Source organism: Bufo gargarizans, chromosome 4 (assembly GCF_014858855.1).
Source record: "Bufo gargarizans isolate SCDJY-AF-19 chromosome 4, ASM1485885v1, whole genome shotgun sequence".
In the NCBI taxonomy this organism is placed as follows: domain Eukaryota; kingdom Metazoa; phylum Chordata; class Amphibia; order Anura; family Bufonidae; genus Bufo; species Bufo gargarizans.
Window position 1 is genome coordinate 199,444,820 of NC_058083.1, and position 565,410 is coordinate 200,010,229.

The window sequence follows — 565,410 nt, forward strand, 5'->3', positions numbered from 1 at the left end:
GCACCCCTAGAGTAGAAACTCCAAAAAAGTGACCCCATTTTGGAAACTACGGGATAAGGTGGCAGTTTTGTTGGTACTATTTTAGGGTACATATGATTTTTGGTTGCTCTATATTACATTTTTTGTGAGGCAAGGTAACAAAAAATAGCTGTGTAACTGGGAGTCAGCGGTGCGCTCTCTCCCTGGAGCGTCGGCGGCATCCCATGCATCAGGAGGAGCGAGGACGTGGCCGGCGTCCTCGTCTCCTTGGTAACAAGGGGGCGGAGAGTATTCGGCCGTGCACGCTTCCTCAGCGTGGCCGGCGCCCTTCATCACCTAGACAACGAGCAGGGAGGGGGGGTAACTGAGTGCCAATGGCAATGAGTCGGCACTCAGGTGTATGGATGTGCCGGACATGGGTCACGTGATGCTAGCCACGTCACGTGACCCATCAATTAGACCTATTTAAACAGGTAACCTGAAGGTCACAGGTTGCCTGTGATTGGTCTTGCTACTTCACTAGTGTTCCTTGCATGTGTGACTTCTTTTGTTTGACCTCGGCTTGTATTTGACTTTTGACCTTGTGATAGCCCTGGTACTGACGCGATCTCTTGGCTCCTGACCTCGACTTGTATTTGACTTCTGACCTTGTGATACCCCTGGTACTGACGCGATCTCTTGGCTCCTGACCTCGGCTTGTATTTGACTCCGGTTGCGGATCTTACCCGTCCTGGGAAGCCTTTGCTTCTGTGTTTTCTGTCTGTGTCTTTTGTTCCCTCCCTTTATTGTTCCTTCCTTTAGGCCCCTGCACGTACGCAAGCTAGGGAACTGCTGCCCAGTTGTACCCTGTCGGTTAGGACGGACCGTGCAAGTAGGTAGGGACAGAGGTGTGGGTGGAGAGTAGGGCTGCACTTATCCCTACATTTTCGTGACAAGCTGTTTTGGCACCGTTTTCATTTTTTGTTATTTACAATGTTCATCTGACAGGTTAGACCATGTGGTATTTTTATAGAGCAGTTTGTTACGGACGCGACAATACCATTTTTTTGTTTGTTTGTTTCAATTTTACATAATAAAGCTTTTGAAAGTCACATTTTTTGGGCGACTGTCTTATATAGGGGCTAATTTTTTTCGGTATGAGATGACGGTTTGATACTATTTTAGGGTGCATATGACTTTTTGATCACTTGGTATTATACTTTTTGTGATGTAAAGTAACAAAAAAATTGCTTTTTTGACACCATTTTTATTTTATCTTTTTGACTGTGTTCCCCTGAGGGGTTAGGTCATGTGATATTATTATAGAGCAGGTCGTTACGGACGTGGCAATACCTAATATGTCAACTTTTTTTATTTATTTAAGTTTTACACAATAATATTTTTGAAACAAAAAAAAAATCATGTTTTAGTGTCTCCATTGTCTGAGAGCCATATTTTTTTTTAGTTTTTGGGCGATTGTCTTAGGTAGGTTACCATTTTTGCGGGATGAGATGACGATTTGATTGGCACTATTTTGGGGTGCATATGACTTTTTGATATTTTTTACGGTGTTCCCCTGAGGGGTTAGGTCATGTGGTATTTTTATAGAGCAGGTTGTTACGGATGCGGCGATACCTAATATGTCAACTTTTTTTATTTTTTTTACATTTACACAATAAAAGCATTTTTGAAACAAAAAAAAAATCATGTTTTAGTGTCTCCATAGTCTGAGAGCCAACTTTTTGGGGTCTGATCCTCTTTACAATGCATGACAATACTTCTGTATTGTAATGCATTGGCTGTAAGTGTATTACCAGTATAATACAGGGGCTTGATCTCACAGGCTGTCACGGAAAGCAGCTACGATGCCTAAGGAAGGCATTGGGCTGCCTTCCCTGCCGTCGGGTCCCCGTCAGAGCAGCGCGGGGACCTGATGACCGCTCCCACCCTCTCCACACATCGCACGTGCCGCGGTCAGCGCTGACTGCAGCACATCTAGGGTTAATGCGCCAGCAACGGTGTTTTCATCGATGCTGGGGCATACAGCAGGGGTCCGACTATCAGTTACTGCCGGACCCCTGCCGCTGATTGGGTGGGCGCAGCTCCTGCACCCGCCTGATCAGTGCGCCATACATGTACGGCGCTGGTTCTTAAGTCACGGGCACCAGCGCCGTACATGTACAGCGCGGGTCCTTATGGGGTTAATAGTGGTGGCAGGAGGCGATTAGTAGCCAGGAGTAGCAGCTGCCAGTGACAGGAAGAGATTTAAAGGACAGATCTATTCTTCAGCCAGAGCCGGAGGTGTGTAAAAATCCTCCCAAATCCAGGCTTGGTTCCTTTTGACAAAAGTGATGTTTTGGACACTGGCGGAGGAAAAATTGGTCTGTTTGGGTGTCACCGCACCCCCTGCAGAGCTGAAAACCCTCATTGAGATGACAAAAAAGAAAAGACAATGAACACACTGGGCCAATTCGGGCCACTGTTCGTCTGCCTGCCCAGAAGTCCATGAGATGAGAACAGAGTATGTGCCAAAGACAAGACAAAGTCTAGGTAGGCCTAAACCTGGGTGTTGAGGCGAGAGGTCTCCACTTGGCATATGAAAAATTTGTTCCATCATGTTGATGAGACTGAACTGGCTGCTGCTGCGGTTTCTGGCAGTGGGAGGGGTGTGACTTGGCAGAGAGGGGTCTCCCTGTCAGACACACTGGTGGCAGGCGTCTACTCGCTGAAAGCTGCATACCCAGTGTTTCCTGGCAATAACTTAATTTGGCCTCCATTTCTGTGGGAGGAAAACATTCCCCCATTTTGCTTTGATAGCGAGGGTCTAAAAGCATGGCTGTCCGGTAATCATCAAACTGCTTGAGATCAATAATCTGCCTGTCATGGTAGTAAGCAAGCGAGTCTACAGGTAGCCATTCTGAATCCACTTCTGACTTTGGCAAAAAATCCAGCAGATCTAGCTCAAAACCTACTCCAAAAAACTCTGTTTGGCTGTACCCTAAGGGTCAGTATGGCGATCAGAAAGGGGTCAGGTACATGGGTAGTCAACAGAACACATTTGCAGGGAACATACCAAGCTAAAGAACCTTATTGCTCAGGCAACTTCCCACTGGTGAAGCTGCCTTAAATATCTACAGGTCGACAGCCATTGGCTAATGAAGATTAGGACCCACACGCACTTGCTCTTTAAGAGTCTGAGGGAGTGAGTGAACAGGATGGCAGCACGAGGGGTACCTGGTCCGACGGGTAAAGAGAGTGAAACAGCGGTGGCTAGCTGCTGCCACTGTAACAGTTCTTGACAGAACAAAACCTGATGACTGGCTCCCTTTAATCAGACATAATGGGCCAGATTTATCACGACTCTGACAGCTCACTCCACTTTCACATATGGCTAAAGTCAGTTTTAGCCAAGTCAGATTTATGATCGCCCCTTTAAGACTGTAATAAATGTGGTTTGACGGTCGCAGTTTATCAGTCAGTAAGCAGCTTTACAAAAGTCGCACGTTTTTATGAAAAAGTCGCATGTTCTATTAAAAAGTCTCATAAGATAAGCATGGTCCTCACTGGAGTGAACTTGCGACTTTTTTGCGACTTTTAAAAAAAGTCCCAATAGTAAATCTGTCTAGAGATTCATTTACATACGAAAACACGCCCACTTTCAGAAAACTGGCGAGCATAGTGCAGAGCAGAAAAAAGTCGCAAATTTGTGCGCAGTTTTAGCCTTTGGGACTTTTTTGCGACTTTTCCACTCCACAAAAGTGACTTTGCCTAATGATATATCTGGCCCAAGGTGTATTGGTCAATTATAATGATTATTACTCAAATGATTGCTGGGGCTGCCTCTCGTATAATACAGCACTGGTGGCTCTCTGATCCTTGTCCTGCATACTGCATGGGGGGTCACTTATATACAGGGGTCCCGGCCTGTGCGGCACACTGTGTGCAGAGCATGTCTCAGTGAGAGGATGATAGAGTGAAACGCACACGTGGAGATACGCTCACTGTATGTACTTATAATGAACTCCACTGTAAATTTCATGAAACGTGCAGTTTTTATTTAACTTTTATTTTTAACCTTTATGAATAACCAATAACATGAACACAAACACGGAAGCTCTGTTACCATATGTGAAGCAATATGGCCGCATGGATGGATCACTTGTTGTCGCACAGAATGGCTACTCCCCTTAGTACCCAGTGGTCACTGGGCTGACTGGTCATCAGGGACACTGTGGTCACATAGTTGTGGTCGGTGCGTTCAGGCTTTTTATACACTGGACATGAGTATAAACTGGGATCTGTCACACTGGGGGATTTCACTGCAAATATGTGCAGCACCGGAAGCATGGTGAACAGGACCTTGGGGGTGCACTCAACCAGTTTGCTGCTCCTTCTGTCCCAACCGGCTCCCTCCAGGAAAAGTCCATGTATGTAAACCCCGTCCTGCAGGAGACACAATAAGATCCCCAAAAACACTCATGAAAGGAACAGCTACCAAAAACATAAAGAATATTTGTAGAAGGGGCGGCTTTATACTGCTTACCTTTATCCATGAATCTGTGCACCCACCTGTGACTCCCATATAGTCACTGCACAGTTGCATTTTCTGTGTGACTATAGTAGAAGTCTAAAGATTGGATTCCATTATGTGTGACTATGGATAAGTTATAGAAAAGTTATTCAGAGGTATGTGAGTACAGGGAAGTGATTCTTGAAGACAGGACATGTTCCATAATGGAGAAGTGATTCAGTAAGATCACATAGTAAAGTGAGCATGGAGAAGCTAGATAGGACATAGCCAAGTAAGGAGAAGTAATTTGGTGAGATACGAGCGTTATGCAAGTCCAGAGAGGTGATTCTTAGAGACAGGGCATGTTCCAGGATGGGGTGGTGATTCAGGGAAATTGTGGAATTAAGTTAGTACTGTGACCTAATTCTTGAAGATTGTTAAGAAGTGGTTCAGTAAGATAGCTATGTGAGCATAGGGAAGTTATTCTTGAAGATAGGACATATTCGAGTATGGAGAAGTGGTTCAGTAAGATCATAGTTATGTGAGCATGGAGGAGTTATTCTTGAAGATAGGACATATTTGTTATAGCGAAGTGATTCTGTGAGTACAGAGAAGACAAGTGTCACGCCCTGCCCTGTGGGTGTTCTGAGGAGATCTGTCAGAGTTGCTGCATGTGACTCAATCAGACAGTTTGTTTTGTTGTGGGTTTGAACAGAATTCCACCTCCTCCCAGGTGTTGGTCTTTAGGTAATTGGTGAGGCTATTTATTCCTCCCTCTCCCTATAGCCTAGGCGGGTTTTTAGTTCTGCCTTGTGTGAGCTCTGGAAGTTTAGTAGCTCTTCTGCTCCAACAGATCTCTAGATAAGTCCTTTTCCCTTCTGTGTCTTTTTTACTAGGCCTCTAGGGCGACGCTAGCTCTTTCGGTTGTTGAAGGAGCTGGGTGTCTCTTTCCCTCTTCCCTACAGCTGAGGCTACTTTCACACTGGCGTTTCTGGGTCCGCCTGTGAGATCCGTTTCAAGGCTCTCACAAGCGGCCCAAAACGGATCAGTTCAGCCCCAATGCATTCTGAATGGATAAGGATCCGTTCAGAATTCATCAGTTTGCCTCCGTTCAGTCTCCATTCCGCTCTGGAGGCTGCCTGCAGCGTTTTGATGTCCGTCTGACGAAACTGAGCCAAACGGATCTGTTCTGACTTACAATGTAAGTCAATGGGGACGGATCCGTTTTTACTGACACAATATGGTGCAATTGCAAATGGATCCGCCTCCCATTGACTTTCTTTGAATCAAGTAGTTTTTATTAAAACATTTTACCCTTTTGTATAGATAAGCGTACATCAAATACACAGTGACATAAACAAATGAAAGCCCAACTTGGGCACAATAACACACAAAGTATAAACCCTGAAGGGTACCCCCCCCCACCCCCCCTTTAACCCACACCATACCACAATGTCTGCTCAGTTTTCTCCTCCAAAAATCCTGAGAAACATCCATCTCAGTTTCTACCATAACCCGTTCATCCATACCGTCCCATTATCATGTTTCACTTCATCTTATTCTAGGCAACCATCCTAATTGCAAGGACAGAAGACGTCCAGTGGGAAGTCCTGGCGTACTCAACCACGGTCCCCATATAGATTCAAACTTCTTACTCACACCTCTTTTATAATACACCCCCCTTTCATGCCCAATTATCACATTCATACGAGCAATAAATTCCTCCTTAGTTGGTACTGCAGTGCTTATCCAGTATTTGGCTATTAATTTCCTGGCTTGATACAATAAGTCAAAATGGATCCGTTTGCATTATCATGAACAAAAAAAAAATGCAAACGGATCCGTTCTAAACAGATACAGGCATTTGCATTATAGGTGCGTATCCGTCTGTGCAGATACCAGACGGATCCGCACCTAAATGCAGGTGTAAAAGTAGCCTGAGAGTTTGGTTCAGTGTTATAGTCTTAGGTACGTGAGCATGTGCATATCTACCATCGAGATATGCAAATGGGTATAGCAGATTAGGGAAAGCGTTTTAGGGATTGCTAGGAGGTGACCCCTTTGTTTCCTAGCATTTGGGGCCTAGTCAGTTGTTTTGTTTGCTTTGCCGTGTTCTGTTTCCTTCCCTTATCAACAAGCTATGTATCAGTATGGAGAACTGATTCCATGAGTTGACAGTGTTATAAAAGCTCAGGGAAATGAATCTTGGAAACAGGACATGTTCCAGTATAGAGAAGCAATACTGCCAGATTGGTGTTATGCCAGTATACAGACATAATTTTTTTAAATCTGTGACACGGGCAAGTGATTTCTATAAATAAGCGATTCACTGAGATATGTGTAACTGTAAAAAAAAGTGGTTCAGTGAGACTGGTAATGTATTTGATTTGTAAGACCAGCAATGTGTCAGCATGGGGAAATGATTCAGTGAAATATGTGTAGCTATGGGGAAGTGACTTGTGTGACTGGCAATGTATGAGCAAGGAGAAGTGATTCACTGAAATACATGGTATGTACACATCTGGGATAAGGATGTGTAACTATGGAGAAATGGTTCAGTCAGACAAGCAATACAGTATGTGAGTCTTGAGGAGTGATACAGTATCTTGTGTGGAGAAGACAAATGGTTCAGGAAATGTTAGCAGAGTTAAGAAAGGTTAAAGGGACAAAAAGGGGTATACTTTTAGCCAAATATTGAGGATGAGGCAGATTTGCTTTTCCAGACTCAAGTGTTACTAATGCCCACCATACGTATTTCATGTGGCATTCCAATGTAGATACGCTTTGTACTTTGCTCTGGGAAAGCTGGGTGACGACACTTATGGCTGATATCAGGACTCACAGGAACACTAAGGCCTCTTTCACAAAGGCAAGATTTCCGTGCGGGTGCAATGCGTGATGTGCACGCAATCCACCTGCGCTGAATCCGGACCCATTCACTTCTATGGGGCTGTGCACATGAGCAGTGATTTTCACGCATCACTTGTGCATTACGTGAAAATCACAGCACTCTCTATATTGTGCTTTTTTCACGCAACACAGGCCCCATAGAAGCGAATGGGGCTGCGTGAAAATCGCAAGCATCCGCAAGCAAGTGCAGATGCAGTGCGATTTTCACGTATGGTTGATAGGAGGTGATCGGGATGGAGACCCGATAATTATTATTTTCCCTTATAACATGGTTATAAGGGAAAATAATAGCATTCTTAATACAGAATGCTTAGTAAAATAGGGATGGAGGGGTTAAAAAAAAGAAAAAATAATTTAACTCACCTCATCCACTTGTTCGCGCAGCCCGGCTTCTCTTCTGTCTTCTTCTTTGATGACAGGAGGAAAAGGAGATGTGGTGACGTCACCATGGTGATGGATCATGTGATGAGCGCAGTGACATCACCACAGGTCCTTTTCCTCCTGTCATGAAAGAAGAAGACAGAAGAGAAGCCGGGCTGCGCGAAGCCGGGCTGAGCATTCTGTATTAAGAATGCTAAAATTTACAGAATACTGAACCCAAACCCCAACTTCTGTGAAGAAGTCCAAGTTCGAGTTTGGGTACCAAACATGCCGATTTTTCTCACGCGCGCGCAAAACGCATTAAAACGCTTTGCACTCGCATGGAAAAATCGTGCATTTTCCCGCAACGCCCGTGTGAACCCAGCCTAACAGAGACGCACCACATCCTCTGTCCTTACATGACTTGGCAGAATATGGTGTAAGGGAGAGCTGGGTGTCAACTCATATTGCTCATCACCCAGCTTTTCCTGAACGATGCATAGTAACGGCTGAACCGATGTGGAAAGAAGAGGTGGACTGCTGCATGCTGCGTTCTGAAACTACACCTGAGGGGCAAAAAACATTGCCTAATAACACTCGTAGTAAAAGACACTTGTGTGATCTGAAATTCATATTTCCCATAGACCTTCACCTAAGAAAGTGAATACTCACAGAAGGTGGAGCAGGGATTTCTTCCTTCATGTGCTTCAGTACCACATTCTGCACAGTCACAGAGTCCAGAGCCCATCCCCTGTGTTCCCGGGCAGCTTCTTGCCTGACAGCGGTCAGAAATCCTAGAAAACATGAACAGGTCAGCTCAACACATCCACACGTCATACCCCAGACCCTGCAGTGGTTTCGTGTTTTATGTGTGTCCTGGAAAGTCAAGCAAACATCAAATGTACTTCACGTTTCTCCTCATCATTTTAAAGACCTCTGCTTGTTGTCAGTGACTGGCTCTAGGTGTTGGGAATGGTTCCATCTACTGAAAGGTGTGAAGCTGATTTTGGAAGAAATCATAGACAAACAATAACATCTAAAATAAGTGCAGTGTGCTCCTGCAAGGTGATAGTGTTGAATTGTGAAGGTATCTTATGTACTACATTTCTTCTTGAGATGTGTGAATATGGGGCTAATTATTGTCTCAGGGCAGCTGCTCCACCGATCCCCTCTAGAGGGGGCTTCTGCCTCAGAGTCAGTCTGAGTAGGAGAGAGCGAAGGAAAGCAGCAGGGGAGTCTGGCAGGGAGCAGCCAATCAGCTGGGTGCAGGAGGAGGCAGCATCTGAATACCGCCCGCCTCCGAGGGAGCAAATGGAAACAGAACTCAGTCTGTCATACAGGGGCCCACCCAGTGCTTGAACTCAGAGAGTGACTCAGGGAGGATTCGGCCTGTCTACTCCATATTGCATCCTCAGGGTGAGATATTCGATGCTACTGTGTGACAGACAATGTGCCACCTCTACAAGTGCCCGTGTGAACTATATGCCAGGCTACTGCAGTAAAGCCTGATCATTGCCTGCCCCAACAAAACCTGCATTGCTACAGTACTACATTATCTCGCACTGCTGAGCTACCTACAGCAACGGCACCCCAACTAACACCAGGCAGGAGGACCCCAAAACCGGGGTGTGCAGCCCAGTGGAGCGACATAGTAAGAGGACTGCTACAATGAGTAACTACTACCTCTATTATTCCTACAACCACTCTAATCCTCTACTTCCCCCTTCGATTCGCTGCATAAGCAGCACTCCAAGGACACTCAAATGAAATGTTGAACATATTAGAGTAATTTATTTCAGCATCTCATTTGAGGAATATATTTATCAGATTTGGGGGCTGTGGGTTGGAATTTTTGCCCCTTCATCCAGGACACCATTATTGAGGTCAGACCCTGATGTTGTAGGAGAGGGCCGGGCTCGCAGTCTCCGTTCTGGTGTTGGATGGGGTTTAGATCGGGGCTCGGTGTAGTAGGTCAATGCCTTCCAGACTGCCCCAGTCATGTCTTTATGGAGCTTGTGCACTGGGGGAATAGAATAGGGCCTTCCCCAAACTGTTCCAACAAATCTGGAAGCATAAAATTGTCCACAATGTCTTGTCTGCCAAAGAAGTAAGATTTCCCTTCACTGGAACTAAAGGAACGAGGCTGAGCCCTGAAAACTCTGCATAGGTTTACCCCTCCTCCACCAGAGTTTACAGGTGGCACAGCAATGTGGGCATCATTAGTAAAGAGACAGACCCTGCTGTCCTCACTGAACACTATTGTTTGCCATTGATGGCCACATCAGAGTTCTCAGGGGCTGAAGAGCATCTACTGTCACATAGGACCAACACCAGGTGTCATGGTGCTGGGAGCAGTAGCTACCATGGCCATTCATGGAGGCACATTGCCCAGCCTTCAGTATGTCCAGGACATCATGGAATCAGTCCTGATGCTTTATTAGATTCAGTTAGGAGACCCCAAAAAGGTAACTCTGCCAACGTGCTTTTCAGGGTCTCCAACAACTCTCCGGGCTAGCTTAATCACCAGATCTCTTCCCCATCGAGAATATCTGGGACTGGACAGGGCAAAGGTTTTCCAATGTACAGCAGCCAACAATCACCTTGTCTGAACTACGGGACCAAGATGAAAGAGCTTGGAATGACCACAGGAGGATATCCAGCATCTGTGTGACCACCACCACAGGAGGATATCCAGCATCTGTATGACCGCCACCACAGGACGAAATCCAGCATCTGCATGACCGCCACCACAGAAGGATATCCAGCATATGTATGACCGCTACCATTGTAGAATATCCAGCATCTGTATGACCGCCACCACAGAAGGATATCCAGCATATGTATGACCGCTACCATTGTAGAATATCCAGCATCTGTATGACCGCCACCACATGAGGATATCCAGCATCTGTATGACCACTAATACGGGAGGATATCCAGCATCTGTATGACCGCCACCACGGGAGCATATCCAGCATCTGTATGACTACTAACACAGGAGGATATCCAGCATCTGTATGATCACCACCACAGGAGGATATCCAGCATCTGTATGACTGCCACCAAAGGAAGATATCCAGTATCTGCATGACCGCCACCACAGAAGGATATCCAGCATATGTATAACCGCTACCATGGGAGGATATCCAGCATCTGTATGACCACTAATACGGGAGGATATCAAGCATCTGTATGACCACCACCACGGGAGGATATCCAGCATCTGTATGACCACTAACACAGGATGATATCCAGCATCTGTATGACTGCCACCACAGGAGGATATCCAGCATCTGCATGACCGCTAGCACAGGAGGATATCCAGTATCTGTATTACGGCTACCATGGAAGGATATCCAGTATCTGTATGACCACCACCACAGGAGGATATTCAGCATCTGGATGACCGCCACCACAGGAGGATATTCAGCATCTGCATGACCGCCACCACAGGAGGATATCCAGCATCTGTATGATGGCTACCCTGGAAGGATATCCAGCATCTGTATGACCACCACCACAGGAGGATATCCAGCATCTGTATGACCGCTACCACAGGAGGATATCCAGCATCTGTATGAGTGGCAGACTGTATGGCAGCAAGAGGAGATGCCATCCAGTATTAGTGTGACTGCCTGCAAATGTACCCTCCTGTAGAACTATATATATAATGGGCCAGATTTATCATTACTCTGACCGCTCACTCCACTTTCACATATGGCTAAAGTCAGTTTTAGCCAAGTCAGATTTATGATCGGCCCTTTAAGACTGTAATAAATGTGGTTTGACGGTAGCAGTTTATCCGTCAGTAAGCAGCTTTACAAAAGTCGCACATCTTTACGAAAAGTCGCTTGTTTTTATGAAAAAGTCGCATGTTCTATTAAAAAGTCTCATAAGATAAGCATGGTCCTCACTGGAGTGAAATTGCGACTTTTTAAATAGTCCCAATAGTAAATCTGTCTAGAGTTTCATCTACATAAGAAAACACGCCCACTTTCAGAAAACTGGCGAGCATAGTGCAGAGCAGAAAAAAGTCGCCAATTTGTGCGCAGTTTTAGCGTTTGGGACTTTTTGGGGGACTTTTTCACTCCATTATTCTGACCTGAGCTAATGATAAATCTGGCCCAGTGTGTGTTATATATATATATTAAGCAGAGCTGCCACCTACCACAACTCACCATGATATAAAGTTGCTTTATAATTGTTTTTGCATATGATGAATTCAGCTACATCTACATGTGTTGCCGAATATCTGATAATCCAGCACTCGTGTTGGATGAAACCAATTTCACTCTGCTGTATGAATGTTTTTTCCCCTTTTAGCATTGAAAGCTTCACCGGTCACTGTGGAGAGAGGCCACACAAAGTCCCCATCCGGACGGTAATTTATGAGCAGCGCCGTGTGGAGATGTCGCTGCTGAGAACATCATTGATGTGCTAATGAATGTTTGTGGCCATAAAACAGCAATGTGTGAATGAATGTTCGGAGGCTGCCGTGATAATTGCTGCTGGAGAGATTGTGTTCTGTAAGTTAAGGTAAAGGAGACGGGCGCAGTGAATGGCTGACAGCGCTGCTGGGGCGAGATAGCGCCTTAAATGAGGATGTAGAGTAACTCCTGACTGGTTTAATTGCTGACTGAGTGTGGACCCTCTGCATGTTGTACGAGTACAAACCCTTTGGATTGAAAAACCCAGTCATCCAAAAGACGTTTGGTCTTCCTTCATAAATCCACGAAGTGAACTGACGGCTCCTCTCCAGCAGCTCAGTGAACCAGAATCCAAGCGTAGCAGAAGCCCACGACGCCTTCCTCCAGACATTGGGAACACGAGTACTGTACACGTCGTCCAAGACATCTCTAAGGCTCTGGAGGAACAATAAAAACATATGGCCAAGTTAAAAAGTTTAATATTCTGGTCACTATTTCATAATTTTTTTCATAAGTTCCTCGGAAAGCTGGGTGACCATCAATATGGCAGCTGTTACAGCATTCATTAGGGGCGTCATCCAGACTGCAGAAATAGAACGAAAGCCGGTGTTCTAACAAAAATCCTTACTTCGTGAAAATATCTTACCCCTCGTGACTTTGGGGGTGTGCGCCTCAGCGCAGGCGCACTACCACGGCACGAGTAAGGTAAAATTACGGGGAGCGCTGACTCAAACACCGCCCATGCGCCGTCAGGGTTAAAGGGGTATTCCCATCTTAGACAATGGGGGCATATCGCTAGGATATGCCCCCATTGTCCGATAGGTGCAGGTCCCACCACTGGGACCCGCAACTATATTGAGAACGGAGTGGGGAGAGCTGTGGCTGGAGGACCCCAGATTTCCCCTGGTCCGTCCACCACCAAGCGCTAATCCCCGCCTCTCCCATAGAAATTAAAGGGTTTCTACCACTTAGGTGTCACATATTTGGCTGTCAGACACTAGCGATCCGCTAGTGTCTGCTCTGGCCAACCATCCTAATATAATTGCTTTTGGGGCGGTGGTTTGGCTAAAAAAACTACTTTTATTAATATGCTAATGAGCCTCTAGGTGCTATGGGGGCGTCATTAGCACCTAGAGGCTCCGTCTACCTTCAGAAACGGCCGCCGCCGAGCGCGTCCCTCCAGCCCGCCCATCTCCTCCTGAATGCGATCCTCGTATGTATTCTGCGCATGCGCAGTGAATGTCTGACCGCTTCCTTGCTCAGACATCTCCACTGCGCCTGCGCGATGACGCCATAGTGCTCCGAGGACAGGCGCAGTGGAGATGTCTGAGCAGGGAAGCTGTCAGACATTTACTGCGCATGCGCAGAATACATACGAGGATCGCATTCAGGAGGAGATGGGCGGGCTGGAGGGACGCGCTGGGGGCGGCAGTTTCTAAAGGTAGACGGAGCCTCTAGGTGCTAATGACGCCCCCATAGCACCTAGAGGCTCATTAGCATATTAATAAAAGTAGTTTTTTTAGCCAAACCACCGCCCCAAAAGCAATTATATTAGGATGGTTGGCCAGAGCAGACACTAGCGGATCGCTAGTGTCTGACAGCCAAATATGTGACGCCTAAGTGGTAGAAACCCTTTAATGGGAGCACACTGCGCAAGCGAGGCCCATACTCTCATTCATTTCTATGGGGCAGACGGCTATAGCCGAGCCAGCGCTCGGCTATTTTCGGCGGCCCCATAGAAATGAATGGAGGGCGGCTGCGCATGCGCAGTGCGCTCTCCTTCACTTTCGGGGCTCAGTTGTAAATATAGGTGCAATGGGACCTCCACCTATAAGACAATGGTGGCATATCCTAGCGATTTGTCCCCATTTTCTGAGATGAGAAAACCCTTTTAAGGAGATCTGACTGTCTTTTCTCCTTACCCTCACACTGCGCACGCGTGGATTGTGAAATCTCCTTTTGCTCCCAGCTCCCATCCGGGGGTGGGTGGTGGGTGTAGTATATTGGGGGGCATAACCCTAACCCTAGTGAGGGTAAGGAGATTTCACAATCTGCGCGTGCGCAGTGTGAGGGTATGGAGAAAAGTCCGTCAGATCTCCTTACCCCTGAGGGCGCACGTGCGGTGTCCGTGAGTCAGCGCTCCCTGTAATTTTACCTTACATGTGCCATGGTAGTGCGCTTGCGCTGAGGCGCACACCCCCAAAGTCACGAGGGGTAAGGTATTTTCACGAAGTAAGGATTTTTGTTAGAACACCGGCATTCCTAACGGACAGAAGAATATATTTTTCTTCAACATCAGAAGAGGACGACTAAAGGCCTCATATTTACAGCTTTTTGTGGAAATGCTCTTTAATTTAACCTCTTAAGGACAGTTTTGGCCATAATGTCTTTCAAATCTGACACAAGTTGAACGCTTTTACTTATCCAAGTACTTCCCAGACCGCTTTCTCAGGACACATTGTACATCATGTTAGTGGTACATTTTAGTCATGTTTTGGGTTTACTTACGCAAATTAGTGTATAACCACCGTTTCCCATGTTTCAAAATTTTAGACATTTTCTGAATTTGGGACTTTGGATTGAAATGACTATATATAAGAAACCAAACATAATTCAGCACATTTTCACCAAGTACTCAAAATGATATTCGGGGAGTTTATTAACCCTTTAGGATGTAGTGATGGTTTTGACACCACAGCTGTTTCAAAGACTTTATTAATGTTTGAACTAGAGATGTTGCGATACCAAATTTTTTATTCGGTTTCGATACCATAAAAAAGTATTGCGAAACTCAATACCATTCGATACCACGCAAAAAAAATAAACCAAAAAAGCCACGTGCATTCCGAATTTTGAAAAATGGCGAATCGCACAGTTTTTATTTATTTTTTCTGTTCACCGCATAGATTTTTTAAAAATATTGTAATAGTTTGGACTTTTCTGACGTGGCGATATGTAATATGTTTATTTATTGTTTATACATTTTATATGTGAAATTGGGAAAGGGGGTGATTCATACTTAATATTTTTATTTTATTTATTTTTTTACACTTTTTATTTAATAACTATTTTACCCCTTAGGGGCCAGAACCTGGGATTTTTTTCATCCCTTGTCCTATTCACTCTGATAAAGCTCTATCAGGGTGACTAGGACCTCACACTGTCCCTGCTGCTCTGTGCTCTGTGCACATAGCATCAGGGAGCTTACCATGGCAGCCAGGGCTTCAGGAGCGTCCTGGCTGCCATGGTAACCGATCGGAGCCCCAGGATTACACTGCTGGGGCTCTGATCAGAAGCTGCCACTGCACCACCAATGAGGAGGAGGAGAGGGGACCCTGTGGCCACTGCCACCATTGATTTTAATACTGGGGGGAGGGGGCACTGTGCCAATGATTTTAATGGGGTGGGGCGCACTGCACCACCAATGATAATTAGCCCTTAATACAGGAGGCGGGTACTGGCAGATCAGCGGCAGTTAACCCCTCAGGTGCCGCACCTGAGAGGTTAAATGCCGCTGATTGCAGCTCCCTGTCAGGGGCAGGGTGCCGGCAATGCGATTATGCTGCCGGCACCTGCCTCCTGTATTATGTGTTAAATACTTATTTATATGAGTCCAGACTAAGTATTAGGCTACACAGAGCGGTGCCCAGCGATGTCCCAGCACTTACTAGTATTCCTGGGCGCCGCTCCGTTCGCCCGCCGTGCCCCATTACTGTCTCCTCTCCTGCTCCATATGCCAATTACTATCGAAGCAATGGGGAGGAGACATCAGCTTCTCTAGTGGGCGTTCCTTCTCCCTGGCCAATCGCAGCGAAGCTGATGTCTCCTCCCATCGCTCAGATAGTAATTAGCATATGGAGCAGGAGAGGAGACAGTAATGGGGCACTGCGGGCGAACGGAGCAGCGCCCAGTTATAATGGTTAGTGCTGGGACATTGCTGGGCGCCGCTCTGTGTAGTAAAAGTCCTATCATTGGTGGCGCAGTGCGCCCGCCCCTACTCCGCCCCTCTCTCAGTTCATTGGTGGCAGCAGCAGCACTGGGGGGAAGGAGAGACTGCTTCCTTCTCCCCTGTGCTGCTGAGGGAACATGAGCGCGCTGACAGCAGCCCGCTCATGTTCTGAGATACTAGAAAGCTGAATTATAGAAAGCTGAATTATACTAGATATGTATGTGCACATGTAGAAATAAATCATTTACTAGCCACCTCCCTAAACCAGCCCCTAACTGCCGACCACCTCCCTAAACCAGCCCCTAACTGCCGACCACCTCCCTAAAACAGCCCCTATCTACTGACCACCTCCCTAAAAGTTACTATCTACTGACCACCTACCTAGAACAGTTTCTATCTACTGACTACCTACCTAGAACAGTTTCTATCTACTGACCACCTACCTAGAACAGTTCCTATCTACTGACAACATCCCTAAAACATTCTCAAATTGCCTCCCCTTATGCAGCCCCTCTCTACAGTCAGGTCCATAAATATTGGGACACCGACACAATTCTAACATGTTTGGCTCTATACACCACCACAATGGATTTGAAATGAAACGAACAAGATGAGCTTTACCTGCAGACTGTCAGCTTTACCTGCAGACTGTCAGCTTTACCTGCAGACTGTCAGCTTTACCCGCAGACTGTCAGCTTTACCCGCAGACTGTCAGCTTTACCTGCAGACTGTCAGCTTTACCCGCAGACTGTCAGCTTTACCCGCAGACTGTCAGCTTTACCCGCAGACTGTCAGCTTTACCCGCAGACTGTCAGCTTTACCCGCAGACTGTCAGCTTTACCCGCAGACTGTCAGCTTTACCCGCAGACTGTCAGCTTTACCCGCAGACTGTCAGCTTTACCCGCAGACTGTCAGCTTTACCCGCAGACTGTCAGCTTTACCTGCAGACTGTCGGCTTTACCTGCAGACTGTCAGCTTTACCTGCAGACTGTCAGCTGTAATGTGAGGGTATTTACATCCAAATCAGGTGAACGGTGCAGGAATTACAGCAGTTTGCATCTGTGCCTCCCACTTGTTAAGGGACCAGAAGTAATGGGACAATTGTCTTCTCAGCTGTTCCATGGCCGGTGTGTGTTATTCCCTCATTATCCCAATTACAATGAGCAGATAAAAGGTCCAGAGGTCATTTCACGTCTGCTATTTGCATTTGGAATCTGTTGCTGTCAACTCTCAAGATAAGATCCAAAGAGCTGTCACTATCAGTGAAGCCATCAGTCTGCAGGTAAAGCACATCTTGTTAGTTTCATTTCAAATCCATTGTGGTGGTATATAGAGCCAAACATGTTAGAATTGTGTCCATGTCCCAATATTTATGGACCTGACTAAACAGCCTCAATCTGCTAACCACCACCCTAAAACATTCAATCTACTAACTACCTACATAAAAGAGACTATCTACTGACTACCTATCTAAAACAGCCCCTATCTACTGACCACCTCCCTAAAATTGCCAGCAGAGATCAGAGACCTCACCCTGACCATATCCCGGGGTAAATCCCTGACTAGCACTTTCCATTTGGATCATTATCATACCGCTTTATCCTCCATCACATTCCTCGGCAAGACTTACAATGTGTCTCACCTCACTCATAATAATGGTTCCGTCTATGGCTAGCTTCAGGTCACTCAGGCTGCTCCTTACTATCGAGATGACCTTTTGCATGCGATGTATTTCTTGATGAAGAAATATGTTCATTGGGCTGAGCGCTTCAGTCTTCTCCAGCTGTGCTTTCACCATAATGGAGCAATAATATAGAAAATTTCATTTTTTTGGTATTGTATATACAAACCTGACTTTACATCTGCAAATATGGTTTCTGCATATGACCTTTCTCTAAAGATCATATTTTCCTAGCAACCAATAGAATATTTGTAGACTGTTCATGCTGCAAAGGTTATAAAGCTGAACCTGTATGACTGTGTATGTGTATTCTGATCACATTACATTATATGTCTCGTTATTGCAGGTGGCAAAAGACAGATAATGGAAGTAAACGGCTACACGTTCCTTTCTCACTTTATAAATGTTTCCGCCAACACAAAGCAGAAACATTATATTGTGCCTAAAGGAAAATACAGCCCTCACCTCTCTCTTCCCACATTGGGGTCCCTGGTGTAAATTCAGTGAAGGGGCAGCATCTGTCCGGAGACTGCATGTGTTACCCAGTACTCTGGTTTACCCCTACGCCCCAAAACAGCACGAAAAGTGTTAGGAGGCTGCTCACGAGTTCACAGACACCATGAATGATGACTGGACCAGCTCCAATCTCCTAAATGTATAATTTACCACTTCTGTGCTGATGACACTACAACATGGTGAAAACTGGGGTCTGCCCTGTCTTTCAAACTGCACATCCAAGCCCTTACGCCCTCCTGCTTGCCTCTAACCTTTTACATATCTGCTCTTTCCTTAAAGGGCTGTACAAGATAATTAAAACATTTGAGCAATGTCCTGAGATGCTGTAAAATAAAAAAAATCACACGCTCAACTTTTCCTCTGATCCCATTTTCTGTGCCAACAGTCTGATCCTTCTCTCGCAGTATGTGCAGGTATACAGCATGAGACCACCAAGAAGAGTGCTCTGTGGGTCTACGGTAGGTCTCAGGTCGCCCTCCAATCCGTCCTCAACACCTCTCCCCCTCACTGACTTCCTGCCCTGCAAATTCACTTCAGAATACTAACCGTAAACTACAAGACCATCCAACATCTGTCTGCTCCTCACATGTCTGACCTGATCTCCCAATACATCCCCACACATCATCTCTGATCCTCCCAGGATCTCCTTTGCTCTCTTCTTGTCTGCTCCTCACACAATAGTCTACATTTCTCACATGCAACCCCCACACTCTAGAACTTGCTACCCCAACACGTCAGACTCTGCCCTAACGTCCAAACCTTCAAAAGCAACCTCAAAACCCACCTTGTAAGGAAAGCTACAACCTACAATAGGCATGCTGCCACTACTCTGCCATATGAGCAGCCTCTACCCTCACCAACTGACTCCCTTTTACACGGTGAGCCCTCAGGGGCAGGCTCACTGTCCTTTTTGTATTACATTATGTATGTGAACCCTTTTCATATGTACAGCGTAATGTACAGTTGTGTTCAAAATAATAGCAGTGTGTTTAAAAAAGTGAAGAAAGCTCAAAATCCTTCTAATAGCTTTTATTTCCATCCACACAAATGCATTGGGAACACTACACATTCTATTCCAAATCAAAACATGAAGAAAAATATATACAATTTGTGTTGTTCCTCTAAAACAATTGAAGAAAAATGAATATTAGACTGTTCAAAAAAATAGCAGTGTTTGTATTATTCTTTACATTCACTATATAAACTGAGAAATGTCTGAAGCTTTTCTTTCCTCTGAATTCCGTCACTGATATTTCGTTGTATAACCGCTGTCTCTGAGACCTGCTGGACGTCTGTGCTGCTCGGAGTCACCACCTTCTGCCCCTGTGACCAGGTTCTCCAGCCCAGGAGGATCGGACCACATTCCACAGGTCTTCTCTATTTCTTGGTTTTGCCTCAGAAACTGCATTTTTGATGTCACACCACAAGTTTTCTATTGGATTAAGATCCGGGGATCGGGCCGGCCGCTCCATAACGTCAATCTTGTTGGTCTGGAGCCAAGATGTTGCCCATTTACTGGTGTGTTTGGGGTCGTTGTCTTGTTGGAACACGCATTTCAAAGGCATTTCCTCTTCAGCATAAGGCAGCAGGACCTCTTCCAGTATTCTGATGGATTCAGACTGATCCGTGATCCCTGGTCTGCGATAAATAGGCCCCACACCGTAGTCTGAGAGACATCCCCATATCATGATGCTTGTCCACCATGCTTCACTGTCTTCACAGTGCACTGTGGCTGGAATACAGTGTTTGGGGGTCGTCTGACAAACTGTCTCCGGCCACTAGACCCCAAAAGACCAATCAGTCCACAGAATGTCTCTTTAGGCCGTCACTGTGCTCTTTGGCAGATTGTAACCTCTTCAGCACATGTCTATATTCCAGCAGTAGGACTTTGCGGGGGCTTCTTGCAGATCGCTCGGCCTCACATAGGCGTCTTCTCATTGTAACAGGACTCACAGAGAACTTTACACCTTCTTTCATCTTCCTGGAGCTGATTGTTGGCCGAGTCCTTGCCATTTTGGCTATTCTTCTATCCATTTGAATGGCAGTTTTTTGCTTTCTTCCACGTCTTTCAGGTTTTGGTTGCCATTTTAAAGCATTTGCGATCATTTTAGCTGAGCACCCTATCATTTTCTGCACTTCTTTATATGTTTTCCCCTCTCCAATCAATTTTTTTATCAAGGTACGCTGTTCTTCTGAACAATGTCTGGAACGACCCACTTTCCTCAGAATTTCAGAGAGAAATGCATTGTAACCAGCAGGTACAAGATTTGCTGCCTTCTTTCCTTAAATAAGGGCAATAATCACTACCTGTTTCTCAAAGAATGAATGACCTCACTCATTGAACTCCACACTGCTATTATTTTGAACATGCCCCTTTCAATAAGTGATTGAATTACAGAGAATCAGCAGCATTCATGTCATGACTGTTGGATTTCTATTACTCTACTACACCTGCTAGTCAATTATTTGCCATGTGGAAATATAACTTCTACCAAAAGCAGTGATTGATCAGGTTAGTGATGTCTGACTGCTATTATTTTGAACACAACTGTACATGTAATGGTATGAATTATAATAATAGTTTGATCCCTACAATAAGTAGAAATAAAATGTTTGCACTTTTGTGAAGAATGAGGGTTAGCAGTAACTCGCCTCATGAGGACCATAATCCGGTGGCAGCTTCTCCAACATTTCTTCAGCTATCCGATAGACAATGGCTTCTCGACTCTCCCCCACTCCCCTGCGGCTTTCCTGTGGCTGGATCTTGGCTATGGCTTCCAGGATGCTGGCAGCTGCATTACTCTGATATCTGTGATACATGAGCAGTAGAGGGATGTGGAACAACGGCACATATCTGATTATATCCACTCTCCTGACGTGTGTTTTAGTAATTACTTGCACTCTATGGAGCCTAATACAACTATAGCTTCTTACGTAATATCAGCATTGGGGTGCAAACCAAACACTTGTGGGGAGTCAACCGCTGGCAGAGACTGGATGTAATTCAGATACTGGTCCACGGTCTTATACTGAGGGATCTTATATCCGTTATAGAAACCGAAGGTTGGATCAAATATCTTCTCACTGAGCCAGACCTAGAACACAGTAATATATGACATACAGTAAATGTCTCTATGAATGTCCAGATATAACAGTAAATGTCTCTATCAATGTCCCGATATAGCAATAAATGTCTCTATCAATGTCCGGATATAGCAATAAATGTCTCTATCAATGTCCGGATATAACAGTAAATGTCTCTATCAATGTCCGGATATAACAATAAATGTCTCTATCAATGTCCGGATATAACAGTAAATGTCTCTATCAATGTCCGGATAGAACAGTAAATGTCTCTATCAATGTCCGGATAGAACAGTAAATGTCTCTATCAATGTCCGGATAGAACAGTAAATGTCTCTATCAATGTCCGGATAGAACAGTAAATGTCTCTATCACTGTCCGGATATAACAGTAAATGTCTCTATCAATGTCCGGATAGAACAGTAAATGTCTCTATCACTGTCCGGATAGAACAGTAAATGTCTCTAGCAATGTCCGGATAGAACAGTAAATGTCTCTATCACTGTCCGGATATAACAGTAAATGTCTCTATCAATGTCCGGATAGAACAGTAAATGTCTCTATCAATGTCCGGATAGAACAGTAAATGTCTCTATCAATGTCCGGATAGAACAGTAAATGTCTCTATCACTGTCCGGATAGAACAGTAAATGTCTCTATCAATGTCCGGATAGAACAGTAAATGTCTCTATCACTGTCCGGATAGAACAGTAAATGTCTCTAGCAATGTCCGGATAGAACAGTAAATGTCTCTATCACTGTCCGGATATAACAGTAAATGTCTCTATCAATGTCCGGATAGAACAGTAAATGTCTCTATCAATGTCCGGATAGAACAGTAAATGTCTCTATCAATGTCCGGATAGAACAGTAAATGTCTCTATCAATGTCCGGATAGAACAGTAAATGTCTCTATCACTGTCCGGATAGAACAGTAAATGTCTCTATCAATGTCCGGATAGAACAGTAAATGTCTCTATCACTGTCCGGATAGAACAGTAAATGTCTCTATCACTGTCCGGATATAACAGTAAATGTCTCTATCAATGTCCGGATAGAACAGTAAATGTCTATCACTGTCCGGATAGAACAGTAAATGTCTCTATCACTGTCCGGATATAACGGTAAATGTCTCTATCAATGTCCGGATAGAACAGTAAATGTCTATCACTGTCCGGATAGAACAGTAAATGTCTCTATCACTGTCCGGATATAACAGTAAATGTCTCTATCAATGTCCGGATATAACAGTAAATGAGACACATTTATTAAGACCTGTGTTTTAGACATCAGTCTTAATCAGCCCTATACCGGGCAGTGGATCGGCCAGAGTTATGAAGAGGCGCTGGCAGATCCACCACCGCATCTAAATGTAAGATATCTTCTGAGCTGTGTTACATTTAGACCATTTTTTATGCCTAAAACAACCGTAGAAAATGGTAAATGAGACGAGTCTTCGGCCCCTTTACTCGGGACATAAGTCTTCAGCCCCTTTACTCAGGACATAAGTCTTTAGCCCCTTTACTCAGGTCTTAGGGTTGTATTAAGACAGACTTACACTGCATGATATTGCAGCCGATTGTTAGGGAGAAAGCGTTCCTCCTCGACAGTCTGCTGCTCATTAAGTAAAGAAGAAGTTCTACATTTACATGCAGCGATCTCCTCCATAGTATAAGGCCCAGGGGTCCATAGTGCTATCGCTCGTCCTCATACAGCTGCAGTGTTTCTGGGTGGCAGCTCACGGTTTGCACCGCACAATCTGCTGCCCGGAAATGATCATTTAAGAGCCTTTGTGAACAACAGGATCACCCGATGAACGAGCATTTTGCTTGGTCATTGGGTGATGCGCAGAGCATTTAGACGGGCAGATTGTCAGGAACGAGTATAATCTGCCCAATATTTGTGCAGTGTAAATCCACCTACGGACCTGGAGTCATTAGCGATGAGCTGCCTGTGTAACAGATGCAGCCGAACGTGCTCTTTCATCGGGCAATAGCAATTTTTAAGCAAGTTAAAAAAAAACTGTTTGCCGGCGGCAGACCATGCTGTCTAATCACAGTCTGCTGCTGGCAAATCACGATTCGGTATGGGGGCGAATGACTGTGGAGGAGATCGCTGTATGTAATAGCAGCGGTCTCCTCCACTAACGAGTGCTTCCTTCCCGACAATTGTCAGCCGCTTTTGCTGCTCTGATACCAGCCTTAGTTGAAGCCCCTTTGGCAGTAATTGCAGCCTCCAGTTTTCTTGATGATGCCACAAGGTTTCCAGATTCTCTCGAGCTCAGTTGGATGGGGGATGTTGGTGGACGGCCATTTTCAGGTCTCTCCAGAGATGTTCCATTGGGTTCAGGGCTCTGGCTGGGCCCCTCAAGGACATTTATAGAGTTGTCCCTAAGCCGCTTCTGTGTTGTCTTGGCTGTGTGCTTAGGGTCACTGTCTTGTTGGAAGGTGAACCTTCGGACCAGTCTCAGGTCCAGAGCTCTGGATCAGGTTTTCATTATGAATATCTCTGTACTTTGCTCCATTCAGCTTCCCCTCCACCTTGACCAGTCTCACTGTCTCCCAGCATAATGCTGCCACCACCATGCTTCACTGTAGGGATGGTATTGGGCAGGTGATGAGCGGCACCTGGTCTCCCCCAGACAGGATGCTGCCACCAAGATTCACTGTAGGGATGGTATTGGGCAGGTGATGAGCGGCACCTGGTCTCCCCCAGACAGGATGCTGCCACCAAGATTCACTGTAGGGATGGTATTGGGCAGGTGATGAGCGGCGCCTGGTCTCCTCCAGACAGGATGCTGCCACCACCCTGCTTCACTGTAGAGATGGTATTGGGCAGGAGATGAGCAGCGCCTGGTCTCCTCCAGACAGGATGCTGCCACCACCCTGCTTCACTGTAGGGATGGTATTGGGCAGGTGATGAGCGGCGCCTGGTCTCCTCCAGACATGATGCTGCCACCACCATGCTTCACTGTAGGGATGGTCTTGGGCAGGAGATGAGCGGCGCCTGGTCTCCTCCAGACATGATGCTGCCACCACCATGCTTCACTGTAGGGATGGTATTGGGCAGGAGATGAGCAGCGCCTGGTCTCCTCCAGACAGGATGCTGCCACCACCATACTTCACTGTAGGGATGGTATTGGGCAGGAGATGAGCGGCGCCTGATTTCCTCCAGACATGATGCTGCTACCACCAGGCTTCACTGTAGGGATGGTATTGGGCAGGAGATGAGCGGCACCTGGTTTCCTCCAGACATGATGCTGCCACCACCATGCTTCACTGTAGGGATGGTATTGGGCAGGAGATGAGCAGCGCCTGGTCTCCTCCAGACAGGATGCTGCCACCACCATACTTCACTGTAGGGATGGTATTGGGCAGGAGATGAGCGGCACCTGGTCTCCTCCAGACATGATGCTGCCACCACCATGCTTCACTGTAGGGATGGTATTGGGCAGGAGATGAGCAGCGCCTGGTTTTCTCCAGACATGATGCTGCCACCACCATGCTTCACTGTAGGGATGGTATTGGGCAGGAGATGAGCAGCGCCTGGTTTCCTCCAGACATGATGCTGCCACCACCATGCTTCACTGTAGGGATAGTATTGGGCAGGAGATGAGCAGCGCCTGGTCTCCTCCAGACAGGATGCTGCCACCATCATACTTCACTGTAGGGATGGTATTGGGCAGGAGATGAGCGGCGCCTGATTTCTTCCAGACGTGATGCTGCCACCAAGCTTCACTGTAGGGATGGTATTGGGCAGGTGATGAGCGGCGCCTGGTTTCTTCCAGATACAACACTTTTAATTGAGGCCGGAAAGTTCCATCTTGGTTTCATCAGAGCAGAGAATCTTGTTTCTCACAGTCTGAGGTTCTTTATGTGATTTTCTACAAACTCCAGGCGGCTTTCATGTGTCTGTTACTGAGGAGAGACTTGTTTCTGGCCGCTCGGCCCATAACCCAGATTAGTGGAGGCTGCAGTGATGATTGACCTTACGGAAGTTTCTCCCATCTTCAGACAGGATATCTAGAGCTCGGCCAGAGTGACCATTGGGTTCTTGGTCACCTCTCTTACCAAGGCCCTTCTCCACCGATTACTTAGTTTGGAGGGCGGCAGCTCTAAGAAGAGTCCTGGTTCTTCTTCCATGTAGGAATTATGGAGGCCGCTGTGCTCTTGGGAACTTTCAGTGCAGCAGAAATGTTTTTGTCCTCTTCTCCAGAGCTGAGCCTCCACACAATCCTGTCTCTGAGCTCTACAGGCAGTTCTTTCCTCCTCATGTCTTGGTGTTTGCTCTGATGCATTGTCAGCTGTGAGATCTTATATGAACAAGGCTGTGTCTTTCCAAATCATCTCCAATCCACTGAATTTACCACAGGTGACTCCAATCAAAGTGTAGGAACATCTCAGAGATGATCCAAAGAGATGGGAGGAGCCAGAGCTAAATGTCAAGTGTCACAGCAAAGGGTCTGAATACTTCTGTCCAGGTGAAAAGTGCCGAATACTTATGTGAGGGCAAAATTTTCATTTTTAATAAACTTACAAAGATTTAAAAAAAAAATCTGTTTTCAATTTCTCATCATGGTGTATTGAGTGCAAAATGATAGGGGAAACTGGAATTTCTTTTTATTTTAGCAACATAACAAATATCTATCTAATTATGTTTCTATCCCATATCTTTCTATCTCCTATCTATCTATCTATCTATCTATCTATCTCATATTTATCTGTCTATCGATCCCTCCATCACAGGCTAATATAATATCTACATACCTTTGCAAAGCAGTTGAGGAGACGTTTATCATATTCATCGGTGATGTGGCCTCCATATAGCACTTCTCCAATCATGTATCTGACACTGCCCCATGATACACCCTACAAATGTGAAGTGTGAAATGCATCAGACAGTTGACTAGAGGTGGATGCAGAGAGACTGATTTGGCTGCTGATGGGACATACAGGCTAATGTAACGCCCTGCATTGCCTGTACTGGAAGAGCAGAGTAGTGGAAACAAATATTGGGGATTTTGAGGCACATCCGGTGCAGCGTAGAGAGCAGTAACATTCACAGCCACCGCACACTGGCGCTTCAATAAACTCAACACAAGCAAGTGACATCATCAAGATAATCCACGCCCCCTTCCTGATAATCCACACCCCTTTTCCAGTAAGCCACACCCCCTGTGAGCTTGTCACAGTGGATTTTTCTACAACCTGATGCACTTGTTTTTGCAAAAAAACAACAACACAAGAATGCTTCTGTTTTTGCATTTCCGTCAGCTGTAACTTTTCATTTTTCTGACCTTACCTTGCTTTTTCACAGGATGAGCAGCAGGTTTCTTAGGCCTGATTCTGGCAGTACCTTAGAGTTTAATATATAACTGTGACAGAATTTTGTGCAATAAGGCTCATCTTAAACCATGTTTTTTCCCAGAGAAGCCACTCCCCTTTCATGTTAAGCCACGCCCCCTCAGAGGATGCGCTGCAGTGGATTATCCTTACTGGTTTACTTGATTCATAAAAAGGTCTAAAATAAGACGCACCAAAATTCAGGTACTGCCACAAATAGTAAATGTGGGCCAATGTGTCCACAGTGTGGCTGGGATGTCGCTGATTTGGTGCACATGCTATAGGACTGTCCAAACATGTTTTTTCCCCAGCCCGTGCCCCGACCACCACAACATTTTTTCACATGTCGGACAACCTCTACTTCCTTTCGTAATGCGTCTCCAGCTTCTGTGTGCCTCTGCAGTAACAGACCCAGTGCAGTCATATCTCGTCTATCTGTCCCCTACATTTTATAATATATCATGTATTCGGCGGAGGTGGGGACACAATGAAGGGGTTTGCTTGTTGTCCGTTACTATGGAGACACATAGGTTTGCAGAGTAGCTCTAGACACATAACATTAGGAAAATTTTAATAAACACAATTTTCAAAGTTGCTTCTTTTTTTTCTTTGCACTAAATCAATAAAAAAAATATGTTGCAAAACTGGACATTCCATCCTCACATAATGGGAGGGTCGTGGGCTTGTATGTTTTTTTTTATCCTGGGATTTTATTTTTGCTCATTTTGGAACATGGTACACGGACAAACTTACTTTCCTGACGCCACTTTCATCCAGATGATTCTGCACGAACTCAATGCTTGCTGTGAAGTCTGCAGAGCTGAACTCATATGGAATATTCCAGCCTAGAGGACCGTATTTGCGCCTTTCCTGACAAACACAAGTTCAGATTTAGTCACTGAAAACCACAAAACGCCTCAAGACTGCCAAACGGTGTCAGTGACGACAGGTCACACCTGGGGCACACATCTCCCAGTGGCATTATCAGACACGGCGTTTCTTCCTTTCTTGTGTATGCTGCGTGCATTGTATTCGGCCTCACTAGTCTGTGTCAGGCACAATTTCACACCCCTTCTAACTGCTAGAACATTAAAGTCTGATGTTACTGCTGTGTGTCCGAGAACTCAATGTGCAGCACCTACACCAAATGCCATACACATGGGGCCATTTTTTTACATAATGGCAGACACAAGATAAAGTCTGTGCTGCTTTTGTTGACAGCAGAACCGAATTACTGTGCACTGTTTAAAAAGGCTCTGTCAACGGGATCAACCCTTTTAAACCAGGCATATAGCCTTGAAGGGTTGATCCAGCTGAGTAAAATGATACTTGTATTATTTGTCACTTTTGTCACTTGCCAAGCTGCGTTGATGAATAGTGCGAACACAGTGGTGACATCACTGAACCGTAAGTGCCATCGGTTTCATCTGCAGTCAACTCCTGGTTTAATAGGGTTGATCCTGGTGACACAGCCTTTTTAATCCATGGCAATAAGGGTCCATTCACACGTCCGTAGTGCATTGCGGATCCGCAAATTGCTGGCACCCCCATAGAAATGCCTATTCTTGTCTACAATTGTGGACAAGAATAGGACATGCTCTATTTTTTTCCGGAGCTGCGGACCGGAAGATCGGAGCCGCGCTCCGGAAATGCGGATGCGGAGAGCACATAGTGTGCTCTCTGCATCTATTCAGTCCCCATAGAGAATGAATAGGTTCGCACCCGTTCCGCACAATTGCAGACAACACTTGCGGACGTGTGAATTGAGCCTTAGGGTCCATTCACACGTCCGTATGTGTTTTGTGGATCCGCAAAACACGGACACTGGCAATGTGCGTTGCACATGTTGCGGACCGCACATCGCCGGCACTCTCATAGAAAATGCCTTTTCTTGTCCGCAATTGTGGACAGCACATTCCGGCCCCATTGAAAATGAATAGGTCCACACCTGTTCCGCAAAATTGCGGAACGGATGGGGACCCATTTTGCGGACGTGTGAATGGATCCAAATTCACAGTTTCCTTTCCTGAAGAGTATTCCCTGTCATGCAGTTACACATGGTGCAGAGCGGACCATGCTTGTATGGATGTCCTATAACCTGCACAGCAGAGTGTAGAAATGCTACGGTGTACAGCAGTGGTTTCCACATGAGGTTGCTGCTGGCGTCCAGTAAATCCTGACTGATGCTGGTAAATGTCCTCTTCAGTCCGGCCCGCATACCCTGGGGAGGTTCATTGGTAAATCTGACAGATGTCTGTAGGGAAACATGAGATTGTCATCTGTCGAGGCATGTAGACCTTAGCATTTTATTTTTTTTACTGCTCAGTTAAATCTAAAATAAAAAAGTGGTCACACATTTTGCATATAGCCTTGATTAGAAAGCTCCTGTCATTCTGCGCACACAGCTGTTATGCTGACCTATGTATCTCCACGGTCACCGACTACAAACACTGTATGTATTCTGATCCTGCAAGTCTGATGCGTTACCATCTTCTTCTCTACTGGCTGCCATTTATTTCCCTGTGCACACAGCACCCACCTGGCTGCTCCTCCCCCACACACATCAGGCCCAAGGGCTGATGCACATGACCGTATGTATTTTGAGGTCCGCAGAAAATACGGATGGCGTCCGTGTGCATTCTGTATTCTGCATAACAGAACAGCTGGCCCCTGATAGAACAGTCCTATCCTTGTCCGTAATGCGTTGGTCTCCTGATGAACCGAATGTTTCAGAGAAACGCGTCTGGACTAAGTTCGGCATTCCTGGGACATATGACATGTGCTCCTCTTGCATGTTGGTGATCAGAATTGACGCCATCTGATATAATAGGAGCATATGTGTAATATGTGCGATAATATAATTAAATTTTTCATTTATAATCTGACCACTGACAATCAACACCGGACAGCAGTTATAATAGGTCTTTTCTTGGGTGGCGGTATCTATCCCTTGTCAGGGACATATAGGGTTAATTAGGAGGTTCCTGACACAGGATCGCCCTCGACCACTCCGTTTTGGTAGGCAGGGCCATTTCCTTCCCTTCATAGCCTACCCGGCACATCATTGAATTACTTAGAATCATTATTAGTAAAGGTTACGTTTTACGTTACGTTCTGTGATAATATGCTTAATTAGATTACACTAGTGACTGACTTGGACTTCTGTGATTTGTCCGTTATGCAGACAATAATAGGACATGTTCTATTTTTTTGCGGAAAGGACATACGGGCCTACGGAAATGGAATGCACATGGAGTAGATCCGTTTTTTGGGAACAGACACAGAAATAAAATATGTTCTTGTGCATGAGACCTAAATCACGTCTGTGCCAGTGTTTCACCATGAAGATGTTTGTGAAGGGTCTGTGTTTGGTCTGTTTGTCATCCGTATTAGGGCTCATGCACACGATCGTAGTCGGCTGGTGCCCATACTGCAGCACGCAAACAGCGGGTCCGCAATATACAGGCACCAGCCGTTTGTGCACCACATCACGGATGCAGACCAAATCACTTCAATGGATCCACAATCCGGAAGGTGTGGTGCGGAACGGAGGCAGGGAACCCCACGGAGTGCTTTTCTGTCTGTGGTTTTCTTGCTTCCGCACAGCAAAAAAAATAAATAGAACATGTTCTATTTTCTTGCAGTGCAGACGGATCAGGGACCCATTCAAGTTGAATGATCTGCAGCCGTCTGTGGCAGCCACACGGATTGTACCCGTGCATTGGGGACCGCAATTTGTGGTCTCAAATGCACGGAAGGGGCGGCACACGCCCATGGGCCCTTACACGTACACTGATAGGCTGAAAATCAGCTTCCAGAGCATAGTGAAAATCACAGACAGAACAGGAATGCCACACATGTTCTGTTGGTGGTTTTCACAGACCCGTAGACTTCAATGGTCATGTTTCGTTCGATTATGAACCAAAGTAGTGCACGTCTCACTGATGAGAGAATAGACATATTAAAGTCATTGGATCTGTGTTGTTCGTGGAGAACATGGACATAATGTGTCGGTGATTCCTTGACATGTGAATAAGCCCTAAATGCTATAGGACTTCCTAGTGGGAAAACTCCAACATCTCACTATTGATGAGATTGTGCGATTATTTCACATTTGGCTTTGTTTCTGTAATAAACCCACAATGTGCACACAGGACGGAGGCAGTCGGCAGGATGCATACCTGCAGTAAAGTTACGGGGAACTGTCTGTGCGGCTCCGTCGTCATCCACACCCTGAACGTCTCATGGACGGCTGACGAGCTTTCTATGGTGTCTAGCAATTTCTCCATAAATTCCAGACCCAGGTGACAGTTTTGGAGCAGGACCCATCCTCCCTGTGTTACAGGGGACAAAGCATCTGTCAGAAGAAAATCACTGCAAGACTTTCCTTGAGAATGTGAGATAAGTTTTCTGGCTTTCGCCTGCAGTGTAAAGAATGGACGTTTTCATCCAGGTTTATAAGTACTGTACAACCTTTTCCATTCATCTATATTAGATATACAAATATTCTCTGCTGTATGTGCGATCTCCACTCTCAGTGTAGGGATTCTGCAGACGGAGCTGGGATGCGGTCATGGCTTACCTACACAGATTGCAGAGACTACAGTCTTCTCAATGTCAAGCATGTTTAATTCTGCAGTGATTTCACGATAAACAAGGCTTTGTGTTAATACAGCCTCACTGAAATCACTTCCGAATTACCAGTAATTAGAAAATACCTTCATGTGCAAAAGGCCTAAGGGAGTGTCCCTACAAAGTGACATCTGTAAGACCAGGAAAGTGCTTCATCGCTGATACCTTGCTTCCGCCCTATCACAGGAGAACTGCTGCAGATACAAATAAAACCGTGGCCGTACACTATAGGAAAAAGCACCAGCAGTGTATAATGTGATGGAAAAATAAATCCCGCCAGCAAATGAAGCAATTGTCACGATGGGGAGTGGGGGAAAAAGGGTAAAAGGGAATCAATATAATAAATAAGGGAGACTGACAGAGACACCACATTCAGCCAGGGAGCAAAGCTCCTACACAGACTGACAACCAACAAACTATGACCTCGGGCTCCAACACACCAATATATAATCACCACACCACTAGTGATTAACCCCGTGCCAACCAAAACAGGGAAAACACCATATAAAAGGAAAGTGCACGTGCAAACACAACCACAAGCAACGAGTCTGCACGGCAATCGCGTCACGGTCAAACACTAAAATGACCGTGACAGCAATATGGAGAATAACAACACATTAGTAAGCGTGTTAACTTTCTCTACATGAGAAACACCATTTGCTGAAGTCAGAGGCCCCTTTTACTCATCGTGATATCCTGTCACAAAAAACACTGAAAAGTAATGGAAGGTGTAGGCATAACACAACTAGTTTAGTTAAGGCATCTAGTTAAGCATGTGTGTTAAAGGGATTCTGTCACCAGTTTCTGACCCCCACATTCAAAAATATGGTTATGTGCATGGAGCTCTTGTGATTCCTAATGTGGTCTTATAAGCTAAATCTGCAGGCTCATTTAGTGTAAAAAACGTTTTATCTAACCTGTCATTCATCTCACTAAGGTGCCCAGGGGGATGCTCATGTCTTCCAGATGCCGCCCGCACCCGCCGTCGTTCGCGCCCAGCTCCTCCTTTGCTGTCATCAGCGCCGCCGAGTCAGAATCCTTTGCTACTCCTCCGGCTCTCCCTCACTCCCCCCTCCTTCTTCTCTAACATCCCGCGCGTGCGCACAGGCTTGTGCCTGATGCGCCCGTGCGGACTTCTCCTTTCGGCTTCATTGAGCGAAGTGCCCATGCGCCGGCACTTCGCTCAACCTCCCGATGACCAGAACACTGGCGCCAGTTATCATTTCTACATTTATATCTTTGCTTTTTTCACCTCTAGTGAATATTGGTACAGGAGGGGGAGGGGTAATCATTTACTGACAGCTGTATGCACACTTATACATACAATGCCATCAGTCACTGATAACCCCGCCCTCCTGTACCAATACGTATTCACGGAAGGTGAAAAAAGTAGATAAATGTATAAATTACTGATTTTATTGAATCTTTTCCCGGAAAAAAAAAATCTAATATATATATAGTGATGAAGTGCACAGTAGAGGTATGGTGGGGATGTGTATTTCACCTGGAGGTTCAGTTAAGCTTGGTGAGATACTGAACTCCAGTAATGGTGCTGCTTCAGCGAGGCATAGTTGCTGGAGATTGTTTTGTTTAAAGTCGTATGGGCCGGATTTCTTTGGACTGGGAGACAGGTTGGTGGTGGGAGTCCCTCAGTCCACTACAGATATTCCCTTCAGCTGAGGAGAGCCCTGCTGGGCTGTAATCAAGGAGGGATAAGACATGTGTATGACTGCGGAGAGGAAGTGACCCTACAGAGAGGGTTGGAGACCCTGTGTGTGAATTGCGCTTATTTCAGGTAAGTCAGGGAGAAGAGCTCTGTATTAGCTAGAGCCCAGACGGGCAGGTGTTTATTTTGGTGTATGTTTGGTGTGTGCTGGTGCTGAAGTGCCAGAATAAAGCACCGTTTGGACTTGAACCCCGTTGTCAGAGAAGAAATCTGTGATTGCGACCCCCTGTGAGAAAGAGATCCCTTACAATATATACACACACACATCTATATCTATACATCAATCCGCTCAGTTTCTCCTGTTCTACAGCATGGTGCTTTCACATTGCATTGCATTTTGTGATGACAGGTCCTCTTTAGCCAAAAATGACTGATACCAGGGAGCAATAGATTGCAGCTAAGATGCACTTTGCTATTTGGGACATGGAAGAGTTAAGAGCATTAGCTACAGGCTGGTATGTGATTTATACTGCTGAGAAGCCCCGGTGTATATAATGTAATAATTGCGGCCACGCTCATATACGTTATATGTGCAGAAAATTCCCAATGATATTAAATATTTCCCCGCTGAGAAGTCGTGTCACTTAGAAGCAATGCAATAACATGTAATGCGTGGGTGAGGTATGTTCTCATCTGTATGACGTCCGCAGCCTCAGCTGTTTGCTCTGCTTCCATATCGCAGATAACACTTTCCATCTGGCTGTTCGTAGTATCCATTCCTCTCCACTATGCCGCTTGTTGACAACCAGACTTAGCAGAGCTCAATTTGCCATTGATCTGTTTTTGTTGTTCACACTCATAACCTCAATGTAGATAAATAGCTCTGCTACATCTGCACAGAGTGCTGGTGCTGGTGTGACCTTGTCTTATGTGGCACACGCTCACCTGCTGCATAGACATCTGGAGAAGCCTGCATGCGTGGAAGCCTTGTCCAGGTCCCATTGATACGGCCCTACATTCTTTATTAGAGAAGTGGTTAATATATATGAGAATACTGCACAAAGGATGAAAAAACTGAAATGTGAGGAGGAGAACGTCCCTGACACTGGGGCAGCTGCCGTACATTATATCCCCCCTCGCTCCTAGCCTTGCCTGCAGTGTACCTTATGTATCACCCCTTTGAATTACAACTCATAGATCATGTGCATAGATTGTTCCCTGATTGGTGTTATGAAACCATTTCCGCTAGCACTGTACACGTGTACATCTCTCTGTGTGCACTTAGTATGGGATCTGCTTATTGTACAGGCTTTTATGTGAACATTTTCTTCACTGAAGATAAAACAAATCTGAATCTGTATATGTGTTGGAGACCCCAGACATGTTGGACCATGTGGCGTCCAGCGCATGCTCTGCTCTGTGCAGAAGGGCCTGTGTTACTGTATAGATGAGGCTACAGAAGCTGCGTCCCTGTGTATCACACCCATGTCTGCCCCTTCTACTGTGCATTATAGGAAGCTTCACCCGCCCATGATGCAGGCTTTTATGAAGGTTTACATCTTTACATCTGATATGAGCAGTTCCACCCCGCAATACTCACTAAGCTTTAGCTTCTTGGCAAGTGCATAAATTTGATTTGTGGGGTCCGATCCGACAGAAAGGAGGCCGATGAGTGGAGTACGAGTGTCGCTTTCTTCCCAAGTGCTTGCAAGGTTGAGAACATCGGATTCTGTGTACTTCACATGTAGGGAATCGCTAATGTATTTCCGAGCTTGAAATAGAGTGCGATCCGGACACCAAGACCTGTTCGACGAAAAGATACCCGATTACATCCAGTGACGTCTAGGATTTCTTGCATGTGGTTAAATTAGGTCCCATTCTGTAAATGATATATGACTGGAGCCTGCCGATGTCACATCACCCTGTACTCATGATCGGGGGGCTCATCCACTCTTGTGTAAATAGGATGTAATGCTCCGTAACTTTCTAACATTCTTTGTGTCTCAGTTCATCACCATTTTCATGATCTCTGCTTGCTGTCATTAACAGCGAACATTTGTGTTTCTATAAGAGGGTAAAACTGTTCCTATCATAGTCCTGCTTTCTAGTCCCACGTCTCTCCTCCTCCTTGTATCCGCTGACGGTGGGGGAATGAGATGTATGACATGGTGCCCTTCAGATGAATGAGTGACCAGGGAATACAAGACTCCGCATTCTAGGTGTAAGAGGGGTCCCAAGCACGGGCTGACCTCAATGGTGTCCACATGCCTTACCTGTGTTTGTATGTAATTCGAGGAAGAAACACACTATACAGGGGAGACAACAGGAATGACCACTGCCTCACCTCGCTGCAAAATACCTATTTTACCATGCACCATCACTACTTTCACAAGTACCTGCCATGTACCAGCACCACCACAAGTTACAGCCACACCGCACCCACGGGGGACACAGCTACGCTGCCCTTTAAGAGCTGTTAGGTGTACTTGTCTTTTGTATGATTTGGTGCTGGCCAAATGACAAGTAGTGTGACGTATGGTTAACATATGCATTCGAAAAATCGGAACAGGTACTTTATAAATATGATGCGCTTTCTGGCCACCATATTTTGTAATGTATTTAAACCAGACAGGTGGAATACATACTTTGCTAAATCCCCCCCCCTTTCCCAATAAAGCTGTCAATCTCCCTTCACACAATATATCCTAAAAGTGGTGTAGATGAAAGGGAATTGTCTGACTGCCATATGAATGATCAGACCCACAGGCATCAGGAGAAGATGGAAAGTCCAGAAGACATGAAATCTAATCCCAGCTAAGCAGCTTTATTCCGATATACATTAAAAACATGGTGGTCTGAATCCATAAGCAGGTAATTAGCCTATCCTCGTGTTATGGGCTTTTAGAATTAGATTTTATCGCTGCATATTTTAAAACTATCTGCCTGCAGCCACCACTAGGGGGCAGCTCAGTGCATAGTAATTTATACTGCTACCATTGTACTCAATAGAAGCTGTAAAATAGCTTTGCACTGAGCTAGCCCTAGTGGTGGTTGCAGGAAAATAGATCTATGTCAGGAAGCAGGAAAAGGAGTTCAGTTCAGGTCCAGCGCAGTGACTTAGTCCCAACAGTTGGGACTAAGACAGTGTACAGAGCCAGAAGACAGCTCCGTCCACTGTATACAGTGTGACCTCCCATTCACGTTATATGAGAAATGCACCAAGTGGAACCCGGGGCGCACGTCTCAGGCAAACAGGATCTGTCAATCCCAAGTCAATGTATCCAAACAATCAGCACAAGACACAAACTTCAATATAAATAGATCCATACAATGAAATCATACCTATCGCACCAAGTCCTTAGATAGAGTAGCACAACAGTCCTGAAATCTTCAGAAGCAGTTTGCCACAGAGGTAGATGAGGTGTGCAACACCCACCTTCCACATTTCAAGAGACGGCCTCCTTTCTCAAGCATAGGGATGGAGTCTCTTGAAACGTTGCAGGTGGCGTGTTGCACACCTCATCCACCTCTGTGGCAAACTGCTGACGACGATTTCGGGACTGTTGTGCTACTCTATCTAAGGACTTAGTGTGAAGGATATGACCACCCATTCACGGCCACTAGACAGTGCATGAGCAGTCTGCTTCAGGCTCCATATACTGTCTTAGTTCCAGCAAGGATTCTGAAATCAGCTGATCGGTGCCGAGTCCTCTCTATTATGTGCACATGTACGCCAATCCCATATTTGTATTTGAGCACAGCTTTGACTGTTAACAGCGGGGGGAATGGGGGGGGCAGTCGGAGAATAAAAAAAATAGTAATTTGGACTCCTTATTGGCAGTACCACTCCTGGAGAGCACCCGACAGTTTAGGGAGGGTGATGAGGGACTGATGGTGCCCCTTCATCCCTTCCCAGGTTATAAGCAGGCCCCTGCCTCTTCTTATGGCCCGGTGGGCAATAATTGGTTAATAGGAGTGGGAGTGGGGCGGAAGGATTAAATGAACAGTGGTGTGGCTAAGGAGCAGGAAGGGGAGGGGGCAATGGCAGGCGATATATACGCCCCCCCCCCCCCCTGCTCCTGCCTCTTCCTCTGTTCGGCGAAGGCAAGCTGGCCCACCCTCCCTCCCCTGTTATGGTTTTTGTTTGTCTTGTGTTTGGATGGTCATGTTGTCTTTCCTTTTTCGAGGTTCCTGAGTTGGTGCGGAATTCGGAAGTCACAGCTGGCGGCAATGTAGAGAACAGGAGCATGATGGGAGCAGATTTGGCGCACGTGCCCTCTGGTGTCCAGGGGTTGGCACACCGCACCGAAGGAGTGGTGCGAGGAGGAGTTTAAATTTGCCTTTATAATGTGAGCTGTGGCCGACAATCACCCAGTAAAAGAGAGTTGAAACAGTTGAGCGGTGTCCGTGTCCTTTGTTTTAGGATAAGTATATAATGGGGGCCTGAAGGTATGTTTTATCCTTCCTAACCCCTTTTTTCCTGAATACCAACAGTCTGATAATACCATGGTGGCAGATTCTCTGCCTGGTCTTGAACACAGGAGCTGCTGTCTGGGAGGCAGAAATCTTACCGGTTCAGCCACAGGCTTACTTGTAGTAGATGGAAGGATTTTCTCTGACTCTTCCTTTGCACAATGTACTGATATGTACAGATAAATCTCTATATATACCAGGACATTTTTTTAAAGGGATTCTGTCACCTCCCCTAACCCAAAAAACGATTTTAAAGCAGCCATGCAGCACAGCTTACCTGGATTAGGCTGTGCTCTTTTATCTTGTAATCCGTCCAGCAGTTTCTGCAAAAAACTACTTTTATTGATATGCAAATGTGTCCTGAAGGTGCCCAGAGGGGCGTTTTGTTCCCCTTAGTGAGCCCAGTACCGCCCCTCTTTCAGTGCCCAGCCCGCCTTCCTTGCACTGTCTAACCGCCCCCAGCCTGCCACAGCCTCTCCTCCCCCTCCCTCACGCCGAACGAACTTTCGAACAGGCGCAGTACCCACTGAGGGCTGCGCCTGTGCGATCAGCAGGAGACTGAGGGCAGGAGCTTCATCCTCGTCACTGGGCATGCGCCGAGCCCAGTGACGTCCGATGCTCGCTCTTCCCTCAATCAGGACACATTTGCATATCAATAAAAGTTGTTTTTTGCAGAATCTGCTGGACGGATTACAAGATAAAAGAGCACAGCCTAATCCAGGTAAGCTGTGCTTCATGGCTGCTTTAAAATAGTTTTTTGGGTTAGGGGAGGTGTCAGAATCCCTTTAAGATAATAGCAAAAGTATATTTTATTTAGTAATTACCAAAAAATGTAATGGCGCAAAATAAATTACAATATGCATTTGTATGTATTTATATATTTAGCCATATACTGTAGGTGCTCAATTCTGACCTTTGCTCTGGGGCCCTATGATTTTCATGATTTCTCTGCACGCCTATGCCAGGAGTAATAACGGTAGAACTATTCGTACCTTATAAGTAAGAGTCTATGGAAACTATCCAGGGAATTATTGTAGCCTTCAGGAATGATTTCCTCTTCAGGGGTGTCACGGTCAAACCAAATCTTCCAACCCTTTTCATTGCGGGTCACCTGCCAATTACACAGCGTGTTAAGGGTTCGCAATGCAGCCCTTAGGATACCTGCACACATTGTGGATTACATGGGAAGTTACTTGGGATTTCTGTGCAGAAAAAAAACTGTGTAAGGCCTCATGCACACAAACGTATTTTCTTTCCGTGTCCGTTCCGTTCCGGACCATATAAGGAACCATTCATTTCACTGGGTCCGCAAAAAACCCGGAAGTTACTCCGTCTGAATTCCGTTTCTGTATTTCCGTTCCGCAAAACAATAGAACATGTCCTATTATTTTCTGCATTACGGACAAGGATAGGACTGTTCTATGAAGGGCCAGCTGTTCGGTTCCGCAAAATACGGAATGCACAAGGATGTTATCCGTATTTTTTGCGGACCGCAACATACATATGGTCGTATGCATGAGCCCTAATACAGTACCAGCAAAGTTAGTACAATTTACCCAATCTCAGGTACACATTGCACGTGTAGAAACCGACCTTGTGTAGAGAAGTTTTCCCCATAGACTTCAATGGGGTTGTTAAAAAAGGATTTTTTTTTGTGAAACTCACCTGTAAAATCTTTTTCTCGTCTTTTCCATTGGGGGACACAGACCATAGGTATAGCCTAGGTCATTACTAGGAGGAGACACTATGCAAACAAAAAAACCGAAACCTTGGAAGCCGCCAGACCTTTACGAGGCCCTTCTGGAATCACGAAAAGGGAATCCGTACGGCAGAAAGAGGCAGTAACCGACAGGTACACACGCAGAGCCCGGACAACGTCCAGGGAATGGAGAGCGCGCTCCTTGCGGTTCGCCGGAGATGGACAAAAAGAGGGAAGGGCTATATCTGCATTAAGGTGGAAGGCGGAGACCATCTTGGGCAAAAATGGAGGGACCGGGCGCAGCACCGCCTTATCCTGATGGAAGACCAAAAAGGGCTCCCTACAGGAAAGCGCGGCCAGCTCCGATACCCTCCTGATCGAGGTGATCGCCACCAAAAAGACCACCTTCCAGGTGAGACGATTCAAAGAAACCTCCCTCAAAGGTTCAAAGGGAGCCGCCTGGAGGGAAGACAGAACCAAGTTCAAGTCCCAGGGGGGCTGGGGAGGAACATACGGAGGGACCGAATGTGCCACCCCTTGTAGGAAAGTCCTCACTGGACCGAGCAGAGCCAGGGATCGCTGAAAGAAAATGGCCAGAGCAGAGACCTGACCCTTCAGAGAGCTCAACGACATCCCCATCTCAAGACCCGACTGGAGAAAGGAGAGGACCACCGGAACCGAGAAACAAAGGGGAAAAACGCCCAGTTTCTCACAAAAGGCAAGAAAGGCCTTCCAGGTACGATAGTATATACGGGATGAAACTGGTTTTCTGGCCTTGATCATGGTCTTCACCACAGAGTCCGAGAAGCCCCTCTTCTTCAGGATGGCGGTCTCAACAGCCACGCCGTCAAACGCAGCGACCGTAAATTCTGATGGAAGAGCGGTCCTTGAAACATTAGATCCTCCCTGAGAGGAAGAGTCCACGGCACGTCTGCCAGCATCCGAGTGACGTCCGAGAACCAGGCGTGGCGCGGCCAATCGGGGGCGATGAGAATGGTCGGAATCCCTTCCAACGTGATCTTGCGAAAGGACCTTCGGTAGCAGAGGCAGAGGCGGAAAGACATAAAGGAGAGGGAAGCCTCGCCACGGAGACACCAGCGCGTCCGCCTCCAGGTCGCGAGCACAGGCCAGAAACGTGGGAACCTTGTTGTTGAGCCTGGACGCCATCAGGTCGACATCCGGGCGGCCCCACCTGTGACAGATGTCCTCGAAAACTTCCGGATTTAAGGATCACTCTCCTGGATCCACCGTGTTGCGGCTGAGAAAGTCCACCTTCCAATTGTAGTACTGGAACATGAGTCTCCGCCCACTGGAGGATCCTCTCCTCCTCCTGCATCACCGTCCGGCTGCGGGTCCCGCCCTGGTGGTTGACGTAAGCCACGGCGGTGGCATTGTCCGACTGGACCCTTACCGGGAGACCTTCCAGGAGATGAGTCCAGTGAGAAAGGGAGAGGAAAATTGCTCTGAGCTCCAGCACATTGATCGGAAGGCGGGCCTCCTCCGTCGACCAAAGCCCGTGCACCGTCCGGGTCTGTAGAACACCACCCCAACCTAGGAGGCTGGCGTCGGTGGTGACGACTGTCCAGGAGATCGGAAGAAAGAACCTCCCTGAGATCAAGCTTTGGGGGGACAGCCACCACAAGAGGTCCGCCCGAACCCAAGGAGGCAGACGGACTTGAGATGCCAAACCGCGCAACGTCCTGTCCCAAAAGGACAGAATCGCCCGCTGTAGAGGCCGAGTGTGAAACTGGGCAAAGGGGACGGCCTCGAAGGAGGCCACCATCTGCCCCAGAACCCTCATGCACTCCCGGATGGAGAGTCGTCGGGAGCGCAGTAGGAGAGATACCGATTCCTGAATTCGAGAGGACTTGGAGCTCGGAAGGAATAACCGAGCTGCCGTGGTGTCCAGAACCATCCCTAGGAAGGTCAACCTCTGTGAGGGGAGAAGAGATGACTTCTGGACATTGATCAGCCAGCCGAACTGCTCCAGAGTCTGAACCGTGATCCGGACGCTGTCCCTGGCCTGGGGAAGGGAGGAAGCCTTTATCAGTATGTCGTCCAGGTAGGGCAACAGAGATATGCCCTGGGGTTGCCGGGGTTGGCGCCATCCTGGAGGAGACACAGTATGGGTAATTGTCCTGTATCCTGTTTCAATTGAATTCTATATATGCACTTTAGTAACAATCATGACGGATTAATTAGGACTTGTGTCCACTGTCCTGCCTTTCATTGAATTCTATACAGGGAGTGCAGAATTATTAGGCAAGTTGTATTTTTGAGGATTAATTTTATTATTGAACAACAACCATGTTCTCAATGAACCCAAAAAACTCATTAATATCAAAGCTGAATATTTTTGGAAGTAGCTTTTAGTTTGTTTTTAGTTTTAGCTATTTTAGGGGGATATCTGTGTGTGCAGGTGACTATTACTGTACATAATTATTAGGCAACTTAACAAAAAACAAATATATACCCATTTCAATTATTTATTTTTACCAGTGAAACCAATATAACATCTCAACATTCACAAATATACATTTCTGACATTCAAAAACAAAACAAAAACAAATCAGTGACCAATATAGCCACCTTTCTTTGCAAGGACACTCAAAAGCCTGCCATCCATGGATTCTGTCAGTGTTTTGATCTGTTCACCATCAACATTGCGTGCAGCAGCAACCACAGCCTCCCAGACACTGTTCAGAGAGGTGGACTGTTTTCCCTCCTTGTAAATCTCACATTTGATGATGGACCACAGGTTCTCAATGGGGTTCAGATCAGGTGAACAAGGAGGCCATGTCATTAGATTTTCTTCTTTTATACCCTTTCTTGCCAGCCACGTTGTGGAGTACTTGGACGCGTGTGATGGAGCATTGTCCTGCATGAAAATCATGTTTTTCTTACCTTGCAGACTTCTTCCTGTACCACTGCTTGAAGAAGGTGTCTTCCAGAAACTGGCAGTAGGACTGGGAGTTGAGCTTGACTCCATCCTCAACCCAAAAAGGCCCCACAAGCTCATCTTTGATGATACCAGCCCAAACCAGTACTCCACCTCCACCTTGCTGGCGTCTGAGTCGGACTGGAGCTCTCTGCCCTTTACCAATCCAGCCATCTGGCCCATCAAGACTCACTCTCATTTCATCAGTCCATAAAACCTTAGAAAAATCAGTCTTGAGATATTTCTTGGCCCAGTCTTGACGTTTCAGCTTGTGTGTCTTGTTCAGTGGTGGTCGTCTTTCAGCCTTTCTTACCTTGGCCATGTCTCTGAGTATTGCACACCTTGTGCTTTTGGGCACTCCAGTGATGTTGCAGCTCTGAAATATGGCCAAACTGGTGGCAAGTGGCATCTTGGCAGCTGCACGCTTGACTTTTCTCAGTTCATGGGCAGTTATTTTGCGCCTTGGTTTTTCCACACGCTTCTTGCGACCCTGTTGACTATTTTGAATGAAACGCTTGATTGTTCGATGATCACGCTTCAGAAGCTTTGCAATTTTAAGAGTGCTGCATCCCTCTGCAAGATATCTCACTATTTTTGACTTTTCTGAGCCTGTCAAGTCCTTCTTTTGACCCATTTTTCCAAAGGAAAGGAAGTTGCCTAATAATTATGCACACCTGATATAGGGTGTTGATGTCATTAGACCACACCCCTTCTCATTACAGAGATGCACATCACCTAATATGCTTAATTGGTAGTAGGCTTTCGAGCCTATACAGCTTGGAGTAAGACAACATGCATAAAGAGGATGATGTGGTCAAAATACTCATTTGCCTAATAATTCTGCACGTAGTGTATATGCACTTTAGTAACAATCCTGATGGATTAATTGGGACTCACGTCCACTGTATGTCTCCAGTGATGCCGTTTTTTATCTCCTGTACCAATTCTTTTAACCATGCATGTAATTAATTGTGATTTATCTAATTGTGATTTTTTGTAATAAAGAATTAATCAGTATTAGCGGTCTGGCATTTTCTATGTAGGTTATGTAGAGATATGTCCTGGTACGGAGAAGCGCCAAGATTTTCGTAAATACCCGAGGGGCCGTAGCCAGCCCAAAGGGCAGGGCGACAAACTGGTAATGCTGCCCGCCGACAGCGAAGCGCAGAAACCTGTGGTGAGATTCTGCTATAGGGACGTGCAAATAGGCGTCTTGTATGTCCACCGACGCAAGGAATTCCCCTGGAAGAAGAGAAGCAATATCGGATCGGAGGGACTCCATCCGGAACCTCCGGACCCGCAGAGACCTGTTCAACAGCTTCAGATCTAGAACAGGACGCACCGATCCCTCCTTCTTTGGCACCACGAATAGGTTGGAGTAGAAACCTGCGCCTTGCTCCTCCAAGGGGACAGGAACAATCACTTCCCTGTCCAAAAGGGAAGAAACCGCCTGCAAAAGAGCTGAGGCCCGGACCGGATCCCCTGGAACCCGAGAAGAGAAGAAACGCTCCGGAGGCCTGGAAGCGAATTCTATTTTGTAACCAGACGTTACAATTTCCATATGATCTCTCCAGACCTTTTGAAAGGAGAGCAATCGGCCCCCCACCGTAAGAGCTGGAGGTGCCCCTTCAGGCGGAAGACTGATTGGGAGCAGCAGGACGGGCTGATTGTAGCCGTGGGCGCCAGGAAGGCTGGGGCTTAAAGGCAGGTTTCTTACGGGAGTCCTGAGAGCCACCCTGGAAGGGGGCTGCCGCAGATCTGGAAGAGGAGAAGCGACGAAAGGACTGGTTCCTAGAACCGGAGGACCGACCTCCAAAGGTGCGCTTGGATCTAGATTGGGGCAGGTTGGTACTCTTGCCCCCCGTCGCGTCCGAGATGACCTCGTCCAGCTTAGCACCAAAAAGCCTGGAACCCGAAAAGGGGAGGTTAGTGAAGGAACGTTTAGAGGAAGCGTCTGCATCCCAAACCTTCAACCAGACTTCTCTACGCTCTCTCTGTGACACCGAAAGGGCCGAGATACGCGCAAAAAGAATGCTAATATCAAAGGAAGCTTCGCAGAGAAACTTCGTCACCTGAGACATCTGGAGGACAAAATTTAAGGTGTCCGCAGAGGCATCCTGCTCCGCCAGGTCCTGATGGTGGTGCTGCAACCATACGGAAAGCACTCTGGATACCCAGGCCGAGGCGAAAGCGGGCTGCAGGCCAGAGCCTGCCAGAGTGAAGATGGATTTAGACAGAGAATCCAAACGCCTGTCAACTGCATCCCGTAGGGACGAACCGTCCAAGACAGGAATGGCCGTATTCTTAGCCAATCTGGCCACCGGTGGGTCAACCTTAGGAGGAGAAGACCACTGCTGCACATTTTCTGCAGGAAATGACTAAAGAGTATCCATACGTTTTTCGTGGCAGAAAACCGGTGATTCGGGCGGTCCCAGGCCTTAGAGAGGACCTTGTCGAACTCGCCATGTATGGGGAATACAACCGTTTGAGGTTTCCTCGAGTGGAAAAGAGGGAATTCCTGGCTACCAGCGGAAGGAGATTCCCCCTGGGAATCAAACGTATCCCAGACCGCCGCCACCAAGTCTGCCAACATAGTGGACAGTTTGGGCGAGGGCTTCAGCTCTGTGTCCTCGTCAGAACTGGATCTTTCCCCTTCCGATCTATGTTCTCTGCGAGGAGGGGAAGTGTCTGAACAGGCCTCTAGGCGAGGAGGGGAAGCAGAATCATCCGAGGAAGGATGCTGCTGTGTACGCTGCCTCTTAGTGGTTGAGCGTCCTCTGTGAGAACCACTGGCAAGTGGTATAGTGTTAGCCGCAGGATCCGTAGACGCCAATGCGCTCCACGAAGGCTATGGCGGCCCGAGAAACTTGGGCTAAGTCAGCGACCGCCCTAGAAATGGCAGAGGCCCGAGCGGGTTCCGTGGGCTCCGACAGGGCGGAGGGAGGACTGGGCTAAGTGAGAGGGGGAGGAGGGAGGAGAGGATGATCCTGTTCAGAGGCAAGGCAAGAGTCACAGGATCCAGAGACTAAAAGTGGTAACCAGCAAACCTTACATAGACCCAGAGGGGCCAGAGGGGCCGACTTGGATTTTTGTGAGGCCCCGGGTTTTGGCATGATGGCGGTAACCCTGCAATGGAAGGGGCCAGAGTCTCCTACCGTTCCTGCAGCACGCAACCGGGACAGAGTGGAGCCGGAGCAGCCGAGAACGCTGAGCCGGAAGTAGCAGAAGACAGAGCACTGCCCACAAATCGCGTCAGGAGGCGCGAAACCCGCGCGCGTGCGGGAAATATGAAAATAAGAAGGAGCGGCTTCCGGAAGGGTAGGAGGGCCTGCCCCCTAGACACCGTCAAGGGAGTCGGGAAGTAGCCGCTCATGTAGCAATACCCCAGACAGGCATCCTCTCCCCCCTCAAACCCACCCACCAAGCGGCCCTAGCGTCACATCGGGAGACAGGGGAGGCTGTGTACTTATCTGCGTCCTGTAGTCTTCACCCTCAAATCCACACCAGCGGAGGTCACCTCTCAGTCAGCTGGCACAAGGAGTGGCAGTGATCTGGAGGAGGGCAGGAAGGTGACCCTGAATCTGGTAGGCCGCCGAAGCTGCAGATCGAGCCCGGTTCCACTTAACTTCTGGGGGAGGGTGGGAGGTAGCCGGGGACGTCAATTCGACCCCGGCGCTTGCTCCACCAAGAGACCAGGGAAGCAGAATTGCGACCCTGCGTCCACAGCAAAAAAATAAATAAACAGGAGTAGAAATAATGTCATTCTTATCCGACACTAAGCAAGAACTGGGGTCCTCCCGGTGGAACATGGGGGTATAGCCCAGGGAGGAGGAGCTTTCTTTTTTTATTTGCATAGTGTCTCCTCCTAGTAATGACCTAGGCTATACCCATGGTCTGTGTCCCCCAATGGAATGTGCGAGAATAAACAAATAAAAATGCAACAAAAAGACACATAAAAATTCACAAAAGCTGTGATAAATAGTGTGGAATTATGTTTTTATTGTGTTTTTGATGCTGCTTTAATGCAGATTTTCTGCACATAAATCTGCAGCATGTGCAGGTAGCCTTAGGGTCTATTCACATGTCCATATTTTGTAATCCGCATCCGTTCTGTACATTTGCAGTACGGAATGCGTACCCATTCAATGTGCTGTCCACATCTGTTGTTCCGTTCTGTTACGCGGATCCACACAAAAAAATAGAGCTTGTCCTACTATTGTCCTCAAAATGCGGTCCGTGGTCCTATTGTAGTCAACGGGTCCGCAAAAATGCGGATGACATGCGGAATGCATCAATACGTCATCCGCAATTGAGGAGCTGTTTCCAGAAAATACAAAGAAATTTTATTTTAGCACCCTAGCAACATATATTCCTCCTTCCAATTTTTTTTTTTTTTATGGAAAAACGTAACGGACCTGAATGTACAATTGGTAAAAACTGAAGGTTTTTGCAAAAAACACGGATCCGCAAAAAACGGAACAAAAATATGGGAAACAAAAATACGTGTGAATTGACCCTTAAGGGTGAGATTACATGTGCGGCACAGCTGCAGGTACCGTACCGTGGTAACCACTAACTGCTGGGCTCTCCCGGTATTACAGGTACAAGTACAGGAGCAGTCTGGCAATTGGCAGTAACCACAGCACGATACCCATGACTCAGCCACCAGTGATGGTCAGTTCACAGTGTTCGGCAGCGAACACATGCGGGCTGCCATCTTTAGTAAGGTAGACTCACCTGTCCGGCGATGCACAGGTAAGCCCTTACCTGTGCCTGTGCCGGTCTGAAATCAAATGCAGTCACCGGGAGCAGGCAGTTCCAAGAACACCCCGATGAAGGCTCCAGCGGCTGTTCTCGGAACTGCCTGCTCCCGGTGACTGCATTTGATTTCAGACCGGCTCCCAGCAGATCTTTCCCTTATACCTTCTCTATGTGGAGGCTCCAATCCTGGTTTTTGCTCACAATCACTGATGGAAATCACTGACCAAACACTGAAGTGTGAATGAGGCCTAAGGCACACACAGTATCCAACAAGCTGTGCTGCGTCATTACAGAACACGTGTCCTGCTGTATAATCTAGCACAATGCTCTCATTTAATACTAGTTTGGTTACTGTAGTAATGCAATATTAAGACTGACCATAGGCTACTTTATGTCAATTAATTGGACCTGTCAATAAGATCAACCCTATTAAGCCAGCCATGATGTATGGTAGGGTAGATCTTGCTGATTAAAATCATGCCTGTCTTTCTAAAATCGGTTGCTGCTTTCCCAAGAATTTTTATTTATTTATGCAAATAAAGGGGTGTGGCCATCAGTTGAAAGCTGAGGTGTACTGATGGCTAGGCCCCGCCCCCGAGGGCACTGAATTCCTCATCTGCATACAGAATAAACATCTTTTTTTTCTCGGAAACACCACAAACTATTTTCCCAAGCCAGGTATCATTTTAATCAGCAGGATCAGCTCTACCAGACAGTATGCATGGCTTAATAGGGCTGATCGTGCTGTCTAATGGCTGCTATTACTAATGGCATTGACCTCGTCCACACTGACGGTCAGTAATCATTATTATGTATTGTCATGGATTTATAATGTGAGCTGGGTCTAGATCAATGACGGAGTACAGAATGAAAATCCTTTATTGTGTTCATACCTCTTCATTAGTTTTCCCTGTAAATAAGCAGATTGCAAAACTTCCACTATTGAGAGCCCTGGAAAACAGCATTTTCTCTAGGTGAATCCCACTAACCACGAGCCTAACCTACAGCAATGATGCAGGGAAAATGAAGCAGCTACTAACACCAACTGGGCCATGCGCGGGCCGCAGAAGGGTCTGATCATCTCAATAAAGAATGATCACTGCCTGGGACTCCCATCCCCCTCTATTATCTCCAAAAGGAATGAAGTCGCCAATGTAAAAAACGAAAATATAGCAATAGAAAAACTAGGACAAGGTATGAAATCCCATAAGACACATGTATTTTAGCTTCCCAATTCCAGATGTAACTTTTATTATGTTTTATTGGAGAGGTGCTCCCATCTGGGAGATTTTATGGCATATTGATAAGATATGCCATATTAGTCGGATAGGTGCGGGTCCCACATCTGGGACACTGCTATCTTGAGAATGAGGCCCCAAAGTGAACAGAGAGCAAGCCACACATGCACGGCCACCCCACATTCACCACTTTTGGACTTTTAAAAAGCCAGCTATTTTGGGAAGTCCTAAAGCAGTGAATGGAGAGGTGGTCACACATGCGCTCTATTCACTGCTATGGCAGTCACTCAGCTATTTTCAGAAGTCCCACAGTCACATTACACATAGAAAAGCTTCAGCAGGTTCCTTATGAGTGAATGCGACTCTATGTTTTATTCACTGCTTGTGAGAACTAATGCAGACGCCATGACACAGGGTCCTCAGGGGTCCTATGAAGATCTGTATATAAGACTACATTGCACTTTACTAACTGAAAAAATTGAGAAATTAGAGAAATTAAAATTTTTGCTATTCGATGCTCGTCCATATCATCTCCGTCACCATCAGTAGCCGACAGATGCAATTTGTTTTATGCTTCCCTCATGGCCCTGATTAGGGAGCAAATACTGGGTATGGGATGGATATCGGATAAGAAACTGCATTTGGAGATCCTTTTAATAAGGATTTCACATAATACACCCATTTTATACACTGTATATTTTACCTGAGTAATAATCTCTGAAAAATGAGGCAATCTGCTCAGTTCTACAAGATTCGTCCAGGTCATGTCAAGAATCCATTTGAAAGGCTTTGGAGGACAAGATTTCAGGTCAATAGCCGCTCCACCTACAGTAAACGCAAATAACATCAAGATATTTCAGAAATGATGTCAACCAAAATGAGCAAATACCGAGCTGAAGAGAGGATAAGAGGAAGCACTCTGGGCTCTGCACGTGCTGCAACTTTGTACTGTCAGCTCAAACCACCGGCCAAGGGACTGCAATGCCAGGGCTCATGGCGGATGCTTTATTTTCATGTCTTTTAAAGAGGTTGCCCACTTTTTTTTATATTGATGTCCTATCCTCAGGACAGGACATAAATTTAAGATTAGCGGTGGGCCAACTCCCAACACCCTTGTCGATCAGCTGTTTGAAGAGAATGTGGCGCTCCTACAAGTGCTGCTTCCTCTTCATTGTTTAATTACATGTCAACTGTCCCATTCACTTCTTTGGGACGGCTCTTACCTAGTGAATAATACAGAACCATCCCATTAAAGTCAATTGGATGTCTGAGACGTACAGTACAGACCAAAAGTTTGGACGCACCTTCTCATTCAAAGAGTTTTCTTTATTTTCAGGACTATAAATATTGTAGATTCACACTGAAGGCATCAAAACTATGAATTAACACATGTGGAATTATATACATAACAAACAAGTGTGAAACAACTGAAAATATGTCATATTCTAGGTTCTTCAAAGTAGCCACCTTTTGCTTTGATTACTGCTTTGCACACTCTTGGCATTCTCTTGATGAGCTTCAAGAGGTAGTCACCTGAAATGGTCTTCCAACAGTCTTGAAGGAGTTCCCAGAGATGCTTAGCACTTGTTGGCCCTTTTGCCTTCACTCTGCGGTCCAGCTCACCCCAAACCATCTCGATTGGGTTCAGGTCCAGTGACTGTGGAGGCCAGGTCATCTGACACAGCACCCCATCACTCTCCTTCATGGTCAAATAGCCCTTACACAGCCTGGAGGTGTGTTTGGGGTCATTGCCCTGTTAAAAAATAAATGATGGTCCAACTAAACGCAAACCGGATGGAATAGCATGCCGCTGCAAGATGCTGTGTTAGCCATGCTGGTTCAGTATGCCTTCAATTTTGAATAAATCCCCAACAGTGTCACCAGCAAAGCACCCCCACACCATCACACCTCCTCCTCCATGCTTCACGGTGGGAACCAGGCATGTAGAGTCCATCCGTTCACCTTTTCTGCGTCGCACAAAGACACGGTGGTTGGAACCAAAGATCTCAAATTTGGACTCATCAGACCAAAGCACAGATTTCCACTGGTCTAATGTCCATTCCTTGTGTTATTTAGCCCAAACAAGTCTCTTCTGCTTGTTGCCTGTCCTTAGCAGTGGTTTCCTAGCAGATCTTCTACCATGAAGGCCTGATTCACACAGTCTCCTCTTACCAGTTGTTCTAGAGATGTGTCTGCTGCTAGAACTCTGGGTGGCATTGACCTGGTCTCTAATCTGAGCTGCTGTTAACCTGCGATTTCTGAGGCTGGTGACTCAGATGAACTTATCCTCCGCAGCAGAGGTGACTCTTGGTCTTCCTTTCCTGGGGCGGTCCGCATGTGAGCCAGTTTCTTTGTAGCGCTTGATGGTTTTTGTGACTGCACTTGGGGACACTTTCAAAGTTTTCCCAATTTTTCGGACTGACTGACCTTCTTTTCTTAAAGTAATGATGGCCACTTGTTTTTCTTTACTTAGCTGCTTTTTTCTTGCCATAATACAAATTCTAACAGTCTATTCAGTAGGACTATCAGCTGTGTATCCACCTGACTTCTCCACAACGCAACTGATGGTCCCAACTAGAGTTGAGCGAACACCTGGATGTTCGGGTTCGAGAAGTTCGGCCGAACATCCCGGAAATGTTCGGGTTCGGGATCCGAACCCGATCCGAACTTCGTCCCGAACCCGAACCCCATTGAAGTCAATGGGGACCCGAACTTTTCGGCACTAAAAAGGCTGTAAAACAGCCCAGGAAAGGGCTAGAGGGCTGCAAAAGGCAGCAACATGTAGGTAAATCCCCTGCAAACAAATGTGGATAGGGAAATGAATTAAAATAAAAATTAAATAAATAAAAATTAACCAAAATCAATTGGAGAGAGGTTCCATAGCAGAGAATCTGGCTTCCCGTCACCCACCACTGGAACAGTCCATTCTCAGATATTTAGGCCCCGGCACCCAGGCAGAGGAGAGAGGTCCCGTAACAGAGAATCTGTCTTCATGTCAGCAGAGAATTAGTCTGCATGTCATAGCAGAGAATGAGGCTTCACGTCAGCCACCACTGCAACAGTCCATTGGCATATATTTAGGCCCAGCACACACACAGGCAGAGGAGAGAGGTCCCGTAACAGAGGATCTGGCTTCATGTCAGCAGAGAATCAGTCTGCATGTCATAGCAGAGAATGAGGCTTCACGTCAGCCACCACTGCAACAGTCCATTGTCATAAATTTAGGCCCAGCACTAGTGTTGAGCGGCATGTCCCATATTCGAATTCGCGAAATTTTGTGAATATTCAAAAGAATATTCGTAAAATATTCGCGATTATTCAAATTCGTTATTATTTCGCATATGCGATAATTCGAATTATCGCATAATACATATGCTATGCAAAATTCACATGTGCGCTAATGAAATCGCCTTACGAAGATTCGCAACTCAATTCAATCACTAATGTATGAATGCAATGCCCTTTGCCTCTGTTCTGGGACAAGTGTAGATATTCGCATGTGCGCTAATAAAATCGCCTTACGAAGATTCGCACCTCAATCACTTTCTAGGGAATGTGAGACTTTTGGGAATCAATCGAGATACAGTGGGGGGTGATGACAGTAGTTGACAGAGTACAGATCAATGTAATCTGTAAGGTGGAAAGTAAAATAAAAAATACGAATATTCGTAAATCGAATTTTACGAAGTTCTACGTATTCGCGAATATGGTGCTATACTATATGAATGCACAGGCCTTTGCCTCTCTGTTCTGGGGACAAGTGTAGATATTTGCATTTGCGTTAATAAAATCGCCTTACGAAGATTCGCAGCTCAATTCAATCACTAATGTATGAATGCAAAGCCCTTTGCCTCTGTTCTGGGACAAGTGTAGATATTCGCATGTGCGCTAATAAAATCGCCTTACGAAGATTCGCAACTCAATTCACTAATGTATGAATGCAAAGCCCTTTGCCTCTGTTCTGGGACGTGCCGATATTCGCATGTGCGCTAATAAACTCGCCTTACGAAGATTCGCAACTCAATTCACTAATGTATGAATGCAAAGCCCTTTGCCTCTGTTCTGGGACGTGCCGATATTCGCATGTGCGCTAATAAAATCGCCTTACGAAGATTCGCAACTCAATTCACTAATGTATGAATGCAAAGCCCTTTGCCTCTGTTCTGGGACGTGCCGATATTCGCATGTGCGCTAATAACATCGCCTTACGAAGATTCGCGCCTCAATCACTTTCTAGGCAATGTGAGTAAGATCTGAGCTGTTGGACCTTTGGGAAACAATCAATTATATGTGTACTGTAATTTTGTGGGGGGGGGAAAAAACAAAAAACAAATATTAGTTTTTACGAATATATAGCACTATATTCAAAATATTCGCGAAATCGCGAAGTTGCGATATTCGCGAAAAAAATTTGCTTTTCGAATATTCGCGCTCAACACTACCCAGCACCCAGGCAGAGGAGAGAGGTCCCGTAACAGACAATCTGGCTTCATGTCAGCAGAGAATCAGTCTGCATGTCATAGCAGAGAATGAGGCTTCACGTCAGCCACCACTGCAACAGTCCATTGGCATATATTTAGGCCCAGCACCCAGGCAGAGGAGAGAGGTCCCGTAACAGACAATCTGGCTTCATGTCAGCAGAGAATCAGTCTTCATATCATAGCAGAGAATCAGGCTTCACGTCACCCACCACTGTAAGAGTCCATTTTCATAAATTTAGGCCCAGCACACAGGCAGAGGAGAGAGGTCCCGTAACAGAGGATCTGGCTTCATGTCAGCAGAGAATCAGTCTGCATGTTATAGCAGAGAATCAGGCTTCACGTCACCCAACATTGGAACAGTCCATTGGCATATATTTAGGCCCCGGCACCCAGACAGAGGAGAGGTTCATTCAACTTTGGGTAGCCTCGCAATATAATGGTAAAATGAAAATAAAAATAGGATTGAATGAGGAAGTGCCCTGGAGTCCAATAATATATGGTTAAGGGGAGGTAGTTAATGTCTAATCTGGACAAGGGACGGACAGATCCTGTGGGATCCATGCCTGGTTCATTTTTATGAACGTCAGCTTGTCCACATTGGCTGTAGACAGGCGGCTGCGTTTGAGGCCTAGTATTTAGGCGCTGGGTGACCGGTATGGATTTAGTGACAGAATTAGACTTGGAAATGCACAGTAGCGGGTGTGTGAAGTTATTCTGAATGACCCTATGTGCACCTTCAATATTATATACCCTTTTAGGGATAGATTTCAAATAGCTCTGATATAGCAGAAACCACTAAATTATGAAATTGCTAAATTGGGAATTGTATTTCAACCCAGAACAAGAAATGTGCTTGAACGGACACTAAATAACTCGCCCAGCTACAGCACTAACGACAGATTTAGCTGGATATGAATTTGAGGCCTAGTATTTAGGCGCTGGGTGACAGGTATGGGTTTAGTGACAGAATTAGACTTGGAAATGCACAGTAGCGGGTGTGTGAAGTTATTCTGAATGACCCTATGTGCACCTTGAATATTATATACCCTTTTAGGGATAGATTTCAAATAGCTCTGATACAGCAGAAACCACTAAATTTTTAAATTGCTAAATTGGGAATTGTATTTCAACCCAGAACAAAAAATGTGCTTTGACGGGCACTAAATAACTTTCCCAGCCACAACAGGACAGCGTTAACGAGAGATTTAGCAGGATATAAATTTGAGGCCTAGTATTTAGGCGCTGGGTGACAGGTATGGGTTTAGTGACAGAATTAGACTTGGAAATACACAGTAGCGGGTGTGTGTGAAGTTATTCTGAATGACCCTATGTGCACCTTGAATATTATATACCCTTTTAGGGATAGATTTCAAATAGCTCTGATATAGCAGAAACCACTAAATTATGAAATTGCTAAATTGGGAATTGTACTTCAACCCAGAACAAAAAATGTGCTTTGACGGACACTAAATATCTTGCCCAGCAACAACAGTACAGCGGTGGGTAACGAGAGATTTAGAGGGAATTAAATTTGAGGCCTAGTATTTAGGCGCTGGGTCACCGGTATGGATTTAGTGACAGAATTAGACTTGGAAATACACAGTAGCGGGTGTGTGTGAAGTTATTCTGAATGACCCTATGTGCACCTTCAATATTATATACCCTTTTTGGGATAGATTTCAAATAGCTCTGATATAGCAGGAACCACTAAATTATGAAATTGCTAAATTGGGAATTGTACTTCAACCCAGAACAAAAAATGTGCTTTGACGGGCACTAAATAACTTTCCCAGCTACAACAGGACAACGGTAACGAGAGATTTAGAGGGATTTAAATTTGAGGCCTAGTATTTAGGCGCTGGGTGACAGGTATGGGTTTAGTGACAGAATTAGACTTGGAAATACACAGTAGCGGGTGTGTGTGAAGTTATTCTGAATGACCCTATGTGCACCTTCAATATTATATACCCTTTTTGGGATAGATTTCAAATAGCTCTGATATAGCAGGAACCACTAAATTATGAAATTGCTAAATTGGGAATTGTACTTCAACCCAGAACAAAAAATGTGCTTTGACGGGCACTAAATAACTTTCCCAGCTACAACAGGACAACGGTAACGAGAGATTTAGAGGGATTTAAATTTGAGGCCTAGTATTTAGGCGCTGGGTGACAGGTATGGGTTTAGTGACAGAATTAGACTTGGAAATACACAGTAGCGGGTGTGTGTGAAGTTATTCTGAATGACCCTATGTGCACCTTCAATATTATATACCCTTTTTGGGATAGATTTCAAATAGCTCTGATATAGCAGGAACCACTAAATTATGAAATTGCTAAATTGGGAATTGTATTTCAACCCAGAACAAGAAATGTGCTTGAACGGACACTAAATAACTCGCCCAGCTACAGCACTAGGGACAGATTTAGCTGGATATAAATTTGAGGCCTAGTATTTAGGCGCTGGGTGACCGGTATGGATTTAGTGACAGAATTAGACTGGGATATGGCCAAAAAATGAACAGACTATTGCTGGTTAAATGCACTTGGTGTGACAGCTTCACCCTGATGTAGGCTTTAGCCAAAAAACAACCACACCATTGAGGGTTAAATGCACTTGGTCGCAGCTTGTGCTGGCGCACCACAAGACACAAAATGGCCGCCGATCACCCCAGAAAAATGAGACTGACAAACGGTCTGTGCAGCCTAAAAACAGTGAGCAATTGAGTATCAGCAGCTCAATGGTCCACAGCTGCAGATCGATCAGTTAATCAAGTCCTTTGGAGGAGTTAATCTGCCTAATCTCGCCCTACTGTCGCAGCCGCAACCTCTCCCTACGCTAATCAGAGCAGAGTGACGGGCGGCGCTATGTGACTCCAGCTTAAATAGAGGCTGGGTCACATGGTGCTCTGGCCAATCACAGCCATGCCAATAGTAGGCATGGCTGTGATGGCCTCTTGGGGCAAGTAGTATGACGCTTGTTGATTGGCTGCTTTGCAGCCTTTCAAAAAGCGCCAAGAAAGCGTCACAAAAGCGCGAAGAAAGCGACGAACACCGAACCCGAACCCGGACTTTTACGAAAATGTCCGGGTTCGGGTCCGTGTCACGGACACCCCAAAATTCGGTACGAACCCGAACTATACAGTTCGAGTTCGCTCATCCCTAGTCCCAACCCCATTTATAAGGCAAGAAATCCCACTTATTAAACCTGACAGGGCACACCTGTGAAGTGAAGACCATTTCAGGTGACTACCTCCTGAAGCTCATCAAGAGAATGCCAAGAGTGTGCAAAGCAGTAATCAAAGCAAAAGGCGGCTACTTTGAAGAACCTAGAATATGACATATTTTCAGTTGTTTCACACTTTTTTGTTATGTATATAATTCCACATGTGTTAATTCATAGTTTTGATGTCTTCAGTGTGAATCTACAATTGTCATAGTCATGAAAATAAAGAAAACTCTTTGAATGAGAAGGTGTGTCCAAACTTTTGGTCTGTACTGTAATTACACCAGCTCAATGCAGCAGTTGCAACAACGAGCAGGTAAACAATGAAGAGAAGGCAGCACTTGTACTAGCACTGCTTTCTCTTTAAACAGCTGTTTGGTAGTGGTGTCAGGCCCCTGATGATCTGATATTGATGATCTATTGTGAGCATAGCAAATGAAGAGAGGTAGCGGCAGCATCTCCAGTGAACCCTTTATTGGATGGACTTTACAGAAAGTGTGCCATAAAATTAAGCAGCAATGTTTCAGCTGTATCCCAGCCTTTGTCAAGCCACGACAAAAACTTGACAAAGGCTGTGATACAGCCGAAACATTGCTGCTTAATTTTATGGCACACTTTCTGTAAAGTCCGTCCAATAAAGGATTCACTGGAGATGCTGCTGCTACCCCTCTTCATTTGCTATACAGTTGACTGCTGAGGATCTGCGGCCGTGGCTCGGCTGTTGCATTACCGGGGTGGCCATTTACGTCCGTGAGTGCTGCTCTACACTTTTGTTTACTATTGTGAGCATAGGTCATCAATAGGGATGAGCGAATTGACTTTGGATGAAACACTTCCTCACTTGCCAAATCTGAAAAAGTACTAGAAAGTAGGCAAGACAGAGAAGTAATGAGAAGAGAGAAGAAAGTCCCCAAAACGATGGAGCCATTTCATATCCGCTCATAGGAGGCGTGAATTCATTTATAGAGCACTTTACAACCCCTTTAACTCAGCAGATAATATGTATTACCTATTCACTGGGTAGGTGGGAGCCCGACTGCTGGAGCCCTAGTCTACTGCTAGATCCGAGGGGCCACAACTCCCTGGATCCCCCCACCTGAAACTCCATGGAGGAGACACAATGGAGAGGAGAGGGAGAATGTGGCTGCTGCTATGTTATAAGACCTCCTAACGATGGTCTAGGATTTATCATCTTATTCAGAGGATACATGAGAAATCTGACCGGCTGGAATACCCCTTTAACCCCTATGTGAAAGGTCCAATTCTTCAGGACAGAGGAGGTAAAACTAATGCCCCCCATAGGGAGAAAATAAAATTTAAACACAACTCAAGGAAAATTAAGACAACTTTTTATCTACATGAGATAAAAGGACGTCCTATAATTTTGGACGAACAAAAAAATTGACAAGGGCAATAATATAGCCCAAAAACAAATGGGCGTGTGGCATCCACTAGAAACACCCAATAATGGAATGTGTTGATATCAGGATAAAGATGCAATGGGTTAGGGTAGTGACAGGGGCAAGAATCAGAGGTCCAGAAAAATGACCGGAAAACAGGGGAGAAAAAAAGAAACTCTCCCTATGCCCGCCCTAACTAGGCCTCTGCCCAGGAACAAACCCTGATGGTGGGATTTCCCTGTCCTCGTGCCTGCCCTTTCTGACCCTAAATTAGCCCTAGGTAGAGACAAATCCCCATAGGGGGATGGATGAATTAGTAAAGATAGAAAAAGAAGTAACAATGTACCTATCCCTTAGTCATAGTTAAAGGGAATATGTCACCTAATCTGAGCCTTTTAGACCGCTCAGATCACGTTATAGACTCCTTTGCGCACATTACAATGGTACCTTTATTTGTGCTGTCCCTCGCCGAAACCGTCCAAAAAAGACTTTTAAAACTTATGCTAATGAGGTTCGGCAAGTGCCCAGGGGCGGCGTTACTGCAGTAAGTGCCCTCTGGCCCGCCCTCCTTTCCTAATATTACCTCCTCCTCTCCCTCACAAATCTCGCTCCTGCGCCGCTCCACACTTGTCCTGCACCTGCGCACTGCTGTGCCCAATATGGGCAGAGGAACAGGGAGTTGGACTGCGCATGCGCCGCATGGGCTGAAGTAACCAGACGTTGCAGAGGACTGCAGAGAAGCCAAAGAAGGGGCGGGTTGGCGCAGCAGCGTCTTTCCTCTCTAGGGAGAGGAGGAGGTAATAATAAGAAAGGAGGGCAGGCCAGAGGGGTGAAATAGGTGTGGTTTTCTGGGCACATTGCCGAGGGGCCTGGGCACTTGCTGCAGTAACGCCGCCCCTGGGCACTTGCCGAACCTCATTAGCATAAGTTTTCTTTTTTGCAAGATCTCGGCGAGGGACAGCACAAATAAAGGTACCATTGTAATAAGGGCACATGAGTCTATAACCTTATCTGGGCGGTCTAAAAGGCTCCGATTGGGTGACAGACTCCCTTTAATTGATATAATCACCCCAATTGATATAATAAACCCTGACGCGTTTCCCCCTTTAAGGGTTCCTCAGGGGGTTGGTAATAGCTAAGTATATACAAGATGGTAGCTGAATACATAAATAGCTGGGTACATATAGAAAAGCTGAATACATCAAAGTCATAACAATAGAACACTTAATCCAGGGATAATGGATAGTAGCTGAATACACATAACTCATAATCACATACTTAAAGGGGTTCTGTAGTTTGAACTGATGATCTATTCTCTGGATAGATGATCAGCACCTGATCGGCGGGGTTCCGACACCCAGGACCCCCGCCAATCAGCTGTTTGTGAAGGCAGCGGTGCTCGAGCCGCGCCGCGGCCTTCTCACTGTTTACCGCTGGCCCAGTGATGTCACGACTAGTATCAACTAGCCATTCAAATGAACAAAGCTTAGGGTACTTTCACACTTGCGTTGTTTGATTCCGGCAGGCAGTTCCGTTGCCTGAACTGACTGCCTGATCAGGCAAACTGTATGCAAACGGATGTCATTTTTTCTGACTGATCAGGCATTTTTCTGACTGATCAGGATCCTGATCAGTCAGAAAAATGCCTGATCAGTCAGAAAAATGCATTGCAATACCGGATCCGTTTTTCCGGTGTCATCAGGAAAAACGGATCCGTTTTTTTTTTTTCATTTTTAAAGGTCTGCGCATGCACAGACCGGAAGGACGGATCCGGCATTCCGGTATTTTGAATGCCGGATCCGGCACTAATACATTCCTATGGAAAAAAATCCGGCATTCAGGCAAATCTTCAGTTTTTTTTGCCGGAGATAAAACCGTAGCATGCTACGGTTTTCTCTTTTGCCTGATCAGTCAAAATGACTGAACTGAAGACATCCTGATGCAAACTGAACGGATTACTCTCCATTCAGAATGCATGGGGATATGCCTGATCAGTTCTTTTCCGGTATAGAGCCCCTGTGATGGAACTCTATGCCGGAAAAGAAAAACGCAAGTGTGAAAGTACCCTTAGCCGCGCGCAGGCCAGTTGATACTAGTCAAGACGTCACTGGGCAAGCGGTAAACAGTGAGAAGGCCGCCGCGCTCCTGGAGTGCCGCTGCCTTCTCAAACAGCTGATCGGCAGGGGTCCCGGGTGTCAGACCCCCGCCGATCAGATGCTGATGATCTATCCAGAGGATAGATCATCAGTTTAAACAAAGTGCAGAACCCTTTAATCCGGGATAATAGCTGAAAACAATCAGAACTGATACCATTCCAAAAGGATTATAAAATATTATATCTTTACTAATTCATCCATGGGGATTTGTCTCTACCTAGGGCTAATTTAGGGTCAGAAAGGGCAGGCACGAGGACAGGGAAATCCCACCATCAGGGTTTGTCCCTGGGCAGAGGCCTAGTTAGGGCGGGCATAGGGAGAGTTTCTTTTTTTCTCCCCTGTTTTCCGGTCATTTTTCTTGACCTCTTATTCTTGCCCCTGTCACTACCCTCACCAATTGCATCTTTATTCTGATATCAACTCATTCCATTATTGGGTGTTTTTAGTGGATGCCTGCGCCCATTTGTTTTTGGGCTATATTATTCCCCTTGTGAATTCCAAAATTCTAGGGCGTCCTTTTATCTGATGTAGATTAAAAGTTAAGTCTTAAAGGTCCTTAATTTTCCTTGAGTTGTGTTTATACTTGTTGTTTTGATAAGAAAATAAAATGTAATTTACCTTGAAGAAGAACTTGGAATTCCTTGTGTTTGATCTTTCCCTGCTGCAGGTCAACTCTCAGCGTCAGGAGCAAAGCAAACAGGAATTTATGCCTCTCATACAAACCTCTTGAGTAATATCTAAAAACTTCATACGTCAAATATTCAGTGATGTTGCTTTGTCTTTTCTGGATGAGAGGACTTTTCTCTGATCTGTGAGACGAAACATGGCAGGATTATGGCGCTGGATTATCACACACACAGGCGAGGACGTGACAGACTCCTACCTGGACAAGGATCTATCAAACAGCTTGAGGAACTGGTGGAGTGACATCTGGTACATGATATTGACTGAGCTCATCTCTATGGTCAGGAAATAGAGGACACTGCCCCGTGTGGCCACTGGGCGATATTGCTCCTGGGCTTTGCTGATTTTTGCTTCTGCGTCAATGACGACATGCAGCTTCTCGCGCACTTCGCAGACTATCTGCTTAGTAATTCTGAGAACTTCCAATAGAGATTTATCTTCCACCAGAGATCCTGACAATATGTAAAGCACAATGCAATGTGAGCAGACAGTATTTGCCCCTGATTACTGCACGGTATTCTGTTTTTGCCCCATCTTGCATCTGAAATTGTCTCTTCACTGTGTATAGCAGATTTGCTACAGAAATTTCTGCAGCTGAAAATAGGTTCTATTCATCTGAATGGCAGCAAGCCCAATTTTTGCAAACTCCATTCATATGAATGAGACAGCTGCAGAGGTTTTTGCTAGATATCTTTCCTATGTGAATGTACTGTATGCTTATAGGCCTACTGTATACAGAAGGGGAGTTGGTCCCTCTGCCTCTCAATACATGCAGGCAGTCAATCATGGAGGCGAGGAGACGCATGGGTGCACACTGCACTCCCTTCATCGTTGTGAGTTGGGTCTATGCTTTGATTACTCCAATAAGCCAAATGGCATAACGTATTTTTGTAAAATTTGGGCTGATAGGAGAGCGTATTTGTGGTCATTCTATGCTGCCTTTATATAGGAAAGTATAGAATACCGCCTACTGAGCCGGAATTGTGGCGCACATGCTATAAACAATTACTAAAGGTCTGCCAAGGAGGCATGGCATGGGAGGGGATCGCTACATGTAAATGTGTCCCCATCACCCCATCACTGATGAGCAGGCGATTTTAGAAAGGAATGCTTCAGTATGAGGACGAGCGATGGCATTAGTGATCACTGCTCCCTATACTGTGAAGGGGATCGCTGCATGTAATTGCAGCTTTCTCCTCTGCTGATGAGCAGACACTTATCAGGAAGGAAAACTTCCTTCCCGACAATTGCCTGCTACCGTATATCTAGCAGTGTAAATAGGCCTTTAGTCACTGACAGTAGCACTATTACCAAGCTGGACAAAATTTTCATCATAGAATAGTGAACAGTGGTGAACTATGCATTGGGAGGACCAGAGCTCAGCTCCAGTGGTTTACATATAAAGTAGTAAAGTACTGTATATGCTCTTGATCAGGTCTTTCTATAACCTTGTATACAATACCTGTGGTTGCACTTAGCCTATACAGTAAATTATCCTCCAGCTCCTTCATTTTATGTCTATTCACATTAACCTCTTGCATCAGCTTAATTCTGTCTGCTTCCAGTTCCTGGGAAATAGTCAAAGAGCAGGCGGAGAAGCTTATCACTGGACACATACTTACTCAAACCTAGTATATGACAAAATACTAAAACACAGTACATAATATTGAAATACAAAGCTATACAAATAAGGCCAAACACATCTCTGATTGGTAATTACTGACCCTATCTATTACTGGAGTATAGCTATAAATCATAGCTATGTGAGCTATAATATATTGCATGCATGAGCATATGAGGAGGAACTATCTCTTCATACAGATTATTATTGGGAAATACTATTTCAACCCTTTTTGAAGTGTTTTATTTTTATGTTATTTTGTTTATGGCATCCAGGATGATATCAGTGTGACAATAAGTACCTGGACGAGATCTGTTAAAGCTGGAAATTACATAAAAAACTGTCTGATATGAATGTAAAACAAGGTGCCTTGGAAAGCTTGTACTTTGCTGTGACATCACTGTGTTTATAATCCCTGTACTGTGACATCACTGTGTATATTATGTCTGTACTGTGACATCACTGTGTATATTATCCCTGTACTGTGACATCACTGTGTTTATTATCCCTGTACTGTGACATCACTGTGTTTATTATCCCTGTACTGTGACATTACTGTGTTTATTATTCCTGTACTGTGACATCACTGTGTTTATTATCCCTGTACTGTGACATCACTGTGTTTATTATCGTTGTACTGTGACATCACTGTGTTTATTATCCCTGTACTGTGACATCACTGTGTTTATTATCTCTGTACTGTGACATCACTGTGTATATTATCCCTGTACTGTGACATCACTGTGTTTATTATCTCTGTACTGTGACATCACTGTGTATATTATCCCTGTACTGTGACATCACTGTGTTTATTATCTCTGTACTGTGACATCACTGTGTTTATTATCTCTGTACTGTGACATCACTGTGTTTATTATCTCTGTACTGTGACATCACTGTGTATATTATCCCTGTACTGTGACATTACTGTGTTTATTATCTCTGTACTGTGACATCACTGTGTTTATTATTCCTGTACTGTGACATCACTGTGTGTATTATCCCTGTACTGTGACATCACTGTGTTTATTATCTCTGTACTGTGACATCACTGTGTGTATTATCCCTGTACTGTGACATCACTGTGTTTATTATCCCTGTACTGTGACATCACTGTGTTTATTACCTCTGTACTGTGACATCACTGTGTGTAATATCTCTGTACTGTGACATCACTGTGTGTATTATCCCTGTACTGTGACATCACTGTGTTTATTATCTCTGTACTGTGACATCACTGTGTTTATTATCTCTGTACTGTGACATCATTGTGTTTATTATTCTTGTACAGTGACGTCATTATCTTTTGTGGATTAGTGAATAAGGTCACATATCAATACATCCTTAGTGGGAGATGCTGGACAGACCCGTTACCTGCTTCTCAGCCAGGATGACTCTGCCCAGCAGCTCCTTCTCCAGTCCTTTCATTGTAACAGTGAAGTCAATTAGTGCAGCCTTTGCATTGATTTCAGGCGTGAAGACAGGATTTGGCAGCTTGGTGGTTATGTAGAGCCTGAACTTGTCCATTACATCAACTTCTTTCTCTCCTACTTTCACCTGCATAGCAAGGAAATACTGATGTAAGTAATAATTAAGCTGAACAATGATATCACACACTAATAATTCACTGTACAATAGAGACACTCGGTGAAGCCGATGCTGACTGATGATCTTCCCTTTCCTTGTGGATAGAATTATCGCCCCCATCCAATAAGTCAGCAGCAACAACAACACATGAATAATGGCATCAATGTTCCAGTCTGTTCTCTATTGATCTCAAAGTTTAAAAGAAGGGATGTGATTATTGATCCTTTTTTTAATGATACCATATATTTTTTACACTAAGCTTTGCCAATTATGAATGAGAACCTTAATGGATCTATGAGCAAAAACATAAAAAAGAGCTGGAGAATTAAGCTTTAAGAAGGCCCTAACACAGGCACATCATTGATTGTCCAGCGATCTGAACCTACACACTGCTTGTGGATAGTATGAAAATGACCAAAAAGTATGGAGACCATGCAAATTACACCTCCAAGAGGTTCTATGACATCCATTATAAATCCATAGGCATGGAGGTGACCCCTGTGTTCTTTAGAGGAGGCTTTCTACAAGATTTTGGAGTGTGTCTGTGGGAATTTTTGCCCCTTCATCCAGAAAAGCATTTGTGAGGTCAGACCCTGATGATGAATAGGGCCTGGTTCTGTTTTAGTTCATCCCAAATGTGTTGGATGGGGTAGAGGTCAGGGCTCTGTGGGGCTGGCCATGTTCTCCCACACCAGACTCCCCCAACCATGCCTTTTTGGAGATGGCTTCTTTGTGCACTGTATAGCTGGCACAATGCAGCCAGATAGACATAAAAGCTGACGGCAGAACCCCCCCCCCGGTCCATCTAGTCTGCCCGTCTATTTATTCTTATCTCTCTTAGGACAGACGAGTTTATCCCAGGCATCTTCACATCATTCCCTTAATGTCGATTTCCCAACCATATTTGATGGACCTATGTGGTCCAGCATTGCCAGAGGTTTGTAGGGCTCCTTCCGGCCCCATTCACTATAATAGGGACCAGTGGAGATGCAGCCGCAGAACATTGGTTCTAATCTTCCCCCCAACAAATTTTTTATTGTGCCCCCTTGTTCTGTTATTTAAAGGTTTCGATCATGTCCCCCCTTTCTTTTCTTTCCGCAAGGCTAATAAGATTAAATTCTTTACATTTCTCCTGATATGTTTAATGCTTCAGACCCTCCATAATTTTTTTAGTTGTCTCTGCATCTGTTCCATTTTATCTGTCTTTTTGTTGGTGAGGTCTCCAGAACTGGACCCAGTATTCCAGATATGGTCTCCCTCGCGCTCTATACAGCAGGGTCATTATCTGTCTCTTCCTACTGGTTATACAACCACCCGCCTACCCTGTGCCCTCATTTTAAGGCCTCTTGCACACAAATGTGTGCGCCCCGTTGTTGTGCTGCGGCCCGCAAAATGCGAGCTGCAATGCACGAGCACAGTCCGTGGGGCAGCTGCAGCGGATCGCGGACCCATTCACTTTAATGGGTCTGTGATCCGGACTTTCCGCAAAAAGATAGCACATGTTCTATCTTTTTGCGAAACGGAAGTACGCGACAAAACCCCACGGAAGCATTCCGTAGGGTTCCGTTCCGTGCTTCCGTTCCACACCATTCCGCATCTCTGGATTTGTGGACCCATTGAAGTGAATGGGTTCGCATCCGTGAATGCGGTCCGCAATACGGCAACGGGGCGCACATGTTCGTGTGCAAGAGGCCTAAAGCTGTCTGATATCAGGACCTCTAGATTCTTCTCTTCTGAAGTCCTCGCTAAAGAGCCCTTTGCACTGGTTGAGAATCCCAAAGATAATCGCTAACGAGTGTTCGTAGTAATGCTCGTTAGCGATGATCTGGAGGTGTAAATGTACCGCCAATTACCAGATGAACAAGCAAAACATTTGTTTATCGGGTAATTCGATCACTTGTGCGCACACAAAAATGATTGTTTACTGGCAAGAGATTGTGCTGTGTAAACAGTATCTGCTGCCAGCAAAAAACGAGTCAGTATGGGGACGAGCAATGACATTAGCGATCGCTCCTCCCTATACTGTGAATGCAGTGGTCTCCTTCACCAGCGAGCAGACTCGTCCTTCCAGAGATTCTGCTGCTCTGTCATCACATGTAAAGGGACCTTAACACAGAGCTGCTGATATAATAGTCAGATAAAGGGTTCTTTCTCCCCAAGTGCATTACTTTACATTTGGAAACACTGAATTGCAGTTTCCATTGTTTGGACCATTTATCCAGAGAAGGTAAATCTTGCCATGCTACTAATCCCTCCAGGAATACCCTGTTACAAACCTACCTGTCTACCAAACCTCCTCACATATCATCTACAATAATATTAAAAATAATAGGGCACAGGACAGAGCCTTGAGGTCACCACTTGTAACCTGTCTCTCTTTGGAATGTACCCCATTAACAACTCTCAGGTGTCTATACATCAGCGGACGGTGGACCCACTGAACTATCCAGGGATCCACTGAACTATCCAAGAATCTACTGAACTATCCAGGGATCCACTAAACTATCCAGGGATCCGCTGAACTATCCAAGAATCTACTGAACTATCCAGGGATCCGCTGAACTATCCAGGGGTCCACTGAACTATCCAAGGGTCCACTGAACTATCCAGGGGTCCACTGAACTATCCAGGGGTCCACTGAACTATCCAGGGGTCCACTGAACTATCCAGGGATCCACTGAACTATCCAAGAATCTACTGAACTATCCAGGGATCCACTAAACTATCCAGGGATCTGCTGAACTATCCAGGGGTCCACTGAACTATCCAGGGGTCCACTGAACTATCCAGGGATCCACTGAACTATCCAAGAATCTACTGAACTATCCAGGGATCCACTAAACTATCCAGGGATCTGCTGAACTATCCAGGGGTCCACTGAACTATCCAGGGATCCACTGAACTATCCAAGAATCTACTGAACTATCCAGGGATCCACTAAACTATCCAGGGATCTGCTGAACTATCCAGGGGTCCACTGAACTATCCAGGGGTCCACTGAACTATCCAGGGACCCACTGAACTATCCAGGGGTCCACTGAACTATCCAGGGACCCACTGAACTATCCAGGGGTCCACTGAACTATCCAGGGATCCACTGAACTATCCAAGAATCTACTGAACTATCCAGGGATCCACTAAACTATCCAGGGATCTGCTGAACTATCCAGGGGTCCACTGAACTATCCAGGGGTCCACTGAACTATCCAGGGATCCACTGAACTATCCAAGAATCTACTGAACTATCCAGGGATCCACTAAACTATCCAGGGATCCACTGAACTATCCAGGGGTCCGCTGAACTATCCAGGGATCTGCTGAACTATCCAGGGGTCCACTGAACTATCCAGGGGTCCACTGAACTATCCAGGGACCTACTGAACTATCCAGGGGTCCACTGAACTATCCAGGGGTCCACTGAACTATCCAGGGGTCCACTAAACTATCCAGGGGTCCACTAAACTATCCAGGGATCCACTGAACTATCCAGGGATCCAATGAACTATCCAGGCGTCCACTGAACTATCCAGGAATCTACTGAACTATCCAGGGACCCACTGAACTATCCAGGGACCCACTGAACTATCCAGGGGTCCACTGAACTATCCAGGGATCCACTGAACTATCCAGGGGTCCACTGAACTATCCAGGGGTCCACTGAACTATCCAGGGACCCACTGAACTATCCAGGGGTCCACTGAACTATCCGGGGTTCCACTGAACTATCCAGGGGTCCACTGAACTATCCAGGGATCCACTGAACTATCCAGGGGTCCACTGAACTATCCAGGGGTCCACTGAACTATCCAGGGACCCACTGAACTATCCAGGGGTCCACTAAACTATCCAGGGGTCCACTAAACTATCCAGGGATCCACTGAACTATCCAGGGATCCAATGAACTATCCAGGCGTCCACTGAACTATCCAGGAATCTACTGAACTATCCAGGGGTCCACTGAACTATCCAGGGGTCCACTGAACTATCCAGGGATCCACTGAACTATCCAGGGATCCACTGAACTATCCAGGGGTCTACTGAACTATCCAGGGGTCCACTGAACTATCCAGGGGTCCACTGAACTATCCAGGGATCCACTGAACTATCCAGGGATCTACTGAACTATCCAGGGGTCCACTGAACTATCCAGGGATCCACTGAACTATCCAGGGATCTACTGAACTATCCAGGGATCCACTGAACTATCCAGGGGTCTACTGAACTATCCAGGAATCTACTGAACTATCCAGGGATCCACTTAACTATCCAGGGGTCCACTGAACTATCCAGGGGTCCACTGAACTATCCATAACTATGTGGCATATTATGAAAAGCTTTGCTGAAATCCAGGTACTGTAGGCAACATGCAGGGTGCCACCTTTGCCCAACACTCTTGTGCCATAGTAACAATGATTGGTTTGCGATACCTTACTCTATATGCTAACCAGCCCTGCTGATATCGCTGCTGCTTCAGTGCTCCACATTACTTCTATAGATATAGATGTTTATCATATTGGATGGTGTTTTATTCCATTGCCCCCCCCCCCCCTTTCATGTACATTCATGCAATATGGATGTGATTTGACAGGTGGAATGCATATGCGTTCCACCTGCCGATCATGTGACTTCCACACTTCCGGTTCCCGGACATGTACTGTTTGATATGCCTCCACACCGCCCACATCATCCCTGCTGCACAGGTGAAATTAATTGTACCTTATTCTTTACCCTATATTATGTGATACCCCTACATGCAGCTCTTTACCCCTGAGGAAGCCGGATTGCTCCGGCGATACGCGTTGGGCACTTCTCATGCTTCCAGGTCGATGTAGGTTTGGCTCTTGATATCTGACCTTATCATGGTCCGCTCCCATTTTTAGCGGTCTTACCTTACTTCACATTTGCTTCATGTTATGTATTGGATTTGTATATGCTGGTTTATAGTGCATGCGCCTACTTTGTGGCAACTCAGTGGACCTGTGTGTGTCGGTTACATATATTATATTGCATACCACACTTTAATCTAATTGTATACAATCTTTAATGTGTCTGTTGGTGTGTCTAATAAACTTTATATATATATTTTAATATTGAATCATTGTCGGGTGTGCATTTATGGGGTGGTCCTTGTGACTCTCTCTTGGGTCAGGTGATTTGTTAAATGATTGGTTGCCCCACAGCACATGTTTCCACTGCTCCAGAGTCCAGTGACGGGATGCTTTACACCACTACATCCCACGGACTGGCATTGTGCTTGGTGATGTAAGGCTGGCATGCAGTGGCCATGAAGCTCCAGGAACAGGTTTTGTGCTGATGTTAATGACAGAGGAGGTCTGGACTTTGCCGTTATGGAGTCAGCAGATCATTGGTTGCTCCACAGCCCATGGTCTCCACTCTGTAACTGTACATGGTCTCCACTCTGTAACTGTACATGGCCTCCACTCTGTAACTGTACATAGTCTACACTCTGTAACTGTACATGGCCTCCACTCTGTAACTGTACATGGCCTCCACTCTGTAACTGTACATGGCCTCCACTCTGTAACTGTACATGGTCTCCACTCTGTAACTGTACATGGCCTCCACTCTGTAACTGTACATGGCCTCCACTCTAACTGTACATGGCCTCCACTCTAACTGTACATGGCCTCCACTCTAACTGTACATGGCCTCCACTCTGTCACTGTACATGGCCTCCACTCTGTCACTGTACATGGTCTCCACTCTGTAACTGTACATGGTCTCCACTCTGTAACTGTACATGGCCTCCACTCTGTAACTGTACATGGTCCACACTCTGTAACTGTACATGGCCTCCACTCTGTCACTGTACATGGCCTCCACTCTGTCACTGTACATGGCCTCCACTCTGTCACTGTACATGGTCTCCACTCTGTAACTGTACATGGTCTCCACTCTGTAACTGTACATGGCCTCCACTCTGTAACTGTACATGGTCTCCTCTCTGTAACTGTACATGGCCTCCACTCTGTAACTGTACATGGCCTCCACTCTGTAGCTGTACATGGCCTCCACTCTGTAACTGTACATGGCCTCCACTCTGTAACTGTACATGGTCTCCACTCTGTAACTGTACATGGTCTCCACTCTGTAACTGTACATGGTCTCCACTCTGTAACTGTACATGGTCTCCACTCTGTAACTGTACATGGCCTCCACTCTGTAACTGTACATGGCCTCCACTCTGTAACTGTACATGGTCTCCTCTCTGTAACTGTACATGGTCTCCACTCTGTAACTGTACATGGTCTCCACTCTGTAACTGTACATGGCTCCCACTCTGTAACTGTACATGGCCTCCACTCTGTAACTGTACATGGCCTCCACTCTGTAACTGTACATGGCCTCCACTCTGTAACTGTACATGGTCTCCACTCTGTAACTGTACATGGCCCCCACTCTGTAACTGTACATGGCCTCCACTCTGTAACTGTACATGGCCTCCACTCTGTAACTGTACATGGCCTCCACTCTGTAACTGTACATGGTCTCCACTCTGTAACTGTACATGGTCTCCACTCTGTAACTGTACATGGTCTCCACTCTGTAACTGTACATGGTCTCCACTCTGTAACTGTACATGGTCTCCACTCTGTAACTGTACATGGTCTCCACTCTGTAACTGTACATGGCCTCCACTCTGTAACTGTACATGGCCTCCTCTCTGTAACTGTACATGGCCTCCACTCTGTAACTGTACATGGCCTCCACTCTGTAACTGTACATGGCCTCCACTCTGTAACTGTACATGGCCTCCACTCTGTAACTGTACATGGTCTCCACTCTGTAACTGTACATGGCCCCCACTCTGTAACTGTACATGGCCTCCACTCTGTAACTGTACATTGTCTCCTCTCTGTAACTGTACATGGTCTCCTCTCTGTAACTGTACATGGCCTCCACTCTGTAACTGTACTTGGTCCCCACTCTGTAACTGTACATGGCCTCCACTCTGTAACTGTACATGGTCTCCTCTCTGTAACTGTACATGGTCTCCACTCTGTAACTGTACATGGTCTCCACTCTGTAACTGTACATGGTCTCCTCTCTGTAACTGTACATGGCCTCCACTCTGTAACTGTACTTGGTCCCCACTCTGTAACTGTACATGGCCTCCACTCTGTAACTGTACATGGTCTCCACTCTGTAACTGTACATGGCCCCCACTCTGTAACTGTACATGGCCTCCACTCTGTAACTGTACATGGTCTCCACTCTGTAACTGTACATGGTCTCCACTCTGTAACTGTACATGGTCTCCACTCTGTAACTGTACATGGTCTCCACTCTGTAACTGTACATGGTCTCCACTCTGTAACTGTACATGGTCTCCACTCTGTAACTGTACATGGCCTCCACTCTGTAACTGTACATGGCCTCCACTCTGTAACTGTACATGGTCTCCACTCTAACTGTACATGGCCTCCTCTCTGTAACTGTACATGGTCCCCACTCTGTAACTGTACATGGTCTCCACTCTGTAACTGTACATGGTCTCCACTCTGTAACTGTACATGGCCTCCTCTCTGTAACTGTACATGGCCTCCTCTCTGTAACTGTACATGGCCTCCTCTCTGTAACTGTACATGGTCCCCACTCTGTAACTGTACATGGTCTCCACTCTGTAACTGTACATGGTCTCCACTCTGTAACTGTACATGGTCTCCTCTCTGTAACTGTACATGGCCTCCACTCTGTAACTGTACATGGTCTCCACTCTGTAACTGTACATGGTCTCCTCTCTGTAACTGTACATGGCCTCCACTCTGTAACTGTACATGGCCTCCACTCTGTAACTGTACATGGTCTCCACTCTGTAACTGTACATGGCCTCCACTCTGTAACTGTACATGGTCTCCACTCTGTAACTGTACATGGTCCCCACTCTGTAACTGTACATGGTCTCCACTCTGTAACTGTACATGGTCTCCTCTCTGTAACTGTACATGGCCTCCACTCTGTAACTGTACATGGTCTCCACTCTGTAACTGTACATGGTCTCCTCTCTGTAACTGTACATGGTCTCCACTCTGTAACTGTACATGGTCTCCACTCTGTAACTGTACATGGTCTCCTCTCTGTAACTGTACATGGCCTCCACTCTGTAACTGTACATGGCCTCCACTCTGTAACTGTACATGGTCTCCACTCTGTAACTGTACATGGTCTCCACTCTGTAACTGTACATGGCCTCCACTCTGTAACTGTACATGGTCTCCACTCTGTAACTGTACATGGCCTCCACTCTGTAACTGTACATGGTCTCCACTCTGTAACTGTACATGGCCCCCACTCTGTAACTGTACATGGTCTCCACTCTGTAACTGTACATGGTCCCCACTCTGTAACTGTACATGGCCTCCACTCTGTAACTGTACATGGCCTCCACTCTGTCACTGTACATGGTCCCCACTCTGTAACTGTACATGGTCTCCACTCTGTAACTGTACATGGTCCCCACTCTGTAACTGTACATGGCCTCCACTCTGTAACTGTACATGGCCTCCACTCTGTCACTGTACATGGTCCCCACTCTGTAACTGTACATGGCCTCTACTCTGTAACTGTACATGGTCCCCACTCTGTAACTGTACATGGCCTCCACTCTGTAACTGTACATGGTCTCCACTCTGTAACTTAGTTGTTGTGGTTCCTAAATGCTTCTACTACTGTATCAGGAAAGCTAAATTCACACACACAGAGATTACTGCGTTGTTTTTGTGGCGTTTTCATTGACAGTTTTAGTTAAAAGAACTCTATGGCCAGATGTTACTTTAAAGCCTACAGTAAAAAGATAGAAAACACCACATATAAAAAAAATAATTGTTTTGGGAATTTTTGAGGCTTTTTGGGGATCAGTTGGGTCTAGGTATGGTTTTTTTGCCATTTTTTTAAAGGCTTCTCTATAGCAATTTAGAAATGGCAAAATTATGTCATTGTTAACATGCTACAAAATAAAGAAATATACGGTATAATACACATGTAAATAACGTTCTGAAAAACTTGAAACCTTAAAGGAGTTTCCGGATTTAATAAAGTTTTTTTCTAAAACATTATCCAAGGATGGATCCAGGTCTTCTCCAATATCTTCAATGAGAAGAGGCCTTCCTAATGACAGACAGTCCTCTAAGTGAGTGCGGAAATACTTGTGATTAAGGCAGGTCACCTGCAATACAGTGATGCATGGATTATGGTCAGGTGTTATGACAGTAGTGAGGGCTACAGTTACAGTGTTCTTGCTGCTGGGTTACAATGACTTGCCTGTTAAGGGTCCATTCACGCGTCCGAAAGTGTTTTGCGGATCCGCAAAACACTGACATCGGCCATGCGCACATGGCCGGCACTATAACAGAAAATGCATATTCTTGTTCTTGTCTATTGCGGACAAGAATAGGACATGTTCTCTTTTTTTGCGGAGCCGCGGACCGGAAGTTCGGGGCCGTGGAACGGAAGTGCGGATGCGGACAGCACACTATGTGCTGTCTGCATCTTTTCCGGCCCTATTGAAAATGAATGGGTCCGCACCCGTTCCGCATAATTGGGGAACGGATCCGGACCATTCATACAGACGTCTGAATGGAGCCTAATACTGTTTATGTTCATTGTTTTTCCTTGAGCAGATAGAATTCATACAGCGCCGAAAAACAGAAGAAAGCCAAATTACTATAAGAGAATCAAGGGTGCTAGTACACGTTTTTGACCGAGCCATGGAAACTACGCGTATACTGAGGCTAAGTGGCAGGCTGCAATCATGGTTCAAGCTGCAAGTACAGGTGCAGCATGACAATTAGCGGCTATCGCGGCTCTGCAGCACGTGCACTAGCACCCTCATGTGTCGCAGAACAAACTGATGTGAAAGAGGACTTGTCATGTCCTCCAACAATAATAGACACCTTTACCTGGCGTTACCTGCCACTCCATAGATTCCTGCACGTTTTTTTTGTTTTGTTTTTTTACGAGCAATCTGTAGCGTCAGCTCCTGATATGCCATTGGGTCCACGCACTGTCAGAGCTCTGTCCAGTCAGTGCAGACAGCACAGGAGCTCTATTTCACTTCCCAGCTCATGGCCTGAACAACACATCGGAAGCTGAAATACTGGCACAGATTCCACGACTGCAGGGCCTATAAAAAAAAAAAACAGAGCTGGAATCTGTAGATCCACAACTGAAACTAGATGGCGGCTGGCATTGTTGGAGGAACTGACAACCTGCACTACACATGTACGGTGCAAGTAGGGACTTTATAGAAGGCACCTGCTGAGCGGGCGTCACAGTTGCCAGGTGCCTGACTTTTTACATGGCAGACACCCGGATGCATTGTCCCTGATCAGTGAAAACACAGATCGTGCCATGGTCAATTGCAACCATGCCCAAACGGCTCCCCTGGGCCAGGATCGAGGGAGCTGTTCAGTTGCTATGGCAGCCTCAGGCCTTCTGAAGGCTCCGAGTCCTGCCACTGAGAAGTTCCTATCATGGAGCTCTATTTGTGGCAGGGCTCCATAGGCACACAATGAATTTTCCGTAAGCTGCAATAGTAATCAATTGCAGTCTATGGCGGAAGCAATCAGACAATAGCATGTTCAAGTCCCCTAAGGAGACTTAAAGGCTATGGATACTCATTTTGAGCTAAAAATCTTAACAAATGGTGCATCTGACAGAAATAAAGAGAGTTCAATTATGGTTTTTTCATGATTATTTTATTATATGCATCCTGGATGCTGAATTCTAGAAAAACTAAAGGGAAATGCAATAGGAACAATGCCTAGCATTTTAGCTGTGTTCCCTCATTGCAGTTTCCATGCATTTTTTTCCATTGCATTTTTGTTTTACTGTGGATTCTGGGATACAGGAATAAATAGGCTGTCCTGTGGACGTGATCTCAGCAATGATGCTGTGTCTTAGGCCTCATGCACACAAATGTTTTATTTATTTTTCAGTTTGCGTTCCGTATACGGAACCCATCATTTCAATGGATCTGCAAAAAAAAATATACGGAAGGTACTCCGTATGCCTTTTGTTTCCGTATTACCATTTTTACGTTCTGTTCAAAGATAGAACATGTCCTATTATTGTCCACATAACAGACAAGCATCGGACTGTTCTATCAGGAGCCAGCTGTTCCGTTCTGCAAAATACTAAAAAAGCCATAGGGTCGTGTGCATGAGCCCTTAGGGTTTTTCCAGAAGGGCTTCGAGCACGCTAGTAAAAAAAAATCTGGACGATTTGCTGTTTTTTGGTTGCTTCACCTCCCAAACAATTCAATAAAACCGATCGAAAAACATCATACACACCCCAAATGGTGCTCCAAATGTATCAATACAAACTACTGATCACGTGCAAAAAAATGAGCCTTCACACAGCTCCATAGACATAAAAAACAAATACGTTTTTCAAAGTTTTTATTTTTTAAGTATTAAAAATAAAATAAAAACGATATAAATGTGGTATCGCGTTAATCAGACTGACAAGGAGAATTAATTTAACAGGTCAGTTTTACCTCATAGGGAACGCCATAAAAACAAAACCCATAAAACTATGGCAGAATTGTGTTTTTTTCCAATTCCACCCCATATAGAATTTTTTTTTCCTGCTTCCCACTACATTGAATGCAATATTAAAAATCAGAAAACAAATCCTCATATGGCTATATGGAAAAATTAAAAAAGTTATTGCTCCAGGAAGTAAAAAATGAAAATCAAAAACTGGAAAATGGCTCAACCATTCTCTTGGTTTAACGTGTTCCAAGACAATCTGTTACTGAGATCCAAGCTACAGTGATCTTGCAGGTCGTACCCCTGAGAAGTTCCTGTGACAATATTCAAGAACATGATTTGTGCACGGCTCAATCTTATTCAGAGTTTACATTTACACATAAAATTTTTGCATTTTGGTCACATTTTGGAACATTTTCCTAGAACTGCTTCATTAATTAAAAACCCAACCGGGAGAGCAACAAACACACAGTGAAGACCATGAGCATAACTCCCATTAGTTTCCAGAGGTTTGCGGTCAGTATTGCTGCGGCAGATGCTGCCATTGTTTTAATTCATAAGATGCATAGAAAAGAGTTTACTTCTTTATAGTGACCACCTGGAGTTCATTGATTTTCTCCTTGTTCTTCATCCATGTCTTCCCTAGACTCTGCGGATCAATAAGGAGAGGATATCTGGTCGATTTAGTAATGATTAAACCATTCTGGATGGAAAAATCATCTCCTGGTAAACCCTGAAGAATCCATTCGCTCACCTAGAAATACAAGATACACAAAACGAAAATTACCGTCACTACTTATATAAGAAAGTAAAGCTATTGTCTCCCCATGATATGCAAAACAGCAAAGCAGAAAGCTGCGTCTCTAGTGCCTTGAGACATAACTCAGGATTATAGCCAAGCCAGTACTCGGACAGACAGCTGTCTCGGGGTGATTGCCTCTCATCAGACCATGACACAAACTGAAGGAATCCTAAAGAGAAACTCAACATTTCCAATCCATCACCTTTACTTAGCCTTTCCAAATTGTAAGCAGCATGCTGGAGACACATGAAAAGGCACGGGAGAGGCTGCAGACTGTGCGCTGTGCAGCGTGCTGCAGGCCCTGCGCAGGCAAACTCCATCCGCCTAAAGGAGGATGACTGGGTGGCAATAGCTTTACATCACGAGGAGGAGATTTAGTGACAACTGCAGAATACCCAGAGCTGCGAAGACCTGGGGTTGTCACACAATGCATTCCTGGTTTATTGATATGCAATAGCAAATTCTACATGACACGGCAATGGTATTAGATATCGTGATTACAGGTCAGAACTCACCTGATGTACCATGCTTTTTCCCAGAGTTTCCCTTTATTAGTGATCACCTATATTTATATTACATTCAGCATACCGCGGCAGATTTTCAGCAGTTTTGTTCCTTTTGTCTGATGCAATGTCTGTGAGCAGCTATACTAATTGTGGGCCTGGATCACAGCTCCTTCCTATTCACATAGATTGGATTCTACGGTCTCACATTAAGGCCTCATGCACACGGCCGTTGTTTTGGCGGCTCGGATGCGCATCCATTTACTTCAATGGGGCTGCAAAAGATGCGGACAGCACTCCGTGTGCTGTCCGCATCCGTTGCTCCGTTCCGTGGTCCGCAAAAAAAATATAACCTGTCCCGTTCTTGTCCGTTTTGTGGACAAGAATAGGCAGTTATATTAAAGGCTGTCCGTGCCGTTAAGCAAATTGCGGAATGGACACCACCCATGTTTTGCAGACCGCAAAACACACAACGGCCTAAATAGGACATGGACAGGACTGACAATGTGGTTGCAATGCCCGATACTGTACACATCCCACACCGGGCACAACAGTGTAAGTGCACTATCTTATTATCTAATGTGTGACAACCTTATATACAGTACTGTGCAAAACTTTGTCAGTGAATAAATACTGCAAAGTAAAAATGCAAAGTTAAAAAAAACTATTAACCCTTTTATTTTTTTATCAATTAACAAAATGCAAAGTGAATGAAAAGAGAAATCTCAATTCAATCAATATTTGGAACGGTCACCCCAAATACTGATTGGATTTAGATTTCTCTTTTCTGCATTGATAAAAATTTGTAAAAGCATTCTTACCTTGCAGCATTTGTTCCACACCTGCCTACAAATTGTGCACAATACTGTCTGTCTATCTATTTCTAGTAAAAAGGAGAACCTTAGATTGTGAGCTCCACTGGGGACAGCTTAAAGCTAATGTCTGTAAAGCGCTGCAGAATATGTCAGCGCTATATAAGTGAGTATAATAATAATAATAACTGGCATCACATGATGCGGAGACTTTCATCAGAGTAACATACAAAATGGAAATGCCTTGCTCTGATTTCAGCAGAGAAGTCTGGTGTCACACTGCCCCCTGCCTGCCATCTCTGGTATACGCACTTCATCCTCATGAAACCATAAGGCTGGTGTCACACTGCCCCCTGCCTGCCATCTCTGGTATACGCACTTCATCCTCATGAAACCATAAGGCTGGTGTCACACTGCCCCCTGCCTGCCATCTCTGGTATATGCACTTCATCCTCATGAAACCATAAGGCTGGTGTCACACTGCCCCCTGCCTGCCATCTCTGGTATACACACTTCATCCTCAGGAAACCATAAGGCTGGTGTCACACTGCCCCCTGCCTGCCATCTCTGGTATACACACTTCATCCTCAGGAAACCATAAGGCTGGTGTCACACTGCCCCCTGCCGCCATATGTGGTATACGCACTTCATCCTCAGGAAACCATAAGGCTGGTGTCACACTGCCCCCTGCTGCCATATGTGGTATACACACTTCATCCTCAGGAAACCATAAGGCTGGTGTCACACTGCCCCCTGCCGCCATATGTGGTATACACACTTCATCCTCAGGAAACCATAAGGCTGGTGTCACACTGCCCCCTGCCGCCATATGTGGTATACACACTTCATCCTCAGGAAACCATAAGGCTGGTGTCACACTACTCCCTGCCGCCATATGTGGATAAAACATTTCAGCTTCTTAAGAAAATGAAAACCGCATGAAACTATAATGAAATCCTCTTCTTACCATTGGCTCATCTGCTAACATGGACACTATACCCAGGTTCTCTGAAAATGGGATCTTCCTTCTTTGCAGTTCCTTTTCCCATATGTCTTTTAGCAGGAGGTTCCTGAATATTTGGTTGAAAGGTCCACAATATGAGAGGAATGCGGACACTATGAGGACATCACCAGCGAGCCTAGAAGCATAAACCCACATGGACATCAGATAAATTCCTATGATCTGTCACTCAATGGTCAAGTAACTCTGCTAATCCGACGGTGGATGAAAACACTCTGAATGCTGGATTAGCCGTTACCCTGTAGTCTGTGTCGCTGGTCATTAATAGTGGCCGAGCAAGGACACCAGAAGGACCTCAGTAGTGTTAGGATCAGTAGCAATGTGTGGGTCACATTAGGGTTATATCCGCCAATATTGTGGAAAGGTTAAAAAAAAAAAGATAAAACGTGCAAAATTCAATGGGGCCGGAGTCCTGTTGCCTTTGTCGGGGTGAAGTCCCCAGTGTTGGAGGCGCTAGCACAGTCTCTTCTGTGGTGGGATAGCGAGGCCAGAAGACGATCGGCCGGTGCTATGGCAAGCAGCTTGTGACAGACAGTCACAAGTTTTGATAATCTGTCACCGCAGTATTAATGATCACACCAAATTATTGGACTTTTACTGTCTATATTAAAAATCGCATAATACCAGTACACAAATTACCTCTCTCTAGGGGACAGGTGACACTACAGAGAGTTTTCACTGATCTGGAGGAGAGCATTGCCTGTAAGACTCCTTACACCAGCTGCATCTCCAATAGGACCTGCAGATGGACTGGTTTCTGGAAATTAATGCAGGCGTAGAGTACAGCAGGAGCCGATAATAAGCTGTCAGGTCTTCACGTTCAGTCTGAAGGCAAAAATCCCACTAAAAGATCTTCCATTAGATAGAAGATGTATTAAAATTGGTGTAAAAAATGGTTTAGTTACCCATAGCAACTAATCAGATTTCACCTTTCATTTTCCAAAAGAGCTCTGGAAAATGAATGGTGGAATCTGGTTGCTGTGGGCAACTCAACCATTTATTTTTTTTTTAAATACCCTTTTTTGATGAATCTCCCCATTAATGTACCAATGTATTTGTAGTACAGAGCAGCGATGCAGACCGGGGCACTGCAAAACGTCCAACTCTGCATACAAATTACTGACCGCAATGGCTTATATACCAATAATAACCAATATGCTTAGAGACGAGCCTCTGTCCCCACGGCCACCTCTAACCTCAAATGAATGCGCTGGCTAGATGCCCAGACAAAGGCGAATGGACCCAAGTGTGACTACAATTCCACGTTACACAAGTGCCTCATCAAGGCATACATTTCGGAGACTGTCCCATCTAAATGCGGCTTAAAGAAATCCATGCACTTCCTGCCATAGCCACCCGATACGAATGGAGCTGATCACAGAAACTCCTGAGTGTGAATTAATCCAAACAGGGACTGTGATCCCTTGGTTGCAGTGCAGTGATCTTATAGAACAGAACATCACAGAAACGTAAAACAAATATTATGAAAATAAAAAAAATTGACTGAAAAAAAAGTGCAAAAAAGGATGTTATCTTTATGGCCAGCAGGTTTTATACCGCTATACAGTAGGTAGTCCAGCAGTTACCCGCTATATACTCCTACATATTTTTCATCTGTTAATCCTGTTTCTAGTCACTTTGCTGATCGTGGGGGTCCTGGGCGTCAGACAACAGTCAATCTGAAATTACTAACCCACCCTGAGGATAGATCATCAATATCATGACACAACACAACCATTTAAAGCCGTGCCATACATTTACAATGGCGCAACTTTAAAGCTCCTGTTCTTGCAATCTAGCAAGAACAGGTTGGGTCCAGCAGCCTCTGAATCAGAGGAGAAGACACAAGCAGATTATTACCACTTCTGCCTTCTGTTTTCCAGCATGCGGAGCATTCAGTGAGCACTATATAGTGAACAGAGGAAGCAGCAATGTCACTGCCTCTACTGGACCCGGAGATCACCAGATTAATAGGCGTTCTCCAAGCATAGCCGGGCTGCTGGGCCTTAGCAGACCCAGATCAGCTATGCCAGTGACTCCTATAGATGCCCCAGTGGCAGGGGAAATAAATAAAAAGTGTAAATGTACTCCTAAGGTCTTTTATGTGCCGAAAAATGTGATAAAAAAAAAATATATATATATATATATATATATACATATATAGAAAACAACACCAGCCAAAACTGTCACTATAGCTGCCTTATTCACACATACACATTATATATAATTTTTTATACTGCCCCAAACAGTGGATATATATATATATATATATATATATATATACACAGTACAGTCCAAAAGTTTTGACACACTTTCTCATTTTAAAAGTTTTCTTTATTTTCATGACTATGAAAATTGCAGATTCACACTGAAGGCATCAAAACTATGAATTAACACATGTGGAATTATATACATAACAAAAAAGTGTGATACAACTGAAAATATGTCATATTCTAGGTTCTTCATAGTAGCCACCTTTTGCTTTGATTACTGCTTTGCACACTCTTGGCATTCTCTTGATGAGCTTCAAGAGGTAGTCACCTGAAATGGTCTTCACTTCACAGGTGTGCCCTGTCAGGTGTAATAAGTGGGATTTCTTGCCTTATAAATGGGGTTGGGACCATCAGTTGCGTTGTGGAGAAGTCAGGTGGATACACAGCTGATAGTTCTACTGAATAGACTGTTAGAATTTGTATTATGGCAAAAAAAAGCAGCTAAGTAAAGAAAAACGAGTGGCCATCATTACTTTAAGAAATTAAGGTCTGTCAGTCCGAAAAATTGGGAAAACTTTGAAAGTGTCCCCAAGTGCAGTCACAAAAACCATCAAGCGCTACAAAGAAACTGGCTCACATGCGGACCGCCCCAGGAAAGGAAGACCAAGAGTCACCTCTGCTGCGGAGGATAAGTTCATCCGAGTCACCAGCCTCAGAAATCGCAGGTTAACAGCAGCTCAGATTAGAGACCAGGTCAATGCCACCCAGAGTTCTAGCAGCAGACACATCTCTAGAACAACTGTTAGGAGGAGACTGTGTGAATCAGGCCTTCGTGGTAGAAGATCTGCTAGGAAACCACTGCTAAGGACAGGCTACAAGCAGAAGAGACTTGTTTGGGCTAAAGAACACAAGGAATGGACATTAGACCAGTGGAAATTCGTCCTTTGGTCTGATGAGTCCAAATTTGAGATCTTTGGTTCCAACCACCGTGTCTTTGTGCGACACAGAAAAGGTGAACGGATGGACTCTACATGCCTGGTTCCCACCGTGAAGCATGGAGGAGGAGGTGTGATGGTGTGGGGGTGCTTTGCTGGTGACACTGTTGGGGATTTATTCAAAATTGAAGGCATACTGAACCAGCATGGCTACCACAGCATCTTGCAGCGGCATGCTATTCCATTCGGTTTGCGTTTAGTTGGACCATCATTTATTTTTCAACAGGACAATGACCCCAAACACACCTCCAGGCTGTGTAAGGGCTATTTGACCATGAAGGAGAGTGATGGGGTGCTGCGCCAGATGACCTGGCCTCCACAGTCACCGGACCTGAACCCAATCGAGATAGTTTGGGGTGAGCTGGACAGCAGAGTGAAGGCAAAAGGGCCAACAAGTGCTAAGCATCTCTGGGAACTCCTTCAAGATTGTTGGAAGACCATTTCAGGTGACTACCTCTTGAAGCTCATCAAGAGAATGCCAAGAGTGTGCAAAGCAGTAATCAAAGCAAACGGTGGCTACTTTGAAGAACCTATAATATGACATATTTTTAGTTGTTTCACACTTTTTTGTTATGTATATAATTCCACATGTGTTAATTCATAGTTTTGATGCCTTCAGTGTGAATCTACAATTTTCATAGTCATGAAAATAAAGAAAAGGTGTGAGAAGGTGTGTCCAAACTTTTGGTCTGTACTGTATATATATACACACAAAAATACACGCTTCTTAATATTGAATAATGTAAGTTACGTTATACATCATATTTGTTTTATAATTTTAAAATATAATTTACACCTATAATTTATGTGCATGTGTACAACAACAACAAAAATCAAGGGACTTCAATCCCAACAAGGCCTGTAAACAATCAAATGCTATGATTTGTTGGTTGAATTGAAAAATTAAATAAAAAGAATATATAAAAAGTATCTAAGTCCTTATGTGTCACAAAAAAAGGTTGTAAAAAAAACAAAAAAATATAATTTCTTTAAAAAAAATGGATATATCCACTTGAGAAATGTCTGAAAATGTCAAAAGATGAAAATTACTCTTACCGGTAATTGAATTTTACTTTAGCTTAGCCTCCACAACGTCACTACCTGGAGGGTACCCCGCCTCTTCAGGGACAGGAAATCAACCGAGATCAGCGTAGAAAAGCCCCCTCCCTTTACCTTCACCAGTTAATAGCCTAGGACTCAAAAATAGATGCATCATATAATAACGTTAATCAACATAACAATATAAATGGAAAAGGGTAGGAATTCCATGTGCAGTTGTGGAGGCTAAAGGAAAATCCAATTACTGGTAAGAGTAATTTTAATCTTTTCCCCACGCCTCCACAACGTCACTACCTGGAGGAATAACAAAGAATCCACTCCGGGGGACCACTGCGGACAATACCTTTCTGCCAAAGGATAGGTCCTTATTAGACAGTACGTCAAGTTTATAGTGTCTATAAAAAGTAGAAGGGCTTGACCAAGTAGCTGTTTAGCAAATATCTTCAAGGGAGGCAGAGGCTCACTCTGACCACAAGACAACCAAGCTTAGAGTACAATGGGCCCTCAGTCATGACGGGGGAGCCATCTCTTTTTCATTGCAACACAGAGACTTACAGGACTTAATCCAACGTGTTATGGATGTCTTACTAGCTGCGCCACCCCGGTTCACGCCCAGGTACTAGACCAGCAACTGAGTTGTCTTCCTGAAGGCCTTAATTACTTCTAGATACTGAAGGACACATCTTCTCATGTCTAAGTTACTGAACTTCTCATTCTCTGAGATACGGTCGTGTGCATGTAGCCTATGTGTTTTGCGGTCCGCAAAAAAATAACTAAAAATGGATGCCATCCGTATGCCATCCGGTTTTTCTTACGGATCCATTGTAACAATGCCTAAAACGGACAAGAATAGGACATGGTCTATTTTTTTTGTGGGGCTACGGAACGGACATAATGATGCGGACAGCACACGGTGTACTGTCCGCATTTTTTCTGCGGACCCATTAAAATGAATGGGTCTGCATCCTATCCGCAAATAAAATGGAACAGACATGGAAACAATGTTCGTGTGCATGTAGCCTTAGACTGAGGACAGAATGAAGGTAGAGAAATTTCTTGATGGCAATGAAATCTGGAAACAACTTTAGGCAGAAACTCAGGAGTGTTATAAAATAATCCCATCTTCCAGAACCGTAAGGCAGGGTGGTTGAATTGAAAAAGCTTGAATCTCCCCAACCTTTCTAGCTGTTGTAATAGCTAGTAAAAAAAACTGTTTTAAAAGTCAAAAGTCTCATAGATCCTGAATGGGCTCAAAAGGAGAATCCATGAGGATGGACAAGACAAGATTTAAATCCCACGGAGGGACAGAGTGTCTGAAGTTTGGGTGTAATCTATTAGTACCCTTAAACTTCCAATCAGATCCATATCAGCCAATCTTACCCCCGTGAAGGCACTTAACGCTGCCACCTGAACCTTCAGTGTACTTACTCTAAGACCTCTGTCCAGACCTGATTGGAGAAAATCTAGGACCAGACCCAGATATCGAGGTATGGATGAATCCCAGGAGGTATTTACAAACAAAACAAAAGCCTTCCAGGATCTTAGATATATCTTGGAAATCACTGGTTTCCTACTTTGCATTAAAGTATTTACAGTGGATATAAAAAGTCTACACACCCCTGTTAAAATGTCAGGTTTCTGTAATGTAAAAAAATGAGACAAAGATAAATCATTTCAGAAATTTTTCCACCTTTATATCCACTGTATTACCTTGTCCGAGAGTCCTTCCCGTTTTAAGATGGCACGCTCAAACTCCAGGCCGTCAGATGAAGATGAGGGATGCTGGCATGAGGGACTGGACCTTGGTGCAGCAGATCTGGAAGTAGAGGAAGAGTCCAGTAATTCTCTTCTGCCAGATTCTTGAGAATAGTAAACCAGGCCCTCTTGGGCCAGTAGGGAGCGATCAGTATCACGTGAGCCTTCTCTTTGTCAAGACCTTGGGGATCAGAAAAAATGGAGGGAAGGCATACAGGAGACCCTTCGGCCATCTGCATGCGTGTAGAGGATGGTCTCTGTAGGAGAGGGAAAAGATAATAATTGCTCACTTTTCAGTTTTTTCTTAAGGAAAATAAAGCTATCAGTGGGATCCCCCATTTTACACAAATCTGATCGAACACACTGATTCAGGCTCCATTCTCCCTGCTTCAGCCTCTCTCTGCTCAGGAAATCCGCCAGATGATTTTCTTTTCCTTTTATATGAACCACCATCAGAGATATTAGGTTTGTCTCGGCTATAAGCGTGTGGCGGATAAGAGACGTGTTGGTGATCTGGTGTGGTTGTCTACTAAGAATATCAAATGGAAGGTTCCCTCCTGGAAGTTGGGTCCTAAGTTTATTGGGCCTTACAAAATCTTGTCCGTCATCAATCCTGTTGCCTACCGTCTTGATCTTCCTCAGACTTGGAAGATCCATAATGTTTTTCATAAGTCCTTATTAAAACCTTATGTCCAACCCATTGTACCCTCGTCTTTGCCTCCTCCTCCGATTGTGGTTGATGGTAATCTTGAATTTCAGGTCTCCAGGATTGTGGATTCTCGTGTTGTCCGCGGTTCTCTCCAGTACCTCGTTCATTGGGATGGTTATGGTCCTGAGGAGAGGATGTGGATCCCAGTGACAGACATTAAGGCCACTCATCTCATCAGGGCTTTCCATAGGTCCCATCCTGAGAAGGTGGGCTCTGAGTGTCTGGAGTCCACTCGTAGAAGGAGGGGTACTGTCACCACCAGACATCTGAGAAGCTCTGACAGACGTTCTTTAGAACCTCCTGCTTGAGGTTCCTTTTGTTTTGCTTTCGTTTTCTCATCTTGTTAGACTCTCTCAGCTGTCATGTAGTTGCACTGATTGCATCCCTTTAAATCCCTTCCCATACTGCATCACTTTGCAGTTTATACTACTTCCTGGAGTGTGTGCATGCTGGATGCTACTACTGAGTCTTCTACAGATAAGTTTGTTCATTCATTTGGGTTTTCCTGTTTGCTGGATCCTAGGTGACCCTGACTCCCTCCGTATTAAGTGTAGGGAGCCGGTGGTCGTGTTCTCTCACTATTATAGGGTGTTCAGGTTTCATACAGTCGAGAAACGAGGATATGCAATCATCTACCATAGAGATTTTTGCATAGGCTGAGCAGTAAGGGAGAGAGCCAGGTCTGTTACAGGGCTTACCCTCTGGTTCCTTAGTTTTGGATCCAGTCAGTCGGATCTTCATTTTGTGTCTTCTAGTTTCTGTACACCTTCTGTGACAGACAGAGAGCGCTTTACATGAGAAGGGATCTTCAATCTTTTGTTCAACAATGTCTTTCTTCGGTCCCAGGACTGTAAAAGGAATGACTGTAGAGTTCTTGAGTGGGCCTGAGCCCATTTTACTGAAGATATTGTGGACGTCATGAGACATAGAATTGTCATGATTTCTCTTACAGAGGTTTTATGCAATTGTCGAAATTTTGAAATCTTCTGAATCAGATCTTCCTGCTTTTTACAGGAAGGAAGGAGGACATTAGGTGAGAATCCAGAAGTACTCCTAGAAACACTTTCCAATGATCTGGAAGCAGATTTGACTTCTGCATATTAATGATCCAACCTACAGTAGGTCTGACAAAGTCTGGATTACTATCTGCATCTGAAACAGGAGAGATTCTGTCGCTGGGGCTACAATCAATAAGTCATATACGTATGGAATCAAAAGAATTTTTGACAGATGAAAAAAACCCTGAAATCTCCACCATGACCTTTGTAAACACTCTTGGGGCAGAGCATAGGCTGAAAGGAAGGACCTGGAACTGGTAATGACTGATCCTCCCCTGAACCCAAACCGCCATCCTTAAATATTACTGGTAATCTAGATGGATTGGAATATGATAGTAGGCATCGGAGAGGTCTATTGTTGCCATAACCCAGTCTCAGGATAATAGATTGATAGTGGACCTTACTGGCTCCATCTTGAATCTCTTCAGATTTATGATTGCCCAGAATGATCAGTTTGGTTTCTTTATTAGAAAAATTGAACAATAGAAGCCTTTCTTCTCTTCTTCTTGAGGAACTTGGATTATTGCTTCCTTTTGAAGGAGAAGAGCAATCTGAGATTCTAACGCCTCCTGTCTTTCTCCCTTTAATCCTAAATTTTCCAGGTACCTGTCGGGGGGAGTACCTGATAGTTCCAGCCTGTGTCCTGATCTTATTATAGACAGCACCCATGGAGAGGTGTGAATATGTTTCCAGGCCTGAAAGAATTGTTTTATCCTTCCCACAACCTGACTTTATTTTAGCGTTATTGGGTGGCACTTGGACGGGAGGATTTTTCTGAGAAGAGGAATCCTTTACTTTTCCCCTTTGAAGACTGCCATGAACCCCCCTGAATTCTTCCTTTTTTGATCAAACCCAGGACGTCTCCGGGAGAGAAAATTACGTCTCTGATAGAAAAACTTTGACTCCGTAGAAAAGCCTTTTTTTTTCCAGGATATCATCTAAGGCTTTCCCAAATAAATGATCGTCTTCACATGAGATGGCACAGAGCTTATTTTTTTAGGCTGAATCTCCATTCCAGGACATTGACCACACCGCTCTATGAGAGGCATTCGATAAGGCTGCAGTCTTTGCTGACAATTTCACCACATCTGCCAGGAAATTTGATGCCTGCTTTAAAACCAGCATGGAGGCCAGAATATCTTCTCTAGGAATGCTTGACTGAATATGTTCCTCTAGCTGAGTCAGCCATAAAGACAGGGTTCTTGCAGTATACTGTTAGTGGCCGAGATGCCAGAACGCAGCATAGCCATAGAAGATTCGGTTTAGCGTAGGACCCGCCTGGCCTGAGACCACCTTGGCGCTTGGTAGGCGGGCACAGATGTGTTTTGATCAAAATATATTGGCTAACTGTGTCAGATTTTATCATATCAGAGTGAGGACTTTGTCCCTATATAATGCTTGCATCTACTTTATTAAGTGCATTATTACCTTATTTCTGTGATTTTCTTCAATAATATGGCCAGGGACATTCGCACATTTATATATCATACCGTGCAGGATGTTTTTATCTTAAGTTTTTCTGTGATTTTTTGGTTTATGTAGTATATGCTTGAGGGAGTGGCACCTTCAAGTGTGAATGCGCTCCTACTTTATCTTGGGAGTAGCATTCCTTTGCACTTTTGCCCTTCCTATCTCATAGACCGCATTGATTAGGTGGTACATATGGGTGTGCTTGCTCCTCCTCCCATTGGTTGCTTGATGCACATGGAGGTGACTAGGAGCAGCACACCATATGTGTGGGGTCTTCGCTCCTGAACATAGAAGCCCAATTGCTTAGGTAGGTTTACCGTAGGACCCGCCTGACTTGAGACCACCTTGGCGCTTGGTAGGCGGGCACAGATGTGTTTTGATCAAAATATATTGGCTAATTGTCTCAGATTTTATCATATTAGAGTGAGGACATTGTTCATATATAATGCCTTCATCTACTTTATTAAGTGCATTATTAGCTTATTTCTGTGATTTTTTTTTTGCCATAGAAGATTCCCAGGATTTTCTGAGCAGGGATTCACATTTCTTATCCATAGGATCCTTAGGATATCTTGGAGATCCGACCGACTGGAGCATCAACCCTTGGGGCTTTATCCCAGGAAATCATCCTCCGCAAAATGATATTTTCTTTTAAACATCCTAGATGCCGCCTGTCTTTTATCAGGATCCTTATTCTGGATTACATTTTTAATATTCGTGTATCCTGGGAAAACTCTTTTCTTTTTCTCCGCCAATCCTAAAAACATCTGATCCTGGACAGATAACGTTTTTTTTGGTCTATTCTAAATTTATTGTCGCCCTAATGGTTTTAAGTAAGGATTCAGTTTCCTCTATGGAACACAATAGCGACCTGAGGACAAGGAGCCTTCAGAGATACTAGAATTTGTATCTGAAGAAGCTTCCTCCTCATCCAGATCGGATAAATGGTCATCAATCACAAAGGGAACCGCTCTGGAGGTGGAAGGTTTAGGAGAGACTGCTGCCAATCTCGCATCAATGGCTGCTCCAATTTCCTCCTTAATTAAGGATCTTAAACTATCCACAATAGATAGGGATTCCTCCAAGACCACACTATTTATGCATCTGAGACAAAGAGATTTTTTGGTAGTAGCAGATAGCATTGTTTTACACATCTGGCATCTTCTTTTTTGTGAAGGTTCTCAAGAAGGTTTCAAGCTCTCCCTCCCTAAAAACAGCGGGGGGAGGTTAGTACAGAAACTGAGGATATCAACATTTTTATTTTTTTTTTAAGGAGAGCCGTCACCAAGAAGATCATCCCACACCCTGTACACCAATATAGAGTGAATCAGTAAAAATTACATGTCCTCCTCGAGGAGGCTTACCAGGCCGGAGGTGTCGGTGGTCTTTCTAGCAGGGTCCAGATAACCTGGGGCAGACATGCTGGTGGTCCGGAGGAGGCAAACGTCGACAATGCTCCCAAGCCGCCGATGCTGTACTGCAGAGTGCAGCCAGCTTAGCGTGCCTCCTTTTTCAAAGGTGCTGCTGGCCCGAGCACTTCAGGGAAGGCCGTGATGACGCCACACGCAGCGCGCTGTACCCGGAAGTAGTCAAGGGAACGTTCCCTGGCTCTGGGAACACCCCCATTCACCGCACCAACGATTCCCAGCCCAAAAACACAGGAACAGAAGCCCGGGGCAGCCAGCACATGCCAAAGGGGAAGGAGGAGCACTCTAAAACTGCTCCGGGAACCTTCTCCCTGCAGGAGCCCTCCGGAAGACCGGGAGAACTAAAAGCCCTGTGCAACCACGCTGATCCATACCCTGCCACCCGAGGGACAGGAAAACAACTGGTGAAGGTAAGGGGAGGGGGCTTTTATACGCTGATCTCGGTTGTTTTCCTGTCCCTGAAGAGGTGGGTATCCTCCAGGTAGTGCTGTTGTGGAGGCGTGGGGAAAGTTAGGGGTTCCGAAATGTAATGTGATTAATCAGACCAGTCCATGTTCTACCTACAGTGTACCCTAGTTACCAGGCTATACAGCCCCACACACGCAGGATGTGTTGTCCTGTGTGTCCTGACATCTATCATTGCCAGCGGTAACCCTCTCAGCAGTATGTGCTACAGTAGCTCTGAGGACTGGGATTTTTCTCTACCACAAAGTGCACTTTATGCTGTTATAAGAGTAGGGGGCTGCATACACTACAATGACAGATTCAGCATTAGAGTCTACCTGTTACTCTGAGAGTTCAATGCTCTGCTTTGTTCGGTCCATCTGATCCTCTCTCCGCTGAGTCCATCGAGAAGATCTGATGCAGTTTTCACTTTCTTTCTGCAAAGTTCTGCCTCACTGAGAAGATTCTAGGGAAATCAAATGTGAACGTTTCATCTTAATCACTTATGTTTTTCCTACACCATTTTCAGAAAGTCTGCCACTGGAACAGCAGCTAAAGTGGAGAACCACAGGGGAACCCCAAAAAAGACATTCAACTCCCACTCTCTTCTCAGAAAACTGGGATAAATAGCGCATCCAGTAATTGATATTCTGGCCAAGATTTGCTGACTGCCTTGCATTGTCCCTACTGTAAATGCGATAACTCTTCCTGCTGTAATGGGAATGGAGTGGGATGTGGAAAATCAATCACACTGTTGAAAATATCCTTTATATGGACTGCAGCACACGTACATCTGATTGAATGTCAATATCATTAACCCTTTCAAGACCGGGTGATTTAACGTTTATTTATTTATTTCCCTCCCAAAGCCATAACTTTTTTAATTTTTCATTGTGGGACAAGAGGCACTTTCTAATGGTGTAGTTTGAAGAGTGAAAAAAAATTACAAATGGGATGAAATGGGAAAAAAACGCAATCCTGCAACCGTTTTTTGTGTTTTGTGTTTACGGTGTTCCCTATATAATAAAACTGACCAGTTAGATTCATTCTCCAGGTCAGTATGAATCTGGCAATACCACATATGTATATATTTTTTTTATACTGAATTAAAAAAAACTTGACATTTAGTTTTTCTTTTAGGCTCCATTCACACGTCCGCAAAATGGGTCTGCATCCTTTCCGCAATTTTGCGGAAAGGGTGCGGACCCATTCATTCTCTATGAGGACGGAATGTGCTGTCCGCATCCACATTTGCGGATCCGCACTTCCGCATCCGTGCTTCCGTTTCCGCAAAAAAATAGAACATGTCCTATTCTTGTCCGCAATTGCGGACAAGAACAGGCATATTCTATTATGTCGGCAATGTGCGGTCCGCAAAATGCGGAACGCACATTGCCGCTTTCCGTGTTTTGTGGATCCGTGTCTCCGTGTATCCGCAAAACACATTGCGGACGTGTGAATGGAGCCTAAGTCGCCATATTCTGACCCCTACTGTATAACTTTTTTATAGTTATGTGTACAGAGCTGTGTGAGGGTGATCTGTACTTTTCAATGATACCATTTTGGGGTGCGTTCGATCTTTGATAATTTTTTAACAACATTTTTTGTGGGAAATGAAGCAACCAAAAATGGCTAATCGGCTAATTAGACTTTTTTTTTTAATTTCACCATTTTCCGTATGAGATAAATTTTTATAATTTTAATAGTATGAGCGTTTTTGCACACGTTGATACCCATAATGTGTATTTTTTTTTATCTTGGAGGAAAGGGGGGTGATTAAATTTTTATATATATATATATATATATATATATATATATTTTTTTTTTTTATAGTTCCCATAGCATTGGAGTCTATGAGGATTTTACTGTGCTTCTATGGAGCCGCAGGCAAGGGCGCCATAAAAATTACTATGCAGCAGCCTCCTATTACACAGGAGGACAGGGGCTGCTGCTAACAAGCTCTGGCTCTCTGATCTCCGCCGGGGGCAGCCAGAGTATAACTGCATTTGAAGAGTTAAATGTCCGTGACTTGCGGTCGTGGACATTAGCTGCGGGTGCCTGCTGTATGAAGCATTTTAAAATGCCTGACCCCCGACGCATTTTTACGTGGGAATCCAGGAAGGGGTTAAAGGTAGATTACAATGCAATCAGTAATTCTAAGCTCTTGCGAGCAGGGTCCACAAAGCTTTTGATCTTCTTGTTGATTAGTTTGTGGCTCTCTATGTAATGTCTAATTTTGGTTGTACATGGTCCCTCTGATAATAGAGCGCTACCGAATACAGTACAGACCAAAAGTTTGGACACACCTTCTCATTCAAAGAGTTTTCTTTATTTTCATGACTATGACAATTGTAGATTCACACTGAAGGCATCAAAACTATGAATTAACACATGTGGAATTATATACATAACAAAAAAGTGTGAAACAACTGAAAATATGTCATATTCTAGGTTCTTCAAAGTAGCCACCTTTTGCTTTGATAACTGCTTTGCACACTCTTGGCATTCTCTTGATGAGCTTCAAGAGGTAGTCACCTGAAATGGTCTTCCAACAGTCTTGAAGGAGTTCCCAGAGATGCTTAGCACTTGTTGGCCCTTTTGCCTTCACTCTGCGGTCCAGCTCACCCCAAACCATCTCGGTTGGGTTCAGGTCCGGTGACTGTGGAGGCCAGGTCATCTGGCGCAGCACCCCATCACTCTCCTTCATGGTCAAATAGCCCTTACACAGCCTGGAGGTGTGTTTGGGGTCATTGTCCTGTTGAAAAATAAATGATGGTCCAACTAAACGCAAACCGGATGGAATAGCATGCCGCTGCAAGATGCTGTGGTAGCCATGCTGGTTCAGTATGCCTTCAATTTTGAATAAATTCCTAACAGTGTCACCAGCAAAGCACCCCCACACCATCACACCTCCTCCTCCATGCTTCACGGTGGGAACCAGGCATGTAGAGTCCATCCGGTCACCTTTTCTGCGTCGCACAAAGACACGGTGGTTGGAACCAAAGATCTCAAATTTGGACTCATCAGACCAAAGCACAGATTTCCACTGGTCTAATGTCCATTCCTTGTGTTCTTTAGCCCAAACAAGTCTCTTCTGCTTGTTGCCTGTCCTTAGCAGTGGTTTCCTAGCAGATATTCTACCATGAAGGCCTGATTCACACAGTCTCCTCTTAACAGTTGTTCTAGAGATGTGTCTGCTGCTAGAACTCTGGGTGGCATTGACCTGGTCTCTAATCTGAGCTGCTGTTAACTTGCGATTTCTGAGGCTGGTGACTCGGTTGAACTGACTGACCTTCATTTTTTAAAGTAATGATGGCCACTCGTTTTTCTTTACTTAGCTGCTCTTTTCTTGCCATAATACAAATTCTAACAGTCTATTCAGTAGGACTATCAGCTGTGTATCCACCTGACTTCTCCACAACGCAGCTGATGGTCCCAACCCCATTTATAAGGCAAGAAATCCCACTTATTAAACCTGACAGGGCACACCTGTGAAGTGAAGACCATTTCAGGTGACTACCTCTTGAAGCTCATCAAGAGAATGCCAAGAGTGTGCAAAGCAGTAATCAAAGCAAAAGGTGGCTACTTTGAAGAACCTAGAATATGACATATTTTCTGTTGTTTCACACTTTTTTGTTATGTATATAATTCCACATGTGTTAATTCATAGTTTTGATGCCTTCAGTGTGAATCTACAATTTTCATAGTCATGAAAATAAAGAAAACTCTTTGAATGAGAAGGTGTGTCCAAACTTTTGGTCTGTACTGTATGTTGGTGCTAGATAAAGATCAGGGGTGGACCGGATAGACTCTACAGGGAAATTTCCAATTGGGCTGATGCCTAGGGGGCCACCCGAGCCCTCCTCACTGCCGCCAGCCAGGTATGTAATTGTAATGCCCCAGAGTGGCATTACCACCTTTGCACCCCGCCACTATGTCCTATGGTTAACTTAAAGTCATTCTATGTATTTATTTCCAGATCTCATATAATGTGCATTTCCTATTTTGCAACTGTTGTGTTAACATGTAATGTGCCTGGTTCACCAGCAGGTGGCAGCATCAATGGCATAGCTACAGGTACAGAGAATGGAGCTTTCCCTTCCATTCTAACCCCCCTTTGTGGTAATGTGGGCGTGTACAACTTCCTGCAGGAGGGGAGGGGGAGACTAATGAGAGTCGGTTCAGCTTACCCCTTTCTAGGGAAAAGTCTAGCTTACCCCGTGCTAGGGAAAGTTGCAGTTTACCCCCTGTCAAGGGAGGGTGTGCAGCAGGTGCATGTCCCTTCTGGACGTGCCTTGCCCAGGCCAGCTAGAGCACCCTAAGCTCTGCTGGATGTGGAGTCCACAGCTGGAAGCCTCTGAAGCCTGGAGTAAAGTTCCCTGGACAAACTAGAGTCAGACTACAGAGAGAAGTTGCAGCACCCAGAGAAAGCTAAGTTAGACAGCTACCCTGTCAGCACAGCAGAGTCAGAGAGCAACAGATGTAGCAGAGAGGAGTTTGCCTGCCTCAGTTAATGCCAAAGCCTGCTGGGAACCAAGACAAAGCCTGAAACTGTTTGGAGAAACATTTATGCAAAAGTAAAGCTGTTATCACATTCATCACAAGGTCTGGACTCCATTTATTTCCTCATCCCCTTCATCAACAAACCCCCTTTTTCATTGCTGTGGAGCCAATACCTGGGGTCCAGCGTATCCAGGTGGGAGCACTGTGACACGTGCACCAACATTAAGGGACATTTAGGCCACCCTATACCACTCTGTCATTCCTACCCCTGGGTACCATCCACAGTATCACTAAAAGGGGCCCTGTGCCCTTGTTGCTTTACTGCAACTGGTGTCACAAAAACAAGTACTTTTTCCTCTTAAAGGGCCCTGGGGAAGTGCCTGCAGTATAATGATCAGATGCTCTCAACAGTAATTAAAGCTGAGAGCATCAGGTACTTATGCACCTGGCCAATGGCCACAGATGTCCTTCTGAATTTAACTATATCACCATCCTCACAGTTGAATACTGCCGCTAGGGCGGCAGTATTTTGTGCAGCACTGTGGTATTTGTTTCTGCTGTGGTGGTATTTTGTGTTGCACTACTGTATTGCTGGCCCAGTCTACATGTCTTGTCCCTTCCTACATGTGTTGGTCCAACTTACTTGTGTTGCCCATCTTCTTTCACATTGGATCCACCTATGACATAGGGCCACTTTTAGGAGTTTTTTTCCCATGGCCACTTTTTTCTTTTTTAACTCGTTTTATTGAAGTTTAACAATTCAGGTATGGTACATAAACATTCATCCGGAAGCATATAATAATCACGTGACTTGTTACATATCAAAAGCGAGAGTACAATTGTTATTCATATTGATTTACATATTTGAGTGTCATTTATTTTCATGTAGTGTTAGCAATAAAGACATGGTTTTAGATTGTGACAGTTTCTCTATGTGTGTAATATGTTACATTATGGAGACATCCTAGTGGAATGCCTATGATTATTTGACAACGTCAATGAAGATGAGCACCATTCTCCCCACACCTTCTGAAATTTTTGTGGACACCCCCTATTTTTAAAAACTATCTTTTCCATAGGAACAATTTAGTTCACTAGGGACTTCCATTGTCCCAAAGTAGGTGTTCTGTCTGCCATCTAAGTGCTATTGCTTTCCTAGCGAGAAACAGAGTTTCTCCCCAAAATATTCTATTGTGGTGTGACCATATCTCCTCATCCATTATCCCCAGTATACACATCTTAGAGCACATTGGTACTGGAGCTGGGACCATAGTTGTGAGAACAGTGGTAACCTCTTTCCAAAAGTATTGCAGATAGCTACATTCCCACATCATGTGCCAGAAATCTGCAGTTGCTTGTGAACATCTGTTATGTGGAATTCTACCCATTTTATACAATCTGATCCCATGATCGATAGAGGAAGGGTATTCCACGTCTTAAATTTATCAGCAAGAGGGACTCCAGGGGTGCAATTATTTTTAGTGAATGACATAAGTGGGTCTCTGGTAATAACTATACCCAGGTATTTGAAGTTATCCACTACAGGAAGGTTATGGTATGTCAATGGCCAATCATTTGTCCAAAGAGGCATACGTGCAGATTTAGACCAGTTTATATGTAGTCCTGAGAAATAACCGAATTGTTCTATAAGCTCTATTGCTCTTGGAAGAGTAAATTCTGCATTATCTATGAATAGAATCAAGTCATCAGCATATACAGTAGACCTATTCTGTCCTCTTTTCCTCCCATTGCTATTCCCATAAACACAGAGTCCTGGTGTATTCTGAGGGCAAGATGTTCTAAGGCCACTGCGAATAATAGAGGTGAGAGGGGACATCCCTGCCTCGTGCCTCTGCTCAGTTGAAATGGTTCTGACTGGGTTCCATTGACTAATACACTGCCTGTCCCCAAAAAAAAAGTCGCCACCTGGATTTAACTAAGCAAATAGTTATGCGCCTTCTATTGGATAATTACTGCATGGGCGATTATCTTTCAGCTGGCAATAAGTTATTTAACCCCAACTGGTGCAATGAGCTGCTTCTCATTTCTTAAACAACCATGTCGAAAGACACATCTCGTGGTCGTGGAAAATATGTTAGTCTGTTTGAGAAGGGTCAAATCATTGGCATGCATCAAGCAGAGAAAACATCTAAGGAGATTGCAGAGACTACTAAAATTGGGTTAAGAACTGTCCAACGCATTATTAAAAACTGGAAGGATAGTGGGGACCTATCGTATTCGAGGAAGAAATGTGGCGGGAAAAAAATCCTGAATGATTGTGATCGGTGATCACTTAAACGTTTGGTGAAATCAAATCGAAGAAAAACAGTAGAACTCAGGGCTATGTGTAATAGTGAAAGTAAGAGCATTTCCACACGCACAATGCGAAGGGAACTCAAGGGATTGGGACCGAACAGCTGTGTAGCCGTAAGAAAACTACTAATCAATGAGGCAAACCAGAAAAAAAGTCTTCAATTTTCTAGGGAGCATAAAGATTGGACTCTGGAGCAATGGAAGAAGCTGATGTGGTCTGATGAGTCCAGATTTACCCAGTTCCAGAGTGATGGGTGCATCGGGTAAGAAGAGAGGCAGATGAAGTGATGCCCCCATCATGCCTAGTGCCTACTGTACAAGACTGTGGGGGCAGTGCTATGATCTGGGGTTGCTGCAGTTGGTCAGGTCTAGGTTCAGCAACAGTATGTGCTCCAAGAATGAGGTCAGCAACTACCTGAACATACTGAATGGCCAGGTTATTCCATCAATAGATTTGTTCTTCCTTGATGGCACAGGCATATTCCAAGATGACAATGCCAGGATTCATCAGGCTCAAATTGTGAAAGAGTGGTTCAAGGAGCATGAGACATCATTGTCACACATGGATTGGCCACCACAGAGTCCAGACCTTAACCCCATTGAGAACCTTTGGGATGTGCTGGAGAAGGCTTTGCGCAGCAGTCAGACTCTACCATCATCAATGCAAGATCTTGGTGAAAAATTAATGCAACACTGGATGGAAATAAATCTTGAGACATTGCAGAAGCTTATCGGAACAATGCCACAGCTAAAGGCGGTCCAATGAAATATTAGAGTGTGTGAGCTTTTTTTTTTGAACAGGCAGTGTATATTTGCTTTAGGATTCTTATATATTATGTGAATTCATTTAATAAACATCGGGCCAAATCCAAAGTTTTTAATGCTCCTATTAGGTATGGCCATTCCACTGAATCGAAAGGCTTTGGCTGTGTCCAGCTGTGAGATTGTGAAACAGCTATTTCTGCATAATGTCTGTACATAAACTGTCATTTGGCATTCCGGGCACTAGAGGACACTGTTTTGCAGCTACAGCCAGCTCACTCTGAGATTTGAATATGTAAAACAGATGATGACTCATGCTGCTGCCTTTGAGTGAACCAGGAAGTGTTGATCTGGCATGGTGGAAGGATGTGCTGTGAGGGACTGAATCCGATTCCATCCTGGCTTGCAGATGTCCGGCAGTTAATGGACACTCAGAAGGAGGAGAGTAGCTGTTATATCCTTTCTGTATCCAGCTCTTTTGAAAGAGAGGTTGTCCCGGGAAGACCAGTTCAGTGTGTAGCCGCACGGTTGCTGAGAAGTTGGTGGCCATCTCTGGTAGGCTGCATCCTCAGGCCCAGAACAGACACAGGTCAGTACATCTGATTACTGATTGCAATATATTGTGTGACGCCTGAAGTTACAGAGACTAGCCTAGGCCTCGCATTAGTTAGTCAGTTAGGATTTATATAGTTTTTGCTAGGCTGTACTGTACTGGACTGCAGCGCAGTTATTGACTTGCAGGCTCTGCTGCATTTGCCACCGGCTAGGGGTATCCTCTGTAGCAGTACAGCACGACTTGCAGGCTCTGCTGTGTCCTCCATCGGCTAGGCCTGTCCAGTGGGCAGGGACATTGACTGTGGGTCCGGGATATAGCATTTCTATGTATGTTTGTATTGCTTTGGTGATGCTTATGTTATTACTTGTTGTTTAAGTTTTCTGTTCTTGCATATTAAACTGGTGTCAGTGTCGCTTTCCTTGTCTGTGACTTTGCTGTATTCTGGGGAGCCCATCCCGATACACGTCTTACAACTTGGTGTAGTCGGCAGGATACAGCGACCGTTATGGACGGGAACGCGGTGGGAGATCGTCCCCCGGCACCAGTGGTGCCGGATCAGGACCCAGCCCAGGATGCACAGGCGCAAGTTCAGCTTGCCCCAAACAATATGGCTACCCCAGTAGGATACATCCCTGTAGGGGCACTGCTGCATCATCTGCCAAAGTATGACAGTAACAACATGACATTGCAGGACTGGACTGAAAGGGTGCGAAGTGCAGTTAAAATGTGTAACCTGACCCCTGAACTGTGGGCTGAGGTTGCATTGGGAGCCCTAGAGGGTGACGTCAGGCGGACAGTGATGGTAAGGCCTGACTCTGAGAGATACCCTAGAGAAGATATTCTCCCTGCTAGAGAGAGCCCAAGGGGGGCGGGCCAAAGTGGTACAGTTACGGAGTCACTTCTTTAACCGACCCCAGCGAGAGGGCGAGACCCTGATGCAATATTCCAATGCTCTACAGGAGACACTGAATGAGATACAACGACGAGACCCTGAGGCTATAGGCGCCTTCCGGGAAGTGGAACAGCTCCTACGAGATCAGTTCATAGTGGGGCTCGCCAATAAATTCCTACAAGATAAATTACAAGAGATGACCCGAACAATGGCCGATATGACATTCTACAGAGTTTATTTAGCCGCTGTAGAGAGGGAGGAAGAGCCTATACCTACGGCAGCGAGAGTGGTGAATAGCGCGCATGTTACAAGGGACCGGCCGGGATCTCAAGAATCGGAGTCCTTAAAGGGAACCTGTCATGTGGATATTTGATTATAATCTAACTAATTATATACAATCATTAACTACTAAAAAGTACCTTAGATGTATTCACTTACTGGTGTGACAGATGGTTACCTCATAATATACACACAAAGATGCCGCATGCTAATGAGCTGATTTGAGTCCAGCGTGATGTCATTGAGTCCAGTGTATATTTAATTCAGAGCTATAGCCACTCCCCTGCCCACCTGCTGCGGATTCATATGGAAAAAAAACTGTCATTCAGCAGCAGGTGGGCGGGGAGAGTCAGGAGCTCATAAATATTCATGACTCATCATTATCAGCTGGAGCTTTTCAATACAAGATGTTGGCAGATTGACTGGGTCAATTAAAGAAAGTGACCCAACATTTTGCTAAGAGAATCAGTCACTTATTTATGTTGCCCTTAGTTAGGACACCATAAAACTGGTGACTGGTTCCCTTTAAAGGATGTGGTCCAGGCCCTGCGGGCGGAATTGAAAGAGCTTCGTCTGGAAGTGTCCCAGATGAAGGTAGAACCGTCCTGGCCTCCGGAAACTGTCCCCGCACCTTGTGTCACTCCACCCAGAACAACCCCGGTGAGGGGGCTGGGCAGAAGAGGGCCCCTCTGTTGGGTTTGCCGAAAGTACGGCCATATGGCCAGAGAGTGCCCAGAACAGGTAGCATCAGAGCTGACGTTAAACTTCCGACCGCTGCAGTAGCTGGGCGTCCTGTGGCAGTGCACCAGAAGTTAAGCCCTCTGCGTGAAGAACGTGATCTGTATGCCAGAAGCCCCGTATTAGAAGCCGAGCTGGAAGGCCGAAAGGTTTGCTGTCTAGTTAATACAGGGTCAGAGTGCACTCTAATGCCTTTGGAGTTCTTTGAGAGGCACTTTGGGCATATGATGGAGCCCGAAGATGGGAGCGTCATCAGGCTGACAGCTGCCGATAATAGAGAGATGGATGTTCGAGGGATAGTCTGGATGCGGATCCGACTGTTTGGGCAAGACATCGGCAAGAAAGGGGTCGTGCTGGTGGACCATTCGTCCCGGAAAGGAATGGACGTGACCCTGGACATGAATATACTGAGAGACCTAGACCATCAACTCTATGCCAAGGAAGGGCCGAAGTACTGGCAACGGGCCACTGCACACCGGCCTACCCAGAAGGTCTTACAACAAATGGTCAGGAGCTGTGGCCTACAAAAGAGTAACCTGTCCAGACGGGCCATTGGAGACGTGAGGGTGCTACGGAGGACTCTGTTGAAGATCCCACCTCGACAGGAGCGAATATTGATGCTGCCAGTGGGGGCTGGACGACGACTGAATGGACTGGAGGTCCTGATCGAGCCCGCTTATCAAGAAGAAACGCAGATTCGCCCACTGGTAGCCTGGGCCCTTGCCATTGTGAAAGACGGATGTGTGTCTACACGCTGCTGTAATGTTCAGGACTGCAAGTTAACCGTCCCCGCAAACACCCTGCTGGCCAAAGTTTATGTGTCCGAAGGGGGTATCGCTCGACGAAGGGGCTTTACGCTGCAGCCGAATAGGAGATCAGCCTGGACCTATGCTGTGGAGGTCCATTCAAAGGAAACCCCGACAGCAGAATGGAACGGTTGAGTGATCATGGCCCGTATGGGGGTGGACTGCAGAACCCTGACCCCGGGGGAACAAAAGCTGCTGGAAGACACCCTCTTGGAATTTCAGGAGGCCTTCTCAAGACATGATGAGGACTTTGGATGTGCTACTGCCATCGAACATTAAATCCCAACCGGCGATGCTGCGCTGATCAGTGAACGCTACCGGCAGATCCCACCTAAGATGTATCAGGAGGTGAAAGATATGGTGGCCAGCATGTTGGAGAACCGGGTGATCCAGGAGAGTCAAAGTCCGTGGGCTGCTTCTGTAGTCTTGATGAAGAAGAAAGACGGGAGTCTCCGGTTCTGCGTGGATTATCGGAAGCTGAATGCTCAGACCGTCCGGGATGCCTACCCCCTTCCGCGGATTGAAGAGTCATTATCAGCCCTAAGCCAAGCTAAGTTCTTCTCAACTCTTGACTTGGCTAGTGGGTACTGGCAGGTGACGGTGGCCAAGAAGGACAAAGCCAAGACGGCCTTCATTATACCTATGGGACTCTACGAGTTCAACCGGATGCCCTTCGGCCTCTCCAATGCTCTGGGGACATTCCAGCGATTGATGGAACACTGTCTGGGGGACCTCAACTTCGAATCAGTGTTGATATACCTGGATGACATAGTAGTGTTCGGGGCTTCCTTTGAAGATCACCGTTGAAGCTGCGGCAAGTCTTGGGACGGCTACGAGACCATGGGCTCAAGATCAAGCCAAAGAAATGCCAGCTGTTCCGACAGCAGATAGAGTACTTAGGACATGTGGTCACCCAGGAGTGGGTAAAACAGGCCCTCAGCAAGGTGGAGGCCGTTCAGAAGTGGCCCCAGCCAAGTACGCTACGGGAGGTACGGGCGTTCGTGGGACTGGCCGGCTACTACAGGAGGTTTATACCCAAATTCGCTCATCTGGTGGGCCCGTTGAATGAATTGCTAAGAGGCACGGCTGGGGGCCCGAAGAAACGTCCCATCAACTGGGGGCCCAGGCAACAAGAGGCCTTTGAAGCGGTGAAAAAGGCGCTGAAAAATGCCCCGATCCTGGCTTACGAGCGGTTTGATACCCCATTCCTGCTGTATACTGATGGAAGCCTACATGGTCTGGGGGCCATCTTGTCACAAGTCCAGGATGGACGAGAAAGAGTCATCGCCTATAGGAGCCGGTCCCTAAGAGTCAGAACGCAACCCTGATAACTATAGCTCCTTTAAACTGGAACTACTGGCACTGGTGTGGGCCATGACCGAAAGGTTTGCAGAATGCCTGACTGGTGCGGAAGTGACCGTGATAGACGACAACCCGTTGGCACACCTGGAGAATGCCAAGCTCGGCGCACTCGGGCAAAGATGGTTGGCCCGCCTCTCTAAGTACCAATACCTCATCAAGTTTCGGTCCGGTAGGGAGAACGGCAACACTGATGCACTCTCTCGAGTTCCAGTAGGACAGTCGACTCAGAGAGCTGATGAGGAGTTAGAGGATACTAAAACTCCTGACCTTGGTCGCTTACCTCTGTTCCCGGATGTAGCACATTCAAATGGGGTGGCGTCTGGAATAACGCTGGTGCTGGGGAAAACTGATTGGGAGAGAGTCCAGGATAGCTGCCGGGATTTGTGGAAGGTGAAAGAATGGGTTCGGAGCAAGATCTGGCCTCGGCCAGAAGAACGAGCCCTCCTGACCCCAGAGCTGCAGTACCGGCAACAGATTGTCATTCCCATGTCATTGGGACCGTACAGTAATATGTTGAGACGTTGCAATTTTGATGAGCGGGTGTGCGTAGAGGGGGTGCCTCCTCACGCTCAGGGTATGGAGGAAAGTCCATCAGATGAGGAAGAGGAGGAATGGTGGTCCGTCCCTGCTAAAGTGTCCACAGAGGTTCCGGCCGTGGCAGGTTTGCCACCCAGATGCAATGCTCAGCAATCAACAGCTCCTCTCTTGTCAAATATGCCTGATGTCCCCAGTATTTCTGAAACCCGCATTCTGAGAAGGTCAGCGATGCCCAATGCTGATGTGCCTCCACAGCGCTATGCTTAGGATGAGCTTGTATGGGGAAAGTTGCCGAGAGCGACAACTTCTAGTGGGGTGACATGTGAGATTGTGAAACAGCTATTTCTGCATAATGTCTGTACTTAAACTGTCATTTGGCATTCTGGGCACTAGAGGCCACTGTTTTGCTGCTACAGCCAGCACACTCTGAGATTTGAATATGTAAAACAGATGATGACTCATGCTGCTGCCTGTGAGTGAACCAGGAGGTGTTGATCTGGCATGGTGGAAGGATTGTGCTGTGAGGGACTGAATCTGATTCCATCCTGGCTTGCAGATGTCCGGCAGTTAATGGACACTCAGAAGGAGGAGAGTAGCTGTTATATCCTTTCTGTATCCAGCTCGTTTGAAAGAGAGGTTGTCCCGGGAAGACCAGTTCAGTGTGTGGACAGAAGGCCTCACTATCAAGCAAGGCCGCACGGTTGCTGAGAAGTTGGTGGCCATCTCTGGTAGGCTGCATCCTCGGGCCCAGAACGGACACAGGTCAGTACACCTGATTACTGATTGCAATATATTGTGTGGCGCCTGAAGTTACAGAGACTAGCCTAGGCCTCGCATTAGTTAGTCAGTTAGGATTTATATCGTTTTTGCTAGGCTGTACTGTACTGGACTGCAGCGCAGTTATTGACTTGCAGGCTCTGCTGAGTTTGCCACCGGCTAGGGATGTCCTCTGTAGCAGCACAGCACGACTTGCAGGCTCTGCTGTGTCCTCCATCGGCTAGGCCTGTCCAGTGGGCAGTGAGATTGACTGTGGGTCCGGGATATAGCATTTCTATGCATGTTTGTATTGCTTTAGTGATGCTTATGTTATTACTTGTTGTTTAAGTAAAGTTTTCTGTTCTTGCATATTAAACTGGTGTCAGTGTCGCTTTCCTTGTCTGTGACTTCGCTGTATTCTGGGGAGCCCACCCCGGTACACGGCTTACACAGCGATGCCAAAGCCCATTGTTTATTCTCAGCTACTCCTATCTGAGCTACAACTTGTGCTCGTCTAATGTTATTAGATGTCGACCTTCCCAGAATGAAACCATTCTGGTCTCCATGCACTATAGTTGTGAAGACTTTATTCAATCTATTAGCTAATATCTTGGTAAGTACTTTATAATCTATATTTAATAAGGATATCGGTCTATAAGAGCCATACTCCAGTGGGTTTTTGTCAGGTTTCAGTAATACCACTATGGAGGTATCATACAGTGACTCTGGCAGATGTTCTTGTCGCTGAGCAGCCTTGTACATTTTATGTAGTTGCGGACCTAGCATATCTATGTATTTAGAATAAACCTTTATCGGAATGCCATCCGGACCAGGTGCTTTTCCCGGAGTCAGCTCCTTTATAGCTTCCTCCAAAAGCTCTCTATTTTGTTTGCATAACTTTGGACAGATCACTTCTTGAAGGTATTTTTCTAGGTCATGATTGGTATAGTGTACCTCAGATTTATATAGGTCTTGGTAGAATGTCCCCTCTATGTATTTTATATGTGACACCGGTGGAGCTGTGGTATTACCACGAACCACATGGACCAGTATCTTGCCTGCCTGAAAAATCATGTTTTAGTGTTTCCATAGTCTGAGAGCCATAATTTTTTCAGTTTTGGGGCGATTACCTTGGGTAGGGTATGATTTTTGTGGGATGAGATGACGGTTTTATTGGCACTATTTTGGGGTGCATGTGACTTTTTGATCGCTTGCTATTACACTTTTTGTGATATAAGGTGACAAAAAATTGTTTATTTAGCACAGTTTTTATTTTAAATTTTTTACGGTGTTCATCTGAGGGGTTAGGTCATGTGATATTTTTATAGAGCCGGTCGATGCGGACGCGGCGATACCTAATATGTATACTTTTTTTTATTTATGTAAGTTTTACACAATAACAGCTTTTTAAACAAAATGATGTTTTAGTGTCTCCATATTCTGAGCCATAGTTTATTTTATTTTTGGGCGATAGTCTCAGGTAGGGGCTGATTTTTTGCGGGATGAGACGACGGTTAGATTGGTATTATTTTGGTGGGCAAACGCCTTTTTGATCGCTTGCTGTTGTACTTTTTGTGATGTACGGTGTTCATCTGAGGGGTTAGGTCATGTGATATGTTTATAGAGCCAGTCGATACGGACGCGGCGATACCTAATATGTATACTTTTTTTCCCCCCTATGTTTTACCAATTTTTTTTAACTTTATTTGGGGAAAATGACGTTTTTGTTTATTTTTACTTGAAATTTTGGGGGGGGGGGGGAACTTTTTTTTTCCACTTTTTTTTTGTCCCACTTTGGGACTAGAACTTTTGGGGGTCTAATCCCTTTACAATGCATTCCAATACTTCTGAATTGGAATGCATTGGCTGTATGAGTAATACTGTGTGTATTACTCATACAGCTTCCGGCCTCATACAGCTCACAGGGTCATCACCGGAAGGCAGCGCAATGCCCCCTACAGTCCCATGGAGACCCGATGGCACCGCGGCCCACCGCAATAGGTAAAAGCCGCAAACCGCAGGTCTGAATTGATCTGCGGTTTGCGGCTATCGCCGACATGGGGGGGTCACAGGACCCCCCTGCGCATTTAGCCGAGGTGCCTGCTCAATGATTTGAGCAGGCACCGGCTTCCGATCCCCGCCCGCCGGTGATCAGAAATATACAGGCGTACAGGTACGCGCTGTGTCCTTAAGTACCAGGACATCGGGGAGTACCTGTACGCCCTGTGTCCTGAAGAGGTTAAAGATGGCGCCCGCTCCTGCCCGCTGCGGGCTCCATAGCCGCGGGTGGCCAGCTGCTTCTTTTAGCAGACACCCACGGCTCATGTCCGCAACCGGCAGTAATGCCGATCGCAGACATTTAACCCCTCAGATGCTGGGGTCAGTCCTGACCACGGAATTTGAGCGCGCTGAAACCGAAAGTGCGCACTTTCGGTTGTGCTCCGGCTCCCCCATGTGGCGATCGGAGGAGCCGGAGCGTGTATGCAGAAGCCTGTGTCTTTATGAATGACACAAGGCTGCTGCATAGTATTTCCTATGGAGCCCTTGCCTGTAATAGGGCTCCATAGGAAAGTAGTGAAATCATCATAGACTTTAATGCAAGTGCATTGGAGTCTATGATAATAGCAATCAGATGATTACATGTTATAGTTCCCTATGGGAACTATAAAAAAGTGTAAAAAAAAAAAAAAAAGTTAACTTTAAAAAAAATATATATATTTTTAATCACCCCCTTTTCCCAAAGTAAAAATAAAGGAACAAAAAATAAATTAAAAAAATACACATCATGGGTGTCGCAATGTGCGAAAACACCCATAGTATAAAAATATATTTCCCATACGGCAAACAGCGAATCGGAAAAAAGGCGTCCAAATGGCCGATTCGCAGTTTTTGGTCGATTCATTTTCTACAATTTTTTTTATAAAAAGTGATCAGTAAAAAGTTCAGATTGCCCCCTCAAAAAATGAGCCCCCATACAGCTCCGTACACATAATTACAAATATGGTGACAAAAATAAAACTGATTTTTTTCCCACTTTTATAATCAAAACGCAAGAAAAACTATACATATAAAGGTATCGCCGAATTCGTACTGACCTGTAGAATAGAAGTTACTGGTCAGTTTTATCGTACATCAAACGTCGTAATTAAAAAAAACGTAAAACTGTGATGGAATCGCTTTTTTTTTGCAATTTTACCCCATTTGGAATTTTTTTCCCGCTTCCCACTACATCATATGCAATATTAAATGGTGGCGTTTAAAGTGCAACTTGTCCCGCAAAAAAAAAGCCCTCATATACCTATGTGAACAGACAAATAAAAAAGTTATGGCTCTGGGAAGGAAGGTAGTGCAAAACAAAAAATGCAAAAAAAAAAAGACAAAAAAAAAACCTCTGGTTATGAAAGGGTTAAGACAACCTCACAAATATGCTTTCAATGTTTCCCATATTAACAGCTCATCCGCCATCCCGTCATGTACTTAAAAAAACCTTTTTAGTTGGTCTGGTATTCTATTATTGTTTGACGTTAGGGATAGCCAGAATGGTTGTATACGCATCTTATTTCCATGTTTTATAGTATCAGGTAATAGAAATCTCACTGTCACTGTTGCAGGATCTGAAACTCCATGCGGCCCGTACCATATGTCTACTAGATCATTACCTAGGATGTAATCTATTCTACATAATGCTCCCCTTGATGGGGTAAAGCATGAGTACGTTGCCTGCAATGGATGTCTTTCCCGCCACATATCCACCCATCCCATCTCAGCAGTCAACCTGGAAAGTACTGTATTAGAAGGTTGTAAGTTTGCTCTAGGTGCTTCAGTTTGAAACCTGTCTAGGCTGTTGTTCATCACCATATTAAAATCTCCCATACATATCATTCTATAATTGCGCCAACAATCCCGTCGCCGCGTGTAGCACAGAAATAGAAGCGGGAGGAGGATTATATATATTTATCACTATATGAGGAATACAGTTGATGTAGGCATAAACAAAAATAAATTTTCCCTCCGGATCTATCACTGTCTTTTGTACTTCCCATCTAATGAAGTGATGCACCATCAGGGCTACCCCTCTGGGTTAAGACTCTGCAAAATGGGTAATGTATGTTTTTGTTATTTGTAGTATTCATATAAATTAGTTGGTTTAATTCTTAGCCAATCCCGCTTATTGCGGACGGATAAGATTAGTTGCTACATTATTATTATCACTATTTAGCAACGATGCATATTGCTGAATAAAAGTTTATATTAATTTTCAGAGAAAACTCTCTGTTGGGAATCTTTATATTCCCTAGTCTGATATCAAGCCGATAATTTATAAGTTATTGCAATACTACCAAAAACCATAGAGAAAATGACGGATATGAACCCTTGCTTTGCCAAACTATGATAGTTTGGCAAAGCAAGGGTTCATATCCGTCATTTTCTTTATTGAATTTCTGTATATAATCAGTTCAGATATAAGCTGTTATATTTTAGCAGAATTGGTATATTTTGCATTGGTTTATTAGAGTGTGTTGGTAAATTTGTGGTGTGTCAGCACAATCTAGTGGCGTATTTTGGGTACAAAATTTCATTGTATTGTCTTTGCATTATTAGTGGTCGTATATTCATTGTATATAAATTACTGTATAATAAATCATTTATATTTTTGCATAGACGCTGGTACCGTATTTTTACTAATTGCACAAAATAATTAGGTTTTCGATCGAATTATTTTTTTCTAAAAGGGGTTTATATGTCCCCCTTGGATCAAAAGTCTCAAGGATACGTTTTTTTCCTTTGATCCATTCTTTGATAAAAGTAATCCATGACTTAAATCCAATAAACCCTAGTGTATAGGTGCTGGCATTGTTTACCATTACTTAGTATTTACAATTGTCGTTGGACTAACGGATGTGCCTTTTTTGCACCTATATTCTTAATATATACGAAACTTACATTTTATTAGTACCTGTCATAAAACAAGTTACTGAAATAAACAATAAGAACGAAAACCTTAATTTAAAAATATCAGAGTGAGCGCTGTCTTTTGCTTTTTTCAGTGCTATCTTGTAGCATGACACTGTCACTGTCTAATGTTCATCAATTACTCTGCGTCGGTGGCTGCGCACTTTCAGTTTCTGGCTAGTCAGTCACTTATTATTTTTTAGCTATTATAGATTGCGCTCACTAACTGTCCTAAAATCTTTAAGCTCAAAGGCTCCCCCCCCCAGTCTACGACTGCCCGAACCCTGAGGACGCCGAACACTCAGCGAAACATGTCGGGGGACAGTGCTCACTCTGATATTTTTAAAATAAGATTTTTATTCTTTTTGTTTATTTCAGTAATTTGTTTTATGGCAGGTACTAATAAAATTGAAGTTTTAGTTATATTAAGTATATACAGTCAGGTCCATAAATATTGGGACATTGACACAATTCTAAAATTTTTGGCTCTATACACCACCACAATGGATGTGAGATGAAACGGACAAGATGTGCTTTACCTGCAGACTGTCAGCTCTACCTGCAGACTGTCAGCTTTACCTGCAGACTGTCACCTTTACCTGCAGACTGTCGGCTTTACCTGCAGACTGTCACCTTTACCTGCAGACTGTCACCTTTACCTGCAGACTGTCACCTTTACCTGCAGACTGTCACCTTTACCTGCAGACTGTCACCTTTACCTGCAGACTGTCTGCTTTACCTGCAGACTGTCAGCTTTACCCGCAGACTGTCACCTTTACCTGCAGACTGTCTGCTTTACCTGCAGACTGTCAGCTTTACCTGCAGACTGTCAGCTTTACCTGCAGACTGTCGGCTTTACCTGCAGACTGTCACCTTTACCTGCAGACTGTCGGCTTTACCTGCAAACTGTCAGCTTTACCTGCAGACTGTCAGCTTTACCTGCAGACTGTCGGCTTTACCTGCAGACTGTCAGCTTCACCTGCAGACTGTCACCTTTACCTGCAGACTGTCACCTTTACCTGCAGACTGTCACCTTTACCTGCAGACTGTCACCTTTACCTGCAGACTGTCACCTTTACCTGCAGACTGTCTGCTTTACCTGCAGACTGTTAGCTTTACCCGCAGACTGTCACCTTTACCTGCAGACTGTCTGCTTTACCTGCAGACTGTCAGCTTTACCTGCAGACTGTCAGCTTTACCTGCAGACTGTCGGCTCTACCCGCAGACTGTCACCTTTACCTGCAGACTGTCACCTTTACCTGCAGACTGTCAGCTTTACCTGCAGACTGTCAGCTTTACCCGCAGACTGTCACCTTTACCTGCAGACTGTCTGCTTTACCTGCAGACTGTCGGCTTTACCTGCAGACTGTCAGCTGTAATCTGAGGTATTTACATCCAGATCAGGTGAACGGTGCAGGAATTACAGCAGTTGCATATGTGCCTCCCACTTGTTAAGGGACCAAAAGTAATGGGACAGAATAATAATCATAAATCAAACTTTCACTTTTTAATACTTGGTTGCAAATCCTTTGCAGTCAATTACAGCCTGAAGTCTGGAACGCATAGACATCTCCAGACGCTGGTCTCATCCCTGGTGATGCTCTGCCGGCCTCTACTGCAACTGTCTTCAGCTCCTGCTTGTTCTTGGGGCATTTTCCCTTCAGTTTTGTCTTCAGCAAGTGAAATGCAGCTCAATCGGATTCAGGTCCGGGGATTGACTCGGCCATTGCAGAACATTCCACTTCTTTCCCTTAAACTCTTTGGTTGCTTTTGCAGTTTGCTTTGGGTCATTGTCCATCTGCACTGTGAAGCGCCGTCCAATGAGTTCTGAAGCATTTGGACGAATATGAGCAGATAATATTGCCCGAAACCCTTCAGAATCCATCCTGCTGCTTTTGTCAGCAGTCACATCATCAATAAACACAAGAGAACCAGTTCCATTGGCAGCCATACATGCCCACACCATGACACTGCCACCACCATGCTTCACTGATGAGGTGGCATGCTTAGGGTCATGAGCAGTTCCTTTCCTTCTCCATACTCTTCTCTTCCCATCGCTCTGGTACAAGTTGATCTTGGTCTCATCTCTCCATAGGATGTTGTTCCAGAACTGTGAAGGCTTTTTTAGATGTCGTTTGGCAAACTCTAATCTGGCCTTCCTGTTTTTGAGGCTCACCAATGGTTTCCATCTTGTGGTGAACCCTCTGTATTCACTCTGGTGAAGTCTTCTCTTGATTGTTGACTTTGACACACATACACCTACCTCCTGGAGAGTGTTCTTGATCTGGCCAACGGTTGTGAAGGGTGTTTTCTTCACCAGGAAAATAATTCTTCGGTCATCCACCACAGTTGTTTTCCGTGGTCTTCTGGTGTTGCTGAGCTCACCGGTGCGTTCCTTCTTTTTAAGAATGTTCCAAACAGTTGTTTTGGCCGCGCCTAATGTTTTTGCTATCTCTCTGATGGGTTTGTGGTGTTTTTTCAGCCTAATGATGGCTTCACTGATAGTGACAGCTCTTTGGATCTCATCTTGAGAGTTGACGGCAACAGATTCCAAATGCAGATAGCAGACTGGAAATAAACTCTGGACCTTTTATCTGCTCATTGTAATTGGGATAATGAGGGAATAACACACACCGGCCATGGAACAGCTGAGAAGACAATTGTCCCATTACTTTTGGTCCCTTAACAAGTGGGAGGCACCTAACTGTAGGTGCAAACAAGGCGCATCCGTTAGTCCAACGACAATTGTAAATACAAAAGTTCTTCATGCTCACCATTTTTTGTAACATTGCTCCATCAAATTTGGACTGAGCCACATCCAGTTCGGCTAGTTTTTCATCCAGCTGCTGCTGCACATTTGTCATTTCACAATTAGCAACTTCTAAATGGTGATGTCGCTTCATGAGACTTTCCTGGAAAATGTAAGAAGAAAACATGAATCAAATCTTTGCAAATATTATCCCAGGAAAATCCTCATTTCTCCACAGGGTAGGTGATAAATATCAGATTGCGGGGGGATCTGTTCGCTGGCGCCTGAAACGAGAGATCACTATGTCCTCTCTCTGAATGCAGAGTAAGCGCCAATGTTGATCCACCGCTCCATTTATTTCTATGGGAATAATAGAGCCCTTTCTACCTCAGCCCCATACAATTAAATTGAGCAATGAACCAACATGTGAACTCCCGCACTTCCTGGCTACATAACTCCTCAGAGCTACTGCAGCCAATCGGTGACTATTCTGGGGACTGCAACCTGGGAATCTGACCCGGAAAATCTATGCCTCTGTGGAGAATTAGGATGAAGATTGGGCAGATTCCTTAGACTCCACACCCCAGTCTACCCAGTGCAAACCAGCTGTGGCTTATTGACATCTCCATTGAGAAACATAACATACAGCCAATACTATGTGCCTAAGCTGCATACAGACAATTCTATTGGCTATTGTTGTCACAAGCCTGACATCTTACTCTTTAATGCATGGGGCAATTAGGTTTTCTTACATGACAATATTGTACAGAGCTTGTAATGAGCCAGCTCGGTAATACGGACAAGGACAAATACAAGTTGAAATACAGTATATTTCAGTTATGATGTCTGCAGCATTGTGAATTCAGCTCTGGAGTATAATACAGATAAGCACGTAATAACTCAGTTTTGTATGTTCACTGATTCAAATTGTAAACGGACAAGCCTCAAGTGTATGGCAAAAAAATGGTGTGAACCCAGACACACAATTTTAAAGGGCTCCTCTGGTGTAACAGAAGGACGTCCTACCTTTAATGGCAGTACCTCCTTGTTGACTTCATAAAATGTCACCATTGCTTGTGTCCATGACATAAGACCGGAAACATTACCACCGAGCTTCCTTGCATTTTCCATTGTGTAATCTTCCATCTGAAAATAGGGCTGCAATAACTCCACCATCTCCTCAGTAATACAGTCTTTTGGGAACTGATGAAGGGACTGAAGGAATCCAGAAGTGCTCATGAGCTGTTAACAAATACATCTATGATTATTACATTTACTGCAAAAACATCTTCTACCATAGCGTCAGGTTTACCACTCACACAGTGAATTAAAATGCACATTCAGGGAAAGTTGATACTTTGCATATTGGACTGAAATCCCAAGTGAATGGATTATTCTAAACATCATTCAAACTTTTGATGAGTGACAGCTGCAGCATCCAACCAGGAGGCCACTACAGCTGTCACTAGAGCAGAGATAGGAAATGTCACGGTGTGACTGCTGCCAGTCTGCTTATTAGGTGTGTGCAGCCACACAACTGTAATCTAATGTAATATAGTTGGTTGGATTCACCTTTACTGACTCTCCCCAGGAAGGCCTACAGCAGGGTTTGTCAGGATCCATGACTACTGGATCAAGCCTCTTTTGCAACAACAGAAGGCAGGCATCCATGATCCTCATGACCAGATGTGGCGGCTTTGCAAGCTTCCGAACTGTAGAAATATCCACAGGTTTGATCGTCTAAAAAAACAAAACACTGATAAGACGTCATAGTTAAAAATGCCAAGAGCAAGAATAGCAGTAGGAATCTGAGATTGTGGATTCTGTGATACGTGGCAGCACAAGACACAACCACAGACTGATCAGCGATCTGCACCCCCCTCTCTACTGACAGGCTGGAGCGTCTCTTCTGGATGCCACAACAGCAGTTTATGATGATTTATGTCTAGTAAACCTTACTTAACAGAACCCCGGACAACCCCATGGATTTAACTGTAGTTAGCCACTAGATGGCAGAGTCCCATCTACACATTCACATGGAGGGTCTAGCTAGGACAGCATGCATCATCTTTCTATCAGCGTTTTCTCACATTTAATGCAGCTTCTGCCTCCAGTAGAGCGGGTCTTGCAGCCTCCAGTTTACTTTCCGCCATACGCTTCTCACTTTCTATTTGCTGCGCAATGCTCTGAGCTTTGTCTTTTACCAGCTGCATTTCGTTCTGCACTTTAGCTGCTGCCTGTGCAGTTAATGTCACTTCTGCCAGCACCTGTAGATTTCAAGCAGAATGGAACAGAACAATTGAAATATAGAAAGTGGTAAGGGCACTGGATCTGTTGTAACACCAAGCGAATTCATCGAAAACATTGACTGTGATATCTTTGCCCGGAAATTGTTAAATGCCTCTGTGGTGGGACTTACCTTGTCGGCTATCAGAGATGCCAGAGCCAATTCGTTCTCCTTCTCTGCAAGCTCCTTGGATACATTTCCCATAGATTCGCTGGCTTCCATGAGCTTGGAGAGTCCTTAGAAAGGGAAAAAGGAAAATGTTGTTTACAGCGGCCAAGAGGTTCTGTGCTCCAGAAGCCGAAATGATCAGACTGATATCATATACCGGTATGTTATTCTGGACACAAGAGAAAAAGGCACTTCACTGGGAAAGACATTAAACAAGGCAGGCATGGCGGGGAGGATGAATGAAGACGATCACAGTGATCACAAACAAGTCACATGGTCACAAGTCAAACTAACCGGATGGCGTTCTGTATTGTTAATTCTTTTTCTTATTGCTATTGGTCAAGACTGAAGATACTGTACAAAGGCTGAAACCTAGAATACCTGATGTCACCTACTCTAGAAAGAAGCTCGGCCTTCAGTTTTAGTCCTGTTACATACAAATGCTGGTCAGAGCTGAGAATTAGAATAATGAATACATTCCTGCATTAAACCAGCGCAGTGCCACAGACAGTCCCTAAATGTGAATATCGCCAGAGACCGAGCTGAGCCCCACTGACTAACCAGGGTATAGACTCAATTCAGTTGAATCTGAATCGACTAAGTTACAAGGGCTTATTCAGCACAGCCCCAGAGACTAGACACTGGATGCCACTAGAGGTATGTTAGTGTTGGAATTTGCCATCACTTTATGACTGGTGGGGGTGCGTCCTCTGAGAATCTTAAAGGGGGTCTTAGAGAATTAAGAAAATGAAAATACTTAAATATTAATTTATTATAAATATATTCCCATATACCTTTCATTAGGTGCAATCTTTAGGAGAAATAAAATGGCCACTGTCAAGTTACTTGAGGGCACTGAGGTAAAGAGCTGCCTCAGCCTCCTCCCCTACTTGTCAGGGATTATGGTCCTGAATACAGCTGATAAGATCTTCAGCTGAATCTCTGTAGGAATGGAGATCATGGGGAGACGTGAAGTACAGAGGACGGACAGGACAGACTGTGGTAATGGACACTGCATACAAGCGCTGCTGCTCTTTATCACATCCTCCTCTGTGTTGTCAGGTAACGTCCTCCTGTGTGATTAGGACGGGTTTTGTGTGCACTAATTGCTCCCAAGACAAATTGAACCCTTATAACTAATGAAAGGTATTAGGGAATATATTTCTAATAAGTATTTTTAGTAATTTTATTTTCTTAATTCCCGGAGAACCCCTTTAATGCTGGTGCACTGCTGCATCCCCTTCAATGCTTCTCAAGTGAAAGGCGATCAGTTCCAAAATCAGAAGGGCCCCCAGAGGTCAGACCCCCACGACCACAATTTGATGCTATATTCTAGCGATATCCCATCACTAAGCGTCAGGAAACTTATTTCATCCACTCTGTCACCATGGGATGAATGAGCACAGTAACCAGGAACTAATCACAATGACCAGACCCCCAAATAACTTGCAAGTAAGTCCCCCTGGACTGCTCTATATACCACTTGGGCATTGGGCATGGCAACCTGTTATCCAGAGCGGATAACGCAGCAGTGGCCATTCAGAAGGAAAAACATTAGCGCCCCCTTATGGTAATATGCTGCTATCTGCTCTGTCTGCCAATGTTTCGCTTTGGCCACATTTAAAGGGATATTCAGTTTTAGTGGAAAACATTCACAATGTCATTCATTTTGTAACATACAGTATTTTATGCATCAAGTCTTCCCAGATCTCTGCTTGTAGACATTGAATGGGAACCTTCATTGTTATGACCCTGAGCCATGTGATGGACACACATAGGTAGAGGGTTCGTTACAGTACAGTTATCAGAGCTGTGCACCTGTGTGTCCATCCCATTAACAATGAAGAGTCCTAGTCAGTGACTACAAGCAGAGATCTTACCGTTAATACAGACTATTCTTGATAAAACTGTGCGCTGGACTCAGAGGTAATAAATGTCAGAATATAAATCTTTTGGGATAATTCACCGCCTCACCTTTGTTCATGAGCTCGGCCTGTTCATTCATGGATTTACATTTTTCAGCGTAGATCTTTTTGTAGCTATGTATAAATGATAGATATGATTTGGATGTTACATGAGCCCTCCGCCGAAATCTGAAGTAAAATAACAAAAAGATATAAATATGAAACATTGCAGGTGGCAAGAACTTACTAAACCTGGCACTAACCCATGAATATTTGGGGATCCTTATTTATTCCATGGAGTCAGCCATGTCTGGGAGCCATTTCTGCTTATTTGTGGGGTGACAGATTTACACTGTGGTCTTCTAAGATCCCTAACCTTTATACAGGGTTATTATCTGTTTTATATCACATAGATCCATTTCAATTTTTAATTTTATGGACAAGAGGACTTTTCCATATCTCCCCCATTACCACTGGTGTTAATATCAGGACCAGGTATGGTGTATATTACAAGTATATACTCATAATGTTTATTTGACAGAGGGCTGCATTTTAGTAATAGTCCAGAACCTCATCAATTGTATCAATGTCTGATGGGCAGCACGGTGGCTCAGTGGTTAGTGGTGGCTCAGTGGTTAGCACTGGTGCCTTGCATCGCTGGGGTCCTAGATTTGAATCCGACCAAGGACAACATCTGCATGGAGTTTGTTCTCCCCGTGTTTGCGTGGGTTTCCTCCGGGTTCTCCGGTTTCCTCCCACACTCCAAAGACAGACTGATAGGAGCCTTAGATTGTGAGCCCCATTGGGGACAGTTGGATGCTAACGTCTGTAAAGCTCTGCGGAGTATAGTAGCGCTATATAAGTGCATAAAATGAATAAATAAATAATAAATCACCCGGCCCCCAAATGATGCACAGGTTAGAAAGACATCAGAAGAAGCTGTGAGCAGCTGCAGTTACCTGTGAAAATAACTCTCACAATTCTCTGACATCTGGTCATGAAATACTGCCATGGCCTCCATCACATTGGATTTGCCTTCAGAGCTGCATGCAATGTCAAGCCCAGACAGGAAGTAAGAGGAGACGGCTACTAAAGCTTGCCTCGGCCAGTGACTAAACCAGTCCATAGTGCAGCCAGTGATAAGAGCCGGGAACTTCAAAGATCGTGTCCGTAACTTGTTACCGACCTGGACGTGATAAATGATTACACATGTCAAGAACATTCTCCCAAACTTGTATTGATCCCTCATAGACTGAACCATCTGTTATCATTTCACTTGGATATACAGTACAGACCAAAAGTTTGGACACACCTTCTCATTCAAAGAGTTTTCTTTATTTTCATGACTATGAAAATTGTAGATTCACACTGAAGGCACCAAAACTATGAATTAACACATGTGGAATTATATACATAACAAACAAGTGTGAAACAACTGAAAATATGTCATATTCTAGGTTCTTCAAAGTAGCCACCTTTTGCTTTGATTACTGCTTTGCACACTCTTGAAATTCTCTTGATGAGCTTCAAGAGGTACAGGAACAGGTCACACCTTTGAAGACAGTCAAGTACGTGTTTTGGATAAGGAGGCCGATTGGTACAAACGAGACGTGAAGGAGGCCATCTACGTAAAAATGGAGAAGCCAAGCTTGAATAGAGGTGGGGGGGTTAGACATCTATTGTCTGCCACATACAATGCTGTCTTGACACCTTTTTCTGGGAAGTCTTTATCACCTACTGACTCCAATTAGGATAATGGAATCAACACCTTTGACCCAATGCTGGGTATAATTACCAGATGTGGATTCAGTTACATATTTATTCCCAGAATTTTTGTACAATAACTCAGAATTGAGAAAGCTCGTTGGAAGAACGAGTGAAACGTTTTCAAGAAATCTACAGTACGTCCAGTTGCCTTGAATTATTCTTTACAGATATATTCAAGAGGTAGTCACCTGAAATGGTCTTCCAACAGTCTTGAAGGAGTTCCCAGAGATGCTTAGCACTTGTTGGCCATTTTGCCTTTACTCTGCGGTCCAGCTCACCCCAAACCATCTCGATTGGGTTCAGGTCCGGTGACTGTGGAGGCCAGGTCATCTGGCGCAGCACCCCATCACTCTCCTTCATGGTCAAATAGCCCTTACACAGCCTGGAGGTGTGTTTGGGGTCATTGTCCTGTTGAAAAATAAATGATGGTCCAACTAAACGCAAACCAGATGGAATAGCATGCCGCTGCAAGATGCTGTGGTAGCCATGCTGGTTCAGTATGCCTTCAATTTTGAATAAATCCCCAACAGTGTCACCAGCAAAGCACCCCCACACCATCACACCTCCTCCTCCATGCTTCACGGTGGGAACCAGGCATGTAGAGTCCATCCGTTCACCTTTTCTGCGTCGCACAAAGACACGGTGGTTGGAACCAAAGATCTCAAATCTGGACTCAACAGACCAAAGCACAGATTTCCACTGGTCTAATGTCCATTCCTTGTGTTCTTTAGCCCAAATAAGTCTCCTCTGCTTGTTGCCTGTCCTTAGCAGTGGTTTCCTAGCAGATATTCTACCATGAAGGCCTGATTCACACAGTCTCCTCCTAACAGTTGTTCTAGAGATGTGTCTGCTGCTAGAACTCTGTGTGGCATTGACCTGGTCTCTAATCTGAGCTGCTGTTAACCTGCGATTTCTGAGGCTGGTGACTCGGATGGACTTATCCTCCGCAGCTGAGGTGACTCTTGGTCTTCCTTTCCTGGGGTGGTCCGCATGTGAGCCAGTTTCTTTGTAGCGATTAATGGTTTTTGTGACTGCACTTGGGGACACTTTCAAAGTTTTCCCAATTTTTCGGACTGACTGACCTTCATTTCTTAAAGTAATGATGGCCACTCGTTTTTCTTTACTTAGCTGCTTTTTTCTTGCCATAATACAAATTCTAACAGTCTATTCAGTAGGACTATCAGCTGTGTATCCACCTGACTTCTCCACAACGCAACTGATGGTCCCAACCCCATTTATGAGGCAAGAAATCCCACTTATTAAACCTGACAGGGCACACCTGTGAAGTGAAGACCATTTCAGGTGACTACCTCTGGAAGCTCATCAAGAGAATGCCAAGAGTGTGCAAAGCAGTAATCAAAGCAAAAGGCGGCTACTTTGAAGAACCTAGAATATGACATATTTTCAGTTGTTTCACACTTTTTTGTTATGTATATAATTCCAAATGTGTTAATTCATAGTTTTGATGCCTTCAGTGCGAATCTACAATTTTCATAGTCATGAAAATAAAGAAAACTCTTTGAATGAGAAGGTGTGACTTTTGGTCTGTACTGTATGTGGATAATACTGACATCTATGTACACCTCTGTCTGTAATTAGGGGGCATCAACTACTACAAAAAAGTAAAGAAAGACCTGAAACTGCTAATTTATGTGCAGTGTTTGATGCATCGGTGTGTGGTGACACAAAGCAATACATTTTTTTTAAGTAGTAAAATATAACAAAAAACACATAAATATGAAATCTCAATAATCATATTGAACCAATGATTTAATTTAACGTCATTTTTTCCAAGCAGTAACCCCCCCCCCCCCCCCCCCCCGATCATGAGCAGGGACCCTATATCCCATTGAGCCCCCCTGAAATGGAAGGAAAAGTGTGACGACGCTCCTTTCATACTTACAGGTGAAAGGCAGAGTACGACATGCAGGTTCCTCCTACACCGAGAGAGAAAATACTCATACAAATTCTCAAATGTTGGGGGGTGACCTGGAAAATCCCTCTTCATAACTGGTAGCAAAGGCTGAGCGATCTCTTCCAGCTCTTCCCGAGAAAACAGATTAGAAACCTTCAAGAGTATTGCGAGTAAAAGATAATAAGGAGGTCAGCTTCACAGAGGTGTAAGGGCACCTTTACACACAACAGATCTTGTTGCAGAAAATTCAGTTTGATTCATTTGAATGGGATTGTTTTGGCAGCAAGCACAGGGGTATCTGCAAGCCCCACTCAGATAAGTGGGACTGATTTTCAGGGCAGAGATCAGATCTATTGCAGCAAAACTGAACCTACTTAAGGCTAGGTCTACACGACGACATTTGTCGCGCGACTTTTGACAGCTAGGGCGCAACAGTTGTCGCGCGACATTTTGTTTCACCAATGTCGCGCGACTATTTTTATACTGGCAGTCTATGGTGTCGCACTGCAACATGCGACATGTTGCGACTGCGACGCGACAGTCGCAGAAAAATCCATCTTGAATGGATTTTCTGCGACTGTCGCGTCGCAGTCGCAGCATGTCGCATGTTGCAGTGCGACACCATAGACTGCCATTATAAAAATTGTCGAGCGACATTGGTGCAACAAAATGTCGCGCGACAAATGTCGTCGTGTAGACCTAGCCTAAGGCTAGAGCTACACTGCAACATATGTCGCGCAACATTCATGTTGCACCAATGTCACGGTACATTTTTTGTAATGATAGTCAATGGTGTTGGACTGTGGCATGCGACATGCTGCAACTGCGACACGACAGTCGAACAAAAATTCAACATGTCTCAAATGTAGCGCAACACATGTCGTGTAGCGCTAGACTAAGGGGGCTTTCCCACCTTAGACAATTATGGACACGAGCAGCCACCTCTCCTTTCATTTATTCACCACCTAAATGCAATGGTCAATAGTTCCCATACCAGGCAAGACAGGTATTGGGTGTACCCGATTCTGAGAATAAGGACTCATGCACATGACCGTTGGATATTTTGCGGTCCGCCACGTGCATTCTGCATTTTGCTAAACGGAACGGCCCCTAGTAGAACAGTACTATCCTTGTCTGTAATGCAGATAATAATAGAACATGCTCTATATTTTTGCAGAACTATCATGTGGACATACGGACATGGAGTGATTACCGTTTTTGGCGTCCCCATTGAAGTGAATAATGCCACATACGGGCCGCAAAAAAACGGAACGGACACGGAAAAAATTCATGTGAATGAGCCCAGTGCTGCAGCTCTCATTCAGCACTGTGGCCCTTCCCAGTCCTTTCTGCACATTGGTAACTGATCACTGCCTGCTCCAGTGACCTGCAGTATGATCCCAATGAAGTGTAAGGAGCTGACTGCAGTACAGGGCGCCTCTGTGCAGCAAAAGACTGGTTGAGAGCACTGCTGTTCCTTCATTTTCAGGACTGGTGGGGGTCCCAGAGGTCAGACCCCTGTTTATTATAAAGTAATGGCATATCCTTGCGATATACAGTATCAGCACTTGGAAATAACAGTTTAAACCCCTCTTCAGAAAGATACTGAGCGTCCAAAACTAGAATTCCCCAGTGTAAATGTATAAACGAATGTGTTCATTTCCTACAGTCCACTGGTTGCAGCAGGTAACTCATTGTCATCAGACCGATCCCCAAGGTTCTGGTTCTTATACTTTCCTATCCACAAGGCCTTCATGTAAAATGCATTTGCCAGCTCCTCGCGAGTTGTTTTGCAGTCTATACATGACTAAAATGCATCAATAAAATGCAGAACTAAGTTTTAAAGTTGGGGATTAGGGCAGAAACAATTACTCAAATCAATTGAGTAAGGCTACTTTCACACTAGCGTTCGGGTGTCCGCTTGTGAGTTCCGTTTGAAGGCTCTCACAAGCGGCCCCGAACGCATCCGTCCAGCCCTAATGCATTCTGAGTGGACGCGGATCCGCTCAGAATGCATCAGTCTGGCAGCGTTCAACCTCAGCTCCGCTCAGCAGGCGGACACCTGAACGCTGCTTGCAGCCTGGCCGTGCGGAGGCAAGCGGATCCGTCCAGACTTACAATGTAAGTCAATGGGGACGGATCCGTTTGAATATGACACACTATGGCTCAATTTTCTAACGGATGCGTCCCCCATTGACGGGGAACTGATGGCACTGAGGAGAGCTGATGGCACTGGGGAGGGGGAACTGATGGCACTGGGGGGAGCTGATGGCACTGGGGAGAGCTTATGGCACTGGGGAGGGGGAATTCATGGCACTGGGGGGAGCTGATGGCACTGGGGAGCAGGAACTGATGGCACTGGGGAGCAGGAACTGATGGCACTGGGGAGCAGGAACTGATGGCACTGGGGGGAACTGATGGCACTGGGGAGGAACTGATGGCACTGGGGGGAGGAATTGAAGGCAAGGTGGGGGGGCTGATGGCATGGGAGGGGGAATGATGGCAGGGGGGATGGGACTAATGGCAGGGGGTCTGATGATGGCATGGGGGGACTGATGAGTTTTTTTAGAAAACGTTCTTTTAATTAGTTTATTCTTATTAGAGTACTGGATGAATCATTGGATTAATCAGTAGAACTGTTTACTAAAATAATCGATAACTGCAGCTCTAGTGGAGATAACTCAATTTGTAGATATCACCCCCCCCCCCCCACCCCCCAGGGAAAATTATAACTGAAATTCATGTTGCCTCCTAATCTACAAGCAACTAAACTAGTAGTGACATAAGAAGATAATTAGGAAATTGCTGTATTCAAGCTAAGGGGGCCACTTTCATACATGTGATGCAGGGGTAAGTGACAAGCAGTCTATGAATTTACCTCTCCTGAAGAAAGAATATTGTTCATATATTCCAGGAAGAATTCTTCTCGGATATCATTATCAGTTAAAATAAATGTTACGCCCCTTCCTTCAACTCCAGCCATTTTGTAGAGAACCTTTAGGTCCTCCAGCAGGTCCGATACTCCGTAAGATCTGGGGAGTTTAGAATAATCAGTTATTGCTGCACATGACAGATTGGTGTTAGCTGCTCACTAATTATTTCATGTAATAACAGAACAGAAAGATGATGGGAGGCACATTTTGTAAAGATCTAAATGCAGAGGACAATGAATGCCTGGATATGGAACTATGACAAGAATGATGGAAGGAAGAAATCAGATGACAGCCATAGGCCGAGGAGCAGTCTGTATTCCTGTGCTATGTGCACATCATGAGAGAAGGACATAACCATCTAATATCTGCACATAAATGACAGACCGCTCACTACACTATGCTGACAGGTTCCCTTTGTATAAAGTATAAGCCTAATTCACACGTCTGTGATAAGATGGTTTATCTGTGAAGAATCCGTGTTTGGTCTGCCTGTCCCTTTTTTTGCTCTCAGTGTGTCATCCATGTTCCATACACTGCACAGCTGAAAATTAATCTCCTCTTAATGGTTAATGAAACACGGATGGCATCTGTGTTGCGTCTGTGTTTTCACAGTGCAACAGACTATGATGGGCATGAAAGACCCATAAACACAGACAAAATGGGTCCCGCTTCTGTTGTAACACTACGGACTCACGGACTGTGCTAAAACACTGATGTGTTAAAATGAATGGGTACATGAGTTATCCATGTAGAACACGTACAGCACAAGTCCATGATTCCCTGACGTGTGAACAAGGCCGGCGTCAGCACCCGGCGCCCACAGATCCTGCGGAGGCCCACAGCACAGCTGCCAGAGGTCAGAAGCAATGAGGACTTCTATCAATACAGATGGAAGCGCTCATGGCTGAAGCGCAGGGAGCTAAGTCCTGTCACTCACCGCTCAGCTCCCCGCGCTCTTCCCCTCCTTCAGGCCGGCGGCGCTCTGAATGGTGAAGCAGGAAGACTTCTCCCTGCTCCAACATTCAGCCTGCAGGCACGGATCGGGCTGCTGGCCTGTGTGGGCGGAGCCTGCAGCCTGGTAATCTGCATTAGCTCCGCCCACATAGTGCAATTCGCAAAGTCATGCATTTGGTAAATCCTGTTTGTTGATACGCTTCTAAAGGTAGTTGATTTAAAAATCAGTGGGCAGCAGATACAGCCATTGCCACATTTGAAAGTCCCAAATGGTTTTCGATCTAACCAGCACTTGTGAATGCCCCCTTAATTATGTTGGTAGGACTAAGGCTAGTTTCACACTTGCGGCAGGACGGATCCGACAGGCTGTTCACCATGTCGGATCCGTCCTGCGGCTTTTTCGCCGTGCCCGCGGACCGCCGCTCCGTCCCCATTGACTATAATGGGGACAGAGGCGGAGCTCCAGCGCAGCACGGCGGTGCACGGAGAAAGCCGCCGAACTAAAAAGCCTATAGTCAATGGGGACGGAGCGGCGGTCCGCGGGCACGGCGAAATAGCCGCAGGACGGATCCGACATGGTGAACAGCCTGTCGGATCCGTCCTGCCGCAAGTGTGAAAGTACCCTAAGCGTGAGCTTAGGCGGAGGGTAGGAGATCACATTGGGGATATCAACCATCAGCGTGATAAACCCATTTCACGCCATGTCTCGGAATATCACAATGGAGACTATAAGACTCTAAAATTTCAAGTAATAGAAGTAATCCGCAGGTCTCTTAGAGGTGGTGATTGGGACAGGAGGATTCTCTGTAAGGAGGCGCAGTGGATACACCGCCTCAAAACGGTGTATCTGCTGGGCCTCAATGAACAGATCTCTTTTGCCTGCTTTCTGTAATCCCTCCTTTCACTTTAGTTTTCACTTTGGATTCACTTATTTTGTCAATCTACAAACCGGATTCCAAATAAGTTGGGACACTATACAAATCGTGAATAAAAACTGAATGCAATGATGTGGAGGCGCCAACTTCTAATATTTTATTCAGAATAGAACATAAATCACGGAACAAAAATTTAAACTGAGAAAATGGACCATTTTAAGGAAAAAATATGTTGAATCAGAATTTCATGGTGCCAACAAATCCCCAAAAAGTTGGGACAAGGCCATTTTCACCACTGTGTGGCATCTCCCCTTCTTCTTACAACACTCAACAGACGTCTGGGGACCGAGGAGACCAGTTTCTCAGGGTTAGAAATAGGAATGCTCTCCCATTCTTGTCTAATACAGGCCTCTAACTGCTCCATCGTCTTGGGCCTTCTTTGTTGCACCTTCCTCTTTATGATGCGCCAAATGTTCTCTATAGGTGACAGATCTGGACTGCAGACCGGCCATTTCAGTCCCCGGATCCTTCTCCTACGCAGCCAGGATGTTGTGATTGATGCAGAATGTGGTCTGGCATTATCTTGTTGAAGAATGCAGGGTCTTCCCTGAAAGAGATGACGTCTGGATGGGAGCAGATGTTGTTCTAGAACCTGAATATATTTTTCTGCATTGATGGTGCCTTTCCAGACATGCAAGCTGCCCATGCCACACGCACTCGTGCCACCCCATACCATCAGAGATGTAGGCTTCTGAACTGAGCGTTGATAACAACTTGGGTTGTCCTTGTCCTCTTTGGTCCGGATGACATGGCGTCCCAGATTTCCAAAAAGAACTTCGAATCGTGACTCGTCTGACCACAGAACAGTCTTCCATTTTGCCACACTCCATTGTAAATGATCCCTGGCCCAGTGAAAACGCCTGAGCTTGTGGATCTTGCTTAGAAATGGCTTCTTCTTTGCACTGTAGAGTTTCAGCTGGCAGCGGCGGATGGCACGGTGGATTGTGTTCACTGACAATGGTTTCTGGAAGTATTCCTGAGCCCATTCTGGGATTTCCTTTACAGTAGCATTCCTGTTTGTGGTGTCGTTTAAGGGCCCGGAGATCACTGGCATCCAGTATGGTTTTACGGCCTTGACCCTTACGCACAGAGATTGTTCCAGACTCTCTGAATCTTCGGATGATGTTCTGCACAGTTGATGATGATAGATGCAAAGTCTTTGCAATGTTTCGCTGGGTAACACCTTTCTGATATTGCTCCACTATCTTTCTGCGCAACATTGTGGGAATTGGTGATCCTCTACCCATCTTGGCTTCTGAGAGACACGGCCGCTCTGAGAAGCTCTTTTTATACCCAATCATGTTGCCAATTGACCTAATTAGTGTTAATTGGTCTTCCAGCTCTTCGTTATGCTCAAATTTACTTTTTCCAGCCTCCTATTGCTACTTGTCCCAACTTTTTGGGGATTTGTTGACACCGTGAAAATTTGAATCAACGTATTTTTCCTTTAAAATGATACATTTACTCGGATAAACGTTTGATCTGTCATCTACGTTCTATTACAAATAAAATATTGACATTTGCCATCTCCACATCATTGCATTCAGTTTTTATCCACAATTTGTTTAGTGTCCCAACTTTTTGGGAATCCGGTTTGTATTAATCGTATGTCCCTTTACTTTATGTACATGTGTCAACCTGTCTCTTCATTGGACCATAAATGGTCATGTATGTACAACTAAACCAACAGGGGACCCCCGATTAATGAAATTTTTTCCATTACCTTGTGTTTACTTATCTTCCCCTGCCCTTATGTACCCCAGCTAGAATCATTGTGGCAACCCCCTTCCTATATCTGTTGGGCACTCCAGTATCTCCACCACCCAGTCCCCATTTTTTTTTATTATGATTTTGTATTTACATGAGGAACGCAAGTGATACAATACCGGAACTTGGCTTGCGTTCCACCAACCAGATATGTGTTTCACATGCCGGAAGTAGTGTCAATCCCGGCAACAGCGCTTTATTCAAAGCGCGGTAAGAGATAGCCCATATGCCCTATCACCACATATCTTGAGTAGTGACTGCGGCGCGTCACCTGGGCATCTATCACTTTATAATATAACTTATTTTCGCTGCACACCAGTACATTATATATAACTATGGAATGCATTTGCGCTCCACACACCCAGAAGTTAGGCGGATCTACAGGCTCCGCCTGCTATAATACCCCCCCCCCCCCCATGAGCGGGAACATCAATCTCAAACAATTCAGGTATAAATGAGGCTAGCGCTGGACCTGCTGTTGCGCCTTATTCATCTTGGTTGCCACTATCTACACCTTATCTGCTGTATTTTGTCCCCTGAGGAACCGATGACTTTTTTCAACGGGAAAACGTGTCGGGACCAGTAACTTCAAATTCTATAGGGCATTTCCAGGGTGACTTAGGGTTTAACTACCGATAAGTGTGGTCGCCCCTTTCGGGACGGGTGTTCCGCTTTTAGGCAGGGATAGCCTAAGAGGGACACCCAGGGATAATTCATATCCCGACACCAACATCTTGAACCAGTGGGTGTATTATCAGAAAAAAACACAGGGATCGTGAGATCCTCGTGGTCCACACTACCATCGTATGGTACCACCTATGCATATGTGCCCAGGAAATGCCTCAGTATCTGTTTTCATATCTGGCCACACTTTAATTGTGGGCACAGTTTAGATTATATATTTGTTATATTTTGTGGGGATATCTATAATTTGTGATTTTTATCATGTCATATTAAAGGTTATGTTTTAGAGTTTTTTTTCTCTGTAAGTGTAATTGATTATCCCTCTCCCAAATACGCTTTCTGTGAGTATATCTATGGAGGGGGCACAGAGGTCTTTATTACTATGAAGGGGGCACAGTGGACTTCATTACTATGGAGAGGGCACAGAGGGCTTCATTACTATGGACGGGGCACAGTGGACTTTATTACTATGGAGGGGGCACAGAGGGCTTTATTACTATGGAGGGGGCACAGTGGACTTCATTACTATGGAGAGGGCACAGTGGACTTTATTACTATGGAGGGGCACAGAGGGCTTTATTACTATGGAGGGGCACAGTGGACTTCATTACTATGGAGGGGGCACAGTGGACTTCATTACTATGGAGGGGGCACAGAGGGCTTTATTATTATGGAGGGGGCACAGAGGGCTTTATTACTATGGAGAGGGCACAGAGGTCTTTATTACTATGGAGAGGGCACAGAGGTCTTTATTACTATGGAGGGGGCACAGAAGACCTTATTACTATGGAGGGGGCACAGAGGGCTTTATTACTATGGAGGGGGCACAAAGGCCATTTCTACTATGTAGGGGGCACAGAGGGCATTTCTACTCTGGAGGGGGCACAGAGGGCATTTCTACTCTGGAGGGGACACAGAGGGCATTACTAATGTGAAGGGGACACAATGGGCATTACTACAATGAAGGGGGCACAGTGGGCATTATTACTGTGAAGGGGGCACAGTAGGTATGATTACTATGAAGGGGCACAATGGGTATTATTACTGTGAAGGGGGCACAATGGGGATCATTACTGTGAAGGGGGCACAATGGGGATTATTACTGTGAAGGGGGCACAATGGGGATCCTTACTGTGAAGGGGGCACAATGGGGATCATTACTGTGAAGGGGGCACAATGGGGATCATTACTGTGAATGGGGCACAATCGGGATTGTTACTGTGAAGGGGGCACAGATAGGGCATTACTACTGTGAAAGGGGCACACTGTGGGCATAACTACTGCGAGGGGCACACATCTGTACAAAACTACTGTGAAGGTCGTACAATGAGGGCAATACTACTGTGAGGGAGTACAATTTTTTTTAAAGTATTGGGGGGATGGGTGCTAGAGAAAGGAACTGCCACAGGTGCCAAACACCGTAGGCACGCCACTGAAGCAGGGAACTATATCTGTGTAGGAGGAGGAGCGGGGCAGGCTGGGAATCCGCCTCTGCTCCTCCTGCACAGCAGCGCCATGTGTCACAGTATCCTGCTGATGGGGAGCGCAGATCATGGGAGGAGCCAGGGGACTGAGGCCAGGAGGATTTATTGTTTGTTTTTCTCACTTCCTGTGAAGGCGGGCACATCTAGGCATAACCACTGTGAAGGCGGCACTGGGCACATATCTTGGCATATCCACCGTAAGAGAGCACATATCTTGGCATATCTACTGTGAAGGGGGCACATATCTTGGCATATCCACCGTAAGAGGGCACATATCTTGGCATATCTACTGTGAAGGAGGCACATATCTGGCATATCTACGGTGAGGGAGCACATATTTGGGGATATCTACTGTGAAGGGGGCACATATCTTGGCATATCTACTATGAAGGGGGCACATATCTGTGAGTAGACCTGAGGGACTGAAACACTGGGTAGAACATAAAAGTAGGCACATAAGGACTGATTCACATATATCCGCTCTGTAGCATGCTCTGTGTAAGGTATTTATTCTAAAATACATGCAGTTTCATTGCTATAAGCGCCGTGCAAAATGCCACAAGGGGGCCCACTGAGACTTTATCGCCCAAGGGCCCACATGAACCTGGAGCCGGCCCTGAGTGTGAATGAGGCCTAAAGTGGGTAGTACTGGTCTTTAGAATCCACATCAATGTGTATATATATATACATATATATATATATATATATATATATATATACAGTGCAGGATAAAGCCGCCCGCTGACGGTTTCACCACTTCTGTCTCCTGTGTTCACACATGCTGTGCCCAGAGCTCAATGGACATTACTGCCGCACTATGGCTGCCAGTGGTGTCTGCCAGAACGTCGCTAGTAGGAGGCTGCTGCGTCAACAGAACTGTAAGGGGGTATTCCCATATGTGGACTTGCTGCCACAGATTTGCATATATTGTACAGTAACAGCTGAGTTGATGATTTTTTAAAATTTCATCCACATTCTACAGGGAAAAAAATGCACTCACACTGCAAGTTTTTAATCTGCCACATGTCAATTTACACTGTGGGTATTACCCATGGCTTATAACCTTTGCAAAACAAAGGGTTAAACCAGAAAAAGTCCTGCTGTGATTCCAATAATGATGTGGCCCCAAAAAAACAACCCATTTCAGCTGTTTCAGAGAAACCTGCTGCTTAGTTTCCATGATAGATATTCTGCAGCAGCCTCTCTACCTGAACACAAACCGAGAGCACATACAGCCCCATAGTGGAAACGTGTAGTGTAAACATATATAATTATAACATAATCAAGCCTCTTTAACCTTTGAGGGATAGACCATAAAAATTTAAAAGTAAAAAATTAACATAGAGCCCACAGTACCAGCAACAATGTCCTGAGTACCAGCCCCAGAGTGCCCCTAATATCAGTCACAATGTCCCCAGTACCAAACTGAGAGCTTCTAATATCACCCATGAAATCCTCAGTCCAAGGCACTATGACACCAGTCAACCATATCTCTGTGCCCATATATTCTGCATCATTTAAACCTTGTAGTGAGCAGAATAGTGAGTGCAGCTCTGGAGTATAATACAGGATTTAATTTAGGATCAGTACAGGATAAGTAATGTATGTACACAGTGACTGCACCAGCAGAATAGTGAGTGCAGCTCTGGAGTATAATACAGGATGTAACTCAGGATCAGTACAGGATAAGTAATGTATGTACACAGTGACTGCACCAGCAGAATAGTGAGTGCAGCTCTGGAGTATAATACAGGATGTAACTGAGGATCAGTACAGGATAAGTAATGTATGTACACAGTGACTGCCCCAGCAGAAAAGTGAGTGCAGCCCTGGAGTATAATACAGGATGTAACTCAGGATCAGTACAGGATAAGTAATGTATGTACACAGTGACTGCACCAGCAGAATAGTGAGTGCAGCCCTGGAGTATAATACAGGATGTATCTCAGGATCAGTACAGGAGAAGTAATGTATGTACACAGTGACTGCATCAGCAGAATAGTGAGTGCAGCTTTGGAGTATAATACAGGATAAAACTCAGGATCAGTACAGGATAAGTAACTGTCACGGCCACGGTTATGGTCGTGACTCCTTAACCGCATGCGGTTGCCTGCGGCTTGGTTTTGGTGTTCAATCACAGGTGAGGGCCGCTGGTGTGTGGCCTCACTTGTGGTTGCCGCGGGCAACTAGTTGTATGGTGTTGGTTTCAGCAGTGCAGCCTGAGCGGTGCTGGGCAGCTTGCTGCATGGCATGCGGTTGCACCTAACAACCTTCATGTTGGGCGTTGTGTTTGTTTGTCTGGTGTGCACTGCGTTTTATGTTGTGTGTGCACTAGGACTCTTCCCTTCACTGTGGCTGCCCGTGGCAACGTTTGGTTGGATGTGTACATGTGGTGGCAGTGTCCCGGCCTTCGGGCTGACTCCCAGGACATGGTTGCCACCCATGTCGTTGCCTGCGGCAACAGCCACAGTGTGATCTTGGTTTGGACACTTCCCCTTTAAGTGGTGTTTTCCCTTCCCTGGTGTTGGAAGGGTTAACTCCCTTTCTGTGTGTGTGAGACACACTGGGTGTGTCTGTGTGGGTGTGGCCTCTTAGGCCTATAAAGCCTCAGTGTTTGGCATGTGTCAGTGGGTTGCTTCAGCCATGCTTAGCTGGAGCAGCCTCCTGTGTATATCATCTGCCAGTGGGGGGCCACCCTTGTGGTCATAGGTTTATCTGTGTAGTTTATGTCTTGATGTTCAGTTGTTTTCCTTTGTCTCTGCAACTACGGATGTCCTGGTTATGTTTGCTGTGTCCTCTAGTTGTTCTTTGGACATTAGTAGTGCATGCATGGGTTCCAGTCAGCGTGGCTGTGACAGGTACATGTGGAACTAGTAGTTCGCCTGTCATATCTGTATGTTGTATGTGTTTCCCCATTCCTTGTAGCTTGGCCAGTGAGACCCTTGTTCCTCCGTGTCCAGAAGGAACAGGCCGTCTTACCTTGACTCCTAGTTAGGGATCCGAGGTTCCTGAGCATGGGCCATCCTACCTTCAAGGTCGGCCCATGCAGCTAGGAGTTAGGGTCAGGTTAGGGATGCTTTAGGAGGTGACCTGCTCCCTAATCCTGTCGTCCTGGCCGAGCGGCCTAACATCTTCTGGCATCGCACGGCTGAGGGTTTTCCCCATCCTCAGCCGTGACAGTAACGAGTGCAGCTCTGGAGTATAATACAGGATGTAACTCAGGTTCAGTACAGGATAGGTAATATATGTACACAGTGACTGCACCAGCAGAATAGTGAGTGCAGCTCTGGAGTATAATACAGGATGTAACATAGGTTCAGTACAGGATAAGTAATGTATGTATACAGTGACTGCACCAGCAGAATAGTGAGTGCAGCTCTGGAGAATAATGCAGGATGTAACTCAGGATCAGTACAGGATAAGTAATGTATGTACACAGTGACTGCACCAGCAGAATGGTGAGTGCAGCTCTGGAGTATAATGCAGGATGTAACTCGGGATCAGTACAGGATAAGTAATGTATGTATACAGTGGCTGCACCAGCAGAATAGTGAGTGCTGCTCTGAAGTATAATACAGGATGTAACTCAGGATCAGTACAGGATAAGTAATGTATGTACACAGTGACTGCACCAGCAGAATAGTGAGTGCAGCTCTGGAGCATAATACAGGATATAATGTTGTTATAAAGTTAATCATCTCTACAGGCCATACAGAACAGCATGTAAATATACAGAAGCTGACTAACCTTGTACGAACAATTTGGAATATTTTATATCCTGCAATAAACGAGGCGAGCCGTGACAGACTCTGCTTTCCTGACCCAGTGTCTCCTATTAACAGAGCATTTCCACGGGCAGTGCGGATGATGCGTGAAACCTGTGGGAAAAACAATAACCGCTGGGAAAGAACTATTTACCAAACTAACAGTAACACAAAATTAAGGGTGAAATAAAAGCTTTAAAAGTAGATTTTTAACCAAACAGCATTTATGCCTTAAAGGGGTATTCCAGTTGTGGATAGGGGATAACTATTAGATCGGTGGGGGATCTACTGCGGGGACCCCCACCTATAACGAGAACGGGGACCCTGTACAGAGCTGGGCTATCTCTTGGATTCCCATAGAAATGAAGGGAGTGGCCACTCACATGTGCGACCAGCCACTCCGTTCATGTCAGGGGGCTGCAGAGGATACAGGGGCCCCCGTTCTCATGATCGATGGGGGTCCCATTGGTAGGACCACCACCGATCTAATAGTTATCCCCTATCCTGTGGATAGGGAATAACCTCAAACAAGCAGAATACCCCATTAAAGACGCACTTATTTCCAGAACAGGACCCCCGAAGTGAGCGGAGAGCAGCCACGCAAGAGCGGCCACCCTCCATTTTTCTGTGGACTGGCAAAAATAACCAGGCTATTTCTGGAACTCCCACAGATGGGACACAAGTGGTAGCATAGAACTCCCATAGAAATGCATGGAGAGTGCCCCACGCATGTGGGGTAAGCTCTTCTTCATTTTCGAGGGCCCATTCTGGAGACAGGTGTGGGTCTCAAAGGTGGGACCAAAACCTATCTGACATTGGTGGCATATCCTAGCAATATGCCACCAATGTCTCAGATGAGACAACCCCACTAGATATACAAAACAGCGAGTCCAATTTTTTGCTGTGGTTGGAGGTAAGATGGCTGACAATGAATATGGCCTCAGCTTTTACAAGGGCTGTATCAGTCACAGTCCTCCATGATTCCTCTGCTTATTTTCACCTTGTCTACAAATCTCTGCACATCTAGGCATACTGTATGTGTCGTTCACAGTTTAGGACGTCTGGTGGCAACTCATGTGAGAGCTGTAACTGCACTCATCATACCAGGCTCAAATCACACCACGCTAGGTTTCAAACAGTCCCACCAAACGTACACACAGACATATGCAGCTACTACCATAAATGCAGTACCCCAAAAGAGGGTACTTGCAAACTGTTCTTGTTATATAATATTATGCAATGCTATTTGATGCTATTTTATATGTTCATACCATGTAATTTACACAGCATAGCTTTTTTATGGATGTGAGGTGGTTAATTACATTGACTCAGCCCCTGCAGGAAGTTATGGTGTGGATCCTGGATCTGCCGCTAGTTCTGTCCAGAGGAGGAAGGAGGAACTTTGATATGTGCTAAAGTTCCTGAGAATCACCTTCTCTGAGGATTATCTACCCATGTGACAGAAATCACTATTTTTATAGAACTTCAGAAAAAGAGAGAGAAAGAGGGAAGCCAGAAGGTCCAGAATCTGCATGGCTGAGCATTGGACACAGTAAGGTATTTTGCTGTTTACGACTGCTACAGACTTTACTGCAGTGAGAGGGACATTGCTAAAACACCCTTCACACTTGGACACGTTCTGGCCAGTCGTAATCCTGTACCCCTCAGAAGGGAATTACAGTCAGCATTGCAAGAGTAATATTGCCAGCCCTAGATTCAGCAAAAAGAGATTTTGGACAGGTAAAGAGGGAAAGAGTACTACAATTCCCATCCTTGCTCAAATCCATACATTGCTATCTGGGAAGACATGCACTGTCAATTCTTTGACAGAGCTACTACTACTCCCATCCTCCACTCCTCCTGGGCTTGCGGCATAGACACATGTGTTCTTTTTTGCACACAGCTGAATTGGAAAGCGCGGAGGACTATGTTCTTCTATACAGATGAGGCCGTGGGATCTGACATGTAGATCACTGATTAGAATACCAATTAGACTACATTTCTTTCAGATGCCACCTTACAGACGCTCTTGAAAAAGATTCAGGCTTGGATCAAAACACAGAGAGTGTGAGATAACTTGTTTGCTACATTAATGTTGCAATTAAACACTATTTCATTATATTTCTATTACATTATGTTTAGAGGGAGTCTGTCATTTTGCAGATCTGCTTAGCCTTGCCTACTGAACTCAATGGACGCGTGTGTGTATACGTAAATTCATGGTGTGAATTAAGTCATTAACAATTAAACTTGGAGTCCCTTGTACAATTTGTCTCCTTGCTGTAATTGATGCTTACCTTAATGAGATGTATCACGGCATCTCTGAACAATACCAGCTCAATGGGAGATCCTATCCCTGTGTCATTTAGCTGTTTTTGGAAGTGCCTCAATTTTTCACACAGAAATTCAAAACTTGCAACCTGAAATAAATGCATAAAATATTAACTGACGGGAAGGTGAGCGGCGATATTCCGAAGTTCACATCCCTCTAGAGATCATGTTACCATCTCATATAATTTTGGAGCTTCAGGAACAACGTCTTCTGGCTCTTCTCCAGAACGTTCTGGCACATCCCTCAGAAAATCCACAAAATAGAAATCATTTTGTACTTCTGACACCAACTGTGGATCCACATTTTCTGCAATAACTTGCGCAAGAGATTTATCAAACCAGCTGTGGTCTTCATGACATACAAACCTAAAACACACGGTAAAATGTTACTGCAGACATCTAGTACCATTACTGTCCGGCTACTTTTACACTGAGACACAATGCAGTGCAGCATAATGAAAACCTCGGGAAATGAAGTCTGGTCCGTGTTAAGGCCCCTTCACGTCGGCTGACACAGCAGGCAGTTATCGGGAACTAACCATTCGTTACTGATAATGGCCTGCTCTTTACAGGAGGTGAAAGCTGCATTTACATGAAGCAATCACCACTGTTGTATGGGGACGAGTGACCGCTTGTTCCCATGCCCACACTGCTGTTAGGAGCATGACCTGCTGTCCAGAAAGGCTGTTCTAGGTGTCTGCATCAGTGATGCCTTCGCCCGATGAACGAGCACTTGCTCATTCATTGGGTGATCAGAGGCACATTTACATAGGACAATTATAGGGAGCAGGCGTTCCTAGGAATGTTCCTACCATATCATTGCTCTGCACAAAGGGGACTTAACCTGCTATGATTCTAAAGCCACCTGAGGGACAACTCCATTTAGACAAGCAGTCCCCCAGCAGCTAGAAGATGTCAGTGTCCCTAGGTGAATGCTCACTCCTCCTGCAGCAGTATATAGTGTGGTGGCCATTGTAGTCTATTGGAATCCATGGAATGCACAGACCATCTTCCATCACCCTGTACTGAGGCTCTCCTTACCATTACTCCTTATCCATTCTATTGACTCCATATGTCCTAACAGGATCACGTGGGAAGAGCTTTCTCAGAGCTGAAAAGCATATCCTAGAACTGTTATTTTCATGCACTCACAGCACTCAACGTCTTGCTCTAGATTTACTATTGACTGTGCAACTAGATTTTGTCTTAAAGTGCTTGACCCATCTCACACATTGGTAGCATATTGCTATTCCTCTAGAATGGGGCCCCTAAAGCGAATGATAGTGCTCCGCACATGCACGGTGTGCTCTCGAATCATTTCTATGGAAGTCCCAAAAAGAGCCAAACAAATGAGGTGCGTAACGCCCATAGAAGTGAATGAAGTGCGCACCGCGCACGCATGGCCACCGTTTCATTTACCTCTATGGGAAGTCCCGAAACAGCTGAGCCATAGATGTTAATGGAGGATGGCCATGTTTGCGCGGTGCGCCCTCGTTCACTTGTGGGTCTCACAGGTGGGAACTGTATCTATCTGACATTGATGGCATATCCTAGTGATATGCCACCAATGTGTAAGATGGGCCAACCCTTGTCAAATTTGAAACAAATGGCGCATCTCTGCTGAAGAAAAACGTATGTACACAATGCAACAGAAATTGCAACATTTCAACACGTTTTGTTTCAATACTTTTTTCCTCTCACACTTAGGCTCCATTCACATATCCGCAAATCCAATTTTGCGGACCCATACATTTCTATGCGGATGTGCTAGCGGCCATCTAGCAACCCATGTCCTCAGCTCTATACCCCAAATCCCGGTGACAGGTTCCCTTCAAGATCTTTCTGACTATGTTTTTAGACATATTTAAAAATCTTTCTACACATTTTCAGTGCAAATTTCTTCCACAATTTAGGCCAACTTGGAATTGTTGGTTTCATACCTGTCTGCAATAACTCGCTGACATTCATGCCTGAAAAGAGCCAGAAGCGTGGACACACTAGTGCACTCTTCAGCTTTGATAGTTAACATTCCTTGCCAAATTCGGGAAAGGTCTCGTAAACTGAAGGTGTAGTGAAATTTGGAGGGGGTAGGAAGCATTTTCATCTGTGGTGTAATAAACACATAGCATTACATAAGGCGGGCACAGAACAGTTAATAATGCAGAGTGTATGCAATCTGTCCACTCCCCATAGTCACTTTTACAAATATCTTTGTGTTCTTATGGCATAAACCCAGGAGGCCCACAAACAGGACAGACTGTTTTCCTGTTCATACTGCGCTCGGCCTCCATGATGCAGCAGGAAGAGGGATGAAGAGATGAATGAGTTTGGGACCTGACATCCTAACATCTCCTGTAGTTACAACGATAGACACAAATTAACCTGCATAATGAAGTGTTGCTTAGCTCTAGGTTAAAATGTATGGATCTGATACTTTATACACATGAGGCACCTACTATATATGTATCCCACCCATGAGGCACCTACTGTATGTGTATCCCACCCATGAGGCACCTACTATATGTGTATCCCACCCATGAGGCACCTACTATATGTGTATCCCACCCATGAGGCACCTACTGTATGTGTATCCCACCCATGAGGCACCTACTGTATGTGTATCCCACCCATGAGGCACCTACTATATGTGTATCCCACCCATGAGGCACCTACTGTATGTGTATCCCACCCATGAGGCACCTACTATATGTGTATCCCACCCATGAGGCACCTACTATATGTGTATCCCACCCATGAGGCACCTACTGTATGTGTATCCCACCCATGAGGCACCTACTATATGTGTATCCCACCCATGAGGCACCTACTATATGTGTATCCCACCCATGAGGCACCTACTATATGTGTATCCCACCCATGAGGCACCTACTATATGTGTATCCCACCCATGAGGCACCTACTATATGTGCATCCCACCCATAAGGCACCTACTATATGTGTATCCCACCCATGAGGCACCTACTATATGTGTATCCCACTCATGAGGCACCTACTATATGTATCCCACCCATGAGGCACCTACTATATGTGTATCCCACCCATGAGGCACCTACTATATGTGTATCCCACCCATCAGGCACCTACTATATGTGTATCCCACCCATGAGGCACCTACTATATGTGTATCCCACCCATCAGGCACCTATGTATCCCACCCATAAGGCACCTACTATATATGTATCCCACCCATGAGGCACCTACTATATGTGTATCCCACCCATAAGGCACCTACTATATGTGTATCCCACCCATGAGGCACCTACTATATGTGTATCCCACCCACGAGGCACCTACTATATGTGTATCCCACCCATAAGGCACCTACTATATGTGTATCCCACCCATAAGGCACCTACTATATATGTATCCCACCCATGAGGCACCTACTATATGTGTATCCAACCCATCAGGCACCTACTATATGTGTATCCCACCCATGAGGCATCTACTATAAATGTATCCCACCCATAAGGCACCTACTATATATGTATCCCACCTATCAGGCACCTACTATATGTGTATCCCACCCATAAGGCACCTACTATATATGTATCCCACCCATGAGGCACCTACTATATATGTATCCCACCCATGAGGCACCTACTATATGTATCCCACCCATGAGGCACCTACTATATGTGTATCCCACCCATGAAGCACCTACTATATGTGTATCCCACCCATCAGGCACCTACTATATGTGTATCCCACCCATGAGGCACCTACTATATGTGTATCCCACCCATAAGGCACCTATGTATCCCACCCATAAGGCACCTACTATACATGTATCCCACCCATGAGGCACCTACTATATGTGTATCCCACCCATGAGGCACCTACTATATATGTATCCCACCCACGAGGCACCTACTATATGTGTATCCCACCCATAAGGCACCTACTATATATGTATCCCACCCATGAGGCACCTACTATATGTGTATCCCACCCATCAGGCACCTACTATATGTGTATCCCACCCATGAGGCATCTACTATAAATGTATCCCACCCATAAGGCACCTACTATATATGTATCCCACCTATCAGGCACCTACTATAAATGTATCCCACCCATAAGGCACCTACTATATATGTATCCCACCCATAAGGCACCTACTATATGTGTATCCCACCCACGTGGCACCTACTATATGTGTATCCCACCCATAAGGCACCTACTATATCTGTATCCCACCCATGGGGCACCTACTATATGTGTATCCCACCCATGAGGCACCTACTATATGTGTATCCCACCCATGAGGCACCTACTATATGTGTATCCCACCCATGAGGCACCTACTGTATGTGTATCCACCCCATGAGGCACCTACTGTATGTGTATCCCACCCATGAGGCACCTACTATATGTGTATCCCACCCATGAGGCACCTACTGTATGTGTATCCCACCCATGAGGCACCTACTATATGTGTATCCCACCCATGAGGCACCTACTATATGTGTATCCCACCCATGAGGCACCTACTGTATGTGTATCCCACCCATGAGGCACCTACTATATGTGTATCCCACCCATGAGGCACCTACTATATGTGTATCCACCCATGAGGCACCTACTATATGTGTATCCCACCCATGAGGCACCTACTATATGTATCCCACCCATGAGGCACCTACTATATGTGCATCCCACCCATAAGGCACCTACTATATGTGTATCCCACCCATGAGGCACCTACTATATGTGTATCCCACTCATGAGGCACCTACTATATGTATCCCACCCATGAGGCACCTACTATATGTGTATCCCACCCATGAGGCACCTACTATATGTGTATCCCACCCATCAGGCACCTACTATATGTGTATCCCACCCATGAGGCACCTACTATATGTGTATCCCACCCATCAGGCACCTATGTATCCCACCCATAAGGCACCTACTATATATGTATCCCACCCATGAGGCACCTACTATATGTGTATCCCACCCATAAGGCACCTACTATATGTGTATCCCACCCATGAGGCACCTACTATATGTGTATCCCACCCACGAGGCACCTACTATATGTGTATCCCACCCATAAGGCACCTACTATATGTGTATCCCACCCATAAGGCACCTACTATATATGTATCCCACCCATGAGGCACCTACTATATGTGTATCCAACCCATCAGGCACCTACTATATGTGTATCCCACCCATGAGGCATCTACTATAAATGTATCCCACCCATAAGGCACCTACTATATATGTATCCCACCTATCAGGCACCTACTATATGTGTATCCCACCCATAAGGCACCTACTATATATGTATCCCACCCATGAGGCACCTACTATATATGTATCCCACCCATGAGGCACCTACTATATGTATCCCACCCATGAGGCACCTACTATATGTGTATCCCACCCATGAAGCACCTACTATATGTGTATCCCACCCATCAGGCACCTACTATATGTGTATCCCACCCATGAGGCACCTACTATATGTGTATCCCACCCATAAGGCACCTATGTATCCCACCCATAAGGCACCTACTATACATGTATCCCACCCATGAGGCACCTACTATATGTGTATCCCACCCATGAGGCACCTACTATATATGTATCCCACCCACGAGGCACCTACTATATGTGTATCCCACCCATAAGGCACCTACTATATATGTATCCCACCCATGAGGCACCTACTATATGTGTATCCCACCCATCAGGCACCTACTATATGTGTATCCCACCCATGAGGCATCTACTATAAATGTATCCCACCCATAAGGCACCTACTATATATGTATCCCACCTATCAGGCACCTACTATAAATGTATCCCACCCATAAGGCACCTACTATATATGTATCCCACCCATAAGGCACCTACTATATGTGTATCCCACCCACGTGGCACCTACTATATGTGTATCCCACCCATAAGGCACCTACTATATATGTATCCCACCCATGAGGCACCTACTATATGTGTATCCCACCCATCAGGCACCTACTATATGTGTATCCCACTCATGAGGCACCTACTATATGTATCCCACCCATGAGGCACCTACTATATGTGTATCCCACCCATGAGGCACCTACTATATGTGTATCCCACCCATCAGGCACCTACTATATGTGTATCCCACCCATGAGGCACCTACTATATGTGTATCCCACCCATCAGGCACCTACTATATGTGTATCCCACCATGAGGCATCTACTATAAATGTATCCCACCCATAAGGCACCTACTATATATGTATCCCACCTATCAGGCACCTACTATAAATGTATCCCACCCATAAGGCACCTACTATATGTGTATCCCACCCATGAGGCACCTACTATGTGTATTCCCACCCACGAGGCACCTACTATATGTGTATCCCACCCATAAGGCACCTACTATATGTGTATCCCACCATAAGGCACCTACTATATGTGTATCCCACCCATGAGGCACCTACTATATGTGTATCCAACCCATCAGGCACCTACTATATGTGTATCCCACCCATGAGGCATCTACTATAAATGTATCCCACCCATAAGGCACCTACTATATATGTATCCCACCTATCAGGCACCTACTATATGTGTATCCCACCCATAAGGCACCTACTATATATGTATCCCACCCATGAGGCACCTACTATATATGTATCCCACCCATGAGGCACCTACTATATGTATCCCACCGATGTGGCACCTACTATATGTGTATCCCACCCATGAAGCACCTACTATATGTGTATCCCACCCATGAGGCACCTACTATATGTGTATCCCACCCATAAGGCACCTATGTATCCCACCCATAAGGCACCTACTATACATGTATCCCACCCATGAGGCACCTACTATATGTGTATCCCACCCATGAGGCACCTACTATATATGTATCCCACCCAGGAGGCACCTACTATATGTGTATCCCACCCATAAGGCACCTACTATATATGTATCCCACCCATGAGGCACCTACTATATGTGTATCCCACCCATCAGGCACCTACTATATGTGTATCCCACCCATGAGGCATCTACTATAAATGTATCCCACCCATAAGGCACCTACTATATATGTATCCCACCTATCAGGCACCTACTATAAATGTATCCCACCCATAAGGCACCTACTATATATGTATCCCACCCATAAGGCACCTACTATATGTGTATCCCACCCACGTGGCACCTACTATATGTGTATCCCACCCATAAGGCACCTACTATATATGTATCCCACCCATGGGGCACCTACTATATGTGTATCCCACCCATCAGGCACCTACTATATGTGTATCCCACTCATGAGGCACCTACTATATGTATCCCACCCATGAGGCACCTACTATATGTGTATCCCACCCATGAGGCACCTACTATATGTGTATCCCACCCATCAGGCACCTACTATATGTGTATCCCACCCATGAGGCACCTACTATATGTGTATCCCACCCATAAGGCACCTATGTATCCCACCCATAAGGCACCTACTATATATGTATCCCACCCATGAGGCACCTACTATATGTGTATCCCACCCATAAGGCACCTACTATATGTGTATCCCACCCATGAGGCACCTACTATATGTGTATCCCACCCACGAGGCACCTACTATATGTGTATCCCACCCATAAGGCACCTACTATATGTGTATCCCACCCATAAGGCACCTACTATATATGTATCCCACCCATGAGGCACCTACTATATGTGTATCCAACCCATCAGGCACCTACTATATGTGTATCCCACCCATGAGGCATCTACTATAAATGTATCCCACCCATAAGGCACCTACTATATATGTATCCCACCTATCAGGCACCTACTATATGTGTATCCCACCCATAAGGCACCTACTATATATGTATCCCACCCATGAGGCACCTACTATATATGTATCCCACCCATGAGGCACCTACTATATGTATCCCACCCATGAGGCACCTACTATATGTGTATCCCACCCATGAAGCACCTACTATATGTGTATCCCACCCATCAGGCACCTACTATATGTGTATCCCACCCATGAGGCACCTACTATATGTGTATCCCACCCATAAGGCACCTATGTATCCCACCCATAAGGCACCTACTATATATGTATCCCACCCATGAGGCACCTACTATATGTGTATCCCACCCATGAGGCACCTACTATATATGTATCCCACCCACGAGGCACCTACTATATGTGTATCCCACCCATAAGGCACCTACTATATATGTATCCCACCCATGAGGCACCTACTATATGTGTATCCCACCCATCAGGCACCTACTATATGTGTATCCCACCCATGAGGCATCTACTATAAATGTATCCCACCCATAAGGCACCTACTATATATGTATCCCACCTATCAGGCACCTACTATAAATGTATCCCACCCATAAGGCACCTACTATATATGTATCCCACCCATAAGGCACCTACTATATGTGTATCCCACCCACGTGGCACCTACTATATGTGTATCCCACCCATAAGGCACCTACTATATATGTATCCCACCCATGGGGCACCTACTATATGTGTATCCCACCCATCAGGCACCTACTATATGTGTATCCCACCCATGAGGCATCTACTATAAATGTATCCCACCCATAAGGCACCTACTATATATATATCCCACCTATCAGGCACCTACTATATGTGTATCCCACCCATAAGGCACCTACTATATATGTATCCCACCCATGAGGCACCTACTATATATATGTATCCCACCCATAAGGCACCTACTATACATGTATCCCACCCATGAGGCACCTACTATATATGTATCCCACCCATGAGGCACCTACTATATATGTATCCCACCCATGAGGCACCTACTATATATGTATCCCACCCATGAGGCACCTACTATATATGTATCCCACCCATGAGGCACCTACTATATATGTATCCCACCTATCAGGCACCTATTATATGTGTATCCCACCCATAAGGCACCTACTATATATGTATCCCACCCATGAGGCACCTACTATATATATGTATCCCACCCATAAGGCACCTACTATATATGTATCCCACCCATGAGGCACCTACTATATATGTATCCCACCCATGAGGCACCTACTATATGTGTATCCCACCCATGAGGCACCTACTATATGTGTATCCCACCCATGAGGCACCTACTATATGTGTATCCCACCCATGAGGCACCTACTATATGTGTATCCCACCCATGAGGCACCTACTATATATGTATCCCACCCATGAGCCTGCTGTATTGATGATTTAGCAGATTGAGGGTGACCACAGATGGTGCTCTCTGCAGTTAGGGCCAAATTCTGAATTAAAAGGGTTGTATGAGATTAGAGATACTTAGCCATTTTCTTCAGTAAACAGCTGCACTCTTACCTCTGGGCCGTGTGTGGTTTTGTAATTCAGCCCCGTCCACCACTATGCCAGACGCAGCCCGTAGGTAACAGCAGAAGAAGGCACCTCCACGCCAACAGTCGATATAACACGTTTATCATACACATTACGGCTATCACTCCTGATGACTACATGGTCAGATTTATCTGCAGACTCTTGGGTGCGCTCAGTAATAAAGTAATGCCTAATGCTTCATACTGTATCTGGAGATGCATCCATAGGGTACAGTAGATAAAGGAAAATGTAGACATGTCCTAAGTGTAGGCAGTGGAAGGTGATTCCTTTCACTAATCTGGCTCAGTAGTCAGTTTAGGCAATGGCGTACTTTACTACCATGCAAATGCTTGGGGCCCCACAGATCAGGGAGCCCCTTGCTGGAGACAAGTGATTGGCTGGAGAAAAAAAAGCCTTGCACCAGCATTTCCTATGTAAATAGCTGAATATTTTATATGACTTGATTTCTCCTGTTGGTTACAGAATCAGGTAATGACTGTGTAACCCTCTAAATAGCCTCATTTAGGGGTACAGGCAATAGAATACTCGAAAAATTTGAATATCGTGCAAAAGTCCATTTATTTCAGTAATGCAAATGAAAAGGAATTGCATTAAGGCGCTTAATGCCGCCGCTGCACTACAGTAATACACTTGTATGATCTATACAAGTGTAATACTGTAGTGCAGCGGCAGCATGAAGCGCACGGCGCCATAGCGACCAATGACGCCGTGCGCTCCTGCTCTCAGCAGGATGCCAGGCCGGGATACCACGGACCGCTCACGGCCACGGAACACGGCCGTGTGCATTCAGCCTAATGCAGCTTAAAATTTGAATTTTGTGAAAAGGTTCAATATTCTCGGCTCAAAGTGTCACACTGTAGTCCGCTAATTAATCCATATCCCCTGAGCAAAGGGGACCTGAGATTGTGACTTTGGGGTTTCATAAGCTGTAGCCATAATCATCCAGATGATAACAAATAAAGGCTTGAAATATCTCACTTTGCCTGTAATGAGTCTCATGTGTTAGCTTCACCTTTTAAGTTGCATTACTGAAATAAATGAACTTTGCACAATATTCAAATTTTTCGAGTTTCACCTGTAAGTCTATGTTTTTGAGAATGTCAGTGTGAAGCCATAAACTGCATTGCCTTTGTCATCTTCCACAGAGCTCTGCTGGCTGGCACCAGCTTCTTCACCAGGCTGCATACGTCTGCTCTGAAGTTCCTACAGGAATGAAAATATCCACATCCTATGACTCCTGCAGAAAAGGAGATGAGATGAATGTCAGCTGAGCGGTTCCACTGTGATTCTGATTACACTCTTACAAGTTATTACAAATTGTGGTGTCGGCATTTTGTGGGGTGCACTTAGAGGCTGCCAGATCGAACTGTATGGGTATGAACAATGGCGCACAACATGTAACCGTGTGACGGGCACCTTGTAGAAACTGCATCTGTGTGCACATAGAATACTAAACAGCCCCCCATGGATGTGAAGTGTGTGACTGGATATTCAATAGCATTTTCTACCTGGGACACCTCTCGCATGCAGCATCCTGGCCTGTCTCCATCCTGCTGGGAACTGGTGGTTATCATCTGCCCTTCAGTATCAGTAAGGCTGCAGTCTAATTGGTCGTGTGGCTGCATCCCAAATGGCTCACAACCGCTCCATGTGGTCGTATCCTTATAAATCTGCCCCGGCGACTTCTGTGTCTGTTTACCACATGTACTATGCAAGCTCCTAGTGCATCGGTTAAACATATAACTGTGGAATCTGACCCTATAGGTGCAGTACACGTATTACATGACGCCTATGCGTGCAATAACGCTGCCTGCTGAGCTATTCCCTGTGACTAAAAAAGGAAACCCCCATTGCTGCTGAAGGGAGGCCCAAAGGACACTCTTGGAATTTGGCAGCAATGGGACCTATAGGTGCATTTAATGGAGGTGCCAGAAGCTTTCCCAACCCATTCAGTAATCTGAGGAGAACCTTTGTTCAGCCATTTTCATTGATATGAAGTTTATACAGGAATAGAAATATCCACATCCTCTGAATCCGATGCAAAAATGTAGACAAGATCTTTGTTTGCCATCAGTGATGCCGAAGTGTTTAGCTCTCATCAAAGTGTCTAGACTGGATACAACTATAACAAACCCTCAGATGTGAGAGGTACAAGGTCTCCGCAGCTCTTCTGCCTCTTCTAATAAGGCCTCCTTCACACAAACGTATTTCCTTTCTGTGTCTGTTCGTTTTGTTTTTGTGGACCGTATGCGAAACCATTCATTTCAATGGGTCCGCAAAAAAAACGGAAGTTACTCCATGTGCATTCCATTTCTGTATGTCCATTCTACAAAAAAAACAGAACATGTCCTATTATTGTCCACATTACGGACAAGGAAAGGACTGTTCTATTAGGGGCCAGCTGTTCAATTCCGCAAAATACGGAATGCGCACGGACGTCATCCGTATTTTTTGTGGATCTGTTTTTTGCGGACCGCAAAATACATACAGTTGTGTGCAAGAGGCCTAAACAAGATATTTTAGTTTTAATCACTGACAGTAAGCAGAGATCCTGGAAATGGTGAGGCATTGAAACACAAAGTATAAACTGACTAGTAAAACATTGCAAACAAAATCAAGACAAAACAGGCATATAGAAATATGATGGCTTACCAAATATCTTGTCAATAGACGCACTGGAGGGCAATGTACAGTTAAAAATGGTAAACTGTCTCTTTAAACGCTGCGGGATATCGTTACGTCCTCCTCCTGGATGTATCATGGCCCCTATGAACTGCACATCCACGATAGCTGTAAAATCTCCAGGCTTGTCTAAGCTGTACATCCCTTTCATTTCCATCATCTGGCGAACTATTTCATTCGTTACCTGCAGGAAACGTAATGCATCATTACAGGGGCTGTCCTATCTCGCTGTGGAAACGGCAAGATGAGAATAAGCCCCACCACCGGATGGCCAGGCCTACGGAGCTGCCGCTCCACTGTTTCTGTTACTCCCATTACAGTGACTAGCATAGCAGAACAAGCTTTGATGGTTCCGTAACTCCTGAGTATTAGAACCTGCCAGGCTTGCTGTGCTATGTTATTTGCGTAGCTTCCATTCACTGCAATGGGAGCTACAGAAACAGCAATTTCCGTAAGTCCAGCCACCTGGGGCCAGTGCTCAGTCCCATCTCACCAGGGTAATGGTGAAACAGGACAACCCCTTTAACCAGGATCTTCAAGATATCAATATAGCCAGTCACACATGGGTCAGCTTTTCTCTGATTTCTGCAGCATTGTGATTTATTTCCACTAGTGAGATGCTGATCGTTACATACAATGAAAGATATCTGTAACAATCTGATCAGGATTGCCGCGGCCTTCTCACTGTTCACCGCAGGACCAGTGACGTCACGACTAGTATCACTGGCCCGGGCACGGCTAAGCTCTGTTCACTTGAATGGAGCTTAGCCGCGCCCAGGCTAGTTGATACTAGTCGTGACATCAGTGGGCCTGCGGTAAACAGTGAGAAGGCCGCGGCGCTGCTGGAGCGCCGCTGCCTTCTCAAACAGCAGATCCGACACCCGGGACCCCCCGCCGATCAGGTGCTGATGATCTATCCAGAGTATAGATCATCAGTTTAAACAAACTGCAGAACCCCTTTAAGCAGTGACAATTGGGAAAAATTCTGCAGAACACTTAAAAGGGCTGTACCATTAAATGTTATTTTAATACAATTCTATAAGAAAAACAAGAAACTTTAGCAATTTACTTTCTGTTACAAAATGCTCCAGTTGTGAGAGACTCTCTTTACTTCATTATAATGGCGATCCCTGTTGTTTAATCTGTATACATTCACCTTTTGAGGTGGTCGCTCGTGCTCAGTTCCATCATTCAACACCACCTGCCATATCTACAGGGAGAGAGCTGCAGCGGAAAGGACACAGCCCCTGAGAAAGGACATGTCCTCTGATTTACCAGTCAGAAGAGAATCTAGCAGAGCAATTGGAGCGATGAATGGGGAGATCTCATGTAGGGCCCCCTCTATGATGAGTACAAGACTGAATGGAACGGATTGTTTAGTCTCACAGTGAATCATTATTTTTTATCATTACATCTCTGTTCAGTTTTTCACATAAATTATTTCTGTGCTATCTGTGGTATTTCTGTGCGTAAATCAGCGAGTGATCAGATACCTGGTTTCCCCAGTCATTGAAGGCTGGCATGTTAATGTCGTCAATGAACACGGTCATTTTTCTACCACCGGACGGGCCATGTGTGCTGCCGATACGCTTGTCCACAAAGCTTTCCATCGCTCTCTATAAGACAATTGAGACTCAGGACTTAGTACAGAAGAAGGCGAGAAAACAGCAGAGGAACAGTAAATACAGAGCGACTCCCAGCAGAAGAGGCTGCGGCCCTCCGCTCAGCGCTGCGGCCTCCTCACAGCATACCAAGCACAGCTCCGTACATTGTATAGCGGCTGTGCTTGGCACGGCAGCCCAGGCCTAATCACTTCAATGTGACAGAGCTGGACATAGGTCATGTGACTGATGAATGTGACGTCACTGGCCTAGGAAGAGATAGATGATCGGCTGGGTGCCAGGAATCAGCCCCCCACCAATCAGATATTGATGTCCTACCCTGAGAATAGGCCATATTATACACCTGGAAAACTCCCTTTAAAAAAATAAAAACACTGACAACTGCAACAAAATTGATGACACATTTTTTGCTTCAATTATTAGAACAGTATGTGGGGGACGTTTCTCAAAACATTGGGGCCAATATTCAATTCAACTGCCTATCTACCTAAGCAGGTGTCAAAAGGTAAGTATGACAAGAACATCTAACCATCCTCAACAGACATGGACCTCCTAGTCCTAGTAGACTGGACATTGAAAAAGATCCTAAACATCTACCTGGAACATGAGGGGTTCAGTTGCTGCAGAGAAGTTTAATGATTTCCACACGTGTTCTTCTATGTTATATCTCTTCAGGTAAGCGTTAATCATCACTGTCTTTCCAGTGCCCTGTTCTCCAGTCAGTAGAACAGCCTAATATCACAAATCACATCAAATATGGTTAACCTTCATTCATTCACAGACCCCCCATATAGAGTTTACAACCTGCTCCTACTTTCAGACATTTCTCCTGTAATCATAGAAAACATAGAAACATAGAATGTGTCGGCAGAAAGGAACCATTTGGCCCATCTAGTCTGCCCAATATACTAAGTACTGTGGATAGCCCCTGGCCCTATCTTATATGAAGGATAGCCTTATGCCTATCCCATGCATGCTTAAACTCCTTCACTGTATTTGCAGCTGCCACTTCTGCAGGAAGGCTATTCCCTGCATCCACTACTCTCTCAGTAAAGTAATACTTCCTGATATTACTTTTAAACCTTTGCCCCTCTAATGTAACACTATGTCCTCTTGTAGCAGTTTTTCTTCTTGTAAATCTTCTCTCCTCTTTTCCCTTGTTGCTTCCCTTTATGTATTTAGCAGTTTCTCTCATCTCCCCTCTGTCTCGTCTTTCTTCCAAGCTCTACATGTTAAGGTCCTTTCATCTTTCCTGGTAAGTTTTATCCTGCAATCCATGTACCAGTTTAGTAGCTCTTCTCTGAACTCTCTCTAGAGTATCTATATCCTTCTGGAGATATGGCCTCCAGTACTGAGCACAATACTCCAGATGAGGTCTCACTAGTGCTCTGTAGAGCAGCATGAGCGCCCCCCTCTGTCTACTGGTAATGCCTCCCCCTATACACCCCAGAATTCGGCTAGCATTTCCTGCTGCTCTATGACATGGTCTGCCTACCTTTAAGTCTTCTGAAATAATGACCCCTAAATCCCTTTCCTCAGATACTGAGGTTAGGACTGTATCACTGATTTTATATTCTGCCCTTGGGTTTTTACGCCCCAGGTGCATTATCTCGCACTTATCAACATTACATTTTAGTTGCCAGATTTGTGACCATTCCTCTAGTTTTCCTAAGTCCTTTTCCATTTGGTGTATCCCTCCAGGAACATCAACCCTGTTACAAATCTTTGTGTCATCAGCAAAAAGACACACCTTACCATTGAGGCCTTCTGCAATTTCGCTGATAAAGATATTAAACAATATGGGTCCCAGAACAGATCCCTGAGGTACCCCACTGGTAACAAGACCTTGGTCTGAATATACTCCATGGACTACAACCCTCTGTTGTCTGTCCCTCAGCCACTGTCTAATCCATTCAACAATATGGGAGTCCAGGCCCAAAGACTGCACTTTATTGAGAAGCCTTCTATGTGGGACAGTATCAAAAGCCTTACTGAAGTCTAGATAAGCGATGTCTACTGCACCTCCACCGTCTATTATTTTAGTCACCCAATCAAAAAAATCTATAAGATTAGTTTGACATGATCTCCCTGAAGTAAACCCGTGCTGTTTTTCATCTTTCAATCCATGGGATTTTAGATGTTCCACAATCCTCTCCTTAAGTATGGTTTCCATTAATTTCCCCACTATTGATGTCAGGCTTACTGGCCTATAGTTGCCCGATTCCTCCCTACTACCTTTCTTGTAAATGGGCACAACATTTGCTAATTTCCAATCTTCTGGGACGACTCCTGTTGCCAGTGATTGGTTAAATAAATCATGCTCCCAGTAATATAAGGTAGATGTGAGGTCTGTGTGTCCAGGGTGCTGCTGCATTCATTAGCTATCGTGATTGTGCACAGCTTCATTCCTGGATTGATTTCTCCTTCTGCAGTTCATGAGAGATCTCCTCTCCCTTGTGCTGACGGATGACGTGGTGGATGCTGCGGGAGAAGTCTGCCAGTGCAGTCTGCTGTGGGTGCTCTCGTTTCTCTACACTTATACACTGCCTGTGATCTCTCCCTCAACCCTGAAGAGTACATTGTGTATGCATTCTTCCATATCCATGCTCTGATATAGAACATCCCGTTTGATCTGACTTAATTGAAGACTAGGATGCACAGTGACCCATTTCTATGGGGCTGTTCACATGAGCAGTGATTTTCACGCATCACTTATGCGTTGCGTGAAAATCGCAGCATGCTTTATTTTGTGCGTTTTTCACGTAACGCAGGCCCCATAGAAAGTGCGGATGCGGTGCGATTTTCACGCACGGTTGCTAGGAGACAATTGGGATGGAGACCCGATCATTATTATTTTCCCTTATAACATGGTTATAAGGGAAAATAATAGCATTCTGAATACAGAATGCATAGTACAATAGCGCTGGAGGGGTTAAAAAAATAATAATTATTATTTAACTCACCTTAGTCCACTTGATCGCGCTGCCCGGCATCTCATATGTCTCCTTTGCTGAACAGGACCTGTGGTAACGTCACTCCGGTCATCATATGTTCCATCACATGATCTTTTACCATGGTGATGGATCATGTGATGACCGGAGTGATGTCACCACAGGTCCTGTTCCTGAAATGAATGCTCACCACAGGTCCTGTTCAGCAAAGGAGACAGGAGAGATGCCGGCTACGCGATCAAGTGGACTAAGGCGAGTTAAATACTTTTTTTATTTTTTTAACCCCTCCAGTGCTATTATACTATGCATTCTGCATTCAGAATGCTATTATTTTCCCTTATAACCATGTTATAAGAGAAAATAATACAATCTACAGAACACCGATCCCAGACCCGAACTTCTGTGAAGAAGTTTGGGTTTGGGTACCAAACATGCGCGATTTTTCTCACGCGAGTGCAAAACGCATTACAATGTTTTGCATTCGTGCAGAAAAATCACGGGTGCTCCCGCAACACACCCGCACATTTTCCCGCAACGCCCGTGTGAAAGAGGCCTTACGGTATTGCATGTTTATGGCAATAAGACTTTACTGCTGTGGAAAGGAAATACTGCTTCAGCACCCACCACACTTTGCGATGGACTGGCCATCTGGATCTAAGATCTTCACCCTGCAAATGGCAACTGCACAAAGAGTTAATGAAAACTGAGTTGCATGCCTCTGGTTATTTTTGGTAAGACTGAAAGGTGTATGTACAGTGAGATTTGGGGAGGGTTACTACCATCATTGCTAATTCCTTTACACAACTACTGGGAAGATTGCACTCTGTAATATATCTCAGAAGTGTGCCTTTTGCTGCTATATGTACTGCCACTCCCTTTATCTATTCAGAAAAGAGGGACATATTTATTCTAACTAAACGAGCCTGGTCAATCACTTAACCATCGATCTGCCAGGCCCTAGCTTTCATCCTGTCCTCCTGGGTTGCACCCAGTTACCCACACAACCAACATCAAGGGCACCCCATCCACCATCAGGCAGGAGCCCCAAGTTCGGATGGGGAGAGCAAATAGAGCCATCACAACCTGAGCAGTGTGCTGTCTGATAGACAGATTATATAGCAGCAAAATGGTAGGAAAGATTTGGTGAAAATGAAAAATACTGTATAAAACAGTGTCCATAGCCTTTAAAGGGAACCTCTCCTATGCTACCCTGACTGAGCGTTTCTAAATGTTCATTGTGTTACCCTAAACATATAAATTACACTTTTAATTTCATTTGCAGACAAATTCAATAAGTATTATGCATTTTTGTACTTCCTGCCTTTTATGCAAATTAACATAAGAGTCATATCTTACTTGTGTGACCAGAGAAGAGTCATATTTTCAAGCTCTGACTCGTCTCAGGTTAATTTGCATATGAATCAAATAGTTTTTTTAACACAATAAAAGCACACAGAGCTATGGGGACTGGGTATTGCGGATGTGCTAGAGGCCATCTGGCAACCCATGTGCTCAACTCTATACACAAAATCCAGGTGACAGGTTCCCTTTAACAGTGAGAATAAATACACAACCACCATCCATCAGGGATATGGGATCAGCAGCACTCACTCCAAAAGTCAGGTGAAAATAAAGCTAATTTATCCACCAATATGTGTAAAAAAGACATTTCGTTCCACCATCTCTTGCCATTTCTAAAGCTGGTTGCAGGCTGAAACCTCATATGGGAAGATATGGGTGAATAAATACGTTCTATTTTTACCTGATTTGGGGTGCTGCTGTAATACCCCAGAGTGGAATTACCATTCCTACACCCTGCTACTGTCTCTAATGGGCTAACCATAATATCATCTGTGTATTTATTCTAGGTTCTCTTACATTGTGCATTGATAATATTGCTCTGAAACGATTATGTTCATGCACTGTGCCTGGTTCGCCAGCAGGTGGCAGCGCATATGGCAGAGAGAGATAGATCCTTAAATAGAATGGAACTTACCATTCTATTCTACTCATTTTGGGAAAAGTGGGCCAGTCCTGTTTCCTACTGTCAGGGTCTATCTGAGAGGCTGCAGGACGCGTTGGCCTTTCATGAAAAACCTGAGTCATTGGAAGCAGCTATGTCCCTTGCTGTACGTCTGGACAGATGCCTGAGGGGGAGATCTAAGGGTCTTCACCCTCAGGACGTACTGTCTAATAAGGTGGCGGCTTCCTTTGACACTTATGGTAAAGAGACACCTGTTGTTACACCTTGTGAGGAGCCTATGCAGTTAGGGGGAGCTACTGCTGGTAAGAGCTCTGGTCATATGAAGGGAATCTGTTTTTGTTGTGGAAAAAGGGGACATTTCGTGAATATTTGTCCGCACATTCACGTCAAGGTGTAAACAAAACAAAAAAAACGCTTAATCTCCAAATTACTATTGGTGGTGTGGGTGGAGAGCAAGAAAAATTACTTTTGTCATTTACTGGTAGTACCCGATTTCTCCTGTCTGCCAAGGTGGTGCTAGAGTAAAAAGCTGTAGAAATCGAGGTATTATCGACAGTGGGGCAGGGGTTAACCTGATTGATGGAGAGTTCGTTCGTATTGATGGGTTGACTACTAGTGCATTAGTCTTTGCAATTGATTCTGCACCTCTTACCAAAAAATGCTTGTCGCAGGTAGTGAATGATATCCATTAAAAAGTGGGCGATTTCCATCAGGAATCTATCTCATGTTATGTGTTGGAGGGTCTGCCTGCTCCGTTGGTTTTGGGATTACCATGGTTAACAATTCACAGTATAAAGTAGATATGGCGGTGCACGTTCAATGGAAATATTAAGTCTCAGCCTGATAGAAAGTTGAATGTGAAAATAATAAAGTTTTTATTAGAATCAGTAAATAGGGTAATAGATAAAATCAGGCATACAGGGAATCAGAAGTGCGGAGAGGGATCAGGTAATAGACCGTCCGACACTCTGAAGGCCTGACTAGTAACCTGTGTATCAGGCTAACACTCAGTGTTGAAAGTGTAGCCTGTAACAACAGGATTATGATAACACTGCACTAAGTACAGGGACTAACACTGCTGATCTGATCCACTTGGCAATTCCTGATGCTCTGTGTGTTGAGCTATACAGTGGAGGGTCAGCATGGTTAAAGCAGCTATAATGGGTCCTAGTACACCCTGTTAGCGCTACCCTGATAAGTGAGCGGTATGAAACGCTTCAATACACTCAAAGCCAGACAGACAGTGTGAGTAGAATATCACTTGTTAAAGCTGCCCGATCTATTGAGCGATTAATGACACAACAAATCGCTCAACGCGTTTCTACATGACTTTTATGTGTCATGTGTCATCAGGAGCGAACGTAATTCGTACAGTGTCAGGTATGAATGAAGCTGCCGCACTGTAGCGTGCATACATCGGCGCTGTGATGGCCGTGTGCGGCCAAACACACGCCGGATATTAATAATCTCACACCCGCCCCCAGAAGGTATGTGCCGGCGTCAGTCACCAATCAGGGAAGGAGACACGTCCTCTGACACGCTCCCTGACGTGGCCGTCGCACAATAGAGCGTAATACACTCTCGGGGAGGAGCGCAAGTGTGCTCAAATATATGAGGGAACAATCATATGCGGTATATAATATTGAGTGACATCACTGTAATGAGTTAATCAGAATATATAGAGGAAGCCTATGTACAAGAAGTGACACAATGTAATGATCAGATAAAGCCACAAACAGCAATATATAATGGAGAAGACACCTAACGTGGAGTATAACACACCCCATACATGTTACGGGATGATGTCAGATTTAAAGACACATACTGCATATATCACGACCAGAATCTATAGTAATGACAAAGTGATGGAGTGATACACCTCAGGACCATATCTGCCATCCCATAATCCCCTAAATAAAGCAGGAAAATGAGACAGCCTTATTTAATCCCTTGGGGTGTACCGTATCTAACTTAAAGATCCATTCAGTTTCTTTACGGAGGAACGGCACATCAATGCTCCCTCCGCGAATGGATGTCACAATGTGTTCAATCCCCTGGACCTTAAGCACATCTGGATTACCGCCATGATGGTCACAAACATGGCGTGCCACAGATGTGTCACGCTTATTTTTGATGTCGAGTAGGTGTTCACCAATGCGTCTCCTCAGTTCACGTCTGGTCTTACCCACATACTGCACACCGCATTGGCAAGTCAATAAATACACAACTCCCACTGATGTGCATCTGATGAAAGATCTAATGGAGAATCTTTACTTGGTCACATGACTAGTGAAGAATGTCCCTTTAATAATATTGCCACAGATAACACATGCTCCACATGGAAAGGTCCCAGTTAGTGTATTTTTTAGCCATGTATGTAGGTAAGTGCTATGAACCAGACGGTCGCGTATTTTTGCACTGCGCCGATATGTGATAGGGGGACGGTCTGACACTAACTCACCAATATCAGGATCTGACTGTAAGATAGGCCAATGTCTCTGAAGGATCTCACGTACCTGTTTCTCCACTTTATCGTACGTGGCTATAATACTTTGAGTGTTCTGACCATGCAACCTTTGCTTAGGGACCAGTAATTGATCACAGCTGATGCTCATAGAGTGATGGTATGCTCTTTTGAGAGTATGCTGAGGATAACCCCTGCGCGTAAACCGTGTCCTCAGATCGTTTGCGGCCACCTTGAAGTCCCCCATTTCTGAGCAATTCCTCCTAGCCCTCAGCTATTGGCCTTTGGGGATGCCGCTCCTGAGGGCTAGGGGATGGCCACTATCCCAAGTCAGCAGGCTGTTGGTAGCAGTCTGCTTGCGGAACAGATTCGTGGTGATCTTCGTCAAACTAGTTGTCATCCTCGGAGGGTGATACAGATATCGAACAGGGACCGAATTCTTCCAGAGAGAGAGGGGCATCTAACAGAGGCTCCTTCAGAGCAATGGGGGGGCGCAGGCAGCGAGGTAGATCAGGCAGAGGATCCAGAGTTGTTTTTTTAGACAACACCCCCCCAGTATCAGAATACCTCTTGTGCCACAAAAAGACATTGGAGGTTCCCAAATAGAGGATCTCCAAGTGGTCAATTTGTCGCATCGCACCCTATCTCCATCTGAAATGGAAATCCTCAGAAAGGGCCTTTCCTTTGTCCCTCCCTCTGCAGAAATTCTGAGGACACGGTTTACGCGCAGGGGTTATCCTCAGCATACTCTCAAAAGAGCATCACCATCACTCTATGAGCATCAGCCGTGATTAACTCATTACAGTGATGTCACTCGATATTATATACCGCATATGATTGTTCCCCCATATATTTGAGCACACTTGCGCTCCTCCCCGAGAGTGTATTACGCTCTATTGTGTGACGGCCACGTCAGGGAGCGTGTCAGAGGACGCGCCTCCTTCCCCGATTGGTGACTGACGCCGACACATACCTACTGGGGGCGGGTGTGAGATTATTAATATCCGGCGTGTGTTTGGCCGCACACGGCCATCACAGCGCCGATGTATGCACGCTACAGTGCGGCAGCTTCATTCATACCTGACACTGTACGAATTACGTTCGCTCCTGATGACACATGACACATAAAAGTCATGTAGAAACGCGTTGAGCGATTTGTTGTGTCATTAATCGCTCAATAGATCGGGCAGCTTTAACAAGTGATATTCTACTCACACTGTCTGTCTGGCTTTGAGTGTATTGAAGCGTTTCATACCGCTCACTTATCAGGGTAGCGCTAACAGGGTGTACTAGGACCCATTATAGCTGCTTTAACCGTGCTGACCATCCACTGTATAGCTCAACACACAGAGCATCAGGAATTGCCAAGTGGATCAGATCAGCAGTGTTAGTCCCTGTACTTAGTGCAGTGTTATCATAATCCTGTTGTTACAGGCTACACTTTCAACACTGAGTGTTAGCCTGATACACAGGTTACTAGTCAGGCCTTCAGAGTGTCGGACGGTCTATTACCTGATCCCTCTCCGCACTTCTGATTCACTGTATGCCTGATTTTATCTATTACCCTATTTACTGATTCAAATAAAAACTTTATTATTTTCACACTTACCATGGTTAAGCAAACATAACCCGAACATCGATTGGCAAACGAGACAGATTCTCGATTGGAGTGAACTTTGCATAGACAACTGTCTTAATACAGCGTTCTCTGTGGTTATTACTAAAACTGTACCTACGTTTATTTCCGAATTTTCTGATGTATTTTCTGAGTTACCGCCTGTGGCGAAACCAACCTCGCCACTGGGTTTTGGAGAGGGCTGTTTAAAAGCCTCTTGCCTCAGGATTATGGCCCATAGTAACTGTAAAGGAGAAGACAGACCGGCCGCACAGCTTAAATCTGTCTGTAGAATTGTATTTTATGTTATTATGCGTTCGGTTACATTGTATGTTATGTGAGGGCACCCAGATGGCTAATATCATTGTATTTGTGTATTCTGAGTGCCATTCACCTAATGATATGCACTCAGACTTGAGCTATCTGGGGATATGTTAAATGTCTGTGTTTGCTGTGGGGGTGTGCCATTGTGTGTTTGGGTGGTGATTCCTGTCCTGTTGTCTCCACATGTGTATTGGTGATCTCCCCTTTGTCCTGAGAGATAATTGGATTGTGTTCGGTCGTCTCCGGGACAGAGGGGAGGAAACCATGATGCATTGTGGGGATATGTTGTATCTGTCCTGTATCTGCAAAAACTGTAATAAAAACCAGGCTGGGTGTGCCAGCACTTCAGATCACTGCTTGACCCTCAACACGGAGCCTTGTCTCGTTATTGGGGGATTCCCTGTATGCTGTTGGAGACTGATTGCCAGGAGTGTAAGCTGACGGATACGCTTTTCCTGTTCGTCTGACTGACAGCTACTTGTGAGGTTCCAGTTTTGGAGTGCTATTTTGTATCCAGTTCGGGAGGTTGGTGTTCTGCAGTAGCTGTGCCTGTCTCTCGGAAAGGGGCATATCGCCTAAACGGATTTCAACCCCTTGTCTGCGGAAACGGTGCCGTTACATTGGTGGCAGCAGTGGGATCGTTCCTACAGCCAGAAGGACAGCTACAGGAGACACCATTTCTGTGGATTCTACAATTTAAGGGCAACGCATGTCTCAGTACAGTGACCCTAAAAGCACCAGGATGGAACCAGCAGTGGAGTACAGATACTCTGTGGAGGAATTTGACCGTATGATGTGGTTGCGGCTGAACTTCTTCGGACCCAATCCAGGTGAGAAATACGTGAAGTTCGTGAGGAATCTAGTGTCTACGACCCTACTATACCGGGCAGAAGGTGACGGTCAGCTGCCACGTTGGGTGGACCTCCATCGGAAGTTACGGTTGCGGGACAGTGGGAGCCCAGTCTCCATTCCCCAGCGGCAGTGTGAAGTGCAGGGAGGGGAGAGCAGCGGCCTCCCTCCCCAGCGGCAGGCTGAGTTACAGGGGGCAGAGGTAGTTGTTCCTGCCCCCCAGCAGCAGAGTGATATGCCGGGAAGGCAGTGTGAAATGCAGGGAGAGGAGAGCAGCGGCCTCCCTCCCCAGCGGCAGGCTGAGTTACAGGGGGCAGAGGTAGTTGTTCCTGCCCCCCAGCAGCAGAGTGATGTGCCGGGAAGGCAGTGTGAAGTGCAGGGAGGGGAGAGCAGCGGCCTCCCTCCCCAGCGGCAGGCTGAGTTACAGGGGGCAGAGGTAGTTGTTCCTGCCCCCCAGCAGCAGAGTGATGTGCCGGGAAGGCAGTGTGAAATGCAGGGAGAGGAGAGCAACGGCCTCCCTCCCCAGCGGCAGGCTGAGTTACAGGGGGCAGAGGTAGTTGTTCCTGCCCCCCAGCAGCAGCATGATTTTTTGGGAATTGGGAGCCGAGTCTCCATTCCCCAGCGGCAGGCGGAGTTACAGGGGGCAGAGACAGTCGGTCCTGTCCCCCAGCGGCAGAGTGTCCTACAGGGAATAGAGAGCCCAGTCTCCTTTCCCCAGCAGCAGGACACTGTATTGGGAGCGGAGGCGGTCGGTCACTCTCCCCAGCGGCTGGAAGTATGTATGGGAGAGGAGCTCGCTACCCCCTCTCCCCAGCGGCAGCTTAACGCACCAGGGGGAGACAGTAAGCCCCACAACTGTGCAGATGGGACCGTGGTCTCTGCACTTACAGCACAGGGGGTAGAGACAGTCGGTCTCCCCCTCCAACAACCAGGCTCCAACCAGGCTTCTTCCGTGGTAGCGCTGGCACCAGGGCTGAGTACCGCTGATCCCTGCCCACAAAGCAACCTCCACTCCAAACCAGGGAGCAACACAGAGACCGGGAGTACCAGCTTCCAACATAACTTTGGTGGATTCACTGGACAGAGACATGCTACGAAATTCAGCAGGTCCAGTATTTTGTTGTGGGTGGCCTGCCAGACTAACTCAGGTACCGACCGGCGTGAGGTCAGGTATCTGGTTAGTCTTCCCTGGGGGGGGGAGATGTGTGGCGAAACCAACCTCGCCACTGGGTTTTGGAGAGGGCTGTTTAAAAGCCTCTTGCCTCAGGATTATGGCCCATAGTAACTGTAAAGGAGAAGACAGACCGGCCGCACAGCTTAAATCTGTCTGTAGAATTGTATTTTATGTTTATTATGCGTTCGGGTAAATTGTATGTTATGTGAGGGCACCCAGATAGCTAATATCATTGTATTTGTGTATTCTGAGTGCCATTCACCTAATGATATGCACTCAGACTTGAGCTATCTGGGCATATGTTAAATGTCTGTGTTTGCTGTGGGGGTGTGCCATTGTGTGTTTGGGTGGTGATTCCTGTCCTGTTGTCTCCACATGTGTATTGGTGATCTCCCCTTTGTCCTGAGAGATAATTGGATTGTGTTCGGTCGTCTCCGGGACAGAGGGGAGGAAACCATGATGCATTGTGGGGATATGTTGTATCTGTCCTGTATCTGCAAAAACTGTAATAAAAACCAGGCTGGGGGTGCCAGCACTTCAGATCACTGCTTGACCCTCAACACGGAGCCTTGTCTCGTTATTGGGGGATTCCCTGTATGCTGTTGGAGACTGATTGCCAGGAGTGTAAGCTGACGGATACGCTTTTCCTGTTCGTCTGACTGACAGCTACTTGTGAGGTTCCAGTTTTGGAGTGCTATTTTGTATCCAGTTCGGGAGGTTGGTGTTCTGCAGTAGCTGTGCCTGTCTCTCGGAAAGGGGCATATCGCCTAAACGGATTTCAACCCCTTGTCTGCGGAAACGGTGCCGTTACACCGCCGCATCGGGAGTATGATTATCCCGTCAATCTTATTAGACGTTCATTTGGAACACAGAGGTGATGCTGTCACTGTATGGATTTGTACTATACTGAATAAAGGAACCCACAATATTTTCTAACTTCGATGCTGGATCCATTGTTTCATTTCTACTATTTCACGGTCTTATCAAGGTTTCCGTGCATTCAGGAAGTTGATACAAGGGATAGAGACAGCAGGTGAGCTGGACACTGTTTACAACAAAATACTCTTAGGAAATGTCTGGACTTCCGTAAGCTCAACCGTATTACGGTCCGTGATCCTTACCCCCTTCTTTTAATTCCGGATTTGTTTAATCAGATTGTCAGTGCCAAGGTGTTCTCTAAATTGGATCTACGGGGGGCATATAATTTGGTAAGGGTCAAGGAGGGGGACGAATGGAAGACGGCTTTTAATACCCCTGAGGGTCATTTTGAGAAATATGGTCATGCCCTTTGGGTTAAGTAATGCTCCTGCGGTTTTTCAACACTTTGTCAATGACATCTTTCATCCTCTGGTGGGAAGGTTTGTTGTAGTATATCTGGATGACATACTAATTTATTCTCCAGACATGGAGACTCATCAGGATCATGTGAGACAGGTGTTACAGATCCTAAGGGAGAATAAGTTGTATGCTAAGATGGAAAAGTGTGTATTTGCAGTTCAGGAAGTGCAATTCCTGGGTTACCTGCTCTCATCCTCAGGTTTTCGAATGGATCCCGAGAAAGTCTGTGCCGTGTTGGACTGGGATCGACTCTAAAATCTGAAAGCGCTTATGCGTTTTTTGGGGTTCACCAACTACTACCGTCTACTACATCTTGAACTATTCGACTGTGGTTAAACCTTTAACAGACATGACTAGAAAAGGTGCCGATGTCGCTGTTTGGTCTGATGCGGTATTACAAGCCTTTCCTGCTGTGAAGGAATGTTTTGCTTCAGCCCCTATTCTGGTGCAACCGGACGTATCTCAGCCATTCATTGTAGAGGTTGACGTGTCCGAGGTAGGGGTAGGAGCAGTTTTGTTGCAGGGCCCTTCACCTAGTAAATGGCGCCCATGTGCTTTTTTCTCCAAAAACTCTTGACTGCTGAAAGAAATTATGATGTGGGTAATAGAGAATTGCTGGCCATTAAATTGGCTTTTGAGGAATAGCGTCATTGGTTAGAAGGAGAAATTCATCTTATTACGGTGATTACTAATTATAAGAATCTGGCTTACCTCGAGTCAGCTAAACGACTGAACCCAAGGCAGGCCAGATGGTCGTTGTTTTTCACCAGATTTAACTTCATTGTCACTTATCGTCCTGGGGTTAAGAAGGCGGATGCTTTGTCATGCAGATTTCCTGGGGGGGGGGGGGGCAGTGCTTTCTGGGCACCCTGGGAGCAGATCCACTGTCAATCTCATCTCTCGTAGATTTTGGTGGCTGGGGCTGCGTAAGTGAGTTGAGGACTATGTGTCAGCCTGTTGTACCTGTGCTCGTGCTAAGGTGACACATGCTCGACCTTCCCGATTCCTTGTTCTGTTACCCATCCCGTCCAGACCTTGGACTAATTTGTCAGTGGATTTTATCACGGATTTACAGAATTCTGTGGTAAAAAAAAAACGTGATTCTGGTGGTAGTTGATCGTTTTAGTAAGATGGCGTACTTTATAGCATTATCTCCTTTACCTAATGCCAAAAATCTTGCACAGGTGTTCATTGATAACATTTTGAAACAACATGGTATTCCCTCTGATGTGGTGTCTGATCAGGGGACTCCGTTTCTGTCCAGATTCTGGAAGGCGTTCTGCACTCGACTGGGGGTACAATTGTCCTTTTCTTCTGCTTTTCATCCTCAGTCGGAGCGCACTAATCAGAATCGGGAGACTTACTTGAGATGTTTTGTTTCAGAGAATCAGGAGAAGTGGTCTTCATTCTTGCCGTTAGCTGAGTTCGCCATTAATAACCAAAGACAGGAGTCCACTGATAAGTCAAAGTTTTTTGGGGCATATGGGTTCCATCCGCAGTTTGGTACATTTTCTGGTTCCCAAACTTCCAGTATTCCTAAGGAGGAAAGATGTTCCTCTTCTTTGTCTTCTATTTGGAGGAAAATTCAAAATAACCTGAAAAAGATGGGCAACAGGTATAAGCGTGCGGCTGACATGAGACGTATGAGTGGTCCAGACCTGAGAGTGGGTGATTCTGTGTGGCTGTCCACAAGAAACATTAAGCTTAAGGTACCTTCTTGGAAGTTGGGCCCAAGACTTTTTGGTCTATATAAGATCATTGCCATTGTTAACCCTGTAGCCTTCCATCTTGAACTTCTTCAGGCTTTGAAAATTCATAACGTATTTCATAAGTCGTAGTTGCCTCCCGCTCCTGTCATGGTGGACGGTAATTTAGAATTTCAGATCAACAGGATTGTGGACTCCCGATTGTGGATCCCTTCAGTATCTCGTTCACTGGAAAGGGTACGGACCAGAGGAGAGGATGTGGGTTCCAGCAGCCGATGTTAATGCTAATAGTCTTGTGAAGGCCTTTCACAGAGCTCATTCTGATAAGGTCGGTCCTGGGTGCCCGGAAGTCACCCGTAGAAGGGGGGGTACTCTTACGGTCCCTTATGTGACAGATGTCAGGAGATCAAGGAGAGTGGCGGAACATGGAGGAATCTAACAGCCTCTTTGATTACTCTTTATTCAGTGTTTGTTTTTGACCTCATCCCCTGTTTGAGGAGTAGCTTAGTACGCTTTACTCTACCCTATTTAGTGTTGCCCCACCCTTGTGACTGTGCAGTAGATAGCTTAATTTGGGTTTGGCTGAGTTGGTGTGAAGTTATCTCTGGTGTTCCTGCTCGTCCATCATTACAGAAGTTAAGTGTCGAGTTGTTTGTGTTTTGTTTTCCCTTTCTTGCTTGTTGTTACTATGCCTCAGGGAGACGCCTGTTCCTTCATCGGGGAAGGAACGGGTTGCCTCAGCCCTGACCATATTCTTAGGGCTCTCTAGGGTCCCAGGGTATGGGTATGGGTGCCCATACAGTTAGGAGTCAGGGCCAGGAGTAGGGTTTTTAGGAGGCGACCTTTTCCTGTCCCTAGCGTTGAGGCCTAGTGGCTTTCCCTTTCCCTTCTGGTTGTCAGTTTGGTGTTTCCTTCTATACCTAATCTGTGACACAATGGAGGCATATCGCTAGGAGTTGCCCCCATTGTTTTATAGGTGCGGGTCCCAATGCTGGGACCCGCACCTATATTGAGAACAGAGCTCCGAAAGTGAAGGAGGGCGCACTGCACTACATTTATTTTCTGTGGGCCCGGCAAAAATAGCCGAGCACTGACTCGGCTATCTCCATCGAGCCCATAGAAGTAAATGGGAGCGGTGGCCGGTCATGCGCGGTGCGGTCATTCACTTCTATGGGGAGCCAGCTTGGTGGTGGCCGGGCCAGAGTCCTCCAGCCACCATCTTGCTGGGCTCCATTCTCGATGAGACAACCCCTTTATTCTTCACCTCATACCTCAACTATCCCCCTTTATTGCTTCGGAGCCTAACCCTGGGGATCGGCTAAACATGGGACACGAATGGCCCTGGGGGGAAGTGCATTGCACTGCCAGTTGCTATTCATTGTTTAACTTTGAGAGTTATACCGCAAGAATGGGCACCCAATTTTTTTAGATTCTGTGGTACTTCTTATCCCCTTATTTCCTTGGGAGGAGAATGTCAAAATGGTCAGGACAAACCAAATGGTTAATGATATATAGGATCTTCCACGTGGGATTTTTGCAGCCATTACTCAATTGTGTCCTGCAGTTTAAGATATGATGTGGCACATCCGATGATATAACAGCGGTTGCTTGTGCCACATGTTGTCCTGTTTCCACGCATGATATTTTTTTTATGTTTTAAATAACAATAAACCTTTAGCATCTGTGTGTATATTGTATTGTGTGCAGCTACAGATGTAGATCACACATCTAATCTCTGTATGTGAAACAGACCAGCAGTTCACATAGGCGCTATTCTGAAGTATTTTCATGCATTAGGTATAGCAGAAGATTTTCAGATCAGATCATGTTAAGTGAATCCTAAGCATAAATCCACTTCAATGAAGGAAGTACAATTTGAAATACGCACACTTCAATACAAGACCATAAGCTGTGTGATTTATAGGTTATGTATGTTTGCTTACTTTTTGCTGTTTTGCAATCGTATCTATTAGAAACTGAGTCCGGACGTTGTCAATATCAGGAACCATTATGGAAGCATATTCTGGAATGAAATGTCTTGGATAGGAATATTGTGACACTCTCTTATTCCAGTGCTCCCAGTCGCCTAAAAGGTAAATGACACAGTGAAGTAGTGATTCAAAGTCCCAAGAAATGAAAACTTGCACTATACCCACCAACTGCACCATAATAGATAAGCTGCACATAATGTTGGCTGCCTGCAGATACCACCAAAGGAAGCTCACTGCATTCAGATTTTACAGCTATCAGTATATTCAACATACAATCTTCCTTCATTGAGCTCCCCCTAGTGGTGGCTGCATGCAGGCAGAATTTGGTAATTTTAGCCTTTGCCTATGTGAAGGGACACATATATTTTAGAGTACAGTCACACAGTACAGATTTTCCACAGTAGAACTTCTGCTGCAGTTTTTGCTGTGGATTTGTCATAGATTTTGCCTCTGATTCATCTTATGCACTACAAAGGGTGAAATATTCTGTGGAAATCTGCAGCATACTGGTAAACTAACAAAGGTCATTTTACACCGTGGATTTTTTTGCAGCAGTTGAATGATTTTCATCCAAAATCTCATCCCCTCTTCGGGTACTGTAAAGCACTAGGGGCCTGCTGCACATAAATCCACAGTGTATCGTCCCATGTGGATGTGACCTATAAGCTCTCTAACCAAGAAACAGAGCTGCATCAATAACTTATAAAAATCAGCAGTATAGAATTCTCAGTATAAAGGTTGGGACAGAAAGTTCTATTCCCAGCTATTCTATATCCCCTGGTAAAACGATGAACTAACGTGCAATATATCCTCTGGGTGATGTAGATTATTGTTTTAGATACTCCCAGTTTCACTATATAAGGTAAATCCTATTCTGCTCGGTGATTAGTCTTCTAAATTATACAGGGGATAAATAAGCAGAGCTTTACCATTTTCATTTACTAGGAACTCAAACATTGTCTGGCAAGTCCCTGGATCAGCTTCTGGTAAGTCCAACTTGTATTCATGGCTTCTAAGAAAGGCCTCAAGGCGCTCACGACTGTCCAGCTCAAGGAGGGCCCCTAAACTCCACATCAGAGCGAAGACAAATAATCTGTGGAGATGGCCTGGGTCTGGAACACTGCACCCTGCTATTGTAGGAATACAGCCTTCCAAGAGGAGAATGGACTGGAAATGGAAAACAAGACATAATAATAATCTTAAAGTTTTATATACAATGACTCAATGTTAACGGAGACCTATAAAACCTTTACATCCCTGAATCACCACCACTGGTTTGTACCGTAGTTTGTAGCTTCCTAAACATGTCCCTATCCGCATTGTTATTAACTGCATTGTGTAAAATAACGAGATTTTTGTATAACTTACCAGTAAAATCTCTTTCTCGCTCTTTCCTTGGGGGACACAGAAGACCTTGGGTATAGCTCATCTCCATAGGAGGCGTGACACTAAGTGAGAACTGTTAAGCCCCTCCTCCACAGCTATACCCTCAGCCTGGAGAGAGAGACTGCCAGTTGCGTGTCCAAGTAGTGAGAAAAGGCAAAGTCCAAAAGTGGAACCAACAAGCCAACTACCCAACGGGTAAAACAAACTCGGAAACAAAGAATGGGTGGGTGCTGTGTCCCCCAAGGAAAGAGCGAGAAAGAGATTTTACTGGTAAGTTATACAAAAATCTCGTTTTCTCGCCCAATTTCCTTGGGGGACACAGAAGACCTTGGGACGTTCAATAGCAGTCCAAGAGGGGAGGGACCACAGCACCAGGGCAAAGCACCCGAAGGCATCAAGAAACCGCCGCCTGCAGACCAGGCGGCCCAAGGCAGCAGACGCCGAAGCCCCAGCGCGCACCCTGTAGAACCCAGTAAGGTGTGTAAGGAAGACCAGCGACCGCCTTGCACAAAAGCATGGCCGAAGCCTAATGCCTCCGGCCCAGGAGGCACCAACCGCTCTGGTGAAATGAACGGTGACACCAAGCAGAACCCTGCCCTTGGTGCGGTAACCACAGCAATAGACACAGAGAGCGAAGGAAGCCACCCTGGAGGCCGTCAACCCTTTGCGCGGACATCCTGGAAACACAAGAGACCGAACGCCGACAAGAGCCGGAGATCTCCAAGGAATAACTGCAAACCCAAACAATCTCCAAGCGGTGAAGCGCCCGTTCCCGGAGACGGGAAGGGGATGACCAAAGCCTCGTAGATAAGAAGGCAGATACCACCCTCAGAAGGAAGGGACGGGATGGAGAAACAGCCCCGTCCTGGAAAAGGACAGAGGGCACAGAACACGAAGGGCCACCCATCAGGCACCCGTCAGACATGATGGCAACAGAAAACACAACTGTACAGGACAGCAGGAGTAGGGAGAACTTCTACAACGGCACCAAGGGAAAGAGTGGAGCGCCAAGAGCTCAGTGTGTAGTTCCCAGGGCGGTACCAGGGAACGGTACAGAGGAACCAAAGAGCCACTCTGTGGAAGAAGGTCATGACAGGCCCAGGAGGGCCAGAAAACGCTGCAAGGGGAAGGACAGCGCCGACACTTGAGTAATAGAGTCCCAGTCCCAGGGTCAGGCCGGACTAGAGAAAGACAAAACCAAGGGAGAGAAAAGCAGAGTGGGGGAATGCCCCACTTACCACAAAACCTAGTCAAGAACCCTAAGTCCGACAACCGAACCCGGACGAAGCACAGTCGGGAGCGAACACTAGCGCGCTCGCAGGAATCGCCTGGCAAGCGGGAAAAAAAAAAAAAAAAAAAACCCAATGTGACCAGGCGCAGACCAGTAATACGGCCCAAGGGTCGGAAGAAAACTCCCGTCGGCCCCCGAACAACATAGTCCCGTATCCAACCGGAGTGGGTGAGCAGAAGGACAGACGGAAGAAACCGGAAGGGTCCGCCCAGCAGCCGACAGATGCCAGGACAAGACAGGCCAAAGTCCAAGTCGACGTAGCCACCACAGGAAGGAGTTCTACAGTCCTGGTGAGGGAAAGTCAAGGACAACCGTGACCGAAGGGTAGTCCTCCCAAGTTACCGAAAAGGTAAGTCCAGCAGGACCATATGCCCAGAATGGAAAGGCAATCTGCACCCAGCGGGAGGACAGAACGCAATAGGCCTGGCAAACAGGCACACAGCTAGTACTGCCAGCGAAAACGAGGGAGACGGTACGAGACCACAAGTAACACCGGAACCATCCAAATGAACAACCATGCTCACCCCCGAAGGGGAGGGGGCAATGACGAAACAGCCTCTGAGGCCTGGCCGGTGCAGAAGCCACCTCGGAGAGACAAACTCAGAAAGGAAGCCAAAACAACCGAGCCGGCGAGGAAAAGCAGTCGAGACAGAGGTCGGCATAACACCCTCCGAACAGAAAGGAGGAATGGCAAACAGGGAAGCCACAGGACAGTTCAAAAGCCGAAAACCTGCTACTCTGTGAGACGACCTGCACATCGCCTCGCAGAAGGCGAAAACCCGGAAGAACCCAAAAGTGGAGGTCCCTCAGACCTGGATAGACTAGCACCCAAGAGAAGTTGGGTGACCTACCCGAGAGGAGCGGTCTGTTCCTGGTAGCAGATCAGACTGAAGTGCAGAAGGCGCCAAAGACAACGCTCTCGACCCGACGGCTTGTGCGGGGAAGCAATGTCACGGGAGGACGAACGGGTACGCATCAAGGTACCCCGAACACCCCCAGGTGGAAGGGCCAATGAACATGGCTGGTGCAGTCACAACGGGACCACACCAGAGAATGAGTGCCACCCAGCTCGGTGCAGTAGCGAGCCAGCAGAGCCCGTCTACATATATACAAGGTATACAGCGGTGAATACATTGGGCATTCATTTGTTGTGTGTTGGACAACACCTTAGGCTCATACAGGTGGACAGAATGACCTCTTCAGAAAAGAGTGCAAAGCTAGCGACAAGCAGCCTCACCCCAAGAGAAAAAAGTATGTCGCAGGAGGAAGGGAGGCATACGTACTAGCAAACCGCAGGCAGCGAGAAGGCCAACCCACCCACGGGAGGAGAAGGGAAACACGGCCCAAACAACGCACAGAGCGCACAGCCAAGCATCCCACAGTATCCATGGAAGTGCAAAGTGCAACCCGAACGGGAGTAATGCACAAGGCTAGTACAGGGGGCATGCTATGGAACGCAAGCAGTCCGCCCAGAAAAGGGGGAAGAAAGGCACCTGGCAAACTCTGCAGACGGCAAGAGTGCAAAGGCCCGCACCAAAGGACCTAGTGAAGGGGGAAGGGCACGCACAGGATTATCCTGGCATTAAATTATTGTGCAATAATCCAACCAACACCGAATTTTGTGAGAGTGCAACGAGTAGTTCGCCAATGAAGGGGAACGTCCAGTACAGCATATAGAAGGACAGCCGTGAATCTCATGAGCGCGCAAATTACCGCCCACGGAATAAGAAGTGGTCATGCACAAGGCCAGCACCGTTTCCAAAGGGAGTGCAAGCAGCGCACCCATGTTTAGAGGGCCATGCTCCCGGCCAGCAACGTATTCGGTGAGGGTGCAATGAATCGCACACGGCAGCATCGCATCCCAGGAGAGCGCGAGCACCCCGCCACGGACGGGGCCATGCACATGGCCAGCAACGTACTGGCGCAAGAACAAACACCGTCAGTGAAGGTGCATGTATGTCGCCTGAGGAGAGGAGGCATGCCCATGCCGGCAGCAAAGCCAGCGAGAGTGCGGTACACCGCCCAAGGAAGGGGGGGGGGGGGCCATGCCTATGGCTGGCAGCGGATCCGGTGAGAGTGCAAGCACCCCGCCATGGAAGGGGGTCAAGCACGTGGCCAGCAACCTACCGCGAGAGAACAACCCCAGCCAGGAAGAGTATGTATGCCGCCCGAGAGAAGGAGGCATGCTCAAGGCCGGCAGCGAAACCAATGAGAGTGCAGCCTACCGCTTATGGAAGGGAGTCATGCACAAGGCCGGCAGCGAATCCATTGAGAGTGCAGCGTTCCGCTTATGGAAGGGGGACGTGCACATGGCCGGCAGTGAACCCAATGAGTGCAGTGTTCCGCATATGGAAGGCGTACCGCCATAGAAGAGGGTTACACACATGGCCGGCAGGAATCCAGTGAGAGTGCCGTGCTCCTCAAGGAGGGGGGTCGTGCACATGGCCAGCACCGTATCCGGTGAGAGTGCAATTCTTCTGCCCCAGAAGGGGGTCATGCACCTGTCCGGCATTAAATCCAGTGAGAGTGATGCACATGGCCAACCTGTAACTGGAGAGGCGACGTTCTGCCTATAGACGGGGCGCTTGCCTTTGGTCAGCGCCGTATCCCGGGAGATGGCAAGGGTCCGCCTAGAAGGGGAACATGTAGCTGGCCAGAACCGCAGCCGAGGAGCGCAACATGCCGCCTACGGAAGGGGGGCATAGCGTGCGGCCAGCACTACTGCATCAGGCTGCAGCGTCCTGCGCAACCATTCCGTTATTTATTAACTTTACGACAGCGAACCCAGTGAGAGTGCTTCCTTATTTTTTTTTTTTTTTTTTTTTTTTAAAACACAGCCACTCTGAGGCAAAAAAAGGGGCCACCATACAGGGGCACAATCTCACACAGGCCCACCAGGAAGCCCAGGACATAGAGGGTGTCCTCTAGATGGGAGCCGGCCCCTGGTGGCCGGTACCCAACAGGTTAACAAACCTCCGGCCTAGGGGGCGGCGCTGCGATCCCCTGGGGGCGGGGGACCTCCAGGCGGGAAGAATTCGCGCCGCGAGAAGTTCCCGCCCCCTCCAACCGAGGCTGGAAGTTTGTGGCCTAGTAGGCCGTGAAGCCGGGGCCTAGATTTTCGCGGCGCCCGGCCGACCGGGAGTACCGGCGGTCGGCCGGGACCGGGAGGGAGCCGGCTGACGCATGCACTAACGGCCGCGGGTGCCCACCCCGCGGGCCGGCAGAGACAAAGGGCCGGATTGCGGCCGTGCAGGCCGAAGCCTGGGTCAAAAGTTTGCGGCACCCGGCCGGGAGCCGGCTGACGCATGTACTAACGGCCGCGGGTGCCCACCCCGCGGGCCGGCAGAGACAAAGGGCCGGATTGCGGCCGAGCAGGCCGAAGCCTGGGTCAAAAGTTTGCGGCTCCCGGCCGACCGGAAGCCTCAACAGTCAGCCGGGGCCTGCCGGAGCATCGCGCCCAGTACATGCAGGCCGTGAGGGCCTTGCGTCCGGCAGCTTCTGGAGCCGGCAGCTTCTGGAGCGGGCCCCTGGCCCTAGACACCGGTAAGGAGAGCGGGGGGGGGGGGGAGACAACGAAGTCCAGCACTGCACCCCCTGCCCTAACGGACCAGGGCAGTCAGCGCGGGCCCCCTGTACTGAATCTGCGACCGGTAAGGGGGAGGGCCGGCATAACCCCTGTGTCAGGGGCAGCTAGGAGCCGGACTCCGGTCCTAAAGCAGATTCCTCCACAGCAATCCATTGCTCACCCCTGTGCAATGCCCTATGAAGGGGCAGTGTATAGTCGCCCCGCGGTCACCAGTATGGTGGTGGTGTGGGGCTTGGGCAACAGCTGGACATGAGAGACAGCCCTGGAGCCAGAAACATGGCTGTTCCCAACGACACCTCAGGGGCCAGCCTAGGTCCAGCAGGGACCAGTATGGGGGTCCAGCACGCAGGAGACCGGGGAGGGAATGAGGGGAACGTAGGGCTGGAGAAGCCTCTCTCTTACCACAGCCGTCTTCACCCTCGGTCCGTTCCAGCAGGGTCGCCCCTTCAGCTACTGGCACCGTAGTGGCAGGACGCTGGAAGAGGGGCTTGGCGTGCGGGCGACCCTTGCGCTGGCGGGATGCAGGGGAGCTGGGCTGCCCTGGTCCACCTTGCCTTCTGTGGGGGAGGCAGCAGTGCGGATGACCGGCACTGGCGCAGCTCGACCCCGGGAGAAACAGAGAGGTCTAGTGCGTCTCTGTTGTCCCTGATGATCTGAAGAAAAAACAAAAGCAAAAATCAAAACTAAAAACCAAACAGGAGAAAAACAGCCCTGCAGTAGCAGGGAGTGTCTTGCCTCCTTGGACACTAAGCAAAAACTGGCAGTCTCTCTCTCCAGGCTGAGGGTATAGCTGTGGAGGAGGGGCTTAACAGTTCTCACTTAGTGTCACGCCTCCTATGGAGATGAGCTATACCCAAGGTCTTCTGTGTCCCCCAAGGAAATTGGGCGAGAAAAAATGTTTTATACCCCGCACTTGCCGTATGGAGTCATGGAGGTGGAGCTGCTCACCAAAAAAGACAAAGCGTCATATGGTGCCTACTGACGTCCTTTAGGCCCAAATAAGTCATCTCAAGCCAGGCCTAGTGGAATCTGGGGCATGTAGATCAAGCTGAAGCCATTGCAAATACTACAGATACTGACAAAATTGACCCTATCCTCAAGAGCATTAGTCAATCCAGTCAAAGTTTGTGTTTAGAGTATGGGCACCATGTCAATTCAGCCAAGCGGCTCCACCTCAATGATGTAGGCAGGAGCTTTCACATCAGCAGCTATCCAATTTTTGTTATTAAACTCATAGAAAAAAAATCTGGAAAAAACAGACTTTGAAGCAGATTTCCTATTGTCTCTATAGACCTCCAGGCTGATGGGAGGCTTATAAGAGAAAAAACCCCTTTTCTAGTGATTGGTGGGGTGTTCGGCATAGAGACCCCATCTGCTATATTTGTTACATAAAGTGTACGTGGCGGCCATGCTCCAGCTGTGGTGGTCGTGCTTGCACACTACTGGAAAATACGCTGGCCTATGTGCACTCCCACGATCCCAGCCACTAGAGAGACTTTTCCTATAGTGTGCAAGCACGGCCACCAATGCTGGAATGCAGGGTGGTCGTAACCCCTGGAAATGAGCCTTGAATAATGTGATGGAAAAATGAATCAAGCCAGCATAGGAGGCAATATGGGTGATAGCAATACATCAGTAAGTCCTTGCATTAATGATAATTGCCATTGGCTGATGTGAGACAACCCATTTTCAAGTTTGGTTTTACGATGGAATAATTCTTTGCTTCTGAAGATCGTAACATCATGTGTGAGAAAGGGTGTCTTAGGGTCTGGTTGGGTTAAAATATGTTAATCTCACACGCAAGGATCTGCCTATGGTGACATCTACTGCTACATGGCTCGCACAGACAGTACCTGCATGATGTAACTACACTCCTGGAGCCGCATTTTTGGATGAAGATTCAGATGCATGTATGTATAAGCATCCTCAAATACTTCATCATAGAAGGCTTGAAAAATATCTCTTTCTTCAGCGGAACGCTTATTTAACCAAGCCTGTAGGGTGAGAAGGCAGAAAGCAGATATTGCTATTTCCTATAGGTTCTGTCAATCATAGGTTGGATTAAGGCTCTGTGTCTATACCTTTAATATTGGCCTCCAATCGAGAACTGATGAGCTGAGGAAGACCATGCCCATCCGAGATACTGCTGCAGGTGATGCATTCTCTATACTATCCACTTCAAACAGCAGCTTGCAGCCTGGAGCCAATGGAACGCGGTCACCATTGGCCAACGTGAGGGTTTTATTATCATCCAGCACTGAACTGAGGTTCTCTATCCATGTGGCATCTACAGGACCATCCAAGACAAGCCAGACATGTTCACCTATAAAGAAAGCAGTATGAATTTCAAGATGACCAGGTTATAAAGCACATAACATTGAAGCTTTTAATTAATAAAAGGTTCCAAAAACATATTAGCACCAAAACAAAGGAGCAGAAAGCCAGAGCTGCCTCTCCATACATGTTACTGTATGTTAGGCTACTGTCACACTAGCGTTTTTGCTGGATCCGGCAGAGTTCAGCAAAAATGCTTCCGTTACTGATAATACAACAATCTGCATTAGTTATGAACGGATCCGGTTGTATTATGTATGAGAACGGAACGGAATGCGTTTTGGAGCGCTCCGTTCTGTTCAGTTACGTTTTGTCCCCATTGACAATGAATGGAGACAAAACTGAAGCGTTTTTTTTTGACGGATCTCAATACCGGAAAATATTAACGCTAGTGTGAAAGTAGCCTAAGATGTACACTTACTTCAGTTAAGTGCAAACGTGTGACATCCTGCTGAAATCTGCAGACTGTTCATACTCTGACCTTCCACCAAAAGTCACAATTAGGCAGATCCTGAGGATACGGCTGTACACCCAGATTCTACCTCTCGTATTCTCTATCCCTGTGCACAATGGACTGCACATAGACAGTGCACAGACCCACACCTCTATTTTTCAGCATAATCCAAGGGTCCGTGCAGAGAAAATCAGGGCATGCACTACTTTAGACAATAAGTCTCTGGCTGTTCATGTGTTCATGTCCTACGCAGACACACGGAACTCACAAATTGTCCGTATGTCACCGCCACAGTACAGAATAATATGTCTGAATCCCACCTAAGAGCTTAGAAGATTGGACATCCCTCCCCTTGTGCATGCTGATATTTTTTGTACAGTCTGTTGTACACCAATAGGTAGAGTTACACTTTAACACTCTAGGTCTGAATACACGAGGATCCAGGAGTCACCTGCTTTGGTTTTCAGTGTCTTCCTCCACAGTGCGGAGAATATTCCATCTGTCCAGTCATTGGTTGCTGTATCCAGGCGTCCAAACATCTGAGACGCTGTAATGGCCTTTGGGTTCATGCGCACCTCCCGATGTGGAAACCCACATTCTGTCATGGCTCTCATGAGCACATTAATAAGTGAGGATTTTCCAGAACCACTAGAACCAAGTGTCATCAGGCCGTCACGTACTTGAGCGGTTTCGTACAGCTGTAACATACAATAATTACAGTATATCTCACATACGACTGATGTTTCTTACAACATATCACACATTGCTTCCTTTCCCGGCTTAAAATGACCTCTTAATTCTTGTCATTATTATTCTACTTAAACAGCATCAAATTCCACAGCACTGTAGACAGATTGTCATCACTCACACTTCTCCCTACCCAATCACACCTGTCCCTGCTCCCAGCATACTTCTCCTTACTCCCATCACACCTGTCCCTGCTCCCAGCATACTGCTCCCTACTCCCATCACACCTGTCCCTGCTCCCAGCATACTGCATCCTACTCCCATCACACCTGTCCCTGCTCCAAGCATACTGCATCCTACTCCCATCACACCTGTCCCTGCTCCCAGCATACTGCTCCCTACTCCCATCACACCTGTCCCTGCTCCCAGCATACTGCGTCCTACTCCCATCACACCTGTCCCTGCTCCCAGCATACTGCATCCTACTCCCATCACACCTGTCCCTGCTCCCAGCATACTGCTCCCTACTCCCATTACACCGGTCCCTGCTCCCAGCATACTGCTCCCTACTCCCATCACACCTGTCCCTGCTCCCAGCATACTTCTCCCTACTCCCATCACACCTGTCCCTGCTCCCAGTATACTGCTCCAGACTCCCATCACACCTTTCCCTGCTCCGAGTATACTGCTCTCTACTCCCATCACACCTGTCCCTGCTCCCAGCATACTGCTCCCTACACACCTGTCCCTGCTCCCAGCATACTGCTCCCTACTCCCATCACACCTGTCCCTGCTCCCAGCATACTGCTCCCTACTCCCATCACACCTGTCCCTGCTCCCTACTCCCATCATACCTGTCCCTGTTCCCAGTATACTGCTCCCTAATCCCATCACACCTGTCCCTGCTCCCAGCATACTGCTCCCTACTCCCATCACACCTGCCCCTGCTCCCAGCATACAGCTCCCTACTTCCATCACACCTGTCCCTGCTCCCAGCATACTGCTCCCTACTCCCATCACACCTGTCCCTGCATACTGCTCCCTACTCCCATCATACCTGTCCCTGCTCCTAGCATACTGCATCCTACTCCCATCACACCTGTCCCTGCTCCCAGCATACTGCTCCCTACTCCCATCACACCTGTCCATGCTCCCAGCATACTGCATCCTACTCCCATCACACCTGTCCCTGCTCCCAGCATATTGCATCCTACTCCCATCACACCTGTCCCTGCTCCCAGCATACTGCTCCCTACTCCTATCACACATGTCCTTGCTCCCAGCATACTGCTCCCTACTCCCATTACACCGGTCCCTGCTCCCAGCATACTGCTCCCTACTCCCATCACACCTGTCCCTGCTCCCAGCATACTGCTCCCTAACTCCCATCACACCTGTCCCTGCTCCCAGCATACTTCTCCCTTCTCCCATCACACCTGTCCCTACTCCCAGTATACTGCTCCCGACTCCCATCACACCTGTCCCTGCTCCCAGCATACTTCTCCCTACTCCCATCACACCTGTCCCTGCTCCCAGCATACTTCTCCCTACTCCCATCACACCTGTCCCTGCTCCCAGTATACTGCTCCAGACTCCCATCACACCTTTCCCTGCTCCGAGTATACTGCTCTCTACTCCCATCACACCTGTCCCTGCTCCCAGCATACTGCTCCCTACACACCTGTCCCTGCTCCCAGCATACTGTTCCCTACTCCCATCACACCTGTCCCTGCTCCCAGTATACTGCTCCCTACTCCCATCACACCTGTCCCTGCTCCCATCATACCTGTCCCTGTTCCCAGTATACTGCTCCCTAATCCCATCACACCTGTCCCTGCTCCCAGCATACTGCTCCCTACTCCCATCACACCTGCCCCTGCTCCCAGCATACTGCTCCCTACTTCCATCACACCTGTCCCTGCTCCCAGCATACTGCTCCCTACTCCCATCACACCTGTCCCTGCATACTGCTCCCTACTCCCATCATACCTGTCCCTGCTCCTAGCATACTGCATCCTACTCCCATCACACCTGTCCCTGCTCCCAGCATACTGCTCCCTACTCCCATCACACCTGTCCGTGCTCCCAGCATACTGCATCCTACTTCCATCACACCTGTCCTTGCTCCCAGTATACTGCTCCCGACTCCCATCACACCTGTCCCTGCTCCCTACTCCCATCACACCTGTCCCTGCTCCCAGCATACTGCATCCTACTTCCATCACACCTGTCCTTGCTCCCAGTATACTGCTCCCGACTCCCATCACACCTGTCCCTGCTCCCTACTCCCATTATACCTGTCCCTGCTCCCAGTATACTGCTCCCTACTCCCATCACACCTGTCCCTGCTCCCTACTCCCATTACACCTGCCCCTGCTCCCAGCATACTGCTCCCTACTCCCATCACACCTGTCCCTGCTCCCAGCATACTGCTCCCTACTCCCATCACACCTGTCCCTGCTCCCTGCATACTTCTCCCTACTCCCATCATACCTGTCCCTGATCCCAGCATACTGCTCCCTACTCCCATCACACCTGTCCCTGCTCCTAGCATACTGCATCCTACTCCCATCACACCTGTCCCTGCTCCCAGCATACTGCATCCTACTTCCATCACACCTGTCCTTGCCCCCAGTATACTGCTCCCGGCTCCCATCACACCTGTCCCTGCTCCCTACTCCCATCATACCTGTCCCTGCTCCCAGTATACTGCTCCCTACTCCCATCACACCTGTCTCTGCTCCCAGCATACTGCTCCCTACTCCCATTACACCTGCCCCTGCTCCCAGCATACTGCTCCCTACTCCCATCATACCTGTCCCTGATCCCAGCATACTGCATCCTACTCCCATCACACCTGTCCCTGCTCTCATCATACCTGTCCCTGCTCCCAGCATACTGCATCCTACTCCCATCACACCTGTCCCTGCTCCCAGCATACTGCATCCTACTCCCATCACACCTGTCCCTGCTCCCAGCATACTGCATCCTACTCCTATCACACCTGTCCCTGCTCCCTACTCCCATCACACCTGTCCCTGCTCCCAGCATACTGCTCCCGACTCCCATCACACCTGTCCCTGCTTCCAGCATACTGCTCCCTACTCCCATCACACCTGTCCCTGCTCCCAACATAATGCTCCCTACTCCCATCACACCTGTCCCTGCTCCCAACATACTGCTCCCTACTCCCATCACACCTGTCCCTACCCCCATTACACCAGTTCTACAAGTATGTTTAATGCAGTGTGGGAGTAAACCATAACATCATACAACACTTTGCAGATCTTGCCCATGGTTAGATTCAAACCCAGGACACCCATTCTCCCCGCCAAAAATGCTAACCACTGAGACACCATACAGCAGATATTCATTGGTGGACTTTCCAGAGGTCAGACAAGAAGCATAAATTGCAGATCTTAGTGAAATGCCATACATCCTAAATGTATGGAAGCCCTTACATGTCACGATCCCAGGGAAACTCGTTAGTTCAGTACCTGGATTAATTTGAGGTTCCAAGGAGGGTGATTTACCAGCCCAGATATCCTCACTTGGTTTGCAACAGCATTTTGAAGATTTGTGTATGAACTGCTCTGAACCTGAGTGCCTGGGAAAAGGTCATTGATCAGACTGTGGAAGAGGGGCTTATCTTCATCAACCTGAGAGAAAATATTAAGATATCAGGGATACAGAACAGCATTCAGAAGCAAACCACCCAGCAACGTCTACAAGTCCTACATGTCATATTCTAGGTTCTTCAAAGTAGCCACCTTTTGCTTTGATTACTGCTTTGCACACTCTTGGCATTCTCTTCATGAGCTTCAAGAGGTAGTCACCTGAAATGGTTTTCACTTCACAGGTGTGCCCTGTCAGGTTTAATAAGTGGGATTTCTTGCCTTATAAATGGGGTTGGGACCATCAGTTGCGTTGTGGAGAAGGCAGGTGGATACACAGCTGATAGTCCTACTAAATAGACTGTTAGAATTTGTATTATGGCAAGAAAAAAGCAGCTAAGTAAATAAAAACGAGTGGCCATCATTACTTTAAGAAATGAAGGTCAGTCAGTCCGAAAAATTGGGAAAACTTTGAAAGTGTCCCCAAGTGCAGTCACAAAAACCATCAAGCGCTACAAAGAAACTGGCTCACATGCGGACCGCCCCAGGAAAGGAAGACCAAGAGCCACCTCTGCTGCGGAGAATAAGTTCATCCGAGTCACCAGCCTCAGAAATCGCAGGTTAACAGCAGCTCAGATTAGAGACCAGGTCAATGCCACACAGAGGTCTAGCAGCAGACACATCTCTAGAACAACTGTTAAGAGGAGACTGTGTGAATCAGGCCTTCATGGTAGAATATCTGCTAGGAAACCACTGCTAAGGACAGGCAACAAGCAGAAGAGACTTGTTTGGGCTAAAGAACACAAGGAATGGACATTAGACCAGTGGAAATCTGTGCTTTGGTCTGATGAGTCCAAATTTGAGATCTTTGGTTCCAACCACCGTGTCTTTGTGCGACGCAGAAAAGGTGAACGGATGGAGTCTACATGCCTGGTTCCCACCGTGAAGCATGGAGGAGGAGGTGTGATGGTGTGGGGGTGCTTTGCTGGTGACACTGTTGGGGATTTATTCAAAGTTGAAGGCATACTGAACCAGCATGGCGACCACAGCATCTTGCAGCGGCATGCTATTCCATCCGGTTTGCGTTTGGTTGGACCATCATTTATTTTTCAACAGGACAATGACCCCAAACACACCTCCAGGCTGTGTAAGGGCTATTTGACCATGAAGGAGAGTGATGGGGTGCTGCACCAGATGACCTGGCCTCCACAGTCACCGGACCTGAACCCAATCGAGATGGTTTGGGGTGAGCTGGACCGCAGAGTGAAGGCAAAAGGGCCAACAAGTGCTAAGCATCTCTGGGAACTCCTTCAAGACTGTTGGAAGACCATTTCAGGTGACTACCTCTTGAAGCTCATCAAGAGAATGCCAAAAGTGTGCAAAGCAGTAATCAAAGCAAAAGGTGGCTACTTTGAAGAACCTAGAATATGACATATTTTCAGTTGTTTCACACTTTTTTGTTATGTATATAATTCCACATGTGTTAATTCATAGTTTTGATGCCTTCAGTGTGAATCTGCAATTTTCATAGTCATGAAAATAAAGAAAACTCTTTGAATGAGAAGGTGTGTCCAAACTTTTGGTCTGTACTGTATATATATATAGTTACTGAGTATTAATCTAAAATGGTAAGAGCATAAGTATATAGATTTGTGACATTAGATGAAGGTTATTTTTTTAAATCAATGGTGTTTCAGGGCATTTGCATTTTTTTTGCAATGGCGCTTCTTGCTGCTAGGATAATAGGCGAAAATATAGTTATGGTTTGTTTAGGGACTGGGTGTTTAGGAAGGAAACAAAGGGAAAACTCCGGTGCGACTGGAACATTAATATTGAGTACATTGTTTATTATCTTGAATACTGTAGTCCAAAATTTAAGGATTTTAAGAGATGACCACCATAGATGGAAGCAAGATTTGTGGGCTCTGCAGTTATTCCAGCATAAGTCTGGGTAGTTGGGGTTGATATGATTTATGATTTTACATGAAATTTCCCAATGACGTACTCCTCTAGATACTTTGCTAGTCCAATTATAGGCGATGAGCCAATCTTACATGAGGTTCCTAAATCAGATTCCCATCGCAATAAGTTTATGGTTTTCGAATCGTCTCTGGAAAGATCTGAATAGAATTCGCTAATACCTTTGACATTTGGTTTTTGAGCCAAGAGATAAAGAAAGGCAAATCTAGGAAAAATGGGTTTGTTAATTGGTGTTTGAGAAAGCAAATGATTTCGGGTGGTTAGATAAGTGAATAAATGTCATATATTAGAATTATTGGTATCAAAAAGGTCTTTGATCCGTTTAATACCATTAAGTTCCCAGTTAGAGAGGTCAATATCAGGGAAGAGTGATTTGATCTATTTAAATGGTAATTGGCATAGGTTTGTTTTCTCCAAATTTGGAATTTGATTGGCAGTGAGTCTGTCATCACAGTTTTTACCTTTCTAACCCTTCACCTTAGCTTTCTAGCAGCATTACAGTTGATAAAAACGTTACCTTTATAAGCAATTGTGGACAAGTGCCCAGGGGCGGCTTCAACCTCTTAGGTGCCCAGGCAGCTCTGCTTCATCGTCGCTTCCCCCCGCCCAATCTTTCCCTCTGCCCGCCCATTATTTCCATCTGCCCGCATGCACATTAATTACTGTGATGCCGTACCAGGAATGGACATCGCAGTGCGCATGCCCTGGCTGACGGACTCAGTGCGCAGGCGCGGGATCTCGGCGAGAGAAGTAAGAAGATAGCCGGGCAGAGGGAAACTCCACAATTGCTTATAAAGGTAACGTTTTTATCAACTGTAATGCTGCTAGAAAGCTATGGGAAGGGTTAAAAAGGTGAAACTGTGATGACAGACTCCCTTTAATAAAGTTTTATTAGACCTTTTGTTATGTGAGGAGGGTGGTTTTAATATAATAATTGTATCTGAACCTATTATATTTTCTTTAGTGTGAACCTAGTTTTTTTTAATGGGATTTGAGTGATGTGAGTTTGATCTAGTAGAGCTGCTCTGTAATATTTTTTAAGATCAAGAATGCCTATTCCGCCTTATTTTGTATGTTTAGTCATAATTCTAGCTTTAATTCTGGGTTTACAGCCTATCCAGATAAATTTTGAAAAATCCTTCTGTAATTTTCTAAGGAGAGTATTTTGAATTGGGATTTGATTAGTTCTAAATAAATATTATATAGTAGGAAGTATGAACATTTTTATTAATGCTATCCTCCCTGCCCAGGATAATTGGATTTTCTCATAAGAAAGTAATTTTTGTGGTATTGAGTTTAGACGGGGTTTGTAGTTCTCTTTATATAGTGCTGGATATTTCATTTTGTTATTGTTCCATTGGTATGGGAATTCACTGGCTATATTTAGTTGGGTTTTAGGCGGGAAACCTATATTAAGTATATTGGATTTATTGGTTTATTTTGTAGTAGGAAATATTGCCAAAGTTGGAAAGCAACCTGTTTAGTGTTTAGCGAAGTTTTAGGTTTCGTCAGTATTAGTATAATGTTACCTGCATGAAGCATTACTTTGTGTTCTTTTTTTCTACTGTATGAGACACATTCATTCCTGATCTGAGTGTGTCAAATGTTGTCATTACTTGGAGGGGAACTATCTCTCCTTAATCGGCATAAGGAGACTTATAGGCCATACATGCTCCTCTGGAATTTTGGGAAGAAGGAGTTCAAATCAGCTCTTAGCAAGCTCTACCTCTAATGTTACCAGATGTAAGGCAGCTATCCTAAGTCATCTTATAAACTTGCTAAGAATTTGAATTCCTTGTTCTTCAAAGGTTGTCAAGAACTTGTATTCCCAGAATCTCTTGTCCTTCTGAGGTTTGAAATTCCCTTTTAATATCAACACTTTCATATCTGAGACCTCCATGATACAACTGACCTACTAAATAAGTTTCAAATAGGTCCTGTGGCGAAAAAACCCTTGCCACAGGGTTTTGGAGGGGCCTGTTTGCCAGCCTCTTGCCTCAGGACTATGGCCCATCCATATACTAACTTTGAAGGAGAAGACAGACCGTCCGCACAGCCTAAATCTGTTTTGGTCAGGAAAGGCATGCTTACGGTCGGCCAAATGTGACTTCCATGGAATTCAGGAACCCCTGCTCGGAGCTGGGTTATTTTTGGATATGTTGTTTACCCAGATCAGAGCTATCCATGGATGTATAAATTATGGGGATATGTGGGGTTTTGAGGTGGTTTCTGTGTTTTGGGGAAAAATGTGTGTTTTCTGCCTGTGAGTGATTAAGTTAGCCCATTATGTTTGGTAATTGTATCACAGGCAGAGCCCATTGTGTTTTGGTAATTGTATTTTGTTGATTGCATCAAAGACAATACCTATTCCGTTATTGAGTGCGTCACAGGCAATGCCATTGTGTTTGTTGAATGTATAGTTTTTGTGTTTAAACTGTAAAACTATAAAGGATTGGCTGCTATGTTATGTCCTCAGTTCCCAACTAGGTCCACAGGGGTGGTACCCTTGTTGGAAAATGTGTATATAAGTCAATGCTTGTGTGTTCAATAAAGAGTTCCTGTTTTACTCTTCATCATGTTGAGGCTGGTGTTTGGGTAACTGATCGACATGGGGATTGCTATACGCTGAAGATTTGCTATACTCCCCTGGCTATAACTACTAGCTCTTGTAAGAGCTGTTCCTGTTTACTGTGGTGGTTACGGTGTAGAGCGGAGTGCTTGGAGTCCTCGGGAAGCACTAGGAGCATCCATCAATGGATGTACCCGGTCGGGGTGCCAGGAGATCCGTTACAGGTCCCCTACCAGAGGGAACTATTCTGGCTACAATGGATGTAGAATTTTTATATTCCAATATTTCACACCAGGATGGATTAAAAGCCTGCAATTTATTTTTATAAAGGATAAAGGAATTGGCACTGAATCTGTGGTGGAACTTACAAAATTCATCCTCACCCATAATCACTTTTCATTTGGAGAAAGCATATACCTACAGAAGACTGGTACAGCAATGGGTAGCAAAATGGCACCATAATATGCAAATTTGTTCATGGCCAAGCTTGAAAGTGACTTCCTGTCCTCCTGCCCCATCAAGCCTTTGGCCTATTACCATTACATTGATGATCATCTGGACAGGATCTGAACAACTAAAAACATTCCATGAACGCTTCAGTCAGATTCATCCCACCTTCAATTTAACTCTCAACTACTCCTTTACTGAAATAAACTTTTTGGACACCATCATCAAAGTACAGAACAATAAAATAGAGACAATTCTTTACTAAAAACCAACTGGCTGCACAACATACTTCAGATGGGACAGTTTCCACCCCAAACACATAAAAAAATCCATCATCTACAGTCAAGCTATCAGATACAACCACATATGTTCAAACTCTACAGAGGGGGATGAAAACCTTGGAAACCCCTCAAAAAGACATTTCTAAGTCAGGGATTCCCTCCAACCACAGAGGAAAACCACATTGCCAGAGCCACCAGATAACCAAAGAGTAATATCCTACAATACAAAACAAGAAAATAATCAGGTATCTCTAGTAGTCACCTAAAACCCAAATCTGTAAATTCTAAGGAAGGTTGCTCGGAGACTACATCCAATACTACAAAAAGATGACTATTTTAATTCCATATTTCCAGACCCCCCCCCCCCCCTGTGCCGTAGACAGCCCCCTAATCTGAAAAACATCATTGTCAGAAGCTCACTGTCCTCTCCAACAACAAGAGGAACATTCCCCAGCAAACAGACCAAATGTAAGACCTGTCCATATATAATGACCACTGGCAAGGTACAGGTCCCCAATACACATCAGAACTACAAGATCCCAGGTACGTTCACCTGCACCACGCTAGATGTGGTCTATTTGATCGTATATACCAAATGTCCTACTGGGGGCAGGTGAAAATAGTCGGTCAAACTGGTCAAAAACTGAGAACAACAATGAACTCTCATCGCCACACAATAAAAGAAGAAAGGAAAGATTTGTCTGTACGGAAACACTTTTGCAGCCATGACCACAACATCACAGACATGAAAGTATTTATATTAAAGGCTATGGACACCTTTGGGGCATTTTTTTATTATTGCATTGTACTCATTTTGAGCAAATTATTTTTTTAAAAAATAGGTCGTAATTAAAAATATGGCGTTCTTTTTTGTACAGAGCCGACATGCTCTAGTAGCACCCTTTGGATTTTCTGTCTTTTCTGTCAGAGCAGGAGCTGAAGGGCTCCTTATCTCTGCTCTACGACATTATAAACACTCATTATAGCTCAATTATTATCTTACTAATAAAAATGTGGCTTTAATAAGTGTTTATGACCTCTTAGTCGTTTACAGATAAGGTTTATTAGATGACTTCACAAAGTGAATGTACCAGTCATACAGCTAGAAAACCAGTTACCCCCCCCCCCCCTTTGTGACAGAACAGCTCAATATTTTTAATAAAGGCCAATTGAAAAAATAAATTTTAGCCAAAAATGAGTAACATTCAATCATAAAAAACATTGCCGTCGAAGGTGTACATTGCCAAAGGGAATTTCAAACCTCAGAAGGACAAGAGAGTCTAAAAATAAAAGCTCATGATAACCTTTGACACACTCAGATCAGGAATGAATGTGTCTCATGGATTTATGTCCTTCTACATCTTTTGAGGAATGTGGCCCTCAGACCATTTGGATTCATTGCATTCATGCACTGAATATCTATTAGAGGAGAATAGAACTTTCACACTTCTTATCTATAATCCTTATGTATATTTGCTCCAACAATTTACTGCTACAACTGTTTGTTTCCTCCTCCACTCCTATTGATCTTACATCACTTTTCTCATCTACCTCATTATTGCTATGTATAAATATGGGAACCTTCAGATACTGTCTTAAAATATGCCTGAGGAAGAGGCCCAAGTAGCATCAAAAGTATTATTATTATTTCACTATGATTTATTCACTTTTCTTCTATAAGCAGGAGGACACCTACCAACATGGAAAGGTTCATATCTTGCAATCCTCTCATCACGATATTGGATTCACTCTCATTTGGTTTTGCTCTTTTCTCTTCCCCCAGCGTTCTTAAAACCGATAGGATGTTTCTCAAGCCAAAGTCATAATGACCCTAAGGATTATATATTTTAAAGTGAATCAATCTGCAGGAGGTTAACACATCCCACTGATTCCAACACACTATAAGGATATATCCACATTTCACGTGTCAGACTGCACAGAAAACAAGCAGCAAAAACATTTATTATTTAACATTTTTCAATGAAAACACAAACAATGGAGCCACAACAGCTCCATTACGCATATAAAAAACAAGATAATAAAAAATGTTACCACAAATTACTGTTGTTCTTTGGTGCATTTTCCCCAACAGTAATTGTGGCGTTTCAAAAGTCAGCTATATACAATCACGCACCTGTGTAGAGCAACCTCTATACGCACGGGAGTGACTTGTTGAATTTGACTTTCTCCACTTACAGCTTACGCATCAGACACCCAGGCGTTAATCAAGTAGCCTTTTAATCCGGAGATTGTATTACAAGATGTTGCAGGGTAATCCAGATGGTAAAAGAATTATGCCAACAATAACTCCTAACTCAGAAGATGAATGCTGCTACTCAAAAGCTAAGCACACTATGAGCAAGGCATCACTGGGAAAACAGGGAGTGGCTAGGCTAAACTAACTAGAAGCCTGAAAACGGGGGGGGGGGGGGGGGGGGGGGAGCATACCAATACACGATGCAAGATACTGGAACAGAACAGTAATTAAGCAGTAACTAGACTGTGTCAGTGCATAGTTACAACTTAATATACTTCATTCACCGGATCCATTATTTTTTCTGCATAAATTATGTCCAAAGATCACCTATTGTAGCCCCTAAACTTGTCATCCACTGCATGTTGCCACCTGAATTTTGTCTCCATCTCCAAGGACTCTGTAGACTATTTTTTAACTAGTGTGGGCGGCTCCAGCCTTGAGCGGTCGTGCCCCGCTGCGGTCACATGGTATCGCACAGGGCAAGGGCTTTTTTTAATGTTTTTACACTGCCAGACGGATGCTTTCGCCCAGCACTGTATTCGGTGATGTAACCGGCTCTGATGGGCAGGCTTTAGCGTTTTACAGTCTAGGGCAGCATTAAAGCCTGCCCATTAGTGCCGGTGATGTCACTGGGCTCACTGCTAGGTGGAAGCATCCGCCTAGCAGTGCCTATGGAGAGCCCGGTACATCACCAGATCTCCTTAAAAAGCCTTTGCCCTGAGCGATTCAGCGCAGGTCAAAGGAGAGCATTGGAGCATGAAATGCTCTGATGCTCATATTAGGGGAGCTGCCTGGGTGAAAATAGGGATATGTCCGGGTTCAGCTCTGAACCCAGGCAACCTATTTAGGCAAGCACGTCTCTTCATATATAAATGCAGCATTCATGCAATCAATCAGCAACAGAAAGAATTGCTGAATGTCATGTCAGGTTACGACATCCTGCAGCCGACCATGAATTTGCACATATAGACAAGGAGATTTAAGCGCAAATCATGCAAGAATGTACTTCATGTAAGTTAGGCTTCATGCAAACAACTGTATCTGTATTTCACACTGGACCAAAAAAAAATTTTTTTCCGCACACTCTCCTCCTTAACATTTGTGGAATGGTCACACAGATCTGAAAAAATATGGCCCCATAGAAATGTATGTGTCTTTGTGCGATCCGCAAGAAATGCAAGCACACAATTAAAATATATGGTTGTGTGCATAAGCCCTTAAGGAGGTAGGCAGATCCCACCATGACTTTTGCCATATTGCTGGACACTGCATGTATTAATGATGCAGAAGAGACCAAGGCTTAACTAATAGGGAACAGACTGTATGCCAGAGCAGCCATCACACACTATGTGCATGCAATTACTATTCCAAATAAATGGCAGTCATGAGGAAGCATGGGTGGATACAGGGGCATCTGCCAATGTTATTAGTCAAGCTGTTTATAATCAACTTCAGAACAAGCTTACTTTGCAAAATTCCAACCTGAAGCTTTTTTCTAATGGTTCAGCTACCGCCTTACTCTTGTGTGTCAAATATCGATTAGAACAAGCAACTTCAGAGACGTCCATCGCTGACACAGTGCATGCAGTGGAGTGCTCCGCAGACACCTCTCTGCTACTTCAGTGCAGTACCTTTGAGTCTTGTGACACTGGTAAGAAGTGTAAGCAATTCATCTGTCTAAAACATCGTGCAGAATTATCCTCACCTTACCTTGGAAAGCCAATAGACTTTCCAGTAAAGTTGCACATTGATCAGTTAATACGTCTCTCAATTCAGCCACAGAGGTGCATCCCTTTCGATGTCCTAAAGCTTGGGGAGCAACTCCCTGGGTCTCACCACAGCAGCCTGGTAAAATCTGATTCTGTGTGGATATGTGTGGATATGAGACATGCCAATCTGGCTATTCAGAGGGTAAAGCACACCCAACTGACTACTGGTGAAATTCTCACAAAACTAGTGCTAAAATATTTTCTAAAATTGATGTAAAATCTGGTTTTCATGAGCTTGATTTACATCCTGACTCCAGGCATATTACAGCTTTTATCACTCAGGTGGGACAGTGAAGATTCAACAGGCTGAACTATGGCGCTTCAACTGCTGCAGAAATATTTCAGAATGTAATCAGACAGGTTCTGTCAGTAATGCCGGGCGCCTTGAATGTCGGCCATAACACCCTTATATTTGACACCACCCAAGAGGAACAAGACCTACAACCCAACTGTAAATCCATAAAAATGTGATTTTATCCAAAAGTAATTAATCTTTTTTAGCAATTTTTTTTCTGAAAACAGCATCTCAGCAGAAAATAGATGCTACAATCTCCTATGCAAGCAAGGCAGAGGCGTTATTCACAAACTAAGAGGGAAGCTCTTGCTGTTGTGTGGGGCACAGTAACACTGAACTGAATGTACAATGTACGGCACCGCACTTGGAGAGCCGCGAGATGCTGGCTGTGCTCACCAGATCTCCTATGAGCGCACATCTCCCTGAAACTGCTGATCAGTGGGGATGCCGGGACTCAGACCCCCACCGATCTGATAGTAATGACCTATCCTAAGGATAAATCATCATTATTCATTCACTGTGTCTGATTCAGATCTACTCCTGTGTGACAACTGCCTTGTAATATCTCAGCAACTTCAGAACAGAGTGCTTGATCTGGCTCATGAGCAAGGCCGTACACAGGCCTCACAAGCAAAACATACAGGTAAATCCAACAAGTTATCTCCTATACACAGGATAGGGGATAACTATCCAATCGGTGGGGTCCCATACCCTGTGGAGCCCCCTGAAATGGATGGAGCGGCTGGTCGGAAAAGCACGCCACTGCTCCATTCATTTCTATAGAATCACTGGAGACAGCCAAGCAGTGTACTCGTAAAGGGGCATTATTTTGTGCTGGGGGCACATAAGAAGCACCATATTGTGTTTGGGGGGGCACACGTAAATGGTCATATTAGCATTGTGATTGGGTAGTGCTTAGTAGTGTTGAGCGCGAATATTCGAATTACGAATATTTATCTCAAATATCGCAACTTTGAGAATTTGCAAATATTTTGAATATAGTGCTATATATTCGCTATATCAAATATTCGTCATTTTTTAACATCTGAAAACATGATTCCTCCCTGCTTCTTGCTTGTGGGCCAATAAGTCATTGGCCCACAAGCATCTTAAAGGGAACCTGTCACCAGTTTTATGGTGTCCTAACTAAGGGCAACATAAATAAGTGACTGATTCTCTAAGCAAAATGCTGGGTCACTTTCTTTAATTGACCCAGTCAATCTACCAACATCTTGTATTGAAAAGCTCCAGCTGATAATGAGGAGTCCTGAATATTCATGAGCTCCTGACTCTCCCCGCCCACCGGCTGTTGAATGACAGTTTTTTTCCATAGGAATCAGCAGCAGGTGGGCAGGGGAGTGGCTAAAGCTCTGAATTAAATATACGCTGGACTCAATGACATCACGCTGGACTCAAATCAGCTCATTAGCATGCGGCATGCAGCATCTTTGTATGTATATTATGAGGTAACCATCTGTCACACCAGTAAGTGAATACATCTAAGGTACTTTTTAGCAGTTAATGATTGTAGATAATTAGTTAGATTATAATCAAATATCCACATGACAGGTTCCCTTTAAGCAGGGAGGAATCATGACTTTAAACGGGAAAAATGACATATATATTTGTTTTTTAGAATATTCCCTGACAAGCGTCCCCGTCACCATCGGAATGCTTGGGGGTTAGAATATACCATCGGATCTGAGTTTTCACGATCTCAGTGAGATCGTGAAAACTCAGATCCGATGGTACATTCTAACCCCCAGGCGTTCCCATGGTGACGGGGACGCTTGTCGGGGAGGAGTATGCCGAAGTGGAACAACTGTACTGATTGAAAAAAAAAAAGACGAATATTCTAAAAAACAAATATATTTGTTTTTTAGAATATTCGTAATATTCTAAAACAAGAATATATAGCATCATAGCGAATATTGGAAAAAACGAATGTAGAGCAATTTAGCTAATATAGTGCTATAATCTTCTTTGTCTCATCTGAAGTCCAGATTGGAAAAAAATGACAACTATAAAAATAAAGATAATAGCACTATATTGGCTAAATTGTTCTACATTAGTTTTTTTTCTCAAATTTTCGCTATATATTCTTGTTTTAGAATATTACGAATATTCTAAAAAACTAATATACCGTATAGCACTATATCAAATATATTAGTTTTTTAGAATATTCGTCTTTTTTTTCCATCTGAAGTCATGATTCCTCCCTGCTTAAGTTACTTCAGCAGGGAGGAATCATGACTTCAGATGGAAAAAAAAGACAAATATTCTAAAAAAACAAATATATAGCACTAAATTCTATAGTGCTATATATTCGTTTTTGACCCACACCTGTATTGATTGCGTAATGTTTGCATATTACACGATTATTACCTTGCTGATTTTTGGAGTAAAAAAAAAACGTGATAGTCAGATTTGAGCCAACCAGAGGGGAGGGTGAATCCTTTGTCTGTGGAGGAAAGGGTTAAAGGTGCCTCTTTACTCCTCTGTTTTGTGTGTGTCAGTCTGAAATACTGCTAATTGAAATGGGTCAGTCCCAGTATTATGAAGAAGGAGAAAATACAGCCCCTAGCTAGTAGCGAGGGAAGAGGGAGATTATAGGATGTGATATTAAGAATTGAAAGTTAAATTGTGAAAAAGAATGTTAGAGAAGTGTGGCCCCGGACAGAGGTCGCCCGGCTGGCAACAGGGATGAAGATCTGTAAGAATCTGTGAAGTTAGAGCTTACAGACTGTGGGCATCAGAACTCCTGTGATGTTGAGGGGGGGTTCTAATGAGTGAGAAAACAGAGCAGTGTCAGGATGTTAATTGATGGCATTAGCAAGAAAGAAAGTGCCCCAGTCTCTGCAATCAGAAAGGCGCTTGTGTTAAATGTTCCGAAATGAACTGGTTAAGTTTTGTTGCCCTAATGATATAAAATGGTCAGTTAATGGATAAGTGTATTGAAGGAAAAGAGAAGTTGGTTGAAGGATAATAATAGGCTGGGGCATACTGAGTTATGGTTTAAAGTGTTCATGAAAGTAACTGAGAGAAATTGAAAGTTGGAGAAATGTGTAGCATTTCTTATTACAAGATGGAGGATTTTGAATCCTATAGAGAACAAAGAAGTTGCCATGTGGCATCCCTTCCCCCACCACATCTGCTGTAAATTCCAAAATGTGACTTGTAGTTCCACAAGAACTTTTCCTATTTTCTCTTTGGGATGTGCTCTTACTGAAACCCCCCTGAGGAATTCAACTCCCCTCCATATGGGGATTGGGGGCTTGCACCCATTCTAAGTCCTTATTCAGATATGAGTAAAAGTTTGAGGAATATTTAGGACGGTTGAGCGTCCTGTGATGGATTGCTTTACTTCCCCTGCCTGAACATTCCTGAGATAAGAGACGCAAGGCAAGGGAATCATGCAGAGTAAGTGATGTTATATGTGTAATATTATTATAGAAGTAAAATAAAAATTGTTTAATAATCTTCTTTCTTCTTTCCCAAGCAGGGTACTGTGGGAATCCAGCTTTTAACAAAATGACTGTATGATTATAACATGTATATTGTCTTGCAGCGACAGACCATCAGCAATTCTGGGTGTGGTGTGGCTATCTGTTTCCAGGAAAGCTGTGTTTGTCCGTGCTGCAAGTTTTGGGATGAAAACAGTGTGGCTGGATTGGAAGACATTAATGATTCAGTGGAATGTGAATGGGTGTGGCTTTGAGTTGTAGTTGAGGCGAATATGTGTGAAGACTGATTATGAGCTGTTTGTGAAAATGAGTACATGAAAACATGAAAATATGAATGCGTATAGAGTACGGTATTTGTTTTTTTAAATAATATGCGCATTGACGATTTTATTTTATTTTTCTTGGAAGTTTTTGGTTTTTATTGGTGCCAACAGCATTGATCAAGCTGTACATTTTTTTTGAAGTCAATGAAAAGTTCCATATGGGCCCTTTGGGTGTTCATGTCTATATTGTCAGATCTGTTTGTTTCAATGTTTGAAGTTACGTGTTACATGTTAAGTGTTGTGCTAAACATCAGAGCTCTGTTCTAATGGACAGCTGGCAGATTACTGACGGACAAAAGGAGGACCACAGCGTCCGACTGAAGGGGGTGGACTTAGATGACTCAGAGCAGAGGGAGGAGGATAGGGGTGGACGTTACAGACAACGACAGCCCTTGTGCCCATCTCCTAGTTACAAGACACTCCCATGGAAGATAAGAAGTCCTGTTTTGTTTTCCAGTCTATTAATTCTGCGATAGGAAAAGTTGGATACTTCTGTAAGCCAAAATTCAGAGTAACATCAAGCGGCATTGGGTGGTTCAGTGGTGCCAACCATAGGTAGTGTTCCTTTGGCATTGCTTCAGCCCTGATGTCAAACGCCTCATTGAAGTGAGGAAAAAGTAAGTCTGCCACCCTATGATGGGCCTGCAGAGTCTGTGGGACCCAGATCCCAGAAGAGAGAGTGTTGTGCTGTGTTTGGTACTCCTCGTCCACACCACACGAGAGGATTGTATTCTGTGTTGACCATGCCCGGATCACTGTCCGTCCCCACAGACACCCATGTTTTTTTGTCATAAGGAGAATACAAAGACAGGTAAGGGGGGGGGGGGGGGGAGTTAGATCAAGATTAGGAAACAGGAAATCCAGTATCGGCTCTACTTTTAAACATTTTTAGCAGATTCAGTCTGGCCCACCAATGATATCCCTCACTCTGGGTGATAAAGAAGTAGTCCCGTTTTTGATTGATACTGGAGCAGCCAAGACAGTTGTGCACAGCAAACATGGCCTCCCCGATTTACTCTCCAAGGACACCAGCCTTTGGGTAGAAGTGGATGGAAAAGTAGTACTCTCCCTTTTTTTTTCAACAGAAACCATCCATATTAGATTTGCCCCTAACCAAGATGCGCTTGCCCGTTTGCTGGTCAGTGGTAACGCCCCTTGTTGCCTCCTAGGTGCAGATTTGTTTGCAAAAGTACATGCTGGTATCTCACATCAGGAGGACGGCACTGTGAAGCTTACAGGTGCTCCCAACGACCAGGAACTTTGTTTGTTGGCCATTAGTGATAAAATTCCCTGGTCCATGTTTGTATCAGTACTCCCAGAAGCTGAGAAAAGCAAAACCACTCACCATTGGATGGTACATGACCTACATGACGTTAATGAAGCCACAGTTTCTAACACCCACATTGTGCCCAATACACACACACCTTGTCGGCTCAGGTTCCCATTACCCCTACTCACTCCACTGTGATTGATTTGTCCTTTAGTCCCTACCGCCTCACAGATGAGGTGGTAGATGCTTTTTATGCCTAGAACTGGCAATTTTGTGTTCCCCCACACTGAGCCTATCAGATTATTACATTTAGATTGTATTGTTATGAAGTGAGTGGCCATGACTCAGCAGTCCTCACCCAACTGCATGGCCAGCAATAACGCCCCATAGCATATTATTCAGTCAGACTTGATCCCATGGCCAGAGGTGCCCCTTTCTGCATCAGAGCTGTAGTAGTTGTACTAGCTATGCTTGATGAAAGCTCTGAGATAGTTCTGAACCACAAAGTGATGGTGATATTACATCTATCCTCATGAACGTACAATCCAAATGATTGTTTTGTTGCCCATTATTTGAGAATGCAGTGTTCCATTTTGTTGCCTGACAATGTTGCTCTCCAAAGGTGTAATACTTTGGACCCAGCCACCCTGTTGCCTCTGGATCAAGGGAGGAGGGAAGAGTTAGGGCACCGCACTTTAAACTTTTCTTCCAGATTCAAAGGTAGTGCAGATTGTTTGCAGATGATGTCACAAGAGGTAGTGGGATTAGGTAAATCAGCCATTAGGTAATCTAGATCATGTGCTCTTTGTGGATGGATCGAGGTATGGCCAGGATGGCAGGTACTACACAGGTTGGGCAGTGGTGATTAAACGTGAACTACCACACATGTCTGCTCAAGAAGTGGAGCTAAAAGACTCTGAAGATGGCTTGCAGATATGCAGATGGAAAAACAGCCAACATTTACACTGATTCCAGGTGTGCTTTGGGATAGCCCATGACTATGGGCCCATATGGAAAGCCAGAGACTCCTTGATCGCTTCAGGTAAACCCTAAACCCATTGAAAATGGGGAAGCAGTGAGGTCTCTGATGGAAGCCCTCTTGTCACTAACATGAGGGGTGATGATAGCAACGAAAGGCCACTGTAAACCGATGCAGAGGAGGCAAAGGGGAAAGCCACGGCAGATCAGGCGGCAAAAATGGCTGCCAAAGTACCTAAGCAGACCCCTGTCCTAGGTGGCCACAGTTCAGGTCCCTGAAATAACTCCTCCTGTCTCCCGAAAGTTCTTAAGACCTTACAGAACCAGATGGGGAAGGAGAAAAGGGACTGGTGGATGGAAAAGGGGGGACTACAAATAAGAAGGGAAACTTTACCTTCCCAGGTCCCTCTACTCCACGATGGCACAGGCAACCCATGGAGTGATGCACCAGACAAAAACTGCTATGTGTGATTTAGTACGTAGCATATGGTACGCCCCAGGGTTCAGCACTGTAACAGTCAGACATACCCAGAACAACGTGGGCAAGGTGGTTAAGGTACCCAAGAAACACGTCTTGCTTTTTGTATCCGTTTCAACGTTTGCAGACTACCTTCAACTACCCAAGGTGGGCATGTATGAGTATGTATTGATATGTGATGACTTGTTTTCAGGATGGCCAAAACCGTACCCAAAGAAGTAAAGAAGATTATGGCCGAAGTTGTGTGCAAGTATGGGGTACCTTAGATCATTGAAAGTGACACAGGTGTTCACTTCACAGGTGAAGTGATGCAGGAGATGATGAAGGTTTTGGGTGTAGGACAGGCCTTACATGCTTCGTACCATCCACAAAGCAGCAGTAGAGTAGGGAAAAGGAACTGAACGGGGCACTAAGTAAAAGATTCAAAGCCTTCTTAATAGAGTGCCTGCTGGTAGCCCTCTTTTAGTAAGGTATACGCCTAACCGTGAGACAGGCCTTTGTTCCTATAAGGTCCTTTTTGGGTCAGCCCCTAGGATAGGATTTTATTTCCCACAGCAGCTTCAGATGCAACATGGTTGTCTGACAGATTATGTGATCAGTTTTGTACAAGCATTTGACTAAAGTACATTTTCGAGTTTTTGCTTCACTTCCAGGTTTTGATAAAGTACCAGGAACCCACGCACTTGTGTCTGGAGATTGGGTGGTAATAAAAGACACGTTAGAAAAGTCCTAAAACCATGGTTTGATGGTCCATTCCGGATGTTGTTGACCAAATGCACAGTGAAGCTCAAAGACAAGGATAATTGGATTGATTTCAAGGAAGTGTGGAGACTCGTTTTCCCTTGTGTGACTGTTGATCATGACTCAAAAGAATATGGAAAATTGTGTGAAAACTTCGGTCCAGTCAAATCAGAAGCACTGATGACCTCCTGTTCCCCCCATATAATGTCAACGCCAGTTAGGGAAAGATCATCTGACTTCCCCGTGCTCAAATCCAGTGTCACGGGAGGCTGTTCACTAGGAATGGCTTGTCGTGGAAGCTGGTGAAGAGGAGGCGGAGCATTGGGACAGATGTTTAGGTTTAGGGAGAGAATGAAATTCAAGGGGGGACTGTTAAAGATGTGTGAATTTTATTCTATATTTTGTATCTCTAGGACTGTAATGAGTTAACTTTTTCTACTTCCAAGTGCCCACCCACCCCCTCTTTGTTTCAAGACTGGAGGAGAGAGGGGGGGGGGGCAAAGGGCTGTGCTGTGAAAGGTGTCTGTTTTCTCATCCTTGTACAGGCGTCCCAACAAGGGAGCTATATAGAGAGTCATATAGACTGTGAAGGAGTGCATAAGCCAATTATATGGCTCGATGATATGTATATATTATTCACTGCCTATAGAGAAGCACCTCTTTGAAGTGTCACATATGACGTAGGCAGTATTCTTGTTAGAATAAACTCCATTACAAAATGGTGATGGTAACCAGATGTTTACATTAGTTCACATTCCAAAGTAGGACCCAGTGCGCAGAAGCCAGGGTGCTATCTCCTCTCTCTTATCTCTTTTTCCTTTTTGACCAATGAAACAATGCTTCAGCCTCAGAGAGGACTGCCCTCTTCTGAAGATGTATATACCGCTTACCCCATGTAATAAAGTTAGAGATTGCTTTGACCAACTTCTGTGTCAGCGTCTAGTCTCTCAGCCACGCGTGGATATTAACCCCTGGGGGGGGGTACATTGATTTGGAACACCAGAGTGCATCTTAAATGCCCTAATTTAGGGCGGTTTCATCAGTACCCCAATGTCATTCCTCTAAAACACCAATAAACTGGATGACAGAGATCATGAGCTCATATACCTGCTCTGATAGCTGCTCTTCACAGAGTTTATACAGGACATAAAACTTCCGAGACAAGGACACGTTGTACAGGAAGCCAGCGCTGGCCAGCTTTACTCTCATAATCATCTGAAAGAGCAGAAATATAGTACATCAATAAAAAGCTACTGTATCTTCTAGAAATGTAGAACCAGTACCAGGTGAATCATAGTTCATAGTGAAGACTCTTCATAGCTATGGACACAGGGTCATTAGTTATTAACACACAGTTCAATAATTTTCATCAGGTTGTGCTTTTAATCTATAGCTTTCCCTTTTCCTGTAGAAAAGTTTGGAAAAATATGAAAATATATTAACAAAAAACAGATGGAAAAGAAAACACACTGTCAGTTGTATACATAAAAGAATGGGTGGGTTTGACAACCAGAAGAGAAGGACCTGTGCTTGTTTAACCTTCTTTACTCTTTCCACGATTGTTGGGCAAATTCTCCACCCGTCTTCTCAAACGCAGTTCCTCTGTAGATGGGAGTCCTGGATTGGTTCTTGTAACCTAGGACTAGGCCCTTCTCTCCAAGGTCGTCCCTTATAATAGCCGTATGGTCTGCACTGATGATTGTGCACCATTGCCTATCACTCAGGAAAATCATGACTTTCCTGTGCATGTTGAGGTTCAGCTCCCATTACAATTAGTATGGACCAGTTGGTAATGCATCTTATTTGCTTAGCAGGGTATGGACCAGGATGGGTATGGGATGTGTATAAAGAGCTAACATTTGTCCCTAGCTTCCCATGGTAGGAGCATATACTTATATTTTCATCGCCCCCAATGACACAAACAAAAACCAAGCCCTACATTAGGATTTTATCTTGGAGATGCTCAAAGATATCACCTGTTTGTCAGGTACCATCATAGAAACCATTCTAAACTGTATCTTCAAGTTCTCCGGGAGATCCTGGAAGTCGGCGTGTTTGGGACTCTGGTGGAAACAAACAAACATGAAGTTCACAATCATCCCAATAATTCCACAAAATAACAATGTGGATATGTGCAAGGCAACAACAACTTTACCATTGTAAGAAATATTCCAAATTCTGGATTTAGGTCAACTATTTCCCCATCACTGAACGTAAACTGTTTTCTCCTTATTTTTTGGGCAGATAGCACAATATAAATTTGCTGTGAAGCCACTGAAAGCACCGGGAGCTCTATACGGCTGAATTCATCAAAGCAGCCCCAGGACCCTGACCGAGCAAGACCTACATACAGAGCAGAGAAATACAAAGAACATATCTGCAGTTAATGAACGGTAATTGTAAAACATTCAGAAAAATATAAAATCCTCTCCAACTGTAGTGTATCAGTATTTTGTAATGAGGAATATCAGGAGGACTCATTCATCTGGATTTGTAAAAAAAGATAAGAATGAAATCAGTCTTAATAAAAGTTGAATGTTTACAGGAATAATACAGTAAAGTTCATATATTGTCCATGTCAATGTCCTGAAGGTATCATGTTGTCAGAGACCCCTGTCAGGCCTCTATATGTGACAGTCTTGTGTTCTTACAGCAGCAACAACAGAGAAACCCCTCATATAAGTCCCTGTCAGTCATAAATAACAAAGATGCAAGCGTGTCCCACACATGTATGTGCTTCTGCTTTTTCATATATGGAAACCTTAAAATATAGGCCATGATGTACCCATACAGAACTTCCACCCTTTTGTATTAATATAGATAATGTTAGTGTGACGTGAACCTTTTACATGCCAATAATTTTAATGCACTAATTCATATGACAGTCTGAAAAGCACAATAATATAAATATATTTTGAGAGGATACTTGGCGATATTTAAATTTAAAGTGTAAAAGTTTAATAGAAAGAAGGCATTATATAAGATGTGGTTACATGTGTCGGGCATATTTATATCTGCACATTAAGGTCTAACAATATTAGAACCAAAATGGAGATTCACATTACCTTTAAGAGGCCAAACTCTCTGTTGGAATAAGCCAGAGGAATTCGTGATGGTCACTGGCCTACAATGTATGTTGTTTTTAAAGTTATTGCCAACAGATGTGATATCTTAGAGAATGTGATGGGTCTCACATAAACTGTCTCAACTACTGGGGTCAAGAGAGGTTATTGTTTAAAACACTGGTTTCTCTAAACATGTCTGTCTGAGGAACAATGGGTGTTTCATGGCTAAACCATGATCTAATAAGAGACGTCCATAAAACACATCTGGTGTGGAATAGATATATATATAAATATATTGTAGGAGAGTCCCCGGAATAATAATGGACGGACGATACGTGCCACCAGAGGTCCTGGCCTCGGTGGAGTAAGAACCGGATCATTGCGGTTACAGCGGCGAATGCTGCTGGCGCAGCGCGTCCGGGCCGGTTCTTACTGTTCCCCACGGCCAGCCCAGGTTTTTGGTGGAGCTGGGCCTTTAAGAACCCAGCCTGCTGATGATGGGGGTGGGGTGTGTCTTGCTGTGCTGGAGATTTCCACAGAGAGAGTGAGTGCTGGTGAAGGAGAGTCTGGGCGCAGCACACATTGAAGGATAGCCCTGGGACCTGTGGTGCTACGAGCCGAAGGGGCTCTGGCCTGAGGGAGACAAAGGCAGATAGCCTAGAAGCCTGCAGAACTGCTGTGGTCTGTCCAAAACAAGGTGACTCAAACCTGCTGTTTATTTTCTATGGAAGGACTTTTGTTCTATGCACTATGTGGATATGCACCTGTGTGGTCTGCACATTGCCTGTTATGCCTTTGGTGTGAATAAAGTCACGGTGTATCACAAAGACTGTCTGTGATTGCCTCAATACTGCCGCCGCTACCGTAGCCTACCACGAGCACATCCCCACAATATATATATATATATATATATATATATATTCCTGTGTGCATTTATTTAGCGTTTGAACTTGTTAATGATTCATATGTACTATGCAATATTGATGTATTATAACCAAGTATTATTAATGTATATGTATCAATGAGGATATATTCTATAGAAGCATATAAGCTGATTTTCTACTAAGAGGATTTTGTTTTAGAGAAGAACTTCGTTATCTTAGATGGCAATTAATCAGTCATTTGGATGGCTAAGATACACAAGCCAGAAGAAAACTTTCTAAAAACCATTCTGCTCTTATCTGCCCCATAAATTCAAGGATTAGGGAAACTTCTAATACCGCCAGTCAGTCTGAGCAAAGTGTCAGAAATAGTCCCTCCTAATTGATTTAGGGTGGACAAGGTCAAAGTTTAAGAGGTATAATAAAGCCATATATATATGTTAATTCTTAAAATTGCTATATGATACAACAGTGCCATCAAGTGGTAGATGGGCGGAAGTTTTTCAGGAATGCCAATAAAATGACATCATCCCCATGATTACCATACGTCACACCCACCTTATCTAATTGGAAATCCCTAATCCAAGAGGGGATGGGCATAGATAAGGATAAGGATATCTGATCCAGTTTTGGGGAAAAGAGGGATCACTTGAGACAAAGAGGACTTGAGAAAACATCACTTGGGAGTTCTTTAGATTCATCAGCATCACTTCACACACCAGGAACATACCACAGGACGGGATAGATCTGAATCTTGGAAAGCTGGGTCCCTTCTAAAAGCTCTTCATCCCAAAGCAAGGGGTAATGTATAATCTATTTTATCGCTCCAATTGGCATATAGTTGAGACCCCATTATTAGTGGGTCGATAGTGTTAAAACAATAATTTTATGGGAAATTTTAATGAACGTGCACATCATTAGAATTCCTGTAATATTGCTATCAGAGTGGAATCTCTGATCGGATTTTATCATCCATAGTTAGATCAACGGGCGTATTTATAAGGTGTCTCTTACTGCCATATTCTCTGATTGAGCATAAGGGATTTTCCACAGATTCATTTCTATTGTTTTTCTTTTTTTTTTGTTGTTGCATTATAATATTTTGATTACTAGTATATTAATCGGTAATAATTTGATAAAAGGAAAAAGTAGTATTGTATTGTACTTAAGTCAGCCTGTAAACGGTGGAGCACCATCTTATGGTCAATTTTGATATTATCTTTGTATTCATTTGTATGCCATTTTTACTGCTTGTATTGATAATAAATTATATTTTGTATAATTAATTGCACCCTGTTTCATTAGCTGCACAAATTAACTTTAGATCTCATCAATAAAATAACTGGCGTTTATATGTCCGCCAATTAAATTTTTCATTTTTCATATTTCATAAAAATATGAAATCATAATTTTTATGATTTCATATCTTATATGAAATAAATACCCGACACATGAAACTGGAAAACTTCTTTAACCCCTTCTTATAAATAGGCATACCACTGCGTACTAACTGTGGGGCTCTTAGGATATGGAGGTAGGTGCATTTGATGGCACAGGAGCTGTGTATGTACCTTCAGCAGTATGTGCCCAGGGTATACTATAAAGCCCACATCCTGATACAACAACCAGGGCTGAAGTTACAAATTGTCGTCATACAGACAGAATTCTGGTGTAAACCAGGAGCAGGATTTATTATATGTCAATCTGTGCTCCTGAATTGTAAATCTAATATTAAGTCTGGGATTCGTATTCTTGTACAGTGCAGAGGTTCCATAGTTTTAGTAAATCTGACTCTACCGTATATGTTTTAAAACCATCCGTACACAGTGGGTAAAGTCTGACAGACTTCTGTTACCTTTAACTATTCGTCCAAGCGCCCTGCAGTCCATCTGGGGAGAACAGTTAAAGATTACCACGTATTTCCCCAAAGCTTTTCCCATATCCTTTACGGTTTCCGTCTTTCCAGCAGCAGCAGGACCAGCGGCAGCTCCTCCCATGTTCAGTCCTATAGCCTGAGCCAGAGCAATGTAACACCTGCAGGCAGCAGAATTATAGGAAAGTTGGGGTAAATTCACACTAACGTGCGTCCTATCTACTTTACAGGCTTCCTGTCACATTTCTGTTCTTTGTGCAAACGATGAAAGTATCTCATCAACTCTATAACTTACAGAATGTATACTTCTGCTTATTACAGTGGATCTCTCAAGGTACAGATGTAGCAACCATTCATTTGACACAATGCAGTAAATGCCTAGTAGCAGTAAACTTGACTTGTTCAAAGGTTTGTGTTGTGTTAGGGTGCTGTTGTGCATAGCGGGTGCAACATGGCCATCCCATAGCCACAACGCGGCCTGGAGGCGCTGGTCCGTGGTGCTTCCCGATGAAAGAAGTGCCCTGTCATTGCTGTTTGCTAATGGCCATGTGGCTCACCTAAAAACACGCATCCATTAACAAACATCAAGGGGTTAACTCTTCTTTTAAAGAGAGTTTTTTAAAATCTCTAGAGAAAGGTAGACACTGGAGGATGCCGTGCTATATTATACCTCGACGCAGCCAAAGCTTTTGATAGTGTAGAATGGGCATATTTGTGGGAAGTGATGAGAGTTATGGCATTTGGCTATGGTTTTATGTCATGGGTTAAATTACTATATAACGTACCTCGCCAATAGCTAGGATCAGAGAAAATGGGGGGCTATCAACACAATTTACATTGCACAGAGGAACGAGACAGGGTTGCCCGTTGTCCCTCCCTGCTGTTCGCTATTGCCATTGAGCCCTTGGCCTGTCTTTTGCGCTCCTCACCTGCTTCGAAAGGATTTCCAATGGGGTCTTGGGAAGTGTAAGAAGGTACCTGGAATCATTGTGGATGGAAGGTGCGTGTCACCGAGGTTCCTGGCCTCGATGAAGTAAGAGCCGGTATTTTATGTGTCAGCAGCAGCTATTGCTAATTGACACCGTGAGATTTAGCATGGCTGTCATAGCTGATCTGGGACGGCTCTTAGTGTGAGTAGTCAAAGTGCTGGGTGGGTGACTACTCCCCATGTTCGAGGCCGGGTTTTGCCAGGCATATAAAACAGCCAGCACTGCCAGGTGTGGTGGATTTACCTCCCTCTGACAGTGGAGCTCAGGAGTCTGTGTGCTGTGAACTGAGGGCTGTGCTGGGATTTGAGGTCTGAGCTGGGCCGCCTATGGACTTGATGAGGCAGAACGGCTAACAGGGTGTGAATTAACACCCAGGAGAAAAGGTGACTTTTATTGTTTATGGACTTTCGTTGTAGTGTGAACAAACACCAAGACACCTGCGTTGCTGCGTTTTGTGATACACCAATGTGTGACTAAACACTGCTGTTTGATTCAAGAACTCTGTACAGGGTGGGCCATTTATATGGATACACCTTAATAAAATGGGAATGGTTGGTAATATTAACTTCCTGTTTGTGGCACATTAGTATATGTGAGGGGGGAAACTTTTCAAGATGGGTGGTGACCATGGCGGCCATTTTAAAGTCGGCCATTTTGAATCCAACTTTTGTTTTTTCAATAGGAAGAGGGTCATGTGACACATCAAACTTATTGGGAATTTCACAAGAAATGGTGTGCTTGGTTTTAACGTAACTTTATTCTTTCATGAGTTATTTACAAGTTTCTGACCCCTTATAAAATGTGTTCAATGTGCTGCCCATTGTGTTGGATTCTCAATGCAACCCTCTTCTCCCACTCTTCACATACTGATAGCAACACCGCAGGAGAAATGCTAGCACAGGCTTTCAGTATCCGTAGTTTCAGGTGCTGCACAATCTCGTATCTTCACAGCATAGACAATTGCCTTCAGATGACCCCAAAGATAAAAGTCTAAGGGGGTCAGATCGGGAGACCTTGGGGGCCATTCAACTGGCCCACGACGTCACCAGACATCAACACAATTTCTATCCGCTCCGCACGTGTTAACCTCGGTGACATGTCAATGGCTGTAAACAAAGAGAAACTTGTAAATAACTCATGAAAGAATAAAGTTACATTAAAACCAAGCACACCATTGTTTTTCTTGTGAAATTCCCAATAAGTTTGATGTGTCACATGACCCTCTTCCTATTGAAAAAACAAAAGTTGGATTCCAAATAGCCAACTTCAAAATGGCCGCTGTTGAGGAAGGGTTGAGACGTATGCATATATATCCATGCATGCCTGCAAACACGTGCGGGCATGTATGGTATATATATGCATACATTAACCACCGCATCATGGGGTGATGTGCGCAGATGTGCCCAGCATCTGCGCACGTCTGCCCATGGTGATCCCCAGGGGCTCATGGTGGCCCCTGTGGGAAATATGTGGTCCCTGGAAGCTGTGCCCCCTTATAATCCCCCTTATATTAGTATATATGTGCCCCCTTATATGTGTCCCCTTACCGTGTATATATTGGCCCTGTATGGCAAGTGGGGACATATGCATGTCCCCTGTATGTGATGCCCCAGATATATGCGAGGGTGTGTGTATATATAGATATGTGTGTATGTATTTGCACACGTGTCTATGTATATACACTTATGTCAGCATGACAGTATGTATGTGGGCTTATTGCTGCCCATTCATACCCCCGGTTCAATTCCAACTGTTATCAACAGAGTTGTTTAGAGAAAAACTTGTGCTGATAGCCTGTAGGATAACAGCTGATTAGCATCTAGTCCCCTTTTGTTCAGGCCCAAAGCACAGACTCTTTGGCACCATTTGTGAGGGGACCTTCTAACTAGAGACATCAAAAACCACACTATGATGTCACATGCCTGAGGAAGGAGGAGGGGGCTGTTTTGGGGCTATAATAACCCAAACCGAACAGAGGTGTGGGGCCCTCTTTGCAACCAGACTAGATCCAGAGACACATGAGGACTGCTGCCAGAAGGAAGAGAGGCCCATTTGGCCCTGGAGATGGCTGAGTATACGCTGGCATGGCATTGTACCTCCCTTGCAGTGCCAACCATATTCACCCCCCTTATTTCCCTACCACTATCCTAACCCTTTGTATCCCAGACCCCATGCTGCCCCTTGTAACCCCTGATATCTCTTATCCATTAACCCCTGCTGCGCCAGTCCCCTGTTAACCGCCTTCTCCTACTCTGCACACCTTCTCCTACTCTGCCCTGCTGTGTCCCTGGACCCTTGCTGTATACAAACTGTATAACCCTCTTGTAACCCCGTAGGGACAGTATAGAGCTAGGCGGGTGGGTTGTTATACTTGTATGTGTGTATTGTATAGTTAGTTTGTGGGTGGAATTTGGGAACGTGTAGTGTAGTTGTAGTTATTGTATATGTGTAGTGCTGTGTATTGTTAGTGTATTGCGTGCGTAGTGTATTGTAATAAATACTGTGTTACTTGTACCCTTTGTGTAGTGTGTACTTGTTAGCGGTAGTAAGTAAGGCGCATGCAGCTAGTATAGTGATTTAGTATAAGGCATAGCGAAGATATTGTGAAATTGTTATATAAAGGCATAAATAGGCGGAGTCTTCACTAGACGGTTCCTCCTATTTAGGAATATTAATTATCGATATTCGCATAATATTGGTCATTAATATTCCCCCTTTACAGCCGCCATGGTCACCACCCATCTTGAAAAGTTTCCCCCCTCACATATACTAATGTGCCACAAACAGGAAGTTAATATCACCAACCATTCCTATTTCATTAAGGTGTATCCATATAAATGGCCCACCCTGTACTTTGCCTCTATACTGCTACTGCTAGTCCTAACTACCAGAGCGAATCCCCACAGAAGAGAAAGTCCCCCTATATGCTGGCAACATGCTTCTCTATGTAGGCGATTTGGAGCGTTTTATAAGCCCCATTATCGATTTTGGGAAACAGGGTTAACAATTAATGCTCATGGATTATGTAAAGATTAATATTGACCCCTTAATTACTAAATTTATTGATAAAGTTAATACTTGGTGTAAAATTCCCCTATCGGTTGTTGGCAGATGCAATTTGATCGAAATGATATTAATGCCCCAATTACTCTATGTGTTACATAACTCCCCCATTTGCATCCCACAGCGAATATTTTATAAAATTCAGGGCATTTTCCACTCCTTATTATGGAAAAAGCAACAACCTAGAATCCGTATGGAGACTCTCCAGAGAGGCAAGGAGGAGGGAGTTCTTGCACTACCAAATCCATGGCTATATTTCATAGCCTCACAGCTGCTACATGTTAAGGGCTGGGGGCAACACACAGATTCGGAACCATTTATTACGAAACAGAAGGTACCCATTACAGGGAAATTACAAACTGGCTGTGGAGGCTATCCTACAATCTCCCTGATATCCAAAGTCTGGTCTTAAGTTTAAAGAGCTGATTGGCTTAGAGGGATATTATAATGCTACTCCCCTGTGGCATAATCCACAACTACCAGAATTTTTCAGGCTAGAAGGCTTTTCTCCTTGGGAGGATAAGGGCATCTTCTTTCTCCACCAGATTCAAACAGAGGGGGATATTAAACCTTTTGCACAACTTCAGTCAGAATTTGGTCTCCCGAATACTATATACTATCAATTCCTGCAACTGAGACATGCGTTTCAAACGCAATCCAGGGATAGTCCAGAAATCTCAGTTTCTTCTCCTATCTTGCAACATACATTGTGTGGTGGCAGCACTAAAGAGCTCATATCAATGATCTACAGCTACATTTTAGATAAATCTGTTTAATAATGTTTTCTACTTGCGCATTATATTCTCTGAACAGTGAACAGGTTGAGTCGCATCTCTGCAGGATTGTTGTTGTTGTTGTTGGGGGAAGGATTTTACTGCTTATGAAACATTGTGGTAATTTACCGTTTTTACATATACCACTGTGAAAATGGACATACTATGTGCTATGTTTATATCCTATTCATTGCACCAGAATGTGTTTTATTGTATGAAAGAGTTTTATTTTAATAAAAATTATACCTGACTAATAAAAAATTAGACGGGCCAGCTCGCCACCTTCCCTAGATCTGTAATGAGCGGTGAAAAGTTGTAGATTCGGCTGCAAATCTGCGATTATTTCACAGTTTTTCCCAATTGTATGAAAATCATGGCAAATGTAAAACAATCTAAGAACATTCTAGTTGCGCCCCTGACATCAGCATCCATGTAGTAAACATACCGATTGGTTAGTTGTGTGGGTACAAGCCGCTCAGCACAGCCCAGAAATTCATTCTGATACACAAAATTCACATCCATGATGGACACAAGCACTTTGTCCAGACTGTCCTTGAAATAGACCCGGCTCTGCTTCAGCCACTCAAAGTCCTTTGCTGATCGGATGCGCATTTTTACCTAATATAATGAGACAGCAGTGCACAGTGTAACCTCATACATCTGTATGGCTTAGGAATAAGTCAGTGATGTAAGAACAAGTCCCTACACCAGACCTTACATTTAATGCACTCACCATCATTTTTATAGCGTAACTGCTTAGAAAGAATAGCGCACGTGCAGAACAAGCATATCAGGCATCCTGACACTTTTTGCAAAACCTCAGACAATTCTGATTTTGTCAGCTTGGTGTTGGTGCCATTCAGTAGACATACCATTACTTCTTACAGCGGTTAGAACATCACAGTATGACCTCCTACACACGAATGTATCTGTTTTTGTTGTCTGCAAATTGCGGATCTGTGGAATATGAATACCAGCCATGTGTGTTCCAAATTTTTGGGATCGGTATATTTGCCCTCTGTTAGAAATGCCTATTCTTGTCTGCAATACGGACAAGAATAGGACATGTTCTGTTTTTTTTTTTTATTGCTGTCCACATCTTTTGCGGCCCCATTGAAATTAATGGGTTCACATCCCATCTGCAAAAACTGCGGATTGGAAGCAGACCAAAACTACAGTAGTGTGCATGAGACTTCATGATGTAATGGTATGACCATATGCCAGATAGAGACAGAGGGTATCTAATATTTGAAAAACATGTCAGAAGTTATTATCCATGGGGTCTGAGTCCTGAGACCCCCAGCCATCTCTATAATGAAGAGACAGAAGGGCTCAGAAGTGCTGAGGGCTGTATCATAGGCTTTCCACAGGAATGTATGGATCGATATAAAGAGTACGAGCCCGTACGCCACTCTACTCTTTGCTGCTCTCTACATCAGCCAACCGAAGCCAATCATAGCTGAAGCGGCAAAGCGCTCCGCCTCTGTACCTTCATTTCAGAAATCGCTAGGGATTCCAGTAGCCAAATCCCCACCACTAAAAATGTCAAAGATATTGCTAAGAACACTTTTAAACATTAGTTATCTTTTATAACACATTTCCCTTTGTGATATTCTTAAATTAATCAGAATTTGACGATAGCTCCCTTTATAAGTCCCCTAATAGATTAATGGTGCACAGTGAAATAAGGGACATGTTCCCATCCTCGTCACAGCACTTAAGAGCAATAGTCATCTTCATTTCTCGCTGTCACAGGGTCAGAAGTGCTGGACTAATTTATTAATAGGCACCACTACCACTTGTAGTAAATATGAGTGTTGCCCTACATCTCCACAAGAGAACCCTGGATGCGTCACCCACCAGTCATTGCATGCATCGCTATATACAGGTCACTCATTAGTGAAAAAAATACAAAGTCCAGAGCTCTCCTGTATGAGTAATAAGGGGAAGTATCCCTTTAAGGGTGGATTAAAATGCAGTGTAATTTTATGCTATGGACAAATTGGTCACAAAATATGCATGTCATGGATTTGCAGCAGATTTCACTATTTGCATTACCTCTTTAATGTAAAGGGCAACATGCACTACAAGTCCACTGCAAATTTTGCATGTAAGACTGGATTTTGCACTGGATTTCCGCTGTGATTCTACATTAGAAACCTTTCTCAGCAGATATCAGGCTTCCTTAATACAACACATGCCACTATATGGTCCACTTGATACGTTACCAGGCCATCAAACACATCTCTCTGGTGCATATGAATCGTGATTAGAGATTCAAACTTGATCCTTTCGTATTTTTTAAGGATTCGCACTGTCTGGCTCATTAATGTATTTAAGATTTCCAGGAACTTCTGGTTGGTTCTTTGCATGACTTTTCGATCTTCCTTTATGGTGCACAAAGCTTCTTCAGAGTCATGTGTCCATAATATCTGAAGGCCCAACAGAGTGACCTGTAAAAATGTGCAGAATACTAAAAATGGAGAAATACAAAAACTAAAAATTTGTGAAAGAGAGAGAGCTGCACATTATAACTGCCCACTCTCCCTACTGCACATACAGGTGAAACTCGAAAAATTAGAATATCGTGCAAAGTTCATTTATTTCAGTAATGCAACTTAAAAGGTGAAACTAACACATGAGACTCATTACAGGCAAAGCGAGATATTCCAAGCCTTTGTTATAATTTGGATGATTATGGCTACAGCTTATGAAACCCCAAAGTCACAATCTCAGGTCCCCTTTGCTCAGGGGGTATGGATTGATTAGCGGACTAGAGTCTGACACTTTGAGCCGAGAATATTGAACCTTTTCACAATATTCTAATTTTAAGCTGCATCAATGCAATTCCTTTTAATTTGCATTACTGAAATAAATGGACTTTTGCACGATATTCAAATTTTTCGAGTTTCACCTGTATAACTGCGACGCTATTCTCTGATATATCCCCCTCTTTATTCAATTCCTTCATATTCGTCTGATAAATTAGTAGTTTAAGGGCTGTTTCACACAAGCGGATGCCGTGCGTGGCATCCGCTCCGTGAAAGAGTGCCAAGACCCGATGCAGACTGCAGAGGCAACTGTGATTTCGTAGTAAAGAGATCACAGAGAGGCACGGAGCATTAACAATCATGTTACTGCTCCGTGCCTCTGCAGTCTGCATCGGGTCTTGGCACTCTTTCACGGAGCGGATGCCACGCACGGCATCCGCTCGTGTGAAACAACCCTAATAGGTCACATAAGGATGGACTATTATAAAGCTTTAAATTAACTCAGCGCCTCTTCTACTAGGTTTAAGCCATAGAATTAAGATGTATGATGACAAATTAGATGATTTGGGCAAGATTGACCATTTAAAATGTACGGGGCAATCCCAACTAAGGTTCGGACAATGGGAATATAAGCAAGCGTGCGTGCAGAGATGGGGAGTGAATCTATCTCATGTGTATGGTTGGCCATAGTCTCCTGAGAATACCATTTAAATAAGGCGAGACGAGCACAAACACATTGCACTGCTTATCTCCCAAGCAAACTTTCTGCCCGATGATTGCCAACAAGTATTCGTATGAACATTCGTTAGGGATCATCTTGCAGGGCGATACTGCCACCGATTGCTCAATGAACAATCAAATGCTCGCTCATCGGGCAATGCAGATCTGTTAGTATGCTGAAAGATCAGGATTTTCCAGAGGCAGATTGTGCTGACTAATTAAGATCTGCTGCCAGCAAACCACTGTACAGCATGGGGCATAACGACTGCTCCTCCCCATGCTGCAGAGGAGATCGCCGCATGTAATAGCAGCGGCTTCCTCTGCTAGTGAGCAGGCGATTGCCGGGAAGGAACTCTTCCATTCCAACAATAGGGGTGTCTAATATAACCTTAAAAAGTAACTAAACTTTTATACTAAATTTTAATGTGTTGTCCGTAACCCCCTAAATTTTTTTTCTAATATACTTTATTTATTAGTTTTCTATTTTACCATACTATTTCACCCCTGAAGTGCACCATTCACTGGTGCGCTAAAACTCAGTTCTCCCTACACCGCTGAGCTGTCAGTGATGTACGGAGTACTCATTTTATAAATGGGGCTGCAGCAGCGCAGGGAGTATGGGCAGGAGCGCTCATTGCTGCTCCTGCCCATGCTCCCTGGACTATTACTACTACCCATGTACTATGCCAGGATTAGTTGAGCCGAGCAGGCTCCAGCCTGTGCCTGCTCCGCTCAGCACCTCCAGATCAGACCCTGCATATTCAAGACACAGATCCCTTGATAAAGGTCGACACCGACTGAAACGTTGAGGTTGTACTGCTTAACTAAAAAATATTGCTTACAAATTGCTCTGGATGGAACAATAAATTGATGTACAAACTACTATGAATTAAAAATGATTAATTGATGAAACGTATTTGGTGTGCCGTGGATTTCTCAAGTGGAGCAGCTAAGAGAACTGACATGCATGAGAGCACTCCGCTCAGCTAATCCTGGCATAGTACATGGGTACATACCCATGTGCTATTCCAGTAGTTAGCAGCTCATTGCTGCTCCTGCCCGTATTCCCTGCGCTTTTGCGGCCCCATTCATAAAATGAGTACTCCGTACACCGCTGACAGCTCAGCGGTGTAGGGAGAACTGAGTTTTAGCGTGCTAGTAAATGGTGCGCTTTAGGGGTGAAAAAGTATGGTAAAAATTGTAAAAAAAATAATAATAAATAAAGTATATTAGAAAAAGATTTTTTAGAGGGTTACGGACAACATATTAAAAGTGAGTATAAAAGTTTAGTTACTCTTTAAGGACTGACCTATATAGAACCTAGCTAACAGGAAATATTGTAAGAATTGAGAAAATATAATGTCTGTGGGCACGGTCTACTGATGAAATGAACATATAAGGTAAATGGAGACCTACAGCGCCGGATTAGGATTGTATTTTGTGACCATAACAAAAGAAATCATAGTCAAAATAGACAGGCGACCCAAGACTTCAGTTTCCAATGCCCGATCTTTGGTAGCGGTACATATACTGTATTCATATCTGATGCTTATCTTACATACCTGTGCTGGAAAGTTGCTAAGAAAGCTGAGAAGCTGAAATCCATCATCAGTGATCTCCTGGTACACTGATCTTATCACTTCATGTAATGAACTCTGCTGCATGCAAAGCAGCTCTCCCAACCACTCCTCTACTGGACCCAGGGCCTTAACTGGACGGTCCAACTGGAAAATAATTTCCCTATTATCTTATACTCCTTAGATAAAAACATATCTACAACTACTACAATAATAATAATCTTTATTTATATATAGAGCCAACATACTCCGCAGCGCTTTACAATTCAGGGGTTCACATGCAAACAGAGTCATAAATAACATAGCAACAGACAAGTCAATAATTAGAACCAGAGGAATGAGGGCCCTGATCACAAGAGCTTACAATAATATTACACACTGTTATCACTCTGTACATACATTACTTATCCTGTACTGATCCTGAGTTACATCCTGTATTATACTCCAGAGCTGCACTCACTATTCTGCTGGTGCAGTCACTGTGTACATACATTACTTATCCTGTACTGATCCCGAGTTACATCCTGTATTATACTCCAGAGCTGCACTCACTATTCTGCTGGTGCAGTCACTGTGTACATACATTACTTATCCTGTACTGATCCTGAGTTACATCCTGTATTATACTCCAGAGCTGCACTCACTATTCTGCTGGTGCAGTCACTGTGTACATACATTACTTATCCTGTACTGATCCTGAGTTACATCCTGTATTATACTCCAGAGCTGCACTCACTATTCTGCTGGTGCAGTCACTGTGTACATACATTACTTATCCTGTACTGATCCTCGGTTACATCCTGTATTATACTCCAGGGCTGCACTCACTATTCTGCTGGTGCAGTCACTGTGTACATACATTACATTACTTATCCTGTACTGATCCTGAGTTACATCCTGTATTATGATCCAGAGCTGCACTCACTATTCTGCTGGTGCAGTCACTGTGTACATACATTACATTACTTATCCTGTACTGATCCTGAGTTACATCCTGTATTATACTCCAGAGCTGCACTCACTATTCTGCTGGTGGAGTCACTGTGTACATACATTACTTATCCTGTACTGATCCTGAGTTACATCCTGTATTATACTCCAGAGCTGCACTCACTATTCTGCTGGTGGAGTCACTGTGTACATACATTACTTATCCTGTACTGATCCTGATTTACATCCTGTATTATACTCCAGAGCTGCACTCACTATTCTGCTGGTGCAGTCACTGTATACATACATTACTTATCCTGTACTGATCCGGAGTTACATCCTGTATTATACCCCAGAGCTGCACTCACTATTCTGCTGGTGCAGTCACTGTGTACATACATTACTTATCCTGTACTGATCCTGAGTTACATCCTGTATTATACTCCAGAGCTGCACTCACTATTCTGCTGGAGCAGTCACTGTGCACATACATTACTTATCCTGTACTGATCCTGAGTTACATCCTGTATTATACTCCAGAGCTGCACTCACTATTCTGCTGGTGGAGTCACTGTGTACATACATTACTTATCCTGTACTGATCCTGAGTTACATCTTGTATTATACTCCAGAGCTGCACTCACTATTCTGCTGGTGGAGTTAGTGTGTACATGCATTACTTATCCTGTACTGATCCTGAGTTACATCCTGTATTATACTCCAGAGCTGAACTCACTATTCTGCTGGTGGAGTCAGTGTGTACATACATTACTTATCCTGTACTGATCCTGAGTTACATCCTGTATTATACTCCAGAGCTGCACTCACTATTCTGCTGGTGGAGTCAGTGTGTACATGCATTACTTATCCTGTACTGATCCTGAGTTACATCCTGTATTATACTCCAGAGCTGCACTCACTATTCTGCTGGTGGAGTCAGTGTGTACATATTTTACTTATCCTGTACTGATCCTGAGTTACATCCTGTATTATACTCCAGAGCTGCACTCACTATTCTGCTGGTGCAGTCACTGTGTACATACATTACTTATCCTGTACTGATCCTGAGTTACATCCTGTATTATACTCCAGAGCTGCACTCACTATTCTGCTGGTGGAGTCAGTGTGTACATGCATTACTTATCCTGTACTGATCCTGAGTTACATCCTGTATTATACTCCAGAGCTGCACTCACTATTCTGCTGGTGCAGTCACTGTGTACATACATTACTTATCCTGTACTGATCCTGAGTTACATCCTGTATTATACTCCAGAGCTGCACTCACTATTCTGCTGGTGCAGTCACTGTGTACATACATTACTTATCCTGTACTGATCCTGAGTTACATCCTGTATTATACTCCAGAGCTGCACTCACTATTTTGCTGGTGGAGTCACTGTGTACATACATTACTTATCCTGTACTGATCCTGAGTTACATCCTGTATTATACTCCAGAGCTGCACTCACTATTTTGCTGGTGGAGTCACGGTAAATGTACATTATTTATTCTACGCTGAACCAGAACTGTTAGATGCTTTCTTTCTACAAGCTTGCTGACTGTTTCCAACAACTGGAAGAATTGTGAGTGTAGCTCTGACTTTAAGGTAAATTATTTGTATATAAAGTGTGGCCCACAAAAAAGTAGCCGCCTCCAGCGATGGTATAACAAGATGAACGAGCAAGTGGGTTGTTTATTTTAATTACCAACAAGTCAGAAAAGATGCTGACAGTGTTCCCCGTCCAGTTCTCTGCATCTTTAAGTCGGATTCTGTTGGCTGATACTTGCAGCTCTTCAGCAGTGATTATGCGGATGATGTTTGTGATGTTCTCCTTGAGTTCCTCCAGGGGTTGTAGATTGTTAGCGGACACTTTCTGCTTTAAATCTCCCCACAGATAAAAATCTTGAGAAGTCTGGGGAAGGTGGTGGCCATAACCCCTTCTCACAGTTTGCTCCTCTGTAAACAGTTCATGAACCGTCCAGTGAGCTCCGTGAGGTGCAGCATGTTTCCCCATTTTGTTGGAAAAAGGACATTTTTCCTTCTGCAGAATCACTGCTGACTGCGAGCAGTATCAGCCGACATAATCCGACCTGCCCAGAGAGGCAGAGACCTGAATGGGGACTTTCAGCATCTTTGGTGATTTGTGGGAAATAAAAAAAAATAAAAAAACACTTTCTTGTTCAACTTGGCTCACTATGGCTGGAGGCGGCTACTTTATCGTGGGTCACTCTGTATGTACTGTAAAATACTGTTCACACGTGGACAGATCTGCTAAATCCAATTTAACATGTTTTTACCTTAATAACTTCTCCTTCTCTTGACACTACAGTTAAAATCTGGTCGTAGTCTGTAGCACAGAATTCTACCTCGTTAATATTGTCAGAAAGCGCAGCTAGATGAGGCTGAAATAAATTCATAAATTCATATCACTATAAATCTCTGGTATGTATAAATATACAGTATATAAAGATATAAAAACACAGTGTCAGCCTCTCCATACAGAGTCACACTCCCCTCAGTCAGGGATCACTCATCTGGGCTGCTGTGCAATCCAACATGCAAGAGAAATCAGTTATTTATCCCAGATCATTTAGAAGTTTTTTTTATATGTACTATTTTTAACTAATTTTGGTGATGCTTTTTATTTACTGTCGATTTGTTACATTCGTAATTCTGAGCCCTGTCCGTTAGGGAAGCCTATGGGGAAAATGCTAGAAAATCTGCAATATCCAGGGAATGCTGCATTAAAAAAAAGAAAATCTGCTAACCCAAAAAATTTCACCAAACTCCACAAACCAAAAAGACTGTACATACTGTTTTACATTGAAAGTCACATCTAGCAAAAAAATAAAAAAAATAAAAATGCTGTTAAATTGAAAGTCACATCTAAAATGCTTGTAAAACTGCCATGACACATGATCCAATTTTGTGTGTAGCCACCTGTAGTGTCATTGAGCTTTTTTTTTTTTAACTAAGTTTAGTTTATATTAGATCATATATACTGCCACATATATGTATCAGATATACTACCCTGGGCCTCGTGTCAGGATTTCCTCACACCCATTAGATGTGCTTCTAGCGAGTCTGAGGCTGTGTACACAAACCTGTATATGAAGCATTACACTGCGTCAAACCCTCACTTTACATTTATTGGAAAAAGTCCCAGATGCCTCTCTGACATGAGGGGTGGCGCATTCTTGAATTCTGTAGTTTGAACTTTGTGGTTCTTTGTTTTGTGATCTGAATGGGATCCGGACACCACATTCACTGATCTGAAAATGACTCCAGCAGGGAAATGTTTTTGAAAAAATGCTCTGAAGGTTCCCAGGCTTGTCCTGGTTAACTACCTGTAAAGCCATGTGCTCGGCTTGGCTCAACAGGCAGTGTCCAAGTGTACGGGACAAGTGTTCAGAAGATTGCATGTTCCAGTCCCCTAAGGGGACTAAAGGTCACTGAGGAGAAAGTAAAAAATAAAAAATGTATCCTCTACACAAACATAGAAGAGGACTCTTCACGGTAAGAGCAGTGAGTCTATGGACTCTTTACGGTAAGAGCAGTGAGACTATGGAGCTCTCTGCCTGAGGAGGTGGTGATGGTGAGTTCACTAAAAGAGTTCAGGAGGGGCCTGGATGTATTTCTGGAGTGTAATAATATTACAGGTTATAGCTACTAGAGAGGGGTCGCTGATCCGGGGAGTCATTCTGATGCCTGATTGGAGTTGGAAAGGGATTTCTTTTTTCCCCTAAAATGAGGAAATTTGGCTTCTATAGCACAGTTTTTTTTTGCCTTTCTCTAGACCAACTTGCAGGAAAACAGGCTGAACTGGATGGACAGAGGGCTTTTTTCAGCCATACAAACTACAGTTGCAAGAAAAAGTATGTGAACCCTTTGGAATGAGAAGGATTTCTGCACAAATTGGTCATAAAATGTGATCTGATCTTCATCTAAGTCACAGCAATAGACAATCACAGTCTGCTTAACTAATAACACACAAAGAGTTAAATGTGACCATGTTTTTATTGAACACACCATGTAAACATTCACAGTGCAGGTGGAAAAAGTATGTGAACCCTTGGATTTAATAACTGGTTGAACCTCCTTTGGCAGCAATAACTTCAGCCAAACATTCCCTGTAGTTGGAGATCAGACGTGCACAACGGTCAGGAGTAATTCTTGACCATTCCTCTTTACAGAACTGTTTCAGTTCAGCAATATTCTTGGGATGTCTGGTGTGAATCGCTTTCTTGAGGTCCTGCCTCAGCATCTCCATCGGGTTGAGGTCAGGACTCTGACTGGGCCACTCCAGAAGGCGGATTTTCTTCTGTTTAAGCCATTCTGTTGTTGATTTACTTCTATGCTTTGGGTCGTTGTCCTGTTGCAACACCCATCTTCTGTTGAGCTTCAGCTGGTGGACAGATGGCCTTAAGTTCTCCTGCAAAATGTCTTGATAAACTTGGGAATTCATTTTTCCTTCGATGATAGCAATCCGTCCAGGCCCTGACGCAGCAAAGCAGCCCCAAACCATGATGCCCCCACCACCATACCTCACAGTTGGGATGAGGTTTTGATGTTTATGTGCTGTGCTTCTTTTTCTCCACACATAGTGTTGTGTGTTTCTTCCAAACAACTCCACTTTGGTTTCATCTGTCCACAGAATATTTTGCCAGTACTGCTGTGGAACATCCAGGTGCTCTTGTGCAAACTGTAAACGTGCAGCAATGTTTTTTTGGACAGCAGTGGCTTCCTCTGTGGTGTCCTCCCATGAAATCCATTCTTGTTTAGTGTTTTACGTATCGTACATTCGCTAACAGGGATGTCAGCATATGCCAGAGACTTTTGTAAGTCTTTAGCTGACACTCTAGGATTCTTCTTCACCTCATTGAGCAGTCTGCGCTGTGCTCTTGCAGTCATCTTTACAGGACGGCCACTCCTAGGGAGAGTAGCAGCAGTGCGGAACTGTCTCCATTTATAGACAATTTGTCTTACTGTGGACTGATGAACAGCAAGGCTTTTAGAGATACTTTTATAACCCTTTCCAGCTTTATAAGTCAACAATTCTTAATCGTAGGTCTTCTGAGAGCTCTTTTGTGCGAGGCATCATTCACATCAGGCAATGCTTCTTGTGAAAAGCAAACCCAGAACTGGTGTGTGTTTCTTATAGGGCAGGGCAGCTGTAACCAACACCTCCGAACTCATCTCATTGATTGGACTCCAGTTGGCTGACACCTCACTCCAATTAGCTCTTGGAGATGTCATTAGTCTAGGGGTTCACATACTTCTTCCACCTGCACTGTGAATGTTTACATGGTGTGTTCAATAAAAACATGGTAACATTTAATTCTTTGTGTGTTATTAGTTTAGGCTGACTGTGATTGTCTATTGTTGTGACTTAGATGAAGATCAGATCACATTTTATGACCAATTTGTGCAGAAATCCATATCATTCTGAAGGGTTCACATACTTTTTCTTGCAACTGTATGTTACTATGTTTAAAGGGGTTGACCACTTTCCGGCTTCCCGTGACCAATGTGTAGCCAAAATGACTTTGCGGCACTATCTGATATAGCCTTTGTTGATATTCTGTGCGGTTTGCTATATTTCATAAGCCACATCCCCTTGTTAGGTAAATCTTCTGTGCTGTCCAGATAGAGGTCCTGTCCATTAGATGGCTGCCGATGGTGAGTCATGTGACCAGGCAAAACTTTTTCATTTAAACACACTGCATCTGCATTAAATTCTCAACCGTGCAAGTGCAGATGCAGTGTAGTTGAATGGAGGAGACATCACATGAAGATAATTTGCCTGGTCACATGATTCTCCAGCAGCAGCCATTTTATGAACACAATCTCTGTGCAAACAGCACAAAATACTTAGCAAATAAGGGGTAATACTTTATGATACATAGAACATGGTGCTGAATTTATATTACTAAGTGCCATGTAATCATCTTACAAACACATTGGTCAACAGTAACCAGAAAGTGACTAACCCCTTTAAATTACCCCCTTTCCCAAATTTACATAAAAATAAAAAAATAAACTAACAGGCATCCCTGTTCTCAAAATGCCTTAAGTATTGAAATATAAAAAATATTTTTCCTATGCAGTGAACGCTGTAACAATGTAATTTTTTGTTCACTTTGTTCCTCCACAAGTGACCAAAAAGCTATATGTAATCCAAAAATAGTACGAATAAAAACGAGTTTGTCCTGCAAAAATCAAACCCCCACAGCACTCTGTAGATGGAAATATAAAAGTTATGTCTGTCAGAAAATGGCAACGCAAAGAAAATGTAGATTTTTTCAAAGGTTTTTATTTTATTTAAAGGTTTTTATTATTAGTAAAACAAAAAAAACACTATACAAATTTGGTATTGCTGAATTGTACTGACGAGCAAAAAAAATTTTGATTCGATTTCGATACCATAAAAAAGTATTGCGATACTCGATACCATTCGATACGCCGCGAAGAAAAAAAAAAAAAACCTGTGTGCATTCCGCATTTATGGAAAGTCCGGCCCATGATCGAAAATTCCGATCCTATCTTTTTTTATTTTTTTATTTTTTTATTTATTGTTTTTCTGTTATGGCGTTCATCACATAGGAGATTTTTTTTATATTTTGATAGTTCACACTTTTTTAGGCGTGGCGATATGTAATATGTTTATTTATATATTTTATATGTAAAATTGAGAAAGGGGGTGATTTAAACATAATGTTTTGGTGTTTGTTTTTTTTAAACTTTTTTTTTTTTTACTTTTTATGTAATATCTATTTCCCCCTTAGGGGCTAGAACCTGGGATCTTTTCATCCCTTGTCCTATTCCCCCTAATGGAGCTCTATTAGGGTAAATAGGACCTCACACTGTCCCTGCTGCCCTGTACATAGTACACACAGCAGCAGGGAGCTCACCATGGCAGCCAGGGCTTCAGTAGCATCCTGGCTGCCATGGTAACTTAACGAAACCCCAGGATTACACTGCTGGGGCTCCAATCAGAAGCTGCCACCAATGAGGTGGAGGGTAGAGGCGACCCTGTGGCCACTGTCACCAATGATTATAATACTGGGGGGGTTGGGGGGGCACACTGCGCCACCAATGTTTTTAGTACTGAGGGAAGTGGAAGGGGGGGGTGCCACCAATGAAGATCAGCAACATTTTAATACAAATACAGGAGGCGGATGCCAGCTGCAGAATCACATAGCCGGCACCCGACCTCTAAACGAATCGATCGAATACTCAAATTACTAACCAGAACCTCTAAATACCATGACATCAATAACAAATTATAACTAGAGAGTGTGTGTGTGGGGTGTGTGTACATATATGTGTATATGTATATTTGTACATGTGTGTGTATGTGTATATATATGTATGTAGTTGAAAACAAAACACAAAAAAGATATATGTATCCCCCTATCGTCAATGTGCACTAGCTGTGCACACGCGCACAGACACCTCCTCCATCAAAAGACCGTCTTTACTTTTGCCACATATTCCCGTATGTATTTCTTTAAGCATCGTATATACTAAAACATTTAACCTTACAGTGCACCATTTGCAATATAACCTTTTTTCTTTTTTTATTGAGCTCCACACGACTAAATGCTCATGTTTTATCCTTTTATATGTATATATATATGTGTTCTTTCAGATTTAAGAACATGGTCATGTTTTTAGAGAGACTTACGCACAGTCCGACTAATATTCATCTTATTCCATTTTATCTTTATTTTATTTTTTCTGCCTATGTATTTTATCACCATTCTTATTTTTTGTTTCATTTTCTACACATACAGTTTAGTTTTTATTTGTCCACAATTCTTGCACAATTTCTGTATAATCCATGCGAAACACTCCCGGTTCAAGGACAGTGATGAACATAGATCTATATGCAATTTCTTTATATGCAATTTCTTTTTGTGTAATTTTTAATTTGCTGTATTCTCTGAAGCAGTTCATTTGTGCAAAATCACACCCCCTCCCCCCCACTTCCCTGCCCTCCGTGCCCTTATATACAGAAACACAGCTGAAATCCAACCAAACACCATGTACTGTTACCACTACATATGCCCCCTATCACCATTTCAGATAACCCACCCACACCATTTCAGAAATTGTACTAATTTGTATCCGATTTGTATATGTTACGATGTTTTCCACCGTGGAACGCATACCGAGACTCATTACCAAGCCGCTCTAAGCGCTCTAAGCGCTCCAAGCTGGAGCACAATCTTAAATTACGTCACTTCCCTTCCAGCGCCAGACACCTCACCGTCCAGGTTCCGGTGCGTTCCACGCTGGAATGCAAACCGGAACTCACTCAAAACCCAAGCCGGCCAACATGCGCTCCACTCTGGACCGCATACCGGAAGTGACGTCACTTCCTCTCCGCACTGGTGATGCCCTTCCAACAGGTTTTTTGGCGCTCTTTTTCTGTATAAATGCTTGCAAACAAATGTGATTTATTCATGCTCCTGATGAAGGGGATCCTTGGTGACCCCGAAACGCGTTGAGCCTACCCTTACCCATACCCTATGCTAATAAAGAGGAAATTTACCAGTAGTTCCAGCTGTGACTGCCGTTTTTTTCCAGACGATCTATTAGGCGACCCAGGCGCAGGAGGAAGCAGAGTGGGTGTTATGTGCTTTATCCCACCCTGCCCCTCCTGGGTGAAGTGAGTTTTTACTTAAAAATTTTAAAAGAAAATTTATATTTGGAAATTTTCTTTGTTCTCACGGGGGCTATTTTAATGTACTATTTTAATGTACCATTATCACTATTAATCCTAAAAGTAACTCTCCTTGGTTATACAAACATTGTGATTTTAAAACAGTGAATGGTACTACCCCTTGTTTTACCATTCAACTACCCCTTGTTTTACCATTCAACTACAAGCAGCTGACTACCTCTGAGGGATTTGGCGCCGTATACAGGTTTTTTTCTTTTCCTTTGTGTTTTCCTTCCTGTACCATGTCCACTTTAGATTAACTCTATCTGGACATTATAGCTGTGGCAGCCTACCACCTCCCTAACAACCGAATCTATTAAAATATATTAATAAATATATAAAAAAATAATAATAAACAATAAAAAATAAAAATACACCCGAAAATATATCCTGGACCCTAGATATATCATATCACTACCTAACGGTCCTTTCTCCTTGGCGCCCTGCCTGGATATCCCAGACTCTCTACATACAAAGGAGTCTGTGACTAATCCCCTCTTCTTTTTTCCCTGTATCTCTGTTTTATATTTGTTCGGCCGATGGGGGACCAACGGCCGACCAGAGGGGCAGAGGCTGACATAGGACGGACCTACTTCGAAAGGGATTTGCCGGACATATTCGAAAGACTACAAAGAGAAATCAAAAGAATGCCCACCGAAAAAGACGTCCCAATGCCGGAGAACATCCAGTCCTGCACATGGCGAAATATCCTCAACCTACTACGAACTTTAAAGCGTTTGAAGGACAAAGTAAGACTCTTAAAACAACATTGTTGGGGATCGCCAAGGATTTTTTAAGGAACGAGATTGACTGGTTCTTTCTCGTTATCTATCTCCATCTAAAAATTATACCAAGAGGCCTGAGACTCTCCCTTAAACCCACCTTTGAGAGGGATCCTCTCTTTATCAAACATGGTTAGAAGTCAGCGATGTTTGTTCTCTAAATTACATCAATTTATTAATAAATAAGAGAAGATCGATATGCAAAGACTTAGGGGCACATCTCAAAAACCTCCTAGACACAAACCCTGACACATCACCAGGCTTTACCACCAACACATTAAGAATTTTTGAATACAATGAAGCTGCAAAAAAAATTTGAAAATTATTCAGGGACCTAACAGACTACCATACCAACACGATCAGACCATGGGAGAATAAACGTTCCCAACACATCAACCACCATTTTTCAGTACGTCCTACCACCACACCACTTAATCCCAATACCAACTATGCCAGTAGACCTATTCCATCACTTGCTGTCATGAAACCATCCAGAGCCCCCCACACCGAGAAATCTTGGATTGAAGGCAGAACCTTCTACAGCAGAAATCACTATAAAAATCCCATTTATTCCCACCAACATAGGAAAACATCAATTCCACCAACCAAAACAAACCCCTTTCCACAGCCCCCCTCTCTGATCTCCAATAACCAGGAGGTTTCACCTCCACTAACAGGTCCCCCTCCCAACAGGACCACTCCAGACTCAGCTAATGTGTCCATCTATAACACCCCGCCCACACTATCGCGTCACCCTTCCCCGTCCCTGTTGGCTACCAGTCCATCCACCCAAAAAGGATCTCAAAAGAATTCCAACGTCCCTTCCTCCCCACCCATTCACCCCCCACCGGAGACACGCGATACAGATAGATCCTCTAGAATACCCACCAATTCCCCACCCAACACCCCGCCCACCCCATCTACTGCCGAACACCCCACCGATTCCTGTGTCTCACCAAATCCTAACCAACCAGTGGATTGTAATCTGTCTAGCTCTATTTTGAAAACAACGACCCATTCCCTTTCCAGTACACCATCAGATACTTTTTTAGCCTTGCCCTCCAATCTATCAGGAAGTCCTTTTTTAGGAACTCTTTCCCCGGGACCACCAGTTACACCATCTTCCACACCACCCAGAAAGTAATCTCGAGCATACAATTGCTGAGCCCTTTTTTCACCCCCACCAACCACACCCCCAACCCGAGCCCCCGTATACAGAATCGGAGAATCACACAATTCTTCAGCCCACTACCAATGACACGAAAAAGACCAATAAAATAACAAGAGGATGCAGAGGAGGCAGACATAGACACACCAAAACACAAAAAAACAAAGAGCCTGCAGCCGTCACCCAACAAACTCAACCAGAACGCTGAAAATCCATTCCCTCCCACTAGTCCACCAACTACCAACGGTACCATCACACCAAAAACCGATGGAATCTTCAATCTCTCCAAATATCCTTTGAAACAAGAAGAATTATCACTCCTGAGTAAAGGCCTTTCTTTTTGTCCCACTTATTGTCACGGAATGTGTACAGGTAACAAGGCAAAACAACATGCATAAATGACTCGCTGGATCCAACAGCTAAGGAACAAAAGGGAGACCCCTGTAGAAGACCTGGCACTTTCCCTGGCTGCTTAGCCTATGCATAGATCCGAATGGTGGAGGTATGCATATCCACGTACCTTGACTATATAACCCCTGAGCACCCTACAATAGTGAGGGGACACGACCACCGGCTCCCTACACCAGACACGGAGGGAGTCAGGGTCACCTGGGATCCAGCAAACAGAAAATAACAGATAACAGTATAACACTTAACTTTGTAGAGGAGAGGAGAACCAGATGGGCATGCACACATACTCCAGGAAGAAATATAAGCCGCCCAGAAAAGCCTTCTGGGGAAGAATTTAAAGGGAAGCAATTAGTCCAACACATGACAGCTGAGAGAGGCTAAGGAGAGGAGGAGCTGAATACCACAACACAGAAACTCAAAGAGGAGGTTCTGAAAGGCCTCTGTCAGAGCTTCTCAGCTGTCTGGTTGTGACAGTACCCCTCCCTCTACGAGTGGACTCCGGACACTCAGAACCCACCTTCTCAGGATGGGACCTATGGAAAGCCCTGATGAGACGAGAGGCTTTAATGTCCGTCACTGGGACCCACATCCTCTCCTCAGGACCATACCCCTCCCAGTGAACAAGGTACTGAAGAGAACCGCGGACAAGACGAGAATCCACAATCCCAGAGACCTGAAATTCAAGATTCCCATCAACCATAATCGGAGGAGGAGGCAAAGGCGAGGGTACAATGGGTTGAACATAAGGTTTCAATAAGGACTTATGAAAAACATTATGGATCTTCCAAGTCTGAGGAAGATCAAGACGGTATGCAACAGGATTGATGACAGACAGGATTTTGTAAGGCCCAATAAACCTAGGACCCAACTTCCAGGAGGGAACCTTCAATTTGATATTCTTGGTAGACAACCACACCAGATCACCAACATTCAGGTCCGGACCAAGCACACGTCTCTTATCAGCCACACGCTTATATCTCTCACTCATGCTCTTTAGATTATCTTGAATCTTTTGCCAAATAGATGACAAAGACGAGGAGAATCTGTCCTCATCAGGTAAACCAGAAGACCCCTCTCCCGAGAAAGTCCCAAACTGTGGATGAAACCCATATGCACCAAAAAATGGTGACTTATCAGAGGACTCCTGACGACGGTTATTTAAAGCAAACTCAGCAAGGGACAAAAAAGAACACCAATCCTCTTGATTCTCCGCCACAAAACAACGCAGATATGTCTCCAGATTCTGATTGACGCGCTCTGTCTGACCATTCGACTGCGGGTGGAAAGCAGAAGAGAATGACAACCGAACCCCCAAGCGAGAACAGAAAGCCTTCCAGAATCTGGAAACAAACTGCGTGCCCCTATCAGAGACTATGTCTGAAGGAATACCGTGCAATTTGACAATGTGATCAACAAATGCCTGCGCCAGCGTCTTAGCATTGGGCAAACCAGGAAAAGGGATGAAATGCACCATTTTGATAAAACGGTCCACCACCACCAGAATCACAGTCTTCCCCGAGGAACGAGGCAGGTCCGTTATGAAGTCCATGGACAGATGTGTCCAAGGACGGGAAGGAATGGGTAAGGGAAGGAGAGGACCTGATGGCCGTGAATGAGGGACTTTGGCACGAGCGCAAGTCTCGCAGGCTGCCACAAAACCCTCAACCGACTTACGAAGCGCAGGCCACCAGAATCTCCGAGCGATGAGATCCAGTGTGGCTCTTACCCCCGGGTGCCCAGCAAGGACCGTATCGTGGTGTTCTTTAAAAATCTTGTGTCTTAAAGCGAGAGGCACAAACAACCTCCCAGGAGGACAAAGATCAGGAGCCTCTGACTGGGCTGCCTGCACCTCTGCCTCCAATTCAGGAAAAAGAGCAGAGACCACCACACCTTCAGCCAAAATGGGACCCGGGTCTTCAAAATTCCCGCCTCCCGGAAAACAACGTGACAGGGCATCTGCCTTCACATTCTTAACTCCAGGGCGGAACGTGACAACAAAATTAAACCTAGAAAAGAACAACGACCATCTGGCCTGTCTCGGGTTCAGACGCTTGGCTGACTCCAAGTAGGCCAGATTTTTATGGTCAGTAAATACGGTAATAGGGTGTCTGGCTCCCTCTAGCCAATGGCGCCATTCCTCAAAAGCCAACTTGATGGCCAACAATTCCCTATCTCCCACATCGTAATTTCTCTCTGCGGAGGAGAGTTTTCTTGAGAAAAAGGCACACGGTCGCCAATTGGCAGGAGAGGAACCCTGAGACAAGACCGCCCCCACACCCACCTCAGAAGCATCAACCTCAACTATGAAGGGTAACGAAACATCAGGTTGCACCAAGATGGGAGCGGAAGCAAAACTCTCCTTGATATCAGAAAAAGCCTTACGCGCCTCTACTGACCAAGAAGAAAAATCTACCCCCTTTCTGGTCATATCAGTGAGTGGTTTAACAATAGAAGAATAATTCAAAATGAACTTCCTGTAATAATTGGCAAAGCCCAAAAAACGCATCAGCGCCTTTTGATTCTCAGGAAGCTCCCACTCAAGCACAGCGCGGACCTTCTCGGGGTCCATGCGAAAACCAGAAGCGGAGAGAAGAAACCCCAGAAATTGAATTTCTGGAACCGCAAACACACATTTTTCCAGTTTCGCATATAATTTATTCTCCCGCAGAATGAGCAAGACCTGACGTAAATGTTCCTTATGAGTTTTGAAATCGGGAGAAAAAATCAAAATGTCATCCAAATACACCAATACAAATTTTCCCATCAAATGATAAAAATGCTGTTCACGAAATGCTGAAAAACGGCTGGGGCATTCATCAAACCAAAAGGCATAACCAAGTTTTCAAAATGGCCCTCAGGGGTATTGAAGGCCGTCTTCCATTCGTCCCCTTCTCTGACCCTGACCAGGTTGTATGCCCCTCTTAAATCTAATTTGGAAAAGACTTTAGCCCCAACAACCTGGTTAAATAGGTCCGGGATCAGAGGAAGCGGATAAGGGTCACGAATTGTGATATTGTTCAGCTCCCTGAAATCCAGACAAGGTCTTAAAGAACCATCTTTTTTCTTAACAAAGAAAAAACCAGCGGCAACAGGTGACTTCGAGGGTCGTATGTGTCCCTTTCTCAGACTCTCAGAGATATAAGCACGCATAGCGATCCTCTCAGGTTGGGAAAGATTGTATAAACGAGATTTAGGCAGCTTGGCATCTGGGATGAGATTAATAGGGCAATTGTACTCCCTGTGCGGGGGCAAATCCTGAACTCCACTCTCAGAGAAGACATCCGAAAATTCAGAGAGAAAAGATGGTATAGTCTTAGTAGCAACCTCAGAAACAGATGTCATGAGGCAATTCTCTCTGCAAAAGTCACTCCAACCATTTATTTGCTTCGCTTGCCAATCAATGGTGGGGTTATGCTTAGTGAGCCAGGGCAGCCCCAACACCAGAGGGGTGGGCAAACCGCTAAGGACGAAACATGACACATCCTCAACATGAGCATCACTCACAATCAAACGGATATTGTGAACTATGCCCTTTAATGATTTCTGAGAAAGTGGAGCGGAATCGATAGCAAAAACCGGAATATCCTTTCTCAAAGCGCACACCTGGAAACCATGAGTTATCGCAAATTGATTATCAATGAGATTGACCGCTGCTCCACTATCCACAAAAATCTCACAAAAAATGTTCTTGCTCTCTAGCGCCACCCTAGCCGGCAGGACAAAACGGGAACTACAAGCAAACGGAAAACCTTCAATTTCCGCCTCAACCCTGCCAATAGTAACAGACGGAACATTTTTCAAAGATTTTTTCCTCTTTGTTTCTTTATTATACCCAGAGAACTGCCTGAATCTCCTAGAGGGACAAATATTTGCCAAATGATTAATACCTCCACAACAAAAACAAACCGTCCCATGCGGGCTGAATCTTCTATTGTCAGAAGCAATCAACCCCAGCTGCATGGGCTCCTGCTCAGAAGGGGCTGACAGCGACTGAGACCCCTGCGCACAGAATGGGACCGCTGCACAGTCCTGGGACCGAGTATGACATGAAGGAGAGATCTCTCCTCTCTCTCTAAGACGCCTGTCAATACGAACGGCCTGAGACATAGCAGAGTCCAAAGAAATAGGCCTTTCATGAAAGGCAAATGTATCTTTCAATCCCTCTGAAAGACCATGGCAAAATTGACTTCGGAGTGCAGCATCATTCCAACCAGTATCAGCTGCCCATCTCCGAAATTCTGAGCAGTATATTTCTGCGGATTGTTTACCCTGGCATAAGAGACGTAGTCTAGACTCCGCCAGAGCAATACGATCCGGATCATCATATATCTGACCCAGGGCTAAAAAGAATTCATCCACTGAACGGAGAGGCCGTGCCCCCTCCGGCAGCGAAAAGGCCCAGGACTGAGCGTTACCTCTGAGCAGCGATATAATGATCCCCACCCTCCGTTCCTCATCTCCAGAGGAAAGGGGAAGAAGGCGAAAATGGAGTTTGCAAGCCTCTCTAAAACGCACAAAATTCTCACTACCCCCGGAGAACGTATCCGGGAGCGAGATCTTAGGCTCAGAACAAGCTCCATGAACGCAAGCTGAACCGGTCACTTGAAGCTGAGAAAAAGTCTTACGGAGGTCAGCTACCTCCAATGAAAGACCCTGGAAGCGTTCAGCCAAAAGTGAAACCATGCTTAAAACGGTTTTGGCGGCTTATAATGTCACGGAATGTGTACAGGTAACAAGGCAAAACAACATGCATAAATGACTCGCTGGATCAAACAGCTAAGGAACAAAAGGGAGACCCCTGTAGAAGACCTGGCACTTTCCCTGGCTGCTTAGCCTATGCATAGATCCGAATGGTGGAGGTATGCATATCCACGTACCTTGACTATATAACCCCTGAGCACCCTACAATAGTGAGGGGACACGACCACCGGCTCCCTACACCAGACACGGAGGGAGTCAGGGTCACCTGGGATCCAGCAAACAGAAAATAACAGATAACAGTATAACACTTAACTTTGTAGAGGAGAGGAGAACCAGATGGGCATGCACACATACTCCAGGAAGAAATATAAGCCGCCCAGAAAAGCCTTCTGGGGAAGAATTTAAAGGGAAGCAATTAGTCCAACACATGACAGCTGAGAGAGGCTAAGGAGAGGAGGAGCTGAATACCACAACACAGAAACTCAAAGAGGAGGTTCTGAAAGGCCTCTGTCAGAGCTTCTCAGCTGTCTGGTTGTGACACTTATTATCCAGACCCCTTTGAGTTATTTGTCGATCTCAATCAGTTTATCAGAAAACGTACCCTGAAAAGACACTTCTCCATCAAAAACCTCACGGACGGGGACCTTGATCCTCCAACCCACAACCCCGAGGCCACTAGTCCCACCAAATCCGAGGATGTTTGTATGGTCATTTCCAACGAACCACCCCCTGTACCCTCCAACCTAAAACCCAAATCCTCGTTTTACCCCCTAGGAAGCAGAGGCCCCCACTTAGAAACTTTTTTTAATTTAGTCCTTGAAGATTTTAAAACTTTAACAAAAACTCAATCTATTAAACATCCTTTAAATCTCAAAACTTATGAGAACAGAGCCCTGAAAGCCCTAAAGAGTAATAACGACATAATCATAAGAAACGCCGATAAGGGGGGAGGAGTCGTTATCATGGACCGCAGCTATTACTTAACAGAAGCCAATAGAATCTTGTCGGACAACCACTACTACAGGACCATTTCAAGTGACCCAACACCTATTTTTAAAAAGAATCTCCAGTCACTAATAGACTCAGGTTTCTCTTCCGGAATCATTAATAAAAAAGAGAAAGCATTCCTCTATAACAATCACCCCACAACAGCCCGTTTTTATTTTTTACCCAAGATACATAAATCCCTAAAAAATCCCCCAGGCCGACCTATAATATCCGGCATCGACTCCCTCACATCCAATCTATCTGCCTATGTAGATACATTTCTGCAAAAATATGTCATCAAACTTCCCTCGTATCTCAGAGATTCCTCACACCTAATCAGTATTCTGGATACGGTCCAATGGAAAACTAACTACCATTGGGTAACATTAGATGTGAGCTCTTTGTACAGCAATATACAACATGATTTAGGCCTCCAAGCAATCGGAAAAATTTTATCCAAGGATCATGAAATGCCCTCAGTCCAAAAAGATTTCATTCTCAAGTCCATCCACTTCATCCTTCACCATAATTTTTTTACCTTCAATGAAAAATTCTACCTACAAACAAAGGGGACAGCAATGGGGAAAAAATGTGCGCCCTCCTATGCTAATCTCTTTGAAGGCCTTTTTGAGGAAAAGTTAGGCCTCCTCTCCCATGACCAATTCATTTTCTATAAAAGATACATCAATGACATCATACTGATCTGGGATGGAGGAAAGGAAGAAATAGTTAATTTCATCAAGGAGCTAAACACAAACAGTTGGGGCCTACAATTCAGCTCCGCAAATGACCCTCAGGAAGCTATTTTTTTAGACATACACATCAAAACCCTATCAAACAAAATTACAACCAGAACACATTTTAAAAAAGTCGATGCGAATAGCTATCTGGAATATTCCAGCTGTCATTACCCCAAATGGAAAAAAAAACATTCCATTTGGCCAAATGAAAAGGATCAGAAGAAACTGCTCAAACGACCAAGTAATGAGGGAACAATTAGATATTATCAAAAACAGATTTAAAGAAAAAGGTTATCCGAATGGACTAATCAACGCCACCACAAAGAAGGTATGCACCCTAAACCAAAAAGTCACCCTCCAACCCACCCGACCGAAAATCACAACCAACGAGAAATACCAATACAACCTAATCACCCGTTTTAATGCTGAACATAAAAACATTAGACAGATTCTAAATAAACATTGGGGTATCCTTCTTAAAGATCCAATCTTAAGAGACTCCCTACCCAGGCAACCATCCCTCACATTCAGAAGGGCAAAAACTCTAAAGAATCTAATTGCCGCGTCCTGTCCTAAACTAGAGACGCAAAAAATGATCCTGCCATTAGGGACCACTCAGGATACAAGTAGGATAGGGATACGGAAATGCCAACTCAAAAAGTGCCTATGCTGCACCATGATCACCCATGGGACCAAAGAGTTGCCTCCTAATACACCGAAAGAAGCCCCTAACGGAATATGGAACATCAAACAAGATTTACATTGTGGTACAAAAAATGTGGTATATCTACTAACCTGTACTTGCAAATTAAAGTATGTCGGCAGAACAACACAAACAGTCAGAGAAAGAATGAACGAGCATCGCTCCAACATCAGACGAGGCATCCTAACCCACAGCGTATCCCGCCACTACTCAGAAAAACATAACAGGGACCCATCAACACTTAAAGTTTCACCTATAGAACACATAACCACCTCTTATCAACAACTCTGCCAGAAAGAAATGCACTGGATCTATCGCTTCAATACACTAACACATTTTGTACTAAACAAATCGATCGAATACTCAAATTATTAACCAGAACCTCTAAATACCATGACATCAATAACAAATTATAACTAGAGAGTGTGTGTGTGGGGTGTGTGTACATATATGTGTATATGTATATTTGTACGTGTGTGTATGTGTATATATATGTATGTAGTTGAAAACAAAACACAAAAAAAGCTATATGTATCCCCACATCGTCAATGTGCACTAGCTGTGCACACGCGCACACACATCCTCCATCAAAAGACCGTCTTTACTTTTGCCACATATTCCCGTATGTATTTCTTTAAGCATCGTATATACTAAAACATTTAACCTTACAGTGCACCATTTGCAATATAACCTTTTTTCATTTTTTATTGAGCTCCACACGACTAAATGCTCATGTTTTATCCTTTTATATGTATATATATATGTGTTCTTTCAGATTTAAGAACATGGTCATGTTTTTAGAGAGACTTACGCACAGTCCGACTAATATTCATCTTATTCCATTTTATCTTTATTTTTATTTTTTCTGCCTATGTATTTTATCACCATTCTTATTTTTTTGTTTCATTTTCTACACATACAGTTTAGTTTTTATTTGTCCACAATTCTTGCACAATTTCTGTATAATCCATGCGAAACACTCCCGGTTCAAGGACAGTGATGAACATAGATCTATATGCAATTTCTTTATATGCAATTTCTTTTTGTGTAATTTTTAATTTGCTGTATTCTCTGAAAGAGTTCATTTGTGCAAAATCACACCCCCTCCCCCCCCCCCTTCCCTGCCCTCCGTGCCCTTATATACAGAAACACAGCTGAAATCCAACCAAACACCATGTACTGTTACCACTACATATGCCGCGGATCGCAGTGCCCGATGATAGAAGTCGGGTGCCGGCTATGTGATTCTGTGGTTTAGTTATCATCCTTGGTGGCGCAATGGCCACAGCCCCTCCCCTCCTCCGCCCCTCTCTTCTAATTGGTGGCAGCGGCACAGGGGGGAAGGAGAATGAGACTCCTTCTTCCCTGTGCTGCTGAGGAGAACATGGAGCGCACTGAGCAGCGCGCGCCATGTTCTGTGATACTAGGCTGTGCAGTAGAGCAGCCTAGTATCGGTAAATGTCAAATCCCGGTATCGAATCGATACCAGTACAAAAGTATCTATTGGGTATCAATAATTTGATAACCTCAAAAACCCTAAACAGGATAGTATTAAAACCCCAAAAAACTTGGCGGAAATATGTTTTGTTTTCAATTTCACCACACAAAGAATTTTTTTACTGTTTTCCAATGCAAGACATGTAGTAAATGACAGTCAGGTCCATAAATATTGGGACATCGAGACAATTCTAACATTTTTGGCTCTATACACCACCACAATGGATTTGAAATGAAACAAACAAGATGTGCTTTAACTGCAGACTGTCAGCTTTAATGTGAGGGTATTTACATCCAAATCATGTGAACGGTGCAGGAATTACAACACTTTGCATATGTTCCTCCCACTTAAGGGACCAAAAGTAATGGGACAATTGGCTTCTCAGCTGTTCCATGGCCAGGTGTGTGTTATTCCCTCTTTATCCAACTTACAATGAGCAGATAAAAGGTCCAGAGGTCATTTCCAGTCTGCTATTTGCATTTTGAATCTGTTGCTGTCAACTCTCAAGATGAGATCCAAAGAGCGGTCACTATCAGTGAAGCCATCATTAGGCTGAAAAACACAACAAACCCATCAGAGAGATAGCAAACACATTAGGCGCGGCCAAAACAACTGTTTGGAACATTCTTAAAAAGAAGGAACGCACAGCAACACCAAAAGACCCGGAAGACCACGGAAAACAACTGGTGGATGACCGAAGCATTCTTTCCCTGGTGAAGAAAACACCCTTCACAACAGTTGGCCAGATAAAGAACACTCTCCAATCCGATTGAGCTGCATTTCACTTGCTGAAGACAAAACTGAAGGGAAAATGCCCCAAGAACAAGCAGGAGCTGAAGACAGTTGCAGTAGAGGGCTGGCAGAGCATCACCAGGGATGAAACCCAACGTCTGGTGATGTCTATGCGGTCCAGACTTCAGGCTGTAATTGACTGCAAAGGATTTACAACCAAGTATTAAAAAGTAAAAGTTAGATTTATGATTATTATTCTGTCCCATTACTTTTGGTCCCTTAAAAAGTGGGAGGCACAGATGCAACTGCTGTAATTCCTGCACCGTTCACCGGATTTAAATGTAAATACCCTCGAATTAAAGCCGACAGTCTGCAGGTAAAGCTGACAGTCTGCAGGTAAAGCACATCTTGTTCGTTTTATTTCAAATCCATTGTGGTGGTGTATAGAGCCAAACATGTTAGAATTGTGTCGATGTCCCAATAATTATGGACCTGACTGTAAATGGTGCCTTTAAAAAATACAATTTGTCCTGCAAAAAATAATCCCTCATATAGCTACGTAAACAGAAAATTAAAAAAGTAATGGCTCTTGAAATGAGGGGAGAAAAAATGAAAATGGGCCCAGTCTTAAGGGGTCAAGGTTCGGGGCTATACTTTGACATGTGTCCCCTCAGCGCTCACGATAGTCAGCTTGAGCAATATATGGCAAGCAGCCTATAGGCTCCACAAGTACTGCAGCTTCTGACAAAAGACTGTCGGACTGACCACTGTACGTAAGCTCCACCAGCGGCGTAACTACCAGGGCAAGAGGGGGCCCAGTCTTAGTTGGGATTATCTCCTCTTCTACTGGAGGTGAAAACTTAGTTAGGACTCTAGCCTCTAAAAGGAACAACTTTTAGCAAATGAGGCTGTGGAAAAATGGTGCCAAACCCCTAGTAACTATTATGATAGGTGATCAGAATAGGGATTGAAAGTAAGAATAAAAATATTCATGAAATAATGGAGAAATAGGCGTTCCAACCAATTAGGTTATAGCCTGGAGTAATGAGAAATAATCAAATAAAAACTCTTAAAAGCTTTTTTTTAAAACAAAATGTAAACAATTTACTCAGTTTACTGGGGAGGTGGTCTGTAGGATAAACTCAAGACACCTACAGACGCAACCCCCCTCCCGCCTGTAGTATCTTAGGAAAACGCAGCAGTCCCACGGATGGTACTTCTCCAGGAGCAATCAAAATACATACAGAGATAATAATATAATACAGATATGTCTTGCCTAGAAGCTTTATATATAGTAGGGACTTAAAATTCCGCCTGATTAGTTCACAAGGTGGAAACGTCACTTCCGGTATTGGAACACAGCTATGCGTTCCAGAGTGGAACGCATACTAAATGTCTCATAGTATACATATATCATTAAAAAATTGCTGTGGCTAATGTATAACAGCAATGCCGCTATCTCCATGGGGGCAAGTTGATGCCCAGGGCAGGGGAGAGGTTGTATCACGTCCAGAGACAGAACGGAACTGGAGAGGAGGTTACTTCCGGTTTTGCTCCAGTGGAACACAAAGGTGGAACACTGCCACTTCCGGTTCCAAGTGGAACTCAGAAGTGGAACGCACAGGGGGAGCGATGTGAGACGTTCCTATCTCGGGTACGGGGTAGGACTACAAAATAAAGCGCAATATAAGGGTTTGTATGGATAGCATGTCAGTCCCACAAATGCGCCTCATCTCGCTGTAGACACAAAAAGGTGCTAAATAGGGTACCACTAATGTAGTAATATACAGTGGATATAAAAAGTCTACACACCCCTGTTAAAATGTCAGGTTTCTTGGATGTAAAAAAATAAGACGAAGATAAATCATTTCAGAACTTTTTCCACTTTTAATGTGACCTATAAACTGTACAACTCAATTGTAAAACAAACTGAAATCTATTAGGTGGAGGGAAGAAAACAAAAAAATTAAAATAATGTGGTTGCAATAGATCGTCCAAGGCATTAGATCTACCATGGAACACAGTGGAGACCGTCATCATCAAGTGGAGAAAATATGGCACAACAGTGACATTACCAAGAACTGGACGTCCCTCCAAAACTGATGAAAAGACGAGAAGAAACCTGGTCTGGGAGGCGACCAAGAGGCCTACAGCAACATTAAAGGAGCTGCAGGAATATCTGGCAAGTCCTGGCTGTGTGGTCCATGTGACAACAATCTCCCGTATTCTTCATATGTCTGGGCTATGGGGTAGAGTGGCAAGACAAAAGCCTTTTCTTACAAAGAAAAACATTCAAGCCAGGCTACATTCTGCAAAAACACATTTGAAGTCTCCCAAATGCATGTGGGAAAAGGTGTTATGGTCTGATGAAACCAAGGTTGAACTTTTTGGCCATAATTCCAAAAGCTATGTTTGGCGCAAAAACAACACTGCCAAGGGGCTGTTTTTCTTCAGCTGGAACTGGGGCCTTAGTTAAGCTAGAGGGAATTATGAACAGTTCCAAATACCAGTCAATATTGGCACAAAACCTTCAGGCTTCTGCTAGAAAGCTGAACATAAGGAGGAACTTCATCTTTCAGCATGACAATGACCCAAAGCATACATCCAAATCAGCAAAGGAATGGCTTTACCAGAAGAAGATTCAAGTTTTGGAATGGCCCAGCCAGAGCCCAGACCTGAATCCGATTGACAATCTGTGGGGTGATCTGAAGAGGGCTGTGCCCAGGAGATGCCCTCGCAATCTGACAGATTTGTAGGGTTTTTGCAAAGAAGAGTGGGCAAATCTTGCCAAGTCAAAATGTGCCATGCTGATAGACTCATCCCCAAAAAGACTGAGTGCACACTTATGCAACCATATTAACAGGGGTGTGTAGACTTTTTATATCCATTGTATATAAATGTATGTAGAGGGGAGGGTGGGTAATGTGCGCTAGGGGAAAAAAAAATCCCTAATATGTCCCTAACTAATGCCTCAACCCACAAGAACACCCTGATGATGGGTGGCCTGTGGTCCTGTGCCTGCCCTCTCTCACCCTCGCAGTGTCCTAAATATTCCTGACGCATTTCAACAGGGGAAAAAATGGGGCAAAAAGTGAAAACAATATCCGAAACATAACAGAAACCTGACATTTTAACAGGGGTGTGTAGACTTTTTATAACTGTATATATATATATAAAAGTAATGTAGTATTAGGACATATTAATGCTTAAACAGGATACTGAATAAATAAATAATGAAAAATAATGAATAAATCAAAGATCACAGATAATAGATATACAATACAATAAAATAAAATAAATATAGGCTAATAGATAGTGTAGGGATTTGCTCTGGTAGGCAGGGTAAGCGGTCGCAATACAGAGGCAAGAACACTGTAGTAAAGCAAAAGTTCAGTGTTTATTCACACAAAAAGCCATAAAGCAAAAACACCACTGTGCAGAGTCCTGGTGTTAATTCACACCACATAAAGTCCACAGCACAAACGTGTCACCTGGCGGACTGTTTTGTCCATGGCAATTCCACAGCCGTCCACAGCAGGCTTTAGGGCGCCTGATTTTCAGCGTGCGGCTCTCCAGCACGCTACCAACTGGTAGGAACCCAAGACCGGCTGGGTTTTTATTCCCAGCCCAAAACCTGGCCTGGAACGTGGGGAACAGCCACCCACCCTGCTCTTTGGCTGCTCCCAATAAGAACTGGCCCGGATCGACTTTACAGCCACACTAAGTAAAAACACTGTGTCAGCCAGCCTAGCTGCTGCTGACACACTAAACTACCGGTTCCTATCTCACCGAGGCCAGGAACCTCAGTGACATGTACCTTCCGTCAATGACGGACCCCTGCACCTTCCTACATACTTCACCCTTTGTTCAACCCTGAGGGGGTGAACACACGCCAGACAGTGTACTCTGGAAAGGGAATCTGCGTTTCCCTGTAACCGGACTGCCCTGTGTTCTACTGTAAACTTAAAGTTTTGTAGAGACAAGAACCACCTGGTGACCCGAGCATTCCTCTGTTTGGCCTGGCTCATCCACTTGAGAGGGAAGTGGTCAGTCACCAGACGGAACTTCCTCGCCAACAGATAAAAGCGGAGAGACGCGAGTGCCCACTTGATGGCCAGGCCCTCTCTCTCCACTATACTGTAACGGGTCTCCGCTGGAGTGAGCTTACAGCTGAGGAAGACAACGGGATGCTCCTCCCCGTTGACTTCCTGAGACAATACCGCACGAGGCCTACTTCGGAGGCATCGGTCTGTACCACAAATTCTCTTTTGAAGTAAGGTGTCACCAAAACCGGGGACCCACACAGGGCCGACTTCAAAACGGAGAAAGCCTCTTCCGCCTGGTCATTCCAGCGGACTATCACGGACTTCCGTCCCTTTAAGAGCCCTGTCAACGAAGGCAAAATGGGGGCCAATTCCGTATTGCGTCTATTTTGTTTACTCAGGCTTTGATAACTCCGCGCCCAATAACATACCCAAGGTATTTAGTCTCCTCTAACCCTATCGCACATTTCTTTGGGTTAGCTGTTAGTCCCGCCCTTCGAAGGGAGTACACTAAGGCCTGTACTTTGGGCAGGTGACTTTCCCAGTCGGTACTGTGAATGATAATATCGTCCAGGTAAGCCGAGGCGTACCGCCGATGTGGACGAAGTACAATATCCATTAGATGTTGAAAAGTGGCGGGGGCGCCATGCAGGCCAAAGGGTAATACCTCTACCCGAGGCATGGGATATGCATCTAATTTAGATATTTTGTTCAATTTCCTAAAATCGTTACAAAATCGTAACGTCCCATCTGGCTTAGGAATTATAGGACTGGCCTACTCAATTTTAGATTCCTCAATGACGTCTAGCCTCAGCATGAGCTGCACTTCCCCCGAGATGGCTATTTGCCGAGCCTCAGGTACCCGGTATTGCTTTAACCGGACTTTTGCCTGAGGCTCAGTGACAATGTCATGTTGGATTGCGGAAGTGCGTCCAGGGAGGTCCGAGAACACATCCGTGTTCCGACTGACGAACTCCCTGGTCTCCTGAGCCGGTTTAGAGGAGAGTCTGTCAGCAATTTTTATTGTGTAACCGCGTCCCTTGCATCAGCCGAAACCTCTTCCCCAAGCAAGCCCGGCCGCGGGCTGTCTTCCGTACAGGTGTCCCTGTTTTTCCAAGGTTTTAGTAAATTAACATGGTACACTTGCTCTGGCTTTCGCCTCCCTGGCTGATGTACCTTATAATTTACCTCTCCAATTTTTCCTCGTACCTCGTAGGGACCCTGCAATCTAGCCAGGAACTTACTGCCCACGGTCGGTACCAGAAACAAAACTCGATCACCCGCGTTAAAGATCCAGACCTGAGCCTGCCGATTATAGATCCGACTCTGGGCTCGCTGAGCGGCCTCCATATGCTCCCTGACAAGAGGCAAAACGGTCTCTATTTGCTGTTGAATCTTGGTAACATATTTCAGGATGCTTTTATGCGGAGTGGCTTTTTGTTCCCACGCCTCTTTGGCTACCTCCAACAAGCCACGAGGATGTCTGCCATATAGCAAGTTGAAGGGCGAGAACCCAGTAGAGGCCTGGGGCACCTCTCGCACTGCGAACATGAGATAGGGAAGAAGAAGGTCCCAATCCTTTCCATCTTTGGACACCACCCTTTTTAACATGGTTTTTAGAGTTTTATAATACCTTTCCACCAGACAGTCCGTTTGTGGATGGTGCACGGACGTCCGTAACTGTCTGATGTGCAGCAACTTACAGAGTTCCCTCATGACCTTAGACATAAAAGGGGGCCCCTGGTCAGTCAGAACCTCTTTTGGAAGCCCCACTCGGGAGAACATCTCCATTAGCTCCTTAGCTATAAGTTTCGCCGATGTATGTTGCAGTGGCACTGCCTCCGGGTACCAAGTGGCGTAATCAAGGACAACCAAGATGTGTTGGTGTCCCCTAAGCAGACTTCGGTACTGGGCCTTCTAGGTCCATAGCGATTTGCTCAAACGGTACCTCGATGATCGGGAGAAGTACCAAGGGACTGCGAAAAAGGTGCTGGGGGCTAGTTGCCTGTCAGGTTGGGCAAGACTTACAGAACTCGTCCATCTCTTTAAACACACTGGGCCAGTAAAACTGTTGTAGTATCCGGTCCTGTGTTTTCTGCATTCCCACATGACCCCCGAGAACATGCTGGTGGGCTAACTCTAACATGAGTTTGCGATAAGCCTGGGGCACCACCAACTGTTCAATGGATATACCTCGCAGCTGATTTACCTGATACAACATATCCTGATGAACCACAAAATGGGGGAACACTGACTCTGCCCCTGGTTGTTGTGGCTCACCATCTATAATTAGTACATTTTCCCAGGCTCGGGATAAGGTTGGATCCCGGTTTTGTGCAGTACCAAAATTATCCCCGGAGACATTGAGGTCTGCCAGCTCAGGCCCTGGCGGTAAGTCCTCCATGTCTTCCACCATTACACTTAGCGGGGTTGTTTCCCCCTAAGTGGCGGTCACCCCTACTGCTGGCCCTTCGGACTCAGGTTCCCAGGGTTCTGGTCTCCCCCCTGAGCCGGGCCACTCTGCTAGGGTTACCCCTGTCTCATGGGTATCAGTCACTCTCGTAACCGGCCACAGTGCCAGGAAGCCCGGGAAGTCTCTCCCTATTATTCTCCCTATAAGTTCATAGTGTAGGTTGGTTGAGACAGCCACCTTGTGGCTCCACCTGCTGGAAACCGTGGACAGAGACACCATAGCAGTAGTGAAGTCTTTTAAGTCCCCATGTATACACATGACTTCGACCTTACGGCCGGTGTACTCAGCGGAGCGTACCAGGGAAGCCCTGACCAGGGTCACCAGACTCCCTGAGCCCAACACAGCCTACGCTGGAGTGTCTCCCACTTCCACCTGGCACAGGTGGTTCAGAGACTCCGGAGCACTAACTGCACACAGTTTCCTGGCATACAATGATTGACGGAAGCCATAGTTCGGGTCCATGGGTTCCCCCTGATGTGGACAGTAAAAAATGGCCAAGGAAAGAAAAAGGCGCTCATAGGGTAAATAAGTTAAAAGCCGAGCCTCCAAAGTAACAGGAAGAGTGGTACTGCTCACCTATTGTTGTTGCACCTATTGTTCGGTGCAACTGAGCTGGAGGTGAATAGGAGTGATTACGTCTCACTGGTTGGTGCTGCCAATTCTGTCCGCGTTCCCCTTTGGCGGGGGCCAAGCTGCCGTCTGGGTTGATGAATACGGTATTTTTCCACTGGACCGGGGGTCAAATAGAGGGGTGGACCGTAGGCGCAAAGACGCAACCAGAGTATTTTTATAAACCAATAGGAGAGAGCGCTGCTTCCAGCTCCTGGCACGTGTGGCGTCCAGAGGCTGTATGTCACATACAGCCTCTGGACACCACACGTGTCAGGAGCTGGAAGCAGCGCTCTCTCCACCAGCGATTCCTTCCACCGACTTGAAAAAGGGGTCCGCAGTACCCCGAAACGCGTTGTCACTATAACAATAAAAAAAACCTATTGGTTTATAAAAATACTCTGGTTGCGTCTTTGCGCCTACGGTCCACCCCTCCATTCGACCCCGGGTCCATAGGAAATATACCCTGATGTGGCCAGGCTCCCGACACCGCCAGCAGATTATTGGAGCGGGGTCCACAGAGCCAGTCGCCGAGTCCGGGGTGGAGAGTTACGGGATTTGACTGCACCCCTCCCAAAAGAACCCCCCTGCAAGTTCCGGGTCGCCTCATAGCGCTCCACCAAGTCGACCATCTCAAGCACATTACTTGGAGAGACCTGGCCAATCCATCGCTAGAGAGGGGGTGGCAGAGCCCTCCATAACATATCTGCTAACAACCGGTCCAGCATAGCAGTGGGGCTCAGCACGTCAGGTTGTAGCCACTTTTGCAAAAGGTTGAGCAGGGTTTATTACTGGGGTCTCACGGGCTCAGCCGGGTTGAACCCCCACTGCATAATTTATCTATTTATTTTATCTATTTTATCTGAGGAATCATGTCTTAGAACCTATGTGAGAGACAATTTTATTTGATGATTTTAAATTAGGGTGAAACAACCCCTATTTGGCTTATATATTTCTATTGTGACCCAATTTATTTATATATCTATTGTGACACAGTGAGGGGTTGTGTCTGGCAAGGCAGGTATTTTCCTCCCAGCATGTGCGGCTGGGCTCGTTTCCCCTAAAGCCTGCTGTGGACTACTGGAAGCAGAACTGCCAGCAAGGTGACTTGTGTTATATGAACTTTCCATTGTGTGTGAATTAACACCAAGACTGCAAAGCTGTTTTGTGCAATTACCTCAAGTGTGAATAAACACTGACGTTTTGAGTTAACTAGTATTTTGCCTCTTTACTGCACCCGCTTAGCCTATCTACCAGAGCGAAACCCCACACTAGCTATTGGCCTAAATTTATTTTATTGTATTGTATATCTGTTATCTGTGATCTTTGATAAATTCATTATTTATTTATTCAGCATCCTGTTTAACCACCTCCCGACCGCCTAACGCACCGATGCGTCCGGGAGGTGGTTGATTTACTCCTCCTGGACGCATCGGCGCGTCATCTCGCGATACCCGAGATTTCCTGTGAACGCGCGCGCTCACAGGAACAAAAGGTAAGCGAGTGGATCTCCAGCCTGCCAGCGGCGATCGCTCGCTGGCAGGCTAAAGATGTGATTTTTTTTAACCCCTAACAGGTATATTAGACGCTGTTTTGATAACAGCGTCTAATATACCTGCTACCTGGTCCTCTGGTGGTCCCATTTGTTTGGATCGACCACCAGAGGACACAGGTAGCTCAGTAATGTCGCACCAAACACCACACTACACTACACCCCCCCCCTGTCACTTATTAACCCCTTATGAACCCCTGATCACCCATGATCACCCCATATAAACTCCCTGATCACCCCCCTGTCATTGATCACCCCCCTGTCAGGCTCCGTCCAGACGTCCGTATGATTTTTACGGATCCACGGATACATGGATCGGATCCGCAAAACACATACGGACGTCTGAATGGAGCCTTACAGGGGGGTGATCAATGACAGGCGGGTGATCACCCATATAGATTCCCTGATCACCCCCTGTCATTGATTACCCCCCTGTAAGGCTCCATTCAGACGTCCGTATGATTTTTACGGATCCATGGATCGGATCCGCAAAATACATGCGGACGTCTGAATGGAGCCTTACAGGGGGGGTGATCAATGACAGGCGGGTGATCACCCATATAGATTCCCTGATCACCCCCTGTCATTGATCACCCCCCTGTAAGGCTCCATTCAGACGTCCGGATGATTTTTACGGATCCATAGATACATGGATCGGATCCGCAAAACACATGCGGACGTCTGAATGGAGCCTTACAGGGGGGTGATCAATGACAGGCGGGTGATCACCCATATACACTCCCTGATCACCCCCTGTCATTGATCACCCCCCTGTCATTGATCACCCCCCTGTAAGGCTCCATTCAGACGTCCGCATGTGTTTTGCGGATCCGATCCCTGTATCCATGGATCCGTAAAAATCATACGGACGTCTGAATGGAGCCTTACAGGGGGGTGATCAATGACAGGGGTGTGATCACCCATATACACTCCCTGATCACCCCCTGTCATTGATCACCCCCCTGTAAGGCTCCATTCAGACGTCCGCATGTGTTTTGCGGATCCGATCCATGTATCCATGGATCCGTAAAAATCATTCGGACGTCTGAATGGAGCCTTACAGGGGGGTGATCAATGACAGGGGCGTGATCACTCATATACACTCCCTGATCACCCACTGTCATTGATCACCACCCTGTAAGGCTCCATTCAGACGTCCGCATGTGTTTTGCGGATCCGATCCATGTATCCGTAAAAATCATACGGACGTCTGAATGGAGCCTTACAGGGGGGTGATCAATGACAGGGGGGTGATCAATGACAGGTGTCATTGATCACCCCCCTGTAAGGCTCCATTCAGACGTCCGCATGTGTTTTGCGGATCCGATCCATGGATCCGTAAAAATCATACGGACGTCTGAATGGAGCCTTATAGGGGGGTGATCAATGACAGGGGGGTGATCAATGACAGGGGGTGATCAGGGAATCTATATGGGTGATCACCCCCCTGTCATTGATCACCCCCCTGTCATTGATCACCCCCCCTGTCATTGATCACCCCCTGTAAGGCTCCATTCAGACATTTTTTTGGCCCAAGTTAGCGGAAATATATATTTTTTTTGTTTGTTTTTTCTTACTAAGTCTCATATTCCACTAACTTGTGTCAAAAAATAAAATCTCACATGAACTCACCTCACGGAATCCAAATGCGTAAACATTTTTAGACATTTATATTCCAGACTTCTTCTCACGCTTTAGGGCCCCTAAAAAGCCAGGGCAGTATAAATACCCCACATGTGACCCCATTTCGGAAAGAAGACACCCCAAGGTATTCAGTGAGGGGCATATTGAGTCCATGAAAGATTGAAATTTTTGTCCTAAGTTAGCGGAAAGTGAGACTTTGTGAGAAAAAAACAAAAAAAAAATCAATTTCCGCTAACTTATGCAAAAAAAAAAAAATTCTATGAACTCGCCAGGCCCCTCATTGAATACCTTGGGGTGTCTTCTTTCCAAAGTGGGGTCACATGTGGGGTATTTACTGCCCTGGCTTTTTAGGGGCCCGAAAGCGTGAGAAGAAGTCTGGGATCCAAATGTCTAAAAATGCCCTCCTAAAAGGAATTTGGGCACCTTTGCCCACCTTGGCTGCAAAAAAGTGTCACACATCTGGTATCGCCGTACTCAGGAGAAGTTGGGGAATGTGTTTTAGGGTGTCATTTTACATATACCCATGCTGGGTGAGAAAAATATCTTGGTCAAATGCCAACTTTGTATAAAAAAATTGGAAAAGTTGTCTTTTGCCAAGATATTTCTCTCACCCAGCATGGGTATATGTAAAATGACACCCCAAAACACATTCCCCAACTTCTCCTGAGTACGGCGATACCAGATGTATGACACTTTTTTGCAGCCAAGGTGGGCAAAGGGGCACATATTCCAAAGAGCACCTTTCGGATTTCGCAGGCCATTTTTTACACATTTTGATTGCAAAGTTCTTCTCACACATTTGGGCCCCTAAATTGCCAGGGCAGTATAACTACGCCACAAGTGACCCCATTTTGGAAAGAAGACACCCCAAGGTATTCCGTGAGGGGCACGGCGAGTTCCTAGAATTTTTTATTTTTTGTCACAAGTTAGCGGAAAATGATGATTTTTCCTTTTTTTTCTTTTTTCCTTACAAAGTCTCGTATTCCACTAACTTGCGACAAAAAATAAAAAATTCTAGGAACTCGCCATGCCCCTCACGGAATACCTTGGGGTGTCTTCTTTCCAAAATGGGGTCACTTGTGGCGTAGTTATACTGCCCTGGCAATTTAGGGGCCCAAATGTGTGAGAAGAACTTTGCAATCAAAATGTGTAAAAAATGGCCTGCGAAATCCGAAAGGTGCACTTTGGAATATGTGCCCCTTTGCCCACCTTGGCATCAAAAAAGTGTCACACATGTGGTATCGCCGTACTCAGGAGAAGTTGGGGAATGTGTTTTGGGGTGTCATTTTACATATACGCATGCTGGGTGAGAAAAATATCTTGGTCAAATGCCAACTTTGTATAAAAAAATTGGAAAAGTTGTCTTTTGCCAAGATATTTCTCTCACCCAGCATGGGTATATGTAAAATGACACCCCAAATCACATTCCCCAACTTCTCCTGAGTACGGCGATACCAGATGTGTGACACTTTTTTGCAGCCAAGGTGGGCAAAGGGGCACATATTCCAAAGTGCACCTTTCGGATTTCGCAGGCCATTTTTTACACATTTTGATTGCAAAGTTCTTCTCACACATTTGGGCCCCTAAATTGCCAGGGCAGTATAACTACGCCACAAGTGACCCCATTTTGGAAAGAAAACACCCCAAGGTATTCCGTGAGGGGCATGGCGAGTTCCTAGAATTTTTTATTTTTTGTCGCAAGTTAGTGGAATATGAGACTTTGTAAGAAAAAAAAAATTTAAATAAAAATCATCATTTTCCGCTAACTTGTGACAAAAAATAAAAAGTTCTATGAACTCACTATGCCCATCAGCGAATACCTTAGGGTGTCTACTTTCCGAAATGGGGTCATTTGTGGGGTTTTTCTACTGTCTGGGCATTGTAGAACCTCAGGAAACATGACAGGTGCTCAGAAAGTCAGAGCTGCTTCAAAAAGCGGAAATTCACATTTTTGTACCATAGTTTGTAAACGCTATAACTTTTACCCAAACCATTTATTTTTTGCCCAAACATTTTTTTTTAATCAAAGACATGTAGAACAATAAATTTAGCGAAAAATTTATATATGGATGTCGTTTTTTTTGCAAAATTTTACAGCTGAAAGTGAAAAATGTCATTTTTTTGCAAAAAAATCGTTAAATTTCGATTAATAACAAAAAAAGTTAAAATGTCAGCAGCAATAAAATACCACCAAATGAAAGTTCTATTAGTGAGAAGAAAAGGAGGTAAAATTCATTTGGGTGGTAAGTTGCATGAGCTGGATTACATCACCCTCAGACCTTGTTCACACCATAGGTAGCGTAGTGGTAGGACCCCTTGCCATGCTGAGAACCGTGACGTGGTGCTTGGGGCTCCGATATCTTCCTGACAGGAATATATTGGCAAAAGTCTCAGCTTTTAATATCTGCATTTATGACTAGCCAGTATAGTCAGTGGCATATCCGTGTGGTGCATTTTTTCTGTGATTTATGATTATATTTTCATCCGCACAATGCTCCGTTTTGTGTAGGATGCCTTTGTGGTGCATGTGGACCGCGCCGACATCCTCCACCGTATGCAAAATATTTTTTGCTGGGGATAGTCGTTTGCTGCGGTCCACATGCGGTGGGGCTGCTCCCCCAATGAAAAACACGCTACAGTGTTAGGGGTTGAGCAGCTCCCCCAGATTTGCCACTATATTTTTGTGTTTTTGTCTTGTTTTATATGTAGTGTATGTGCCTTCACCTGGCATTCAAACACTCTTTGCACCTGGTAGCCTCCATTACATAGTCTGATATGGGTGTGGCTTACAGTCTGGCTTTGTTCACATTGCACTAGTTGTCCTGCTAGGCGGTTGTGTGGAAGCCTGGCTGTGAGCTGGATTACATCACCCTCAGACCTTGTTCACACCATAGGTAGCGTAGTGGTAGGACCCCTTGCCATGCTGAGAACCGTGACGTGGTGCTTGGGGCTCCGATATCTTCCTGACAGGAATATATTGGCAAAAGTCTCAGCTTTTAACCCCTTAAGGACACAGGGCGTACCGGTACGCCCTATTTCCCGAGTCCTTAAGGACCAAGGGCGTACCGGTACGTCCTGACTTAAAATCGGCATTCCGGCGCCGCGGGGGTTAATCGGAACGGGATTTCGGCTGAAATCATTCAGCCGGCATCCCGTAACAACGCAGGGGGGGGTCATTTGACCCCCCCGTATCGGCGATCGCAGAAAACCGCAGGTCAATTCAGACCTGCGGTTTTCTGCGTTTCCGGTCCATTCGGGTGTCCGGTGACCCGATGAACCGGAAAAAGACTGCGATCGGTGGCGTAATTATACACCACCAATCGCAGTCCGAGGATTTGAGGAGGCGGTGCTGGCCCTGGTGCTGAACACTGCTGTCCAGGGTGCTGATTGGTGCAGGGGAGAGAGGCGCGAGATTCAAACTTCCTGCGCTCCTCTCTCCCCTCCTCTTCCTGTTCTGCACGAGCACCCGGCAGCATCGTCCAGCACCAGCTCCTGTGTCCCCCTAATCGCCATCCATCACCCTCCTGCACCCATCGCCACCCAGGTAGGTTAGGGTCAGTGAGGGAGAGGCATCGTTAGGCAGGGAAAGAAGGGAAAAGTTAGTTAGGAAAAAAAAAAAAAAAAAAAAAAAAAAATTTTTTTACTTTTACACAAAACTTTTTTTGATCCATCTATCAGACCCCAGACCCCCCCCTGCCACTTGCCCCCCCCTACCAGCCCCCCACCACCACCAGCCCCCCCACCCCCTCCACCCATCCCCCCACCACTCCCCCCAACCCCCCCCCCCCCCACCACCACCACTAGCCCCCTCACCACCACTTTTTTTTCTGCGTTCGCTGACTGGTCGGCACTTTTTAGCGTCCGTCCACTGTTAGCGCATCGCCTGCCCCACCGCTGATCAGCGTTGTACCGCTAATCAGCAACTTTTTTTTTTTCCTAACACTTGCCCTTTTTTCCTTTTTTTAGTACGCGAACACCCGTTGCCCCCACACACACGCACATATAATAAAGTTTTACACACACGCACACCTACACGCACACACACCCATGGCCCGCCGGGTGTTCTCGGCCGAGGAGGCATATGCCCAGATTGCCTCCGACTCCGAGAGCCCCAGTGAGGATGAGGATGACCCCACATTCCTCTTATCATCAGCATCCTCCTCATCATCATCGGATGACGATGAGCCACCAAGGCGGCGGAGACGCCGCCAGGCGGAGCCAGGGGCCGCACATGCTAGGGATCCTGTGGCCCACCCTAGTACGAGCCGCCCTGGGGTTCGTACTGGTTTCCCGGCCCACCAAATAAGTTCACCGGAGACCCCTGCCGATGAACTTAGCTGGTGTCCCCCAGTGGACTTTGAGCCTGAGATTCCGGATTTCGCTGGCAATCCTGGAATCCAGATTCCCACAGTGGGGTTTACTGAAATTGACTATTTTAGTTTTTTTTTCAGTAACCCACTGGTGAATTTGATGGTGGAGCAGACGAATCTGTACGCCCAACAGTTCGTCGCTCAAAACCCAGGCTCAGTTTTGGCTAGACCCGGTGGCTGGACGCCGGTCAGTGCAGCCGAAATGAGGACATTTTGGGGCCTCGTGCTGCATATGGGTCTAGTCCAAAAACCCAGTGTCAGGCAATACTGGAGTGGGGACGTCCTGTACCAGACCCCACTGTACAGTATGGTCATGACACGCTCCCGGTTTGAGGCCATCCGGAAATGTCTGCATTATTCCGATAATGCAGCATGTCCACCCCGAGGTGATCCTGCCTATGACCGGCTGTATAAGATACGGCCTGTCATCGATCACTTTGGGGCCACATTTCAGCAGGCCTACGTACCTGGAAGGGAGGTCGCGGTTGATGAGTCGCTTATTGCGTTCAAGGGGAGACTCAGTTTCCGCCAATATATTCCCACAAAGCGAGCGAGGTATGGCGTGAAGCTATACAAAATTTGTGAGAGTACCTCAGGGTACACTTACAAATTTCGTGTGTACGAGGGGCGAGATTCCCGTATTCAACCCCCAGAATGTCCCCCCACTCTGGGTGTTAGCGGGAAACTCGTGTGGGACCTTATGTACCCACTGCTGGATAATGGTTACCACTTGTACGTGGATAACTTTTATACCAGCATTCCCTTGTTCAGGTCCCTTGCCGCCAGATCTACGTTCGCTTGTGGGACCGTGCGGAAAAATCAGCGCGGCCTCCCTGCCTACCCCCTCCAGGTACCTATCCCCAGGGGTGAGACCCGTGCACTTACCAGTGGAAACCTGTTGCTGGTCAGGTATAAGGACAAGAGGGATGTCCTTATGCTGTCCACAATCCACGGTAACGGCACCACCCCAGTCCCTGTGCGAGGTACCGCGGCAACGGTCCTCAAGCCCGATTGTATCGTCGACTACAATCGGTATATGGGAGGAGTTGATCTCTCGGATCAAGTCCTCACGCCATATAACGCCATGCGCAAAACCCGGGCATGGTACAAAAAAGTTGCGGTCTACTTGGTGCAGGTTGCCATGTACAACTCTTTTGTACTATCCCGAAGCGCTGGCAGCACAGGGACATTCCTCCAATTCTATGAGGCAGTCCTCAAGGACCTGATCTTTTCGGACCGGGAAAGAGCAGGCCGGAGTACCTCGGGAACTGGAGGCGCCCGGATCGTCCCTGGCCAACACTTTCCAGGTGTGGTCCCCCATACTGGAAAGAAGGGACGAACCCAAAAAAAGTGCAGAGTGTGTCGCAGGAGGGGGATACGGAAGGACACCACCACTCAGTGCGACACGTGCCCCGATCATCCGGGCCTCTGCGTTATCGATTGCTTCAGGGAGTATCACACTTCCATGGAGTACTAAATTTTTATAATCCCCAACAGTTCACTAGAGAACATAAAACACTATGGCTCTCAGACTTTGGAGACACGAAAACTATTTTCTTTCCCCCAAAAATATTAGTTTTAGTGCAGGCATCCTCAAACTGCGGCCCTCCAGATGTTGTAAAACTATAACTCCCAGCATGCCCAGACAACCTACAGCCATCAGCAGGGCATGGTGGGAATTGTAGTTTTACAACATCTGGAGGGCCGCAGTTTTAGGATGCCTGCTTAGTGTCTCCAAAGTCTGAGAGCCATACATATTGGGCATCGTCGCGTGCGTAAAAGTCGTCGCTATAAAAATAACTTTTGACCAAACGCCTCGGATGAACGGTGTTAAAAATATAAAATAAAAACGGTGCCAAAACACCTATTTTTGGGCAAAATTTCAATTTAAATCCATTTTGCCGGTAATAAAGCAAGGGTTAACAGCCAAACAAAACTAAATATTTATTGCCCCGATTCTGTCGTTTGCAGAAACACCCCATATGTGGTCGTAAATGGCTATATAGCCGCACGGCAGGGCATAGAACGAAGGGAACGCCATACGGTTTCTGGAAGGCAGATTTTGATGGACAGTTTTTTTTTTGACACCATGTCCCATTAGAAGCCCCCCCTGATGTAGCCTAGACTAGAAACTCCAAAAAAGTGACCCCATCTAAGAAACTACACCCCTCAAGGTATTCAAAAGTTACTTTACAAACTATGTTAACCCTTTAGGTGTTCCACAAAACTAAATAGCGAATGTAGAAACAATTTTAGATTTTAATTTTTTTGTTACATTGCCTCAAAAAAGAGTAATATAGAGCAACCAAATATCAAATTTACCCCAAAAATAGTCCCAAAACAACAACCACCTTATCCCGTAGTTTCCTAGATGGGGTCACTTTTATGGAGTTTCTACTCTAGGGGTGCATCAGGGGGCTTGAAAGGGTACATGGTGTAAATAAACCAGTCCAGCAAAATCTGCCTTCCAAAAACCATATGGCGTTCCCCTTCTTCTATGTCCTGCCGTTTAGCCAAATAGTAGTTTACCACCACATATGGGGTGTTTCTGCAAACTACAGAATCAGGGCAACCCATTTTGAGTGTTGTTTGGCAGTTAACCCTTGTTTTACTCCTAGAAAAAATTGATTATATTGGAAAATTTTCCAAAAAATTGAAATTTCATAATTGTTTCTCCATCTGCCATTAACTCTTGTGGAACACCTAAAGGGTTAACAAAGTTTGTAAACCCAGTTTTGAATACCTTGAGGGGTGTACTTTCTTAGATGGAGTCACTTTTTTGAAATTTCTATTCTAGGGGTGCAACAGGGGGCTTCAAATGGGACATGGTATAAACAAAACCAGTCCTGCAAAATCTGCCTTCCAAAACCCATATGGTGTTCCCCTCCTTCTATGTGCTACCGTTCGGCCAAACAGTAGTTTACGACCACATATGGGGTGTTTTTGCAAACTACAGAATCAGGGCAACCCATTTTGAGTGTTGTTTGGCAGTTAACCCTTGTTTTACTCCTAGAAAAAATTGATTATATTGGAAAATTTTCCAAAAAATTGAAATTTCATAATTGTTTCTCCATCTGCCATTAACTCTTGTGGAACACCTAAAGGGTTAACAAAGTTTGTAAACCCAGTTTTGAATACCTTGAGGGGTGTACTTTCTTAGATGGAGTCACTTTTTTTAAATTTCTATTCTAGGGGTGCAACAGGGGGCTTCAAATGGGACATGGTATAAACAAAACCAGTCCTGCAAAATCTGCCTTCCAAAACCCATATGGTGTTCCCCTCCTTCTATGTGCTACCGTTCGGCCAAACAGTAGTTTACGACCACATATGGGGTGTTTTTGCAAACTACAGAATCAGGGCAACCCATTTTGAGTGTTGTTTGGCAGTTAACCCTTATTTTACTCCTGGAAAAAATTTATTATATTGGAAAATTTTCCAAAAAATAGAAATTTCAAAATTGTTTCTCCATCTGCCATTAACTCTTGTGGAACACCTAAAGGGTTAATAAAGTTTGAAAAAACAGTTTTGAATACCTTGAGGGGTGTAGTTTCTAGAATGGGGTCATTTTTGGGAGGTTTCTATTATCTAAGCCTCACAATATGACTTCAAACCTGAACTGGTCCATAAAAAGTGGGATTTTGAAGATTTCTCAAAAATTTCAAAATTTGCTTCTAAACTTCTAAGCCTTGTAACATCCCCAAAAAATAAAATATCATTCCCAAAATGCTACAAACATGAAGTAGACATATGGGGAATGTAAAGTCATCACAATTTTTGGGGGTATTACTATGTATTACAGAAGTAGAGAAACTGAAACTTTGAAATTTGCTAATTTTTCAAAATTTTTGGAAAAAATTTATTTTTTTATGCAAAAAAAATAACTTTTTTGACCCAATTTTAGCAGTGTCATGAAGTACAATATGTGACGAAAAAACAATCTCAGAACGGCCTGGGTAAGTCAAAGCGTTTGAAAGTTATGAGCACTTAAAGTGACACTGGTCAGATTTGCAAAAAATGGCCCGGTCCTTAAGGTGAAAATGAGCCCGGTCCTTAAGGGGTTAATATCTGCATTTATGACTAGCCAGTATAGTCAGTGGCATATCCGTGTGGTGCATTTTTTCTGTGATTTATGGTAAGTTGCATGACCAAGCGATAAACGGTGAAAGTAGTATAGTGCAGAAGTGTAAAAAGTGGCCTGGTCATGAAGGGGGTTTTAGCTAGCGGGGTTGAAGTGGTTAAGCATTAATATGTCCTAATACTACATTACTTTTATATATATATTACTACATCAGTGGTACACCTCTTTAGCCCCTTTTTGTGTCTACAGCGAGATGAGGTGCATGTGTGGGACTGACATGCAATCCGTACAAACCTCAACTGGCGCTTTATTTTGTAGTCCTACCCCATACCCAAGATAGGAGCGGCTCACATCGCTACCCCGTGCATTCCACTGCTGCATTCCACTTCGAACCTTTGTGTTCCACTGGAGCAAAACCGAAAGTAACCTCCTCTCCGGTCCCGCTCTGTCTCTAGACATAATACAACCTCTCCCCTGCCCTGGGCATCAACTTACCCCCATGGAGATAGCGGCATTGCTGTTATACATTAGCCACAGCAATTTTTTAATGATATATGTATACTATGAGATATTTAGTATGCGTTCCACTCTGGAACGCATAGCTGTGTTCCAATACCGGAAGTGACGTTTCCACCTCATGAACTAATCAGGCGAAATTATAAGTCCCTACTATATATAAAGCTTCTAGGCAAGACATATCTGTATGATATGATTATCTCTGCATGTATTTTGATTGCTCCTAAAGAAGAAGGGGGTATATGGTAACACCCCCTAAATGCGATGAGCCTATCTGTGATACCAATAAAGGAAACTACCAGAAGTACCATCCGTGGGATGGCCACATTTTCCTAAGATACTACAAGCGATCCAGGGGCAGGAGGGGGGTATTCTATTCTGATTACCTATCATAATGGTTACTAGGGGTTTGGCACCGTCTTTGTGGCTGTGATTTTCTTTTACACTTACCCTTGGGCCATTTTTCCACTGCCTCATTTGCTAAAAGTTGTTCCTTTAGAGCAGGGGTGCACAACCTGCGGCCCGGGGGCCACATGCGGCCCTTGATACCATTCTGTGCGGCCCTCAACCATCTGGTAACAGACATGTATGCCTATGTCTTGTGACTGCTCACATTTATTTTTCATGTATTTCTCCCATTAGATGGGAGTCCTGGAACTGTAACCAGACATTTATGTTATATAATGTGTGTTCAATATGCCATAAGTACAATATTTCAGTTGTTAATACACCTTTAAATTTTAATTTCGGCCCTCGTCATTGGTTCAGTCTGGCAATGTGGCCCCCAACCAGAAAACGTTGTGCACCCATGCTTCAGAGGGTAGAGTCCTGACCAAGTTTTCACCTACAGTAGAAGAGGAGGGGGGGGGGGGGTGAGTCTGTAGGGGTCCTGAGTTTATCCTACAGACCACCTCCCCAGTAAAGTGAGTGAATTGTTTACATTTTGTTTTAAAAAAAAAGCTTTTAAGAGTTTTTATTTGATTATTTCTCCTTACTCCAGGTTATAACTTAATTGGTTGAAACACCTATTTCTCCATTATTTCATAAATATTTTATTCTTACTTTCAATCCCTATTCTGATCACCTATCATAATGGTTACTAGGGGTTTGGCACCGTCTTTGTGGCTGTGATTTTCTTTTCTTTCCATATTTACATATGATTTTTCTACACTTACAGTTACTACTGGCAGCCTCCCGCCTCTCATCCCTTGGTGATAGTTCCTCCTCGCTTTGGCGCCTTGTGGTTACTCCCATCCAAAAAGTTCTTTGATTAACACTATTTTCTGGAATTTTTTTTCTCCTCCTCCTCGTCCTTAACAAGGGTCATTGAAAAGGGTTCAGGCAGACACCCTTCTGTCCTGTGTGGGGGGCCTAGTTTGATCCTTGCTATAGGGCGCTTACTTCTCTATTTACGCCACTGAGCTCCACAAAGGCTTCCTCGCAGTCATTTGTAATGTCGTTACTGGTATTAGAAGTATTCTATAGCATGCATAGACCACTCTCACAGAATTACACATTTCCTTACCTGGATGGCATGAGAATCATTTGCTTGTCCAAGTATCTCCAAAAGGACAGGGTCAGATATGAAAAAAAATCTTGGAAAAACTAGCCTTTTTCTCTCCAAATACCTTAAAGAGAAAACGTAAAACATTCACATGCTGTGTGTCGATGCTGCTGTGCTTATAAGTATAATACGGAGCTCCGACATACAGTCGTCAATGGGAGATCTGACTGTACATTAGTTTTCTAGACTGATCTAAAAAATCAGCACCAGGACAACCACTTTTATCCAATGCTCATGTCATGTCATTATTTCTTTGTAGTTTATGTTTCCTTCCTCTGCTCACTGTGAATCTAAGATGTTACATAGAATTGTTAAGTAAGTTACATAGAAGATAATATACTGTAATGATAGTGATTTTAACAGTGATTTCATTTTCCCAACAAGAACACACAGAGGATGTGGATAATGACAGATGTGCATTCATCAACTGAATTCCAGCCCGGGTCAATTAATGGCCTTGTCCAGAACAACTTACTAACATGTCGTTCAGAAAACGCTACCTGAAAATCTCTAAATCTGATGACGCCATTCCAACACACAAAATAGTGCAATGTAGAAAAACTAAAATTGCATTGTACTCATGTTGAGATAAAAAAACATTTTTTAAATTGGTCTTTATTACAAATATGGAGCCCTTTTTCTGTACAGAGCTGAGATGCTCTAATAGAGGGATCTGAATTTTCTCTCTCTCTTCCGTCGGCCGGCTAATCTGATCTGATGGTTCCTTATTTCTGCTCCCTCCCTGACATTATAAACACTCATTATAGCTCAATTCTTATCTTACTGATAAGAATGTGGTTTAAATAATTGTTTATGACCTCTTCGTAAATTAGACATTAGTATTATTGGATGACCGGCACAAAAGTACGATTCACACAGCTAGAAAAACAGTTAACCCATTGCGACAGGACGGCTCAATATTTTTAATAAAATCGAATGAAAAAAGGATTTTTAGCCCAAAATGAGTAAAATCATAAAAAATATTTGCTTCTGAAGGTGTAAATAGCTTTTAACCCCTTAGTGACCAAGCTTGTTTGGGCCTTAATGACCAAGCCAGAAATGTGTCACTTTAGCAGAGAATAACTTTGTAAAGATTTTGCACATCAAAGTAATTCTGACATTGTTTTCTCGTCACATATTAGGTGGTACTACTTGGAACCGAACCCGAGTTTGGGAAGTCTCGCAAGACTTCGCAAAGTAATAACTTCGGCTCATCGGAGCCAATACATTCTAATACTGTACGGAGCTCCTGCTCCTGCTACGTACAGTATTAGAACGAAGTTTTATGCGAATCGACTTCGGATGTTTCATCCGAAGTCGATTCGCTCATCCCTAGTCTTGACACACGGCAGGGCCCAAACATAAAGGAACACAAAATTTGCTTGAAAATGTTTTAGGCCCCATTGCACATTTGTAATGGCATTGAGCTGCCAAAACAATAGAAAACCCCAATAAATGACCTCATTTTGAAAACTAAACCCCCTAAGGTATTGATCTAGGGGTGTAGGTAGCTTTTAGACCCCCTAGTTTTTGGTAGAAATTAATGCTAAGCAGGAGAAAAATATATATTTTTAATTTTTTACACAAAAGTGTCAAATTAAAGACAGTTTTTTTTTCTACAAAGCACATGAAAAAGAAGAAATACACCCCAAAATGTATCACCCCATTTCTTCTGTCTTCAGAAATATCCCCATTGTGGCCCTAATCTTATGTCTTGACAAATGGCAGGGCCCAAACATGAAGAAGCACCTGGGGCCTTTCAGATAATAAACTGAAAATGGTTCAGGTCCCATCGCACACTTGTAATGGCGTTGAGCTGCGAAAACGATAGAAAAACCCTCAATAAATGACCCCATTTTTGTAGTGAGCTTTTAGACCCCCTAGTTTTTTGTAGAAATTAATGCTAAGCAGGTGAAAAAAATATATTTTTAATTTTTTACACAAAAGTGTTAATTTAAAGACCGTTTTTTTGTACAGAGCACATGAAAATGAAGAAGTACACCCCAAAATGTATCACCCCATTTTCCTGTCTTCAGAAATATCCCTATGGTGGCCCTAATCTTATGTCTTGACACACGGCAGGGCCCAAACATAAAGGAGCACCTGTGGCCTTTCAGATTGTTCTGCCCAGCTGGGTTTGAATTTAATTCTATTTCACGTCAGCTAGAGTTTACTATTGCTGTAGTTATTAGTTTGGTAATAGCTACTACACCTTGTTTTTCTGTTAATAAAAATTATTGTATTATTGTATTGTGGGAGGTGCAAAGCATTGTGGGACTGTAATGCATCCTGGGAAAGAGAAGCCCAGTCTCCAGTCTTCATGTTACAGTACATCGCAGCGCTGTCTCCTGCATATCTCCTTTTCAAACCCCACCATCCTTGTGCCAGCATATCTGGTAAGGCATCATCTACCTCTGTTTCAGGGATATTGTTATGCAGAGCTGTCCAGCCTGTTCTAATCAGCACTCAGGGAAGTTGTTAATACTGTTTGTTAACTATGCAATCTTATATATAGGCAGTCATTTTGGACATATGCTTTCTCTGTTAATGTAATGTTATAATACATGCTGTTCTATGCTTTCTGCTGATACATGTTATGCCTTATACTTAATACTCCTGTTTTGCCAACGAGTTAGACTACAAAGAACAGTCCTCTTATTTGGAAGACAGGAATGGTTTATGCTGAATGTCAGACTGCACACTGTGTGAACGTGTATGAAGACAGAACACAGATAATAAACTGAAAATGGTTCAGGCCACATTGTTAGGGCTCATGCACATGAACATATTTTTTTTCCGTGTCCGTTCCATCTTTTTGCGGACCCTATGCTGAACCATTCACTTAAAAAAAAAACGGAAGTTACTTCGTGTGCACTCCATTTCCGTATGTCTGTTCCGCCAAAAAATAGAACATGTCCTATTATTGTCCGCATTACTGACAAGGATAGTACAGTTCTATGAAGGGCCAGCTGTTCCGTTCCGCAAAATACAAAATGCACACGGATGTCATCCGTATTTTTTTCGGATCCGTTTTTTGTGGACCGCAAAATACATACGGTCGTGTGCATAAGCCCTTAATAAAATTTTCACAGGAAATTGGAGAAAAAATATTTTTAGATGGGTAACCCTGTTAGGGTCTTAGAAATATGCCACATTGTAATCTTTGTGGCGCGTACAGATGAGAAGTGAAGCTGTGCACTTATAAGAGAGGTAGATTTCTAAAAAGGCATTTGCCTGTACATTTGACTATGTCTCGCCAACAAAGCAGTTGTCCTGCATTTCTGTTATTCTGATGCTGTTGTGAGCAGCGTTCTGGTCTGACATATAATTACTTATGAACTGTAGTAATAAGCAACATGTCAAAGAAAACGGAGCAAAATGTTTCCAGCTACGTTGCAAATTACAGTTTTTTCATAAGATACAAGAATCCCTATATGAGAGACGTACGTGCTAAGTGACACGGTGCACCATAACAGGCCCCTGCCCGGCAAGGTAGAAACCGCTATACATAAAATCAACCAGTCACCTACAGAATATATAAAAGGACAGTGTCCAGAACCGTCTGTAGGAACAGTAATTCCCAAAATAATGTCAGGATTTTTAGACGTGTTGTGGGGTGTAAGAGGTACACAAAAAAAAATCTTAATAAAGCCCTTAGTGTACTGGTGAGGAACAACTCAATCTTTAGAGATCCTCCAAATAAAAAAATATCATGCCAATATCATGATACAGTAATGTGAATAGAATTAACAGCTTTGTGTGGAGGGACATAGTCATAAAAAAAAATATATATATGAAAATTAAGAAAACAAATCAGAAAAGGTAAAATGGGTCAGATATGAAAGGGTCAGATATGAAAAAAAATCTTGGAAAAACTAGCCTTTTTCTCTCCAAATACCTTAAAGAGAAAACGTAAAACATTCACATGCTGTGTGTCGATGCTGCTGTGCTTATAAGTATAATACGGAGCTCCGACATACAGTCGTCAATGGGAGATCTGACTGTACATTAGTTTTCTAGACTGATCTAAAAAATCAGCACCAGGACAACCACTTTTATCCAATGCTCATGTCATGTCATTATTTCTTTGTAGTTTGTTTCCTTCCTCTGCTCACTGTGAATCTAAGATGTTACATAGAATTGTTAAGTAAGTTACATAGAAGATAATATACTGTAATGATAGTGATTTTAACAGTGATTTCATTTTCCCAACAAGAACACACAGAGGATGTGGATAATGACAGATGTGCATTCATCAACTGAATTCCAGCCCGGGTCAATTAATGGCCTTGTCCAGAACAACTTACTAACATGTCGTTCAGAAAACGCTACCTGAAAATCTCTAAATCTGATGACGCCATTCCAACACACAAAATAGTGCAATGTAGAAAAACTAAAATTGCATTGTACTCATGTTGAGATAAAAAAACATTTTTTAAATTGGTCTTTATTACAAATATGGAGCCCTTTTTCTGTACAGAGCTGAGATGCTCTAATAGAGGGATCTGAATTTTCTCTCTCTCTTCCGTCGGCCGGCTAATCTGATCTGATGGTTCCTTATTTCTGCTCCCTCCCTGACATTATAAACACTCATTATAGCTCAATTCTTATCTTACTGATAAGAATGTGGTTTAAATAATTGTTTATGACCTCTTCGTAAATTAGACATTAGTATTATTGGATGACCGGCACAAAAGTACGATTCACACAGCTAGAAAAACAGTTAACCCATTGCGACAGGACGGCTCAATATTTTTAATAAAATCGAATGAAAAAAGGATTTTTAGCCCAAAATGAGTAAAATCATAAAAAATATTTGCTTCTGAAGGTGTAAATAGCTTTTAACCCCTTAGTGACCAAGCTTGTTTGGGCCTTAATGACCAAGCCAGAAATGTGTCACTTTAGCAGAGAATAACTTTGTAAAGATTTTGCACATCAAAGTAATTCTGACATTGTTTTCTCGTCACATATTAGGTGGTACTACTTGGAACCGAACCCGAGTTTGGGAAGTCTCGCAAGACTTCGCAAAGTAATAACTTCGGCTCATCGGAGCCAATACATTCTAATACTGTACGGAGCTCCTGCTCCTGCTACGTACAGTATTAGAACGAAGTTTTATGCGAATCGACTTCGGATGTTTCATCCGAAGTCGATTCGCTCATCCCTAGTCTTGACACACGGCAGGGCCCAAACATAAAGGAACACAAAATTTGCTTGAAAATGTTTTAGGCCCCATTGCACATTTGTAATGGCATTGAGCTGCCAAAACAATAGAAAACCCCAATAAATGACCTCATTTTGAAAACTAAACCCCCTAAGGTATTGATCTAGGGGTGTAGGTAGCTTTTAGACCCCCTAGTTTTTGGTAGAAATTAATGCTAAGCAGGAGAAAAATATATATTTTTAATTTTTTACACAAAAGTGTCAAATTAAAGACAGTTTTTTTTTCTACAAAGCACATGAAAAAGAAGAAATACACCCCAAAATGTATCACCCCATTTCTTCTGTCTTCAGAAATATCCCCATTGTGGCCCTAATCTTATGTCTTGACAAATGGCAGGGCCCAAACATGAAGAAGCACCTGGGGCCTTTCAGATAATAAACTGAAAATGGTTCAGGTCCCATCGCACACTTGTAATGGCGTTGAGCTGCGAAAACGATAGAAAAACCCTCAATAAATGACCCCATTTTTGTAGTGAGCTTTTAGACCCCCTAGTTTTTTGTAGAAATTAATGCTAAGCAGGTGAAAAAAATATATTTTTAATTTTTTACACAAAAGTGTTAATTTAAAGACCGTTTTTTTGTACAGAGCACATGAAAATGAAGAAGTACACCCCAAAATGTATCACCCCATTTTCCTGTCTTCAGAAATATCCCTATGGTGGCCCTAATCTTATGTCTTGACACACGGCAGGGCCCAAACATAAAGGAGCACCTGTGGCCTTTCAGATTGTTCTGCCCAGCTGGGTTTGAATTTAATTCTATTTCACGTCAGCTAGAGTTTACTATTGCTGTAGTTATTAGTTTGGTAATAGCTTTTTTCTGTTAATAAAAATTATTGTATTATTGTATTGTGGGAGGTGCAAAGCATTGTGGGACTGTAATGCATCCTGGGAAAGAGAAGCCCAGTCTCCAGTCTTCATGTTACAGTACATCGCAGCGCTGTCTCCTGCATATCTCCTTTTCAAACCCCACCATCCTTGTGCCAGCATATCTGGTAAGGCATCATCTACCTCTGTTTCAGGGATATTGTTATGCAGAGCTGTCCAGCCTGTTCTAATCAGCACTCAGGGAAGTTGTTAATACTGTTTGTTAACTATGCAATCTTATATATAGGCAGTCATTTTGGACATATGCTTTCTCTGTTAATGTAATGTTATAATACATGCTGTTCTATGCTTTCTGCTGATACATGTTATGCCTTATACTTAATACTCCTGTTTTGCCAACGAGTTAGACTACAAAGAACAGTCCTCTTATTTGGAAGACAGGAATGGTTTATGCTGAATGTCAGACTGCACACTGTGTGAACGTGTATGAAGACAGAACACAGATAATAAACTGAAAATGGTTCAGGCCACATTGTTAGGGCTCATGCACATGAACATATTTTTTTTCCGTGTCCGTTCCATCTTTTTGCGGACCCTATGCTGAACCATTCACTTAAAAAAAAAAACGGAAGTTACTTCGTGTGCACTCCATTTCCGTATGTCTGTTCCGCCAAAAAATAGAACATGTCCTATTATTGTCCGCATTACTGACAAGGATAGTACAGTTCTATGAAGGGCCAGCTGTTCTGTTCCGCAAAATACAAAATGCACACGGATGTCATCCGTATTTTTTTCGGATCCGTTTTTTGTGGACCGCAAAATACATACGGTCGTGTGCATAAGCCCTTAATAAAATTTTCACAGGAAATTGGAGAAAAAATATTTTTAGATGGGTAACCCTGTTAGGGTCTTAGAAATATGCCACATTGTAATCTTTGTGGCGCGTACAGATGAGAAGTGAAGCTGTGCACTTATAAGAGAGGTAGATTTCTAAAAAGGCATTTGCCTGTACATTTGACTATGTCTCGCCAACAAAGCAGTTGTCCTGCATTTCTGTTATTCTGATGCTGTTGTGAGCAGCGTTCTGGTCTGACATATAATTACTTATGAACTGTAGTAATAAGCAACATGTCAAAGAAAACGGAGCAAAATGTTTCCAGCTACGTTGCAAATTACAGTTTTTTCATAAGATACAAGAATCCCTATATGAGAGACGTACGTGCTAAGTGACACGGTGCACCATAACAGGCCCCTGCCCGGCAAGGTAGAAACCGCTATACATAAAATCAACCAGTCACCTACAGAATATATAAAAGGACAGTGTCCAGAACCGTCTGTAGGAACAGTAATTCCCAAAATAATGTCAGGATTTTTAGACGTGTTGTGGGGTGTAAGAGGTACACAAAAAAAAAATCTTAATAAAGCCCTTAGTGTACTGGTGAGGAACAACTCAATCTTTAGAGATCCTCCAAATAAAAAAATATCATGCCAATATCATGATACAGTAATGTGAATAGAATTAACAGCTTTGTGTGGAGGGACATAGTCATAAAAAAATATATATATATGAAAATTAAGAAAACAAATCAGAAAAGGTAAAATGTGTTCCAATGTCTGAAAAAAAAAAATTCTCCACTACCCATCGCGAAAGTGTCCCTTCCCTCCCTGGAAAGTCCACAAACTAAATAGAAAATGAGAATAAGGCTACTTTCACACTAGCGTTCGATCGGATCCGTTCTGAACGGATCCGATCATAATAATGCAGACGGAGGCTCCGTTCAGTACGGATCCGTCTGCATTATTTTAGCATAAAACAGCCTAAGTGTGAAAATAGCCTCGTACGGATCCGTCCAGACTTTCAATGTAAAGTCAATGGGGGACGGATCCGCCTGAAGATTGAGCCATATTGTGGCATCTTCAAACGGATCCGTCCCCATTGACTTACATTGTAAGTCTGGACGGATCCGCACGCCTCCGCACGGCCAGGCGGACACCCGAACGCTGCAAGCAGCGTTCAGCTGTCTGCCTGTCCGTGCGGAGGCGAGCGGAGCGGAGGCTGAACGCCGCCAGACTGATGCAGTCTGAGCGGATCCGCTCCATTCAGACTGCATCAGGGCTGGACGGCTGCGTTCGGGTCCGCTCGTGAGCCCCTTCAAACGGAACTCACGAGCGGACCGACGAACGCTAGTGTGAAAGTAGCCTAAATTGACTTCCTGAAAAGAACCCCCCCCCCCCGCCCCCCATTTGGTATTAAATAAAATGAATAATTAGCAATGGCAGTGGCAGGGACGGGGTGAGGGAAGTGGCGTTCTGAAAGCCTTCGAATGTCCTCAGATTCAAAGGCTTGCCCAGGTGCGGGGGACTCAAACAGGAGACTCTCAACCACCTTCTCCTGGAACTTCAGGAAGTTGAGGGTTCCTTGGGCCTTTTTAAATAAAACAAAACTATTATAGGTAGCAATCATTTTATAACAGGCCCTGTTTTTTTGCTTCACCAGGTAGGGTTGAAGCATCTGGTCCGAGAGGTCTACATCTCCCATAAATTTATTATAATCTGTCACACAGACCGGTTTGTGTTGGTCCGCAGTAGCCCCCCTCTCCCTAACTGCCACTGTGGTGTCTGCGTGCACGGTGGTGAGCATGTAGACATCCTTCCTGTCCTTCCACTTCACTGCAAGCAGCTGGTCACTTGCAAGGGCGAATGATGTTCCTCTCTCCAAAGACTTGGACACCAGCGGTTGTAGGTATCCCACTCTATTTTTATGGACTGTCCCACAAGCCCCTGTGTTTGCAACATGGAGGGATTTAAAAAGGGGTATGCTGCTATAAAAATAATCAGTATACACGTGGTACCTTTTGTGCAGGAATGGCGCCAATAGATCCCACACAATTTCCCAATATTTTCAGGGCAGCCTGGGGGGTTAAGTTGGGAGTCTCTGCCCTCATATACAGACAGACCGCAGGTGTAGCTGGTTGTGCACACCTTATATAACTTTCCCCCATATCTGGCACTCTTGGAGGGAATAAACTGATGGAAGGAGAGGTGGCCTTTAAAACTAAAAAAGGATTTATCAACAGATAGATTTTTATCAGGGGTATATAAGAGGGAAATAAGGGGTCTCAATTTATATAGGCGGTCGTAGGCTGGGTCAGTTCTGGGGGGGACTTGGAAATGATCTGAAAAATGCATAAACCGCATTAGGTCTTCATAGCGGTTTCGGGACATAACTGCTGCAAACACAGGAGCTGAGTGGACAGTACTCACAGCCCAATAGGATCGGACAGATGGCTTTTTTACAATGCCCATGTCCAGGGTAAGCCCCCAAATTTTTTTCATTTCAGAGACACTTGTGGGGGTCCACCGTCTTATATACAAACCGGATTCCCAAAAAGTTGGGACACTATACAAATCGTGAATGAAAACTGAATGCAATGATGTGGAGGTGCCAACTTCTAATATTATATTCAGAATAGAACATAAATCACGGAACAAAAGTTTAAACTGAGAAAATGTACCATTTTAAGGGAAAAATATGTTGAATCAGAATTTCATGGTGTCAACAAATCCCCAAAAAGTTGGGACAAGGCCATTTTCACCGCTGTGTGGCATCTCCCCTTCTTCTTACAACACTCAACAGACGTCTGGGGACCGAGGAGACCAGTTTCTCAGGTTTAGAAATAGGAATGCTCTCCCATTCTTGTCTAATACCGGCCTCTAACTGTTCAATCGTCTTGGGCCTTCTTTGTTGCACCTTCCTCTTTATGATGCGCCAAATGTTCTCTATAGGTGAAAGGTCTGGACTGCAGACCGGCCATTTCAGTACCCGGATCCTTCTCCTACGCAGCCATGATGTTGTGATTGATGCAGAATGTGGTCTGGCATTATCTTGTTGGAAAATGCAGGGTCTTCCCTGAAAGAGATGACGTCTGGATGGGAGCAGATGTTGTTCTAGAACCTGAATATATTTCTCTGCATTGATGGTGCCTTTCCAGACATGCAAGCTGCCCATGCCACACGCACTCATGCAACCCCATACCATCAGAGATGCAGGCTTCTGAACTGAGCGTTAATAACAACTTGGGTTGTCCTTGTCCTCTTTGGTCCGGATGACATGGCGTCCCAGATTTCCAAAAAGAACTTTGAATCGTGACTCGTCTGACCACAGAACAGTCTTCCATTTTGCCACACTCCATTTTAAATGATCCCTGGCCCAGTGAAAACACCTGAGTTTGTGAATCTTGCTTAGAAATGGCTTCTTCTTTGCACTGTAGAGTTTCAGCTGGCAACGGCGGATGGCACGGTGGATTGTGTTCACTGACAATGGTTTCTGGAAGTATTCCTGAGCCCATTCTGGGATTTCCTTTACAGTAGCATTCCTGTTTGTGGTGCAGTGTCGTTTAAGGGCCCGGAGATCACGGGCATCCAGTATGGTTTTACGGCCTTGACCCTTACGCACAGAGATTGTTCCAGATTCTCTGAATCTTCGGATGATGTTATGCACAGTTGATGATGATAGATGCAAAGTCTTTGCAATGTTTCGCTGGGTAACACCTTTCTGATATTGCTCCACTATCTTTCTGCGCAACATTGTGGGAATTGGTGATCCTCTACCCATCTTGGCTCCTGAGAGACACGGCCACTCTGAGAAGCTCTTTTTATACCCAATCATGTTGCCAATTGACCTAATTAGTGTTAATTGGTCTTCCAGCTCTTCGTTATGCTCAAATTTACTTTTTCCAGCCTCTTGTTGCTACTTGTCCCAACTTTTTTGGGATTTGTTGACACCGTGAAATTTTGAATCAACGTATTTTTCCTTTAAAATGATACATTTACTCGGATTAAACGTTTGATCCGTCATCTACGTTCTATTACAAATAAAATATTGACATTTGCCATCTCCACATCATTGCATTCAGTTTTTATTCACAATTTGTTTAGTGTCCCAACTTTTTTGGAATCCGGTTTGTAAATAGACGTGGGCTTTTGTACACCAAACTGTGTAGTGTACAGATTAGTAGGCTGCACAATTAAATCCAGGACTTTATCGTCCACAAACAAATGAAAAAAATTATAAGGGGTAAAATTGGTGACGTCCACATTAATTTGGTGAGTAGATAAAAATTGGGGTACTTGGGGGGAAAATGAAGTAGCAGGAACCCACGTAATAGAAGGGACGGGAACGCTGGGTGGTGAATGAGATGAGGTGGCGACTTTAACCACCATAGGGCTATGAGGTCTGGGGATGGAAGTGGAGCTAGAGTCCCGGCTATCGGAAAATATTTCCGCCTCTGAAGCAGTGTCGGATTCAGAGTTTTCAGAGCATAGAAACTCATATGCCTGCTCTGTACTGAATAATCTTTGAGCCATTTTATGTACTAAAAAGCTCAGAAATAAAAAATTATTATTATATATATCCCACCCTAAAAATTAAAAGTAAGTTTTCGCTAGCATCAGTAGCAGTACGTATACTGACAATTATGGACGGACCCTAATAGATGCCCACTGATTGACTAACAGATGGACAGTGACAGTTGGCCTCTGACCGCTATTGACAGACAGACAGTGACAGATGGCCTCTGACCGCTAGTAATAGATGGACAGTGACAGTTCGCCTCTGACCGCCAGTGACAGACGGACAGTGACAGATGGCCTCTGACCGCCAGTGACAGACGGACAGTGACAGATGGCCTCTGACCGCCAGTGACAGACGGACAGTGACAGATGACCTCTGACCGCCAGTGACAGATGGCATCTGACCGCCAGTGACAGATGGCCTCTGACTGCCAGTGACAGATGACCTCTGACCGTCAGTGACAGACTGATAGTAACAGATTTCCTCTGACTGCCAGTAACAGACGGACACACGGTCCCTAATGAAAGTAACTGACCATCCCTAATAGATACCTAATGACGGATGCCCACTGACCGCCAGTTATGGACAGACAGTTTATAAGTAGATTTTTCTTTTTTTCACAGTAAATCGCACAGCCAGGACAGAAGTCTGATCTCTCTCTGTCCTCACAGAACAACTGCACTGAGGGCAGAGAGAAGCGCAGCCCATGTCCTGGCTGTGTTTAGTAAATATAATGGATGTGATCTCCATGATAGGTTTATCATGGAGACCACATAATCAGGGACACATAGTAATGGTCACTGATGGTTACTGTGCTGAAGGCAGATCCTCAGCACAGTAACCAATGTTACGCGCCATTTTATATTTTTTTTAGGGGCGGCGACGGCTTATAGTGTGCACATGCGCCGCCGCCATCTTTCTTGAGGGCACAGGGGGGGGTTGAGGATCGGGACACAGCTATCCCTTATGGGGAAGCTGGGGAACCCGATCCTAGCACCAGAAACTTGAGGGAGAAAGTTTACTGCCGGCAGCTCAGCTGCCAGCATTTTCAGTAATCGCCGTGATACACTGTATCAGGGCGATCACTTGATCAGTGAGGGCTTGTCATGGTCTCTGATCACTGCCCCCAGCCCTGAGCTATCTCCAGTAGCTGCGGGCAGGGAACGCCTGTGCTTTTGTGTATCGCTAGCTTGGGCTGAATTGCCGCTGTAAAAAGGAGGCGCTCCAGCCCAAGGCCGCATAGTGACCGCCACAAAAAACATGTATGGGTGGTCACTAAGGGGTTACATTTTTTATACCTTTAATGTATGTATTCGATACAAAAGAACAAGGAACTATGATCCCAAAAAGGCTTGTAAAAAATCTAATGTTCTGATTATAATTGAAAATGTCAATAAAAAGATTTAAAAAACAAATCTCTAGAGCATGGTCAGCTTGTATTTGCACACATGCGAACTAGGTGCCTATTAGAGATACTGGACTACAGCAGTCATCAGGCATGTACTGCTGTGGGAGAGCCTAGAGGAGATGCCATACCCTGTGAGTGACTTCTGACAGATCTGCAGCTGTTCGTGTAGATGAGGAAGCAGCTGGATCAAGGATTCATCCCCAGCGCAGCACTGAATTACGTTGCCTTTGTCACGAGCTCGCTGCATTAGCTTCACCCAGGTCTTGTCTATGTTCTTGAACCGTTTGGCCTCCTACATGACAATAAAAGACTTTTATCTGTATCTTCACAGCAGGGGCTTATAGTTCCTATAGTAGAGGAGTGTAACACAAGGCCTCTCACCTGAGGTAACTGACTTGCTATATCTCCAGAAACAAAAACAGCTTCCAGGTAAATCCAGAGAGTCTGAACCAGCAACCACTCCTCTAGGATGTCGGAGGATATGCTCAGCTTGTGGATCCAGCTCTGAATGGTCTGTTTAAAAGGTTCATTATATCTAGAATATCAAAGGGGACAAATATTATGGGGACAAATCTGGACACAAGAAAGGATCTACTAAATCCTCACCGACAGGTGAGTATTTCATATTCACACAAGCATTCATGTGTCCTGTTATCATACAAATAATGTATTCTAGAGAGTATCCACCGAGCTTGAAAAGAAACATGCAGCCTCCATGTTCCCTTCCATGTGAATTCTGGTTAGGCAGTCAGAGAAAAAGAAGAAACTGTGCCCCAATACAATACTTTCAATAATTACTATGAAGACCTGGGTACTGGGTAAGTATATATACAGTGCTTTGAAAAAGTATTCATACCTCTTGAACGTTGCCACATTTTTTCACGTTACACCCACAACAAATGTATTTTTGGGGGATTTTATGTGATTGACCAACGCAAAGTACAAGTCTGTGTGAAGTGGAAAGAAAATGAAACAAGGTTTTCACAATTTGTAATAAATAAAAATCTGGACAGTGCAGAATGCATTTGTATTCAGCTCCCCCTGAGTCAATGCTTTGTAGGACCACCTTTTGTTGCAGTTACAGCTATAAGTCTTTTGGGGTCTGTCTCCACCAGCTTTGCACATCAAGGGGCTGAAATTTTTCCCATTCTTTGCAGAAGAGCTCACGCTCAGTCAGATTTGATGGAGAGCATCTGTAAACAGCAATTCTTAAGTCTTGCCACAGATTCTCAATGGGATTTAGGTCTGGACTGTGACTGGGCCGCTCTAACACATGAATAGGCTTTGATCTAAACCCTTCCATTGTAGCACTGGCTGGATGTTGAGGGTCGTTGTCCTGTTGGAAGGTGAACCTCCGTCACAGTCTCAAGTCTTTTGCAGCCTCTACCAGGTTTACCTCAATTGCCCTGTATTTAGCTCCATCCATCTTTCCATCACCTCTGACCAGCTTCCCTGTCCCTGCTGAAGAAGAGCCTCCCCCAAGATGATGCTGCCACCACCATGTCTCACGATGGGGACGATGTGTTCAGAAAGATGTGCAGGGTTAGTTTTCCGTCACACATAGCGTTTTGCATTTAGGCCAAAAAAGTTCCACTTTGGTCTCATCCGACCAGGGCACCTTCTTCCACATGTGTGTCATGTCCCCTACATGGCTTGTGGCAAACTGCAGACGGGACTTCTTATGGCTGCTTTCAAAAATGGCTTTCTTCTTGCCACTCTTCCATAAAGATCAGATTTGTGAAGGGTTGTCCTGTGGACAGATTCTCCCACCTGAGCTGTGGATCTCTGCCGCTCCTCCACAGTAACCATAAGCCTCTTGGCTGTTTCTCTAATTAGTGCTCTCCTTGCCTGGGCTGTCAGTTTATTAGGACGGCCATGTCTTGGTAGGTTTGCAGTTGTGCCATACTCCTTCCTTTTTTGAATGATGGATTAAACACTGCCCCAGGAGATGTTCAGAGCTTGGGATATTTTTTTATATCGTCAACCAAAAGAGGGGGAACAAATTTTTAAAACATAACTTTCATTAGAACCGTTAAAACAATGTAAATATACCAAAGTAATAAATATGCCTTGTCTACTAGTGTGCCACTGAGAAATGTCACAGAAAAAAAACAATGATGCCGCATGTGTCCGGTTGGTGGATTCTGGGCATCAGGTTATAAAAAAATGACAAATAGCCTTACCAGATTCCAAAATAAACCATATCAGATGAGGCACCCGTTAAGGCAGAGAGGTGGTCCCAGTGGGTTGGAGGACGAGGTTGTGGTGCCGGTGCTCATGTATATAGATGATCGCTGTAGTAAGGGATCATTTTCTGCTGATCTCTGAGCTGTTCTGTGCTGTAATTTGGTAATAAAGTGGTCCAGGCCTGGCTATATAACCCAGCTTTGGGTCACTGATAGTTTACTGCGGTGATTCCTCTATTTCGAACTTGGCTTTCACATAAACTGCAAATACCTTTAAAATTTTCCTCTGATAACTCTGGCATTTTCATCACTCTGAGTCCTAACCCATACATTATCATAAACTAACCCCATGTATAATTGATTAAAGATAAACATTAATCTGCATAAGTATTAAAATAATGAAGATACAATTACAATGAATAGCAGCAAACAATGACATATAAACACAGTCAGTGACAGTCCTTCATAGAACAGGTCTTATATTGTCCATATTTTCGGAATTTCCTGAATTGGTGTTGCTTTATTCTTCTCCTCCTATCACGCTTAGTTCCAATCCACATTGTGTAAGTCCGGGACTACCGGTATATATGCAGAATGACGGCTCTTTACTCATAATGCTGCAAAAGAAAAATAGTGCGGTATCAGTCCTTATCATAATGAGAATACTTCAGCAATTTCCTTTGATCAATTGGGAACAATGTAATGCCTTTATCTATTTCTGTAACCCTTTGTACTCCAAACACTATAAAACTATGAAGTTTAATAATAACAGCGTCTTCCCAATTTGTATCCGAACCTTATAATAAATTCAGATTCATATAACGCCTCATTAGGGTCTGGGCAATCCTTTACCATATGAAGCATCCTACTAAATTTGGGGAAACCCATTCATCTTGCTGTACTATCTAGATGTAAGTGAAACACTGTCATTCAGAAGATTTACATGCCTTTATCTCCCTGATAAACATATAGAATTTTCTCCTTATTGAGTTAAGTAATATTACACAAATGACTAACAATATATCTAGCAAATAGTCCAATATTACATTTTCCTAAATCAATTTAGACAAATTTGACTTCAGTAACAACTCATGTGTTTAGCCCTTCCAGCAAACCACAGATGACAAAATGCATGAATGAGGATTCCAATGGTGGGGGCTGCTTCTCTCTCCTCTCTGCAGCGACGATCAATAAATCCTCATATTACAATGAATGCCAACTGAATAGCTTTAACCTTTTTACTAAAAATCTGCCACACCCAAATAAGCTGATCTTTGCTCTGCTCCTATTTATATTTGAAACAAGTAAACCTTCTACATATGATAAAACTTGATTTCTGCACTCAAGGGGTTCCCACACTTGGGCTTATGCCTGATGGAAATGCAGCCAGCCAGAACCGCAGGGGCGACACGTGAGGTGCATGGTGTGCCGATGAGAGAAATAATAGTACAGTTCATCAGTTTACTCGCGGTTAGCAGAAAGTTTCCCTGGGCCGGCAGCACAGTGATGAGGAAGACAGCACGAAATCCTCCGGGGCACGCTCTGTGGTAGGGAAGCACCAGCCTAGATGGAGGTTGAGGTGCCCTTGATGGCAGTGGTGTTTAGGGTGCTTGTGGCGGCTGGATCCCTTGGTGGTATTTGTCGTGACGCCAGTACCGTTAATGGTGGTACAACCAGGTGTAGTGAAGTTGAAGAATGGCACAGTAAAGGTAGGACGGGCTGGCTGGAAAATTTTGCATAAATGGGCGACACTAGGTTTTCCCGCTCTTCAGGGGGTGTCACTAACTTATCCACAGTATTTTTTTTTAAACAAGAAGGCCTCCGGCGGCCATCTTAAGTGCATAGAAACGGTCTATTCAATGACAGCAAGCCGTTCTAGTAACACACAAATGTCAGATTTTCTTACTTTTGATACTGCGATTTTTATGCTGATGACTGGTATAACACTTCCATACAATTTCCAAACTGTTTAAACAGTTCTGTGGCCCAATACAGCTTGCAATAAGTAAAAGTCTATCAATAAAGCAAAGGGGCTTATTCTCATGCGACAGTCTTTCAAATAAGGCTCAGGGGTTAAAATCCTGTTCGTGACGCCAATAAAAATATGCAGCCAGCCAGAACCGCAGGGGCGACACGTGAGGTGCACGGTGGGCCGATGAGAGAAATAATAGTACAGTTCATCGGTTTACTCACGGTTAGTAGAAAGTCTCCCTGGGCGGGCAGCACAGTGATGAGGAAGACAGCATGAAATCCTCTGGGGCACGCTCTGTGGTAGGAAGCACCAGCCTAGATGGAGGTTGAGGTGCCCTTGATGGCAGTGGTGCTTAGGGTGTTTGTTGCGGCTGAGTCCCTTGATGGTTTTTGTCGTGACGCCAGTACCGCTAATGGTGGAACAACCAGTTGTAGTGAAGTTGAAGAATGAAGTAGACAGTGGTAGGATACAACTCACAACTTTTACTGAGGTTGGTTCCAGTTGCGGCATATACATCCGGACAGAATACAGTCTTTTGTTCTTTAGAGGAATTCTGTTGATCCACTGTTAATAGGTTTGGCTGGGTTTTAACTTGGCTTGAGGGTCCTTTCTAAACCAGTGTAATTTGGTGAGGTTGCCTGTGATACTTATTGGTATGCTCAGTCCTATTGTTTCTGTATCTTCCAAGCCCTTGAACAGGTAGCTAATCTGTATTCTTCAATGTATGGTGAGGCTGCCTGTAGCTAGATTGTCCTCCACCATGTGCAAAGGTTCCCATTAAGCCTTAGGTAGTGGCTGTTATCACCGTTGTCTCTCTTTAGCTTGGTTTTCTTCCAGGAACGCAAACACTATCCTCTGGTTGTAGGATATAGGAACTAAGAGGATCACAGGAGGAAAACGCTCTCCTGCGCCTCATACCTTGGCTCTACCTCAATGCTGCATCAGACTTCACCCACTACTCTGTGGTGTGTAGCCTCAGCTTAACAACTCACTCTACTCCTCTCAACAACCACTTTCTACTCTACACCTTCTCCCTTCACACTAGGCCTGACCTAAGTATTTATATGGGCTAAGTGCTATCCCCATCTAGTGGTGGGATGTATAAAATGCACCAGACCAGCCTATGAACAGGGATACAACAGGTGTTGTAATACAAAATGACATGCAATATGATAATGCAGTTTCACAGTAATTTTGCAGTTCACACGTGGCTGTAATCTGCATCCTGTGACAAACACAGCAACTCCTGTATCAATAAAAAAAATCCTTCCCCCACATGTTCAATACCCTTCACTCCGGCAGCGTCCATGTCCTCAGAGACCATCAGCTAAAAATCTCACTCTCATGCCTCCCAGTTCCCGCCTGACAGAACAATAAGACTGTGAAATAATAATGCAGGTGCTTACAGAATTAACAGTCTCATCAGGACACCACACTGAGCACAACAAAGAGGATTGACAGCTAGATGGTTACTTCTGAATTCTGTTGCACTGCCGATACTGTCTGGGATCAATATTTAACTCCTTCAGCTGTATAAAATCATAATTTCCTTATCTCTAAATTTTAACTATATGTGGAGGACCTGACTACAATCAGAGCATTATTTACATAACTAGGGGCAAATTTACCCTAAATAACCCTACCCCTCGTTTCACAAAATTTTTGGGGGTCCCTGAAAGGGAGTAAATGCAAACACTTTAGTACTGGCATCTGGCTTTGTTTAAGACTGCATAGTCCTTAAATTGGTTAAAATAGCCTAGATAACATCATTAATAGTTTTGGCATTTTATAAAACCCCTGATTTATATGTCCCATCTAAAAGGTAACTTGTTCCCTCATAGCGTATCTGTCTCCCTGATACATTGATTCATAGGATTTATCAAAAACTATCAAAAACTTATCAAAAACACCAGGCTAATAACCATTTTGAGGCTTTATTTCTCAAATCACCCCCCTTGTCTATCCTGAAGGTTTCTAACAAATCTGGAGTAGGTTTTCTCCCTCTCCAGCTTCTGAGAGATGACAAACTTTATTCTCTCCCTGGGCTCAGTTAAATCATACTGATTCCCATTTTGTTGCTGTGTCTTAAAAATATGTGACAAGAGTATTTCACGAAAAGTACCGTCTTGCCTCCTCTCCCGAATCAACTTGAAATTTGGTCAACCATTTTGCCTCTTCCCATTTGGGTAAAGATTTAAGATATTTAAGGTGCAACAGAGCAGGATTCTGTGAACTGTGACTAGGAGTGGAGATATGATCTGACTCAAAATCTATAGGGAACATCTCTTCCCCAACATGCTGTTCTAACTGCTTATCACCATCCATTTTTCTATAGCCTGTTTCCACTGCATCATATCCTCCCCTCCAGTTGCTGCTGCTTCTTCTAATTCTATTCATTACAGTCAATAATTCTCCATATACTGTTTCCTCACCTCCTGCACCTCTTAAATCTGCAATGGTGTGGCGTGGCCTAGCAGCGCATGGAGCAGGACTCGTGAGCGCCGAGCTCCGCCACCAAGCCGCAACATAAGGGGCCTTGAGTCCTCAGCACAGACCCCCACATGGGCAAGAAGCTGCCCAAGAAGCCCCCACAAACCTCTTCCGGACCCCCCACACCAAGGCACGCTTCGGGAAGTCGACCTGCGCGCCGCCATCTTTCCCGCCTGACCTGGCTGCCCCTGCAGAAGCACTCCCTCGGCGCTGCAGGAAGGACAGGACCGTGAGAAACCAGGCACTCCGGCTGCACAGGAGCCCCCAGCACTGGCTTACATAGCCACAGAGACCTGCCAGCCTCCAGCCTCTCCACCGCCGTCCTGGACATGGACCAGCAGGAAGCCCTTGATCCCAAGATGGCGCCTGCATGTTCTGAACTACAGACAGCAGTCAGTGCCCAGTGGCGTTCCTCTGACCCCCCTCAGCTTTTCTCCCCACCTGGCTCTCTCTCCTTGCAGAAGGGAACCCCCAGATGTGCACAATGTTGTGGCAGTGTCCTCTGCCCCCATCCCCTCACTGGAACTTGAGGATGACATAGGGGCTAACCCTCCATGCAGCGGCATGCTGCCCCCACCCCTGCACACTCCTACTCTGACCACGGAACCTATACTGGTCCCTCCCCATGGACTGGGCTTCTATGCTCTCCCAGCTGCCTACTAAAGGCGACTTCCAGGCTTTGGTTACAGAGGCCACCGCAACATACCGCTCTGAAATCTCTGCGGTTCGGCGCGACCTACACTCTATTGCCACCCGAGTGGAGACCCTAGAGAAAGATCACGAAGTTACACAGTCTTGTGTCTCTCAACTCCATACCTCAGTGTCCTCACAAATCGCAGGGCTCCGCGAGTTGCAGCATCATATAGAGGGCTTAGACAATCGTGGGAGGAGGAATATCAGAATCCGTAATCTGCCAGAGCCCCCAGGGGAGGAGGACATACAGGGATTCCTGGATGAGCTATTCAACAAAATTATGGGGGACCCCCCAGTCTCATACCACTAAGCTGGACAGGGCCCACAGAGCCCTACGACCCATAGGATCCACCCCCCCAACCCAGGGACATTATTTGCTGCGTTCACGACTTCGCCCGGAAAGAGGCGATCATGATGAAAGCCAGAGACTCCCATGTTGTGGACTTTCGGGGGCCTAGGTGCAGCTTTTCCAGAACTTGCCGTGGATCACGCTGCAAAAACGTTGCCACCTTCGACCCCTGCTGTACACCTTGAGGGACCATCGGATCCTGTACCACTAGAGGTTTCCCTTCTCCCTAAAAGATCGGATAAATGGCCGCACTGTGGCCTTACGTCAACTGCCCTCGCCCAAAGTGAGGTCTGCTGATCCTGGGGGAGCATCTCCTTCACAGAGATTGGCGTTCCCTGAACCCGGAGGAACATCTCCCCACCGCTAAAGGGCTCATCGGCGTGCCTAGACGTTCTCTTTTTTTGTCTCCCTGTAGGGAATTCACAGTTTTTTGCCCACTCAGGGCCTAGGAAGCTATGATGGTGGCGTAGTCGCCACCTGTTGGTCACAATTGTTTTTCTTTTTTTCTGTTTCACCCGTATTTTCACCGCTCGCCTGAACGTGTGGCTCCCCAGCCTGGTCCACAAGGATCAGGTGGGGTTTATCCCCTATCGACAAGGCGGAGATAACACTCGCCGGGTTGTTGACCTGATTGATGTGGCGACGCGTACCTCGACCCCAACAGTTACCGTATTTTTCGCCTTATAGGACGTACCGGCCCATAAGACACACCTAGGTTTTAGAGGGGGACAATAGGAAAAAAATATTTTTCATTGCACTTCAGGTCAGATCAGCAATCAGTCCCCCAATGTTAATCAGACCTCAGATCACAGCCCCAATCAGACCCCCAATGTTAATAAGGCCCCAATAAGACCTCAGATCAGACCCAAGCTCACACCCAAAAGTGAATGACCCCCAATCAGAGCATATGAGCCCCAATATAAATAAAACCTCAGATCAGACCCCCAGTCTCAAATCATCCCCCCATGCCTCTTTTGACTAGCCTTAGTCTCATATCAGCCCCCATTGCCTCTTTTTATCAGTCCCCACTGCCTTTTTATCAGACCCCATTTCCTCTTTATAAACCCCTATTGCCTCTTCATAAGCCCCCATTGCCTCTTTATCACCCCTCATTGCCTTTTAATAAGCCCCCATTGCCTCTTTATCAGCCCCCATTGCCTCTTTATCAGCCCCATTGCCTCTTTATCAGCTCATATTGCTTCAAATGAAAAAATAAAAACAATCACTTACCTCTCCTGCTCCTGGATGCCACCGCTGCTCACCATCGCGATCCACTTCATCTGGCTGTCGGCTGTGCTCTCTGAACTGGCGCGCACAGTGTGACATCACAGAGCGATTCACGCTGTGCGCAGTCCTGCACAGCTGACAGCGGAGGACCAGGAAGCGGTGAGTACAGATCCTCAGCCTCTACTCTGCCCCTTCGGCGCTTGTCAAGTTGCCCTTCAGCTCCTCTATTCCGTTCAATATTTCTAATGGTACATGTCAGGGCTGCCCGCTCTCACCGCTTATTTTTGCATTGTGTATAGAACCCCTTGCAGCACACATACGACTAAACCCCGACATTCAGGGACTTAAAGTACGGGACAGGGAATTTAAGATCTCCCTTTATGCGGACGATGTCCTCCTCACCCTGACCAATCCCCACATTACACTACCAAACCTACAAAAAGCCTTAACTCACTACAGCAACCTGTCGGGATACAAGGTCAATGCTTCTAAGTCAGAAGCCCTACCTATCCTTATACCAGCCCATGATCTAGCATTGCTCCAGAGCAATTTCTCTTATCGATGGTTGGGCACCACGCTGAAGTACCTAGGGGTTCATATTACTCCTATGTACAGACGTGGACAAAATTGTTGGTACCCTTTGGTCAATGAAAGAAAAAGTCACAATGGTCACAGAAATAACTTTAATCTGACAAAAGTAATAATAAATTAAAATTCTATAAATGTTAACCAATGAAAGTCAGACATTGTTTTTCAACCATGCTTCAACAGAATTATGTAAAAAAATAAACTCATGAAACAGGCATGGACAAAAATGATGATACCCCTAGAAAACACAGAACATAATGTGACCAAAGGGACATGTTAATTCAAGGTGTGTCCACTAATTAGCATCACAGGTGTCTACAACCTTGTAATCAGCCATTGGGCCTATATATATGGCTCCAGGTAATCACTGTGTTGTTTGGTGATATGGTGTGTACCACACTCGACATGGACCAGAGGAAGCAAAGGAAAGAGCTGTCTCAAGAGATCAGAAAGAAAATTATAGACAAGCATGTTAAAGGTAAAGGCTATAAGACCATCTCCAAGCAACTAGATGTTCCTGTGAGTACAGTTGCACATATTATTCATAAGTTTAAGATCCATGGGACTGTAGCCAACCTCCCTGGACGTGGCCGCAGGAGGAAAATTGATGACAAATCTAAGAGACGGATAATCCGAATGGTAACAAAAGAGCCTAGAAAGACTTCTAAAGAGATTCAAGGTGAACTTCATGCTCAAGGAACATCAGTGTCAGATCGCACCATCCGTCGTTGTTTGAGCCAAAGTGGACTACATGGGAGACGACCAAGGAGGACACCATTGTTGAAAACGAATCATAAAAAAGCAAGACTGGAATATGCCAAACTACATGTTGACAAGCCACAAAGCTTCTGGGAGAATGTCCTGTGGACAGATGAGACAAAAATCGAAGTTTTTGCCAAGGCACATCAGCTGTATGTTCACAGACGAAAAAATGAAGCATATCAAGAAAAGAACACTGTCCCTACTGTGAAACATGGAGGAGGCTCTGTTATGTTCTGGGGCTGCTTTGCTGCGTCTGGCACAGGGTGTCTTGAATCTGTGCAGGGTACAATGAAATCTCAAGACTATCAAGGAATTCTAGAGAGAAATGTACTAGCCAGTGTCAGAAAGCTTGGTCTCAGTCGCAGGTCATGGGTCTTGCAACAGGACAATGACCCAAAACACACCGCTAAAAACACCCAAGAATGGCTAAGAGGAAAAAATTGGACTATTCTAAAGTGGCCTTCTATGAGCCCTGACCTCAATCCTATTGAGCATCTTTGGAAGGAGCTGAAACATGCAGTCTGGAAAAGGCACCCTTCAAACCGGACACAACTGGAGCAGTTTGCTCATGAGGAGTGGGCCAAAATACCTGCTGAGAGGTGCAGATGTCTCATTGACAGTTACAGGAAGCGTTTGATTGCAGTGATTGCCTCAAAAGGTTGCGCAACAAAATATTAAGTTAGGGGTACCATCATTTTTGTCCATGCCTGTTTCATGAGTTTATTTTTTTACATAATTCTGTTGAAGCATGGTTGAAAAACAATGTCTGACTTTCATTGGTTAACATTTATAGAATTTTAATTTATTATTACTTTTGTCAGATTAAAGTTATTTCTGTGACCATTGTGACTTTTTCTTTCATTGACCAAAGGGTACCAACAATTTTGTCCACGTCTGTATGTCTCATTGTACTCCAGTAACTTCCCTCCCCTCTTCCGTGAACTTAAGTTCATCCTCACAAAATGGAAACCCCTATACATATCATTTCTAGGCCGCATAGCAGCGGGGAAGATGTCCCTCCTCCCAAAATTGCTTTATTACTTTGAGACGCTCCCAGTACGAATCCCTATGTCAGAACTATGCTGCCTCCAACAGGCCATTCTCGACTTTTTATGGCAAGGTAAACGTCATCGCATACCCCGTAAGGTTATGTTTGCAGCCACAGATAGAGGCGGCCTATCGGTCTCTAATATTATGCACTATTACTGGGTTTCTTATTTGCGGGTCGTTCCTTTTTGGGCGTTCCAACAGGCATACACCAAATGGGTAGAAATCGAAAAACTCTGGATTGCCCCGGTTCATCCGAACACCCTGCTATGGCAGCGGGCCCCCGTAGCTCACCACACTCACCTCCTGGGACCTATGGCCTATACCAAACACATAAGGGAAACCTGCCACCAACGGTTTGCCTTAGCTTCTCAGCACTTGTCTATGATCTCCTTTCTCTACAACCCAGCTATTCCCTCTAGCTTGACCGCCCCCATGGTCCGGGTCTGGTCGTCGTTGGGTCTCTTCCATCTGGTGGACATTGTAGACACCTCTACTCTGACATTGAGGTTCTTTGCGCAACTTCAGGACCAATCAAAATCACCGGTGACGGAGGGACTCCACTACCTCCAGGTTAGTCCCTATTTGAGCACCAATTTTGGTTTGCTTAAGGTGTAACTCCCTACCCCAAACTGGGCACAGGGACGAGAAATCTGATCTCTCTTATCTACCACCTTCTGGCCACAATTGCGGAGGGCGAGACCCCACATCATGCTTACATGGAAAAATGGGCTACCACCCACGGATTGCCTCTTTCTTGCAGTGCCTGGCAGACTGTATGGAATAGGGCAGCCCTGTAATCTATTTGCACCATGTATAAGGAGACGCAGTACAAGCTGCTAATGCACTGGTACCATACTCCTGCACTCCTACATTCCATAAACCCCACTGTTCCATCTGTCTGCTGGCGGTGCTTGAACGATGTGGGTTCTTTGTATCATATTTTCTGGACGTGCCCCAGTATCATCCCATTTTGGCGGGAGGTGAGGGACGTGGCCCTTTCCCTTTTTGGATCCCCTGTACCGCTAGACCCAAAGGTCTACTTACTTAACCTGCCACCTCTGGGGTTGAACAAGCACTCCTCCAGGCTGTTTCTCTCACTATGTACTGCAGCCAAATCCTTGATCGCTAAATCCTGGAAGCAGACTACCCCTCCCACTAAGCAAATTCTTATAGCCAGGGTCCGTGACTTCAGGTCCATGGAATGTCTCACGGCGTCCATTACCAACGCCATGGAACAATTCCAAACAATATGGCTACCCTGGGATACATACCTGGCATCCCCCTAATGGTCTCCCCTCCCACCCTACCATCCCCACTCTTACTCCCCCCCGTACCTGTTCCTTTCCTTTTGTGTCTTGTCAGTTGTCTTATCCCTAGTCCTGAGTTTTACGTGCTACATCTTTGGATATAATTATAGGACCTGTACTACTACACGCGATGTTCACTGCGTTTGTTCCCATTTTGATGGTCTGCCAAATGACTCTGTATGAGCTATGTCGTACCATTTCATGTTTTTCCCTTTTATTCCTTTCTGTATTATTATAAATGTGCACGCTATGTGCTAATAAAAATCTACAGTATAAAAAATAAATAAATCTGCAATGGTACGGTCTGAAATTTTCTGATGTTCCCCGTACTTCTTTCCTGTCCTAGTAATACCACAAATGGGAATCCCTGCCGACTGCTGATCTATAGCAGGATCATATGTCTCAATGGTCTTACAGAAGAGAGCTAGGCACCTAGACTCTGTTTTAAAGGAATTATTTTTCTCTTGTCCTCTATTCTCCTCTGTAAACCAATGTAGACAGTTAAACCAGATTTAGTATATATTAGAACCATGAAACAGAAGCTTTATTATCCAGCTGTCTGCCTGCCTTTTAATCCATTCCATTATAAACTTGTCCACTGCAAAAATGCAAAAGTTAATTACTCACACTGGTAGATAGGGTCTGTGCGCAATTCAGCACCCCAAAAGTGTGGCTGCTCTTCTAGTTCGACCTCGACAGACGACAGCCTATCGTCCCTCTCCGACCCTAACCACCTCTCGGCTCATGCAGGCTTCCGGCTCTTGCAGATTTTTCTCATGAAGAGGCCCTTCTTAGCGGTTCTCACGAGGAGGCACAAAACTTCAGTTACCTGAGAAGCGGGGAGAGCACGCACGAGGCTTGTCTCAGAGTTATTATTTTTGTTTGCGTGTACTAAACAACTTCACCATCCAGGAACACTTATCGGGCCTGGCGTTTTCTTCATATGTACCTATTACACCATCCAGGAACACTCATTGGGCCTGGCGTTTTCTTTATATGTACCTATTACACCATCCAGGAACACTTATCGGGCCTGGCGTTTTCTTTATATGTACCTATTACACCATCCAGGAACACTTATCGGGCATGGCGTTTTCTTTATATGTACCTATTACACCATCCAGGAACACTTATCGGGCCTGGCATTTTCTTCATATGTACCTATTACACCATCTAGGAACACTGATCGGGCCTGGTGTTTTCTTCATATGTACCTATTACACCATCCAGGAACACTCATCTGGCCTGGTGTTTTCTTCATAGACATAAGCTTCTTCTCAGGTACAAAAGTCTCTTAGCAGGGTAATAGGTTCTTTATCCAGAATTGCCCATTCAGGGTGTTGGATCCAAGGCACGGCACCAAACTGTTGGAAATTGACTGCAGCAACACAAAACTTCTATAAAAAAGCAACTTTTTCTTTGAGAAGATTCTTTCGTTTATTCAAAGACAAGAGCAGCAAGACAGCATTGAAATAAATATAAAAATCAGGCAGATTGTGGCATGAAGATGAGAATGGCAGTGAGAAGCAGCAGGGGGAAAAAGGCAGTGCTTGCTTAAAACCCCCAGACACAGTTTCTTATAGCCCAGAGAACAAAGGAATAATTAGTATTATAATTCAGGTTTTACGCAGTGTGCTGCAGTCCACAGGCTTCAATGTTACTCACACAGATACATAATTATTATACATAACTACTGATCTACATAAGTTACATCTACAACAACTTCTAATTGGACAAAAACTTATCATGATCACTTCATGCGGAAATAATTTAGTCCTTGGGCCTTCCATTAATCCACTCCAATTTTAGTACCAATCTCCATTTTCTTTCCAAGGAGCCATTTGGAACATAAAACCAAAAGAGGGAACCTTTATTTATCACCTATCCAACACCAAGGATCGAACATGATCATAAATATGCTAATGTCAATAGACAAGTACCTTTATCCTAGCCCACCATAACATCCTGACCCTTTTAATCGATTACTTAAAGAGGACCTTTCGTCGGTCCAAACATTGTGAGATAACTATCAGGCTGTGTAGAGCGGTGACCGGGAACTTACTGCACTTACTATTATTCCGGGCCGCCGCGCTCCGTTCTCCCGCTATGTCCCCTGGTATTTTCGCTGACTTGGATGTACTGGGAGGAGTCTGCCCCGTTTCTCCCTGGGCGTTCCTTCTCCCAGGCTGTAGCGCTGTCCAATCGCAGCACAGAGCTCACAGCCTGGGAGAAAAGAAAACTCCCAGTATAACCAAGTCAGCGAAAATACCGGGGGACATAGCGGCAGAACGGAGCAGCTCCCCGGAATAATAGTAAGTGCAGTAAGATCCCGGGGCGCCGCTCTACACAGCCTGATAGTTATCTTACAATGTTTGGAACGATGAAAGGTCCTCTTTAGGAATCTCTGCATCAGGGTATTTGCCTAACCAAGCTATTTCTTCACTTTAACTCTTTGCTAAACTCTTTCTGAGATGTGAACATAAGATGCCTGCCCAATATAACATTGATGATTATCAGATCTAATCCTGATTCTCCAACACTCTTCATAGATTTTTCTGGATTAACCATTGTTTGACTGAGTGCTGGTGCCTGCCTCAAAGTGTGTATTGACTTGCTTCTGTTTTTAACTTTTGCTTCTCTGGTCCTGACCCTGCTAGCTGACTACTCTTCCTCCATGTACCCATTTGCACCCCTGTTAGTCAGCAGCCACTCTGCAGACATAACCGAAGGCTATACATCATCCAAATCCATCCTGCATCGTGGTCAGCTATAATGAATACCTGTTTAAGATCTTCATCTACAAAGCTTGACTACAGAAGGATTTTTAGTGGATGGGTACATTACACTGTGCTTACAAATTGGAGGTTCTTAGTGCATATTTTGAGCAAACTCTGTGAGCCCACCAGCCACAACAAGGCAATCTCATCAAATAGGCCCCTGCTGAGTAAGGTTGCCTTGTTGTGAAGGGTGGTGCAGTAATGCAATTAAAAATAGTAATTCCATGATATGATTGCACATATCTTAACACATGCTGCTACATCTTTGTGTTTGCTTCTACACTGCAGTGACAGATGTGCCCATTTAGTTCACCTTAACTCAGAATGGTTCAGAATATCCCAAAAATTTACACTATGGCACCCCTAAGGATTCTGTATTATTGAGTAGTCATAGGACTGTGAAGTTTATGGGGGACTTCCCAGAGGATTAAGTAGATTACCACCAGAGCCAGCACATGATTGTTATTATCAGCACAGGACATGTGTAAAGGCCCTATTACACCTGAATATAATCGTGAAGATCATCACTAATAATAGTTCATATGAACTCTCGTTAGTGATGATCTAGCAGTGTAATATTGCCGCCGATTACCCGATGAACAGCAAACATTTTAGCAGGTTTAATAATCCTTGTTTATCAGCGGCAGATCATGCCGTGTAATCACGATCTGCTTCCGGCAAACAGTGGTTCAGTATGGGGACGAGCAATGGCCTTAGCGATCACTGCATGTAATAGCAGTGGTCTTCTCCACTAGCTAACAGGCAATAGCCGGGAAGGTACGCTTCCTTCCCGACAATTGCCTGCTGCATTTGCAGGTGTAATAGGACCCTTAGTTTCTCTGTTACGATTGTTTATGGTAATACTTGATTGTAAGGCAACTTGTCTACAAAGTTTACTTGGCCTTCCATTAGAAGACAGCAGGAATTACATGCTGCTCTGTGTTGTAAATCTGCAGTTTTGAACGTTACATCTTTCATTACCTGTTATTAAGCAATGTCCCAAGGACCATCAGATTGTCCTCCATTGTAACACGGATCTCTGCAGCTTCTGCTCCTTTTATTAATAGTTCTCCTCTGCCTTTAAATGGTGAAAACCTTAAAAACTGGTTGTTCCAGATGCTTGTCACCTGTCCTAATTTACTTTCGATGTCCTTCTCCTTCACTGCCGATGTACAGATATCCTAACATATACCAGAAATCATCACATACTGTACAGGCTACACCGACATACAAAGGTGAGTAACTTTGTAAAACATACCGCAGACAAATTATTCTGATGATAACGTTACATTACCATATTATCATATATTTTTGGATTTAGGAATAAAATCTTCACAAAACCTATATTTTAAGGTTGCACAGAAAATGTAGAATACTATCTGCTCTTTTGGTGCCATTTTGAGATAACCAGTGATTTATTCTCCATTTATTTCTAGAGCTAAATTGAGATTGCTACTCCCCTTCTATAACCATACAGCAAAGCAGTAACACATTTTTCAAGGTGATTTCAATTATGTTTCCAACTGTGCTTGTCATATTTTAGGCTACTTTCACACTTGCATTTTTAATTCCATTGTTAAGATCCGACAAAACCTGTCCTAATCACACAGGAGGACAAGTTACTGAAGAACACTGAGCTAAAGAGCTGCCTCATCTTCCTCTCTGCTTGTCAGGGATTATCATCCTGAATACATCTGATAAGATCTTCAGCTGAATCTTTGTAGGAATGGCGATCACGAGGAGACATGCAGTACAGAGGGAATGTGGCTGATAAGCAGCAGCACTTGCATGCAGTCTCCATTACCACAGTCTGTCCTGTCCGTCCTCTCTATCCTTCATGTCTCCTCATGATCTCCATTCCTACAGAGATTCAGCTGAAGATCTTATTAGCTGTATTCAGGACCATAATCCCTGACAAGCAGAGCAGAGAGGAGGATGAGGCAGCTCTTGAGCTCAGTGTTGTGAAGTAACTTGTCCTCCTGTATGATTAGGACAGGTTTTGTGTGTACTGATAGGACAGCGGCCAATTTAATTCTCCTAATGTTTTCTCCCTAGACAAATTGAGTCATTATAACTAATGAAAGGCATTTGGGAATATATTTATAATAAAGTAATATTTAAGTATTTTTCCTAATTCCCAGAGAACCCCTTTAAAGTCTATAGGAAAAATATTGAAATTTGGGCATTTTATAGCGCTCTTAGAGTCAGAGTTGTTTTCTCAAAACACAGCATGCTCTTGCTATGGCATTTTTTCCTATGTTTGTCCCACAAGCTTCTCTGCAGGATTGCAAATGGCAATTTTTTGCGGACCCATTGAAATGAATGGGTCTGCATCCTATCTGCAAAAAAATTAAACGGAATGGACACGGAAACAAAATACGTTCGTGTGAATGTAGCCTTATTATGAGCATCAGTTGTGATCCGTTTGTCAGTTCTGTCAGACATCAGTTATTTTTCCTGCATGCAGGACTTTTTCTGCCATCAAAAATAACTGACGTCTGAAGGAATGGAAACAAACTGATCACAAATTATGCTCAAAATAAAACGGATCAGTTATTTTTCATTTTTCTGTTCTTTTGATGGATCAGTAGAACGCAAAGCTAAATGCAAATGTGAAATCACCGTAATATCTGCAGTGCACAAGGATGCATTCAAGGCAATTCACTGTAACTTTAGGGTGGATTCATTTTGTTGCAGGATTATATTTAGGACTGAAATTCAGTTCTGTTCATCTGAATGTGACTTGCAGAAATCCTTGTGCTTGCAGCACCCAAAAAAACATGTAAATGAATAGAACTGATTTCCAGTGGCAGAAATTTCTCCAACAAAATCTGCCACCTATGAGGGCACCCAAATACAGTAGTTAAAATCAATTAAAAGTGCTATAAAATGTCTAGGTGTAGCCCTAGCCTTAAAGGGGTTGTCCAGGACTAAATATTGATGGTCTATCTGCAGGACAGGCCACCAATATCTGATCGGCAGAGGTCTGACACCTGACACCACCGACAAAAAGCTGTCCTGCAGTAGCATGGACCACTACACAGCTCCGTCTGTTGTGTAGTGCTGTGGCTCCTGTGGATATGATATCAACATCCCTGAATCAAAATATAATTCTACCATTTTTTTAACAGAAATAAACTTACTTCAATCTCATCTTTATGTTGAAGAACTGAGGTTTCCATGATGTTACTCCAGCAAAATGAATCATACTGAACATCAAGCTTGCATCCTATAAGATCTGCAATACGGCCCCAGTGCCGCTTCTTCAGAGTTTTATTTCTCATCATGTCTAACAAAAGACAAAATTCACTGAAGTCATCTATTCTTTTCTTGAGATCCAGGAAAGCTTGCCAGTGTTTCAAGTCCTTTGGAAGTTTATTACATCTTTAAAAAAAAAGTGATAAAACATTCAGACATAACCCTTTAGGATGTTGGATTTACTTATCTATAGAAGTGTTTAAGCAGTATACTTCTCCTGAAAATCCTGCAGCTCTGCACTAATCCACTCAACGTTTATATCTGTCCACAGGGTCTCATAGTATCTGCTTATGCTGCTAGTCACGGCATCGTATAATCCATACAGATTCTGTAACAGCCCGAGCTCCTTCCTATGTAAGAAAAAAATTATCTGAAAAATAAATGAATGACCATCTCATTGAAACCCCATTTTAGGCTCTGTTCACACTGGCCTTTGGGATCTATTGCCTTTGATCGCTGGAATAGTCTAATATTCGCACCAATAAAAAATAAATAACTGGAAGCACACATGGGTGTGCTGTCCGTATCAATTGCGGCCCCGTTGAGATGAATGAGTCTGGATCCGATTCGATGTGGACTAAAACTACAGCCGAGTGTATGAGCCCTTATATAGAATCAGTCTCCATAAAGCTTGGCTATGCAAATTAGCAGTCCAGCTATCCCTCCAGACTCCCTCTTCCATGTTCAGTTCGGCCAAGCACGCGAGTGTTCTGAATGGGGAGATGGGAATAAGTCGCTACCAGACACTTCTAATGACAAATATCTTCCTTTAGAGAAACAGAATCAGGCATGGTGAAAACAATTTGCCTGTTCCTTCTCTACCCGGACAGCATTTTTTAAATTGAAGATTATAACAAATTAACACTATTAATATGGAATAAACAAAAAAAAAAACTACAAAAATAATATGAAAGATGCCTGAAATTTATAGTGCATGCAGATCTAAAGTATCACACTTAAAGCTCATGCACACGGTCATTACTCGGCCGTTCCTCAATTTGCACTCCCCAAAGCATGGGCAACATCCGTGTGGATTCCACAGACGGATCCAGAGCCATTCAACTTGAATGGGTCAGCGCAAAAAATAGAACATATTCTATTTTTTTGCGGGGCGGAGACATGGAGAGAAACCCCATAGAAGCATTCTGTACTGTTTCCGTGGGGTTCCGTGCCTCCATTCTGCACCTTCTGGATTCAAATCACTGAATAGAAAATACCCTCTAAAACATAACTTTTACTAAATATACTTTAATATACTCTCACATTAAAAAGTTTCATAAAACTAATAAATCAAAAATAAGATGTCTAATATGATACAGATAGACACCCACTCAAAGGTGAGGTGAGGAGTGCATTCAGGTTAAGCCTCTCAATTGCCACAAATGTGGCCACTCACGGTTTCGTAGATCACGGTACAGGGGGCTTGTGCCGTCACATCATTCATTAGTTAGATATCAAGTTGCTGCAGCATGGATTCTCCTGTTGCGTTGATGGTGTCATTCATAGATGGATATATATCCACTTTTAGGCAGTGGGATACTGTCCCTATATGTCTACCCTATCCCTGCCTAAAAGCAGAGTAATCGCGCCGAAAGGGGCTAAGAATCCCTACCTAATACAAGGTTTACCAGACGGTGGATGCCTATAAATAATCAAAAGTCCCGACGAGTTTCCCCCATTTCATGGTATATCAGGTTCATCAGGGGACTCCAAAATGCACGATGGCCAGGAAGATAAACGCCAGTATATAGTCTCACCTACAGCCATTGGTGTGGGGCAGGTAATACACTTAAATAGTCCGCCTCATGTCACGCCATAATTGGCGTGTATAAACGCTAAGTGCGCATGCGCTCGCAATTCCAGGCATTATGCCCTAACTTCAAGATACGTGTATCGATTCTGCGCATGCGCCGACGCCAGGTCTTGCCTGTGCGATCTCTGCGCCAGCTAGTATGGGAAAATGCCCTCAGTTCAAGAGATCTAGCTTTCCATTGCGCATGTCCGCAGCCTCGCATTTTCGCCACCATCTTAAAGGAAGAGGTTCTACCCCTGACATTAGGTACAATATATACGTACGTACCCTGCATGTTGTATTAGGTAACCCATCTCTGAAATACCCATCACTCTCATTGGGCGATAGCACCATCATATGGGCATAAAGCACAGGGGAAGTATCACATACACATAAATATCTCCAAAGTGGGCAAGAGCATGGGCAATACTATACTTATGTGTCACAGCCGTTACCTCTGGCTGTGACCTTCTGTCTTTGTTCTCGCTGCATTTCTGTTCCTGTGTGTTGTTTGTGGTTCTTTATGGGTTAACTCCCCTTTGTGCCTATTAGGAGTTAATCCTCTCTGTCTGCTCCATGGGTGTGGCCTCTCTGCTGCACTCATGGAATCTGTATATTTGGCTGATTTTCCCTTAGTTCTGGGTCAGCTCTTCTAGTATGTGTTTGTCTTGTCCTTCTCTTGGTTTGTACTTTGTCTCCCATGCTGCTGAACCATGGGATCCGTGTCTGTCTATGTTCTGTGAGTTTGCCTTCTTGCTCATTGTCGTCCTTTCTCCTGTGTTTCTGTTATCAGGGTTGCCAGTTATGTTTGAGTTCCCCTGTGTGTATTATTATGTCTTTATTCCTCTGCCCTGTTTTGTCTTGTTTCGTACCTGTCTTCCCCTATTTCATATTCGTTCCTCCGTATGGAGGGTTCTGTCTCTGCGTTAGGGTTTTCTGTTCAGCAAGCCCTTGCTGCAGCTTTCTTTGTTGCAGAGTGCCATGGGCAAGGCCATGCAGTTTACTACTGGTGGAGCAAGTCCTTCTCTGCTCATTGCCACTCCTGGTTCCTTGCGATGTACTCCTGATTGTGTTATTAGTTGCCTTGTTTATATGTGTCCTGTCTATGTTATGTTTGCCTATGTACCGCCGGTACCTTCTGGTACCTGTTGTCTGGTCGTTCCTGCTGTCACTGTCTAGTTCACGCTCTGAAGTGGACCCTGGCAACTTCCTGCTGCAAAGCCTAACCCTACCATCTGGGGCCCTAGAGAATACGAGGAGTTGCTTAGTCACGCCCCTCTGGAGTATTACTAGACAGTGGCGTGGTGGGGGTTTTCTCCCACTGTGCTGACGGTACATAGAGTTCATGTTTTGTCTGTGCTAACTTTTGTTTGTGCAATAAACTCTTGTGTGTCTGTACCTGATTTCCGTTTGTTTATTGCTTGACGACGCAGAGGTCTGTCGCTGGATCTCTAACTCGCGACACTTATGTGTTGAAATAGAATCACAGCCATATAGTAGGAGATTGTATCCTAATTCAGATCAATGAGGTGACCATAGGCAGTTATATCTGATGTATTATGAAATATATATATATATATACACACACACATCTTATTTTATTAATTTACTGGCTAACATAAGGGGTGCGTACTTTCGCACTTATTTTCATGTGGTAGTGTGGGGATCTCAGCTAATTTAAGTCAGAGGTTTCCACTAGATAGTTTTCCCCACCCCTTAAAATTCCTCTTTGTGCTAGATCCTTTTCGGTCAAATACACAGCTTTCTATTGACTAATGCATAACATGTGGCTATCCCTTGAGGCACTCATAATTCCAATTTTTGTAAACAAGAAACTTAAAAAAAGAAAAAGAGGCAAAAAGAAACACATTTTACAGGAATCGTGTGAATGACAGGATCTCATTAAGGCCATGTGGATCAACAGTTTTTAATCTGGATATCCACTCTGTTTCTTTTTGTAAGATCCTCCTATCCAAATCCCTGCCTCTCGATGATGGGCAAATTATTTCAATCACACAAAAATTCAGGGATCTAGGGTTGACTGCATGTGTCTCATGTACACGTTTAGATAACAGGGTATCCCTTTTATGCTCCTATGCATCTTCTCACTTCTCTGCTGGTTTTACCTACATATTGAAGGGGCAAGTACACAGGTACACAACTCCCATACTTTTGCAATTAGCAAAGTCTCGGATTCGGTATGTTCTCCCTGTACTAACACTGCAGAAGATCTTCGTGGGATGCACAAATAGGCACACTATGCATCCCCCACATCTGTACATCACAAGAGGCCTCCTCTCAAGCCAGTTTTTGGGGAGATTGATAGTGGCTATGAACAAATCTCTCTCTCAGTGATCTCCCTCTCCTATATGTGATAGCTGGATTTATGGGGACATCTCTAATATCTTGGTACATCCATAGAAGGTCCCAGTATTTAGATAAAATCTGACGTACCCTTACACTTTGGTCATCATATGTTCCTATAATACGGATGATGTTCTTCTCTGTTTCAGTCCTTCCCTCTCTCGACTTCTGAGAGCTCAACAGGTCCATCCTGTCCCTTTTATTGGCATATTTATAGGCTCTACTGAGGACCTGCTGTGGATATCCTCTCCTTGTGAATCTGGATTGTAAGTCCATGGCCTGACGTTGGAAGTCCTCATTGTTTGAACAATTTCTACGTATACGTAGATATTGTCCTTTTGGTATGCCACATCTCTGGCTCAAAGGGTGGTGGCTGTCCCATCTTAAAAGATTATTGATGGCAGAAGGTTTTCTGTATGTCTTTGTTTGCAAGACCTGACCTCCGCAATTCGGTTGCACGGTGTCAGGAAACCAGGTCTGCCTGGAACCTAAGGTCGCTCTCCCTGATAGGTTTTCCGGTTCAGGGAGTCCTGTAAATTGTATTTTCGTCTGCGTCAGATTTCATCTGGAGACGAAAACCTGAGAGTAGGGATTATTATTTCTCTGCTAAAAGGTGACGCTCAGTCCTGGGCTTTTTCTCTGCCGACCGGTTCTCAGTCCCTCCGGTCGGTGGATGAATTTCTCGAAGCACTGGGCTTGATTTATGATGACCCTGACCGGGTCTCCATGGCTGAATCTAAGTTGTGCAGCTTGTGCCAGGGAGAACACACTGCTGAGTCGTATTGTGCTGAATTTTAAAGATGGGCTACTGACTCGGAGTGGAATGATCCTGCACTCCGTAGTCAGTTCTGTCAGGGGCTATCTGAGAGATTAAAAGATGCCCTTGCATTTCATGAAAAACCTGATTCTTTGGAGGCGGCCATGTCTTTGGCCGTACGGATTGATAGACGTCTTAGGGAGAGATGCAAGGTTCCGCTCGGGCAGGGGGTGCTGTCTGGTGGGGAATCAGTCCCTCCTGTCCCTCGGGGTACTTTGACACCTGAATAATTAGGGGCTGGAGAGGAGTATATGCAATTGGGTCAGTTTACTTCTGGCTCTGGTAATAGGAATTTTAGGAAGCTGAATAGACTGTGTTACTTCTGTGGTAAAGAAGGTCATTTCGTTAATGTGTGCCCTTTTATTAAACCTCGAAGTGGTAATACAAAACTAATAGGGGAATCCCTTAAAAAAAAAAAAAAAAAAAAACTCCCTTACTCTTGGTAGTGTGAATGGGGAGTCAGAGCAGGCATATTCGTATCCTACCTGCAGTACCCGATTCCTCCTGCCAGCTATGGTGGCGCTAGATTCTGGAAATTTTGAGTTAACAGTATTTATTGACAGTGGTGCAGGGGTTAATCTTATTGATTTTCAGTTTGTTCAGAGTCATGGTTTTAAAACTACCGCATTAAGTAAAGAGATACCTGTGTTTGCTATAGATTCCGCCCCCCTCTCGCAAAGATGTCTAACTCATATTGTTCAGGATATAAGTTTGAGGGTGGGCGATTCTCATGTTGAGTTCATTTCTTGTTTTGTTATGAAAGATTTTCCTGCTCCGATGGTTCTGGGTTTACCATGGTTGATAAAACATAACCCTACCATTGACTGGCAAACAAGACAAATTAGGAATTGGAGTGAATTTTGTATGGACAACTGTCTTAGTGCCTCTATTTCGGGGGTGGCCACTAGGGTGTTGCCTCAGTTTCTTTCCGATTTTTCGGATGTATTCTCGGAGGGTGGAGCTCAGGCGTTGCCCCCTCACCGGGAGTATGATTGACCAGTCAATCTTATCCACGGAGCAAAATTGCCAAAATCTCGGTTATATAATCTTTCTCAACCCGAAAGAGTAGCTATGCGGAAGTATATTGCAGAGAGTTTGGCAAAGGGACATATTAGACCTTCTAAGTCTCCTATGGCCGCTGGTTTCTATTTCGTAAAGAAGAAGGACGAATCCCTTAGACCGTGCCTAGATTTCCAGGAACTGAATCTCATTACAGCCCGTGATCCTTATCCCCTTCCCTTGATTCCGGATCTTTTTGATCAGATTGTTGGTGCTAAGGTGTTTTCTAAGTTGGATTTATTATAATCTGATAATAATCAGGGAAGGAGATGGGTGGAAAACAGCCTTCAATACCCCCGAGGGTCACTTTGAGAACCTAGTCATGCCCTTTGGTTTAACTAATGCTCCAGCAGTCTTTCAGCGCTTTATCAATGACATTGTTCATCATTTGGTGGGGAGGTTCGTTGTTATTTACCTCGATGACATACTAATTTACTCTCCAGATATGAAGACTCATCAGGATCATTTGAGACAAGTGTTATTAATCCTTCGGGAGAATAGATTGTATGCCAAGTTGGAAAAATGTGTGTTTGCTGTTCAGGAGCTCAGTTTTTGGGGTAGTTGCTTTCTGCCTCCGGTTTTTATATGGATCCCGAAAAGGTCCGTGCGGTACTGGAATGGAAACGGCCAGAGGATCAGAAAGCCCTGATGCGGTTTTTAGGATTTACAAATTACTACAGAAAATTCATCTTCAATTATTAAACCATTGTCAAACCTTTGACAGATATGACTAGGAAGGGCGCTGACTTCTCTGTCTGGTCGAATGAGGCATTACAGGCTTTTTCTGTTATTAAGATATGTTTTGCTTCTGCGCCCATTCTGATGCAACCTGATGTGTCCTAACCTTTCATTGTGGAGGTTGATGCGTCAGAAGTGGGAGTCGGAGCAGTCTTGTCGCAGGGTTGCTCTACTGTCAAATGGCGCCCGTGTGCTTTTTTCTCCAAGAAACTTTCGGCCGCCGAGAGAAATTATGATGTTGGGAATAGAGAGTTGTTGGCCATCAAATTGGCCTTTGAAGAGTGGCGCCATTGGCTAGAAGGGGCTACCCATCCGATTACGGTATTTACTGACCATAAAAATCTGGCATGCCTGCAATCTGCAAAGCGTTTAAATCCTAGGCAGTCTAGATGGTCATTGTTTTTTACCAGGTTTAATTTTGTGGTCACCTACCGCCCTGGGATTAAAAACATCAAAGAGGATGCGTTGTGGGACATCCTGGAAGTAGATCCACTGTGGATCTTATTTCCCAGAGATTCTGGTGGCCAGGGTTGCGTAAAAGTGTTGAGAGTTATGTAGCAGCCTGTGAGACCTGTGCACGCGCGAAGGTGGCTCACACAAACTGTGATTTTGGTGGTAGTAGACTGCTTCAGCAAGATGACTCACTTTGTACCATTATCAGGTTTGTCCAATGTGAAAACTCTCGCTCAGGTTTTTATTGACAACATTGTGAAATTACATGGCATTCCCTCTGATGTGGTGTCTGATAGGGGGACGCAATTTGTTTTCAGGTTTTGGAGGGCATTTTGTTCTCGTCTGGGTATTTAGTTGTCTCTCTCTTTGGCTTTTCATCCTCAGTCAAATGGTCAAACTGAGCGCACTAATAAAAACCTGGAGACCTATTTGAGGTGTTTTGTCGCTGAGAAACATAGAAACAGAATGTGTCGGCAGATAAGAACCATTTGGCCCATCTAGTCTGCCCAATATACTAAATACTATGGATAGCCCCTGGCCCTATCTTATATGAAGGATGGCCTTATGCCTATCCCATACATGCTTAAACTGCTCCACTGTATTTGCAGCTACCACTTCTGCAGGAAGGCTATTCCATGCATCCACTACTCTCTCAGTAAAGTAATACTTCCTGATATTACCTTTGCCCCTCTAATTTAAAACTATGTCCTCTTGTAGCAGTTTTTCTTCTTTTAAATATTCTCTCCTCTTTTACCTTGTTGATTCCCTTTATGTATTTAGCAGTTTCTCTCATCTCCCCTCTGTCTCGTCTTTCTTCCAAGCTCTACATGTTAAGGTGCTTTAATCTTTCCTGGTAAGTTTTATCCTGCAATCGATGTACCAGTTTAGTAGCTCTTCTCTGAACGCTCTCCAAAGTATCAATATCCTTCTGGAGATATGGTCTCCAGTACTGAGCACAATACTCCAAATTAGGTCTCACTAGTGCTCTGTAGAGTGGCATGAGCACCTCCCTCTTTCTACTGGTAATTCCTCTCCCTATACATCCAAGCATTCTGTTAGCATTTCCTGCTGCTCTAAACAGCAGGAAATGCCCTCCTGCTGCTCTAAACAGCAGGAAATGCCCAGGATGAGTGGTCCTCGTTCTTGTCTTTAGCTGAGTTTGCCTTGAACAACCGGAGGCAGGAGTCAACTGATAAGTCACCATTTTTTGGCGCATATGGTTTTCACCCTCAGTTTGGTACTTTTTCTGAGACCCAATCTTCTGTGATACCGAAACAGGAGAGGTTCTCTTCCTCTTTGTCATCTATCTGGCGGAAGATTCAAGTTAATTTGAAAAAAAAAATGGGTGAAAGATATAAACGGATGGCTGACAAGAGACATATGACTGGTCCGGACCTGTGTGTGGGTGATTTGGTGTGGTTGTCCACTAAAAACATTAAGCTGAAAGTACCCTCTCCAAGATTTTTTGGCCCATACAAAATCTCGGCCATTGTCAATCCAGTGGCGTTTCGTCTGGAACTTCCGCAGGCCTGGAAGATCCATAATGTGTTTCACAGGTCCTTGTTAAATAAATATGTGGAACCTGCAGAACCATCTCCTTTGCCTCCTCCTCCTGTTTTGGTTGATGGTAATCTGGAGTTTCAGATCTCTAGAATTCTCAACTCACGGGTTCTTCGGGGTTCCCTTCAGTACCTGGTGCATTAGCGCCTTGTTAATGCCTTTCACAGGGCACACCCGGATAAAGTTGGGCCTGGGTGTCCGGAGGTCACCCAGGGGGGGGGGGGGGGACTGTCACGCCCTGCCCTGTGGGTGTTCTGAGGAGATCTGTCAAAATTGCTGCACGTGACTAGATCTGACAGTTTTGTTTTTTTTTAAATATAATTTTATTAATTTTCTCCCAATCAAAAAGAATAACATCATAGCAATGTCAATGATATTCCATCACACGTATGACATTAATCATAGACACAGAGTGTCAACAGAATCTTGAATATGCTTATACAACACATCGCATTATAATGTACAAACAAGTACCACGCCGTCAACTTGAAAGGAGACATAATTCTTGCGTATTCACGTGGTTCTACAGGGAGTGCAGAATTATTAGGCAAATGAGTATTTTGACAACATCATCCTCTTTATGCATGTTGTCTTACTCCAAGCTGTATAGGCTCGAAAGCCTACTACCAATTAAGCATGTTAGGTGATGTGCATCTCTGTAATGAGAAGGGGTGTGGTCTAATGACATCAACACCCTATATCAGGTGTGCATAATTATTAGGCAACTTCCTTTCCTTTGGCAAAATGGGTCAAAAGAAGGACTTGACAGGCTCAGAAAAGTCAAAAATAGTGAGATAGCTTGCAGAGGGATGCAGCACTCTTAAAATTGCAAAGCTTCTGAAGCGTGATCATCGAACAATCAAGCGTTTAATTCAAAATAGTCAACAGGGTCTCAAGAAGCGTGTGGAAAAACCAAGGCGCAAAATAACTGCCCATGAACTGAGAAAAGTCAAGCGTGCAGCTGCCAAGATGCCACTTGCCACCAGTTTGGCCATATTTCAGAGCTGCAACATCACTGGAGTGCCCAAAAGCACAAGGTGTGCAATATTTAGAGACATGGCCAAGGTAAGAAAGGCTGAAAGACGACCACCACTGAACAAGACACACAAGCTGAAACGTCAAGACTGGGCCAAGAAATATCTCAAGACTGATTTTTCTAAGGTTTTATGGACTGATGAAATGAGAGTGAGTCTTGATGGGCCAGATGGATGGGCCCGTGGCTGGATTGGTAAAGGGCAGAGAGCTCCAGTCCGACTCAGACGCCAGCAAGGTGGAGGTGGAGTACTGGTTTGGGCTGGTATCATCAAAGATAAGCTTGTGCGGCCTTTTTGGGTTGAGGATGGAGTCAAGCTCAACTCCCAGTCCTACTGCCAGTTTCTGGAAGACACCTTCTTCAAGCAGTGGTACAGGAAGAAGTCTGCATCCTTTAAGAAAAACATGATTTTCATGCAGGACAATGCTCCATCATGCGTCCAAGTACTCCACAGCGTGGCTGGCAAGAAAGGGTATAAAAGAAGAAAATCTAATGACATGGCCTCCTTGTTCACCTGATCTGAACCCCATTGAGAACCTGTGGTCCATCATCAAATGTGAGATTTACAAGGAGGGAAAACAGTACACCTCTCTGAACAGTGTCTGGGAGGCTGTGGTTGCTGCTGCACGAAATGCTGATGGTGAACAGATCAAAACAATGACAGAATCCATGGATGGCAGGCTTTTGAGTGTCCTTGCAAAGAAAGGTGGCTATATTGGTCACTGATTTGTTTTTGTCTTGTTTTTGAATGTCAGAAATGTATATTTGTGAATGTTGAGATGTTATATTGGTTTCACTGGTAAAAATAAATAATTGAAATGGGTATATATTTGTTTTTTGTTAAGTTGCCTAATAATTATGCACAGTAATAGTCACCTGCACACACAGATATCCCCCTAAAATAGCTAAAACTAAAAACAAACTAAAAACTACTTCCAAAAATATTCAGCTTTGATATTAATGAGTTTTTTGGGTTCATTGAGAACATGGTTGTTCAATAATAAAATTAATCCTCAAAAATACAACTTGCCTAATAATTCTGCACTCCCTGTATATGGCTCAGCATAAACTTGAGCTATGTTGAGTACAACTTTTTCCCCAGAATTTCCCTTTGTTGTAATGCCTCAAGCCACTCTAGGTGAAATGTGTGTTTGAGGTTGGAGCCACAATTTCAGTAGACACTTTTTGGCCCCTAGTAGAATTTTATGCCCCATTGGCGTGACAGACGCCGTTGCATAATCATCTGGCTGTTCAGATCTGATAATTTGAACATGTAGTATTGCCATTGCAGGGGTAATGTCTGCCTCATTCCTGCCACACTTTTTCAGCAGGTTAGTAATGTCATTCCAATAGTCCTTCAACTTCGGACAACTCCATAATCCATGGAACAAGTCCGATTTTGAAAGGCCACATTTTGGGCATGCGATCAACCTATCCTGTCCTGCATTAGACCTGGGGATGTTAAACCCATATATTGCGTGATGTAAAATCTTTAAATGGGTCTCTCGCCATTGCTCATTTGGTATGGCTTTATATAATGCCCCTATACCAGAACATATAGGTTGGTGTATGTCTTTCACCTCTAAAAGTGACTCCCATCTCCGGAACATCTTTTTAGGATATACTCTCTCCCATTTGTCTCTAAGAGATTCATAAAGAAGTGAAATTGAAGGCCTGGTTTTCATTCTTAGGGGTGAGTCAAACTCATTCGCTCTCCATTCCTTAGAAAGATCTTTGCACAAGCCCCTACCGTAAGAGATAAGCTGTACATACGGCAAAAAGGTCGGCTCCTTCAAGTTCCACTTTTCTCTCAATTCTGTCTGCGTCATCCATCTAGCTTCCGTCTCGTGGAATAGGTCACCCATTCTTCTAATCCCTTTCTGTGCCCAAGTGAGTATAAGTTTGCTAGTCCTACCCGGTTCAAAATTTGGATTAGCTACTATTGGGAGATGTTTAGACATTTGATAAGGCAAACCATACATCTTCAGTAATATTTTCCACACAATAATTGTGTCCCTTAGTGCCAAAGAGTTTTTAATTGGCCCTGGCAGTCCCAAGGCTTTGCTAGCTGTTTTTCTTATCTAAGGTTGGAATAGAAAAGATGTCTGGTTTGTCCAGTCCAATATATACCTGCTGTTACAAGCTATATTGTAGCCTCGAATGTCTGGGAAGTTGATGCCGCCCAAGTCCTTCCTTACTTTTAGTTTATCTAAAGCAATCCTTGGTTTCTTGCCCTGCCATATAAACTGAACAAACTTACTCTCCAAGAGTTTAACATCTGCATGACGTAGTAAAAGCGGGATCATCTGCATGGGATATAACAATTTGGCAACCCCCATCATTTTCACCAGACAGCAACGCCCCATTAAGGAAAGAGGTAATCCCTGCCATCTGTCCAAATCAGCTCTAATCCGGGATATCAATGGTGGAAAGTTAAGTTGATATAGGGAATGAGGATCTCTCCCTATTTTCACCCCCAGATATGTTATATATGACTTGGCTAAAGTGATTCCCAGTACCCTATTCGGTTTCTTTAAGGCATCACTCACATGGGTAATAGAGGCAGGAATTCCCACTTAGATATGTTTACCTTGTATCCAGAATAACTTCCAAAGGCCTCTAAAGCCCTAAAGACAACTGGAATGTGTTCCTCCGGTTTAGCCAGAAATAGGACCACATCATCAGCAAAGAGTGCTGCCTTCACTTGTGACGATCCCACCTCTACTCCCTCATACAGATCTGATGAACATAGGAGCCATGACAGAGGTTCCAATGCCAGGTAAAACATCAGAGGAGAGAGCGGACATCCCTGTCTCATGCCCTTCTTCAATTCAAAGGGTTTTGAGAGATAGCCCTGAGTGTACACCCGTGCCTTTGGAGTCTTATATACCGTATTTTTCGCCCTATAAGACGCACCGGCCCATAAGACGCACCTAGGTTTTTGGGGAGGAAAATAAGAAAAAAATTATTTTTAGCTTTTGGTGGGTTTGGAACTAATGGTGGTCTGTGGGTGGCACTATTACTGGGGATCTGTGAAGGACACCGTTATGGGGGGATCTGTGGATGACGGACACTGTTATGGGAGGGGATCTGTGGATGACGGACACTGTTATGGGGGGATCTGTGGATGACGGACACTGTTATGGGGGGATCTGTGGATGACGGACACTGTTATGGGGGGGATCTGTGGATGACGGACACTGTTATGGGGGGATCTGTGGATGACGGACACTGTTATGGGGGGGATCTGTTGATGACTGACACTGTTATGGGGGGGATCTGTGGATGACTGACACACTGTTACAGGGGGGGGGATCTGTGGATGGCACTGTTATAGGGGGGGATCTGTGGATGGCACTGTTATAGGGGGGGATCTGTGGATGGCACTGTTATAGGGGGGGATCTGTGGATGGCACTGTTATAGGGGGGGATCTGTGGATGGCACTGTTACAGGGGGGGGATCTGTGGATGGCACTGTTACAGGGTGGGGGATCTGTGGATGGCACTGTTACAGGGGGGGGATCTGTGGATGGCACTGTTACAGGGGGGGGATCTGTGGATGGCACTGTTACAGGGGGGATCTGTGGATGGCACTGTTACAGGGGGGATCTGTGGATGGCACTGTTACAGGGGGGATCTGTGGATGGCACTGTTATATATGTGCCATCCACAGCCCCCCAGCCCAAAACAGTGGCATCCACAGACACCCCCCCCCCCTAACTGTGCCATCTACAGATCAGCTCACCCACCCGCCGCCGCCCCCGCCGCTAATATTACATGTCTTATTCGATTAAAATGTATTAGATATGCCCCCTCACTCCTATATTGCTAATTGTACCTTACATCCTATTCCTAGCTTCTGTAATGCAGGCCGGCGCGTCACTCGCTGACGTCACTTGCCTGCGCCGCCTGCTTCATTCATAAAGTAGGCGGCGCAGGCACGTGACATCAGGGAGTCACGCTGCCGCCCGCCCGTCCTGCATTACAGAAGCTAGGAATAGGATTTAAGGTACAATTAGCAATATAGGAGTGAGGGGGCATATCTAATACATTTTAATCGAATAAGACATTTAATATTAGTATATCGGAGCGGCGGGGCGGGGCTATAGTACATTGATTGCACCGCCCCGCCGCTATTCCCGGCCCCCAGCTCCTCCTCCAGTCCCTCCCCCGGCCCCAGCGTACGCTACATCGCATCCAGCGATGTCAAATTGTCCGCATTCGCCCCATAAGACGCAGGGGCATTTCCCCCCGATTTTTGGGGGGGAAAAAGTGCGTCTTATGGGGCGAAAAATACGGTAGATTCGTAATAAATGTTCTAAAAGCCCCCTTGAATCCTAGTTTGTCTAACACTGCCTCCAGCCATGCCCACCTTACATTATCAAAAGCTTTTTCAGCATCTAAGGTGAGCATGGCTGGGGTTTCCCCAGGATAAGGTCTGTGACGGACCCTATCTAGAACTGCTAAAACCGTCCTGATGTTCATAACCGCCGAACGACCCTGGACAAATCCCACCTGTTCAACGGAAGAAAGAAAGCCAGCCTGTCAGCCATAATTTTAGACAAGATCTTTGTGTCTACATTAATTAGGGATATAGGTCTATAAGAGCTAGGTAATAAGGGGTCTTTCCCTGGTTTGGGTAATAGTTTGATGTAAGATACATTCTCCTTATCCGGGTGAATCTTGCCTTTCAATATGTCATTGTAAAGCTGCAACATTATTGGGGATACTTGTGAAATTAACATCTTATAGTATTCTCCCGAAAATCCGTCGGGCCCTGGGGCTTTAGCATTTTTCAGGCCTTTAATGACCAATTGGAGTTCCTCCATGGTCACATCCGCATTTAATCTCTAAAGTTGGTCAGATTTCACAGTGGGCAATTTCACACGCTCTAATAGGGTATCAGATTTCCTTTAAAGCCGGCTGTTTGATGCTCTCTGGCAAGCCCACTATCCGTAGGTTATTCCGCCTAGACCTGTTTTCTAGGTCTTCAAGGCGGTCTTTCAACACAATATTCTGCTTAAAAAGATCTTGGGCATCGCGATTATATCTGGAGACATCCTCCTCCATCGTTGCCACCATTTGCTCCAACTCCTCTATGCTCGCCTCATGTCTCGCTACGGTATCATGTAGCTCATGCAGAGACTGCGAGAGAGTCTTAGCGAGAGTCTCCTTAATGTCCGGAGCTAGGTATTTGGCCACTTCAATGGCTAAAGTTTTATAATCGATTTTGAGCAAGTCCTCAGTCGGCTTACCGCTGTCATCAGCCACGTTATCAGCTCCCTTACTGGAATTCGGGGATCCAGGGTGGGAGTCCGCTATCTTGCCCAGCGTGGTACTTGCGGTTTGCTTCGCCCTGCTTTTAACTTGCCGTCTGCCACTCCATAATAGATAACGGTACATGGACCAGAGACCGTCACTGTGTGGGTACTCCCAGGTGACTTTCGGAGCCCCTTGATGCCGCTGGAAACGGAGTGCAGGTGGTAATAGAGGGACAGGCGCCGGAGCTCACTCACTCTGCATCCTGCATCCCAGCGCCGGAACCGGAAGTCCCCTGACAGTTTGTTTTGTTGTGGGTTTGAACAGAATCCCACCTCCCATAGGTGTGGTTCGCTTGGTTATCTGTGAGGCTATTTATTCCTCCCTCCCCCTATAGCCTTTGCGGGTTATAGTTCTTCCTTGTTTGAGCTCTGGAAGTTTTGCTGGATCGTCTGCTCCAACTCATGTCTAGATAAATCCTTTTCCCTTTTTTCTTCTGTGTCTGTTTTTACTAGGCCCCTAAAGTGACGCTAGCTCCTTCACTTGTGAAAGGAGCTGGTTGTCTTTTTCCCTCTTCCCTACAGCTGAGGGTTTGGTCCAGTGTGTTACAGCTTTAGGTACATGGGGATGTGCATATCTACCATCATAGGGAAAGTCTCTTAGGGATTGCTAGGAGGTGACCCATTTGTTCTCTAGCTTCCTTCCCTTATCTTACCTTCCGTGACAGAACTCCAGAAAAGTGGTTCTGGGGCCGTTCCACAGTATGAAGTTATCATCTATGAAACGGTCCCAGAACACGACAGTAGAGGTCCAGACACTATCTTCTATAAATATCATAGTGTCCTCCCACCAGCCCAGGAACAAATTTGCATAGCTAGGCGCACAGGCACTACCCATTGCTGTGCCCCTGGGCTGGTGGTAAAATCTGGAATTAAACAGGAAATAATCAAGCAATTGTAATACAAGGTCATTTTGTGATGAGTATTGGATACCCCATGTTTTAAAAAAATGCTGCACAGCTCATATTCCTTTGTCATGGGGAATATTACTATACAATGCCTCAACGTCAATAGAGGCCAACAAGACTCCTACTTCCAACGTCAGGCCATCTAATTTCCTAAGCAGGTCTGTTCTGTCTCTAATGTATGAGGGAAGAGCAGTGATGAATTCCTGAGGACTTTATCAATGTAGATACCCACGTTCTGCGTGATAGAGTCAACACCAGATACTATGGGGCGACCCTTCAAGGGCACAAGGCCCTTGTGGATCTTAGGTAATGAGCAGAACGTGGGTATCCTGGGTTTCTCAAACCGTGAGTGGCCACATTTGTGGCAATTGAGAGGCTTAACCTGAATGCACTCCTCACCTCATCTTTGAGTGGGTGTCTATCTGTATCATATTAGACATATTATTTTTGGTTTATTAGTTTTGTGAAACTTTTTAATGTGAGTATTTTAATGTATATTTAGGAAAAGTTATGTTTTAGAGGGTATTTTCTATTCAGTGATTTGTTTGACTACACTTACCCTAAAGATAGAATGCAGGATTCGGTGAGCACATGATCGGTGCCCGCATATTGTGGACCAGCTGTTTGCGGGCCGCAATACAGGCACGGCCGGGCAACGGCCACGTGCATGTGCCCTTAATGACAGAGTTGGGAATGGAATTTTTTGCCCAATTTTAGTTTTGCCACATACGATTCATCGACTGGCAGAAAGTATTTACCAGGTTTTATACTCTCATATTAAATTGAGAGAACAAGCGACTTGTTTCACATATTGTATCCCATGGACTGTCACATTAAAGAATCCGGCAAAACAATGCAGTGATTGTACCATAATACTGCTGTACCTCCATTTGCCTCCAAATTCAGAGATACATAGGATTATTTGATGCAGAGTAAAGAACTGGACCACGTCTATGTTAGGACACCGTAGTGTTGAGTTATTCTTCCATAGAAGCATTGCATACTTCTTGTGCCTCCGTACAGCTTCCTCTGGTTTTACAGTCATTTGTAATTCAAGTGAACTAAATCCCATTCTGAATATAATCCTGCATTACCTCCTCTTATGTAGAATGTCATAGTCAGACACAGGTAAGCCAAAGAGCTGTTCTCCAGAAGAATAAGCAATACATTGTCTCCAAAGTTCATCAAAACGAATCTGTAACAATTATGAAAGAAAATACACAAAGTTTTAACCTCTCCACGCAGGAGTAACAGCTTGCTGGAGAGGTCTGTCACAGATGTGAAACTAGCCTAACCCATCACTGATACTGCCTTCTGCTTACCTGAAATATCTGTAACCTTGCACTGGCTTCTTGAGATGTTATACCTGGAACCAATGGTCCTTCCTGTAGAAAGGCACATCAATCGAAAATGAAACAATATGTAAAATCTAACAGGAAACATAACACTATTATCTCTGGTCACACAGACAATGCAGTGAACATGGAAAGAAATAACACAAGTAGAGAGTATAAGAACGCAGGGTCTTGTGCAGGGCCAGCATCATCACCATGCAAACTACATAGGGCAAATGGCACAGCCCTATTTTGTGGCCCACATGCAGTACACCTGCCCTTGGTCTCATGCAATTGTAAGAGTCAGCCTTATATTCACCAAGTTACATTGCAAGGACATTTCTGGTGATAATGTTTCACACAGGCTGTGATGTCCTCCTCCAGCCACAAGAGGCCGCTGTGTCTTGAATAAGGGAAAGGACAAGCTGAAGTAAGACAATAACGTTTCTCCCGGGCTGAGCTGGGGGGTGCTGCATCTGTCTGGAGAGAGTCTTTCTGCTGGGATATATATCAGAAAGGGACTGTAAATGTGATTTCTGTCAGCTGTGGAACAGAATACCAGAGACTGCAAAGTGTGTTCCAGAGGAGTGAGATGGTGCCATTCAGAGACCAGTAACAAGACGGATTCCTCCAGTCAGAGCTAAATTAGGTGGATGCCTGCACCTGCTGCAATCCAACAAGAGAGAAGGAAAGACCACGCTGCACCTTCCGTCATGTACCAGACCAAGGAAAACAGCTATCTGCAGAACTGTGAGTGGCACCAGTGCTAATCTGTGATAGGTCATAGAGTAGGGGAATTTAGTCAGTGACCTGTAGAAGAAACTTTTAGTGGAGAGTAGCTCATACGCCGTGTGTTTACTGTTTTAGCTCATTCTGTTTTTATGCAAAGTTCTATTACCTGTTTAAATCATTACTGTCATTTGTCCATTGTGCCTCTGGTGCGGTGGTAGCATACTGTTAATCTGATTTTACGGCAGTTACATTTTGTTCTTTAATAAAGCCGGGGTATGCTTCAGCCTCCTTGTCTGCTGTAATGTATTTGAATCCTGCCCTCAGGTCTCTTCCTCCCCTGACCGCTACACAATAGTCAGGTATTCTCATTATCAGACCGTTAACTAACAACACACTGATGGACTGCACATTGCAGCAGTGACCTATGTTTTATGGCCAGGACAAAACACTATAGGGGAGATTTTAACTGGTGTAAGGGAGCTGTGAAAAATGAAAGGTGGAATCTGATTAGTTGCTATGGGCAACTTAGCCAGTTCTACTTTACACCCGTTTGATAAATCTCCCCCTATGAATTCCAAAGCTTGGAAGTTCCTGCCACTGAAGATACGTATTAATAATTCCTTATCACATATCTTAGTTTGATCTGTAAGGAAAAATATCCAACATGCCTCAATGTAATCTTATTTTTCTCACCTTAACAGGACTGGCCACTTTAGAAAACCCCATTCTCAGATGCCCCAAAAAGGAGGTGGAGGGATCACTGACTTTAAACAAAAACATTCCTCCCAACATTTAAATCCCAAATAGTAGTGTGGATCTATCTATCTATTTCATATCTATCTATCTGTCTATCCCATATCTATTTATCTTTCTCATATCTATCTGTCTATCTCTATATTTCTATCTCATATCTATCTATCTAATATCTAGCTATTTATCTATCCATCTCCTATCTATCTAATATCTATCTCATATCTATCCATCTGTCTGTCTAATATCTATCTATTTATCTGACTAGCTAACTCATATCTATTTATCTATCTGTCTATCTATCTCATATCTATCTATCAATCAATCAAGCTTTATTGGCAGGTCTAAAATTATACATTAGTATTGCCAAAGCATGTGGGAAATAGGGGGTTGAGAAATGGGGACACACCGGTGTGTCGGTGTATAGTAGTCTGTGGCATATTATGACGGGGGGGGGAGGGGTGCGGACACACCCCGGGTCAGGGTATCAGAGTCCATGGCATATCAGGCTCCTCTCAGTCTGTGGCAGGCACTGATATATTGTGCTGCTATGTCCACAGTGTTTTCTTCCTCTCCCAGCAGGATGGGCAGCTTCTCTTTCTCCTCCATGGAGCTGAAGTCTGGGAGTAGATCAGAGAGTCTCCTAAAGTGGATGTCCCTCACTGCTGAATATTTGGGAAAGTATATCAGGAAGTGGACCTCATCCTCCAGCGCCTCCAGGTGGCACTGCTGGCACAGTCTGCTTTCTCTAGGCATGTAGCTCTGTCGATGCCGTCCGGATTAGACGGCCAGGCTGTGGGCGCTCAGTCTGTAGCAGCTCAGGATTTTCCGGTCTCTGGGGTTCCCTAATTTCTCCAGATATGGGGCCAGTTTGTAGTCTCTCTGCAGGCTCTGGTACACCTTCAGCTTATGGAATGCTCTCACCTACTTCCTCCATTCACTGACATATTCCTCTTGACTCTTGTTTACGGTGTTCCTGATCCCGGCTTTTGTGAGGTGGTGTGGGGTGATTTTCTGGTTGGGCTGGGTTTCAGTATATTGATTTTAGGGCTTTGCCTTGCCTGGGATCCCTTGGTGTAGCAAGGCTTTATGGTGATGGGAGCCTTCATTATTACCATGTAGATGGCCCCAGAATGATAGCGCCCTCTTCTGGATTATAAAGTGTAGAGGGAATCTGCCCAGCTCCCCTCGACAGGCACTGACAGGTGCTCCAAAGGACCTGGAGGAGATGCTCACAGAATTCCAGGTGCAATATTTCTGTTGGGCTGGAATCCCATCTTGACCAGTAGGGGTACGTGTGAGGGCCCCAGACTTTACTGCCATACAGGAGGATTGGTGAAATGATGGAGTCAAAGATTTTATACCAGACCCTCGCTGGTGCTTTGAGGTGTTACAGTAGTCTTCTGATGTTGAAGAATGTCTTGCATGCTTTGTCTTTCAGCTCAATGGCTGATTTGAAGCTCTCAGTTTGGCCAATTATCAGTTCCAGGCAGGTGTACCTGTTGGTGGCTGTAAGAGGGTGGTTGTGTAGCGTGAAGGTAGGGGCCTGGCTGACTTTGTTCTCCTTCTCTGTAACACCATAGTGTTGGTCTTTTTTAAATTGATGGGAGGGGCCCATGTGGTGCTGAATTTCTCCAGAATGACTAGCTGGTCTTGGAGACCTTTCTCAGTTGGTGATTGAATGAGAAGATCATCCGCATATAGGAGAAATTTCACCTCAATGTCATGGAGGATGAGACTCCAGAGCCACTGCCAGCTTGTTGAGGTAAATGTTAAAGAGAGTTGGACTGAGGCTGCAGCCCTGTCTGACTCCTCGGCTCTGCTGGAAGTAAGCCGTTCTTTTCCCATTTACCTTCACGCTGCATCGGTTTTCGGTGTAGGAGCTTTTGATGACGTTGTGTGTCTTTCCTCCTATTCTGCTCTCCAATAGCTTTAGAAGCAATGCTGTGTGTCACACCGAGTCAAAGGCCTTTTTGAAGTCCACGAAACAAGTGTATATCTTTACCTGCTTTGTGTTGTGGACATGTCTCTGGATGAAGCGGTGCAGGGTATAGACGTGGTCTGTGGTGAAGTGGTTTGGCATAAACCCTGCTTGGCTTTTACTGAGTACATTGTGCTGGGTGAGAAAGCGAAGGATTCTCTGGTTCAGGATACTGTTAAATGCTGCTGACACATATCCCTTGATAGCTGGCCGGGTCATACCTGTCCCCGCTCTTGTATATTGGGGTTATGACACCTTAGTTCCAGGCTTAAGGGAAGTAGCCAGCGCTTATCACAATGTTGTACACTTTTGTTATGGCTGCTTGTATTGCTGGTGGGCTGTACTTAATCATTTCTGGTGGGATGCCATCTGTGCCGCTGACTTTCTTACCTCTTATGGTTGATATTCTCTCTGATATCTCCTGCTGTGTTATTGGTGAGTCCAGCGGGTTTTGGAAATCTTTAAGTATCTGTTCCATGCTCTTCAGTTTTGACCTCATTTGTTCTTGGCCTGGGTTACGTTCTTCTTTTAGGATGTCTCTGTAGAGGTCTCTGAAATACTGGAGATGTTGCCATTCTCATTTGTGCACAGGTGGTTCCATAGTTCCCAGAAGGAGTTATCTTAGCTGTGTAAGTTTGGTTGAAGTATATTCTTGCTTTTTCCTTCTGAGGAGGGTTTTGCATTGCCTCTGCGTTGTGTCGTAAACTTACCGTAGGTTGGTGTTGTTGGGATCTCTATGCTTTGTATTTGAGGCTGATCTTAAGGTTTTCCGTACAGCTCTGCACTCCTCATCAAACCAAGTGTTGGGGTTATCTTCTTTTTGCTTCAGGTGGCTATACTTTTTCAGGTCAGCCATTTCTGCCATGGTGTAAAATATATTAAGACCTCTTACAGCTTGATTGACTCCTTTTGGGTTTATCTCAAACACCTTGTTGAAGTAGTAGAGCACACCTTGGATTTCTGGTTTATTCTGCACCTCTATATATTTCTGAGCTGATGTCTTGGACCACTTATAAGATGGAGGTAGTGTGAAGAGCCCGGCCTGCTGAGGTATTTGTCCTGGTGGTTTGTTTGTGCTGCTATCCACATGGGAGTTTAATGTAGTCCTTTCTAGAGAGTCTCCCTTGGTGTGACCGTTGAGGACGTGGAGTCCTAGGCTTCGACAAAGATTCAACAGTTTTTTGTCACTTTTATTTAACATGCTGTTGTAACTGTTCCTCTCTGTATGTACTGAGCTGTCGCTGTCGGTCTGTGCTACATATATATATAGATGTTTCCATCTGTGGTCAGGTAGTCTCTTTCCCTGCCTGTTCTGGCATTGAGGTCTCCCATGATAAGGACTTTGCCCAGGGTTTGATAGTGGGTGGCTTCCCTTTGCAGGATCTCAAAGCATTCTGGGTTGTAGTAGGGGGACTCAGGTGGTGGTATGTAGGCCGCACAGAGGTAGATGTCGGACTGGGAGGTGAGGATGGAGCGGTCTATTCTGATCCAGATATGACTGTTTCCTCGTTTCACTGGTCTGATCTGCTCATGGAGCTCCATTTTATACCACACTAGTATTCCTCCCGAACAGCGGCCAAGTTTGGTGGTTTTATTTTTTAGGGACAGAGATTTCCCTGTATCCAGTGGGCGTCAGGGACTCGCTTTCTGCCTTAGTCCATGTTTCTAGAAGGATTTGAATGTCGATGTTTCTGAAACTCTGGGTGAAGTCTGGATCATTTACTTTACATCCAAAGGCTGACACGTTAAGACCTTGGATGTTCCAGCCACTGATTATAAAGGATGTCATAGAGGGTCCTTATACCTTGTAATGAGCGGGTTTCTATCTATTTCATATCTATCTATTTATCCATCTGTCTATCCATCTAATATCTATCTATCTCATATCTATCTTTTTATCTATCTTTCTATCTATCCATCTCATATCTATCTATCTATCTCTCATATATATCTATTATCTATATATCTCATATCTATATAGCTATCTATCAATCGTTTGGACCAACTCCACTCCATGGCCCCAAAACTATGAAGTCTTAATGTAAATTAGAATAAAGTCTGTCTAAAAAAAGTTCTGTTGGGCGGTTTACACTAAGAACAGAAATAATACATAAATGTACCATCATACCTTCTCATATTCAGCATCAAATGCCACCATATCCTTCTGAAGAGATCCTACAGACTCTGTGAGCTTGCTTTTAAGTTCTGGTTGTAAACGAATCAGTTCATCTTGAACAGACTCCTGACAAGAGGATAATAAGTCTTAGAATTCTTGACAAGTTCAAGGCCCAGCCATTGAACCCCTCTTCATGAGCAGAAACTTTTTTTTTTTTTTTTTAGTTTATGCGACTTAAAAACCGACAACTATTTTGCTTATATTATTATTTATTATTATATAACTCTTGCATCTTTTTGAAGAGACACAGGGCTTTATCTTTATGCTACTTGTATTTATTTATTGTATATTTTTTACACTCAGAAAATGTAAACAGAGGAAATGTCTTCACATTTTTCTTTTTACTGGCTGACATATTCACATCAGTTACAGGGGGCATTCAGAATGATCTGTATACCCAGCATTTATTGAGCATCGTTTATGCAGCTATGGGGAAGGCAAAAGACACTGCCTTCTCAATGGGAAGCTTGTCTGTCACTGACAATCATCTTTCCGCTTTTGCAGCTTCTGCAAATGTTCGGACTCTAAATGCAAACCTCCTAGATGTTTATAGTCTATGGGTGATCTGGCACCAGTCAACAGACAAAAATATCAGAGTCAATAAGTGATTTTATGGTATAGAAAAATAATTTGCATAAACCTACGGCATATTATATTTGTATTGGGGTGTCCTGATTCCCCCCAACAGATAATGTCAGGGGAATGAAGAATTGGGCAGTTGAATTTTAATTGCTTTTGTTCCCAGAGGCCATAAGCCGCTGCCAAAAGTGTGGGGTTTACTCTGCTTTTCCTATTCAGAACACATGCATAGTCATCCTAGCCAAATGTGCATGTAGCCCCTTTCTGCTAAGCCCTGCCCCCTTGTCAAGAGTGTCAGAAAAAAAGTATAGATGCGTCAAATTGCACCAATCTGTAGACAGATTTTTGGAGCTGAAACAGTATATCTGACCAATAATTTTTTTAATGAATTGTAGCATGGCTATCAAGTTACACTCAAAAAGCTATTTGCTGTCTTTCTGATAACACCCCTGATATTACCGTATATCCCCCAACAGATGTGTGCCGCAAGAGATACAGTGAGAACTGCAATGAAAAGACAGGAGATCCAGGAGTTACAGATTATTATTTGATTACGTACGTTGGATTGGACGCCCCTTTTATGGAAAAAAAAAATTGTAGTGCACATGGCACAGAAGTCTAATCACACTATACACAATACATTATACACAGTTTACTCACAACTTTGCAAAGGAACTTCTTAAAAGAATATCTCAAAGAATCGACAACGTCTGTTTCTTCTCTTGTTACGTTGACCTGAAATCTACTTAAGGTTGCGTACGCTTCCTATGAAAAAAAGGACTGATCACCAAGCTGCCATCGTAGAGTACAACACAGAGACAACATGATCATTGTATGGTTTTTATCTGTAATGTCAGATCTCCTCACTTCTACTGGCCCCACACTTCTGTCGATCCGGATTTCATTTTCCCTGATAATTGTCAGGGCCTTCATGACAAACTGCACGTCATCTAAATCAAGAATCGGACGAGATAATATTTTCAAGTATTCAGCTATAAATTCTGAAATGTCGGCCATCTTCATCTTGTATTCCTGATGCAAGTATCTACATAACAGCAGTTTCCAAGCTTTTGCTTCAGTAGATATGGACACTTTTATGGGAGCTAAAATAAAAGGTGAAATGAATGATACATTTTGAGAACCTGTCCACACCAAGCTGGTAACAAAAAATATATAAGCATTCTTAGGGATGATTTAAAGGCTATGTACACCTCCGCGGGCAATATTAGCATTTTACTCATTTTGGGCTAAAATATATGTTTTTCAATTATAATATTCAACCATTCTGTCACAAAGGGTTAACTGTTTGTCTAGCTGTGTGACTTGTACTTTCACTTTGTGCCAATAAATCTCATCTCTAAATTACTAAAATGTCATAAACACTTGTTTAATCCACATCCTTATCAGTGAGATAAGTGTTTAGGAGGTCAGAGATCAGGAGCCTGCAGCTGAACTGCCTGACTGTAAAAATACAGAGCCTGCTACTAGAGAATCTCAAGGTTGTTCAGAGAAAGGGGCTCAAAATTTAATAAAGACCAATTTAAAAATGGTGGTCTGGACCCCACAATAATGATAATGAAGGGGGTACTGCTTTGATTTAGCACAGTGTCGCTCAGATCACCAGACAGGCCACGAACAGCAGTGTAGCTTATTCACTTCAAGGCAGCGCTGAGGCTCTTTCATTCTCATTATGGCATATCCCATCGAGTATTGCAGAAAAAGTAATACCACCAAACAAGGTTAGGCTAAATTCACATCACTACATCTGTTTACATGGGGAAAGACTTTGGTTTAATCACCTCAATTCACTAGTAACACATTGAATGCTTAGAACGGCAGCTGTCGATGAGAACACCGACATTTACTAGAGCCATACGGAAATGCTTCAGACATTGCTGGTTGTGAATTGTGCTGTAAAGTCAACATGTGCAGATTTTGACACAAATTGAGGGGCAACTATGGATTGCTAAGGGTAAAATCCTGCAATAGAATTGTCATGCTGTGACAGTAATGTATGGTGCCACACCACAACTACACTATTCATGTAGCACACCCTGCTAACAGTAAGTGTATAGAATGGCACACTTTATTCATATCAAAGCCATGCCAGGTGCGCTACAATGGTTAAAGGGACTGTCAGACAAAAAATATTCTGGATATTTCAAATCAGTATATGGATCTGAATATTTTTGTAATTGCATGTAATTAAAAACAGGATTTTTTTCTCACTACGTTCATTGGGGGACACAGAAGACTGTGGGTATAGCTGCTGCCACTAGTAGTCGACACTAAGTGAGACAAAGTGTCAGATCCTCCTCTCAGCTATACCCTCCTGTAGACACTGAGCTAATCAGTTTGTACCCAAACAGTAGAAGCAGCATAAATAGTAGAGCCAGGGAAAAACTCCAGAAGGGTCTGAACCACGAAAGTGGGACCCATTAAAAAAAAAAAAGCAAAACAAGAGGATAGGAGCTGTGTCCTACAATGAATGTTGCGAGAAAAAGATTTTACAGGTAAGTACCAAAAATCACATTTTCTCCCTCATCTGAGTGTATGCATGCATCTGCCCAGAGAGAACACCAGAACCGAGTATGTCTGACAGATCCAGGCTCTGGCAATAATGATTATGGCCCATCTTTGATGGGAGATAATGCTGTCCTCTGGCGTACTGCTGCATCACATATGCCAGTTAAAAATGTGTAGTAGAAAATAACTATGCCCAACAGAACACAGCTGGCTAGCTACAGAATCTAGAAATCTAACAGGAGTATAATCACTCCTCGGGTAATGTGGCTGCCGCGTAGTCACGCTGCAGGCACTGAAGAAACTGTACAGCAAACACAGCAGCTATTGAAGTGGAAGATGTGGTTGTCCGGTGCTTGACAAGAGCTGCATAAGTTTAGCAGATGCAGCAGCCAGAATCTGCGCAAATATTCCAACATTCAAGGAGGTTAATACTAAAGCCTGAGTATTGCAATTAGGTTAGAAACACTGCACCTAAAACCATGGAAGTGACTGGCTGGTGCATCTCATATCTATATAGGCTTGCCAAACATAGCATCTACAACAGCAGAATACTCCATCATTGAAGGGGCTAAGACTTATGCCAGATGTAAATCAGTAATGGGTAGGCTGGACTGCACGGCTCTAGAGAACACACAAATACTCCAGCTACGGTAGTGGGTAAGATGATTGACTGATGCAACTACAGTAGAAGCACTCCAACATGAAGGGAGGTACGGCTGACGCCTGGTGTACATCAGTTTAAGGCTTGTAGGTATAGAGAATGCGCCATTACTCCACCTGTTATAGTGGGTAATGCGGTTGTCTAGTGTCACCTCAGCACAAGCACCCCATAGTGAAAGAGGGAAGGCTGATTCCTGATGCACGTCAGTACCGGGGAAGCTTGTATATGCGGCCATTGAATGTACTTGCGGTAGTGAGTAATGTGGCTGCCTGGAAGAATTTTAGCTCATTAATCTGACATGGTAACGCAGTTACTCTGCCTGAGGAGGAAGGGGGGGATATTGCAAATAAGTGAATGGGGACCCCCCAGCATGTTGTAATATGGAGGTCCAGCACTGTGGGCCGCAAAGGCAGCAGCCTGGAAAAAAGGGTGGAGCGAGAGGTAGGAGACTGAGGCCAGAGTGCTCTAAGCGACTGCCACAGAGGTAATACACTGTGGATGTACTGTCAATTTTAAATCACAGGTGGACTGGCAGTTAACCCTATTGGGAAATTTCCTGGTGGGTCAATGCCCAGGGGGCTGCCCAATCCATCCTCAAGCCACCAGCCAGGTACATTACGATCTTAATTAATGCTAGGAGCATCAGGTACCTATGTACCTGGCAAACGGCCACAGGTGCCTTCCTGAATTCACCTGTATTGTCATCCTCAGGATGGTGACATTATTGAATGCTATGGGCAATGATGCCAGTATTTTAAACTGTGCTGTGGTATTTGCTTCTGCTGGGGTGGTATATTGTGCTGCACTAAAGTAAAGCAGGCCCTGCAAAATTCTGTTGGCCCTGCCCACTTGTGTTGCCCCACCTTTTGTCAATTTGGACCCACCTAGAACATGGGGCCACTTTCAGGTTTTTGTTCCAGTGTCACTTTAAGTTCCCAGTCCTCCCATGCTGTAAATAATATAACTAGTGCCACTTAAATGTAATAAAGTTTAATCAGATTATTAGACCCGCATCTTCCTATGTAATTTATAAAATATTAAAGGGGTATTCCGGTAATAACAAGTTATCCCCTATCCACTGCTGGGACCCTACAGATCACAAAAATGGGAGCCCTGTATCCTGTAGAGCCCCCCGAAATGGACAGAGCGGCTGGTCAGAAATGCGCACCGTTGCTCCATTCATTTCTATGGGAGTGCCAGAGTTTTCCCATAGGGGAACACTTGCAATAACAGGAATACCCTTTTAACTACTGAATACACACAGTGTAACATTTCTAGCAATTAGAATGTATATCCATTACTAACTTACCCCTATTGTTAGGATCATGGCCAACCTGTCACAGTTGTTCCCGTGACAGGTGCCAGGAGATCAGTGAGACTGGCAACACATGGTTTCATCTGACTGGTTCCTTATGGATCAATTTGTGTCTGTTTTGTTTTTGGTAATGCCACACCCCTCACCCCAGGTGTTGCTTATGTGGTCATTTAACTTTCCCTATTTATTGTGGCTTCTCCCACCATGCTGTGTGGTTTATAGCTTCTGTTAGGATCTTTAGATTGCTGGTGTGTGGATCTCAGCTGAGTTCCTGGTGCTTCCATTGCCATTTGAAGTTAGGTGTCCTCTTCCCCTTTTGTTTATTGTTTAGGTTTTCTTGTTGAGCTATTTTCCCTGTCATTTGTGTTTAGGCCTGAGGGAGACTCCTGTTTCGTCCTACCTTTTGGAGGAACAGGTTGTCTTTTGTCCTGTCATTAGTACCAGCGTCCTACAGGATGAGTTAGGACTTTAGGTTCCTGTGTATGAACTCACGACCTCTGGGGTCAGTTCATACTTGCAGTCAGGACTTTTGATTAGGGTTTCTCTAGGAGGTGACCTGCTCCTTTCCCTAGTTTCCAGGCCTTTTCCCCTCACCCCTTTCCCTCCTACCTTCGGTGTGGGTTTCCCTCCCACACCGAAGCGTGACACAACCTCAATGGGCATTTCGCTTGGATTGCTTCATCAGGAGGATGAGCCACAACTGTGTTTTTCTTTTGAGTACATTGGCACCAATCAAACCTCAAAACCTATATCACATGGGGCAGCGTGCTATGCCGTGACATGACTAATTTCCTGATGCCATGATATGGTCCTTCCACCCTCACCCCGAAGCCTATGCCAGCAAGAACAGAGAGCTGGGAAACAACCTCTCCCTGGCTCATCTGACATGGCCACATAGTGATCCAATGGCCTAGCCACACAGCGTCAGGCCATAGTGCGTGCCTTTGTGCGCTATGTTCTGATGCTATACAGGGCAGGGCCTAAAAGTAGGCCGGGGAGGGTGACTAGACCAGCGCTGCGCCTCCCGCATGCTAATGACCGCTTCTATAATGAAAGCGGTCATTAGCATTTGAACTATAAGATGCTCTGCCACTTTTTCCACTTTTGGAGTTAAAAAGTGCTTCTTATAGTCCAAAAATATGGTAGATAAACCAATTCATTATTAATAAAGAAATGCATACAAAACCTCACCAATGTGCTTAAGTAAAAAAAAAAAATCAAATACAAATTAATCAAAATCAATAATGTGTCCATAAATATCTAAATAATTCAGGGTTAAAAATAGTTATTAAATTCCTAATAATTTAAGTGGTGAGTGGAGAGGATGCTGCTGGGGCTACAAAGTGAAAGAGAAAAGGTGTTTTCAGAGAAACATTACCTCTAGCAAGCGTTAACCCCTCTAAGACCGGAGATCACAGGTTAGGCAGAAGGAACGGAGGTAGGAAAGAGGAGAAAGAATCTTACAGCTCTTTATGGGGCAGATAGGGAGAGAAAAGGGAAGGGCATATTTACCTTTCTGTCTTTTTGTGCCCTTTCTTCAGGCCATGTCACCTTTGTAGGTGTGCTGCTTCTAGTGGAGAAAAGCTACACCAGAAAATGGGGGAGGCTTGACAGGTAGGGTGCCAAGATCACTGGGGGGTAACGGGAGATTTATGATCTCTTTTTTCTTTTATTCTAGAAGCAATTAACGAGCAGACCTGCAAGTAGCATGTCTGACTTTTATGCACACTAAGATAAAACCAATTAGCTCAGTGCCTGCAGGGGAATGTAGCTGGTAGAAGGAGCTAACATTTTTTCTCACTTAGCGTTCCCTCCTAATGGCAGCAATTATACCCATGGTCTTCTGTATCCCCAAATGACATGAGCGAGAAAATTTTGTATAGCCACTGATTTATTTATTAAAGTACAACAGCGACTTTAAAAGATTGCAATAGACAAATTGCCAGGACCAGATGGCATACACCCCCGTATCCTAAGAGAATTAAGTAATGTCATAGCCAGACCCTTATTTCTGATATTTACAGATTCTATACTGACAGGGAGTGTTCCACAGGAATGGCGCATAGCAAATGTGGTGCCAATATTCAAAAAGGGTGCAAAAATAGACCCTGGAAATTATAGGCCGGTAAGTTTAACATCTGTTGTGGGTAAACTGTTTGAAGGTTTTCTAAGAGATGCTATCTTGGAGGATCTCAATGAAAACAAGCAAATAACATCATATCAGCATAGCTTCATGAAGGATCGGTCATGTCAAACTAATTTAATTAGTTTCTATGAGGAGGTAAGTTCTAGACATGACAGTGGTGAATCAATGGATGTCGTATATCTGGACTTCTCCAAAGCATTTGACACTGTACCACATGAAAGGTTAGTATCTAAAATGAGAATGCTCGGACTGGGAGAAAACGTCTGCATGTGGGTAGGTAACTGGCTGAGTGATAGAAAACAGAGGGTGGTTATTAATGGTACACACTCAGATTGGGTCACTGTCACTAGTGGGGTACCTCAGTGGTCAGTACTGGGCCCTATTCTCTTCAATATATTTATTAATGATCTTGTAGAAGGCTTGCACAGTAGAATATACATTTTTGCAGAAGACACTAAACTGTGTAAAGTAATTAACACTGAACAGGACAGTATACTGTATATATACTACAGAGGACAGTATACTGTATATATATACTACAGAGGACAGTATAATGTGTATATATACTACAGAAGACAGTACACTGTATATATACTACAGAAGACAGTTAACTGTATATATACTACAGAGGACAGTATACAGCTACAGATGGATCTGGATAGATTAGAGGCTTGGGCAGATAAGTGGCAGATGAGGTTTAACACTGACAAATGTAAGGTTATGCACATGGGAAGGAATAATGCAAGTCACCCGTACATACTAAATGGTAAAACACTGGGTAACACTGACATGGAAAAGGACCTAGGAATTTTAATAAACAGCAAACAAAGCAGTAAAAAACTGTGTCAGGCAGCTGTTGCCAAGGCCAAAAAGATAATGGGGTGCATCAAAAGGGGCATAGATGCCCGTGATGAGAACATAGTCCTACCACTTTGCAAATCACTAGTCAGACCACACATGACGGACTGTGTACAGTTCTGGGCTCCTGTGAACAAGGCAGACATAGCAGAGCTGGAGAGGGTTCAGAGGAGGGCAACTAAAGTAATAACTGGAATGGGGCAACTACAGTACCCTGAAAGATTATCAACATTAGGGTTATTCACTTTAGAAAAAAGACAACTGAGGGAAGATCTAATTACTATGTAAAAATATATCAGGGGTCAGTACAGAGATCTATCCCATCATCTATTTATCCCCAGGACTGTGACTGTGACGAGGGGACATCTTCTGCGTCTGGAGAGAAGGTTTGTACACAAACACAGAAAAGGATTCTTTATGGTAAGAGCAGTGAGACTATGGATCTATGATGGTAAGTATAATAAAATAATTCAAGAGGGGCTTGGATGAATTTCTGAAGTATAATACTATTACAGGCTATAGCTACTAGAGATGAAGAAAATGACAGAGTTCTTCCCCAGAACGCCACCGTCAAGTGCCGGAGCTGAGGGATCGCCTGCTTCTTCTCCCCGGCTCTCTGCGACTCCTGCTCCCTCCCCTGCTGCATGTGGAGGCCCATCGCTTCTCCTTTCTGCTGAAGCTGGGGCTCCCCCGATTACAGAGGAGACACTGCGCACACTGCTGGACTCCCTAAGATCCTCGCTGAAAGCGGACATATCCGGCATCATCAAAGATCTGCAGCGCGATATACAGGGAGTAGGAGATAGAGTCACCCACGTGGAAAGCAAGATGGCTGAATATGCTGCGTCACACAACTCTCTGATTGATGCGCATGAAGCGCTGGAGGAGGATGTGGCGGCCATAAAAGAAAAGATCCAGGATCTGGAAGATCGCCATAGGCGCAACAATGTGCGCATCAGAGGAATTCCGGAGACGGTAGGCCCAGCAGAGCTGGAGTTTTACTTGCAAACTTTGCTTAAAGAAGCCGTGCCTGAGTTATCTGAACGAGACCTACTGATCGACAGGATTCATCGTATCCCTAAGCCAAAGGGACTAGTTCCTTCTCTCGCGCGTGACGTCATAGCGCAAATTCACTTTTACCACGAGAAAGATCTCTTTCTTCGAAACCTGCGGCGAAATCCGACACCTACTGAAACCTTTGAGGACATTAAAGTATTCGCAGACCTGTCCGCAGCCACATTAGTGAAGAGGAAGGAATTTGCGCAACTTACACGTATCCTCCGTGACAAGAATATCCGTTATCGCTGGGGTTTCCCTGTAAAGCTACTGATCTCGGTGAAGGGACAGATGACCGCCTGCAACACCCCGCAGGATGCCTCTGTCCTTCTACACGAGATGGGCCTGCTTTCAATCGGAGATAATACCAATTCTGCAGAAGAGCGTGGAAACAAGTCGGCGAGAATTGCGCCAGAATGGGAACAAACATGACTTCCAGGACTCCCTCACCTACTTTATTCTTCTGGATGTGCGGGATGGGAGATACGTAAGAACTTATCTCTTTCTTCCCCCCACTAGGTCTGCTCTTCCTGGTGCTAGGGTGGTGGTCACCCTCTAAGCAGACCCCCCTTTTTAGACTCTAGAATCCTGCTCATTGCAGTTTTAGGATGTCTAATCACCTTTTCCTTTCAGTTTTTGTTTTTACTAATGTTATGCTGTTTTTTGTTGTCCTAATTTGCTTGCGCTCTGATATGTGGCCCACATATTTTGATCTCTACCTCAGCCTTATAATGCCCTTTATGCTCACACCTAGTACGTTATGCATCTTCTTATGGCGGGGCTGAAATTTTATTCTAATAATGTTCGTGGTCTGAACTCCCCATTTCGTCGCTCTCAGATGTGGCGGGATCTGCTCCGCAGCAAATGCGATGTGGCTTTTATTCAGGAGACGCATTTGGTGGGAGCAGATCAGCACAGATGTACTCATCGATTGTATCCGCATATTTTTCACTCCCCTGCTGCCCAAAGACGTAAGGCTGGCACCCTCATATGTATAAGGGGCTCTGTTGCTTTCACATTACACCAATGCATCACAGACAAGGAAGGTAGATATGTTATCCTGATATGTTCACTTGAAGGTAAATTGTGTACGATAGTTTCGGTTTATGCACCAAATGTTAGGCAGATCTCCTTTTTTAACAGATTGCACAAGAAAATCCTAAAGGTGGCGAAGGGTGCTATCATAATGGGTGGGGATTTTAACGTTCCAATTGATGTGGGGATGGACTGTCTCACCCATGCTGAGCCCCGCCGGAAGGGCCTAAAAGAAACTCTAAAAAGCACTTCCTTGCATGACATCTGGCGGTACCAGCATGGGGGAGAGAGAGATTACACGCATATCTCATCCGCACATCACACACACAATCCCGGATTGATTACTTCCTGGTCTCTAGGGATATTTTGCAAGGGGTACTTAGAACGGATATTCTGCTAGCCACTTGGTCGGATCATGCCCCTATAGCGATGGAACTCAATATGGGCTTACCCTCCCAAACACCCCCAACTTGGAGACTAAACCAGTACTTGCTCAAAAGTTCTATGAGACTGGAAGAATTCCGCGCTAGTCTGAAGGAGTTCTTTCTTCTGAATAGCACCCCTGATATTTCGTCATCTACTCTGTGGTTGGCTCACAAGGCCTATATGAGAGGTATATTCTTACAGGCAGCCTCTCGTTTGAAAAAAGCTAGAGATCGGCAACTTAATGAGGCGTTATCAGTGCTGGAGTCAGCACACCAACGATATAGGGATAATCCCTCTTCAGCTCACCTTTTGGAATTGCAGAGTGTCCGTTCTAAGTTGAGGTCGCATCTCTTATATGAACATGAGCGAGTAATTAGCAGATTTAAGATGTCTCACTATCATATGGGAGATAGGGCAGGCTCCTTATTAGCGAATAGACTTAAGAAAAGGGCGGTTAACTCCAGAATAGAGAAAATGCATTATAATGGGTCGGTTCTCACGCATCCGCAAGAAATCACTAATGCCATAGCTTCATATTATGCAAAACTTTATAATCTTAAGGAAGATGTTGCAACCCCTCAACCAACAGAAACGTCCATTGCAGATTTTCTAGAGCACCTGAAACTTCCCACGCTGTCAGATGCCCAATTAACCACTCTTAACTTGCCAATTGCGGAAGCAGAGGTGCGAGCAGCTCTAAAAACTACCCCCACGGGGAAAGCGCCAGGGCCGGACGGCTTTATTGTGGCATATTACAAAAAGTTTCTGCCCCAGCTCCTCCCCAATCTGTGCTCGATATATAATACCTTTTTTCAAACAGGGCTTATTCCAACAGAGATGCTTTCAGCCATGGTAGTAACTATCCCGAAGCCGGGCAAGACCCCAGATGCGCCTGCCAATTTTCGCCCCATATCCCTGCTTAACGCGGATCTAAAATTGTACGCAAAAATATTGGCCACTAGGATTAATCAGTTTTTGCCAGAGCTAGTAGACCCAGACCAGGTTGGGTTTGTGCCTGGAAGGCAGTGTAGAGACGGCACAAGACGTATGCTTGACCTCATCCAGATTGCAGGGAAGTCCAGGTCCCCCACAATGTTTATTTCCCTAGATGCTGAAAAAGCATTTGACAGTGTGCATTGGGGGTACCTGGACCGGGTGCTTCAAACCTTTGGTTTCCATGGTAATATTAGGACTGGTCTAATGGGGCTATATACGACCCCCTCGGCCACTGTTCTCGCTTTGGGATATATGTCTAGACCTTTTAAGATAACCAATGGGACCAGACAGGGGTGTCCATTGTCACCGCTGATTTTTGCGTTGGCAATGGAACCTCTGGCTGCTAGGATTCGGACATGTCACAGTATACAGGGAATTAAAGCGGGAGATGTTCTCCACGTGATTGGATTATATGCTGATGACGTTATATTAACAATATCGAACCCTGAAAGCTCTTTAATAGCTCTACATCAAATACTGCAGCAATTTTCCAATAGTTCTTATTATAAACTAAATGAGAGCAAAACCAAGGTCTTAGATTTCCACTTACCTGTAACCACAATGGATAGGTTAAAGCAAATATACCCCTTTCAATGGTCAGATCGGTCCATTCCATATTTAGGGATAGAGTTAGCACGAAGCTCGTCGGAGACAATTTCCATTAATTTGAATCTCCTAAGAAAGGACCTACAAGGTGATTATTCCAGTATGGCGCACGTCCAGTTATCTTGGGTCGCGAGAATTCATGCAGCAAAAATGCTATCCCTACCAAAAGTACTTTACTGGTTCAGATGTCTCCCACTGCAGATTCCTAAAAAACTGATAATCATGCTCCAAAAAGACCTCTTGGCGTTTATTTGGCAGAATAAGCACCCTAGAATCCCGAAGGCCTCTTTGTATCCTTCGGTTAAAGCTGGGGGACTTGGGGTACCAGATCTATATAAATATTACTTGGCCTCCTTGGCAGAGAAGGTGCTGGAGTGGTGGTCTCCATCCGCTCCCCATAAGTGGCTTGAGATAGAAAGGGCGTTTGTTAAAAAGCATTCACTCCCAGCCATTCTAGCAGCTCATGAACTGGGGAGACTTTGCTATGAGGCTCCTCTCCCTACAATGCAAGCGTCTCTTTTCATATGGTCGTATTTGAGAAATGTAAAGAAGTGGTTTACGGTGCCAAAGGATAGCATTCCTCTCATAGCACTTGAATACCATATTTCTGATATGAACCTAAAATCGTGGGTGGATAAAGGATTGGATAAGCTGGGGGATCTTTATACAACCTCTGGCCTAAAAGATTTCCAGTCACTGCATGACATCTACTCCATCCCTAATGCCCTTTTTTTTTACCAGTTCCTACAGATGCGTCACTTGTTAAATAACTACCCATTAACTCAACCTCACTCTTGTAAGAGTCCTTTGCAGCCCTATGTCGCATCTCCCCTGCAATTTATAGTGAACATTTCTGGTATATACTAAAATGTATTATTAGAACAAGATAGTGGGAAACAATCTTTTATGTTAAGATGGGAACAAGAGTTGGGTGCCGTGTTTTCCATGAGCCAGTGGAGGGAAGCAATGTCATGGTCCTTCAAGTGTACTAAATGTCTAAATCATATAGAGCAGGCTAGGAAAATACAACTCAGATGGTACTTAACCCCAAATAGGTTAGCCCACTGTTCGCCTGGCTACTCCCCGTTATGTTGGAGAAAGTGTGGGTCAGTTGGTACTCCCTTACATGTCCTTACACCCGTAAATTCTGGCACGCGATGGAAGCTTTAATCCGGCAGGTCACGGATTCAACATTAAATTTGACACCTGCTCTATCCATTCTGGGAATAGGCTTAGGAGACATTCCTTTCAAGATACGATGGGTAACGGCTCATATGATAAGCGCAGCGCGGAATATAATAGCGCGGAGGTGGAAGTTACCCTGTACTCCGTCAACATCGGAAGTGGTTGAGTCCGTTAATCATCACATGCATTGCGAACTGATGTTTGCTTCCTCTTCTTCCGTAAGCATACGATGTCTTAATAACTGGATGCCTTGGTTATCAAGTCCCTATGCTAAGCCTCTGCCGGAATGTCTCTGGTGATTTGGGTACACTCGGAGGGTCCGGGGTAGGTTTTGGGGAGGTTTGGGGAGGGCGGGTCTGGGTGAAAGGTGGGGATTTATACATAATGTTACAACATTTACCTCAGCATGGGCAATATTAACGTGAGCTTTGATGAGACCTCTTTTGTTTTTTGTTATGTACTTTATGTTTGTTTTCTGGAAAATGTATTTTGATATACTTCACACTGTGATATTATGCCGTGTTGGGCATGCATTTACTATATTATGCACAGTATTCAATAAAAATGTATTGAAGATTATAGCTACTAGAGATGGGTCGTTGATCCAGGGAATTATTCTGATTGCCTGATTGGAGTCGGGAAGGAATTTTTTCCCCCTTAAGTGGAGAAAATTGGCTTCTAACTCCGTTTTTTTGTTTTTTGCCTTCCTCTGGATCCACTTGCAGGATAACAGGCCAAACTGAATGGACAAATGTCTTTTTTCAGCCTTATATATATTATGTTACTATGTTATCTGTATAGTGCCACCTGCTGTTCTTTGTTTCCCTGTCCACCTCAATAACAAACATTGAAAATACATGCTCCCTGAGCTGTGATAGGGAGAGAGCTGCAGCCGAAAGGACATACCCTCTGAGTTGTGATAGGGAGAGCTGCAGCCGAAAGGACACACTCCCCAAGTTGTGATAGGAAGACAGTTGCAGCAGAAAGTACATGCCCTCTGGACTGTGACAGGAAGAGAGCATCGAAATAAAGGATATGTCCTCTGAGCTAAGATGGGAAGAGAATTCCAGCAGAAAGGCCAAGCGCCCCCCCCCCTTCAAATAAATTGAGCACAGACCAATGAACATTAATCACAGGATAACCCCTTTAAGCGCTTGCGACATCTACAAAGTTGGACAACATTTTACCTGTGTTAAGTTCAATGAATCCTACATGTAAGGCTGGGTTGATTTCATTCACATCTTGTTCTAACAAATCATAATATGAAATTCTTTCTTTGATTTCACCAAGAGATTGTTTTTCACTTACATATTCCTGCGGAATGTAAAAGTCACACCATAAATATATAAATATACATAATATACAGTATATCATCATACCACTTCCACCAACTACACATACTATAAGTATCATGTTAGATCGATAAGCAGCTAGTTTAATAATTACAAAATACATTATTTTAACCTTTCTCGTTGTATCACATGTAGCCCTGATGAGGAAGTGTATCCAGGCGGTGATACGCATTTCAGCAAGTTACACCATTCACTGTACAAACACCCTGCTAAATTATAGGCACCCAGCTGCTGTGGGTATGTCTATCCACAAGCTTGCTGTTTTCAACAGAACTATGAATGCAGCTCTGAAGTATAACACAGCCTGTAACTCTAGTTAATTAACCGCCTCCGGACCGCCTAACGCAGATCTACAGGTCCGGAGGCGGCAGCTCTCCGCAGAATGACGCATATACGCGTCATCTCGCGAGAGCCGTGATTTCCTGTGAACGCGCGCACACAGGCGCGCGCTTTCACAGGATCGGAAGGTAAGAGACAGGATCTCCAGCCTGCCAGCGGCGATCGTTCGATTTTTTTAACCCCTAACAGGTATATTAGACGCTGTTTTGATAACAGCGTCTAATATACCTGCTACCTGGTCCTCTGGTGGTCCCTTTTGCTTGGATCGACCACCAGAGGACACAGGTAGCTCAGTAAAGTACCACAAAACACCACTACACTACATCCATGTATCCGTGAAAATCAGCCTTACAGGGGGGTGATTAATGACAGGCGGGTGATCACCCATATAGATTCCCTGATCACCCCCCTGTCATTGATCACCCCCCTGTCATTGATCACCCCCCTGTAAGGCTCCATTCAGACGTCCGTATGATTTTTACGGATCCACGGATACATGGATCAGATCCGCAAAACACATACGGACGTCTGAATGGAGCCTTACAGGGGGGTGATCAATGACAGGGGGGTGATCACCCATATAGACTCCTTGATTACCCCCCTGTCATTGATCACCCCCCTGTCATTGATCACCCCCCTGTAAGGCTCCATTCAGACGTCCGTATGATTTTTATGGATCCACGGATACATGAATCGGATCCGCAAAACACATACGGACGTCTGAATGGAGCCTTACAGGGGGGTGATCAATGACAGGGAGGTGATCACCCATATAGATTCCCTGATCACCCCCCTGTAAGGCTCCATTCAGACGTCCGTATGATTTTTACGGATCCACGGATACATGGATCGGATCCGCAAAACACATACGGACGTCTGAATGGAGCCTTACAGGGGGGTGATCAATGACAGGGGGGTGATCACCCCATATACACTCCCTGATCACCCCCCATCATTGATCACCCCCCTGTAGGGCTCCATTCAGACGTCCGTATGTGTTTTGCGGATCCGATCCATGTATCCAAGGATCTGTAAAAATCATACGGACGTCTGAATGGAGCCTTACAGGGGGGTGATCAATGACAGGGAGGTGATCAATAACAGGGGGGTGATCAGGGAGTCTATATAGGTGATCACCCCCCTGTCATTGATCACCCCCCTGTAAGGCTCCATTCAGACATTTTTTTGCCCAAGTTAGCGGAAATTTTTTCTTTTTTTTTCTTACAAAGTCTCATTTTCCACTAACTTGTGTCAAAAAATAAAATCTCACATGAACTCACCATACCCCTCACGGAATCCAAATGCGTAAATTTTTTTAGACATTTATATTCCAGACTTCTTCTCACGCTTTAGGGCCCCTAAAATGCCAGGGCAGTATAAATACCCCACATGTGACCCCATTTCGGATAGAAGACACCCCAAGGTATTCCGTGAGGGGCATATTGAGTCCATGAAAGATTGAAATTTTTGTCCCAAGTTAGCAGAAAGGGAGACTTTGTGAGAAAATACAAAAAAAAAATCAATTTCCGCTAACTTGTGCCAAAAAAAAAAAACTTCTGTGAACTCGCTATGCCCCTCATTGAATACCTTGGGGTGTCTTCTTTCCAAAATGGGGTCACATGTGGGGTATTTATACTGCCCTGGCATTTTAGAGGCCCGAAAGCGTGAGAAGAAGTCTGGGATCCAAATGTCTAAAAATGCCCTCCTAAAAGGAATTTGGGCCGCTTTGCGCATCTAGGCTGCAAAAAAGTGTCACACATGTGGTATCGCCGTACTCAGGAGAAGTTGGGGAATGTGTTTTGGGGTGTCATTTTACATATACCCATGCTGGGTGAGATAAATATCTTGGTCAAATGCCAACTTTGTATAAAAAAATGGGAAAAGTTGTCTTTTGCCAAGATATTTCTCTCACCCAGCATGGGTATATGTAAAATGACACCACAAAACACATTCCCCAACTTCTCCTGAGTACGGCGATACCACATGTGTGACACTTTTTTGCCGCCTAGGTGGGCAAAGGGGCACACATTCCAAAGAGCACCTTTAGGATTTTACAGGTCATTTTTTACACATTTTGATTTCAAACTACTTCGCACACATTAGGGCCCCTAGAATGCCAGGGCAGTATAAATACCCCACAAGTGACCCCATTTTGGAAAGAAGACACCCCAAGGTATTCCGTGAGGGGCATGGCGAGTTCCTAGAATTTTTTATTTTTTGTCACAAGTTAGTGGAATATGAGACTTTGTAAGAAAAAAATAAAATAAAAAATAAATCATCATTTTCCGCTAACTTGTGACAAAAAATAAAAAGTTCTATGAACTCACTATGCCCATCAGTGAATACCTTAGGGTGTCTACTTTCCGAAATAGGGTCATTTGTGGGGTGTTTGTACTGTTTGGGCATTGTAGAACCTCAGGAAACATGACAGGTGCTCAGAAAGTCAGAGCTGTTTCAAAAAGCGGAAATTCACATTTTTGTACCATAGTTTGTAAACGCTATAACTTTTACCCAAACCATTTTTTTTTTTATCAAAGACATGTAGAACAATAAATTTAGCGAAAAATGTATATATGGATGTCGTTTTTTTGGCAAAATTTTACAACTGAAAGTGAAAAATTACATTTTTTTGCAAAAAAATAGTTAAATTTCGATTAATAACAAAAAAAAGTAAAAATGTCAGCAGCAATGAAATACCACCAAATGAAAGCTCTATTAGTGAGAAGAAAAGGAGGTAAAATTCATTTGGGTGGTAAGTTGCATGACCGAGCAATAAATGGTGAAAGTAGTGTAGTGCAGAAGTGTAAAAAGTGGCCTGGTCATTAAGGGGGTTTCAGCTAGGGGGGTTGAAGTGGTTAATTGTGCTATGCACATAAGCTTTGTGACTTTTGTACTTGACCCAATTTAACTGCACAAAACACTTGAATAGAGAAGACCCAAGATTTTTATGGACACCGCTGTGCAGAAGTAGCATTCATTAGACAGCTGCACCTTCACTGGGTCCTTACTACTTGATTGCTGTTGATTGCCATCAAGAGGGCAACAGAAGAAGTATCTGCAATGACTACTGACATTACATTCCCCGAAATGTCCATTTCTTACCCAGGTGCTCATCAGCTGTATCCAGTTGGAATACATGGTTTTACTTTTCTACTTTTTTTTTAACTGGTAACACACCATACAGACATTATACTATGTGATAAAACAGATGTGAATTACGGAGACTTACCTTCACTTTAGATTCTCTATTTTCCATCCAAAGAGTTCTGTATTTTTCAAAGCCTCCAAGTGCATCCCTAGCACTTTCCCTGAGTGAATTCACAGAGGTAGACAGAAGTAGAACCAGCTTTGAAATGGTCATACTCTCAGCAATACAAGAATAGAAGTTCCTCGTTGGATTGTCCTCTTTCACTTCTGAAAAAAAAAAATAAAGGGTTTGGTGCAGTGAGGGCGTCACCATTGCTCTTGTTGCACCCAAGCTCCGCTATTTTCTGTGACCAGCCCCTCCCTCTCTGCTCTGACTGACAGGGCCAGCTAGTGGCAAAGCAGAAAGTGAGTGGTTGGCCACAGAAAGGAGTGCAGCTTGGGAGCAACAAAAGCAATGGTGATACCCTCAGTGCACCAAAGGCCTAATCTGCATTATAAGAAAAAGTATCATAACTTGGGAACATTTTCGATCAACCAAAGAAATAGTGTTTTAATCAGGTGAACCACTGCTATGTGTCTATGCAAACAGCTAGATAGGTAGGTCGCTGGTGACAGATTCCCTGCCACTGCACTGCCACTACATTCAGCTCTACGAGACTGCAGCAGATAAGCAGAGTACAGCTCCTACCTATGTTCAGAAAATACTAGTGACAAGTTTTTAGCAGGGGCAGACATACCGCCTGTGCAGCTGGTTCGGCTGCACAGGGGCCCAGTGTGGGAGGGGGCCCCTTCTTACCGATGGCAGGCGAGATGAGCTGGCAGGCGAGATACAGATGGATGCTGCGGCACGGTAGGGGAGAGGCGTCTCCCTTCCCCGATCCTCTCATATGTTGCAGGCCTAGTGCTTATGGCCTATCAGAGGCTGTCCCAGGCAGTGTGATGACATCATCGCGCCGCCTGAGCCGTACATCGCGAGACACAGGCCAGAAGAGGCCTGCATCGCACCGCTCAAAGCGGCAAGGAGGTAAGTACAAATGTTTATTTTTTTATTTACCTTTTGCTAGGTGTCTTATCTGGCACTCATGGGGGCATCTACTGGGGGCCCTATCTTATGTACTGGCACACATGTGGGGCACTATGGAGGGGGAGGAGTACTATTGGGGCCCTATCTTATATACTGGCACACATGGGGGGCACTATGGAGAGGGAGGAGCACTATGGGGGGCCTATCATATACTTGCACACATAGGGGGCACTATGGAAAGGGAGGAGTACTATGGGGGGGCCCTATCTTATATACTGGCACACATGGGGGGCAGGGGAGAGCAGTACTATGGGGGCATTTTCTGGGGCCCTATCTTATATACTGGCACACATGGGGGGCACTATGGAGAGGGAGGAGCACTATGGGGGGGCCCTATCATATACTTGCACACATAGGGGGCACTATGGAAAGGGAGGAGTACTATGGGGGGCCCTATCTTATATACTGGCACACATGGGGGACAGGGGAGAGCAGTACTATGGGGGCATTTTCTGGGGCCCTATCTTATATACTGGCAGACATGGGGGCACTATGGAGAGGGATGAGCACTATGGGGGCCCTATATTATATACTGGCACACATGGGGGGCACTATGGAGAATGGTGGGATTGGAGCACTATTGGGGTAATTATATAGGGGCATTATAGTGGCACACATTATGGGGGCATTTTATGCTGGCACATTATGTCAGGCACCATGGGGACAAGGGGGAGCGCACATGGGGGCACAATATAGGAGTTTTTTATACTGGCGCAAATTATAGGGCACTATGGGGACCTTGGCTCAACTTGTAGAACTAAGAGGGTTTTTTGGGCACACTGTAGGAAGCATTGGCACACATTATGAGGGCACTATGGGGACATTGGCTCTACAAGGGGCAGTAAGAGGAGGTACTTTTTATACTACCACACAACAGGGCACTTTTATGTACTGGCGCACATCATAAGGGGGCATTGTTCTACTGTTACACATTTTAAAGAGAATTATTACTACCGGGGGGCATTATGGTGGGCTTTATTACAGTTGAGGGACTATGAGGAACATGAATACTAGTATGAGCACTATGGGAGCATTATTACTCCTGGGGCACAGTGGGGACATTACTACTGTAGGGGCACTATTACTACTACGTGTTGTCTGGCAGATAATTAGTTCTATTGGTGGGACTTTGGGGAGCAGTATTACTGTGGGGGGCACCTGGCACGGTATCAGCTTAGCACAATTATTTTTGGGGAACATTATGTTTACACTATTAGTGTCAGGGGCACTGTTTCCTGGGCGCAGTTATTTTTTAGGACACTCTGTGCCAATATTAATTGAAGGGGAACTATCTGTGTGTAACCTTTATAGGGAGCACAGTGAGCACAGTATTGGGGGTGGCAGAATGGGGCGTTCAGAAGGTCGGAGGATGATGGAAAAGTAGGAAACTAAGATGTCTGTCTGTCAAACCCTGCAGAGAGAAGAGATCGCTGCAAGAAATCATCATGGCGGTCTGATCTGAATAGAGAAGATGAGTACAGAGAACATCTACATCAAAGGAGACGTCACTGGATGTAAGCGGTATGTGGACCTGTATTAGGCTACTTTGACATCAGAGTTAGTGATTCTGGCAGGCTCTTCCAGCAGAGAATGGTTCCGAAACGGCTGGATGCATTAACTATAATGGGGTCTAACAGAAATTCGGCCACAATCTGGCAAAAATGCTGAGAATCAGCGGGGCTGCATGCCTGAGTTTGTGTCCGGCCAATTCCTTGCATTCTCGGCCGGAGCGTAGTGCCGCAGGTGTGAAAGTTGCCTTACCCTGTATGTTTTGTATTGCTATAAGTAATATTAGTAAGGAATAGGTTATGTTGAGAATTTGGCGAGGGGGGGTGGGAGGGGGGGGGGGATGGGGCAAGGTGCATTCTTTGCACAGGGGCCCTCTGCTGTCTCTGTCCGCCCCTGAATCTTAGGGTAAATGTGAACATATACAGAGTAAGCAATATCAGTGCAATGTCCACAGTTGCTACGTACTTTCTTTCCGCCCAGAAACAATATTTTGCAACCGTGAGACTGTGACATCTTGTACAGAAGCACCTTCCGGCAGCTTCCACTGTTCCCACTGATAGACACTGCGGCTAACTTCCAGTACAAACTGAATTAAATTATTTATGGCCTGCTGTATGTTATCCAGACTTGGAAGCATTACCTGTAAAAGAAATACAGTGTAGGTTTAGGTGGACACTAAGGCTTATATTAGATGTGCAGATGAAGCAGGCGATTGTCCGGAGGGAAGCATTCCTCCCTGGCAATCGCCTGCTCATTAGCGGAGGAGACCGCTGCTATTACATACAGTGATTTCCTCCACAGCATGGGGGTAAGCGATCGTTATGCCATAGCTCGTGCCCATACTGAATCACTGTTTGCCGACAGCAGACTGTGATTACACAGCAAGATCTGCCGCCGGCAAACAAGGATTTTTAAATCTGCTGAAAGATTCCAATTAACGGTTTGTTTCTCGGGTAAATAGCGGCAGTATTACACTGCTAGATCATTGCTAGCGAAAGTTCATATGAACACTTGAAGCATAGTATACCTTGTGTGCTCCAGTATAATATACCTAGTGTGTTCCAGTATAGCATACCTAGTATGCTCCAGTATAGTATACCTAGTGTGCTCCAGCATAGTATACCTTGTGTGCTCCAGTATAGTATACCTAGTGTGCTCCAGTATAGCATACCTAGTATGCTCGAGTATAGTATACCTAGTATGCTCCAGTATACTATAGTACACCCCCTGACGAAGGCACGCCGAAACGCGCGTTGGGGTAGCGCCATCCTGGTTTTTCTGTTCACACCTGGTCCCATCTTGGTGAGTGTTTGATCTTAGTTGTCCACCCATGGCTATGTGCTGCCAGTGTTGAGCTACCTTGCTTGGTTCATTATTGTAGAGCCACTGGTGCACTGTTTACATTCAGCTTGATCTATGTGCCCTGTACCAGTCACTATGCACTATAGCCATGGTGGTTTGACTCCCTCTTTGATCTCCACTCACCCTTTACTATTATTTACCTATTTGGTCTGCACCTATGGGTTGGTCATTGCACCATACATTAGCAGCTGTTTTTCCTATATCTGCAGTAACCTTATTGATTGATTATTATATGTTGTGACCAGTGTGTCCATCCAGGATGGCGCTCGTTTTCTTTTCCCCTGCTCCCCTACCCTATTCTTGGCATCCATTATGTGTATTTTTATAATGAATTTATTAAAAACGTATATTTTTCTAACCTATGGTACTCTCAGCTCTTTTCTTCTGTTTTCTGCCGTTATGCTCCAGTATAGTATACCTAGTGTGCTCTAGTATAGCATACCTAGTATGCTCCAGTATAGTATACCTAGTGTGCTCCAGTATAGTATACCTAGTATGCTCCAGTATAGCATACCTAGTATGCTCGAGTATAGTATACCTAGTATGCTCCAGTATAGTATACCTAGTGTGCTCCAGTATAGTATACCTAGTGTGCTCCAGTATAGTATACCTAGTGTGCTCCAGCATAGCATTCCTTGTGTTCCAGTATAGCATACCTAGTATGCTCCAGCATAGTATACCTAGTATGCTCCAGTATAGCATACCTAGTGTGCTCCAGTATAGCATACCTAGTATGCTTTAGTATAGTATACCTTGTGTGCTCAAGTATAATATACCTAGTGTGCTCCAGTATAGTATACCTAGTGTGCTCCAGCATAGTATACCTAGTATGCTCCAGTATAGTATACCTAGTGTGCTCCAGCATAGTATACCTTGTGTGCTCCAGTATAATATACCTAGTGTGCTCCAGTATAGTATACCTAGTGTGCTCCAGTATAGCATACCTAGTATGCTCCAGTATAGTATACCTAGTGTGCTCCAGTATAGTATACCTAGTGTGCTCCAGTATAGTATACCTAGTGTGCTCCAGTATAGTATACCTAGTGTGCTCCAGTATAGTATACCTAGTATGCTCCAGTATAGCATTCCTTGTGTGTTCCAGTATAGCATACCTAGTATGCTCCAGCATAGTATACCTCCTGTGCTCCAGTATAGTATACCTAGTGTGCTCCAGCATAGCATACCTAGTATGCTCCAGTATAGTATACCTAGTGTGCTCCAGTATAGTATACCTAATGTGCTCCAGTATAGTATACCTAGTGTGCTCCAGCATAGCATTCCTTGTGTGTTTCAGTATAGCATACCTAGTATGCTCCAGCATGGTATACCTTGTGTGCTCCAGTATAGTATACCTAGTGTGCTCCAGCATAGCATACCTAGTGTGCTCCAGTATAGTATACCTAGTGTGCTCCAGAATAGCATTCCTTGTGTGTTCCTGTATAGCATACCTAGTATGCTCCAGCATAGTATACCTCGTGTGCTCCAGTATAGTATACCTACTGTGCTCCAGTATAGTATACCTAGTGTGCTCCAGTATAGCATACCTAGTATGCTCCAATATAGTATACCTAGTGTGCTCCAGTATAGTATACCTAGTGTGCTCCAGCATAGCATTCTTTGTGTGTTCCAGTATAGCATAGCTAGTATGCTCCAGTATAGTATACCTAGTGTGCTCGGGCATAGCATTCCTAGTGTGCTCCAGTGTAGTATATTCATGATGAGTATTGTACACCAGACGACATTGCTCTCACTTTCTGGGAAGAATAGATGCAAATTCACATATCTTAATTCTGCTGGCATTAGACAGGATATCTGTCAGCGCAGTAGACAGGAACACACAGACAGTGAGCCCTAACTAGAAGCCAGCCTGCTTTCCCTGTGTCACAACCTGAGACGCTGAGAAGCTCTGACAGAAGCCTTTCAGAACCTCCTCCTTGAGTTTTCTTTGTTGTGCTGTTCAGTTCCTCATCTCGTTAGCCTCTCTCAGCTGTCATGTAGTTGGACTGATTGCTTCCCTTTAAATTCCGCCCCATAATGCATTACTGGGCGGCTTATACGTCTTCCTGGAGTGTGTGTGCATGCTGATCCCATTTCCCAGTCTGCTACTAAAGTTAAGTGCTGTACTTTTATCTGTTATTTTCTGTTTGCTGGATCCCAGGTGACCCTGACTCTCTCCGTGTCTGGTGTAGGGAGCCGGTGGTCGTGTCCCCTCACACTATTGTAGGGTGTTCAGGGGTTATATAGTCGAGGTACGTGGATATGCAACTATCCACCTCTGGGATCTTTGCATAGGCTGAGCAGCCAGGGAAAGTGCTAGGTCTTGTGCAGGGGTCTCCCCTTGGTTCCTTAGCTTTGGATCCAGTGAGTCATATATGCATGTTGCTTTGTCTTGTTTCCTGTACACCGTCCGTGACACCCTGCCTACTTGCAGTACAAGCCCTAGGCGGCAAGTCCGCACCTGGTCGACGTTCCCTACTCAGCTAGGTGCAGGATTGACACACACAAACAGAAGAAACTAGGCAAAGAAAAAGTCATACAGGACGGGTTTGGAACTGGGCGAACAATGCAGTACCAAATCAGATGACTGGGTAGTCAGAATAGCCAAGCTAAAGTCAGAACCAGATGGGCATCAAAGCCTGGTGGCTGTGCAAAGCCAGATCCCCCTGACCTGCTGAAGGTGTAGGTGAGAGAGACACCATCTGTGCAGGTGTTTATGTCATGTTTTTGTGTTATGCTTTATGTGCTGTGTACTCCAAGTGATGGTCAAAGGGATATTCCGGTTGGTACAAGTTATCCCCTTTCCTTTATCCCTTATCCTACCGCTAAGACCCCCATCGATCATAATAATGGGAGCCCCGTACCACCTGCAGGCCACTTGCAGCTCCCCTAAAATGACCGGACGGCTGGTCGTACATACTTGCGGCTGCTCCATTAAGTTTTATGGGAGTTCTGTAGATAGCTGAGCGCTGTACTTGTACCAATCGAAATACTACCTTAACTTTGATGTCCTATATTATGTTGTGCTGGATGAAAAATAAAGCACCATTTAGACTTTTAACCCCCGAAGTCTGAGTCTTTCATTGCTGACCCCACCGCAAGTACACATTGCCCTACAATACTTACGACGTTATCCATCACAAGGTGGACTTGTGCTATCAGGAGAGCTGCGGGATCATCACATCTTACAGGCGGAGTGAACGAATCTCTGCATTCAAAAGCACTAAAACAAATGTAAGACAATGCTTTAGTAATTACAGGGGAGTAACTACAGGCTCTTCATGTGTCTGTGGATAAATTATACTGGTCTGGATCACCTCTATAAAGGTCACTCTACGTTTTAATTTTTGTTTTATAGATTATCACAGAAAATGCTTGTGATAAATTCCCTAAAATATGGTTCAGATGGACAACATCCCCTCAACTCAGAAAACAGCAGCTGAGGCTCTCAATCTGCCCGCCATTACTTCTTATACGCTGATTTTCCATAGGATAACTCTTGCAGAACTGCTCGATTTCTTCTTAAAAAGGCACTCTGGATTGTTTTCCCTCCCATAAGGATCCCCCCCTCACAAAGTTCAGCACCAGCTTTACATACACTCTCCAGACTTTCCTTGCTGTACTCCCTGGTGTTAAAGGGACTCTGTCACCACTTTCTAACCCCCACTTTTTTAACTATCGTTTTATTCATGGTGCCCTTCTGATTACAGTTGTCATCTTATATGTTAGATCTGCGGTGCCGTTTAGGTAAAAAATCGATTTATATCACCTGTCAATCAGCTAGATAAGGTGCCCAGGGCGTTCCTCTCCTCTTGAATCTGCCGCCTGCCGCCGCCGCCGTTGGTGCCCAGCTCCTCCCCCGGTCTCGTCAGCGCTGCTTCAAACAACACAGATCCGCCTCCGGCTCTCCCTCAATGCCCCCTCCTTTTTTTCGGAAATCTCGCGTGTGCGCACAGGCCTGCGCCCGTGCGTACGCATCCTTTTCTCGCGCATGCGCATAACGCGAACTTAGAGCGATGATGCCGAAAGGATGCGTACGCACGGGCGAGATTTCCGAAAAAAAGGAGGGGGCATTGAGGGAGAGCCGGAGGCGGATCTGTGTTGTTTGAAGCAGCGCTGACGAGACCGGGGGAGGAGCTGGGCACCAACGGCGGCGGCGGCAGGCGGCAGATTCAAGAGGAGAGGAACGCCCTGGGCACCTTATCTAGCTGATTGACAGGTGATATAAATCGATTTTTTACCTAAACGGCACCGCAGATCTAACATATAAGATGACAACTGTAATCAGAAGGGCACCATGAATAAAACGATAGTTAAAAAAGTGGGGGTTAGAAAGTGGTGACAGAGTCCCTTTAATGATATAAATACACAAAGACACAATAGATTTTATATTATTTACTATCATTTGTTTCTTTCTTTTCAATTCTCCAAAATTCAACTACTGTATAAATTTCTCGCTCGTATCATTGGGGGACACAGAAGACCATGGGTATAGCTGCTGCCACTAGGAGGAGACACTAAACAAAAAAGTGTTAGCTCGTCCCCTCAGCTATACCCCTCCTGCAGGTCTGCAAAAGATCTTGCCCTTTTTATTTTTCAGGTTCGGGCTACAGGCGGGCTCTAACCACCTGTTTTCCCACACTTGAGGGGGGCGACCAGTGGGTCCTAAAGCCCGCTGCTCGTTCCCTACCTCTGGAAGACAAGGAGGTACAGTGGTTCTCAAATCCATTGTCACCCGCCAGCTACAGTGTCAACCTTGTCTGCAACTCCTGGAAGTCCCCCCTGTTACCGGTGTAGCTACCCTCCCCAAGAGGCAGCACACTGAGGAAGGTGACACTGCTGGAATCAGGGTGGGCAGAAACCGTCTAGGTAAGTATATTACCTACCTTCCCCTATTACCTACCTTCCCCTGCTCATTCAATAGGTGGAACATTTGCACTGGTTGCGTTTTCTTCCTTTTCAGGTGGAGTCTTGCGCTAGCACCCATTCATGGTGCCTACTGCTGTTTGACCTTCTTTTCTGGTGGAGTCTCTCCTCTGGCCCTAAAGGCCATCGTTGCTGGTATGGCCTCCCACTATGAGGCAGTCTTTGCTCTGGCTATACATATTATGGCTACTCCTGCTCCGTGACTACTACTGTGTGACCCCTTCCCAGGGGGAGGGTTTGCGATCATCCTTCAAATGGCGACAGTCACTGCGGTCTGGCTTACATGACGCATTGGCAATGGGCACTGCACCTGTGGTTTGTAGCATGTTCCCTTCCTCCATGTGGAGTATCGGCCCTGGCATTTCATGTGGTATATACAAGCAGTTCTCCCTCTAGGAGTGGAACCTTCTCGTCAGTTGTAATTGTGCTTGTGTCTACAATTCCTTCTCCCACAGGTGGCACTGTGCTCATGTTCTGCCATCACTGGGTGCGGTAGATCCACCAGGCATTATATGTATGGTGTTCCTGATACGGTGGCTGGTAGGTACACTTATTCCTTATAGCACGGGTCAACTGCCCATTCCTTGGCATGGCGCAGGTGATGGGTTTGCTTACTTCTGGTGTGCATTAGTACAGTTTTCGGTACTTAGTATAACCTAACGACTTCTATGGCGCTGGCTTGGCGCCTTGTTTCCTTCACATGTAGTGCATCACCTCTACCATCTGTTACAGGGACAGCATTGGCATTGCCTCCTTGGGGAGTTAGGTATGCACGTATGCAGTTGCATATGTGAGCTGTCTACATTGCTCCCCTCACCGGGTAGAGCGGTCGTGCTTTCCTTGTTGTTACCACTAACAGTGGTTCTCTACTGAGCCGCATCAGCCTCTTCTAATTCTCCCCTCCTGCATGGTGAGTAGTTCCACTCCCCTCAGATACTGTTTCTGCCTGCCTGGCCAGTTTCCATAGCCATTGAGTTCTCGGATGCCTCTTTTCTGCTGTGGAGTGCCTGCGCTAGTGGTATTGGTTTGGTTACCAGTTTTTTTTCTGGGACTTGTGGTATTCGACGTCCACGCTCCCTTCCTGGCGCAGTATTTATACCATCCCTGGTTCCTGCCGTTTTGTACATTCCTCTGATAACCACATTCTCTGCTTCTTTAGGCGGAGTTGTTCATGTTTCCAGACATCAACGTTTTTGATCCCGGAAGACACGCCTTTCCTACCAGGTTACTCCTCAATTTTTGTAGGTTTTGGGTCAGTTCCATTGCCTTGTTCCTATTGTGTCTCTTCTCACCCTCAAGATCTTCTTGTTGTGGGCCATTGTCATACCTGACATCCAGGTTCTCTAGCCCTGAATTTTTCGTTATGGTCCTGCTGGAGTGTTCTTCTCTTCTAAAAGCCTAATATGGAGCTGAGGGGTTTTCGCCACTTGGCACCCCCTACTTCTACCCCCGGGGGGGGGGGGGGGGGGAGCAAGATTTGTCACATCTTCAATCCTCTGGACCTTGATATAATCAGTGTTCCACTGAGTGGTTTCTTTTTGCTCCGCTCCTTTGCACGCTGCCTGTTTCCAGCCTTTGTGGAATTACCCTTTTTTCTTATCATGCCATGTCGTGAATGTTGGTCACTGTATGGTGGTTTTTTCCTGAGGTGCTGATCCTTGGGTATCACCTTCCTTATAAGACTTCTAGGCCCAGGCTATGTTTGCTTTCGCCTGTATTTTCCGTAGTCGCTCCGTTTTGTTCTAGTGATTGAGTTGTCTTCATTCTTCTCCTTCTGGTGGCTGTTCTTTCTTTTGTCCAGATGGAGCCTCTGTGTATTCAGCCGCTCTCTGGCTGGCCTTCTTGGGAATGGCTCTTCCTGCCTTTTTCCAGGTTTTTGGGGAACCCTTCCCCCACATTTCTGTGTAAGGCCCTATGGCCAGACTTGGATTCGTTCTGGTATTGTTTCCTCCCCATGGTACTGCTCTTTAACGTCCCATGGTCTTCTGTGTCAACCAATGATACGAGTGAGAAAATAGGATTTGTTGTGCTTACCTGTAAAATCCTTTTCTCGCTGAGTTCATTGGGGGACACAGCTCTCACCCCGTAAGTACATTGCTGGCTCTCCTTGATGGGTCCCTCCGGTTCTTGGTTCAGACCCATCTCCGTTTTTCTTCCTTTTTATTGTTTTCTGTTGGCTTCTCCTGGCTGCTCCTACAGCTTTCGTACAAACTGATTAGCTCATTGTTTGCAGGAAAGGTATAGCTGAGGGGATGAGCTAACACTTTTTTTGCTTAGTGTTGCCTCCTAGTGGCAGCAGCTATACCCATGGTCTTCTGTGTCCCCCAATGAACTCATAGCCATGCCAGGTGCACTAAAAATGTTAAAGGGATTGTCAGACAAAAAATATTCAGGATTTTTCAAACCAGTATATGGATCTGAATATTTTTGTAATTGCATATAATTAAAAACAGGATTTTTAAATACTCACCTCTAAAATAATTTTCTCACTACGTTCATTGGGGGACACAGAAGACTGTGGGTATAGCTGCTGCCACTAGGAGTCTACACTAAGTGAGACAAAGTGTCAGATCCTCCACTCAGCTATACCCCTCCTGCATACACTGAGCTAATCAGTTTCTACCCAAACAGTAGAAGCAGCTCCGAAAAGCCAACCGAAAGTAAATAGTAAAACCAGGGAAAAACTCCAGATGGGTCTGAACCACGAAAGTGGGACCCATTAGAAAAAAATTGCAAAACAAGAGGATAGAAGCTGTGTCCTACAATGAATGTAGCGAGAAAAGGATTTTACAGGTAAGCATACAAAATACTATTTTTCCTGCAACGTAGTCTGTTACCCCTTATGTGCATAGAACATAGTGTAAATCGAAAGTTAAGCTTGTAGGAACTAGTAAGTTCTTAGTTAAAGTGTAATTCTGCTTTTAATCATACTTCTAATAGGTTAAGTCTACATAAAAAGCTGAGTGACTTTGTAAACGCTTTGTGTTATTGTTGTTCCAAGTTTTAACCATGTTGTATTCTCCATTCACAGCCACTGCTGCTTTAAAAATTGTAGGTAGAGCCATTCACGGACTGATGGAGCCCTATGGACACAGCTGATGTTTATTCTGGAAGATCTTTAATGCAATGAGAACAGGGCCAATAACAATGACAGAAACTCCAAAAATGGAAATAGGCGGATGTCTAAGCCAGTCCTAGTACCAGCCAGTCCTAGTAAACATCACACAATGCAACACATTTCCTAACACACAATGTAACTGTAGATTAGCATCTTCCATATTGCCCATGAGCGACATGAAAGCATTTTGCCAACAAATATCAAAAGACGTCACGCGACATTAGTGTTGTGGGTGGCTTAACCCTTAGAGGACTGCGCAATTTTCTGTTTTCGTTTTTCATTCTCCGCCTTCTCAGAGTCATAACTTTTTTTTCTGTTCACATATTGATATGAAGGCTTATTTTTTGCGGGACAAGTTGTACTTTCTAATGGCACCATGTATGGTTGCATACAATGTAGTGGGAAGCGGGGAAAACATTCTAAATGGGGTGAAGTTGGAAACCGAAAACAATTCTGCAACAGTTTTTGGGATTTTCTTTTTACAGTGTTCACTAAGTGGTAAAATTGACCGGTTACCTTTATTCACCAGGTCAGTACAATTACAAGAGTTTTTCTTTAGTACTGAAAAAAAGTTAAAACCTTTAAAAAAAATTTTTTCACAGTTATGTGTACGGAGCTGTGTGAGGGCTCATTTTTTTGGGACGATCTGTACTTTTCAGTGATACCATTTTGAAGTGTGTGTGAGTCTTTGACCACTTTTTATAAAAACTTTTTAGGGAGTTGAAGTGACAAAAAATTGAGAATTGGCAGGTTTTTATTTTTTCTGTTAGGCCATTCGCCATATGGGATTAATAGTTATATTTTAATAGGACGGGCGTGTTCGCACTTGGCGATGTACATGATGTATATTTTTTTTTATTGGTTAAGTATTTTGATTTTGGGGAAAGAGGGTGATTTGAACTTTTATATATTTTCAAAACTTTTTTTAATTTTTTTTTTAAGGCACCCTGGGTGACTATAACTGGCAATCATTAGATTTCCCATTGCGTTCATTGATGGCTAATAGCTGCCAAAGTTTTTTGGCTATTAGTGCAGTGTAACACGTTCCCTGATCTCAGCAGGGGAACGCTGTTACGGGAGCGGGAGTATGCGGCTCCTGCTTCCGGACTGCTCAGATGTCGTGGTCACATTTCACCTCGTCATCTGAGGGGTGAAATGTATGTGATCAGCTCGGGTCTTTGATTTTTGAAAGAGCAGAAACCCGGTGGCTATGGCACGCACGAGCAGGCGCCATGTACTTTCGCCGTATATATATATATATATATATATATATATATTTATATACACACGTCGGAGGTCACAAAGGTGTTATTATAGCATTCAGCATGTAAATTATTCTTTTTAGTGCACATACCCTACAGAACTGTAAGTTTGTTAAAATTCTGCGCCATTTTTGATATTTCATAAAGTATGCCTGTTATGGTCAAGCATTTTGCGCCTGTCCATAGAATGGTTGCTGATAGAAGGTCAAGTGACCAGGCAAGTCACCTCCATGTGAGGTCTCCTCCACTCAAATAGCACCCGCCATCTGCACTGTTAGTGCTCTTTCACACAAGTGTGTCCCTTGCAGAATCACGCTCTGTGTGAGAGAGGGATCATGTGGTTTGGACTACAGAAGCTCACGCCATTATAGTGATTCATAATGCTGTGTGCCTCTGACTGACCTTTCTGTAACAGAATCATACTGGCAGAAAGCTGTCACTATGATTCTGTTACAGAAAGGTCACACAGAGGCACACAGCATTACCAATCACGATAATGCTATGTGCTTCTGTAGTCCAGACTGCACGATCCCTCTCTCACAGAGTGTGATTCCAGCAAGGGACACGCTCGTGTGAAAGATCTCTTAGGGGTTTAGTAGAGGTGCATTGTGATTAAATAGCGGAGACTATGTAACGTGTCTGGTGACATGAACCTTCATTAGCAGCCATGTTACGGACAGGACCTCTATGCAGACAGCACAGAAGATTTGCCTAACAAGTGGGCATGGCTTATGAACTATAGCGAATGGCACAGAATATGAACAAAGACTATATTAGTAAGCACCATGCAGTCATCTTACATACAACATTGAAAACAATATAATATTTGACAACAGCACCAATTTCCCAATTACCGTCTCATACTCGAGTATAAGATGAGTTTTTTGGCACATATTTTTGTGCTCAAAAAGCCCCCTCGTCTTATACTCGAGTCTACTATCTTACTTTGTCTTTGCTCCGGTAATAGCAGGCAGTGCGGGGGGCGGCGCTCACTCACTGACGTCACGCGCCTGCGCTGCCTAGTGGGAGCAGGCGCGTGACGTCAGTGAGTGAGCGCCGCTCCCCGCACTGCCTGCTATTACCGGAGCAAAGACAAAGTAAGATATCCAAAGTTAAAGGTTACTGATAAATACTACTTTATAAATATACTGCTGTGAGCGTCGGGGAGGGGGGATCTCTGGATGGCACTGTAGGGGGATCTGTGGATGGCAGTGCCATCCACAGATCCCCCTACAGTGCCATCCACAGATCCCCCCTCCCCTAAACAGTGCCATCATGGCACTGTTTAGGGGAGGGGGGATCTGTGGATGGCACTGTTTAGGGGGGAGATCTGTGGATGGCTCCCTGTATTTAATGCAGAGTGTGTGTGTGTATATAATGCACACACTCTGCATTAAATACAGGGAGTCAGAGTCAGACTCCCATCAATCTGAGTCACCCTCTTGCAGATGTGTGTATATAATGTAGAGTGTGTGCATTATATACACATACACTCTGCATTATAGCTGCATTTCCCACCCTAGTCTTATACTCGAGTCACTAATTTTTCCCATTTTTTGGGGGTAAAATTAGGGGCCTCGGCTTATACTCGGGTCGGCTTATACTCGAGTATATACGGTATATATAAGATGCACGATTACCAGCAGTCAGGCTCATCCCCACTACAAACTGCAAAAAATAAAAAAGATTGTAACCAGCGTCTTGAGAAAGTCTTGGAATAAGCCGAAACATTGCCTGTTTTTATTTGTGGACTGGAATAAACTTGCAAAAGAGAAGACGCATTGGTCACAGATAGCCAGAAAGTGGCCAAGCCTTTAAATAGCACAATAATCAGGTAAAGTCAGTAGTGACACTAAAATATGTTCTGCAGTAAAACATACCTAGAAATAAATAGTTTTCTTTTTAAAAAATCCAGTGAAAGGCGAGTGCATTTCTGCAGACTGTCCACTAGCTGTCCGGTAAAATAAGAGTACAGCTCATTGCATTGCTGCAAAAACAAACAAAAAACATTATATTTTGTCTGTAGGTAATGATACATATTCAGAAAGTGAATAAAGCAAGGAAAGAAAGGAATATTTTGGACATAATATAACATATATATCCAATACAACACAATGACTGATGACAACAACAACCCCCACCATCCGCTTGTTCTTGTGTTCTGTATTTCTGGTCCTCTACAGATGACTGTCTGCTATTCTGAATTTCTCAAAACAGGGGAAGGTTTCTTTGCTTTGACAATGTAATAGAACCTGCCACCAACTACAATACCATCACAATGAAGACACAGAAAACCTGCATGGTATATTAGTAAATGTTTGTCCAAAGCTGCAGAGATATACGGTACATGACCGTCCATAGTAAAAACATTACAAACAGCTGCAAAAAAAGAAACACTGCTCACCTTGTCTGGGATCCATTGTTGGTGCTCCAGAGATCCCCTCGATCTTTGGTTACAAGTGGCCTGCATGTGATCACTGCACTCACGACATGCCGTACCTCACTGGCATCACTGCTCAGAGCTGTGCCCTGATGGCAGTAGTACCTTATATGACTACTGCAGCCATGGATAGACTGGGTGGACACTACTACTGCCATCAGGGCACAGCTCTGATCACTGATGCCAGCGAGATACGGCATGTGATGTGCAGGCCACTTGTAATCAAAGAAAGGTAAGACTGCCACCACTGGATCTTCAGGGGAAAGAAAAGGTGGTTATAGTGGTTCGTACACTGTTTTACAAGCAGGATAACCCCTTCATTCCCATGACTTACTTTGGATTTATTTCCTGCTCATTTTTTTTTTATGATTGCTCCTGGTTAAAGGGTTATTTCCATCTTATAAAGTGATAGCATATTTCTAGGACATGCCATGACTTTATGATCATTGGGACACTGCAGGATCTTTTAAACACCAACATATCCTGAGAACAAAGGGGCCACAGCACTGGTTTAGTGATATGTCCCCTTCAAAGTTGTTCCCTGTACGATGACCATGCAAGGAACTGAACTATGGCCCCACTGTTCGCTGCAGTTCCTTGAATGGCTAGGAAGATGGATGCTGGTGCGCAGCAAATAGTGCAGGGGATGCAGCCTACTCCAGCACTTTCATAAAACCCCTCTGATGAAACTCAATCGCACACAACAAAATAAATGCAGTGAACTCTGTGAGGGAAGAGCGAGGATACAATGAGCCGTCCATCATTTCAAGGGGAAGACTTGAACACCATGTAGAAATGGTATGTAATGACTGTAGGTAGGGGCAGACAAGGACAGTGAGCCCTAAGGCTAGTACCCAGCCCGCTTTCCCTACCTACTTGGAGAATAAGCCCTAGTTAGCTAGAGCACAACCGTTCGACGGTCCCTGCTATATAAGTGCAGAGACGGACTACAAACAAAGACAGACACTATACAGAGTAGTATGTAAGTGGGTCAAAACCAGTCGGGCTACGTGGTTAGAAGAAAAGCCAGAATCAGAACCTGACGGACAACCCAGTACTAAATGAGAGAGACAGAGAGCGGTCAGAAGACAAGCAATCCAAAAAAGCACAGGAGCAAGAACCAGGAACACGGCTAGTGAGTCAAAGACTATCACTGACACTGGTGTATAGCGAGGAAGGGATTTAACCAGAGGGACAAGTCCCTGGATCAGAACCTGACATGTCTATAGACTCAGCGCGCCATTAGTCAGAAACACTAGCACACAGTAATAGATCAGCTGAGCAATCTCTCCCAGCACACGCCCGCTACGGGGAGAAACAAAGCATTGCATCCTGTTGCCAAGGATGCGGTCATGTCACCAGGGGGCATGGCTCAGCAGCATGTCTCTACTGGCGCGGCATGCCGAAGCTGAGGATCGCGCCACTGGAGCTGAACAGGTAAGTTTGTTACATGGTAATAAAAGTTTTTTAGCCATTGTTCTCTATTAACATGGAGGCTGGTAACTGGTAAAGTACCTTACTAAATTCTTCATCTTTTGCCTGTTCTTCCAAGACCTCTTCATATTCATCTACATCAGTAAATGCAACTCGTTTGGCACCTGTTACATAAAACAGTGACAAGTGATCGATCAGGATTCATAGGGACTCAGCACATACAGGGGGTTTCTTAAAGAGAATGTCAACCCAACAAGCAAAACAGTCATATACTAGTACCCCAGACACTCTAGCAGCAGACATTTTATATATTTCTGTTATTTATAAAGAATTTGTGTTTTCTTTCAGTGGGCAGGCAATGGGAAGTGCCGCCATATTGGTTGTCATTTACAAATTCTTCTCAGCAACTGATGGTAAAACTGTCACTTTTCCACTGACTGAATAGGGGAACAGAATACCAAGAGTTTCCAAGTAGCTAATTTTATGGTGATGGAGACATATGGCAGCATTTCTCTTTGCCACTTTTGCAAAAATGGTAGCATCAACAAAAACACAATGTCACTATCACGGTAAGTAGCAGAGATTACTAAACCTGTGATTCATCAAAAAGTCTCTTTAACCACTTCAGCCCCGCTAGCTAAAACCCCCTTAATGACCAGGCCACTTTTTACACTTCTGCACTACACTACTTTCACCGTTTATTGCTCGGTCATACAACTTACCACCCAAATTAATTTTACCTCCTTTTCTTCTCACTAATGGAGCTTTCATTTGGTGGTATTTTATTGCTGCTGCCATTTTTACTTTTTTTGTTATTAATCGAAATTTAACGATTTTTTTGCAAAAAAATGACATTTTTCACTTTCAGTTGCAAAATTTTGCAAAAAAAAACACATCCATATATAAATTTTTCACAAAATGTATTGTTCTACATGTCTTTGATAAAAAAAAAAATGTTTGGGTAAAAAAAATAAAATGGTTTGGGTAAAAGTTATAGGGCCAGATTTATCATTAGCTCAAGTCAGAATAATGGAGTGAAAAAGTCGCAAATTTTTGCGCAATCACTAAAACTGCGCAAAAATTTGCGACTTTTTTCTGCTCTGCACTATGCTCGCCAGTTTTCTGAAAGTGGGTGTGTTTTCTTATGTAAATTAATCTCTAGACAGATTTACTATTGTGACTATTTAAAAAGTCGCAAAATATTGCGCAATTTCACTCCAGTGAGGACCATGCTTATCTTATGAGACTTTTTAATAGAACATGCAACTTTTTCGTAAAGACGTGCAACTTTTTCGCAAAGATGTGCGACTTTTGTAAAGCTGCTTACTGACGGATAAACTGCTACCGTCAAACCACATTTATCACAGCCTTAAAGGGCCGATCATAAATCTGACTTGGCTAAAACTGACTTTAGCCATATGTGAAAGTGGAGTGAGCTGTCAGAGTAATGATAAATTTGGCCCATAGCATTTACAAACTATGGTACAAAAATGTGAATTTCCGCTTTTTGAAGCAGCTCTGACTTTCTGAGCACCTGTCATGTTTCCTGAGGTTCTACAATGCCCAGACAATACAAACACCCCACAAATGACCCCATTTCGGAAAGTAGACACCCTAAGGTATTCACTGATGGGCATAGTGAGTTCATAGAACTTTTTATTTTTTGTCACAAGTTAGCGGAAAATGATGATTAAAATTTTTTTTTTCTTACAAAGTCTCATATTCCACTAACTTGTGACAAAAAATAAAAACTTCCATGAACTCACTATGCCCATCACAAAATACCTTGGGGTGTCTTCTTTCCAAAATGGGGTCACTTGTGGGGTAGTTATACTGCCCTGGCATTCTAGGGGCCCAGATGTGTGAGAAGAAGTTTGCAATCAAAATCTGTAAAAAATTACCGGTGAAATCCGAAAGGTGCACTTTGGAATGTGGGTCCCTTTGCCCACCTAGGCTGCAAAAAAGTGTCACACATCTGGTATCGCCGTACTCAGGAGAAGTTGGGGAATGTGTTTTGGGGTGTCATTTTACATATACCCATGCTGGGTGAGATAAATATCTTGGTCAAATGCCAACTTTGTATAAAAAAATGGGAAACGTTGTCTTTTGCCAAGATATTTCTCTCACCCAGCATGGTTATATGTAAAATGACACCCCAAAACACATTCCCCAACTTCTCCTGAGTACGGCGATACCACATGTGTGACACTTTTTTGCCGCCTAGGTGGGCAAAGGGGCACACACTCCAAAGAGCACCTTTAGGATTTTACAGGTCATTTTTTACACATTTTGATTTCAAACTACTTACCACACATTAGGGCCCCTAGAATGCCAGGGCAGTATATCTACCCAACAAGTGACCCCATTTTGGAAAGAAGACACCCCAAGGTATTCCGTGAGGGGCATGGCGAGTTCCTAGAAATTTTTTTTTTTGGTTACAAATTAGCGGAAAATGATGTTTTTTTTTTTTTTCTTACAAAGTCTCATATTCCACTAACTTGTGACAAAAAATTAAAAACTTCCATGAACTCACTATGCCTCTCATTGAATACCTTGGGGTGTCTTCTTTCCAAAATGGGGTCACTTGTGGGGTAGTTATACTGCCCTGGCATTCTAGGGGCCCATATGTGTGAGAAGTAGTTTGCAATCAAAATCTGTAAAAAATGACCGGTGAAATCCGAAAGGTGCTCTTTGGAATGTGTGCCCCTTTGCCCACCTAGGCTGCAAAAAAGTGTCACACATCTGGTATCGCCGTACTCAGGAGAAGTTGGGGAATGTGTTTTGGGGTGTCATTTTACATATACCCATGCTGGGTGAGAGAAATATCTTGGCAAAAGACAACTTTTCCCATTTTTTTTATACAAAGTTGGCATTTGACCAAGATATTTATCTCACCCAGCATGGGTATATGTAAAATGACACCCCAAAACACATTCCCCAACTTCTCCTGAGTACGGCGATACCAGATGTGTGACACTTTTTTGCAGCCTAGATGCGCAAAGGTGCCCAAATTCCTTTTAGGAGGGCATTTTTAGACATTTGGATTCCAGACTTCTTCTCACGCTTTAGGGCCCCTAAAAAGCCAGGGCAGTATAAATACCCCACATGTGACCCCACTTTGGAAAGAAGACACCCTAAGGTATTCAATGAGGGGCCTGGCGAGTTCATTGAATTTTTTTTTTTTGGCATAAGTTAGCGGAAATTGATTTTTAATTTTTTTTTCTCACAAAGCCTCCCTTTCCGCTAACTTGGGACAAAAATTTAAATCTTTCATGGACTCAATATGCCCCTCAGCAAATACCTTGGGGTGTCTTCTTTCCAAAATGGGGTCATTTGTGGGGTGTTTGTACTGCCCTGGCATTTTAGGGGCCCTAAAGCGTGAGAAGTCTGGAATATAAATGTCTAAAATATTTTACGCATTTGGATTCCGTGAGGGGTATGGTGAGTTCATGTAAGATTTTATTTTTTGACACAAGTTAGTGGAATATGAGACTTTGTAAGAAAAAAAAAAATTCTGCTAACTTGGGCCAAAAAAATGTCTGAATGGAGCCTTACAGGGGGGGTGATCAATGACAGGGGGGTGATCACCCATACAGACTCCCTGATCACCCCCCTGTCATTGATCACCCCCCTGTAAGGCTCCATTCAGACGTCCGTATGATTTTTAAGGATCCACGGATACATGGATCGGATCCGCAAAACACATACGGACGTCTGAATGGAGCCTTACAGGGGGATGATCAATGACAGGAGGGTGATCAATGACAGGGGGGTGATCAGGGAATCTATATGGGTGATCACCTCCCTGTCATTGATCACCCCCCTGTAAGGCTCCATTCAGACGTCCGTATGTGTTTTGCGGATCTGATCCATGTATCCGTGGATCCGTAAAAATCATACGGACGTCTGAATGGAGCCTTACAGGGGGGTGATCAATGACAGGGGGGTGATCAATGACAGGGGGGTGATCAGGGTGTCTATATGGGTGATCACCCCCCTGTAAGGCTCCATTCAGACGTCCGTATGCGTTTTGCGGATCCGATCCATGTATCCGTGGATCCGTAAAAATCATACGGACGTCTGAATGGAGCTTTACCGGGGGGTGATCAATGACAGGGGGGTGATCAATGACAGGGGGGTGATCAGGAAGTCTATATGGGTGATCACCCCCTTGTCATTGATCACCCCCCTGTAAGGCTCCATTCAGACGTCCGTACATGTTTTGCGGATCCGATCCATGTATCCATGGATCCGTAAAAATCATACGGACGTCTGAATGGAGCCTTACAGGGGGGTGATCAATGACAGGGAAGTGATCAGGAAGTCTATATGCGTGATCACCCCCTTGTCATTGATCACCCACCTGTAAGGCTCCATTCAGACGTCCGTATGTGTTTTGCGGATCCGATCCATGGATGCGTGGATCCGTAAAAATCATACGGACGTCTGAATGGAGCCTTATAGGGGGGTGATCAATGACGGGGGGGTGATCAGGGAGTGTATATGAAGTGATCAGGGGTTCATAAGGGGTTAATAAGTGACAGGGGGGGGGTGTAGTGTAGTGGTGTTTGGTGATACTTTGCACAGCTACCTGTGTCCTCTGGTGGTCGATCCAAACAAAAGGGACCACCAGAGGACCAGGTAGCAGGTATATTAGACGCTGTTATCAAAACAGCGTCTAATATACCTGTTAGGGGTTAAAAAAATCACATCTCCAGCCTGCCAGCAGGCTGGAGATCCACTCGCTTACCTTCTGTTCCTGTGAGCGCGCGCGCGCCTGTGTGCGCGCGTTCACAGGAAATCTCGCGTCTCGCGAGATGACGAGTATATGCGTCGCTGAGCGCAGGGCTGCCACCTCCGGACCGCAGATCTGCGTTAGGCGGTCCGGAGGTGGTTAAGTTCAGCTTCAAGTCTTGTCCCACAGTTAAGCACTTAAAGGGGTTGTCTCACTTCAGCAAATGGCATTTACCATGTAGAGAAAGTTAAGGTAGCACTCCCACAAAAAACTAGATTTTTGTATAACTTACCAGTAAAATCTCTTTCTCGCTCTTCATTGGGGGACACAGAGACCGTGGGTATAGCTATGTCCTCTAGGAGGCGTTGACACTAGTAAAAGCTGTTAGCGCCTCCCCTGGCAGCTATACCCCCTCCTGCCTGGAGAGAGAGCTTCAGTTTGTGAGAAGCAGTAGGAGAAGTAAACCAACTAAAAAACGTGGAACAGCAACAATGCCAAGAACCGAACCGGGTTCTAACCAGCAACAGCCACATCTGTGGCCGAACAACAATACTGGGTGGGTGCTGTGCCCCCCAATGAAGAGCGAGAAAGAGAATTTACTGGTAAGTTATACAAAAATTTTGTTTTCTCGCCCATATTCATTGGGGGACACAGAAACCGTGGGACATCCAAGAGCAGTCCACGGGGAGGGAAAACCACAGACCCATGGAGCAGGCGCTCGTGCAGGCAACTAAGAACTGTCGCCTGGAAGACCACGCGGCCCACGCAGCGACCGACGATGCATAAGTATGCACCTGGTAATCTCTTGTGAACATGTTTAAGGAGGAACGGGAGCCACCTTACACAACTGTGCAGCCGAAGTGCAATTCCTCCGAGCCAAAGATGCGCCCACCGCTCTAGTGGAGTATTCGTGACCCGTAAGGTCAGAACCCTGCCTCGGGCGCGGTATGCTTTAGGAAATGTAGACCAAATTCGGCGTGCGATTGCCCCTTGGAAGCCGCCAAACCCCTCCGAGGACCCTTCAGAATGACAAACGGGGGATCCGTACAGCGGAGGGGACTGGAGGCTGTCAAACAGATCTGCAGAGCTCTGACAACGGCCAACGGTGTAACTCCATGTCCTTAGGGTGAAGGAGATGGGCATAGTAAGGGAAGGACAATTTTTCAGTCAATATGGAAGTCAGAGACCCTGTTCGGAAGAACAGAAGGGACAGGCCAGCGAAGCCCTGGACCCTATAAAGAAACAGGAAGAATTCCCTACAGAGAGCGCCGCGAACACAGACACCCGTCTGATGGAAGTGATAGCGACCAGAAAAAACTACCTTCCAGGACAGGAGTCGGAAAGGAAAAAACCCTCCCACAAGGGCTCCAGGGAACCTGAGAGCGCTGGAAAGGATATAAGGCGACGACGCCTGACTCCAACCCTGATTGTAGAACAGGACCGTGAGGGAGAAAAACGAAGTGGCAGAACATTTTCGCTTCCACAGAAAACCAGGAAGGACCTCCAGGTCCTGATAGATCCTGGACGATGTAGGCCAGCGGAAGACATCCCCCGAAAAAACTATTTTCGCATAGAACGGCGGTCCTAATAGCCATGCCGGCAACAAAGAGGTCTAAAATACTGGAAGATCGTACTCTGCGAAGGAAGGACATCTCAGAGTGGCAGTGACCAGGAAGTCCCCTAGAAGGAGACTAGGTCGGCGTTCCACGTGCGACGGCCAATCCCCAGGGCGACTAGGATAGTCGGAATACCCCCCATCCTGATCTTCCGTAGAACTCTGGGTAGAAAGGGGAAGGGGGTAAAACACAAGGAGGGAGAACCCTTAACGGGGGAATCAGGGCATCCACTCCACAAGCTGCCGGATCTCCGCTCGGGAGAGAAAAGTGGGACGTTTCCGGGACAGTCTCAAAGCCAAGTCCACATGTCCAGGTCCGAACTTCCATACCAGGAATGGAACGTCTATCAACACGGCAAGACGTGACAGAAACCCCGCTCCGTCTGATGTGATGAGTTTCACAATCTACTCCCGGAATGGGCGGTGGAAATTATGATCACCAGAGGGCTGACGTGACCTAGGCCTTAGTGATGTCGTAAGAGAGGTAATATAAATATATACAGGTAACGCACCCAGGACCAATGGAAGGATTCACCTACAAAAGGATAGATGTGGAGCGCACCACATCTCACTAGCCGGGTCCGAAACACTGGAATAGAAGGCCACTAAAGAATACCCCGTGCAAATCCCGATGTAGCCAGGGATTGAGTGGCTGTGCCAAAACTCTGCCAGAGGAGGAAGTCAAGTAAGGGGAGTCACAACTGTATCACTAGCCTATACTCCAGTAGAAGAGGGGGCCACACCGCAGAGGCCACCAATTCAGATCTAGAAGAATCCGCCACCTGACGAAGGAGATGTGCAGAAAGAACCGTAGTATACAGTGGTAACGCAGATACCACTCACCCAGAAACAGCCAGCGCTTGCACCATTGTGCAAAACTAAAGGGAAGCTGTTAGGGCCAACCGTAGAAGCCATGGCACCATACTTCCCCAGTTAAGAAGAGCTAGCTTTAACACTTTATCTGGAAGGGCTCTGAACCAGAGCAACAGCAAGCTAGCGTCAGGGTAAACACCCCCAGCTGAGGGGGGACTACAGAGTCAGTGAACACTCGACTCGCTGAAACGTACTCCCCAGAATATGCGCAATGGCAGATGCATTACGTATTGATGAGGACAATGTCCTGAACGACTGGAACCGAAGAGGCCATGGAGAAGGGTGGTCTAGGACACATAAATGTTGGTAGGTAACCCCTCTAAAAGACAGAGGATGTCACAATCATGCTCCAAACCAGCACCAAAAGATAAGAAGGATACCAAGTGAAGACCGCGACCGTAGCCACTGGCCACACCCATACACCATAGATGCAGTGTACCGGCATCCGCGGGTATTGACTGTTGCCTCGCCCCCTCCGAAGAAGCTAAGGCATCTAGAGCCGTAGCGTAGATGAACTGTAGCAATCTAAGCTGCTCAGGTACAGTATGCCCCTGTAAGTGGATCACTCGTGGAAGGGGAATGCAACAGAAAGCACGGTGATGTGAGAAAGACTAATGAATACGGCAGGGACAGAACGCAGTGGAGGTGCAAGGCCGCCACCTACAGAAGGGGGGGATGCATACGTCCAGCACTAAAACCAGTGTAACTGTACTTAGTGCACCTACCGCAGGGGGCAGAACATAAGGCAAGCACTGTATCCATAGTAGTGCAATCACTCCGCCTAAGGAATTGGTCATGCTTACGGCAGGAAGAGATGCAACGGTAGGGAGATTACGCCGTTTATGGAAGGGCGATGCATATGGAGAATCCAGCGTCCTGTGAGAGTGCAATTACCGCACAAAGGAAGGGGTAATGCCTATGGTAAACACTGTAACCGGTGATAATGCCAGAATGCCCAAAATCGGCCAATGCATACGGTACATACTGTAACTAGTGGAATGCAATACTGTCCCCTAACAAGGGGGAAACGCCTGCTGGCGTCACTGAACAGCGCTCTAGCATTTAATTCAACTATAATGCCTACGGTAGTATTGTATGCAGCAGTGGTGCAATACTCCACCTGAAGGAGGGGGGTAATGCAAACGACAAGGACTGCCGGCTACTGTGGACGCAATCATAAGATTGCAACGGATTCGAGAGAGAGAGCACGAAGCACAATATATCCCCCCCCCCCCAATCCGGACCGAACCTCTCCAGGAATGGAGAGGTGTGTCTGAGCGAGACCGTAGGGAGGAAAGGGGGGGGAGGGGGTGCGGAGGTGGCTGAGGAGAATGTTCTGCTCTGGACCTATTACACGCAGATTCAACCGTTTGAAAGCTTGCCCATGGCGGCTGTAGGCCAGGCAGGTGGGAACACATCAACTAAATTACCCAGAGGGGAGAGTGGGAACTAGAGGTCCGTCCACTGGAGTGGGCAGGCGGAGCCTGCATCAACCAAACGACCCCGGAGGATGTATGGGAACTCCTAGAGTTCTCCACTGGATCACGCAGATGGAGGATTATCAACCAGACAACCCCGGAGGATGGAATGAGAACTTCCAGAGGTTCTGCGCTGGATGGCACAGGTGGCTTTGATTAACCAGACGATCCCGGAGGGTGGAATGGGAATTTCCGGAGATTCTGTGCTGGATGGTGCAGGTGGATTTGATCAACCAGACGACCCCGGAGGGTGGAAAGGGAACTTCCAGAGGTTCTGCGCTGAATGGCGCAGGTGGATCTGATCAACCAGACAACCCCGGAGGGTGAAATGGGAATTCCGGAAGTTCTGCACTGGATGGCGCAGGTGGATCTGATCAACCAGACGACCCCGGAGGGTGGAATGGGAACTTCCAGAGGTTCTGAGCTGGATGGCGCAGGTGGATCTGATCAACCAGACGATCCCGGAGGGTGGAATGGGAACTTCCAGAGGTTCTGCGCTGGATGGCGCAGGTGGATTTGAACAACCAGACGACCCCGGATAGTGGAATGGGAACTTCCAGAGGTTCTGCGCTGGATAGCGCAGGTGGATTTGATCAACCAGACGACCCTGGAGGGTGGAATGGGAATACTCCGGCTGTCCTCCCTGGATCTGCGCAGGTGGAGGATCTATCAACTAACAACCCTTAACTATGAGAGGTCCTCCTTCGTCCGTATAGGACACGGGCCCTGCTTGGTACCGCACAGACAGGGGGGGGGGGCAAACGACAAGTGGCAGAAAAGGGGTTAACTGTTTTAACTTACAGGCCCTTTAACTGAAGGCAGGATCCTCAGAGTATCTGGAGCAGGCTGCAGGAGGTGGCTGGCCAGAAGGGGTTAAGCCGCCTTGAGGAAGGGGGCGGGGCCAAGCGCTTGGGGGGGCTCAGTGGCTGGAATAATTTGCGCCTGTTATTAACACCCTAGCGCTCTGACACCTGCGATTCTATCTAGGAGGGGAGCTTTGCCGCTCCCTTTCCTGTTTCCTCGCCGGTGCATGCCCCCCCGCAGGGGTGCTGGATCCGCATGATGTGCACGGCCGACCAGAGTCCGTCGGTCGGCCGGGGTGAAGAGGGACCGGAGCAGTGCGCCAGTCGGTAATGAAAGAACGCGGCCAACAAAAAAACACGCGCGGGCCGGAACACCAATGCGGTGCTCGGCCGATCGCGCGACAGTTAATCTCCTCCGGAGCGGCGCCCCTTCACTGTAGCGCGTCCGCTCCCGGAAGGGGTGGATTATGCAGTAATGTCGGGGAGCGGGAGCCTGCTCCGCTCCCCCTGTGCATGTCTGACCCAGACACTCATGGCCTCCCTTGTTAACAGCGCAGTAAGCGCTAGGCTGCGCCCCCCGATCGCGGCCCATGTCTGTGCCCCAGCGCTCACCTACAGAAGGGGGGGAGAATCGCTTTTTACAGAGACACTGTGCGGCCCTGCCTGATGCTGCTTGAGAATAAAATGGCTGCCGCTTTAACGAATTAATCCTTGGAGGTGGTGAGCCAGATGGTTAAGTGGGCGGGCGGGGGTTCGATGGCCTGGAGCAGGCATCTACTTATCTGTCCAGCCGCCATCTTCACCCTTCCTCTCGTTCCAGCAGGGTCACCCCTTCAGCTACCGGCATCGTAGTGGTGGGACGCTGGAATTGAGGGGCTTGGATGGGTGACCCCATGGCTGGCAGGATGCAGGGGAAGCGAGGCTGCCCTGGTCCACCTTGTCTTCTGTGGGGGAGGCAGCAGTGCAGGTGACCGTCACTGGCGCAACTCGACCCCGGGAGAACAGGGAGACGAGGCGTCCACTGTCTTCCCATCTGAAAAAAAGAAGGAAAAAAAATAAAAGAAAATAAGAAATCTTCAGGAGATCCCAGCAGGGAGGTCTTGCCTCCTATTGACACTAGAAAAAACTGAAGCTCTCTCTCCAGGCTGGAGGGGGTATAGCTGCCAGGGGAGGAGCTAACAGCTTTTACTAGTGTCAACGCCTCCTAGAGGACATAGCTATACCCACGGTTTCTGTGTCCCCCAATGAATAAGGGCAAGAAAAAGGTTTATTCTCTGACCTGCTAGAAAGCTATATGACATAATCTGTAGTAAAAGTAATTTTCTCATCAGTGACTGTATTTGTGAGTTATAACCTCCCTTCCGATCCTCAGCCGTGTCATGTGACCAACTCTCTGATCTCCAGCTGAGACAGGACAGGAAGTCAGTTACTTCTCTGTTCATTCCTATGAGACTGACATTGAGAATCCCATATGAATACATAGAGCAACTGACTTCCTGTCCAAACATAGGTGAGAATGAGAAGGGAGGTTATATCTCACAATTACAGACACTGGTGACAAGATTACCTTCACTACAGATTACATCATGTATCTTTCTAAAAGGTCAGAGAATTCATTTTTTTGCGGGAGTTCTTCTTTAATACAAGGCATTTCCTAATGTATTGTGAATCTCCATATTATCTCCTCTGCTGGCTTAATTCATTTTTCCAACACATTATACACTGCTCATATCCAGGGATTATGCCCATCCTGCAATCCAGCAGCAGTGGTCTTGCTTGTAATTTATTTTAGTCCCACTAGGGAACATAATAACATGATCTTTTGATCACCGATACGATGACTTTGGTATACTCAGCACACCAAAACACACTTGCCATTCAGTATAAAGCTGACAGGCATTCTATTAGACCATACAACCCATTAGCAATGATGTTTAAAGGGGTTTTCCAGGCTTTTAATATTGATGACCTATCTTCAGCATAAGTCATCATGTCAGCAGGGGTCCGACAGCCATCACCCCTGCCTATCAGCTGGATGAAGGGAAGGCGTACTCAGTGTGCACGTGCCGTCTCCCTGCCTGCTTGCTGCTGCTATGTCTATGGCAAAGCGCGCGCGCCTTCCCTTCATACAGCTGATTTGCAGGGTTGATGGGTGTCGGACCTCCATCAATCTGATATTGATGACCTATCCTGAGGATAGGTCATCAATAGTAAAAGCCTGGAGAACTCCTTTAACTGTGTAGCGCTCACTATCCACCATGGTATATAGACAGTCAAACAGCCAGGACTGGAGTGGTCTGATCCCTGCTGTTATAGCCCAGCTGTCCGTCAATGCCAGGCTGCCACAGTAATTGTCTGTCCGTAGGAGTGAGACTTATGCTGACGCTGCGTTTGATACCGTTATGCGAATATTTATTGGTTGTGTAAAAAGATTTGCGTTTCAGGACTAACCTCATCCCTTCTTCAGGCACCACACATTGTCTGAAACTAACGTTGAGGAGTACATGACCTTCCCCGAACAGCGCAGTCCACTGTGGGTGCCCTTGTCTCACTCTGAATATGAACAGTACATAGCATATGTCATTGATCCCCTCTGGTCAAATACAAAGCATAACAAAACAGTAGGCGCTGGTAGCTGTGAGATATAAGAAAGTGTGTGGTGAATAACCGCATATAACAGAAGGCGGTTGTCACAACAGTATCGTTAAATAACGCTGCTTATACAGTATCTCACAAAAGTGAGTACACCCCTCATATTTTTGTAAATATTTTATTATATCTTTTCATGGGACAACACTGCAGATCTTACACTTTGATACAATGTAAATTAGTCAGAGTACAGCTTGTATAACAGTGTTAATTTGGTGTACTCAAAATAACTCAATACACAGGCATTAATGTCTACACCGCTGGCAACAAAAGTTAGTACACCCCTAAGTGAAAATAGCCAAATTGTGCAAAAATTGGCAATTTTTCCTGCCTGGTGTCATGTGACTCATTAGTGTTACAAGATTTCAGGTGTGAATGGGGAGCGGGTGTGTTAAATTTGGTGTTATCGCTCTCACACTCTTTCATACTGGTCACTGGAAGTTCAACATGGCTCCTCATGGCAAAGAACTTTGAGGATCTGAAGAAAATAATTTTTACTCTACATAAAGATGGCCTAGGCTATAAGAAGATTGCCAACACCCTGAAACTGAGCTGAGCAGCACAGTGGCCAAGATCATACAGATGTATAACAAGACCCATTCCACCACCAAAGCAGGCCTCACCATGGTCGACCAAATAAGCTGAGTGCACGTGCTCAGCATCATATCCAGAGGTTGTCTTTTAAAAATAAACATATGAGTGTATGAGTGCTGCCAGCATTGCTGCAGAGGTTAAAGGTGTGGGGTGGGGAATCAGCCTGTCAGTGCTTAGATCATATACTGCACACTGCATCAAATTGGTCTGCATGGCTGTTGTCCCTCCTTTAAAGATGATGCACAAGAAAGCCCGCAAAAAGTTTGCTGAAGACAAGCAGACTAAGGACATGGATTACTGGAACCATGTCCTTTGGTTTGATGAGACCAAGATAAACTGATTTGGTTCAGATGGTGTCAAGTGTGTGTGATGGCATCAGGTGAGGAGCACAAAGACAAGTGTGTCTTGTCTACAGTCAAGCATGGTGGTGGGAGTGTCATGGTTTGGGGCTGCATGAGTGCTGGCGGCTGTGCTGAGCTACAGTTCATTGAGGGAACCATGAATGCCAACATGTCCTGTGACATACTGAAGCAGAGCATGATCCCCTCCCTTTAGAAACGCAATGCAGTATTCCAACATGATGACGACCAAAAATACACCTCCAAGATGACCACTGCTTTCCTAAAGAAACTGAGGGAAAAGGTGCTAGACCGGCCAAGCATGTCTCCAGATCTAAACCCTATGGAGCATCTGTGGGGCCTCCTCAAACGGAAGGTTGAGGAGCACAAGGTCTCTAACATCCACCAGCTCCGCGATGTCATCATTGAGGAGTGGAAGAGGAGTCCAGTGGCAACCCATGAAGCTCGAGTAAACTCCATGCTCAAGAGAGTTAAGGCAGTGCTGGAAAAAAATGGTGGCCACACAAAATATTCACACTTTGGGCACAATTTGGCCATTCTCACTTAGGGGTGTACTCACTTTTGTTGCCAGCGGTTTAGACATTAATGGCTGTGTGTTGAGCTATTTTGAGGGCACGCCAAATTTACAGCTATACAGGCTGTACACTGACTACTGTACATTGTATCAAAAGCTCAGATCATCAGTGTTGTCCTATGAAATGATATAATAAAATATTTTTTTAATGTGAGGGGTGTACTCACTTTTGTGAGATACTGTAGGCTTATAATTGCCAGAAAGCAAAAGATGTATGAAACATAGGGAACAGAGGTGTGACACACACTCCGCTTATATGATACTACAGTGCCTTCGTTTTTTTTAAATATTATTTCTGTACAATAATAATGCTGACCTGCCAGTGTTCTAAATTCTAAATAATTGTTTGGGAATTACATTTAATAAATATAAGGTACACACATAGTAGGGTGTTAAGTTTCTGTTTATAATGGAAACCACAATGCAGTGGCAGATCTGTTGCACAGCAGACACCACTGGCGCCGGATGGACCTCAGAATTGGGAAGATTTGACTTTTGAAGGAAAAAAGAGTGCTCTATGCAGTGCTAATTTCCCTGTCAAACTCTTAGGAGAAACAGGGATTTTCTGGCTGCCTCTTCCACTCCTGTGTACTAACATTGCTGGGGGCAGTTGCTATGTAACTGCTTTGGATCTGTGTCTGGGTCAGGTTGTTACCTAGATTAGTCTGCTTTGTCTTTTAAAGTTGAGGCTTTTTGCTTTGCTGGTTGCTGAGGATAGTGTATGTTCTGTGCATTTGTTTTCAGAGTCTTTGTATTTTGTTCTAGCTTATTGTGTTGTGTCAGTGCATCCTGGGACCTATGATCTTTCGTTGCTGTTTGCATTGAAGTTTGTCGTTCATTATTTCCATGTGATTCGGTTATTGTCTGATGAGTTGGTTTTTGATTTGTCTTGGCTATCTTGCTGGGTTGTACTTCAGAGCAGGGTCGGTTCAGTATATCCTTAATTCTACAATTTGTACTGGGTATACAGAGGAACTTCTGTGAAAGACTTTATGAAAGTGATGGTGCTGCAAGTCAAGTGCTGTACACTACGGCACGCTATATTGATGGGGTAAGATGTTTCAAAATGTGACCAGTGCTCCCTCTGATCGTGCACTAAGCATGTGCTACCAGGTGAGACTGGACAGCAGGCAGCATGCGCTCAGTGCACGATCTACATGGGGAGGGAGGGCAGGTCACCCCATTCAGAAATATCTTTATATCTGCTCCCTATCATTGATCTGCTCTCAGCTTGTATTCTAATACTGTCTCCTGTCTACTCAATTGCTGGACTCCATATTGTGCATCGGTGGCAATCCTCATTTGGTTCCTATCTTTTACAAGCGTGTTTATACCAGTACACTATTGTGTAATTCAGCTCTACTGCAAGTCCTGGGAGTATCTGACAGCGTTAGCATCTTGCAAAGGTGACTGCTAAATGTGAAGTCCAGTTCTGAAATCTTGTGAACAATGGGTGTTGTTACACAAATATAACAGAATTTGCAACAAAGCCTTCAAACAGCGACTGAGGAAGGTGTGAATAGAGCCTTAGCCTCTACAGTAGATCAGGAGCAATTCTGTGAGCTTTAGAGCTGAAATCTTGTACCATTCCTGTGTGTGAAGCCACTGAACAAGCAAGAAATGCCTTGAGAAAGATCCTAAAATTGTTATAAAACTACTAAAATATTTTTATTTAACCACAGAAATTAAATGATGTCTACAGACTGATCGGTAGCGGACTCATTACCTTTTTTTTTGCTCAATGGTTTAGTATTCGTTGCAGGTTTTGGTTCGTACACAGATTCAAAAATGCAAATGAGTTCTTGCACAGCTTGCTCAATCTGTTCACTTCTGTGGTTCAAATATTTTGCCATTTCTTTTGTGTAAATCTAAAAATGATGGACCAACAGTTAGGTACTTACCTACTGCAGCTAACTGTAAAGTCATGTTAGCTTACACTCTAAACTTTTTTTTTTGTATTTTATCTCTATCACTGCCGGCAGCGTGAATGTATACCATATATTCTGTGTGCATATCTGCTCAATAAGGCCTCATGCACACAAACGTATTTTGTTTCCGTGTCCGTTATGGTTTTTTTGCGAATAGGATGCCGACCCATTCATTTCAATGGGTCCGCTAAAAATATGGACAGCACACCCTGTGCTATCTGCATACGTATGTCCGTTCCGTAGGCCCTCAATAAAAATATACCCGGTAACATGTCCTATTCTTGTCCATTTTAGGCATTGTTAAAATGTATCCGCAAAAAAAAAAAAAAAAAAAAACGATGGCATACGGATGTCATCTGTTTTTTTTTTTTCGAATACGCATTTTGCGGACCGCAAAACACATACGGTCATGTGCATGTAGCCTAAGGAAGTAAAATTTGTAGCTGGCTGTAGGTATGTTCTTGTGAGCAACAACAGATTTCTATGGAAGCCATAGTACAAGGTGTGAGCACTTGTCACATACATTCACATTAGTACAGAACATTTCTTGTAAATTAATACGATGCATCTTCCTGCCAGCAACATTGCTACTGGAAATCATTACTTGAGTGGATAAAATTTAACAAATAAGTAGCATAATTAGTATTTTACAGGATTCTGAAACTAAGATGACCCAACCTGGTCTCCTGTCAGAAATAAGCAAAATATTTTTTTCTTTATGAGAAGATATTGGGGTCCAAATATTTAGACAGTGTAAACCTAGACTACACAATGTAAAGGTGCACATAAATCTGGTGCATCTTTAGACACTTGTATCAAACTATATATACATGACCTATTCTTTCTAGTACATTGTGCTAAACTGTGGCACAATTTTGTTGCACACTGCCCCTTACCTGCTTATTTCATGCTAAGCTATGCCCTTTTGTTGAGTAAGGCACAATAAGTGTCGAAAAACACATTAATGGGGGATCTCCAGAAATAAGGACTTTATATCGAATGCCTGCAGCCTGCCTTCATAAACTGGATGCAGCGAAGCATATAACTATACCCATGCAGCACTGGATGTAAATGGTTCAGGGACCTGAACATGAACACGTGGGAGCAAGCACAGAGGGCTGGTGTGGCGGGAAGCAAGTATGTATAAATCTTCTATTTATGGAAGCAGGCTGCGGGCATTAGATAAAATGTTTTTATTCCCTTTAAGCTTCGTAAATCTCTGCCATTGTGAATGTATATAGTCTAGTCCTATGGAGTTTAAAGCGTAACCGTGTTCACAGTCATTAATCTCTTCAGGAAAAAAGAAAAGTGTTGTATATGTAGGGACTCCCCAGCTATTCAGCACTATGGAGGCCATGAGCAACTGTTTGACATATATTGCTATTGTGATACGAAACTCAGAATTATTATTCCTGTAACATTTTTGATAACCCTAACCCTAACCCAAGGGACACAATGTTTTATGACCTTAGAGCTCTTCTATCACAAATAGATCAGTCGTTAACTTTTTAGTCTGGAAATGTGCAGCACGTGTAATATACTTACACACGTGAATGGTATATGGTGTGGTAGACACGCTTTACACTGGCAGATCTATCTATACACAATACCTCATTACGAGCAAGCAGATTTTCGACTGTGGTTGGTCCATCATCAGGCAGGATTATCAATAAGGTTTCTGCTATATCATTCAAGACTGTATCAATGCGAATCCTGTGGATGCCATTCACCTGTAGATTGAAATATTAGAATATTTAAAAGTCATTCAAGTCTTGTCATCTTAATATCATCAAATTAATCCATAAAAAAATATATTGGATTTACAAATACAGAACTGAGAAACTATCATATGTCATATAATGTGAGGAGTAATTTAATTAGAGACACTGCAAGCATCAGCGGAAAACCTGCTGCTAAGTACAAGGGCATACATTTATCCCAAAAATCTCATTTAACTGTGCCAAATTTATTAGAAGGTGGATTCCTGTTAACATATTAGAAAAACATACAGTACAGACCAAAAGTTTGGACACACCTTCTCATTCAAAGAGTTTTCTTTATTTTCATGACTATGAAAATTGTAGATTCACACTGAAGGCATCAAAACTATGAATTATCACATGTGGAATTATCTACATAACAAAAAAGTGTGAAACAACTGAAAATATGTCATATTCTAGGTTCTTCAAAGTAGCCACCTTTTGCTTTGATTACTGCTTTGCACACTCTTGGCATTCTCTTGATGAGCTTCAAGAGGTAGTCACCTGAAATGGTCTTCACTTCACAGGTGTGCCCTGTCAGGTTTAATAAGTGGGATTTCTTGCCTTATAAATGGGGTTGGGACCATCAGTTGCGTTGTGGAGAAGTCAGGTGGATACACAGCTGATAGTCCTACTGAATAGACTGTTAGAATTTGTATTATGGCAAGAAAAAAGCAGCTAAGTAAAGAAAACGAGTGGCCATCATTACTTAAGGAAATGAAGGTCAGTCAGTCCGAAAAATTGGGAAAACTTTGAGAGTGTCCCCAAGTGCAGTCACAAAAACCATCAAGCGCTACAAAGAAACTGGCTCACATGCGGACCGCCCCAGGAAAGGAAGACCAAGAGTCACCTCAGCTGCGGAGGATAAGTCCATCCGAGTCACCAGCCTCAGAAATCGCAGGTTAACAGCAGCTCAGATTAGAGACCAGGTCAATGCCACCCAGAGTTCTAGCAGCAGACACATCTCTAGAACAACTGTTAAGAGGAGACTGTGTGAAACAGGCCTTCATGGTAGAATATCTGCTAGGAAACCACTGCTAAGGACAGGCAACAAGCAGAAGAGACTTGTTTGGGCTAAAGAACACAAGGAATGGACATTAGACCAGTGGAAATCTGTGCTTTGGTCCCACAGCATCTTGCAGCGGCATGCTATTCCATCCCGTTTGTGTTTAGTTGGACCATCATTTATTTTTCAACAGGACAATGACCCCAAACACACCTCCAGGCTGTGTAAGGGCTATTTGACCATGAAGGAGAGTGATGGGATGCTGCGCCAGATGACCTGGCCTCCACAGTCACCGGACCTGAACCCAATCGAGATGGTTTGGGGTGAGCTGGACCGCAGAGTGAAGGCAAAAGGGCCAACAAGTGCTAAGCATCTCTGGGAACTCCTTCAAGACTGTTGGAAGACCATTTCAGGTGACTACCTCTTGAAGCTCATCAAGAGAATGCCAAGAGTGTGCAAAGCAGTAATCAAAGCAAAAGATGGCTACTTTGAAGAACCTAGAATATGACAAATTTTCAGTTGTTTCACACTTTTCTGTTATGTATATAATTCCACATGTGTTAATTCATAGTTTTGATGCCTTCAGTGTGAATCTACAATTTTCACAGTCATGAAAATAAAGAAAACTCTTTGAATGAGAAGGTGTGTCCAAACTTTTGATCTGTACTGTATCTATGCCTGGTGGACAAAGGTGTAAATATGATGCACATTTTACACTATTTTCAGTTTTTCTTATCATTAAAAATGTCTAGAAATTGGAGACCATGTCCTCTCCCTCTAAACCATGCTCGAGTGCAACATAAGTCAGAAAGTTTTGTAGAAATATGGCGTATGCATAATGTGAGACTTCCTAAAATGGAGCAGATTTACCACTGCAAACTGAACCAGAATTCTGGCACACAGGTCATATGCCATATTTATCATGTGTTGTAAACACATTTTTGCCATGCCCAACAAGGGGGCATGACTTAGTGGCAGAGGGGGAGTAGCTTCATATGAGCCAAAATTCTAGCCGTAACGTTTAGCACAATCTAAGCCATCTTACAGGTGGTATAAACTTAAAACAATCTGATTATCATTCAGCCCCAGCCACTGCGATAAATCTTCCACATCTATGATTTATCAATGTGATCGACCTCCTCAGGATGTCCCTAGCTTTCTCATTTCGACACATGAGATGAACAGTAACTAGTCAGGTCCAGCTTTGATATAGGCAGTATGATCTCCTGTATCTGTTCATGTGCTGAACATGGCTGCATCAAAGTGAAGGAAGCCAAGCAGAGTCCGAAGAAGTGGTCATGTGGATGAATGACGTACCTGCCATTACCTTGCATCCAGGGGCGGACTGGGAACTTAAAGTGGCCCTGGAAAAAATAATAATAACAGTGGCCCCATGTTGTTGGCTGGTCCAAATTGACAGAAGGCGGGACTACAAAAGTAGGCGGGGCCAGAAATAACTAGTGCAGGACGAAATACCACCCCTGCAGAACCAAATATATACTGCCCTAGCAGAACCAGATACCACAGTGCAGCACAATATACTGTCCCAGCAGAACCAAATACCACAGTGCAGCACAATATACTGCCCTAGCAGAACCAGATACCACAGTGCAGCACAATATACCGCCCCAGCAGAACCAGATACCACAGTGCAGCACAAGATACTGCCCCAGCAGAACCAGATACCACAGTGCAGTACAATATACTGCCCCAGCAGAACCAGATACCACAGCGCAGCACAATATACTGCCCCAGCAGAACCAGATACCACAGTGCAGCACAAGATACTGCCCCAGCAGAACCAGATACCACAGTACAGCACGATATACTGCCCCATCAGAACCAGATACCACAGTGCAGCACAATATACTGCCCCAGCAGAACCAGATACCACAGTGCAGCACAATATACTGCCCCAGCAGAACCAAATACCACAGTGCAGGACAAAACACTGCTGCTTGCCCCACAGTATGAAGATGTATTATCGTCCTGAGGACAGCAATATAACAGAATTTAGGAGGACCCTTGCAGGCACTGGCCAGGTGCATAAGTGCTTAATGCTCCTATATCAATTAATGCTAAGAGCCATCAGATCTTTATGTACCTTGCTGACGGCCAAGAGGAGGAAACCATGTGTAGGGTAGTGGAAGTTAGATAGGGGCAATTTGAAAAACAATCATGGATATGAGGGAGCTTAAAATATAACTTTTACTAGTGTACCTTTTAAGAGAAAAAGCGCCACGTACAGATAATGAGGATATGGCTTAAAAAGTATGGAACAATCTTACCATTCCGACGCAACCCTGATAGGGATCAACCGAGCGTGGTGGAAGAAATACACCTGTGTCGGTTGTTAGATGTGGTCGTTGGTTGTTTGGAGATGTAGACAGTGCAGGGAACCAATATCCCTAGTGATCCCTAATTGGGGATGGGGGCATTGCTATTGTGCACCTGCCTGTCTATACAGAGTTCATAGCCCGCAAGGGGCGGCCCTATCCGGATACCTTAACCTAAAATGGGGAGGTATCCCTAATATCACCTATAGGATAGTTCCCGACGTGTCACGTTTCAAGTGGTCTATCATCAGGGGAAAGATCCAAAATATGCAAAAGGCAATCCTGCAGGAAGAATATAGTCAACATGAAGATCTAGACAACATAAAAAGAGGTTCACATGAGCTGAGAACTATGAAGAGACAAAACAGGGACATACCTGAGATCAGTGGATCTTAAGGGTACAAAGGAGCAGGACAGCAATGGTCCTATTAGGTGGAAGACCCCACAAGTTGTTGGGGGGCACCTCTGGGGCAGCCGAAATGATGTCTTCAGCTGCACGCCAAATGACCTTATGGACGCTGTATTTAACAGCAAAAAGCGCGCCCTGTATCTCCCGACCGCCTCCCGGAGTCACATGGTCCGGTCACGTGACCAAGACGTCACGCCCCACCAGCGGGGCGTGGCTAACGCATGGAACGCAGCGCACCAGTCAGTGGAGCGCAGCGTCCGGTCACGTGGGGCGGCCGAGAGGTAGGGAAGAGAAATGCGCTCGTTGCTTAGCAGCTGGGTGACGCCGGTGAGTGCTCTGACGTCAGGTGCCTGCTGCAACAGAGCAGGCATGATAGCCAACGCTCGGATAAACATTTAGAAAGCATTTCATGCAGGCGGTCAGGGTAAGAGGCATAAATGCTCATATATTAGCATGCCGAAGAGCAAATATATTTATGGACATGAACAAAAGAGTGGCGAACATTAATAAATAATGGGGGGGGGGGAGGAGGGGGGCTATAGGCAAGATTCCCTCAATGGGTACAATGAGAGTTGTGGATGTGTTTTGCCACAGGAGTGTCTTTGAATTTGGCCACATTATTGAGGTGTTCCCCTACTCTCCTACGAAATTCCCTGATTGTCTTGCCTATGTATTATTTTCCGCACTGGCAGATAATCCGGTAGATAACCCTGTGGGTCTTACAATTGATGTAGTGACGAATGGCAAACTCCCTACCAGTAATATTACTCAAAAATGATTTGCCAGTCTTAATGTATGGGCAGGCAATGCAACCGCTGCAACGATAGCAGCCCCGGTTCGGGTTCTGGAGCCAGGCACAGCTCGACGATGGTTGTGGGGTGTATTGGCTTTGAACCAATCGATCCCGTAGGCTCCTTCCTCGTCTTAGGATATGCTTGGAGAATCTCCCAGCAACTCCCTCAGATCCGGATCCATAAAAAGGATGTGCCAGTATTGGTTGATTAGGCCGTTAATGGACTTGGCTTCGCCATCATAAGAGGTTATCAGGCGAATCAGTTTGTTAGATGGTACTGGTTTCTGTTTGGGGGTGAGGAGAGTAGAACGTTCTTCCATTAGGGCTGATTTAGGCACGCGATCAGGATAGCCTCTTGCCAAGAATCTTTGGCGAAAATCAGCCGCTTGGTGTAAGAATTCTTTCTTACTAGAACAGTTCCGTCTTAAGCGTAGATACTGTCCCTTAGGGATCCCACGTTTGAGAGGAAGAGGGTGTTCGCTTTCCCATCGAAGGAGTGAGTTGGTCGAGTTAGGTTTTCTATATACAGATGTATTCAACTCGCCCATCTGGTTCTTGGAAATCAGGACATCCAGAAAGGGGAGGGCCCGTTCATCTGATTCGTATGTGAAACGGAGCCCTACCTCATTACTTCCATGCCATATGACAAAAATGTTGTCAATATATCGTGCCTCCAGTCCTATGGGCTCGGTATGGAGGACACTATCATCTGTGAAGACCAGAGTTGCTTCCCACCAGCCCAGGAACAGATTTGAGTACGATGGGTCGCATGGGCTCCCTATCACAGTGCCCCTGAGCTGGTGGTATATCCGCCCATTAAATGAAAATACATTTCTGGTCAAAGTGAATTCAAGCAGCTGAAGAATTAGGTGACTGTGGGCACGGTACTGACAAACCTTGAGTTTGGAGGAAAAATTGTACGGCTTTTAGACCCAAATCGTGAGGGATGCTGGAATAGATCGCTTCCACGTCGATGCTGGCAATTAGGTCATTAGCTTTGACGTGGACCCCTTCCAGACGTTTTAATAGGTCGGTAGTATCGTGTGTGTAGGATGGTAGAGCTACAACGAAAGAGGCCAAGATCTGATCTATGTATAGGCCCACATTCTGACACAAATTGCCTACCCCTGATACAATGGGGCGCCCTTTAAGGGGTGATACCCATTTATGTAACTTGGGCAAGCAATAGAATGTTGCCTGCCTAGGAAATGTAGGAAACATGAAATGGTATTCATCCCTTGTAATCAGATTGGATTTAAGGGCATCATCCAAGATGTCCCTAAGCTCATGTTTATATTCCTCAATGGGATCTCGAGACAAAATCTCATAGGTGTTAGGGTCCCTCAGTATTAATTCACACATCTGTCGATATTGTTCGTTATCCATCACCACCACATTGCTCCCCTTGTTAGATGGTTTGATTACCACTGACAGATCATGTTCCAGGTTGGACAATGCAATGGCCATGGCACGATCACAATTGGATCTCTGTTTGGAAGCGGTCAACTCCGCAATCTGAGTAGTCACCAAATCCGAAAATACGTCTATACAGGAGACCTCACTAGTGGGAGGAGGCATTTTGTTGCTTTTGAGTTTAAGGATAGAGAAGGGACCAGTGCCTTCACTTAGTGGAAGCTCGTTACCTAGATCAAAGAGAAGACGTACATCAGACAAAATATCAAAGGGTATGCCGAGTTCACGACACTGCCTGCTGTCTTGGTGCCAAAAGTGTTTATGCCACCGAAGTTTCCGCACAAATAGATTTATGTCTTTCACTATGTGGAATTTATTAAACTTCGGTGTCGGCACAAAGGACAGGCCCAGTTTTAGAACTCGGATTTCAACTGATCTAAAGGCTGTGAAGAGAGGTTCACTACTTGCGGGCCAAGAGGAGGGATTAAGTGGCCCCCTGGGTATCGGCCCACTGGGAAATTTCCCTGTAGGTTCCATGGCCAATCCGCCCATGCTTGCATCCTATGGATGTGGAGGATGCTAGTCTTCATTGATTACATAGCAGGTACCAGGCCAGCTGGGGGCTTCACTGTGAGTGCTGGGTTACAATATTAAGTCATTTATAATTGTATGAGTCAAACATTACTGCTTAAAGGGTTTCTACCACCAGATTTGGTCCTATTTAGCTGACTGACACTAGCGATGTGCTAGTGTCAGCAGTCCATAACAGTGTTCTTACTTATCATCTGTCTGCTGCCGTTCACCTTAAAAACTTTTATAGATATGCTAATGAGCCTCTAGGTGCTATGTGGGAGTCATTAGCACCTAGAGGGCTCAGTCCTCTAACCATTTCAGCCGCCCATCGCGTCCCTCCAGTCCGCCCCGCTCCTGTTGATTGACGTGAAACTTCTCAGTATCTCGTACCAATTCCCGCGCCTGCGCCGTGCGCTTCTGTATTCTCCCGGCGCCGGCTTCCTCACTGCGCCTGCGCCAACTACGTTACACTGAGGAAGCCGGCACCAGGAGCGCGGCATTCACTCACTGCGCCGAACACAGAAGCGCACGGCGCAGGCGCGGGAATTGGTACGAGATACTGAGAAGTTTCACGTCAATCAACAGGAGCGGGGCGGACTGGAGGGACGCGATGGGCGGCTGAAATGGTTAGTGGACAGAGCCCTCTAGGTGCTAATGACGCCCACATAGCACCTAGAGGCTCATTAGCATATCTATAAAAGTACGTTTTTAAGGTAAACGGCAGCAGACAGATGATAAGTAAGAACACTGTTATGGACTGCTGACACTAGCACATCGCTAGTGTCAGTCAGCTAAATAGGACCAAATCTGGTGGTAGAAACCCTTTAAACCATTTTTGCACCACTTTTTATAAAGTGGACAACGCCTTTAACAAAACGGTTGCTGATAAATATTCAATAAGGTTGCAGAAAAATCAGCATGTTACATAGATTTTGATGCAGATTTGTTAGATAATTCACCTTTTGCATTGCAAAATATAAAGAAGGATATAAAAAATTTGAATTGGTTCTAAACCAGGCAGCCTTTTACTAGTCAGCTGTCATAAACCTACATTTACTGTACACACATGTACACAATATTGTGGTGGAAATTTTTTTTGGACATGATGCAGGGTAAACTAGTCAAGAATTTCTATATTTGACAGACCGGACAGGATTAGATCTTGCTTTAAAGGCTATGTACATCTTTGGGGGCAATTTATTATGATTTTATTTTACTCATTTTGGGCTTAAAATATTTTTTTAAAGGCATATTAAAAATATTAAGCTCTTTTGTCACAAAGTGTTAACAGTTTTTCTAGCTGTGAGAATCATACTTTTTACTTTCATTCTGTGTCGGTCATCTAATAACCCTTATCTCTATTTACTAAGAGGTCATTGTTCTGTCTTCATACACGTTCACACAGTGTGCAGTCTGACATTCAGCATAAACCATTCCTGTCTTCCAAATAGGAGGAGTGTTCTTTGTAGTCTAACTTGTTTATTGGTCAACAGGTTGTACTCCTGCACGATGAGCGTGAGAGATTGTGCTAGTGTGCGGTAAAACTACAAATAACATGCATAAGTATAACGTATAGAATAGCATGTGCTGTAGCATTTGCATAACACTGAAGCATATGGTAAAATGGCTGCCTAACATAGGACTAAATGTCTAACTAACAGTAGTAACAACTCCCAGAGTAACAATTACAACTGACTGAACAGCTCTGCATAACATAATATCCCTGAAACAAAGGTAGATCTCTCACCAGATATGATTTTACAAGGATGGTGGAGTTTGAGAAGGAGATATGCAGAAGGACAGCTCTGCTGATGTGTCCTGGTGACTTCTCTTTCCCAGGATGCGTTGCACTCCCACAATGCTTTGCACCACCCACAATGCAGCAGTCTTTGTAATAGGAAAAACAAAGTGTAATACAACTTAACACCGCTAGATGGTGCTATAACCACACTAATCACTACAGAAATACCAAAACTGAGGCAGACGTGATCTATAATGATTCTCAAACTCTGCTGGGCAGAACACTCCCCATCTGGTGTCAACAGATGCCACTACTAGGTCCTTCATTCTTAGCAACCCTTTTTGGTCAATGATGGGATCAAGCTTCTTCAAAGCGCTATCCTTGGAGACTGTTTGGCCTTTGCTGAGGTAGTCTACTTCCTTAGCATAACATTTACATTGTATAGTGTGAGTTATTATGTTCTTTCCAGATTAGGAGCGGTAAAGGCGTGTTTGCAGTGATGCCAACCTTTGCAGGGCTTCTGGCTCACAAGTAATGTCAACTTGTAAGACTAAGGTATACGAACTACACAGGCTATAGCACAAACGAGCAACATCCAGGTGGAGTTATAAACACTTATTTAAGCCACATTCTCATCAGTAAGGAGTGTTTATAAGAGATCAGAGATAAGGAGTTATCAGAGTGAAGACAGATAGCATGCTACTACAGAATCTCACGGCTGCACAGAGAAAAGGACTCCAAATGTTTAATACATGTTTAATATATGATTTTTAGCTTAAAAAGAGTGCAATGTAATAATAAAAATATTGATCCCAAGGTGTACATAGCCATTAAGGACTGAAACAGCAATCCTATTTCTGTTAGATAAGTAGAGGTGAGACTGCAGTAATAAGGAGAAATACACCACCACTTCCAACGATCACATACCGCAGATTCTGCTTCTGAATAACAACTCAGACTGGCCACGGTCCGGGCTGCTCATACCTCTCATACCTATGCAGGAATCTCCATCTTCTGGGCACCCATCTATAGTGCACGAGCCAATGTTGTACAATCACATTACATTCTTTAGGGCTGTGTCCCCTAATGGACACAAAAGCCTAGGAGACAGAGCAGTAAGTAAATCGAATCCCAGCAAGTGCTTGTAACGAACTTCAAGGTTTTATTAAATCTAATAAAACCTTGAAGTTCGTCACAAGCACTCGCTGGGATTTGATTTACTTACGTTGTGGACTCGTATCCTCCCCGTGCAGCTGCGCCTGCCCCTTGGTCCAGGTGCCGGCTATTCCTTGGATTAGGAGACAGCAGGACGCATAGCCATGAGCAGCCTGCAGCATGAACCATAGCCAGTTCCTCCTACTAGTTAAAAAAATGATTACTGTAAACTCTCTATATAACTGGAGATACACTTATTGGACTTTATTGGCTAAAAAATGGTGTTCAGACATTTTCAGTTTTATAGCAGTGACTGTATGAATTGTATCCAAAACCAGGATTGTATCCTAAAGCGGCAGATACATGCAACAACAGTACCCAGTAAAAATAACACATGCAATGCATTTCGTAAACTCTTCAGACTCTTTCACTTTTTTACAATTTGTTATATTACTCAGGACTTAGTTGAAGCCCCTTTGGCAGTGATTCCAGCCTCCAGTCTTCTTTGAGATGATGCCACAAGGTTTACACATGGATTTGGGGATTTTCTGCCATTCCTCTCTGCAGATCATCTCCAGCGCTGTCAGGTGGGATGGAGGTGGTCTGTGGGCATCCATTTTCAGGTCTTTCCAGAGATGTTCCATTGGGTTTAGGGCAATGGCTGGACGGCTCAAGGACACTCACCGAGTTGTCCCTAAGCCACTCCTGTGTGGTCTTGGCTGTCTGCTTAGGATCATTGTCTTGTTGGAAGTACAGTAGAACCTTTGTCCCAGTCTGAGGACCAGAGGTCTATGGAGCAAGTTTTCATTAAAGGGATTGTCCGCTTTTTCATATTGATCACCTATCCTCAGGATAGGTGATCAATATCAGGTCGGCGGGGACCCAACTCCTGGCACCCATGTCGATCAGCTGTTTGAAGAGAAAGCAGCGCTCGTATAAGCGCTGTCTTCTCTTCATCATTTACATGCTCGCCATCACAACCACAGCAATGAGCAGGTGTAATTACAACTTCAAATTACAAATTCACTTCAATGGGACAGATCTGTAGTGTTAATTTGCATAGAGCCGTCCCACTGAAGTAAAGGATGACGGCAAAGTTGTAATTACACCAGACCACCACTACGGTTGCGACACCGAGCAGGTAAATGGTGAAGAGAAGGCAGCGCTGGAATGAGTGTTGCTTTCTCTTAAAACAGCTGACCGTGGAGGCGTCGGGAGTTGGCCCCCGATTATCTGATATTTATGACCAATCCTGAGAATAGGTCATCAATATAAAAAAAAAAAGCAGAGAACCCTTTAAGAATCTCTCTGTACTTTCCTGCATTCAGCTTTCCCTCCACTCTGACCGGTCTCCCTGTTGCCCCAGCATAATGCTGCTTCACTGTAGGGATAGTATTGCGAAGGTGATGAGAAGCTTCTGGTTTCGTCTAGATATGAAGCTTAGAATTGAGGCCAAAAAAGTTCTGCTCAGAGCAGAGAACCTTGTTTCTCACAGCCTGAGACTCCTTTAGGTGATTTTTTTACAAACTCCAGGCGGCTTTCATGTGTCTGTTACTGAGGAGAGGCTTCTTTGTGGCTGCTCTGCCATAAAGCCCAGATTGGTGGAGGCTGTAGTAAAAGTTGACCTTCTGGAACTTTCTCCCATCTACACACAGGATCTTTGGAGCTCAGCCAGAGTGATCATTGAGTTATTGGTCACCTCTCTTACCAGGGCCCTTCTCCACCACTTAGTTTGGGGGACGGCAGCTCTAGGAAGAGTCCTGGTAGTTTCAAACTTGTTCCATGTAAGAAATATGGAGGCCACTGTGTTTTTGGGAAATGTTTGTCCCCTTCTCCAGATCTAGCACAAGTGACTCCAGTCAAGGTGTAGAAACATCAAGAGTTAAATGCCAGGGGCGGAGCCTGGCAACAGAGCTGAATGGCCGCAAGTTAGATCGCTCTGCTGCAGACTGACAAGAAAGCGGGCATACTACGCAGTATTCACCAGCAAACATGGGGAAACCCTTAAGAGACAAATCTAGAGACACTTCGGCACACATGAAGTTGTCTTCAGGCCAGGGAGATCTGGACAAATTCGTCAAAAAGACGTCGGGACTGCAGGCTAAGAAGCCAGAGAAAATGGCGCCGCCTGATGACCCTGAGTTGCAGCCTGACGCCTCGGACTCAGAGGACGGAGAAGGTAGTGAAGCAGCTGCCCCGTCAGCGAAAGAACACCTCCCGGTCTCCAGACCTTTTATGCGGAAACTCCTCGCAGAAGCACTTGATCCAATAGTGCAGGAGTTGAAAGAATATAAAAAAGATCTTCAACACATGGGAGAATGGATGGAAGCAGTAGAAACTGCACAGTCCGCCATCATAGAGTTCGGTTCATCAGTGGCCCACTCACTGGACTATACCCAAGCCCACATTAACACACTGTACACACAGCTTGAAGATCAAGACAACCGGGGCCGTCGGAACAACCTCCGACTCAAGGGCTTCCCTGAGAGCATCTTGCCGGACGCCATTGAAACCGCATTGCTCGCGTTCTTCACTAACCTGGTGGGACAGGATACGATCCAAGACTTCTCATTAGAAAGAGCGCACCGGGTGCCGAGACCGCCGCCTGGCCCTTCAGACCCGCCTAGAGACATTATCTGTAAGCTTGTAAGCTATCAGGCTAAGAAATGTATCCTGAAAGCAGCACGCGGTAAAACTCCTTTGAAGTTTGACGGAGCTCCAGTAGCCATCTTTCAAGATCTCTCCCCAGTCACGCTGCGCAAGAGGAAAGCATTGAAGCCACTGCTGGAGGTATTAAAAGAGAGGAAACTTCTGTATCGCTGGCTCTTTCCATTCGGGCTACTCATAAATGCACTGGACAAGAAACTGATTGTCAGGTCTCATAGTGACTTAAGGAAAATTTATGATCACCTAGGCATCGAGGACCAAGAGATCCAAGATTGGAACTTAGCCCAGGAGATTACAGACGTGCCGCCGCTGCCGTTACCTGCATCGTGGACCCCAGGGAGACAGGTTAAGTCCCAGAAGCAAAGACAGAGAAAGAAAAGCGGGAACGGGACCTCGAGGAGAGAGATTGGAGGAGAGACCTGAAGCGCTATCCACTATCCTCTTTCAAGTTGCAAAGTCAAGGACTTAAAAGTCTTTATTACGTGGGGTGAGAGGTTTTAGTGTCATTTACAGATTGAGACTGGTATCTTCATAATCTCCCCCATGTTGTCCCATTTCCCCCCCCCTCCCCCCCCCTCTCCTTCCCCTCTTTTTGCCATCCACCCGTCTCATAGCTGTGCAACCCATCTGTACATTAAGTATGATACAAGGAGCGGAGCAGGAGAGGAACTGCTTGGCGGTTAATTTTATTTTGAGCAGTGGGGCTGCAATTCATGCGGGTCTACTATCCAGATGTTATACGAATTGCATGGTATCCGGACGATATGTTTTATGCATCAGGGATATTGGGATGGATGGGCATGGTATATGTAATGATAACACTCCAGGTCCTTGCACATTTTATGAGGAGTTACTTTTTGGCTTGCTTAAGAGTTAACTTTCCTATGTTAATTTAACTGCCCGACCTTCATTGTTGGTACTTGGTTGGCTCCCCCCGCCCACTCAAACTGTCTTCTATCAGGAAGATATGTTCTCTACCTCTAGTGATAGAGGTTCAGCTCGCACACTTCTGCTCCTTCACTTGCCTTAACCTTATATATTCATGTCCTGTGAGGTGGAGAGTAGAGGTGTGCGGAGCTACATTCCTTTGTTCCTGTAGATGTATGTTATCCTTCTTTGGTTTATCTATCTGTTAGTAGTTAGCACCCGGCAATGTGCACATTCTATAATGGTCGCAATGGTTCAGCCTTTCTTGCGAGATAAAGCTATATGTGATGAGGTTATGGATCCCTTGAAAGTAACATCACTAATGTGAACGGCTTAAATGGGCCACAGAAGAGAAGTAGAGTTTTTCAAATTATAAAAAAGGAGAAAGTAGATATCTTATTATTGCAGGAGACTCATTTCAGACATAACAGAGTACCCTCACTTTTTACTAACATGTTCCCACCTGGACACATAGCACACACACATCAGCATCCAAGGGAGTCTCCATAGGGTTTAGAAAAGGTCTCCCATTTCAAATTCAGGCACAGTCAGTTGACCCGGTTGGGCGTTTTGTGTTTGTGAAGGGGACACTCTTTGGTAGCAAAATTACTGTCGCCAACGTGTACGTTCCCAATACGAATCAGGTGAAATGGCTAGTGGGAACTTTACAGAAGCTGCATGAGTTTAGGGAAGGAGCCCTAATGTTGGGAGGGGACTTTAATATAGCTCTGGATCATCCCCTGGACTCTACCTCTCTTCTCCCAAGACAATCTATCCCTCAAGTTAAAAAACTTAGACGAGCTTTAGATGCCCACCAGATTTCAGATGTCTGGAGAGTGCTTCACCCTCAGGGGAAAGATTACACTTATTACTCGGCAATGCATGGCACTTATGGGAGGCTAGACTATATTTATCTTTGAAATCACCTTCTTGACAGAGTTGAGATAGCGTACATAGGACCAATTACGGTCACAGATCATGCGCCAGTCTCAATGGGAATCCACCTCCTAGGGGCTCCGCCTAGATCCTGGACTTGGAGGCTTAATGAGACATTACTAGAAGATGTTAAACACAGGACACAGATAGAGGAAAAGGTTAACATGTTTTTTGAGATTAACAATGACTCGCAGATAGCTGCGCCTATTACATGGGAGGCACACAAGGCCTTTATTAGAGGGGAGTTAATTGCTTTAGGATCGTGGGTCCGTAAGCAAAGGACGAAAGAAGTAGATTCTGTCATTTCCCAAATATCTGTGCTTGAAAACCTCAACAAGAAAAAACCCTCTAAGGTTACTCATGGGGACATAGTCAAATTGCGTATGAGACTTAGAGATCTCCTCAATATTAGGTCAGCAAAGATGCTTAAGATGACAAAATTTCAGACTTATGTTCATGGCAACAGAGGCTCAAAATTGCTTACGCGCTTAATAAAGGGTCAAATGGAAAAAACACACATTGCAAGCATACAAAATAGTACAGGTGAATCCCTGACCTCAACTCCTGAAATAGCCAATGAATTCGCCTCTTTTTATTCCTCTTTGTACAACTTACAAACAATTGGCCCTGAGGATAAACAAAAGAAAACCTGCGGCTTTCATTAATTCAGTTGTGGTCCCTAAACTTAAAGCTGAGGAGGTAGATAGTTTACTAACTCCAGTCACGAGAGAGAGGTGAGGGATTGTCTTGTGAGTATCCCTACTGGTAAGAGTCCAGGGCCCGATGGTCTTCCCATATTGTACTATAAAAAATTCCAAAAGATTTTAATTCCCCAATCTCACTAATCTCTGCAACTCACTGTTGGGAGGAACCCCCCTTCCCTCACAATCACTGATGGCCCATATAGTAGTACTGCACAAGGAAGGGAAAGGATCCTAGTAAATGTGGCAGTTACAGGCCCATCTCGCTCTTGAATGCTGATGTGAAACTGTGGGCCAAAATACTCAGCAAAAGGATAGCCAAGTTTCTCCCTGATCTGCTTGGGGAGGAACAGGTGGGATTCGTGGGGGGCAGAGAAGGGTAGGCATAATGTGAGTAGGATCTTCCACGCCATCCATTATGCTAGAAAGGAGAAGACTCCTCTGATGCTCGTAGGAACGGACGCGGAGAAAGCATTTGACAGGGTAAGCTGGTCATTTATGAGAGATACTCTCCTGCATTTTGGCTTCCCCTCCGCGTTCGTTGCTGCGATTTTCACTCTTTATGGAAGTCCCTCGGCAAAAGTCTTTGCTAATGGCTACCTCTCTGCTCCCTTCGGAATAAAAAATGGAACACGTCAAGGGTGCCCCCTATCGCCTACTCTCTTTGTGCTGGCTCTAGAGATTTTCCTAAATAAAATACGGGCCTCAGACAAAATTAAGGGTCTCCGAATAGGGCGCTACATGCACTCAGTGGCAGCATTTGCCGATGACCTTCTCTTACTGGTCACCAATCCAGAAGAAGCTTTGCCGGAAATTATGAAGTTACTTGAAGAGTATGGAGAAGTCTCCAATTTCAAAGTTAATTACGAGAAATCAGAGATACTTAACGTCTCTATTAAAAAGGAAAGGGCGAAGGGCCTAGTCTCACTCTCGCCTTTCCAATGGCCAGGACGAGCTATAAAATTCCTGGGAATCCAAGTGCCGTCCGATCCCCAGCAATTCTATAGTTTGAACTATCCTCCCTTATTTTCCAAGATTAAGGCCTATCTTAGCTCTATAAAAATCCCATACCTATCTTGGCTAGGTAGGAAAAATATACTGACCACATATGCTTCTCCCACAGATACTATATATTTTGAGATGTCTACCCATAAATATCCCGGACAAGTTTTTTGCTGATTTTAGGAGACTCTTCACTAAGTTCTTGTGGGCTAGTGGAAGGCCACGCCTCTCTTATCTTCTTCTTATAAGAAAGAAGGGGGAGGGAGGTCTCTCTTTCCCTGATTTAAGGACCTACCATCATGCTATTCACCTGGGAAGGTGGACCGAATTAGCAGACTTGTCCAATAACAAATTACACTGTTGACATTGAACGTCACCTAATGGGTACTAATGCCACGAGGTACATGTGGGTGGCTAATAAGAATAGGAAGAAACATCTGTTTATGTCGGAAATGACTAACTCTATGCTCTCTTATTGTCAGAAAACAAAAGGCCTCCTGATGCATCAAAATAAACTCTCCCCACTAGCTCCTCTGTCTGTCCTACCTTACTATATGAGAGGTAAGGGGAGCGTGAACCAACAGTGTTGGTATAATCTTACAGAGATAAGAATCTCAAATTTGCGTAAATCCACTGAACTAGATACTTTCATACATGATACGATGGAGAAAATTCCAAAACCCTTTCGGAATTCACTAGCTATACGGGACTTGACCATTACTTGTAAAGAGTACAAGAGAATGTACGCTGGGGAAGCTCTAGATCCAACGTGGTTGGAGAACCTTTCCTTATCCTCCATTAAGCCTCCACCGAAAATGTTATCCTACTTTTATTCCCAGCTACTCCTCGCACCACCTTCTGAGAAACTCTTGTATTTAAAGGCATGGGAACAAGAGCTTCAGATAAGCATCTCAGACATTGATGTTAAATTTATCTTAGCTCACTCGCATGGCTTCTCAAGAAGCATTCCGCTTACAGGAGAACTCATTCAAAATTCTCACGAGGTGGTACAGGACGCCGGATTTCTTACACAAAATTAACCTGATTCCAGATAATAAGTGTTGGAGATGCCTGGGGGGAGAGGGGACAATCTCACACATATGGTGGTCCTGCCCCTCCCTGAGTATTTTTTGGGAGGAAATTGGGAGGAAAATCAATGCTATTTGCAATGTGGTCATATCATTGACACCGGAATTAGTATTATTGTGGAAACCCCAACTAGACTTAACACCCTCCGCCTATTAGTCTTCCCCACTCATTTAATAGCTGCCTGCAAAAATGCTTATTCCAATGAAGTGGAAAGATAGAGAGCCTCCGAGGGTGGGAGAATGGCTGGAGGAAGTCCATCATATCTGTCTCATGGAGGAGCTAGTGGGTTGGAATTTGGGGAAAAGGGATAAGTTCCTTAAGGTCTGGAAACCCTGGCTGGATTTCCACAAAGAGGGATTACGGACCGACATGTTCTCATAGAGCGCACTTGTTAGAGTGTTTAATGTGGCCTTGTTCTCAAGCCTTCATCGAATTGAGAGGGACTGGTAGCTTTCAGGGGAGGATAGCACTGTCTACACAGCCCTTAAGTCGGGGGTATCTAACTCACACGAAGTAGATAGATCATTGCCTTTAGCTGAACCTAAAAGACCTTGCCGGGAAGGATTATTTGGTTATATGGTGTTGAGTTTATTATGAGTATGTAACACTTAATTAATGTTCCACATCAGGATTCTGTATTCCTATTCATTATTTCTGTACTTGGACGTTAGCAACAGGAAGGCATATGCACTGGAATAAGTATTACTATGTCATCTTTTGTATTCCCATGCAATGATTGGATCAATGTACTGTCACATCCTAGTGTATGCTTCAGTGTTTATGCTCTCTTGCGTAAAGCAAGGGATACTGTTATTATGCTGCTTATCATAAATAAAGAATTGTTAAAAAGAGTTAAATGCCAAATGTTAGAACAAAGGAGCTGAATACTTAGCTGAATATGTATGTCCAGGCCAAATTTTTGTTTTTCCTTTTTAATACGTTTTCAAACATTTTTTAAATTCTGTTTTAATTTTTTCTTTAACAAAATGTGTAAAAAGTGAGTGTCTGAAGACTCTCCAAATGTACTGTAGCTACAATTACAATACATGAATATTGTATACTATTATATATTGCTTTATAATATCTGTTATGAAAGATATTCATATTACCTTGTTTACAAGCTGACTGACCATTTGAAGATCTGCATCTAAATCTTCAAAAAAGCGTGCAAGTGCAACAGACGACCATGTTAAATCTGTGAGGCCCTTATGTAAAGTGGACTCCACCTAAAAAATATAGTTATTCTTAATTCTGAACAGAAATTACATAATAAAAAATAAAAAATCACTTAAATGTTTTCTTCTCCATACCTTTCTAATTTTCCCAGACGTCAGATCTGTGAAGGCAGGGTGGATCTGACTACAAAGAGTCTTATACGTCTTGAGTAATTTCTGTTTGTATAAGAGACGAGACGAGCAATAATTGAACCTAATGTTTCACTCAGTTTTATTGTGAATTTCATAAAAAAAGTAGAAAGTAACCACTAATTTTACATCCTAGAGTAAATTGGCCAAGATGTATTTTTCTAAATTGGTAGTGACGATGCTACGATTGTGACTGTGTAATATATTAATGTGAAACAAACATATTTCTAACTGATGAAACAGATTTCTATCAGTCTGAACTAATCATTTTAGCAACTAAAATATGACATTAACATATAGCCGGACATTTATCACGTCAATAGTGGCATAAAGGTGTTATAGGTCTTGGCGCACAACTTATGTATGGTAAATCATGTGGCGCTGGTTGCACCATTTTCACATTGTAAAAAGAGAATTTTATTTCCTGCTTTCCTTGCTGCATTTTGCAGTCAAAGCGGATTGTATTTACAGTAGATAAGGCTTTGCCACAATGCACTGCATAGATGCATCATTATTGCTGAATGTGAATGGTAGGTTCACACATCTCAGATTCCTCAACAAAAACTGTGCAACAAACTACAAAAATGAATGGGATTTTCACAAACTCTACTCACTCACAGTGGAATAAATCCACAGCAGATTGTAGGAATGCTGTGGATTCTCAGAAATGAAGCACATTTTTATTATGGATTTCCCCCTGAAAACTGCAGCTAAATCTGCAATGAAATCACAGATTTTGGTGAGGATTTCTGGGCTGGCTGATAATAGGTGTAATATTTATGCAAAGGGATAACTCGCCTTTAAGTAGAATATTGTACAATCACTGAAATTAACTAAAGAAATCTGGAAGTGGCCTTACTTCCAGCTGGAGATGATTTGAGTTTAGTTCAGCTTCTGCTCTCAGAAATGCTTCAGCTTCTTCTGGAATATCCAAACCCATCTTCATCATGCACTTTGTTTCTTGAAAAATCTCTAGAAATTTAGGATCAAAGTTAACAAACATCTGCTTGGTTTCAGAATGGTGAACCAATAACTTTGCCTGCAGTGCTGTAAACAATAAATGAGATAGGTATTAAATAACTGTGTCCTCTGTCTAGAGTAAGTCAGGCCTCTTTAAAAAAGCACGCTTACCGTCCTGCAGCTCAGTGGAGAAGTCATTAAGCCAAAAGTTGTAATGGAAAACTTCAAATTCCACCAAAACATATAACATCCTATTATACAGCTGCACAGCAGCTTTACCATCCGGGCTTGATAATATGTCAGCACTGGTCTTTAAAGACAGGGTAAAAAAAAAAAGGGAAAAACAATAATTGAGGAATTTCCTAACATTGACAAAGGTTTTAGGATAAGTGCAATTTGCAGCACCCCATTGATTTTACAGGGTTCATCTATAAACAATATTTTACGGAAAGATATAATGAAGATGCACTACAGATTTTTTTCTGCATATATAACGCTGCCTCGGCACCAAAATTCTACCAGTGCCCTTGGTTACTTTTGTGCTTTAGGCATCTGTGTAAGTGTCACGGATGTTCCCGTGGCAGGTACCAGGAGACCGGAGAGACTGGCAACTCGTGGGTTAAATTGACAAGTTTACTGTAGATCTTATTGTGTATGTGTTTTGGTGAATGCCACATCCCTTGCCTCAGGTGTTGCTTGTTGGTAATTTACCTTTCCCATCTGGGGATGAATGGGTTGTCTCTGGTCCTAACCTCATTCCTGGGCCTTATAGGGATATAAGGGCCTAGATATCCAGCATATGAATATTCCTACCTTCAAGGTCTATTCATATTGATAGGTAGTTAGGGCCCGGATTAGGGTTGTTTAGGAGGTGACCTGTTTGTTCTCTAGTTTCCAGAGCCAGTTACTGTTCCCCTTCCCTCCTGTGTTCAGTGTGGAGTTCTCTTGATCCTAAGTTTAAGCCTGAACTTTAGTTCAGTGTTCTGCATTCACGACAATAAAATCAGAGACATATGGAGCTGTCAAGCTTTGGTGTGGGAGGGAAACACCACACCAAGCATAAGAGGGAAGGGGGGAACAGGAAATCAGTCTTGAGAACTAGGGAAGAAAGATGGACACCTCCTAGCAAAACCTTAACCAATATCCTGACTGACTACCAGTATGAACAGACCCCACAGGTAGGTGTGTTCATACTTAGGAATACCTAGAGTCCTATCTAGCCCTATAGGACCCTGATACTAATGGCATGGACAAGACTACCTGTTCCTCCAAAAAGAAGGACGAACACGAGTCTCCTTTAGGCCTAATAAGAACAACAGGAAAATGCAACACACAGAAACCAAACAAAATACAAAAAGGAAAAGACTTAACTTCAAAGGGGCTATGGAAGCACCAGAAACTCCGCCGAGATCCACACACCAGCAATCCACAACTGAAACTGAAGCTATAAACTGCACAGCATTGTGGGAGAAGCAACAATAAATAAGGAAGGTTAAATGACCATATTAGCAACACCTGAGGCAAGGGGTGCGGCCATTACTAGAAACAACACAGAGGCCTATTGATCCACAAGGAAAACCTGTCAGATCAAACGACGTGTTGCCAGTCTCCCCGATCTCCTGCTACTCACTGTCACGGGGACGTCCGTGACAGTTGCTCCATGCAGTAGAATTGGAGCCCTAGTATAGCTTAATATAAAATACCTTAGTCAGCAAGACTGTGGGCGGCACACCACTCATGAATTGGGTTAATTTGTTTTCCCTAAATCAGATGATTAACCAGTGCTTGGTATTAAGAGAATACTTCCCAGAATGCAAATAAACTGAAAAAGCTCTGGGTGATGAGCCATAATATGGACGAATGACAGAATATAAAATCCTACCTTCAGATATGTGATCGGCTCAGTTATCCTGCTGAGCAGCTGTCTGGACCACAGGATCCTGCCTGATACAGGAGGCATGTTCTTGACAGCCGGAGGATCCTCCTTGTAATGTTCATAGAGCTGAAGAAAGTAACACTAAGCTCTCAATACTATAACAGTCAATGATGGATTAGTGCACCACTCCTTCCCCTGATATCTCATATTCCAGTGATTTGATATAGGCTGCACTCAGCTGAGGTATAAAGGCTATAGTGCTACATTCAGAAAATTGACTTTGCAATGTGTTTCACGGAATCCTCTTGCAATGGGAAAAGGAGATTTTTGTATAACTTACCAGTAAAATCTCTTTCTCGCTCGTCATTGGGGGACACAGGAACCGTGGGTATAGCCATGTCCTCTAGGACAGTGTTTCCCAACCAGTGTGCCTCCAGCTGTTGCAAAACTACAACTCCCAGCATGCCCGCACAGCCAAAGGCCATCCAGGCATGCTGGGAGTTGTAGTTTTGCAACAGCTGGAGGCACACTGGTTGGGAAACACTGCTCTAGGAGACGTTGACACTAGTAAAAGCTGTTAGCTCCTCCCCTGGCAGCTATACCCCCTCCAGCCTGGAGAGAGAGCTTCAGTTTGTGTACATGCAGTAGGAGAAGCAAGCCAACCAAGAAAAAACATGGAACACCAACCATGCCAAAAACCCAACGGGGTTCTAACCAGAAACAGCCACAGCTGTGGTTAAACAACAATACTGGGTGGGTGCTGTGTCCCCCAATGAAGAGCGAGAAATAGATTTTACTGGTAAGTTATACAAAAATCTCCTTTTCTTGCCCACATTCATTGGGGGACACAGGAACCGTGAGACGTCCAAAAGCAGTCCACGGGGAGGAAAAAACCACAGACCCATGGAAGCAAGCATCCCTGAAAGCATCTACGAAACTGCCGCCTGCAAGACTGAGTGGCCTAAGGCAGCGTCTGCCGATGCATAAGTATGCACCTGGTAAAATCTTGCAAATGTGTGTAAGGAGGACAAGTAGCCGCCCTACACGACAGTACAGCCAAAGAGTGATTCCTCCGAGCCGAAGATGCGCCCACCGCTCTGGTGGAGTAAGCCATGACACCTGAGGTCGGAACCCTGCCTCCGGCACGGTATGCTTCAGCAATTGTAGACCGAATTCAGCGTGCGATTGCCATCTTGGATGTTGCCATTCCCTTTCGAGGACCCTCTGGAATGACAAAAAGGGGATCCGTATGGCAAAGGAACCGGAGGCTGCTAAATAGATGTTCAGAGCTCTGAAACGTCCAAATGATGTAACTCCTTTTCCTTAGGGTGTGAAGGAGATGGGCACAGTGAGGTAAGGACAATTTTCTCATTAAAGTGAGTCAGAGACCACCTTCGGAAGAAAAGGGACAGACCGGCAAACCACCTTGTCCCCATGAAAACCAGGAAGGGTTCTCTGTAGAGAGAGCGCTGCTAACTAAGACACCCGTCTGATTAAAGAGATAGCGACCAGAAAAACTACCTTCCAGGACAGGAGTCGGAGAGAAAACTCTCGCAAGGGCTCCAGGGGAAACCTGGAACGTTGAGAGGACTAATTCAGAAACCAAGGCGGTAAAGGAGGATGGAACAGAGGAACCGTATGTGCTGCTCTCTGAAGAAAAGTCCTTACAGGTCCCAGGGGGACCAGAGGGCACTGGAAATGATAGAAAGCGCCGACACCTGACCCTTCAAAAACTAAGGGCCAGACCAAGGTCCAAACCCGAATGTGGAAAGGACAGGACAGTGGGGGGAGAAAACATTTTGGCTTCCACAGGAAGGACCTCCAGGTCCTGAATAGATCCTGGACGATGCAGTCTTAATAACTGGCGGTCTTAATAACCACAAACGAAGAGTCCTGAAATACTAATAGAAGACCGGACACTGCGAAAGAAGGTAATCTCTGAGTGGCAGTGACCAAGGACGTCTCCTAGAAGGAGAATGAGATCGGCGCACCACGTGCGACGGCCAATCCCCAGGGCGACTATGATAAATCGGAATACCCTCCATCCTGATATTCCGTAGAACTCGGGGAAGGTGGGAAATAAAAGAAAGGAAGGAGAACTCCTGCCAAGGGGAAATCAGGGCACCCACGCCGCAAGCTTCCAGATCCCTTGCTGGGGAGAGAAAGGTGGGAAGCTTCCGAGTCAGTCAGTCAGTCTCGAAGCCATTAAGTCGACGTCTGGGCGACTCCAACGCAGACAGATCGCTTCGAACACATTCCGAGTCCCGGAATACAGAAGTGAGTGGCCCGTACCCATTCTGTTCGAGGAGGAAGAAGAAATAGAAGGGTGTTCCGTTCCAGGAATGGAACGTCTATCAGCGTGGCAAGACGTGACAGCAACTCCACTCCGTCTGGTGTGGGGAGTCTCATAGCCTACCCACGGAATGGGCGGTGGAAAGTATGACCACCAGAGGGCTGACATGACCTAGACATTAATCATGTCTTAAGGGAGGTAATGTAGATACTGGTAGCACACCCAGGACCAATGAGAAGGAATCACCTGTAGAAAGAGAGATGTGGAGTGTGCCACAGCCCACTAGCCGGGTCTGGAACTCTGGAATAGATGGCCACAAAGGAATACCCCGTGCAAATGCCGATGCAACCAGGCGTTTAGTGACTGTGCCAAAACTCCGCCAGAGGGGGGAGTCAAGCAAGGGGAGCCACAACTGTATCGCAAGCCCATACCCCAGCGGAGGAGGGGACACACCGCAGAGGCCACCAATTCAGTGCTAGAAGAATCCGCCAACTGTAGTAGTGCAATTACTCCGCCTGTGGAAGGGGCAATGCATACAAAAAGTACTGCTAGCGGAAGTGGTCATGCATACAGCAGGAACTGAATGCAGCTGTAGATAGATTACGCTGTTTATGGAAGAGCAATGCATATGCGATGTGCATGTGCAAGTACTCCACCTAAGGAAGGGGTAATGCCTACGGTAACCACCGAAGCGGTGATAATGCCATAACGCCACCTATGGAAGAGGCTAATGCATACGGTACGGACTGTACCTAGTGGAAATGTAATTCCGTCCCCTATGGAAGGGGAAACGCCTACGGGCGTCACTGAAAACAGCGCTCTAGAAATTAGTTCACCTATGGAAGGAGGTAATGCCTAAGGTAGGTATTGTATGCAGCAGTGGTGCAAATACTCCACCTTATGAAAGGGGGTAATGCAGACGACAAAAACTGCTGGCCACTGTGGACGCAATCTTGGAAGATTGCAACAGATTCACGTTAGAGCCCGAATCACTGATTCCCCCCCCCCCCCCTTCGGACTGAACCTCTCCAGGGATGGAAGGGTGCGTCTGAGCAGGACCCTTGGGGGTGCGCAGGTGACTGAGGAGAAATGTTCTGCTCTGGCCCACTTGCGCACAGTTCTACCTCTCAGAAACTGCCCGTGGCAGTTGTAGGCCACGAGGGAGGGGATATATCAACCAACGACCCAGAGGGTGGAGTGGGAATCTAGAGGTCCATCCACCGGATTGCGTAGGTGGAGCTTATCAACCTAACAACCCCGGAGGATGGAGTGGGAACTTCCAGAGGTTCTCCATTGGATTGTGCAGGTGGAGAATTATCAACCAAATGGCCCCGTAGGACGGATTGGGAATCCAGAGGTCCTGTACTGGAGTGCGCTGGAGAATTATCAACCAAACGGCCCCGGAGGACGGATTGGGAATCCAGAGGTCCTGTACTGGAGTGCACTGGAGAATTATCAACCAAACGGCCCCGGAGGACGGATTGGGAATCCAGAGGTCCTGTACTGGAGTGTGCTGGAGAACTTAATACTTCAGCTGTCCTTCCCTGGATCTGCGCAGCTGGAGGAATATCAACCAACGCCCCAGGAGGGCGGATTGGGAACTATGGGATGACCTCCTTTGTCCACTATAGGACACGAACCCAGCCTGGTACCACACAGACAGGGTGGTCCTGCGGTGATGAGGGGGGCTGTATGAACGCACATTTTCCACTTTTTTATGAAACTAGGACGCCCAGCATCAAGTGGGCAGAGAGGCAGGAAGGGGTTAACTGTGTTAACGTTAAGGCACATTGCACTAGAGATAAGATCTCAGATCTGGGGCCGGCTTCAGAGGTGGCTGGCCAGAAGTGGTTAAGCTGTCTTGAGAACCAGGGGCGGGGCCTAGGGGCTTGTGTGAGAGGGAAAGTGAGGCGGGAAGAATTCGCGCCACAGCGCACCCCCACCCCGTCCAGAGATGTGATTAACCCTAAGTGCCCTGACACGAGCGGATAGCATATAGGGGAGTGGGGGGCCTCCTCCGCTCCCTTCCTTGCCTGTCAACCGATGCATGGTCCCGGGCCGCAGCGGATGAAGCAGCGGCCGGGCCTAAGTTTTTGCGCACGGCCGACCGGGATCAGTCGGTCAGCCGGGGCGCAGAGGGACAGAGAACAGAGAGCGGAAGCGGCCGCTTGCGCCCACCGGCCGGGGGAGGTCACCCCGGACTGGGAAGATCGCAGGCTGAAATTCCTTGCGGCGGCCGGCATCACACAGGCGTTAACGTTCCGGAGCGGTGCTTGCTCGGCCCCCGAGAGGGTGGATGGTGGTAGCTGCGGGACAGACGGGGACACCACAGAGTATGACCGTGGCCGGCGGAGTAAGCAGCGCCTGCGAGGATGTTATTAACCCCCTAAGTGGCTGCTTAGCCAACGGCCCAGAGGGAAAGCGAGAGGGGCACAGATCTGCTGCCACCTAATATCTGAGGGCCCTAAAATCCTGTCTGCTGTTCATCCTTGGCTTGGAAACTATTCCTCTGTTTTCCTGGCAGAACCTAGTGAGGCCCCATTAACAACAGCAAGTCCGCCCCATATCCTGTGGCAGAAACCCTAGGAAACTATGGAGGGGGAAGAGGGATAAAACATACTTACCTAATCCTGTGTATTCACCTCATCTTCATCCTCATCTCTTTGCCCTCCCTAAGTGGACTGGCAAGGTCACCTTCTCCAGCAGGGTCACCTCCTCAGCAGCTGGCACTGGAGTGGCAGGAGTCTGGTATGGCGGGAGGGTCTTTTCTCTGACGGACCTAGGTGACCCCTTGGCTGGCGGGATGCAAGGAGGTCTTGTCTCCTATTGACAATAGAAAAAACTGAAGCTCTCTCTCCAGGCAGGAGGGGGTATAGCTGCCAGAGGAGGAGTAATCAAAGCAGTAATCAAAGCAAAAGGTGGCTACTTTGAAGAACCTAGAATATGACATATTTTCAGTTGTTTCACACTTTTTTGTTATGTATATAATTCCACATGTGTTAATTCATAGTTTTGATGCCTTCAGTGTGAATCTACAATTGTCATAGTCATGAAAATAAAGAAAACTCTTTGAATGAGAAGGTGTGTCCAAATGTTTGGTCTGTACTGTATATATATATATATATATATATATATATTCGGATAGACCATATTATTCTTAAGATCTAGATTGATTTGAGATAATTTTAACTGCAGTATAAATTATGTTGGTCAATCTTGGGAGATTTTATATATATATTTGTATAATCTCCAGAAAACTGATTTAAGTTTTAGTTAATGGTCTTTCTAATATATATATATATATATATATATATATATATATATATATATATTTAGATTGATGGAAGTTTATCTTTAATTTGAATAATATCTGTTGGCTGGAAGAAGTCACGTGTCAATTCTGAGCCTTTTGTTTCCTTAGGCCTCATGTACACGACCGTTCCGTTTTTTGCGGAACGGAACGGGCGGCCTATTGTAGAAATGCCTATTCTTGTCCGCCAAACGGACAAGAATAGGACATGCTATATTTTCTTTTGCGGGGCCACGGAACGGAGCAATGGATGCAGACCGCACACGGAGTGCTGTCCGCATCTTTTGGGGCCCCATTGAAGTGAATGGGTCTGCACCCGAGCTACAAAAAATGCGGCTCGGATGCGGACCACAACAACGGCTGTGTACATGAGGCCTTATTCTGTGAACCACTGATAAGCTACCCATTGCATTTGAAAAGTTATTTTCTTGGTTGGCTTTATACCTTATATGTTACCTATGTTCTCAAATTGATTGAACTTAGGCTACTTTCACACTAGCGTTCATGGGTCCGTTCGTGAGCTCCGTTTGAAGGGGCTCACGAGCGGACCCAAACGCCTCCGTCCAGCCCTGATGCAGTCTGAATGGACGCGGATCCGCTCAGACTGCATCAGTCTGGCGGCGTTCAGCCTCCGCTCCGCTCGCCTCCGCACGGACAGGCGGACAGCTGAACGCTGCTTGCAGCGTTCGGGTGTCCGCCTTGCCGTGCGGAGGCGAGCGGATCCGTTCAGACTTACAATGTAAGTCAATGGGAACGGATCCGCTTGAAGATGTCACCATATGGCTCAATCTTCAAGCGGATCCGTCCCCCATTGACTTTACATTGAAAGTCTGAACGGATCCGCTCAGGCTACTTGCGCACTTGCAAAATTTTTCAAAGTTATTAATGCAGACGGATCCGTACTGAACGGAGCCTCCGTCTGCATTAATATGATCGGATCCGTTCAGAACGGATCCGATCAAGCGCAAGTGTGAAAGTAGCCTTAGTTGGTCATTATTCTTTGTATGTCACCAATTTCATATTTTATTATTTTGCACTGATTGTTTATAAATAAATATATATATTTTGTATACAGTTGTTTCCCTCTAGTCTTTAACTCAGCGCAGATAATGAATTCTTGTTAAATTTTTGATTTGTGGAAATAAGTTGGAATCTCCTACATTACATATCCTTGCTTGTTTTCATAAACAGAAAATTGTGTATTAGAGCAGTATAAACATTCTGACAACACCTAATATCATTGTTTCAGCAGATTGTCCTGTGTCAACATGGATCTGCTGCCCAGAAACCATGAAAAAGTATGAGGACACGTGTTCGCTGTAGCAACTGCTCGTCTCTCATCCCCCTGACGATCAGGCAATTACTGTGAATGTTTTCTTTGTTCCTGAAAATTGCCTGCTAAATCAGTCCTGGTAAAGGGACCATTAGAGCGGCTTCTATTCTGGCAGCATTAGGGTGGTGGTATCAGGGGAGTAGGAAAAGATACAAGGGACAACAGTGAGCTGGAAGAAACAATTATCATCAGTAATATTAACTACACAATGCTTCCAGCACCCGAAGCTGCTGGGGATGGGCATAACCATTTGTAGCCCCAATTCAGTCTCCACATGAAGAGCCCAAGATTACTTGTTAAGGCCCTGACATAGATGAGTATATTTAAAAGTGTCATCTCACTTCAGCAAATGGCATTTATCAAGTAGAGAAAGTTAATACAAGCCACTTACTAATGTATTGTGATTATCCATGTTGCTTCCTTTGCTGGCTGGATTTATTTTTATATCACATTATATGCTGCTCGTTTCCAGGGGTTATGACCACCTTACAATCTAGACGTAGTGGTCGTGTTTGCACACTATAGGAAAAAATGTCGTCCTATGTGCGCGCCCATGGTCCAAGCCACCAGAAAGGGAACCGCTTTTTCCTGTAGTGTGCAAGCACAGCCACCTCTGGTGAATTGCAGGTCAGTTGTAACCCCTGGAAACCAGCAGTGTATAGTGTTATGGAAAAATTAATTCAGCCAGCAGAGGAGGCAATATGGATAATAGCAATACATTAGTAAGTGTCTTGTATTAACTTTCTCTACATGATAAATGCCATCTGCTGAAGTGAGAGGACCCCTTTAATGCAGGGTTATGATGTAAGAGTGAAGCATAAGTGAGACTACACATATGATATACAAAACAAAGTGCCAGACATGGGTAACACTTAGATTATGTGACTGACATACCATTTTAGTGGACTGAAGCATCTCCATGTAATTCTGAAGAATACATTTAGTGGTATTTGGAATTTCAGAATTCAAGCACGGGATGTTTAACTTTCCGAACCTAAAATTAAAATAAAAAACAAGGTGGGAACCATAAGGTAGGGTCAGTATGCTAGAATGCAATGATACAGCCTCACATGCACTGACAGATCTCCTCTGTGTATGGGGCAGGCAATATTCAGTGCCTAATAAACTGTGATCAATGTAAAGATGAATGCTAATATAACAGTCCTGCTCCCATCCAATCTGCATTTTTTGCGGGACGGATGTGGACCCATTCACTTCAACGGGCCGCAAAAGACGCGGATAACACACAGTGTGCTGTCTGCATCCGTATGACCATTCCGTGCCATCGGCAAAAATATAGAGCACACCTTTTTCTTGTCTGTATTACAGACAAGGATAGGACTGTTCTATTATGGCCTGGAAGTTCAGTTTTAATAAAAAAAAAGTATAAAAAAAAAATCTATATGAGTTATGAACAAAAATGGCTAAAAAGTGTCTAGTCATTTAGTAGTAAAACATGCTGGTCATTAAGGGTTAATATTTCAGTTGGGGAGCATTCAGACAATTCTGCCGTGTTTTGTGAAAATACGGATGCTGCCCATGTGCCTTCCTCAATTTTCAGAACAGAACGGGTGGCCCATTATAAAAATGCCTATTCTTGTCCGCGATTGCGGGGCTGATTGCGGGGCTGAACATAACAACCGTGTGCTGTCCGCATCTTTTGCGGCCCCACTGAAATGAATGGATCCGCACCTGTTCCGCAAAATTGAATAGGTAAATAAAGAGCAGGCAGGCTGGCGGTGTTACACCTATGGTCACTGTGTATCTGACACTGAGTGTAAATGCGCTCCATATCTTAGAGAAATACAGACTAGTTTAAAGGAAAATTAGTTTGACAGTTTTTTTTTTCATTTTAATAATGTGTATTATGATAGACTAATACTGTATAATGCTTATTACAAAGAAAAGCTATTACTTGGTGTAAACTGGACAATGCCATTGTAGAAACTGATCTGAAACTTCTACATACAACTCTGCTGATACAGCAGAACAGAAGCCGGTATCATCATATTCTTGTTGAACCAGTATCGGCTTCTAGGTGATACAGGATCCATTCATATCCTCTCTATTAGTTGCTGGATGAGAACACATAGTAAGAAGTATAGAGAGATCCCCATGAATACACATTTCTTCCGTGCTCGAGGATTACCTGTGAAGGACCTGAATGGCTTCTTGTGGAGATGTGACTCTTCCAATGCAGTTCCTCATAAAGCCCTGCATCTGGTCCTAATCAATCAGATAATACATTATCATACACTCCACGTGAGAAATGTCATGGAAGATTCTACACTTTAATGTCTATTAACATCCTTTTATGTGAATACGATATCTTGTCAACTTTGTGTCAAAGCACAAAGTGACAAAACATATCAGAGAGAGATAATAAGTATTATACTTGCTGACAGGGGAAACTAATTTGACCCTCCAGGCTTTTAATATTGGGATAGGTCATCAATAACAGATTGGCGGGGGTCCGACACCTGGCACCCACACCGATCAGCTGTATGAGGCGACGCCGCGTGCAGTGCGCATGTGCCGTCTCCCATCTCTCTTCCTGTTCATTGTTGCTGTGTCATAGACAGCAGTGGTGAGCAGGAAGAGACGGGAGACGGCACAGGCGCACTGCACACGCAGTCTCCTCAGACATTTAACACTAGCAAAACGCAAAAAGAATCAGGAAGGATAATGAGAGAGGAATTGTCTGTGGCCAAGTGTAAAACCACTCCGTTTTTGGGGGTTGCCTTGCTGTCTTCTCTTTAGTGTGCCTGTAATCACTTTCATTTGCATCAAAGCAGCTAAAATTAATTCACAATCGCTTATGCTTCCTAATGGTGCCGTCATACGTCGCAGTCGTGCATTTTGGTTATAACGCTAAAAAAATGCATGCCCATGTATATACCCATGTTTATGCTGCACTTTCTTCTGGCAAGGGGCAAAGAATGAAAATCAAACACAGCAAACTTGAATTACAAAATAAGGACAAGCCCCTCAGTGCACAGACCTCCTGTGCAGAGCGCCTATTGTCCCTCTCCCTGACTGACAGGGCCAGGCATCTCCTGCAGTTGCTGTAGGTTACACTAGTATCCATGCTGCTGGGGAGGCAGATGCACTGCGTATGTGCCAATAGTGTGAGCTACTGTAAAGGCGCAGGATTACAGAGCTAGGCAAGATTCTATGAATCAAGGGTAGTGGAGTAGAACAAAAAAAACGTCTAAGGCCTCTTTCACACGAACGTATGCCATTTTAGTGATTTGCGGTCCGTTTTTCACGGATCCGTTGTTCCGTTTTTTGTTTCCGTTGTGTTTCCGTTCCGTATGTGCTAGGAATCATATCCGTATGGTTTCTGTATATGATCCGTTTTATACGGATCATATACGGATATGGAAAAAACCTTGACATCATCATTTTTGGCCACATCCCCTTTCACTCCCCCTATTTAACTTGGTCATGTGATCGTTGTGACTCCATTAGCTTCAGCTTTGTGCAGCATTGAGAGCGCACTTTGAATCCTGTGTTTTGGCGAACTTGGTTTTTGAGTACAATTTTCTGTTGTATGATGACTGAGGAGGATGTGGTGCTCTTGTGCTGGCTGATTTCTCAGGAACACGGACATCAGCCTACTATGGTGAACGTGGAACCGAGAAGGAGGCATTGGGTTCACCCAATTGTCTCTCAGCGGCGCACGAAGGGTCACCCACCAGGACACAAATATGAGGCGCTGCATTTCTCCTGAGGAACGGCTCATCGTTACGTTGAGGTATATAATATTTGTGTCATTTAACATATAGCAGAATCTGGCTAATATAACGTTATAGAAATGTTGAGATTTAGTTGTAATTTGTGGTTGTCTATGTTGTGTTATGAATAAAATAAGAATATTCTGTTTAAAATCTAGTTGTTATTGGATATGTGTGTTCACCTGTTGTTCTATTGTTGGTTCTGTTTTTTAGATTTTTGGCAACCGGAAATTCATTTTCTTCTCTGCATTTTGAGTTTCTGCTGGAAGTCTCAACTATTTCTGGGATTGTTCGTCAAACATGTGATGTGATTTGGCAGCGAATCCGGAGCACGGTGATGCCAGAGCCAAAAGCTGAGGATTGGATGCCAACCAGCTTGCCCTACCAGAGCCCAGAATGCTGCCAGGTTCTGCGGGACCACCGGCTCCATTTGTTTTTGTGGCTGATGAAGGGTTTGCTTTGACACCCCATGTCATGCGACCCTTCCCCAGACGCAACCTGGATGACAGCAGACGTATGTTTAACTATCGGCTGAGTAGAGCCCACCGTTATGTAGAATGTGCGTTTGGAATAATCTCACATAAGTGGAGAGTATTACTGTCATCCTTACAGATGGCGCCGGAGAATGCCACCCTGGTTATTCAAGCATGTGTGATCCTGCACAACTTTGTCAGTATTCATAAAGCTCCCTCAGAAGTTGAGGATTTGCCTCCTGGATCAACTTCTTCATCTGGAGGGTTGGACCAGACCCTTCATGGACGACCGGGATCTGCAGGCCTTGAAGTCCGGGCCCTCTATGAGCAATATTTTTCAAGTCCTGAGGGTGCATTGCCGTGGTAGATGGACGTACAACTTTGCAGATTATGACATTTCTGGACTCTGGTCATCTTATTTTTTTATAGTTAGTTATATTATGTTGGTGTGGGGTGTGGTTCTATGTAGATAGTGTAGGGACGCACAAGACAAAGAGGACCCTTGACGTGGGCTTGTGGGCTGGGGTGAAATAGTTGGCACAACAAACAATCACAAATCATGTCCTAAAGGATGTTCCATGTTTAACCATGTCCATGATTATGTTTTTTTGTTGTCACTACAATAACCCTCTAATACCTCTTATGTGTATACTTTTTTTCTTACCTATTATAATATGTAGTATATGTAGCCTATAATTGTGTGTTACCATTGTTAATTTCTTTTTCTTTCTTGGCGTTTGCAGATAACTTATTTGACGCTGTCCAAGGTCCTGCATTTTCTGTGGATACCAGCACTTACAACACTTGCCCTATGAATGGCCGCGGGATTGTTCCTTTTTATATTAGGAGACTAAACGTATATTTAATGACCAACCTGCGGCACCAAAGCTTTTTTCTCTAAATGTTTCTCCTGGTTTTCACAAAAATGTTTGCCATAATTTTGCATGGATAAATTTTTAACTACATACATCTTGTGGCCAGTATGTTGAGCATAGTTTGACTATAAAAGCATGTATTGGCCAACTGTGGATCGCCAGCTGTTGACAAAATGGCAATACCACCATGGCCCCACAAACTCCAGCTATCAGCGTACAACAGGCCATTGTGGTAGTTGTGCCTTTTTTTACGCCAGCTGTAGAGGCACAGCTTGGCCATCCCTGTACAAACGTATGCACCCTGGCCTATTTGTCGGTATGTGTATGAATGTAGAAAACACATAGTGTTAGATCTGATATGTTTGCATGCCAATAAACCCAAAGCATGTGTTTAAAAATTTTAAATATGTGAAATATATAAAGACATGGGAAACTTTTTTAACTTGTTTAAAATAATTTTTATGCAACATCACAAAATGTTAAACACAAACAATGGCTTAATATTCAGCCGACATAACAAAAAAAAAAAAGTTAGCATAAAATACACATTATATGTTGAATAGGTCACGCGTATAAGGACCCAGTCCCTGTGTATGAGGGTCAGACCCTTGACTTTGGTGTTGGTAAGTTAATGGCCGTCCAGGAACATTTTGCCGGGGCATGATTGGTGCCTCCGGAGAAAAGCTGGGCCGAGTATGAGGCTGTGGCATGCTGGAGCCAGGTTGGGTTTGGGCCTGGAAAGTAAAGGCTCTATTTTTAAAATTATCTACGCAGCAGACCAACTCATGTGGATCCACATTGGTTTGTAAAATGGTAGCCACTGAGGTCATTATATCAGCAAATAGAGTTTGCTTATATAATGGCAAATGTTTAATTAGATGGGCAAGGCCACTCAACATTCGTTCCTCGTGTCCTTCCTGATGTTTTTTTGAAAGATATTCCAACACCTGGGTCTGAACCAATGTTTGGATATTTGCAGCCGCATCGGGGTTCGTATTTGGCTGCCTTCTCCTCCTCGCCGGTCTTCTTCTGGCCTCTGGGCTGGAGACTTGTGGTGCTGAAGGTCCCTCCTGAGGCGACGATTCCTCCCTCTGCTGCTGCTGCTCAATCCCAAACTGGGGATCCTCTGGACGAGGGGAGTCCTGGCCAGCCGCTGGCGGCTCCGAATCACTGCTGCTGAAACCAGGAACCCTCTGTTGGTCCAGGCTGTCCACGGTCCTGTAGTACCAAATATCAAGATTGTATTCACAAACCTGACATATAATTTGGAGACATCTTGGTGCAAGTAGCCCAACAGCCATGTGCTATATTGCAGAGGCCACTTTATCTTTTCTAAACTGCCAGTGCAGTGTCCCACTTGTGTAGGTGGCCACTGCAAAGTTGTAGCATCTTATGTCATATAGCATTTCATGTAATTTTAGATATACAACATGTTGAAGGTGGATTTACTGCATTCCTCCTCTATATGCCTTTAATAAAAACTGTATATTAACCTTTCAATGTACTTGTCATTATGAACCTGCGTACAGTAAAATTATCGAGTTGGATTGAACATTTGTCTCAAACTTTTTTCAACATTACTACTGCTCTCATCATCTTGCCCCATCATGGTGCTGCCATGGCGACCAGGGGCCCAGCCGGACAAGCCCAGTTTACCATCATGTCGAAAAACACTAAAACCTGGCCGGTGTACCCGGTATCTATAAAATATAGTGTGCCCCTGAAAAACCTGTGCTGTTCTCCACATTTTATATATAAACTCGGAGTTCAAAGAATGGAGTTTGAACACTTGGCCTATCTACACTACACCGTGACCTGACCTAATAACATTTCCCCTGTTGGCCTAGCATTTAACGCAGCGGTGATGTACTGTTTTTTTGGCCACATTAGATGACACATGTTATACACACAGACTTTTTGCATACCAATGTTATTGACCTCTCTATAGAAAATGATTTGCACATATGGGGGTTTCTTTGCTATAGTGTCCCCTTTTTTTTCGATAATGTGGCCCATTTGTGTTGTTCCGGTGTAGGCCAAAAATACTATATATTGTATGTATTTCTGTGACATGCAGTGCACAAGGCCTGTATAGTGAAGAATACATTACATTGGACCCCGCATGTGCAATACATATCAACATATACCCTACAATGATAAATAATTATTTATATGCTTCTAAAAATTTAAAACAAAAAAGCCTAGAACGACTAATGTTATTATCATGTACATTTTATGAAAACATACAATATATACAGGAATAAAGTATTTATATTTTACTCACGGCCGAAGATCCAGCACAGCCTTGAGAAAACTCAGTTGCTGGGTGTAGACATACGGCTTTTTCCGCAGCGCACCCTCACCACTATGTAAAGTGGCCTGCACCATTTCACGGCGATACTGGTCCCTGCAGGACTGCCATCTTGTTTTGGCCGGTTGTACTGCATAAAAAATAATGATGGGCAGGCACTCTATTTATGGGTTCATGGAAAGGCAGTTTTTAATTATTTAAAATACCATAAAAATATGTAAGCATAAAACAATAGATAGTAGCAATATAATAGCAATTAAATATAAATATTTTAGCAGCAATATCAATATGACAGCAATTCAATGGCAGTTGACAAATAGCAGCAATATCAGTTAATAAATAGCAGTTGGTGGATAGTAGCGAATATTAGCAGCAATTGATGATGATAAAAAGCAGAAATCCCTTCTATGATTGGATTAGTAGCAGTAATTCCATGTATCAATCCCCATATAGTGTATACCACTATTCTTAATGGAAACAAGGTATCTGTGCAATATGACAACAATGTAGCAACAATGTTCTTAGTTGTAGCAGTTATGAGAATTCAGCTATTGAAGTGACTGCAATTAATCGCTAGATGTCTCCTTATGTTTCTTTCTTATGCGATGCTAATACTCAAATACAGTCTCGTTTTTTGAATAGGGAATCCTCTATTGTGCACATTGAATATTTGAATGTTAGTTTACTCACGATTCGACTGTTCTCTGGTGCGGCGTCCCGCTCCTATTGCTGAGAAACAGACTGACCTTTGTTCAGACCAGTTCGGACCCTCCGATCGCAGCTTGTTTGTAAAAGTCGGCGTGCCACATGCTATGGCGGCGTCTCTATTTATTATTAGTTCCGCCCCTTCAGTGTTCGGATCGCCTCTTAACTTCTTTATTCAGCTGCCGGGGTTCCACTTTGTAGATAGTAGGTCCATTTTCGTGAGTTCTTTAGATTAGATTCCTCTTGGAGCGCTCCAGCATCGGAATTGCAATTTTCATATGCTTGTTCACCCAAACATGTTTCGGAGCTCAGACTCGCTCCTTCCTCAGTGGTCAAGCATACTTCACATCATGTCCTCTTTTTATTCTGTGCCGATCTATCGCAAGAACCGGAATCTGATCCGGAATTGTCTCTTTATATGTTCCATTGTATAAACTTCCAGTTCTCTATTGTAGAGATATTTGGATCATTTCTTATTTTATGCTGCTTTCAAACACTGTTATTTGTAAATATTTTTCAGTATTTTTGAGTTGCTTTCAAATACAGTTATTTATAAATGTAAAAATATTTATTTAAGATAAAATACATAAAAGCTCTATAAAATATTGGAGAGGTATATAGTATCAATGTATCAATTATTAAAAATGCATATGATTATAAATATAATTATCATTACAGTTAAAAAAAAATCCAAGTATAAAAATAGAGCCCTCTAGAGAACTATTTTTAATAATTGATACATTGATACTATATACCTCTCCAATATTTTATAGAGCTTTTATGTATTTTATCTTAAATAAATATTTTTGCATTTATAAATAACTGTATTTGAAAGCAACTCAAAAATACAGAAAAATATTTACAAATAACAGTGTTTGAAAGCAGCATAAAATAAGAAATGATCCAAATATTCCTACAATAGAGAACTGGAAGTTTATACAATGGAACATATAAAGAGACAATTCCGGATCAGATTCCGGTTCTTCCGATAGATCGGCACAGAATAAAAAGAGGACATGATGTGAAGTATGCTTGACCACTGAGGAAGGAGCGAGTCTGAGCTCCGAAACATGTTTGGGTGAACAAGCATACGAAAATTGCAATTCCGATGCTGGAGCGCTCCAAGAGGAATCTAATTTAAAGAACTCACGAAAATTAACCTACTATTTACAAAGTGGAACCCCGTCAGCTGGAATAAAGAAGTTAAGAGGCGATCTGAACACTGAAGGGGCGGAACTAATATTAAATAGAGACGCCGCCATAACATGTGGCACGCCGACTTTTAAAATAAGCTGCGATCGGAGGGTCCGAACTACAAAGGTCAGTCTGTTCTCAGAATAGGAGCAGGACACCGCACCAGAAAACAGCCGAACCGTGAGTAAACAAAATATCCAATGTGCACAATAGAGAAATCTCTATTCAAAAAACGAGACTGTATTTGAGTATCTGTATCCATTATCTAGTCTACTTCGTATAACTCAATACATATATGTCTATTCTTGATTTATCACATTATATTTTGTATTGTTGTTTTTTCAAAAAATTGTTAATAAAAATAATTTTACAAGAAAGAAATACAAAGAGACATCTAGCGAATAACTGCAGTCACCTCAATAGCTGAACTCTCATAACTACTACAACCAAGAACATTGTTGCTACATTGTTGCCACATCGCACAGATACCTTGTTTCCATAAAAAATTGTGGTGTACACTATATGGGGATTGATACATGGAATTACTGCTACTAATCCAATCATAGAAGGGATTTCTGCTTTTTATCATCATCAATTGCTGCTAATATTCGCTGCTATCCACCAACTGCTATTTATTAACTGATATTGCTGCTATTTGTCAACTGCCATTGAATTGCTGTTATATTGATATTGCTGCTAAAATATTTGTATTTAATTGCTGTTATATTGCTACTATCTATTGTTTTATGCTTACATATTTTTATGGTATTTTAAATCAATAAAAACTGCCTTTCCATGAACCCATAAATAGAGTGCCTGCCCACCATTACTTTATTTTTTAAACTTATCTATAATTGACGAGGGTGAGTCAAATTGGGCAAGAGCACCTGTTTCCAGAAAACCAGTGGAGAGCCGCCTTTTCTGCTATATTTTCCATAAAAAAAATAATGACATTAAAAAAAAGAACAATGAATATAAAAATAAATAAAAAATAAAAAAACACATTTCAAACTATATGGTTCAATACAAACACTACATCCATCGGCTGTGACCACACTTTGCATTCTACTTGATTAAAAATCACACACAATTAAAATATACTTCAAGTGTTCCCAGACACAATATAGGCAGCCATCTTTATTTTAGAAATACTCGCAACACATGGCCACTACTGCTGCCTAGCAGGGTTGTTCTAAACTAGGGAAACGTGACAGGACCCAAACGCAATGCTACACACGTATATGTATATGTTTTTTAACATTATGCACGGTCAACTATGGGGTTAAAATATATACAATGCATTTGAAAAGGTGGCATTCTTAAAATACAGATTGCAACTAGTGCATATTCCTACGTCGTCATAGCGGACTTTCATTACCAACAAAATTCATACTTCCTTTCTAGACATTCAGATAATAAATACACTGCATCTAATAATAAAGTTATTATAGAGAATAACACACCTTTTAATACACAAGGAAATACACATACACATGGGTAGGCTTACCTAAATTTTTTGCGTTTGGCGGAATTGGCCCTCTCCCAATGTCTGGCAAACATTTCCTGGGTTACCTCCTCCCAGCCACGATCCTTTAAGAACTTGTTGTGGTAGCTGTCTGTCCGGGTGTCCCATAGCTGGGGCCTCGCCTTAATTAAACTCAGCAGCTTCTCCACATCCATGTTTTTGGCAGCCTTTCCTGACAAGCCGAACTGGTTTGAGCAGGTTTCAGCACCTGCACATGTGCTCTGATAAAGTTTATAAACACAAAACACATGGCTAGGTGGGCAGGGCATAGCATACGGATCCGCTAAATACGGAACACATACGGATGGTCTTCCGTATGCATTCCGTATTATACGGACCCACTGACTTTAATGGAGCTGCGGAACGTGATTTACGGCAAAATATAGGACATGTTCTATTTTTACACGGAACGACGGACATACGGCAACGGAATGCACACGGAGTACATTCCGTTATTTTGCAAATCCATTGAAATGAATGGTTCCGTATACGGATCGTATATGGAACACAAAAAAACGGTCCGTACAGTCGCAAAAACAACGTTCGTGTGAAAGAGGCCTAATTCAAAGCCCTTTGGACTACATAAAGCTGAGATTTGCTTTATTGAGCGATACTGTCAGACTATACATTAAGGATCACATAGAACTAGGGCCAACAACATCTGTCATCGCCTGTACACACAGTTTTTGCAGTTTTCCCGCTGGACAGGGTGGATTGATACTGTCTGATAAAGAATGTTTATATATATATATATATATATATATATATATATACATACAGGGAGTGCAGAATTATTAGGCAAGTTGTATTTTTGAGGATTAATTTTATTATTGAACAACAACCATGTTCTCAATGAACCCAAAAAACTCATTAATATCAAAGCTGAATATTTTTGGAAGTAGTTTTTAGTTTGTTTTTAGTTTTAGCTATTTTAGGGGGATATCTGTGTGTGCAGGTGACTATTACTGTGCATAATTATTAGGCAACTTAACAAAAAACAAATATATACCCATTTCAATTATTTATTTTTACCAGTGAAACCAATATAACATCTCAACATTCACAAATATACATTTCTGACATTCAAAAACAAAACAAAAACAAATCAGTGACCAATATAGCCACCTTTCTTTGCAAGGACACTCAAAAGCCGGCCATCCATGGATTCTGTCAGTGTTTTGATCTGTTCACCATCAACATTGCGTGCAGCAGCAACCACAGCCTCCCAGACACTGTTCAGAGAGGTGGACTGTTTTCCATCCTTGTAAATCTCACATTTGATGATGGACCACAGGTTCTCAATAGGGTTCACATCAGGTGAACAAGGAGGCCATGTCATTAGATTTTCTTCTTTTATACCCTTTCTTGCCAGCCACGCTGTGGAGTACTTGGACGCGTGTGATGGAGCATTGTCCTGTATGAAAATCATGTTTTTCTTACCTTGCAGACTTCTTCCTGTACCACTGCTTGAAGAAGGTGTCTTCCAGAAACTGGCAGTAGGACTGGGAGTTGAGCTTGACTCCATCCTCAACCCAAAAAGGCCCCACAAGCTCATCTTTGATGATACCAGCCCAAACCAGTACTCCACCTCCACCTTGCTGGCGTCTGAGTCGGACTGGAGCTCTCTGCCCTTTACCAATCCAGCCATCTGGCCCATCAAGACTCACTCTCATTTCATCAGTTCATAAAACCTTAGAAAAATCAGTCTTGAGATATTTCTTGGCCCAGTCTTGACGTTTCAGCTTGTGTGTCTTGTTCAGTGGTGGTCGTCTTTCAGCCTTTCTTACCTTGGCCATGTCTCTGAGTATTGCACACCTTGTGCTTTTGGGCACTCCAGTGATGTTGCAGCTCTGAAATATGGCCAAACTGGTGGCAAGTGGCATCTTGGCAGCTGCACGCTTGACTTTTCTCAGTTCATGGGCAGTTATTTTGCGCCTTGGTTTTTCCACACGCTTCTTGCGACCCTGTTGACTATTTTGAATGAAACGCTTGATTGTTCGATGATCACGCTTCAGAAGCTTTGCAATTTTAAGAGTGCTGCATCCCTCTGCAAGATATCTCACTATTTTTGACTTTTCTGAGCCTGTCAAGTCCTTCTTTTGACCCATTTTGCCAAAGGAAAGGAAGTTGCCTAATAATTATGCACACCTGATATAGGGTGTTGATGTCATTAGACCACACCCCTTCTCATTACAGAGATGCACATCACCTAATATGCTTAATTGGTAGTAGGCTTTCGAGCCTATACAGCTTGGAGTAAGACAACATGCATAAAGAGGATGATGTGGTCAAAATACTCATTTGCCTAATAATTCTGCACGTAGTGTATATATATATATATATATATATATATATATATAAAAATAACAGTTATATATTATAAATATTCTTTTTCTACCTCTCTTATCCCTGGAAGGGGTCATTTTGGCTACTAAAATAGGTATAATTATTCTGAATACCTTGCAGTAATTCGGCCTGTGATACCTCTATAAATACACAGCTACAAAGCTTCTGTAAGTGAAAACAAACACACCATCCTCCCTATAATAAAACTCAGCAAAAGCCACATGCTACTAAATAAGTTTTTGCTGGGCTGTTTTTTTTCATTGTTTCTGAGGCATTTTACTTTATAAACAGTGGATTATAATTTATGTAGCAAAATGCATCAGAAGTCGATTGCAAACTGTGCCAAAAAACATGCTTTGCGCTAAATGTATGGGTTTTTCAACACTTTCCATAGAAAGAATAGAAGAAAGGCGATAGATAAGAGCAACCTTTTCACCAAATCATGACTTCTATTAATAAATGGGTCTTTTAAAGTAAATTTCAAACTGTCTTGCAGCACAAAATTGCCCCCCAACCAAAGTGGTTAAGTCTTGGTTAAAGAAATATTTCTAGGAAATGTTCTTAGACCTGATTATATGGATAGCCGATTTATTGTCTCACACACAGTCTTCAATTGAACTTAAAACTACAGAACTTAAAAAAGAAAACAATGCTAAAACGATAGAACAGTGCGGTTTTCAGGATGAAAAGAAGAAGGGACATTATCCATTTATGTAACATCTGGATACATTTTTCATTGTGGCCTTAAGAAGCATCATCTGAATGGGATTAAGAATATTTTACCTCTAAATTATTTATTTGCTCCATAAATTCAGTAAAATTGTCATCAAATTCTGTTTTCTTCATGTCCAGAATATTAAAAGTCCTTTTTCTAATGTTCTGATAAGTATTTTGAAACTTTATGTAGAAGCGATCAATTCCTTCAGTTGTACATTTGCTTAGAGCTGAGTAGGTTTGCACAATTGATAACATTTTTCCAATCTATAAAAATTAAAGAAATACATGTCTGTTCTGTTCCTGTTTCTCTACCAGTCGTACATGTATCCTACCACAAGGGGTACCTGCAGCATGTCTAGGGGTGCCTGAGATCCAAATCCACTATGGTCCCATATCCGCTAAGTGTCAGTGATGTCCCGCTGCTCTGACACACATATAGCCATATTGTGGAATGTGCTAATTGTATGGAGGTAATAAATGAGCACTGAATGGAAGGTTTATACATGTTATTGGAGTTTTTACATGGGCATTGGATGATGGCATTAATTGGGGGAACATCAGCATTCTCTGGATGGATAAATGACAAATTGTCCTCTTGTGCAGCTTTTAACTCCAAGTGTAGTTTATTTTTGCAGGTTTATTTACTGTATGTATTGGATGCACTGTAGTGTAATATACAGAGCAACATTCTTCATAATTGTGATGGTTTGTATCTTTAACCACTTCCAGACCAGGCCTAATTTTGCTAATCTGACATGTGTCAATTTATGTGGTAATAACTTTGGAACGCTTTTACTTATCCAAGCCATTCAGTTTTCTCGTGACACATTGTACTTTATGTTAATGGAAAAAATTTGAGTCAATATGTTTTACCTTTATTTATAAAAAAAAATCCAAACGTTAATGAAAAATTAGAATCTCTCTGCTTTTAAGACAGATAGTGATGCCTTATAAAAATATTTATTAATTCACATTCCCCATATGTCTACTCAATGTTGGCATCATTTTAGTAATGTAATTTTATTTTTTTAGGACGCTAGAAGGTTTCGAATTTTAGAAATTTCCAATTTTAACTTTTTTAAAGACCAGTTCGGTTCTGAAGTCACTTTGTGGGGATTAGTAGAACCAACCCATAAATGACCCCATTTTAGAAATTACACCCCTCCAATTATTCAAAACTGGTTTTAGAAAGAAATGTTGTTAACCCTTTAGGTATTCCACAGAAATTTCAAAATGTCACTTTTTTTGTTGCAGATTTTCCATTTTAAATCAATGTTTTCCTGGAACACATCAAGGGTTAACAACAAAACAAACCTCAATATTTATTACCTTGATTCTGCAGTTTACAGAAGCACCCCATATGTGGTCGTATGCCGCTGTTTGGGCACAGAGGGGAAGGAGCACCACATGGTTTTTGAAGGGCAGATTTTGCTGGAATGACCCTGAGGTACCCTACAGTAAAAACCCCCAAAAAGTGACCACATTTTGTAAAACTACACCGCCCAAGGAATTTTTAAGGGGTGTAGCGAGCACTTCACTCAACAGCTGTTTCATTGAATTTTTAATACTTGGGTGTGAAAATGAAAAATAAATTATTTTTTACAAGAAAATTGTGCTTTAGGCCCAAACTTACTTTTTCACAAAAGATAACAAGAGAATATCCCCCCAATGTGCTACCCACTTTCTCCTGAATACAGTAACACCCCAATTGTGGTCGTAAACTGTTATTTGGGGATATGCCAGGGGTCAGAAGGGAGAAAGCGGCATCTGGATTTTCTAACATGGAATTTTCTGTCATAGTTTTTAAGAGCAATAACTTTAATTTTTTGTTGAATGAGCTGCGTGAGGGCTTATTTTGTGCGAGACAAGCTGTAGTTTTTATTGTCACCATTTTGGTGTACATTTGGCTTTCTGGTTGCTTTTTATCTCATATTTAGGAGGTGAAGTCACAAAAAAAAGCTGTTCGATGTCATTTTTCAATTTATTTATTTTTTACACCATTCACTTGATAGGGTAGATCATGTGATATTTTTACAGATCTGGTCATTACGGTCGCAACGATACCAAATATGTCTATTTTTTTTTTTTTACATTTTACACAAAAACATTTTTTGAAAAATAAATCATGTTTTTGTGTTGCCATTTTCTTAGAGCCATTTATTTTATATTTTTCTGGGATGAGGTGACGTTTTTATTGCTACCATTTTGAGGTACATACGACTTTTTGATTGATTAACATCATGTTTTTTGAGAGATGAGGTGACAAAAAAATATATATTTTATTTGTTTTTTACACTGTTTACTTGGGAAATAAGTAATTATGTAAAGGGCAGAGTAGATGGGCCATGTGCTCTTTTTCTGCAGTCATCATATTATCTACTTACAACATGCCGTCCCCCAGAGCCGATCGTGTCCTAGGTTTTTAAGGAATGTTGAGTGGTGATGTGACCCTATTAGATTTGTGTGCATCACGGTGCACCTACCTGGATACTGTCACTCCCCAGGGTTAGACTCCGCAAAGGGGAGAGAGATATTTAGTGGAGTAAGAATGACTTGCAGTTCTTAAAGGGAACCTGTCACCTCCAAAAACACATATAGAACCGACATCATTACCTTACAGTAGCCCCCAGTGTGTTCATAATCATGTGTTTTATTCCTCCATCGGTTGCTGCATACTTTATAAAAACGCTGTTTTAATCTCCATTCGCGCTATCTACAGAGCCAGATTGAAGCAGGGAGGCCGCTGCCCACTTGACTTCAAGCTGGCTCTGAAGATAGCGCGAATGGAGATTAAAACAGCGTTTTTATAAAGTATGCAGCAACCGATGGAGGAATGAAACACATGATTATGAACACACTGGGGGCTACTGTAAGGTAATGATGCCGGTTTTATATGTGTTTTGGAGGTGACAGGCTCCCTTTAACCACTTAAGGACACAGCCTTATTTCACCTTAAGGACCAGGCCATTTTAGCAAATCTGACCACTGTCACTTTATGTGGTGATAACTTTAAAACGCTTTTACTTATCCAAGCCATTCTGAGATTGTTTTTTTTTGTCCCATATTGTACTTCATAACACTGGTAAAATGGAGTCAAAAAAGTTCTTTTTTATTTATAACAAAAATACCTAATTTACCAACATTTTGGAAAAATTTGCAAATTTCCAAGTTTCAATTTCTCTAATTCTATAATACATAGTAATAACTTAAAAAATAGTTATTAGTTTACATTCCCCATATGTCTACTTCATGTTTGGATCATTTTGGGAATGCCATTTACAAGGTTTAGAAGTTTAGATACAAATCTTTACATTTTCAGAAATTTACAAAAACCCACTTTTTAGGGACGAGTTCAGGTCTGAAGTCACTTTTTGAGGCTTACATAATAGAAACCACCCAAAAGTGACTCCATTCTAGAAACTATACCCCTCAAGGTATTCAAAACTGGTTTTACAAACTTTGTTCACCCTTTAGGTGTTCCCCAAGAGTTGATGGCAAATGGAGATGAAATTTCTGAATTAAATTTTTGTCAAATTTTCCATTTTTATCAATTTTTTCTACTAACAAAGCAAGGGTTAACAGCCAAACAAAACTCTATATTTATTGCCCTGATACCACTGTACGGCCCCACGTCAGGGCGTAGAGGGAAAGGAGCGCCGTGTTATTTTTGGAAGGCAGATTTTGCTGGACTGGTTTTTTGAAGCCCCCCTGATGCACCCCTAGAGTAGAAACTCCAAAAAAGTTACCCCATTTTGGAAACTACGGGATAAGATGGCAGTTTTTTTGGTACCATTTTAGGGTACATATGATTTTTGGTTGCTTTATATTACACTTTTTGTGAAGCAAAGTAAGAAAAAATAGAGTAGTCTCATCTCCATTTGCCATTGACTCTTGTGGAACACTTAAAGGGTTAACAAAGTTTGTAAAATCAGTTTTGAATACCTTGAGGGGTGTAGTTTCTTAAATGGGGTCACCTTTTGGAGTTTCTACTCTAGGGGTGGATCAGGGGGGCTTCAAATGGGACATGGTGTCAAAAAACAAGTCCAGCAAAAACTGACTTCCAAAATCCATATGGCACTCCTTTCCTTTTGCACCCTGCCGTGTGGCCATACAGCAGTTTACGACCACATATCGGGTGTTTCTGTAAACTAAAGAATCAAGGCAATAAATATTGAGTTTGGTTTGGCTGTTAAAGCTTGCTTTGTTATGGTAAAAAATGGATTAAAATGGAAAAGTTGCCCAAAAATACCTGTTTTGGCACCGTTTTTATTTTTATTATTTACAACGTTCATCTGACAGATTAGACCATGTGCTATTTTTATAGAGCAGGTTGTTACGGACACAGGGATACCGAATATGTTTACTTTTTTTAATTTATTTAAGTTTTACACAATAATATCATTTTTGAAACAAAAAAAATCATTTTAGTGTCTCCGTAGTCTGAGTGCTTATTTTTGGGGCGATTGTCTTAGTTAGGGTCTCATTTTTTGCAGGATGAGATGACTGTTTTAATGGTATGATTTTGGGGTACGTATACCTTTTTGATCGCTTGCTATTACACTTTTTGTGACAAAATTATGGTTTTTTTACACAATTTTTATTTTTACGTTGTTCACGTGTGGGGTTAAAATGGATGACATCTGCACAGATGTCAGCCGTTTTAATCAGAGTGTCAGCAATGAGCTGACACTCTGATTCAACCGCTCGGTCATCCTGAGCATAAACGGGTGGCGGGCGATCACACTGCTGCCCGCCTCCCGCACCGCCCGCAATCCTCCCCTCCCAGCTGCGCCCGCAGGCACAAAAACACAGAGGGCTGCGAGGGGGGGTTAACTTTTAAATACAGGCACTTTGAGGTTTCTGATCCCTGTGGTCACGGACCGCAGGGATCAGAAACTTGCATAAGCGCTACAAACCGCAGGTCTAAATTGACCAGCGGTTTGTAATGATCGGCAATGCAGGGCCTAGGCATTGTCACAGGGTACCTGCTGAATGATTTTAACAGGCACCCCGTTCTGATCACTGCCGACCGTGCGGCAGTGATCGGAACTACACAGGACGTACAGGAACGCCCTGTGTCCTTAAGTACCGGGACATCAGGGCGTACCTGTACACCCTGTGTCCTTAAGGGGTTAAGCACATGGACAGAATAGTAATATGCATAATCTAGCCTGAACAGGTGGGCATACAATGAATGTGGGATTATGGTCAACTGCATACATAGGTTTGTTCTTTTGTCAATGTATTCTTGGTTATTCACATATTATTTGACTCATGTGTTATGTACCTTATCCGTCCGCTCACAAAAAGCTTCTAATTTTCCAAATATGTAGCTCTCTGACACATCAAAAGCTTTTTCATTCTGCATTTCACTGTATGCTTGCTTTCTATGAAAACACTCCTGGTATTCCTGAATAAGAAAGGTGCATTCCTAGAGAAAAAAATACAAGTTTACATAAAAAAATATCAAATACAGCGAACACCAGCTGATGATGAAGGTAGAGAATGTTGTGTGTCACAACTTCTTTTTCTGTGCTGATTGCTACAGCTTTCAGGGTCTTAGTAATGTACTCACTTTGCTACAGTCATGCAGTCTCCTTCTGCCAGCTGCCATTGCTTCCAGTGGCAGATATTGGCCAAATCATGGCCACTTGGTCAATCTGTATGCTTAGCCATCCAACTACAGGGCTGTGCTGCTCAACCAGTCAGAGCAATAACAGCCCTATATAATCACCACTCTGGTTTTGTAGTGGACAACCTACCAGAAGATGCTTCAGAATACCTGTTCCGCTTAATAAATTTGGTGCATCTTATTACAGCACCGTTCCTATTAAGACTGGCACATATAATAAATCCTTCCTGTGTGCCAACTATAGTTTGCTCACAGTTTTCTTCTTTGGATCCAGTACTCTGCTCAGCTGTATTTAGGTTTTGATCCCGGGTCTCCACCTGATCCTGCTTCTGACTCATTCTCCGGTTTCTATGCTCAAGACCGAAAGTCCTACCTTTTACTTATGGCTTCTCCTGACTGCACACCTGCATTGTCCTTCAGATACCATGTCTGCACCTTGTAGTACTATACTTCTAACTGTTCCCTAGACCCTTGGTTACCCTTTGTTGTATTACTTCAAGTGACTGTACAGCTCCACCTTGTTTAATGTTATGCCTGGGCCTTCTGCCATACCTCCCGCTGTCTCACCTGTCATATCCCCAGCCTCGATGCCCACTGCTGTCTCCGCCAGATGTGACAGGCGCATGCGTGCGAGATGTGTCCTTCGGCCACACTGCCTCCATGCTCCATCCCATGCTGGCGTCCCATAAGTGCGCGCGTGCGCCGCTTCCTGTCGTTTATGCTTCCAGGGGCACGTGCTTCCTGCCTCTCAGCACGACCCCTGGGCAGGGTTACAAGGTAAAAAGGCAGCTTCCTCTTCATCATCATCCTCTGCCTTTACTCCAGTCTTCTCTGCAATACCACTTCTCATCACCGTGTCTGCTATTGGACTCAGTTTACACTAACTGCGACTCTTACTGCAACTTGAGCTATTGGAGCATTACCTGTTGTCTGACTCTGTGAGTCAGCTGTCAACCATATTAGATAATCATGTAAGTAAGGGATTAGCAACCTTCGGGACTCCAGCTGCTGTGAAACTACAACTCCCAGCAAGCATGCTTAGCTCCTCTTCTAACTCCTATAGAAGTAAATGAAGCATTCTGGGAGTTGTAGTTTCTGAACAGCTGGAGGGCCGGAGGTTGCTGATCCCTGCTGTAGGTAGTGATCCAGTTTCTCTCTTGCTGCATTCTGTCCTGTCTCCTGTGAGAGTGCTCAATAACACCCTAGGGGTTAGTGGCTGCCATGCCTTGGCTGACACAGAGAATCCACACTCTCTGGTTAGACCAGTGGGTCGTCGTCCCCCCACTCAACCTGCTCCACTACCACCAGCTAGTGACACTTCAGCGGACTTGGATCCTCCTTACAGTTTTTATCAGAAGTCTGACATGGATGCATCACGTTCAGGTCTAATTAAGAGCTAAACCAAGAAATACTGGGGCACACTTATCAACAGGATTGTGCGCAGGTCCATTGATCGCTAGTACTGGAGTTTCGAATGCTGCCAGCAAACATCAATTTGCTGATTGTCCCATCAAGAAAGATCATAACATAATGTGCATACAGGAAACAGCTTTAGCAATGCAAAGACATAACACTCCATCAAAGCAACTTGTAACACATAGTCTGACATCACATAGGGAGGATTTACCATTTAATACTATCTTCCATCAGCCAAAGCATAAGTCAACTGCAAAGAGCAGCTCTTACTCTGAATATGCTGTAAACTACATGGTTAACTATTGTTTTGTAATTGAAGCCATGTAGAACTACATTTCTACTGGGGCAACAGAAAAGTGTAGGCACCAGCACAGAAAGACCGGCACAGTAGTAATAAAAGGCAGTTTTAGTAAAATCAGTTGTAATACCAACAAATACATCTTATCTGACTATATTACACGCAGGTTTCTTACCTGAATTTTTACCATCACAGATTCTACATCCTGATCCCAAATGATACGTCTTCCCGTTTCAGTAATGTATGCTTTACAGGCAGTAACTATTTGATTTGCAACCTAGAAATACAACAATGTAAAGTGATAAAATGGAGTAAAAGTATTACTCATAATGTGTAATGAGGGCAGCTCTGGCATTCTGCATGCACAGACTGTATAGTTGACCATACACATAAAAGTCTGAACTGCCAACTTTGGTGACATTGGCTGAGGTTCCAATGTGTCTGTGGGACCCCCAACTGTTCCCCAAGTGCGGATGTTGTATCTACCGTATATAAAAACTGTAAAATGGTGTTCAAAACATGTCACTGTAGCCGGATGAGGGTTACATATAACTTATTGATTAACTTTTATGAATTTTTTATGGAGAGATTGAAAAAAAAGAAATTCTGCCTTTTTTTTGTATTTTTGATTTTGCGGCATTCTGCAGAAGGATAATGGTGATAGCAAATTGGTATAAGTGCTTACGTTTTACTACTTCGGCACACTTTTTTTTAAATATCTTCTTGTTTTTGTGTCACCATACTGTAATATTTCTGTTGATGGATCTGTTTGAAAGCTTTGCAGGACAAGCATTTCGGTATCATTTTGGTGTACTTTTAACTTTTTAATTAATTAATTAATTAATTAATAACACACATTTTGAGAATGGGCATAAAAAAATATAGCAATATGGGATTTTTTTTGGGGGTATTCAACGAGAGGTATAATTGACAAGCTAACTTTACTTTGCAGGTAGTAAAGTATATTTTGGCTTAAAATATATTTGTGTAACTATATTCTGTGGTTTGCCAATGACAGTCAGCATATTAGACCCTGCTTCTGGCAGGGCCTAATAGGTCTTTGCCAACTATTGTTAGGCCTCCAGCTGCCACAGCAAATATCAGCACCCTGTGATCACGTCTCAGGAAGGGGGAGTCAAGGCAATAGACTCCCTTTTTTCTAAGGGCTCATGCACACAACCGTATTTTATGTATGTTTTTTATTTATTTTTTTTGCAGCCCGTATGCAGAACCATTTACTTCAAGTCACTGTTTTGCAGATTTGTGTTTTGCAGACCACAAAATACATACGGTTGTGTGCATGAACCCTTACCTCTTAGATACTGCGGCTACTGTTTAGGGTCCATTCACACGTCCGTTGTTTCTTTCCTGATCTGTTCCGTTTTTTGCGGAACAGATCTGGACCAGATCTGGACCCATTCATTTTCAATGGGTCCTGAAAAAAATCAGACAGCACAATGTCCGATTTTTTTCAGGACCCATTGAAAATTAATGGGTCCAGATCTGGTCCAGATCTGTTCCGCAAAAAACGGAACAGATCAGGAAAGAAACAACGGACGTGTGAATGGACCCTTACTGTGGCTTCTATGGAATTAAACTCTGATTTTATAACAAGACACGGAGGCTCATATTGCTTTAACCTTCTTTACTGAATCTACCATAGCAGCAAAGAAAAAAAGGTATAACAAGTGGAAACCATGGTAACAACTCCTCCCCTTATCCCAGTATATCAGTCCTTGTCTGCCTGGGATCCTCCTCTTTCTTTGCTGCTACCAGGCAGATAAGTACACCTCCAGCTCTGTAGCTCTGCTCAGGGTCTGGTACATCTGTTTTAGCTGGATTGAGTTAACCCTTCGGGGTTTTAAGGGTGTCTTAAGGCATCTTGTTGTCTTATTGCGGTCTGCTAACCTGTGGGTTGGTTTTTTCGTGTCATATGTATTTTTCCTTACAGGTCTTATTCCCCTTTGCTTCCCTAAGGTTATTTCTCCCCCCTTTGGGGGCCCTTGCGGCTCCGCTGCCTTCCGGCGTGTACCACACTCTTTCGCGGTACTTTCGTTTTCCCCCTGTTACCTCAGGTTGCGGCCGCCATTTCGCGCGCGTCCCGGCTGTCTTCTTTGCCTTCCCGCTCGAAGTCTCGCGATTCGAGATTTCGGGCGCCATTTTTCCCCTCTGCGCTCCGGCCGTAGTCTCGCGATAGCGGGACTTCGGCTATTCAGCCTATTGCGGACACCGAGATCTTGCGAGACTTCGGTGTCCCTGTGTGTTCCACTTACTGCACGCACCGGACAGTACCGCTCGGCTTGTCGGACGTGTCCCGGTATCTACCTGTACCCGTTGCAATCTCTTGCGATTATCAGTGCCCTGTGCAGTTCTTGTGCCCATCAGTGACCTGTGAGTACTACAGTTTTCCTGTTCATTCTTCTACTTATTTTCTTGAATGGTATTACATTACTGTCCCTTTCTTCTCTTCTAGTGCTTTCTGCTGCTTCCTGGCTGGGGTGACTAACTCCTGCCATTCGCTGCCCCAATGTCCGTTCGAAAAAATTCTGTTGCTTCTGTGGCCCCTAATGACCCCCCCCCCCCCCCTGCAGGACAGGTTTCCCCTACGCAGGATAGAAGGTCCGAGGTGCTTCACCCGGATGCTCATGATTTGGCACTTCAACAGTCCATTTCTACTGCCATTATAGCCGCCATGGGTTCAATGTCCTCTGCATTAACCCAGACTATTTCTCAGGCCCTTATGGCTCGCCCTAGCACCGTTGTTCAGAGCACGGTCCCACCTCCAGAACCATTACCTACTGCCTCCAGAACAATTCAGATTGATGGGCCATCCCCATCCCAGGATAACGCGCTTCGCTCGCGTAAAAGAGCTTGCACCCGCCAGGCAGAAAAAACGCGGGCATGGAAGACTGCCAGGTCTCTACCTGAGCCAGTGTCAGACTCTGATAGAGAGTCGGAGGAGGAGGCTCATGATAATGAGGATGGTTTACTTTTTGATATGGAGGATGATTTGGCGGACGTCGCCGTGGACCCGGCACTTAACGTATGCCCGGAGCCCACTTTACAACTTCAGGGGTCAGCAGAGGATCTGTTAAAGGATCCGTCTGGAGTACCATTGTTTAACCCCGACGAGCTGCACCATCCCCGCTCTGCGGAATGGATGCCCGCCACACATGTGGCGCAATACTTGGAAGCTCGCATACGCAATCCTCTTAGCAAGGAATCGCGAAATAAATTACGGGCCGAATGCCCTCGCCCTTTGATACCACACAAAGTGTGTGAAACCCCCTCAGTGGATCCGAAAATGGTCCAATTCTTGGCGAAGACGGGTTTTAATCCCCGCAAAGGGCTGGACTCTGCTTTAAAAGCAGTCCAGGATAAGTTGCTGGATATTACGGGTCCCTTAGCAAAAATTTTGACATGGCTGAGTCCGCTAAGGCGGCTGGTAGCCAGGTGGACCCTGAAGAACTGAGAGGTTGGGCCCAGAGAGCCATTTGTGTGGCTGGTAATGTCAATGCCTCACTGGCCATTGAAAGGCGTAAGGCCATATTGATGAAAATCGAGCCAAAGTTGTCCAATCTGGCTTTGACTGAAGCGGGCAAAGATGCCCAGGGATTGCTCTTCGGCGACTCTTTTATTAAAGAGTTGGGAAAGTATGTAGGAGCATTTACGGCGCTTGATAAGGCCCAGACGTCAATGCGTCGAGTCTTCCAAGGGCGTTTTTCCAACAGGGCCGGCAGTTCTAGGGGCAATTTTCATGCCCGGGGTTCCGGCAGAGGCTCCTTTTCCTACCGAGCATCCCTCCAGGATCAGAGACACCAGCCATCCTTTTTCCCATCGCGAGGTGCCCCCTTCCGGTCACGCGGTTTCAGAGGGAATCCGAACTCCCGGCGACCGTTTGGTAAGTGCCATTCTTCGTCCTCTACCTTTTTTAGACCAATGTGTCGGAGGCAGACTCCGGTTCTTTTCCCATGTGTGGCCAGGCATAACCTCCGACCAATGGGTTCTTTCCACTGTACAAGGGTTCACAATAGATCTGATTGCCGATCCGAGTTCTATCCCGGTGCCCCATTCAATACCCCTGTCCAATTCGGCTCGGTCCCTCTTTCAGAGGGAGCTGTCGGATTTGCTACAGAAAGGCGCGATCGAGCGCGCACCAGTGACTCGATGGGGTGTGGTCAGCAGTATTTTTCTGGTGCAAAAGAAAGGGGGCCAGATGCGCCCCGTGATCAATTTGAAAGCCTTAAACGCTTTCGTACAGTATCGGCACTTCAAAATGGAGGGCATCCATCTGTTGAGAGATCTGCTCCTTCCAGGCGACTGGATGGCAAAGATAGATCTCAAAGACGCATACCTGACAGTCCCGGTGTCCCCCTCTTCAAGAGACCTGCTTCGCTTTCTGTGGAACGGTCAGACTTGGCGTTTCACCTGCCTCCCGTTTGGCCTCTCCTCCGCCCCCTGGTGCTTTACCAAAATCATGCGCCCAGTGGTGGCGTGGCTCCGCGGCAGAGGTGTCCGCCTAATCGTATACTTAGACGATATCTTGATCATGGCCCAGTCTCAATCTCTCCTGTTGAAGCATATTCACCTGGCGGTGTCCCTCCTTTCCAATTTAGGGTTCATCATCAACCAGGAAAAGTCTTGTCTGACCCCTGCCAGGTCAATGGAGTTCCTGGGATTCCAAGTGGATTCATTGGAGTTATCCCTCAGTCTCCCTCTCTCCAAAATCAAGGCCATTCGCAAAGAGCTGCGACATGTTCTTCAACTGCCCCGGATGTCGTTGCGGCATTTGGCGAGGGTAATCGGACTTCTGGCCGCCTCGATCCAAGCCATCTTTCCAGCCCCCCTTCATTATCGGGCGTTGCAGCGACTCAAAATCGCTCACCTGCGGACAGGGGCCTCTTACGCCGACTTTGTCACGTTGGACGCAGAAACGAAAGACGAACTGAGGTGGTGGATCCACAACCTGTCGTCCTGGAATGGCAGAGCTATTGTGGGTCCCCAACCGGATCTCATCATAGAATCCGATGCGAGCCTGCACGGATGGGGAGCACATTGCAGTGGCGTTTCCACGGGCGGTCCATGGTCACGGGAAGAATCTCGTCTTCACATCAACGCCCTGGAGCTTCTTGCAGGGTCGTTTGCCATTCGCAGTTTTGCCAATGGGATTGTCAGTACGGCCATCAGACTCCGCATGGACAACATCTCTGCGGTCAGGTACGTCAACTGCATGGGGGGAACACGGTCAGTTGTTCTGACCTATTTGGCGAAGGACTTTTGGGAGTTCTGTCTCGACAGGAACATTTCTGTGGTGGCAGAGTACCTTCCGGGCCTTCACAATACCCTAGCGGATTGGAGCTCCCGCTACATTTCGGACTCCAGCGACTGGAGATTAGACGAGACGGTTTTCTCTGCTATTTCTTCTCTTTGGGGTCCTTTTTCAGTCGACCTGTTCGCTTTCCGATTGAATACACAGCTGCCCAGGTTTTTCAGCTGGAGGCCGGATCCTTTGGCGGAAGCGGTGGACGCCCTGCTTCAACACTGGGGAGGCGCGCTGATGTACGCGTTTCCTCCCTTTGCGCTCATCCCGAGGGTACTCCTTCAAGTCCGCCAGCAGTTGGCGAACCTGATTCTGATTGTGCCTTTTTGGAGGACTCAGTCCTGGTTTCCCCAGATCCTGGAACTTCTGGTGGATTTTCCGCTCCTTCTTCCCAATCAGTTGTCCCTGCTTCTAGGGCCAGCAGGAGAATTTCATCCACTCCTGCAGAACGGATCCTTGCGTCTTCTGGCCTGCAAGATCTCAGGAGTCCCGGAGGAGGCACTGGCCTTTCAGGAACAACTAGATTCCTATTGGACTGCGCTTGGGCACCCGGTACGAGACGAGCTTATAGAGCTGCCTGGGGCTCTTGGTCTCGCTGGTGCGTCGACCGGTCTTTGGATCCCGTTGAGGCTCCTGTAAATTCCGTCTTAGCCTTTTTGACTTCACTATTTGAGGCGGGGAAGGCCTACCGTACCATCAATGTCTTTAGGTCAGCAATTTCCTCCAGACATAACGGTTTTGATGGCCGTCCGGCGGGACAACATCCCCTGGTCTGTCGCTTGCTCAAAGGTTCACGATTGGCCCGACCGCCTCGGCCGCGGTTCTCGTCAACCTGGGATGTTTCTGGTGTCCTAACTTTTTTGATCAACTGGCCATCTAATGCTCAATTGTCCTTACGTCAATTATCGGCCAAATTGGTCACTTTATTCTGTCTAATTTCTTGTAAAAGAGTGTCGGACGTGCGTGCTTTGGATTGGGACGCTAGGTCCTTCACCCCGGAGGGGGTTCACTTCAATATTTCTCGACGCACTAAGACCAATATTCATTCGGTCTCTTACCCCCGTTTCCCGGCGTCTCCACAACTTTGTCCTGTGGTTTGTTTGCAGGAATATGAAGATAGAACCCGCCCCTTGCGGTCGCCTTCTCTTCCTCAGTTATTTATTTATTTTCGCAGTCCGTATGCTCCGGTCACCAGCGTTACCTTATCTCGCTGGGTTAAGTGGATTCTCTCCCTTTCCGGGATTGATACGACTGTTTTCACGGCGCATTCAGTTCGCAGTGCGGCTGCTACTTCAATGACTACATCAGGGGCACACTTAGAAGATGTTATGAGATTGGCGGATTGGTCCAGGACTTCCACATTCCGCGAGTTTTACTTCAGACCGGCAACACACGCTTTTGATGCTTTAGTGGCTCAGCTTTAAACAAGCAATATGCGCCTCCGTGTCTTGTTATAAAATTGCAGGATTTTACTAAGTTATGACGTAAAGTCATGATTTTATTAAAGACACGGAGGCGAGTATTGCCCTCCCTGGACCCACCCTTGTTAGGGCCTGGGTGAGTATTTTATGTCTGATGCTCTATGATTACGTTATTGAGATTAGTAGTATCCTCTACATGTAGATCCTACTTTTTCTGATGCACTGGATTATGGTCATAGAATGTTTTCTTTTATCCTTTTTTCTTAGGTTGAGAGACTAACGTCTTCAAGCACTTGAGTTACACAGTTCTAGATCGGTCGGATGTCCGGATGTTGCGGTCCAAGCCGACAGGTTCCAGAGGTTCTTTCGTTGCATTCCGGTTTTGATATGCGCTGGTTGAGGCGCAAAGAAAGAGGAGGATCCCAGGCAGACAAGGACTGATATACTGGGATAAGGGGAGGAGTTGTTACCATGGTTTCCACTTGTTATACCTTTTTTTCTTTGCTGCTATGGTAGATTCAGTAAAGAAGGTTAAAGCAATACTCGCCTCCGTGTCTTTAATAAAATCATGACTTTACGTCATAACTTAGTAAAATCCTGCAATTCTGCCCAGTTGTATATTACAGCCAACTCCTGCTGCAAATGACACAGGCACAACTACTGTGTCTTCGGCATCCCAGCACGCTAACTGTACCTGGAGGTGCAGGAAGTTAGTTCTCACCTCAATGTGCAGTTATGTCAAAGTGCAGGACAGGGTAAAAGGAACCATCCAGTAAATGCAATTGTGTAACTTTCTAATAGACTTGAATTCCTCACTATTTAACTCTTTTCATACCTCTGCCGTACATGTAACAAGTCGAGTCTTTAAATATGGCTCCTGCTTCTGAGTGGAACAGACCCTATAGCCAGGTTTCCACCGTTTCACATAGCAGACAACCTTAGCTAATGTCTCCGATCTGAGACATTTTATCCCTCAGCTGTAGTGGACAATTGTGACCAAGGCATCTGAGGTGGCTCTCCTGGGGCATGAATGGCTCCTCCTGCAGTGATCAGGGAAGCCGTTCATTCCTTATGGTCCATCTAAAGGATCCAAGGCTACCACAGCGATAGCGCCTATGGATCCCTCCCTGCGGCAGGGCTTCATATGAAATTACTGAATGTCCCATAAGCTTCAATGGTAATTCAATCTATGGGAAAAGAGATCTAATGACCCTAAAGAGACTTAATATAAGTGAAAAAAAAGTTTAATATTTTTTAAAAAAATTATAAAAAAGGAAATCATCCCTCTTTACCCATATTAGAAATAAAAATAAACAAAAAAAAATAAAGATCATTTAGACCACCGCTTCCCAAAACTTCCTAACCATTAAAATATAAAAGCTATTTATCCCATACAGTGAACGCCGAAATGGGGAAAAAAATAAGATTTTATTTTTTTTGCTGCTTCACCGCCTCAATCAATCGAATATAAAGTTATCAAAGTCATACACACTCCAAAATGGTATCACTGAAAACTACAGATCATCCAGCAAAAAAAAAAAAGACAAAATAACAAAAGTTCTGGGCTCAGAATATGACCATGCAAGCTAGAATCTGCCTTTTTTAAAGTATTAGAAACAAGAAAAACTATTAAAATGTGGTATAGCTGTAATCATACTGACCCAGAAAATTAAGGGAGCAGGCCAGTTTTACTGTATAGAGAATGCCGTAAAAATGAAATCCATGAAACTATGGCAGAATTGCAGAACCTTTTCCCATTCCACCCCATTTGAAATAGTTTTCCAGCTTTCTACTACATTGCATGCAATATTAAATGGTGCCATTACAAAGTAAAACAAGCCCTCATACTGCTGTGTGAAAAAAAAAAAAAAAAAGGTATGGCTTTGGGAAGGCAGGGAGCAAAGAGATCAGGATTAGAAAGCTGCATAACTCATTATTAGGGATGAGCGAATTTCATATTTTGATTTTAGAGTTCGAGTTCGTGTTGTGGTATAAGCTGAATTGCATTATGGATTCCGTTACCATGGACCATAACGCAATTCCATGATGGGATGCCTTTAGAGCCATTCCGTTATTCATTCCGTCATAATAGAAGTCTATGGGCTGCAAAACAAATCCGTCCAGTTTCCGTTATGCAGGAGAGAACTTGCGTTATGGTCCGTGGTAACGGAATCCATAACGCAATTCAGCTTATACTACAACACAAACTCGAACTTCAAAATATAAAATTCGGTCATCTCTACTTATTATATAATGATTAGTGATTTAATACTTTAAAGGGAACCTGTCATCAACTTTATGCTGCCCATACTAACGGCAGCATAAAGTAGAGACAGGTGAGTTAATTTCAGCTGTCTGTCAGTTAAAAGTTAGTGGTTGCAGAGAACCAACATCACAATCATTGCAGACTTGGCCTGGAAAAGAGTCACAGCCACCTGAGAAGAGTCATGGTCATTCATACATTCCTGCTCTCCTGCCCACCTGCTGATGATTGACAGGAGAGAACTACCCATCATCAGCAGATGGGTGAGAGTGCAAGAGATTAAAAATAACCATGACTCTTCTCACGTAGATTTGACTCTTTTCAAGGCCTGGGCTGCAATGATTATGATGCTGGTTCTCAGCAACCACTTACTTTTAGCTGATGAGTGACACACCGCTGAGATCAGCATTTCTGTCACTATTTTATGCTGCCCTCAGTGAGGTCAGCATAAAGTTGATGACAGGTTCCCTTTAAGACTAACATCTGTAACATTTCCAAAACAAATACATTTACCTTCACGAAAAGTGATGTAATATGTTCTGATGTTTGGTAGTATCCAGAAATACGATAGATTGCCTGAATCACATTTAGCAGTTTCTGAATGCCACGCACCACGGAAGCCTAGGAGGGTATAAAATAGTATTTCCACAAATGCAGCTAAATTATGGAGAGAAATGTCCATTCTTTAAATATATAAATGCTAAAAAACCTAGGTCTGAGCAGGTAGGTCCACTAAATAACGGTAAGGGTCCATTTACACGTCCGAATGTGTTTTGCAGATCCGCAAATCATGGGCACCGGTAATGTGCGTTCCGCATTTTGCGGACCGCACATCACCAACACTCTCATAGATAATGCCTGTTCTATTTTTTTGAGCAACAGAAGTGCGGATGCGGACAGCACATTGCGGCCCTGTTGAAAATTAATGGGTCCGCACCTGTTCCGCTAACTTTTTCGGACATGTGAATGGACCCTAAAGGGGGGATAGTCACTGAAGATAAGGAAAAAGCAGAGTTACTAAATGGGTTTTTAGCCCTGTATATACAAAAGAAGAGAAGAGAAAGGAGCTGATATCTGTTAGTACATCCAGTAATATACTCAAACTGTAGATATGGTCCAAGACAAGTTAAATAGGGTAAATGTGAACAAGGCTCAAGGCTCCGGTTATTCCTTGCCCCCCTGTGTGCCCCCCCCCCTTCCGCCGCCGATTCCCCTTTCCCTTTAAATTTAAAACGTTGCGTAACGCTGGCCAAGTGGCCCGGACGCCGCAGCCAGCAATCCGAATAACAGAGCTCACTGACGTGACGTCACACGCGCTGCCTGCAGATTTGCGCGTCAATTCTGGTTTGCAGGCACGGCGGTGGGAAGTGGATGGACTAGGAGGAACAGAGCCTGGAGCGCAACGCGGCAGCTGCGCTGCTGAGGTAATCAACTTCTTGAACAAACGCACTCAGTGAGTAGAGTGCATTATCATTGTGGAGGGGAGGGGGTGGGGATGTTATTAATTGCATTATGTCTGGCAGGAGTGGGGGGATACAGTTAGGAGATCGCTTTGCACCTGTCACAGGTGCTTGCCTAGTAAACACAGGGCCATCCATCACTTATTAACCCCTCCCTTGCCAGTCCACCCAGCCCCATTGCTGTGTGTTATGCTTTGAACTTTTTTTTAGTCCATGAAGGGGTTAATTAAAGGGGTTCTGCAGTTTGTATAAACTGATGATCTATCCTCTGGATAGATCATCAGCATCTGACCGGCGGGGGTCCGACACCCAGGACCCCTGCCGATCAGCTGTTTGAGAAGGCAGCAGCGCTGCGGCCTTCTCACTGTTTACCGCTGGCCCAGTGACGTCACGACTAGTATCAACTGGCCTGGGAGGGGTTAAGCTCCATTCAAGTGAAAGCGCCGGTGCCTTCTCAAACAGCTGATCGGCAGGGGTTCCGAGTGTCAGACCCTCGCCGGTCAGATGCTGATGGAGGGGGGGTTATTGTGCATATTGTGTTTCACCACTTGGGTTTGAGTGTGGTTGTGGTTGAGTGTCATTCACTGATGCCCCCATAACAGTGTGTCATCCACAGATGCAACCATAACAGTGTGTCATCCACAGATGCCCCCATAACAGTGTGTCATCCACAGATGCCCCCATAACAGTGTGTCATCCACAGATGCCCCCATAACAGTGTGTCATCCACAGATCCCCCGTAACAGTGTGTCATCCACAGATTCCCAGGAGAGACAGAAAGTAGGGGAAAGAATCCGCGGAAGCAAGCAGAGGACGGCACAGCAGGCGACTGAATAGCTTCTTTTGTAAGTAAATTGTTTTATTATAAATGTAGTTTAATGTCTGTTTTGGGGACAGTAAAACATGTTTTTTTTTTTGTTATGTATGATGCTTTTTGATAATAAGGAAATGTAAATGTAGTGATGCTATAATGTGGACCCCAGGCCTCTCTGATGTCCTGCAGTCCTGATGTCACCTTTTAGGAATAGATTGTTTCTGAATACTCTAGCATACCGAGGAAGAAAGGAAAACTCTTGAAAGCTTGTTTTTTAAGTATTAGTTCTGTGAAGGTTCTCATTTATCCAGGTCATGGTATATCTGTAAAGAATAAATCAAGGCAACTGGACTTACTGTAGAGTTATTGAAAATGTTTTACTCGTTCTTCCAATGAGCTTTCTCAATTCTGAGTGACTTTACAAGAATTCTCTGGGATTAAATATGTAACCGAATTAACATCTGGTAATTATATCCAGAATGGGGTCAGAGGTCATTATACCCAGCATGGGGTCAAAGGTGTTGATTTCATTATCCTAATTGGAGTCAGTAGGTGATAATGACCTCCCAGAAAAAGGTGCAAAGACAGCATTGTATGTGGAAGACAATAGATGTCTAACCCCCCGCCTCTATTCAAGCTTAGCTTCTCCATTTTAACGTAGATGGCCACAACGAGGTGTGAAGGAGGCCATCTACGTAAAAATTGAGAAGCCAAGCTTGAATAGAGGCGGGGGGGGGTTAGACATCTATTGTCTGCCACATACAATGCTGTCTTGACACCTTTTTCCGGGAGGTCATTATCACCTACTGACTCCAATTAGGATAATGGAATCAACACCTTTGACCCCAAATATAATGACCTCTGACCCAAAGCTGGGTATAATTACCAGATGTTAATTCAGTTACATATTTATTACCAGAGAATTCTTGTACATTCACTCAGAATTGAGAAAGCTCGTTAGAAGAACGAGTGAAACGTTTTCAAGAAATCTACAGTACGTCCAGTTGCCTTGATTTATTCTTTACAGATATTTTAAGTATTAAGTTAGTACAATAAAAAGGTATCCCTACATACCACAATACTCTAGTTTTTTGTAATCTTATTTATATATGCTTATTTTTATTTATTTTTTATGATTAAGTGGTGAAAATTATTAGTGTGCCCCCATTTTTGACTGTGGAATCTTATGTGCCCCCCTATATATTGTTCCTAGAGTCACCACTGCTTCCATGTACAATAAAATACCTTATTTCTTGCTGCAGTCATTTTTTATTTCATGGTTTCATTAGCGATAAAATCACAAATGAGTGTTCAAGGTGCCCAGAGGGGCGTTATTATACTTCTCTGGAGCCCAGTAACTCCCCTCCGTACAATGCCCAGCCCGCCTTCCTTTAGAGCCCAAGCACGCCTCTTCCAGCTTAAGTAACTGCCCACATCCGAACTCTTCGCCGCCGACCCCCTCCGCTATGTAAAATTTCACCCAGGCGCAGTACTGTGGACTGACTACGCGATGTAGAAGCTCCTGAGGGCAACAGCATCATATGTGTCACTGCGCCTGTGCCTAATACTGAACGGGGCGGTGCAGGCACAAGATTTACACGGCAGACGGCAGGAGAACCAACGCTGGCCTGGCCCTGTCAATCAAACTAGAAGGATGTGGAAAGGAGGTGGGCGAACGGAGCCTCTAGGAGCAGGTGCAACGCTCCCCCTGCTCCTGGAGGCTCATTTGCATATAATAAAAGGTAAAATTACACGAAGACGGGGGCTTACTTAAATAAAAGAAATGCAGTGTTAAATTCAGGTGACATTTTCACATCTATAATGTCAGCCTGTTTAATAGCGAAAATTGGGGTGACAGAAACCCTTTAAATAACAGCACAATGTCAATCAGCTGCTTTTAAGGCCACCAGGAACGAGGCATGGAATTGCGGGGGAGGGATGTAATATTACCACTTTACAAAGCATTGGTGCGGCCTCATCTGGAATATGCAGTTCAGTTCTGGGCACCAGTCCATAGAAAGGATGCCCTGGAGCTGGAGAGAGTACAGAGGAGAGCGACTAAACTGATAAGGGGCCTGGAGGGTCTTGGTTATTTAGAAAGATTAAAATAATAGAAATTATTTAGTCTTGAGAAGAGACGTCTAAGGGGGGGACATGATTAACCTGTACAAAAATATAAATGGGCCATACAAAAAATAAGGTGAAAAACTGTTCCATGTAAAATGCGCTCAAAAGACAAGGGGGCACTGGCTCCGATTGGAAAAGAAAAAGTTCAGTCTCCGGAAGCGTCAAAGCTTCTTTACTGAAAGAACTTTGAATCTGTGAAATAGACTCCTCAGGACGTGCTTACAGCAGGAACAGGGTATAGTTTTATAAAGGGTTTAGATGAATTCTTAAAAGTAAACAACATTATTGCTTATGGAAATGTGTAGAAATCGGAGTCTTAATTCCTTCTGGGATTCGCATCCCCACTGATCCCTTAGTTGAACTTGATGGACTTATGTATTTTTTCAACCGTATTAACTATGTAACTATTGTGGCAATGTGAACAGTGATGTGTACGGTGAAGCCCTGGAAGGGGTGTATATCTTATCTAGGTGAGATAAGTAAAGTCCAGGAAAATGGCGCTGGCTTCAGCAAACCTAGTTGCTGAAGCTATTTTCTTTCATTGTTCAGGGCTGGATTTTATTGGATTGGGATGGTAGGTTTGGCAGTGGGACCTCCCAATCCACCCCCTCATTCCAGGGCATGTTTTCCTTTCACCTGAAGTAAATTGCAGTTGAGGCCTTATGTATTTAGGCCGACATAGAGAACCTCCCAGTGTGTCAGTCTGGGGAGGGAAAGAACGTGTTTTTGAAGCAGAGTCCTGCTGAGGCTCGAGGTGTCTGGTCTCAGCTAGCAAGGCTAGGGTATAGCCTGAAGTTTGGGGAACGCAGTGATGCCTGCAGAAAGAGGGTCACTAGGTAAGGTACAAAAAGGTACTGGAATTGCCACAGCCTGGAAGCTGATGGATTGATGCTGGCGGAGGGAAGCCACATATGATGTTCATGTGTGAACTGTGCTCTACGTGTGATGTAGGGAAGTATTTTGTATAGGTAGTGCCTAAATGGGCAGGAGTTTGTGTTTTAACCCCTTAAGGACTCAGCCCTATTTCACCTTAAGGACTTGGCCATTTTTTGCAAATCTGACCAGTGTCACTTTAAGTGCTGATAACTTTAAAACACTTTGACTTATCCAGGCCATTCTGAGACTGTTTTTTCGTCACATATTGTACTTCATGACACTGGTAAAATGAAGTCAAAAAAATAAAAATGTTTGCATAATAAAATACCTAATTTACTAAAAATTTAGAAAAATTAGCAAATTTCAAAGTTTCAGTTTCTCTACTTCTGCAATACATAGTAATACCCCCAAAATTGTGATGACTTTACATTCCCCACATGTCTACTTCATGTTTGAATTATTTTGGGAAATTATATTTAAATTTTTGGGGATGTTACAAGGCTTAGAAGTTTAGAAGCAAATCTTGAAATTTTTCAGAAATTTACAAAAACCCAATTTTTAGGGACCACTACAGGTCTGAAGTCACTTTGCGAGGCTTACATAATAGAAACCGCCCAAAAATGACCCCTATTCTATAAACTACACCCCTTAAGGTATTCAAAACTGATTTTACAAACTTCGTTAACCCTTTAGGTGTTGCACAAGAGTTATTGGCAAATGGGGATGAAATTTGAGAATTTCATCTTTTTGCCTAATTTTCAATTTTTACCCATTTTTTCCACTAACAAAGCAAGGGTTAACAGCCAAACAAGACTGTATCTTTATTGCCCTGACTCTGCCGTTTACAGAAACACCCCATATGTGGCCGTAAACTACTGTACGGCCACACAGCGGGACGTAGAGTGAAAGGTGCGCTGTATGGTTTTTGGAAGCCAGATTTTGCTGGACAGTTTTTTTGACACCATGTCCCATTTGAAGCCCCCTGATGCACCCCTAGAGTAGAAACTCCATAAAAGTGACCCCATCTAAGAAACTACACCCCTCAAGCTATTTAAAACTGATTTACAAACTTTGTTAACCCTTTAGGTGTTGCACAAGATTTCATGGAAAATAGAGATACAATTTCAAATTTTCACTTTTTTGACAGATTTTCCATTTTAATATTTTTTTTACAGTTACAAAGCAAGGGTTAACAGCCAACCAAAACTCATTATTTATGGCCCTAATTCTGTAGTTTACAGAAACACCCCACATGTGGCAGTAAACTGCTGTACGGGCACATGGCAGGTCGCAGAAGGAAAGGAATGCCATACGGTTTTTGGAAGGCAGATTTTAGTGGACTGTTTTTTTTTTACACCATGTCCCATTTGAAGCCCTCCTGTTGCACCCCTAGAGTAGAAACTCCCAAAAAGTGACCCCATTTTAGAAAGTACGGAATAGGGTGGCAGTATTGTTGGTACTAGTTTAGGGTACATATGATTTTTGGTTGCTCTATATTACACTTTTTGTGCAGCAAGGTAACAAGAAATAGCTTTTTTGGCACTTTTTTTTTGTTATTTACAACATTCATCTGACAGGTTAGATCATGTGGTAATTTTATAGAGCAGGTTGTCACGGACGCGGCGATACCTAATATGTATACAATTTTTTTTATTTATGTAAGTTTTATACAATAACTTCATTTTTAAAACCAAAAAAATGTTTTAGTGTCTCCATAGTCTAAGAGCCATAGTTTTTTCAGTTTTTGGGCGATTATCTTGAGTAGGGTCTGATTTTTTGCGGGATGAGATGACGGTTTGATTGGCACTATTTTGGGGTGCATATGACTTTTTGATCGCTTGCTATTACACTTTTTGTGACGTAAGATGACAAAAAATTGCTTTTATTACACCGTTTTTTTTGGTTTTTTTTTACGGTGGTCATCTGAGGGGTTAGGTCATGTAATATTTTTATAGAGCCGGTCGATACGGACGCGGCGATACCTAATATGTATACTTTATTTTTATTTATGTAAGTTTTACACAATGATTTCATTTTTGAAACAAAAAAAAATCATGGTTTTAGTGTTTCCATAGTCTAAGAGCCATAGTTTTTTCAGTTTTTGGGCGATTATCTTGAGTAGGGTCTCATTTTTTTGCGGGATGAGATGACGGTTTGATTGGTACTATTTTGGCGTACATACGACTTTTTTGATCACTTTTATTACCTTTTTTGGGAAGTAAGGTGGGCAAAATTTCAATTTTCTCATAGTTTTTATTTTTTTATTTTTATGGCGTTCACCGTGCGGGGAAAGTAACATGACCGTTTTATAGATCAGGTCGTTACGGACGCGGCGATACCTAATATGTGTAGTGTATTTGATTATTTTAATTTTAATTCAGTGATAAATGTTTTTTTTTATCTTAACTTTTTTCACTTTTTTTTTTTTACATTTTACCCAGACCCACTTGGTTCTTGAAGATCCAGTGGGTCTGATGTCTGTATAATACAGTACAGTACAATATATATTGTACTGTACTGTATTTTACTTACACTTTGTCTGAACAGATCTATGCCTTTAGCATAAGTAAAGTCCAGGAAGATGGCGCTGGCTTCAGCAAACCTAGTTGCTGAAGCTATTTTCTTTATTTGTTCAGGGCTGGATTTTATTGGATTGGGATGGTAGGTTTCGCAGTGGGACCAATCCATCTCCTCATTCCAGGACATGTTTTCCTTTCACCTGAGGTGATCACAGCTGACGCCTGCTGTAATCAGGCTGACATAAAGCACCTTCCACTGTGTCAGTCAGGTGAGGGAGAGAAAGAGTATTTGTGAAGCAGAGTCCTGCTGAGGCTCTGGGTGTGTGGTTTCAGCTAGCAAGGCTGAGGGGCCACAAGGCTAAAAAAATGTTCTCTAGGTGGAAACCGAATGCATCCTAGACAATAGGATCTGTTACGTTCCATTCGTGTCAGTTATGTGCCAAATTCGGCACTTCTGTTATTTTTGTTTTTCTGCTCCTCTAATACAGTTGAAAGCAAATAATAAGTGCTGATATGAAAGCAGCCTTATTGCAACAAGCAAGTTATATTGTTTCCAAAACATCTTTTCTGGCTGTTCAATGGACACATTATGCCAGATATCTCCATGTACTGTATTTACAATAGGGTTCAAAAAAGGGGATTACACCCAACTGCATACTTCTAATACCCCTGCCATCTAATACATACAAATGTGTCAGAAATAGTGGTTTTACAATGTCCCAGTATTAAAGGGGTTCTCCCATGATTAATGTAAAAAATGAAAATCAGTCACGATATAGTGAAGACAATCTTTTTCTAACAAAGCTAGAACCAGCCCTGCACCTCACATGGATCCAGAGATCTTCCCATTCATTTCTCTGCTAGAGTTATATCAAGCTGACAGCTTAAGGGGAGTGTCCTTACTTCTGCAGTTCAGGAGGCGTGTCCATTCTGCTGAAGATCTTCCTATCACCGCTCAAGAGGCAGTTAAAGGATAAAACAGCAGGTGGCGCTGTACAGATACATTTTATTGAATAGATCACTGGCTATACAAAATTTTTCATTACACGAAATTACAAAAGTCTTCAGATCAAGGTACTGGTTTGAAAAATTTAGAATATTTATCGTGGGACAACTCCTTTAATGAATCTCCTCCACATATGTTTCAGCAACACAAACGATGCCCCAGTATTCGGAAATGCAGAGATAAATACATCCCCAGCAATGTTTTTGTGGAACATACTTGGACAGCAGGCCTCAGCTAGGTAAAAAGTCAGCATCATTTACAGTTGCATTATCTAAAACCACCTTACCAAGTCAAATGTGTAAAGTGGCTGGCAGACTTGCTCAAGGGCATGTAAAATTTTGACATTGTCTTTGGACTCATTAGCTGCATCTGTAATGTGGCCATCTAGCTCTTTCCACACCTGTGCAGATAAAAGCAGAGTCTGGTATAACACTACAAAATAAAAAGCGCAGCAACATTTGTAATAAATGGTAGAAATATGAAACATGCAAAACTTGGAACAAAAGGCAGGAAATTACTTCTATCACTGGACTGTGGAGCCAATAGGGGGTTAATTCACAAGACAAACTTTTTTTTTTTTTTTTTTTAAAGGCCAGTGAATAGTGGCTGTCAAAATATAGGAAGCGTCCTATTCTTGGCCGTTTTCAAGTCCAGACTGACCCCACAGAGATCAATAGGCCAAATTTTAAGGGGTGTTTAGACAGCGGTGTAACCACCTAACGACCATTAAAAACAGATAGACTGTGTAAAAAAAAAAGGCCAAGATCTGCAGCTACCAGCGTTTTTTTTTTTTTTTTTAAACGATCTGTCGGCACTATCTGGGGTAGGGAAGGGGGCATTATTAATGCTGGGGAACCATATGAGGATCATTATATATACTGGGGCACTCTGGGGGGTGTAGGATGTCCAGGGGGCACTATGGGGCGCTTTATGTGTACTGATCCATGGTACACAAATAGATGCAAAATGGCCAAGAAAAACTGGCAGTGTATCCATTTTTAATGGCTGTTTTTTTTTTTTCACTTGTGTGAATAAGCCCTAATGATCACTGCTACAGGGCTGAGATTCAGTCCTGTTTTGATATTTAAATTATAAAAACACCAACAGCGGGGGGGCACACCTATGATTGTAATGGGGGAGTGCTGGCCTTGGTATCAAAAAGCGAACATGAACAGAACAAAGTAAAGAAATACCACCAATAGGCCGCACCTCCAAAAGTAAAACAACATTTGTGGTATTTCTTTACTTTGTTCGGTTGATATTTAAATTAGATGTATGGTTGAGCTAGTAACATCACACTGCCCTGTGGTTCCATAGTCATGACCCCACCCCTTCCTGTACTTACCTTACAGGTACAATGAATTTGAGGTAGGCAGGTGTGAATACAGTAGTTATACACCGAGCCATGGGGGCATTCCTCACCCAGACCAGCTTCCTGTGAAGTCTTAGATGGAAGAAGTGGGCCCACCTTACATTCTAAGGCTAAGTATCCGTTGTCTATATTGTTAGACTATAGGTCGGTTACATGGTGGATGTACTGTATTCTGATCTGATCATGATACTGATAGTATAGACTATAGGCTGGTTACATGGTGGATGTATACTGATATGACCATGATATTAAAAGTATTTGTATACAGTTGCAAGAAAAAGTATGTGAACCCTTTGGAATGATATGGATTTCTGCACAAACTGGTCATAAAATGTGATCTGATCTTCATCTAAGTCACAACTATAGACAATCACCGTCTGCTTAAACTAATAACACACAAAGAGTTAAATGTTACCATGTTTCTATTGAACACACCATGTAAACATTCACAGTGCAGGTGGAAAAAGTATGTGAACCCTTGGATTTAATAACTGGTTGAACCTCCTTTGGCAGCAATAACTTTAACCAAACGTTCCCTGTAGTTGCAGATCAGACGTGCACAACGGTCAGGAGTAATTCTTGGCCATTCCTCTTTACAGAACTGTTTCAGTTCAGCAATATTCTTGGGATGTCTGGTGGGAATCGCTTTCTTGAGGTCATGCCGCAGCATCTCAATCGGGTTGAGGTCAGGACTCTGACTGGGCCGCTCCAGAAGGCGGATTTTCTTCTGTTTAAGCCATTCTGTTGTTGATTTACTTCTATGCTTTGGGTCGTTGTCCTGTTGCAACACCCATCGTCTGTTGAGCTTCAGCTGGTGGACAGATGGCCTTAAGTTCTCCTGCAAAATGTCTTGATAAACTTGGGAATTCATTTTTCCTTCGATGATAGCAATCCGTCCAGGCCCTGACGCAGCAAAGCAGCCCCAAACCATGATGCCCCCACCACCATACTTCCCAGTTGGGAGGAGGTTTTGATGTTGGTGTGCTGTGCCTCTTTTTCTCCACACATAGGGCCAGATTTATCATTAGCTCAAGTCAGAATAATGGAGTGAAAAAGTCGCAAGAAAATGCGCAAACGCTAAAACTGCGCACAAATTTGCGACTTTTTTCTGCTCTACACTATGCTCGCCAGTTTTCTGAAAGTGGGCGTGTTTTCCTATGTAAATGAATCTCTAGACAGATTTACTATTGGTGTGCTGTTTCTTTCAAATTTAATTAATGCACTGTATTATTATATCTCCTTTTACTATGTTGTTTCTACATATTGTTTCTCTGCTGCCATCTGCTGGCCGGAATTTGTATGCTGCACGCCTTGTTCCTTATCTATAAAGTTTTTCTCCGCTGGGCGTGGTTTTTGCAGCCTTGGTCCTGGTCACTTCCTGTAGCCATTTTCAGTGCTGCACTCCTTGTGACTGGAGACACACATCTTGGCTTGTTAAGGCATCAGTTTTTGACCAGCAGTTGCCTCAGCAGTTAGTCTCAGGAAAGACATCCACATGACAGCATCTACACTGCTACTGCATCCCTGTATTGTATAACCGTATGTTGCTGCTCCGGATCAAATAAACCCACGTTTGATTGCATCTCATGTCTACGTCTGGATCCATCTAACCTGAGCATCTGCCGGTCCGGTCTGCTCCACTGCTTGGATACGAAGGTAGGACAGTCACAAGGTCATTATCAGTTACACCTTCATTCGCCTTCATGTGGGGACAGAACAGTCAAAAACTGCCTTAAAGCCTTATACCCCAGTAAATACCCGTCTCAAGTCCAATGCCCGGCTACAGGTTCCCTCAGAGCCCAGTGCCACACTCAGGAACCTCCCTTGCAACAGGCCCACTCGCAGCAAATCTGCCCGGCAACAGTGCACGTCCCACAAGCCCAAGGGGAAGCACGGCGCGTCCGCAGTAGATATACTCTCGTCTGGAAGTCCTCCACTACTTGCCAAGACACTTTCTACATCCTATGTTAACCCTTGCTCGCATGATATAGGAACTGTTCACGCACGCGGGGCCTCCCTCAAACCAAAACCCCGCAATTCACTCAAAACTCTTTAGGAACCTTATCGGGGTGCCTCATCTGAGCCGCACAGCAATTTTCAGCCCCCAATTCGAAAGTTCATTTTCTTAAAGAGACAGCGCACCTTAAATCAAAATGGCCGAAAAGGACCTCGTACAGTTCCCCAGTGATGAAACAAAGGAAATGCAACCTGATACTGATCATTATGAAGAGCTGGAGGTAGAATCCACACTTCCAGCAGACCAAGTCATGCGACCAAGGCGCTCTCTCAAACCAACTATAAAGATCACGGAAAATTATCACACCAGGAAAGATGAGCTATGTGACAACCTGGAAGAGCTATGGGAACGAGTTTCCTCCCTCATATCAGGAATTAAGTCCTCCTCAGGCGATGCCACCAGTTTAAAAGTTGCCGTCGGGCGGCTGAACTCAGCCCATGTAAGATACAAGAGACTGTCCACAAGGTATATAACCTTTCTAAAAGACTCTAATATTGAAGAAGCCCCATCAGAATTGTGCAAGGCAGAATCAATAGACAGACAAAGAGACGCCATGGTGCTGGACGCTAAAGATAAAGTGGAACTCCGTGTATCTTATTTGCAAGAAACTAGATCACACAGATCGCATTCATCCAAACATTCCTCGCGGTCCTACAGATCATCATGCTCGAGAAGCTCCGCCCTGAGCGACAGATTACTAGAGGCCCGTATAAATGCAGAGCAATCCAAAGTGAGACGTTCCTTCACCGAAAAAGAAGTCCTTGCGAGGGCAGAAGCGCAGACAGCGACCAAGAGGGCTGAAGCAGAGGCGGCAGCCAAGAGGGCTGAAGCGGAGGCGGCGGCCAAGAGGGCTGAAGCGGAGGCAGAAGCCAAGAGGGCTGAAGCGGAGGCGGCGGCCAAGAGGGCTGAAGCGGAGGCAGAAGCCAAGAGGGCTGAAGCGAGGGCAGAAGCCAAGAGGGCAGAAGCAGAGGTAGAAGCCAAGAGGGCAGAAGCAGAGGCTCGAATAAAGATCCTTGAATCAGAGAGGGAAGAGGAAATTGCATTAGCAAAAGTAAGACTACTTGAGCAAGCATTGAGCCAAGGCCTTGATTCAGTCTGTTTACCACCAGAGGAGATAGACGATCCAGTTGATCGCACCAGCGACTATGTACTGAAACAGTTATCTGCACCACCCCCAGTGTGCAGTACTGTCCAAGCCAACAACACTGAAACCTCCAAGTCAGCTCTACCTGCAGTCCCAGCGATACCCACAGCACCCGAGCAACCCAATAACAGTTGCCCAGGCGCGCCCTCTCAAGGGCAGTTATTACAGCAAGATGGCTACCAGGTGTTCCCTGGCCTACCTCCACAGCTCAAGCGGCAGTCATCAGAATCTACAGAGGCTAGACCACAGCTCAACCCTGCAGCAACATCATTCTACCCGGAAGCATCTCACCCTTTCACGCCACACAGCCTATACGCCCCAGGGGCATCACAAGTTGTCATGGCAACAAGCAGTGAGAGATCAGATATGTCTGAGTTTGCCAGGTTTATGGTGAGCAGAGAGCTAATTAACACCAGTCTCTCAAAATTTGATGACCGTGCGGAGAGCTACAGAGCCTGGAAGGCAACCTTCAAAGCTGCCATCGCCAACCTCAACCTAACTGCAGAGCAGGAGCTCGACCTCTTGATCAACTGGCTGGGGCCAGGCTCCACAAATCGCATCAAGAGCCTTAGAACTGTCTATGTGGGACAAGCAGAAGCAGGTCTCTCTGCAGCCTGGCAAAGACTCGAACGCACCTTTGGCAGTGCAGAAGCAATAGAGAAGGCACTATTCAGGAGACTGCAGAACGTTCCCAAGATCAGTCTCAAGGATGTCCACAAGCTTCAGGATTTAAGTGATTTGCTCATGGAACTGGAGCTCGCCAAAAGAGATCCTCGCCTGTCCGGGCTGTGCTACCTGGATACTGCCCATGGGGTGAACCCAATTGTCGTGAAGCTACCATACAGCCTGCAAGAGAAGTGGGCGGCATCCGTCTCAAGGTACAAAAGAGTGCATGACGTCACCTTTCCCCCATTTATTCATTTCTGTAGGTTCATCGATGAACAGTCCCAGATGAGGAACGACCCCAGCCTCGACTTCCTGGAGTTCAATACTACAGCTTCAGTGACACCATCATCAAGGTATGAAAGTATTGTGCATAAACACAGAGACTTTAAGAGCAGCGTGAATGTTAGAAAGACTAACCTACCATCATCTGCAGTACCCACTGGTAAACAGTACACTACCTCATCAGGAGACAAGGCCTTCAATCGTGAATGTCCCATTCATAAAAAACCACACTCACTGAACAAATGCAGAGGATTTAGATCCAAAACCATACAGGAGCGCAAGAAAGTCCTCACCGAGCTTGGGGTATGTTTCAGGTGCTGCGCTTCATTGGAGCACATGGCTAAGGACTGTAAATCCATTATCAAGTGTGAGGAGTGTCATAGTGAAAGACACGCCTCAGCTATGCACCCAACTCCACTCACAAGGGATTCACCGGCTGCTGTCACCACCAGTCCCGCTCCAAGTCATGGCGGGGAGCCCCAAAATAATGCCAACACAGCCACTGCTGTTTCCTGCTCATGCTTGGATGTATGTGGGGAGGGCCAGAGTGAGAAATGTTGTGCCCGCATATGCCTAATCAAGGTCTACCCGGAGGGGCTACCAGAAAAGGCAGTAAAAATGTATGCCATCATTGACGACCAAAGTAACCGCTCCCTAGCAGGACCTAAATTCTTTGAAGCCTTTGGAATAAAGGGACCGTCAGAACCCTACATCTTAAACACCTGCTCGGGTCGCATAGAGACTAGCGGCAGGAGGGCACAAGGATTCATCGCTTGTTCCGTCAGTTGGAATACAGAAATACCTCTACCGACGCTGATCGAATGCGATCAAATACCCAACCATAGGGATGAAATTCCTACCCCGGAAGCTGCATTTCACCAACCACACCTAAGGCACCTAGCCAACGTTATCCCACCTATGGACAACAACGCCGAGATTCTACTCCTGCTTGGCAGAGACAATCTAAGGGTACACAAGGTGCGTCAACAGTGTAATGGTCCCGACTATGCACCATACGCCCAGAGACTGGACCTGGGATGGGTAGTCATAGGAAATGTATGCTTGGATCAACCAAGAATCCACTCTTTCAAAACGTACGTGCGTGGAGATGGACGCACAACTTGCATTAAGCCTTGCCCTCATCACTACGAGGTGAAAGAGAAGCCTCCAGACCTCATACAACCACCTGACGACATTCCTCCCTTCTTTGCCGACAACTTGGGAAGATTAATCTTTCACACAAGCAAGGACGATGATAAAGTAGCTTTGTCAGTAGAAGACAGAGAATTTATCAAGATAATGGACAATGAGTTCCTTAAAGACGAAACCAATCACTGGGTTTCTCCATTACCCTTCCGAGCTACCAGGGTGAGACTCCCGAACAATAGGGAACAAGCTCTGTCTAGATTTAACTCTCTTCAGCGTACCATGAACAGTAAGCCTGAGATGAGAGAACACATTGTTGCCTTTATCGACAAAATATTCCGCAACAACCATGCAGAACCAGCTCCACCCTTAGGGAAGAACGACGAGTGCTGGTACTTGCCTTCATTTGGAGTGTATCACCCACGAAAACCTAATCAAATTAGGGTTGTTTTCGACTCAAGCGCCAAACATCAAGGTGTATCTCTTAATGATGTCCTTCTCACAGGTCCTAATCTGACGAATAACCTAGTTGGAGTGCTGATGAGGTTCAGAAAAGAGCTCGTTGCCATCACCGCCGACATTGAACAGATGTTCCACTGTTTCGTAGTCAGAGAGGACCACCGGAATTTCCTCAGGTTTCTGTGGTACAAGAATAATGACACCAACGCAGAGATGGCAGAGTATCGAATGAGGGTACACGTATTTGGAAACAGCCCTTCACCTGCCGTGGCAACTTACGGCCTTCGGCGCACTGCATTAGAGGGAGAATCCGAGTACGGTAAAGACGCCAGAGACTTTGTAGAAAAGGACTTCTACGTAGACGATGGACTCAAATCACTACCGACTGAAGAAGCGGCCATCGATCTGCTCAAAAGGACTCAAAGTATGTTGTACCAAGCTAAACTTAGACTACACAAAATTGCTTCGAACAGCCTGGCCGTTATGAGGGCCTTCGAATCAGGTGATCATGCACCAGGATTCAAGGACATTAACTTGGGACTGGACAGTCCACCTGTGCAGAGGAGCTTGGGCCTCAGATGGGATCTCTCTGCTGACTCCTTCGGTTTTCAGATAAGTTGCGCAGACAAGCCATTTACAAAACGAGGTGTCCTATCAGTGGTAAACAGCCTATTTGATCCGCTGGGATTTGTAGCGCCCATCACCATACAAGGTAAATCTCTACTGAGACAGTTTTCTGAAACAGTCAAGGATTGGGATACCCCACTTCCCTCTGAGAAAGAGCAAAAATGGGAAGCCTGGAAGCGATCCTTGTGTGCCTTGGATGAGATCCACATCCCGAGATGCTATGTTAAAACCTCACTTTCCTCTAGCATAAAGAAAGAACTCCATGTGTTCTCAGACGCCTCCACGGAGGCCATCGCAGCGGTTGCCTATCTGAAGGTGACAGAACCCAACAACCAGAATCACGTTGGATTCGTCTTTGGTAAGGCTAAGTTAGCCCCTAAGCCTGATCATACTATTCCCAGACTGGAACTTTGTGGGACTGTGTTGGCAGTGGAGATTGCGGATTTCATACAACAAGAACTGGGTGTCGACATAGCTGAAGTCCAGTATTACACCGACAGTAAGGTCGTTTTGGGTTACATCCACAACCGGACCAAGCGATTTTATGTGTACGTTAGTAACCGCATAGAGAGAATCAGGAGATCCTCCAAACCTGAACAATGGCACTATGTACCATCCGAACTTAATCCAGCAGATCACGCCACTAGACCTATGTCTATAGGTTCCTTTATTAACTCTACTTGGCTTACAGGTCCAGAGTTTCTGCTTGGAGAGGTGGACGAATGTGTACAGGAAGCTTTCAGCATCCAGGATCCGGATAATGATCCAGAAATCCGCGCTGAAGTTAGTGCGTTAGTCACTGGAACAAAGCAAACCGCCAGCTTCGGTTGTCAGCGCTTCGAGCGTTTCTCCAGCTGGATGAGACTCGTCAGAACTATTGCAAGGTTAGTGCACATTGCAAGATGTTATCATAATACTCACCAAGATAAAGATTGTCATGGTTGGCATGCCTGCCATAAACCCTTCTCTGCTGAGAACATCTCTCATAGTGAGTACCTCATAATACGTCACGTCCAGCAGGAAAATTTCAACATAGAATGGAAGTGCTTGTACAACAAACAGCAGATTCCTTTAAAAAGTCCTCTCGCCAACTTAAATCCAGTTATCGACAATTTTGGCTTGCTGAGAGTTGGTGGTCGTTTGAATCAAGCCCACCTGGAATTGCAGAACAAAATCCTCTCATCATTCCCAGCAAACATCATATCACCATCTTGCTAATCCGTCACTACCACGAAAGGGCCGAACACCAAGGCAGGCAAATTACTGAGGGCAAATTACGGTCTGCAGGCCTTTGGATTATAGGTATGAAAAAACGTGTGGCCCAAGTACTGCATCAGTGTGTGCACTGTCGTAAAGCAAGAGGAAAACAACTACACCAACAAATGGCCGACTTGCCTGCAGATAGACTATGTACAGAGCCGCCTTTCACCTATGTTGGGCTAGATGTCTTTGGGCCATGGATGGTATCCGCACGCAGGACCCGTGGCGGTCACGCAAACAGTAAGCGTTGGGCCGTACTATTTACTTGCATGAGTGTGCGAGCAGTTCACATAGAGGTGATAGAATCTATGGACACATCCAGCCTTATTAATGCCTTAAGACGGTTCTTCGCAATCAGAGGACCAGTAAAACAATTGAGGTCTGACCAGGGAAGCAACTTCATCGGAGCCTGTAGAGAACTTAACATCGACACCAAGTCCATTTCAAGATCAGTTGGCGGAAAAGGGTTGCACCTGGATTTTCAACCCTCCTCATAGTTCCCACATGGGGGGCTCTTGGGAGAGAATGATCGGCATCTCACGCAACATCTTAAATTCTATGTTGATGGATGTAAACTCGTCTAGACTCACACATGAGACTCTAGTTACTCTCCTCGCTGAAGTTTCAGCCATTATCAATTCAAGACCCCTTGTGCCAGTGTCTATGGATCCTGAGACACCAGCCATTCTGACTCCGGCTATTCTACTTACCCAAAAAACTGAGAGTACGCTTATTCCTAGTGGAGAATTCACTCATGCGAACATCTATCAAAAACACTGGAAACGTGTACAATATCTAGCAGATTACTTCTGGAACAGGTGGCGAAAGGAGTACCTCAGTGTTCTTCAAGGAAGAAGAAAATGGCAACACCACAAACCAAACTTGAAGGAAGGAGACCTTGTATTGATGAAAGAGCAACAAACCGAAAGGATTGACTGGCCTGTTGGGCTAATTTCAAAGGTTTTCCCTAGCAAGGATGGTAAGGTCCGGAAGGTGGAGTTGAAGATCTTCAGGAAAGGCGAGCTTAAAACGTTCTCAAGACCAATCAATGAACTCATCTTAATACTACCCATCGAGAACGTCCCTGACGGGTGAACAGGACTGTATTTAGCTTCGCAGATCTTCTCCATTCCAAGTTGAAAACAGGACTATCTATGTTTTGCATTCTAACATGTTTTTTTTACAGGTTGTTTATATTTTATGGACATTCGTCATAGTGAAATCCCCAAAGTGAATTTCAGACGGGGAGTGTGCTGTTTCTTTCAAATTTAATTAATGCACTGTATTATTATATCTCCTTTTACTATGTTGTTTCTACATATTGTTTCTCTGCTGCCATCTGCTGGCCGGAATTTGTATGCTGCACGCCTTGTTCCTTATCTATAAAGTTTTTCTCCTGCTGGGCGTGGTTTTTGCAGCCTTGGTCCTGGTCACTTCCTGTAGCCATTTTCAGTGCTGCACTCCTTGTGACTGGAGACACACATCTTGGCTTGTTAAGGCATCAGTTTTTGACCAGCAGTTGCCTCAGCAGTTAGTCTCAGGAAAGACATCCACATGACAGCATCTACACTGCTACTGCATCCCTGTATTGTATAACCGTATGTTGCTGCTCCGGATCAAATAAACCCACGTTTGATTGCATCTTCATGTCTACGTCTGGATCCATCTAACCTGAGCATCTGCCGGTCCGGTCTGCTCCACTGCTTGGATACGAAGGTAGGACAGTCACAAGGTCATTATCAGTTACACCTTCATTCGCCTTCATGTGGGGACAGAACAATTGGGACTATTTAAAAAGTCGCAAAAAAAGTCGCAAAAAAATGTGCAATTTCACTCCAGTGAGGACCATGCTTATCTTATGAGACTTTTTAATAGAACATGCGACTTTTTCATAAAAACTTGCAACTTTTTCGTAAAGATGTGCGACTTTTGTAAAGCTGCTTACTGACGGATAAACTGCTACCGTCAAACCACATTTATTACAGTCTTAAAGGGCCGATCATAAATCTGTCTTGGCTAAAACTGACTTTAGCCATATGTGAAAGTGGAGTGAGTTGTCAGAGTAATGATAAATCTGGCCCATAGTGTTGTGTGTTTCTTCCAAACAACTCAACTTTGGTTTCATCTGTCCACAGAATATTTTGCCAGTACTGCTGTGGAACATCCAGGTGCTTTTGTGCAAACTGTAAACGTGCAGCAATGTTTTTTTTGGACAGCAGTGGCTTCCTCTGTGGTTCCTCCCATGAAATCCATTCTTGTTTAGTGTTTTACGTATCGTAGATTCGCTAACAGGGATGTTAGCATATGCCAGAGACTTTTGTAAGTCTTTAGCTGACACTCTAGGATTCTTCTTCACCTCATTGAGCAGTCTGCGCTGTGCTCTTACAGTCATTCCTAGGGAGAGTAGCAGCAGTGCTGGACTTTCTCCATTTATAGACAATCTGTCTTACCGTGGACTGATGAACAGCAAGGCTTTTGGAGATACTTTTATAACCCTTTCCAGCTTTATGCAAGTCAACAATTTTAAATCATAGGTCTTCTGAGAGCTCTTTTGTGTGAGGCATCATTCACATCAGGCAATGCTTCTTGTGAAAAGCAAACCCAGAACTAGGGGTGGGTTTGGGTGGGCGATATGGCCTAAAATCTATATTGCGATATAATTTTAAGCATGTGCGATATGCGATATATATTGCGATATATTGTTTTCTATATGGGGGGGTGTTTAAACTTTTTTTTTTTTTTACTTTTTATTTATTAACTATTGGCCTCCTTAAGGGCTAGAACTCTTGTCATATTCACCCAAATAGAGCTCTATTAGGGTGAATAGGACTTTACACTCTCCCTGCTGCCCTGTGCTTTGTGCACACAACAGCAGGGAGCTGACCATGGCGCCAGCCTCTCCTGTGCCCCCCCAGCCTCTGATCTGCCTCCCCCCAGCCTCTGATCTGCCTCCCCCCAGCCTCTGATCTGTCTCCCCCCAGCCTCTGATCTGTCTCCCCCCAGCCTCTGATCTGTCTCCCCCCAGCCTCTGATCTGTCTCCCCCTAGCCTCTGATCTGTCTCCCCCCAGCCTCTGATCTGTCTCCCCCCAGCCTCTGATCTGTCTCCCCCCAGCCTCTGATCTGTCTCCCCCAGCCTCTGATCTGCCTCTCCCCAGCCTCTGATCTGCCTCTCCCCAGCCTCTGATCTGCCTCCCCCCAGCCTCTGATCTGCCTCCCCCCAGCCTCTGATCTGCCCCCTCTGGTAACGCAAACCCCCCCCTCCCCAGTATTAATCATTGGTGGCAGTGGCCACAGGGTCCCCCTCCTCCCCCCCCATCATTGGTGGCAGCAGCATTATACTCACGTGCGCTGTGGCCGCCGGTCGCTCCTTCTCATAGGTCTGTGCGGCGCATTGCTAATGCTTACAGCATTAGCAATCCGCCGCACAGACAGAAGAAGGAGCGACCGGCGGCCACAGCGCACGTGAGTATAATGCTGCTCTCTGCTCACTAACATACCATGGCAGCCAGGACTTCAGTAGCGTGACTCCTGGCTGCCATGGTAACCGATCGGAGCCCCAGCATTACACTGCAAACTGCCACCAATGATGGGGGGGGGGGGGGAGGGGGACCCTGTGGGATATGGCCGGCACATTCATTGGTGGCGCAGTGGCCACAGTTCCTCCCCTCCTCCTCCTACTCTGTCCTCATTGGTGTTCAGCGCCAGCCGCGCACAGTGGGGAGGGAGGGACTCCCTCCTCCTCCCTGCCGGCTCAGGAGAAAATGATCATATCGCGGTCCGGCGATATAGGCGATATGGCGAAAATCCACATCGTGGCCCAAATTTATATCGCATATCGCCTATATCGCCTATACTGCCAACCCCTACCCAGAACTGGTGTGTGTTTTTTATAGGGCAGGGCAGCTGTAACCAACACCTCCAATCTCAGCTCATTGATTGGACTCCAGTTGGCTGACACCTCACTCTAATCTTGGAGATGTCATTAGTCTAGGGGTTCACATACTTTTTCCACCTGCACTGTGAATGTTTACATGGTGTGTTCAATAAAAACAAGGTAATATTTAATTATTTGTGTGTTATTAGGTTAAGCAGACTGTGATTGTCTATTGTTGTGACTTAAATGAAGTTCAGATCACATTTTATGACCCATTTGTGCAGAAATCTATATCATTCCAAAGGGTTCACATACTTTTTCTTGCAACTGTATGTGGTAGTTCATTGTAGTTAAAGGGAGTCTTTCACCTAAAATGACCATTATACACCACAAACATCATGATATCCATTACATTCCCCATATTATAATCTTACCTTTCATATTGCTGTCCGTCGCCTACTCTCTCTTAAAAACTCTCTCTTTTAATCCATATGCTAATTAGGTTCTGAAGGTGCCCAGGGGCGGCGTTTATGCGGCCGGTGCCCAGGCTCCACGGCGCTGTTCAAATCAAACCCCTCCCCTTTCACCCCTCTGGCCCGCCCTCGGTTCTTCAGAAACCATCCTCCAGTCAATGACAAATCCGGCGCCTGCGCCTGCGCACTTCATTACCCACTAGGGCAGAGGCAGCAGAGCGTTTAATCCGCATGCGCCGGCCCGTACATCCCGATCTAGCCGGCGGAAGTAAACTGCCAAAATATCGGGATGTACGGGCCGGCGCATGCGCATTAAACGCTCTGCTGCCTCTGCCCTAGTGGGTAATGGAGTGCGCAGGCGCAGGCGCCGGATTTGTCATTGACTGGAGGATGGTATCTGAAGAACCGAGGGCGGGCCAGAGGGGTGAAAGGGGAGGGGTTTGATTTGAACAGCACCGTGGAGCCTGGGCACCGGCCGCATAAACGCCGCCCCTGGGCACCTTCAGAACCTAATTAGCATATGGATTAAAAGCGTTTTTAAGAGAGAATAGGCGACGGACAGCAATATGAAAGGTAAGATTATAATATGGGGAATGTAATGGATATCATGATGTTTGTGGTGTATAATGGTCATTTTAGGTGAAAGACTCTCTTTAAGTAAAGGTGTCTGTTATGTTACATCTCCAAGAATTGTGTGTTATTCCTGGTGATACCAAGGCAACATAGTGTAGCTGTGGTATAAACTGAGAACAAACCCACGAGCTAGGGAAAAAAGGGAATATTGACCATTGTCATCTGATAAATGTTAATATTTCACCCTTTTTATACCAGTAACTTCAGATATTGCTATTGATAACAAGTTTTGTCATAATAATCAATGTCTCTCCTTCAATCACATTTCAGCTTTTAATAATTATAACTAATAGTTTATGCATACTAATATCTTACCTCTATAATTTTGGATTTAGCCATATTCAACACAACAACAACAGCTTTAAAATTCTCCCCTTTGACTTGTTCAATAATAAAGCTGAACTTCACATACATTCTTATCCAGTGTTCCAGCTCAGTTATAGGACCGCAATCACCTGCTTCTTTTCTAACCAGTTCACTCTCAAACAAAGCCTGCATTTAAGGAAAGATTAACAATAAGTAAAACAATCACATGTCCAAATATACAGGTCACATATAATTAAAAAAATATATCAAATGTCTCAATTCAGCCTCATGCACACAACAACTATATGAGGAAATGCAGCCATAACATGGTTCCCATTCTGGTGCACAGGACCATTACGGTGCCTCTTTTTGCCTTCAAGGGCATTTTTTGTGTGTGAATCTATATGAAATCGGACAGATAGAATAGAATGTAGCACGCTTTATCGAATGCAGTATATAGAGAGCATTTTTCCTCTATGGAATGGTCCATACCTACACCCGACAAAGCCTGTATGGCAGCAAACAGAGGGCTTTGTGTTAGGAAATAGATATTATTTCCAATAATTACTCATAAAATAAAAAAATTTGTGCTTACCTGTAAAATCCTTTTCTCTACGAGTTCATTGGGGGACACGGGAGACCATGGGTATAGCTGCTGCTGCCACTAGGAGGCGACACTAGGCAAAAAAAAAGTGTTAGCTCCTCCTCTCAGCTATATCCTACCTGCAGACACTGAGCTAATCAGTTTGTACAAAAGCAGTAGGAGCAGCCAAGAGAAACTAATTGTATGAAAAAGACCTGGAGATGGGTCAGAACCAAGAACAGGTGGGACCCGCCAAAAAGAACCAGCAATGTACTTACTGGGTGGGTGCTGTGTCCCCAATGAACTCAGCGAGAAAAGGATTTTAAAGTTAAGCACAAAAAATCCTATTTTGTTGCTCATATCATTGGGGGACACAGGAGACCATGGGACGTTCCAAAGCAGTACCATGTGGAGGGAATAAAAGACTAGAAAAAAATCTATGGCCTGTCATAAGGCCCCACACAGAAATGTGGGGAAATGATGCACAGGAACCCTGAATAGGACAGGAAGAGAATGATCCAGGAAGGCCAGCCAGAGAGCGTAGAACGCACGGCGTCTTAGACTGGGCAAAAAGAGGAAAACCCAGTTAAACGAAGCCAAAGGGCTTGAAAGGCTTCAGAAGATGTGGATAGCAGCACATAATATCCACAAGAAGGATAAGCATGTCTGACGACTGAAGATGATGTGCGGAAAGTACTTCCAGATAAGGAGGACCACAGAATTGCTGTCGGGACCTGGACTGGAAACCCAGGATGTCTTGCATGGCAATAGGCCCCTTGGAAAAACTGAGGGCTGTTTACTCAACAGAAAAGAACCTGTAGAATCTGTGTATGCACGAGACCTGGTGAACGAGCAACAGGAAAACCCAGACACGGCCTTACCAAATGTGTAAGTATCAGGATGAGATACTTCAACCCAGGAAAAAACTGGGAAAACTGGAAGGAATTACTGGGCAATTGGAAGAGGACTAGTCCTGTAGGGATCTCCCAGGTACGTGAGGAAACCCCTGTGGGCCAATTTGCAAAAGAAAATAGCGAATAGTCACTCCCTTGTAAAGAATCCAGCACGAGAAGAGACTAAAACGTATAATTTACGGAATATGATCATTCATCAAGACAAAGATAAGGGATGGCCAAGGGGGGACAAAAAGCCACAACGGGAACCAATCAGAGGTAGAAAATGAAAAACTATAGACAAATTGGGAGTAGTCTAAGAGGAAAAGACTGTGTTCCCGGGAATAAATAGCATCCCAGCCGTGCAGCAGAGAGCAGCCAAAGCAACCTCCACCACTGGACAAAAGGAAGACTGCGAGTGATGCTGGAACCAGGACCATATCATGACTGGCATTAGACAGCCTGAGAAAACTGAGCAACCGCACTCTTAAAAGAGAGCAGGCTACAATACATGAAATACAGCACATATACTCGCCGGAATACACTCATGGAAGCCGATCCAAAAAGGTAAGGATCGCAGCATACATCTCTGCGTCACATATTAGACACAATCACCACACCTAGGCCCAGTGTAAGAGTTCCACCTATAGAAGGAGAGAAGCGGTAGAAGCTATAGCATACAAAGCCAATGCTGAAACATGGAACGGAACAGAAGGCAATGTGGTAGAAACCACAGAACCATATCCAGTGCAAATGCAAGGAGAGAGGAGGAAAGCAACGCGGGTGCCACCATGGCTTGCAGGGGGAACGTAAGCCTGAGAAGGGATCCTCACAGTGGTAAACAAGGCACTTAGGGCTAAGGCAAATTCTCCACCTGAGAATGGGGCCAGACAGAAGTAGCCACAGGAAATAGTGCTGGCGTAATGCTCCACCTGAGGAGGAGGTCATACCATAGAAGCCATAGTATACGGTGATAGCCCCATACTCCACCTGATGAGCAGACCATACAGAAGGTGCTATGGTATGTAGTACTAACGCAAATACTCCACCCAAGGGGAAACTGTTCCGTAGAAGCCATTGCATGGAGTGCCAACACAAATCCTTCCCCTGAGAAGAAGCCCATACAGATAGTAACCACCGAAACAAGGGCTAGCGCAATACCTGAGAAGGCCATACAGTAGTAGCCATTCAATGTAGCGCTAGCGTAAGTACTCCACCTGAGAAGGAGGCTATACCGTAGTAGCCACAAAAGCCAAACATACAGTAGTAGCCATGGAATGGAGTGCTAGCCTAAATACGCCACCTGAAAAGGAGGCGAGCAAGAAGTGGGAAACAGTATTCAGAGGCAGTGTAATACTCAATTCACTTGGTAGTTACCACCAAATTCTCTTCTAGGGCAGATACACCACCTAAGAAGGTGGCGAGTATTATGACCAACCATGTAGTGTGGAGTCCCACCGGGACTTAAAGCGGTGTTGTGGGGATACATTCTGGGAGGACAGAGACGGCCATGTCAGCACTCAAAACCAACAACCAAAAACGAAGGGGATAATGCGCTAATAGCTGCCGTATCCATTAGTTGCCGTATTCCATTATTCCGCTTGTGGGGGAGGACCGGGTAATAGTAGGTACCGTCTCTTGGCATAACCCCCCCCCCCCGTGGTAGAGGAAGAATATGACAGGAAATATAGTATCTGGTTCTGTGGTATAGTAGACATAGTATCCAGTAGTGGTGCAATTACTTCATCCGTTCATGTAAATACTAAACTTGTGGGAGTAGGTATGCAGGATGTACTATCCAGTGATAGACCAATCACTCCACCTATGGAAGGGCTTAATGCGACCGGCTGTGCCGTATGCAGTGGTCGTACAATTACGCCGCCTATGAAGGGGGGTAATGCAACCAGCTGAACAGTATGCAGTGGTAGTGCAAATACACCACCTATGGAGGGGGGTAATGTGACAGGCTGTACAGCAACCAGTGGTAGTGCAACTACTCCACTTAAGGAATGGGGAACGCAACAGGATGTACAGCGCCAGTGCATGTCCGTGGAAGGGGGTTGCATGAAAAACATCCAGTGGACTTGTTGCAGGGAAGTGCGGCAATAACCGCATGAGGGGGAGCGCACTTGATAGTGCCAGGGTAACTTATCATTTATTTATTTTAATAGAAACATATAGTCGTGTATTCGAAAACTGACACCCCTAGCCCAAATTGGAGGCAAGAAGGGGCTAATTTTAAACTACACAGCCATGTAATGGGGAAACCAGACTCAGTAAGGTGGCAGGCAAGTAATTATTTTTTTTTTCTTGCGGACAAAGAGGCTGGGGGCGGAGCTTAGCAGGCTCCTAAAGAAGGGGGATGTTTAGGTGCAAAGATTTCGCGCCGGGCGGACAGTCCCCGCCAGCCAAACTCCAAGATGGAAGTTGCAGCCTAGTAGCCCGCAAAGCGGTGGACTCGCGCAGGAGCTGGCCGACCGGAAGGACTTCCGGCTGGAACAGAAGGCTGGGAAGAGCGGCCATGGGATTCTCAAACACCAGATCGAGGAGACCTGGGACGGGCGTACTTGACACCCGGCAGCTGGATGCAGCAGTCGCCCTAGGAGGAGATATGACCACTGGGAACTGGTACTGGTCAGCGCCGGAGGTATGGAGTGGAAAGAGGGGGCGCAAGGAAAGAACATGGGCCAGAAAGCCGGGGAATGGAGGGGTGGAGAGGGGAGGTGGGGGGTGAAAGATTGGGGGAGGAGGTGGAAGGAGGGGATTATACTCACCCTGTGTTCTCAATACTCACCCCATCTTCATCCTCTTCTGTTCACCCCCCGCCCTCAGGGTACCAGCACGGTCACCTCTTCAGCCAATCAGCACCGAGGTGGTAGTGAGGCTGGAGTGGGGGGGAGTTACTGCAGAAATGCAGGTGACCCCATGGCTGGCGGGATGCAGTTAGACTCCCTGGTTCACTTTTGCCTTATTGGAGGAGGTCGGGCGGTGAGGGGAACAGACACCGGCCTTCCTCCCCTGGTAAACAGAGAGGCCAGGCGTCTCGGTTCCTCGTAAATAAAAGGGAAAAAAGGAAAAAATAACAAAAGAAGATGCCCTGAAAAGCAGGGAGGTCTGCCTCCTACAGACATTAAGCTAAAACTGATTAGCTCAGTGTATGCAGGAGGGATATAGCTGAGAGGAGGAGCCAAGACTTTTTTTTGCCTAGTGTCGCCTCCTAGTGGCAGCAGCAGCTATACCCATGGTCTCCTGTGTCCCCCAACAATACGAGCGAGAAAATACATATTTGAGATGGCAAATATGGTTAATACATATCAATAACAAAGCATTTTGGATAGTTTACAAGACTAGTTGGATGTTTATACTGTACCTGCTGAATCTGATTGCACCACACCATTAGTGCTTCTTCACATTTGGCAACCACTGCTTTATCGGATGCTGCTGCCCTTATACCTTCAAAGGACTGCATCATAGTGAAGTTGATGGATTCAATGTTATTTAGCTTGACTATTCCATCGATGGTTGTTTTCACTCCTAGTAAAGACAATGTATCTGTAAACCAGTGTTTGTTAACATGAAAAAGCTTTTTACTATTAGATTCCATTAACCCCTTCAGGGTGGCCCCTTCTCCCCAACTCTGGTGTCAAATTTCCCTACCCCGTCGTTGTGCGCCTGCGCGGCACGGCACACTTCCTTCCAAAGCTAGGAACGTCATATCCCAGGAAGTGACGAGGGTAAGGAAATATCACAGAACAGCGGCTGTGTGGGAGGAGCAGCGGAAAAGTGAAAGTAAAAATCCCAGCATGCATTGCAGCAAGCATGTTCAGAGGAGCAGTCACACGACATCCCCGCCCACCTGTGTTTCCATAGAGACAAGAGCCCCTCAGATAATATCAATAACTCAGTCATCAGTGAATAACTGCTGTACAGACATAGAAATAGGAAGTACGCCCCAGTCCCAGCAGCACACAGGAATATGATGCTAATGTATCATACATATGGGGAGAGAGAGGGGGCCCTGTTCATAAACTGGCTGTAGGGCCTAGTCATTTCTAGTTGCACCATTGGATTTAAGGGTACTTTCACACTAGCGTTAAAGTTTTCCAGTACCAAGTTCCATTATAGGGGCTCAATACTGGAAAAAAACACATCAGTTTTGTCCATTCTGAATGGAAAGCAATCCGTTCAGTATGCATGAGGATGTCTTCCGTTCCATCCCTTTACGGTATTTGGCCAGAGAAAATACTGTAGCATGCTGTGGTTTTTCTCCGGCCGAAATTCTGGAACACTTGCTGGAATGCCGAATCCGGTATTATTTTCCATTGAAATGTATTAATGCCAGATCCGGTACCAAGTGTTCAGGAAATTGCCGCATTGACAGATCCGGTTTTCCGGTCTGCGCATCCCCGGGGATTTAGAAGGAGGTGGTTGCGCAGCTTCCGGTTTGCTTATTTGCTCCAGTCTGCGAGGGAGTCGGCAGCACGCCATTGAAGGCGAGTATAACAACGTTTTTTTTTTTTTTGTTGTGCAACAAGGGAAAAATTTTATATAAGCAGCTCCTATGTACTTATACATAGAAGCTGTATGTTATAAGTACATAGGTGATGCTAGGAGAAGTATTACCTAGGACTACTACTCCTAGCATCCACTATGTACTTATACTACCTGCAGTCCCTATGCAAAAGTACATAGGGACTGCAGGTACATAGGGGATGCCAGGAGTAGTAGTCATACGTACCAGAACATTACTACCACTCCTTTCTATTCATTTTTTATAAAAAAAAATTTTTTTAAAAGGCAGACAGCACGCCTGCCCGCCTGACAGCACGCCCACCCGCCTGGAAGACAGCCTGCCCACCTTAATTTCATTTTCAGAAATGGAAAGTAAGTAATATTTACGTGGGTCTGTTGTCTTGTGTAAAGTTTATAAAATTATATATTTTTATTTTTTTTGGCATATCTTCTTCAAGTGAGGCCAGGAGCTCTCCTCCTCGACAACGTCGCCAACATGATACGGTATGTCAAGTTGGTTAGTATTCCCAACTGTAATATTGTGTTATTATTCTAATTATTTATTTTCTTTTTTCTCAGTCATCGACTGTGGAGGAGATGCATCCCGGCCAAGAAAGCAATTTTTTTCTCAAAAATACATGTTATTGTATGTTCTTAAATTATAATTTTTTTTTGTATTTTAAAGCCATCTAGTCCCGTTGCATCTCAGAGAGGTTGTCAAGCCTCTGTCAAAGGAAGTCGGGGAGCACGCAGCGGTCGGGGTCTTGTGAGCATTTTCAATCAGTCTTTGAAATGTAAAACAATTTTTTTTTTTTATGGTTCTCGAGTCTCCACCAGAATGAATGAGCAGGAAGTCGGCAGTTTTTTTTTTATTGACAATGACCTCCTCATCCGGATGGTGGAGGAGCGTCCACAGTTGTGGGACTACACCGACCGCCGCCACGCAGACCACCAAGCAACCCGGCGTCTCTGGCACGAAATATGTAAGGCAATTGTGCCTAATTGGGAGGACCTCAGAGACAGGCAACGGAATCAGTGCCTTAAGTATACAGTATTTCATAGATAGCATACAGGTATGTTTTACTGCTCAGAAGTGGTTTACCGTCTAGTTCATGTGGGTCACAAATACATTTTTATTGATGTTGTGGTTGGCTCAATTAAATAGTAAAAGGAGATTTTTGTATAACTTACCAGTAAAATCTCTTTCTCGCTCTTCATTGGGGGACACAGCACCCACCCAGTATTGTTGTTCGGCCACAGTTGTGGCTGTTGCTGGTTAGAACCTAGTTCGGTTCTTGGCATTGTTGCTGTTACACGTTTTTTTGGTTGGTTTACTTGCTTCTCCTACTGCTTCTCACAAACTGAAGCTCTCTCTCCAGGCTGGAGGGGGTATAGCTGCCAGGGGAGGAGCTAACAGCTTTTACTAGTGTCAACGCCTCCTAGAGGACATAGCTATACCCACGGTTCCTGTGTCCCCCAATGAAGAGCGAGAAAGAGATTTTACTGGTAAGTTATACAAAAATCTCCTTTTCTTGCCCATATTCATTGGGGGACACAGGAACCGTGGGACAATCAAGAGCAGTCCACGGGGAGGGAAAAAAATAACAGACCCATTGTCATGAGTATGGTTTGGTCGTGACTCTTTGTTTCGCATGCAGTTGTCAGCGGTCTGCTTGTTGTCTACCGCAGGTGAGGGCAGTTAGTAAGTTGTCTCACGTGTGGTTGCCGCTGGCAACATGATGTTGTTGGCAGTGTAGCAGCCTGAGCTGGTTGCTGGGCGGCTCGCTGTCAAGGCATGCGGTTGCATCTGGCAACGTGTGTTTGAATGTGTTCACTTTCTATGTTTGGTGTGCACGGGATTCAGTTGTGTGCGCATTTCCCCTTTAAGTGACACTTACCTTGTCTGGTGTTGGAAGGGTTAACTCCTTTCCTTGTATGTGTGTGTGGGTGTGGCTGCTTGGGCTATTTAGCTCCTGCTGGATGCCTGTAGCTGAGGGGTACTACAGCCATGCTTTATGCTGGAGTCATCCTCTGGTCTTTATATGCCATCTATCCAGTAAGGGCCACCCTTGTGGTCATACTGTCACGGATAAGAGTGGGGGAAACCCTCAACCGTGCAATGTCAATAGGATAAGGGTAGCAGCTAGGCCAGGACGTCCTTAATTCTGACCCTGACTCCTAACCATATGAGCCAACCCAGATGGTAGGAGGGCTCATACTCCAGAACCTAGGGTCCCTACTAGCCCTCAGGAAATCCCTGGACTAGGAGCAGGGTAAGACAACCTGTTCCTCCTAGACACGGACGAACAGGAGTCTCACTGGCCAAGGAGCAAGGAGAGGGGAAACATATACAGCATATGGATATGAATGTGTGTAAGGAGGACCGGAAGCCGCGTTACACAACTGCGCAGCCGAGGGGCGATGCCTCAGAGCCCAAGAAGCGTCCACAGCTCAGGGGAGCGACACTTAAGGGCAGAACGGTAAGGTATTTGCAGACCGAAACCATCGTGCAATTGCCCCTCGGAGGCCGCCAATCCTTTGCGTGGAACCTCCGGATGACAAGGGGGTTCCGTACGCCGGAAGGGACTGGAGGCTGCCAATAATGACGTAGCTCCCTGCCTTAGGGAGTGAAGAAGAGGGACAGTGAAGGAAGGACAATTTCTACATTGAAGTGGAAGACAGAGACCACCTTCGGGATTAAAAAAGGAATGGGTCAGAGAACCGCCTTATCCATGTGAAGACCCAGGAAGGGTTCTCTGCAAGAGAGCACCCCCAACTCGAAACACCCGTCTGATGGATGAGAGCCACGAGAAAAAACTACCTTTAGGATAGGAGCCGGAGAGAGATGTCTCCTCAAGGGCTCAAAGGGATAAGACTGGAACTCTGAGAGAACTATATTCAGATCCCAAGGCGTTAAAGGACGATACGGAGGAACCGTATGTGCCACTCCCTAAAAGAAGGTTTCCATGGGCACCAGGGGAGGCCACGCCGTCAACCAAGACCCTAAATGCTGATGGAAGACCGGACCCTAAATGAAGGTCGTCTCTTAGTGGCAGTGACAAGAGACATCTCCAGAAGGAGAATGAGATCGGCGTACCACGCGCGACAGAGCCAATTCGGAGCGACTAGGATTTGTCGGAATGCCCTCCATCTGATCCTCCGTAGAACCTTGGGTAGGAGAGAAGAAACACGTAAGGAGGGAGAAACTCCCGCCAAGGAGATGTCAGGGCATCTATGTCATATGTTTCCGGAACTCCTGATCGGGAGAGAAGGTGGGGAGCTTTCGTGTAGTATACCGTTAGTACACCCAGACCAATGGAAGGAGTCCCAATAGAAGGAGGGAGGTGGAGGGCGCCACAGCCCACCAGTTGGGACCGGAGCGTGCCTGGAATGGAAGGCCACTAAAATAATTACCTGCGCAGATGCAGATGAGGGAAGGTAGTAACATAGGAACTACCAAGGCATGTGGGGTGTCTATGAATCATGATCCAGAGGAGGAAAGGGACAGGGGAAGAATAGGCTAGGTCCAAGCCCATTTCCTGTAGAGACTGGTGCTATACAGAAGTAGCCAAGGATTTCAGTTGCAGAAGAGTCCATCACCTGACGAAAAAACTAAACAGACAGACCCAAAAGTATGTAGTGGTATGCAATACCGCTCCCACAGTAATAGCCAGTGCTCGCCCCGTCAGCGCAAAAAAACTGAGAGGGAGGCCTGATACTATCTGTAGAAGCCACGTACCATACTGCCCCAGTTTAAGTAGAGCAACCTTAAGAACTCTACCTGGAAAGGCGCTGAACAGGAGCAACTGCCAAGCTGGTGCCAGGATAGGGCCCCTACCTGAGGGGATGTCCCACTGCAGCGACCACAAACTCAAGCATTAGCGAAAGGCTGCACCTGTGGAGGAAAACACACTGTAGCTGCTACCAGAGCGCCAGCATAACCACTTTCCCAGAGTGATGCTAGAAAATCCCCTGAGAAGACAGAGGAGTTATAATCATGGCCAAAACCGGTACCAAAAAGAACACAATGAGAATAGCCACCGTATCCAATGGCGGCACTCATATAGCACTAGAGTAAGAGTACCGGGCACCGTTGAATTGCCGTATCTGAAGATATTCAGTTATTCCCCCGCTAATGGATCACTTGCGATAGGGAGAAAGGCAAGCAGGAAGCACAGTGATGTGTAACACTCCGGCTATGGGAGGATAGCGCGACAGTCGGACCGTATCCAATGGTGGTGCAATTACCCTACCTATGGAAGGTGGAATGCGTACGGAGTACTTAAGCCAGTGGTAGGGAAAATACCCCACCTATAAAGGAGTGTTAATGCCCACGGCGAGAACTAGTGCATATGGCGATTCCTGTACCCTGTGGGAGTGCAATTAGCACCTAAGTAAGGGGGTAATGCATACAGCACACCTTGTACCAGTGATAATGTCATCCTGCCACCTGTGGAAGGAGCTATTAAATACGGCAGGTACTGAACCCAGTGGAGATGCAATTCCACCACCTACAGAAGGGGGAATGTATACGTCCGGCACTGAAATCAGTGTTATTGTACTTAGTCCATCTATGACAGGGGACAATGTATAAAGGTCAGTACTGTATCCCAAAGTAGTGCAATTACTCCGCCTAAGGAAGGGTGTAATGCCTACGACAAGTGCTGCTGGCCACTGTAGACGTAATCTTAGGAGATTGCTTCGGATTCATGTCAGGGTCTGGACCAGTGATTCTCCACCCCCCCCCCTTCGGACGGACCCGCTCCTGTGAGAGAGGGTGCGCCTGAGCGTGACCCGGGGAGGAAGGGAGGGGGTGCGGAGATGATCGAGAAGAAGATGACCTGCTGTGGTCCGCTAGCGCGCAGGTGTGCCCCTCGCCCCTGGCAGATGTGGACTGCGCGGGAGGGGGCTTAGCAACCAAACCACCCAGGGGGTGGAATGGGAACAGAGGTCCTGTATAAAATTGCGCCGGTTGAGAATCATCAACCAAAAAACCCGGGAGGGTTGATTGGGAACAGGGGTCCTGTATAAAATTGCGCCGGCAGAGAATTATCAAAAAAACGACCCCGGAGGGTGGATTGGGAATTCCAGAGGTTTTCCGCTATATTGGGCAGGTGGAGAATTATCAACCAAAACGACCCCGGAGGACGTATTGGGATCCTGCAGTGGTCCGTCACTGGATTGCGCAGGTGGAGAATCATCAACCAAACAGCCCCGGAGGACGGATTGGAATCCTGCAGTGGTCCGTCATTGGATTGCGCAGGTGGAGAATCATCAACCAAACGGCCCCGGAGGGCAGATTGGGATCCTGCAGTGGTCCGTCACTGGATTGCGCAGGTGGAGAATCATCAACCAAACGGCTCCGGAGGGCAGATTGGGATCCTGCAGTGGTCCGTCACTGGATTGCGCAGGTGGAGAATCATCAACCAAACGGCCCCGGAGGGCGGATTGGGATCCTGCAGTGGTCCGTCACTGGATTGCGCAGGTGGAGAATCATCAACCAAACGGCCCCGGAGGGCGGATTGGGATCCTGCAGTGGTCAGTCACTGGATTGCGCAGGTGGAGAATCATCAACCAAAATGGCCCCGGAGGATGGATTGGGATCCTGCAGTGGACCGTCACCGGATTGCGAAGGTGGAGAATCATCAACCAAAACGGCCCCGGATTGGGATCCTGCAGTTGTCCTACACTGGATTGCTCATGTGGTAGGTGCCGCTCAGGAAGATTCCTGTTGAGGTGGAAGCGGCGCATGAATGCGCCCGCCCGGCAACGGACGGGGGCTCCATCCCGCGGCTGGCAGGCAAACAACATTGTGGCTGGCACCGAATCGTATGGCGGTTAACCCCAACGGAGCGGCGTGCTCTCACTGCAGCGCGTCTGCTCACGGAAGGGGTTGGATCATGGCGGCTAGGTGTGGGGAGCGGGAGATTGCTCAGCGGTGCGCTCGGCCTCCCTGGAGCAGTGCCATTAATCCCCTATGTGCCCAGTAAGGGGGAGAGTATGTGGACCATGACAGGAGCCTTCAGAAATCTCGCCCCTGTAAGAAAACTGCAGTCTTTACAGAAATCCAGGAGGGCATAGAGAGGGACCTGAACCCCTGAGGCATAGGGCCTGCTTGATAACGAACGAGGAAGGGAGAGAGAAGAGGGTTAAACATACTTACCTAGTTTACTCACCTCATCTTCATCCTCTTCTCTTTCCTGCCGCCATCTTCACCCCTCCTCTGGTCCAGGAGGGTCACCCCTTCAGCTACTGGCACCGTAGAGGCAGGTGGCAGGATGCTGGAAAAGGGGGGCTTGGATGGGTGACCCCTTGGCTGGCGGGATGCAGGGGAGCGAGGCTGCCCTGGTCCACCTTGTCTTCTGTGGGGGAGGCAGCAGTGCGGGTGACTGGCACTGGCGCAACTCGACCCCGGGAGAACAGGGAGGCGAGGCGTCCACTGTTTTCCCATCTGAAAAAGAAGGAAAAAAATAAAACTAAAATAAAAAATCTTCAGGAGATCCCTGCAGAGCAGGGAGGTCTTGCCTCCCATTGACACTAGAAAAAATTGAAACTCTCTCTCCAGGCTGGAGGGGGTATAGTTGCCAGGGGAGGAGCTAACAGCTTTTACTAGTGTCAATGCCTCCTAGAGGACATAGCTATACCCACAGTCAGGGCCGTTTGAAGGAATTTGGGGGCCCCAAGCAAAATAGACATGGAGCCCCCCCCCCCCTCCACACCTTACGCACGCAAAGCCTACAGGAACCACAGTATAGCCATACAGTTGAAGTTCACCCACACTTTATATAAATAAAAAAGGAGGTTTACAGTGCAAATACTGCTGTTGCATTTAATGTGCATGAAATTTGAACAGTGCCATCCACAGATCTCCCCTCCCCTAAACAGTGCCATCCACAGATCCCCCCTCCCCTAAACAGTGCCATCCACAGATCCCCCTCCCCTAAACAGTGCCATCCACAGATCTCCCCCTAAACAGTGCCTTCCACAGATCCCCCCCTCCCCTAAACAGTGCCTTCCACAGATCCCCCCTCCCCTAAACAGTGCCATCCACAGATCCCTCCTCCCCTAAACAGTGCCATCCACAGATCCCTCCTCCCCTAAACAGTGCCATCCACAGATCCCCCCTCCCCTAAACAGTGCCATCCACAGATCTCCCCCCTAAACAGTGCCACCCACAGATCCCCCCTAAACAGTGCCTTCCACAGTTCCCCCCTCCCCTAAACAGTGCCATCCACAGATCCCTCCCCCCCTAAACAGTGCCTTCCACAGATCCCCCCTCCCCTAAACAGTGCCATGATGGGGGGGATCTGTGGATGGCACTGTTTAGGGGAAGGGGGATCTGTGGATGGCACTGTTTAGGGGGGATCTGTGGATGGCACTGTTTAGGGGGGATCTGTGGATGGCACTGTTTAGGGGGGGATCTGTGGATGGCACTGTTTAGGGGGGATCTGTGGATGGCACTGTTTAGGGGGGATCTGTGGATGGCACTGTTTAGGGGGGATCTGTGGATGGCACTGTTTAGGGGGGATCTGTGGATGGCACTGTTTAGGGGGGATCTGTGGATGGCACTGTTTAGGGGGGGATCTGTGGATGGCACTGTTTAGGGGGGGATCTGTGGATGGCACTGTTTAGGGGGGGATCTGTGGATGGCACTGTTTAGGGGGGGATCTGTGGATGGCACTGTTTAGGGGGATCTGTGGATGGCACTGTTTAGGGGGGATCTGTGGATGGCACTGTTTAGGGGGGGATCTGTGGATGGCACTGTTTAGGGGGGGGATCTGTGGATGGCACTGTTTAGGGGGGGGATCTGTGGATGGCACTGTTTAGGGGGGGGATCTGTGGATGGCACTGTTTAGGGGGGGATCTGTGGATGGCACTGTTTAGGGGGGATCTGTGGATGGCACTGTTTAGGGGGATCTGTGGATGGCACTGTTTAGGGGGATCTGTGGATGGCACTGTAGGGGGATCTGTGGATGCCACTGTTTAGGGGAGGGGGATCTGTGGATGGCACTGTTTAGGGGAGGGGGATCTGTGGATGGCACTGTAGGGGGATCTGTGGATGGCACTGTAGGGGGATCTGTGGATGGCACTGTAGGGGGATCTGTGGATGGCACTGTAGGGGGATCTGTGGATGGCACTGTAGGGGGATCTGTGGATGGCACTGTAGGGGGATCTGTGGATGGCACTGTAGGGGGATCTGTGGATGGCACTGTAGGGGGATCTGTGGATGGCACTGTAGGGGGATCTGTGGATGGCACTGTAGGGGGATCTGTGGATGGCACTGTTTAGGGGAGGGGGGAGCTGTGGATGGCACTGTAGGGGGATCTGTGGATGGCACTGCCATCCACAGATCTCCCTACAGTGCCATCCACAGATCCCCCACCCCCACGCTCACAGCAGTATATTTATAAACTAATCATTAACTACTTTAACTTTAATCATTGCTCATTGCTGAGCTCTTTACTTGGATTATTTGGATATCTTACTTTGTCTTAGCTCCGGTAACACAGCAGGCAGTGCAGGCGGCGCTCACTCACTGACGTCACGCACCTGCGCCGCCTAGTGGGAGGAGCAGGCGCGTGACGTCGGTCAGTGATTGAGCGCCGCCCCCCGCACTGCCTGCTATTACCCGAGCTAAGACAAAGTAAGAGATATCCAAATAATCCAAGTAAAGAGCTCAGCAATGAGCAATGATTAAAGTTAAAGTAGTTACTGATTAGTTTATAAATATACTGCTGTGAGCGGCGTGGCCCTGTATATTCTAACCCCCAGGCAAGCGTCCCCGTCACCATTGGAACGCCCGGAGGTTAGAATATACCATCGGATTTGAGCTTTTACGATCTCACTGAGCTCGTAAAACTCAGATCCGATGGTATATTCTAACCCGCAGGCAAGCGTCCCCGTCACCATGGGAGCGCCTGGGGGTTAGAATATACCATTCGATCTTCTGAGTTACTCAGCTCTGCTTGGCCCCGGGCCAGCTCGGGGCCCCAACCAGCTCGGGGCCCCAAGCAATTGCTTGTTTTGCCTGTTGGGTAGCGACGGGCCTGCCCACAGTTCCTGTGTCCCCCAATGAATATGGGCGAGAAACCATTTTTGATGTCAACAAATTATGTATTTAAAAGACTAACCTTAATTTTTGATTGTTTTTTTTTTGTTCCAGGGTCGACAATCATGGCTCGGTGGCAGTCCATCAGGGACTGCTACAAGAAAGACTTTAACAAGGAACCTCAAGGCGGGCGTTTGCTATAATGCCGCCTTGGGGTTTCTAAGGAGAACCCTAGAGCTGCGAAGGTAAGATATTATGTTTATAGAGATTCAGAATTATGTTCAACAATCTATGTGTATGGCCTAGGCAGTCATTTGGCACTCTGTCTTGGACATCCAAATAGTATTTTGTGGAGTAGAGATGAGCGAATTGTGTTCTTTTTTTTTTCTTTGCTTTACAGAACATCAAGCGATACTCGGGGCGCCCGAAGCTCCCCAGGAGGCAGTCCCCGATAAGCCTTGTCCAGCTCAAGCAACTGGTCAGGACTTCAAGGTTCCCCTATCTGTGCCCTCTGGTGACGCAACGATGGTCCGATTAGCCCCACTATTTGAGGCCATGCGTCGCCAGAGGCCAGAAGACAAGTGGACTGCGTCTTGTGGCAAGTGCAACACCGCCCCACATCCCTTCCCCCGCTCCAGCCCTATCCCCCATCCCACACCTATCCTCCATTTCACACCTATCCATTTCACACCTATCCACCATTTCCCAGCCGCTGCATCCCCCTTCCCAGCCGCCGCATCCCACTTCCCATACCCCATCCCAGTCCCAAACCCACAAGCTATTTTCTCACCACTTTTCTCCCTCTCTTCCTCATTACTATCCTCCAACCTCTTTCAACACTTCCTCTACCCTAGCTCGGGAAACTCCATTTCCTGCCCAATCCTCAACTTTAAATACTCCCTCTGTTGCACTTCCCCCCACACGCACTTATTTGGGACAGAGGGGTCCCAAACCGTGCACTGCCCTCCACCCCCACTCTTCTACTTCCCCCAGGTCTTTTTATAGGCAACTTTTAATAAGTTAAAAAAAAAAAAGTTTCTTTATATATTTATTTTATGAAAAATGTTATTTATTGTTAATAAATTTTATTCCTTTTTGAAAATGTATTTGTTTTTGTTCTTTTGGAACCCTTAAAATTTCCAGGCACTGGTGGAGCGAAACAAGTATTTGTCGCTCCTCCAGCGTGGGGAGAGTATGTTGACAAGGAGTAGTATGTAGAATAGAGGCCTGACAATCTCCCAGCGCTGGCGGAGAGACACAAGTATTTGTCACTCCTCCAGCGTGGGGAGATCAATATATTCAACAAGAGTCAATGTATGTTTTTAAAAAAAGTTTATGAAACCAACTAACGTATTTTTCGCTTTATAAGACGCACCTGATGATAAGACGCACCTAGGTTTTTGAGGAGGAAAATAAGAAAAAAATATTTTGAACCAAAAGGTGTGCTTTTGGTAGGTTTTGAACTAATGGTGGTCTGTGGAAGCCGCACTGTTATGGGGGTATCTGTGGATGACGCACTGTTATGGGGGTATCTGTGGATGACGCACTGTTATGGGGGTATCTGTGGATGACGCACTGTTATGGGGGTATCTGTGGATGACGCACTGTTATGGGGGTATCTGTGGATGACGCACTGTTATGGGGGTATCTGTGGATGACGCACTGTTATGGGGGTATCTGTGGATGACGCACTGTTATGGGGGTATCTGTGGATGACGCACTGTTATGGGGGATCTGTGGATGACGCACTGTTATGGGGGATCTGTGGATGACGCACTGTTATGGGGGATCTGTGGATGACGCACTGTTATGGGGGATCTGTGGATGACGCACTGTTATGGGGGATCTGTGGATGACGCACTGTTATGGGGGATCTGTGGATGACGCACTGTTATGGGGGATCTGTGGATGACGCACTGTTATGGGGGATCTGTGGATGACGCACTGTTATGGGGGATCTGTGGATGACGCACTGTTATGGGGGATCTGTGGATGACGCACTGTTATGGGGGATCTGTGGATGACGCACTGTTATGGGGGATCTGTGGATGACGCACTGTTATGGGGGATCTGTGGATGACGCACTGTTATGGGGGATCTGTGGATGACGCACTGTTATGGGGGATCTGTGGATGACGCACTGTTATGGGGGATCTGTGGATGACGCACTGTTATGGGGGATCTGTGGATGACGCACTGTTATGGGGGATCTGTGGATGACGCACTGTTATGGGGGATCTGTGGATGACGCACTGTTATGGGGGATCTGTGGATGACGCACTGTTATGGGGGATCTGTGGATGATGCACTGTTATGGGGGGGATTACACTAATGGGGCTCTGTGGATTACACTAATGGGGCTCTGTGGATTACACTAATGGGGCTCTGTGGATTACACTAATGGGGCTCTGTGGATGACACTAATGGGGCTCTGTGGATGACACTAATGGGGCTCTGTGGATGACACTAATGGGGCTCTGTGGATGACACTAATGGGGCTCTGTGGATGACACTAATGGGGCTCTGTGGATGACACTAATGGGGCTCTGTGGATGACACTAATGGGGCTCTGTGGATGACACTAATGGGGCTCTGTGGATGACACTAATGGGGCTCTGTGGATGACACTAATGGGGCTCTGTGGATGACACTAATTGGGCTCTGTGGATGACACTAATGGGGCTCTGTGGATGACACTTATGTCATCCACAGATCCCCATAAGTGTCATCTACAGATCCCCCATCAGATGCATCAGTGTGGAGGGAGGAGGCGGAGACACTCATGGCGGGGCCCGCTACAGTGATTCTACTCTAATACATTGGGCCCCGCAGCTGTTAAGTACATTCAATCCGAATGGGTCCTCAATTACTGTACTTACTGTAGTACCTTATGTATAGCATTAAGACGGCGCAGACCGGCAGCTCCCTCGGTCATGCGCTGCCTGCCCTGCCTGCCGCAGCTCCCTCCTCATGCGCTGCAGGCAGGGCAGGCGGCGCATGACCGAGGGAGCTGCCGGTCTGCGCCGTCTTAATGCTATACATAAGGTACTACAGTAAGTATAGTAATTGCGGACTTATTCGTATTGAAAGTACTTAACAGCTGCGGGGACCGGTGTATTAGAGTAGAGTCACTGCACCGGGCCACGCCATGAGTGTCCCCGCCTCCTCCCTCCACACTGATACTTCGCTGGCCACGCTGTGCAGCATAGCGGCCAGCGAAGTATCCGCTTTATAAGACGCACGGCCATTTTCCCCCCACTATTGGGGGGAAAAAAGTGTGTCTTATAAAGCGAAAAATACGGTAATTTTACAGGTTTTGAAAATCATTACACACTACTGTATCCACCCACCAACATAACCAAGAATATATTAAAATTTAATTAATTTTTCAGGAAAAAAATAAACAAATAATTTAAATCATTTGGTCCTGCCAGTCCACTCTTCCTGCATCGGAGCAGAAATATTCAGCAAAGGAGTCTCTCATCCTGGAAACTGCTACAGTGGTCCGCGGTCCAAAACTTTCAATACTGGCCAACTCGCTGTCTTCAGGGAACTGCTTGACATGCAGCGGTTCTTTTATGAGGAGGTAGTTGTGTAACAGTTTCTATTTTCAGTTGAATGGATTTGGTGAAAATTCGCCATTTAGCTACCAGAATGCCAAATGTGCATTCCACCATTCTTCGAGCCCTAGTCAGGCGGTAGTTAAATACGCGTTTGCTCCGGTTTAATCCACGGCTGGAATAAGATTAGATTGCCACACATCTGAAACACCTAATCACCAACCAACACAAAGGGCATGGGGGGAGCATCAGTACCTGGTAGCGGTTGAGGTTGTGGAAAATCAAATTGTCTATTGTATAGCCTTCACCCCATGTCAGAATTTTTAAAGACCATGGAATCATTGGTTCGGCCATAAGCCCCAACATCGATTGCCACAAAACGGTACTGGGCATCAGCGATGGCCATTAATATAATTGAAAAATATTTTTTGTAGTTAAAGTACTCAGAAACAGTGCCTTGGGACTTGATAATATGTATGTTTCCCGTCTATTGCCCCAAGACAGTTTGGAAACTGGCACACCTCCCAAAACTTTTCTGAAATTTCGATCCACTGTTGCCTACTTGGATGTGGGATAAATTCAGCATGCAACTGCTCCCACAAAACACGGCACATATCCTTAACAATCATGGAAACTGTGGATATTCCGAGATGAAACTGATAATGGAGGGACGTCAAACTTTCTCCTGTTGCAAGAAATCTATCAGACAAAAAAAAAAAAAAAAAAGACCAAATATGTATAACTATGTAAAAAAACAAAAACTAAAAGAACAATACAAGCTATATAATTTGAATGGCCTTGTTTGGGACCTTAAACTAGACATACCACCGTTAAATACTCAAATGCTTTCCTTCGTTCTGTGGTCATTCTCACAGGGCAAAGGAAATTTTTTGGAAATATAGTGATGGATCGGGCTCTCCATGGAGAACCATAGGCGTGTGCTTCTTGCTAGCATTGCTCACAGTGCTGTCAAAATCTCTAAGGGTCGAGATAGGGGCAAAGCCTGACCATAGGAGCCGGGGAAGTTACAGTGAACAATACTAATGCAGAGCCTCCAAAGCCCTTGGCCTGCGCAATCAAGAGCTGCGCCAGGTAGAGTACAGTATCAAATAAATAAAAGTTTCATACCATGGGGTAGGGAAATATGTCAGGTTTTAGCTTTGAACCCGGAAAAGCTACGTTAAAAAATTATTCTATAATAACAGTTAATAGCAAAATATAAAAAAAAAAAAAAAAATTACCTTACGGTAAGCATTAAGCGTTCTGCAGGTGAAACACTTTGACGGAAAGTGGTGTCCTGTCTTTCGATGCGACATTCTTTGGAGCAGATCATCAAAACTGTCGACACTTATCCGTAAGTAGTTATGAAACTTGTCCGGAAAATTTTGCAATTCGGGAAACAGAACTTCAAATGCTCCCCTTCTCATTCTGGCAGAATCAGATGCACCCAATAGCGACGTTGTCGTCTGGCTCAAAGACGTCTTCTCCAGCGGGAAACAAGGATTAGAGCCTGAAATCCAAACCGAATGTGGTGCGGCATCATCTTTGCTATCTTCTGAGGCAGCATCTGAGGGGTATGTGACCTTCGTTTGTCTTTTATAGCCACTGTACAAGTTGCAATCGAAATTGGTACTTTTGATGTTTGAAAATTTAAATACCTGATCTGTTATTCGTCTCAAACCGGATGATAACGAATGAGACAGATCCGTTATTTCACCAGATCCATCAGACGGATCCGGTTAAATAGATCTCCGTTTACATACGGTTTGCCAGATCCGGCAGGCATTTCCGGCAACGGACTAACGGATTGGGGTGGGGGGAAACTAACTATTTGCATGCAGTTTGACGGATCCGGCAGGCATTTCCGGCAACGGAACTGCCTGCCGGAATCCAACAACGCTAGTGTGAAAGTACCTAAAGCCATGAACAGAGTGAATAGAGGGGGAGATTTATCATTTCCCTTGTTTCTGAAAAGTGGCGTTTAAAAAGTTGCAAACAACTTTTTAACTGTGCCTTTAAAGGGTTTCTGTCATGAGAAATACTGTTATGTAGCTGACTGAGATTAGCGATGTGCTAATGTCAGCAGTACATAACCGTGTGCTTTATAACTCCCTGCCTGCCGCCGTTCTCTTAAATATAGACTTTTATGGTGCTATTAGGGTCTATGCACCCCTTGGCACGCCCAGGTCCAGTTTATTGACTTTCGAGTTCTTCTCAGTGTCCCGTAAATCCTGTGCCTGCGCCATCCCATTTAGTATTCTGCGCAGACGCAGTGAGTGAAGGACACGATCCTGCTGCCGGCTTCCTCACTGCGCCTGCGCTGAAGGAAGGAAGCTGGTAGCAGGAGCGCGTCCTTCACTCACTGCGCCTGCGCAGAATACTAAACGGGATGGCGCAGGCCCGGGATTTAGGGGACACTGAGGAGAACTCGAAAGTCAATCAACTGGACCTGGGCGTGCCAAAGGGTGCGTAGACCGAGTCTGTAGGTGCTGAAGCAACACCCTGACCCTAAGTTCACACCTGAGCGTTTTACAGCGCGTTCAAACGCGCTGTAAAACGCTCAACACATGAAAAGCAATGCTTCCCTATGGGAATGGTTCTCACCTGGGCGTTTTACAGCGCGTACGATCGCGCTGTAAAACGTCCGACGCTCAAACAAGTACTTGAGCTTCTTTGGGGCGTTTTGACGCGCATTTGTGGCCATAGGACACTGCAGTCAATGACACAAACGTGCGTTTGCTATTACAAAAAACGCGCGTCACAAACGCGCGTTTGACGCGCGTTTGGGAAACGCTCAGGTGTGAAAGCAGGGTAATAGCAGCCTAAGGGCTCATTAGCATATTTTAAAAGTCTTTATTTTAGGAGAACGGCAGCAAGCAAGGAGTTATAAAGCATACTGTTATTTACTGCTGACATTAGCACATTGCTAATCTCTTTTATTAATCAGTTAACTTTTTTGAAATAAACAATATCACATGAACATCATCAAGGATTTTGACGCAGTTTTTTGTATAACCACGTGCAAAGATATTGGTGTACGCAGACACCCATGGCATTATGGAAGATCAAGATTCATGTGAGCATTACAACATTTAAATGATTGAAGTAATGTAACATTGCATACAATAAACACATTAACACCCTTCCCCCACCCCACTCCAACTTGAGCAGAGAAACATCAGTGTCTGTAGATTTAAAGGAAACCTGTCACCATGACTTTGCGCATAGAGCTGGGGACATGGGCTGCTAGATGGCCACTAGCACATCTGCAGTACCCAGGTCCCATAGCTCTCTGCGCTTTTATTGTGTTAAAAAAACTTTTGATTGATATGCAAATTACCTGATATGAGGCCTGTAGCCGGAGATGAGTCAAGCGGAAAGGAGCCCAGCACCGCCCCGCGTCCTCCGAATCTCCTCCTTGCTGGCTGACGTCACAGAGCTGGAGCGCCGAAATCTCGCGATGCGCGAGCTAGCGCATGCGTAGTTCGTTCCCTGTGCTGATGCCAGTACAGGGAATGAACATGATGCAGACACTGCGCATGCGCTAGCTCGCACATCGCGAGATTTCGGCGCTCCGGCTCTGTGACGTCAGCCAGCAAGGAGGAGATTCGGAGGACGCGGGGCGGTGCTGGGCTCCTTTCCGCTTGACCAGGGGTGGCCAACCCGCGGCTCGCGAGCCACATGCGGCTCTTTGTGCCTTCATTTGCGGCTCGCAGTGGAGCGGTGCGGCCAGCAATTACTCTCCTCTCTGCAGCGGTGGAAGGCTGGAGGATTCAGAGCGCCGAGAGCGGGCACGTGACTCAGTCACTCACTGCAGCTCCGCCTCCTCCTCCGGCAGAGAAGGCGAAGCTGCAGTGCTTAACCCCGCCACCAGCCGCCGATGTGCCCGCCCACAGCCACACCCCCCCATCTGTGAGTGTTTGTGTGTGACTTAATGCCCGCCCATAATCTTCCCAGTGCCAGCCCAGCAGCCAGATTCATCAGACCGAAGGTTGAGTCTATGGGGGCGGCAAGAAGTGGCGCAGAAAGCAAGGAGGACCTGCTTCCAGCTCCATAGTACATTTTAATGAATGTTAATGGTGGACAGCAGGGCAGGGCAGTGGGCACTCAAGCAGCAGTGGCAGAGAGACTCACTGAGGCCAGTAGCAGCCATTTTAGTCCGATTACAGCCACTCTGCAGCCTTGGCTCTAATCTGACTGAAATAGCTGCTGCTGGCCTCAGTCTCTGTCACTGCTGCTCTGCCTTTTTTTTCACAGGTGCCACTACCCAGCACACCAAGTGTGTTTGAGCATATGGGCAGTCGTCTAAGCATGGATGGTCATCTGAGCATATGGGCGGTCGTCTAAGCATGGGTGGTCATGTGAGCATTCAGGCGGTCATCTGAGCATATGGGCGGTCATCTGAGCATATGGGCGGTCATCTGAGCATATGGGCGGTCAGCTGAGCATATGGGCGGTCATCTGAGTATAGGGCGGTCATCTGAGCATGGGGCGGTCATCTGAGCATGGGGCGGTCATCTGAGTATAGGGCAGTCATCTGAGCATGGGCCGGTCATCTGAGTATATGGCGGTCATCTGAGCATGGGGCGGTCATCTGTGCATGGGGCAGTCATCTGAGAAATCTTGAAACACATTGTGAAAAACAAAGATTGCCAGAAGTCTCACTAAAGCTGTCTACATTACAGGTAGGAGAGGTGGTTTAAATGCACTTTTAAATGTTTGGTAACTCAATTGCAGTAATACTGTCGTGTGCACGCATATTTGTGTAAACGGATAGCTTGTGGCTCCTGGCAGTCATACGATTTTTTTTTTCTGGCTCTTTGTGTCTGTAAGGTTGGCCACCCCTGCGCTTGACTCATCTCCGGCTACATATCAATCAAAACGTTTTTTTAACACAATAAAAGCGCAGAGAGCTATGAGACCTGGGTACTGCAGATGTACTAGTGACCATCTAGCAGCCCATGTCCCCAGCTCTATGCGCAAAATCATGGTGACAGGTTTCCTTTAAGGATAGATAATCATACAATTGGGCATCAAAACAGTTCCACCTAGCTATACTAAGTCAGCCGTTCAAACAGTATACCGTGGAGAGGGAGTGTAGGAAAGACATTTGTCCCCGTATACAATCTTGAACTAATGCCTGAGAAGCCAGTTGCGCAGACTCAACCCACCCCTGCCATAAAGATAGGAACTTATTTGGACAGTTTCGTTTAGCATATACTCCTTTTTCTAATCTCAGAATTATTCATCCTATTAACAAATTCTTGTTTTGTGGGCGGGGTCTCTCGTATACAGTGTTTAGCTATCAGTACCCTAGCTTGGAACAGGAGTTTATGAAACTCTAGGGTCATCGGGTAAACTTATCTCAGTTGCCGTCACTATAATACTTCTGACATCCTCCCAATAGGATCGCAATTGTGAGCAGTTCCAAATCATAAGGAGCAATGTCGCACCCTCTTCCCCACATCTAGGACACTTTGAATCTGGGCGCACATCAATTCTGAAAATAAATTGTGGGGTTCTATATACTCGATGTATAAGGTACAATTGTGATAGTCGCTGGGATTCACTAATCGTCAGAGGAGTAAGGGACAGAATATCTGTCCATTGTTCCTGGGACAATGCTCCAAGATCCTTTTCCCATTGGACCTTTGCCTTAATGGTAGTAGTGGAGGAGGAAATATCAATAATATGTCTATATATTCAGGAGGTAATCTGGAGGTGGATACAATCTAAACAAGTAAGAGTTGTTTGTTTAAAATCTTTCCCCTCTTTACAATGGCAGACCTGGTTCTGTGCAGGAATTGTTGTGCTTTTATTTCAGGTTCCACTCTTCAGAGGTTTGGATACTGTCTGATTTGTAGACAGCTCTCCATAATGCAGCAGGAAATTACCTTTTTAAAATATGAGATTTTTAAATTAACCACTAAACAAACTCCGGCTGAGAACATTGCAATGCCACTGCCACAGAGGCCCCCTAGAAATGGAAGATGGGTTACTGTAGGTTCTGGTAGACTGAGAGTTGTGGATAGAAGGCATGTCCCACAGTCTGTGGCTCTCCATAATTCATTTGCAGCACTTTCAGAGTGCAAGAGCAACATGGAGGATGGCTCAAGCACAGTGGGTGAGAAACAATAATCTCCCATGCCTAAAGTATGTAAGACTGCAGCCAAAGACAAAAAGGAGAAGGTGAGGATTGATAGTAAGCAGCTGTTGGTGGGCGATTCCATCATAAGAGGTGTGAAGTTTGAGGAGAATGGTGTTGTGAGTTGTCTCCCTGGTTCTACCGCTAGCAGGGATAGACGACGGATTCTTAATATTGTTAGGCAAGCAAAGCAGGAAAGGGAAGTGGATGTTATTCTCCATCGTGGGACAAACGATCTGGCTTGCAATGAGGTGTCAAAAGGTGAAAGAAGCTTTTCACACACTTGGAAAGGATATACGGGAGGTTGCATCAACTGTTTCATTCTCTGCAGTTTTGCCTGTGCATAACCTTCAGCATGACAGGAAGATGCGCATTAAGGAATTCAATGTATGGCTTAGTGAATGGCGTCTAAACCAAGGGTTTGGCTTTGTGTCTCATGTTAGCTCTTGTTGGAATGGAAAAGAACTGTACAAGAAAGATGGTTTGCATCTTTCTCTCAAGGGAACGAATGTCCTCGGTGAACAGTTCCAAGTATTTGCTAAGAAGCATTTAAACAAGGAAAGGGGGGCAAAAGAGTGATAATCCAGCAGTCCAACTGCCCCCCGGAACAATGCCAGAAGAGGCCAGTAGCACAAAGGTTAAGAAATGACAAGCTCAGAGTCTTGTCTACAAATGCTTACAGTCTAGGGAATAAGATTAATGAACTTGAGGCTATAATGGCATCTGAGAATATAGATGTAGTAGCTGTTACTGAGACGTGGTTCAAGGGGAGTAATGACTGGGATATATCAATACCAGGGTTCTCTCTACACTACGTGCAGAATTATTAGGCAAATGAGTATTTTGACCACATCATCCTCTTTATGCATGTTGTCCTACTCCAAGCTTTATAGGGTCGAAAGCCTACTACCAATTAAGCATATTAGGTGATGTGCATCTCTGTAATGAGAAGGGGGGTGGTCTAATGACATCAACACCCTATATCAGGTGTGCATAATTATTAGGCAACTTCCTTTCCTTTGGCAAAATGGGTCAAAAGAAGGACTTGACAGGCTCAGAAAAGTCAAAAATAGTGAGATATCTTGCAGAGGGATGCAGCACTCTTAAAATTGCAAAGCTTCTGAAGCGTGATCATCGAACAATCAAGAGTCTCATTCAAAATAGTCAACAGGGTCGCAAGAAGCGTGTGGAAAAACCAAGGCACAAAATAACTGCCCATGAACTGAGAAAAGTCAAGCGTGCAGCTGCCAAGATGCCACTTGCCACCAGTTTGGCCATATTTCAGAGCTGCAACATCACTGGAGTGCCCAAAAGCACAAGGTGTGCAATACTCAGAGACATGGCCAAGGTAAGAAAGGCTGAAAGACGACCACCACTGAACAAGACACACAAGCTGAAACGTCAAGACTGGGCCAAGAAATATCTCAAGACTGATTTTTCTAAGGTTTTATGGACTGATGAAATGAGAGTGAGTCTTGATGGGCCAGATGGCTGGATTGGTAAAGGGCAGAGAGCTCCAGTCCGACTCAGAAGCCAGCAAGGTGGAGGTGGAGTACTGGTTTGGGCTGGTATCATCAAAGATGAGCTTGTGGGGCCTTTTCGGGTTGAGGATGGAGTCAAGCTCAACTCCCAGTCCTACTGCCAGTTTCTGGAAGACACCTTCTTCAAGCAGTGGTACAGGAAGAAGTCTGCATCCTTCAAGAAAAACATGATTTTCATGCAGGACAATGCTCCATCACACGCGTCCAAGTACTCCACAGCGTGGCTGTCAAGAAAGGGTATAAAAGAAGAAAATCTAATGACATGGCCTCCTTGTTCACCTGATCTGAACCCCATTGAGAACCTGTAGTCCATCATCAAATGTGAGATTTACAAGGAGGGAAAACAGTACACCTCTCTGAACAGTGTCTGGGAGGCTGTGGTTGCTGCTGCACGCAATGTTGATGGTGAACAGATCAAAACACTGACAGAATCCATGGATGGCGGCTTTTGAGTGTCCTTGCAAAGAAAGGTGGCTATATTGGTCACTGATTTGTTTTTGTTTTGTTTTTGAATGTCAGAAATGTATATTTGTGAATGTTGAGATGTTATATTGGTTTCACTGGTAAAAATAAATAATTGAAATGGGTATATATTTGTTTTTTGTTACGTTGCCTAATAATTATGCACAGTAATAGTCACCTGCACACACAGATATCCCCCTAAAATAGCTAAAACTAAAAACAAACTAAAAACTTCTTCCAAAAATATTCAGCTTTGATATTAATGAGTTTTTTGGGTTCATTGAGAACATGGTTGTTGTTCAATAATAAAATTAATCCTCAAAAATACAACTTGCCTAATAATTCTGCACTCCCTGTATACAGGAAAGACAGAGAAGGCAAGAAGGGGGAGGGGTGGCCCTGTATGTGAAAGATAGCATAAAATCTAATTTGATACAAGTTAGCGAGAACAATTTAGAGTCAGTTTGGGTTACCTTGCAGCTTGATAATCATAAGGTAACTCGTGTAGGTGTGATATATAGACCACCTAGCCAAGTCAAAGATTTAGATGATCTACTAGTTGAGGAAATAGCTAAAATGACATTGAAGGGGTAAGTTATCATTATGGGAGACTTCAATCTTCCAGATGTAAACTGGAAAACCAAAATAGCTAGTTCTGCCAGGAGTACAGATATTCTAAATTCCCTACTGGGATTATCTCTACAGCAAGTAGTGGAGGAGCCAACCCGGAAGGAGGCCATTTTAGATTTAGCATTCACAAATGGGAATTTGGTATCTGATATTACTGCCTCAATGAATACTTCTGTTCAGTTTTTACAAAGGAAAATGAAGGAGAAGGACCTCAGTTAGGAAAGAAGACTAATCAATCTTTTGATGCATGTGTCTTTACAGAGGAAGAGGTTCTAAGTCAACTGTCTAAAATTAATACAAATAAGTCACAGGGGCCTGATGGGATACAACCAAAGCTATTAAAAGAGCTCAGCGGTGAACTAGCAAAACCATTAACAGATTTATTTAACCAATCACTGGCAACAGGAGTCGTCCCTGAAGATTGGAAATTAGCAAATGTTGTGCCCATTCACAAGAAAGGTAGTAGGGAGGAATCGGGCAACTATAGGCCAGTAAGCCTAACATCAATAGTGGGGAAATTAATGGAAACCATACTTAAGGAGAGGATTGTGGAACATCTAAAATCCCATGGATTGAAAGATGAAAAACAGCATGGGTTTACTTCAGGGAGATCATGTCAAACTAATCTTATAGATTTTTTTGATTGGGTGACTAAAATAATAGATGGAGGAGGTGCAGTAGACATCGCTTATCTAGACTTTAGTAAGGCTTTTGATACTGTCCCACATAGAAGGCTTATAAATAAAGTGCAGTCTTTGTGCTTGGACTCCCATATTGTTGAGTGGATTAGGCAGTGGCTGAGGGACAGGCAACAGAGGGTTGTAGTCAATGGAGTATATTCAGACCAAGGTCTTGTTACCAGTGGGATACCTCAGGGATCTGTTTTGGGACCCATATTGTTTAATATCTTTATCAGCGAAATTGCAGAAGGCCTCGATGGTAAGGTGTGTCTTTTTGCTGATGACACAAAGATTTGTAACAGTGTTGATGTTCCTGGAGGGATACACCAAATGGAAAAGGACTTAGGAAAACAAGAGGAATGGTCAAAAATCTGGCAACTAAAATTTTATGTTGATAAGTGCAAGATAATGCACATGGGACGTAAAAACCCAAGAGCAGAATATAAAATCAGTGTTACAGTCCTAACCTCAGTATCTGAGGAAAGGGATTTAGGGATCATTATTTCAGAAGACTTAAAAAGTAGGCAGACAATGTCATAGAGCAGCAGGAAATGCTAGCAGAATGCTGGGGTGTATAGGGAGAGGCATTACCAGTAGAAAGAGGGAGGTGCTCATGCCGCTCTACAGAGCACTAGTGAGACCTCATTTGGAGTATTGTGCTCAGTACTGGAGACCATATCTCCAGAAGGATATTGATACTTTGGAGAGAGTTCAGAGAAGAGCTACTAAACTGGTACATGGATTGCAGGATAAAACTTACCAGGAAAGATTAAAGGACCTTAACATGTATAGCTTGGAAGAAAGACGAGACAGAGGGGATATGATAGAAACTTTTAAATACATAAAGGGAATCAACAAGGTAAAAGAGGAGAGAATATTTAAAAGAAGAAAAACTGCTACAAGAGGACATAGTTTTAAATTAGAGGGGCAAAGGTTCAAAAGTAATATCAGTAAGTATTACTTTACTGAGAGAGTAGTGGATGCATGGAATAGCCTTCCTGCAGAAGTGGCAGCTGCAAATACAGTGGAGGAGTATAAGCATGCATGGGATAGGCATAAGGCTATCCTTCATATAAACATAGAAACATAGAATGTGTCGGCAGATAAGAACCATTTGGCCCATCTAGTCTGCCCAATATATCTGAATCCTATGAATAATCCCTGGCCCTATCTTATATGAAGGATAGCCTTATGCCTATCTCATGCATGCTTAAACTCCTTCACTGTATTTGCAGCTACCACTTCTGCAGGAAGGCTATTCCATGCATCCACTACTCTCTCAGTAAAGTAATACTTCCTGATCTAACTTTTAAACCTTTGCCCCTCTAATTTAAAACTGTGTCCTCTTGTGGTAGTTTTTCTTCTTTTAAATATGCTTTCCTCCTTTACCGAGTTGATTCCCTTTATGTATTTAAAAGTTTCTATCATATCCCCTCTGTCTCGTCTTTCTTCCAAGCTATACATATTAAGGTCCTTTAACCTTTCCTGGTAAGTTTTATCCTGCAATCCATGTACTAGTTTAGTAGCTCTTCTCTGTACTCTCTCTAGAGTATCTATATCCTTCTGGAGATATGGCCTCCAGTACTGCGCACAATACTCCAAGTGAGGTCTCAGCAGTGTTCTGTACAGCGGCATAAGCACTTCACTCTTTCTACTGCTTATGCCTCTCCCTATACATCCAAGCATTCTGCTGGCATTTCCTGCTGCTCTATTACATTGTCTTCCCACCTTTAAGTCTTCTGAAATAATTACTCCTAAATCCCTTTCCTCAGATACTGAGGTCAGGACTGTGTCAAATATTCTATATTCTGCCCTTGGGTTTTTACGCCCCAGGTGCATTATCTTGCACTTATCCACATTAAATTTCAGTTGCCAGAGTTCTGACCATTCTTCTAGTTTTCCTAAATCCTTTTCCATTTGGCGTTTCCCTCCAGGAACATCAACACTGTTACATATCTTTGTGTCATCAGCAAAAAGACAAACCTTACCATCGAGGCCTTTTGCAATATCACTTATGAAGATATTAAACAAAATTGGTCCCAGTACAGATCCCTGTGGAACCCCACTGGTAACATGACCTTGTTTTGAATGTTCTCCATTGACTACAACCCTCTGTTGTCTGTCACTCAGCCACTGCCTAATCCACTCAACAATATGGGAGTCCATGCTCAATGACTGCAGTTTATTGATAAGTCTTCTATGTGGGACAGTGTCAAAAGCCTTACTAAAATCTAGATATGCGATGTCTACTGCACCTCCACCGTCTATTATTTTAGTCACCCAGTCAAAAAAATCTATAAGATTTGTTTGACATGATCTCCCTGAAGTAAACCCATGTTGTTTTTCATCTTGCAATCCATGGGATTTTAGATGTTCCACAATCCTATCCTTTAATAGGGTTTCCATTAATTTGCCTACTATTGATGTCAGACTCACTGGTCTATAGCTGCTCGATTCCTCCCTACTACCTTTCTTGTGAATGGGCACGACATTTGCCAATTTCCAATCTTCCGGGACGACTCCTGTTACTAATGATTGGTTAAATAAATCTGTTAACGGTTTTGCCAGCTCACCACTAAGCTAATTAATAATTTTGGGTGTATCTCATCAGGCCCCTGTGACTTATTTGTCTTCACTTTAGACAGCAAACTTAGAACATCTTCCTCTGTAAAGACACATGCATCAAACGATTTAATAGTCATCCTTTCTAGTGGAGGTCCTTCTCCTTCTTTTTCTTTTGTAAAAACTGAACTGAAGTATTCATTAAGGCAGTCGGCTAGCCCTTTATTCTCTTCTACATACCTCCCGTCCTTTGTTGTTAATTTAGTTATTCCTTGTTTTAATTTCCTTTTTTCATTTATATATCTGAAGAATGTCTTATCCCCTTTTTTCATAGACTGAGCTAGTTTTTCTTCTGCCTGAGCTTTAGAAGTTCTTATAACTTGCTTGGCCTCTTTCTGCCTAATCTTGTAGATTTCCTTATCTTCATTGCTCTGGTTTTTTTTACAGACGTGGACAAAATTGTTGGTACCCTTTGGTCAATGAAAGAAAAAGTCACAATGGTCACAGAAATAACTTTAATCTGACAAAAGTAATAATAAATTAAAATTCTATAAATGTTAACCAATGAAAGTCAGACATTGTTTTTCAACCATGCTTCAACAGAATTATGTAAAAAAATAAACTCATGAAACAGGCATGGACAAAAATGATGGTACCCCTAGAAAACACAGAACATAATGTGACCAAAGGGACATGTTAATTCAAGGTGTGTCCACTAATTAGCATCACAGGTGTCTACAACCTTGTAATCAGCCATTGGGCCTATATATATGGCTCCAGGTAATCACTGTGTTGTTTGGTGATATGGTGTGTACCACACTCGACATGGACCAGAGGAAGCAAAGGAAAGAGCTGTCTCAAGAGATCAGAAAGAAAATTATAGACAAGCATGTTAAAGGTAAAGGCTATAAGACCATCTCCAAGCAACTAGATGTTCCTGTGAGTACAGTTGCACATATTATTCATAAGTTTAAGATCCATGGGACTGTAGCCAACCTCCCTGGACGTGGCCGCAGGAGGAAAATTGATGACAAATCTAAGAGACGGATAATCCGAATGGTAACAAAAGAGCCTAGAAAGACTTCTAAAGAGATTCAAGGTGAACTTCATGCTCAAGGAACATCAGTGTCAGATCGCACCATCCGTCGTTGTTTGAGCCAAAGTGGACTACATGGGAGACGACCAAGGAGGACACCATTGTTGAAAACGAATCATAAAAAAGCAAGACTGGAATATGCCAAACTACATGTTGACAAGCCACAAAGCTTCTGGGAGAATGTCCTGTGGACAGATGAGACAAAAATCGAAGTTTTTGCCAAGGCACATCAGCTGTATGTTCACAGACGAAAAAATGAAGCATATCAAGAAAAGAACACTGTCCCTACTGTGAAACATGGAGGAGGCTCTGTTATGTTCTGGGGCTGCTTTGCTGCGTCTGGCACAGGGTGTCTTGAATCTGTGCAGGGTACAATGAAATCTCAAGACTATCAAGGAATTCTAGAGAGAAATGTACTAGCCAGTGTCAGAAAGCTTGGTCTCAGTCGCAGGTCATGGGTCTTGCAACAGGACAATGACCCAAAACACACCGCTAAAAACACCCAAGAATGGCTAAGAGGAAAAAATTGGACTATTCTAAAGTGGCCTTCTATGAGCCCTGACCTCAATCCTATTGAGCATCTTTGGAAGGAGCTGAAACATGCAGTCTGGAAAAGGCACCCTTCAAACCGGACACAACTGGAGCAGTTTGCTCATGAGGAGTGGGCCAAAATACCTGCTGAGAGGTGCAGATGTCTCATTGACAGTTACAGGAAGCGTTTGATTGCAGTGATTGCCTCAAAAGGTTGCGCAACAAAATATTAAGTTAGGGGTACCATCATTTTTGTCCATGCCTGTTTCATGAGTTTATTTTTTTACATAATTCTGTTGAAGCATGGTTGAAAAACAATGTCTGACTTTCATTGGTTAACATTTATAGAATTTTAATTTATTATTACTTTTGTCAGATTAAAGTTATTTCTGTGACCATTGTGACTTTTTCTTTCATTGACCAAAGGGTACCAACAATTTTGTCCACGTCTGTATAATTACAAAATGCTAGCTTTTTATTTTTAATGATTTGGGCCACTTCTGCTGAGTACCACAGTGGTCTCTTCCTTTTTTTGCTTTTACTGACAAGTCTAATGCAATTTTCTGTTGCCTTCAATAATGCACCTTTTAAGTAGTCCCATTTCTCCTGGACTCCATGTAATCCGTTCCAGTCTGATAAGGACTCATTCATGACTAATTTCATTTTTGAAAAGTCTGTTTTTCTAAAATCTAAAACTTTTGTTTTTGTGTGGTGGGACTCTTTCACAGTTCTTATATTGAACCACACTGACTGGTGATCACTAGATCCCAAGGTTTCGCCTACAATGACATCATATACCGAATCCCCATTTGTGAATACCAAATCCAAAATGGCCTCCCTCCGGGTTGGCTCCTCAACCATTTGTTGTAGGGATAACCCCAGTAGGGAATTTAGAATATCTGTACTCCTGGTAGAACTTGCTATTTTGGTTTTCCAGTTTATATCTGGAAGATTGAAATCTCCCATAATGATAACTTCTCCTTTCATTGTCATTTTAGTTTTTTTTTCAACTAGTAGATCATCTAGTTCTTTAACTTGACCAGGTGGTCTATATATCACACCTACACGAGTTACTGCATGATTAGCAAACTGCAACGTAACCCAAACTGACTATGTTGGCCTCACCAACTTGTATTAGGTTAGATTTAATGCTATCTTTCACATACAGGGCCACTCCTCCTCCTTTCTTGCCTTCTCTGTCTCTTCTGTATAAAGAGTACCCTGGTATGGTTATGTCCCAGTCATTTCTTTCATTAAACCATGTCTCCGTAACAGCCACTAAATCTACATTCTCAGATGCCATTATTGACCCAAGTTCATTGATTTTTTTTACATAAACTGCGAGCATTTGTAGACAGGACTCTGAGCTTATCATTTCTTAACCTCTGTGCTTCTGACCTGTTCTGGCATTGTTTCGGGGGGGAAATTGGACTCTTTTATTTTCACTCTTTTGCCCCCCCCCCCCCCCCCTAGTTTAAATACTCTTTCGCAAATTCTTGGAGTTGTTCACTAAGTACATTTGTTCCTTTGAGAGAAAGATGCAAACCATCTTTTTTGTACAGTTCCTTTCTATTCCAAGTAGAGCTATCATGAGAAACAAAGCCAAATCCTTGCTCTTGACACCATTTACCAAGCCATATGTTGAACTCCTTTATGCGCCTCTGCCTATCATTCTGAACATTATGCACAGGCAGAACTTCAGAAAATGAAATGGTGGATGCAAAAGATAGGGCCAGGGGCTATCCATAGTATTTAGTATATTGGGCAGACTAGATGGGCCAAATGGTTCTTATCTGCCGACACATTCTATGTTTCTATGTTTCTATATAGCAAGGATATAAGGCCCTTAGTGGAAGAACCCTTTAATAGCTGTTTAACCACAGGGAGAGAATAAAAAATCCGTACACCCTTTGGAAATCGCATCTGAAACGCATGTCTCAATTGCAAATACTGGTAGAAAAATTTGTTGGGTAAGCTAAACTCCTCCTGCAAATGCGCAAAGGATTTAAAGACTCCATCTGATTGAAGTTGTCCCATGAACAATTGACCCCTCCTCTCCCATGGAGAAAAACCTTCCAGACGGAATATCTCAGGCACTTGGGGATTACGCCATAAAGGGGTAACATCACAAAAACCACTGATACCAATCATACTTTTAAATTTAGACCATACTTTGGTCGTTAGGGACAGAGTATGGAGTGTGGTTGAGCTTTAGATACCTAGTTCCATCGTGGCAATCGGAGCCCTAGCACATCGCTAATCTCAGTCAGCTACATAACATTATTTCTCATGACAGAAACCCTTTAAAGGCACAGTTAAAAAGTCACAAACACATAGTTTGCAACTTTTTAAACACCACTTTTCAGAAACAAGGGAAATGATAAATCTCCCCCTCTATTCACTCTGTTCATGGCTTTAGGTACTTTCACACTAGCGTTGTTGGATTCCGGCAGGCAGTTCCGTTGCCGGAAATGCCTGCCGGATCCGTCAAACTGCAACAAATTTATGTTCATTTTCGCCAGTTTTCCGACTCAAATTAAGCCAGAAATGTACGGCAGCTCTGAGCCGTCATAGATTTCTGTTTAGGTGCATGGACTGCCATAGGAGGGGGGCTGTTGAGCGGGGGACAGATCTTTGTTGCACAAGAGCTCTGATGAATAAATTTGTAAAAATCGATCTGCTCACATAGAGAGGAGCATCCTTTCTACCGTTAGCAAGGATCACTGTATACAGTGTACAGGTGGTCACGGATCTCTATATGCAGTGGTGGGGGTCACATATCACCATATACATACAGAGTGCAGGAAGGAGAGGGCACACAATTATAGATGGTGAGACCAGTGACTACTGCTAATATCACTGATAGGCTGGCCACTGGCTTCACCCAAGAAAGCTGGACCTCACCAACCATGCCCCCAAACAGATATCCACGCCCATCTACATTAAGCCACGCCCCTGCCTCATGGAAATCCGCCTTTGTGCCAGGATCTCGTACATACAAATAACTGCCATACACCTGTGCCCATAGCCCGCCCCGGCCGGACCGGACCCTCCATGCCAAGTAGAAAAGTTTACACTGTTTTCTCATCACAGATTGTACTTCATGACAGTGGTAAATTTGAGTGAAAATATTTCAATTTTTATTTATAAAAAACCCCACCAAATTTACCAAAAATTTTGAAAAATTTGCAATTTAAAAAATTATATTTCTCTACTTTTAAAACAGATAGTGATACCTCCTAAAATAGCTATTACTTTACATTTCCCATATGTCTACTTCATGTTTGGATCATTTTGTAAATGACCTTTTCTTTTTTTTGGGACGTTAGAAGGCTTAGAAGCTTAGAAAGTGGGTTTTGCTTCTAAGGACCTGTTCAGGTCTGAAGTCACTTTGTAAAGCTTACACAATAGAAACCACACAAAAATGACCCCATTTTAGAAACTACACCCCTCAAGGTAATCAAACGGATTTTACAAACTTTGTTAACTCTTTAGGTGTTCCGCAAGAATTAACGGAAAATGTAGATGAAATTTCAGAATTTCCAATTTTTTGGGCAGATTTTCCATTTTAATATTTTTTTTTCTGTTAACAGCCAAACAAAACTCAATATTTATTGCCCTGATTCTGTAGTTTACAGAAACACCCCATATGTGATTGTAAACTGCTGTACGGGCACACGGCAGGGCGCAGAAGGAAAGGAATGCCATATGGTTTTTGGAAGGCAGATTTTACTGGGACAATTTTAAGTTGCCTTGTCACATTTGAAGCCCCCCTGATGCACCCCTAGAGTAGAAACTCCAAAAAAGTGACCCAATTTTGGAAACTATGGGATAAGGTGGCAGTTTTGTTGGTACTATTTTAGGGTACATATGATTTTTGGTTGCTCTATATTATACTTTTTGTGAGGTAAGGTAACAAAAAATAGCTGTTTTGGCACCATTTTTATTTTTTGTTATTTACAATGTTCATCTGACAGGTTAGATCATGTGGTTTTTTTTAGAGCTGGTTGTTAATTTTACATAATAAAGCATTTTTGAGAAAAATTATTTTTTAGTGTCTACATATGGTATTCTGAAAACCATATATTTATTTTTTTGGGCGACTATCTTATATAGGGGCTCATTTTTTTCGGTATGAGATGACTGTTTGGTATTATTTTGGGGTGCATATGACTTTTTGATCGCTTAGTATTACACTTTTTGTGATGTAAGGTGACAAAAAAAAACGTCATGTGATATTTTTATACAGCAGTTTCTTACCGACGCGGCGATACCTAATATGTATACTTTTTAAAATGTATTTAAGTTTTGCACAATAACAGCACTTTTGAAACAAAAAAAATCATGTTTTAGTGTCTCCATATGCTGAGAGCCATATATATATATATATATATATATATATATATATTATTTTTTTTAGGCAATTGTCTTAGGTAGGGGCTCATATTTAGCGGGATGAGATGACGGTTTGATTGGTATGATTTTGGGGTGCATATGACTTATTGATCACTTGCTATTACTCTTTTTGTGATGTAAGGTGACAAAAAAAATGCTTTTTTGACATTATTTTTATAGAGCAGGTTGTTACGGACCCATCGATACCTAATATGTCTATTTTTTTACATTTAACACAATAAAAGCATTTTTTAAACAAAAAAAAAAATCATGTTTTAGTGTCTCCATAACATAGTATAGTACAAAAGGCCGAAAAAAGACATTTGTCCATCCAGTTCGGCCTGTCATCCTGCAAGTTGATCCAGAGGAAGGCAAAAAACCCCTGTGAGGTAGAAGCCAATTTTCCTCACTTTAGGGGAATAAAAATTCCTTCCCGACTCCAATCAGGCATCAGAATAACTCCCTGGATCAACGATCTCTCTCTAGTAGCTATAGCCTGTAATATTATTACGCTCCAGAAATACATCCAGGCCCCTCCTGAATTCCTTTATTGTACTCACCATCACCACCTCCTCAGGCAGAGAGCTCCATAGTCTCACTGCTCTTACCATAAAGAGTCCTCTTCTATGTTTGTGTACAAACCTTCTTTCCTCCAGACGCAGAGGATGTCCCCTCGTCACAGTCACCGTCCTGGGAATGAATAGATGATGGGATAGATCTCTGTACTGACCCCTGATATATTTATACATATTAATTAGATCTCCTCTCAGTCGTCTTTTTTCTAAAGTGAATAACCCTAATTTTGATAATCTTTCAGGGTACTGTAGTTGCCCCATTCCAGTTATTACTTTAGTTGCCCTCCTCTGGACCCTCTCCAGCTCTGCTATGTCTGCTTTGTTCACTGGAGCCCAGAACTGTACACAGTACTCCATGTGTGGTCTGACTAATGATTTGTAAAGTGGTAGGACTATGTTCTCATCACGGGCATCTCTGCCCCTTTTGATGCAACCCATTATCTTATTGGCCTTGGCAGCAGCTGCCTGACACTGTTTTTTGCAGCTTAGTTTGCTGTTTATTAAAATTCCTAGATCTTTTTCCATGTCAGTGTTACCGAGTGTTTTACCATTTAATAAGTACGAGTGACTTGCATTATTCCTTCCCATGTGCATAACTTTACATTTGTCAGTGTTAAACCTCATCTGCCACTTATCTGCCCAAGCCTCCAATCTATCCAGATCCCTCTGTAGTAGTATACTGTCCTCTGTAGTATATATATATATAGTATACTGTCCTCATCAGTGTTAATTACTTTACACAGTTTAGTGTCATCTGCGAAAATTGATATTTTGCTATGCAAGCCTTCTACAAGATCATTAATAAATATATTGAAGAGAATAGGGCCCAATACTGACCCCTGAGGTACTCCACTAGTGACAGTGACCCAATCTGAGTATTTACCATTAATAACCACCCTCTGTTTTCTAGTATTGAGCCAGTTACTTACCCACATACAGACGTTTTCTCCCAGTCCGAGCATTATCATTTTATATACTAACCTTTTATGTGGTACTGTGTCAAATGCTTTGGAGAAGTCCAGATACACGATATCCATTGATTCGCCGCTGTCAAGTCTAGAACTTACCTCCTCATAGAAACTGATTAAATTAGTTTGACATGACCGATCCCTCACGAAGCCATGCTGATATGGCGTTATTTGCTTATTTCCGTTAAGATGCTCTAACATAGCATCTCTCAGAAAACCTTCAAACAGTTTACCCACAACAGATGTTAAACTTACCGGCCTATAGTTTCCAGGCTCTGTTTTTGGACCCTTTTTGAATATTGGCACCACATTTGCCATGCGCCAATTCTGTGGGACATTCCCTGTCAATATAGAATCTGCAAATATTAAAAATAAGGGTCTGGCTATGACATTACTTAATTCCCTTAGGATACGGGGGTGTATGCCATCCGGTCCTGGCGATTTGTCTATTTTAATCTTTTTAGGTCGCTGTTGCACTTCTTCCTGGGTCAGACAGGACACTTTTAATGGGGAATTTATTTCAACATTCGGCATGTCATCTGACAATTTATTTTCCTCAGTGAATACATTGGAGAAAAAAATATTTAACAGCTTTGCTTTCTCCTCGTCGCTCTCTGCGACTCCCCCCTCATTACTCTTTAACGGGCCGACACCTTCAGATTTATACTTTTTAACATTTATATAATTGAAGAACATTTTAGGATTAGTTTTACTCTTTGGCAATTAATCTCTCGGTCTCTAGTTTGGCCGCTTTTATTTGTTTTTTACATGTTCTATTTTTTTCCTTATAGTTTTTCAGTGCTTCCTCGCTACCTTCCTGTTTTAGTGTTTTATATGCTTTCTTTTTGTCATTTATTGCTTTCTTTACAGTTCTGTTTATCCACATTGGTTTCTTTTTGTTCCTTAACCTTTTATTCCCATACGGTATGTACCTCTCACAATGAGATTTTAGGATGCTTTTAAAGATATCCCATTTTGTGGCTGTATTTTTATTTGTGAGGACTTTATCCCATTTAGTTAGGCCTATGGCCTCTCTTAGTTGGCTAAATTTAGCTTTTTTGAAGTTTGGGAAAAAAGTTTTTTTTATTTTTTGGGCGATTTTCTTAGGTAGGGGCTAATTTTTTGCGGGATGAGGTGAATGCCTTTTTGATCGCTTGGTGCTACACTTTTAGTGATGTAAGGTGACCCCAAATTTTTTTTTAGAACTGTTTTTATTTTTATTTTTTTACGGCGTTCACCTGAGGGGTTAGGTCATGTGATATATTTTTTTAGAGCCAGTGGATACAGATGCAGTGATACCTAATATGTCTACTTTTCTTTTTTTCCCTATTTTTTACAATTTTTTTTTTTTTACTATTTTGCGAAAACAACGCTTTATTTTTTTACTTGAAACTAAAAAAAAAATTATAATAATTCACTTTATTTTTTGTCCCACTCTGGGACTTCAACTTTTGGGGGTCTGATCCCCTTTACAATGTATCAAAATACTTCTGTATTGTCATGCATTGGTTGTAAGTCATTTAACATTGTAATACAGGGGGCTGGATCTCACAGGCTCTCCTGGAAGACATCGGGCTACCTTCCCTGCCATCGGGTCCCCGTCAGAGCAGCGCGTGGACCCGATGGAAGATCCCTCCCTCTCCACACATCGCACGTGCTGCGGACAGAGCTGACCGAGGCACATCTAGGGTTAATGCGCCGGCATCTGTGTTTTCACCGACTCCGGCGCATACAGAAGGGGTCCGGCTATCAGTAAATGCCGGACCCCTGCCGCTGATCGGGCGGGTGCAGCTCCTGCACCTGCCTGATCAGCCACCGTACATGTACGGCGCTGGTCCTTAAGTGATGTCCACCAGCCATGTACGGCGGAGGTCCTTATGGGGTTAAAGGGGCTATCCAACGTCTCCCACAGCCTCCCTACGTGTCGGGCCCCTCACAGGTAATATACTTAACCCGCTCCCCACGCTGCTCCCGATCCCCGCACCGCCGATTCTCTCTGTATACGGATTAAAACATCCGGTGTCGGGGGGGCAACAATGGCAGGCGGGGACGGGGATGAGCCTCCCTAGCGTCACACGCGATGCTTGGGAGGCTCGTTCCCATCCCCACTTGCCATTGGCTGCTACCTTCCCCCGACACCAGATGTTTTCATCCGTGTACAGGGAGAAGCAGCACCGGCGGTGCAGGCGCCGGGAGCGGGGTAAGTATATTACCTGTGAGGGGCCCGGAACGTGGGGGGGCTGTTGGTGACATTGGATAACCCCTTTAAGGCATGTTATATCATTGCAGAGCTCTTTATATTTCAATGTAAAAATAAATCTGGTTTGCTTACAGTAAAATACATTTAATAACCATCTGAAAACTATACATACATTTCATTAATACTAATTACTTATAAAATACTACAACTGTAGATATCTGTAACACTGTCAGATGGTTATTAAATGTATTTTACTGTCAGCAAACCAGATATAGTTTTACATTAATCTATACGGGTTTCTGCAGGTAGAAATCTGGTTGTGCTCCCGGTGTATGTTAGGCTCCATTCACATGTCCGCAATTTCGTTCTGCATTTTGCGGAACGGAATTGCGGACCCATTCACTTCTATGGGGCAGCACAACAGACACGGAATTGCGGACCCGCACTTCTGGGTCCACAATTCCGTTCCCGAAAAAAATAGAACAGGCATATTCTATTAGTGCCGGCAATGTGCGGTCCGCAAAATGCGGAATGCACATTGCCGCTGTCCATGTTTTGAGGATCCGCGGATCCGCAAAACACGTTGCGGACGTGTGAATGGAGCCATAGTCTGGTGAGCGTTCCTGTATATAGTAATCTCTTTATATTTCAACCAGGTATACATATAATTGAGAGAGTCAAGGCTGATAGCTGTGAGATGAGCAATGCACCTGTCAACTATCCAATGTCTATGGCCAGCTTTGGACAGTGGAAGTACACCTTATCATAAACGACACCAGGGATCAGTTCTACCAGAGCAGCAGTCAGGTAAGTACTGTATAAAGAAAAGAGTCACTCTTCACACAACACATCAGGTCATCCACTACCACCTTACAGTATTTCGACAAGCAAAAATTTATTTTTTTTTTTAGATTAATGTATCATAAGTAGACCATCACTGGGGTGCCTCATAAAACTTTTTTGTCATTTACATAATCAACTATCACGATAGATGACTTTATCACAAAATAAATAAAGTCTGCTTCCAAACATAATAAATATAAAGGTATGAAGTTGTTTCTTTTACATCTAATGCTCTCACAGAAAACACCTGAAATGACTAATAAAAAGATTTATGGTACTATAAGACTCACCTAAGAAATAAGACAGGCAATGATCAATAGTCTCTTTAAACCGCTGTTTCTCGCTGTCTCCGTGCCTGGACAGGTTTAGTGGTCCCCAGCTGTCTGTAGCATTGATAGCCGGCACAAATACCTTCGACAGTAAATCAGTAATTCCAGAAAACAATCCTTCTGTGGCGTCTAACACTGAGAAGTGTAGTTCCTAGATGCACCAGTAATTTAAAGATCTTTCAGCACATTTATAATCATGCATACACCTTCTGTAGTGGCAGGATCTCTGATTTCTGTTATGTGTCATTATTGTGTGGTTTGCATGTACTCAAGGTATAAAGGGTAGGGGCCCCTGTTCTGGTAATTGGTGGGGGTCTCAGTGGTAGGACCCCCACCAATCTAATAGTTATCCCCTATTCTGTGGATAGGGGATACTTTCTGGAATGCCCCTTTAATCCTTGCTGCACAGGAAGAGTCCAATAAGCAGCAGAGGTAGGGGGGAAGCATGCATTTCATGACTAAATGAGACTCTTCCTGCATAGCAATGCTCAGTGCTCATGTGTACAGTAAAAGAAAGTATAAGAAGAGGCATTCAGCAAAACCTAGCAGATCTACTGCCATTTTAAGAGCATTAAAAAGATTGATGATAATCAATTGCAGCACTGACATAATGGATTACAGTAAGCATTTGGCTAATTCACACTAAGCAAAAAAGAATGGGGGAGATTTATCAAACTGATGTAAAGTAGAACTGGCTTAGTTGCCCATAGCAACCAATCAGGTTCCACCTTTTATTTTTCACAGCTTCTTTGGAAAATGAAAGGTGGAATCTGATTGGTTGCTATGGGCACCTAAGCCAGTTCTACTTTATATCAGTTTGATAAATCTCTCCCAATGCTTTTTTCTCCAGTGGAAAAGAATGAAATGTCCTGATACATGTGCAGAAAATGAATGGGATTTAAAAAAAAAAAAATATCATTAACACCATACATAAAAAAAATAAAAAAGCACTATTTAATAAGGAAAACAGAGCATATATAGAAACATCTTTAAAAAAAAAAAAGACAGTTTTGGTTCCGCAATCCGGTTTATCTGCATGGAACTGATAACCTTCAATGTGCTTGTGGGGATTCATGTCAATGTTTTATAATCTCTGTACAGAGCTGCAGATTATGTTGGTGCTGAGTAAGCAACTAGACTAGAAATGTAAAAAAAAGATTAACATCCTTACCACATGTATGTTTTTTTCCGTTATCACCGTATCATTGTTACATCTAATGAAAAACAGACACAATCCTTTGAATATTTTATCCACACTTCCTAAAAAGAGCCTCATCATCTGTCCTCCTCTTACGGCTCCGGGAATCGTTCGACCACTCTCTAAAAGTAGAGGATGGAAAATGTACAGTAAACAGGCATTGTGGGCTGTACTGACAACTTATCAGGATTGCATCAAGATTAGTAAGTGTGACCTAAAGTACATGAGAAGGAACACGTTAGGCTGGGTTCACACGGGCGAGATTTCCACACGGGTGCAATGCGTGAGGTGAAGGCATTGCACCCGCACTGAATCCGGACCCATTCATTTCTATGGGGCTGTGCACATGAACGGTGATTTTCACGCATCACTTGTGCGTTGCATGAAAATCGCAGCATGCTCTATATTGTGCGTTTTTCACGCAACGCAGGCCCCATAGAAGTGAATGGGGCTGCGTGAAAATCGCAAGCATCCGCAAGCAAGTGCGGATGCGGTGCAATTTTCACACATGGTTGTTAAGATGAAAGTCTATTCACTGTATTATTTTCATGTTATAAGGGAAAATAATAGCATTCTTTAATACAGAATGCTTATTAGAAGGTCAATTGAGGATTAAAAAAATAAATAAAAAATAACTTACCTCCTCCTCTTGATCGCGTAGTTGCCGATCTCTTCTTACTTCTTTAATCATGAGCTGCCGGCTAAAGGACCTGTGGTGATGGACCATGTGATTGGACCATGTGATGAGCTCAGTGACGTCAACACAGGTCCTTTGACAGGTCCTGAAGAAAGAACAGGAGAACGGCAGCTACGCGATCAATTGGAGGAGGTGAGTTAATTTTTTTTTTAATCCTCACTTGACCTATTAAGCATTCTGTATTAAAGAATGCTATTATTTTCCCTTATAACCATGTTATAAGGGAAAATAATTACATCTACACAACCTTGAACCCAAACCTGAACTTCAGTGAAGAAGTTCAGGTCTGGGTACCACATTCAATTTTTTATCACGCGCGTGCAAAACGCATTGCACCCGTGCGATGAAAACTGAACAACGGAACGCAATCACAGTCAAAACTGACTGAAATAGCATACCTACTCGCGCGGGTTTGAGCAATGCACCCGGGACGCATCCTGAGCAAAAACGTGACGCCCGTGTGAACCCAGCCTGATTTAGTTGTTATTTGCAACCAAATATAATCCCTTGCTGCACAGAGGGCCTATGAAGCAACAGACACTGAAACAAGAGAAATTACCACAGCTAAGGAGGATAAGGAGACGTACAAAGGTTTTACTAAAATGTATCCATAAGGAAATCTGTAACCACATCGTTGGTCATTAAAAAGGTCCAAAAGTCTCATAAACAGCTGCCACATAGACGATGATTGGAAAGCACAGGGCAAATTTCTAACTCACTGTGCCATGATTCTGCTGCTTACAGAGCAATTTTCTTTAGGGTCCATTCACAAGTAGGCAATCATTTGGAACGGGTGCAGACCCATTCATTTTCTATTCTTGTCCGCAATTGCAGACAAGAATAGGCATTTCTATGTAGGTGCCGGCCGGGTGTATTGCGGATCCGCAATGCACTACGGACATGTGAATGTACCCTAATAGCGTCCTACATTTTTGTTTTCAACATAACCTAATACTGTCCAGATTATCATGTATAACGGACTGCCAGAAAATCAAAGACAGCCCCTTTAACACAAAATATGCTATATTTGGACTCAGCATAAACATTAAAAGGGGAAATTTATCATCCCCTCTGTGCCAGAAAATGCACTAGCCAAGATTTTCATGAAAATAAATCTTTACATTTGACCTAATTTAAAGTTACCAATTCCTGGAACTTCAGCTTCTTGATAAAAAAAAATAAGTGATCGGCGTCCTCCAATGGAAAAGAAATCATCAAAGTCCTGAAGCTACGGTAGAGAAAAGACAGATTAATACAAATTGCTTTATAAATGTGCTCTATAGTTTTATTTGGCATATAGAGGAGCTCAGTGTGAGTCTGAAAACTTACAGATGGAGCATCCAATACAAGCTCTTCAATAGCTGTGTATTCCAAATCCAGCCTATGCGCTAATATCCCAAATACATACTTATACAGAGAATCAATTTTTGTTTTGCGGCTTTCTCTTTCTTCTTTATATTTGACCTGGAAGACAGAGTGTAAAAACATTACCAGTAACGTCAACTGTAAAGCTCTTTTCATATTTGTTTCAGAGTCTGAGTTTACAGCCTCCATCCCAAATTCCTACAATGTGATGGAGCAGCACTGGATGCAGCACTATTTATTCCATCAAATGATGGCTACCACGACTGACCTGATGAACTCCATTGCTAGGCTCTGGTGGTTTTCCACTATAGACGGAAGCCACAACACGTGTTCACATAGCCCACAAACATGTACGGTGCTGGAGCTATAGGCAAACATGGTGCCCGTTTGCACGTGCAGTGAGTGTCATGGCCGGCAGGTCTCTGCTGTTTCAAACAGCAGAGACCTGTGGCTAATTTTACCTCAAGACACGGAGGCTCATATTGCTTAACTCTTTCTTTACTTTAAAACAGCAGCAAAGAAGATAATCAGAAAAAAACATTCCTCCAATGAGAACATAAGTCCCTCCCCCTTATCTCCACATAAAGGGACCTCCTTCACATCTTCACTTCCTCTTTCTTTGCTGCTGCTGATAAGATAAGTACCCCACCACAGTCCTCTGGGCTGTGGATTGGTATATATATATTATTTGTCTCTCTATATTTGGATTTGTCAAGGGTTTTTCTTCATTCTTAATCCTTTTATCTGTGGGTCGTTGTTTTATTCCCTTTTTGTTGCTTTGGGAGGTTTTTTCCTCTATTTCTTTTTCTATATCTTTTTTCTATCCTTTCCCTATTTTCTCCGGTCATTCCGGGTTTTTCTCTTGCCTATTGCGATTTTCGCCTGTGTTGCCAGTGTCTGTGTCAGTTCCGTCCGCTCCGGGATCTTACCGTCCTCTGGGTGGCCTTGTTGTTTGGCGGTCCCGTCCCGGTCACCATTTTCTTCTTCCCACCTTCGTCTTCGGCGCTCCGTGACATCGCAAGGTTTCGGCGGCCATCTTGGTTGCGCCCGAGATCTCGCGATCCGCGAGATTTCTGGCGCGAGCGCGCACGTTTTCTTCTGCAGCTGCTTCCTGCTTCCTCCGCGAGATCTCGCGAGTTTTCAGACGCAGTGCCGATTACCAAACGGTCACCTCATTTCTGCCGCGCTCCTGTCGGGTCTCGCCGTCTTAGATTGTGCTAAGTACTAGATTGTTCCAGGTGCTTATTGTGCTAAGTACTAGATTGTTCCAGGTGCTTACTCCTAAGTTCCGGGTACTTCTCCTGCAGTGTAGCCACCATGTCTGCCCCAACCCCCTCTTCTCTGCTAGGTAGCAGTCCCACACCTGATGTCAGCCAAGCTGTTCCCCAGAGGGTGCTTCCTCCTGTCACCCCTTCTGCGGCAGATGCCCATGCTAGGGCTTTACAGCAGTCCATTTCGGACGCCATTGTGTCCGCTATGGGCTCTGTTTCTTCGGCCCTCACCAGCTCCCTGTCTCAGGTCCTCTGTGCCCAGACAGTTACTATGACCCATGATACCACAGTATCGTTACCTAATGCCTCCAGAAACCCTTGACAGATGGCATCGTTCCATCATCTGACAGCGCGCTCCGGTCGCGCAAAAGAGCCTGTCCGCGCCAGGCAGAACGTGCACGGAACTGGAAAACGGCTAGATCCCAGCCGCAACCAGAATCTGACTCTCAGGAGTCTGAGGAGGAGGTTGAGTTACTTTCCCCAGCTAACTCTGAGGGGGATGAGATCGATTTAGATGTGGGGCATCCTGACCTGGTTCCCCGCCGGACCGCGACTAAGTCGTCGGCGACGACCAAGGCGCAAACACCCCTTTTGGACCCATCGGGTACTCCATTATTTGACCCGGACTCGCTACATCACCCCAGGTCATCCGAATGGCTACCGGCTCCCCATGTCGCTAGTTATATTGAATCCATGGCTCGCAAGCCGCTTAGCAAGGAAGCCAGGAACAAAATGCGGGCCAAGTGTCCCCGTCCGGCTATATCAAACAGGGTGTGTGAAACCCCCACAGTCGACCCGAAGGTCGTACAATTTTTGTCCAAGTCCGGGTTTAGCCCCCGCAGAGGCCTGGACTCTGCCCTTCGGGCGTGCCAGGACAAGTTGTTAGACATTATGGGACCGCTGGCCAAAATCTTCGATTTAGCAGAATCAGCGATATCTGAGGGCCGGCTGGTGGATCCTGAGAAGCTTAGGGGCTGGGTCCAGCGAGCCATATGTCTGGCGGGCAACGCCAACACGTCTATCGCCATTGAGCGTAGGAAGGCCATCTTGATTAAGATGGAGCCTAAATTGGCCAACATGGCCCTCACTGAGTCGGGCAAAGACGCCCAGGGGCTCCTATTTGGTGACCCCTTTATCAAGGAGCTGGGGAAGTTTGTGGACATGTTTACGGCCCTAGACAAGGCGCAGACCTCCATGCGTAAAGTGTTCAGCAACCGGGTTTCCTCCAGGGCCGGCAGTTCGAGAGGCCGTCTGGCCGGCCGTTCTTCCTATCAGTCCCGTGGCTCGGGACGAGGCCTCTCAACATCATCGTTCCGGTCCTCCGGTTCCGACCCAAGACAACCCCCATCCTTCTTCCCGTCGCGAGGCTTCCAGGGACGTGGCAGACCATACCGGGGACAGCCTAACCTTCGACGCCCTTTCGGTAATTCATCAATTCCTTCCCCATTTTTCGGATCAAAATGTGGGGGGCAGACTCCGTTTCTTTTCAGATGTGTGGGCCACGATCACCTCAGACCCGTGGGTCTTGTCCACGGTACTAGGGTTCCACATAGAGCTGGTGTCGGAGCCGAATTTCTTAGGATCCCCTCCGCACTTTCATACTGCCCTGTCCGCCCAATCCCTCATCGACGAGGAACTGGCCCAATTACTCCAAAAAAGGGCCATAGAGCCGTCTCCCCAGACCCCTCGGGGAGTGGTCAGCAATATGTTCCTCGTACAGAAGAAAGGGGGTCAATTCCGACCAGTTATCAATCTGAAGGCCTTAAATTCCTTTGTGAGATACCGTCATTTCAAGATGGAGGGCATCCACCTCCTTCGGGATATGCTCCTCCCTCACGACTGGTTGGTGAAACTAGACCTAAAAGATGCGTACCTTACGGTACCGGTTGCTCTGTCCTCAAGGAACCTGTTGCAGTTCCGTTGGCAGAACGCCCTGTGGCGTTTCACGTGCCTTCCCTTTGGCCTGTCATCCGCCCCGTGGTGCTTCACGAAGTTGCTTTGTCCGGTCATGGCCTGGCTCCGCAGTCGGGGTGTGAGGCTCATAGTCTATCTGGACGACATTTTGATCATGGCCAGGGATTATGCCACCATCCGGGATCACCTACATTTAGCAATGTCTCTTCTCACCGGTTTGGGCTTCATTATCAATCGGGAAAAATCCTGTTTAACCCCGTCCAGGACTTTGGAGTTCCTAGGTTTCATGGTAGACTCAGAGGCGTTGACTCTCAGTCTTCCCCCTGCGAAGGTGCGTGCGATTCGCAAGGAATTGCGCCGCACGTTGTCTTTGCCCCAGGTGTCCCTTCGTCAGCTAGCCAGGGTGATAGGCCTCTTATCGTCTTCCATCCAGGCGATTTTTCCGGCCCCGCTGCATTATCGGGCCTTACAACGCTTGAAGATTGCCCATTTGCAGGCGGGGGCGACTTATGCGGACCTCGTCCTTTTGGACTCGGGACGAGTTAACTTGGTGGATCGCCAACCTGTCAGCCTGGAATGGGAGGGCCATTTTTGGCCCTCGTCCGGACCTGATAGTGGAGTCCGACGCCAGCCTCCTGGGTTGGGGTGCCCATTGCGAGGGGGTCTCCACCGGAGGCCCTTGGGCGCTTTCGGAGACTGCGCTACATATCAATGCCCTGGAACTCCTGGCGGGATCTTTTGCGATCCGCAGTTTTATCAACAGGAAGGCCACGGCGTGTGTGCGTCTGCGGATGGACAACGTCTCGGCAGTCAGATATATCAACTCCATGGGAGGTACCCGATCCAGGATGCTAACCCACCTGGCCAAGGAGTTTTGGGAGTTTTGCCCGTCCAACAATGTGTCGGTGGTCGCAGAGTATTTACCAGGGCTCCACAATACTCGGGCCGATTGGAGCTCTCGTTTCATGTCCGATTCCAGCGACTGGAAATTGGACGAGGAAACGTTCGACTCCGTTTTATCCCGCTGGGGCCCTTTGTCGATCGACCTCTTTGCGTTTCGGTGGAATGCCCAACTCCCCAGATATTTTCAGTTGGAGGCGGTGGATGCTTTCCTGCAGCCGTGGTCGGGGGTCCTGACGTATGCATTTCGACCTTTCTCCCTGATTCCGCGGGTTCTCGCCATGGTTCGTTACCAGGCGGCGGACATGGTCTTGGTGGTTCCATTTTGGAACACTCAGTCTTGGTTCCCGCAACTCATGGAGTTGTTGGTGGACTATCCCCTGCTATTGCCGCAATCTGCGACGCTGTTGCGGGGTCCGGTGGGTCAACCGCATCCCTCTGATAGTTTCGGACTCTTTGCGCCTGATGGCTTGCAGGATTTCGGGGGACCCCGATTTATCCGCAGATGTTTCGGAGACGGCTAGGTTCCTACTGGAGAGCGCATGGGCCACCGGAACCAGGAGAGCTTACAAGTCTGCATGGCAGTCATGGTCTTCTTGGTGCCTGCTCAGGAACCTGGATCCCTGTTTCAGCCTCAGTGAATGATATTGTCCTTTTCCTTTCTTCTTTGTACAAGATGGTAAGGCCTATCGCACCATTAACTGTGTTTAGGTCGGCTATTTCCTCCGGCCATAGGGGGTTCGAGGGCTGTCCGGCGGGACGTCATCCCCTTATTTGTCGTTTACTCAGAGGCTCGCGCCTGACCCGCCCACCTCGCCCTCGGTTCTCGAGTTCGTGGGACGTTTCTATTGTCCTATCTTTTCTGTCGTCTTGGCCGGTCAATTCGGAGTTCTCTTTACGCCAGCTCTCGGCCAAGCTAGTTACCTTGTTTTGTCTCGTCTCCTGCAAAAGGGTGTCGGACGTGCGGGCGTTGGACTACGACGCTCGCTCGTTCACCCCGGAAGGCGTGACTTTTAATATTTCACGTCGTACTAAAACCAATATTAGGTCGGTGGATTATCCGGCTTTTCCAGAGTCCCTGGTCCTTTGTCCGGTGGCATGCTTTAGGGAGTACGAAGCTCGGACTTCGCCCCTGCGGACTACCTCTCATTCACAACTGTTTATTTCGTTTCGTCGTCCTCATCTCCCGGTCACAAGTGTCACCTTGTCTCGCTGGGTGAAGTGGATCTTGTCCCTGGCAGGGATTGACACCTCTATTTTCACGGCACATTCAGTTCGAGGTGCCTCAGCTACGTCTTTAACCCTCTCTGGGGCCAAATTGGAGGATGTCATGAGACTGGCGGACTGGTCTCGGGTTTCTACTTTCAGGGAGTTCTATTTCAGACCAGGTCCGCATGTGTTTTCATCCATTGTCAATCGGCTTTGAACTAGCAAGATGAGCCTCCGTGTCTTGAGGTAAAATTGTAGGATTTTACTAGTTTATGACGTAAAGTCATGATTTTATAAAAGACACAGAGGCGAGTATTGTCCCACCCATATTTGTATCCCTCCCCTCTGTGTTTTATTATTGGAGGCTATTCAGGTATGCTGTACTATGTTTATATGTATATATGTTTGACTAGACTTTTACTGTGTTCTTTTTCTTTTCCTGCATCAATAGGATTATTTGGGAGTTGTCATCGGCTCCTTGCTATTTATCTCTATGTTTCATTCAGGTTGATTCCAAGGGCCTTGCGGTTCTGTGGTTGAATTTCCCCAGTTTTGGCGCATCCTACCAGGTGGCCGTTTGGGAATGGTTCCGTGTTTTGGGATCGTTTGAAGTCTCGCCGGTTGTTCTCGGTGGTTTCCAGTTTCCGGTTTTTGCAGATACGTTACCAAAGAAAGAGGAAGTGAAGATGTGAAGGAGGTCCCTTTATGTGGAGATAAGGGGGAGGGACTTATGTTCTCATTGGAGGAAATGTTTTTTCTGATTATCTTCTTTGCTGCTGATTTAAAGTAAAGAAAGAGTTAAGCAATACTCGCCTCCGTGTCTTTCATAAAATCATGACTTTACGTCATAAACTAGTAAAATCCTACAATTACCGCGACTGGCAATAATGCCAATTGTGGCAATTAAAGGGTAACTGCCGTTTTATTTTTATATATGTAATGTGTAGGGGCAGTGATACTAACCATTTTTGTAATATAATTTAATTACTGAAATCATACATTTCTATTAGAAAAATAGCTCTCAAGTGGCCCAATTTGAGCCTTAGCAGCGTTCCTCTGTCTTCTGTTTACATAACACAGTCAGTGTTAGCAGGTCTCCACTGTTATGTAAACAGAAGACAGATGAGCGCTGCTAAGGCTCAAAATGGGACACTTTAGAGATATTTTTCTAATAGAAATGTACGATTTCAGTAATTAAATTATATTACAAAAATGGTCAATATTACTGCCTCTACACATTACACAAATAAAAATAGAATGGCAGATAAGGCTTTAGATGCCATGATCAAGTGAGATCAGGGCATCTAAATGCGGCATCCCCTGCGGCCAATGGAGATGCCGGTAATTGGTGTGAATAGGCTCCGCCTCACTGAACACAAATCTTATTTTGGCCACCAGATGGCAGGCCAACATAAGAAATGAGCAATTCTAAATAATAAGTCCAGTATAAAAATACATGATTGTTCAAAATTAAAAAATAGATGTTGGAGGCTCATATATGAGATTCAAAATCATTACAAAAAAATTATAAAACAAAACAAAATATATATACAAAATAAAAAAAAAGTTTAAATCACCCCTCTTTCTGTATAATAAAAAATTAGATTTTTGTGAACTCTCTCGCTTGATTCATTGGGGGACACAGGACCGTGGGTATAGCTTGCTGCTGCCACTAGGAGGCGACACTAAGCTGAAAACTGTTAGCTCCTCCCCTGCAGGCTATACACCCTCCAGCCTGGAGAGAGCATTTCAGTTTGTGCTCCAGCAGTAGGAGAGACCAAATTAAAGTAAAAATCAACAGAAAACTGTACACTGTCATGAGACCGAACCAAACACAAGGTCCCAACAGACAAAACAGGAACCCCACTTGCCTCACAACAATATGTGGGTGGGTGCTGTGTCCCCCAATGAATCAAGCGAGAAAGAGATTTTACAGGTGAGTTCACAAAAAAATTAGATTTTTTTGTACTCACCATAAAATCCTTTTCTCGTAGTAGGCATTGGGGGAAACAGCACCATGGGTATATGTCCAACTACCACTAGGAGGCACTAGACACAAAAAGTGTTGGCTCCTCCCAGGTGGGCTATACCCTCTCCACAGGCACGAAGCTATTCAGTTTGTACCAAAAGCAGTAGGAGAGAGAAGAAAAGCAAGGAACCAACAACTCCCGTACCAGGAAATATCAAGAGACCAGCCCGAGTAAAAACATAGGGTGGGATCTGTGTCCCCCAATGCCTACTACGAGAAAAGGATTTTACGGTGAGTACAAAAAATCCAATTTTCTCGTGCATGGCATTGGGGGACACAGCACCATGGGACGTCCCAAAGCAGTCCCTGAGGGTGGGAAAAGAAGAGACCCGCCACCGGTTGGGCATACAGGTACAGGAGAACCATGTGACCCAAAAGGAAAAAAACACGGAATGGGCAAGAGGTTCCATAACAAGGAAGAAACCTCAGAAGAAGCAGTGAAGACTGCCAGCACCCCAGGACAAATGCCTGGAAGAAAATCCCAAATGCAAGAAGGTGGCAAAAGGGAACACCGAGCGCAGCCAAGAGCTGGAGAAAAAATTAGGACAGCACCGCGTGTTGGAACTACCCAACGCTCTACATTGTCTCAGACCCAAAAAACCTGTGGCCATCCCCTGACAGGCAAGGGAAAAAAGGAAACAGGGAAGCACTGGAAACCAAACGAGTGAGGGAAGCCATAGCAAGGCTCACATGTGAAGGGAGCAGGTCTCCCCTCACCGCAAGGCCAGGTGATGAAGCTAAGCGCCCCATTTAAAGGTGAAAACCCAAGGCTGCTAGAGGAAACCGCCAACCCTTGGAGAAGGAGGAGGCTGTAGGTAAAGGCCAGGAAAAGAGAACGATAGCTCCTGCGTCCCAAAAAGCAAGGAGGAGGGCCGGGAAGATCGCGGCCTAGCAGGCCCAAAAGCCCGGGCCTCGATTTATGAGGGGGGCGGAGTGAACCGCGGCCGACAGAGGGCCCTCTGGACCTATAAAAATAGGTGAGGAGGGTAGGGGGGGAGAAGCGACACCTGGGGATAGGCGGATCAGGGCAAACGGAGCACCTGGGAGCCGGGAACGGGCCATAGAAGATGAGGCCTAGTCCCGGCAAAAGCCGGGGACTAAAGTAGCGGGGAAGGCCAGGGAGAAGACTGTGTGGCCAGGGAGGAGAGGAAAAACCAACCAAGGGGGAAGGAAGGGAGGGGAAACAAGAATATAACCCCCCCCCCCCCACCATAGAAAAAAAAAGGGGGGGTTGGCTTGGAGGAAGATGGAGGCTTCCCAGGACCCCCAGCTAAGGTGGATCCCATCCCCCTGGCCACAGGAGGGAACCTAACCCTGGGGCAGGGACACAGGGACAGAGGAGTATACTCACCATCCGATATACTCACCATCCGATGTCTTCGGGCGCAGCAGGGTCACCCCTTCGGCAGACTCAACACGGGAACCGTGGGAATGCCGGCAAGCCACTGCGGATGCAGTCCGTGGGGACTGGGTGACCGGCGATGGTACCGAAGTACGCGCCCGCAGGGGGGGGGCAACTAAAGTGGAACACGATGGAGCCCCAGCCTGCAGCAGGTATAACGGTGGGAAACACCAAGACCTGCGGAAGAGAGAAAAAAAGAAAGGAATAAAAAACAGCAGAACCTGCAAAAAAAAGCAGGACAGGTCTGCCTCCTACGGACACTAGACTAAAACTGAATAGCTTTGTGCCTGTGGAGAGGGTATAGCCCACCTGGGAGGAGCCAACACTTTTTGTGTCTAGTGCCTCCTAGTGGTAGTTGGACATATACCCATGGTGCTTTGTCCCCCAATGCCATGCACGAGAAATCAAATTTTCTCGCTCATATCATTGGGGGACACAGGACCGTGGGACATCCTAAAGCAGTCCCCGGGGAGGGAAACAAAATTCTCCCAAACCAACTCTCTATGGTAGTCACTGAACTGTGGCCTGCAGAACCCTGCGGCCGAGAGAAGCATCCGCCGAGGCCAATAAATGCACCCGGTAAAATTTAGTAAAGGTGTGTAGAGAGGACCAAGTCGCTGCTTTACACAACTGAGACGCAGAAGCGTGGTGGAGGTGTGCCTAAGAAGCCCCGACCGCTCTGGTAGAGTGAGCCGTCATCCCGGGAGGAGGAACCTTGTCCCTGGAACGATAGGCCTCGGCAATGGCCGAGCGAATCCACCGAGCAATAGTCACCTTTGAAGCCGCCAAACCATTACGAGGGCCTTCCGAGATAACGAACAAAGCGTCAGTGCGTCTAAAGGGGGCCACCACCGACAGATAGATCTTCAAGACCCGTACTACATCCAGACGATGGAGGGAGACCTCCCGCGGGTGAGAAGGCTGAGGGCAAAACAATGTCCTCATTCACGTGAAAGGCAGAAACAACCTTTGGTAAAAAAAGATGGCACTGGACGAAGAACCACCTTATCTTGGTGAAACACCAAAAAGGGTTCCTTGTAGGAGAGAGCTGCCAGTTCCGAAACCCGTCGAATAGAGGTAAAGGCCACTAAAAAGGCCACTTTCCAGGAAAGTAGACGGACGGAAACTTCACTCAGAGGTTCGAATGGCGCTGTCTGGAGTGCACCGAGAACCAGGTTCAGGTCCCAAGAATGTAATGGGGGCCGATATGGCGGAACGGTATGAGCTACTCCTTGCAAGAAAGTCTTGACCTGACCTAGGACGGCTAGAGTACGTTGGAAAAAAATGGACAGGGACTAAACCTGCCCTTTGAGGGAACTGAGAGCCATGCCCAGGTCCAAACCCGACTGAAGGAACGCTAGAACCGTCGGAAGGGAAAAACGCCTGGGAGGAAGAGCTCATTCTTCGCAGAAACGCAAGAAGGATTTCCAGGTCCGGTAGTAAATCCTAGAAGAGGAAGCTTTCCTGGCCCTAATCATGGTTCAAATGACCGCATCAGAAAAACCTCTGCGTTTCAACAGATAAGATGCCTTTATTGTCACTGTACAATACAATGTAATACAATGTACAATACAATGAAATGTTGTTTGGAGCAATGCACAGAGGAACAAGAACTGACATTTAAACTAAAGCATTACACTAGAAAAAAACAAAACATTGCACTAGAAGGCATTACTATTCACAGTTCACAGCATATACTGTATATAGTAAGTGCTGTGAGTATATATACACTGATTCAGACACCACTGCAGACAAGAGGTCATCATGGGTTTATGAATGCAGCAGTCACTTTCAGTCTGTGGTAGTTTCTATCCTAGGAAGGGGCAATAATGTCCGAACATTTAGGAGACTGATTGCTTTGGGGTAAAAGCTGTTCTTCAGTCTAGTGATGCGGGCATGTAGGGCTCTAAGACGCCTACCAGAGGGTAGGGGAGTGAAAAGAGTGTGGCCGGGGTGAGTTGGATCCCCGCAGATAATTTTTGCCCTGTTGCTGCAGCGAGCAAGTGAAGATGTCATCCAGTGATGGTAACGGAGTACCAGTAATTCTTCCAGCCATTCTGATGGTTTCAACAGCCACGCCGTTAAACGTAGCGTATCTAAACTCTGATGGAAGACTGGGCCCTAGGAGAGTAGATGGGTTCTGATTGGCAGAGGCCACAGAGCATCTCCTAGCAGAAGAATGAGTTCTGAGTACCAAGCTCGTCGATGCCAGTCTGGGGCGATCAGGATCGTCTTGATGCCTTCCTTCCTGATTCTGCGTAGGATCCAAGGTAGAAGTGGTAACGGTGGGAACACGTAAAGAAACGCAAAGCTGTCCCAAGGCGCCACGAGAGCATCCACGCCGTGTGCTGCTGGATCCCTTGTGAGAGAGAGGAAGCACAGGAGCTTGTGATTGAACCTGGACGCCATCACGTCCACTTCCGGACGTCCCCACCTGAGACAGATGGCCTCGAACACCTCCGGGTGGAGGGACCACTCCCCCAGGGCCACTGTTGTCCGGCTGAGAAAGTCTGCCGTCCAGTTGTCCAATCCCGGGATGAAGACTGCCGAAATTATCGGAACATGGGACTCCGCCCACTGCTAAATCTTCGCAGACTCCTGCATCACTAGACGGCTGTGAGTCCCTCCTTGGTGGTTGATGTAGGCCACAGCTGTGGCATTGTCCGACTGCACCCTGATCGGACGACCCTGTCCAATGGACAAGGGAGAGATAAATGGCCCGGACCAAACACCCAGGACCGTCCGTGTGGCGAGAACTCCGCCCCAACCACGAAGGCTGGCGTCTGTTGTAATGATCGAGGGCTGTACGTGTTTGGAGGGACAGTCGGATCCGGCGATCCAGAGAATCCGGGGATTTGTCCCAAGATGACAAAATGGCTAGTTGAAAACACCTTGTGTGAAATTGAGCGAAGGGAATGGCCTTGAAGGAGGCCACCATCATGCCCAGCACCCGCAAGCAATTGCGGATAGACGTATTGCGACGTTGGAGTAATATGCGTATAGATCTCTGAATGTCCACGCTCTTGTCCAATGGCAGGCGTACCACGGCTGCACCTGAGTCTAGCATCATGCCCAGAAACCTGATTTGTGTGGTGGGAGATAAGCAGGATTTCCGCCGATTGACTATCCACCCGAAGCGGGACAGGGTGCTCAAAGTGATCTGCTTTGATCAAGATATCGTCTAGATACGGAAGGAGAGTGATGCCCCTGGAGCGCAGGAGACCCAGGAGGGGGGCAAGCACCTTTGTGAACACTCTCGGAGCTGTCGCTAGGCCGAATAGCAGGGCGACAAACTGGTAGTGACATGAATGAATGGCAAAATGAAGAAAACATTGATGAGTGGGTGCTATGGGAACGTGTAAGTAGGCGTCTTGGATGTCTATCGATGCCATGAGTTCTCCCTGTACCGTTGAATGCGGAGAAAGCGATTCACTATCTTGAGGTCCAGCACTGGGCAAACATTGCCTTCCTTTTTGGGTACTACGAAAAGGTTTGAATAGAAACCCGTAAATCTTTTGTGTAAGGGGACCGTAATTATCACGCCCCGTATGAGAAGGGCCTGGACTGCTTGGAAGAAAGCAGCCGCCCGTCCTGGAGAGGACAGCTGGGAGAGGAAAAAACGGTTGGGTGGGATAGATTTGAATTCTATCTTGTATCCTGATGTCACTACCTCTCGTGCCCAAGCGTCCGATATATGAGTTCTGAATATAATTAGGACCTGACCAGGGGGGCAGTGTTAGTTTTTAATCGCTGTGCACCACTCAGGTCAGGCTGGCCGACGTTGCTTGGTTTGGTTTAGCAATCAAGTTAGTTGTGGTTTTGGCTACTGTGCACTGAGTCCGTGTTGCGGTGTTAGTTGCCACTAATCCCAGTCTGAGATCAACTGAGATGCTTTATGCGCCATTCACATAGTGGGTTGATATTTCCATTTCTCCCACCACTCTATATGGTTGTTATCACAACCATTCTCAGCTGGCAGAGTCATCGCGGACGGTGGTACGGTAGTGTTCTGTCCTTACAGTGGTAAGGGTGAGAGATAGTGCACATCTCTTCACCCCGTCTAATTGTCAAAGCAATACACCTATCAGTGAAGTGGTGTACTGTGTTTTTAACACCCCTTAATTTTTTGGTTCTGTTTAAGTTCAATTAAAGAGTGCATCTCGCACACACTTAGTATTTAGGTTTTACTTGTATTCAAATAAAAGTGAAGTATTAATTTATACCTGGTTCAAGACAGGTTCTATTGCCTGGATAGGCATTTGTAAATAAACCGATTTATGAGTTCTCCACATTTCCTGAAAAAGAAGGACCTTCATGCTGAGGGCTGTTTCTCAGGAGCGGAACGAGGCTGTTGCACTCGCGGACGCCATGCTGGCTGGGGTTTGAAGGATGGGCCTTTTCGCTGGTCCTGACTGGGTGGCCTAGATGCAGATGGGGCTGCCGGACGAGTGCCCGCAAACCTACGAAAGGACTGATAACGGGAAGATGTGACCCTAGGACGAAAGGAACGTTTCGCCTTGGGTTGCGGTAAATGGGTGCTTTTTCCCCCTGTTGCTTTGGAAATAATACCATCTAGCCGGGTACCAAAGAGTCGAGACCTGGCACAGGGAAGTCTTGAAAGAGAACGTTTGGAGGATGAATCTGCCGACCAGACTTTAAGCCACAGTTCTCTGCGATACCGCGAGAGCCGAGGAACGGGCGACCATCGTCCCCGCGTCCGGAGCCGCTTTGCAGAGGTACTTTCCTGCCTGCAAAATTTGTACCGCCAAGGACTGGAGTTCCGCCGGAGGAAGATTGGTCGCAACGTCTTGGTTAAAACGGAGGGCCCACTCCGAAACCGCCTTGGCTACCCATGCCAATGCGAAGATCGGGCGTAAGGCTGAACCACTGGCTGCAAAGACCGACTTCGATAGCGAGTCAATGCAACGATTTACTGGGTCCTGGAGAGAGGAGCCATCTGCCACCGGAATAGTCGTGTTCTTTACGAGGCGAGCGACCGGTGGGTCTACCTTCGGAGGTGCGGCCCATTTTTCCACACAATCAGTTGGAAAAGGGTAGAGCAAGTCTAACCGCTTTGGGAAAATGAAGCGCAAACCTAGCTGGTCCCAAGCCTTTGCGACAACAACGGAAAAGTCGTTGTGTACAGGGAAGGACTTAGGGGTCTGCTTTGTACGCAAAAACGACACTCCCTGGTGGCTGGTGGAGGGGAGTTCCTCCTGAACTTGGAAAGTGTCCCGGATAGCTGAAATCGGACTATCTACCATAGACGCAATCTGGGAAGACTGCTCCAGGTCCATCTCCGTATTTGAATCCGCAATCTCACCAACACCTAAAATGGACGACGTCTGAGATCGGGAACCGGGAGGGGGAGGGGATGCAGAGGCGTCAGAAGAGGAATGACAACCTGATCTGGGACACTTGCTAGTAAGCCTGCTTCTAGTTTGTGCGCCTTGCGAAGGTGAGGGCTGCACTGTGGGTGATCTCTCTACCAAACGACCCAGTAATGAAAGGGTGGAATGGGAGACTTTGGAGAGGTCTTCTACTGCCCGGGACAGGGACCTTGCCCAGTCAGGTTCTCCACAGCCAGAGGGGTCTTGAATTCCTGTGGGTTGTGACAATATGGATGGATGGCTCTGTGGGGCCGCCTGACATGCAGAGCATAGAGAGAGTGACTGACCACGAGGGAATTTAACAGAATATGAAGTGCAGAAGCGCAGGCATAATAAGTGGTCCTGCAGGGTGCCTGGGGAGGGGTCTTGGCTGGGTCTGACATTGTGTGGCTTCTCTATGCTGGAGGGGGTAGCGATCTCCTACCATTAGAAGTCCCAGGTCCTGTGTCCTTGTGGCACGGGAAAATAAGCCCCGCCCCCTGAACGGATCGTGTGAGGAAATGGCCGGGAAGAAGCCACGCCCCCCGCTCGCATGCTAGGAGCCGCCATGAGACGGGAAGGGGTTATTATAGCGCCGGACATGTTGCCTCACAGTAATACACTAGTATAGTGTATTACTGTACAGCAGCTGCTACATGAAGCGCACGGCGTCATAGCAACCAATGACGCCGTGCGCTCATGCTGTCAGCAGGAATCCCGGCCAGGTTTCCACGGTCCGCTCTCGGCCGGCCGGCCGCGGAACACGGCCGCGTGCATGAGGTCTTACACTAAGTTGAAAAGCCCCCAAAATTATAACAAAACCCCCATGCCATGTGATTTTTGCTGCAGTTTTTTGTGCAATTGTGTAAAAAGCCACCATTTACATGTAAGGCTACGTGGTGATTTTATCCAACGTGGTGTGGACAAGGATAACAGCAATTAGGGTCCATTCACACGTCCGCACATCGCTGGCACTTAATAGAACATGCCTAATCTTGTCCGCAATTGCGGACAAGAATAGGACATGTTCTATTTTTTTTCGGGAACAGAAGTGCGGGTCCGCAATTCCGGATCCAAATTAATGGGTCCGCAATTCCGTTCCGCAAAATGCAGAACGAAATTGCGGACGTGTGAATGGACCCTTAGGGATGAGCGAATCGACTTCGGAGGAGTATTAGAACAACGTTTTATGCAAATCGACTTTGATGTTTCATCCGAAGTCGATTCGCTCATCCCTAAGAGCAATGTGATGCTACGTCACAACTAGTCAAAGTGAATAGGGTCATGTTGTGACCTGCAGGTCCATGCTACTAGTGACCATCAGTCACAAGAAATCAAAATCTTGCTGGATTTCTTGCAACTGTTGAATCACAGTAACTTGAGTGACCCAATTTACTTTCAATAGTCTTGATGTAGCACTGTGTTGCTGCAATCTTTGGCCACAAGTTCTTTAGTGGCCCAAAATCACTGTGTAATTAACAATTTTCACATTAACATGCATGTTTGCTTGGACTGACTGAACCTATAAATCTCTACAGAGATGTGGGGCTTGCTTACATAAAAATACCTGTTTTTGTCTTAAAGTCTCCTGGTGCCTCTGGATAGCACTCATACTACGTCGATACCTGACAGGCTCCTGTTCAAAATGTATACTTGTGATGGAGCTGATGCTGACACTGCTGCATTGTGATGTACCTTTCCCTTTCCCATCCGCTCTGGCAGACTGCACAGTTCGGGAAGTCTCAGCAATTCTTTCAGATATTCTTTTTCGTTTCTTACAAGGCTTACTGCCTGGTGATTGTCTAGGAAGAAACTGCCCAGTGTTGGATGCCTGTGTCATGCTTCCAGACATAACTGTTTTTCCAGTGCCTTCTTGCTTCATATCAGGACCATGTCTAGAGGTAACATCAGCCGCAGGTACTGTCTCCCTTCCTGGATCTTCGGTGCTTACTGTATTATTTGGCTGTTCCATCTCCAACAATAAACTGAAAATGTAGACAAATAATTTGGTAAATTAATGGTACCATTTCTAGAAAATAAATCTATAAAGACTATATCCAGTGTTTTAATGACCTAACTGCTTGGAGAGGTGCCCGAACTCAGCTGTGGGAAAAGTACTTAAAGAGGACCTTTCACCTGGATATCCTTAATCTAATTATTATCCTACCTTATAGTGCGGCCTACACTGATGTCTTGGCACTTTTTCTCTAAAGAACCCCCTTTTTGTCCGCTGTGGTCCCCGTATCTTTTCGCGCCTCATATGCTAATGAGGCGACTCGGTTATACTAGGCATGGACTTGGCTGCGAGTGCATCCAATCAGAGCGCCCCGCTCTTAGCCAGGGAGAAGAAAACCGCAAACTGGTCTGGTTTGAAAGCTGGCATTCCTGGCAAACAGGAGATATCAGTGTTAGAAATTGAGACGGGAATAATCATGGGTAAAACCTGCTTTTACTTTCACTTTTAGCTGCATTCACTGCATCCCGATTTCTAACAGCCATATCTTCCCATTTACTGAAGATACTGCGTTCCAGCTTTCAAACAATACAAACCCATACCCCTAGCTGCTACCAAACCAGAGATATGAACCTCCTCCTGTCAGTCTGGAGGAGGAGTGGGAGCAGTTGCAGAGATGACAGGTGCAGGAGGAAAGGAAAAATAGTAAAAAGAAATATAGAAATGTGTCATTATGATCATTGTAGTGACCCACATAATAAAGTTATGTTATTTTTACCACACAGTGAACGGTGTAAATAAATTACACCATTTTTTTTTAAATTGCTGTTTTTTTAAACTTATCCCTTAAAAATAAAATAATAAAAGTTATTTACTACACTATATGAACCCCAAAATGGTTCCTAAAAATACTACACCTAATGTCGTAAAATAAAAAATAAAACATTTTGAAGAAAAAATTCAAAAGTTATGACTTCTGGAACACAAGGTGGAAAAATATTATTGGTCCTTAAGGCTAAAATGAATGATGTCACTAAGGGGTTAAAAATACAATAGTGTCCCCTGAGTTGTGCGCCAAAAAGATTCATTGCAGACACACATTAAAAATCTACAATATAAAAGTGAAATTTTTGGGAGGGTTTATCTAATTTTAATGTGACCGTTAGGAGGTTAATCATTTCTTTATTGCTCAAATTTACATCCAAACTTTAAAAATGAGGCAATTTTGCAAATAGTTTTATTTAGAAGGGTTAACCAGCAATTTATACTGATGACCTAGCCTCTGAATAGGTCATCAATATCACTGAAGGGGGGATGGAAGGGTAAGGGAGGGTGGAAGGGAGGGAGAGGGTGGGTGTAGGGATATGTTATTGTAACACTAAGGCCCCTTTCACACGGGCGAGTGAGGACCGCGGATGCGGTGCGATTTTCACGCACGGTTGCTAGGAGACGATCAGGATGGAGACCCGATCATTATTATTTTCCCTTATAACATGGTTATAAGGGAAAATAATAGCATTCTGAATACAGAATGCATAGTAAAATAGCGCTGGAGGGGTTAAAAAAATAATAAATAATCAAACTCACCTTAGTCCACTTGCTCGCGCAGCCCGGCATCTCCTTCTGTCTTGATCTTAGCTTTGTGTAGCAACAAGGACCTTTGGTGACGTGACAGTCATCACATGATCTTTTACCATGGTGATGGATCATGTGATGACTGGAGTGAAGTCACCAAAGGTCCTTGTTACTACACAAAGCTAAGATGAAGACAGAAAGAGATGCCGGCTATGCGAGCAAGTGGACTAAGGTGAGTTACATTTTTATTTTTTATTTTTTTAACCCCTCCAGTGCTATTGTACTATGCATTCTGTATTCAGAATGCTATTATTTTCCCTTATAACCATGTTATAAGGGGAAATAATACAATCTACAGAACACCGATCCCAGACCCGAACTTCTGTGAAGAAGTTCGGGTTTGGATACCAAACATGCGCGATTTTTCTCACGCGAGTGCAAAACGCATGACAATGTTTCCGCAACGCCCGTTTGAAAGAGGCCTAAAATATTCTTTACAGAACCTTAATAAAAATTATCTGATTTAAAAAAGAATAGGTCATCAATATCCGATCAGTGGGGATCCTACACCCAGGACCCCCACTGATCAGCTGGTAGAAGATAGTTTTATTGTTTGCATGTATAATGGTGTGCTGCCATACATTTCTGTTTGCTGTCTGCATGCTAGCTGTATCGATGTGCACCTGTGACTATGCATGTGCTGGTCTAAATTTTCTTGCAGTATGTTTGGAGGATAGCTCTCTCCTTTAGGCCTCTTTCACACTACCGTTTTGAGGGCCGTTTTTTGCGTTCTGTATACGGAACCATTTATTTTAATGGGTCTGCAAAAAAAAAGGAATGTACTCCGTATGTATTCAGTTTCCGTGTTTCCGTATTTCCGTTTCGTGCAAAGATAGAACATGTCCTATATTTGGCCGCAAATCATATTTCGTGGCTCCATTAAAGTCAATGGGTCCGCAAAAAAATGGAATGCATCTATTGAAAATGTTATGCCCAGCCCAATTTGTTCTATGTAATTACTGTATACTGTATATGCCATATGGAAAAACGGAACGGAAAAACGAAGCCGAAACACAACGGAAAAAAAAACCAGAACGGATCCGTGAAAAACGTACCACAAAACACTGAAATAGCCACACGGTAGTGTGAAAGAGGCCTTAGTTTGAGCACTACCCGCCCATCTGCCCAGGGCTTCTGAGCAGAGTATAAATGTAGCTGGTTCCTACACCACCCAGAACATTGTAGGTTTAGGGTAGGCCCAGGAGAGGCAGTTCTGTAACGCTGGGTTCAGACCTGAGCGTTCTGAAACGAGCGCTCTGTATGCGCGATTGTACGGGCGTTTACAATCGCGCATACAGAGACTGGCGTTCACACATTGTCGCGCGTTCCCGAATTTCTATGTGCGGGAACGCGCGACAAACGCCCAAAAAAAAGCTCAAGCACTTGTTTGAGCGTCGGGCGTTTTACCGCGCGATCGTACGCGCTGTAAAACGCCCAGGTGAGAACCATTCCCATAGGGAATCATTGGTTCTTGCCTGTTGTGCGTTTTACAGCGCGTAGGAACGCGCTGTAAAACGCTCAGGTGTGAACCCAGCCTTAGTGTTAGGTCCCTGACTGCAGAAGCCACCTTGATGGGCCCGACACACGTTTGATCAAAAATGTGCGCAAAGAGCTTCTATTTTTTTATGTATAGTAGGTATAATACCACTTTAATCCAGAATAATCCCTAATCCTTAGTTCTATTGTTTGCGTGTGTAATCGTGTGCTGCCATACGTTTTTGTTTGCTGCCTGCAGCTGGTAGAAGAGATTGGCGCTCTGTGAGCACCGTGGCTTCTTCCCAGGCCATGTGACGTCATCATACATCAGTCACATGGCCTATTTGCAGCTCCGCCCTATTGAAGTGAATGTGGCTGAGCTGCAATACCAAGCACAGCCACTGTACAATATACAGCACTATGCTTGGAGAGGTGCCGGAAGCTGGCTGTGTTCACCAGAGCTCCGGTAAGCACGGTGGCTCACTGTAACAGCTGATCAGCGAGGGTGTTGGGACTCGGACCCCCGCCGATTTCATCATTATCAATATGTGGATAACCACTTTTAAGGGGTATTCCAAGAATACTTGCAATCACCTCCTGGTTCACTGCTAAAGGGTTAATTATGTGGTTCATTGCTAAAAGGGTAAATGCTATGGTTCACGCTGTTAGGGTCCATTCACACGTCCGTTTTTTCTTTCCTGATCTGTTCCGTTTTTTCAGGAACAGATCAGGACCAGATCTGGACCCATTCATTTTCAATGGGTCCTGGAAAAAATCGGACAGCACAATGTGTGCTGTCCGTTTCCGTTGTTCCGTTCCGCATGTCCGTTTAAATATAAAACATGTCCTATTCTTGTCCTGAAAAATCGGATCCTGGTACAATACAAAGTCAATGGATCCGCAAAAAACGGATGACATTCGGATGTCATTCCGTATGTCATCCGTTTTTTGCGGATTCCGTTCCTGGAAACACATAACAAATATTTTTTTTTTTTTTTTTTTTTTTCTATTTTTTTTCAAAGAAATCCAAACAACTTTATTTGATTATTGAAATGCATACATGCTTCCGTTTTTTGCGGATCCGCAAAAAACGGATGACATACGGATGACATACGGAAACATTTTCAGGAACAACGGATCCGCAAAAAACGGACCGTTTTTCAGGATGAAAAAAAACAGGACGTGTGAATGGACCCTTAAGGTGTTTACTGAGATGCAAATAATGCAGATTCAGTGGTACAAATGTGTAATGCAACTTTACTATGCACGACGTGTTCCATAAGGCTCTGTATAGGTAGGAAATAGTTTAATTGGCAGTTCTTAGAGTAGCTGCCAGGAGATAAGCTGGCTCTGACCTCTCCTATCCCCGTTTAGAGAGTCTGCTAGTAAGCAAGCTAGAGAAAAGACCTGTTTGGTGTTTGCTGGAGCAAAGTAGGCCTAAAGAGAATTTTTCCCCAAGAAAGCACCGTTCCTCAGAGCAGAAAAGCAACTTTACTAAGAATTATTCCTCTGAGAGAAAGAAAGCTTTGAGTATACACAGAATGTATAAAACCATTTGAACCTTTTCCTGATGCAGCGATTTTCCGTTTTCATTTTTCACTCCCTGCCTTCCCGAAACCATTACTTTTTTATTCTTCTGTTCACATAGCCGTATGAGGGCTGTTTTATTGCGGGACAAGTTGTACTTTCTAATCCCACCATTTAATATGGCATACAATGTAGTGGGAAGCGGGAAAAAAAAGATTTTTCTGTCATCGCTGTATTCTGACCCCTATAACTTTTATCTATGGAGATGTGTGAGGGATAATTTTTTGCGGGACAACCTGTACTTTCTGCTAATACCATTATAGGGTATGTCTGATTTTTTTCATAATTTTTTTTTCCGTTACACAATTCACCATATTTTTATTAGTATGGATCTTTTTGTACGTGGCGATGCCCATGATGTTATTTTTTTATTATTTTTTTTTATTTGATTTTGAGGAAAAGGGAGTGATTTGAATTAATATTTTCCATAAATTCCATAATTTCTATATTTTTTTTACTTTTTGTAAACATCACATTGCAATTTTTAAGGAATAATGGAATTTGTTCCATTATTCTATACAGAAATCACTATATTACAGTTCAGTGCTGCCGCCTGCTGGCATGAAGTGTAACATACAAGTAATGAGCCTGGAAGCCTAGTACAGCGAGCGTTTCCGAGTTTTAGCCCTCTCGGACGCCGTGGTCATATTTGAACATGGCATCTGAGGGGTTAAATGTCTGCGGTCAGCATTACCGCTGATTGCAAACATTAGCCGCAGATTTCTGCTGTAGGAAACAGCAGGCACCCGGCAGCTATGCTCAGCTTTGGAGCGAGGACAATCTTTAAAGACACAACATGTCCTGATGTCAGGAAGGGGTTAAAGGCTGTGCTTAGACTAAAACAATAAGGTTTATGGCAACAGATTTTACTGCATGTGGAAAGGGTTAATTGTCTCCTGTGCTCTGTGGCATCATTATAAATAATGATCAAACCTGGCTTAACCTGGATATAACCTGGAAGCTGGATATAAGGGCTACAGATCGAGCAGCCATCTGACGGTTTCACTGAGGAGGACAAGTCTGCAGATACAGTGAAGCTGAAAGCAGTAGAGTAAAAACTGTCGAAAAAGTTTAATTAAAAAAAATATAAAAAAAATTTACAATGTTCACATTTTGGACACATACAAATAAAACCTGAATTATAAAATAAAAAGAAAATCATATCAACCGCCACCCCCATGTTTTCCATAAATAGACACCAAAAATGATCACACAGTACCTTACACACAAACACCTTTATGCAATTACGTGTAAAAGTGTAAAGCCTCATGCACACAACAGTATTTTTTCACTGTCCGCAAAACGGGGTCCGTAGGTCCGTAATCCGTGACCGTTTTTTCGTCCGTGGGTCTTCCTTGATTTTTGGAGGATCCACGGACATGAAAAAAAAGTTGTTTTGGTGTCCGCCTGGGCGTGCAGAGCCAAACGGATCCGTCCTGAATTACAATGCAAGTCAATGGGACGGATCCGTTTGACGTTGACACAATATGCTGCCATTTCAAACGGATCCGTCCCCATTGACTTTCAATGTAAAGTCTGGAGTCCCTTTTATACCATCGGATCGGAGTTTTCTCCAATCCAATGGTATATTTTAACTTGAAGCGTCCCCATCACCATGGGAACGCCTCTATGTTAGAATATACTGTCGGATATGAGTTACATCGTGAAAACTCATATCCAACAGTATATTCTAACACAGAGGCGTTCCCATGGTGATGGGGACGCTTCTAGTTAGAATATACTACAAACTGTGTACATGACTCCCCCTGCTGCCTGGCAGCACCCGATCTCTTACAGGGGGCCGTGATCAGCACAATTAACCCCTCAGGTGCCGCACCTGAAGGGGTTAATTGTGCGTATCATAGCCCCCTGTAAGAGATCAGGGCTGCCAGGCAGCAGGGGGCAGACCCCCCCCCCCCCAGTTTGAATATCATTGGTGGCCAGTGCGGCCCCCCTCCCTCCCTCTATTGTAATAATAACATTGGTGGCCAGTGTGCGGCCTCCCCCGGCCCCCCCTCCCTCCATTGTAATAAGAACATTGGTGGCCAGTGTGCAGCCTTCCCCGCCCCCTCCCTCCCTCTATTGTAATAAGAACATTGGTGGCCAGTGTGCGGCCTCCCCCGGCCCCCCTCCCTCCCTCTATTGTAATAAGAACATTGGTGGCCAGTGTGCGGCCTCCCCCAGCCCCCCTCCCTCCCTCTATTGTAATAAGAACATTGGTGGCCAGTGTGCGGCCTCCCCCGGCCCCCCCCCCCCTCCCTCTATTGCATTAATAAAATTGGTGGCCAGTGTGCGGCCTCAGTTTGATCGCTGGGGCTCCGATCTGTAACCATGGCAACCAGGATGCTACTGCAGTCCTGGTTGCCATGGTTACTTAGCAATAGTAGAAGCATTACACTTACCTGCTGGCTGCTGCGATGTCTGTGTCCGGTCGGGAGCTCCTCCTACTGGTAAGTGACAGTTCATTTAGCAATGCACCGCACAGACCTGTCACTTACTAGTAGGAGGAGCTCCTGGCCGGACACAGACATCGCAGCAGCCAGCAGGTAAGTATGATGCTTCTACTATTGCTAAGTAACCATGGCAACCAGAACTGCAGTAGCGTCCTGGTTGCCATGGTTACAGATCGGAGCCCCAGCGATCAAACTGGGACTCCGATCGGAACTCCGCTGCCACCAATGATCAGGGGGGGGGGGGGAGAGGGGAGGCCGCACACTGGCCACCAATGTTATTAATGCAATAGAGGGAGGGAGGGGGGCCGGGGGGGCGCACACTGTGCCAGCAATGTTATTATTACAATATACGGAGGGAGGGGGGGCCGGGGAAGGGGAGCACACTGTGCCACCAATGTTATTATTACAATAGAGGGAGGGGGGGGGGCCGCACTGGCCACCAATGAAATTTAAAATGGGGAGGGAGGGGGGTCTGCCCCCTGCTGCCTGGCAGCCCCGGATCTCTTACAGGGGGCTATGATACGCACAATTAACCCCTTCAGGTGCAGCACCTGAGGGGTTAATTGTACGGATCACAGCCCCCTGTAAGAGATCCGGGGCTGCCAGGCAGCAGGGGGCAGTCATGTACACAGTTCGTTGTATATTCTAACTAGAAGCGTCCCCATCACTATGGGAACGCCTCTGTGTTAGAATATACTGTCGGATCTGAGTTTTCACGAAGTGAAAACTCAGCTCTGAAAAAGCTTTTATGCAGACGGATCTTCGGATCCGTCTGTATGAAAGTAACCTACGGCCACGGATCACGGACACAGATGCCAATCTTGTGTGCATCCGTGTTCTTTCACGGACCCATTGACTTGAATGGGTCCGTGAACCGTTGTCCGTCAAAAAAATAGGACAGGTCATATTTTTTTGACGGACAGGATACACGGATCACGGTCTCGGCTGCAAAACGGTGCATTTTCCGATTTTTCCACGGACCCATTGAAAGTCAATGGGTCTGCGAAAAAAAACGGAAAATGGCACAACGGCCACGGATGCACACAACGGTCGTGTGCATGAGGCCTAATTATAAGAAATGCAAAAAAGATAATACTAGTGGGTGCGACCCAGTGCGACCTAAGCAGAAAGCTACCTTGTATTGTAAGGGTATTTTTAAAAGGGTTCTCCAGGAATAAAAAAAAAATTAAAATACTTAACTTTCATTAGTTATAACGGCTCGTTTTGTCTGGGGAGCAATCATTAGGAGAAATAAAATGGCGGCCGTCCTATCAGTACACACAGAACCTGTCCTGATCACACAGGAGGACAAGTTACTTCCCCACAATGAGCCACAGAGCTGCCTCATCCTCCTCTTCTCTCTGCTTGTCAGGAATCCTGAATATAGGGGAATCTCTGTGGGAATGGATCTGATGAGGGGACATGAGAGGAAGATGGGGTGTGACCACAGCCTGTCCTCTCTGTACTTCATGTCTCCTCATGAACTAAATTCCCCAGAGATTCAGCTAAAGTTCTTATCAGGATCACAATCCCTGACAAGCAGAGAGGAGGAGGAGGCTGCTCTTTAGCTCAGTGTTGTAAAGTAACTTATCCGCCTGTGTGATCAAGACAGGTTTTGTGTGTACTGATAGGACGGCGGCCATTTTGTTTTCCCTGATGATTGCTCCCTAGCCAAAACAAGCCATTATAAATAATGAGAGGTATTTGAGAATATACTTATAATAATGTAGGTCATGTGTTATAACGAGGTAGACAGACATGGGTTATAGCATAATAGACGGAGTCTCCACCCCATTTAGGCTAGTTATGTTTATTTACTTTTTATTATTCTGTATATGATTTGTGTTATCCTATATTTAATCACTTAGTAAATATATTTATTCACGTAGCCTGCATAAGCTTATTCATTCTCAAATCTTTCGAATTCACTTTATGTTACATACCTGCACCACACTTCCTATATATAAAGTTCATACATACTACCAAGGCCTAAATTTACAGGCACATATCTTCACAAAATCACCAGGATTGAAAACACCAAAAATCAGGTTTGATCTGATTTTAAAAAGTAACAACCTATAAAATACAGGAATTATACTCCTGCAAAAAATAAGTGCACCCCAAAAACGCATCCGTTCAGATAATACAACCGCATGCATCCGTTCAGAACGGATCCGTTTGTATTATCTGTAACATAGCCAAAACTGATCCGTCTTAAACACCATTGAAAGTCAATGGAGGACGGATTTGTTTCTATTGTGGCAGAGAAAACGGATCAGTCCCCATTAACTTGATCTCACAAACGGAAACCAAAAAGCCAGTGTGAAAATAGCCTTTACTGAAAAAAGACAACCTGATTGTGTTGTAAGGGTATTTGGCATACTTAATTAAAGGGGCGGTGTCACTTCAGCAAATGGCATTTATTATGTACAGAAACGTAATACAAGGTACTTTCTAATGTATTGTTATTCTACATATTGCTTGCTTTGCTGGCTAAATTTTTCCATCACATTATACACTGCTCATTTCCATGGTTACGACCACCCTGCAATCAATCAGCAGTGGTCATGCTTGCCACGAGCACCGCCGCAAGCATTTGAATGGTCTCAAGTAAGTGGTGCTGTCATACTACACATTTTTTTAACCTTAGAGACAGGCATACTGCACACTGGACACCCTTAGGAGGAGTGTCACGATCCAGCGACAGACCTCTGCGTCGTCAAGCAATAAACAAACGGAAATCAGGTACAGACACACGAGTTTATTGCACAAACAAAAGGCCAGGGAAGGCAGCACAGACAAAACATGAACTCTATGTACCGTCAGCACAATGGGAGAAAACCCCCACCGCGCCACTGTCTAGTAATACTCCAAAGGGGCGTGACTAAGCAACTCCTGGTATTCACTAGGGCCCCAGATGGTAGGGTTAGGCTTTGCAGCAGGAAGTTGCCAGGGTCCACTTCAGAGCGTGAACTAGACAGTGACAGCAGGAACGACCGGACAACAGGCACCAGAAGGTACCGGCGGTACATAGGCAAACATAACATAGACAGGCACATATAAACAAGGCAACTAATAACACAAGCAGGAGTACATCACAAGGAACCAGGAGTGGCAATGAGCAGAGAAGGACTTGCTCCACCAGTAGTAAACTGCATGGCCTTGCCCATGGCACTCTGCAACAAAGAAAGCTGCAGCAAGGGCTTGCTGAACAGAAAAAACCCTAAAGCAGAGACAGAACCCTCCATACGGAGGAACGAATATGAAATAGGGGAAGACGGGTACAAAACGAGACAGACAAGACAAATTAGGGCAGAGGAATAAAGACATAATAATACACACAGGGGAACTCAAACATAACTGGCAACCCTGATAACAGAAACACAGGAGAAAGGACGACAATGAGCAAGAAGGCAAACTCACAGAACATAGACAGACACGGATCCCATGGGTCAGCAGTATGGGAGACAAAGTACAAACCAAGAGAAGGACAAGACAAACACATACTAGAAGACCCGACCCAGATCTAAGGGAAACTCAGCCAAATATGCAGATTCCATCAGTGCAGCAGAGAGGATAGGCACCTAATAGGCACACCGGGGAGTTAACCCATAAAGAACCACAAACAACACACAGGAACAGAACTGCAGCGAGAGCAAAGACAGAGGTAACGGCTGTGACAAGGAGGGGCTGAAAGGTATAAACCTTTTTGCACAAAGACAAATAACTGGAACTTCGCTGAGAACATTATCCAGGTAGGATGAGGAGGTCACCATCTTGTATCACCATGGGGTGATTATTGATTATTATTTATTCTGTATGTGATTCGTCTGTTTTACCTTATATTTAATCACACTTAGTAAGTATTTTTATCACTTAGCCTGTTTAAGCCTATTTATTCTCAAATTCACATTAAAAAAATGCAGGGCTCCAGATGGCGACCAAAATGGTCGCCAATGCGACTTAAAATTTACAAATGGCGACAAGACATTTTAGTCTTGTCGCCATTTGCGACTAGACCCACCGCCGCAGCTCTGCCGTTGAACAGCGGCGGGCACAGGAGCTGATAGTTTTCTGCTCCGCCGCCGCCAATGTTCTTCTCAGTCTGAGTCAGCTCTGTCACAGCACACAATAGCAGAGCCGCTGGCAGCAGGGAGGGGAGGGACTCGGAGGAGTGTAATCTGATCCTAGAGTGGAAGCTGCTTCTGCTAGCCCCTCCCCTCCCCGCCCACCAACCAATCAGAGTGGAGGCAAGGCAAGCACTAGCAGCTCTGAGTCTGAGTCACTGACACAAGTACAGGGAGTCTAAGAAAGAATCGAATGAGTCTCAGGTTAAAAGAATCTAAAGATCCGACTTAGTTAGTGACTCATTCGATTCTTTGAGTAAGGCCCCATGCACACGGCCGTTGTTCACAGCCGTGTGCGGGCCGTGGAACCGCGGCCTGGATCCCTCCTGAGAGCAGGAGCGCACGGCGTCACTGGTTACTATGACGCCGTGCGCCCCCTGCTGCCGGCACAGTACAGTAATACACTGGTATAGATCGTACCAGTGTATTACTGTACTGTGCCGGCAGCAGGGAGCGCACGGCGTCATAGCAACCAGTGACGCCGTGCGCTCCTGCTCTCAGGAGGGATCCAGGCCGCGGTTCCACGGCCCGCACACGGCTGTGAACAACGGCCGTGTGCATGGGGCCTTAAAAGAACCATGAGTCAGACTCTAGAATTCTCAGCAGAGCAGTGGAGGAGGAGTCTCCCTTCCACCGTGCTGCTTCCGCCCCCAATAAGGAGAGAGACGGGAGGAGGGGAGGGGCTGTGGCCACTGCGCCACCAATGAAGATAACTGACCTGTTAATACAAATACAGGAGGCGGGGGCCGGAATCAAATAGCCGGCACCCGACCTCTATGACAGGGAGCTGTGATCAGCGGCAGTTGAGTTAACCCTTCAGGTGCTGATCGCAGCTCCCTGTCATAGAGTTCGGGTGCCGGCTATTTGATTCCGGCACCCGGCTCCTGTATTTGTATAAGAAACATTGGTGGCACAGTGCGCCCCCCTGCAACACCCCAGTATAAGAAACATTGGTGGCTCAGTGGGAAGTGCCAATGAGAGTTAAAAAAAAAATTAAAAAATTAACTCACCTCTTCCAGTTGATCGCGTAGCTGCCGGTCTCCTGTTCTTTCTTCAGGACCTGTGGTGACGTCACTGAGCTCATCACATGGTCCATTACCATGGTGATGGATCATGTGATGTATCATGTGATGAGCACAGTGATGTCACCACAGGTCCTTTGACAAGTCCTGAAGAAAGAACAGGAGACGATCAATTGGAGGAGGTGAGTTAATTTTTTATTTTTATTCTTTAACCCTCATAGGCACTGCGCCCCCAATGTTTATTATATTGGGGGGGCGCACTGCACCACCAATGTTTATTATATTGGGGGGCGCACTGCGCCACCAATGTTTATTATACTGGGGTGTTGGGGGGTGCACTTCGCCACCAATGTTTATTATATTGGGGGGGGCGCACTGCGTCACCAATGTTTATTATACTGGGGTGTTGGGGGGGTACACTGCGCCACCAATTTTATTATATTGACCTTCTACTATGCATTCTGTATTCAGAATGCTATTATTTTCCCATATAACCATGTTATAAGGGAAAATAATACAGTGAATAGTAGGGGTGCACCGAAATTTCGGCGGCCGAAAATATCGGCCGAGAATGCACCTAATCTGTTTCTGCCGATATTTTTACATATCGGCCGGAAATAGCGGGGAGGAGCTGGGGGCCGGTGCGTTCACTGTGCTCCGGCCCCCAGCTCCAGTAGTTATAAAATGTTGTACAATTAATAAGCATTCTATTCATTTGGCCCCCCTCTGCAGTATTACATTCAATACAGCCACATCCTACTCACAGGGCTGTGCTGGCCGGCCGGGCAGACGAGCGGCAGCATCACGACTGACGTCACATGCCTGCGCCGCCTCCTTCATTCAGAAAGTAGGCCGGGCACATGACGTCAGTTGTGACGCTGCCGCTCCTCTGCCCGGCCGGCCAGCATTAAGATGACAGCCCTGTGAGTAGGATGTGGCTGTATTGAATGTAATACTGCAGAGGGGGGCCAAATGAATAGATTTCTTATTAATTGTACAACATTTTATAACTACTGGAGCTGGGGGCCGGAGAACAGTGAACGCACCGGCCCCCAGCTCCTCCTCCCAGTTCCTCCCCGCTATTTTCTATTAATCTATTAATTGTACAATGGGGGCTGTGGATGGCACTGTTATGGGGTGGGGGTCTGTGGATGGCACTGTTATGGGGTGGGTGGGGGTCTGTGGATGGCACTGTTATGGGGTGGGGGGTCTTTTAAAAGTATTTGGGCAAAAAGGCAGTTTCGGTTTCGGTTTCGGTCAAGGGGTATCCTGAATTTTCGGTTTCGGTTTCGGACCAGAATTTTCATTTCGGTGCACCCCTAGTGAATAGACTTTCATGCTAGCAACCATGCGTGAAAATCGCACCGCATCCGCACTTGCTTGCAATTTTCACGCAGCCCCATTAGAGAGACTGTGTCCAGATGATCATGTGACATGACCACGCAAACACATTGCTCATGAAGCCTGAGAATTTACACATCCACAGTTGCCAACTAACCTGAATTTGGCAGGACTGTCCCTGATTTTCACAGACATTCCTGACAAATTCGGGCTGTCCTAGGCCGAAAATGGACAGGGTTAATGGAAACGTCGCCCATAAGTGGGTGTGCACCAATTTTACCAACTAAAACGTTCGAAAGTATGCACATCAAATACAGTACCAAAGTGCAGGGAACCATGAGACTAAACCATGATGTCACGACTAATAAAATGTGACAAGGGTATACTCCCGTTTGTGAGGCTGTGTTTACTTTTTGTAATTATCAAAATCGCAGTAAACCCATGTTGTTAAAAAAATAAAATAAAATAAACAAAAACAATATATTTGCAGCAAATTCACCGATTTTGCTGCGGATTTCACACTCTATTGCAAAGGGTGAAATTTGCAGTGGAAATTTACACGATAAGGCCTCATGCACACGACAGTTTTTTTTAAGGTCCGCAAAAACGGGGTCCGTGATCCGTGACCGTTTTTTCGTCCGTGGGTCTTCCTTGATTTTTGGAGGATCCACGAACATGGCCGTGCGGAGCCAAACGGATCCGTCCTGAATTACAATGCAAGTCAATGGGGACGGATCCGTTTGACGTTGACACAATATGGTGCCATTTCAAACGGATCCGTCCCCATTGACTTTCAATGTAAAGTCTGGAGTTCTTTTATACCATCGGATTGGAGTTTTCTCTATGTTAGAATATACTGTTGGATATGAGCTACATCGTGAAACTCAGATCCGACAGTATATTCTAACACAGAGGCGTTCCCATGGTGATGGGGACGCTTCAGGTTAGAATATACAAAAAAACTGTGTACATGACTGCCCCCTGCTCCCTGGCAGCACCCGATCTCTTACAGGGGGCCGTGATCAGCACAATTAACCCTTCAGGTGCCGCACCTGAAGGGGTTAATTGTACTATTGTACTATCATATCCCTCTGTAGGAGATCAGGGCTGCCAGGCAGCAGGGGGCAGACCCCCCCCCCCCTCCCCAGTTTGAATATCATTGGTGGCCAGTGCGGGCCCCCCCCCCCCCCCTCTATTGTAAAAAATCATTGGTGGCACAGTGCACCCCCCATCGCCCCCCCCCCTTCCTCCCTTTATTGTAATAAATCGTTGGTGGCACAGTGTGCGCCCCCCATCGGCCCCCCCCTTCCTCCCTCTATTGTAATAAATCGTTGGTTGCACAGTGTGCGCCCCCCATCGGCCCCCCCTCCCTCTATAGCTTTAACAACATTGGTGGCCAGTGTGCGGCCTCCCATCTCCCCCCCTCCCATCTCCGATCGGTAACCATGGCAACCAGGAAGCTACTGCAGCCCTGGTTGCCATGGTTACTTAGCAATAGTACAATAGTAGAAGCTTCATACTTACCTGCTGGCTGCTGCGATGTTCGTGACCGGCCGGGAGCTCCACCTACTGGTAAGTGACAGTTCATTTAGCAATGCGCCGCACAGACCTGTCACTTACCAGTAGGTGGAGCTCCCGGCCGGACACGAACATTGCAGCAGCCAGCAGGTAACTATGAATCTTCTACTATTGTACTATTGCTAAGTAACCATGGCAACCAGGACTGCAGTAGCGTCCTGGTTGCCATGGTTACCGATCGGAGCCCCAGTGATTAAACTGGGACTCCGATCGGAACTCCGCTGCCACCAATGATCGGGGGGGGGGGGGATGGGAGGCCGCACACTGGCCACCAATGTTGTTAATGCTATAGAGGGAGGGGGGGGCCGATGGGGGGTGCACACTGTGCAACCAACGATTTATTACAATAGAGGGAGGAAGGGGGGGGCCGGGGGGCCGCACACTGGCCAGCAACCTATTATTACAATAGAGGGAGGGAGGGGGGGGGGCGCACTGGCCACCAATGATATTCAAACTGGGGAGGGGGGGGGGGGAAGTCTGCCCCCTGCTGCCTGGCAGCCCTGAGCTCTTACAGGGGGATATGATAGTACAATTAACCCCTTCAGGTGCCGCACCTGAAGGGGTTAATTGTAGGATCACGGTCCCCTGTAAGAGATCGGGTGCTGCCAGGCAGCAGGGGGCAGTCATGTACACAGTTTGTAGTGTATTCTAACTAGAAGCGTCCCCATCACCATGGGAACGCCTCTGTGTTAGAATATACTGTCGGAAATTAGTTTTCACGAAGTGAAAACTTAGATCTGAAAAAGCTTTTATGCAGACGGATCTTTGGATCCGTCTGTATGAAAGTAACCTGCGGCCACGGATCACGGACACGGATGCCAATCTTGTGTGCATCCGTGTTCTTTCACGGACTCATTGACTTGAATGGGTCCGTGAACCGTTGTCCGTCAAAAAAATAGGACAGGTCATATTTTTTTGACGGACAGGATACACGGATCACGGTCTCGGCTGCAAAACGGTGCATTTTCCGATTTTTCCACGGACCCATTGAAAGTCAATGGGTCCGCGAAAAAAATACGGAAAACGGCACAACGGCCACGGATGCACACAACGGTCGTGTGCATGAGGCCTAAGGCTACATACACAGGAATGTATTTTGTTTCCGTGTCCGCTTTGTTTTTTTTGCGGATAGGATGCAGACCCATTCATTTCAAAGGGTCCGCAAAAAATGCGGACAGCACACCGTGTGCTATCCGCATCTGCATGTCCGTTCCGTAGCCCCGCAAAAAAAAAAAATTAACATATCCTATTCTTGTCCGTTTTACGGACAAGAATAGGCATTGTTACAATGGAAAAAAAAACTAAAAAACAATGCCAAATGGAACGTCATCAGTTTTTTTTTTTTTTTTTAAGACTGCAAAACAAATACAGTCGTGTGAATGTAGCCTTAATGGTCATCCTGTGGCTAGAAAATCTACACTGCAGTTTAGGTTACGCTGTGAAATGTATTTGAATTGTAAGGGCGAGATTTTTCCACTTTGCATTTAAAATCGGCTGAACACGGCTTTGAAGAAATTCTCACCAAAAAACCCCTCAAGACCCTCACTAAAAACTGCTTCAAATGGAATCAGAAAATGTTTATGTTGATTCCTCCCCTAAATTATCAAGGTGCTACAGCAACAGTGTGAATGTACTCTAAGGCTATGTTAACAAAAGACTGTAGCGTATTCTATTGCATAAGGCTTATTGCACGCGAACGTGTGCGCTCCGTGGCCGTACTGCGGACCGCATTTGCGGATCCGCAATACACGGGCACCGTTCCGTGTGCATTCCGCATCACGGATGCGGACCCATTCACTTCAATGGGTCCGCAAAGCCAGAGATGTGGAACGGTAGCGTGGTACAGAACACAACGGAGTGCTTCTGTGGGGTTTCGTCCCGTACTTCCGTTCTGAAAAAGACAGGACATGTTCTATCTTTTTGCAAAACGGAAGTACGGGACGAAACCCCACGGAAGCACTCCGTGCTCCTGTTCCGCATTTTCGGACCCATTGAAGTAAATGGGTCCGCATCCGTGATGCAGAATGCACATGGAACGGTGCCCGTGTATTGCGGGTCCGCAATACGGCCACGGAGCGCACACGTTCGTGTGCAATAAGCCTAAGACGGGCGTAACACGAGCTCAAGCTGCTCCCAAGCCCCTTTAGATTGATTTCCATGGGAAGTTCACACCCTGGAGCAGGCGAACGCAGATTTGGCATGTCCCCTCTGTATTCATATCTCAGACATTTGGGGCATATAGCTAGGTCCCACCTCCGCACCTATACTTAGAACTGAGCCCGCAAAGTGCCAGAGCGGCTGTCCACCATTCATTCCTATGGGAGCGCTGGCTCAGCTATTTCAGTCAGCCCCATAGACATGAATGTAGCAGAGGCTGCGCTTGCGCGGTGCACATCCTGAGTCTACTTCTCGACTATTTCCACTGCTCCCATAGGAATAAACAGAGGGCGGCCACGCATGCGTTGCCCGTCCTCCGGGACTTTGCGGGCTCTGTGCTAAGTATAGGTGCAGGTCCCAGAGGAGGGACCTGCACCTATTAGACATTGGGGACATATACTAGTGATGTCCAAGCTGGGAAGACCCCTTTGGTATTGCTCGTGCTCGGCAGTGACGGCCAGTTCGCAGTGTTCGCCAGCGAACAGATGCGGGCTGCCATCTTGACTCACAAGTCCGGCGATGCACAGGTAAGCCCTTACCTGTGCCGCGAGCGGGTCCGAAACAAATGCGGTAACTGGGAGCAGGCAGTTCTGAGAACAGCCGCCGGGGGCCTTCATCGGACTGTTCTCGGAACTGCCTGCTCCCGGTGACCGCATTTGATTTCAGACCAGCTTGCGGTACAGGTAAGGGCTTACCTGTGCATCGCCGGACTTGTGAGTCAAGATGGCGAACACTGCGAACTGGCCATCAATGATGCTCTGTATTCGGTGGCGTTTATGCAGGTTGCTTTCTGATCTGCCACTGTTTTTCAGCACGTTTTTTGCAGTGTAAACATGGCCCAAAGGGAACATTTACACGATTCAAATACACATAGAAAAAATGTAATGTGTATTTGTTGTAGAATCTGCCGCTGGAATGAGAAGTCGGCCCTCGGATTTGACATTTACCATGTCGCGGGTCGATCACCGATTACCTCCATCCGCATGTGGTTAGCAGCCACAATTTCCGTGCAGATTGTGCCGTAAGGGTTGATGTTGCTTTTACATTTTTCCACAAAGCAGATTTCAAATCCACATAGAAAATGGGCAATTTGATCATCTCGGGGAAAAAATAAATCACACTTTTGGCCGCACCGTGTAAACAAGATGCTCGCTACCACATGGAAGAGCCGAGGATTGGCGCCATTTACTGACAACATGGCTGATCTTGATCCAGATTCTCCAACGAGAACACCCCCGGCACAAATCTGAATGCCGCCCTCAGTTCACTGCCAGCAGAGCCTCTACTAATACGTGTCAGACACATGTGAACAGAGCCTTAGCCTGGGGTCACACGTGGCGGTAATGTGATCATTTCTTCGTTTCACTTGTAAAAACCGAGTGGACGATAAACTGTCGCATTTAAAAACTGTGGTAAAACACGCCTGTCTTAGTGTATGATTTTTACCCACTAGGCGCACTACTACTATGTGTGAACCAGTCACACAAGATGTCGCCCTGTGGTGATCGCCCGCCATTTACTCTTGATGACACTGAAGGGCTCAGGGCTTCCTGGCAGGAAACACCACATACAGCAGACGCCATTGGCATGGTCTGCACCAGTCATAAGAATAGAGACCCCCACAGTGCCATCACCCTGAGCTCATGTAAGCTGACTGGCACCTCAGTCACTGCTGGCCTCACCCGGTAACCACACGCCTCAGGTGCCAACTGCCATCTATTCTATAACACTGACAGCGCTCCTCACACCTCGTCCTCCTCCGCGCAGCGCTGAGGAAACACGGCCGCATCACCAACACTGGCGGAAGGATTGTATTCACGGCGATATCTGATGGAGACACATCACTTATAACAGCTTTATTGTTTATTATAAACACGTGGGAGTCAATAGTCGGATGTTTATGGAGGTAAGAGATTGTAAGCTTCTCTAAATATGAAGGACTACTTTCCGCGGAGGAACACAGACTCGGATAATCAAGGCACCTGTAAAAACGGCGGGAACTGCGTGCTGAGTCTGACTGGAGCTGAGTAGCTGAGTGGAGTGTGTGAGCCTGAGGCGAACGGCCCAGTCAGTGTGTTATCATCTATCTGTATACAGCACATAGTGTAGTATATACATCACTCCGTGTATATCCGGTTCTCCAGTATACAGCAGGCTTGTTATATATCTGTATACAGCACATAGTCTAGTATATACCGTATTATACATGGCTCCGTGTATATCATGATCTCCATTATACAGCAGGTCTGTTATATATCTGTATACAGCACAGTGTAGTATATACCGTATTATGCATCACTCCGTGTATATCAGGTTCTCCATTATACAGCAGGTCTGTTATATATCTGCATATTTAAGTCCCCTAGTGTGTGTGTGTATATATATATATATATATATACATACATATACATACACACACACACTACTCACAAAAAGTTAGGGATATTTGGCTTTCTGGTGAAATTTATGGAAAATTTAAAAAGTTCCAGCCCTAGTGATATTATATCATGAAAGTCGTGCATTAAGGGTTGATGTTGCTTTTAAATTTTTCCACAAAGCAGATTTCAAATCCACATAGAAAATGGGCAATTTGATCATCTCGGGGGGGGGGGAAATAAATCACACTTTTGGCCGCACCGTGTAAACAAGATGCTCGCTACCACATGGAAGAGCCGAGGATTGGCGCCATTTACTGACAACATGGCTGATCTCGATCTAGATTCTCCAACGAAAATGCCCCCGGCAGAAATCCGAATACCGCCCTCACGTCACTGCCAGCAGAGCCTCTACTAATACGTGTCAGACACATGTGAATAGAGCCTTAGCCTGGGGTCACACGTGGCGGTAATGTGATAATTTCTTCAACGTTTTCACTTGTAAAAACCGCGTGGACGATAAATGCATTTAAAAACTGTGTTAAAACACGCCTGTCTTAAAAGCGTAACGATATGCGATATTTTAAGGGAATTGTGCTAGAGGTCTATTTGCTTGGATTTTCCCATATGAGCTGCTGACGCGGCTGGGTATGACATAGTTATGGGGGATCTGTGGAGGACGCTGTTATGTGGGGGATCTGTGGAGGACGCTGTTATGTGGGGGATCTGTGGAGGACGCTTTGGGATCTATGGAGGACGCTGTTATGTGGGGGATCTGTGGAGGACGCTGTTATGTGGGGGATCTGTGGAGGACGCTGTTATGTGGGGGATCTGTGGAGGACGCTGTTATGTGGGGGGATCTGTGGAGGATGCTGTTATGTGGGGGATCTGTGGAGGATGCTGTTATGTGGGGGATCTGTGGAGGACGCTTTGGGATCTATGGAGGACGCTGTTATGTGGGGGATCTGTGGAGGACGCTGTTATGTGGGGGATCTGTGGAGGACGCTGTTATGTGGGGGGATCTGTGGAGGACGCTGTTATGTGGGGGGATCTGTGGAGGACGCTGTTATGTGGGGGATCTGTGGAGGACGCTGTTATGTGGGGGATCTGTGGAGGACGCTGTTATGTGGGGGGATCTGTGGAGGACGCTGTTATGTGGGAGGATCTGTGGAGGACGCTGTTATGTGGGAGGATCTGTGGAGGACGCTGTTATGTGGGGGATCTGTGGAGGACGCTGTTATGTGGGGGATCTGTGGAGGACGCTGTTATGTGGGGGATCTGTGGAGGACGCCGTTATGTGGGGGGATCTGTGGAGGACGCTGTTATGTGGGGGATCTGTGGAGGACACTTATGGGGGACCTGTGGATGGCACTGTAATAGGGGATGTGTGCTATGACACATAAGGGCCATGAGGGGGGCCAGCATAAGACACACATATAGCATCTTATGCTGGTCCCCCTCGTGGCCCTATGTGTCCCCTCATGTGTCCTAAATTGCGCACATAACTGGCTTTGTGTGTAAAGTATTTTACTACTGTGTGAAACAAGCTCTCTCCTATTGATAAAATGGCCAGCCTCTGTACTCACTTTCACTACGAATGCACTGCAGCGAGCTGGCCGGCCGGCACGTGACTGACGTCACTTAGTAACGCTCCTCCCACTTCAGGAAGCAGGAGCGTTACTAAGTGACGTCAGTCACGCGCCGGCCGGCCAGCTCGCTGCAGTGCATTCATCGTGAAAGTGAGTACAGAGGCTGGCCATTTTATCAATAGGAGAGAGCTTGTTTCACACAGTAGTAAAATACTTTACACACAAAGCCAGTTATGTGCGCGGGGCCCCTTCATATATAATCGCGGCATTTTCGGGTCGGCCATATCGCATTTGGCGATTATCGCGATTCGATTATTTTTTTCGATATATCGTGCAGCCCTAGTATATACCGTATTATACATCACTTCGTCTATATCCGGTTCTCCAGTATACAGCAGGCTTGTTATATATCTGTATACAGCACATAGTCTAGTATATACCGTATTATACATCACTCTGTGTATATTAGGTTCTCCAGTATACAGCAGGTCTGTTATATAACTGTATACAGCACATAGTCTAGTGTATACCGTATTATACATCACTCCGTGTATATTAGGTTCTCCAGTATACAGCAGGTCTGTTATATATCTGTATACAACACATAGTCTAGTATATACTGTATTATACATCACTTATATTGTGCCACACTGTTACTAATACTGATAGGTTTTATGCCAGTTGAAGTGGAGATTTGGCTGGAATCCATTAAAAGATGCTTCACTTTTAAAACTTAACATGAAAATCACAAAAGTTGCATTTGTACGACGTAAATACATTACTAAATACATATAAACTTTGCAATAGATAAATTCCGGACAACTCAGCCTCGTCACTGGGAATGCCCCCAAATAGTATGGGATCGCCCATTTTACGACCAAAACAGTCCATATTTGCTGGTACTGTCTCTGAAGTTGGAGACAGTCCTTGCAAATTTGGGACTGTTGATACAATTGTAAATACATATATTTTTGTATTAAAGGGTTTATCCAAGATCTATAATGCCCCCCCAGTTTGGCCATATTTCAGAGCTGCAACATCACTGGAGTGCCCAAAAGCACAAGGTGTGCAATACTCAGAGACATGGCCAAGGTAAGAAAGGCTGAAAGACGACCACCACTGAACAAGACACACAAGCTGAAACGTCAAGACTGGGCCAAGAAATATCTCAAGACTGATTTTTCTAAGGTTTTATGGACTGATGAAATGAGAGTGAGTCTTGATGGGCCAGATGGCTGGATTGGTAAAGGGCAGAGAGCTCCAGTCCGACTCAGACGCCAGCAAGGTGGAGGTGGAGTACTGGTTTGGGCTGGTATCATCAAAGATGAGCTTGTGGGGCCTTTTTGGGTTGAGGATGGAGTCAAGCTCAACTCCCAGTCCTACTGCCAGTTTCTGGAAGACACCTTCTTCAAGCAGTGGTACAGGAAGAAGTCTGCAAGGTAAGAAAAACATGATTTTCATGCAGGACAATGCTCCATCACACGCGTCCAAGTACTCCACAGCGTGGCTGGCAAGAAAGGGTATAAAAGAAGAAAATCTAATGACTTGGCCTCCTTGTTCACCTGATCTGAACCCCATTGAGAACCTGTGGTCCATCATCAAATGTGAGATTTACAAGGAGGGAAAACAGTCCACCTCTCTGAACAGTGTCTGGGAGGCTGTGGTTGCTGCTGCACGCAATGTTGATGTGAACAGATCAAAACACTGACAGAATCCATGGATGGCAGGCTTTTGAGTGTCCTTGCAAAGAAAGGTGGCTATATTGGTCACTGTTTTGTTTTTGAATGTCAGAAATGTCTATTTGTGAATGTTGAGATGTTATATTGGTTTCACTGGTAAAAATAAATAATTGAAATGGGTATATATTTGTTTTTTGTTAAGTTGCCTAATAATTATGTACAGTAATAGTCACCTGCACACACAGATATCCCCCTAAAATAGCTAAAACTAAAAACTACTTCCAAAAATATTCAGCTTTGATATTAATGAGTTTTTTGGGTTCATTGAGAACATGGTTGTTGTTCAATAATAAAATTAATCCTCAAAAATACAACTTGCCTAATAATTCTGCACTCCCTGTATATATAGGAGTGTATGGACCAGGCTCAGCTATTTAACTCCTCCGATGCCACAGTCAGTAGTGACCACAGTGTCTGAGTAGTAGATGGAGGGATGAGGCTCTCTTTGTCCCTCAGTGCAATCATGGGGTGTCATGCCAGCTGGGGCCTGAGGACAATGGTAAAAGCACAATACACTGCAGTACAGAAGCATAACAGTGTATTGTACAAGTGATCAAATCAGTTGTCGAAATAGAATTGACTGGGCCCCACAGCAAATGTTTGAACGAGTCCCCCCCCCCCCAGAAACTTATTCGCACCCCCCTCCTTAAAGATTCCTCTCACAGACAAGGCCCAGCAGCCGCTCCGTCCGTTTCCTACAGTGTCACTGTATATAATTGCCCTTACTATAAAGTCTTTTAGTGCTCCTCCTGGGTTGGCCCCTTCTGAGTTCAGGCCCCAAAGAAGCTGCCTCCCCTATAGCTATGCCCCTGGATCGAATGCATATTCAAGTCGCCTAGTGTGTATATATGTATGTGTGTATATATATATATATACAGAAAATGGAAGGGCAGCACTCCTTTAGCTTCAAGTGATTCAGGTGCCAGCGTTTTTCCCCTTGGTCCGGGGTCCAAACACAATCCAAATAAATGTAACGCAGCACTCCTTGGATAAAAAGTGAAAAAAAATTCAATATTTATTCAACACATGTTGATACAGGCAACGTTTCAGCTCTCTCACAGAACCATTATCAAGCCAAGTGAAACACACAATAAAGTGACTGTGCATATATAGAAACATTTCAGGAAGTAATCTGTGCTAATTTCCTGATTAACCACCTCCCGACCGCCTAACGCAGGGATGCGTCCTGCGGGCGGCCGGGTTATTCCTCCTGGACGCATCTACGCGGCCCGCACATGCGCAGTGCGGGTCGGCAAAAGGTGCACAAGGAGTTGGTCACCAGCCGGCCAGCCAATGATCAGCGCTGGCAGGTTGGTGACTTTTAAAATAACGAACCACCAGCCATATAACACATTATATTTATAAATATAATGTGTTAGGCTCCTTTCACACCTGCGTTCAGGTGTCCGCTCGTGAGCTCCGTTTGAAGGGGCTCACAAGCGGCCCTGAACGCAGCCGTCTGGCCCTAATGCATTCTCAGCGGAGGCGGATCCACTGAGAATGCATCCACCTGCCAGCACTCAGCCTCCGCTCAGTGAGCGGACACCTGAACGCTGCAAGCAGCGTTCGGGTGTCCGCCTGGCCGTGCGGAGGCGAGCGGATCCGTTCCGATTTATAATGGAAGTCAATGGGGACGGATCCGCTTGAAGATGACACCATATGGCTCAATCTTCAAGCGGATCCGTCCCCCATTGACTTTCAATGTAAAGTCTGAACGGATCCGCTCAGGCTACTTTCACACTTAGAAAATTTTTCTAAGTTATAATGCAGACGGATCCGTTCTGAACGGAGCCACCGTCTGCATTAATATGAGTGGATCCGTTCAGAACGGATCCGATCGAACGCTAGTGTGAAAGTAGCCTTAAATGGCTTCTGTGCTCTCGGCTGGGTCCTTTTCGTCGCTTGGTCCCAGCAGAGGAGCACAGTTCACAGTGAGTACACAAGACACTACATATTTAGCCCCAGATCAGCCCCCCATCACCCCAATTAACCCCTTGATCACCCCTGTCAATCACTAGTGAAAGGTGAAAAAAGTGATCAGTGTAAACTGTCACTTTTTTTTCCCACCAGTATTGACTGTTAGGTTTAGGTTAGTTTAGGCCCCTTTGGTAGGTAGTTAGCTTCAGTTAGCGCCCAGCCCACCGCACCGCAGTCACTGATTAGCGTATCGCTAATCAGCATTCGTATTTTATGGTATCTGTAAGTGATCAGAACTATAATAGTATTAGTGTCACCTTAGCTCACCCTCCACCCAAAACGCAGTGTTTGCCCGATCAGGTCTGATCAGTCGCCCACACGTGCGTTCACCCACGCCCGCCCCGCCTCAGTGACAAAAATATATATTTTTTTTTTATCACTACACAAGCGCTGCGGCGATAAAAAAATCAGTTTTGATATTTTGGGGTCACATGTGGGGTATTTATACTGCCCTGGCATGTAAGGGGCCCTAAAGCGTGAGAAGAAGTCTGAAATCCAAATGCCTAAAAATGCCCTGTGAAATCCTAAAGGTACTCATTGGAATTTGGGCCCCTTTGCGCACCTAGGCTGCAAAAAAGTGCCACACATGTGGTATCACCGTACTCAGGAGAAGTAGGGCAATGTGTTTTGGGGTGTATTTTTACATATACCCATGCTGGGTGAGAGAAATATCTCTGTAAATTGACAACTTTGTATAAAATTTTTTAAAAAGTTGTCATTTACAGAGATATTTCTCACACCCAGCATGGGTATATGTAAAAATACACCCCAAAACACATTGCCCTACTTCTTCTAAGTACGGCGATATCACATGTGTGACACTTTTTTGCAGCCTAGGTGCGCAAAGGGGCCCAAATTCCAATGAGTACTTTTAGGATTTTACAGGGCATTTTTACGCATTTGGATTCCAAACTACTTCTCACGCTTTAGGGCCCCTAAAATGCAAGGGAAGTATAAATACCCCACAAGTGACCCCATTTTAGAAAGAAGACACCCCAAGGTATTCCGTGAGGGGTATAGTGAGTTCATGTAAAATTTTATTTTTTGTCACAAGTTAGTGGCATATGAGACTTTGTAAGAAAAAAATAATAATAATTCCATTTCCGCTAACTTGTGACAAAAAATAAAAACTTCCATGAACTCACTATGCCCATCAGCGAATACCTTAGGGCAGTGGTCCCCAACCTTTTTTGCACCAAGGACCGGTTTCATGCAAGACAAATTTCCGAGGGACCGGGGGGGGGAAGGGGGTGGGGGTTCTGGGGTGGGGCTTAGAGGGTGGGGGGGGGCTGACCGATTCACGAGCATAACAAAACACAAGGTGCATATTAAAATATATAACACTATATAACGACTATATAAACTGACTATGGTCTCTGCTGCACTGTACCGTATTTTTCGCCCTACAAGATGCACCTAGTTTTAGAGGAGAACAATAAGAAAAAAAAAAATTCATTACACCTCAGGTCAGACCAGCAATCAGACCCCCAATGTTAATCAGACCTCAGATCAGACCCCCAAACCTTTAGCCATCTATCAGCCCCCAATGTCAGCCATAAACCTCCCCAATGTCAGCCATAAACCCCTCCAATGTCAGCCATAAACCCCTCCAATGTCAGCCATAAACCCCCCCAATGTCAGCCATAAGCCCCCAAATGTCAGCCATAAGCCCCCCATTAGCCCTCATGTCAGCCATATGCCCCCATTAGCCCCTCATGTCAGCCATATGCCCCCATTAGCCCCTCATGTCAGCCATAAGCCCCCCATTAGCCCCTCATGTCATCCATAAGCCCCCATTAGCCCCTCATGTCAGCCATAAGCCCCCATTAGCCCCTCATGTCAGCCATAGGCCCCCATTAGCCCCTCATGTCAGCCATAAGCCCCCATTAGCCCCTCATGTCAGCCATAAGCCCCCCATTATCCCTCATGTCTGCCCCATGTCCCCCAGGTCAGCCATCAGCCCCCAGTGCAAATAAAAAAAATAAAACACTTAGCTCTCCTGCTCTTAGTCACCATCGCGATCCTCTTCATTCATTCTGCTGTCGGCTGGCTGTGTATAGCGGCGCACAGTGTGAGGTCACAGAGAGATAGCCGAGCCGAGGACCAGGAAGTGGTGAGTACAGATCCTTCACCGCTTCCTGGTCCTTCTGTACTAATGAGCGCTTCCATAATGGAAGCGCTTCATTAGTACAGCGTTAAAGACTGCCCTGATCGCCGCGGCCCGGCAAACCATCCTCCAGGGCCCAGTCCTGGGCCGCGGTTGGGGACCACTGCCTTAGGGTGTCTACTTTCCGAAATGGGGTCATTTGTGGGGTGTTTCTACTGTCTGGGCATTGTAGAACCTCAGGAAACATGACAGGTGCTCAGAAAGTCAAAGTGCGTAAATTCATTTTTTTGCACCATAGTTTGTAAACGCTATAACTTTTACCCAAACCAAAAAATATACACTTATTGCAATTTTTTTTTATCAAAGACATGTAGAACAATAAATTTTGAGAAAAATTTATATAGAAATGTAGTTTTATTTGAAAAATTTTACAACAGAAAGTGAAAAATGTCATTTTTTTTGCAAAAATTTGGGTCATTTTTGATTAATATAAAAAAAGTTAAAATGTCAGCAGCAATGAAATACCACCAAATGAAAGCTCTATTAGTGAGAAGAAAAGGAGGTAAAATTCATTTGGGTGGTAAGTTGTATGACCGAGCAATAAACCGTGAAAGTAGTGTAGTGCCGAAGTGTAAAAAGTGGTCTGGTCATTAAGGGGGTTTAAGCTAGGGGAGCTGAGGTGGTTAATTACATACTGGTGCATATAAAAACCAATCCCCTCAGGTATAGTGCATCACATTTCCGTGATTATCTTCAATTTCATAGTGCTTCATATAATGTGCACTCATGTTTCCCCAAATTGTGATAGTGGTTAAAACATCCATGGCTTGCTCAAACACATTTCACACCTGTAAGAAAACCGCAACACAGGAATCCATAAATTACAGTTACCTTATATTTTCACGGCACTATATCAAAGATGGAGCATTCCCCCATCTTGGCGTGTCTCTTTGTATACTGCGTCTGCGCTACCCTCATACCGTAGTGCACATCACCCGGTGCTAGAGGCAGGCCAATCTTGCAACGTACTCTCACAGCGCTATGTTAAAGATGGAGCATACCCCCAACTCGGCGTGTCTCTCTGCTTACTACGCTGCGCTGCCATCGCACCGCAGCGCATCACATACCCGACACTCAGGACGGGCCAATGTCGCAACATGCGGATGCCTGACTAACCCCAGCCTGAGTTAGGTAACGATGATAATGATTTTGTAACTCTCCTGTGGGAGAGATCGCTTACCCAGGTTTTATCCATTTCAGTTACCTTATAATATTAATCATTGCCATTATTACAGAGGGACTTTAATATGTGAGTATATGTATGCAAGTGCTTAGGGGTTATATAGGTTGTGGACAACACTATATTTAGTCCTCAATAAATATAGGTAACAATGATAATGATTGTGTAACTCAGGCTGGGGTTAGTACAAGGTTTTTACTGCTGCCTTTTGTGAATACAGCGCTCTGATGTGTGGATCCAATATAGATAATGAAGGTGTTGCGCAATGTAATACTGATGGTTGACCAGGTTTCCACATATGGTAACTTTGGTGCTCCTTCGGTGTTCGCCCTGTTATACATATAGGATGCAGGGCGTTAGGCTGAGTCAGGCATCCGCATGTTGCGACATTGGCCAGTCCTGAGTGTCGGGTATGTGATGCGCTGCGGTGCGATGGCAGCGCAGGCGTAGTAAGCAGAGAGACACGCCGAGTTGGGTGTATGCTCCATCTTTAACATAGCGCTGTGAGAGTACATTGCGAGATTGGCCTGCCTCTAGCACCGGGTGATGGTGCACTACGGTATGAGGGTAGCGCAGACGCAGTATACAGAGAGACACGCCAAGATGGGGGAATGCTCCATCTTTGATATAGTGCCGTGAGAATATAAGGTAGCTGAAATTTATGGATTCCTGTGTTGCGGTTTTCTTACAGGTGTGAAATGTGTTTGAGCAAGCCATGGATGTTTTAACCGATATCACAATTTGGGGAAACATGAGTATACATTATATGAAGCACTATGAAATTGAAGATAATCACGGAAATGTTATGCACTATACCTGAGGGTATTGGATGGCTGCTACACTATGAATTGTCACAAGAGAATGAATTGTTTTTTATGGAGTTTTTATATGCACCAGTATAGTATGTAATTAATCAGGAAATTAGCACAGATTACTTCCTGACTTGGCTTGATAATGGCTCTGTGAGAGAGCTGAAACGTTGCCTGTATCAACATGTGTTGAATAAATATCGATTTTTTTTTTCACTTTTTATCCAAGGAGTGCTGCGTTACATTTATTTGGATTATATATATATATATATATATTATATATATATATATATATATTTGTGCTCGGAATTTAATATGAGCTGGATAGTGCCAGAGAAATAAGTTGGTTGTGGTGTGCCGAAACCAACGTCCAAGTGGGCCTGTAAATAAAAGAGGGCCCACCAAGGAGGATTGTATGCGCCAAGGGTGCTGGTGGGTGGGGACACTTGGACTGGACGGCAGAGGTGAGTAGGGGCTGGGTGTTTAAGTAGGGGACTAACTCCTCCCACAAATACAGGCCTAATGGCCTTATTACTTGTGCTCGGAATTTAATATGAGCTGGATAGTGCCAGAGAAATAAGTTGGTTGTGGTGTGCCGAAACCAACGTCCGAGTGGGCCTGTAAATAAAAGAGGGCAAAGAGAAGTTCAAAAACCACACTTTATTGCATTTCTTTACATGACTAAATTCCTGAAGGCTAGGCGAAGTTCTCTTTCTGGTTGTGGAATGTACGCATTGTATATGGAGGACTTCCAGCGACCCAGTCTCTTTATGATGTGGACCGGGGTGTTAGTGCTAGAGGCTGATGAAGCGGCTCCTATGCGAAAGGAATGTCCGGAGAATGAAGTTGGGTTGTGACCCAATTTCCCCAGTAGGATTCTAACGTGTGTGGTGAACTTTGCTGTAGTGAGAGGGCGCCCTTGCAGTTGTAAGAGTGGAGAGTCTGATAAGTGCGTGCTATTCGTTGACCGTAAGAGGTCTAGTGTATTAACTGGGCACCAAGCATTATCTGTTGGAAAGAGAGGAATGACAGTGGGGTGTGAGGACTGATTAGTTTTGGTAGATGGGATTGAGAGAATGTAATGGTCATCTGTTTTAGTGAGTTGTGAGGTTTTTAGGCTGTGGGTGGTATCTCCTTGACAGACAACAGTAAATTCCCTAGGTCTTAAGAACCCATAAAAAGCCAAATAGATAGCTGATTTGATCACTAGGTTAGTGTTAGGATCAAAAGGGGATTCGTCGAGGAGGTTGCTAAGTGCTCTAAAGATAGGGCCATCTATAGGTAGTCTGGTGATGATAGGTGGAACCGATACTTTAGAGATCCCCTTTAAGATTTTCTTGATGGGGTATGATGACAGAAAGGGGGTATTGTTAGGGAAATTAGTTAGGCTGTGGTGCTGTACCCCCGTGAGGTATAATTTAATTGTGTTGTGGGAGAGTTTTAAGTGTAAGTGGCAAAAAGAGGCGAAAGCCACCATGGTTTGGGTCGAGAAATCACCTTGTAATCCGAATTCGGCTGTGAATTTGTTGAAAATGGTAAGTGCCCTATTGTAGGTGATAGTAGTGTTTGGTGATAGTGCCTGGTGCGTGAGAGTCCTAGCGTGGTGCATGAGTGTGTTCAATCCAAGATTAGCTCGTGAAAATTCGGTGTTCTGGATGGTTGATGGTGGGCTGACGGGAGTGTCTGGAAAAACACCTGAAATTGAGATCGAGACAGAGCGTCAGCAGCCGTGTTGTGAATGCCCGGGATGTGAATGCAAATTAAGTGAAACTGGACGGTTGCTGCCAACCAGGTCAGCTTGCGAATCAGCCGCATGATGGTGAGAGAGGAAGAGCGACCTTTGTTAATGATGTCGCAAGCTGACGAGTTGTCGGAATAACATTTTACTGCCTTGCCGGACCAGAGGTGACCCCAAGTGTATGCGGCCGCCACAATAGGGTAAATCTCAAACAGAGCTGAAGTTTCTCTAAACCCCGGCAAGGCATCCGTCTCTGCTGGCCAGTGACCCCTAAACCAGAGATTGCCAAATATGGCTGCAAAGCCCGTGTTGGCTGCAGCATCAGTGTAGATGCAGGGAGAGGAATTGGAGAGAGGGGGAATGAACATGGAGATGCCGTCCCATTGGGTCAAAAACCTCCCCCACATGAGTAGGTCAGCTTTGGCGTGTTGGTCCAACATGATAGGGCAGGCGTCTGGAACCCCGTGAAGTAGACAGAGGAGCCTGGACACAAAGGATCTACCCTGCGGAACGATGCGCATCGCGAAATTCAGGGACCCCAATAAGGACTGAAGTTCTTTCCTGGTGCAAGCATCCTTCTGCAGGAACATATCTATATCCCCTCTTAGGCGGACCAGTTTCTCAGGGGGAAGGCTGGCGCGGAAGGTACCAGAGTCCAGCTCTATCCCCAAGAAAGTGAGTTTGGTGGTGGGGCCAATGGTTTTAGCGGGGGACAAGGGTACCCCGAGGGTGGCGAAGAGAGCAGAGGTGCTGAGGATATCTGTGGGTGTGCGTGTGCTTGGTTCTATGATGAGGAAGTCATCCAAGTAGTGAATGACTGCGTGACATCTAATAATGTTCAGGAGCAACCAGCAAAGAGTTTCGGCGAAAATATCAAACAGTTTAGGGCTGCTTCTGGACCCGAAGGTGAGACGCGTTGAAAAGTAGTATCTGTTTCGCCATTTAACACCGTGCAAGTGCCAAAGTGATGGGTGCATGGGCAGTAATTTAAATGCGTTGGTAATGTCTGTTTTACTAAGCCAAGCGTTGCTACCAGATGAAATTATGGTTTGTATTGCGTCGTCTATTTTTGCGTATTGTAGTGAGAATTCGTCTGCGGGAATGAGTGCGTTGATGCTAGGGACACAAGAGGAGTGCGGTGCTGATAAATCAATAATCATACGTTTTTTATTGGAATATTTGTGTACAGCTATGCCAATAGGGTTAGTGCGCCAGGAGGAGAATGGTGAGGAGATGAAGGGGCCGATCATGAAACCTTGAGTTACTTCTGTGGAGAGGAGAACGTCCGTGGCCTCCGGGTCTAGGCAGGCTGATAGGAGATTGGGGCATTCCAGTATCCCTGGGGGAATGGCCACGAGACCCGTGAGAAAGCCCTGGGTAAAACCTGTTATCAAATACTCCACCAGATGTTTACTCGGATGACTTTTTAAATAAAAAGCCAGGTTGTCGATATTAATGTCGGTTAGTCATTTGTTGGGGGACAACCTGGCCGGGCACATGGTCTTGGTGTGTGCCCTGAAACAGATGGAGCAGATGTGCAACAACCTACAAGCGCTGAAGCTGCAGGAACCTGCGTTGAAGTTGTTGCACACCTGCGCCTTCCCTAAAAAGGAGATGGGCCTCCCTAGTTTATCCCGCTGTCCGCCTTCCTGTTTAAGGTGAGGAGTGGAAGAGGATTGAGGGGTGGTGGTAGATGGGTCGGCCATGGAAGGGCACAAATCGGCCAGGTGGGTAGAGGAATTGCAAATGGAGCAGGACGGGGGCCTCAGACCAGCGAAATGGCGACAGAAGAGTTCTGTGTCCATTTGACACCAGTTGATTCTGACATTGAACTGCTTCAAATGTGTCGCCGCTTTCGCTGATATCGATTTATGGTAATCATAAAAAGATGAGCCCCCGTACTTGACGCCCAAATCCACAACTTTATGGAGATAGAGGTCCAGTTCCTCTCTCCTGTGGGGATACACGGAGCAGATGACATCACGGTATATTCCGAAGGCCAACACGAAATTAGGAATTGACAATTTCTTGTTGAGCCTTGGGTCTCTGGTTTTAAGGACCACCGAGATATCGCCAAAATTGTAAGCCCTGTTTTCCAGTACGTCCTGGGAGGCGATGAGTAAAGACACCAGACACACGTCCTTCCCATCAAGGATCTCCTTCCTAATGGAGTCTGGGACAGAGTGAGCTGGTGACACAAAAGGTGACGTGACAGGAGCAGGGGCTGGAGGGGGAAGCGCGGGGGCGGGTGCTGGTGCCGTGGGTACCGCCGGGACAAGGGCTGAAGGATCAGGAAGGTTACCTGGGGAGGCTATAGCACTTTCCACCTTGCTTAACCTGCTGTTTAAGGTCTGTAGGTTGGCCAGGATTGCCGCGAGGGTGTCCTGGGTGGCAATGCCGGCGCCGGAAGGTTGCCATTGAGAGCTACTGCCTGGCCTAGGCTCAGGGGCTTGGTTAGTTAATAGTCTGTATAATTCCGCCTTTCTAGCCGTAGCAGGAAAGGGGATGCCCCTGAGTCTAAGTTCGGCTGTGATTTTGGGTATGGTCCATGCTCTCAACGACGTGGGGGTGGAAAGGGCGAGAGATACTCCAGGGGAAACTGGTCTGACGGGAGTGGATATCATGTCCTCATCGGGTACCTCAATCATGGGAGACGCGTCTTGCGACATTCTAGAAAATGGATTAATGAGTTGGATTTAGTAGGGCTGTCTGAGAAAAATGAAATACATTCAAGGGGTTGGGGGGGGGGGGTTGCTCCTGTGAACTGGACTGTAAGGCTAATGCCGAAGCGAAAAATTTTAACTTAGACTGGTGACGGATGAGGCCCTGCTAATGCCAAGCGGCGGTGAGAGGCTCTAACTATGGTTTGGGCGAGGTGAACTACGTTGCCACAGATGTGGTGGCGGGATGTTGGCCTCTCGATGACTGTTAAAAAGGTTCAAAACGTGTGGCCGTGAGAGGTGAGGCCCTGGCTATGGCCCTATAGAAGAGCGAATGAGGCGACTAACTATGATTTGGGCGTTGGGCCGTACCTCCGTGTTGAGGTGGGAGATGGTTGGTAAATGCCTCGGTGAGCTAGGTCTGAAGTCCAGACCCTGTGAGCCAGTTCATGTACCATCTATGGGATAATTGGCGAATTATTGTGAGATGGTAGAATACTAACCTTGATGGTGATAATACCCAGGGATTTGATCTTGGGTATATGGAAGACAGGCCCAGCGGTAGTTGATATCGCCGACGAAGCCTAGGGGGTTTGAGACAGATGTAAATCTGTGAGCGTGGCGTGTGAGCGCCTGGAGAACTACTGGGGGCATGAATGAGAGGTATGCGAGCGTGGTATATGACAATGGGGGCTGACTGCGGCCTTGAACATGACGGAACAAAACTATACCTGGATAAAGGAACGAGAACCAGGTTCTTGCGTTTTAACTTATGGAGAAGTTCAGTTTGTTAGATGGTTTTCATGAGGAAGAGACCTGGGGGTTTAAGACAGATGTAAATCTGAGCGAGCGTGATGTATGGGCGTACTATGTGAGGAAGTGAAGCGTTGGAGAGAAAAGAAAAAAAAAAGGATTATACCTGGATTATGAACGAGAATCAGGGTTTGACACGTGAGGAAACCGAACCGGACGGTGCTATTTTGGAAAGAGAACCCCTTTATTTATTTATTTATTTATTTTTTCCGCACAGTATGACCTGTAGAGAAAAGAAAGCTTATTTATGCAGGGCTGAGTGTACTTGTGCACGTGAAGGCATGGAAACTATTGTGCGAATGATTATGCGTGGTGACTTCCAGGTAAGCGTGCAAGTGGCTACTGCTTTGGTGCCGGGGAAATGCATGATGTGGAAAAGACAGGGAAGAGAAGAAAAGGGGGGAGAAGAGAGAAAAAAAAAAAAAGAAAAGAGCACCTGAGAGTCACTAGGTGGCGCTGGTAGGCCAAACAGGATGCAATTTGAAAATGAGCCCGGAGTGAAAGAAAGTTTAAAGGAAGGTAGGACTGTGAAGCAGGACTGGCCTTCCCACGTGCTGCGGCCTAAGGAAAGTGTTATGACCCTCCCCACCCCAGACGTGCACTGACCAGCCCAGATGGCGACGTGGGGGGGGGGGGGTGGACTGCGGGTGGTCCCCTGTAAATTGCCGGCATGTGCGCTCCGGTCCCTGATGAGCCTGCCGTGCGGTGTGGTGGGGACCGGAGTAGCACAACTTACGATTAGGCTGGAGCCAGACCGGACCGCCGAACACGCTGAGCCGCCCCAAACGTCGGACGCCCGAACCGGAAGTGACGCGGACCCGTGGAAGCGCAAACCGGAAGTGCTTGGACACTTGGACTGGACGGCAGAGGTGAGTAGGGGCTGGGCGTTTAAGTAGGGGACTAACTCCTCCCACAAATACAGGCCTAATGGCCTTATTACATATGTATATATTTATATACATACATATACACTACTCACAAAATGTTAGGGATATTTGGCTTTCTGGTGACATTTATGATGAATGTAAAAAGTTCCAGCTCCAGTGATCTTATATCATGAAAGTCAGGCTTTAAGAAGAAGCAGCGATGGTGATTTTCTCAAAGCCGACACCAGTGCTGGGTATACTGCCACAAAATGTCAGTGTCTCAATAACTTGTCATGTGGCCTTGAGCATTGATTACAGCTTGACAACGACGTCTCATGCTGTTTACAAGGCAAATTATTGTCTGCTGAGGCATGGCATCCCACTCTTCTTGAAGGGCGGCCCTCAGGTCATTGAGGTTCTGGGGTACAGAGTTACGAACCTCTACACCGCGACTCAGCTGATCCCATAGGTTTTCAACCTGCTGATGAGACTCTGTGACACTCTAAGCTCAGTGGCCACTTCCTTCCGCGAACATCCTGCTTGAAGCCTCACAATGGCGAGGTACTGTTAATCAATTGTTAGGTGTCGTCTTGGTCTCATGATGTCAAAATGTGAACACCATGATGAGGAGGACTGTTTAATACCAATTCTAATTGAACCAGGAACTTTATTGGGCGATTCATGGATCAAACACCTGTTGTGAATTTTGCCGTTAAGCTCGTTGTTGGAGAACAGCAAGTTGTACAAAAAGTCCTGAAACATTGAACAGTTGGACATGTGCGTTCAGAAGTTTAGAGAAGGTCACATTAAGTTCACCTGTACAGGTTAGAGGGCATTTAAGGGTCATCCTGAAATTTTACCTACAAGCCAAATATCCCTAACTTTTTTGTGAGTAGTGTATGTATTTAAAAAAAATTAAAAACTCTTTCCGACTTATGTAAAAAAGAAATTTAGACAATGAAAAGAAAGTTAAAGGGGTTCTCCGTGATTTTGATATTGATGACCTATCCTCAAGATAGGTCATCAATATCAGATTGGTGGTCTGACACACTGCACCCCTGCCAACAAAGCTGTATTAAGAAGCAATGGTGCTCCGTGAGCGCTTAGGCCTCTTCCTAGACCAGTGATGTCACGTTCATGGGTCATGTGGCCTAGGCTCAGCTCAGCCCCATTGAAGTGAATTGCCTGAGCTTCAATTCTAAGCATGGCCACTATACAATGTATAGTGGCCTCCGGTGAGCGCCGTCGCTTGATCAAACAGCTGATTAGCAGGGTTGTTGGGAGTTAGACCCCCACTGATCTCATCCTGTGGATAGACTATCAATATAATGGTGGTTTTTTTGGGGTCAACTCGCCATTCTAGACCCCGCCAGTTTGTGGAATGAAGGGGCAGCTGCGCTAGTAACTGAATTCTGCTATAACATTCAATGATGGGAATACCCCTTTAAGAGACAGGCTAATGGCATGTCATGATTGGTGGGATCCTATAGCACCCCACGAATGAGATTGCGGTGTGCCAGTGTGTGTGCGCACAGGCTGGAGCCTAGTGAAAGCCCCAGGCCTGCCTCCAGAGTGTCCCAAAATGCTGCACCACTGTAGTGCAGCCTGCTGGTGAATATCAGTTTAGCACTGACATTAACCCCTTAATGACCGGGCCATTTTGCACCTTTGTGACAAGGCTTATTTTAGAAAATCTGACATCTGTCACTTTATGTGGTAATAACTTTGGAACACCTTTACTTATCCAAGCCATTCTGAGATAGTTTTCTCGTGACACATTGTACTTCATGATATCCCAAATTCACCCAAAATTTTGAAAAATTCGCCATTTTCCAAATTTCAATTTCTCTGCTTTTAAAACAGAAATTGATACCTCATAAAATAATTTTCTCGCCCATATTCATTGGGGGACACAGGAACCGTGGGTATAGCTATGTCCTCTAGGAGGCGTTGATACTAGTGAAAGCTGTTAGCTCCTCCCCTGGCAGCTATACCCCCTCCTAGCCTGGAGAGAGAGCTTCAGTTTTTTCTAGTGTCAATAGGAGGCAAGACCTTTCTGCTCTGCAGGGAAGCTCCTGAAGATTTTTTATTTTAGTTAATTTTTTTCCTTCTTTTTCAGTTGGGAAAACAGTGGACACCTCGCTTCCCTGTTCTCCCGGGGTCGAGTTGCACCAGTGGCGGTCACCCGCACTGCTGCCTCCCCCACAGAAGACAAGGTGGACCAGGGCAGCCTCGTTCCCCCGCATCCCGCCAGCCAAGGGGTCACCCATTCAAACCCACCTTTTCCAGCGTCCTGCCACTTCGGTGCCAGTAGCTGAAGGGGTGACCCTGCTGGACCAGAGGAGGGGTGAAGATGGAGGCAGGAAAGAGAAGAGAGGTGAGTACACTGGACTAGGTGATTATTTAACCCTCTGGGTTGGTCTCCCCCTCCCTCGTGGTGGCAATAGTCTAGCTTTATTATAGAATTAGAGGGGTCTCTGCCTCAGGATATGGGGCGGACTTGCTGCTGTTCATGGGGCCTCACTAGGTCCTGCCAAGTATGACAGCAGACAGGATCTGAGGACCCTCAGTTATTAGATTCAGCAGATCTGCGCCACACTATGTTGTTGTGGCACCAGGACCCCCTCTCACTTCCCCTCTAGGCCGCCGGCTACGCGGCCACTTAGGGGGTTAATAACATCCTTGCAGCACTGCTGTCTCTGCCACGGTAATACTCCTTGGTGTCCCCACCGGTCCCGCAGCTACCACCATCTACCCTCTCGGGGATCGGCAACAACAAGCGCCGCTCCAGAAGGGTTAACGCCGGTATGATGCTGGCCGCCGCAAGGATTTTCGGCCCGCGATCTTTCCAGTCTGCGGTGACATCCCCCGGCCGGTGGGCGAATGCGGCCGCTTCCGCTCTCTGTTCTCGGTACCTCTATGCCCCGGCTGACCAACAGCTCCCGGTCGGCCGTGCGCGAAAACAGGCTAGGAAGGGAGCGGAGGAGCTCCCCCACTCCCCTATATGCGATCCGATCTGGCCACTCCCCTATATGCGTGCCGATCTGGGCACTTAGAGGGTTAATCGCAGCTCTGGACAGGGAGTGGGGGGTGCGCTTTGGTGCGAATTCTTCCCGCCTCACTTCCCTCTCCCACAAGCCGCTAGGACCACCCTGTCTGTGTGGTACCAGGCTGGGCCCGTGTCCTATAGCGGACAAAGGAGGACATCTCATAGTTCCCAATCCGCCCTCCTGGGTCGTTGGTTGATATTCCTCCACCTGCGCAGATCCAGGGAGGACAGCTGGAGTATTCCCAATCCACCCTCCGGGTCGTTTGGTTGATAGTTCTCCAGCACAGGACCTCTGGATTCCCAATCCGCCCTCCGGGGCCGTTTGGTTGATAATTCTCCAGCACACTCCAGTACAGGACCTCTGGATTCCCAATCTGTCCTCCAGGGCTGTTTGGTTGATGATTCTCCGCCAGCGCAATCCGGTGCAGAAGCTCTGGAAGTTCCCAATCCGTCCTCCAAGGCCGTTTGGTTGATAATTCTCCACCTGCACGATCCAATGGAGAACCTCTGGAAGTTCCCACTCCGCCCTCCAGGGTCGTTTGGTTGATAAGCTCCACCTACGCAATCCGGTGGATGGACCTTTCGATTCCCACTCCACCCTCTGGGTCGTTGGTTGATATATCCCCACCAGTGTGGCCTACTCTGCCACGGGCAGTTTCTGAGAGGTAGAACTGCGCGCAAGCGGGCCAGAGCAGAACATTTCTCCTCGGTCACCTGCACTCCCCCAAGGGTCCCGCTCAGAAGCGCCCTTCAATCCCTGGAGAGGGGATTAGTGATTGGGCTCTAACTCGAATCCCTTGCAATCTTCCAAGATTGCGTCCACAGTAGCCAGCAGTTCTTGTCGTCTGCATTACCCCCTTTCATAAGGTGTAGTATCTGCATACCATACCTACCTTATGCATTATAACTGCTAGAGCGCTGTTTTCAGTGACGCCCGTAGGCGTTTCCCCTTCCAGAGGGGACGGAATTACATTTCCACTAGTTAGTGGCGTTATGGCATTATAACCGGTTCAGTGGTTACCGTAGGCATTACCTTTTCTTAGGTGAAGTAATTGCACATCGCACATGCGTGCCCTTCCATAAACGGCGTAATCTTTCTACCATTACATTCAGTTCCTGCTGTATGCATGACCACTTCCGCTAGCAGTACTCTTTGTATGCATTACCCCTTCCATAGGCGAGTAATTGCACTACTACGGTTACAGTACTTGCCTTATATATTGTCCCCTGCAGTAGGTGGACAGTGCCGGACGTATGCATCCCCCCTTCGGTAAGTGGCGGCATTGCATCTCCACTGGGTTCTGTTCCTGCCGTATGCATTTGCCTTCTCCGCTTACAGGGGAATACCTAATCAATTTGTGCTGCAGTTGAACTACGCCACGGCTTTAGATGCCTTAGCTTCTTTCACAGTGGGGCGTGGCAACAGCTGGTGCTCTGCATTTGTGATGTATGGGTGCCGCCGGGGAAAACAGTAGCTGTTTCCACATGGGCTCCTACTTATTTTTCGGTGCTGGTTTGGTGCATGGTTGTGACATCCTCTGTCTTCTCAGAGGGGTTGCCTAGCAACACTTATGTGTCGAGTCGAGGGTTCACTGGCTCTGTATTCCCCCTCAGCTGGGGGTTCTACCCTCACGCTAGCATTGCTGTTGCTCCTGTTCAGAACCCTTCCGAGGTAAACTGTTTAAGGCTAGCTCTACTTAACTGGGGCAGTATAGTGCCATGACTTCTACGGGATAGCCTCACGTCCCCCCCCCCACCTCAGTTTTGTGCCGACGGGGCAAGCGCTGTCTACTTCTGGGGGAGTGGTATTTGCGTTACCACTGCATACTATGGTTCTTACTGCTCAGCTCCTTCGTCAATTGGTGGATTCCGCTAGCGATACAGTTGTTGCTCCACTTGCTTGACTTCCTCCTCTAGCGGAGTTTTGGCACAGTCACTAAACGCCTGTTGCATCGGCATTTGCACAGAGTGTTCCTGTGTGGCCTTCTATTTCAGAGTTCCGGCCCCGGCTGGTGGGTTGTGGCGCACTCCACATCTTTCCTTCTACAGGTGAATCCTTCCCACTGGTCCTGGGTGTGCTACTTGTATCTACATTACCTTCCTTAAGACATGACTAATGTCTAGGTCACATGAGCCCTCTGGTGGTACTTTCCACCGCCAATTCCGTGGGTAGGATACGAGACTCCCCACACCAGACGGAGCGGAGTTGCTGTCACGTCCTGTGTCCCCCAATGAATGTGGGCAAGGAAAGGAGATTTTTGTATAACTTACCAGTAAAATCTCTTTCTCGCTCTTCATTGGGGGACACAGCACCCACCCAGTATTGTTGTTCGGTCACAGTTGTGGACAGTCGCTGGTTGGAACCCCGTTGGGTTCTTCAGCATGGTTGGTGTTCCATGTTTTTTCTTGGTTGGCTCGCTTCTCCTACTGCGTGTTCACAAACTGAAGCTCTCTCTCCAGGCTGGAGGGGGTATAGATGCCAGGGGAGGAGCTAACAGCTTTTACTAGTGTCAACGCCTCCTAGATGACATAGCTATACCCACGGTTCCTGTGTCCCCCAATGAAGAGCGAGAAAGAAATTTTACTGGTAAGTTATACAAAAATCTTCTTATTACTTAACATTTCCCATATGTCCCCTTTATGTTGGCATCATTTTGTAAATGTCATTTTATTTTTTAGGACGTTAGAAGGCTTAGAATTTTAGAAGCAATTCTTAAAATTTTTAAGAAAACTTCCAAAACCCACTTTTTAAGGATCAGTTCAGGTCTGAAGTCACTTTGTGGGGCTTACATAGTGGAAACCCCCATAAATAACCCCATTGTAGAAACTACACCCCTCAAGGTATTCAAAACTGATTTTACAAACTTTGTTAACCCTTTAGGTATTCCACAAGAATTAAAGGAAAATGGAGATTACATTTTAAAATTTCACTTTTTTGGCAGATTTTCCATTTTTATTTTTTTTAAACTCGTTTTATTGAAGCTTAACAACAAGCATGGTTCATCACATTCCGGAGCAGTGGCCGCCCACGCAGGGGAGCCACCAACTCCACACAATACAGTCATGATACATAGTGCGTTAGGTAAGTACCGACAATATTACCACAACGTAGCATCCATAAGTGCTACTGACCTGCAGACCAGCATTCAGACACCCGGCGCATTGGGATCCTCCGATACGGAATGCAAATGCATAGACTGTAAGGAGTGATTCGAAGAGCATCACTCCCCCCACACTTTCTGGAATTTCCCTGGACACTTTCTATGTATATACACTATTTTTTCCATATTCATTGCATGGTTCATCAGGGTCTTCCATTGGCCCACCGTCAGAAGTCTTTCCGCCATCCACCTCATCGCTACCGCCTTCCTAGCCAAGAAGAGAGCCTCCCCCAATATCCCCAGGATACATATTTTAGGGCAGACTCCTATCGAGACCGGCACCATTGCGGAGAGAATTTCTAGAACATTACCCCAAAAAACTTGCAAATATCTGCACCCCCACATTAAATGCCAGAAATCGGCACCCTCCTCTTGACATCTATGGCCAGATTTTCCATTTTATTCAATTTTTTTTCTTTTACACATCAAGGGTTAACAGCCAAACAAAACTCAATATTTAGTACCCTGATCCTGCATTTTTACAGAAGCACCGCATATGTGGTCGTAAACTGATGTAAGCGCACACGGCAGGGTGCAGAAGAAAAGGAGCACCGCATGGTTCTTGGAAGGCAGATTTTGCTGGACTGGTTTCTAGACACCATGTCCCATTTGAAGCCCCCCAGATGCACCCTACAGTAGAAACTCCCAAAAAGTTACCCCATTTTGAAAACTACGGGATAAGGTGACAGTTCTATTGGTACTATTTTGGGATACATATAATTTTTAATTGCTCTATATTAGGTTTTTTTGAGGCAAGGTAACCAAAGAATGGATGTTTTGGCACCGTTTTTATTTTTCGTTTTTTACAATGTTCATCTGACAGGTTAGATTATGTGCTATTTTTATAGAACAGGTTGTTACGGACGCGATGATATCAAATATGTCTACTTTCTTTGTTTGGTTCATTTTTACATAATAAAGCATTTTTGAAAAAAAATTCTGTTTTTGTGTCTCCATTTTCTTTTTTTTTTTATAAATTGTTTATTTTATTGATTTTTTATCAATGAAAAAATAGTACAGGTACTTTGTCTCAATGCACATTCGCAAGAGGCAATACAAGTACAATATTATGCTGCATAACTTCAATATCAAAAATGCACATTAGTATGCAAAACATACATTTTGCATCTGAAGCCAGTAAACGCATTAAGAGCTGAAACAACAAAAGGACAAAGGACAATTACAACGACACGACACACAGGGGAAATTATAGGAAGGGGGAAGAACAACAAGCTAACCGATAACCAAGTGTCTCCATTTTCTTAACGCCATATTTTTATATTTTTCTGCCGATCGTCTTCTGCAGGGGCTTGTTTTTTGCAGGAAGAGTTGACGTTTTTATTGGTACCATTTTTGGGCACATATGATTTTTTGATCATTCATTATTACACTTTTTGGGGCAAGGTTACCAAAAAATTGGTTGTTTTGGCACTGTTTTTATTTATTTATTTTTACGGCGTTCACCTGAGGGGTTAGGTCATGTGATATTTTTATAGAGCAGGACGTTACGAACGTGGCAATACCTAATATGTATACTTTATCTCATTTATTTAAGTTTTACACAATAATACAATTTTTGAAACAAAAAAAAATTATGTTTTAGTGTCTCGATAGTCTGAGAGCCATAGCTTTTTTATTTTTTGGCCAATTGTCTTATGTAGGGTTTCATTTTTTGCAGGATGAGCTGACGGTTTGGTACTATTTTGGGGGGCATATGCCTTTTTGATTACTTAGTGTTACACTTTTTGTGATGGTAGGTGACAATAAATGGCTTTTTTGGCACTGTTTTTATTTTTTTATTTTTACGGTGTTCACCTGTGGGGTCAGGTCATGTGATATTTTTATAGAGCAGATCGTTATGGATGCAGCGATACCCAATATGTATACTTTTTTTTATTTATTTCACTTTAACACAATAATAGCATTTTAGAAAAAATATATATTATTTTTAGTGTCTCCAAAAGTCTGATCCCCGACGCACTCTTACTATTCTTCCCGCTCCGAACTCTGACAGGAATAAGCCGGTTGTAGAGACAGAGTCGGAGCAGGCAGTGCGCCAGTGTCCGGGGAAGACTGGGCATGCGCTGCTCTTATTAGAAAAAGCAGCGCATGTGCAGTTAGAATAAAGCCATGGTCGAGCTTTCTCTTAAGCTCCTCCATGTCGCGTGCAGCCATGGACGAACAGGCTGCACGCAGAGTGGGGCTGAGAGGGCGGGGCTCATTATAAAAACGTTACCATTCAAATTTTTTAAATAAAGTATATTAGGAAACTCTTTTTTACCCTACCTCATGCTATATAGTGGAAAGTACTTATATAGTGGCCAACCCCTCTAAATAAAAAAATTCAACAAAAAATACAAATTTTTTTAATTGGGAAAAAAAAAGTTTTTCAAAGGAAAATATAGCAAAAAAAAATTCCATATATTTGGTATCGCCACATCTGTAACGACCAGCAATACACGTACGGTGAACGCATAAAAAATTGCCAGAATTATTGCTGTTTGTTTATTCACCACCAAAAAAACACGCATTTTTCGCTTTATAAGACGCACCTGATTATAAGACGCTCCTAGGTTTTTGAGGAGGAAAATAAGAAAAAAAATATTTTGAACCAAAAGTTATGCTTTTGGTGGATTTTAAACTAATGGTGGTCTGGGGATGACATTGTTATGGGGGACCTGTGGGTGACACACTGTTATGGAGGATCTGTGGCTGACGCACTGTTATGGGGGATTTGTGGCTGATGCACTGTTATGGAGGACCTGTGGCTGATGCACTGTTATGGTGTATCTGTGGCTTACGCACTGTTATGGGGGACCTGTGGATTACACACTGTTATGAGGGACCTGTGGATGACACACTGTTATGAGGGATCTGTGCCTGACTGCACTGTTATGGGGGACCAGGTGACTGACGCACTGTTATGGGGGACCTGTGGATGACACTGTTATGGGGGATCTGTGGATGACGCACTGTTATTGGGGATCTGTGGATGATGCACTGTTATGGGGGATGTGTGCTGTGACACATAGGGCCATGAGGGGGACCAGCATAAGATGCTATATGTGTGGAGGACACACATATAGCATCTTATGCTGGTCCCCCTCATGGCCCTATGTTTCACAGCATTACTTTATTAATATGTGTCCCATTATACTCTGCGCACAGCAGTCTCTTTGTATGTAAAGTCTATTTCTTTAATGCTGAAGCAATCGCTCTCCTTTGATAAACTAGCTTAATCATCTGAAACAGTACTCACCCTATGAATGCAGCGGTCCGGTCGGCGCGTGACATCACTCAGTCAGTGAAGCTCCTCCCACTTCATTAATGAAGCAGGAGCGCGACTGACTGACGTCAAGCGCCGGTCGGACCGCTGCATTCATAGAGTGAGTACTGTTTCAGATGATTAGGCTAGTTTATCAAAGGAGAGCGATTGCTTCAGCATTAAAGAAATAGACTTTACATACAAATAGACTGCTGTGCGCGGTGCCTGGTGTAATACAGTGACTGCATCGGGCCCCGCCGCGAGTTGCCAGCCTCTCCTCCCACCCTGCATAACTGTAACTGATGTATCGCCAGCTGCGCTGTGCAGCATACCGGCCCATGCTACATCAGTGTCAGCCATGTCAAAATGACACCATCGCTTTATAATATGCATTGCCATTCCCCCCCCCCCCACACACTTTTGGGGGGGGAGGAAGTGTGTTTTATAAAGCGAAAAATACGGTAAATGAAAAGCAATCAAAAAGTGTTACGTATCCCAGAATGATACCAATAAAAAAATAACTACAAGTAAATCAAGGCCTCATACAGACCTGTATAAAAATAAAAATGTTATGGGTCTTTGGAAGCGGCAATGCAAAAACATTTACTTCTTTTAAAAAAAATAAGGGTTTTATTGTGAAAAAGTGGTAAAACATAAAAAAAAACTCTTGGTATCACTTTAATCGTACTGACACAGAGAGTAAAGTTATTGTGTTATCTCTGCTGAAAAATGAACGCCGCTAAATTAGTTACGTATAAACTCAGTGGTAGTATTGCTGTTTTTTTCTCGTTCCTTAGTATGTTATGTTATTACCCCAAAATGGCGCCATTAAAGACGACAACTTGCCCCGCAAAAAACAAGCTACTAGATGGAAAAATAAAAAAGTTATAGTTTTTGGAAAGCGGTGATGAAAAAATAAAATTGCTTAGTGAAAACAGTCTGATCACTAAGGGGTTAATGATTCATTCACAGTAGCACATAGGTTAAGAAATGACAAGCTCAGAGTCTTGTCTACAAATGCTCGCAGTTTAGAAAATAAGATCAATGAACTTAAGTCTATAATGGCATCTGAGAATATAGATTTAGTGGCTGTTACTGAGACATGGTTCAATGGGAGTAATGACTGGGATATAACAATACCAGGGTTCTCTCTATATAAGAAAGACAGAGAAGGCAAGAAAGGGGGAGGAGGAAAAGATAGCATAAAATCTAATCTAATACAAGTTAACGAGACCAATTTGGAGTCAGTTTGGGTTACGTTGCAGCTTGATAATCATAAGGTAACTCGCGTAGGTGTGATATATAGACCACCTGGCCAAGTCAAAGAATTAGATGATCTACTAGTTGAGGAAATAGCTAAAATGACATTAAAAGGGGAAGTTATCATTTTGGGAGACTTTAATCTTCCTGATGTAAACTGGAAAACCAAAATAGCTAGTTCTGCCAGGAGTACAGATATTCTAAATTCCCTACTGGGAAAATCTCTACAGCAAGTAGTTGAGGAGCCAACCCGGAAGGAGGCCATTTTAGATTTAGTATTCACAAATGGGAATTTGGTGTCTGATATTACTGTAGGGTAAAGCTTGGGATCTAGTGATCACCAGTCAGTGGGGTTTACTATAAGTACAGTGACTGAGTCACACCACACAAAAACAAAAGTTTTAGATTTTAGAAAAACAGACTTTTCTAAAATTAGATTAGTAGTATATGAGTCCCTATTAGACTGGAACAGTTTAAATGGAGTCCAGGAGAAATGGGACTACTTAACCCCTTAGGGACGCATGACGTACCGGTACGGCATGTTTCCCGAATCCTTAAGGACCCCCGCCCGCCTCCCCTTGAATAATCGTTGGCGGCCAGTGGGTATACCAGGGTGTCAGCACATAAAGCAACCAAAAATCATATGTACCCTAAACTAGTACCAACAAAACTGCCAACCTATCCCGTAGTTTCTTAAATGGGGTCACTTTTTTGGAGTTTCTACTCTAGGGGTGCATCAGGGGGGCTTCAAATGGGACATGGTGTCAAAAAAAACAGTCCAGCAAAATCTGCCTTCCAAAAACCGTATGGCATTCCTTTCCTTCGGCGCCCCCTGCCGTGTGCCCGTACAGCAGTTTACGACCACATATGGGGTGTTTCTGTAAACTACAGAATCAGGGCCATAAATAATGAGTTTTGTTTGGCTGTTAACCCTTGCTTTGTAACTGGAAAAAAAATATTAAAATGGAAAATCTGCCAAAAAAGTGAAATTTTGAAATTGTATCTCTATTTTCCATTAAATCTTGTGCAACACCTAAAGGGTTAACAAAGTTTGTAAAATCAGTTTTAAATACCTTGAGCGGTGTAGTTTCTTAGAAGGGGTCACTTTTATGGAGTTTCTACTCTAGGGGTGCATCAGGGGGGCTTCAAATGGGACATGGTGTCAAAAAACCAGTCCAGCAAAATCTGGCTTCCAAAAACCATACGGCGCACCTTTCCCTCTACGCCCTACTGTGTGCCCGTACAGTAGTTTACGGCCACATATGGGGTGTTTCTGTAAACGGCAGAGTCAGGGCAATAAAGATAGTCTTGTTTGGCTGTTAACCCTTGCTTTGTTAGTGGAAAAAATGGATTAAAATGGAAAATTAGGCAAAATAATGAAATTCTCAAATTTCATCCCCATTTGCCAATAACTCTTGTGCAACACCTAAAGGGTTAACGAAGTTTGTAAAATCAGTTTTGAATACCTTGAGGGGTGTAGTTTATAGAATGGGGTCATTTTTGGGCGGTTTCTATTATGTAAGCCTCGCAAAGTGACTTCAGACCTGTAGTGGTCCCTAAAAATTGGGTTTTTGTAAATTTCTGAAAAATTTCAAGATTTGCTTCTAAACTTCTAAGCCTTGTAACATCCCCAAAAAATAAAATATCATTCCCAAAATAATTCAAACATGAAGTAGACATATGGGGAATGTAAAGTCATCACAATTTTTGGGGGTATTACTATGTATTACAGAAGTAGAGAAACTGAAACTTTGAAATTTGCAAATTTTTCCAAATTTTTGGTAAATTTGGTTTTTTTTTATGCAAAAAAAATTATTTTTTGGACTTCATTTTACCAGTGTCATGAAGTACAATATGTGGCGAAAAAACAATCTCAGAATGGCCTGGATAAGTCAAAGTGTTTTAAAGTTATCAGCACTTAAAGTGACACTGGTCAGATTTGCAAAAAATGGCCAAGTCCTTAAGGTGAAATAGGGCTGAGTCCAGGGGCGTAACTAGAAGTGACTGGGCCCCACAGCAAATATTTGTAAGGGCCCCCTTCTCCTGTGTAAACCCCACTCCTTTGGCACAGTGTAGCGGTATACTGTATATTATGTGGCACAGTGTAGCGGTATACTGTATATTGTGTTGCACAGTGTAGGCTATATGTGTATAACATAAACATATTTCACATGAAAACTTACAATTACTTGGCTTGGCACTTAGGGATCTCGGACGCCACTTCCACACTTGGCCGGGGGCTCGGCGGAGCTGATGTTGTGTTTTATCCTAATGAGAAAGATTTCATAATAAGGATTTGGAGAAGGGGCAGAGGGATAGCAGAGCAGGGAGAGGCTGGTGCTGCTACTAGGGGGTCATACCATGGGGGAGTAATAAAGCCCACCATAATGCCCCCCGTAGAAATAATTCTTCTTATAATGTGACAGTGCAAAAAACACCCCTTGTAATGCCCCCAGTTGAGCTAATGTCCCCATAGTGCCCCCATAATGTGCCAGTATAAAATACCCCTATATAGTGCCCCCAGTAAATTCCCCCATAGTGCTCCTCTCCCCCCTTCCTGCTAGTGCCCCCCATAATGTACCAGTATAAAATGCCCCATATATAGTGCCCCAGTAGATGCCCCTCAGTGTCCGGCCTCTGATAGGCTGCCGGCCTAGTGTCCCCCATAATTCCCCCCAATAATGTGCCAGTAAGTGCCCCCCATCATGTGCCAGTATCAAGTGCCTCTCCCCCCCCCCACATGTCCCAGTATCATAGTGCCACCCCCCCCATGTGCCAGTATCAAGTGCCTCTCTCCTTCCCACCCCCCATGTTCCAGTATCATAGATCATAGTGCCAAACCCCCCCATGTGCCAGTATCAAGTGCCTCTCTCTTCCCCCCATGTCTCAGTATCATAGTGCCATCTCCCCCCCCAAAAAAAGTGGCAGTATCAAGTGCCTCCCCCCCCCATGTGCCAGTATCATAGTGCCAAACCCACCCATGTGCCAGTATCAAGTGCCTCTCTCCTCCCCCCATGTCCCAGTATCATAGTGCCACCTCCCCCCCCCACAAAAAATTGCCAGTATCAAGTGCCTCTCTCCCTCCCCCCTCCCCATGTGCCAGTATCAGGTGCCAACCCCTCCCCCCATGTGCCAGTATCAGGTGCCTCCCCCCCATGTGCCAGTATCAGGTGCCAACCCCCCCCCCATGTCCCAGTATCATAGTGCCTCTTCCCCCCCCCCATGTCCCAGTATCATAGTGCCACCCCCCCACAAAAAAAGTACCAGTATCAAGTGCCTCTCTCTGCCCCCATGTGCCAGTATCAGGTGCCAACCCCTCTACCCCCCATGTGCCAGTATCAGGTGCCTCTCCCCCCCATGTGCCAGTATCAGGTGCCAAAAGGTGCCAGTATCAGGTTCCAACCCCCCTCCCCCCATGTGCCAGTATCAAGTGCCTCCCGCTCCCCCCCCCCCCCCCCCAGGTGCCTGTATCACGTGCCTCCTGCTCCCCCATGGCAGTAACAGTCGGGTATTAAAAAAATATATAATAAACACTTCTACTTACCTCCATGTCAGCGATGCGATGCAGCCTCTTCCTGTGTCCCGCCCTGTATGTCCATATATGGAGTCAGTGCTTGTATTTCAGAAAAGTTTCTGCTGGGATTCAAACCCACGACCTTCTGCTTCAGAGGCAAAGCATTTAACCACAAGACCATACCAGCTGCCTTGCTGTTGACTGAAAAAATATGAGACTTCTACTGTTATAGCTGGCTAAGTGTACATCTATACACATTACAGCTGCTCATATATAGAGATATAGCAGAGCTGAGTGTGCTGGGACAGCTGTCATATACAGATATAGCAGTGCTAGGTGTGTTGGGGCAGCTGTCATGTGTATAGATGTACACTTAGCCAGCTATAACAGTAGAAGTCTCATATTTTTTCAATCAGTTGCAATGCAGCCTTTATGGCTGTGTGGGTTAATGCTTTGCCACTGATACATTGTGGGTTGTGGGTTCAAATCCCAGACACACCAGGAGACTTTAGGAGACAGTAAGATTAGATCACATTAGCGAGGGGGCCTGGTCAGCAACGGCTGCTGCTGTGAAGGGGCCCTGAACACGATATTTAACTAACTTGAAAATAAACTGTCACACACGGCGCCGGGCCCCCTTGGCAGCCCGGGCCCCGAAGCAGCTGCTTCCCTGGTAGTTGCGCCACTGGCTGAGTCCTTAAAGGGAGTCTTTCACCTAAAATGACCATTATACACCACAAACATGATGATATCCATTACATTCCCCATATTATAATCTTACCTTTCATATTGCTGTCCGTCGCCTATTCTCTCTTAAAAACGCTTTTAATCCATATGCTAAATAGGTTCTGAAGGCAGGGCCGGCCTTAGGTGTTCAGGCGCCCTGTGCGAGCTAACCTTGTGGCGCCCCCCCCCCCCCCCCCAAAAAAAAAAAAAAATGCTTGTTGCTGGCATCATGGCATAGGCTGGCTGACTATCCAACCAAGTAGTTACCAGCCCTCACACCCCAAAGGCCGGTGTAATGTTATACTTCCCTAGTTCGTGAGATTTCCCTACCCTCGTCACTTCCGGTCGCACCGGACATGACGTGAGGAGGTGTGCAGCATCGCGCAGGCGCACAACGACAGGTTAGGGAAATTTCACAGCAGCGCATGCGCCAGGAGCCTCGCCGGCGGTTAGGGTAGGGAAAAACTATGGGCCAATGCGCAGTGATCGGATGGATGTTTTCAGCTGAACACCGGCCGACACTGCGCATGCACCGGGAGCCTCACCAGCGGTTAGGGAAGGGAAAAATTACGTACGGGCCAGTGCTTTTTCCCTACCCTAACCGCTGGTGAGGCTCCCAGCGCATGCGCAGTGTTGGCTGGTGTCCAGCTGAGAAAATTAGTTTCCAATGTAGTATTAATAACTAAACAATTAAATAATAAACATATTGCATTGTCTACTTACCACCAGGACAATAAGATGATCTGGACTCTGGCTGCAGTCTGGCTCTGGGGACTCCATTGTCACTCTCATTATTCCCCCCCCCCCCAATCACTCTTATTATTTCCCCCCCTCCGCCATCACTCATTATTCTCCCCCCCATCACTCTCATTATTCTCCCCCAATCACTCTCATAATTCCCCCCCCCCCCCGCCCTCACTCTTTATTTTTCCCCCCCATCACTCTCATTATTCTCCCCCCATCACTCTCATTATTCTCCCCCCCATCACTCTCATTATTCCCCCCATCACTCTCATTATTCTCCCCCCCATCACTCTCATTATTCTCCCCCCCCATCACTCTCATTATTCTCCCCCCCCCCATCACTCTCATTATTCTCCCCCCCCCCATCACTCTCATTATTCTCCCCCCCCCATCACTCTTATTATTTCTCCCCCCCCCCATCACTCTTATTATTTCTCCCCCCCCCATCACTCTTATTATTTCTCCCCCCCCCATCACTCTCATTATTTCTCCCCCCCCCCCCATCACTCTCATTATTTCTCCCCCCCCCATCACTCTCAGTATTTCTCCCCCCCCCCCCCATCACTCTCATTATTTCTCCACCCCCCCATCACTCTCATTATTTCTCCCCCCCCCATCACTCTCATTATTTCTCCCCCCCCCATCACTCTCATAATTCCCCCCCCCCCCCCGCCCTCACTCTTTATTTTTCCCCCCCATCACTCTCATTATTCTCCCCCCCATCACTCTCATTATTCTCCCCCCCATCACTCTCATTATTCCCCCCATCACTCTCATTATTCCCCCCATCACTCTCATTATTCTCCCCCCCATCACTCTCATTATTCTCCCCCCCCCCATCACTCTCATTATTCTCCCCCCCCCATCACTCTCATTATTCTCCCCCCCCCCCCATCACTCTCATTTTGTCTCCCCCCCCATCACTCTATATTTATTTCTCCCCCCCCCATCACTCTTATTATTTCTCCCCCCCCCCATCACTCTTATTATTGCTCCCCCACCCCCCATCACTCTCATTATTTCTGCCCCCCCCCCCATCACTCTCATTATTTCTCCCCCCCCCATCACTCTCATTATTTCTCCCACCCCCCCCATCACTCTCATTATTTCTCCCCCCCCCCATCACTCTCTTATTTCGCCCCCCCCCATCACTCTCTTATTTCTCCCCCCCCCATCACTCTCATTATTTCTCCCCCCCACCATCACTCTCATTATTTCTCCCCCCCCCCCATCACTCTCATTATTTCTCCCCCCCCCATCAACTCTCATTATTTCTCCCCCCCCCATCACGCTCGGATTATTTCTCCCCCCCCCATCACTCTCATTATTTCTCCCCCCCCCCATCACTCTCATTATTTCTCCCCCCCCCCATCACTCTCATGATTCTCCCCCCCCCATCACTCTCATTATTTCTCCCCCCCCATCACTCTCATTATTTCCCCCCCCATCACTCTCATTATTTCTCCCCCCATCACTCTCATTATTTCTCCCCCCCATCACTCTCATTATTTCTCCCCCCATCACTCTCATTATTTCTCCCCCCCCCCATCACTCTCATTATTTCTCCCCCCCCCATCACTCTCATTATTTCTCCCCCCCCCCCCATCACTCTCATTATTTCTCCCCCCCCCCATCACTCTCATTATTTCTCCCCCCCCCATCACTCTCATTATTTCTCCCCCCCCCCTCTCATTATTTCTCCCCCCCCCCCCATCACTCTCATTATTTCCCCCCCCCCCCCTATCACTGTCATTATTTCCTCCCCCCTCCCACTCTCTTTTCCACCTCTAGTGTAGCGTGGCCGAGCTCTGTTCGATCCGCGGTACAGGAGCATTTGTTTCCTGTACCCGGCCGGACTGACAGGAAGTGCACACTAAGTGAGCACTTCCTGTCAGTCCGGCCGGGTACAGGAAACAAAAGCTCCTGTACCGCGGATCGAACAGAGCTCGGCCACGCTACACTAACAGCACACAGCAGGCGCAGGCAGGCGCTCAGCCTCAGCCACTCAGGCGGCGCAGAATGAGGGGCGCCGCCAGCCGCCCGAAGTTTTTTTTTTTTTAAACCGCAACGTGCGCCCCCTGCTGAATACAGGGGAGGGGAGATGGAGGGGGCGGGGGCCCGCCCGCCCCGTGGGAAAACATAAGTGCCGCCTCGCCTGCCCATATTACATTGCGGGCTGTCGGCCGCCCGGCGCCCCTGTTGCTATGGCGCCCTGTGCGGCCGCACAGCCCGCACACCCCAAAGGCCGGCCCTGTCTGAAGGTGCCCAGGGGCGGCGTTTGCGGATTAAACGCTCTGCTGCCTCTGCCCTAGTGGGTAATGGAGTGCGCAGGCGCCGGATCTGTCATTGACTGGAGGATGGTATCTCAAGAACCGAGGGCGGGCCAGAGGGGTGAAAGGGGAGGGGTTTGATTTGAACAGCGCCGTGGAGCCTGGGCACCGGCCGCATAAACGCCGCCCCTGGGCACCTTCAGAACCTATTTAGCATATGGATTAAAAGCGTTTTTAAGAGAGAATAGGCGACGGACAGCAATATGAAAGGTAAGATTATAATATGGGGAATGTAATGGATATCATCATGTTTGTGGTGTATAATGGTCATTTTAGGTGAAAGACTCCCTTTAAGGGGTTAAAAGTGGCACTATTGAAGGCAACAGATAATTGCATTAGGCTTGTCAGTAAAAAGCAAAAAAAGGAAGAGACCACTGGTACTCAGCAGAAGTGGCTAAAATCATTAAAAACAAAAAGATAGCATTAAAGAGGACCTTTCACTATAATTAAACTTCTAAAGTAACCATACAGGCATGTAGAACGGCGCCCAGGGACCCCTCTGCACTTACTGTTATACCTGGGCGCGGCTCCGTTCTCCGGTAATTGCCTCCGGTCTCTTTACAGTTAGGCTCCACCCAGGGGAACCTGCCGTCGGCTCATTCTCCAATGCTGTAGCGCTGGCCAATCACAGCGCTCAGCTCATAGCCTGAGAGAGAGCTGAGCGCTGTGATTGGCCAGCGCTGCAGCATGGGAGAACGAGGCGCCGGCAGGTTCCCCTGGGTGGAGCCTAACTGTAAAGATACCGGAGGCAATTACCGGAGAACAGAGCGGCGCCCAGGTATAACAGTAAGTGCAGGGGGGTCCCTGGGCGCTGCTCTACATGCCTGTATGGTTACTTTAGAAGTTTAATTCTGATGAAAGGTCCTCTTTAAGTAATCATAAAAAAAAGGATGACAGGGAAATTTATAAGATTAGGCAGAGAGAGGCCAAGCAAGTTATAAGATCTTCTAACGCACAGGCAGAAGAGAAATTAGCTCAGTCAGGAAAAAAAGGTGATAAGACATTCTGCAGATACATAAATGAAAAAAGGAAATTAAAACAAGGAATTACCAAATTAAAAACAAAAGAAGGAAGGTTTCTTCTTCGTCCTACAGCAGCACAGAAGGGATATTTCCCGTCCCAGTCACTCTATCATAGGACCGCCCACCTAGAAAAAAATCTAACAATCAAACAATTAACACAATTGACAACACCCTAGGTACTCTATATAACACGCCAAGGCACTGCATCCATTGTGTTTTTTCTAGTCCTTACTCTGGCAGGTGATTCTCACCTTGCTGCCCACCTGGAAAGGACTTGAGCCTTGCGTTGTTCAGGCTCCGTCGGTCTGGCTAGTGGTTTCCTAGCCCAGACCTGCTATAGCGTATTGTGGCTGTTGCCTACCAGTGCGTTTGCCTGGTAATACCTGTAGCAGGTCGCCGGTCTGTGTCCAGTGCGTTTGCCTGGCTGACCTGGTTCCCGGTGTACAGACGTTTGCAGCCGGGTAAGTATTAGGCTGTCTGCCGGCGATGCCTGGCTCTGGTCTGATGGTGTTACCCCGGGTAAGTTCAGGAAGGGTTAATTACCTTTCTCTAGGTCCTGTGACGTCATCACGTTGGGGGCGTGTTTTGGGCGGCAATTTCAAACTCTGGTTCCTATTTAGAGACTCAGAAGCTGTGTGCACATTCCTGCTGTGCGGGGCAGCCGAGTTATGAGTCTCTGAAGGTATTACCAAAGGGTTCTGCTGCCCTGTCTGTCTCCCTTATGCTCCATATTTGTACATCTAATAAATCTATTCTTTTCTTAGATGTCGAGCCGGAAGAGCCATAAAAAGACAAAGCACCGTGTTTGTGCAGGTTGTAGATTGCCGCTTCCAGATGATTTACATGATGACATCTGTGATATCTGTGCAGAGAAGTTACGCACGCCTGATCCGCAGCCCGCAAGATCTAAGCTATGCATCACTTGTCTACAGCCTTTATCACCAGAAGCGACATCCAATATCTGTTTGGATTGTACCCCACAGGACCCGTTAGCAGAAGAAGCAAAAAAAATTTTTTCCTGGTTCAGAGAAAATATGCAGAATTTGGCGTCTACTTCTGGCAGTAAAAAGGAAAGAAGCCATCATCATCATCATCATCATCATTCAGATGACATGTCTCAATCATCAGCTATTGTATCTCAATCTGACCTATCCTCGGATTCAGATTCAGGTAGTGAAGAATTTTTTCTATTGAAAAAGGATTCAGCAGAAAAACTCATCAGACGCGTAAAGCGTTGTCTGGAAACTAATGATGAAGAAGATTTGGTACAGGATAAGGGTAACCTGTATTACTTCCCTAAGAAGAAATCCAGAGTCCTCCCTGCTCATCCGGTTCTAAAGACCATCATGGAAAGGGAATGGAAAAGACCTGATAAACGCCTGGACTTAGGACCTCGCTTCAAGTCTCTATACAAGTTAGACCCGGCCGCATCAGAGGAATGGGAATTACCGTCAAAAGTTGATCCAGCCATTGCACGTCTGTCCAAAAGATCATTTTTTTCCATCAGACGATTCTTCTCTATTAAAGGATCCTATGGATCGGAAAGCTGACACTTTCCTAAAGAGATCTCATTGCAACCTGGCTTCTCTACAGAAGGCAGCTATGTCCTCAGTGCCTGTGGCAAGAGCGTTAAGAGTCTGGCTCAGCGAACTAACCAGAGACATCCAAGCGGGGGTACCAAGGCATGAACTGCTGGATCAAGTATCGACCCTTAAGACGGCTGCGGAATTCCTTTGTGATTTTCCGCTTGATGTCATAAAGATCTCAGCCAAGAACATGGCTTTAGCGAATTCCACAAGAAGATCGATTTGGTTAAAACCTTGGACGGGTGATGCTTCCTCTAAATCCAACTTTTGCGCTCTCCCATTTGAACCGGGAAAGTTAATAGGATCCCAGTTGGATAAGATCCTGGAAGAAAATAAAAAAGAGAAGGCTTTAGCCTTTCCGCAAACTTTCAGGCCCAAATCTACCAGATTTCGTACGCAGAGAGGAAGATTTTCTTTTCAGGGTCGTAATAGACAGGAGCAAGGGAAGAAGTTTCGCCCCCGCTACCAGGACAAGGGAAAGAAGAAACCCTCTGAAGCCCCTGCCTCCAATTCAAAATTCTGACGTCAAGCCTGCCCTCACTGTAGGCGCAAGGTTAAGAAGCTTTTATATGAAATGGGAGAGTGTCACTTCAGACAGCTGGGTTCGGAATATCATCAAGAACGGTTATTCACTCGAATTCGTTCATCTTCCAAGGGAAAGGTTCCTGTTAAACAACACGGAGGATCCAAGAATCATGCCCCTTCTTCGGGAGTTCCTACAGATGAATGTTCTGGAGAGAGTTCCAGAAGAGGAGGTGTATTCAGGGGTCTATTCAAGAGTGTTCCCCGTTCCAAAACCAGACGGCAGGTGGCGCCTCATCATAGATTTAAGGTTTCTAAACAACCATTTAAGGAAGATAAAATTCAAGATGGACAACATAAGATCTGTCCTGAGCATCCTGCAACCTGGGGAGGTGATGGCATCTATAGATCTAAAAGATGCATACCTTCATATACCTATCCACAAAGAATCGAGGAGATTTCTCAGGGTTGCGGTCAAGACTCTAGGTCGGATTTGGCACTATCAGTTCAGGGCCCTTCCCTTCGGGCTATCTCCGGCACCTCGTATCTTTACGAAGGTGGTGGTCGTCCTTATTGCAGCTCTGAGGGTTCAAGGTCTAAGGATAGTGCCATATCTGGACGACTGGTTGCTTATTGCAGCTTCCGAGGAGGTTCTGAGATCGGATCTTCACACTGCTCTGAATCTACTTCAGCAAGTCGGGTTCATTGTCAACCAAAAGAAGTCGCAGCTGGTCCCCACTACGAGAATCCAGTTCCTGGGTCTTTTATTAGACTCAGAAGTAATGAAGGTATTTCTTCCTCCTCTCAAAGTGGCTCAGATCATTCGCAGAATTCAGTTGTTGATCTCTACAACGAAGATATCCATCCGTTCGGCGATGAGTACCCTCGGGTTATTGACAGCTGCTATAGAGGCGGTGCCATGGGCGAAGGCTCATATGAGAGACCTGCAAAGAGAGATTCTTCACTGTTGGGACAAGAATCCCAAATCACTGACCACTATGATGAAGATATCATGTGCAACACGCAGAGGGCTGCTTTGGTGGACAAGAGAAGAAAATCTGGAAAAAGGAAAAGATTTCCTGAGTCATTCAAAGAGTAGTGATAACCACAGATGCTTCCCGCAAAGGTTGGGGTGCGCACATGGGAGATCGGTGGATTCAAGGGGAATGGCCTTCAACCACAATGAGGCGATCCTCAAACTTCAGGGAATTGAAAGCCATTCAACTAGCCCTGCAGCATTTCGAACCTCATCTCTACCACAGATCAGTTCTCCTGCAGACGGACAACGCAACGGCGGCATATTATGTAAACAAACAAGGGGGAACGCGTTGTCTCTCTCTACAGTCCATTTGCGACAAAATAATGTCTTGGGCAGAGCCAGTCCTACACAGCCTAGTGGCAGTTCACATCAAGGGCTCCGAGAATATCAGAGCAGATCGACTCAGTCGACAGAAGGTGTGCCCAGGAGAATGGGAATTGAACCCGAAATATTTCGCCCAGATAGTGGAGAAATGGGGTCGTCCAGAATGGGATCTGTTTGCAACGAGGAAGAACAAGAAAGCCCTGAAGTTTTGTTCTCTCAGGAGAGCAGACAGACCCGACTGTCTGGATGCCTTCTCTCTGAATTGGAGCCACAAGTTTGTCTACCTGTTTCCTCCCATACCAATGTTACCTCAGATCATACCGAAACTCCTCTCAGAAGCACCGGAAGCAATTCTAATAGCTCCATATTGGCCCCGCAGGGCTTGGTTTTCTGCCGTATCTCAACTTTCGAAAAACGATCACTGGACTTTGCCTCTTTACCCGGATCTTCTTCTACAGGAAGACCTTTACCATCCTCAACTGAACAAGTTGCATTTAACCGTGTGGCACCTGAAAGGGAAAGATTAAAAGAGAAGGGCCTTTCAGATGGGGTCATTTCTACTTTACTGTCCTCCAGAAAGCAGTCTACTATTGCAGTTTACAACAGATTATGGAGAAAGTTTTCTTCCTGGTTGCAGGAAAAAGAGTTACTAGTCTCTACCAACTCCATTTTGCAATTCCTGCAAGAAGGGCACGAAAAAGGCCTAAAGCCTAATACATTAAGAGTCCACATGACAGCCATTAATGCTTGGACAGATGGACAATATGCAGGTGACGCTTTAATAGCTAGATATTTCAGAGCATTGAAGAAGTTGAGGCCTTCTGTGAGACCGCCTATGCCCATCTGGGAATTATCACTGGTTCTAAATAGACTTACAGGTCCTCCCTTTGAACCTATTGCCGAAGTGGATCTTAGCTGGTTATCCTACAAGATCCTTTTTCTCATTGCCATCACTTGCGCAAAGAGGCTAGGGGAATTGCAGGCTTTGTCCTCCAGAGAGCCATATTTGAAAATTTTGCCGAATGGTGTCAGACTAAGAACCATGCCTTCATTTAGACCAAAAGTTGCGTCTTCAACTAACATCAATAGAGAATCTGTTCTTCCAGTATTCTACCCTGACCCTAAGTCAGATGAGGAAAGAAGACTCCATACTCTGGACATTCGTAGAGCATTAATTTGCTATCTTGAAAGGCTGAGAGATTTCCGAAAGGAAGAAAATTTGTTCATTTTATTCTCTGGTCCGAGGAAGGGTATGAAAGCCTCAAAAGACACTCTGGGTCGTTGGATTAAAACAACCATCTCGGAGTCCTATATCTTAGATGGTAAAGAACCGCCTCGGCCGTTAAGGGCCCACTCCACGAGGGCAACCTCTACATCTTGGGCTGAAAGACAGCAAGTTGATCTCCTAGACATCTGCAATGCAGCTTCCTGGACTTCATCCTCTACGTTTGTTCATCACTACAGGCTCAGCAATGGACCCGAGAACTCAGCCTTCAGCACAGCAGTTTTGTCAGCAGTAAAACAAAGCTTTCCCCCCCCTTTAATTTCTATGTTATATCCCTTCTGTGCTGCTGTAGGACGAAGAAGAAAGTTGGAATTTTACTTACGTAATTATACTTTCTTCGAGTCCGAAGGCAGCACACTAACCCTCCCAATAAATTTTACTTGCATGAGTTGGTCTACGTTATTACACAATGGATGCAGTGCCTTGGCGTGTTATATAGAGTACCTAGGGTGTTGTCAATTGTGTTAATTGTTTGATTGTTAGATTTTTTTCTAGGTGGGCGGTCCTATGATAGAGTGACTGGGACGGGAAATATCCCTTCTGTGCTGCCTTCGGACTCGAAGAAAGTATAATTACGTAAGTAAAATTCCAACTATATGGAAGAAGATAAATAACTAGCTGACTGCCTCAATGAATACTTCTGTTCAGTTTTTACAAAGGAAAATGAAGGAAAAGGACCTCAGTTAGGAAAGAAGACTAATGAATCTTTTGATGCATGTGTCTTTACAGAGAAGTTAGCTGTCTAAAATTAATACAAATAAGTCACAGGGGCCTGATGGGATACACCCAAAGCTATTAAAAGAGCTTAGCGGTGTACTAGCAAAACCATTAACAGATTTATTTAACCCCTTTCCGACTGCCATACGGCTATATACGTCCTATCTGCACATTCCCCGTGCAGCTAGCACGTGTATAGACGTCATGGCAGCTATTTAAGCGCTGCAAAACGCTTGGATTAAAGCTTCTGCCTCTGCCCTGCTTCTTCTGTCACAGACAGCATACAGTGCAGTAATGCCGGCAAGGGACCTATCAAAGTGGTCTATTGCCGGCAATCGATCCGATTGGTTAGCATGTGTAGACTAACCAATCAGATTGCGGCAGTGTAAAAGTGCCTGTTCCAGGCTCTAATCTGCACTATGCAGATCAGAGCCTGAAATCAGGTAATGTGTCCTCGTGCCCCCCGATCTGTGCCCCCCTGTGTGCCTCCAACACCCCCCCTGTGAGCCCTGCCCCTTTGCCAGGCAGGTGCTCTCCCGTTCCGCCATCTGTCCCCGCCTGCCCCTGATGTGGTCCCCCCATCCATGTATCCTGCCCCAACTGTGCCCCTGATGCTTTCCCCCCTATCCATGTATCCTGCCCCCATCTGTTCCTCCTGCCCTCTATGCGGTCCACCTGCTGTATTTGATGGCGGCGGCTCAAATCGTGAGCCGCCGCCATCAGCAGCGAGTGTCAGCTGTAACCCCTTAGATGCTGCAGCAGCGGCATCCATGGGGTTAAAAGAGGGAGGGGGATCCCTCTCTCAACCATCTGGGACTGCCGCGCTGCAATGGCAGCGCCCGATGGTTGCCATGGCAACCAGACGCTTTGCAAAGGCGTCCGGTGTTGCCATCTACAGGAAATCTGATAGTACTGTACTTTGCAATGCAAGAGCATTGCAAAGTATAGTACAGCCATCAGCCCTACTGGATCTTCAAGATCCAAATGAGACTTGATAAAAAAAAATTGAAAATAATAAAAGTTAAAATAAATACATAAATATGTAAATTTAAAATAAAATAAATTGCCTTTTCCTATAAAAAATGAGAAAAAAAAGACATATTAGGTATTACCACGTCCGTAACGACTGGCTCTATAAATATATCACATGATCCACCCCGTCCGATAAACACCATTAAAAAAATTTAATAAAAACTGTCAAAGAAAGCCATTTTTGTCACCTTACATCACAAAAAGTGCAATATCGAGCGATCAAAAAGGCGTATGTCAAACAAAATGGTACCAATAAAACCGTCACCTCATCCCGCAAAAAATTAGACCCTAGATGAGAAAATCGCTAAAAAATAAAAAAAACTATAGCTCTCTGAACATGGAGACACTAAAACATCATTTTTTATTTCAAATATGCTATTATTGTGTTAAAGTGAAATAAATAAAAAAAGTGTACATATTAGGTATCGCCGCGTCCGTAACAACATGCTCGATAAATGCTCGATAAAAATATCACATGACCTAATTCCTCAGGTGAACACCGTAAAAAAAAAAGTGCAAAAAAAGCATCAGAAGACTTAAAGGTAGGCAGACAATGTCATAGAGCAGCAGGAAATGCTAGCAGAATGCTTGGGTGTATAGGGAGAGGCATTACCAGTAGAAAGAGGGAGGTGCTCATGCCGCCCTACAGAGCACTAGTCAGACCTCATTTGGAGTATTGTGCTCAGTACTGGAGACCATATCTCCAGAAGGATATTAATACTTTGGAGAGAGTTCAGAGAAGAGCTACTAAACTGGCACATGGATTGCAGGATAAAACTTACCAGGAAAGATTAAAGGACCTTAACATGTAGAGCTTGGAAGAAAGACGAGGACAGAGGGGATATGATAGAAACTTCTAAATACATAAAGGGAATCAACAAGGTCTTAAGAGTTCTAGTGTAACGTTGGAATATTCCTAGTAACAATAGTCTCCTCACAATAAATGAATATTGCGCAGTGAAAAAAAAAAAAACAAGGTAAAAGAGGAGAGAAGATTTAAAAGAAGAAAAACTGCTACAAGAGGACATAGTTTTAAATTAGAGGGGCAAAGGTTTAACAGTGATATCAGGAAGTATTACTTTACTGAGAGAGTAGTGGATGCATGGAAGTAGCCCTTCCTGCAGATGTGGTAGCTGCAAATACAGTGGAGGAGTTTAAGCATGCATGGGATAGGTATAAGGCCATCCTTCATATAAGATAGGGCCAGGGGCTATCCATAGTATTAGCATATTGGGCAGACTAGATGGGCCAAATGGTTCTTATCTGCCGACACATTCTACGTTTCTATCAAAAAGGCGTATGCCCCCCAAAATAGTACCAATCAAACCGTCACCACATCCTGCAAAAAATGATACCCTACTTAAGACAATCGCCCAAAAAATAAAAAAGCTATGGCTCTCAAACTATGGAGATACTAAAACATAATTGTTTTGGTTTTTTAAAATGCTATTATTGTGTAAAACTTCCCATAGCTCCCTAGCATGCTTACAGTTAATAAAAACGTTACCTCTGGCATCAATCCTGGACTTATAAAACCATCAAAAACGATCTTTATAACATATGCAAATGAGGGCTCGCAAGTGCCCAGGGGCGGCGTTACCCTCGTAGGTGCCCTGCTAGCTCAGCCTTTTCATTGCTTTCCCCGCCCCTTCCTACCCTCCGCCCGCCCATCTACCAACTTGTTATTCCGCAGAGATCCCGCGCCTGCGCACTCATTCCTTTGCCCGGCACATGCGCACTGCGATGCCCATTCCTTGTATGGCATCACAGTAACTATTGCTGTGATTACTTTGATGCCGTAACAACCTGCTCTATAAAAAGAGCACATGATCTACCCTGTCAGATGAATCTGGTGCCAAAACAGCCATTTTTTTGGTTACATGCCTCACAAGAAATGTATTATAGAGCAATTAAACATCATATGTACCCCAAAATAGTACCAATAAAACTTGCACCATATCCCCTAGTTTCTAAAATGGGGTTACTTTTTGGGAGTTTCTACAGTAGGGGTGCATCAGGGGGGCTTCAAATGGGACATGGCATCTAAAAACCAGTCCAGCAAAATCTGCCTTCCAAAAACCATATGTTATTCCTTTCCTTCTGCGCCCTGCCGTGTGCCTGTACATCAGTTTACGACCACATGTGTGGTGTTTATGTAAACTGCAGAATCAGGGTAATAAATATTGAGTTTTGTTTGGCTGTAAACCCTTGATGTCTTAAAGAAAAAAATGTATTAAAATGGAAATCTGCCAAAAAAGTAAATTTAGAAATGTCATCTCCATTTTCCTTTAATTCTTATGGAACACCTAAAGGGTTAACAAAGTTTGTGTAGTTTCTACAATGGGGTCATTTATGGGGGGGTTTCCACTATGTAAGCCACACAGTGACTTCAGACCTGTACTGGTATTTAAAAAGTGGGTTTTGTAAATTTTCTTTAAAATTTTAAGAATTGCTTCTAAACTTCTAAGCCTTCTAACTAATGAACGACCGATATTGATTTTTTAGGGCCAATACCGATAATTTGTGAACTTTCAGGCCGATAGCCGATAATTTATACCGATATTCTGGGAATTTTCATTTTTGGGGGAAAAAAAAATTCCTACACAAATCTGCAGAAAATTAGGTTTATTGTTAATGTGTAGTATTTTTTTTTGTAAATCTTTCTTTTTCATTTATACTTAATATTTTGGTGTTTTAATTTTATTTTTTTTAATTTTATTTTTTTTTACTAACTTTTAGCCCCCTTAGGGACTAGAACCCTTGTCCTATTCACCCTGATAGATCTCTATCAGGGTGAATAGGAGCTCTCACTGTTCCTGCTGCCCTGTGCTTTGTGCACACAGCAGCATGGAGCTTCAATAGCGTCCTGGCTGCCATGGTAACCGATCGGAGCCCCAGCATTACACTGCTGGGGCTCCGATCGGAGGAGCAGGGGAGGGGATCCTGGGGGGGGGGGGGTGCACTGCGCCACCAATGCTTAATACTGGGGGGGAGGGGGGGCGCACTGCGCCACCAATGTCTAATACTGGGGTTGGGGGGGGACTGCACCACCAATGTCTAATACTGGGCTTGGGGGGCGCACTGCGCCACCAATGACGATAACTCTCATTTATTCATATACAGGAGACGGGAGCTGGCTGAAGAATGACATACCTGAGGGGTTAACTACCGCAGATCGCAGCTACAGCTCATAGAGGTCGGGAGCCGGCTATGTCATTCTGTAGCTCCCACCTCCTGTATATTTTTTTTTTTTTTTTTTTTTTTTTTTTTTTTATATAATTCTCTTTTTATTGAACATCATAAAAGTACATAATGAAAAACTTAGGTAAGACATGATCCTCCGAGTGCGAGGATATCCAATGTATGACATATATAAGGATACAGATTATACACAGGGCAAATATATACCAGCAGATACAATGCATTGCAGGTAAATAGTGAGGCAGATTTTTTATATATATATATATATATATATGAACTAAGGAGTATAGCAATCTTTTCTGCTTATACACTCCACCAATGTTGACCGAGACATACAATGCCGAAAATACACCTGATGGTATACTTTCAACATTATACGTCTCGGTCAACACCGGCAGAGTGAGGTACTAGGTTATTTATCTATAGGATCAACTTCCCCTATCCAACCCAGAGGGAATCCAGCACCCTCAGGTAAAAAGAGAGGGGAGAGGTCAGGAAAAGCGATCTTCTGGGATATCTATCATGGGAACCCCGCTCCATATTTACCTCAGGGATAAAATCCTCAATACGTTTTCAATGGTCTACTTTCTCTATCAAAGATGACAGAGAGGGGGCTTCGCTGTTTTTC

General features: G+C 44.9%; 1 protein-coding gene across 1 annotated transcript; it reads right to left on the bottom strand.

Annotated features, from left to right (window-relative positions):
* Positions 1-4,072: 4,072 nt before the first annotated feature.
* Positions 4,073-482,702, bottom strand: DNAH8 (dynein axonemal heavy chain 8). The gene is made up of 94 exons (XM_044291082.1): positions 482,580-482,702; positions 481,370-481,559; positions 444,701-444,864; positions 439,864-440,040; positions 425,881-425,994; positions 417,306-417,413; positions 407,964-408,065; positions 405,730-405,873; positions 400,509-400,706; positions 397,362-397,600; positions 392,664-392,862; positions 388,709-388,785; positions 387,454-387,553; positions 379,630-379,749; positions 377,919-378,057; positions 377,647-377,834; positions 376,734-376,814; positions 376,533-376,649; positions 358,526-358,645; positions 356,714-356,855; positions 341,389-341,471; positions 339,314-339,420; positions 333,715-333,731; positions 331,625-331,648; positions 331,254-331,282; positions 327,280-327,408; positions 324,258-324,512; positions 320,525-320,651; positions 307,395-307,630; positions 307,188-307,292; positions 305,901-306,014; positions 300,298-300,360; positions 300,070-300,170; positions 283,146-283,283; positions 282,819-283,059; positions 280,657-280,856; positions 264,656-264,809; positions 264,403-264,566; positions 251,425-251,527; positions 212,462-212,566; positions 209,216-209,377; positions 206,391-206,615; positions 204,608-204,780; positions 199,320-199,498; positions 195,674-195,861; positions 195,495-195,581; positions 194,626-194,733; positions 183,640-183,774; positions 176,550-176,711; positions 172,817-173,063; positions 171,659-171,900; positions 171,431-171,571; positions 164,244-164,481; positions 163,267-163,409; positions 147,516-147,650; positions 146,790-146,912; positions 145,267-145,480; positions 143,742-143,851; positions 135,119-135,282; positions 133,352-133,544; positions 133,145-133,267; positions 130,831-130,961; positions 121,205-121,358; positions 118,315-118,479; positions 115,604-115,830; positions 114,715-114,833; positions 112,705-112,808; positions 112,376-112,552; positions 111,858-112,025; positions 111,312-111,527; positions 110,311-110,448; positions 89,418-89,545; positions 77,896-78,067; positions 75,410-75,565; positions 72,330-72,485; positions 63,086-63,268; positions 61,553-61,658; positions 60,290-60,542; positions 60,025-60,215; positions 48,848-48,969; positions 38,501-38,619; positions 34,636-34,838; positions 33,981-34,054; positions 30,919-31,071; positions 28,836-28,991; positions 27,491-27,607; positions 26,162-26,263; positions 21,246-21,406; positions 20,960-21,120; positions 19,379-19,381; positions 17,757-17,902; positions 12,413-12,602; positions 8,411-8,532; positions 4,073-4,401 (listed from the first exon to the last, which is right to left on the bottom strand). The coding sequence occupies exons 1-94, from the start codon at positions 482,685-482,687 to the stop codon at positions 4,114-4,116; spliced, it is 13,875 nt and encodes a 4,624-aa protein (XP_044147017.1). The 5' UTR covers positions 482,688-482,702; the 3' UTR covers positions 4,073-4,113.
* Positions 482,703-565,410: the final 82,708 nt, after the last annotated feature.

Coding starts and splice junctions, on each gene's coding strand:
- DNAH8 (XM_044291082.1), bottom strand. CDS start 482,687: ATGATGAGGCTCTTTTTAGGAAGTGTGGATAAAATATTCAAAGGATTG. Junction 283,284..300,069: donor GACATTCTACATAAGAGGAG/GTAATGCAGGAT, acceptor TTTCTTACATAG/GAAGGAGCTCGGGCTGTTAC. Junction 115,831..118,314: donor TCGTACTCTGCCTTTCACCT/GTAAGTATGAAA, acceptor TATCACGTCCAG/GTCGGTAACAAGTTACGGAC.